Raw genomic sequence first — 472,599 nt, 5'->3', positions numbered from 1 at the left:
TATTACTATAATACTATTACTATATTAGATAGTATAAAGAAAACTATACTTACTTTTATCTTTACTTTATTATATATTAAATCTATTATATTTAGCTAAAATAATATATTTATAGCTTTAGTATTAACTTAAAATACTAATATATTATATATAATAATATTAAAATAACTACTTTTCTTTTATATATACTTATTCTTATATATATCTTTTTCTTTCTTTTTGTCTAAATTTACTAATTAGTAATTACTAAGTAATACTAATTAGTAATTACTAATTTTTTTTTTTTAGTAATTACTAATTAGTAATTACTAATTAGTAATTACTAGGTACTAAGCCTATTTAAGAATTACTAATTAGTAACTTAGTAATTACTAAGTAATTACTTAGTAAACGCCCAACCATGACACGGAGCGGGATGTAGACTGAAATAGCAAAGACTAGCAAGCGACGAAGTGGCACGTTGAATGTTTGAGTGATGATCGGCCACGGTATGTGGAGCTACACGAAGCAGAGTCACAGCCAGCCCTAGGCTCTCACTCTCGGGCGCCAGGACCATCGCGAGCCGCGACGCTGCACGTGTTTGAGGCGCGGGTGTGTGTAACATGAGGAGGGGGGTCTATATCGATGTAAGAATATCGTCGACGTTGATGGCGGAAGTCAGCCGCTGGGAACCACGATGAATCCGAGCGATGCTGGCTGGTAAGCTAAAAGGGAAGGCCCCAGGGGTGTGCGCGCTTGTGGACGGCTAGCGAGGATGACGAATTTCCCTCTATGGACTGCTCCGAGTGTTTCGGAAACACCAGCTCAATATCAACTCGTATTATTCCTCAGGTTGAGTGATCTTCCGTTCTGAGTCGGATGCGACCGTCTTGCCATTCCCTTGCCTCTGAAACACGAGGCTGTCGTCACAACTGCACCGCACGATCGCCTTCACACACAACAGAAGCGTCTTCAGCCACTACACACATTGCTAAGTGGGCTTCCAATTTTGGGGCGGGCGGATGGCGGCTTTGGCATGCCGCGGTCGTTGGATGAGACGGTCTTCCCACTTTCTTGCCCAAGGCCTTCCGCTATTCGTCGCTGCTTGGCACTCTTCAAGGTTCATCTCACGCATCGATCCACCAGATAGATGGGTTTTCGCTTCTCCACCATGATGGTATCTCACAGACCTGGATGGGAGCGGGGCACGTCCTTGCTTTCTTTGAGGGGCACGGCGCACCGCATCTACTCTGGTGTAACGGTCACTCCCAGCACACCGCTCCCGGCCTGTTCCAAATTCTTTTCACCAGCGCACGCTTTGGGGTCATCTCCTCGCTCGCCACCATGCCGGGAGTGTATCGATTGTCTAGGCGAGCGCGGAATCTACTACCACTCGCCAGTGCGCACTGATCACACACGATCGTTAGTCATACTAACTGTTCTTTTCAGTACCTTCAAAAAGCATCATCTCTACACAATTACCCAACGAAAGCCCTTGCCATGGTGAACGTGTTGGCCGTACTCAATGTTGGCCCCTCGGTCGGTTCCATTTTTTTCTCCCGGCGTTCAGCCACAAGTCATCGGAAGCCACTTCTCGTTCTAGAAAATTGGATCGTGACGAGACGATGATGGTGATTCCGTCTTGGTGCCTCAGCCAAGGCAAACGATGCACAAGGCGATTTAGTGCTGCAAAGTAAGCCGCGAAATTATTGATTCAACCCTAGTGCTCGTATCCGCGAATCCTTCGTACCCATGCCATCTCATGATCCGAAAACTTCAAATAATGCGCCGGCGCTTTCCAGTTTCTGGGCATTCTAATCGCGCTCGTATAAGATTAGGAGCTCCTCACCACAACCGCACAAGTGAACGAGCTTTGTGCTGCAACTAGGCCGCAGTGGTGATCAAGGTGAGGGGAAGCTGCAAGGCATGATTGGCATCTGCTCCATGCACTTCGACAAGCGTCGGTGGGGATGTTTGCCGCATGCGTGTTTGCTTTGCAGCAGTCCAGCCTGGACGCAGCCTTGCGTTGAGCTGTCCACTGACCAACAGGTAGCTACTAACACTCTCTGTATCTAGCGCGATATTGCTGAACAAAAGGCATTAATGCGACTACATTCCTACACTTCACCAAGGCTGAGTTGACCTGACTACCGTACGCTGATCTTCCGACCCAGCGTCGCGGATACGGCATCTCCAAGTGGTTCATGTACGGCGAATTCCTTCTTCCCATGCGGCTACCGTTAGCAAGTATCCGTAGTATCCGTAGCCAGGGCAAACGGCATCTCAAAACATTCCAAAGTGTTGTCGGGGAGACTCAAGCACCAGACCCTACTTACCGCGGTAGGTCCGTCTCGAGAGTTCGCAGCTACCATTCCATCACATGGATCACCTGCAGTGTCTACACTCGAAATATCTCATGTATTTTCGCCGGGATCTCGAACGTTGCCGACCTTGCTTACATGGGCACAGCCTCATGTTCCGCACATATTACCCCGGTCACAGATCGAGTAAAGAGGGGCCGACAGCAGTGGAGTCGGCCGTGCGAACTTCGCATCGTGCAGAGGCTGATGGCTGAGGCACAGAAACCATCGTCTTTAACCGCGAAGATCTTCCAATGTTTCGGATATGAGGCGCAACCTCCCGTCGCAGCCTGATTTAGATGAGTTGCCTCATCACCGCATTACATCCACCTAGCGCAAGGTGCCGTAGCGAATGTTCGTGCCAGCGCAAAGGTAAGGATACCGCCGGTGAGCAGTTCTCTAGTCGCGATAACGCAGGTCAGCCTGTGTGAGGTGCAAACAAGCTGTTTTGAGGCGCGGCTGTGGTGAGCTGAGGGGCTCTCTGGTACCTGACTTCCGTCGTCAGGGATCAGTCTGATCTGCACCCCAGAGCGTGCCTGGTTCGACAGCTGATGAAATCTCTACAGACAACAGTCAATCAAGTCTGCACGTCTGCGACATGACGTCTTTGGTTTTGCGCCAACCTCTCACACGAGGACATTCCAAGATTGAATCGGGACTTGGTAGGTGCCGAGGCGATGCCACATTAGGGCAATTGGTTCCTGCCCGATTGGCGCCGCGCAGAAGTCATGATCTCAGCCGCGACCTACCATTCCTCTTCGCCTTTTCAATCTACACCAGCCTACTGAAACTCCCCACTCTGTTCTCGTACCGCCTTGTTTGATCCCTAGCGCCCTACCACCATGCCTATCCGCAATCCCTTTCGTCGTGCGGGTGTGCCTGAGGCCGTCGATGAGGCCCAGCGGAGCGCGCCGGAGAACGGTTTCAAGAGCACAGCTGTTTCGGGCGCCGCACCCGTGCAGGTCAAGGACCCTGTCGAGTACAAATTGAGTGGTGAGATTTCCTGCGAATGCGCCTGGGGCTCAAACATGAGCATGTTCCTGGGGCGGCATCACTGCATCGGCTGAGTGGGCGCTTACCATGTGATAGAAATAAACGACAGCGGCGTGTATCTACCGGTAAGCAATGTTAAGCCCATGTGATTGTGGATGCAGGAGGGAGAGCGACGCGCGCGTATGTCATCGCGTGAGACATTGATTGACGTTGCGACAGCCGAGCCCTCAGCAAGAGAAGCCCACCTTCTGGCACTCCAAGTCTAACATCTCGACCACATCTTCAAATCACCGCAGTCTGCTCGCCGAGAATGAGCCGTTTAGCATCTCGCGCGAGAGCTTCGACTCCTACAGGCGGTCATTTGTATGTTATGCGACCAGTGGCAAGACCCCGCTAATGCACACAGGATATCTCCGCGCGCTCTCCCATTCAAGACAATGTCCATGAGACGTACCCCCGCCAGTCGCTCGATGCGCGCCGCTCCGTAGATACCAGACGTTCGCTCGACGTCCGCCGTTCGCGCGCCACACCGCGCTCCTCGATGCAACAACCCCGCCACAGCGAAAGCCACGAGCAAGTGCCTGAGGAGGGGTTCGAGGAGGTGGGCCTGAACGACGAGCCGAAGCCGCAGCCAAAGAAGCGCAGCATCTTCTCGCGCTTCGGCGATAACAACAACACCGACAAGACGGAAGAGCGACCCAGCTCGAGCCATCACTTCTCCCTCACAGGCCGGAAGCGCGCTGAGAGCGGGGCAGGCTCGGAGCTCAAGCCTATGCCAAAGCCAGCGGCAGAGGTTCCCGCGGAGGCACGGTGATACATGTAGAGGATGAATTATGAATTGCGGGGGATCCAACACCGAAGAGTTGTATTAATGCTCCGGGAGAAACTGTTGGATACCGCATAAACGGCGTCAAGGACTTGGGTGTTTTCTACTATGCATAACTATCCACATTGAAATGAGGATGTTCTCTATTACGAGACGGAGATTGTGGTCACACACAGAACGACGCGAATCCGTAGATCTCGTATACGAACACGCAGATAACTAATCACGAATGCTATCGCTCGTGACGCTCAAGATCAACTTGTCAAATTTCCCTGGCCTCGTGTCTTCAAACTTTGGACTCGTTAGACTTTCGCAAACTTGGTTGCGTACCCTGTGTGATGTTCGCTCCTTCCCTGCTAAGGCTAGTCGTTGGCTGGTCCACGTGTGTGACCTTCCATGCTTCGGAATCGGAGGAAGCAGCTCCCGTGGATCGCTCCTTCCGGTCGATGCGGTCGATGATGTCATATAACTGGACTCATAGTTTGACTCGCAACAGCTGTGGCTTGAGCGTCGACGGCCGTTGGGGCTGAGTCAACACTGAAAAGTCGTTGTTTTGTTGGGGTTGTTGGTGCGAAACGCGTGTTCAGATCGAGATCGGAGTTAGGCACTTGTTGGTTATGGCGGTTGCGCCGTTGGAAGTTGGGGGCTTGGTGTGGCACTGGAGGGACTTGGCGGGGCGGCTCGCTTGTGAGGGTCAGGTGATTTGGAGGCCTAGGGGATAGGGAGATGGTTGGATGGGTGTGGTGGTTGGTTTACGCGGGAGGTGAGGTGGGGAGTAGCTCATGGTTGATCCCACAGGCTGGTGTTTGGTTTTGGTTGGACGTAAAGAAGATTGAGATAAATTCTGGCACCTTGAGGCACGTGACAGCACCAGCATGAACTGCCCCCATCGATTCGCATAGAGTTCTTCTGCATTATACCTCATAGCTACGAGACTCTATACACTCTTTGATGATGTATGATGCAGCAAGAGACGGATTAGTATCGGTGAAGGCTCTTTCGGACTGCTCACCTCATCGCTGGCTGTTTGCTACCTGGTCCGTGCGTCTACTAGCGTCTGCTCCATATATACAACTTCTTGCCCGTCGCTCCTTTGCTCCTCACCGCGAAAATTTCGTCTCTGTCACATATCCAGATGATGTGGCAGTCGGCGCTTTGCTCGTTGGTCACGTTTACTTGTAAACACCCCGTCGCTCTTAAATGTAGCGCCTCGGACTGTGCTCTACGCTGTAGCACATCTGGGACATCCACTTTGGGCGCGTCTACTTGCCTTGTGCGGTAGATTCCCTCTTAGCCGGGTGCACGGCTTCGTTAGTCCTTGTGGCTCGATTCCGTTTTCTTGAACCCGCATGTCTCATCGACATGCGTCTGCTCCTTTTGGAGCCCCAGTACTGTGCTCTACGCTGTAGCACGGTTCTGCTCTTTTCGAACCCCAATACCTAGGTACCATCTATCAACCCACACTCTTGTGTTGACATGATGAAGTCGGGGAGGATATCAAATATCACGTAATTATCGCTGCACACTCAGTTTTAGTTGCGCCAGTCAAACTAGGAAGTTTGCGCTGGGCTCCGGTGCGGAGTAGTTAGCATTTGTCCTCGCCCTTTCTGATACACACTTATCAGAATCCATCGGCAATCGCGGTGGATCAGCACCACTGCCTCGGAAGATACCTGTATCCGCCATTCCAGGATTCACACGCGAACTGATCTGGGTTCTCCGCAGCAAGGAACCCGACGATCTTCGCTGTGTACAGCGCAGCACCAGTCTTTGCATTCGGAATGAAAGCCTGTGAAGCGATGACCATCGCCTTCACATTCGTTTCATAGTTTGCCTACCAGTCTTGCAGCGAACTCTGGACGACCGAGGACGGCGAAGAGATATGCGCTGCGGCAAGAACGAGGACATCCCATGCGCCGACCTGTTTAGCAACATTCTGCATCGCAGTCTCGTTGGTTGCTGAAACGGGGAAGACCATGTAGTCTGTCTTGCTGCCCAAGTAGCTTCTTGGTTTCTCGAGGCGTCGACTCGGTACGCATGATCAGGATCAGTCTCGCTGCATGTGCTTTGGCAAAGGCGAGAGCGGTCGCGCGACCAATACCGCTACCGGCTCCGGTTATGATGACTGTTTTTCCTGTTTGGCTGAGATTGGGGTTCAATGGGTCGATGGCGGCGTAGGACTTGTTGTGCCAGGTTGCTGTGGGAGAGGGATACGCAGGCTGAATTGTTATGGGAGAGGAGTGGACGCGATAGCTTGAGGAAGATGGCTGGTTCAGAGACGCTTGGGGGGCTTTTTGTGAGGAGGAAGTCGACAGAGTACGTAGTTTAGGGGTGTAATTCTAGCATTTTGAAAATATGCTCAACTATTAAAGGAAGAAATTTGTATGCGGTCAATGTACCTTCGTATAAGCTGACCGGTAGAGGTACCGAATGTTGTCTTGTGCAAAGGGATAGTGGAGCGGGCAAAAGGCGCTAGTACGAGATAGCCGCAGTGCTAATTGGATGGAGTACAGCTGAGCTGATATGTTCAGTATTCTGCGCTGCGTTCACATGTACCCAGAAGTTCCTGGTATGTCTCAGTGGCTTCAAAACACTCATTGCGTAAGCAAACCATGCATCTCTACCCTAAAACAGCTATGATACAGACATGCGAATAGTAATATATACACCCAAAGTTCACCGAAGCGATCCATCGCCCCTTCAAGGTCGAGTTTCGTTGACAGTTTGCCCTCCTCATGTGTGTGGAGTGTAGGGAAAGCCTGTGGGATCCGTCGCTGGCATCTGGCTTATGTCGCCATCACCCCCACCACCAAGATCCCACCAATCAGTCTGCCAATTCCGCGTGACAAAGTCATTCTCAAGCCCCCTCAAGAAGCCGAGAGATTGGAAGTCGCCATCCATATTCGCGGTGTAGTCCGGCATCGATGAAAAGGCCGACATGTCAATGTCTGGAAGTTCGCTGGCCATCAAGTTCTGAATCGTATCGAAACTTGTCGGCGGCATGTTCATCCCTTGAGCAACGCTGTCGCTGGAATCCACGGTGGCTGGGCCTCTGCGTCTCTCATCTTGTAGACTCCGCGAGACCCTGTTCAGTGCATTGATCGTCTTGGCAAACGGTATCAAGTCCTGACGCTCTGCGCAGCTTTGCGCCATGGCGACGCCGATCGTCTCGAGAGATTGTATATCGCTTTCGCAATCATCTGGATTGGTACACGCCACAATGTGTTCGTAGAGTGTGAACACGACGCAGAAAGGGTAGAGCGTTATGAAACTGGGCCAAGTCAGCGGATGCTTGGCGCGAAGTAAAGAGAGTGGCGGCTTACTGATTCGTGATACTCTTAAACTTGGCGTTGAGGTTAATATCCGCATAAAAGTCAAGGATAATGCTCAAAACTCTTCGTGCGGCTCTGAGGGTGATGTCCTTAGGTCCGGGTCTCGTTCGGTGCTGTTGTACCAGCCTCTGAATACCGATGATAGTCGCATATATGTTCACTGAATTTGAGATCAGCTCAATCTTAGCTCATTGCCGCACTTTACCTACTGATGTGATCTGCAAGAAGACAGCGAACATCATCTGTAGTCTCTTTGCCGTTCATCACCTCCTCCAATCTCCATTCGCTGATGAGGTCTTCCATTTGCGAACAAGCTTCGTCAGCCTTTTGGACACAGCTGTTGCGATCGTGTGGCGGGTTTTCGTCAATGTAACCGATCGCCTCTACGGTCAACAGGGTATATCGCACCCACACGACACTGATGGTAACATGGAGCGCCGAAGGATGCATGTTGTCGGGACGAAAGAGTAGGGGCGGGCGGACCTTGTTTGGCGACCATCGCAGAACAGTGGGCTTCCCATAGAACAAACGGAAGAACGTGTCGATGGAGACAACGTACCAGTACGTGTAGCGACCAACATCTCTCTCGGTTTCCTCTTCGAAGGACTTTGCCGGAACCGTGTCTAGCCGATCTATTCCGATCGACTTAATGTGTTGGCATGACTTGCAGTGGAACTTCCATGCCAGTTGGTAGTCGTGAGTAGTCATGGCCGTCCATGCTGAGAGGGCTGCAATATGTACGTCCATATTCGTATCACCTGGAGATGCGAGCCAAGCAGGTACGCTCTCGAGCATCTTCATGTATGCCTTCGTCGTAAGATCTCCTCCCGGGCCGTCAGTCAGCTGCAGTCCATAAAACAGAGCATTGTAGCTTGAAGCCACCTAAAGTCAGCACGTGGCACACAACCTCAATAGGCATAGGTTGCTTACTACATAACGCGGACCACGGGATCGATGTTGACGTAAGGAGACTTGATGATATCGGGAAGCGCGTAAAGGAGGTCAGTATCGATCACGGAACGAGAAAATGCATCTGGCGCAAGCATTGAGCTCATGACGGAGATAAAGCCGTCAATACACGTCCGCGCTTCTGCGGAGGATAGGTTCAGATCCGCGCTGTGCGTCTCAGTGCGCACCCTCAACTTTCCAAGGTCTTCGAGCGCTTCGTTGAGAGACAGCATTGCGTTGTCGATGCTTGGTGTTGGTGTCGAGACTGGGGTAGCCTTGTGTTGGAAGCTGCGTCTTGTGTCCGTCGCAAGTCGGTAGATCTATCATGATTAGCTGTGATGATAGTTGAGAAGATTTTCGAAGGCGCTCGTGTGTGCTGAGCCGTGTGCTGATGGCTCCTCATATGAAGGGATGCGTTTTTGAAGCTGTATCGCCGACCCCAACTCTTTGCCGCTATATGTACCTCATGTGCTTCGTAACACAGTAGAAGATAAGACATCGTAAGTCCGCATGGAATGTTCTGACAGGACGTTGACCATGTGAAATGCTATGGATACCTTCGGGGAGCTCGAGATATCAAGACAAAACGCAGCAAACACGAGCGCCTCCGGTTGTGGCTGTTATTACCCATGAATCCTGGCCATCAGCCACATTTAATGAGGCCTCCGGTGAAGGCACCGGAGTGCTCTTTCGGATACTATCGCGTCTGGGCACGACTTCGGATACAGATGACGAACGATCATCACCAGCGTCGCTAATTTGCTTCTCTAGTTGTTCTAGTCGCTGGCTGAGATGCTGTACGACAGCCTTCTGGTGGGCATGGCGCGGGCGTTGTCTGCGCTCTACATAATGGCATTCTTCCTTGGCGGCAATACATTGATGGCAAATCGGCTCTGCTTTGTCGCATTTGATCTTCTTTCGTTTACAACGAAGACACTTCAATGGCAGCTTAGCAGATGGTTTGTTCCCGCGGACGTAGGTTTAGGGCAGGTACCTACGGCAAGCTTCATCGTCATCTTAAAAGCGTTCGCTAAAAGCACACCGAGTTTCCGGAAAAGGGGTTGCGCGCGACAGCGGAATTTTCGGCGGGCGGAGTCCCGGGGTCTCGCGCATAGAAAATAGATAATGTGATCGATCCTTCGTAGAGGGTGGAGATGGAGGCTTGGTGCAGCACGGAGCCCGAGGGCTTCCACGGACTTTCGGCCTTTGCCGAATGTCCGCACCCTGCACGTTTCAGGAACCAACAGCAGCCCTGGACGCGAACGCTCACCTCGACTCATTCGCGCCAAGATTGCCGAAGACAACTGTCTGCAATCATGGCATCTGGGCATGGACTTCCGGTACTTTCGAGGCAGAAACTTACATCATCCACAGTCGTAAAGGCATGGATCGCAAAAAAGCATCGTATGATATAAGGTAAATCTACCAGGCCTACGGGCTCTGTCAAACATCGCCATCTCAGATCTCCCCCTGCTCACACTTAGCGAGCGCTAATCGATCTGTTCACGGGCTCCCAACCGTACGTATCCTCGTGCATACACCCCAGTTGAGGACATTGACTAATGTTGTTCGTGACCACTAGGAACCAGGCATACCTGGATTGACGCATTCACCTGGTCGCAGTTTCCCCGAAGTTGGACCTGCCTTTCTGACCAGCATGTCAGCCGCATTAGGTTTCACAGAAGCGCAAGCGACAAACGAGGAAGCACGCGTTGACCGCGTAGATCTGAAGTCAGACGCTAGCTCTAGTCTCACAGGAGTTGACGACGAGACCAAAGTTCGACAAGAAGCACAGCGTGATCGAGACATCCACGAGCTCGTGCGCAAGTTTACAACACAGTCTGAACAGCAACATTTTGGCTCACCCTTCGCCGAAGATGCACATGGGGGGTTAGTAATATCCATGTACGAACTGTATGTGAGACAAATACTGACTTCGTACACTCATCCTTAGGCTTGATCCCAGAAGCGACCAATTCCGTGCTAAGGATTGGGCCCGCTCGTTCTATAACTTGCGTTATAGTAGCGAGGAAACGATTCCCCGCGTAGCTGGCGTCGCTTTCAGAGGCCTGAATGTGTGGGGCAAAGGTTCACCAACCGACTTCCAGTCGACAGTGGGTAATACCATATTGAAACTTCCTTCGCTATTCGGCAGAGGCACGCAGAAGATCGAGATCCTGAGAGACCTGGACGGCTTGCTCCTTCCAGGAGAGCAACTATGTGTCTTGGGACCACCTGGGTATGTTTGACTGTTGTTATATTCGGAGCACGAACTGACAGTTAGTAGATCAGGATGCTCTACTCTCTTGAAGACTATCGCAGGCGAGACTCATGGCTTCCAAGTCAGCCCTGACTCGTATCTCAACTATCAAGGAGTACCAGCAAAGGACATGAACACCGTGTTCCGTGGGGAAGCTATCTATACCGCTGAGGTTGATGCGCATTTCCCCCAGTTGAGCGTTGGTGACACGCTTTACTTCGCGGCTCTGGCTCGAGCACCTCGTACCATTCCTGGTGACATCAGTCGTCGACGCTATGCTGAGCATCTCCGAGACGTAGGCACTCTAATTCGAGCTTAAGCTGGATCACCACTAACTCGTGACAGGTCATAATGGCCATGTACGGCATCTCACACACGGTTAACACACGCGTTGGCAACGACTTCGTACGAGGAGTCAGCGGCGGCGAGCGCAAGAGAGTGACGATCGCGGAAGCATCTCTCAGTTTTGCCCCGCTTCAACTATGGGACAATTCGACTCGTGGACTTGATTCTGCTAATGCTGTGGAGTTCTGCAAGACACTCCGAACCCAGTGCGACGTCTTTGGGGCAGCATGTGTCATCGCCATTTACCAAGCTCCACAAGCCGCTTATGAGGTAAGCTATTGTATGGCTACATGAAGAGAGAGCAATGTTAACTGTTCATAGGTTTTCGACAAAGTGACTGTCCTTTACGAAGGCCGACAGATCTACTTTGGACCATCCGATGAAGCACGCGCATATTTCGAACACCTTGGCTTCGAATGCCCTGCCTCCCAGACCACGCCCGACTTCCTTACATCAATGACGTCAGCCTCTGAGCGCCGTATCAGGCCAGGCTTCGAAGGCAAAACACCGCGTACCTCCGACGACTTTGCTCGATGCTGGAAAGAAAGTCCCGACCGTCAGCGGCTATTGCAAGCGATAGAGGAGTACAACAACACGTATCCCCTCAAAGGCGAGCAACACGAACGCTTTGCGCTTTCGAGAACTCTGGAGAAATCGAAGAAGCAACGGCAGAAGTCACCCTATACCCTTTCCTACTGGCGACAGATTCGTCTTTGCATGTGGAGAGACGTGCAGAGGCTGAAGAACGACCCGAGTGTGCCTTTGACGATGCTTGTCGTCAACTTCTTCGAAGCGCTCATCATAGCAAGCATCTTCTACAACCTACCCCAGTCCACGGCCTCGTTCTTCAAGCGCGGTGGAGTCTTGTTCATGGTGGTTCTGCTCAATGCCTTCGGATCGATGCTCGAAATCATGAACCTCTACTCCAAACGCACGATCGTCGAGAAACACAACCGATATGCCCTTTATCATCCATCGGCGGAAGCACTGTCTTCCATGATCGTTGATCTACCATACAAAATCACCAACAGTCTTGTGGTGAATACGACGCTCTACTTCATGTCCAACCTTCGCCGAGAACCCGGTCCGTACTTCTACTTCCTACTTGTTGGATTTACCACGGGCCTCTCAATGAGCATGTTCTTCCGCCTGTTTGCCTCAATGACAAAGACTCTCTCGCAAGCACTTGCCCCGAGCTCTCTCATCCTGATAATGCTCGTGCTCTATACAGGATTTGCTATTCCAATCCAGTATATGAAAGGCTGGGCAGGTTGGTTCCGATGGATCAATCCGGTTGCGTATGGCTTCGAGAATGTCATGGTGAACGAGTTCCACGGTCGCACATTCGCTTGTTCATCTTTCGTACCCTCTGGCCCATCATACGAGAACGTCGCTCCCGAACAGCGAGCGTGTGCTGTGCAAGGTTCTCAACCGGGCCTCGATTACGTCAACGGCACTGCATACGTCGAGACTGCCTTTCAGTATCAGTATAGCGAGCGGTGGTCCAACTACGGCATTATCATTGCTATCACTATCATCCTCTTCCTCGCACATCTCGTTATGAGCGAGTTGGTTGCTTCTGAACGGTCCAAGGGCGAGGTGCTTGTGTTTCGTCGATCCAAGATGAAGAGCACGGCCAAGAAGCAGAGCGTGGATGAAGAGAATGGCGGAGCGACCGCTCACGAGGGCGAGAAGATCAGTCGTAACAGTGGGCCCGAACCTGGAATGCAGAAGCAGGTGTCCATCTTCCATTGGGAGAAAGTTTCCTATGAAGTCCAGATCAAGGGAGAAACTCGCACGATCCTAGACGGTGTGGATGGATATATCAGGCCCGGTACACTGACGGCTCTTATGGTATGGCATCTGCACTACAAGTTTGAGACTCAAGCTAACAAATATTCAGGGTGTGTCAGGCGCAGGCAAAACCACATTGCTCGACGTGCTTGCAAGCCGAACAACTATGGGTGTCATTGGCGGCAACATGCTTGTCGATGGCCGTCAGCGAGACGACAGCTTCCAGCGACAGACTGGCTACTGCATGCAACAAGACATCCACTTGGACACATCCACTGTGCGAGAGGCGCTGGAGTTTTCAGCATTGCTGCGTCAGCCGCCTGAGTACGGACGCGAAGAGCGCCTAGCCTACGTCGACCACGTGATTTGCCTTTTGGACATGGAACAGTACGCCGATGCCGTAGTCGGAATCCCAGGATCCGGACTCAATGTTGAACGTAAGCACTCCAATACTGCAGCTTTACTTCTACGAGCTTCGCTAATTTCCTACAGAACGTAAGCGCCTCACAATCGGCGTTGAGCTCGCCGCTCGTCCAAAGCTACTGCTCTTTCTCGATGAGCCTACATCCGGTCTCGACAGTCAGACTTCATGGTCCATCTGCGATTTAATGGAGAAGCTCACTCGAGACGGCCAAGCAATCCTGTGCACCGTCCATCAGCCTTCGTCTCTTCTCTTCCAGCGGTTCAACCGACTGCTTCTCCTAGCCAAAGGCGGCAGAACCGTCTACTTCGGCGAGATCGGTCGCGGCTCCGAAACTCTCCTCGATTACTTCACCCGCAACGGCGCATCAGCATGCCCTCCTGGTACCAACCCCGCCGAGTACATGCTCGCAGCGATTGGCGCCGCGCCAGGTGCAAAGACGGAGATCGACTGGCCTACGGTTTGGAAGAACAGCAAAGAGTACATGCATCTCCAGACCGAACTTGCCGATCTCAGGAACCTTGCCAACCGGCCCTCTGCTGTCATGGACTCATCCGACGCCAGCCATCAGGTCTTCGCTGCCTCGTTCAAGGATCAGCTCCGCGCTGTAGCCATGCGATGCGCGCAGCAGTATTGGAGAACCCCTTCATACATCTATTCGAAGGCCATTCTGACAATTGGCTGCTCACTGTTGATCGGCTTTTCCTTCTTTGGAAGCGAAAACACCATGATGGGCCTCCAGAACCAAATGTTCGGTGTCTTCATCTTCCTCTTCGTCGTACGTTAAACCTTCCACAGCCAACATCGTACACCCTCTAACAACCCATCCCAGGTCATCCAACTAATCTACCAAATCATGCCAATGTGGATCTCACAGCGAACCCTCTACGAAGCCCGCGAGCGGCAATCAAAAACCTACGCCTGGCAAGCCTTCGTCCTCTCCAACATCTTCATCGAACTGGCCTGGAACGCCTTCATGGCCATCTTCTGCTTCCTCGTATGGTACTACCCCGCCGGTTTATACCGCAACGCAGAAGCCACAAACACAGTCAACATTCGCGGCTTCCACGCCTTGCTCATCGTCGTCGCTGTTTTCATATTCGCAAGCACACTCGCTCATCTCCTCATCGCTGGCTCGCCCAATGAGGAAATCGCTGGTGCGCTCGCTACATTGGTTACGATTATGCTGTACGCTTTCTGCGGCATCCTCGCTGGTCCCAACGATCTACCCGGATTCTGGATCTTCATGTACCGCGTTAATCCGTTCACATACCTGGTATCGAGCTTCATGTCAACAACCCTAGGCCAAGCGCCTGCCTACTGCGCGGACTCTGAGTTTCAGACTTTCTTTCCGCCGCAGGGTCAGACGTGTGGCGAGTACATGTCTGAGTATATTGAGATGGCTGGTGGCTATCTGAGAGATGCGCAGGCGACGGAGCAGTGCAACTTTTGTCAGATGGATTCGACGAACCAGTTTCTGCAGCGTATTCATGCGGATTGGGATACGCGCTGGAGGGATTTCGGGCTGCTTTGGGTTTACGTTGTGTTTAATGTGGCGGCGGCGATCTTCCTTTACTGGCTTTGCCGTGTACCCAGGACGAAGAAGGAGAAGAAAAGCGCTTAGGCGATCTGGCACGTTTGTGTCGTGGTCGCAGCTGATCTTTTGCTTCATCGGGGATTGACGTGCTGTCAATAGTTCCTTCTTTTTTCTTCAATCTCTTTCTGGGAAAGGTACTTTCATTGTCCAATACCCAGCCATAGGGCTCGTGGTGTCACAGGAACATAGATTCCTTCTTATTCAAACCTTAGATCTTAGTAATCAGTATGCCAACACATGGTCTCAACTGGTCGCTCTCTTACGATATATTGTTGATATTTTTGAACGGATTGAGGTACCTGCTATTGCATGCGATATACCCATGGTGTACCGTCTCGCGACGCATACACCATCTCGCCAACAATCTTCCCTGACCGTCCACGACACACCGCAAAAGGCACCAAACCCCGTTAACGCCAAGGCTAAACTTCAATATCTATCCCTAAACCTGCTCTGACCAGCAGCAATGCAACAAATCACCCCCAAAAAACATTTTGTCACGACCCTGCTCATTCAAACGCACTCAAATCCAATGGCACACTGCTGCCCCGTCCAGCGCGGTATCTCTTCGGTCCGCCGGTGAATTCTCTTGGCCGTGGGAATTGCCCTTCGTCCTGGAATCTCCATCTCAAATCGTGAATGGGCCTGATTCTGCCCTTTTCCCTCCCTCCAGCGTGCGAGCTGGTCGGGCTCTTAATGCTTGATCCGCCGTTCGACAAGGTGTATGAGCTTGAATCCATCATTGATCGCAGTGGTGTTTGCGAGGCGGGTCGGCTGAGCGGTTGGCTAGGTGGTGGAGAAGGCGCGGGTGCGCTAGGCGGTGCTGGAGGAGGAGCAGCAGGCGATGTGCGGCTGAAGGCGTTGCGCGCGGCTGTTTCTGCGAGCGACGGCGCGTGTCCGTTCGAGGGTGGGGGCGGTGGTGGAGGCATGGGAGGCGCTGAATTGTATTTATATGGATCGTATTCGTCGTCGTCATCGTCTTGCGCGCTCGATGGCGGGGGAACAGAGGGTGGCGGCGGCGGTGGTGGCGGGGTCGCTCGTGGGGCTGGCGAAGGTGGTAGTGGTGGAGGAGCAGGTGGTGCCCCAGTCGGTCGGGGAGACGTCGAGCTCGGGGGTAATGGCGGAGGAGCAGGCGGCGCGGATCCTGGGAGAGGTGGTGCGCGAGCAGGTGGTGCAGCGAGACCTGACGGCTTTCGAGAGGAGGGTGGTGGCATAGGAGGCTTCTTTCCAATCGGTGGAGGCGGCCTAGGCTTCCCACTTATACTTGAGGCTACCGAGTTGGGCCTTGAGTCCTGACCCCGGAGCGCATTCATGCCTGGTCGCATACCTGGAATCGGAGGCCCAGGAGGTGCTGAAGGAGGAAGTCCAGGCGGTTTGGGTGCTGCGCCTCGAGGAGCTGAAGCTCTGTTCGATTCGGGGTCCGACAGATAAGGCGCCTGGTCCTCTGCGCCTGTCTTGACACCGCCTGCTTTTCTAAGCTTCGGCATACCTCCAGCGAATATTCCCGCCAATTGTGGTGCCGAAGCCGGTACACTCCCTCCATCTCCATTGTCGCTGTTGGCTCTCGCTCGGTTTGCCCCTCCAGGGACGGCCGGAGCTCCAGGAATCTTGGGCGCGCCCATGGGTGCTGCTGCAGGTCCGTCGCTGACTTTGCCGACTATAGGGGAGGATCGATCATTGATTTGTGTCACTTTCTTCAGTCGTGCGCCCTTTGTAATGTCGCCCAAGAGTGCTCCCTGTGACGCGTTAGCCCGGGTTCCACGTAGTGCAAGTGTCCCTGTGAATGTGACGAACTCTGCCTGCACCCGGCGCTGGTGCTTTCATCCCTCCCATTGGCGGCGGAGCCGGTGGCATGCCCCTTCCTTTCCCAGGCATGGGAGGCGGTGGTGCTGGATTCGGTGTCAGTACGTCTCACATGTAGTACAGACAGGAGCATTGACGTACGAGGAGGCGGCGGCGGCATGATGATGGTTTGTGTCGCACTTCAATCTGGTGTTTTCACGCTTTTCTGTTGTTGTGTAGGAGAGGGTGCGCAGACTTTGCTGCCTGATCGCGTGCGTTGGGCGTGTGAAGAGTGGAGTGTCATACTGAACGGATGGTTCGAGCATCCCAAGGCTCCTTACGTCAGCTGTGGCTGTGGGGGTTGTGGCGGCGCATGTGGCGTTTCTTGCGGGGTAGTGAACCAACAAAGCGAACTGCTTCGACCATCACCTCTACGCTTCCCTATAGATGATGAGTAAGCATAGCTACCGTCTAAGACTTCTGTTTGCCTATACTCCAGCTTCTACCTCGCCACAATCCCGAAGCACCACGTCCTGAGTCTCGTGCAATGTCCGACCCAAGATTGGGCAGCAAATTCACCCCATGTCTTCCACAAAACTGGGATACGCTGTCATTCAGGATTTGTAAACGTACCATCTTTTGAAAATGTTTTCAGTACAATTCTACGTCAGAGAGGATGGAGCGTTCCATTTCTCACATTCATGTCAACGCGGGATTCACAATTCAAAGTACCAAACTATAATACAACACCCAATTCATACAAGCTGTCATGCTATGTAGCAGTATTTCAATAGGGCTATTAAAAAAAACGACGAGCCTTCTTCCTCAGTCTCTCTTCTCGCCTCAATAATAGAATCGACGGGCGCACAGCTTAGCCTGGCTTACAGCCCATGAACAAGCGATTAGGCAAGAGACGAGCAAAAGAGTACAAAACATACACTAATTAGGATTTTCAATTCACACGCACAGGCAAGTACAAGATATTCCATGAACCAGCCAACACCGTGTGAAACAGCCCTGCGCAGTCGTACATAACGACGCGCCAGCCAGCGCGTCCGCGTGAAAGCAAAAGAGTAACAGTCCGCCGCTTTCTACACTCACTCAAACCTTCCCAACGCGGTAACTCGGTGCCGGAACCCCACTAGCGCAGATGTCTGCCAACGATGAAACATTGACACCGCGGCACTGGAAATGTGACTGTGTGCAATAACCTCGAGAAGAATGTTCAAGGGCTGTTAACTCCAAGAGAAGAATTTCCCGCGAAAGCCAGTAAAGAATGGTGCAGTACACGGGTTGTGGACTAAAGTTGTAGTGTAGGAGAGTCGGGCTAAGGTTTCCGGTGGAAAGAGTAACAGTCCGCCGCTTTCAACGGTGTGGCAAAGTTTCTTGATGCGGTATATTGGAACGCACGCAGCCCAACATCGCCCGCGCTGAAGCAGCGCATCCATCCATCTACTTTATGCCGAATCATCAGAATCGCAATAACCGACTACGGAAACTTGCATGACTACTTATTCAGATTACCTTTTCCATGTATGGAGATGCGAAGCGCAGCTACTACGTCTACAACGCAAGAGCGACTGTTCATCGACTTCACGCTCAGTGGGACAGAGATAAGACTCAAACTGGGGGGTTTGTATACGATTCCTATATTTCTTTCTTCTCCACAGCTCTATGCTTCTTGGAGATCATGCTACACCAGCCCTATGCAATGCGACGCCACTCCCATGCCCACCCATATACACAGAACGAATCTCCCCATGCCCCCATCCCGACAACGAAAAGAATTGGCGACCAAAAAAAACGCCAAAGGGTATCAACAAACATGCCTCAGCGTATATACTCCACTCCGCCCCCCATACAATGCACCGCACCCATCTACAACTCCATATTCTCCTCTGCCTCTCCCATTGCATCGTCGACGTCCGCAGCCCCAAACACCAATTTAAGCTCCTTCGGATCCATAGTACCCACAAACGCGCGCTTAACAAAAGTGTACCATTCCTTGGACGCCTTGTGTTTCTTGTGATGTTTTCCCTTCTTTCCCTTTTTGTGCTTGTGTTTCTTGTGTTTTGCGATGACGAAGTCGTTTTCATCCACCTCGTTCTCCTCCTCATACTCATCCGCCATGTCCTCTCCTTCTCCTTCAACACCGTCGTCTTCTTCCGACTCTTCCTCAACATCCTCCTCGCGTACATCAATAGTCTTGGTCTTGCCCGTGGAAGCGCCAATCTTCCTTGCATACTCCACCCACCTCCTCACAGTAAGATCCTTGAACCCGTGGTCTTTCTTCGTATCATACTCGACCTCAAACACAAACTCATTCGGATGCGGTTCGGGTCTCGGCTGCTTACCCTGGTGTTTCTTGTGCTTACCCTCATTCCACTTCTTATTCTCGATCCTACCGTCGGGACTGACACCGAATCCGAATATCGTCTGAACAGCATCGTTGTTGATAGAAAGACGGTCGTCAATGGCTGCATCGGGCGAGGGCTCGAGGAAGTCGTTATTGATGTGTGTGAGGTTGGCGAAGTACTGGACGTGACGTGTCCATGTCAGGGTCTGCGGGGAATAGGCTGGGCCTGGTGGAGAGGATTTCGAAGGGCCGTCTGGGACTTTGAACTTGTATTTTCGGGGCTTCTTTTTGCCCTTTTTGCCCTTGTGCTTCTTTCGCGTTATTTCCACGTCTTCGTCGTCGATTTCGTCGTAATCGTCATACTCGTCGTAATCCGTGGGGGTAATCGGGAGTTGCTCGGCTGGCGTCTCGATCGTGGGCGGGCTGATTGGGCTGGACGCTACGCTGAGGTGTTCCAAGCCAGTGATGTTGTACTCGATGATGCGGAGGGTGGGGAAGTAGTTCGGTACTACGCTGGGTGAGACATGTGTTACCGCGTAACGTTCAGCATATCTTCCTCCAATCTTCTCGAGATACTTCTTCCTCTCTTCCTTCCGGTCTTTTGACGGCTTTGAAACCATGGCCATGAGCCACTCCCACATCGACTCCTCTTCCTCTTCGTCATCGAAACGCTTCGAGCGCGACTTCTTGTTCGATTTCGGCGGGGGCGCAGGTAGTTGAGCCCAAGCCTCCCGCAAATTGAGCAGATAATCCGACGCAGATGCCACCGTCACCTCACCATCTTCCAGGAGCTGAACCCCATCAGCCAGAGCAGATCTGCCATCCAAAGCTCCCATCTTGCCATTCTCCGTGTCCTTTTCGATGTGCTCGAAATCCTGCAGCATGAAGTGATCGATGTTCATGTGCCCAAAGAGGCTTCCCACAATGACGTCTCGGAACTGTCGTCCAAAGAGCGTGTACTTCTGCCAACAGGTCTCGTCCCAACTCTCCTTGCTGTCGACGCGAGCAGGCGGCACGTGTCCGATGAGGATGGCCTTCATGCCGCGATCGCGCAGAATATCAAGCTGGATGCGCAGCCATTCCATGTGTTCGTAGCCGGGTTCGCGTTTCTTTGCGCAGCCATCGACGGCGGAGTTGGAAGTGAAGAAGTACCTGCGCGTGTTAGTTCTTGCCCTAGAGATCAAGTTTCTTTCCCCACTCACATGGTGTTCAAGCTGATGACGGACAGCTTCCCAGGAATCACCTCAACCGAAAACCAGCCTCCTTGCGCAAACTGATGTCGTTGCGCCTCGGGTATGAAACCGCGCCAAATGTCTAGAAACTCCGTCGTCCATCTATTTGGCCCGCTTGTGAAGATGTTGTGTGGCAAGATGTCGTTGTTCCCGAAAGTCGGTACTATGGGTATCGCGAAGCTGTTGGGCCCATGGCCGTGACCGCTCTGTCCAAAGACGTCCGCAAACTTGGAGACCATGTACTCGTTCTGCTGCACGACCTGCTTCTGCGTCCGTGGGATTTCATCATCGTTGTCGTGTCGCGCCGAGTCGCCGGTCCATATAACAAAGTCTACATCGTCCTTGATGTTGTCTTCAATCCACTTGAACGTCTGGTTGACGAGCGCAAAGGGGGAGTCGCATCCAGTGGTTTCTGCGCCATAGAGACCGGCGGGTCCGCGTTTGCGATGGCACGCAGCGTCGGCTTCTGTGCTCGAATATGTCTTGTAGAAAGGGTCTGGGTGAAAGTCTGCGGCATGACGTTAGTCGCGATAGCAGCCCCAGGGATCAAATGGCCGACGTACCCGTAATATGTAGGAACCTGCCTGTAAGCTTTCGTCGCCCATCCGCGTCTATGGATCGGGAACCCGCAGCGCGGCTGTTTCCTGCATCGCCAGCCGCGTTAGGCGGGGCCGCGGTCGCGTGTGCCCAAAAGAGCAGCCCGCATAGAGCTGCGTCCCGTACGCGCAGCATATGTATCATGATGGAGTGTTGGAGCGAGGCATCTGCGTAGGCTTCGTGGATGGCGCGCGACTGTATATTCGCACAGGACTCTACCATGCAAAAGCGCCGAAGACACCCTGATGGCGCCCGCCGGGGAAGCAAGGCGCAACAGGGAGCCACCGCTGCGAGCACGATCCTTCAGCGACCCTTGTCATTGGAGCGTCATCGCCCTCGCACTAGAGACCACTCCCACACAAACCCCAGCCAGCAACACACATGCCCTTCCCCACAGCCACAGCTGTCTCACTAGCAAACGTACGCTGCTGATCGCGTGACCTCAGAATACCGACAATCCTCGCGCTCCATCAAATGCCTCTGCGAATTCTCAACCTGCCGCTGGAAGCTCCCCGAATATCCCTCACCGCTTGGCTTCCAAGCCACGTGTGGGCCGTTGGAATACTCTAGACAGCCCAGTAACCAGCTTGTAGGGTTGTAGACCATGAAGATTGGGCAGCAGATGACTCGCGTGATCACATTTCATCCTGCAAGAAGCCAAGGCTGCAGTCAACAATAATACCTCACCATCATCATGCAGCGAAGCGAAAGCGTGATGTGTGTAGTCCATTGTCATCTTGCACAACCGCAAGTGCTGAATCTACATGCTACTAATGATACTCTCTTCACAGAGACACCTTCCATTCTTGTAATGTAAAAGCGCACTATCCCAAGTGCCGCCATGCTCTTCAACAACCTGTACACTAGTTTTTATTTGCGCCGCCCTGCGAAAGTCATGAACACCGGGGCGCACCCTGATATTGGGCTGTCCATGCAAATACAATAGAAAGACGAAGAATCAAACAGTGCCCGTAACTAGTCATAACTTGAGTAGCCAACCGAGCCGAACACCTACGCTATGCTGCAAATATACTCGACGGCGTGCCACCGTAAATAATCGAAAACGCCATATGCCCATGGTAGATAACGTGGAATGATGCGTGAGCATCATGTGTGTGTATGTGTGTACGTGGAGAAGTGCTCAGGCGCCGTTGTTCTGGCCGTTCGTCGGAGCCGCAGCCGCAGCTGGCTTTTCAGAGGTGACCATCTTAGTGTACATGCCCTTGACCGATGCGACAGTCACACCGGGCCGAGGCCAGTGGTGGTTGATCGTGAAAGTCCTATCATGTATTAGCATAAGTGTGTGAGAAGTTGATGAGAATGCTTACCATAGACGATCCTCGAGCTCCTCATTCTGCTTGGTGTTTTGACGGATGAAGTTGCCGATAGCGACCAGCTCTTGTTTAAGGATCCTGAGCATCCCTTCCTTCTGCGGGTAGTTCTTCGGCGTCGCCTTTTTAAGGCGGCTGAGATTGTCGCGAACAGGTCGGAGCTTGCGCTCAAGGAACTCGTCTGCCTTCTTCTCCTTGGGCTTGGGTGTTTCCACGCTGCGGTCTGGCACTTGGCTCTGGCTATGAGAGCGCGGGCGATCTTCAGAAAGGCGAGGCCGATCATCCTTAATACGCGGCCTATCAACGTCGCCACTGATCTTGCGGCGGTTCTCTGGCGTGCCGTTCCGATCAGAGGTGTGCACACGACGATCAACGCTGTCGCGGTCGCGGTCATTGCGATGGTCCTTGCGGGAGTCCGAGGGCCTGTATTGGTCGCTGTTTCTAGGGCGATCGTCACGTTTCCTATCGTGATGGCGGCCTTCAGTCCGGCTATCAGGACGTCGAATCTCGCTGCTGCTGTTTGCCCGATGAGAAGGACGTTCTGAATCCCGTCCTTGCATCTTACGTGCTAAGCCAGCTGGAGCGGGGCTAGCAGAGACGCCCTTATCTGTCCGGCGCGCAATGTTCAGCTGATGCTTCTTGTTGTTGCGGTGATGGTTCTCCATCATTCGCTTGACATTTGGATCTGTTGTGCTCTTGTCTTTGAGCACGGTGAGGAGGTAGTTCGCGCGGCGAACCAGATGCACAGCGCCGGGAGACTTGGCGTTCTTCTCTTCACCCTTCGTGCGCTCTTCCTTCTTATCGACACGATGCTCTTCGAGATAGAACTTGTCGGTGAGCCCAAGCTCTGGGTCGTCACGGATGGGAATCCATGCACCATAGCCGTGGCGCTGAATACCGATGCAGAGCATGCCGTCTTCGCGTGCGCCCCAGGGACAAGAGTAGCTCGCGGGCTTGATGGCGTCCGGTACGCGGAAGTTGCGCCACTCGGGAGTTGCCTCAACCGCTTCCTTCAGGACGCGCATCTCGATGGGTCGCTCAAGGATGGTCTCTGCATTGACCTTCTTGACCTTGCCAAAGTCGAAAAGAACGGCCTTCTTGTCCTTCTTCGTGATGGGACGCTTAGTCTCAGCCTCCAGGTTCTTGAGCCTGGTCTGCTCATCCTTGACGAGTTGCGTGCTCATAGAGATGATCTCATCAAGAGTGGCCTTGACGACCTCCATGTCGCGACCAACAAGCCTAGCTGCGCGGAGCATCTCTTCGCCACGCTCCTCGAGTGAACCATATCGGCAGTACGCGCCGATGAGGTTACGAGCCTCCTTTGTGTTGAGAGGCCGCTTGGGGTCGCGCTTGACGTTGTCGTCTGGCTCAGATTGCTCGTCGTCGTCCGCTTCGACGTTGGTAGCCTCAAGGGCTCGCTTCTTTGCTGCTCGCTGCTCGCGTGCGCTAGCTGAGGCTGCCTTGCGCTTCCGTGGTGCGCTCTCTTCAAGAAGCTTCTGAGTCTCTTCCTCATCCTTCCGCTGCTGGATATCAGCCTTGACTGCCTCCAGCTCTTCTTTCGGAATGATGTCGTCCCACTCGAGATCGATCTTAACATCGGTGTACTCAAAGTTCTTGAGAAACTCTTCGCCACCATCAGATGTAAGACCGGCAGCCTGCTCGGTCTTGTGCTCCTCAGCGTTCTCCAGGACTGAGTCAATGTCGAGCTCTTCCAGCTTCTTCTGGTTGCCAGACTGCTCGAACATCTTCTGTCCACGGCGCTTGAGAATGTTGTTGATGTCATCTGCGGAGTTGGGCTCTGCTGCAGCACGGCTCATCTTGTCGTTGAGCTCCTTCTGCTGACGATCGGTGACACCACGCTGGATTGTGATGAACTCCAGCATGCGCTTGTTACGAGCGCGCTCCAGAATCTCCTCTTCGATGGTGTCTTTGGAGACAAGACGGTAGACGCTCACGGGCTTCTGCTGACCGATACGATGAGCTCGGGCCATGGCCTGCAAATCCGCCTGAGGGTTCCAATCGGAGTCGAAGATAACGACAGTGTCAGCAGTCATCAAGTTGATACCGAGACCACCAGCCCTAGTCGATAGAAGGAAGCAGTAGTCCTCGCTGCCGGGAGAGTTGAAGTGATCAATGGCGATCTTCCTCTCTGCTGCTGGGACTGTTCCATCGAGACGCTGGAATGGGTAGTTGCGCAGCTTTAGGTAGTCGGTCAAGATGTCCAGCATGTGCACCATCTGACTGAAGATGAGCACGCGGTGACCGTCGGCCTTGAGCTTTCCGAGAAGTCGGTCTAGAAGCATCATCTTGCCACTGGACGTGATGAGCGCCTTCAGGGTCTCGTCCTTGGTCGCACCAGGCTTGACAAGCTTGTTCTCGGCATTGGGGAAGAGCAGAGCATGGTTACTGGCCTTCTTGAGCTCCATGACAATGTTCAATAGAGACTGCTTGTGGCCGACTCCACCCTCATTGAGCGCCTCGTAATTGCGCGTGAGGATATTCTTATAGTACTCAAGCTGGATGTCGGACAATTCGACACGGAGAATCTTCTCAGACTTGGGAGGTAGGTCGTTCTCTACCTTCTCCTTGGTGCGGCGAATCATGTATGGCTGAATCGCTGAACTGAGCTCGGCAAGCTTGTGGCTGGCGTCTTCCGAGGCAAGATCAACATTCTCGTCAACCTGAATCTTTCCTGGCATGAGGAAGTCCATCAAGGCAGCCAACTCTCCAAGGGTGTTTTGGATGGGGGTACCAGTGATGAGAAGTCGACATGGTGCCTTGAACTGTCGGAGTCGGTCGTACAACTGCGACTCGCGGTTCTTCAGTCGGTGCGCCTCGTCGACAGCAAGAAACTGCCAGTTGATGCTCTGGAGGAACTGCCAGTCGGCAAGGACATACTCGTATGTCGTGAGGAGCACGTTGAACTTGATCTTCTTGGTGTTGCCGTCGACCAACAGCTCCTTCTCTCGGATGATGCTGCGGGCTTCTTCCCTACCGGTGTAGATGACATAGTTGACATCTGGTGTCCAGTTGTTGAAGGTGTCTGCCCAGGCAGGCATGGTCGACAAAGGCACGACACAGATCATGGGGCCGTCTTGCCTCCGATCGTGTCTCAGCCAGTTGATGAAGGACACCGTTTGCACTGTCTTTCCCAGACCCATCTCATCGGCGAGGATGACGTTTGTGCCGCGACACCAGTTGTGTGCAAGGAAGTTGACACCCTGAAGTTGGAAGGACCTCAGCTGGCCAAACTTGATGTAGTCAGGCTGGGTGTCCAACTTGACGAACTTCCTGCGAGTGTTCGGGTTCGCCTCGCGGGCATCGGAGGAGGGCCGGTTCGATGCGCGGTCGAGGAATCGGTCAATCTCGGATTGCGATAACCGGCTTACGAGGGACGCGGGCTCCCAGGTGCAGAACTCGTAAGTCAATCCCTTCCCTGTAGAGTGTTAGGTAATCCAGATAGGGGTGGGTTGAGTCGACTTACACTTGACAAAGTACTCTGTCTCGTCTTCACCGTCCCGCGAGTCGATCACACGCTCCACGACGTGGAAGTCGAGCTGGCTCTCGCGCTCGGCTTCGCGTGCAACCATGTGTTGCTCGTACTCTTCCGGGTCGGCGTTCTTGCGACTGTAGACGTACATGTCGTTCTGGACGGGGCCCTTGTAGTAGTTGTCTAGCTTGCGGTAGCCCTTGTATGAAGCTGCCGTCTTGTAATCTTCCCACGTGGAGTGGTAGTGAGCCTTGTCTTGCCATTTGACCTGAGACAACGAGTTAGTACTGCGTATCTGTAACCAGGGCTGTGAGCAGGGCTTACCAAGTACTCGAAATCCCGCTTGTCGAACGAAGGATCCATTTCTATTGTTTGTTAACACATGCTAGCACATGAGCTCATGGGCTATTCTTACCTAGTCCATCCTTCGGCCGGTGGTCGAGGATCTTGTCGATGACGGGGCCAGCGTCTTCAGGCGCGGTCGCCCAGTAGTTGGGGGTCATTTCATCGTCCTCTTCGACGAACTCGTCCTCGTCTTCTTCCTCATTGTAGTTGGCGACTTGGACAGTGCGACGTGCAGAGAATCGGACCTCGGCCTGTGATGGGGGCTCGCGGCCTGCGGCAACGGCGTGCTGACGTTGGCGTTGCTTCTTGGTAGGGATATTGCGACGGGCGCCAACGTAGCCATCCGACTCGGAGTCGGAGCCAGCTGAGCGATAGACTGGTGTGGCTTGGTTTGAGGCTGGGCAGACGGGTTAGTACGACTTCAGATGGGCAGGTGAGAGTTGACAAACTCTTCCGCGAGGCTGTCCTCTGTCGCTTGCGGGGCTGATCAGAGCTGTAGTCTTCATCATCTTCATCATCGCTATCGACCTGCAGACTGTTAGTGATGCTTCTTCCATCAACTGGGGGTCACTTACGACGCGACGACTAGGGCGGGCACGACCCTGGACTGGAGTTAGCTCATGTACATGCAGACTGGAGATGCCACGTACGCTGCGACGCAGACCATATAGCTCCGGGTTCTGTTCAATGTAGTCTTCCTTCTCATCGCTAGCCTTCCGCTTCGGCGGCCGCCTTGACTCTTCTGATGAACTGCGGGCGCGGTCGCTCTCTGCCTGTTCAGACGGCGGTGACTCAGAGTCGTAGTCGCCGTCCGGCTCGCCCTCTGCGTCGACATCCTCAGACGAGTCTGAAGCAGCAGCTACCTCGTCGTCTTCGTCGTACTCCTCGCCCGGCGCGTCGACATCGGAGGCTGGGTCGACTGCGGCGGGCTCTTGCGTGTCGGACTGGTCGTTGTCGCTGTGTTGGGAGGAGCTATCGGCGGTCGTCATATGGGCTGCGAGAGGCGACAAATGGCCGTTTGTGTATGGTAACGAGGCGACATGGCCTGGTGAAGAGGGCATCATGATGGACGCGGCTGTGTGGATGGTCAGTACGATATTCCGACCTTCTGTGGGCTCCGGCGGCTCGGAGCGGGTGCGTTGGATAGAGCGCAACTACGCGATCCAGAATAGCCAGAACGCGACCAGGAACCAGGGCAGTGACTTGCACAATGGAAGTCTGATGGAATGCGGTCTTGGGGGTCGAGCGCCTGATGGGAGAAAGGCGGTGGAGTCGCGCGAGCCGGAGGGTGGGCAGGGAGAGTGTGCACGGTGGTGGAGGGCTGATATAGGCGCTCTTTGGGCTGCGGAAGAGCGTGTTCTACGTGAAAGGCGAGTTGCTGGATGCGTGGGCGTGGTCTGGCGATGGGATTGATGGACGCGGACAAGGCCGCCGACCGGCGATATAGGCAGAACCGCGGGTGAAGCAGACGCGACGTGAGACTCAAAAGGGAATATACATACAGTCCATGGTCAAGATACCCTCGGTGTGAGAGTCGGGTGGGGGTTGGGGGTAGGGTGAGGTGTGGGTAGATTGTGGAAGCGGAGGTTCATTGCTAGCCCTGGAGAGAGGCGCGCGCTCGGGCCTTCAACCTTGCGCCTTTGTATGCCCCAATCACAAGCCGCCAAAATCGCTGACCCAGCGTGCTCGCCAACAACGTCAGTCAACTCTTTCATTGTTCTCTCCGACCCGTGCAGTCGTTGGAGACCTTCCCTTCCCTTCACCCTCCGCCTCCAGCATCCGCGCGCGCCTCTCTCGCAGTGACTGTCGCCGAGTCCACCCACGCACTGCTTAGCCGTCACCCTCATCTCAGTTTGCGACTCCAGGGCCACCCACAACCGCAACCGCCGCAACAACAAAGCCGCCGCCAGCATGTCTGACAAGCTCACCCGGTACGTCACATGTCGTGAAAGACCTCAAACACGTGTATTTGCTAACATAGTCCAGTATCGCTATTGTCAACTCGGACAAGGTACCCCACTACCCCTCCACACTCAAAAATTGATCACCGACTAACATGAGGATGTTCGCTTGACAGTGCAAGCCCAAGGCAAGTGCCACCCCTCGGTCGCGCCTTCCGAATACTAACATACGCCAGAAATGCCGCCAAGAATGCAAAAAGTCGTGTCCCGTCGTCCGCACGGGCAAGCTGTGCATCGAAGTCGACAACTCGTCCAAAATCGCCTTCATCTCTGAGCGCCTCTGCATTGGATGCGGTATCTGCCCCAAGAAATGCCCCTTCGACGCCATCAACATCATCAACTTGCCCACCAACCTCGAGACCCAGGTCACCCACCGATACTCGGCGAACAGCTTCAAGCTGCACAGGCTGCCTATGCCCCGTCCGGGCCAGGTCTTGGGTCTCGTGGGAACAAACGGTATTGGCAAGAGCACAGCGCTGAAGATCCTCAGTGGCAAGCTCAAGCCCAACCTCGGTCGCTACGACAACCCGCCAGACTGGGAGGAGATCCTGAAGTACTTCCGTGGTTCTGAACTCCAGAGTAAGACACTGGTTTCTGGACAAAGAAACTACTGGCTAACAACGCGCAGACTACTTCACAAAGGTGCTGGAAGACAACCTCAAGGCCGTCGTCAAGCCCCAATATGTCGACCAACTTCCCAAGGCCATCAAGTCGACCGAGCGCAGCGTCGGCAAGCTCATCGGGGCCCGCAGCCAGATGGAGAACCTCGACGAGATGATTGACGAGTTGGAGCTGCGCCACATCTTCGAGCGCGACATTGGACAACTCTCTGGTGGAGAACTGCAGCGTTTCGCTATTGCGCTTGTCTGTGTCCAACAGGCCGATGTGTACATGTTTGACGAGCCGTCATCCTTCTTGGATGTCAAGCAGCGTCTCGCCGCCGCCCGCAAGATCCGCAGTCTGCTCCGCCCCGACGACTATGTCATTGTCGTCGAGCACGATTTGTCCGTTCTCGACTACCTCTCCGACTTCATCTGTGTTCTCTACGGAAAGCCCGCTGTCTACGGTGTCGTCACACTGCCCGCATCCGTCCGTGAAGGTATCAACATCTTCCTTGATGGTAACATTCCCACCGAGAACTTGCGTTTCCGTGAGGAATCGCTGCAGTTCCGCATCGCAGAGGCTGGTGACGAATACATGGTTGACCACAACCGCGGCTACAGCTACCCAAACATGAAGAAGACCCTCGGAAGCTTTGAACTCAACATCGAGACTGGTAACTTCACTGACTCTGAGATCATCGTCATGATGGGTGAGAACGGTACCGGAAAGACCACTTTCTGTAAGATGCTTGCCGGCGCTCTGCAACCCGACGGCGACACCAAGATCCCCAAGATGAGCATCAGCATGAAGCCCCAGACCATCACTCCCAGGTTCCAGGGTACCGTTCGCCAGCTCTTCTTCAAGAAGATCAAGACCGCTTTCCTCAGCCCTCAGTTCCAGACCGATGTCTACAAGCCGCTTAAGATGGACGACTTCATCGACCAGGAAGTGCAGAACCTCTCCGGTGGTGAATTGCAGCGTGTGGCTATCGTCTTGGCCCTTGGTATGCCAGCTGACATCTACCTTATCGATGAGCCCAGTGCCTACCTCGATTCCGAGCAGCGTATTGTCGCATCTCGTGTCATCAAGCGCTTCATTATGCACTCCAAGAAGACCGCTTTCGTCGTCGAGCACGATTTCATCATGGCCACCTACCTTGCTGACCGTGTCATCGTCTTTGACGGCCAACCTGCTGTCAACGCTCGCGCCAACAAGCCCGAGTCTCTCCTCACTGGTTGCAACTCTTTCCTGAAGAACCTGGACGTCACCTTCCGCCGTGACCCCAACTCCTTCCGTCCCCGTATCAACAAGGACAAGTCCCAGCTTGATCAGGAACAGAAGCTGAGCGGAAACTACTTCTTCCTTGAGGATGATAGTTGAAGAGGTTTTCCACAAACAAAACACGCCTCCCTCCCAGCGCCGCCCACAAGGGCACGTCAAGACCGGGGTGACTAAGAAAGGCAATAAGAAGCGCGGCCTGAGAGGACGCACTGTGAGCCTGCTGGATGACGATGAAGGTGCGGATGAGGAAGATGAGGAAGATGGCTGTCCCCTCATCGGCGGTCGATCTCCTGCGCCGGCTATTTGTATCAATGCAGTATGCAACGTCGTCAAGACTAGCCAGTCCGGGTCAAGTTAGGTGGCCGCCGAACATCTCGAGGGATAGTGCAGCATGTGTGTGTGGCTAACGACTGAAAGCCAGAAGTCACAAGCAGGAAAGTAATTAGTTTGCAGCTACTCAAATGTGGTGGAGGATACATGACAACAAATATCCACATTTGTTCCCCCAACATACTTGTGGTATCCCGAACCGATTGCATAACGTTTCAATCTCACGGTGACGTGATAATTTCCGTGACAACACTCGACGTACGATCCTGCGTGGAAAAACTGGTGAATGTCATTGCTACTTACAAGTCGTCAGCAAAAAGCAGCATCAACTAGAGTTACTAGATATTTTTACAAGTTCGCTGGTTGATGGAAACCATCAAAGGCACATTACAGGTAGAGCCATCTAGAGCGTGCTATGCATACTAAATAAAATGAAGCCCACTGAACACCTTGTAGACTCACATGCGACGAATCCGGTAATGAAATCCTAGTTAGCGGCCAACTATCGCGATAATGTTTATGTACGCTATGAGTTTGAGAGTTCTGAATGGCTCAGTAAAGTAGTTTGATGGTCTTTGAAATGGCGAGGAGGGCGTGCTAGGTTGGCGGGACATGGGTGAACTCGCCGCCGGCAACTAGACAAGCGTCGTCGTCTTTCATCTGTCTCTATCACGGATCTCGAGGATGAAGAAAGAGATGAACACACACGGGAGGACGGAAGAAGGAGACACAGAAAGTAAGAAGGGGGTATCCATTGTTGTTAAACTATCCAATCCAATCCACTCCAATCCAATTTTACAACGGGGCATCCAGCAAGCAGCGGCGATGGGGTATATAGATGAAAAAGGAACGATGATCCCATACCCAGTCCCAGTCCCGTAACCCCTAACTCCAACTCCAGCGATGCAAATATATACGTACGTCTGTAACAAAGAAAAAAAGACGTCGTATCGCCTCTCCCATCCAACACCATCCAACACCATCCTCCCCTATTCATCAGCCCCGCCACATAAACTCCTCATCCATAGGCATCGGCGTGCGATTCGTCAATTCCAAACTACTATTCACATACTCGGCATCCTCCTCCTCCTCACTCCGTGCCGTCGCGCTACTCAACGGCGTAGCCATAGGACTCGTCCTTGACGACAACTCCGCGTCGAGACTAGCGGACAGACTCTTCGCATCCTCTTCCGGTTGCGTAGGCAGCGACGGCGCAGATACATCCGAAAGCTTACTAGCCCTCTTCCGCGCGCGCTCCTGTCTCGCTTCCTCACGCTGGCGCATGAGTTCCTCTTCGTGCGCTACGGCTTTTGCGCGGCGATCTTCGACGTCTTTGCGTTTGATGACTTTGCCGAGGGCGTCGGAGGCTTGGATTAGGCCGTCGATGCTGATGGCGTGGTTGGTCATTTGGTGGTTGATGTAGTGGTACACGCCCGCTGGGGTATCGCACTGCAACAGCGCTTTCTCGTTCAGTTTCAACAGCGCAAGTGCGATTTGAAAGAGGAACGTAGAGCCGTCGTGCATACATAGGACGACGTCCCAGACGCGGAATAAAGCTTCGGCGGAGAGGCAGTCGGTGAAGACGGAGAGGAACCATTGGAAGGTTAGCGCCTCGAGCTCGATTTCTAGTTCGTCGAGATGCGCGGAGAGGCGTGGGAGGATTTCGCTGACGTAGGAGCGCAGGACGGATTGGTCGGCGCGGGAGGTGAGGAGGTGTTGGTCGTAGTAGTGTTGTGGGAGGATTTCTTCGATCATGGCGGTTAAGACCCAGAATGCGTCTTCGGGGGTTGGCATGATGAGTAGGAGGCAGGCGGTGATCAGGTTCATGCCTTGACAGTAGCCAACCTCGGGGTTGCGGCGGGAGTAGGCGAGGAGTACTTCCTGTAGCTTCTGTACGCCAGGTCCTGTGCGGAAGAAGATGTTGTCGGTAAGTGTGCGGGTGATGTCCATTTGGATCTGGGTTGCAATGGTGGGGTCGTCTTCGCCGTTGTTCACCAAGTCTTCGTAGTAGCCTGGCATGCGCAGATGCAGCGCGCCGCTTCCTTCAGCCCAGATCGCGGCTCTCATGTTGACTGGGATACCACCGAGAACAAGACGGCGGAACTCCTGCCACTTGGCGCGTCCAATCTTGCCTTTGTTACCCAAGCCCGCGATGCCTACTAGTTCACCATCGGCGAGGAACTGCTCGGGCATTGCGTTGCTTTTGCCATTCTCGCCGGTGCTGGCAACATCCCCTTCACGCTTGTTTTGAGCACGCACTTTACGCAGAAAGTCATTCCACTTCACAGTCCTCTCTCTTTGGAGATTGTCGTGCAGCTCACTCATCTGCTCTAGTAGGGATTGCACTGGGTCGATCTGCGGGGGATACTGGCTGATTGGAGTAGATGGGCCCGGTGAAGTGGTTGTAGCGGAAAGTTCTGCATTACCTGAGACGATACGCGATGGTGATGGCTCTGGGTTGACGCTCGCCGTTGGTGCAGACCCTCGCTTCATCAATGTAATTTGGTTGTTCCCAATTTTGAAGTTGGAGACTTCGCCTTCTGCGGACTCTACGGTGGTGATGGGTGCCGCAGATGGAGTGTGTGAGAGGAGTTCAGTTGGATGCGTGGCTAGCTTCAGGTAATCAACCCACGTCTTGCTGGCTGGCTGGTTCTGGTGATTATCAGAGTCGGAGCTGGACGGGCGTGTGGTGCCATCATTCTGATCCGCGGGAACAGAGCCTGCATGTTCATGGTCCTCATCGAGAGCCAGGTTGTTGAGTGCAGTCCTGCCGTCGCCGAGTGACTCCACATTGCTGCTTCGCTTCTGCTTGATCAACTCAGCCGCTGCCTCACTCTGTCTCTTCTTGCGACGCTGGTCATAGATGAAGCCGAATCTATCAGTCAAGTACTCGCTGCTGCCGATGAACCTATTGTGTTGCTGTACTAGCGTTGGTGGCCGTGAGTCCTCAGGCAGGATTCGGTCCATTTCCACGGGCCCAAGATTGCTCATTCCACGGACAGGCGGAGTCGGACCGAGCCCATTCGACACGTTCTTGGGCTGTTCTAGCGCGGTGCTTTTGATTGTTCCATTGGGGCCTAAGGCGCGACCTCGTCTTTGGGTGCTGGCTAGCGATGACTTTGCGGATTGTGCGGTCTTGGTGGAGTCCATGGAAGGCGCACGGTCGACAACACTCGAAGCTGTGGATTTGCGGCCTCGTACTGTATTGGCCTTGGGGTTTGCAGCATTGTTTCCTGCTACCATTTTCAACGCCCAGCTTGCTAGCGATGTCGACGAAGATCTACGCGCCGAGTCTGTAGCATGGTCTGAGCTGTTGAGTCGGCGCAATGCAGGTACAGCACCGGCTGGAGGGACGAAGAGATCGCTCGCGAGGGCCTTGCGGGGTGGCTTTGCTCCACTAGATGCGCGCGACCGGGTATGCCCCAGAGTCTCGGCTTCTCTGTCCACCATGCTCGCTACGGACGGTGCTCGGCTGCTCTTCTTGCTCGTCCCAGCCCAAATGTAGGTCTTCCAGTTCGGTTTGGATGTGTCGCGTGGCGCGTCCGACGCGACTGAGTTGATGGACATGACTTCTGCCTGAGGCGCTGAGGTGCCCGTGTCCATGCCCAGAGCATCGGGATGCTCAGCCAATTCGTCTTCCATAGCCCTGGCGAGCCTGTCCTCCATGGGGTCGTCGGGGTGCAATCCAGTGGCTGTGCTGTCGCCCCTCGTCCTCGTCTTGGTGAGGCTATTGCCTGGCTCCTTGCTCTTCTCCAGCTCGCGCAGCCGGTTCTCAATGTCCATGTTGGAGACTTCGCACTCCTGCAGCATCTTCCTCAGCATGCGCTCGCGCTCCTCGGCTCGTCTCCGCAGAGCCGTGATTTGCGCATCGCGCTGGGCCAGGTCGCCAGCGAGTTGCTTGACTAGCGCCACAGCGCCCGTTTGTCGCAGCGCATCCTGTATGTTGTCGTCGCTGGCAAAGTGGAGGTTTCCGGGGACCTTGGCCGACTCGGTGGGGGTGTCGTCGAAGAGAGCCGTCCGGTCTTTGGCAGACGAGGCGGCTACCAGACTGCCCACTATCTGCTGTGTTGACTTGGTGACCTTCCTGACGGTAGAGGCAGGCGTCGTGCCCTTGAGGTCCGGCGGGGGAATCGCCTTGACCGTGTCGGGCGATGCAACCGTCCTGCTCTCAGCATTCTTAAGGCTGTCCTCGGGCGCTGGCGTGGAGCGGAACCAGCCGTTGACGCGCGACTGTGCCGGTGACGTCTCCGGGCTAGGCGACAGTGAGGGGAAGGACGTGAGGCTCTTGGTGTCGACTTCGGGCGAGGGCGCTCTGCTGCGGCTGCGGCTGAGCGACGTGTTGGAGCTGCGCTTCGAGGGCCGCATGCGCTGTATGCTGCGGTTGCGTGGGTTGGATATGGTCGAGCTCTGCGACGCCGTGCGGACCAAGTCAACCGCTCTGGGGGGATCGATTGCCGCCATGTTTGTCGAGCGAGACTATGAGCACGCCCATCCGTACAGCGTATAGTCGTGTGGGTGACTGCACGGGAAAGGGGACGTCGGAATCGGAATGCGTGTGCGTATACGTTATGCGAGGTGGATGTCCTGTTCGCGTGCATCGGTTGCTACTATGCAATAAGTGGAGAGGCAGTGCGTCATACGATATGGCGAGGCCTAGATATGTCGCCCCACGCTTCTTTGTATGTGTGAGAAAGCAAAGACGGCCAGATTTTCCACGGCGTCAGGGGCAGACAAAGCACTCGGCGGGCTCTCTTAATTACGAAGGCGCAAGGGGCACCGCACAGCCAAGTCACGACACTTGGTGGTGTCGAACAATCATCTCCACGCGCTAGGGCTGTTTTGTGCACATGCATTGCAGCCCTACGAGCCACACGGCACCCGAAACAGCCTTCCACGGCGATCTCCCTTAATCCAGACCCTGGCGTGCCTGGACTGCCACCCTGCTAAACACTAAGACTAACAGTCGACTATGTTTCGCATGTGCCATGCCCGTTACCGACGAGGACGCTGCATTGGCGGCCGTTGCGACCCTGCAGCCGCTGTCTCCTGAACAAGACGATGCCCTGAAGAGCATCAACGCCATCTTGAACAACGGCGAGCCCTTTGTCGACATCCACGAGCTGTTCGCCCTGTATAACATCCTCTACTTCCGCAAACTGCTCCTCCCACGTGTCGAAGTCATCTGGTCGCCGCGTTTGACTCTGGTAGGTTTTCTTTGCGCGTCACAATTTGCTTTCCACGCGTCTCATCCACCACTTCTGAAGCCGCCCTCGTGTCTCCGGACCGTTGCCCCACCCGCTTCTAGACTGCCGTGTCAAACACCGGCTAACAATAGATCCAGTGCGCTGGCATCTGTGAGCTATCCCGGGATCCCAAGACCAACAAGTTCACGCGCATCCGGTTGAAGTTGTCCACGCCACTGCTGCAGTATCGTCCTCGGTCGGATACCATCAACACACTGCTACATGAAGCAATCCATGCCTACTTCTTCATCACCACATCGTGGAAGCACTCGCGCGGGGATGACGGTACTGGACATGGCGTCGGCTTCCAGCTGTTTGCCGACGCCGTGAACAACCACGGCAACTATGAAGTCACCATCTACCACACCTTTCACGATGAAGTCGACAGCTACCGCACCCACGTCTGGCAGTGCGACGGACCCTGCAGAAGCCAGCCGCCGTACTTTGGCCTCGTCAAGCGCAGCATGAACCGAGCTCCTGGCAAGGGTGACACGTGGTACTCAAGACATCAGGCCGAATGTGGGGGCACTTATCACAAGATCCAGGAACCGGCGCCGACTAAGAAACAGCTGGAGGCTATGAGTACCAAGGAGCGGGCGGGACGGCAGAAGAATAAGTTGGATGGCTGGATCAAGAAGGATGTTAAGGTGCAGGGCAAGACTTCTGATGTACCTATTGTCATTGGTGATGAGGATGAAACCTCGACCAATCCTTCGAATGATAGACAAGGTGTGGCGTCTGCAGGCGTGGAAGATGTCGTTCGTTCATCCACACCCACAGCCTCGAGCGCTGGCCAGAAACGGCCGCGAGATGAGGAGCATAATTCTGTCGTGCAGAAGAAATTACTCGTCGATTGTCCGATTTGTAATATTCGGATAGCAGAGTCCGATATCAACGAGCATCTGGATACAATACATCCTTAAACTTGATCTTCCTAGTGCATGATCTGTTGTCCCTAGAGACAAGACTGATAAAGTCTGAAGGGCAAAAGAGACTTCCGATGCACTGCATAGAGCAATGTGAGCAAGTCTGCATATATGTGCGCCCCTAGAGGTGTAGTCAAAGTCGATTGTAACATTTTAGAACAAGCATATCGCTTCGTAAGTATTAAAAGTGTTCAAAAAAGCATGCAAGCAACCTTTGTGAAGGCAGAATCTAGTATCCTGCTCCCTGTTTTATGTCAAACTCGCTCTCTAGTGAACCTACATCAGGCAACTTAACTAAGTAAAGGTAGACTGCATACAGATATGTGCAGCGTCACAGTCTCCTGTAACAAGAGTTTAAGAGGCAAAAAGAAAGCCGACTAGCCTTCTGCTGAGAAGGCTATTAAGAAGGCAAAAAAGAATGTCGCAATTTGGCGGTACTGGGAACTGTAGACATGTTAGACGATGTCTCAGGACCACCAATGTATTGGGAAAGAACGTACTCGAACCCAGGCTGGCGCGGATCTGGATCGGGACACTTAGTGTCCGCCAGCCACAACGCGACGTCATACCACTAGACCATACCTGAAGGTACAGTTAGAAGATGTCTCATAGGTACTGCGTGCGGGCAGAACTTACCACCATGAGGTGTTATCGCATTACCCGAAGGTGATTTGATGGCAAAATCTTGAATTTTATCGTACAATACGTTGGCAAATGTGCGGGCAATAGAGCCGCGAAATGCGGCTCAAGGTTCCAATAATGTCACTGAGGGGTGAGGGGCAGTGGTGGGACCGTCACTCGCTAAATCACGTCGTTCCAAGGTTGGGAGTGATGACTAGCCCGCTCCGATCCATTCCCGCGCTCGCCGATAGGCAGTCAAGGAAATTTTTGGGGCGCGCGACCAACACCGCAACCACCAACGCCGTCCACACCAGCATGGCCGAACCGGACGCAAAAGCCTCAGCTGCGGGCGAGGCTTCTGCCGGGCCCAGCAAACCGCAGAAGCCTCCGAATCCCGTCTGGAGAATGATGGGTGCGTGGTTCCACTGTCTCACGCGGAGCACTACTAACAATTACAGGCCTGCCAAACTTTCGCTTCAAGCTGCCGTCGCGCAATTGGATGATTTTTCTTTCGATTACTGGTTCTTGGACTGCGGCGGTCATGTATGATCGCAGGCAGAAGAAGCGCATACAGAAGAAGTGGGCAAAGGTTGTTGAGCACATCGCACACGAGCCGTTGGACGTACATCAGCTGCCGAGGAGGCTTACGATATTCTTGTCTGCACCGCCGGCGGATGGAATAGTACCTGCACGCGATCACTTTCACGAATACATCAAGCCCATTCTGGTCGCAGCGGCATTGGATTGGGATGCGGTCGAAGGCCGAAGGGAAGGAGACGTCAGAGCTGGATTGGCAGAGCGGATACGGAAGTTGAGGAAGAAGAGGGGAGAGGTGACCGCCGAGCCATTGGAGCCAGGGCTTGAGGAGGAGTTGGAAGGACTAAGGCAAAGAGCTGGTGTGAGCCAGTGGAGTGGACCGGGAGGAGACATCATTATCGGCAGACACACATGGAAAGAATATGTTCGAGGACTCCATGAGGGTTGGCTGGGACCTCTGGACCCTCCGCCATCATCAGAACCGACGGTAGAGGTACCGGTTGCTGCGATCGAACCCACACCTGCGTCGACCGAAGCACCCTCTGACAGCACAACACCTGCCACGACCGACGATGCATCACCTACTGCTACACCCGAAAACCCAAAGACGGAAGACGCTGAGAAGCCGAAGGAAGAAGAGAACAAACCCAAGAAGAAGAAGCAACCACCGCCTTTCATCTCAACCGCCGAATACCACAATGCCGTACTCTCCCAAAACTGCCCACAAGCACTCGGTCCCGCCGCCGTAGTACCTCTTCCTCATCTTCTTGGGTTCTTCAACTTCCCCATTCGCATGTTCCGTTTCCTGAACAAGCGACAAGCGGCGGATGACATTGGCAGGGAAACCGCTGCCGCTGTTCTCGGTGCATACCGACCTTTCGAGACTGCAGGCGAAGCGTCTGTCACCAACGAGGAAGACGGACACAGCCAGGCGCAGTGGGAGCAACAACGATTACTTGCACACGAAGAACCAGACTGGTCCAAGACAGCACGAAAGCGCGAAGAAGGCGACACTAGGGAAAGGGTATGGCTAGACGAAATGGTGCTCGACCCTAGAATCGCTGAGCGCATGCGGAGATTTGCGTTAGATCGCGAAGTTGAAGAGCGCGCCAAGAGCATGTCTCTCTTAAAAGAAGAATCATGGTTCAGCTCACTGTGGCCGAAGGAGAAGCCCAAGGGTGCTTGGGAAGGATTGAGCGACGATTAGAGACTTGTAGATACCCATCTCACCTTCTAGCATGTGTTATATTAGTAGTGGGGTGTAAGAGTAGACGTGTAAATAAAAGCACTTGATGGCTTGAATGACGCCAGACAAATCCCAAATTCATGCAATTCACATTCTTTGCTCGCAGCGTTTGATAGTGAACACTACAGGGTTGGTGGTAGCAGCTTGGCACTGGCCAGGCGGCGGACTGCCCCGCCAATTGACCGACGGAAGCTTCGAGTTTCAATGCGTTGATCTCAGACTTGCAACCAACCATAATCCTGTACCTACCTGAACACCTGTTCATAAGCTTACTACCAGGGAACGTACTACATTGTTCCTAGTACCCAGCCTGCGAGACCCTTCCAACACACACATCACGCCGTCATGGTAAGTCTGCCCCACTTGCGCACGTAAACAACGGCTCACAGTCCCAGGCTTTCCAATCCAAGAAGCGCCTCGCGCTCGCCATCCTCGACTTCCTCCAGACCTCGCAGACCGACGGCTCCGTAGCGCCCGACGACGCCGAACAGCTCGAAGTCGCCGCCAACTGCATCGCCGAAGCTTTCAAGGTCGACGCTGCGGATGAGGCCGCAAAGAAGGACGCCATTGGCGACCAGAACCTGCTCGCAATCTACAATGTCTACGAGAAGCTCAAGGGAAAGACAACTGCCACAACTGAGGGATCCTCGTCGGCAAAGGAGGCCCGACCAGCGACGCCACAGACACCTGCCGCCGGGTCAGGACCAGGCGGGCCAAACAAGGATGAGGCCGAGAGACTGAAGGGACTGGGTAACGAGGCGATGAAGAAGAAGGACTACGATTCTGCTGTCAAGCACTACACCGCTGCCCTCGAAGTCGTTCCGCTTAACCCCATCTACCTCTCCAACCGCGCCGCCGCATACTCAGGCCAGGGCAAGCACGAGCTCGCAAAGGAGGACGCTGAGATGGCAGTCGCTGCCGATCCCAACTACTCCAAGGCCTGGTCGCGTCTCGGTCTCGCTAAGTACGTTCTCGGCGACGCAAAGGGCGCTATGGAGGCATACAAGTCGGGCATGGACGCAGAGGGCGGCGGTTCAGAGGTCATGCGCAAGGGCTACGAGACAGCTAAGAAGAAGGTCGAAGAGGATGGTGGTGACGTTGGTGCTCCCGACGCTGCCCGAGGAGCTGGCGGTATGGGTGGCGGCGGTGGCATGCCTGATCTCTCTGCCCTCGCTGGTATGCTCGGTGGTGGCGGCGGCGGAGGCGGCGGCATGCCCGATCTCGCGGGTCTTATGCAGAACCCGATGATGAGGCAGATGGCTCAAAACCTCATGAGCAACCCAGACATGATGAGCAACCTCATGAACAACCCAAGGATAGCGGAGATGGCTCAACAGTTCGGTGGTGGTGGTGGCGGTGGAGGTCGAGGCGGCGGCGGTGGTGGAAGCGGAGGTGGAATGCCCAACATGCAGGATCTCATGAACGACCCTAACCTGGCTGAGATGTAAGTTCAAGACGTGCTCATTGACATAATTATGACTAACGAGATATCAGGGCCAGGAACTTCATGGGAGGTGGTGGTGCTGGTGCTGGCCGAGGCGCACCGCAATAAGATGCTACAAGTCGATTGCAATGAGTAGATGGTTGATGTAAGCATTGATCTTATGAAAAAGCAGTCTTCACGATTAGAAATATGATACCATGTTCAACTTCGTTTGTATTCATGGAGATCCCGTTCTAAGATCGACAACTATCTTGCGAATGGCAAGATAAGCTGTAACATTGTGCCTGTGATCAGAGCCTTGAGTGGCTCCTGATCGTGATCCATCCCTTCATCGATAGCCGGTCTGTTCGTGTGACTCTGAAGCCACTCGCTGCTCATGTACTTCATCCCGCCCATACCATCAAAACCCTCCCCCCCTCAATCCAACTTCAACCCCCAAAGCCCATCCCCCAAATAATGCCCCGCCTCACACGCCTGCCCCTTCTTAACCTTCTTCATCTCCTCCGTCCCCATCTTCAACACGCCCACCATACACGCCGTCTCCTTTCCCTCCGCCTCAATCACCACCACTTCACCTTCCTTCAGATCCTGCGCCCCATACACCTCTTTGTCCTCGTCACTTAACTCCGGGCCTGGTAAGCGGCCGCCCGGCGATGTCAGACCGGGTGCCATTAAGGTCGCGCCCGAGAGCACGAAGCGGATGGCGCCGCGGTCGATGCGCAGCCGGTGGAAGGCGAAGGGGTATTTGTGCACGAGGGTTAGGTGCGGGAGGAGGGCGTCGTCCATGTGTTGGAAGAAGAGGGGGGTGGAGTGCAGGGTGTAGAGGGATACGCGGTCGGGTCTGTGGAGGAGGTTGTTAGCTTTCATCCTCCTGTGCTTGCTTCCATGACCGTGGTAGGCGTGGTAGTGTTTATGCTAAATTTGAATGTGGCGCGACCTACAGCTTGACCAAATCTAATTGCTCCTTCTTCGGCAGTATATCCTCGATATACGGTTCTAATCTCGGGTATTCCTCCAGGACTTTTGAGCGGATGGCGCGTTGGGCGCTGGATTTGACCTTTGATTTTGCGCCTGAGGTTATGCTGTGATCTTGTTAGCCCTTTCTTTCTGTTTGGCGACGCGTCATGCAGCTTACTCTTTCTTGAACATCGTGTCGGTTGTGTGGGGGCAGTTGGGTTGTTATGCGACGGTGTTTGGTGTTGAGACTGCTGCTGCGTAGATTGGTGCCCCGCGATTGCCCCTCATAGACGCGCTAGTGAGAGGGGAGCGCGTGCCTGCGCTTTCCTTGGGGGTTCTCTCACTTATTCCATCTCAGACACTTGGGAACGATAACATCTGCTAACCTCTTATATTTAGAGTGCCAGGGGCGGAGCTACCGGTCTGTCACAGTCTCTTCGCATGTATACCCGCCTTACAATGAGCTTGCACCTTCCTGCTTGATCACTCACACCAGTGCACGCGTGAGGTATCTGCGATCGATTGTAGTTTGATTCAAGAATGAAAGCTGTCGCTATCTGAACCTAGGTAGCGCACGCATCTGTTACCTTTCTTAACAATTCGTAGGCAGCGCATTGTGTGTGCAGGCAACCCCACGACGTCATGAGGCTGAGAGCCTATGGTCCCACTTAGTGTCAGCTCTACTTGTTCCTCATTCCTCATCCTTCATTCAAGGAACCTGTCACACTCCAGCGAATGCATCTTCGTCTTCGTCTTCTTTGATACTTCGCTTTTCCTTTGGGCTACTGATACCAACTATCGACGATATCCATGATTGCAGCATGACGTCCAGTGCTGCATGCCCCGAAGATAAAGCCTTCCTCCCGCAGGCCGAATCATCGGACGAAGATATGGATGTTTTTGTGAGCGATTCGGATTGCCAAGTTTGCCGAAATTTCCGGTTACCAAATTCCACCCCCATCAAAACAACGTATGCGAAGTTACGGCGCACAGCAACGAATGGGTGCGAGTTATGCAAGCTTCTTCAACAAGTTAGCGAGACAGCTTGCACTGGCGAAAATACAGTGATTCGAGATACTGATGAAGTACACGCGAGTACAGGAGGCTCAGGTGTAAAAGAGCGCGCAGCAAATCTGGACGTCAGAAGGTTGCGGAGGAATGGATGTACGTTCCAGATGTCCCTCTACTTCCGCCTAATTTAGTATACGTCATATACTGATTTTGTAGATTGGCGATTCTATTCAGTATCGTTCTACGCTGCATCAGGTAGGGTATATTTGGCCTATGAGTATATTCGAAGCGGCCGCATTGGCTGCTCACTGACGAATCGTAGGAGACAGCTGCCCTTGGCCTTTTATGCGGCCGAATTACATCCCCGATGAGAGCGCGAGCATTCAGGACTGTGTTCCCTCAATTTTTCGCATGCTGGACACATGCAACACCACCCACACCACCTGCAAAGCCAATGACCCGCGACTAATCTCGAGGGGGTTGGTGACGCCTCAGTTCATCCCAAAGCGGCTACTGCATGTCAGCGGTGACTGTGTGCCTTTGCAAGTCCGTTTGTATGAAACAGCGAGTGATGACACATCTTTGAGAGGGGTTGATATTCGATACACCGCTCTAAGCCACTGCTGGGGCTCTACCCCGGTCATCAAGACCACGACTGACACTATGTCTGGATTCAAGACGAAAGGTATTAACTGGCTGCATTTATCCAAGACGTTCCAAGAGGCTATGCTGTTGACGCGCGAGCTCGGTATCGACTATATCTGGATTGATTCCCTGTGTAAGTACCCTCGACATCTATGGCACACTATCGTCGTTACTGAGATCTCCTCCCGTGAAAGGCATTTTACAAGACTCTGTGGACGACTGGGCTCATCAAGCTTCTCAAATGGCTGATGTTTTCTCGAATGCATACCTTACGATTGCCGCATCTGCGGCTAAGAACGGACAACAAGGACTACTGAATCGTCGTCGGAGTCTTCGAAAGGTCGAAGCATCTCACAATGACGAGACTTTTGTTGTATGCGTCAGAGGCGAGATATCGCACGAATTTATAGCATCCACCGATCTCCCCTTTGCATTCCCTACCGACTTACCCTTACGGAGGCGTGCCTGGTGTCTCCAAGAGGAACTGCTCTCTAGGCGGATCGTTCATTTCACAGCGGACGAGATGGTCTTTGTCTGTCGTGCAGCAACAACTTGCGAATGTGACCCTCGTTGGGTACCTCGTTTTCCTTTACCTCAAGTCATTGGCCATGATCCAGCTGACGATCACCCTGAATGTATCTGGTACGCTGACCCGGAGGTCTGGAATAACATTGTGGCACACTACACAGCACGCCAGATCAGCTTTTGCAAAGACAGGCTTCCGGCACTATCTAGTCTGACGCATTTCTTCGAAGAAGTCGAAGAAAACTCAGGCCGATATCTTGCTGGGCTTTGGGAATCCCATTTGCCAGGTAGCTTGCTTTGGTGGAATGCTTGCGGTTACCGCCCCGAACCAGAACATTATTCCGGATCTATGCCACCATCCTGGTCTTGGGCATCGACGGAATGTATAGTACGCTATCCTGAACTGGAGTTTCGTAAAGAAGATTTTGCCGAAGTCCTTGACGTTCGTACCTATCCCAGTTCAGTCGATCCCAGAGGTCTAGTGTCTGGGGGTCATATTACCTTACGAGCGCCGTTGTTTCCGTTGAAAGGGACATGGGTAGACCGCACCAATGCGTGGGAAGAATTTCTGATATACCACAGTGGCAGCCAATCATTCGATTCGTATGTCACTTGTAGTCCCGACTGGCCCCCGAAAGCCGAATGGTCTGGGGACAACGATTGCTACTGTGTGCTCGACGACCCGGACAGCCCGGAATTGTTGCTCCCGAACCATGTCATCGGTGCGCCAATATTCCTCTTGATCATTCGTACAATCTACGAACCCGACCCCAGTGAAGAGGGCCGCATTCCTTATTCTGAAGGCTATCAGTTTCTGGGCCTGCTGCTCAAACCGCTCGAACACCTCGACCAGATCCAGGCAAAGGCAATGGAGAATTCGGAAAGCAAGCTTTCGTTTGTGAGGGTCGGGTTTGGCATGATGCATCTGAGCGAAGAGGACGGTGAGGAGGCACTTCACCGCTTTGGGAACACGACTGTAACTATCTTTTGACTGCGGATTTGTACTTCACGTTTCACATTCAACTTTGACTACAACTCCTATCCCGTTTCCACACCATACATGGATTGAAATGATAAGGAAATGGCAAAATGTACAAGTACACAGTCAAGCTTTGCCCTAGAGAACCATATAGTGTATGCGTTGGTATAAGTCTTCAATCAGATCGTTTCACATCTCCACCTACCCCTACTCCTCCTCAAGGCAACCCCCTCCCACTATTAACCGCATCCGCCAACATACTAGTCCCAGGTCTATTCTCCGCATACCTCTCATAGCTATCCAAATAAAGCTCATCCGTACTCGTCGTCATCTTGACACTCCTCTCCGCCTCAATGGCCTCAATCCACCTCTTCCACCTACTCCCCTCTTCCGCCTCAGGCCACCCCCTGTACGGACCCAACACGCGCCTTAGTCGTAGAACCCAGGGCGCGATTTGCACATCTACGAAGGAAATGTGCGGACCGAGGAAGAAAGGCCCAGTGGGATCCGCAGCATCAACGAGTTTCCCAATCTGATCCCTCAATTCCTTCGCGTGGGATACTTGTTCAGCGCCGTCCTGGCACTGCAGCAATTTATAAAACCACGGAATAATATTCCGATTAACATGGTCTGACCAGAGGCGCGAAGTCGCACGTGTTTGCGCATCAGGCGGTAGCAGATGCGGTCCAGCCTGCAGGTCTTCGAGATACTCCATTATAACGGTTGATTCGTGGGTCGACCATGTAGGGCCGTGGCGGAGAGCGGGGACGAGACCGCGCGGGTTGACGTCGAGGAGGGATTGCGGTTTCTTGTACGGGTCGACTTCGATGTATTGGTAGGGGATTTGCTTGTGTTCGAGGGAGATCCAGACGCGTTGGACGAAGGGGCTGGTGGGGGGTTAGTGGGTTGGGCGTGGGAGGTGGGGTTGGGGAGGTGTGGCTTACCAGAACGCGCTACCGTATAGTTTTAGGTCGTCCTCTTTGGAATGGTTCTTGACTGTTGTCAAGGCATTGCCAGTGGCTTTTTTGTGGTACGTTTTCTTGGATGGATCTCCGCCCTGGTTGGTGTCGGTCATTTTGTATCGAACGGGCACACTAGCGATTCGCAAAGATGGTGTTTGGGATGGAGAAGGATTTAAACAAAATGTGGTCTTGGAGATGGTGGAAGGACGAGTGCAGGAATATGGCAGAAAGCAGGGCAATGTGCGAAGTTTACAGAAAGAACTCATGGACAATGTCGGAAACTGTGAATCAGTATAGAACCCGAGGAGCCAGTCTTAAATGACTGCAAGTCGAGTTGTTGGCATAGTCGGTGTTCCAAGCATACATCAAAATGACGTATGCGCTTGATCTGCGGGCAGTGTGGATCGCCATTGCATATCACCATGGCTAGATGGGTCGGTGGAACGGGAAAGCGGAGTCTGAGATCAAAGAGAGAAGTGAAGCTTACCTGCGATCTCTTCCTGTCGTCTTTATCGATTTTGGCCTGCCACCTAATGACACTATTCTTCTTCACACGGTCACTCTCCTCAAGCGAATGCTTATGTGGTCCAGCAACGCCATCGCCTTTGCCATTCCCGCCATTCCCATTCACCCTCTGGAATGTGTAGAACTTCTTCGATGGAGCGCCGGGCGAAGGGGCGTATTCTGGCATGTTCATGGCTGACTGAGCGGCCATATTGGGAGGCATATCCCAACTTCCAGCCGGTTGCTGCGGAAGTAACGGTGGCTGCCCGAAGAACTGCGGATTCTGATTCTGACCCGTCCGGTTGGGGTTCAGCGGCATGGTTGATGCTACCGGACTCGGCGGGTCGTTCTCTGTGCCTGGTGGTCGGCGACCAAGTTGTTCCTCGTACTCCCGTCGATCGAAGAACTCGGTGATCTTGATCTTGACATCGCATAGGTCCCGCTCTCTTGCGACCCTCTTCCTCTTCTTCTTGTCTGGATCTGTGGACTTCTTGGTGCCTGGCGGTCGCCCTTTGAGTCGGCAATCCCAGTAGTGTGATACGAAGCGCTTGCGTTTGTGCCGTTGGGTCGAGCGGTGCGAATAGACGTTGTCGATATGAGGGAAGTAAGTCTGGAACCTAAGAAGGGGGTCAGCGCATAGCCTCGAGTATGCCAGAAAGCCGTCATACTGCTCCTCAGTCAGAGTGATCATGTCGTCGACATGAAACAGTCTCTCTCTCCATTCTTCCAAGTCTGGTGGGTTGGGTATGAGCTTCAGGCCTTGGAACTGGCCATGGTTGGACAATGGAGTGTCGTCGCTATCGAAGGATCAGTAGGGGGCGCTCTATCGCTACGCTCAAGCCAACGTACCCATCCTGGCTCTCCTGCTTATGCAGCAAAGGTGCTGGCTCTACATGCCGTGGCAGTGGCTGCGGCGCCGCCAGTATTGGTGGTGCAGGCGGTGGGAGAGGAAGTTGCTGGACCGGTCGTTGTACCGTCTGAGGAGATGCGTGATACTGTTGCGCGTGTTCTTGAAGCGGGGGAGGGGGCGCGTTCATGAATCGCGGACTCGTGCCATGCTGATAGCCCGCCGGCTGGAATGGCGGGTACGGCCCTGAAGGCGGGAGCGCATGTTGCTCAAAGTGTACTGGCAGCGCATGCGACGGTGGTTGTTGGTGCGATGGCCCGCTCAGGGCGTACTGCTGCTGGTATACATCGCTCGTGTGGAGGTTCTGCAGCTCGGGCAGGACCTGGTTGTGGGGATATAGCGTTCCGTCGGGCGACTGGTGTAGCGTCTGGAGAGCGCCAGGGTGCAGTGACCGGAGCTGCTGGAGGACAGGCGAGGAGGCCTGTTGCATGATGGCGCCGGTGTTGGACGCTGCTTTAGCCCAAGCCGTTTTCGTGAAAGATGCAGGTCCACCGTCGATCCGGTATCCGAGTAGTTAGGGTTGGCGAGTATTACAGGTGTAGACACATTCAGCATGGAGAGCACCTGTATTGATGTCGCGAACGCGTGTTGATTACTTCTTTGTCTGATTCAGCACTCTATGTGGCAATGGTCGCTCCGCACACGCTTAGGAGAGCTTTCAGCCGCCTAGCTGAGCAGCGTCTGTTTGAACATCAACGCTTTTGCGGCATTTCCAACTTTTGGCATCGGAACACATGGGCAAACGCTAGAAATGCCCCTTCACATAATCATCGTGGTCCTTCCATCTAAAAGATCAAATCCAGTCCCGTCAAAGGGACCGCTAACCCGCAACGCCATGCCCATGCCGTGACGAAGAGAAGCATAATCATGAAATACAGCCACGTCTACCAAATCTACTCTCCAGGAAGAAGGTTGCTCTTGACAGCAAACATCTTGGAAGTGACGCCTGCTGTGAAACCGTCCACCTGCCTCGAGTATTGCTCCACCTGTCTCGAGTTGAGGAGCGTCTCCAGTCGGCTGGGTTCCTGGGGCAGCTTGAACAGCCTCTGCCACTCGTCTTCGGGGAGGAGAGGTTGCTTTGAGGCTGTGCGCGCCGCGTTCTCAGCCTTGCGCTTTTGCTGCCATGCAGTAATCTTGGTCTGCTCACGAGCGAGCGAACGCTGGTAGTACTGGTAGTTGTTGATCTCTGTGTGGTGGTTCTCGATGCTCTCAAGGAGCAGGTCGCAGGTCTTCTCGAGGAAGGGGTCGATGGAGAGGTCGAGCGAGTCGTAGTTGGGGAAGAGCGGTGCCTGGGGGGTGTTCGGGTCCTGCTGCAGAGCGGCTAGGTTGGGTGGGAACTTGAGCTCCTGCTTGGGCGCGTCGGAAGGTAGCTGGTGTAGGAGCGAGGTGAGGAGGTGGGAGTTGCGGATGGTGACTGGAAGCTCGACTAGGATGTCGTGGTATCGGAGACCACTCTTCTGGAGGCTGGGATTGTTAGTTTCCACCTTTATATAGAATCGTTCATACATACCTCTCAGTCGTGAACTTGCCCTCCTTGTATGCCGTCACGAAAGAAGGAGAGAGCCTGTATGCGCGCAGGTTCAGGGTACCCTGAGAACTCCTGCTCACGTCGTAGATCAAAGCCACGGTCCTCTCGTTTGGCTGGCTCTGGTAGAAGTACTGGTTCTCGATCGTGTTCAGGTTGACGAAGTTGCCCATGCTTGTGCTTGTGTACCAGCCCACGTTGTTCGCGTCCACGTTGACTTCTCGGAGGAACTTGATCATCTCGTTTCCGTATGCGATGTTCTGCTTGGCGCGGGGAGCACCAGCGGCGAGGTTTGCGACGGTATCGTTTTGGCCATCGGTCTGCGCGGCAGCAGAGACTTCGGGGAAGGGGAACGAGTTTGTGATTTCTAGGACGCCGTTCTTCTCCATGCCGACGATGCTTCCGGTCGCAAGCGAGGGGAAGGACTTGCCGCTTGCGGTAGCGATCTTGATCGCGACCTGAGGACCACAGTCAGTCTCTCATAGCTACACCAGGCTTCTATAACGGCTTGTCTCCAGCACAATGGCGGGGCGCACAGTGGGGTACTGGCGCTGCACTTTTCCTACGTACCAGGGCGTCGATCTGCACCGTCTTGAACAGCGCATCTTTCTGGGTGTCCGCCATCGTGAAGTCGTCGAAAAGGTCGGGTTGAACGTTCGGCGGGGGTAGTAGACGATAGGCGTGTGTCGTTGTTAGGAAGCAGATTTCGGGCTCCAGTGACTCTGCCAAGATTCACCTCGCTTACCGCACGCTAGCCGCATCGGGCTAGCCCAACAGTAGGCCGGTCAGGTACCTCTGCTTGTAATGTAAACAACCATGAACGCAACTCTGAGGGGTTGATAATTAAGCCGAAACTCTATCTATCACCACTATTATATAAGTTCCGACTCATCCGCTGCACAATAGACGTCTCACAACTCCGTTCCATCTGAACGCCAACATCAAAGCAAACAATATGCCTTACGACGAGTACGGAGAAGAGATCCGGCGTCTCTACGTCCCGTCTGAAGACCGTTGCTCTTCCTCCCTCCCGCTATCCGAGCTAGTCTTCTACAACGCCGACAAAAAGATCTCCCAACTGCGCATGAAAGTCATGTCCAAGCCAGACCCTGTTCCGGACGAGACAAGCCTAGTAGTCTTCATCGACGGTGCTTGTCGTAATAACGGTCAACCAACAGCGAGAGCTTCGTGGGGCGTCTACTTCGGTCCTGACTCTCCCTACAACACATACGGTCTACTTTACGACTTCCTACCTCAAACGAGCACACGTGCGGAGATCGAGGCTTTCCACCGAGCGCTTATCGTCATCCGCAAAATTACGGACGCAGACCTCAAACTATCCAGAATCAAGATCGCAACCGACTCAAGCTTCTTGGTTAATGCGATGAGTCAGTGGATGGAACGCTGGATCGAGAACGATGGGGTGGGTTCCAATGGCAGACCAGTCGCGCATTTCAAAGTCCTGAAAGATCTGCACGATACGCTGGACTACATGGAGTATAGTGATGAGGCGGGCGGTAGAGAGGTGCAGTTCTGGCATGTACCAAGAGAGATGAACCGAGAAGCAGATGCATTAGCAAACAAGGCTCTCGATGAAGCATGAGCTGTGTACAAACAAGTAGTACTAATAACTGTTGATGCTTATGCCAATGCAGTACAAACAACAACGCCCTACGCAAATGCAGTGGTATCCAAGAGAACGTGCTAAATGTGAATGCAACAATCCCTCCTCCTTTTCCTCCCTCCAAAAACGCCATCTCTTATTAAGCCATATCCTGATCCGAAGCACCTTTGCCTGCTTCAGTGCTTTCAGGCGGCTCCAATTTCTGTTCCTCTTTCACTTCCTCGTCTTTGATCTCTACTACCTCTGTGGAGACACACGGGGCTCCTGTCTCAACAGCTGGTTTCCTCTTTTGGTTGTTGTATGGGTTCCATCGGGGTACCACGGGTTGTCGCTGGGGCTTGCGATTATTTGCTTTTGGGTTCTTCGCGATCGATCCATCGTCCATGCGCATCCACTCCGTATCCTCGTTATCGATATGATCTGAGATCTCTGCATCGTTCTCATCTTCCCAAATCATCAGATTGGTTCCGTTGATCTCGATCGAGCGGCCCCCGGTCCTTGGAACGAAGAAGACATCCGGCCCGGCCTTGCTGAAGTCTTGCTCCCATGTTTCTTTCTGTTGTAGTTTGAGAATATAGTCCATTGGCAAGGCGTATAGAACATTATCGTCCTTGTCGTAAAGTTCCTTGAGCGGGTAGTCCAGACAGGCGAGCCCGAATTTGCAGTCGATCCGACTAGACAGCGGATGTATGCGGCCGCCGAAGATCTTGAGTTCGAAAGCGATTCCACTCTCCGTCCACATGTTGTCGCCGAAGAAGACCTCGGGTTCGGAGAGCAGGGGATGGTCGTGATGGGGACCGGAAACTTCACAGAAGTGTGCAACTTCATGGGCCAGACATGTAGCAAGGAACATGTTGTATCGCAGTACCATGGCTGGCTCCCGGTATCGTAGCAAACTGAGCTTCTTTGCAGTGGTATAGAAATCCGAATGGAGGCAGATGCGACTCGTATGGCACTTGTGATTAATCTTCCGCATCAAACCGTTCTTGTAATCTTTGACGAGACCCATCGATGCATATGCAGTCTCTGGTGGTAAAGGATCGTGGTGGAAGTAGAAGTGGACCGTATCAATCTGATTGTCCAGAAAGTTCTTGAACGTCGCATGGTGTTCTTCAGACCATGGTACGTCTTCTTTGATGCGAAAACAAGGCTGACCATATGCGGCAGATGTCTCCTCGCAGGGCTCCCTCTTGCCAAATACAAGCGTGTGCCAGAAATGAGCAGTGGCCTGGGATGTCAAGAGCAAGGTGGCTAGTTGCAAAGCCGGTTTCAAGACCTCGTAGATCCCATCTGGACAACCGTGCCAGTTATCTAGACGGAAGATAGGATGTATCTCGTTGTCTAGCGTGCAGACAGGTGCAGGGACGTCTTTTCCAAAGGCTACAGCTTGTTTTTTGATCAATTCGACTGGATCAAACCCAAGCTTGACGGGTTTCTTCTTTGTCGCATCTTTGCGATGTCCAAGTAACCTGCGGTACTTCTCCAACGCCTTGCGATCCTCTATCTGAGCGAGATGGTGGTTTATCGAGATGCTGAGCTGCAGCCCAAAGTCTTTGGGCACTTCGATCGTCGAAGGAGTGAATGAAAGTGATTTTTGATAATTCAAGACGTCCGGCAGATCATGAACCAGCTTGTCAATGCATTCATCCATGATCTTCCCCTCTTTGAGCTTGTGTAGGAGCACTGCGTTCTCGCCACGATCTTCGGCCTGCAGATCACCGTCTCCACCACCAGGTAGAAGATGACGCATCTTTCTCGATAGAGTCGGGGGTGGTCCACATTCTGGAGGTGGAGTATTCGATTCCGTAGGCGTCCAGTCCATGCTGTCCGGATCTTGCTCCTGGAAGGCAGCTTCTGGTACATCGCCATCGTCATCGACCGCGCCTTCCTCATTGAGCTGAACATCTTGATTCAGACGTTCTTCGATGAGTTGCGTTGTATGCACCATGGCCTCATACGCCTTCCGATATCTAAAAGGGTCCATTCTGGCGGGCGTCAGTATCCTGGAAGGGTTGGGCCGAGGTGGTTGCAGTTTCGTTCCAACTTGCGCTCAAACGTGGCAGAAGCGAAAGTGGTGGAATTAGGTAGCAGTCACGTCGAAGATGATCCAATCATGGGGCTGCCTTGTTGTTTTGCACCAGTGCGTTGCGTGGCTGCATCAGTCGAGGAACAATGTCTCTTCCTACGTGCCCTGAATGGATATGTCGCGCACTTCGATCCCGACTGAGTCGCAGGGAGGAGGCAAAGTGTCCAACACCTGCCATCTCACCGAGCTTGGCTATGAAGCGTAGGTGTGGATGTTTCGGCTGCTTAGAGGGAAGTCTGGAGTGGGGTATTCTTACTAAGTCGACGAAGCGGTCAACACCCGCTAAGCGATAGAAAGGGGTCTATCCAAAATTAAAGCTAAATGATGGAAAATGAGGGTAGCGTTGAGTTCGTGTATCAGCGAAGAGAACGAACGGTGTGCCTGGATGAGCTGTTTACGCGCTAGCTTCTACTGGCGCCAAGGAATTACGCCGCTAGCTTTTCGTCACCGGTTGACGCACGTCACACTCCTGAACGGCATCTCATCGTCATTCCAGCCATGACAGCGTTGTCGCATCTCCATCGCCGTCAGCTCCGGACGTTCCGCAGATGGTGACCATTGCCACCAATGCTATGGACCACCCGAGCCACTCACATCACGCACAAGTGCACGAGCGATGTGCTGCTGTCGCGACCCTGCCCAGGTATCCAGACCGTGACAACGACGAAAGTTCTAGAGGAATGCCGTATAGCTGAGCAGAAATTGCTTTGGTGATTTGATCTTGCCATTTCGCATGGATCCCAGACGACGTGCAAAGGCTGATCGAATCGACGGGAAAGCGCGCCGAGCTTACAGCCGACCGCGAAGCATGATGAGCCAGCTGTGTCGGCTAAGAGAAGTCGACTTGGAATTTTGATTGAGAAAAACGAAGCCGGACGCTTTCATACCTGCAGTGGTGCGCTCCCACGGAAACTGCACTCTCTAGTGTTCAGATACGATGACTGCCTTACCAGCTATACGAGCTCTTCTTCGATCTCGACATCACAACCCACCTACAACGATCATCACCAAGCGCACAGAAAACCCCAAGTGCTTGTGTGCCCAGGTCGCATATTCAGACCAAGAAGTTGAGTGCTTCATATTCTGCGTCTGACGAGAGGATACAGTCTTTGCTCCAACCTTAGCGATAATCATGCGAAGGCGTCATAGAGAACTATACAGTCTGAGGCTTCATGCTCCAAACTTGGCCTTCGCAAGGGGCCGTGTGGGTGCATCGCAGCAACGTTGAGCGACCGCGGTCCGTGGGTTGGGTAGTGGGGCGGTCGTATTGCTGTTGGGGTGTTGCTGTCCGCAAGAACTACATGGTATGGAGCTTTGAATCGGATACCTTTTGCAGATGCACAATCGTTGAGAAGGTAAGGAACGTAGTAACCTGTAAACAGACAATCGGAGAGCGCCGACGCGGAGCATAACGCACGTCCTTCGCTTTCGGATTGTTAAGAGCGCTGGGCGCTCCCTATTGGACGCTTCAAATTTAGATACCCATGCCGGGGTTTTTCATTCTCCGCCTCATGCCTCTCCACACATCTCCGCGCTAGGATCCAGATTTGGGGGCGAAAGCAATCAACTCGGTGCGTTTCTGAACACGCCGAGTCAGAAAGCACCGAGGGTATTGCATGATCACGATAAAACAACGTCAAGAACCATGGGATGAAAATTAGCCACGAAGATCACCATATCAAGAATGCTTTCGGGAGTTGCACTAATCACAGAAGCCGGATCTGGTACGTTTCTTGTTGCTATCTTTGCATTTTTATGGCTTGCACAAAGTTTGTAGCAAAGGAGATAGAAGGCTAATACTATGTTGCAGGCTTCGGCCAAAGCGCCGCATACTCGCTGGCCCGCAATGGTGTTCAACAATTTGCCCTTGTCGACACCAACGAGGCTGGACTGCAAGAGACAACGCAGACGCTAGCATCGCAGTACAAGGTGACAGACGTGCTGAGTGTCTCCACTCCATGCAGTACGGAAGAGTCCGTCGAGGCTGTCGTTCAACAAGCCGCGTCACGCTTCGCTCGTATCGATTTCGTCATTCTGAATGCCGGCTTCGGTGGGCCCATGGGCGGCAGTCCCGACACGGCACCCGCCGCATTCGATACCCACCTCAAGGAACACGTGACTGGTATCTGGCTCTGGCATCGGGCCGGGATACGGCAAATGCTGCGGCAGGAGCCGCGCGACTCGCGATATGGCCGTGGCAGTATCGTGCATGTCTGCTCAGTGCATGCCTTTGCCGCTTCACCCCCTCAAGTCGCTGCTGGTGCATATGTAGCGGGTCGACATGCTATCCTCGGTCTGACACGTTCTGAGGGCGTGCTGTATGCACCCCAGCAGATTCGTATCAATGCGCTCTGCCCTGGGTACATCATGTCGCCGCTCATCGCGTCCTCGGAACAGACCAAGGCTTTCATCGATAACCTCGTGCGAGAGCGTGTGCCTGCAGGCCGGCTGGGAGATGCTGAAGAGGTTGCTGATGCTGTTGTGTTCTTGGCTGGGCCCATGAGCAGCTACATGTTTGGTCAGTCATTGGTACTGGATGGGTATGTATTGTTCAATCTTTACGTGAGAAACCATGAAGCGCTGACTGGTGATAGGGGCTATTTGGCTCAGTGAGGAGCCACGATGCTGTAGGTTAATAGGAGAGAATACATACGTACCTCAACTTCTTGTCTCGAAGACGAACATCATACCGAGCGCATGTGAAATGCTTTCTCCCAATGGTTCAACACATTATTCTTGGGTATAGTGCTAACACAGATTGCCTGCCGCGCCGTTGCTCAGCAGTGAGCGCGCTTTGAGACGGCCGATACATGCGCGCACTAGACTGAGATTTGCGCGGACGAGGTCAAGACAAGCTGGCGCAAAAGCCGCTTTCCCGTTGGGCGTTCCATTCGCCCCTTTATCGGGAGAAGATGCGGTAGACGACGAGGATCCAGATGTGACGAGAGCGGCTTCGAGAGAACCTAAGACGGCTGAGAAGCCTGTCAGGCGCAACGTCATCAGTTCGTTGCTGAGCGCATCGGCTTCGTCGGCAGCGAGATCGTAGTTGCCAAGGGAAAACTTCCAAGGCTGATTGGCATGCGGGCTCTCGACAGTGTTGCTGGTGTTGGGCGGGGGTGTACTTGTAGTCGTGGTGTTGCCGTTGCTGGAATCCGTGGATGCTTCTGCGACGGCCTCTTCATGAAGGTGCCATAATCGACACAGCCAGTCGACCAGATGGGCGCATAAGATGGTGACGGCAGTGAGGGGGAGTCGTTGCTGGCGACATCGTTCGCAGCTCAGTACGGCGAGACATGGTCGTTCTGCCTCGGAGGTGACTTGGAATGCGGTTTCGAGTGGTACTTGCGACGAAGTGGTGTATTCCTCAACGCGGGCGAGCGTTCGCAGAGCGAGAAAAGCACATCCACAGTCAACGCGATGCATCTTTGTTTGGTCGTTCGAGTATCGTGGAAACAGTCCTGACGGTATAGTCGTGAGAGTTACAGTATATTATACTTGCGATTTCTCTCATTCGTGGGAGTATCTTCGTGAGAGTTACATCTTATGGCGTCACCTTCGCCAGGGAGCCCTGTCACTGTCGGGTGTCGGATGTCACCTACCGAGCTCGGTGTGTTCTGAGTCAAGATCCCGAGGGGGTGGGTACCCGTCAGCCCAGTAAGATACAGTGCTTATCCTCAGGTAGCGGTGCTATATCGACAACTCGATAAGGTATAGCATCGTTCAAACGCTCAACACCAATAATGCGCCGAAGATCTTGGATGGTACCGGGCTGACTGTGTTCGGAAGTACAAACAACGTAGAAGAGTTGATTATTTTCACCACCCCGTCACCCCATCACCCCATCACCCCATCATCCAAACCTTTCGCAGACTTGATCTCAGAGCTGAGAATCTTACAACACCCTCGTACTGCATTCACCCAACATGGCTCCTTACGACAGTCCCGCAATTGCCGCAGGCTCCACCGTCCTTGTGACAGGGGCCAACGGTTTTGTTGGCGCTCATGTCACAGACCAGCTTCTCCAGCAAGGCTACAAGGTGCGAGGCACAGTCCGCGACGCCAGCAAGCACCAATGGCTCGCAGATCGTTTCTCGCAACAGTATGGCGACAACAAGTTTGAACTCGTGACTGTCAAGGACATGAGAGAGCCTGGCGCGTTCGACGACGCGGTGTCAGGTATTCCCACCGCCTAAACACAATACCGTTTCATCACTGACAAGTCTTACCGTCCAGGTGTCTCCGGAATTGTGCACGTTGCCTCAGTACGGGACATGGGTGTCACACCAGACGAATTGCTCCGAACCACCGTGGCCGGAACTCTGGGCTGTTTGGAAGCCGCAGCCAAAGAGCCCAGTGTGAAGCGCTTCGTGCTGACGTCGTCTTCAGCTGCGGTCCGCTCGCTGCAAGCATACCGAGGGACTGACACAGTGTCTGCGGATGAGTATGACGAGCAGACGCTGGCCTTGTCTAAGAACATTCCAGATTCGCTTCCACCGATGCAAAAGTTCATGATCGCGTACTTTGCTTCCAAGGTCGCGGCCGAACAGGCATTCTGGGAGTGGATCAAGAACAACAAGCCGCACTTCTCTGCCAATGCAGTGCTGCCTTGCACTATCTACGGCAGTCCGCTAGACGTGGCCCACCAGGGCTTTCCGTCTACAGCGCGTATCCCGCTCCAGATCTTGGACGGCGATACTGACTCCATCAAGCATGTACAGCGTTGTATGTAACCCCTGCTCTTTCCAAATGTGCAGCGCAAACAACAGCTAACACTAGCGCAGTCTACTATGTCCACGTCCAGGACGTCGCTCGTCTCCATGTTGCCGGCTTGATCAACCCAGCCGTCAACGATGAACGCATCTTTGCTTACGCTTCGTCTTACTCAATCAACGAGTTCTTTGACATTTTCGCAAAAGCTGTCCCAGGTTACAAGCCGCGAGACAAGCTCGAGGGTCTAGATTTCCCGTTGGCGGAGATCGGACCGCGAGCTAGGGCGGAAGCACTGTTGAAGGAACTTGGCCGGCCGGGATTCATGGGGCTGGAGGAGACAATTACTGATAGTGTGAAGACACGTATCAGTGCTTCTTCGTAGCTTTAGCGGACGATAATGGAATAGTGTACTGCAGTTCGCACTTGAATGCCAGATGAAGAAGGCGAAGCAACGGATCTTACCGAGTGCCTTCGTATCCTCATGAGTACTTGCACGTGGGCTTTGCGATGATAAGGTAACGACGTTAGATCCGGGGTTGTTCCGGGCAGAGAGAAGGTGTTGTAGACTTCCAGGTACCTAGGTACTCACGATACTGTACTGTGCGATGACGAGCGATCGATGAGGCTCTCGCACTTGGAGTCGTCCCCTGACCCACTCGGGCCGAAATCTCCAAGCGGGGCACCACGCTCTTATTGGCTACCACCGCGCACGTGCCGTGAACTCCGAGCTTCCAGCGGCGGCCCCCACAGGTGACAGGACCTGCCTCTTCTCCTGTCACTTCAGCGGTGTCGCAGATTGAGCGGCAAACACCCCATCAACTTTTACATCCGATCCATCAACTGGCGGCCTTGCAATAGCCAATAGGACAGAGCAGATCTGATGGCGACAGAAACAACCAAATCTGCACGAAGTAGACATCAGATTCGGACAAGAAACTAAAGAGATCAGATTACTTCATACAAGGATGGAACCCCACCGCTTTTCCTTCGTACACTAACAAGACAAAACGCCGTTCCCACCAGAATTACTATCTGAAAACATCATTCGCTCATGAAGACTCCTCCTTCGCCTCCTCCGCCAACGCCTCGCGCATTGACTTGCTGTTGGGGTCGAAGTAGGGCTTCTCTCCAATACCGCACACGCGGTATCCGAAGCGGTTGCCATGGTCGTCGTAGTCCATGGTCGCGTTGTGTACCATGCTGCGGTTGTCCCAGATGGCCATGTCGTTTGGACCTTGCCACCTGAAGCGGCACTGCAGATCGTGGTTGCGGAGTACCATGTCCATCAGCCAGTTCAGGATCATGTCGCTCTCTGGCTGAGTCAGGCCGTTGATAGACTCGGGCTGCCGTCTAGTTAGTGGATGTATGGCTTGGATGCTGGAGCTAGACATACGTATGCACCAATGGAGAAGACACTCTTCCACCCGGTGACGGGGTTTGTGCGGATGACCGGGTGTACGGCCTTCAGAGGGTTACCGGTGTTCTCGGGGTGGCCACGCGCCTCTGTGTAGACCTGGAGCTTCGAGTTCTTGATGATCCGTTCGAAGACTGCGGAGAGACTTATTAGAGGGCACGAAGTTCGCTAGCAGCTGGCAGACTTACATGGTGCGGTGTAGTTTGCCGTCTTCCCTTCAAGCATCTTCCGCATGGGCTCGCTAATGCGGTCATAGACCTCATATCCAGATGCCCACAATGTGTCTCCTCCACAGGTGGGTAGCTCCACAAGTCTCAAGCATGTGTAGTCGGAAGGCACCTGCTCGGACTGGATGTCGCTGTGCCACGACTCAAGCGCCTGTCTTACATTTCCTAGGTCACGAGGTACGGCCTTGCCGTGGGCCATGATTCGCTGACGGGAGTTGATGGTGCTGATGTGCAAGTCGTTGCCACCCATCGGGGTGTTGGGGTTGAGTACGGGGTGTATGTGCAGGGTCGACTCCTTCGGCTTTCCCACTAGCTCACCCATACGTTGGATGAGCTGCTTCTGGAGATCGTTGGTCATGTCGTTCTGATTGCGGAAGAAGACGACTCCACGTCGCGCGACTAGAGATAACACATTCGTCAGCTCTGTCTTCTCGAAGGTAGCGGTTTGCGCGCTTACTCGTGATGGCGAGGTCTCTGAGAAGCTCATCCGAGTTGGGTGCGTTCAGCATCTGAACGAGATTCGCCTCTGGAAACTCGGTGCCCACTGTAGGCGTAACTAAGAATTGCTTCAAAGGCTTGAGGACGCCCTTCAGTTTCTGTGGCTTCGGGAACGGTGTCTCTTGAGCATATCCTCGGCGCAGGCATGGTGAACGAGCTGGTTGCAGTGCGGCGAGACGGAGCGCTGGCGCAGCGCGGCAAAGCAAGGTACTGGCGGTTCTCGACATTGTGACTGATGAGGTATCTACTGACTGAAAGCAGAGGATAATGAGAAGCAAACGACGATTGATTCTATGAAAGCAGTCTAGCTACTGTAATAATAGATGCCATGGAACCCCATCTGGACTCGGATAACCGAAGAGACCGAAAAGTCGGCGCATTTTGCTTACTCTACTGTGGTAGCCGGGGCATATGTTCGATGTGGTACGAGCTATGAACCACGATCACCAACATATCAACTCACACAGCTATCTTGGAGACGTCATCGTTTCTGCCTTATATCCATGCATACTTCACCCAGGGTGCTGCTTTACCTAGGTAGGCTTAACCTTTTACTCGCAATCTGGGAAATACCGCGAGTACAATATCTCTAGTCTACAATCCACGTGCGGACAGCATGGGAGAGCGACCCTCATCGGTGATGCACGAAGACCCACAGTGGCCGGTTGCGTGTCGTGGCTCGGAGCATTTGTGGAACTTCGGGCCGAGCCCACTGCGGGATATTTTGAGTACCTGAACAGCGAGTACACATCCGATAGTCCACCACCGGCAGTTGCGATCGCGTACCATGCTAATGTTTTCGTTACTCACCGAAGGCTCAATCGCTGGATCGAATCGATCAAAGACGGCACTACACTACTTCGGCCGGCCTTCTCAAACACCGAGAATGGCATAGTATGCTGAAGCCGGATCTTGTGTTTTCGGCAGTTCGCGTGCGTTCAAGAGGTGTCGTTTCTGTCCATAGGCATATACTCTCCGTGCAACTTGAAGGTTTTATCCTGGAACGTACAGACTTTGCACGGGATTAAGCTCCATAACCTCTTTCATTCTCCTTTCCAGCCACATTCCAGAGAATACAACATCACTTAGCAGCTATGGCAAAGAGACTAGCTGTTATCACCGGTGCGACTGGCAACCAAGGTGGTTCCATCGCTCGCGGGTTGCTCAAGTCTGGTGACTGGCAGATCCGCGCAGTGACCAGGAATCCGAGCGGAGAGAAGGCCCAGAAGCTTGCTGCGGAGGGCATGGAGGTCGTTCAAGGAAGTTATGACGATGAAGAGTCTATTAGGAAAGCCTTCACAGTGAGTCTTCATTGTCTTCGCTGATGTCTTGACCAAGAACTGACATGGAGGAAGGGCGCGCAAGCCATCTTCGCCGTGACTCAGTGGTGGGAACCTTTCTTTAAAGGCGCCAGTCAGTCTGAGGCCGGTGAGATCGAGAAGCGCGATGGCATCATGCTCGCGAGATTGGCCGCTGAAGTAAAGACATTGGAGCATTACATTTGGAGCACACTTCCTGCGGCAGACGAAATCACCAAAGGCAAATTCCCTGTCCCTCACTTCGACTACAAAGCCAAGGTCGACGATCACATCCGGAAGAACATGCCAGAGCTGGCGGCTAAGACCACCTTTCTCATGTTTGGCTTCTATCCGTCCAATTTTGCTTTCTTCCCCATGTTGAAGCCACAGCCAGTGGTAAGTGACCATCTTTAACATACGGCTTGTTAACATGACTAACAAATGTCCGTTAGGCCAGTGCGCCGGGGAAATACGTTTGGATGGTCCCGTCAACTCCATCCACCGTTTACCCCATGGCCGGTGACATGGCCAAAGACCCAGGTGTTTGGGCGCGCCAAATCTTGGCGAACCCCAAGTTGACGCATGGTAAATACGCCGGTGTCTGCACCGAGGTTCTGTCCCTTGGAGAGGCGCTCTCGCAGTGGGAAGAGGTCTCAGGCAAGAAAGGCGTATACGTGGAGTGCAAGCCAGAAGTTATCGGTAGTTTGTTTGGCCTGGCCGGAGAAGAGGCTGTCACAGGTGTTGTGTTTGGTGAAGCAGTGACGGACTGGTTTGGGCATGTTAAGGAACAGGGTCTTTTCATTACTAAGGAGCAGTTGGGTATATCGCCCGATGAGGTTTCCAACTTCAAGCAAGCTCTTGAGGCGGTAAAACCATTCTTGGGCTGAACAGTACTTGTATTTCAAGCCTTTAACTACTCTTGTGTTCACCCAGTCTATATTTGGCAAGCATCTACTTGCGTGGTGAATGGAATTGCAGAAGGTGTGAGTAGGTATGAAGTGAGGGCCAGCCAGATCAAGGGTCAGCATAAACGTCTTCTATGTGCATTACCTTCAAGGTTATCCGGAAAGTGAAGCAACATAGCAAATGCACAAACCGTAGTCAATTCGAGTCGGCTGTTCTCGTTCACTGAGTAAGACGCCAAATCTTACTATCGTAGTGATAGCCGATGTCTCCATCCACATCCCGAATATCCTTTCCTTGACGAATACTTCACGTGATTAAGTCAAGAAGACCAACAGTTTGAAGCCCTGCGATCGAAGGTGCGAGAAGAGTTGAACCGGTCCGTTTCGAATGGGTTGATCAGGGCGCCTTCGCCTCTTAAAACAACAAGTCTCCACTACCCACGCAACGAGCGGGTCCTCGGAAAATCATCAACATCTAAAGCAGGTTCACGTACCCTGAACGTGCGAGTCAAACATCGGGCCCCTGTGTGTATGCGCTGGTATGAACGACGAGGCTGTGGGTGCAGCCGAAAACGGCCCTTTGTATATGTCCCCTTCGCCCGCCAGTCTCCACGAGAGCCTGATCGTGCACCCAATTGGCTCAACGTACCGAAACTTCGGCCCGAACTCTATGAGGCTTTGGCTATTGTATATCTTATCTCTGAGAAGCTCTTGATGCAACCGAACAAGGCCCTTCTCAGAACACCTTCCCCGTTCGCAAGTCTCCACGCGGTGCTGCCAAGTTGAAGGAACGAAGCACGAGCGCAATCTAGCGGTACGGGCCTTGAGAGTGCGTCAATTTCGATAGTGTTAGGTAACGTGGGATGTATGATGACTTTTCATACGACGACGTTGCTCTGTTGAACTCCGCAGCAGTCTTTTGGTCGTCAACGAAGGCGCCAGGGTAGTGGAGAATCGGTACCCGATCTGGACGCATGCTGCACCTCCGGTGATGAGCCGAGCGACACTGTTGCATGCATCGCCTCGAGCCATACCATATCCCAGGCATATGATATGCATTGATTTGGACGCAAATGACATATATCCCGAGGACGTTGGAGGCTACACCGTTTTTCGTGCTGACATGTATGACATGCATCGTTCCGAGCCGTGCTTTAGTGTAACCACGATCAGCTCTCGCTATGTTCTTGCAATACCAGTACTATGGTACGACCCAAAAGGCCTATGTATAAGCCGGAAGTGAGAGCCCGTCTTACTTACTATGTAAAGAAGCAGGCGAGCCCTGGAATGTATGTCGGATGTGGGCCACTGGCAAGGGTCTGTTGCAGCTAAGCCGATTGGGATGCTTAGTTCACGTAAGGTAGTAACGCTTAGGGTCTATCCGAAGTCACCCCAGATCGCGAGATCTTACCTGAAAGGTGTATCCACACACACAAAGCTTTTGCATACCATCACAGTACCAAGGCAGTTCGAGGTAGTCTCAGCGCGTACGTGTTATCAGCTGAAACCGATCCGAAGTCCCTCCAGATCAACAGCTCTTAGCGGCCCCACCCAGGATACTCTGGTCTGATAGTATGACCGGTATATGTATCGCAACATCGCTATCGCCTTCTGGCTACCGAAACAAGCGTCAACGTTGAATAAAGTATGCAAGACAACGATTCCAGCGCCAAGAGCAGCGCGCCAGCGCCAAAACCCACCAAGTACCGCCTTGCCTGTGATAGCTGTCAACACTCCAAGATCCGATGTGATCAAGAGCGGCCAAAATGTCGCAGATGTGCGAAGAAAGGCATAGACTGCGTCTATAGCCCGGCGCGACGAGCTGGGCGACCGCGCACTCGCAACAACAGCAAGAGCTCCACCGGCATCACTACCAGCGCAACTGCGAGCCAGAAAGGGTATCTGACGCCCATGACGGAGACCGGCATTACCATTCCGACCTCAGGTGAGGTGTCGCCATTTGCTCCATTCAGCCTGGCATCCACCTCAGAGAACTGCTCCAGCTCCAGTTCCAGCTCCGACTCCAGCGCATCCACCATTCCCGGCATGGCGCAATCTACGGAATTATCGAGCCCCGATCGGATGGAATTCTCGCCATATCGACATTCAGACGACGATTTCCTGCAAGGTCTACCAGATTTCATCGGTTCGCAATGTGGCACACCCAAGCAAACAGCCAATTGCTATTACCCAATGTCTCCCGATTTCCACATTGCTCCTGAGCTTCTCGACATGGGGTTCTGTGGAGCGCCATGGGAGCAGCAGCAACGAGAGCATGAACAGCACCAGTCCGATCCTTCGACCATGCTTCTTGCCGAAGGGCTACCGTACTTTGGTTTGCTGACCCCAGACGGTCATCAGCCATGCTATCATCCGGATCAGCAATATGCGAACACGCCAATGCCGACCACAAGTAGCAAAGGCTTCGATAACTGCGGCTACGTAGTCCCTCCACAGCAGCAAACACATCCACAATTCCCGCAACCCTCAGACGACATCTCTCTTTCGCCTAAGTCATGCAACTGCGTGCCCACCCTCCTCGATCACCTATCTACATCCTCGTATTCGCCCTCCTCCTCACCCATCGCCTCCACCTCAGCCGCGCTCTCCACCTCGAGAATGCTCATAACCTGCTGTTGCAACACGATGGCGTGCCCGAACGCATGTTCGACGCGCCCTTCGACTGCGCTCGTCATCTGTGAGGCTATCGACCGAGCACTAGTTTCGCTCAAACTGGGCGGCACTTCCCTCTGGACACCAACGCTGGCATCTTCACCAAGTTGCGACAGTGGCGCATCTTCACCACCGTCTTCATCGTTATCGTCATCAAGTACAACAGGTGGGACTTCAGTGATAGACGAGGAGCACGAGCCGCTACGCTGCGGAACACTGCCGATCAGGGGCGCCGACCGGCGGGCCGTAGTGCGGGTGCTACTAGTGAAGCGAGTGTTGGAGGCCCAGCGGGTCCTGGAACGCCTAAGGGATGCCTTATTGTCGGGTTTACTAGTCGATGGGGAGGCGGCGGCGGTGAAGAATCCTCTTCTGGCACTGTGTGCGGATGTTGCGGGGGAGTTTGCGACGAAGGTGGCGGAAAGGGTGGAGACTGTAAAGCTACAGATGTAATGGGTAAAGACTGGCGCAGGGAGTATAGGAGTCATTGGCCTATGACTGGGCAGGCTACAATGACGGGATCTCTTTTAGTTGTCGATAGTTCATCAAGCGATTGCGTTTCGTGGCGTTCGTGCCATCTTCCATGAAGTCAACACTACTATTGCACCCTGTTCTGCCCAACGTGACGCCATCTCCCGTGCACGTACACTACTCTTGCTCATTGTGAAGGTCAGGTTGCCTAAACACGTATGCATAGCCATGACGATAAGCCCTGATTGCTTCACGGTTTTCGTGGACGAGACACAAGATAGTCCTCGATAGGTCGATGGCTCGGTTTGTTTTCTCTTTCGGGGGTTACTATCAGCCAAACGACAACAGATAGCGCGGTGTTTTTGAGTCCAGATCTTCAAACAGTCGTCACTACTAAACCACGTTACCACTCCCCCGGTACGACGATCTCGGCCACCGATGATACGAACGACTCTCAATGATTCACAATGTACCGAAGAAGCACAGGCAATGTCGAGATGTGTCTGTGCTGTCAAAGTACGTATAACTTCATAGTTCCTGGTCGCAGAGTCTTGTATCTCATCATCAACGACCTCTACACCAATTCATCAGTGAAGAGTTTACGACCATGTCTGCTACTCCGTTTCTGTCTGAACCTTCAGATGCACCTTATGACGAAAATGTCGAAGCCGACAACATCCTTGATGCTCTCGAGACTCTGGCCGCCGGCCACATCCCCGCCTCTCTTTACAAAGACGAGGAAAAGCGACTTCGATTTCTCGAAGCTGCCAGGATGGCCTCTCTCAAGCTCGAGCAACCATGGGACACTATGCAGCGTCTGATCTTTTGCGCACTGCCACCCAACATGGTGCAAGTGGGCATCGATCTGGGGCTGTGGAGACTCCTTGCTGTGCGGCAGGGTACGGCGATGAGCGTGAGTCAATTGGCTGCCGAGTTGGGCGCTGAGGAGGCACTGCTAGTGCGAGTGCTACGATATGCAGCAACGCAGTGGATGGTGGAGCAAGTCGGAGTGGAGACGTACCGGGCCACAAACATCACGCGATACCTAGCCATGTCAGGGCTTGAATCCGTGATCTTCCATGTGTGAGTACCACTGGACCTTGATTCTGAGGTTTGTAACTAATTTACTTTGCAGAACGGAGAGGAACATCGCAACGTACAATGCGATACCAAAGTGGATGGCGGACAATGGCTACAAGCAACCGCTGGACAACAAGCATCTTCCGTTCAACTTGGGCAAGAACACGGATCTGCACTTCTTTGAGTGGCTATCGCAGCGACCCCGTCATCAACAAGCCTTCAACGAGTACATGTCGTTTCAGCGAGTGGGGCAGAAGAGCTGGCTCGACGTGTTTCCGCTCGAGAAGTACGTGCACGGCTCCACTACGGGAGATAACCACCGAACTCTCTTCGTGGACGTCGGTGGCGGATACGGACATCAGGCTAGGGAGGTGTTGAGGAGATTTCCCCAGCTGCAGGGACGTGTTGTGCTGCAGGACACGCACGCGGCGGCCATCGATTCTGCAAAGAGTATTGAGGGACTGAAGGTTGTCCACCATGACTTCACACAGCCGCAGCCAGTCAAAGGAGCGTGCGTTTACTACCTACGCAACATCCTGCATGACTGGCCTGATCAGGCCTGCTACAACATCCTTTCTCAGCTCAAGGACGCTCTTGCTCCTGACTCAGTCATCTTGCTGGACGAGCTTGTCATCCAGGATGAGGGCGCGCACTGGTACGGCGCATCGTTTGATTTGCTGATGATGGCCAATTATGGGGCACAAGAGAGGTCATTGGCCAAGTGGGATCGTATTTTGAAGGAAGTTGGGCTGGAACGGAAGATGTTTGTGCCGTACAGCATGCAGGGAGATGGCGTTCAGGTAGTCGGGGCTCGAACAGCGGTGCATGAGAAGTTGTGAATGTATCTTTTAGCGATCTTTGGTTGGTGTTCATTGACACGAGAATGGTTGTATGCAATGTCGCCCCTTGGTGTGGAGCTGGCCAGGCCGGGATGCCTAATGAGAATTTCGGTGCTTCTTCGCCAAGACATCTCCGTATCGATAAGCTCCCCCTAAAACTGTTCCGATAGCCGGAACGTCTTTCCGAAACTGCACGCCGGCAAACGCCATCTGGGCAGTGACCATGAGCAACAGTTGCTTGCATTTTCGATCATCGGCAAGTTAGCTCGTATTCCATCTCAACCCGTGGCTATTATGTGAGGGCAAAGCGACGTTACTCAAACCACCGCAGCGCGCGAGCTGCGATATTCGGTGGATTTTGGTTTACCCCGGATTCCGACTTGCCAAATTGGTCCGCGAATCGCGACACTCTCGCGATCTAGACATGGAACTTTGCACAGTGACATGCAGCTTGTATGTAAGCTAACAAGCGCCCCATACTTTTGGTCATTGTACAACTGCAGTCGCGATATCGTGCGCGCAATACTCATCTCATACACCCATCGTTCGCCATTACCACCATGTCAAGCAACTTCAAGATTGAGCCATTGGTCCATCCTTCGGGAAAGACTTGCAAGGTACGAGTTGAATCCATGCATCAGCACTCTTCTTGGTTTCAGTCGCTCACATTTTTCCTCTTAGTTTGGAGCCGTCGTCACTGGTCTCGACCTGAACAAGTTCACGGACGAGACGGTAGCACAGCTGCAGAAAGCCACCTGGGAGCACAAGCTTCTCATCATCAAAGGCCAACATGACCTCGAACCGAAGCGTGGCTGGGAGCTGCTACAAAAGCTCGACCCGGACTCTTGCAAGATAGACAACACCACCTTCGCTCGCGCGTTCTACCCCAAGGATGGTATAGTGGTAAGTCCGGCGACAGAACTTCCGACACTGCAAAGTACGACGGAGCGCTGATGAATGCTCAGGCCGCGATCAACTATGTCGAAGTCCCTGACGCGGGCGCCTTTGTCTTCATCGGCAAAGGCCCCCAAGACGACCCGCGCTACGGCAAGCCAGGCCTAAACATGGGCGCTACCAACTTCAACCAATACTACTGCAAGCCGCTTGCGGACGAAGACTTCGAGGCGGGAAAGACTCGCTTCCACTGGTGGCACGTGGACGGCACCTACTGGAAATACGATCCCCCGACCTTCACCATGCTCCGACCCATCAAGTTCCCTAGAGACGGCAAGGCGACGCAGACGGTGGAATGGGCCGACGGCTCGGGTCAGAGCATGGAAGTCAAGCCAGGACGCACGGCGTTTGTAGACGTCGAGCAGCTGTATGAGTCGCTGAGCGACGAGGAGAAGCAGATGGTCGACCACAGCTGGGTGGAGTACATGTACTGGCCATACGAGAAGATCAAGGGCTGCCGCGGTGCACCAAATGGTCTGGGTGTAGCGAGCGAGGGCAGGGAGTTGCCAGACGAGGAGGTGGAGGCCCACGAGGAGGGAAGCAAGGAGTGGCAGAAGAAGGTATGTCCACTTTTACAACAGACTCAAGGGATCTGGTGCTAACACCGTTGTAGCTCCCGCTGGTATGGGTCAACCCCGTCACCGGCAAGAAGTCGTTCCAGTGCCAGCACAACCTCGCCCGCCGGTTATTCATTCGCAAGGGCCCGAACGACACGCCAAAGGTCATCGACGACTTGGGCGAGGTGAGGAAGTTCTTGGACAGCTTCCAAGGGCGGATGATCAAGCCTGAGCACATCTGGGTCGGACCTGAGGAAGAGCAAGACCTGCTTCTCTTCCAGAACTACGGTCTCTTCCACACAAAGATCGATTACCCGGCAAGTTGGGGTGTCAGGACGGTGCACCAAGGTTGGTTGCCTGGCGGCAAGCCGCCCGCTGGGCCTGTGCCGATTCCAGAGCTTTAGATAGAGACTGTGGCGCCCATACGTAGTTGCTCAAACCAAGAGGTTCTTCAAGCATCGTTGATCGCGTCCCTTCTCCCAATGCCCAGTGTGATGACTTCCAACGAGTACGTCATGATTATTTGTCTCAATCCTCACATCGTAACTACTATTCCGCCGAATGGTTCGTCGCGTCCGACGCGGTCCGATCGAGGGCCTTGTTGCTGGCCAGGGTATGCGTTGGGTGATGCATGTTTGCGGTCCGAACGGCGCTATAGTGGGAGGTGTCGTCATTCTCCCGAGGTCGAGTACATCCTTGATCGCGCGTGTCACGCCCGTCGCGCTGGGAAGGAAGGATGGGTACTTCCCACGTTCCTGCCAGACGCCAGCCACGTTGACGGCCCGTGGCGCGCGTTCCGACGCCAAGGCGCTAACTCTGTTCCGTCTCCATACAGCTCTCAGCGCCCACAGTGGCCTCCCCAATCAACAACAATGACCATTTGTCACGCTCTCTGTGACTGACTGCGGTTGTGTACCTTGGAGCGATGCGTATCTAGGGACGGCGGTGATAGACAGTATTTTGCTGCTTGGTCAATAAGTCGCATCACTTATCATACGCTATCCAATGGAAGTTGTTGAGCCCTTGAATTCGATCGTTTGGATCAAAGTACATTCTTCTCTATATACAGAAGCTCTCGATCACTTGAAAGCCCATATCCTGTTATGAAATCTCATCCTTTCCACATTCTGACCAGAAATCCTTCATGTCATCGAATACCAGATTCGTAAGTTCGTTATGTTCGCGAAGTCTCTGTTTCGAGAGCACTTCTTCATGTGGGTGTTGAACGCATTGCGGGAGCTGCAAGCAGCTAGCCGTCGCATACTTACATCCTCGCCATCACCAGCTCGCCGATCAGACCAGTGACCAGAACCCCACTGACCCACCACTGGCTGTAGACGAAGAAGTCCTTACACCTGGCTGGGTTCCAGACGTCGAGCCGAGCCAACATGAAAAAGGCAGCAAAGGAAGATACAGCGGCGCTAGCCATGAACGGACCGCGCATCAGACCACCACAGGTCACGGTTGCCCACAAGAAGGCAGCCATGGCGCTCGCGATGGACAGCAGGAACACCTTGGGGTAGTGGCGCACGGCTATAGCCAGCGATCCCACCCCTGCGTTCAGGTCATCTCTGATGTCCTGGAAAGCGTAGACAGTATCGTAGGTGATGTTGAAAAGGGACTGGCAGGCCCACATGGCGAGGAGAGCCTTGCTGCGATCCTCCACGTTGAGCTTGTTTGCCGAGCTTGCTGGGTATGGTCCATCAACGACAGCGGCATCGACCAAGTAGACGGCCCAGCCCACACCACCGCCCAGGCAGAGTTGTGGGAAGTTGCTGAAGCGCTTCATGAAGGGGTAGACGAGGGCGAGGAAGGTGATCCAAACGGCGTGTTCACTCGCGCGGGCGGGTAAGGTAGCGTTGATCAGGACATGGCGCGATGCGACGAGGAAAAGGGTTGTGGCGAGCGCTTCTGGCGTGGTGATGGCACCGCGGGCGAGCGGCCTCTTCTTGCAGCGCTCGACTTGCCGGTCAAGGTCTTGGTCGACTGTGTCGTTCCAGGCGCAGCCGAAGCTACGGAGGATCAGGACATCGAGCATGAAGATGCCGCTCAGCTTGGCCCAATCGGCTGGGCCGAGGGCTGTTGGGTTGTGTAAGTTGACCGAGTAGAGGAAGCCGATGAAGTAGGGGAAGGCGGCGCCCAACAGTCCAGCGGGCTTGGTGAACCGCGTGAGCTCGAGGTATGGGCGTAAGGAAGTCTTTCGTGGGACATCTTTGGATCGTGACCCGATGACCGTCAGTCTGGGAGGTGCGGTCTCCACGAGGGTCTGAGTTTGCGTTTGCTGGGTCGACATGTTGCTTGTAGCTCAACTACGATGCGCAGGTCTCGAAAGAAAGTAATGCAGAAGACAAGACTCAGAACGAGTGGCCTCTAGAAGTTTCACCACCTCGACAGCAAAGCAGTTCTTAAGCTGTAGAGTTTTTGCACGCTGTCAGGCTCTCTGACTTGTGCTGCCCAATCATATTGGCCGCGTTTTCCATACACCACCTACCCAACTCGTTTTGCAAGGCTTATCGGAGAGTTTGCGGGTCTATCGGTACATTTATCGTGCAAGTATGGAGCACAGAGAGTAGCCAAAGACACTTCGTATCTCTGCTGCACGATTCGCTTCACCTACCTGTGAAGCGGACGCTGATTGAGCTGACATCTAAACTCTTACTCGTCCTCGGAGCGCCCCTACACGCCGTGACGTATGGATCCGGATGTAAGGAGGCTTTCCTGAGGAGATTCTCCTGTCTGGGGCCGAACGCTAGCCACTTTCTTGCTTCCGAAGATGTTGATCCTTCGTGAGGCAAAGGCTGCAGGGTTCTGTAAAGGCATCTAGATCGTCATTAGGTTCCATGACACCATTGGGGTGGTCAGCTTCGTGGGGCATTGCGTGGAGGAGGGCTCGTCCCCAAACAGGACTACCTGGGTATAGCGTCAAAATCCACCGTCGATGCAACCCATGTCCCCACACCAACTCGAAACTCGGATAATTTTCGTAAAGTCGGGGCCCGACACCACTTGAACACGATATCATGGCAAGATTACTTTCCCTTCATACTTCATCGGCTCGAGCCGGCTCGGGTGAAGGAGCGGCTACGGGAGAAGAAGTAGCAGCGCGTTAGAACTGCAGCGCACCGGTGCAATAAAACACTTAACTTGGCGATTGACATAAAACTGTGGACTTTGGTGCAAAGCGCTCGTTCCCACTTCAAACTTCTTGTGCATAACTTTCATTTGTAGAGGGCACGAACAGTAACTCCAATGGCTGTACCCGACGTTGCCAACCTCCAAGCCCGATACGCGCAGGAACGCGACAAGCGACTGCGAGCCGATGGTTTCCAACAGTACACGACTCTACACAGCGAAGCAGAAGCCCCGCTCGCAGATGACCCATGGGTTGACAAAGGGCAGCAACAGGACGCGGGTCCACTCAAGGACGGCGACAACATCCAGTTCCTCATCATCGGTGCTGGCCACGCAGGTCTGCTAGCTGCAGGACGATTGGTAGAAGCGGGCTTCTCGGCGAAGGGCATCTACCTGGTAGACGTCGCGGGGGGCTTTGGTGGGACATGGTACTGGAACCGATACCCAGGTTTACAATGCGATGTAGAGAGCTACATCTACATGCCTTTCCTCGAGGAAACAGGCTACAAGCCCAAACACAAGTACGCGTCAGGCGACGAGATCCGTCAACACTGCGAACGTGTCGCATCGCACTTTGGACTGCGTGGACAGTTCTCAACACGGGTGCTCGGCGCGACATGGGACGAAACGAAGCGGCGCTGGGTGGTCCGCATGCGTAGGGAGCACGGCAATGGCGAGGAGATGACCATCTTGACGCAGTTTGTCGTTCCAGCTAGCACCATATTTACGGAGCCCAGGATGCCTAAGCTCGACGGCTTCGAGGAGTTGCGCGCCAACATTCCCGTCTTCCACACCGCGCGATGGGACTTCAGCTGCACTGGTGGCTCGCCGACCGACCCTACGCTTTCGAAACTACAAGGCAAGCGCGTCGGCGTCATTGGCACGGGTGCGACGGCGGTGCAAGTGATACCACAGGTAGCGAAATGGGCCGGCCACACATATGCCTTCCAGCGCACACCATCGTACTGTGTACCCCGCCGCCAACAGACCACGGAAGAAAGCACATGGGCACAAAACGTGGCAACGGGACCTGGCTGGCAACGCGCTCGCCGGCTCAACTTCGACACCTTCTTCGATGGTGAGAAGCATTCAGAGAACCACCCAGACCTTGTCGCCGACGGCTGGACACAGTACGCGCGCGGTTTTGCTGGCTTCATTGGAGGGCCACGGTTCGTCACGCCTCAGAATGTAGAAGAGCACGCACGCTCGCTCTACGAGATGGATGTGCCACTGGCAGAACAGGCACGAGAGCATGTGCGAAACAGCGTCACGAAGGACCAAGCCACGGCAGAGCGGCTACAGCCGTGGTATCCCATGTGGTGCAAACGACCAACCTTCCAGGATGGGTACTTTGCCGCGTTCAACCAGCCCAACGTCACGCTTGTAGACACAGATGGTAAAGGCGTGGAGCGGTGCACACCACGAGGCCTCGTCGCCAATGGAGTCGAGTATGAGCTGGACGTGCTCATTCTTGCCACAGGATTCCTGCTGGCGACCGGTGCGAACGCAGCCCCTGCCGAACTCTTCGGCATACCCATTGTAGGCCGTAACGGCCGCCGTCTTAAAGACAAATATGGCTCTGCCGACTTTGCGACGATACACGGCATCGCTACAAACGGCTTCCCCAATTTGCTGTATCCCGGTCTCGGTGGTGGGCCAGGCTCGCCCAACCTCACCGCGGTCTTCGACCTCGAGTCCACACATATCGCCAGTATATTGAAGGAGGCTGCGCGAAAGGCTTCGGATCCTACTCAGATGGTCATCGAGCCAACTAAGCAGGCAGAGGATGCGTGGACGGACGACGTTGAGAGGCGGGCGCTGTGGTACTCTGTCGTGCTAGCCTGTACGCCGGGCTACTTCAATCATGAAGGCGCCACGATGCGCATGGCTGGTGGGGACCCCGAGCATCGGCGGCAGGCGATGCGGAGGGTGCTTCATGGAGGAGGGATGGCCATGTACGAGCAGATGATTCGCGAATACGATGCGAAGGGCGACATTGAGGGCTTCGAGGTATCGTGATGTGGCATTATCGCGGCATTGTAGATAGGAACTGTAGCTTGTTAGTATCTTGTTTCCTGTGGCTCTCAATGTGTGCGTGTGCTCAGTACGATCGCGAGAGACAAGATCAGTACATACGCAGACCGGCATATTCGTAAAGCCCGTGCTTCTCCTTGACATCACCTCAAATGAGCCATGGCAAAGCGTGCGTCGTTCAGTGCGTTTTGCTGCAGTGTCAACAGGGGCGAGTAGCTATTGATAACCTTGGAGGATACCTAGGTAGGAGTGGGTTGAGGGAAAGCGACTACTCATGACTTCTTGGCAGGGCGAACATGCCACTAACCTCGGCTCGCGTTGACACTGGTCAAGTCGGAAGCATCGACAGGTAGCCGGTAACCACAACAAAATCTGATAGACGTAATACCTTGACCTTCAGTTTTCCATTGGCCCGCGATTGATGCCAATGGTGAGTGGAGCGTGGCGTGGCATTGCCACAGCCTGAAAATCCATGTCGCCTTCGCTTGTACGGGGGCAGCTGAGGAATACCATTTCGACAGATCGTCTGGTGAGCTTCGTGTTCTGATACGATGACTTCTGAGCGCAGACGCATTACGCGTACGCACGTCTGGATGTGCCTTCCTGAAGTAGGACTCCATTGGGCAACACCTGGTCATACACACTCAGCTCACTTCATCCAGCCTTCGAATTCAGAACGGTGTTGACTTGGTGTGTGGGCAACTACGAGAGCGAAGAGTTGATGTGGTATTTTAGTTGGTCTGGAAAATAGGCTGCTGGACTTGAGCTATACCCACAGCGATAATTTACTGGGAGCGGTCAATGCGTACATGCTATCGACCCAGCACGTGGCTCCTGTTGTACTTGTAAGATAACTAATACCAGCCAATAACCATTGAAAGACGTGGATAGAGGCTTCCCAGATATCGTATAGAAGTTTTGCAGCTGCAAGTCCCCGCTGAAGGTGCGTTGCCTAGGCCGGCTTCATTGGATAGCTGCAATACCTGGTATCCGATACGTCCTCCTGTCCACGACTTCATCGTAATATCCTCCGGACGCGGCTTGTGCTATCAACCATGCAAGCCGAACGTGGTTGTATCGAACCTTGATACGTTGTTGGAGTCTGACCGCTAAGCCACCGGCCGCGGTCTTTTGTGAGAGCATCATTTCCCCAGGTTTCAAACCATACCGATCCTGAGACGGAACGCATGATTGAACCTCAAACGACGACAAGCCTAGTCTTTTGAGTAGTAATAGCAAGGCGTACCTCTCATAGCTACCACGTTCATCCGCTTGCTGGTGTCGAGGTCGTTATCTGTGTGGGTAGGCAAAACTTTCGGGCGCACGACACCGCTGCGAAGGAAGGACGTCAACATGCAAAAAGCATTGCAGTTGGCTCGAGACGACGTGCCGCTAATCCATCTGATGGTGTGGTAGACCCTGGAAGCATCGATAGCTCCTTCCTTGCCCCTGGACAACGGTAAGTGCACTAGCTCGACACCGATTAGTGGCGGATGTGCTCCAACTTCCCCGGTAGCGGATCAGACGTTCTGCTTCTGCTGGACTGCGGCTGCTTTCGACTTCGACTTCATGCCTCTTTCCTCGATACTCGTACGTCTCCGCCAACATCACCGAAAAACACGCGCCGATACGGAGCCATCGTAGAGCAAGGTGTTCATTATGCCTGCTCATTTGACACATCGACGTTTGCGACAACCTATATGCAGCACCGGCCGCAGCCTTCTATCCTATGCCGATCGTCTTAACCGTCATCCTATCATAGCATCTTGAACCCGCGCAGACGTATCCCATAACCTTAACGCCTAGAAGACAAAAACGTCGCGTCGCCGAGCCTCATCCGATCTCGCCGTTTTCAACCGTTGCGTACATCGTCCGTCCATCACACCATTGCTGAACCACCGAACCCCGTTGGCGTCAAGAGACCGCGCCTCGCATGGCTTACAAACGAAGCATCAATAAAACAAAAACGTGAAGAGCTATTTTTGGGGGACATTTTGGCGTAAACACGCTTGGGTTTCCACAGGCGGTCCCCAATGGAATACATACACTGCCAAGATGAGGAAAAAGGGAAAAATATGTCGAGAACAAGACCAACAACAAAGGGAAGAGACGGAAGGGTGTATAAATGAATGTGAGCGATGCGCAATACGAACAGACAGTCTGTCTGGGGACACGACATGATGCAGGCAAGACTTCGGGCTTGGTGTCATCGGCAGGTGTTCCCATCTAGGTATCGGACAGCACTCGAATCGCCCAACGTTCGCTGGTCGAGCAACCAAATTATAGGCCGCGCGGGAGAAGTTCTGGATGCCGGCGTCGGTAATGCTTGAGCCTAGCGTCGGCCCTCTTGAAGACCTTGTCGCAATAGTTGGCCTCGCAAGCCCATTCCCTCGGTTGGCCAAGATGTTTCTGTCTTCGGTGGCGCCCATAGTTGCCCAATCGGTAGACTCCGGTAAATGTCGCAGAGCAATGGGGGCATGGAAGCGGATCCGATGTCGCAGAACCTGCAGGAGAAGACGGTCTTGAGCTTGAAGCGTCGGTATCCGGGACATGGAGACGATTGCCGCTGGATTTTGACCTAACCCGATTAGCACTTATCAACGGCGCCGATAGCACATGAAGACTTACTCCCGACGAGAAGTGCCATGGACTCCAGTCCGATCTGGGATAGAGTATGCGCGTTGAACTCCGACTGTGTGGCCTGTAGGTGGTATGAAGAAGCCTTGCCCCTGCCCATGGTAGTTGAGTTGGGCCGACGCATACCTCGTATGATCTGATGGGTTACTAGGCAGAGGATGAGTCGGGCGCATAGTGGCTACGCTGGACTCTCCCCAATCCGGATCCTCGGCATCCCCGGATGAGTCCGCAGACGAAGAGACCAGATTCTCGGTGTCGCTACTATGATGACTGGCAGAGCTAGTTTGGGATGCCCCCACCAGGTTAGCCCAAGAAGTTAGCTGCTCGACCGGGGGTCTAGAGTATTCGTTGTAATGGTTTTCCGAAGACCATGGGGCCTCTTCTCTGTATTCGACTTGATCTCCAGACACAGGCACAGTATCGAATTCCATTCCTAGGGGTCCAGGATCGAAGCCGACGTTGAAGTCGATATCGAAGTCGACAGCCATATGAAAGTCGACAGACGGTTCAATCGCGGGACTGTTCTGCTGTTGAGACTGCTGCGTATAGTAACCGTGGAGTTCATAGCCGGGCGTCGGCGTGTACGCAGTTGGATCCTCGATGGGCTGTAGCATACTGTACTGGTGCTGTCCATTGTACGTCGTCAGGTCGTGCTGTGCGCCATCACCCGAGTCGTTACCAAAGGTAGGCATGGCCAGACGAGGGTTATATGAGTACGATGCCTGTCCAGAATCATCATGCGTATCACCGTTTACGAGGCTTTCTTGGCTGTCGCGCTGTTCGGGTCCGTACCCTTGGCGTCTTGCGTGATGGTCCCTGCTATCAACGTCAGCTTTGTCATGTGTGGCATACTTAGGGCTTTCATACCGCTCGTGGTGTATACCATGGAAGCCGAATTGAGGCCCCTCTTCATCGCTGTCGTTCGATGACGGGTGACACGGGTCGTACGGGTCTTCCCAGGAACCTGAGCCGCTCATCTTGGCAAGCAAGATTTCGACTTGCGGGAGTTATGTTACGCCTTTCCTATCGTCGCCACCTACTGCTCCTAGTGCTATCGCGCCGACGCGTACTTGGAAGTGGAGGATGCTGTTGATGGCGGTCGGGGTATGGGTCTTGGGAACTGGATCAGGCGTCTTACTGGATGCTGGCAGGACAGAAGCTAAAAAAAACAGAATTACGTTCGATGTTGGATGAGATGCATGCAAGAGACTTTGATGGGTGGTAATAGGAGATGGTTAGGATATGCAAAGGACGCTGTGAGGTGTCCAGGTACGGTGGTTAGCGGGCGGGCCGGGGTATACCTAGCCACGCTGGGCAGAGGTCCTCCGATTTTCGATCGCAAGGACGACGTTTTCGACTGCAAGTTCGGGCTTCGATAATGCCAGAAATGACGTGGAGCGCAGAGGGATGGTATTCTCGTTGGGATGTACAAGGCGAGGTTATATCTGGGCATGCGTCTATCCGGGGATGCGATGATGCGCGCCCTCAAGAACGACCATGAACGTGGCGACGCGAAGCACAATCATGAGAGTCCTCCCGGCATTTTATCTGAAACACACCTGGACGAGCTCTTAGTGTGTGCCCTTCGGTAACGCGGTTATTGCGATCCTATACCACTCCTATACAGCGCCGCTGTGGTGATGAGGAGGCCCTCATCCCTGGCGATCGTGGACACGGGTCTCATGCCACGATGGTATCATTATACCTCATGCTCCAACGATTTGTACGTGTTTGAGCTGTTTGGTTGCCGACAGGAGGACGTCGTGCGGATGGCGGTGTGGAACGTCGGTTATGGTTGGCCGTATCCGGACTTGCTGTCATTGGCGGCTCCGATAAGTAGGCTTTTCAGCAGCTGCTAGCTCGAACATGTCGCACATCATCATCGGGAACGACAGGCAGCTTCTGACATTTCCAAGGACCAGTGGCACCTGCAGTGACCCACCAGCAAAAGCAGTACGGCGCGGTATAGCGAAGTCATTCTGTCTGGCTTGATTATCCCATGGGTTGTGTTCAGAAGGGCACCGGGGGCGCTGAGCCACAACAATCCGAGCCGTGGTGGAGCCACTTGTCGAGTTCTCACGTCGTCATTGGAGCGGCGCCCGGTAGGGCATGGCGGAAGGTCGCGGCGGATAGCAGGGCGGACTGTAGGGCAGACTGAGCACGACGATGGTGGTTGGAAGTAGTGTGACACGATCTGTCCATATTGCTTTGCGCAGACGTCTGGTTGTACTGAGGGGTGAGTCCTGCCTAGGACGACAGTACAGACTGATTTGGGAACGGTTTCGAAGGCATGTGTCCAGAGACTCGGTGCGCCACAGTCATCCGGCCAGGACTAGGAACGCGTTAAAATAAAGAAAACGGCATCAATCTCTAGGCTATGGAAGAGATGCGCTGCCTTTATCAATCATCTACTCGACAGCCACCCACCCACACACCTCAATTCAAAGGGATGTCCGTAAACGCCCCCACCGGATGTCCTTCGACAAGGGAGCATCTACCGTGCGCCGAAGGTGGGCACATGGGGGCCAGCCGCATGTGAATGAACAGGCGGGACGCTGCACAGTGGCGGCTTGTTCTAGGGGTACCCGTGAACTGTAGTAGCAGGCAGGCAAAAGACAGTCTTGGACGTATCCCCTCATTGAAAGCTCATAGATCAAACGATGCTGAACCACAATCCGGTTCTCTTCAGCTTCCACCGAGGACTGACAATTGTCTTGCGCGCTCTTACTGGACGAAAAACATGCCCAGCCTCGATACGTTTTGCAACCTCTACACTTTCGGCGCGTACTAAGGCCACTTTGTATGCTCTCGCGCGTAGCTGGCGCCGTTCATGCATATGTAGAGTGCTTATATCCAGCCAATATATGGGTACAGTTCGAGCCACTGTGCTTATACCTGCTCAGCGCAGCCCTCACGCCGAAGCATTGCCCACCGATCAAGCAAATAAACTGTGGCTGGGCCACAGGCTGGAGACGCGGTGGATTCTAGCACAGTCTTACCATCGGATGATCTCACAACTCTAGCTAGCCGGGATGGCAGCGCCTATCGAGATATGTGTAAACGTACTGCTTGCAGACCCTGAGCGCAAGAATACATCCGTCGGTCGAAGCCACCTACGCGAAAGAGCGTGGGAGCCACCGAAGCCATCGGTCGATACGAACACCTGTTCCAACATTGGTTTAGGGGTCTCGCTCTTCTCAGCTAGCTCTAGCGAACACCAATCAACACAACCAACAGTTAGTCAAAGTGCGGGCCGCATTCTTGATGTATGCCGCGACTATGCCGCAATCTAAGTAGACAGAGGAAAGAAGAGGTATGGCTCGAGACCAAAAAAGGCTTTGCGCTGCATCGAGATGGCCCTGGAGCGGATGAGCGGCTAGATGCCCAGGTGAGGCGTAGTTCTAGCCCCACTCATGCACGCCTATCTCTCGACACCATCATCCTTCCAAAGGATGGAGCCGATGCGTAAGAAGGGTGTCGTCTGAATTACGTATTCGTCACTAGGTGGTGCTGTTTGCAAATTTCTGCGATGTTGGTACATGCACGGCTCCAGAGGTCAGAAGTCAGTGTGTCGGCATTCGGCGCGCCGCTGGGGCTGGCCCCAACGGGGCGGGCATCGCCAACGCGACGGGAAGCTATTGCGAATGGCGCTTGCAATACCACTGACCCAGTAGGCTGGCGTCGCTCATCGCACTTGGTAATTGGGGCGGGACAGTACGCGAATGTGACCGGGCTGGTGGTTCGTTCTTCAAGGATCGATAGCCTGCTTATGGCACATAAGTTTGAAGGGAAATCTCACTGCGCCACTGTCTTTGGGGGCTCCGCACTCGAATCTGAAGTGTGTTCGCGAGTAACCTTGGGTGTATATATATATGGAGGACTGCGCCGCTGTGATTTGGATGGTAGTCAAACCCCTGTGTGTGATTATGTGGTGTGCCAAACTCAACAACGCCGTTTCATGACCACGAATTGCGTAGGCATCCGCGAAAACTCAAGATCAGGGTGAGAACTCTCACCGCCGGTCACATCCTCTCCGAAATGGCTCCATGACATCAGCTGGAACGGTTTCGGTAAACTTCCTAAGACTAAAGAGGTCAAAAACTGTGAACAAAGAGTGAGTTGTCAAAGATCGCTGCAAACGTCAGAAACCCTTGCGCAAGGAGCAACCCTCCGCAGCCACAGAGAATCTACGCGGAGCGGTGATAGTTGCCGCGGGCCGCTCGATCTGTTCACCTCGCAACTGCCGTACTCGGGACTGACTACAATTGGGGTGATAGCGTTGCGTTCGAGTTGTGAGTCCAAGGGCTTGCTCGATTCAAAGCGAACTGCATGTGCCACGAGTGCCGAGTACGGCACTAGCTGCGCGATTGTAATGATGGCGCTGTGTGCGAGTCGTGGGGACGAAGGGCTTACTTGATTGACAGCGAACTGCATGTGCCTGAACGACAAGATCTTGAAAAGCATCAAATCACAGTGCGAAGATGAATTCTGCACTCCGCGGACGAAGAGGGGCGAACCTATGGCGAATCATAGACGGTGTCGATGTGATGTGATTTGAAGCGCGCTTCCACAAGCGAACGTTTACAACTCCGAGTCCAGTACATGATACTTCTACTATCATCGTCATATCTTCCCATAAAGGTGACTGGAAATGGGTTTACTGGGCGGCGAAGTGTCGGCTGTGCTGACCACCATCGAATCTACGCCCGTCGGGCAGTAAGCACAGTCATGAAGGCCGCAATGGCATATGTGACTGTGATAGGATCGACTCTAGATATTTATGTAGTTCTGATTTGCTCCGCCTCTTCCAGACGCAACGATCTTACTCACTCTGGACCGGAGAGTCAGAATTAGGCAAGACTGACCACGATGCCCGATTCCTGTGATGCAGCCGTCTGCTATCTAGAGCCAATATGTGTAGATGTGGTTGATTGATTGCTGTGCATTGGATGTAGTGAGTGGAGTCGCTTGTGACAAGGGATGTTCCTTCGTCATGGCGCATTGAATCCAGTGTCCAGACTATCGACCTCTTTCGAACTTACGCCCCGTCGAGGCGTGCCGCACTCTTGCAGGTTGATGTAACTTCCTGTGTAATCTGCAAGACTAGCGATTAGGGAACGGGGCCGAGAAAGGGTATGATCAGACAGAACGCATGCGGTCGTCTTCGCGGCCTGGAGAAGGGTGTGTAGTTATAGTCCATGCTTACCCTGATCTGAGACAGTCAATCCCTTTGTTCTCCTGCATTGATCGGTCTCAAAGCTTCTCCACATATCTGACACGCTTGACATCTCTGCGAAAAGATGAAGTGCTTCCAACGTGCCGGGCCACGACCCATGATTGCCAACGATAATAAGCACTGGGACGAAGACAGTGAGCGACGTGCTTACAATGATCGGATCAGTCGTATGCGGAAGATCGAGTACCCAATGCTTGAAGGTATGCTCAGACATGATACATCTTTCACATGTCACTGACGGCACCTAGATCTGACATACCTCGATCATGGCGGCACGACGCTCGCACCCAAGTCTTTACTCAAGTCCTTCTGCGACGAGATGCAAAGCACTCTCCTCGCCAATCCTCACTCTGATTCATCCAACCCGAGTGTGACTGCCGTCATGGTAGAGCAAACCCGGCTTGCTGTCTTAAAGATGTTCAACGCAGACCCCGTTCACTTTGATGTTGTCTTCACCGCTAATGCCACCGGTGCCATCAAGTTGGTGACAGAGGGGTTCTCTGGATACGAGGAAGGATTCAATTACTGTTATCATCGTAATAGCCATACAAGTCTGGTTGGTGTCCGAGAGCTGGCCAATCGTAGCCACTGTTTCGCATCCAATGAGGAGACAGAAGACTGGCTCGCCGGAACAAACGACTGTCCCTTCAAAGGTCCTCTTGCGGAGAGACCATTGTTGTTTGCTTATCCAGCGCAGTCGTAGGTGGCCTTGCACTTGATGGAAGAGGAGTTGACACTGACGTTATCATCCACAGGAACATGAACGGCGAGCGGCTTCCGCTGGATTGGACAGGCAAGCTACGCTTGTCGTTACACCATCCGAACTCATACTCTCTGCTTGACGTAGCAGCCTTGGTATCCACGACCCCAATCGACTTGAGCAACCATCTCTTCGCCCCCGACTTCATCTCGTTATCCTTCTACAAGATCTTTGGGTTCCCTGATCTCGGTGCTCTGATTGTCCGGAAGGCGGCTGGCCATGTGTTCGATCACCGGAAGTACTTCGGTGGCGGCACGACAGAGATGACAACCTGCCTTGGAGAATCATGGGTAGCCCGCAAGGACTCTAGCCTCCACGCACGGTTAGAGGACGGGACGATCGCTTTCCGGAATATTCTTGCTCTGAAGTGTGCTATAACGACTCATCGCGCGTTGTTCGGCGGGCTTGAACAAGTCTCGACACACGCTAGGTGGCTTGCTAGCATCCTTCACGATCGTTTGACGAGCATGATGCACTAAAATGGTGCACCAGTATGCCAAGTATACAAGTCGATAGACTCTGACTATCAAAATTCGCAAAGACAAGGGCCGACAATAGCTTTCAACATACAGAGAAGCAATGGCGCATACATCGGCCCGTGGCACGTTGGAGCGTTCCTCAGGGCGAGTAGGATCCACGTTCGCACGGGCAACGTGTGCAATCCTGCAGGTATGGCATGTGCGCTGGGTGTAGAGGCTGGATGGATACGGGGTGCGTTCGACGCAGGTCTTCGATGCAATACCGAGGCCGATGTTGTGGACGGAGTTCCTTTTGGGATAGTCAGGGTGACCCTGGGGGCCATGAGTACCTTGGAAGATGTTGAAACGCTCGTGAGCTGTCTTTCGCGGAGCGTCGTAGAACAACAGGGGCTCCTCCAAGAGACTGCGCAGGTTCGTGATAAGAGCAAGGAGTGGGTAGAAGAGTCTAGAAGTCCCTCCGCTGTCTCGGAGATGACTACGACCCGGATAGACCCCTCCTCTCTAGGTCATGGGGAGCATACGACCACATTGAAGAACCCGAGGAGCTTGATTTCGTGGCTGAGGAGGAGAAAAAGGTTGTATCCGCGCTTTCATGGGAGAAGGCACATTGGTTGAAAGGTAGTCGGTGAAGAGCGTATGTTTTCGGTGGTCTTTCGCGCCTGATCCTAGCTCAGCTATTAAATAACGACGTCATGATATTCCCTTCGCACTGGTCTCCTACCTAGGTACTCGTCCCTTTGTTGATCTCCACATCATTCATATACATTCGGGCAATTTTTCGTGATTGGTTCGGCGTGGGACTTTTGATGAAATTGGGATGAACAGCAACGATCGCGGAGAGCCGCCGTATCCTGCCCGTGTGGCACGTGACTGGGATGGAAAGACTAGTCCGTAAACAGCCTAGCGTGATTTCTGTTTCCAACCAGCCTGCACAGGCGAGCTGAATGCACCCGCATGCGCGAACGCGATACACAATCGGCAGATGCATGAGGTTTGCAGTGCACATGTGGTAGGCAGAAACCATATGCTTCTCTAAGCGGGCGCAAACCCGGAGGAGCGCTTGTGGACAGTGGACATGCGTTGTGGCTGCTTTACTTCCAGAGCTAGACAAAGCCCGCGCGAGCTGCAGATGTCTGGTGGTTTGACGCCACAATACTGAATAAAATGCAGGTATGTCTTGGCCTGACAGACATGCTAATCAGGTGCGGCCCATTTCGCCGTCACCTTGAGACTCTCAGTCCCGAAAAGCCTGCATTTCTAAAGTAGTGGACAGCTCAAATCACAAGCGCAAGCGCTGCGAGCTCCCTGAGCCTTACTGTCAATGAGCGCTCAGCTGTCAGATCTTCTACTGAAGTCACGATCAAAAGGTGGGGAATCACAAATTGTCTAAAGTGACCTCGGGAGTGTGGCGATTGGAACTTGACTAGCCATGCAGCTGTGTAGCCATGCAACCACTCGCTACATATTGAGCGCTAGTCCCAAACCACAGCAACCACTACGGATGATGCACTCAATAGATGAGCATCAGAAGCCCCGCACTTCGATCGAGATATCGGCTGTTTCCATGGGTGTTTACGAACATCCCTGGCTGACCTGCGAACTCCTTGCCTTGCACCAACACTTGGTCAGAACGGAAGCGGCTCTGCTATTGACAGGCGATTGGCTAATCGATTTCGAGGGCATAGTGTCGCATGTTTTCGACGGCTGTAGCGATTGCATCGGTGGCTATCAGCGGCAGTGTGGTCATGTACGCATAGGCGTTCTGTATCTCAGGTTCTTAGGCCTACTGAAAACCGTCAGGCCGAAGAACGCGGCTTGTCAATACATCCACAAGGTTTGATATTCGACGGGACTGCAATCGAAAGCTTGCTTCGAATGTAGAGTGAGGATTTCTGATGGCACTTCCCCAAGTAGCTATCGATGCTGTCGGCAGTGGCAAGCCGTGAGGCTCTGCGGTAGCCCACACAGCACGCTCAACTTCAATGGCAAGGTTGGCTTTCAGCAGGTTGACAAAGATAAGACATAAAATTTGTTTATCACTCCACCATGCCGCATCTCGCTAGCCGTGTGTGTGTGGAAGATTGACGGTTATGTGTCCTCGTGCAATTACCGATAGGGTTGCGACCTGCGAGTCTGCATCCGTCATGCAGATGTTGAGAGCTGGAGGCGTCCATAAGAATCCAGCCATGGGCAAGACCGCTTACGCAGTCAATCTTGTATAAGCGCAGCTGCCGTTCCAAATCCTGTCGCACTCCCGAAAGGAGTCTGTTCACCCCAGATCCTTTTCATCGTCAAGAACCGTGCTCGCCAGTGCCACGTCTTCCACTTGCGACCGCCGCTCGCTATTCACCGGAACGATCCTGTCGTCAGCCTGTGTATGCAATCAAAGGCGGCTCGCGACTCAGTCGTCTGCCATGGGGTTCCTGGCACTCGCTTTACCCGCTTTACCTGCGCATACAGCAAGAGGCTCATGCGTGACGACGGGGTATGCCTCGCGCTCAGCCACGACCATCGACTGCAGTACCGCAGACGATTCGGGGTGTGGGCGATGTCGCTGAGGCATGCTAACGTCGTAGGTCCAAAATTGCATCCATCCGTGAGTTTGCCTGCTGCTAGTTGACGTGTGAGGGATTCAAAGCGCGTGTATTTGTGCTGACGCGTGACATCAGTGGCCAGACAGGTACCAAGCCCTGTCGAAAGCTGGCCTCGTTACTGTGGTCGATTTTCCACCGCTGACGCGGACGCATCACGACTGAAGCCATACAGTCTGGAGTGTCTTCCGAGTCCCTCTACGGGCTCATCTTACGTTCTCGATCCATTGGAAGAGGGTCGAACCGCACGCAGTCTCCGCTCTCAGACATTGTTTGGCAACAACAGGACGCCTAGGGCCATCTCGTTGACCTTTTTCTCCGCACGTGTCTGCACAGCCCACGTCGATGCTGGTCCGCTTGCTGGCACCAAAGAAAAAGTGAGGCAACGACCAACATTGTCCTTGGTACCACAATCGACGTAATAACGATGCAAATGTCGTCAGATGCTACTGTCAAGCTGGAGGCATCCTCTTTACGCTAGTATCCCCCGTCGGTTTCGCGGCGATAGCGATCAGTTCGTCACCCCATGCCTCCAAGACTCATTGTAGTCGCTGCTCATCGTACATTAGAACCCACCTCTTTTGAGGCCAAATCACAGAGGTTACTGATCTCGTTTCGAAGTCGCCAGCCTCGTCAACGACGCCTAGCGCAGACCGCCCTCGCGTGCCGCCCTGCTGCTCATACCATCGGGTGCCTACGTCGTCACGTCGTCCAAGCCTCCCAAAGGATCTCCGGTCAACCACAAACTTAACTGATAACGCTCTGAAAACCGGAGCTGTGGTCTGGCATACAAGATGACATCGGACTGGCCGGGGCGCTCGAGTATTTTCAATACAGAGACGAACGTGTTTGACATGAGAGGCGGATCAGGCGAGCCGCCGGCAGGATACCCGATGATGGTAAACCGAAGGCATGATCGATCAACGCCAGGATACATAAGTACCATGGACGGTTCCGGAAGCTTTGGGCCAAGATCAATGGTGCCAAGCCCAGAGGCCTTTCAGAGCGTGGGCGATCAAGACATGGCACAAGGTTGGCAATGCGACAACCATATGTACGATGTAAGTAGTCTGGGCTGGAACCACGGCGAAAACCCAAACTTCATGGTCTCTATGCGGGCCGACACGAAAGATCCGACTTCGCCAACACAGCCACTGGTGGGATACGATGATCAGTACTCCTATGTGGAAGATTGCTCTCCAAATGGACTGTGGAACGAGTCAATACAATCCGACTCTCAGTCGTTCCCTCAGCATAGACGTAACGCGGTACCATTCATCAGCATCGACTCGCCGACAGGCGAAAGCAGAGTGACCGATTCTAGAAACGCAGGGGCTTCGACATCATACTCACATGCAACAGTGACCACACCAACCTCGTCATGGAATCGTATCACAGGACATGACGCAGATGTGGATTCGGGTTCGTATCTATCTCCGGAGAGTCACGACCAGGCTTCCTCGTCTCGACGGAGCTCAACGACTTCGATGGCGTCCGCGCCAGGACGGCTACCCGGGAGAACATTCGATCATGTAGCAACATCTGTGGAGGGTCGCGACTGGTCGCCTTACAGTGCATTCTCCAAGTAAGTAGATATGCACCGCAAGCCAAGAGATAAACGCTTAACTTGGTGCAGCACGTCGGACTCGCAGGAAGTTCAGCAATCCCAGGACGACTGCTTTATGAGCCCATTAGCAACAAACATGGGTCGTGAACCCTCAACACAAGATGAAAGTCGCCTAAACTGCTCTGAGCGTGGCTGCCGTGCCAGTTTCCAAGGTACATACGCGAAGGGTAGTCTTGCACGCCACCGGCGTTTGAAACATGGTAGCTACCAGCATCAGGAGGGCCGGGAATATGTTTGTGAAGAGCCTGGATGTTCGAAGGGCTACAAACGCCAAGACGCACGCTTGAAGCACTATCGCAAGGCCCATCGCCACCTCGCCCCTGGCCCAGCGTTATCGCGTGCGAAGTATCGATCGGTATGATCGCGCTGTAGCATGTGCACCAAGCTCTTTACAGTTATCGTCAACGTCGTTGAGCTGATGTCGGATCAGTCGTTGCGTCAAAATGCTCTCGATGATCGGAATCGACTTGGAGGATCTGTCCTCGGCTGCCCATGTCCGCACATTCTTTTCATTCTTTTCTTGTCTTGTTATTGCAATGGGTTATGTTCGTGGAAGTTCTTGTATTGCTCGGAAAGATTGTCGTGCTATAATGCCAGTCGGGCTGTTGGCACACCAAAAACACTCCAGGAGTGCGGCGTTAAAGGTTCATACGTTAAGGCGGGGACGAAGACGCGGGTATGTCGATAAGGTGTCAGCAGGGACGTGAATGCTTCGAAAGAGGTTCGGCGTGTCGTCGTTATGGGTACCTTGAGCACGAAGGTCCTAGCAAAAGGTGGTTAGAAGAAAGGGCCTCGAGAGGTTGGGGGAAGAAGGCTCGCCCGCCAGGCAGCCGCTTGAATTGAGTGGACCAGCTTGCACACCACAGCATATCCGGGTACTCGCACGTCGCATCGATTCCTCAAATCCTGGAAGAAAGCCTCGCTGCCGCTTGAGCTCGCCAGTCGCCTACTTGAGGCTTTGCCTCATTTAGTACCAGAGAGCAGCGAAACCTTGCATACTATGAGCGGTGCAGTGCTGGCTCGCTTCACGATCTTGAGAAACTGCCGCCACTTCCCGCTTGGACAAGGGACGTTGAACAGCCTCGGGAGCACCGTATACGATGCGACCAGGCGGTATAAGCTGTCCTGATTCGACCATCCAAGGGCCCTCTCAGAGCGCAGAAAGCAAGTTTGCGGGGATATGTGTTGGGTGCCCAGGTGGTTTGGGAGAGGAAAGAGCAGGTGCGGTCAGGAGAAGAAGCACGCCCGGGCGAGGAAGCACGAGCACTGCGCAAGGCATTACCCCAATCATCTCATACCTACGCGTTTGGCTCGTTGCAACAGGGATATGTCGTCCACTAGTAGTAGTAATGCGCAGCTTTTTCCGTCTGGAGCGGTGTCAGCTCAGACTCGAACATCCTGAGATCAGCTTCGTTGCGAGCTTGCCCAGGTGCTACGTTGCTGATGAGCCACATCAGCTAGAGCGTCATTCACGCGATGACACATGGCCATGCGCATTGGCAGCAGTGCATGATACTGTGACTCTATCTTGGAGGTGAGCATACGAATATGGGCTTCATGCACCTGGGCAGTCAAATCAAATCGGTGTGGCCCCATGCCCAGGTGGGCTTCATGGCACGTATGCGCTTTCCGGCATCAGCGCCCAATCATTACCATCACTACCTACGTACCGAAACAACAACAGACACACAGCAGGGGACCACTGATGCTTCGTGACTTTCTCCTGTCGTTGCGAGCCCAATTCCACAGCACAGCCGCCGTTGCTTTACGCGTTCTTTCGCCATTTAAAGTGCCAAGGCCTCGGAACATCCGACAGGTGGCCACAGAATTCGGGGCGAATTCTCGAACCGTCTCTGCAACACCAACAATATTTACAACACCAGCTGTCGCAATCCGGATACCAACAGGATTTATCAGCGAAGATGTATCTCAGGCTCGTACGAAAGTGCGAACGAACTTGAGTGCCACGCATGCGATCCGAAAAGGTTGGCACGCCACCAGTCACTCCACCTGTTCCACCCATCAGATCTTCCATCATGGCTATGCAGTATGCCTCTTCCAAGGTGTCATGCACCTTATCAGCTCATGCAGGAACGCTTTTGAGCTTCGGGATTGCGATACCAGTGATCTGGTTCGGTGCTAGCGAAAAGTACCCATAACCCGCCGCCCCGGCCGAAACACCTCGTTGTTGCCTTACCTGCATGACACCTATCTAGTAAACATCGCCTCGTGGGAACACGCTCCAATCAGCGCGCCAACGATGTCTTCGAGTCCCTGAGGTTTATCGTCTCGAGCCAAGTTTCAAGATCGTGACAACGAACCGTCTACCACCTCAACGTTTTATAGCCACCATTAGGAAATGTTAACTTGATCTCATCTTCTGTCATGGGGAGCTTGAACTGTTAAGACGATTTCAGTAGAATGAAATGCTTCGGCAGAGTGGACGAGGAATACGTTCGATGCTCATGGCAGTGAAGACTGGGATCGGGGGGATGACTGGGATCACGGTATCCAATGTTCCCAGCTCGATCGGAAGCATTGCATATTGCGTTGGCCGCAAACAGCGATCAGGCGCCAGATGTCGGGTGCTCACAGTGACACAACGTTTTTAATCTGCCTGAAGATCGAAAGGGGCGTTGATTGGGCTTTAATGAAGCCAACTCTCAGCGTCCTGTATCGGTAAGCTATATGCTGTGCACTTTCACGGGGCTGAGAGGTGTAGGACAACTGAACACCATAGGATGGAATTATGAGCCGTCGCCATACGAATCTTTCCTCCAGATAGGTGCGGTCTTGATGTAGTAATAGCATAACCTTGCAGCTCAAAGCTACCAGTCGTTACCTGGACATGCTATAGTAAGGCTGCTGGAACGACTGAATTGATACCCAAGGATTGAGGAACCGTTGTAAGGCGACGATTTATCGATTGGGCACCAAGATAACTCGGGTTGCAATGGAAATGAAGCACTGTTTTGAACGGAAGTGACATGCAATGTACATGTGGTGCTCAGAAGATCACGATGTAGAATCGGCGGGTGTGTTAGCGTGATCTCTTCAACTTTCAGAGAGACGCGACAAGTCATTGTTTCTTTGAGCTCAGGATTCGCACTCTAAAAGTCTGAAAACTCACTCTCGATCCACTGATCATAGGCTCAGAAGGACTACAACGCCACGCATATGCAGGGATGCAACCATTACAGATACTAACGTCACCTGCATGCTAGCATCAAACCTCACACACATGGGTGCAAAATTGTTGAAAGAGATATCTGAAGACACTCATTGCACAATTCTCTCTTTCTCGAACTCAGTGGCGTAGAATATTTCGGCGTGGCCGACTCACGTTCACGATGCCGAGTCTAAGATCCAGCTGCGCCTCACACCCCCTGCAGGTCGATGTGGCGTTCGTTCAGATCAACGTTGCCATCACTGTCGTATCTAGGGGCTTGAAAATCTCGATTCCGCCTCTTTAGTATCGGAAAACGCGAGATGAATCTACCTTGACATAAAAAAGTTACAATTTAGGAATGTGGCCACGCGCTTGGATATTACGCCATCGCATCAGCACACAATATGTCAGCTCGGCGGAATGGCATGGAAAATCCGTATTCACAAGAGCCGACTTCAGCTGAACTGGTTTCTAGCATTCAATCACATACATCCGAATTATATCTAGTACGTCGCCCCTGTACAAATGAAAGAACCCAGCCCAACCAACCCAGTTCGGTCAACCAAGACCTTGGAGGGGATCGTAACTACCCACAAACACACCACAGCCTGCGCATACACTGTATATGCCCGAACTGGTGGCGATCTTCTTGTCCAGCACCATCCTTTCTAGAGTGCCAGCCCCACAGCTCTGACTCACGCGAGTCCAGCCGGTGATTTCAAGGCAACGAACATCTCGACTCCATTGGATGCCAGTCGCTGTAGACGGGGGAGAAGACGAACCACCAGAGAGCGACGGAGCCAATGAGGTTTGGAACGTCTCGAGGCGTCCCATAGCTGACGAGCCCATATTAGGCTGACCGGGCGAGATGCTACGCCATCGTAGGCACCGAACTCGAATGGGAGGAATCGTTCCTATATATGAAGCAGTCTGTCATTACAGGCATCGGACTCACACGGATGAGTTCGCTAACCTCTACTTGAAACTTGCTACAGGCGTGGGGGCAAAAGCAACAGCAAGTCAGCCAACTTTCGTGAGGAAGCCGGGCGGCTTCCTGAACATGTCCCTCGCCTCACTCGGAGTGATCGACACTCCCGAGGTCTACTCTTATCTTGTCGAACATCGAACCACGAAGATCTAGAAGGCATGCGTGTAGCCAGGCCTTGTGTTCCGAAACGCAGCTGCCCGTCCACGACTTCCCGGTGCACGGTGTCATCTCGGTAGCTGCCCGAAGGGTCGGGCGTTCTTGCGCGACGGGCTCCCAATCGCCCGAGACGTCGGTAGATGGCCTTGTACAGACGGCCAGCGCATCCGGTCGTCAACATGGAGCTAGTCGCATGTCGTTGGCCAGGTCGGAGAGAGACCTGTTGGCTGTGGAAGATTCAAAGTTTGGTTAACGCCGGCTTCCAAGGTCCTCCCGGGCTCCTTGAGTCACGTAGTGCGACGCGGGCCTTGACCCCTTCGACTCCACTCCGATATTCCCAACCATCTTTCATCGACAACGTCGCTCTTTCCAGACGCGCATAGTCCCCCGGGACTTCTTCTTTGTTCTCATGCACCATCGCGGCGAGGTAGTTGCCTGGAGGACGACACGTGGTCGGCCTAGTCAAGCGATGGAGGAGGATCACTCCACTCCGCCGCCGCCGGCATGACGTCCCCAACGACAACTCATCAAGACATACAACAACACCGAGACTTTTTATCGCAAACGTATCCCGAATAATAATAAGAGGACAAAACAAAAGAGAGGGGCTCATACAAGAAACGAATGTGCGTACATTTGGTTTGCAGATTGCGCCAACGTTATGGAGACATACGAGATGGCATGAACGGAGCGTGCTGAGTATCGTGAGGGGGTGCGATAACTTGAAACATGTAATAAAAGCGTAGCGCTGCGTTTATTGAGGGCAACCGTTACCCTTCGCCGAACCGATTGCCAAAAGAGAGAAACCAGATCATTACAATAGTGGAAAAGAGATAGTCTTGGTGTCGCTGCTGCTTGCGAGGATATCTTGGGCCCGGGTCATAGGCTCTTCTTCTGAAGAGCTGTTCAGGTGGCCCAACTCGACATGTTACTAAGGTCGTCCTCCTGGTTCCTGCGCGTGGGTCTCGAAGCGGAGGAACGACGGACAAGCGGACTATCGGCAGCAAGATCAGGATGATATTTCCTGTAATGCTTCAGCCGAGCATCCTGTCGCCTGAACTCCTTGGCACACGTGTCGTCCCCGCACACATACCGGCTGCCCGTTCCATGGACTAACCTCCGATGTCTTCCGAGGTTGCCTCTTGAATACAGACCGGTGAACGCCTGCCTGCAGTCCACGACTTCACAGTACATTATCTCCGGAGTGTGGGTCGGAGGAGGACCCGCCGAGGACGCGTTGGACACAGAAGAGCGCGTGGAATGAGATCTTTGCATTGGAACGTCCAACCCAAATTCCCACTGAGAAGAGCCTTGCGTGGTTGAAGGGGTTTCTAAAGGAGTCGCAGACCTCTCAATATCAATGTGGATAGGGAGAGGGTATTGGGGCAGGTAATAAGGTGGGATCTGGTCGGCATTTGCATATCGTGGGTAATCCGGAACTGGACGCTCAGTGACCACGCTGTCCTCCATGTTTTCACTGACATGGTCTGTTGTCGAATGCGTCGTGTCGGGTACTTCTTCCAAACCGGGTCCTGGCGCTCCTTCAAGAATACCCGGCTCGTGGTTCACATCGAGTGGGTGGTAGATTGACCATGGCTCCTGTTGGAGGTTTGCGTTGAAGGGTGTCGTGTCGAACTGCCTAGGACCAAGCGGGTAAGGAAACGCGCCGCCCTGTTCGAGAGGGTATCCTTGATCGATTTGCCAATCACCCGGCGCACCAAATGGGTTCATCTGGTAGTTCGACACATCTTGAACAGTTACTGAGTTTGGGTATCGTTCGTTCCATGACTGACCCTGCTGTGGACTCCTTTCCGGCTGCGGCCACATTTGTGGCTGGTACTGTCCTAAGATAGCAGGATCCATTGAAGATAAAGCCGGCTGGTAGGCGGGCTGCAGATTGTAGGACTGGAGAGGCAAGTCGGCGAGGTTGTCTTCGAGTGCAAAACCATTACTACCAGCGTGTAGATCCAAGCATTGCTCGTCATCATCCACGTCTGGATATCCATGATAAGGCCGCCTCGCATACGAAGAGCGCCGATACTGCTCGTGTGAACCCATCTTATCTCCGACTTTCGTGAAGATGGTGATTCCAAGAGGAGGTTGTCACAGCACGTTTTGAGATCTGCCCGAGGGGTCGTTTCGCGGTGTTCGATGTATGCCAACAAGGAATGACGGGCTGCGATGCGGTTCGGGGGCCGGTGCAGTTGCCAAGCCGCTTACTTGAGGTCGCAGGGCGCGAGAAGAAGACACCAGTCCGATAAACGATTGGAGATGGAAAGGTAAGGGGATGACAAAGTACCGAGCACGTCCAATGATGTCGATGTCTCAACGCCAGATCCAGAGCCTGGTCCGCTTCACGTCGTGTGGTCGTTAGGTCTGTACACGGCAGTGATGGGCACGGATTCGAGTTGTCCACTAAAGAGGAGGTATAGAAGAAGGTGTGTGGTTGTTATCTGTTGGCCTCGCTGCGTCGGAGCCGTCGTCGTTGAAGCTGATGAGCCCGAAGTTGACGAGCCAGTAGAGGTGCAGTGGGAAGGCCCTTCGTGATACGGCCGGTCTTTCGAAGAGCTTTGCTTGCTGAGGTTCTGTTCCTTAAGCCCAAGACTCCGCTCGGCAACGGTGTGGTCGCTCGTTGCTTGCAGCAACCTTTGTTTGGGACTCGAGGACGATCGGCAGGTATGGGAAGCGAAGTGCGCGGACTTGCAGTTGACCGAAGGCTTGCAAGAGGAGGAGGTCAAGAGGAGGCGTGACGGTCGTATATGGAGGGGGCATACGGATGATATGTGCCCGGATTTTGTTCCTGCTGGAGGACTACCGTACGACGATCGGACACACTATGCAGTTAGCCCAAGACGTACATCAAGCCGAGTCATGAATAGGTACGTCGGCACTATGGACAACGCAAAACGTCTCTAGTGGAACGAAACAGTCCTTCTGAGGTTGGGTGTGGCTCTGCGACAACATGGATATGGCCAGAGTCTAAGATGTGGGCCCGACGTCCGCTGTCAATTGTATGCCTGTTTGCCTGTTTCGACAAGGAAGGATGGCGGGTGGCGCTAGCTTCTGGTATGCTTGGTAGCTACCCCTGGTGCTTCCAGCGGGATTGCCCAATCCATTGCGACAAGTCGAGCAACCACAGTGACGTGGTGATGAGTGGTCGTGAGGCCCGGAGCCTTGCCCTTCGCATCGGATTTGACCGGCGCCTTCCGCACCAGGGCGCCTTCGACAATCATGTGTGTAGGGCACATGTACCAGATTGAGGATGATAAAAGCAGCGACAGCAGGGCTGTTGACGTACGCAAAGGCCCGCAGCGAGGCCGACTGCTAGGTTGAACCGGACGGCGCGAGAGACTGGATTCACAACGTCGGGCCCCAGGCTTTTTGATCCGCGTAGATTTTCAGACGTCATCCAGTGCCGATATGGGGAAGGGTGCGAGGGTGCATGCATGGCTTGCAGCAGCCCACCATCGCGTCTATACGCACCCCTGGGCGCGGCACTTGAATCAGCGTATTGAACGGGCCTCTACATGCCAGAGTATCGATTGGCGCTCTCGATGGATCAATACAAAAGCCGAACTGCAATCACTACACAAGTCATTCTATGCTGGCGACGTAATAGATTCGCTACTGCCCCGGGAGCTGGCTTTTGAGCGGGACGATTTGCATACGAGTCTCAAAATTGACTGTGGATACCAGCTGCAAGCGCTGTGGCGTTGGAGACCCTCAGCTCAGGGCTGGTCTGCCGCCAGGCCACCACACCCACCTCGCACGCGTTGCGCGCAACGTGCACAGCATGGTTTTTACACAGAATTGGACAGGAAAAGCTCCTTACGGTACCAGACAGAGAGGGTGCAGGCTCAGTTGAGCAGTGCTATCACATCCAGCGTTCAATTTGCGAGATGTGAGCGTTGCCAAAACAAAGGAAGACCACCTGCCGCCCGTGCTCAGCTGCAGACGGCACCCAACACTCATCGCTGGACGAACGGGCCAACAACGACTGCAATTCATCAACATAGCATGCCGTGTCACCATGTGAGCTGAGCATGCTAATGCGAGCAGGACTTGGCGCCTGGCAAATACCATGGAATAATGGCTAGTCAGCACTCATGGTATTTGAGCTTTCCTGGACGAAAAGGGTGTCTATCCAATTCTTCCGCTCCCTGCGATGCGGCCTAGATGACCTCGGCCGCCATACATATTCTCTCCGCTTAGGCTATGTCCATGGGAATTTGCCGCGTGACAGGTTATCGCTCCTGCGAACTGGGTGTTGAGTCCAACAAGCGAAAAGGTCATGCAGTTGCCTCGGCCCCGCATGCAGCTACAAGTGTGCACCCAGTGCGTTTTCATCGCGCCATCTTCTAAGTGGAGATTGGACGTCGATAGCGCCCGGGCCTATCTCTGTGCCACGTCTTCATCACGTGATGAGGCTCTGCGCGGACCAATAGGAAGACAATATCATCACTATCCCCGCGAAGAGCTTCCGCACCTCACTATGCCGTTAGGTTTCTGTGGGCGGGCGGGCCGGTGCGATACGGCTTCGGCACGGTTGGAAATAGACCATCCGGTGTCTGTTATGTTGCGCCGCGCATTTGCAGCCCATCTGGGCAGCTAGTGCTCACCTGGGCATGGCGGGCATTATCACTCTAGCCGTATCAACGGACGGCGCCTTGCCATCGCCGTCAAGCCGCTGGCACACAGCACTCGCGCCGCTGTGCAGCTCGTAGGGATCGCCATTGTTGTCTCTCGACTTCTGACACGAGGGATTCCCAAATCCCTGACCAGCAGACCAAAGCGCTCTACCAAGCCTGTCTGAGAGATAGGTCAACCTCAACTGGAGTAGTCAGGTCCCAAGTCTCCGGAAACGCAGTCTGCATAGCCTTCCACTGCTAGCCTACTACGCCCCTTCAGCTGAGAGGGTTGGCACAGGGCAGTTTTTGCTACTGCTCTGGTGCTTTAGGGAGACGGTCGGTCGCACTTGCTCCAGGATCACTTGCTGCAACGGTGGTAGCTGCTATTGCAAGATGAAGGAATATGCCCCGTACCAGGCATGTTCAGCTCTGCAGGGTGACCATTTAGCCGGTGCAGATCACCACAATCTTCGCTCATGTGTACCGGGCCCAACTTTTACAGATGACATTGACTAGGAGGGGTGGCGATGCTGGTGTGTGCTTCGTCCTTCTTGCGCGCAAAGTCGCTCGGTACAGTAATAAGGAATCGAAACCTTCGCAGCCTCCCTATCGGACACACAAACTCTCTATCTGCATAGCAGTCAGATCAGGGATCTGTCAGCCGCGAAGCTTGGTAACAAGCCCAAACAGTCATCTCGCATGCATATGCAATGATCGGCTTCTGTCCTTCTTTTACGACGATCCAGTACACATCACGCGTGCTCAAGGCATCGACTCTATGACTCCGCCTGCGCGGCGGTGAAAGCTTCACCTGTGACATATACGTATCATCCGCTATGGCGATTGCTGGTGATTTGGAAGCGGTGGATGCGTTGGCATAATCAGTACGAAGCACGACGTTTATTTTGGTAATCGCACTTCTGACAGCTCCCCGTCCCAAGGAGTCGGGAACATATCAGCCTCAAGAGCCGGCTCAGGCTTTGCGCACCAGTAGCCTATCGGACCAGCTGTGTATACCATTGATCAACGACGGGTACTGTACCGGACCGACTGAACTCAGAGGACGGGGAAGACGCAAAAACAAATCCAACAGAACCCTGCAACGCGGTATACACGGTACATGTGATCTGTCGTTTGCGCCCTCTTGGGCGTGCACGGCCACGGATACAACGGCACCGCAGCGCAAGTGGCAAATGGCAGTCATCTGATGCGCCCTAGTACCGAAATACGATCAACTGGTGAAGCTTTGTTGGTCTCACTGGCGAAGCTGGGCTCACGGGGCTCGAAGGGCGAGGGTCTGCAAGCGCCGCCACGTGGAACTGCTGCGAGACGTTACCTACCGTGTCGGATGACGAGCGCGCTGCTTTAACACCTGCATCTGGTACCCGACATGGTAGATGGGACGCCTAATCGAGCTCACGCCATTCTTCGTTGTGTTGGCTTTAACCGCACTGGTAGATAACTCCGCAGAGCCGCATGCTTCTTCAATCGTTATCTCCGTTGTCTGCGTTGGCCTACCCCAGATCTTGGACTACTAGACATGGGGCCCCTACTGGGCCCCAGACTCCTCACTGGCACGTCAGATTGGGATGTCACAGTGGCCAGATGATTGGTCGCGTGCATCCTGATACACATTTTGATCATTACACTTCTAGCTACGAAGTTGAAGACGCGCATATGCGCTGAATTACATTAAGAGCGCCCCAGCGCAGTAAGAGAACAACCAGTGCGCCCCGACGAGGGTAAAGAGAAGATGCCGCAAGCAGCTGTTCATACCACCAGGGCGAGAGAGACTCCAGCTCTCGATCTGCACTGCAAGGGATTGGTCATCACAGTCGATCGTTGTCTTTGCTGCTGGCGCAACTATTTTGTTCGCTTCTTCGGCATCGCGTCCAGGATGCGGTGCTTCTTCCATTCGTGTTTGCGGGTCGCATCGGTCCGCTTGTAAGGCCTTTTGCAAACGCGGCACACGGATCCGACTATGACAGCAACTGGATTATGAAAGGCAATATTATGCCGTCGCAGGTTGCCTTTCCGATACCTGAAGTCAAGTCAATACCTGTGCATGAGCGAGTTGCGAGAGGGCGAAGCTTACCTGCCACGGAACGTTTTGCCACACTTATTGCAATGCTCTAGCGGAGCATCATTCCCGTTCTGTTCCAGAACCTCGCAGAATTGAGGATATTGATAATCCTCAAGCTCAACGAAGTTGGTAGGCGGTCCCTGGTTTCCTCCAAAGCGATGGGCGTACTGCAGTGATTCGGGTTGTTGAGCTGCGGATTCCTGACGTTTGATGTTTTCATCTTTAGCAGCATCTTGTTCGTACCCGCCACGAAAATGCCATTCCTGGTGCTCGGAGAGTTCGTAGGTACCGAAGCGGATACCGGTGGCGTCATGCCGCTGCGAACGCAGCTCCGGCAAGCACTGGCCTAGTGCAGGTGGTGATTGGATACCGGAAACATGCGACTCATGGTCTGCAAGACTAAACGGTACCGAAGATCCCATTGGGTCATCTTGTCGCCCATCAAGACCTTTTACCGGTTGCTGCGCGATTGCTCGAGAAGACTCCATGTGACTTGCTTCCAGGGAAGAATAGTCCCAGTCTGTGTTCACTTGAAATGACCTAGGCAAATCGAAATCGTTGGATGGGAAACTTTCAAGAGGCGACACGGTGCTATCGGGGCGGTTGGCATTCGAATAGAATTGGGCGGAGCAAATGCCGTTGATGTCGGGTGTGACAGGCGATACGGGCGACGGCGACGACTTGTGGGATTGCCGCCCGCTGGTCATACTGGGCGCTGAGACAGAGTGGTGCTGGACGTTCAAAGCCCACAGTAACATCGGCGCGTCGGGAGTTGTGGGTGAGCGTCGCGCGGATGTCGTACCGCACTCGTCGATCTCGTTACGGTCCAAGAACGACGCTTGACTCGTGTCAGACTCGAGAGAATGGTCCTGGGTTCTCTCCATAAGACCTTCCAGCTCAGCGAAGGCATGGTCTCCTTCAAGCTCTGGAGCAAGCATAAGCCTATCTGGAAGCTCGTGGAGCGGCATTGCAGGAAGTTCATATCCGTACGGACACCCATAAGGTGGAGGAGCCTCGTCGTGAACAGCTTTCGCATACTGTTGGGGATCCATCCGGTAAGTTCGTACTGAAACCCGGCAGAGTTTTCGTAAGAAAGTTCGGCACCTGGAGACTGTGGTGCTACTAGGATTCCTTGGATGACTTGGGATTGATGAGCTTTTGGCGTCGTCAACTGGCACAGCGACGGTAGAGCGGCTGCAAGCACATGAACCTGTGCTTGGCGTCGTTGTTTTGTCGGCCAAGCTATGCCGAGATGTCGAGATGCTGAACTCAATCAGTACAGTACACTTCGGCTGAAACGATAGCCACTGATGGGATCTTGGACTCACGTACGTAATGCTCCAGCGACGTTTTGCCTCGATGTGAATGAGCATATTCGGAATGCGAGGGTGATCTCGAAATTATGTGGCAAAGAGCATCCGCAATACTGAAGGACTTTATTGAGTCCAAGTACATGCAGACGTCATGGCCAGGAGGAATCGTGTAAGTTCCTTCAGGACTGCTGATTCCCACCAGGACCGCGCGTTATGAATTGGCGGCGCGACGAATGCCTCCAACCCGGAAGCTCGATGCCATTGGAAGGACAATCTAGGAGCCCGATACACCATGTCGCTGGCAGCGGCCTCGATCTCGAAAGATCAAAAGAAGGCGAGAGGTCTGGAGGACTCTGCGTCGCACTAAGAAGCCCTGAACTGTAAAGTATGTGCGCGAGTGTGTGGACAACTCAAGCAACGGCCAAGACTGGAGCGCGCCCTAGCTCCGATGCTGTCGGCGTCGAGCTATTGGGTACAGATGAAACGCTCGTATATTCTTGTTGCATGAGGCCCTTGGATGTCTCGGTCCGTCCAGCTGGCGGAGGCCCATTGGCCGCGCCGACGAAGGCGATGCCAAGCGTTGCTTCCGATGTGGAGGAATAGGATTGTCGGTCATAGTCGAAAAGGGCTTTGCCCTCACCGCAACCCAGAACAAGAGACGGGCAACAAGGATGGCGCTAAGGAAGTGAAGCGGGGCTATCCCTGGACACCGGCGGCGGGCGATAGACCATGCATCCCGGAAGAAGTGTGCCGGCTACTTTGACATGTTGTTCGCTGGCCAGTTCGAGAGTCCGGGAGGAACATGCTGTGTTGTGAGCCAGTTTCCGTGGCGGGCGTGGGGGTTGATTGGCTATCGAAAGCGGATCGGTAAAAATGCGGCTCTGTTCGCAAAAACAACGGGGGATAACATCGAGGTTCTGGATGCGCAAACATCGTCGAGAAAGTTAGAGGCATAGCTTCAGATATATCCACCTGATGCTCGGCCTTCGAAACTGTTCTTTTACAACAGCACAGCCGCAACGATGGGGCCGACGGATTGCCAACTTAAGAAAGCACTACAGGACAGAATCTTTGGAATCTGCCTGGGAGTCTGCCTCGAAGGGGGAGTCTGAGCCACACTGTGGGTGCTCCAGCGACTGCCGACCGGTGAGTCTACCGGCTTTGATAATCGCCAGACGAGCCTGTCGTCTCAACAGTTCTCAGACATCGGGAATACGTACTACAAGCTGAGTCACCAATGACGCCGACGCATCAGGCCCCCAGCGAACCAGCATCTTTTCAATTCGCACACTTTGGGTATAGATCGAGGCGCCAACCAACGAAGCGGCGCTTCACAAAACTTCGGTGTGACCTTCAAGCGACACGTCGTGCTCAACACCAAGCATGGACCGCTGGGCGAAGAGGCGAGAGCGCGAGTCAGCTAGAAAGAGGCAGACGGCACGAGCGTTCCCCCCTCCAGTTGCAGCCCATGGCAAGTTCTAGAGCGATCAGTGCGGTATGCATCTACTTGCACGGTAGCGATTCCCCCATCCGCATGCAGGAGAGCCAACCCAAATCGAGCTCCAGCCCTAACGATATTTAGGCAATGCCGGGGTGGTATCTTACGCGTGTTGCGGGCGGCCTCCAGATGCCTTCCATTGCTGCCCGACTGCACACTGTTAGCGCGCAAAGTCCTCCAAACCGAAAGATGAAGCAAAGCTCGCAAAGGATGCCGAATTGGAGATAAGATCGTGAGAGCCTTTTTGCTACGACGTTCCAACCTTGGCACGTCAAAAGCGGGGGAACATGGGGACACGGTTTGACGCGCGCTAGTGCGATGCGTTCCGTGCCAATCGCTTGCCAAGATCACGTCACTTCCCGCTCCATCTCATCTCGCTCCCGAGGTCGCGTCAGCCGGAGCCGACGGCCGCAGCAACCAATTTCGTCATACAATGCCTTTGTGCAGGCACAATGCGCGATAAGCATGCAGAAATTTCGGATCTGACCGACAGGTTTCTCGACCTCGATATCGCACGTCAGGACCAATCAATCCATTGATGCAATCGCACCTTCGACCCGGAAATGGGTCCGGCCTACCGTATAGCGTATGCATCTGACAGATTTCTAACAGGCACGACCCTGCTGGAACAGGTTCAACTCCAACTAGAGCCGCATCAATTGGGACGGGGTCTGCAGCTTACGCCCCGTTCAAGCGGACCGTCCTCCAACCGTATCACCCGCATCGCAGCATCCACTGTGCCCTTCGCCGTGACCTTCGTGCGCGCCCCCTCAAAGTGCCAATATCTGGTGACTCGCACCACACGACGCTCTCTCCGACTGGCATTAAGCGCCCATGACAAGTGTGCCCTTCATGTACTCGGTTCCGGTTGCCTTGTAGCCTCATAGCCGCATCGAAGCTTGATTCGGCTTACGGTGGTGTCCCCACTTTCCTGGCTGCGTGGCATGCCTCCCTTTTAGGCGCAACTGGCACCTCTCCATTGCTTCTGATCGGTAGGAGCAATGCATGCAGAAGGTAACGCATGCAGAAGGTAAAGCACTCACCTACCGACAGATCAGACAAATGCTCCGCAGCTATAGCAAAGGCGAACCCTGCAGTATGATCACCGCTATGCAGACACGACGACACCGATCTCTACGGACTCACACGTCCTTGGTCAATCGCGACAAACTCAAATCAAACGCGAGATGAGCTGAACGAGTCCTCATCTTCTGCACGCGCGTCATGTCGACGCCTTCACGGAGGACTGAATACTTCACTGCATAAGCGCAGGAGTCCTCCCACGACCGACTGGCTATCAGGGCTCCAACACATGGCGGTCCTCATCTCCTGTTATTGCCTCCAAACCTAGATGAGCACCATGTCTCACTATCCTCATGCATGCTTTTCCGGTCACCGTGTCCTGCTCGGCGACTAAATTCCGGTGAGTGTAAGCGATGTTGCGAGAAATCGAGATCGGCGTACCGGTGAGTGGTGAGCGTGTCAACTTCACGGGCGGACGACTTCGTGAGCAGAATGCGGCTCAACCGAGGCTCGAAAGTCGTTCAGAATGGAGATGGGTGTGGAAGAACACCGACACATTCACAGCGGTAAGAGGAGAAGTCGAAGTTCACTTCGAGAAGCTTTAAAATTGAGATCGCATACTAAACGCCAGACTACGTGCTTGCTAACGCGCTTCAAAAAAAACGTGTACAAGTACAATGAGACAACGACTGTGCCAGACAGTCTAGATGGAAGGGTAGTCGCGAGCTGAGGGCAACAAAGCCCACCAGCCAACGAGGCTGGAGTGAAAATCCTCCAACATCATCATGCGTGAGAAATAATACACCAAGTGCTGAGATAGTAGGCTGAGGTGAACCCAAGATGACTGCCGAAAAATTGACGCCTGGGGCTGGAACCTCAGCCGGTCGGCCCCCACTCGCCCTCAACAACCATAGACATAAATATAAGGAAACCAATTCTTCTCTCATCCTGTATCGTACCGTCGTGTCTTCATTCAACGTGATGTTCCGTTGCTTCCGTTATATTGTTCTTGCCCATATGGCCTGTATTCCTCATACACCTCATCCTGGTCGTAAACCGCTCCATCGCGTCTGATGTAGCCGACGGCGTCATAAGGCCCGGAGCTTCGGTCTACAGCTTGAAACGGGTGAGCACCGCCACTGGTGGGCTGGTACTGGTGCTGTCCTCGGTCCGGCTGCGCACGGCGGTGTACCGACGAAGACGCGTAAGGTGTCGGCGACGAGTAAAAGTCGCTCTCGGAAGTTCGGTGAAGGGGCACGTCCAGATGAGTGGACGAGTGACCTGTCTCAAATTGATGTGGATCATTATAGGCGCGAGGTTGTTGAACTTGAGGTCTTTGAGGGGGAGGTGCGCTGTATGGAGCTTGGCCGCTTGTTCCGCCGTTTGGGTATGCGTGGTGGGGCCGTGATGAGCGTTGCACTTGTGTGTATACAGAATCGTTTCGTGGATCGTAGCCGTTGCTTTGTGTAGATGGAGTAGATGCGTCTCCTCCCGTGGTAGACTGCGTCTCGTTAGCGGCGAGTTTCAACGCATGCAATGTAAAATTTTTACGATTGTGTATGAGTGACCACGAGAACTGCTGCTACGGCCGCCACCGCCGTTACGACCTGACCCGTTGGAGATACCGCCAGAGCGACGCTGTGATCCGCTCATGCTGTCTTGAGTGGACTAGTTGGATGCGTGAAGATGTTGTGTGTAGCGAGACTACTGAAAGCGGAGGCAAGAAAGGGAAGGGATAGCCTAGATCGAGAGATTGCGGCTGAAGGATGCGATCAGGAACAGGGGCGTGTAAGACGTGGATGAGTCTTGGTCCAGTCACCTGATGTGTGGCGGGTCAGTTCGATGTTAGACAAAGATGGATGATGAAGGAGTCTGATGGCAACTTGGAGTGTGAGCATGAGAAGCGGAAGTGAATGAGTGGAGGCGGGCACGAATGTGATTTAAGAAGAGGCGGACACGTCTACTGGGAGTCCTTCTGTTAGCTGTTCCCCTTCATCCTCACGAATCCGGTTGCCTCAGGCACCCCGGCACCTTGTGCCCTGTGCCCCCGAAGCATGCGGGCCGCGTCCAGAAGGGCCGTGTTACACGCAATTTCTGGTATTTGTTCTCGAGGACTTGTTCAATCAAACCACTTGCTTCTGACTCACGATAGCCAGCGGGTCTCGTCCCGCGGGAACGCTAGGGTGGAGGCATAGGTTCTCGAGGAAGGGAGTCGGCCCTTCTCACGTCGCGTAGCTACCGATATGTGGCAAATCGAATCGAGACAGCTCTTCGCGCACATGAGCAATCCGCGCATGCGAAGGGCGTAGGCGGATTTGAGGCTGGGCGGTCTATCTGATTGGTCGGGCACTCAGGAACTTACCGCTTCTTGTCACACACCTCGACGGTCCACTAGCTCAAAAATGTCTCCTACGCCTAGCAAAGCCCTCTTGAAACGCGGCAGTGTCTGTCGAAGGACGATGAGCCGAGCCGAAAGGGAGGCTCCGTGCAGTTCCGACAGTTTGGTAGCTAGCCTTCCTTCTGTGACTACTCGGTTGGCCCGCTCAAGGCCCACAAGGTTCTGTGGGCCGACGATGAGACCGTTCCTCAGGCTGAGCGAATCCAATCATGGATGCAGGATGCATGTTAATCATATCTCGTGGCACCAGGGCTGAAGATCAGATGAGCCAATGGAGAGCCAGAGACCGGGAAGAGCACCTTTACCAATCCCGACCATCAACGTGGTGAAGAGGGTATATGCCTCCATCCCGCGAATGATGTAACTCGTGTCTGGATTGGCTGTCGTGTGGGATGGCAGGGCCGTGTGGCTCCCCACTGTACGAGCTGAGCGGGTTATAACAGGGTATATCGAGGATAAAGCGGCGGTCTTCTGCCCTACCATCGAGCTAGTTGCAAGTAGCCCAGTCGGCTCCTGTACTCCAGACGTTGAGCCGCATTGACCAGATTGTAGGGCTTCGCTTCCAATACTGCGGGCTGGCTAGTAAGTTGGAGGCATGCCTTCCGCCTATCTTTGCCGACGTGCGTGCCTGAGACGAAGCTCCTTGCATGCAGCATTAGCAATACGACTGCGCAGAGCCTTGATTGGATATTCCCTTCCTTCACGTAATCTTATTCGTCTTGATCCGAGCACTGATTCCTGCCTAGTTGGCCATAGCGTGCCATCGTGCTCATGATGCAGCTCAAAGCCGCCTTGTCCCATAACCGCAGTCAGCGGGTAAGGCTATACGAGCACGGTTAAACTCGCTAAGATTTTCGTCTATTCGAGCACACTCTCGTTATGTCCAAACTCGTGGGTGGCACTAAATCCCGTACGGGTGATCGTCGGGTGGGCTGAGAGGGTATATGTGTGCGACATAAGTAAGCGTATCGAGCTGAAGTAATTGGTAACTGGCGTCAATCAGCACGTGAAGTTGAAGGGGGTAAATCCTAAGCAATCCAACGAAACCGGTAGGAGGTAGAGCCGGCAATAGAACTTACTGGCCTTTGAAGTCTTCCCCATCTGTACATCAACAGTTCCTTCATCTTTACATACTATCAGCGGAACTTAATGGCCAGTCTTCGCCGAGGTAGTGATAGGTGATATCTAGGAGAGTCCGACCGTACGTGTGAGAGGGTGGCTTTCAGTCATGCTCCGGTGTGCCTCAGGCATGCCTACCTGGCAGATAGGCATCGATGGCCTACAAGAGGGCGAGAGTGATCAGAAATACCCGTGGGCATGCTGGGCTGAAGGCTTCTTCCCTAAGTAAGTCTTGTTATCGACAGTCGTGGTGAGGTGATAGAAACGCGCATCACGACGCGCATCATCGCGCGACACGACTAGCTTAACCCCGCCGCCTAGTTAACGCCGCCGGGAGTGATGTCGCAACACCAGAAACTCCCAAAGCCATCGCGCATTTGCAACCCCAGCATGGCGAACCTCGACACTCTCCCACCCGAAATCCTCTTCACCATCCTCTCCTACACTGAGCCGAACCTCAACCCCACCCTCCCGACCTACCCTCTCAACGCGCTCGCGGCAACAAACAAGCACCTCAACGCCATCGTCGAAGAATACGCGCGCAACCTCCTCAAACGCCACGCCGACATCGTCCTACCGAAGAATACGCGCATCTACACGTGCCGCCGAAAATGGCTGGGCGACATGTGTTACTTCTGCAAGAAGAAGACACAGCGGAAAGCGTGTCTTTATAAGAGCGTGGCATGTTGTCTGGCATGTGACAAGAAGGAGTATGAGAAAATGGTATGTACGCTCTGGAGATCTCCACCTTCTTCACATATATGCGACAGTGCTAACGAAAAGGCAAGACAATGACACAAGCCATGCAATCCACACAGCTCTCTAAACTTGACCTGTTTACCCCGTCGCCATTGCACCTCGATCTCCCTCCTTTAGTAACAGCACCATACCCCATCATGGGCGCCGCATGCATCATGCTATCCGCCCCCGATGTTCGCGCCCGCGCCGCACACATACGATCCCAGCTCTGCGACGCAGCGCGCGACGAAAGCTATATGCGCAATCGCCGCGCGAAACACGACCGCATTGTCAAACATTTGGGTATCACGTACGAGCCCACTTTGGGGTGGTACATGTGTTCGGATGCGTCGCGCAATGGGGATGGACATGGGGAGGAGAAGAAGAAGACGCCGGGAAGTATGCGCTCAGAAGAGAGTAGAATGGCGTATGCGGAGAAGGCGTTAGAGGAGGAGTGGAAGGCGATGGGGATGGGTGGGTTGGTAGCGCGGGATACGGATTATATGGCTTGTGTGAGAGGGCGACAGGCAAGAAGAAGAAGAAGGAGAGAGAGTGTGAGTCTAGACTAGCGGGCTAGAGGAGGGATAGTAGAAGGTGCGATGCGTGCATTAGTTGCTTAGTATATATCTTCTACTTTGCATATGTGCGTGCTGTAGAAGTTTCACCTGCAGTGTAGCGCTTATATTCTCTTCTTCTACAGAAGAATACGACTTAAGTAAGGTTAAGAGAAATGTCGCGCACGTCGCTGCCTAAGATGTTTACTAAAATATCTACTGTAAAGTTTGATAGCGAGGAATGCTAGGGTCTTAGGAGGTAGCATTAACAAAACCTTTAGTATGTGTTGTAGGCAAAGGCAATGTAGAATGCATAAGGTAGAAGATGTCAAGGCAAGAAGGTAAGAAGGTAAGAAGTCAGAAAGGGAAAAAGATGTAATGACAAAGTTGGTTGATTGAGGACCCAAGAATGCCAGCTAAGCTAAACCACAACCACCGTTGAAACCCTGAAGTTGAAACCCATACAAGAAGTCCATGTTCCATCGAGGCGACCAAGAAGACATCCAACCACCACCAAGTCCTTGCACCATCCAACCACCCATGAAATATCCAACCACCACTACCAAGTCCATCAAGTCCAACCATCCACCAAACCAGGGCTCACCAGCAGCGATGTCAAGAACAGTGCTCGTCGAACATGCCGACACTCCACTATCATCACCAGAATTGACCTGAACTTCCGAAGAAGCCGCCATCCGGTTCAGATAAGATGATCAACCATCCTGGGGTCCGAAGACACCCAAGAGAACAACAAGAGGCCCAGTGTAGCGCAAGCGCCATTGACCGTCTGTCCTCCAACCTTGTTGTCTCGAGGCAATCTCGAGATGGCATCAACATCCAATGTGAAAGTGTCCAACAGTGACAGTGACTGAACCCAACACCACTGATCCTCCGCTCTTGCCAGTCCTTCTGATCCAAACCGCTACCAACTCAAGGGCCGACCATGCAGCCTGGCCTGCATCCCTGTGCCACAACTTGACTTTCGCGACGCGCATACGATCGGGAGTGGCGTGAGACTGTCGACAGTCAAAGGAGAATCGAGCCGGTGCCAGAGAGGTTGGTGCCTGTGCCGCGGTGCCGTCGGTGGTGGTGTATGTCTGGAAGTAGAGGCAATGAGCCGATGTAGTAAGACGATGCGAGTTCGATGTGGTAACAGGGTAGACCGAAGGTGACATGGGTATCAAGATAGTTGAAGGTCGAATCGAAGTGAGGTAGGTAAGTTGAACCGAGGCGGTGTGAGTGAGGCATGCGAGGCGGTGATGTTGAAGGCGAGGCTGAAAGTTGGAAGTGAAGTGAAGTCATGTTGACTGTCGACAGTCGAGTGAGGAAGAATTGATGTTGTTGTTACTCATGATGATTGTTGATGGATGATGTCATACACCATGAGTAAAGGCCGATGTCTGAAAATGTTAGCCAAGACTGAAGTGAAGTGAGGAAGGGAAAGGAAGTACTTACTTGGAAGAATACGGCCATGGTACTGAAGTTTGTTGGGGATAGTAAACTTGAGTCGTTGGAGAAGTGAGCGAGTGGGGAGTAAGAGGGAGAGAGGCGGGTGGATGGGGGGGTTTATATAGACAGAGGGTGAGCCGGCAGATCACCGGCAGTCGGCGCTAGCGCGTCTGAATCCCAGGTGACTGACGTAGTCTGTGAGCATATTGTTGCCTGGAGAGCGTTCTAGGCGTGTGATATGGCCTGATCTGGTGAGGTGAAGGCGCAAGTGAAGGCGGCTTTGGGAGCGCGAAAACAACAAGAAGCACGGACCAGAAGCGCGCATTACGACTACGACATTCTGATTGGCTTACGAGGTGATAACAGCGGTAAAACGGCAAAGGAAACTTCTGTAGATCGACAGTGACGGGGAGTGGGATTGAGAGCGCGTAGTGACTGTCAGTCTTGTGACGTACAATTAGTGACGTCGAATGCGAACAATAGAATGAGCGAGACTGGACATGTGCATGAAAATGGAAGTTTGTCTTAGTGAGGAAATAAAAAGACGTGAAGCGAAGTATTAAGTGTATAGAGAATAGAAAAGACAGTGATGCCCGATAGTAGTAGGTAGACAGAGGTTCTTAGAGATGCAATACTTCTCTTTTTATAAAGTATCTTCTTACGTATAAGTTATATAAAATATAAGAAGTATAGTTAGCTTATTATCTCTAAGTTACCTTTAAGTTATTATAGTACTATAAAATAGTAATACTAAACTATAAGCTTTAAATTCTATATATATAGTAATAAGTTAAAAAAAAAAGTATATAAACTAATTATACTATAGTATCTTTATTACTTTTATAATATATATATTATACTAGTTATAGACTTTTTCTCTATAATAGTATTTATTTTTATAATTATCTACCTTAATATCTACGCTTACTAGCTCTACTTTATAACTTTACGTCTTACTAGTAAACTTATTATAAGAATACTTAGTATTTATTAATAACTAGTGCTTTAAGCCTAATTTAGTATTATTTTTATAGTAAAATAATATTAAAAGATATTAAAAGACGTTAAAAGACTTTAAGCTAGTCTCTTTTAGAACTACTAAATAATTTTAATATTAATTTAGTATATATTACTATAGTAATATAGTTATTTTAGTATAGACTTATTTTATACTTACCTATATAACTTTCTTTATACTATAACTAGAAATAACTAGAAATAACTAAGATAATATATAGTAATAGGTATAATACTAATAAAACTAGCTATATTTATTTTTTATTAACTATAATATAACGCTATATTAACTATCTAGATACTTAGTAACTAGTAAAGGTAACTACTTACTTATAGCTTAAGAATAATTCTAAATAACTATTATAGCCTTTATCTACTTAACTATAGTAATACTTAAAAAACTATTTATAAACACCTTTTTATTTTTATCTAATTTTTTATTAAGATAACTAAAAATTCTTTTTAAAGTACTAATTTATAAAACTATAGTATTATAAATAAGCTTAAAAAAAGGTTTTATAGTTAGTACTAGTTTATATATAAAAGTATAAATATAAATAGCTTAGGCCTTTAGCGTATCTATAGTAATAAAATTAATTTAATTTATATTAATAATAAGCTTAAGTTAGTAAAAGAACTTATATATATTAGTAATAAAAAGTTTCTTAATAGTAAAGCTAATAAAAGAGATAATTAATAGCTTTACTTTAGGTAAATACGTACATAAGATAGTAGTAATAAAAGCTTTAATAGAAGTTTTAATAAGAGTTTTAATAGAAGCTTTAATAGAAGTATTAATAAAGTAGCCTTTTATATATTTTAGAACGCTTCTTAGAGTGTTTAAGACGTTAAGTATTATATTATAAATAATATCTTATTCTATAGCTACTAGAATAGCCTTTAAAATAGCTTTTTTAATAGTTTCTTTTTTAGTAGATATAAAGTAGCTTATAGTAGCTTCTTAAGAGTAATATAATTTAGAGAAAAGTAATTAAAGAATAAGAAAATAATTTAGTTAAGTATTAGTAAAGTAGTAAAGTAATATAACTAGTAAGAGATTAGTTTTATTCTTATAAGCGCTAAGAAGACTTATAAATTATTTAATATACTAGCACAGCGTTTAGTATTAAATTTAAGCTACTTATATCTTTAATCTTTAAAGTTCTAATTATTATTATTATTATAGAAATAAAAAGAATAGAAGAAGCGCGCTTTTACTAAAAAAGATTTTAGTATATATATTCTAACTATAAAGCTTTAGACATATTACTTTATTAGTTATAAGCTAATAAGCGCGTATAATTATATTATAATTCTTTTATAAAGTATTTAGTATTTATAGAATAGCTTCTTAGCTAGCTTTAGCCTAAAAAATTTAGAAGCTTTAACTACCTTAGAAGTAGTAGCACTAAGGCTTTAAGCCTTAGCTTACTTAATACTATACTTTTAAAAGTAGATAAAAGATTTAATTATATATTCTTTAAAGTACTAGTAATAGTTCTTACTTTTTTAGAATTAGTAGCTCTTTAAGCTATAAGTATTACTACTTAAGATTTAGATTTTTACTTAATAATCTATTAGTAACTTTACTTTTTATATATAGCTTAAAGAATATAAAGTATAAAGTTATACTTACTTTTTTTAAGTACTTAGATAAGTATATATAATACTTATTTATTAGATATACTACTTACTTATATAAAAATAACTCTAGTAGCTAAAGCTTTTTTTTTAGCTAAGAAATTAGCTATATAAGGCTTACTTCTTTACTTTTAATAATACGCTTATATACTTACTTTAGTAAAGACTACTTTTATAAGCTAAATTAGCTTTTATAGCAATATTAAATAATATATAAAAACTAATATTATTTTTATACTTTATAGTTTATAAGTTTTAATATAGTATAAAGTTTAAGCTACTTAGGCTATTTACTTAAAATAGTAAAAACTAGTATATAAAAAGTAGCATTACTTAGCGTAGAAACTAGAATTAAGTAATAAATTATATTTTAGAATAAATTTAATATATTTAATTATATAGGGCTAAAGCTAGTAGGTAGACACAAAATAAACTACGCTGAAGACGCAGCTAACACAATAAATGAGGCGCTTGCTAGTTAAAGATTTCTTACTATAGAGTTTTGAGGTAAGGTAAAGCCTTTGGACAATTGTGCGGTGTATAGACTGATCACATAGTGGTTGCCTTCCACTTCATCTGGTGGTACTGCGATGACACAGAGCGAGACGAGCTACTCATGACTCCCGCAATACATAACCGCATACGCAAAGATACTCCTCATTAAACGAGAGAGATCGCAATCCTCAGATTCAAAACTCTGTGTTATTAGGGCAACCAATGATGGGTTTGATGAGCATCTTATGAAGATGTTTGATAAGCTGACGAAATTCCCGGATTTTAATTGACCGGAGGCGTTCAAGGAGGTGAGGAAGTTGAAGGAGAATTTGAAGGTGTGGTTTAGGAATAAGTGAGGGGGTGGAGCAGGTTAAGATGTTATGATACGTGTATGATCTTGCAGCTTCTACATCGACGAGAACTTAGCTGTTCACATCTTGTACATCATGTAAGTGTCCCGAGTCTACGATAATCGATAACAAGTCTTGCAACAACTGCCCAATTCCGAGTTCAGCCGATGAGCGAATGGCAAGGCGTGCCGTCGCAATGGGAAGTAATGAGCGAGTTGAGTCCAATGGTGTCAAAGTACGGTGCATGGATGATGCATGAGCTGAAAGGTTGCATATGTTGGCGGCCACACAGCGTGAAGCACTATGACTGCGCCGCTGCAATGCGCCGTGAGTTGGCAGGTAGCATGGGTTTGGGCCATAAGTGTCCTTGATACAAGAGCTGATGAACAGTCGCGACGCAGTTCGCTCGTAGAGTGACTAACCGACATGGATTCGCCCACACACGCCGAAAAGAGAGACATCGCGAACAGATTCCTCAATGAAGAGGCTGCACCGAAAGACTATGAGTTTTACTTGATTTCTACGAAAAGCTGTTCACAAGACCTCTGGGTAGTCACGTGATAAATGTTGCGGAGCCGGCATATTCGAGTCACGCAGAGGTGATACGGTTCTTTGGTATACTTATCGACAACGTACTACAGACCAAGGCAGAATTCACCAGCCATTTCGCAACGAGTGTTGACACCTTCGCGCGGGACCACGCAACGCGAGCCTTGCTACAGGCGTCACTGATGATCGACTGCGCCATGAAGGAATCACCAAGTCGCGAATTAGGTGATTACGTGCCTCAGGCATGGGAGGGAAAGCTGTCTTTCGCCGATTTTGTTGAGAGCTGTTTTCCTATGGCTATTAGAAGCCGAGAGACCCGCGACGAGTCCGAGAGCGTGCTAGCACAGCGGAGAAGGCTTAAGGCGTGGAGGTTGGAAGAGACATACAAAGTGAGACTGCTGACTACTGAGAACCTGGCTGAACACCTCATTTTCGATGCAGAACGCCGTACTCTCCATGTCTTCTGTCACGTTGGTTATCTGCGGGCACATCTCTATCGGTCGCGTAACGAGGATATTGATACTGGGTTTGAGGAAAGTCTGAAGAAGTAGCTTACCCTGATACGCGCGTCATTGTTCCTGTCGCTTATACTCCACAGGGGAACTTTGCCACCGCAGCTACTGTTGGAGGTTCTTGACTCCATACAGTATATTCTCTTCCCGAACGATGGACGGTCATTCAAGTCGCTTGCGAGACTCACGGAGAAGTACGGTTTCGATCCAGAAGCAAAGTCTTACGAGGCTCATCATATCCGTGATATGCCGGGAGATTTCCAGTACCAGTATTTGGTTGATCGCTTGACAACGTTGTTGCGGGTGGTAGACGATGGGCCACCACTCACTGGCTTTATCGGATGGTTGGCAAGGCTTCTAGGGGTACGGAAAATCTTGGATGTAGCATCCGTAGGAGTGTTCTTGACAGTCATACTCGGCTCCCTCAGTACGTATGGCCCGAATCCTGCCCCACCACTAGATGATCGTGTACCGTAGTTCGTATCTAAAATCTCGTAGGTGTAATTGTTAGTACTGTCGCTCTAGTCTACAGCATAAAGCAATTCAACGTCGCTGTACAAGCTCTGCAGATTTCGCCAGCATCATAATCGGCTTAGTTGGTCCGGTTCGACTTTGTGTAGCTCCACCGCGGTGAAGAGGAGCAGCGCGTGCGCTACGACGTGACGGCTTTGAGAATTTCGTAATCTCTGATACTGTGATGTTATGGTTATAGTACTAGAGTGTCGATGGAGTGTGAGGTTAGGTGCGAAGGGACGTACCGAAGGGCCCCGGGGTGAGGCGGGGAGGCTAGTACGCTGGCCGCGCCGCAGGGCAGGCACGACCCAGGAAGCACGTCAGAACCGTCATCGTACAGATAAACTGTCGTTTGTCTCATAGCTTTGCTGCGAGGATCAATATTGCGATAGTGCGTTCCCATCCGAAATTGCAATTGAACTTGAATTTTGTTCAGGAAGTCTACATGCAAGAAGGAGAAGGAAAGTATATAAACACAAGGAGACTGCGGCTATGCTCCCCCGATATGATCGCAGGGTCCGTCCATGGTATATCTGATGCCGCCACTTCATCCCTCTCCTCTCGTATCCATACCACAAACGCCCTAAGCCCATGTGAAACTCCATATTGTGAATCTTGAACCCATCCTACGGGGTCGCCGTCCATACGGCCGAAACCGATATCCATATAAACACCCTTCACAACGCCGTTTGTTATGTATGCTCGAACGCCATGCCATCTGTCGTCTGTCGTGACGCTCAAGCCTGCTCGTTGATATGACCATTCGTGGTAGTCATAACAGGAACATGAACCTTGACCGTAGAAATATGATCCACCTCATCCGTCAACTCCACCTCCGTCGTCTGCCCCTCGGGTATCATCTTATGTTCCAGCGTCCACCCCGCCCTTCTTGCCAACTCCGCAACCACGACGTCGCAGTCGCCAAGCAGGTTGATGTCGAAATTGATGTGGTGGATCGGATCGCGCGAGATGTAGATCTGCGGTATGTCGCGGGGGAGGAAGTTTGGGATTTCGGATACGGGGGCGACTTTCATCGAGGTGCCCATGACGATGACGAGGTCGACTTTGTCTTTGTCTACGTCCTTGAGGCGGTCGAAGAAATCGTTGGGGAGGGCTTCGCCGAAGAAGGTGATGTCGGGCTTCATGATGCCGGGCTGCGGGATGTCGAAGGCGCCGTCAGATTCCGAGTCTTCGTCGCTCGAGCGCTTCTTGCGGGCGACGTTGCCGTTGGAGGTCCGCTTGCGCTTTTTGCTGGGCTGGGCGGCGATTTCGTCTTTGCAGCGCTTGCACTCTGCGGGCTTTTGCGCGCGCACACAGTCGAAGATGTCTTCGCCGGGGACCTTGAACTTGCACTTCCGACATGTTGCCGTCGCCCAGGAGCCGTGGCACTGGATGAGCTTCTCCTTGCGTATGCCTGCGTGTGCCTCCACATTGTCAATGTTCTGTGTGTAGTTGGTGAGCAGCTTCTCCTTGTCCTGCAGCAGACGGATGAACTCGTGCGTGGGCGTCCACTTTTCAAGATCGGGTATGATGTCGCCGGCGAGCGCGTAGAAGGTGCGGGGGTTCTCGTCGAAGTTGTGGATGTCAAAGACCTCCTCGGGCTCGTCGTAGCCCATCTCGCGCAGCCGCGAGTAGAAACCCGTGTTCTTGGAGCGGAAGTCGGGTATGCCAAGACTGGTCGATATGCCGGCGCCCGTGATGACCATGATGTTCTTGCGTTCGCGCAGCAGTTTCGCAGCGTCGTCGATGGTCTTGTACTGCGCCAGCCGCGGCCGCTTGTTCAGTTCGCGGTTGATGGCCAGGCCCAGCAGCTGGTAGAAGCTCTCGTCGGGCGCCTCTTCGAGAAACTTGGGGATCTTGACGCCAAAGGCAGTGCACAGCTTGCGCGCCGTCATCTTCTCGCTCGTGATGTTCTCCATGACGAATGCGCTCGCGCCAATCTCATGGAGTCGCTGGCGCAAGCGGCGGGCCTCGTCGGCGGTGCACGTGTCTACGCCTATGGGGTGTCAATCGTGGTGGAAGTGGAAGGCGCATAGTGGCCAGACTCACCATCGTCCGAGTACTCAAAGGCTTCCACTTCGTCTAGAATCTCCTCGTACAGGGAGGCCTGGTCCCACGCGCCGCCATCCTCTTCGTCCTGATCGGGCGCAGGCGCGGGCGCGTCCTCGTTCCGGGGCTTGGTTGCGCCTCCCGCTCCTGGGTCAGCCTTGATGGCGCCAGCGGGGGGCGGAGCGGGGTGCTGGGCGACGGCGGGTCCCTCGTCGGGATGGGCAGCCATGGTGTTGTCTCCCGCGCTTCTCGCTGTCGGCCAGTGTTACGAGTCTCAGACAGAGCGAAAGGTGGTCCGTCGGGTAAGTTGACGATACATGACGCTAGGCGATAAGGGGCCGGGCGGAGATGGCCGCATCGGTTTGCTAGTCTGCTATCCACCCGGACTACTTCGGTGCACATGCACTACGACTTGTCGTCTTCTTCTTCGCCAATCTCAGCATATATCAGTATGCAGTATCGAAAATATGTGCATGGGCTGCACACTGCTACACAGCTGTCCGGGATTCTCGACCACTAGACGAATCACAGCAGCAGCAATGCAGCTTTCTGCACACTTCTCCCCTCGTTGGTGGGAAGCTCCGCTGTCCTGCATGCTTCTACTCGTCACTTTTTGATCTTTGTCCTGTATAAGGTTCACGGCCTGTTCTATAAGCAAGGTGAAGAGTCTGCTCGTTTCCATTCTATCGCTCTTTTTCTCTCCTCTTCATGGCCTCAATGACTGCCGTCGCCTCAGGGCTGGTCCCTTCTTCGCTTCCTACTACTGGACGGTTGCTGGTTGACAGTCACGAGAATCTTGTACCACCACGTCCAATTCCAGCCTCGCCTAAAATTCGTCACCGCGGGGCAGTCGCATTGCCCAATCCACTGCAATACAGCAACGTCATACCTTCATCTTCCCACGTCAAGTTGAGCAAGCTGGAAACGCTGCCTGTCGAGATCGTGGACCAGATACTGTCCTACCTCATTCACCCGTGCTGTCGGCTGCCGGGCCTCACTGAGACTCAGAGTAGATACGATGTGTCGGAGAAGCAGAAGCGGAGCATCAAGGACGAAGAAGACTTGACCCAAGGTGCAGACAGTCATCGTTGGGCTGCCGATATCTTCTCTCTTCATGTACTTCCACATCCTTTCAATGCCCTGTCGCGCACGTCCAGACGATGTAATGAGTTTGTGGAGGGGTACTGCTCGCATCTCGTTCGACAATGCAACATATTCAATCTGCCGTTCGCCCAGCTGGACAGGTACGGTGCCGTTCATCCAGATATGAGTCATATCGTATATCGACGACTATGGCTGCAACATGCCCCTCGGAGGTGTATCTATTGTTTTGCGGCATTAGACACCTATCCGTTTCCACTTGTCAAACGTATCATTACGGCTTGTGAAGGGTGCTTCTACCGTCAGACCTTGGTGCGTTTATCCCATTGGCTCTCTCCATTTCTGATCGCACAAGCTAACAAAGACCCATAGACAGTCGATGAAGTGCAGATGCAATACCACATCTCCGCCGCCACTGTTCTCGCCTCCCACCACATCAGAGGCAATCCCGGCTCAGTATGGGTCTTGCGCGTTGACGTGGAAGCGCTGGCCCTACAACTCTACCGTACTCGAGAATTCCACAATGCCCGTAAGGAGCAATTCGGCAAACCGTGCTCTATCTGCGCTATCACCAGATTCAGACCGGGGCATCATATCGGCAAGCCGCGACCGGTTCAGAAAGCTGCTGTCCGCTTGATTGCGAAGACGCGGTCTATGAGACGTTCAACACGATCTTCATGAATAGACGATAATATCTCGGACGCATACCTCTATCAATACCCTTCTCCTACAGCAACAATAGCAAACGCGTTTACTGAAAACACACTTCTCCTTACGCACACATGTCGCATTTCCTTCCGCCTTCCAGACCCCGAGAATACGGTGGGGTCAGTACATCTGTCATCCCCCAGCACGCACATTGTAGATCTCTCATCTGCGGATCTCTTATGGGCCCTCCACAATACATCAATGGATCATGTACACTGGGATCTTTTGTCAGATTATTGTGTCAAGATCGCATACTTCGTCGGAATGGCTATTCCTTACGCTTCGTGTCAGCATCTTATTAATGTACGCCTCACTTGCCGCTTCGAATACATTGGCAATTATTCTGTTCCCCAACATGACTTGCTGGACCTTATCGTGGTGCAAATGTATATGAATGCCTGCATCATATGCGCTCTCGTGCGTAGGTGCGTAGGTGCGTGTTCATGCTCATGTGCAAAACTTGCCCGTACACATCAATCACAGAAGTAACTTATTTAGATCAGATATGTACAGTAATCCAAATATACTCTGTAGATTCAGTGAGGATGTTTTTGAGACCACAAACGGCCGCTCACATGTCAACGCGCCAGCCCATGCGTCATAGGCCCGCGCAACGCGTCTTGCCGAAACCCCACGCGACAAAAGTTCGGCCCGCACCTTTCGCGCAGCTCCACCACCACCACACCACCATTACTCCTTCACACCCACTCTTGCGCGCGCGCTTCCCTCATAATACCTCACGATGCTCGACATCCACCGCCCCTCCTCGGCCCCCGACACGAAAATCTTCTTCTCCCACAGCCTCCTCCCCAGCTACATCGACCCGCAAAATGTCTCCACGAAAAAGAAACCCTTCTCCGCCTTCGCCTCGCAAAAATACAGCCACACTGTCGACCTGATCCTGCCCGAAGAAATCTACGAGCTCGTCAAAAACGAATTACTCCGCGCCGACAGCCCCGCCCTTACCCAATACGCACGCGTCCACATGTCACTCTCCGAAATCCTCGAAGCCGACTTCCTGAACACGTATATCAAGCAAGGCAACATCATGATGCTGAGCGAAGGACGAGCCTTGTTGGACGATCGATTCGAGCTGTATAACGGTGTGTTGCGCATGGAGCTTACGCGCCCGTCGTACGAGCGCTGCGGGTTGCAGGGTGTACCCGTGGAAGACGGGGGCAGGAAACACCAGAAACAGCGGTGGGTTGTTGAATACGATTTACGTGAGAGCAGTATGAAACATGGGAAAAAAGGGTTTGGGAGGTTGGAGTGGGCGGCGAGGAATGTGCTGGATAAGAGTCTGACGTGGTTGTTTTATAATGCGAGTCCGACGTCGAGGGAGGCGCTGGGGGAGGGCAGGGAGTTGATTGAGAAGCATGCGCCGTGGGTGTGCGATGTTCTTCCTGAGGAGAGGAGGTTGGGTGGGGTGATGGTACCGAGGGTGAGTGTTGCGGGGCTTAAGGATGTTTATGATGAGGATGAGGCGATGGGGCTGCTAGAGTGGATTCACATGCTCCAGTTGGGCTCTCCGAGGGTCGAGGTGGGCGATGATATTAACCCGCATCTGTCGCGCTACGAAGTGCCTGATCTGGGGAAGGGATTTGAAGAGAAGAGCATGGTTACGCTCAGGTGGAGAGGTTTCATGGGACCGGCCTTTATGCGTGATCTTTTTCTGTTGGTAAGGAAGGAGGGGTTTAAGAGGAGAGAGAAGAAGGTTAATGGGACTCAAGATATGGATTTGGATGTGGATATGGAAGGAGGGGATGGGGTGAACGGCGAAAAGTCAGACTGGTTCGCGATGAGCGCGCAGGCTTTTGGGGGAAAGAATGCGTGGACGGTGATGCAGTTTGAAGGCCGAGAGACGCTAGTTTGGGAGATGGAGAGTTGAGTTGGGATGATGGACGCGATGAACGCAACGCCTTCGACTTCCCATTCATCCTCGTCTTCGACATCATGATAGAGGTAAATCTTCGACATCATACGACACGATCAAAGCCTTCGAACCACCAAAGCCACCCTATCTCTCACCCGACCATCTCCATCCTGAGTAAGGACACAACCACCCCTCCCGCATCCCCGCTCGCGGACTCTTCGACCGGGCGAGCAGAGCCTCAATCCTCGTACAAACACTTGGCCTGCATTAACTCGGGATATCCATTCTCGCCCAGCCATTTTCTGGTGTACATGTACCACCTCCTTCGCAACCACCACGCATACGCTGCTTGATGGCGCTTCCGAGACTTGTTGGGACCCTGCAGCATGCTCGTTTTCTTGGCTTAGAGGGATCAAGGGTGCTATCTTTGGTGCGCCGTGTCGGAAATGCAGGGTGCGTGAGTGCTGTGTGCGAGGGGACACGACATTGCCGGGAGCCATGTGGTCCTGCTGTACCTGAACTCAGAGTCCACGTCGTTGCCGGCAGGGTTCAGGTACTGCATTGCGACATACGTGCAGTACAGGCAATGTGTAGTCCACAACACATTGATCGCGCAAAGGAAGACACGGGTATGAACATGGCGATGGAGAAAAGTATTTCGATACAATGTATACAAAAGAATATCGCTACGTCGAGAAGTTCCAACTCAACCCTCTAGCCCAACCAGAAAACGCCATGCTCCCGCCCTATTAACCGGAACCAGAACGTAAACTTGTTTAAATACCAGAATCAGTCTGATTGTATGGCCTATCACCATCCGGCGCACTCCCCTCCGCCCAATAAGAATCCCACTCATCACACCCCTGCTTCAACACACTCGTGTCGCCCAGTGTGCCCTTGATTTCGCTCATGCGCTCCATAAACTGGAGGCTGAGTCCCTGGCTAGCATGCCATGCGATGTGACTAGAAGAACGAAGTCAGTATATGTCTCAGATGCACTTCGTACAGCGAGGACTTACCAATGCATAATCCACATGCCGGGGTTATCAGCAGGGAAAGCAATGAGCATGTAGCCACCCGCGGGCAACAAAGCAGTGTCACGACGAGTCGGGTTGTTGAAGTTAAGACCGTTGGTAGATCCGTCCCATGTACCTGCGCCGCGACCGACGATGTAGTAGTCGTGGCCGTGGAGATGGATGGGGTGGGGAAGGGCGATTTTAGAGGTTGACTGGATGTACCACATGTACCAACCTTCCTTGTCCATGGTGTACACGTTGCCGTTTGGACCGATGGAGCGGGAGCCCCCGAGCACGGTTTCAAGCGAAGGATTGTTCCAGTCTACGACGTGGGGTGTGCCGTCGATTAACCACCGGAAAAGGTTGTCCTTCGCAGGGTCAGCGAAGGAGTCTACGCTCATTTTGTGGTTTTGGACCTCGCCCATTACGGAGGTGGGCACGGTGTTGGGGACGAAGGGGATCAGGTTGGATGAGGATTCGTCGTCGCAGCCTGCGCGCATGGTAACGGAGGATTTGAAGGTGGGGTTTGCGGTGCTGGACGCGCCGTCGTAGTGCAGGATCGCGCCGACGGGCTTGCCGGCTGAGGCGATCTTGTTGCTGCCACAGCTGCCGGTTACGACACGGAACCAGTAGTTGTCGACGGTTTGGTTGGCGGTGATTACTACGTCGTACCGTTGACCGATCTGCAGGGTCAGTTGGTCGGTGACGTAGGACTTGATGGGCACGAAGTCGGAGGTGAGGACTGTGAAGGGGTGGCCGTCCATGGACACGCTGAAGGTGCTGTCGACGGCTGTGTTGATGAGACGGATGCGGTACTTCTTTCCTTTTACTACGTTGATTCTGGCGTACTTCCCGTTGTCGTTTGCCGCGTTGATGTGTGTGCCGTTGACGAGGATATTGTCGGGCGAGGGGGGTCCACGCTGAGAGTGCTGGGCGACTTCGTTCAGTGTGAAAGCGGGTACATAGTACCAGTCAGTGATGGGGAGAGTACCCAGGTCGACGTCGTAGTTGGCAGTAGCTGGTCCATCGATAATCATGGTACCGACAACACCATCGCCATATTGGGCTGAGAAGTGAGAGTGGTACCATGTTGTACCGAACTGAGTTGCCCTGAACTTGTACTGGCGGGTTCTTCCAGGAGCAATCGGGCATTCGGTGATTCCCGGGACGCCGTCGTCCTGGCAGGAGTTCAGCTGTCTAATACCGTGCCAGTGAATACCGGTTCCGTTGTGCTCGAGGTTGTTCTTGACGTTGATGATGACTGTGTCACCCCACTTTGCTCGCACGAGTGGTCCAGGATATTGGCCGTTGATGAGCATCATTTCTTTGGAAGTACCACTTCCATCGGGGTTGGCCCTAGTAACATTCGAGATCTCGAAGTTGTACTGTCATATGTCAGCACCTATTCGAGCAGGAATCCTTGGATACACTTACAGTCACGGTGGTGCCGTCCGGGGGAGACTTGGCATCGAAGTCGGTGGCAATGCTGTAGCCATTACTCCAGCAGTTTCGTGTTCGTGCTGTGTTGGTGCAAGCACCATCTTGCCTCTTGACAATCTGGTCAAAAGTTGGGAACTCATCGGATAATGGCTCTGCACGTAGTGGACCAGCGAGTGCAACTGATCCAAATGAAAGCCATGCGGCTAATGAAGGAAACAACATGATGGTGTGAATGCAATATATCAATGCGAGGAAAGAACGGTACCGGGTCGGTATATATGAAGAGATGCTGACCAGGCCAATGGATGTCGAATGGTTCCTGGAGTTAATCAATGTAGGGCTGGGGCTGACCAGAACACAGGTGCCATTTATATGAGACACATCCGAAAGACGCCCCCAAAGTGTAAGTCATCAAATGGTGGCGGTAATCTGAGCTTCGCCCTGGGCCATACCCATGGCGAAGTCAGCCAGCGCCTACTTTGCCGTGACACCGACTTTTTCTCGCTTAGTGCTGCATGTCAGTTGGACCCGCGTGGTCCAGGTGGTGAGATCGACGCCAGGGCGCCCTAGAAATGCTCATCTCGTACTATGACACGGGGTGGACTTGAACGATCCCGGCCGTGGATAGCTGATGATGAGGGCCGATTAGGCAAATGTCTGGCCTCGGTAGATACAGCGACCGATGGGCTGAAGCTCAGCTATGGCAGTGGCTCGCTTACGTCCATGTCGGCGAGCGGGTAGGAGAGAGGCGAAGTCGATGAAGCCAAGATCTCAGACGGTGCACGGATCTAGCTCCTAATCGGGATTCCGGTATGGAGGGACCACACCAGCGCTAAGTCAGTGGTAGTTCCAACTTTACTCGAAACGGTGCGTGATGAGCGACCTACTCGTGTTGGAGCGTTTTCTTAGGTGAAGGATCCTAGGAGCTCGCGTAAGGTGATGGACCCTTGTCGGATGCAAGATCTATTGAATTACAGATCGGGTACTCCACAAGATACGGCCGCTATTCGAGCATACTCTGTGCTCACCGGAGACGAGAGCCCACATGGAGTGGTCAGATGTGGGTACTGACGTTGTGAAGGATGTGCCTTAGGCCTGATGCAGAATCTGTTTGCGACGTGACAAAAGCATCGAGAACGCAAGCTACTCGTGCGAAACATGTGGCCTAACCCACGCGATCGGAAGACGGGAATACGACCGTCCCATCCGGTACCGAGGAAGCTTACCTAGGTGGTTCCAATTAAATTTCGAGCTCTGTTACCAGAATAACCACGTAGGGCATAAACGATAAGTGAGCAGGGATCAGACAAATCCCAAACCCACTGGTTCTTCGAGATGATACCCTCAGCCGAGGTCATAATCAGGCTGACAGAAGTGCCCAAGACAGCGGTATCCCTTCCGGTCGCTTGCTGACGTTGAACGTCCAATATGGACACTGAGACCCCCTTGGGCTGTGGCGTAGACCGACTCCAACATACACGGGCTTATCAGGATCTTCATAAGCTACATGGTGTGTAGGAGGACTAAATGCTCGGTATGGCATTGCCATTATTCGCCGACTGCAAGTTGGCATGATGTGCCTTCCATGCATGCTGTGTAGCTCGGCATGCGGGTCCAGGGATGACCTTCCGACCCGTGAACTTACTCGGTCGCTTCGAACAACCAAAATCTAGGTCATCCATCCAGATGAACGGCCGACAGGGCGGCCGCTAGGAAAGCTTGTGACTATCGCATTGGATGCGACTATCTCGGAAAATGGCATGCGCCCGCGAATAGACACGAACGGGGAGAAGGAAGTGCGAATTTCAACGCTCGGATCGGCATGCGCGGCTGCTGGAAACGCGCTGGAAACAGGAGCGCGGGTTCATCAGCGACTGGCCAGCCTATCGTTAGTAAGATCGACCAACTGAGCGGGCGGGTTTGCTGCAAGTTGGTGCAAGAATATGCGGACGTTGGGGCCGAGTGAAGTGACGTGAACACTAGGATCGGTTCAGGGGTATGGGCGCTAAGCCTAGCACGGACCGGCACTAATTCCAGTGGCTTTCCATAGCGGCCGCACACATGGATGCCTTCGCCTCCTCCACTAAGCACCACTTTTCTTCCTTCTGCAGAGCGATGCAACGCCTTACGAGGGCTAAGTACTGATGAGGCGCAGAACTGCGCTTGATGTCTTTACGAATTGCTGACCGCCCGCCCCGCCCACCTGTTCCAGTCTGTCACAAGCTCGCTTCCGTGTTGACACTGTTAGATCAAGCACTTGCCATGACTATTTTCATTGCATCTTCGATCCATGTCGGCTTACTCGGGGGTCGGGGCACAGCTCAGTGCGCAAAAGATAAGCCGTATTTGTGAAGAACCTGCTGGGCTTGATCATCATACAAGGTACAAAAGAGGTCATGGCCCACTGACTCTGCATACCACATCCAGCGTATCATACCTGTACTTTCAGTCGTTGACTTGACTTGCTTCAACATGTACTCTCGTTCTATGTTCCTCGCGGTGGCTGCCGCCTCCATCACTCTCGTCAAAGCCGATGACCCCTTCGGGAGCTCCGGTGGTATCTGTTACGCCTATGGTGTTGACTTCATCGATGAAGGAAGCTACTTCATCGACTCAGAGTCTACCGAAGACTTCTCTGCTGTAACATACTTCAAAGGTTGCAACGCCGATGGTATGGCAGATGTTGTGCTCGTCGCGCCTGACGTGGAGGAAACAACTGGCGAAGAATACTTGTGCGACAAAATTCCAACGACACCTGACGATGTGAACCAAGTGGCAGACTGCCCTATCAAGAAGAACCAGATGAGCTCAGGACACTGGCTACTTCTGATTCTGGGAGACAATGAAGCCAACGAGGACGGCTCGAATGGCCAACCTTTCGCATGGCAAAGAGGTATGTCTTCTTGTACTCGGCCAACGAACAACCCATTTACTAACAAATATAGATCTCTACCTGACTGTCGGCACGAAAGTCACCAGCACGTACACTGCAACAACCACAGACACCAAGACCGAGACGCCTACTATTACGCAAACTGTCACTACTACCTCGACGGATGTCGTCACTGCTGGACCATTCTCGACTGTCACGATGCCTAGTGGCACCGCTAAGAAGGTCAAGACAATCAGGCCAAAGGCAGTCACTACGACAACTACGAAGACCATGACTCGCACCAGGCACTCTTGGACCAAGAGCTTTGGCGTCACCACTAAGACTGTCGAAGCCACGTGCACTACCCCGGCCCACGTGGGCAAGCCTGACAAGCCTTGCGAGTACTCGCCCACCAAAGTTCACGCGGCGGCTATCGAGACACCTACCACCATCCCGAAATTCCACCGCTGGGTTCGCAAGGGCGACCGCGAAGTCGATTACGAATGGGCGCGTGCCCGCGTCGAGGCCGCAAAGCAGAGACGTGCGGAGAAGGCTGGACAGGTTCAGCGCCGCGCTCCTGATGCTCCCACGACAACTGTCACTTACGAGACTCCTGTCGCAGTACTCGCTACTGTGACTGCACCAGCTATCACCACTACTGAGAGTGTTCTTCTCACAGAGTCCGCTACAGAGACGCTTCCTCCTCCCACTGTTCTTTCCGGCCTCCTCACCTCAACTACCACGCTACCGACTCCTACTAAGACCAAGTCCAAGTTTGCCTTTACTACTACGACCGAGGTCATTACATTCGGCCACGTATGGACTACGACAACGACGGTACTTCCTACCTCGTCAGTAAGTGCATGCAAGAAGCACGGTGGGCATTTTTGGTGGATCTAGTGAACCATGTTGGTGTTAGATTCGGGCCGTCAACTATTTGATTTCTATTCTGCTGTTCTTCAAGCGCGCATTACATTTAATTACTGTGCACGGCACAAGATAGACGAATTTATGACTACTATCCTACAACCAATGCTTCACACCTTCTTGCGATTGCCGTGTTCGTGTGGACATCGTCACAGCACACACGCCTCCGCTTAGTCACAGGCGCCTTGCATCGTCATCTCACCTGCGTCTCTCGAGCTGTTAACACGTCACAGCACCGTATGCACCTCGGTACACTCGGAATCGCTCCCTGCCATGCAAGCAACAATACAGTCCGGCGCGCAAGGTAGAAGTCCAAGTAAACCTCCTACGCCACGGCAACCGCCTTTACGCCCTAGAGCCAGCGCTAAGATGCTGACTCGTGCGCAGGCAAACCCCTGTTCATGTGGCTTTCTCACCTGCGGCCAGCACAATACCATACATCTGCAAGCACGCCTCTTCTCTCGACGTGACACGAACCAAAGTCCCGGCATTGAGCCACATCGATAGCCCCGAAAGTGGGAACACAAGGGTCGTGCAAGCCTCCAGCAGCATAGCGTGGACACCTTTCCACAGTTCCACGCCGTATCGTGGCAAAACATCGAATCATGTGGGTCTATCTCGTTGACGGCTCGGTGGGGTACACGCGGGCTAATTCGATCGCTCCAGGGTATGGATCTCCTCTCCGACGTCCGAACGCCTGGAACTAGTGTGCGTGTCATAGCAGATAGCGAGAAGAGAATTTTGAAGCCTGGCCCCAAACAAGAGATGAACAGCACAGAAAGGGCGGTTCGTGGCAGATTGATGGCGATGGCAGGGGCACGGCAAGTGCGTGCCGTCTGACTGCTCTTCGATGGAATCAGCACATTGCCGTGTTCCTGCTTCCCGCCCTCATCGCAGGTCGCACAGTCACCTCTCCGCGACCGACCAAGGCGGATGATGTGGCGTAAGCCTCACCGATGACATAATTCTGGCCTGCGGAGCGACAAGCGTAAGCCCAGCGACCGTATGTCTCAGCAAAATGCGGCGTCCAGAGGACCAGGAAGAGTTTCAGCTTTTGGACCTCGTGTCGTGAGTCACATCTGCCAGCGATGTCACAGTACCTCTCGTGTTTATCCCCGAGAAGGGCCAAAAAAGCTTAACCTTTTCCTTGGGGCTGCAGCATAACAGCCGGGTTATTTTTCTTTCCTTTGTTCGCTACCAAAGAGCAAGGCCATGCACGTGCAAGGATCCGGCATGGCTCAACAGCATGTTCACTTTCCCTGCTATCGTCCGATGCAGCTTCCGCAGGTAGGCGCAGCGGCTTACCTCCGATGACAAGCGAGTTGTCAGTACTGATGCGCCCCGCAGTCAGTTCCAAGGTTTCCACCATATACGAAATGTCCACTTTCCTGCTGAAAGCTCGCGATCATACATCGTATCATGGTGGAGCAATGGGTTTTGAGACTTCAAGCTCCAAAGGCGTTATTTTTAGCACGCCTTACATTGCTAGTGGTGCGGATCGGAACGACAACTGGAACCTTAACACGAGGGTGGTAGCCAACTACCGCCTTGGTATTTGCAGCGTCGCGTTCCCATTGGGTGGGCCCAGAGGAACAGCTAAGCGTTCAACGGGTGGCCTCGCATCGTATTCTCGCCTTCGTTTTCTAGTTCTGGAACAGCTGGATGTGCTTTTTGAACTCCATGTTTGTAACTGCCTGGCTTATTCATTGTACCAAGCTTTTTGTCTTGACAGTTGCTTTTGCATACTTCGCGTGGCAAAGGGTCCATCAACCAAACCTCTATCGTGTCGGTACCGAAAGAACAGAAACGAAACAATTTTTGCTACGGCAGTGGACTCGATTACCTAAAGCATATTTCTCATTCGGTGGTAGATCTGCGAAAACGTCAAAAATATTTCCGAGGCCAAGTACGGAAGCCAAGATGGCCGAAAGTTTCCGAGCCGGTGAGCGTGGAGACCATGATCACGGTTTGTACTGGGGAGTCAGCTAAGCTCAGTCCTGCGGTTTCTGTGGAGTATTGGGGCTCACAAGATGCGTCTATCAACTTTACCCTATCTGGAGGTGTAACGCGAATAGCGATGGGAGTGGAGTTGTGGAGTCGACAAAGCTTTTGTGGGTATGTGGAGTTGACTGTCAAGGCATCCCTGGTGGGCGCCTGGCAAAGAACTTCGGCATGTGTATAGTCAACAATTGACTTCGCTTGACCATGACTGTGAAGGCACGTATTCACCAGCTTGGCACTGACAGACCTGCGAAATCGATAGCGACAAGGTACTGTGCTGACTGAGCTCCGCAGCAAGGCTTCCATGCGCTTGACTCGTCGAGATATGCACTGGACCCCAGTTCAGTCATCAGCCACTCAGACCGAATGCTTACATGTCTACCCACTGACACGACAAGGCCTGACCCAACGGGTCGCGTTGATCTCTTCAATCACGAATGTAGGCGTCTAGGCAGCACTGAGTCCAAGACACTGACCGACTCTTCTCTCGTGATGTGCAATGCTTCATCAAGCCACAACAATACTTCGCCATCGGTACCATCGCCCCAAAGTCGTATCACGCTGACTGCTGCCTCACTGATACCTGAATCGGATCATGGGCACTCGTGTCGGATAGTCATTGCTCCACCTGGTGTCCTCGAAGAAAGGCAATGCTAATACGAGTATGCAGGCTCAGCTACATCGCTCACAGCCGCATGACACGGCACTTCAATGAGCCCCGGAAAGCCAGGCACCACGGGGCCGTCCATGTCCTCGACCGGAATCTGCGCCAGTACTCAACTCATCACTTGCGTCCGTACCATCACCATCATCGAGGCGCCCATACTCAACACGTGCACGTAGTCACAACTCTAAGAGTATCTCGCACACCTTAGCACCTGAATCTCACCACCCACATCCATACTAACATGTGCACATAGTTCATAAATCTAACAGCATACCAACAACTCTATTCCCTACACCTCCGCCTCCGTCCCCATAGCGCCCCCACAGACCCCAAGCTCAAACCCCAAATCCAGACCCCCATAACAAACCCGCCATCATCGCAATCCCAACCGTAGACACCAAAGTCCACCGTAGAACTAGAACTAGTCCACGTGCTCAACACCCGCAATAGTATGGCAATCTCCCGTCGCATTCGTCTCTCCCATTAGAACCGCACTTCGGTGCATACTCCGCCTGTTCAGCACGCTCCGCGACTCACCCACACCCGTGCGCCTCCGCAAGGCTCGCAGACACCAGACCCAGACGCCAAAGCCTTCAGCATTGAGCCTCAACCGCACCGTCTCTGCCAGAGCAGTCTAATGATTAGATTAGCCGCAGATTTCCATGAATCAAGGTTTAGAAGAGGGTACAAATGTAGCGCCGAGAGTAACGCCGCTGGGGCGACTATCGAGTCAAGCGTTTTGGCGTCGTTGATGGTATCGAACTCTAAATTGCCCACGGCCACGTGCGACGGAAAGGGCTAGGGGAATTTTGTTGGATGCGAGACCGGCTACCCGCGCGGTGGGAGATGGTGGTATGGGATGGTAGTGGGAGGGAGGTGGTGGGCGGCCATGTGGAAGCCACGCCGGTTAGGGTAGTGTGTGAGCTATCGTGGGTGGGTGTGCGTGTGGAGGGGTAAGAGGGTAGAGGTGGCGTTTTTATCAGATGCCGAGGGAGGATGTTTGGGGGATATATTTGAGTTATGTGTGAGGGTGAGAGAAGGCTTGCGAAGACAGGATGGCAGCGTAGTAGAATGATGGAGTTTGTTGTGTTGAGGGTATGCTCGTAGAGCGTCCGCCCGACATATACGCGATGCTAAAAAAACTGTAAAAAAGGATATCAGTATTGCAATTCAGGGTGATATGGGCGCTTGAGATAATTCGTGGCATTGAACAATTGTCTAGTGCGTCAACGATCTAAGTTGCATTTCAAGAGCCCTTCACGGCTCGTATGAATATCTAGACATACCGGGGGCTCATAACTCATCCTTGTCTTCGTGCGTGGTCACCTTCGTTCGTGCTTGCTCGATAAGTCCCTTGCGTACCATGCTCGTAAGGACTTCGTACGCGACCTGCGCCGCTGCCATACCTGTCGTCTCTGCTGCGCCGTCATACGCAGGACTGACTTCCACAATATCTGCACCGATAACATTCATGCCCTCAATACCTCTCAATATGCGGATGAGCTCACGCGTAGTCCAGCCGCCTGGTTCAGGTGTGCCCGTGCCCGGTGCGAGTCCAGGATCGATCACATCGATGTCGATGCTGAGGTAGACGGGCATCTCTGTGCCCACGCGGTTCATGATCGAGGTGATGACGCCCTTTACACCAATCTCATCGATGTCGTCTGTTGCGATGCGAATCCAGCCTTGCTGCGAGTCGTCGGTATAGTCCTCTGGTTCATCACCCGACAGTCTCGTCCTCAGCCCCGCGTGTACACTCGAGTCGTTTGCGATCAGACCCTCAGTGGCTGCAATCCAAAACATGCTGCCATGATTGAAGAACGACTGTGTAGAAGGATCTTCTTGGTCGATCCAAGCGGACGGGTACTTCGCAGGATGCCAGGTATCCAAGTGGGCGTCAAAGTGTACCACGGCAATCGGCTGCCCATATACATCCTTCAAGGCCCTCAGCGCCGGAAGTGCAATGCTGTGATCTCCGCCAAGAGTCAGTAGCTTTGGCTTCTTGAGATACTGCACCCCACTCTCGGTGCTCTTCTCCGTCGCAGGTCTTTTTCCCAGCTCGAGAAAGGCCTCGCTCATTTGTTTCAACGCCAACGTGTTATCGAAGGGCGTGATTGGTATGTCTCCGCAGTCTACGATCTTCGCCCATGACGTGTACGGGTTGAGGTTGGCTCGGGGGTTGAAGCCTCGGAAGGACGTCTGTCGGCTTGAGCCGGCGCGGATTGCACGGGGTCCGAATCGAGCACCGGGTCGGTAGGAGACTGCTGTGTCGAAAGGCGCACCGAGGATGGCAATGTCGTAGGTCGTCTCTGGGTGTGTCAAGCAGCGCGTATGCGGTAGGTGGGCGAAGGTTGAGATGCCAGAGAAACCCCACTATTCAATTGTTAGCTATTACTCAGATGCTGCTGAAACAATACTCACGTCTGTACCCCACTTCCTCTCCAATTCATCTAGTCGGTCTTGAGAGAAGGCTTGTTGGTCTTCGACATGATGCGTTGCATGAGAAGAGACGCAAGCCGCACTTGCGACAACAGCTACCCAATTCCACCGCATGATGCCCGTATCGTCAGATTGCAAGAGTTGCAATGATAAAGCCTCGAGCTGAAGTACATGTGGGCGGCGTGTAGGGCGGAGGATTATGTAAATCGCGTCTTATCGTGTGTCGATGTCATTCCGATCCCGCCCTTCGGCATTGCGGGGCGTCCCAGAAAGGCAGGTCCAGCCTGGCGTGCGCGCGGAGAACGAGAGTAAGTCGGCATTGCATTCGGTATGTGCTGAAGGAACAATATCGAAGGATGGCACGAAGTTGACGAGACAAGAGATGAGATGGAACACGAGTGGTGACGTAGTGGGCTTATCCCGTGAGAACGCGTCGTGCGCTAAGCCTGGATCCGCGACGCGCGACCTCAGAGTGCTCGAGCTCAACCACGACTATAGCTTTCTCGATTGACATATTGCGCATCATTCTCGAGCTCGTCCTTTCTAGTCACTACATCCACGAAGCAATCAAAAGTTCTGCGCAAGATTCAGCGCCATGCCTGAGGTCAGGACGCGTCCAATTCGCACGCGCACGAAAGTTGCTGATATCACGTAGATCGCGGAAGTTGCGCGCATTGTCGGTTTCTTGAAGAAACATGCCGTTGGCAAGACGATCAACAATGTCATGGCACAGGAAGATAATGTTCGTTTTCCCTTTCTTCATGATGGAACGTCGACTCACAATACCCAGATCGTCTTTGGAAAGGTCGGAACGTCTGCATCCGCCTTCCAAGAGGCCTTGACCGGAAAAAAGATAGTAGATGCACGACAGCAGGGCAAATACTTCTGGCTGGTCATGGACTCGCCGCCACATCCTCTGATGCACTTTGGAATGGCAGGCTGGATGGTTCGTAACTTCTGTACGGACTGTATGTGAGACATGTGCTGACTTTGTGTACCTGATTCAGAAATTCAGCAATGATGATTCAGCACATTATCGTCCGGCGAAACCTGAAGAGGCAGAATGGCCACCCAAGTACTGGAAATTTATCCTGCAGTTGAAAGACTCCAAGAACGAGATCGCCTTGGTAGACGCAAGACGGCTTGCTCGTGTGAGATTGGTAGACGCTGCTGCCGAAGACATGAGGAAGACCACACCACTGAAAGAGAACGGACCAGATCCTGTAATCGACAAGGATATCCTGACCGTGGACTGGCTCGGTAAGAAGCTGCGGAGCAAGAAGGTGCCTGTGAAAGCATTGCTCCTTGACCAAGCAAACGTGTCTGGCATAGGGAACTGGGTCGGTGACGAAGTCATGTACCAGGCTCGTCTACATCCCGAGCAGTATAGCAACACCTTTAGCGATGAGCAGATCAAGCGACTGCACGATGCTATCATGTACGTCTGCGACACCGCTGTAGAAGCCAACGGAGATTCGGACGCCTTCCCCAAAGATTGGTTGATGAAGCACCGTTGGGGCAAGGGCAAGAAGGAAGCCCAGACACTCCCCACCGGCGAGAAGATTACGTTCCTCAAGGTGGGTGGGCGAACTTCAGCCATTGTACCGAGTGTCCAAAAGAAGACGGCAGCTGTTGCTGGTGACGTGTCGGAGGGCGCAGACGAGGACGATGCAGAGGAAGATGCGAAACCTAAAAAGGGCGGCAAAAAGAAGGCCAAGACTGTCAAGGAGGAAAAGGAAGAAAACGTAGAGGACGCGAAACCTAAGAAGGGTAGCAAGAGAAAGGCTCAGGCTACCAAAGAAGAGGAAGATGTCGATGAAGCTGAAGAGGAGGCGTCAGTCAAACCAAAGCGAGGACGTAAGAATGCGAAGGAGGTCAAGGCAGAGGTCAAAGAGGAGGACGTTGATGCTACGGAGGAGAAGCTCCCAGTAAGAGCAAAACGTGGCAGCAAGAAGGCGAAAGTAGACGTGGAGGAAGCCGAGGATAAAGAGGTTATTGAAGCTGAAGAGATACAGCCGGTCAAGAAACGCAAGACTACTGCAAACGGTACCGCAAAGCAGAAGAAGGCTACTACTGCGAAAGAAGAGGTCAAAGGCGATGATGCGACTGCAAAAAGGCGATCAGGGCGTCTGTCGAAGTAACGCTGTTGGAGAAACATGTACCACTAGAAAGCTTTTTTCTGGCATGTGTATAAATATTGTGTATTCTTATAGTCGACTCAACTGACTGGAGATACTTGTCCAAATACAAGTCTAAGGCAAGATGTTTAACGATATCATAAGGCGGGGTGCGCACGTGCGTGACTTGGTCGAGGTGCGGGCGTTGTGGTCATAGCACTGGAACATCTGAAATTCAAGCTCCCCACACACACGTAGTAGTGCCACATTGAGACTACCAGCCACCATTCCCGCGGCTGCTTGTTCCACACCCATTGTCGCGATGATATACTGCATCGACTAAATCATCCTCCATCCACCCTAATTCCCCACGGTCCCGTCGCACGTGCGTCGACTTGTCAATTCCGATCGCAACTTGTTCGTCCCGGAACCTCGTTGACGCTCCGCGCCTGCCAGACACACACCCGCCGCGATGCCGCAACAACTGCCCAGCAAGGAGGCGACGCTCTTCCGCTCGCTCATCAAGTTCTACGAGGGCAAGCTGTACAAGAAGGGTAGGCGCCAATTGCACGTGGACGACGCCGGGCACGACCGCTGACCCCGCCAGGCCTCAAAGCTGCCGAGCAGATCTTGAAGAAATACCCCACCCATGGCGACACCCAGGCCATGAAGGCCCTGATCCTCAACTCCCAGGGCCAGGGCGACGAGGCCTTTGCCCTCTGCAAAGAAGCCCTCCGCAACGACATGAAGTCGCACGTCTGCTGGCACGTCTACGGCCTGCTATGGCGGTCGGTCAAGAACTACCCCGAGGCTATCAAGTCGTACAAGATGGCCCTGCGCATAGAACCGCAATCGCTGAATATCCTCCGCGACCTCGCCCTTCTCCAGTGCCAAGTCCGCGACTACGACGGATACATTGAGAGCCGGCGGAAGATGATGCAGGAGCGCCCACAACTGCGCCAGAACTGGACGGCATTGGCAGTCGCTTACCATCTGTCAGGCAACTACGCAGAGGCCGAGAACATCCTCAAGACGTACGAAGAGACGCTCAAACAACCCCCCGCCAAGTCGGACCTCGAGCACTCCGAAGCGACCCTCTACAAGAACATGATAATATACGAGTCGGGCGACGTGGAGCGTGCGCTGAACCACTTGGAAGACGTGGTGCGCGTCAGCCTGGATCGCACCGCCGCGCTGGAACTCAAGGCGAAATACCTGCTCGAGTTGGGACGGAAAGAGGAGGCTGAGAAGGCATACAGGATTCTTCTGAGCAGGAACAGCGAGTACCGCGCATACTTCGACGGCTTGGAGAAGGCCCTTGGTCTGGACCGGTCCAACGACGCCGACATCGAGAAGCTGAACGAGCTGTATCAGTCTTTCGCCAGCAAGAATCAGCGCAACGATGCTGCGAGGCGGATACCTTTGGACTTCCTCCAGGGCGAGGCTTTCAAGACGCAGGCAGATGCCTATCTCCGGGGCAAGCTGAACAAGGGCGTGCCCTCGACCTTCCCCAACATCAAGTCGCTTTACCGCGACGAGGAAAAGAAGGCAGTCATCGAAGAGCTGGTCCTCGGCTATGCTTCCGGCAAACCGACGAGCGACGAGAGCAACGGCGACAACTCCGACCGTTTCGACGAGGCTGTACTATATTTCCTGGCCCAGCATTACAACTACGTCCAAAGTCGCGACCTGCAGAAGGCCATGGAGTACATAGACAAGCTGCTCGAGAAGGACCCGAAATCGGTCGATTACAATCAGACAAAGGCTCGCATCTACAAGCATATGGGCGACGTACAGAAGGCTGCGGAAATCCTCGACCAAGCACGAGAGCTGGAAAAGGGCGATCGATACATCAACACCAAGTGCGCCAAATACCAATTACGGAACAACGAGAACGAGACCGCGCTTAACACTATGAGTAAATTCACTCGCAACGAGACTGTGGGCGGACCTCTCGGTGATCTCCACGACATGCAGTGTATGTGGTACCTGCTTGAAGACGGCGAGGCATACTTGCGACAGGAGAAACTCGGTCTGGCTCTCAAGCGCTTCACCGCCATTGCAGACATCTTCGACGTGTGGCATGAGGACCAGTTCGACTTCCACAGCTTCTCATTACGGAAGGGCCAGATCCGTGCTTACATCGACATGGTCAGATGGGAAGACCACCTCCGCGATCATCCTTTCTTCACTAGGGCAGCCACTCAGGCAGTCGAGCTATACGTACGGCTAGCGGACAACCCAAAGCTCTCGAGCTCGGACGAACTTGATCTGGAAAACCTGGATCCTACCGAGCGCAAGAAAGCACAAAAGAAGGCTAAAAAAGAGAGGGAGATGGCCGAGAAGGCCGAGGCCGAGCGCAAAGCTGCTGCTGCCGCAAAGGCGACTGCCAAGGCCGATGACGGCGAGACAAAGAAGGAAGACCAAGATCCAAATGGCGAGAAGCTGCTTCAGACAAAGCAGCCTCTTGAGGACGCACTGCGATTTTTGCAGCCTATGCTCGAGCTAGCGCCCAAGAACATTGGAGCTCAGAACGTAGGTTTCGAGGTCTACCTCCGACGAAGTAAGTCGCTCAACTGCACATGCCATGCGATATGTATGCTAACAGTCATCCAGACAAGTATCTGCTCGCCCTGAAGTGTCTGCAGGCTGCAAGGGAGATTGACCCAGAAAACCCCAAGCTACACGAGCAGAGCGTCCGCTTCCGTCAAGCTAGTAAGTTACATCCAGAATGCCTCGTCACGCTCATCGCTAATTTAGCAGTCTCCAAACCCGCTGAGCCCCTCTCATCTCAGGCCTCGGATGTCATCAAGGAGTCCTTCACCACACCACCTGCCGATGCTGACCTCAAATCCTACAACGATGACTTCCTGAAGAAGCACTCGCAGAGCGCATCCCATCTGCAGTCCGGATACAACGTCCGATACATACTCGACAACAGCTCGAAATCCCAGAACGAGCAAGACCTACAGAAGACTTTGGAACTGTCGAGCATTACGATAGAAGAAGCTCAAGCCGGACTCGCGCTACTCACTCAATGGAAGAGCGAACAGAAGGTCAAGGACGACTACAGGGCGAAGGCCGCAGGTCGTTGGAGCTCTGCCACCGTATTCAAGAACTAAGAATTTCTCTTGGTTCGCACGGAACGCTTTTGAGTTGAACCACAGTATACGTGGCCATGAGTTTATGTACTACATCTAGTCCCAGCTTAGGTAGATGACGCGCAGCATATGCATTTGCACGGTGTCTGAAGCGCTACAACAAAAGCAATGAATAGAATCAGTATACGAATAGACATCATGAGCGGGTTTTCAAATACAGACACCAGACGGCGATCAATAAGACACCAGAAATTGCGTCACACTCAGGAGCTTGCCGGAAAGTAGTTGTTTCCGAATGTTCCATCGGCCAATCACAGGCCCCGCAGTACGAAAACTGCCCTTCGTGGCTAGCGTCAGGTCCCTGTGGGGAAGCGTCACAGCCGCACCTTACGAAACAATCGGTCTTGCTTTCGATGTCACCTGCACGCTTCAACAGCGTTCTGTGTATCGTGTCAGTAATTTTGCTGCCGTATCTGCGACCTCAACGTGTCGTGGACCCATCTCAAAATCCAGCGGCTTACTCAGAAGCCGCTTCTTCTTTTACCTCTTTCCGCCACCGTATACACCGTATCGGTACTGGGTTCCACCGTCGGAAGGCATGGCTACGAGACGATCACACAACAAGACGAGGCTGGGATGCAAGGAGTGTAAGCGAAGACGTATTAAGGTGAGTTGTTCGTACGAGTTTCTTATTGGTTCTTCATGCATACGGGGTTGGTTATGCCCGTTCTGGTGCATCTCGATCACGTTACTTATCCAGCGCCACTGGGTAGCCGAGGACGTCTATCTGAGAGTTATTTTAATGGGCATCAATTTCAAGTGATGCCATGACCAACAGAACGTCTTCTTGGGTTGTGGTAACACAGGACCAAAGAGGTTCCAATACCCTCGCCTACCAAGGATGCCACGGAATCACTGCAAACGAGATCAATTGCCAAATGTTTGGTCTTAGATGATGCTAATTTGAAGTCCAGTGCGACTGCAAGCACCCGTCGTGTGCAAACTGCGACAAGAAAGGCGACACATGCAGCTTTCTCATGCTGGCTCCTTCGTCACGCCTCTCGACAACTTCGACATCACCGACATCAACACAACAGCACATAATATCACCATCACCGATACCAAGCACACCAGAAACTCAGAGTACACCGTCATATTCGCCCACCAACCTCATCGCATTTAGTAATGAGATAGCCCTCGCAACGCAGATGCCACGCCGAACTGAGATCTTTCTCGACGACATACCACTAGACTTCTCTACAAGCTTAACCGTGTCGCCTTCTCAAGGGGAGTATCAAGGAGGCTACTTCCCCGAGCTCACCATACCGCCTTACCTCCGCTTGGACGATGCCTGGAAAAACATCCGAGAGCTACTTCCGCCATCCCTACAAGAAGTCCTATGTCACTACGAGTTCACAACATCTCTCTCACTCGCGAACGATGACCCCGCAAAAGCAGCCTGGCAAACCTATGTTCCTGAGATGGCGCAAAACCACGACTTCCTGACAAATTGTGTCCTTTCCGTCGCCTCGTTACATCTCGGCCGACTCTACGACCGCAAAGAGGATAAGAGGCGGATGAACGCATTAGCAGCGGCGCGCATGAACAAAGCTCTAGTGAGATATAGGACAGAGCTTCAGAACATAACGCAAGAGAACGCAGCAGCACTATTTGCGAGTTCGACATTTACAGCTGTCTATCTCTTCCGCACCTCCGCGATAGACATCGAGAACCTCATAGCTTCGATACCACCCGATACCACCGTCCCACCACCAGACATAGCCGACAAAATGCTCTCCTGCGCCCTCCGCACAATCTGGGGCCTCCGCGGTCCCCTCACCGTCCTGCTCTCAGGCTGGAACTGGGTCGTAGGAAGTGATCTCCATCCCGTCACAGCCCGAGAATGGTGGCCGCGAACCACCACGCCCGCGACCCCGCGAGCCCTTAACGAAGACGCCCGTCTCGCCGCCATAGAAAACCTATGGACGAACGACAACGAAACAAACCTAGACACACAACACCGCGAATACCTCTCAGAAGCCCTCCTCTACCTCCGCCAAAGCTTCAATCTCATAAGCCAACTCACGCTACCTGAACGTTACCCACCCATGACCGCAGTCCCCTACTCCATCGACGACACAACCATCTCCACGCTCAAAGACCGCGGCGCAATCTTCGTCTGGGCGACGCGCATACCCCGCGACTTCCTCACCTTGGTCGAAGCCAAAAACGCACATGCGCTCGTTGTCCTAGCGCACTATGCCGTGTTGCCTGGTAGAGTGCGGAATGTGTGGTGGCTTGAGGGGCTGGGCGCGGATATCGTGACGGCGGTTGCGATGGTACTGGGACGGGAGAAGTGGGGGTTGATTGAGTGGCCTGCGAGGGTTGTGGGACTGGAGCTTGAGAGGGGGGTTGTGGGCGAGAGGAGGAGGGGGAGGGAGGAAGGGGGGTCGTGGGAGATGTGTATGGATGTTATTTAGGTTGGTGGGTTGATGGGGTTGGACTTGGGTGTGAGTATGAGGCATCTGTATATCATCTTGGAGCGGCATCATAGTTGGGTGGCGTGAAGCTTGATGGAGCATTTCATCTGTATATCATTGCTTTAGACAATCGTTAAGATACGGTTCCCACGTCCCTCGAGACGGCGAGACGAGCCATGTTGAGTATCAAACAGAAACAGAGTGAGCGCATATAATAAACAAGCTACGTGAGTGTTTTCATGTCAAGCTATTGCAATACCAGCTATTGTATCTGAGTGAACACACGAACATGAACACTATCTACCCCATCAAAGCCTGTGTCACAACGAAGAATACCCAGCGGAGAAACACGATGGCAACACGCAAACATATGCCTCCCTCTCCCCCTCCCATCAAAAGCCCATATACCGCAAACGGAACAAGACCCGAGTAACACGTTACACGAACCCCATCTTCGAAACGAGATAATCATGCACCACCGCCCCAGCATCTATTCCTTCTAGATTGCAACACGCCTTGTTTTCATTTCAATACAGAGGCATTCATCTTTCTCTCTCTACTGTCAACATGTGGCCCTGTGGCGTACATCCCCCACCCGCCCAAGGCACGGCGTAAACCCACCACCAACTTCCCACTTCGCGTTCGAGAAACACGCCAGCAAGTTCGTCTCAACGTGACTACTGCACGAAACATACGCCCCTGGGCCCAACACTCCGGCTAGCTAGGCATGTGTACGTACATATGCAAAACCCACGCTGCAAGTTCTCATGGCGCAACAAACCGCGTCGAATCGAATCGAATCACCTAACCTCGCCGTCCACGCGCTTCAGCCCCAAGAGCCAGGAGCCGGGGGCCAGGGCAATGTGTACATACATGTATGTACGTGAGAACCTCGCCGTCTACACACATCCACACATCCATCTACCCGCAACGCGCCTCGGGCCAATCGCGCCAACTCCCGCGCTCGTATCCGAAATGCAGGTGCAGTGGGCGAACGAAGACCGTGTATGCGGCCAGAGAAGCGGGCAAGTGTCAAGCCCCCAACTCACGCGGACGGACTTGATCGTGTGGGCAGGCTGAGAAGCAGATGCGCGATCGAGATCGCGGGTGAGGGAGGCGCCACAGATGCACAGCAGGTTTTGAGGTTCACGAAGGGAAGAAGGCAGATGGGATCTAGATGCGAGGACGCGAGTTGGTGGGAGGTGTGGTGGGTGAATGAGGCGCTGGGGGTGTATGTCAGGTGGATTGATACCATTAGCGACTTATCACGTTTGTGCTATGTTGAGTTATGTCATGGGCCAGGTCCACGCCCACGCTGTGCATCTCGCGTTCGTTGGAATATACGACGACGACGTAGGCGTGGGGCGTGTGCATGGTGAAATGTCCTCATGCTACCTTACTTCCTTTCTTCCTTGAGACGAGACGAGACGAAACGGAGAAGTTCCATCACGCCACGCCACGCAGCTCGAAAGCAGGTTGGCGAGGACGGCTAAAGTGACAGACGGCGACGTTATTCGCTGAAAGATCCCGGTCGGCGGCCCGGCGTCGTAACGTTGACCGGTAGATCTGTGGCACAGCTTCCCATCCACGCATATGCATCTCGGCTGCATCATTGATTCGCTGCCTGTCGCACACGTCGCGGATACAATTGGAAGGGCAGAATCGGGCGTTAGGCCATGAGGGGTATATTATGCGGTCGCCAAAGGGTATACAGATTGTTGGATATTGGAAATGTGTGTTGATGTGCGGCAAATGCCGTCGGACGCGCACCAACCTTCTAGAGATGCGAAGACGAGAGCAGTGGAACGAGGGGTTGCGGATGCATCACGCTCCGAAACCTAGGCCATGGACAGTCTCATCGTCTCCAAGTGCAAGCCGCACTTCGTCTTCACCAACGCCAAGCCGGACACGGCCTACTCGCTCGCCATGTCGGGCCTCTACGCCTATAATGCCTGCTTCTGCGAGCTCGGTGGCTGCGAGTGCGAGGCCGAGTGCTCTTGCTGCCTTGTTGTTCGTTTCCTTCAAGCCAAGATTAGTAGCAACGTCTCTATGCTTCGACGGCGTAGAAGGCTGCATTGCTGCGCCGTTCATCATTTCGCTTCTGTCGTCCTTCTCAGGGGCGAGAATGCAATCGTGCACAGGCAGTAACTGACTCATGAGCCCCAACCGTTTGGCTTCATCGACAACGTCTCCAAGGATCGCTTCGCCAATGCCCGACCTGCGGATCCTTGCCAAGAGGGCCGCAAGGAACACCTTGGACGCCAACGGTAGAGCCCGCAGCGCCTGTTGCAGGGGGCTACTCGTAGCCTCGTTGATTGCCTGTTTGATCGTCGCCATAGTAACTATACCTTTCCGCCCCGCCCGATCTTTGGACCGATGATCCGGATCTCCGGTACCTTTATTTGACCGAGAGTCTTGGAGCTGCTTTGCTTTGTTACCCCGACCGGTCCTACTCGGAGTACCTGGCTGCGCCTCATCGTCCCGGTCCTGCGATATCGTTTCCGCTTCGGCGATTTCCACGGCTCGTCTGCAGATGTCTAACGCGCGTCGCGCATCACCGCTGACAGCTGCTACCTTGCGTGCAGCAAACTGAACGGCGTCAGGGTGCACAATATTGCCAGGTACACCTTCGAGCCGGGACTGGATAATTTGCATCAGTTGGTCATGTGTATAGCCTGGGAAAGTGATGCGCGTTAAACCTAGAAGATGTGTGTTAGCCTTTCGCCAGGAAAATAACGGGCGTACCCGGCGATACAAGTCGCACCGATAACATCAAATTGATACGCAGATCGTTGGGAGACCTCGTCGTCTCCCTCTGATATTGTAGCATATTGAGGAGGGATCGAAACGCCAAACGCGTGGGGCGCGTTCCTGAAGGATCGCTATGCTAGCTGGGACATACCTAGGCGACTGCTGATCTTATTGCTCAACGTTCTCTCTGGCAGATCCATAGTGTTTGCTACGGCGAGGACAATTAACCTGCTGTGCCGCAGGCCAGGCCAGTTGAAGAAGTTGTACATGACAGACTGGTTCTTGGTGACGAGCTGGTCGAGCTCGTCCATGAGGACCACGCAGGGAACCCTGCGCGGGCTGGGAGTGGAGAATTCGCGTTCCAGTAGCTCCAGTGCATGTGACGGACTCACTCGGTCGCCGCGCAGTGCCTGCCAGAGCAGCGAATATGATTGGTGGGGATCCGTGACCTTCATGCCATTGATCTCAACAAATATGAAATCATCCAACTCTTCGGCTTGGACTGAGGCTTGCAGTTGGGCGACGACCTCTCGCACAGTTGCCGTTTTGCCTGTGCCAGGTGTGCCCGAGATGTAGATGCATGAGCCCGAGCCGTCCGTAATGGCCGCGTCCAAATGACTATACACGGTGGAGAACTCTTCCTCACGACAAGGGAGTGCGGCAGGTACCGAGGAAACATGGAGTTGATTCCGCGCGATCTGGAATGGTGAGTTTAGGGCCGAAGGGTCAAGTACACGCGTGCCAAGCGGTGTGAACTCCAATTGCTTCTTGATGACTATCCTCTTGTGCGTTGGAGTAAGGAATTTGCGCGCAGCCGGGCTTTTCCTAGTCGATGTGGGGGTGGTCGCTTCATTAATTTTCCGGCGCTTCCGTGGAGTCTTTGGCAAGTCATCATCGTCCGAGTCAGGGATCACGAACTGGTCCAAGTCGGGCTGCTGATGTTTCTTAGGACGACCGGCAGTTCTCCTAGTGGCCTTTGTCTGAGCCTCCACAAGATCGACCAGCGATCGGATGTCCTTGGCATCGCTGTATACGTCCTCCCACTTGAATTCTGGTGTATATGTGGTCGTGCGCGTGTTGCAGCCTCTCCGGCACACGAAGACCTTGCCATGGTCTTTGGAGGTCTTCTTGACGCCTGCCGGATACAACTCCTGGAAACGTTCCAACGAGTATACCTTGGCAGTGCCGTTGATCGAGGCTAGCGGGTTGTCGTCGAATGCGGCAGATATGTAGAGTTCGTTCTATTGAATGTCAGAGGTATAATTTCGCAAAAGGCCGAGGGACTTACGGGAAGAAAATCGGAACGCTTTTTGCTCTGGTTGCGAATTTCCTTCTCAGAGGAGAACCAGAGGAACTTGGCCATCTTCTCGTCCTCGTCCGGGTCCTCGTGGAAGTCGCAAATGATGCCGACCCATGCCTGGTTGCCCTCTGCCTTGAGCAGCACGGCATCTCCCACTTTGCACTTGAAGCTGCCCATGCGCGCACCGACTATGCGCTTTGCTAGCGGTGTGGGCGCAGCCTTTCTCTTTCTTGGCGAGGCAGTCTGCTCAGGCTGCGCATCGTCGATGCCATTGTTGTCGTAGATCCATTCCCAGGGGTGGTCTTCGTAGCCAAGCTCGTCGTCGGAGTCTTCGCGGAATACTGCGCCGCCCGCGAGATACTGTCGCGCCTTGTCTACACAGGAGCGCTTGATGGGAGCCATGAAAGGGGGTGGTTGTGGTCGCAATTGGGTTTTTGTCGCTGACGTTGGCCACGCGGGAGTGGAAGGCACGACGCGTCGCGACAGGCTTGGCGGAGCGCGCGCGGAAAGAGCTATGATCTCACCGCTCGGGTCACTTTCTTCGCGCAGTCACGACATGCGACGCATCACCACTGCACACTTCACGCTCATGTCGAATTAATCGCACCATCTCACAGTCGTTTGCACGTCAAAATACGGTAGAGTGGATAAGGATATTCATTGCTGTATGATCCAACCACAGGCTCGCACTGGCACTGGGGCTACGTATCATGGCGAGCTTCGTCCCAGTCATAATAGAACAGTCTCTGTGAAGAGATGGGAAACGCCAAACTCCAAATCTCCGTGGTCAAGCGAGGGACCTTTGCTAACACGACCAATCGCTGAAATGCAAAACAAGAAAACTATAAACACAGAAGAAAGAGACTGCGTCTCGAGAGAAGAGAAATCAAGGCCCGCGCACCACCGCCGCCTGCTCACATGGAGTAGAGAAGCGGCAGCGGAGGTGTGCGGGGCATGGAGTTGGGCGTCGTCGGGTAGTCGAAAGACAGTGTCTTCTACCGGCGGCTGTCAGCGGTGGCTCGTCGAGGCAGCGGCGGCGAGTGCAAGAGTTGGACGTTCATGCGTAGTAGGGCTGGCGAGTGGGGAGCCTTACTGAGTCTGCGTACGAATGTGGTGGTTGAATCTCGTTTCCGCAAATGGCCGCGTAGCCGACGCCGAAGGGGCTCATCTCTTCGTCGCCGTAGTACTCGTTCTTCATGCTGGGCACCAGGCTAGGCAGGCCGGTGGAGTAGGCGGACGAGTGGGGTGGCGGCAGGTAGGTGTAGCTTGGCATCTCCGGTGTGAGGGTGGTCGGTATTGTGTGGTAGGGCGAAGTGGAGTACGGCATCGAGTAGGCGACTGCATCTGGCGCTGGGTAGGCCGACGAATACGACGCTACGGAGAAGGGAGGCGGGCTGGTGGAAAGCTGGCGCGTGTACTGATGCGAGAACATGCCCCGATCCTCGGCAGGCGGGGTGGTGTACGAGGATTCCGAAGACGACGGAGAGGGAAACTCCTGGCGCGGGGATCGCTGTGGTGGCTGCAGCTCGGCAGGCTTCTGCTCAGGTGAAGCTGAGCTCGAGGCAGCACGACGCTCCTGCAACCGGATTAGTATGGCGTTCCGAGCAGTACGAGGGTTGGTAGCACAAGAACTTACAAGGTCTTCGAGCCTCTTCTTGAGCTTCTTGCGGTAGTTGCGCTGGGCAATGCGGTTCTGTATCCGCCTGCGCTCAGCAAGATCGGAGATCTTGGTCCAGTCCTCGTTGGGGTTTGCCGACGCAGAGAAGGCTGAGGAGGTGCCCGAGTATCTGGTGGTAGTGGGCGCCGGTTGGGCATATGGGTAGGCAGCGTGTCGGTGCATGGTGATGTTGGATGTGGGGAGCATGTGCAGGTGAAGGAATGAGGAAGCAAGCAGAAGCAGTGCAGCGGGATGTCTTGTTATCAGTGGGATGAGAGAGGCTCAGGCTGGCAGTCGGGGATGACAGTATATTTATCTCGCCGTCCATGTTGCGTCCGCAGTCGTTCTTGTGGAGCACAGACTGGCTAGTGTTGGTCCCCAGCTTCAGGCCTCTCGCATGCACCCTGGGCTACGCGATGGCCGCTTGAGCATTTCTCAATTTGGTACGATTTGGAGCAACCCTGGCCGGTGTACTTTGACCGACTGCGGTCTTGTAAATTTAGTATGGGCGCTAGCGCAGCATGGCAGCGGGCCAGTGAGGGACGGGCAGACAGGCAGCTGAGGGCACGGAAGCGTCGGGCGCGAGTGTATTGAAACCAAAGCTCCCTAGCGGAGAGCGGTGTCGTCGTCCCATGTCGTCGCGGCGGTTCCCTGTCGCGTCCCCACCAACCCTGCTACCCTGGCTGCTGGCGCAGTGCACATCACAGACAGCCCTATGACCCTGGGGCCTGTCGCTGTCGCGGTCGGGGCGTCACTGAACCTCGCGGCGCCGGGTCTGTCATTATCTCCGTCCCTGCGTGCGGCGTGCGTATGCCCTCCCGCATGCGTCGACGTGTTGCGAGCGTCGCAGAGTCACGCCTCGGCTCTCGTCCGAGCCTGCGAGCCTGCGAGCCTGCGAGGGTGAATGGGGCGTCCAGCCTCCACAGCGCCGCCCGCACATGGGGGCCGAAAGGCGACGAACGCAAACGTCTTGCTGAAGGTCTGCTGCGTGGGTAAATTGCGCCTTGACCGGCTCACACCAGATCATCACACTCGTCCAGCCCCCGCCGCCATTGGCTGCTGCCCGCGGCCTCGTCGTGCATGCGCAACCTCTCGACGGCATGCCACACCGCGACACCTCGACGTCGCCGTTCACTAACCTTCCGACCCCTCCGACTGCTGTCCTGCTGCTCCCGACCTCAACTCCGTCCCTCCGCCGTTGCGTGGGAATCAGGAAGCCTGCTTGATCAAGACCATATCCTGCATCCAGCTACCGTCGATGCATTTAGCTGCTTTGTCACGCCGTGCCTAAGTAAAGTACGCTGCCGCAACAGCGCCACCACTCAAAGAGCCCCAAAGGCCCCTTCAAACGAGCGTCGCATTCCACCAGCCCTACGCACTGTCCCATGTTCTTCCGCAGCCGCATCAGCACCTTACTGCAGTGTCGGTGAGGTCTGAGCCAAAAGGCGCATAGCGGCAGTCAGCCCAAAGCTTAGCCATGCCATGTTTCCACCAACGACACTGGAGAAGCCAATCATCATGGGAAATGTGCATCTAAAAACACTGCCAGACACGCCCTGAACCCATTTGCTGTTGGCAGATTGCTCTGCTAGTGTCTTGTTGCCGTTGTTACAACGGCACGCCCTACGCCTGGCGGTCGAGCCTTGTCGGCTTCACGCCTTCTGTAGCTGCGCCTTCACTGAGCCGCCTATGTGACACGTCCCAGAATATCTTCGATCAGGTAAGGTACAGTTTCAAAGCGCTTCTTCTTGCCTTTCGCCCTGATGTCGTTCCTGAAATTTTGACAAACGTTTGGTACTACCTCCTGCTTCTACTCGACATGCGCTGCCACTCTCTCAACAACCACTGCTATATATGGCCTGGGCGAGCCTACTGCAGAGTTTATCTCGTCCAATTGTGCGTGGCGGCTGTAAAGAAACCACCGGTCGTTTCAAAGCTTGGTGGCGCGCTAGCTGCTCAGATCTAAAGGTACACCGTCCCGTTGGTCCTAGAGCCTGCAGTTGGTAAATAGCGACTATCCTCAGCTTGCACTGGAATTAGTCCGCATACGCGATATGGTTGGTGTTATCACTGGTACTACCATTGCATGAAGCATCGAGGTTGCGGGGGCCGATTAACGGGGATAGGAGGAGCGAACCGTGTGTACGTTGGTGATCTAGGACTGAGACACACACGCGTTGGCACGCTCGCGCTACCCATCAAAGAGGGAAAAGGGCAGATCGCTATGCCACGTGTGTCGAGACCTCGACCTCAGCTATCGACTATCGCAACTCAGCTGCTCTCCAGGGCTATTCGCTTCGATGTCGGGTTTCCATATGAGTGGGGCATCAAGTCTGTCTAGACGTCTGTGGAGCTCTTCGCCTCAGACATCGCAGCTCATGTCCCCTCGCTTGAGAGACATTCCCTACTTCACTGTCTGTATTCAACTACAACGCTCAATTAACAGCGTCCAGATAATGGCAAGGGGTATGCTTGTCGACAATGCCACACCAACTGTAACAGTGTAACGTGGCGTGGGAGACAATTGCATTGTCCATTCTGCTCTCTCATTGGAGATGTCTCAACGAGCTAGATGATACCTTGCCGACTTTGCGGCGCAAGTTGGTGGGATATGCAGACGGTACCTTTTACCCCGACCCCGCGTCAGCAAGTCAAACCCAGAACGCAGGCTAACGGGGCCGTTGGCTGCTGCAGTTGTCCACCTACGGCAACACCTGGGCTGAACAAGCCTCTGCGGCAGGAATCAGAGTCCCACGGCCGTGGCACCAGGAGACTCTTCTTTCCTATAGGCCCTTCTTGATGTCCATCAATGTCCCGACGACTCTTATTCTTTGACCCGTTGATTCATGTAGGAAATACGCATGGCCAAGAGGAAGGCTATGAGCAGCTGAGGCGTTGTATTGCGGTATCAGGCATAGTGGCTCGTCTGCTTCGGAATGTCTCCTTGCCCAGCATGGCTGTGTTACGCCTGGTTGGCGGAGATCAACGAAGACGAATCAGTGTTTCGCAGTCCAGCAAGCGTCGAAGAAGCTAGCCAGGTGTGCATTACGCGACATCTTCTTTCGAACTCATCTACCGAGTTGGCCTGTCGCTGTAGCGTAGAGTCAAATGTTTCACACCGTTTGGAGCACTGCCATGTTGCGGTGACAGAGAGCTCACCGCAGAGATGCTGCCAACACCCAAATTGCGCGGTGCATCGCCAAGTTCGTGATCGGTCCGTGGTGCCTGAAGAGTATACACCCTATGCGGATGCTGAAGTCGTGTAAAAGCGACACAGAAGGTGAGGTTGTTCCGACGGTGAGTCTGTAAGGCGGGAGGACCCATATGTTTCCCAGAGCGGCTAGCGGCGGCTGGGGGTCCCTGCCACCGGTTCTCGTCGCGTCCTCTGAGTGGCTGGACGAGTAGCAGCACGAATCAACTTCCCCTCCAGGGCACTGGGCGACCGTTCCTTCGGGCGTTCCGTGCAAATCTCACCGCTGTACGCGATACATGCTGGGGAGAGGGACGTCGCGAGAGGTCATGTGATCTCGTCCAGCCCTTATCACCGGGTTCACTATCAACGTGCTTTGCATCCTTGGTACATTACCGTCATCGGCCGGGTGTATGCCCAAGAGGGGCATCGAGTGAGTCGTGCTACGGCGACCGCGAGATCGCCTACATGAGCACAATATCCCATACCAAAACACACTAACCAGTCAATCGCAGTACACGCGTATCGTTCTATTCTTCCACCTTCGCATCGTCTAGTAACGCTGTTCGAGAGGCAGCCGCCGTGCTAATGCCGTTCCTTCCATATTTATCGTCAAAAACAACTGCGACTTTGGAAGCGACTATCGCGCTAATTCATCGCAAGAGGGGCACGGCCTATATTTAGCGGCCGCTGTGCCAAGTCGAGCCAGCTTTCTGATGACAGTAACTCTACCACCCTCCTTCGCAGCCCTACAGCCCTACGACGCACACAAGTCAGCACCCGAAACACCATCATTGGTCCAGCAACGATGCGACACAGGTACCCCTCCTCGTGTCCCCACTGTCATTCATTTGGTCGTGCGCTGCAGCACCCGAGCGAAGACCTGTGATAACTGCCGCTCATATACTACACCGAAACTTAGTGAGGGGTTTTCTGTATACATCCGTGTATGGGACCACCTCGTACAGTATTAAGCTCACCGGTTGCAGGGCGTAACCGATAGCAGGGAACGACCAGTGTGGTGGGAAAGCCTGCCGCCGCTCTTTCCACATGTCGCTGAAATCACTGAACATCATTTCCATATATCCCCACGGACAAGAACACGGATACCGCATTTGTCGCGTATTGCGTAGAATCGAGCGTGTTCGCTTAGAGGGTTCATGTATACCCAAGCGCCCGTTATTATCCAGCGCCCCTTCACCGATGACGATTGGTCGCCTTGCACACGGACGGTGTCGCGAGCGCGGTGCCTCCGCATGGGGCGTCAGACCTCGTGGCAGACTGGCAATACAAGGTCTCGGCCTTTGCGCTTTTGTAAAGCAACGTGTGCAATCACAACCCGCGCTCGCTTCCGTCATCATGCAGCTCAAGGCAGACAGATTTCCCACGCCCAGAGAGTGGAGGGTCGCTATCAGCCGCAGTATGCAGTCTCAGGTTGGTGGTCGAAACGAACAGTCATTCGGAGACTAGTGTCATCTCGACTCTCTTCGACTCATTTTATCAACAGTAGCGCTTCCAGCGCCAGAACGCTGCGAAGCGACGCTTGATGGCGTTCCTGTGCCAAGAAGGAGACTTGCCTTTCCTGACCGTTCAGCCGTTCTCGCGGGAACGGTAAGATCCCTGAAAGAATCCTTCGACGTCCCTGTTCAGGCCCGTATTGCGAGTCGATCTTCGAAGCGCTCGGGCGTAACTGCTGTGCCGCAGGCAAAATCAAACCAAATATCAAGAGCAAGATTAGCACAATGCGCACGACTCATTATATTTCTGGCTCGAACGCACATGTTACATTATCCAGCTCACAATTCTTGGAAGAGCGACTTTTTCACTACGTGCGTCTCCTGAGCAAATGCAAGATCGAACATGCCGACAAATTACACTCCTCGCTGTGAGGTGGCTTGCGTCTGCGGTGGAAATACTTCCGTTTCGAGCGAGTATGCCGTGGTGTAGACTTGTCCATAAGCCGTCCTATCATGACCACACGGACATCCGCTTCTCGAACGGCCTGCAAGTACACCATCATCGGACTTTGGCAATGCTGCAACAGACCCAACCCAGAGGCCTCTCTAGGAACCGAGTCAGACACGCAAACTATCGAACGATGGATTCTCCACTAGACAGGTCTAGAATGCTGATTCATGTATGATGTGCACAAACGCATCAAGATCGTCTTGAATGACTCCTCTTTCGAAGGAGCGACCTAGGCATCATCGTACATCAGAATGCGCGGACTCGGAGTTGCAACGCGAAGCCGACCCGAAAGTGCCGTGCCGCTCGACACGCTTCAAACAGGTAAATGGCGCGACAGGATACAATTGGACGCCACTCAAAGCCTATAAGTAACACAGCGATTTCGTAAGTACCTGACTTCATTACTCAGCCCGTGCTGCATCGGAGGTGGTTGCTGCTTGCTTCTGCAGTACTTCTGGAACGCGCATGGTGGGGACACTGATAGGGCTGAGGGGGACAGCTGACTGAACGAGGCTGTATTTGGTGCGTGAATACAAAGCAGTCAGCCGTGAAAATGGTGATAGAAAGGTCGCTCAGCGTCGCTGCTGCATACACATTAGGCACGAAGCACACCCTCTCTCTTCGCGACAAACATCATGGGGTTGTTGCCTGTTTGCAACGCCTTCCATCACACGGCGAACTTCCAATGCACATGCGGTGCGCAAGCACATGTACCGTGTGAGTCTTTCCCACGCATTACACACGCGAACGCCAGGTTAGGTCACCGCTGCCACGTTAAGTCCGCATCGCGATCGGTCAGTCTTTTGACCTCCGCCTTCGTCCGTTGAAGCATCGCGATATTGATTTGGGTGTCAAAGGGCGCGCAGCCGTACAACCCTGCACCGTCGATCTTCTGCGCAACAACCTGTTATTCACGACATGCAGGGTGACTGCAAAGAATGCGGGTATTTGAAAAGCGCAAACGCACACAAGGATAGTTTCCATTCTGTTTCCTTGCATCAACTACTGCTTCTAGCAAGTCAGCGAGTACGCCTACGCCGTCGGACACTAGAACCTCGCCGATCTCTGAATAATCATCATCCCACCACCTACCCCGCGGTCCCCCAGACGGGATCATACAGCCCCGAACCATTGGATCATCCGGTGCTCGTCACCCGCTTGAGCCATAAACAGACTCGCCCTTCCATGAATTGATATCCCATCCTCCATTAGCAGTCCTTCAATCAAGCCAATTTTTCAGCTACCGGTCAGGCTGCCTGCCGATGCAACCCTACCTACGCGTCTGCGGCGTAACCATATCGATATGAGCCAACTGAAATAACTTTGAGAGCGCAGCCAACTAGACTGCTCGTACGCAGCGAGTATACTTCGCAAGCGTGGAGAGCAGCAGGGCGAGAGATGTGACGCAAGTAGGTCTCAAGCAATCCTACGTGCGACAGCAACTTGCCTGATGCGGAAGCATGTTGCGAAGCCTGCGCCTCGTGGGATTCAGCCTCTAGTGGGGCTGCGCGACTCTGCCAGTGACGCATTCCACATACCATGGATAACTCGAATTTGAAATGATACAAAAGTCTCCACATGCACTACAACTGCACATCTGGGAGTAGTTCAAGAAGCATGCGGATCACTCGGTACGCAAACCGCGCCACGACGCCTCACGACAGCTTCAACGGAGCGCAATTCGCTGCTCGGCATACCGGATGCGATCTAGTCATCCCACGATAACAAGCGCAGAGCGGGCTCTCGGTGACCGGTTTTTCGTCACGTGCAGAGCGCGAGATGCCACGGCACGGAGTCAACTCCGGCGCGGCTGTGTGGAAAGCACCATGAGAGGCTGGTGTGAAACGGACAGTGGCACAAGCATCCTTCACGGGTTCAACCGTGTCTCGTCTGTTGCTCTCGTCTGCAATGCTATTCCGGGACCCATACCAGCAGGCAGCCATTCGGCAAGGCCACCAGCTACGCCTGAGCCTTTTTGCATACGATAATTACAAGCGCAGAGTTTGTGTCGCCCCGTCACGCTCTGCGACACGTATCGTTGTTCGCAGAACATACCTTCAGGTTGGCCGTTGAAACGTCCGCGCCACTTAGTCGCGTACAGGGCAGGCGTCGCACTGTCTCGCATACCATACTCGGGTTCGTGCACCGCCCACGAGGATCGTTACGAAAGGTATGCCTCCCTCGACCTTTGTCAGCAAGCGCATGGCTCGCTTGACGTGACTGTTCCGCAGAAACTGTCTAATGCTAGAGCTTTGACACCTGGGCAGGATGTTTTAGCGCCGGTAACTATCGCAAGCCGCTAAGCACTTTGTCCATCCTTTGGGCGGTCCCCAACGGTCGTTCTGTCGGTAATAACGCCCTTCTAACTCCACCGCCGTTGATCTTGGATTCGAGCGATTAAGTTTGATTTGCGAATCGAATATCGTACAACGCTCCGTAGCGTTGACACAGACCCCGATGCCGAAGAATTCCAAGGACCATCGACAAGACAGCCCCAAATAGTACCTGTCGATTCAGCCTTGCGTTCAATTCGCAACTAGTTGCCCAGCGGATTTCACATGTAAACGAACCAACGAATAACGTTCCATTAGCGGCAAAGAGGCGAGTACGAAGCCGCCTAAACGCTTTCAGGATAATGCAGAGAAGAAGGATTGACCGCAACGCTTGCCTAAAGGGGTAAAGTTTCAAAATTCCCGTGCGAGCCCGAAGCAAAGGGTCTCGGCGATTTGTGACACCTCTCGCACTTCGCTGCTGCCCGGAGGACGGGTTGAGACGGTCTTTTACATCCGAGCACGAGACGATTCCTCCGTCACACTGTATTTGCAGCGGAAGTATAGGGTTCCAGGAGCATGATCCTTCCTGTGAAGGGGCCATGCATGGAGAGGATTTGCAATCAAATCAAATCACGTCATATCTTGCTCACGTTACTGTCCTGGTGGACAGTTGTATCTGATACCCCGGATTTCCCACGTTGTATATGTCAGCACCCAATTCTCCAGGGTCAACTCCACCGGCGGTTGCTCGCGCAAGGGCTTACTGATCTGACAACCGTTCGCGCGCTGTAGGGCTGAAGGAGAATTTACCCTCCACGCGGGGTGTAAGAAGTAGGCGTCTGACATGTATTCCACACCGTCTTCGTCGCATTCATCCTCATGCTGCTACACCGTCATCTCGAAAGCAGAAAGACGACGCGTCGCATCGCGTCATGAGTGCCCTCTCCTCGCCCGTCCGGTGCGGCGGCGGAAGCTTCGGAAACCCGTGCCCACGATGCCATCCTTGTCCAGACCTTCAGATTGACAAAGAGCGCACGCGGCCAAACCCCCTGCCCCAGCTTCCGCGAACCCCCTATAGCACAACAAACCTGACGACGATATGTCGTGAGTCGGCCCAATGTAAAAACCCGTATCCCGCCTTCGTACTAATCCGTACAGTATTGCGAAGCGGAACAAAGAAATCCGTGTTACCAGTATTCCCGTTTTCTGGTAAATGAGGTGTATCCGTCCAGCGATGCGCCCAGCCCGATGAAAGCGAAAATCCATGTGCCGTTGAGCCCTGCAGCGTCCGGCATTTTCCATTCGACAGGTATTCGTGCGCATCACTTCCACGATCATGTTGGTGAGTCGAGTCAGGGACTCGAAGGTGAGGGAGAGCCGAGCCAGACCAAGACAGAACCAGATCCTATCCACGGTCACCCATGCATCGCGACATTCGCCCCGAATACACAGTTCTCGCACCGATTAAACCACCACCAAGCACCAACTGCCAACGTAGTCCTTCGCACACCGTTCAGAAAGTCCGGCAGATGATTGTTGGTCCTTTCCCTTTTTTCCACACCGGACGCGTAACAGGTTGAGTACCGAGCGCTGGTGGGCGGCTAGGTCGATCACACGCCCAGTGCATGCCACCTGTTTCTAAGTTCTGGTCTGCCCTATCTAAGATGGGAATAGAACCGTTGGGCTGAATTTAACGATGATTACGATTCAACTTCAGATTTGGTTTCGATGACAGCGGGCGATTGTAGGGCTGAAAATGAGGGACTCGAGCATGGCGATCGATACAGTATTGCGCGCCCCCCTTCGTGTGGGGGCTGGGCTGCGAAAGGGGGTGGGGAGCAAGCGAACCGACCAACTGGAGAGTTTCTGGGGGAGATTTGTGGTGTTTTTGGCTGGATTCGGAGACTTTTCCTTACTGTTGGTAAATTGGCAGGTGCGTGGCGGTTAGGGAAGTTGGGTGCTAGCTTGACTACACCGTCTGTATGCGGTTGTCGCGTGAAGATCTGTGTGTATTATAGTTTTGTTGGAGATGAGTTGGGGTAACGTATCGCATTGTTGTTTTAGGTCAAAGGGGAATGGCGCGCTTTAACGGCGATTGAAGGTTTGATCGAATCCGGGTTGACGTTTTCGCTTGTCGGCTCGCTTCAGTTGTCCCCTTCGTCTACCCTGGGACGACTGATCACGATCGCGTCTTGCTGAATCATGCTTCACTTATTCTAACGTTGTTCGTGGATGGAGCGCATGGTCTGCTTGTTCCAAAGTATGGTTTGAAGGGTAATTACCATGCGTTGGTCGAGTGCGACTCGTGGGATTCAATACGCCAGAGCTACCCAACGCCCAACGTCGCCTCACAGCTTGACAGCAAACTATCGAAGGTTACAACCTAGAATTCCGCTCCGGTAAATCTACCGACAGTCTAATGCTCCATCTCTTCTCTGACAGGAGGTCCATCATGTAGGCCAAGGTAATTCCTGGCTGCCCACTTGCTTATTTCGTGTTGGCTAACAAGCTGGACAGCCAAAGGCTATACATCAATGCTTGTGTATGTTAAGGCATCCCGGGAACCACAACAGGTGGCGCATTTAGGTCTCAGAGACACGTAGAACACAATCAGCACCAGGAGGACCCCTCTACGTAGCCCCATTCCCCAACCAAACTTACTTTCCATCTCAACAGCACAACGAGCCATCTTTACAGTCCAAGCATACACTCAATCTCTTCCCAAATCCTCCATAGTATCTCATATAGTGAAGCGACAAACTGCCACACCGAAAACCACAGACCAAATCTCCGGACTCGACCCTCTTCTCGGGACTCACGCAACAATGCACGCAAGTTCAACCCCATGCCACCTGATTGGCTCGATCACCTACCCTTTTAACCAACACATTAGCCATCATTCCTTTCCACGTGTGTCACCCGCAACGTAGAAAATGACGAATGTCGTGGGCGGAAAGACCATGGTCTGTGGACCCTTACGCCCCAGCGTCTATGCAGCCACAATGGGGCTAGCTGCGCCTTGGAAGTAGCGTACAGCCCTGGAGGTGTTCTTGAGATCAGCGTAATGAGCCCCATGGTGTAGCCATGGAATGAAGGTAGAGTGCAGGCGATGCATGTCGAGAGGGCGACGATAATTGATGCCCGGTGGGGTCTTTTGTCGTTCAAAAGTGGATCGAAGAAATGTAGTGACCGATCAACACACTTGCGTGGGTGATGGCCAACTGGGATGGCGGCGCCTGTACTTGAGGACATGGATTTCCTTGGTGGCCTGAATAAGTTTGCCGCCTAAATCAATATGAAAACGCGCAAAGTAGATGGCCCAACGTCAACGTAGGCTCTAGGAAGCAGTAAACTCATGAAGTAGCACTCAACCAGGAGCAGTAATGGCTCTTAGAATATACTATGCATTTAGTGTGAGGTGAGCCATAATTTAGATACTATGACAACCGTACTCTCTTCTCTACTACAGCCTCCCAATCCTTCTTCGTGAATGGAAGATAGCGATCACTACCTTCCGGTAGCCAGTACAGCTTATCCTCTCCAGTGATTTTATCCGGATCAACACCTTCCTTCTTCAATCTACCCTTTTGAATCTTTAAAGTACCCGTATACTCTAATGCAGGCGTCACTCTCAGAAACAGCGGCACTGCATAACTCGGTAAGACCGCTTTCGCGTGCTTTGCCAGAGCTGCGAAGTCGAATGTTGACTCTGTGACTCCATCTGCCATAACGATAGATGCAGTGCCCGCTCGGCCGTCGTAGCCAGGCACAAGGACGCCGTATGCGTTCGTTTCAGCGATCTGCGGGAACTTTCCGAGCATGTCGGCTACTTCGTTTGTCGATACGTTCTCTGACTTCCAACGGAACGTATCGCCTAGACGGTCAACGAAGAAGACGCGGCCGTCGGCATCTTGTCGCATCATGTCGCCTGACTTGAACCATCTGCTATCATAAGCTTGCAGTCGACGAGATTGGAAGGATGACTTACATATCACCCTTCTCGAAAACATCCCTAATTCTCCTATTCTCTGTGGCACCTTCGTTCTTGTAGTAGCCTGGTGAAGTAGCCACCGTCTCCGGTGTTAATCTATGCAGCACCTGGCCCGGCTCGTTCACCCCACATCTGATTGCAAAGCCGTTTGCATCTCTCATGATCTCTTCCGTATCAACATCCATCTTCACCCTCACTTCCTGGTCGCCGAACCGCCAATTCCAGATCAGCCCTCGGAGACCAATGCTATTCGCCGTGAAGGGACCAGCGTTGCGATTGAATGTCGCCCCTAATCCATCGGTAGCCGCATATAATTCGTTGATGATGGGTATGTTGAAACGCTCACGAAAGGGTTCCCAGACGTCAGGGCGCATGCCGTTGCCCCATGCCATCTTTACTTTGTGTTTCCGCTCGAATGCATTCGTTGGGCCGTTGAGTAGATACCTGCAGAGCTCGCCGACATACTGAATGATATCCGCATCTGAAGCTGCGACTTCAGGCCAGAAGGTCTTGTGCGAAAACCTCCGGCTCAATACGACTGTACCGCCAGCATGAACCATCGGTGTAACGCAAAGGCCATGCGCAGCCCCGTGATAAAGTGGCATACATGTGTACATTCTGGAGGCCGGTTTCAGTTCGAGGTATTTGGCGGCGCTGTAGCCAGTCAAGAGCTCGCGACCAGTGCTCAAAGTCACACCTTTGGGCAGCCCGGTCGTTCCGGAAGTATACAGTAGCGAGCGGAGGGACTCTATAGTAATGTGTTCGCGACGCGAGTCGGGTATAATAGTCGGGTTCGGTAGCGACGCGAAGAACGAGGGATCGTAGTACTGGATCTTGATGCCGGTCTCCTCGAGATCCGTACGGCATGGCTCGACATTGCTCTTGACATCGGCGTCTGCGATGAGGAATCTGCAGTTGCATAGCTATTGCAGAAGTCAGCCAGGGTCTACCCGCTTAGTTCCAGGAACGCTTACTCTTGCGCAATGCACCAATCCTGTCCCAGTGAGGTTCCAGTTGACGAAGCTCGGAACAGCTCCAATCCCATCGAGAGCAAACCAGAGCATCAGATACTCCGGGCTGTTCCCGCCATCCACAGCAACCACCTCGTCAGCTTGTATGCCCAGGTCCTCTATCAACCAATTCCCCACCCTGGTGAATGCATCAAAGAACTCCTTGTATGACCAGGTTTTGCCTTCGAAGATGAGGAATGGATGTTTCGGCTGGTTGCGGACCTGGTCTTCGAAAGCGTGGTACGTGAGAGCACGTTTGCGAGTTGCACGGTCGGTGATGAAGTCGAGGACATCTTGTGTCGGCGAGAGAGCACCGCGTTTACGCGTAAGGTCATGAGCAATATGATATTTCGCGTTGAGGTAGGCTGCTAGGCCTGCTGTGCCTGCTGCTCCGGCGATTATGGGTACTTGAAGATAGTCAACATCCGAGAACACCACGAGAGGATAGAGGTAGATGCTTACATGCCATAGTAACGACCACTTTCCACTTATCGTCCGGTTCCAGAGGTGTTCATAAAAGATACAACGACCGATCCGTCTGTTTAACCCCAATCAACCGGGTGTACCAAAGACAATGCGCGAGAACAGGTAATGTGATTCATCGCAAAAGCTTCCTTTCGCAGGGAGTCGGGGAAAGCTAGGTGCACCGAGGTTGTTGTTGTCGCAGAGACGCGACTCAGGGACCGTCGACTTCCCCGCATTCTACCGGGTAGCTTATTTCCGGGCATCCGCTACAGGGAACCCCAGGGCTTTGCTACCGTATCATCTGCAGTCTCTTTCTAAGTCGAACAGCCAGACATGTCTTACGATCATTCAATCCAATACTCTGCAGTTTTATGATCTTGAGGATCTCTCTAGACCCGTTGTTGATAACATGCTCTGCGATTACCGCACAGGAATGTTGTCTAGAGTGTATGAACGCGCCCATCGTCCACGAACAAGAAGGTTAGGGCAATGGGCATTTCTGGAGCTTGTGTCGCATCATGCGGTTGCTGCATACATAGTGGTATATTTGATCAAGTAGGTAGTATAGAAGATGATGTATACTTCTACTCAATTGTTTTTGTAGCATGGAACGTATTGTTACCTCTCCTAATGAGGGGGTCTCACGTCGTTTGATCCTCTTAATCACTATCATACTGCATCTTGCATCGCGCGGCAATATACCGCCGGTTTCTAACTCCCATACAAACAACATCTCATCCTGCCCCCTTCATTCCATCTTGTTCATCTCTCCAAGATATCTACTTCCTCTCCTTCCAAGGTTGAAAGCCATTCCCCTACCATAGCGTCTAGCTTATTTACGTCCTCCCCATCCTCATCAGCCACAATCTCATCATCTTCAATCTCGAATCCATGACACTGAAGCCATAGGGGAAGCTCCTCCGCTCCCTGCATGCGATATATCGTCATCATTTGGCCGTCCCAAGACTTGGACCGAAGGGTGATGGAATGTCTCCAGTACCCATATCGTCTCAACACTTTCAAGAGGCATACATATACTGTCTCGCAAACGTGTTGTTCTCGGACCCACTCTTGCGTACCGGCCCACGATCCGCTGCCCGGATCATACAGTGCCGCTTCTGCTTCGTTGATAGCTTCAGATGTGTTCTTCTTGTTGCGATCAAATGTCCAGTGCTGTATCGCTGAGCGGAAATCGTCGTTTGTCCATTCTTTAGCTTTGGGGAATTTTGCTGGGTTCCAATCCTGAGCGAATTGTTCTGCGGTCTCGTATTCACCCTCAAAGCGTTTGTACTCTTGTGTTGGTGAGGAAGGAAAGGTACATACGCATCCAGAACGATTGCGTATGTAGCTCTGCTGATAGTATGGAGCTGGCTCAGATCTGGCAGGCTTACCCGTTGTAGCCGGGGCAGTGGCTGCTCTTTTGTGGTGCGCATAGAGTTGCTCATGGTATGATTTGGCTGTGAAATGAGCTTGAAGGGCAGTCATTTTGTCGGTTGACTGCTTATTATCAGAAGGCATCATGAGCTATAACTTCTTTTATGTTGTGTTTTTGGGAAATTTGTAGATCTTTTGCTTTGGGGTCGAAATGTTGTAAGTTGATCTGTGACTTCTAATCTTTGAAAGTCTGCTTTATATATGCGCAGCTTTGCTTCTGTGTTACTCAAATAATTCGCCCGCGTTTCTGGTCGTTTGGACTATGGATATCTGCGGTAGCGAACCATGGTCGAAAACCTGAGGCTACGCGAGTCCCCAATTCAGACTCGCTCACATTCGATGAATGTCATGAGTATTGGTTCAACCTTTACTTAACTGGCGGCTCGTATTCTACGCCGACATTCAACATGATCCACACACGCCTCGTATTTGGCATGCAAGTCCGCCACCTCATCGGAGAACAATCGACCGTGGCTCGGAATAGTCCTCTGCTTCGGGGTACCACTCTTTCGACTGCTACCATGATGTTAGCGATCTCATCATCGTCACTTTTGACCGCATTTGTACTTACATCTTTCTTCACCTCGGATTTTACCCTCTTAATCACCACCAGTCCAACCCTCACATACTCGCCCCGCTCTTTATCCGTACTAATGATTACCACACCCAAAGCCGGCGCAACGATCAGAACCTCACAAGCCTCATATGCCTCGACATCGAAAAGAACGCGCGCATCATGGTAGCTTTGATCGCGCATCTGCACCTTACACGACCGATACGGACTCTTCCCTGTCGCTACATCTTTCCCGATAGCAGTAACGTCGGTCACCGATCCACTGAACTTTGCCCACCCATCTTTCAACTCACCAAGCGGATTAAGTCCTTTAGGCACGACCCTGCATTCTTCAAGAAACGCACAGAAGCCTCGCAGCGAAGTATTCATACCTATAGTAAGATCACCTAATCCGTAATCCACAGGTCCTTCCCCAGACATGAACGACCAAGACGGTGCCGTCCACACCTCCGGTCTTTTGAAGGGCGCGACATCATGTCTAGGTACCCACAGGAGCCACTTGGCGAAATTCCGCTTCCACAGTCCCGCGGCGCAGACGTCGCCAGTCATGCGCTGTAAGACTGTCATGACGCCTGAGATGGCGGGGAATTTGTCTTTGGGGTATGTTATCCCGCGGGCGGTGTAGTCGCGGACGAGTTGGAACCATGCGTCTTGGCCAATGGCGGCACCGATGGGGAGGTTGATGCTGTAGACTACGGCGTCGAGGGTGTAGAGGTGCGTCCAGCCTCGCCTTTGCTCTTCATGCGAGATGCCGTCGGGACAGCGCCAGAACATGTTGGCGCTGCCAAAATGGAGGGAGCGGGATGGTAGGAGTTGCTCTTGGAGGACCCAGGCTCGTGTTTCGAGGGGGTCGCTTGGTAGTGCCTGGGTTTTGTTAGTGAGGAGACGAGGGTGTCACGGGGGATGGAGCTTACATAGTTGCGGGTCTGTTGGGCGACGAGATATACTTCTAGATGACCTTCGCTATCGTGGATCTCGATACGTTCAGTCGTTGGCATCTTCCGTGGTCCTAGGAAGCCTGCTCCGCAATGTGAAGCGTTGGATGCAGCGATGTTGATGTGTGATCTGGAGTAGATGTCGGCCATAACAGCCGATTCTTTCTCCCAGTCTGCTGTGTCATCTTGTACTAAGAGCGAATATGCAAGTATTAGCATATGTACTGTATGCAGAGGAGTCGGTTCATACCAATTGCCAGGCAGTCAATCCATACGTACCGTAGACCAAGAAACCGTACCACGATAGCAGCATCTTGAAGAGTCTTAGGAAGATCTTGAAAGCTGATGCTGCTCTTTCGCATTGGAAGCGTCTCTGTGGTAGTCATGAACGGCAACCCATTTCCCCAACAATAGCTCAGCGTTGCGTACTTCCCTTTCTGATCAGCGGTCGTTTCGACTAGCTTACATTTGGATTGAGAAAACAGTTCTGGCCACCGCTTCATGTTTTCGGCTAGAGCGTCGGAACTGGGCATGTCATCGAGATCCAGCACTCTTGTAGGCAACAACGAATCTTGCTGGATCGCAGAACATCTCTCATGCCGGGCGTTGCATTTATCAAACCAAGCCCTAAATTGCTTCACTGGCGTTGAGTCAAGCGAGTCTTCTAATTTTACTGGCTTGAATAAGTTCGGAGATGGGGTATCTTATCTTGGATTAGCGTTCTCGCAATGGGTCGGCAACAAGATCCTATCCAAACATACCAAATCTATTTCGAAACTCCACAGCAGTAGCTTCATTTATGCCCTTGTCTAGATAGAGATCCAGCTTTGTGCCGTATGTTTCAGATTCGGATAGATGAAGCCATGCTGGAGCGACTTCCACATCTACTTCTTGTGCGACTCGTTTGTAAACCGGCCGTGTTTCCAGATCCCGCATAAGCATGCTGCATATTACACATTCCAAAGCGCTTCTTCTCAATCGCGGTAAGGTAGTTTGGCGTCTGTCGCATATCCATGTTTCGCTGTTGTGACCCCAGGGTATGCCATTGTCGTCGGTCCAAGACGTCTTTTTCCAGTCTGGAGGGTGATCTCCGCGGACGAGCGCGCGAAAGGGTATGGAGCTACAAGTAGTGCAGAGTGACATAACCAGTATATATGGAATTATCAGGGCAGGATGGCAATGGTGAAATCTGATGTGAGATGTCAGGTGTGATGGGTGGGACGTACCTGCCTGCTTATAGTCAGCCTGCAGGTGCTCTAGCCTCACGTGTCTTAGTACATGGGATTGCTCTCCACAACCAACTTTGCCTTTCTAGGAACACTCTTTGTGGCTTACTGTGATTCCATGTCATAGCATTGATTTCTCTCATCTTTTATCTATCCATCACCCTCTCATTCCATCCACGACCTAATACCCAACCCCACCCCCCTCAGTCGGCAAATCAAACCACGCGTAATTCCCACCCGTACAAGTCTCCCTCAAATACGCCCACGCCTTGGGCCTCTGCCTCCCCTCCAACCCCGGATCCAGTCTAAGCGCCATCTTATACGCCGCCGTCTGGCCGCTACTATCCACCAGATCAACGTAATCAGGGATATCGCCAAAGTCCTTCTTCTGCAAACGCTGTTCCCACGTAATGCCAACGGTGCCGCCGTCGACAAAGGCAAACGGCGTGTTGTCGACGTAGTGCAGTTGGATGCCGAGGCCGTACATGACGGTTGGGAACCATTTGTAGGCGGTGTAGGCGATGAAGTTGGGTACGGAGGAGACGGGGACGACGAGCTTGGAGTGGAAGGGTGGGGCGGTGGTGAGTTCGGTGGCTTTGCCTTTACCTTTTCCTTCGTACTGGTTCTTGGTCTGGTTGTCGAGGCGGGAGGTGAGTTTCATGAGTGTGATGAGGGTGTTTAGTTCGGGGCAGCCGCCGTAGAGGTACTGGGGATGTTTCTTCAGCGACGAGATATGCTGGCCAACGGGGCCGGTCAACTGCTTCTCGTAGACATCTGCTTCCTTGATGTACTGGTTCATGCGACGTAGAATGCTGGGAGACATGCTCTCCTTGCGGTTATCGATCTGGAACCGGACGTGGCGGACCATGTGGAAACGGCCCAGATACGCGAGACGGTCGAAGTAAGTCGAGGTGTCATAACCGATGGAGAAGGTGTTTGTGGAGTAGAACATGGGAAGTGATTCCTCTCGGACTTGCTTGCTGACGCGAGTGATACCGAGAAGATCGCTGGTCGCGAAGTGATGCTCTGCATTGTCGTCGTGGAACTGAACGACCTGGTCGTCGGTATAGTCGCACAGATGAGGCCTGATGGGTCGGTCTGTATCAAGTGCGAGCGAATAGATGCGCTGACGTAGCTCCACAGAAAGCTCCATGAACTTGTGGAACTTGGGCTTCAACATCTTGCACCTGCCGGTGGTATGGCGTTCGGAGTGACACTGGTGACAGAGAGTGCAGTTCATGTTGCGGATACCCTTTTCTGCCATGCAAGTGAGGCAGTGAGTGGGCGTGCGATATCTAGGCTGACGGGGCCGCACCGGAACGTTGGAGGTGATAGGAGGTGGTTTTGTCGCGCGTCTTGCCTTGGGCTTTGATGGTCCTGGAGTGGGATCATTGACTGGTGGAGCTGGCAGAAGGATTGGGTTGAAGGAAGGTACACGGAGAGAAGCCGCAAGATTGCTGTCGTCCTCGTCTCCCAATGCTCGAATATCGCCTTCAGAACGCGGTGCGCGTAGACGACGACGTGTATAGGCGGTGGATGCCTGGAAGTCACTCGAGCCAGTAACCGATCCCGACGAAAGAGGAGCGTGGTTCAGATTTGCTGCTTCACGAAGACTGTACATGTATAGATCGGCTGCACAAGTTAGCTATGAGTCCTCACCAGAAAATTAATGGGGTCCTCTTACCTTGGTTCCTCCAGTAAGTCTCCGCTTGCTGACCCATCGATTGCCCTGACTCACCAGACGTCGGCCCACCACCAGTACCAAATCCCGAGCCTGCTTCGATCGCTTTCTGAAAGTCTTCATCATATTTATAATCGAAGTATTCTTGGCCACAGCGGTCGCACAGAGTCCGCTCATCTCCATCCTCACGACGAGGGTCAGGCTTCAGGCAGCAAGACATGGGCGGCATAACGAGATTTCCATCGACCACCAGGTCAGTAGGAGGAATGAGTGGTGCCGGAGCTGGTTGCGCGGGTGCGTGAAAAAAGTTCTGCGCGTACACCGCACCACACCCAACGCAGACCCAGTCACCGTCGTCCATGGTCCAGTGCTTATAATCGGGACAGCATTTCGGGGAGTCGCCTATGATGGGATGTGGGCGGCCTGCTTTCTGATTGACCTCGAAGCCCTTTTGAGTTGGGCGAATGTCGGCGCCAGACTCCTTCATGGCCAAAGCTAGGTGTAAGGCCTCGGGGCTGCAATCGCTCGGCCAGAAGTCACTCCAAAAGTTGTCGTTCGCTTCGTAGTCGTCGTCGTTCATTGTCGGCGGCTGGCTGCTGGGTGATTGTGCAAAGGTTGAGAAGTGAGAGAGCAGGTTATTTAAGTGATATTCCAAAAAGTGAACGCGGCGAGTGAGCGAATATATGGGAGCGAGCAAGAGAAGCCTAAAGAGTTTCCACACCGCAGACGAGGAAGTGAAAGCGCGCATGTGACCACACTGTGAGAAGTCAGGAGTCCGTGAATCAGATGAATCGGGGAAACGCACATGCATACGACAAATCAATCATCGTTCATTGGTATACCTTCGAATGACGGCCTCTACCACTTCTTACCTCCCTCATCACTGAAATCACGTCCCTGGCGTTCCTGTTCTAACCTAGCGTCAAACTCTTGCTGCGCGCGCTGCCTCTCCCTGGCCCTCTCCTCATCACCCGCAACAAACGTATACGAATCTCCAAGCGTGGACCCTTCCCTTTGCTCCCTGCGCTCTGGCTCCGCTCTGCGCGATTGTTGCTGCTGTGGCCTTTGAAGTGGCGCTGCTGCTCCTCCTCCGGTGCGCCTTAGACGATCCCATGACGATTCACCAGGTCTTGCTTGAGATTGGGATTGGGGTTGTTGTGGGTTGTTGACTTCGTCTTGGAAGAGGCCGCCAGTGGGGGAAGCGTCGTCATCGAATGGAAGAGATGAGGGCGGTGCTTGCTGGCGTTGTGGAGCTGGTTGTGATGTGTCGTTTGAGAACGTCTCCCATGTGTCTGATCCGGCGGTTCTGGTACCCCACGATTCGTTTCCAGCGGTCGGGCTCATGTCGTCGCCTCCATCAGCGTTCCCTTGAGGCTGCTTACCCCAGCTAGCCTGTGGTGACGGGCCACCTCCTGCCTTGTTCCTGACCTGCTCCTGGAATTGTCGTCGCCTGTCCTCGATCTCACGTCCTTGTTGTGCGGTCCTCTGTCCCTCAGCATGCGATGAAGCCTTCAACTCCTGCCCAAACTGCTCCAGCTTCGGATCATTCGAGGTATTCACCGCAGCCAGAGGTTGCGCGAGGAGTTGACCAATGATGTTGCCCATCTGTCCTGCCACCAAAACGTACAAACTGAATCGCCATGTGTGTCGTGCAAACATCGCCATGTTGCCCTTGATCGGACCAAACTTATTCCGGTCAATGTCCTCCACCTTTGGCTGATAGAAGGGATACTTCATTCTATCCATAGTCCTCCACCATTGGTACGTTCCTGCAGCTGCACCCGTGGCGGCGAAATAGCTTTTTGTTTGCTCAAGCTGGTATATGTGGTATGCGAGCGCCTGCGCTTCTTCGGGGTTCAATTGACGGCCGACCTTGCGCTCGGCGAATTTGAGGGTAGTTTCGGTCTTGAAGCGGACAGCGCGGTCGGAGAAGCCCATGAAGGTGCCTATAATCGGTAATGGCTGGGGCAGGACGCTCGCGTCGAAGCGAGCGCCTGAGGAGGGCGGCGACGCGGAAGCATACGGGTCGTCCGAGGAGGGGTACGGGTTATCTGTGAAGCCTTCCGGGGCTGTATTGTCGACGTCCTGGAGCACCATGTTGGTATATGTGGAATTGGGTCGTGATGGTGTGTGGTCGTAGGAAATGGTGCGTGGTGTGATGAAGAGACATCGGAGCTTAGCTCAAGCGTTGATGACGGCATCGAACACAACCTCGGGATCAGGGTCCACCTGGCAGCTGCGAACACCTGACACGATACCATCGCCCAACTAGCGTCTCGCATCGCGACAATCAACACTTGTCACCTCCGTCTATTCCAATTACTTCACATAAGAAAGATTTGTCACAAGATTCAATACGGTCTATTCCCATGTTCCCCTGACCCAGCGATACTCCCTCGGCAGAAAATGTACGTACTTATACAAAAGATAAAGAAAATGACCACTCCAAGTTCGACCAAACTACTGCGAACCCCATATGCTCGCAAGGAAGCAGAAACTAGACTGTGTTGAGTGAGGAAAGTACCCAACTTCGCTTCACAAAACGCCGCGACCCAAAGCCGCCTGCAACGGCCAATTATGATAACCAGAAACACCCTCGAAGGGTGGCATGAGAAAAGCGACGGGCCAAAGACTTGGTCCACCGTTGCGCGCGATATGTTGTATATACTTTTGCGGACCCAGAGTGTCGTCGACTGATCACATGCCTATAAAATGATGCAGCGACAGCCAGCTGTAGGTTCCTCGTCGTTATCTCTTCGGCTGCCAGTTTTGCCGGTCTTGGCGTTTTCCTCGTCGTCCACCATTTCCTGTGGCTTGACTGTCATGTGCACCACGTTGGGCGAGTCTGTCTGGAACCGGCAGTCTGTCCGATGTCAGTAGCTGGCCTTGGAGTCTGGAGTGTCTATCGATACGGGCTGCGCGTCGTGGCTGCATTAACCAATGATCGGCATGTGCCGAGCGATTGGACGAGCCGTGCCAAGAACGTTGACATGATGCGATGAGATGGAGGTGCTTACCCTTGAGTGGGGATTTGTCGTCGAGCATGCGACCAAAGTGTATCAGTCGTATTGAGCCTGGCGATGTGGGCCGGGTCTCCCATTCTGCAATGACGAGTTAGCGGTTTGCACGACGAAGGCTGCAAAGGGATGCTCTTTGGGCACCATGCAGATCAAGACCGAAGACGTCAACATAGCCACCCCACTGTCGAACCAAGCTTCTCCCAGCTCTTGCGCCACATAGAGAAGAGATGCGCATGCGTACCTTCTCGCCAGTCCCGCCATATCAGCTCCTTGAGCGTGTATACGCTGATGTTGTAGGGGTCCATGTTCTCGACATTGACGTTGCGCTTCTTGAGGTACTTCTCCTCAATCTTGTAGGGGTGTCTCGAGCCGCTGGTGAGGAGCAGCATTATCACCAGCACGGGGCCATTGGTGTTGTCTGGGTTCGCGGCTGGAGTATCGGTCGACGGCCCAATCGCCTCGGTCTCTGCGCGATTTAACGCAGCAGGCGGTGCGGGTTTCGCAGACGGGGCAGCAACGACGGGCGCGTCCTCAGAGGCGCTGATTTCGGTCACGTGTGGTGTGGAAGCTGCTATCGCGGCTGGAACGGGGGTCTCTGCGACGTGCGTGCTCGTGCTGGCGGGAGCTGGGACGGCGCCCGACGCCTGGAGAGTCCGCATCTCGACGGGGCTGGACGACAGGCCTTCGCTGCTGCTCTGCGGTCGCGACCCTGCGGCGGGCTGTTGTGGAGTGGTTTGCGGTGCCGTGGGGGCTTGGTCCGCTGTAGACGCCATGGTGGTCGGCCGACTGCACTCGCGACGGGCGGCGGCGATGCGAAAGGGGAGCGATTGGACGGGCCAAGCGAGGGGACGACGATGGCACGGCGGGGGGATTCTTCTGGGCAGGCGTCGTCGGTGCAGAGGGCGCGGCAGCGAAAAATAGTTTGGTGTTGAGATGTATCGGGCCTGTGGGCGTGAGAGAGAAGGTCGGGCGACCGTGCGCGATTGGGAAGTCGCCGTCGCCGCCTTGTTATGCCCTTCTCCGCAATCCGCAAACGCGGCAAGAGCGACCCGCCGTCTCCACCCAGAGCCACTACTGAGCCGAGAACACCGCCTCAATACCTGGGCGTATGCCACCCGCCCAATGTTTGCTGGTACCGATAGACGTGAACCAGCAAACTCACAGCCAGCCGACTTCTGCTTCTCCTGTCACTGCCTACACTGCTAGGCCCGCGGCGCGCCAGGTTCTGCCTCCCCAAGCGTCTGCCCCTGCATTGCATGCCCATGGCCATTATTGGTCAGCTGAGCTGTTCATGCATCTGCTTTACGCCACATGCACAGCAGTCCGAGTGGACCCGGGGCTGTTCCGAGACACCCTGGGAATGACAGTAGATTGTCTTGTTCAGCATGTCATAAGCACAGAATATGCGTCCTGACGTTTTAGCCATTCCCAGTCAGTTGCCAGAATGCTATGTCTGTCGAATATCAGATCATCATGACGAAGGATCAACGAGTCACACGCAAAACCAGAATGCAACCTTGAGGCATGCACAGCTGTGGAACAGTTCCCTTCAGCAAGGACACAACGAATAGCTCTCCGACGAATTAGGTATCGAAGGTCATCGGCCATGAGAAACCAACTTCTTCGTACGAAAGGCCAATAACCATATGCCCTTTGCCGACCTTACACCCAAACTAGTGATCCGAATCCATATTGATTTGCCAATTATGCCGGTTATATTCGGTTCCAGTGTCCATCAAGAGAAAAGACACGCAGGTTAGTCAAGCCATGCTGGTGAACGTATCATTATTTCATTCGTGTCCTGGTTCTATACCAACGCCGGCTGTCCATATCGTAAACGGTCCGTGGTATGGCTTGGGCGGATGAAGTGTCGCTACCAATGCATTCAGTATGCCCTCCATGTGTTCTGCCCAAGCACCATAAACGCTCTACCAGTTCATCTTCATCTTGTGCTCAATCTCCGTGTGGAAGTCTGGCACCTCACGCAGCTCGTTTCCAGTGAAGACATCCTCCCAGCCAATCTCCGTGTCCCGTCCCTGCAGGATGTCCCGGTGGACGTTGCTACTTCCACCTAGAGTTGCTGGCCTCCACTCGCCCGCCTCGGCGATCTTGAGCTCCATACCCCTGCGCACTGGCTCTGCGATGCCGAACTGTCGCCTCAGCATCTCCATCTTCAGGCGGTCTTGGGTGTCTCGCCATTGGGTAAGACGGGCCTCGAGAGGGTGGGCGGACTGGAGAGCGACGGGTGCTGTCGACGATGAGGCGGCGCTGGATGCTGTGGTGGTTTGGCCGAGGCGAGAGCGCAGGGTATCGTGTACACCGGGGGCTGAAGGGGCTGAAGTCTCCAGAGCGGTCTGCGTGGAGTGCGCCTTGTGGGGGACGATACGGAGAGACTGGATAAGTGTTAGACCAGGGCACTGTGTACATGGGCGCTGTGGTGCTGATAGCGTACCATCTTGTTGAATGTGACGCTGAGACTTGTGAGGTGAAACTGGTGCGGGCTTTTGAGAGTTTCGACCTCGAATATACGATTTAGTGGGCTGAGGTGGTGTTGATGTTCGAAGGCGGGATGTCGAACTGTTGCTATCGATGGAGCTCCAGGCTACGGAGGTGACGCGCCCGACTAGCGCGGTCTTGGCACAACCATATGCTCCAAATCCCGACCTCACCACTTCACAAACGTTCAAGAGAAGTGCCTAACATGAATCATGGCTCAGTTGCGGACAACTACATCCCGACTATGCTGCTCAACGGCAGATCCCAAACCACACAGGCGACGACCATGGCCCCTACACTGACCATAGCTGCCATGAGAATGTTGACAGCATTGTTGTCCAGCAGATCGCTCCCGACTTCAATCTTCCGACTCTCATGCTGTGCATCCACGACTGCATTGCCGCTTCCCCCAGCTCTCATCATTGTCTCTGAGGCCTTGATCGACGCCGCAGTGTCCGCTCCGCTCGTCTTTGCAATGCCATTCTTGCCTTCCGCACGACTGCTGACTTTACTGCGCACTTGACCTGTCTTGGAAAGATGAAGAGGATGGCTGCTTTTCACGAGAACTCTCCTGCCTCCTTCGCCCTCTACGACCTTTCCAGAGTGGACGTCGACGACGCTCGCTTGAGCCAGAGCACCCAGAAGCGAGTCGAGTAGTGTTCCGCTAAAGCCAGCAGCTGTCAGAGCAAGTGTATAGGTAATCTTCTCGGACAAATCCCAGTCTTTACAGAAAGGCAGCAACAGCGTAGATGTAGCTGAGAGTATGAAGGCCCCCAGTAGGCCTGCACCAAGTCCAGTCGCAGTCACTCCTCCATTTGTGCCTGGCGGGACGACACGCCATGGAGCTGTTATGAGACGTGGCTTTGATTTCGAAAGGATACCGAGTTCGGAGGAGAAGGTGTCGGCGGCGACTGCGGCGTAGTTGCTAGAGTATGTTAGCAATCACATGCTATGACATGAAGTACACTCGCTTACGCTACAATGCCTATGACCAGGGCATCACTCCCTTTGTGCCAACATAGACCCTGGTCGTTGTATCTCCCTTCTTTCCTTAGCTGCCAGAGGTGCAGCAAGAGTAACACCGAGGCTACGCCGGAGTTCGCGATGACCTGAACATGATTGCGCTCGCCTTCACCACCAGATGCGCCCGTCGCGGACTGTGTCAGTTTCGCTTTGATGTCGTGTTTGACCTGTCTCGTGTCAGTACTCCTCTATCGCATTCTTCATCAAACGTACCTTCGTCACAGTACTACCGGCCAGGAAGAAGACGGCAAGAAGCACGAAGAATACACTCCATGGGTGCAACACATGCACAACTGCTGTCGCGAAGGCCACCAGAATACCGATTGGAGTCAGTGATTTGCGAGAGTATGCTCGATAGACTAGCGCAGCAACGGCGGGGACCGCTATAGTGGGTTGCATGCTTGGAGGTGTTGGTAGAGCGGCACGGAGGTGTGGCTCGAGATGGACGCTTCCGAACGTGATTGTGGTTGCGTCATGGCCAAGCGTGGATGATGGCGGCCTGGCCCGTGGAATCCGTTGCGAACATTAGCCTTACAACTTCGCGACTACTTGCACATATCAAAACTCCATCCATTTCGACTCTCATCTCAAATCTTCGTTAAAAGGACAGAAGTTTTCTTAGAGGGCGCCAACACCTCAGCTACCAGCCCGCCTCCAGCTTCTAGAAACCATGCGTCGCTACCACTAAGGTTATGCTGAGGACACCCACCACTCGTGTCGCCCTTGACTATCTCTGCCGTCCGCTCAGAGACTTGATTGGTCTGAACATGCATCCAGAAACCCTCGATACTGCAGCTACTCCCACGGGGTCCCGAAACTCCAACGTAGAGCTGTGAGGGAGACTCAAGGAACGCAGACAACGCCGGAGTCTAGGTCAAGGGCGTGTGCCCTTATTCGCAACAGATCTCTCGCCCTCGAGACCACTGAAGATCATGTGTTTCCCAAGATTCTCGGCCAATGCACAGCGGAAAGAACTAGCGGGATACGCAACGGGACAGCTTAAGGGCCCAGACACAGGCCCATCCCACGTGTTGCAAGGGGAGCATGCAACAATCAATCTACATCCATCCACGAAAGCGCCACAAACATGTACAGTATACTAAAAACCTGTACTTTTCCTCTGGTCATAGCGTGGTTCATCATGAAGCACAACTTGATGGGCGTATGAAGCACTTCACGAGTCTACGACGATTTCGCCTGCTCTCCCGGCGTTGCACGCACAGCCTCAATCAGATGACTTGCTCAATGACAAGGAGACTGTACGCTACAAGCAGCATTCACCGGGAGCATGGGCGGCATGCTGCCAACAAAAGCTTGAGAAAGCTTAGGAAGGCTTGTCCCTTATCCGATCCCTATCAGCCCCATCAGCGAGAAACCTATTACTGCCAATCCTACGGGAGGCCTCATCTGACAGGCGGTGATATCGCTGTGGTGTGTACCAATCGCAACTCCATGACTGCGCCACTATTAGCCGAAGAGGATAGCGATAGCAGGGTGTGAGCTGTGATTGGTCCGCGAAGGAGACCCAACTAGGTATAGTCAGACTTCCTCACTATGGCCGTAATGCGCAGCACAAACCTCGTACGTGTCATGTACAGAGACCCATATTGTGACCAGAGTCGGTTTAGACTGGTTGCTGTGGCCGTTGGGTGCCTGAGATTCGGTGCAAAGCCACGCAGACCCCTCGACTCTGTGATAACCTATTTGGGCGAGTATCGCGCAACCGCAAATGTAAAGTAAAATATAAGGCGTCGACTCCTGCGACGATGGAGGTAAGCAGCTCATCTGTCTCTGTTTTAGCTTCAACCTTCTTTTCGCCTGTTTTCTTAATTATCGAAAATGGCGATATACCTCTTCAAGCTCGTCCGGCGAAAGCTACGAGAACGCGAAGCTCAAAAGCACATCCCAACTACAGATGACTCCCATCTAGTACCCGAACCAGCTCCAGGGCATAAACTTCAAGATCTCTCAACCCAACATAACCATGGACCATCGCAAGACTCAACAGGAAGCCATATCAACTTCCTCACCCCAGAAGAAACAGCACGACAGAAAGCAGAAGCGCGCCAAAGAAACATCCGACAATGGAAATTGATGCTAGGACTCGTGTTGCCTAACTTCCTGGCTGCTATGGATGTTACTATCGTTGCTCCTGCTATTCCACTTATATCAACTCATTTCGGTATGTCGATCCGCTCATGCCATTGCCATACGACCCCATGTCTATGCCCGAGTACTAACAAAATTGACCAGACCAGCTCTCCGGTAGTTTCAACTGGATAGTAGCCGCCTACACGCTCACATTTACAACCTTCATACCCGCGTCAGGCCAACTAGCCGATATCTACGGCCGCCACTTTGCACTCCAATTCCAGATGTTCTGGATCACCATCGGAAGTATCATCTGTGCCACGGCTCAGTCCTGGAGCATGCTACTTGCGGGGCGTGCTTTGCAGGGCTTGGGCGCTGCGGGTATCATGAGCCTGAGCCGGATTATAGTGTCTGATGGGGCGACGCTGGCGGAGACTTCGAGGAGTACTTCGATTCTCTCGTTGATTAGTGGGTGCAGGTAAGCTTTGATATTCCTCACAGTTGAACGGATTATACTGATGATGCTCTACTAGTTATGCCGTCGGCCCAGTAATCGGCGGCTACCTCGCAGACGCAAGCTGGCGCTACATATTCGTCCTCCCCATCGGCGTCGCAGTCCTCTCCATACTCATCATCTTCTTCGTCATGCGCAAAGAGCTATTCCACGGCCGCGCCTCTGTCTCACCAGGTCAATCCCGGCGTCTAGGCTACATTTCCGGCCTCGCAATCATCGACTGGCCCGGCCTCGTCATGTTCATCTTCGGCGTCGGCTGCATAATCCTCGCGATCCAATGGGGCGGCACACAATACTCCTGGGACTCAGCACCCGTCATCGCTCCCCTCGTTGTTGGAATCGTATTGTGCATCGCGTTCTTTACCTACGAATACCTCCTCGGTCCTGACCGCGCGGTTGCTAGACTTTTCCATCGTCAGATCCCCATGATACCCTCCACGCTTTTCCGCAAGAAAGACACAGCGCTTCTCATGGCCATAAACTTCTCCGCAGGCATCTCCATGGTCTGCGCTTTCTACTTTATATCCTACTACTGGCAGTTCGCAGAAGGCTACTCGTCTAGTCAGGCCGGAGTGCAACTTCTTTACTACACACCCGGTCTGGGTGTTGGTGTCTTCATCGCAGCTAGACTGTGTAATCAATGGCTAAGACAAACTTTTGTCCCATTACTCATCGGGTCGGTTGTTGAGGCTGTAGGGTTGGCGCTGCTTACGTACGCGGTTTCCATCAGGCATGTCACAATGGTGAAAGTCTTCCTGGCAGTATCAGGTGCAGGCACGGGTTTACGCTTTATGCCTATTGTTCTGCATGCAGCGGGTATCTGGTCGACGCGCGTTCCCAGTATGCAGTCGCTGCTTTCTTTCATGCTACCGTTGGGCGAGACCGTCGGTATCGCTATGATGGGATCGGTTTTCTCGAACAAACTTACGACTTTCCTGGCCGGAATCGACAATTCTGGAAGCGGCGTCGAGCTGCCTGCCACCGGGGCACATAGCCTGGACCTCCTGAATAGTCTTCCACCGGCGGTCAAGGAGGAAGTTCAGCATGCGGCTGCGAAGGCGGTGATGTGGTCGCTGATCTCCATCATGCCGTTCATGGCTGCGGCGATTGTTGCGTCGTGCTTTTTGGGGAATGTTTGGATTGGGAAAACGGCAGAGAAGGGTGGAGAGCGTGATGGTCAAGAACATAAACCTGCGCAAGAGGCGGAGGTGGGAAAGGTTCTGTATGGAGTTTATGTGGTTGCGTGGTTCATGGGAAGGCTCGAGAAGCAGAAGCAGGATTTGGATGTCAATATGGAGGGTGATGAAATGAATAGGGGGCATCATAAAGTGGTTGAAGGGGATAGGGTGTAGAGAGGGTCAGAGTTGGGTACCAATATACTTGTATCATCACATGTGTTATTTTTTGACCTGGGGCTCTCTTACTCAAAGTCAATCATCCGCTCGTAGTTTCCAAAATCCGCCCCAGATATCGCCCTCTAACAGATCCGCTCATGCGGCTCCCTCCAAGGCACGCCAAGAATCTCAAAGATCTTCTTCTCGCTCCTACCCTCTACCAAAACGCCCTCGTTCAACTTCTCACCCCGCTTCCCCCTATGCACATCTTTGTACAGCCCCTTCTGGTTCAACCTCATGTTCTTCTTGCGAGCCAGCAGTCGAATACTGCGATTGAAAATATCGTTTCCAGTGAAGTATATGAGCGCTGCACCCATCTCCTCCTCGGGGACAAGAAGAAAGTCCATCCGGCGCCAGACCTTCGAGGTAGAGAGACAGGAAGCACCGTGCCACTTCGAGCCTGTGGGATCGTTGGATCGGGAGGTTGCTAGGGAAGCCTTTAGGAACCCAATCTTGTAGAGATGAGGGACGAGGCGGTCGAAGATGATCGTTCGCATAGCGGCAAGCGAAGTATCGGGCCTCGTGAGTATCATGTCGATATCGCCCGAGTCTTTTGCGCCGCGGCGATAGCTACCCATGATGGTGGCTTTGAACTTGGGGTCGATCCTTTTCAGCTCTCTGATGACAACTGCGCCATGGGCTTCAACTTCAACACGCGGTATCCGGGAGTTGAAATCATCGTAGTGCTCCACGCCGATTTTGTTGCTCTCGGTGAGATTCGCTTTAGTTCGAAGATCTTCTAGCGTACGATAACCGGCCTTGATCCATTTGTTGGCCTGAACAAGTCCAGCGCCATAGACACCGAGAAACAAGCGGAGTACTACGTCAAGAGGGTCATCTCGCGTGCTTTCGAGTCTGCGGAGACGATCGGTGAGTACAATCTCTTCAATCTTCTTGGCTAGTCGCCCGCCAATATAAGGTAGGGCAGCAGCTTGTTTCGCAGTAGTGATCTTGACCGTTTGCTTCTTCAGGGTAGTGATACATTTGCGGTAGCTGAGCACGCGCCACTGGTCCTGCATCTGATCGTAATGTTTGCACATCTGATCCAGGATCTCGATAGTCCGAGCGTTCGGGTTCTGGGACGTATAGCCGTTCGCACCTGGGTCCATACACTGGAACGCGTCCTGGTTGAATGGCTTCTTATTGCGTAGAGCAGACGCTTTCGAGACAATGTTAAACTGCTTTGGTAACTTAGGCGCCACGACTACGCGCTCCTCGTCAGTACCTGAGTCGTCTACATCTTCCACACCACTTGCGACCGGAGACCCTGCATCCTCGTCTTCCTCCAGTGGTAGGTGTGCGACAGCCTTCGTTTCCAGTATCGCTTGGGAAAGAGCGTCATTGAATTTATCGACAATCTTAGGTTGCGAAGCTTTCGTTGGACTCGAAGACGGCATGACGAAGCTATCCTCGACAGTTTCGTCGAACGAGATACGCGTAGCTATATCTGCTACAGGTGGCGTAGCGGGAACGCTTTCTTCGGTTGGATATGAGTCGGTCTTTTGTGATTCTTTTGCAGCAATCTGTCGCTTTGACGACTTTATTGCTGGTGAGCTCTGTGATGCGGCTGAGGTTTGGAATGGCTCTCTCGGCTCACCGGGTTCCTTCCTGCTGGGTGCACCTTTGATCGCGAAGCGTGGTTGATTTGGATCTCGGAGTCCTTTCCATTCTACAGTTTCCGTTATATAAGGCTGGAACTTGACGACCGCGATGTGCTCAGGAATGCTAGGTATGTTCGGATCCCGCAGTAGCAGATCATACGTGTGTACGTCGTAGTTGTCGTCTATTATAACATGTGTAATGTTTTCTGTCCATTCCTTGACCCAAGCAGCACCGAGTTCGATTACTTTGTGTATACGTTGACGCCGCGGACCGGTAATATCGTGGCTCGGCCAGAAATATACGATCTTGCCCTTGAGGTATTGTTGCTCCTCTGGTCTCAGCTTGATATTATTTGCTAGTTTGGGCTTTCCTTTCCACTCCCTTGGAATGTCACCCATTCGTATATAAAATGGAGTAGTATCTTCGCCAGCTGTCTCAGGTAAGGATGAGACTCGGTTCAGAGTACTCTTCGCGCCAACGACAGCTGTTGACCTGGTACGTGCCTTGGTGACTGGCAACATCTTTGTAAGTCCTTGTTCAGGCGCTGTAGATGAACGCATCGGTTGGTGGGTCTTTTGTCGCTCGATTGCGCGTCGTGTCTTCGTTTGCGCCTCGAACTCCGCTTGCCTTTCTTTCGGGGTTGCTCCAAGGAAACTGCTTGTCTGCTTTTTAAGCGCTGGGGGCCGCATGGCTTTCGAATCTTTCAATGCGCGTTCGAGTCTACCCACGCTGGCGTCCGGGATGTCGTGCTCATCGTCAGGGATATCCAAAAGTTCCTGCTCTTTGAAGTAGGCTTCTTTGGCCGCAAGCGCATTGTTCGACATGACGTAGACTTCTCGAAATCGATGAGTCTTTGCGATTAAAGTTATGTTGTTTCGAATTGGGCTATTGAGTTGAGTAGCGACGTGAGCGCCGCTCTAATACTTCCAAGGTAATCAAGGGAAGGGACTGCGGAAACACAGTTGCCTATCGTAGCGCCATTTATGTCGTGCGCCGGGACCGTTAGCCATTTCAAAGCTTAGCAGGCAATGCGCTGGTGAGAGAGTGTAGAACGTCACCGAGGCAGCAGCGCGTACAGAGTTGGCGCTGACGCGAAAGCACGTGGTACTTTGGCCGCTTCTGTGCTAGTTCCACGCTCACATCCGTCATTTCTCGAGTTTGGCGGGACAAAGACACTCGACAAACACAATGCTTCAGCCCCGGATAGCAACGCCATTGCGGCGCACGTTCCTTACTACCTCTTCGATATGCCTACGGTGCCAGAGCCGAATCGCAATTCCCTCAATCGCAAGGCAATCGCTCGTTCGACCTTTTACCTCCGCGCACACTCTCCGCCAGCAAGCACCGGAACCCAAGTCCACCCAGACCTCGCCCACACCAGATCCCAAAGATGAAGACATATTCATCCCGAAGCCACTTGGCCGTCCGATCGGTTTCAGCCGCGCCCCACAACCAGGCGAAAACGCCAGCATTCCCAAAACCAAGAAAGACTACTCCGGTATGACCATGTCGCAACGGAACCTCGAGAAGCGCAAGGATCTGGTCGAGAAATGGGGCACAAACTACTTCCGCGACTTCAAGAACATCCGCAAGTACAGGTCAGGAAAGACGTTCATGGCGAATCAAAGGATCTTCAAGAAGGATGCGGCGTTATACTTTCCCAACTTCCACGGAGATACGCTGGAGGGCAAGGACAAGGACACTACGAATGTGCTCAACGGGAAGATCAGTGTTGTGAATGTGTTTAGTTCGATGTGGGGGTTGACCCAGGTCGAGACTTTCACAGGGAAGAAGACAAACACCGCACTGCACGAGATTCTGGCGCAAAATCCCGAGGTTGCGCAGATGGTCGACGTCAACATCGAAGAGAACACGATGAAGGCTTGGATCGTGTCGCTGTTCCAGTGGCGGCTGAAGGCCTCCAAGCCAAAAGAGGACTGGGGCAGGTACTTCGTGGTCAGAAAAGGTGTTAGTGAGAAGATAAGGGAGACAATCGGACTTTTGAACGGCAGAGTCGGCTATGTCTACCTGGTAGACCAAGACTGCAAGATCCGATGGGCAGGCAGCGGAGACGCAGAAGGCACGGAAATGGAGGATTTGAACAGAGGCTTTACGAAGCTGGTCAATGAGGCCCGCCAGCCTCCTTCACAAGCCAGGCCTGAAAAGGTTTGATGACGAACATGTAACGATATCTTGTACAGCATACGGAAGACTCTCAATTCCCACGATACCCAACCCTTTGTAAACATAAACGTAACCGTACAGGCCCGAGACGCCTTGCGCATAGCATGCTAATGAAAGTCATGAGGATATCCAGCCCGCTTGAACGCCCAAAATGAACATGTGCAACCCAGTCTACCTGAACCATAGCAGCATCAAGAAGCAGAATGCGATGAAGCTGCCCAGTATGATGCCGTCCCTGCGCTTCTTTGTTCCGATGCGTCCGATCAAGCTGTTGATGCCAGGGACCTGACTTGCAGCGCCCACTATTCTCCGGTTGATGCTCGTGAGCGTTTCCCTTTGCAGACTGAAGTTCTCTTGTACGGCATATGCCTGGCTGAGGACCGAGTCGGCTACGTTGTGCGAGTTGTCGATGCGATTCCGCTCGTCGAGCATGTAGTCGGCCTCGGCTTGCTCTGGGTTCGCGGACCGGTATGCATCAATGTCCGAGCGTACATTAGAGAGGAGGTTCGCCCTGTTGCGGGCTTCGTTCAGGGTAGACTTGAGGCGCGCGAGCTCGCGACGGTGGTCCGAGAGTACTTCGCGGTGTCTGGCAAGGTTGTTCTGCTTTACAGCGGACGAGCCATGCGTCGATTCGGAATCGAGGAGCCGCGATAGCTGGCCGACAAGTCCATCTCTTTGCTCGAGGATTTCCTGCAGCCTAGTTTCGACCCGTAGCTCTTCTTCTGAGGGTTTCGCGGGGATGTTTGTTGTTGAGCCGAACTGCGAGTATGTGTGGAACAGCGTCTCTGTCTGACATGCCTCGTTAGCAGGGCTGCCGCGAGCGCCGATCAAGTCCGTCGCAGCAGTGTATGGAACCCACTTGTTGTTCGAGCGTGCGCGCTTGCTGGCGCAGTTGCGCCCATCCGCCTCCAGTAGACGACATGTTGGATATCACGGTATCTTCACAGGCCGAGGCAGCAACAATGGTTCCTGGACTTCTGGCATGATGAGGGTCGCACCTGCCCCGGCGCGGGCTACGCAATGCACGGCCAAGACGCTAGGCCGTCTTGGTGATCGGCGAATAGTTTAGCGAGGCTCCGGGCGACACACTGATTTCTGACAACACCAAAAGTTCATCGTTGCGACACGCGAGACCCCATCCATATCACCCGGTCCTACTAACTCACAGTCAAAATGGTACGTCGCTGCTCTCATTTATGCGTTTGGTATTGGGACTGTGTCGCGCAGCTACGGAACCGCTGGCAGTGAGGGGTCAGGCCGTTGCACCCTCCGCTAGTGGTGCTGCGCAAGATTTGATACTTCACGATTGAGAGAACCTGTGCTGACTTGCTGCCTCCAGTCTACTTCCAAGGTCGTACGTACATCCTCGCCTGCGCAAACACCAACCTCGGATCTCGTGCTCACAACCACCGCAGAAGACCGCCCAGCTGTGGAACAAGTCCAAGGATGAGCTCGCGTCCCAGCTCACCGACCTCAAGTCGTACGTCGCCGAAACCGGAACACTGGCAGGGAAATGGAATGCTGACGGACGTGAAGGGAGTTGATCCAGCTCAGGACCGCCAAGGTCACCGGTGGCTCCAACACCAAGCTCACCCGCATTCATGATGTCCGCAAGGGAATCGCCAAGGTCCTCACCGTCATCAACGCCAACCAGAGGGCTCAGCTCAGGCTGTTCTACAAGGGCAAGAAGTGCGTCTAGGCCGACTCGGAAACTCCAGGGATCAATCTCTAACACTGAACAGGTACACTCCTCTCGACCTCCGCCCCAAGCAGACCCGCGCCATCCGCCGAAAACTCACCAAGCACGAGGCTTCGCTCGTCACCGAGAAGCAGAAGAAGAGGAACACACACTTCCCCCAGCGAAAGTACGCCGTCAAGGCATAAGCGTGCTTTCGTGAAGGTGTTTCTCTTTTCTTCCTTTGTCTCTCATGAAGCATTGCATTGCCGGGGCTTTTCCAACTAGCGAGCCACCAGTGTACCCTTAGTACCATACTCCAACGGGGCGAGGAAGGTGGTGTAGCAGGTGGAATGGACGGACAGGGCGATCTTTAACGGAAATGGGTTGGCGTCCATGTCAAGATCTATGAATTAAAAAGTTCAGACAAGCACGGAATGATACCTCATGAATTGTGAAGGAGTTTTACATTGGTCCTACAACGCCATGAGTAACGTCCGGTGCGCATGAAGTATGAATTACGACTTACCAAGCTCTCACATGCGCCTTGCAGTCCCGTGTCTCTGTACGAATGAATCGCTTTTGATAGCGTAAGGGCTTCAGTTTCCCAAGACGTATGGTCCTGTCCGGCCTTTGCGTTTGTTAAAACCTACAACAGCTGTATTGACATAACTTTTGCGCTAACACTAAAAAGACAACGCTCTCCCGTCTACTAAAGATATCTACCACTCCCCCACCTCCACAGTCTATTACCACACCTTCCAACGCTTTCTCATGTCTTTCAGTAAGCCTCCTTCCACTCCGCATACAGACTGAGGTCTTCCTCCTTGACACCCACCATCTCTTCTCTAACACCGATTACACCAACCCTACCGATCGCTTCAGGGTCTTCGTATTGCGCAAGGCAAACCTTGAGCCATTCAATGACAGCCGCCTTGTCCTCCACTAGAAGAACTATAGCATCGAAGCCACCAGCACCGGGAACAACGCCTCCAATCACGCCGTCGAGCTTGGAACAGTAGTCCAATAGACGCGTTTGCTGAGGCGGCTCAATAGGCACACCAGACTTCTCGCCCATCTCGCGAATCAGCGCGCGATTACTCTCAATGATCTGTTTTAGCGCGTCGTACTTCGACTTCGCGTCCCCGTCGCCTTGCTCATCAGTAGCCAGACGCGTAAGTTCAGCAGCCAGCGCCTCATTCCCCTTCTGCAGATCTTTCCAGATCCTCTCCGCTTCCTCTGCCTTCTCTGCTCTCCACGCCAGAACCTTCTTCACCATACCCGGTGTTTCGCTGCCGCAGTCGACATCGCACATGACCAGACGCACACCCTTGGGCATCTTGATAGCAGCTTTGTGGATCTCGGTGTCCCATGTCGGGCCCTCGACTAAAGAGCGTAGTTGTGTTGCGAAGCCAGGGCTGCTGGGTTGAGGTAGATCGCTCAGGAGGGAGGGCGAGAAACGCTTGTAGAGACAGGATCCGTAGACTGCAGAGGCGATGTCGAAACCGCTTCCGACTTTGCCTTGGGCGTGGGAGTGAGAGGCTTGAGCGAGGTTGTGGAGGACTGTTTGGCCCTTTTCCGTGTGTATATCGAAGAGTTCTTTTGGTAGGTAGAATTCTAGCACTGCGGCTGTGAAACTTGTAACGAGCGCTGCGCTACTTCCTAGTCCTGTCTTGTGCGCTTCTTTTAGGCTGACGTTGAAGTCCTGGAAGCGCGAGACTTTGTGGGGTTGCGAGATGATGTTGGAGCTGCGGGTGACACCTGGATTGGAGTAGTAGGCTTGGTCCGCTAGAATTCGGATGCTGGAGGGTTGGATGAGGGTCTTGGGGAGGAGGGCGTGAATGTAGGTGAGTGCGTATGTTAGGGCGGTTTCTATGAATGGGTTGCGGGATCGGGCGATGGATTGTTCGTGGCCGCTGGGTTGGGGTTAGTTGGACTGGTAGACTGGATCAAAGTGAACCTTATGATAACATCATGCCCATCGATATAGTAAGAAAGCTTGCAGAATAGTACATGAGAAGGGGTAAATTTGGAGCAGCGAGAGCACAGTCAAAGCAGCAACACGATGCGACACCAACGTTCCAGTCAAGTGATGATGTAGGCTTTGGAAACCCAGATACTATCTTGACGTTGCAGCCTCATCTCGCAACAGATCTTCAATGGACACGTGATGAACGACCATTAAGAATGCTTTGCCCGATTGGGTAGAGATGCTGATGGGCTTGGAGGGAGTGATACACAAGAAAAAGGAAAGAAAGGACGACCAATGAGATGATACGATGCAAGCGACGGACGTGGCTGATGGAGGGAGGGAAAAGGCACTTACACGCTCAACTGCGTCAAGGTGATGCCTCCATCCTGGCCCTGCGACCTGTATCCGTACTCCCAAATGGCCTCGCGGAACTGAGGACTCGTCACCAGGATCTCATTGATCGTCACGCCGGATCTCGTTTTGATAGGTTCGACCACGGTGTGAATCCTTGCGTCTAAACCGAATACCAGACCTGTGTATTCCCGGTCCAGCACGAGGTAGCCACCCGCGACTAGTACCTTTGCCGGACAAGAAACGGCCCTCGGGGTCAACGGCGCGTCCGATGATGACATGCTGAAAGTGGAGTAGCTGGGTGCGATAGGAAGCAGCAGGATCTCGATTAGTTGGATTGATAATAGGCAGCAATATTCGCGCAATGTTGGAGGGGGGCTGGAGATGGCTGTCTCGCGGGGTGTGCAGCGTAGACTAGAGACCTGACTGCAGGCGCGGTGGGTCACTGAGCTTCTGCCACGAACTCTTGCAGCTGCCGGTATACACCGTTTCTTCGAGGATGCCGAGTGCGGTTAGGAGGAATTGTCGCGATGATAATAACTTTCGTCACGTGCACGTGTACGGCGCCGCAATTCACATGCAGCAGTTCGCCTCCGATGGGCACGGCGTATGGAACCGGAACGGCGGATTTAAGCCATCAGGTGCTAGTCAAATCCTGCAGCAGGCCAGATCCATGCGGGGTGCAGGCCGTGTTCTTCTCGTCGTTCTGTCTGAGTCATCCAGAGTTCGATGGGCGTCCTGGACGGCGCGGTGCCACAATCGATCCGGCGCCGACGTTACCAGGGACGCGAGAGAGCGCGCGTCGACGATTGGGTCGGAGGCGTATACTTCCCTCCCCGAGGGGACACGTCGCCGGGCTCGCGTGAGCGAACGCTAGACAAACGTGCCCAGGTGGGTTCAGCGCGACTTGCGATAATTTTTCGGCCAATTTTAGCGTCCATTGCATCGGTCCTACCTTTTCATGACGACTACGAACTGTGCGCTCGAAGCTTCCTTCTGACTCCCGCTAACCAACTTGCCTTCGAGGCTGACAATATTTCTCTCCAGGCCACCGTGCGCCTTGCTTTTTCTCTTTCGCATCCCCTTCTACTTCTAATAGAATTGCGACTCCTTCCGAGCATTCGACTACACACATTTGGGGCGTTAAGGTTCACTAAACACCGGCCAATTTCCCCACAACCACACGATTCCTTACATCCGAAAGCGCGTTTGTTTGACGGCCATCGTCAAATGAACCTGCACCGACGCGTAGGGATCCCGAGAATAGTAGGTACCCTCTCCTTCAATTGCCAACAATTGCTCTCACCATCGCGACGCGCGCACGCGAGCCACAAAGTTGTTGCCTAACCCCCAAAATTGGTCGCGGGCCGATGTCCAGTCGCTCGGAGCATTTCCACCACCGGGATCACATTGGAGACCAATCGTACTGACCATCCACAGTCTCACCCTATCCATCTGGAGGGCTCCTCAAATTCCTAAATGGTGTTTAAGAGTTTCCATCTCGCGCGCCAGAGTCTTGCCAAGGGCTTTACTCACGGTTATGCTCAATCAGTAGTTGCTGGTGTAAGCCAGAACAATCCCCTCGCCTCCCTTCAACACGACCGCTTCCGCAAGGGCCTCAAGAACCAACATGCCTTCACTTCGACATCGTCTACAACGAGCGCGCTCAAGGCGCTCGCCGCCGGACAACACGACCACCAGGACTCCGGTCTAGCCGCATACTACACAGCATGGCAGAAACACCAGCAGAAGACGGAGGACAAGGAGTGGTCGCAGTTCCAATTCCGCAAGCTAATTGAATGGGACCCTGCCAGCTCCAAGGCTACGGCTGAGGCCAAGGAGAGCAGTGTTGCGATTGAAGAGGTGGCAGAACCGGTTCCCGCGCGTGCCGGTGTCAACCGCGCATACAGCACCAGCCAAGTAGAGGACTTCAAGAAGGCTGTCGGTGGTGAAGAGGCGGAGAAGATTGCGCTGGCACAAGTGGACGAGGCAATTGCACAAGAGGTGGCACGGTACAAGGTCGATAGCGAAGTTGCCCAGGCCATTGAGGAAGAGCTTTCGCCAATAGAAGAGGCCCGTTCAGAGTCGCCCGCCACTGTTGCGGACACTCTTGTGAACTCGTCAATTCTGAGCCGCACCGAGTCCACCATCGCCACTAGCCCAATCGAAGCGCACGACGAATATACCGTACAGCTGCAGAAGCTGGCAATCAACCGCAACTATGCCGAAGTACCCGCTGTCTTCGAGGCTATGCTTCGTTCTGACGTCAAGCCATCAGCCACCGCATACAATGCCCTGCTATCTGCTGCGATCCATCTCCCCCGCGCCCAGCATCAGGTCGTTCCCAAGGCCCTGGATGTCTACTCTGATATGCTTCGCCGGCGTGTTGTGCCTGACACTGCTACGTACACCACCCTGATCGAACTCCTATCCGTCCGCTCCCTCGAAGTTGTGTCTCAGAAGCAAAGCTTCGAAGACAGGCGTCTGCGATATGGAGGTATGGAAGAGGAGGGCAGCTTCATGCTTCAGTCGCACGAGACTGACTATGCTATCCTCGCTGAGGACGGGTCGCTCTCAGTAGCCATCAAGCTTTTCGACGCTGCCGTCCACGTTGAGGCCAATCGAACATTCTCCGAAAAGACCTACCGGCTGCTCGTCACCGCCTGCGCGGAGAGCGACCGTGTAGATGACATGGTACGAATCTACTCCCATATGGAATCCCACAGTGTGACTCCGGCTGCCGAGATGTTCGTTCCAATGATCCAAGCTTTCGGCAAGTCTGGCGATCTGAAGAGTGCGGTCGAGTGCTACGACGAGTACAAAGCTCTGGCCATTTCAAACGACAACGGCGAGCTCGAGATTACTAGGAGAGACAACGACGTGTATGCTGCTCTTGTAAAGGCGTATACGGTATGTGGCCGCATTGAGGGAGCTGAGAAGTTCCTGTCCAAGATCGAGAGTGCGCTCGCCACACCAGAAGACGTCACTTCCGTCCGCGACATTGTCGGTCTCAAGGCCTTCCTTCCCGAATGGCTCAGGAATGGTTCTTTCGACCAAGCCTACGTGCACGCAACGGAGTACCTCAGCCCACAGGCGCGTCAGATCGCTATGGCCGCTATTTGCATTAAGGCTGCGGATCGCGATGCCGTAGAGATTGCCACTCAGGCTTTCGATGATCTTCCAGCTGAGGTTGACCTGTCACGGCCAGCCATGGCGATGGGTGCTATGCACATCCGCACTGGAAACATCGAAGCTGCTGAGGTCTTCTGGAGAATGCTCGAGCTTTCTCCCACCAAGGCCGACTTCATCGAGCCCACTGCCATGCACAGTATTGCATTAATTGGTAGTGGACACGCAGAACGCGGTCTTCGTCAAGGTCGTCAAATGTTTGCTCGCATACGGGACTCTCAGTCTGGCTCTAACCAAGCTAAGATGGAGACCGTAGAGCACATCGACGAGGCTATCGAGGTTATGGGTCAGTTCATGATGAAGCGTGGTATCTTCCTTCCGCCGCGGGCTAGCATGGAACTGATGTGGACGATGATTGAAAACGGCGGCCTAGTCACCCCAGTTGCTCACCACCTACTTGCTGGAATGGGACCTGAGGCCATCGTTCAACTCAACTTCGACGACATCACGCTTCTAATGCAAGTTCAATCTGGAATTCTACTCCAGGAGGCCGAAGTTGACGTTGCTCACGTTGCACGGTTCGCCCATCTTCTCGAAGTCATCGCCGCAAATGGCACACCAGTCAACAAGACAACTTCCGGTCTCGTTGAACAAGTGCTCACCAAGCTCGACAGGGGTGATCTCCAGCACCGATGGTACGCTTACAAGCATCCCGCTCCGGAGGCTTTGTACTCACCAGCACCATTCGCCGCCTACCCTGTCCAAGCTCCTATCACCCCGTCAGCTCCCACGTTCGAGGATCAATACGACCCTTACGCCGCATCTACCGACAACAAGGGCTCTGTTGCCATTACCGAACTTCTGGAAAAGACTCACGGACGATCATCATCTCACCTCAACGAGGCTTTGATGAAGTTCAGGAACATGCGTCGAGCTGGCCGCCACCCTCGATTCTTCACCTATGCTAAGCTTATCACTGCCGCTGCCAAGGAAGACCGCCTGACTCTTGCTCACGATATCCTTAACCTCGCTAAGCAGGACGTTCCCCTCCTACCTCAGTACCGCATTGTGCGATACGGCTGGGTAACGATCCTGGACGCCATGGTCGCTGCTTGCCTTACCTGCAACCAGCGTGATCTTGCGGGAAGGTATCACCAGGATCTGCTTGAGATGGGTGCTGCGCCGACAGCCAACACCTTTGGTCTCTACATCACCACGCTCAAGGAGTCGACCAAAACCTTCGATGAAGCCACTGAGGCAGTCAAGATCTTCCTCCGTGCCAAGTCTGAGGGTGTTGAGCCTTCGTCCTTCTTGTACAATGCTCTGATTGGCAAGCTTGGAAAGGCCCGACGCATCGACGACTGCCTGTTCTACTTTTCTGAGATGCGCAACCTCGGCATCCGCCCTACTTCTGTCACCTACGGCACCATTGTCAACGCTCTTTGCCGTGTCAGTGACGAGAAGTTCGCCGAGGAACTGTTCGAAGAGATGGAGAGCATGCCCAACTACAAGCCCCGCCCCGCGCCCTACCACAGCATGATGCAGTTCTTCCTGACTACCAAGCGTGATCGCAGCAAGGTTCTCAACTACTACGAGCGCATGCGTGCTAAGCGCATCGAGCCTACCACGCATACGTACAAGCTCCTCATCGACACCTACGCTACCCTTGAGCCTGTCGATATGGAGGCTGCGGAGTCGGTTCTCGAGCAAGTTCGCAGCGCCGGTGCTGTCCCGGAAGCCGTCCACTACTCATCGCTGATCCACGCCAAGGGTTGCGTTATGCACGACATGGAAGGTGCTCGTCGTCTCTTTGACACTGTCCTCGCGGACAGCCGTGTTCGTCCCCAGGCTTGCCTCTACCAAGCATTGTTCGAGGCCATGGTCGCCAACCACCAGATCGCGGATACCGAGGATGTTCTCCGCGACATGCGTGCCCGTGGCGTTGAGATGACTCCTTACATCGCCAACTCTCTTATCCACGGCTGGGCCCTTGCTCACGACATCCAGAAGGCTAAGGCCATCTACGAGTCCGTCTCCGAGAGCAGGCGCGAGCCCAGCACCTACGAGGCCATGACCCGTGCCTACATGGCCGTCGAGGACCGCGCTGCCGCCATGACAGTCGTCAACGAGGGTCTTTCTCGTGGCTACCCTGCGGCCGTTGCCGGCAAGATCCTCGAGCTCGTTGGTGGCGGTCGTGCCCCCGTGTCTGAGGTCACCGCTTAAGCTACCAACCTCAGCATATCTTCTTCTCTTCGACTTCCCGCCTCTTGGCAATTCGATCATACACTTTTTTACTTGATCTACTGCGACGGCCGAACAAAAAGAATTTCTCAAAAACAGCCCCCGCGCTGCTCGGAGGGTGAAACTTCCAGTGGCGTGGCTGGGCATCAACATTCAACTTTTAAAGTCGCTTCTACGTTTTTCAGCGACGGCGTTTATATCCAGGGTCTCTTTTTCCTCTAGCGAAACAACAACGATATCCCACAACTAGCAACGGAGCTGGTGGACTGGGTGGGTCTGGCGTCTTGTCTGCATAATGACGGGTGGTTAGGCCTAGTTGGGCTGCCTTATCTTCAAGGTTGGTTGGGATGGGGGGATATGGCAACGATCATCTTTCTCATACTCTGCATCTCGTCATTGGCATGGTGTTTTCTCTGGTGGTCATTGCATCTGCGCGAGTCGTTTCGACATGGTTTCGCTGTACAATACCCTGGATTATACCATCTCCTCTCTAGATCACGGTTGGGTTTTCGGTAGGCGGGCGGTAAAGTGTTTAGCATCGGGCTGAGTAGATAGTCATACGGGATTGATATACGATCTCGTGGAATGAATGAAAAATGTAATAAGAATCTCATCTTCGTCATGTTTGAGTGTGATGTTTATGGAGCGAATAGAATCAATATTCGTCAGACGAAAGGCATAGGCACAGAGTCAATCCATTTGAAAGGATGTAATTCAGTTTCTAGTTGTCAGGTAAATGTCTTGGATAGAGTGTCTCATAGAGGCGTAAAGCAAGGCCTGACGCGATGATCAAGCCGTGCTTTAGGCCTCTATGAGAGACCCAATTCAAGACATTTACCTGACAACTAGAAACCGAACTTTTTGGATTTGCTGTTCCCATACAACGCTGTAACCACAAACTCGTAGGTCATGTGTAAGGATGTTTAAGACGGCTACATTCCCTCAAACGCCGGGCTCATGTATGCTGAAATGCGCCAAACCACCGCTTGTATCAATATGAATATCGTGAATCGTAAAGGCCGGTATGTACAATAGTCCCCCCCCTCTTATCTTGCCCCCTCATGAGCATCAGTTGTAGTTCCTTGTCTCGGTCGCTTGGTCGGCTTCTCGAGCTAGGCGGCTCTCGTTGGCGGCTTGCTGGAGGGTTTGGTTGTTCGTCTGCCGCTTCTGGGCGTCAAGCTTCTTCTGGAGGTCGCCGGATGTGGCTTTGTTCGCGCGTGCCTGGGTAGTGTGTCAGCGGTCATGGTCGCAAACAAGGTAGAAGGTACGTACCTCTGCTGCAGCAGCGGCGGCAGCCTTCGGATCATCTTCGCGGTTGCTGTCTCCTAGTGTCCGCGCTGGTCCTCCGACCTTGGGCTTCGCCGGCGCAACATTGTTGGGCACAGATGCTTTGGTCGCGGGCGCAGGCGCAGACCCGAGTGTGCGCCCTTGGCCTTCGAAGTTGTCTTTGGACTGTTTGCCGCAAAGGTTACCCATCTGTAGGTTCGTATAAAGAGTTGAAGTTATGGGAAGCTGAGGCAAAGGATGTCTGGTTATGAGTGTCGTAGGCGTAGTCGTCACTGTGGCTGTGCGAAGGTAGGGTCCAAGGTGCAAGGGAGAGTTGCGGAGACATCAGCCTCGTGGCGGGGAAATGTGCATTGCGACGCGTGGGATTGGCGCCAAGTACCCGTCTCTCGGTTCCCGGCTGCGGCATCTCAGGCAGGGTGTAAACTGCGCATCCAACATTGCGTTTGCTCATCTTCTCTCGTTTCTTCTTCCAGCTTCATCGTTCTCGCCGCGTTTGTGACGGCTACGCATGACGATGATCGCAAACGTCAAGCACGCCGTAGGTGGGTACACTAGAGCGGTAGCGCAATGAGTTCTTCCGCATCCCGTGGATGGAGGACTCTCTGTCCGGTTGCACACGACGGTACCGGTGCGTGAATCGCCTCATATACGTCGGGATAGCACCCGCGGTCGATAGCGACAGTAATCTCGTCTCGAGGTTATCGAGCCTCGTGACAACAGTCCTGTGATGCCTGGCTTCGGAAAAGGTACGATACACATGACAGTCGCGACTTCCAAGGCTGGAGCCAAGGCCCAATGAGGGCGCACGAGTTGGACATACGCTTTTACGCATTCGGGTTAGGCTCCATTCACTCTTCTCAAGCGCATACCTTCATCATCTCAGCCGAACCGTATCCTTTCCCTTGTAGTAGGTGTTGTGAGGTTGTCTGGGTAGACCCCAAGAGGCATGATTAGTTGTATGTTTTACACTTTCCACTTACCCCTCGTACCTTGCCCGGCACTCTGATTACGCCATCGTGCTTTCCCAATCTTGAGAACCGTGATGGCCTCCGCCATGACTTTTCGACATTGACAGACACACACTCTGAAACTCCCACCAAGGGCTCGCAAACATGGCTAATAACTGTGCAGACTGCGATCGCGATTCGGCTTTTGGAGACGAAGACGACTTCTGGACTACGGATCCAATGTTTTCCTTGGGCGCGCCGGTGGCAGGGACCAAGCGTGCTGCAGACGATCTGAAAGATGATGCCGCACGAACCCGAGACCAATCAACCCCGTCTCAGCTTGAACACGGTACTCAATCTGTTGATCCAAGCTTGTGTTGCACTCATTGCCCAGAGACGTGCGACGTGCGCCCACCTAAGCGGAGGGCTTCCGCCCTGAAAGTGACCGAGTATCACGGACTCACCACCGACTCACAACCCAGTCTCGATGCCGACTGTCCGTTCCCAGACGACTGCTTCGAGAAGTTCTGTCAAGAGTGCCATCTAGAGCCCTCTTGTCCTCCACTGCCTTGCCCTGCCGACGATTGCCCCGAAGACGACGCTTGCTTCGACCCCCGGTGTAACGAGAAAAACGACCATTGCACAGACGACTGTATAGACCCTCAGTGTACAAAGGCCGCTTGTCCAGACCAGTCTTGCTTCTGTCAGAAGTGCAACGATCAACCCTTCACCCTGCCTGACTCGCATCACGAGTGTCACTTCGCCCATTCCGCTCCTACGCCCGTCGGCACTGTGTACTGTTACGACACCGCGCCTTGTCACTTTCAAGAAGGCTTCCACGGAAACGACGATGGCCTGGGGTCATTCGAGACATATCCCTGCTTCTCCCAAACTCACGGGTACAACACCATCGCCGACGACCTGACAACAATAGCGTCGAGCGCGCCAACGCCAGCGCTGTCGCACAGCAACTATACTTCGCTAGAAAGCGCCTTTACTACCGAGCCATCGCCGGGCCCTGGCCAAACAGTCTTCCCACCACACTGTTACCTCAACGTCGCTGGTGACCACTGTCACATTGACAACTCGTGCTGCCATGGACCTCAAAGAGCGTGCGGTGACGCACCATCTGCATCACAACAACAAATGGACCTTTGGAACTCGTCGATAGCACAGGGCAACGGTCTCGCGTCCAACTTTATGAACTTTGGTTTCAACCCAAGCTTACCGACAAGCCCTGTGTCGGCGGACCGCAACTCATTACACTCGAATCCTTTCAGCCTAGACGCCCCAATGATGGGATTCAACGATCAGACATTCCACGATCAGTCGTGGATGCTGACAGGTTCGGCGTTTCCTAACGAGTTGCACCCAGGGGGCTCATTCGGTGCTGCCAATAAACTCGACTTCCTCGCCTCTGCGGTCCAAAGCGAGATCTTACGGCCCAGCGGAACAACGTTTGCTGGCTCAAGTTCGGCATCTGCTGCTGGAGCGACCGACGCTCAGTCCTGTGTGTGCAAGTGGTACGTCGGCCTGAATTGGTTCCTAAACCCTCCAAGTCACTTCTATTCTCAGAATGCTAGACGGCACATAAAAACATAAGCTAATCAGAACCTGCAGGCAACATGCGCCCGGTGTCCTCTGTCTCGCTGTCTTTGACAGCCCCGAAACCCTCCACAAACACATCAAGACCGGACACGTTGACAATTGCACACATTGCTTCTGCCAATGGGAAGATTGTGAAGCACACTCCAAAGACTTCAAGCAACGCTCCAAGTTGTCTCGTCATCTTCTCGGCCACGCAGGCTACCGCCCATACGCTTGTAGCTACGAGGGCTGTGACAAGACGTTTGCTACCAACCAAGCCAAAGACAATCACGAGCGGACACACACAGGCGAGAGACCTTATGTATGCGAACGCTGTGGCTACACGACAACAACGCACACACAATTGCAAACCCACATTAGTGCGCTGCACGAGGGCAAGAAGCCGCACAAATGCCGGTTCTGCGAGTTCACATGTGCCGACTCAAGTAACCTGAGCAAGCACGAGAGGACACATCAGGTAGGCCTCGACAAGCTCGATATACAATACTACGTCTTACTAACTATGTTCACAGACTCTCCGACCGTACAGATGTCCACACCCCAACTGCACCTTCAAGCCCGACTGCCGCTGGGAGAACCTGAAGCGACACCTGCGCCGTTCAGGCCACTGCCCACAACTGCTAGTGGAAACGAGCGAAGAATACAAGTCGTACCGCGAAGGCGTTCGACGCGAGATAGATGACTGGCACAAGCGAAACGAAGATGGAGGCCTAGGAAAGGCCGGTAGGAGGAAGGGAAGATCGTAGGTGATACCATTTGATGGAGAGATGAGACCGGACGTGAACTGTGGCGGCGATTGTGCCTTTGGGCGACCGTGCTTTCACTATACAATGACGCGATGAATTTACGGACTAGCGATGAACACTCCCTTCGGGGTACTATGATGGGCTACTGAATTATGCCCTTTTGGGTCTCAGGACGAGACAAGATTAGAACGAGATGATACCTGAAACATGAACGATCATTTACCAATCATCGTTGCTTTGCCGTGCTCTTCGTGGTCTGCGTGTTCGTAGATGGGACAGAGAGTGCTTACACCCCTCGCGATATCAACACCATAGCTTCGTCTTCTAGAACGCCGCTTCAGTATTCTGTGCAAGCGCAAGCATAAGAAGCCGACACTGAATCGACCCAGTCCCATCTCGTCTCATCACGTGAGGCAAGTCAACGAAGTTCCAGCTTCCAATCAGATCTCACCCCCATGCGATACTGATTCCTCTTATGCCTTCGGCAGTCACGTAAGCAAGGGATCAAACACGTGTACCCGTGGCTTGTGCGTTTTGCTTCGGAGATTTGCATTCGAGAAACGTGTTGAACGGGGGGTCTAACCGGGGAGGCGGGTTCGGTTGTTGGGGTCGGGGCAAAGGGTTTCATGCTTATGCTATAGGTGTATGCTTGGCTATAAGCGACAACGGTGCGTGTTTCGAGATGGCGTAAGATTTGGGAAAGTGCCGATAGCCAGGGTTTGGGGAAGGAAGGGGTGGGAGAAAGGGGAAAGTGATGGATGAGGGCTGGTGGATGAGGGTTTGAGAGATGGGTAGAGTTGCGGATATGGTTATACTTCGGTGCTGACGTCCTAGAAACGAGGTCGTTGGGTCAACCGGACTGGGCAAAGTGACGATCTTACTAGGAGTTTGCACAGCACAAAGCATTCACTACCCGAAAAGACAACATGTCGAATATTTCGGTATTTCCCATTGCCAAACCTAGCTATCCAAAACGCAAGCAACCACCATCCACCACCATCTCCTCTCTCCTCAGCATCCAAAACAGCAAAAGCCACCCTCCACTAAACAACCACAAACCACACCCTCTCTCTCTCCTACCCAACAGGCGGGATATCGTAGAAATGATAATCAAGATAAAGCATTAACCCTTTGTCCTCGAGAGTAGGCTCCGGAAGCAAGGAGTCATATATACAATATCGCTTCCAGCGCTCTCAACTCACTCACTCTCCACAGAAACAATCAACAGCAAGAAAGGAAAGGTTGCGCCGCATGGAATATGCGGCGGGGTATAGAACAAACGTCAATCAGCCGGGGCGGGTGGGTAGGTAGGTAGGTCAGGGTCGTATGTACCGGAGTAGATGTGTGTTTGGCGTGATTTACTGGAGGAACGTCGAAGAAGGTGTATTTTTTGTTGCGCAAAGCAAAGGCTTGCGCGACAGGGGACGTTTAAGGAGCGTATTAGACACTAGACCCGAAGGCAGTCTATGGTTCGCGCTGATCGTGACAAAGCAGAAGTGTAAGTGGTCTAGCGGCCATGGCGTGTTCGAGGGTCTCAAAGGACCCCTGGAGGGGTAGAACGACGGCCGATGATCGGGGGGTGTGGTGGTGGACCAAGAATCGAAGGTATCGCAAAACGGGAAGAGCAACGCGTAAATCAAACATCATCGTGGCGACATTACTATTTGGAGACAGGGTCGGAGCCGATAAGTGTACTAGACCCCAGGGAGTGGACGTCTGGTGTGCTCGAGAGTAGTGGCCGTGTTAGCGAATTGGGTGGTGCTGCGGATGCGACTCGACTTTTGCCCTTTCCATACCGCGCGTAACGTGGTGGGCGTTCTGAGGTTGGAGATGACAAGGGAGCAACTAGGGAGCGTTAACAGACCCAGGCACGGAAGGACATCTTAGGGGCTTGGAGGTATCCGGTCACCTCCGCTTCCATGCCCGCCAGAGTCTGTGCTGTCGCCTTCAATCGTCTTCCTCCAGTGCTGTGGCAAGCACACGCAGACCAAGGGGAAAGCCTTGATCTCGCTGTCGGATTCGACAGGTGATCGTCGGCCGCCGTTGCTTACGCCGGAGTCGCGCTGCTCGGCTTTCCGGGCTTCCCACTGCTCTGCCGATTCGGAAAGTCTTACACCTGTCGCCCAGCCGTCATCCCAGATGCCAACCACCTTGAGCATATCTCCTCTTTCTAGCTCGAACTCGTCGCCGGCACGAGGTTGGTAGGCCCAGAGAGTGGCAACAGTGTCGTTCGGGTGGATATCGTCCTGGGAATAGTAGTCTTTGAAGAACTGTAGCTGCTCGGACTGGCCGGAAGCGACACCATCCGGGCTGGAGAAGTTGCGCGTCTGGTCAGATCCAGAGAGTGGTGAAGAGCTCGCCCCGAGAGCAGAGTGGCTGGAAAGAGAACCTTGTCGTTTGGGGAGGTTACCGGCGAGATGGCCACGTATCGACTCGGGTGAATCATAAGCACCGAGTTGCGAGCCACCGTATGCGGTCATACGGCCGCCTCGATCGCTGTTCTGGCCCGAGGACTCTGATCCTTCCAAAGCCGACATACGCTGAACACGCGCACCGGGGAGAATGGTAGCGGGCGATTGACCGTCGCCTCCGTAGCTCATAGGTGGCATGGGCCCCTTGGGAGAGTGGCGTCGCGATGGCGATGGCGTGTTGAAGACGCTTCCAGCCTGGCTGTTCTTCTTGTGTCGCATGCGCATGCAGCAGAAGATGGCGGCTGCGATGATTACCGCAGCGCCGACGAGTGCTCCAATGACGATACCAGCGATGGCGCCTCCAGAAAGACCAGAATCACCTCCACCAGATCCGGCGCCGGCAGTGGAGCTCGGGGAAGAGGACGAAGTGCTTGAGGGGAACACGGGAGGCATCGAGACGGTTGTAGGTAAGTCGATACCTACGCAGCGCGATTCGACATTTGCGTTGACGCAGCAAGAGTCCGTAGAGTTGACGGTGCTGGTGGAACAGAAGAGGCAGAGTCCTTGGAGGTTGCCATTGTATCCACATTCGCTGGGCTCGTTTTCGGTCGCGTCGATACAGCTGCTGCTGAGAGAGTTGGCAGGGTTGGAGCAGCGGGCGAAATCAGAGCGGATTTCTGGGACTGCATTGTTACCAGGCGTACCGCACAGATCCGGGCTTGATACGATGACCTGTTCGCTGATGGCAAAATCGGCCTGAGATGGTCAGCATTTCGACGCGGTATGGGACGACAAAGACGATCTACATACGCAGGCACCAGCACAAAGTGGAGTCGCTTCCGTGTCGCCGAGTCCGCAGCTGTTCTTGGAGGATTGGATGATGGCGTTACAAAGGACAGTCGTTGTGTAACGAGCATAGAGGTTGGTGGTGCTAGTAAGGTTGACGCTTGAGCATCCCAATATATTCTCGTACCTGGGATGCGTTAGTTTTCCTGGTGCATATGAACAGTCGCGTGGTACGACTTGAACTAGACTGACTGTCGCTGTGCATATCCGGTACCGATGTAATTCTTCAAGCCCTCATCGAACGACCGAGTGTCTGACACGTATTGAAGAAATGGACTATGCGCGTTCACTGTTAGCCAACACTCTGTCTATCAAAACACATTTGACGTACAAGTTCGCGGTCAAATTGGTGTCGACAGAGGCGGAGGAAAAGGCCGGGCAGGCGGTTGAGCCCTGAAGCGACACGCAACTCCGTTGAGCCATTGCGGACGGTATCGATGCGGCGACGACAGCGAAGACAGCAGCCCTTTTTATTCCAGAGCGAGATTGCTTTTGGGAACAGGAGGTAGTAGTTGGGCGACGATAAGGTTCGGAGAGAATCATAGCGCCAACATGGTCGCAGCACTGGCACGGGCGCATGCTGAGTATATCTGTACGCGTAGAAGCTGTATGGCTTGTCGATAGATCCAATCCTAGGAAGTGGCCGTGGTGGAGTGTAGTAATCGACGATGGCGGGCCAGTAGGAGACGCGCAGCTTCACGAGTCCATTCGCGACATGTAGATAGGCCTCGGGGATGGGGTATATCTATGTAGGTGTCGAGATGGCGATGCAAGAGTATTAGAAAATAGAGACCGTATCGGTGGGGTGCCGGTCTAAGAAGGGAAGGAGAGGGCCTGGCTCGCAGTGGCAGAAAGAGCGTACTGGGTAGGGAAGCTGCGATGGGCCTCTACAGTGGAGAGAGGAAGGCACGCTTGAGCCTTGGGGGATGGTCAACACGCACGAACAGCGAGGCTACCGCGTCGGCTAGCTCCTGCTTCGGCGTCAGGGATCAGGGGTCCGGTCGTTCTTTCTGCGCGCGCTGATTGGGCTGACCCTGCCGAGGGGAAATGAGATGTACCTGGCCTAAAATTATCCTCCGATGCTTTTCGTCTCAGGTGCCTGGCGACGGATTGCGACTCCAGCTGGTCGAGTGATTAGGTATAAGACGGTTGTTTATACGACCTCGACAACGACCCACCGCATGCCCACCGTGTGCAACCTCTCTCGACGGCAGCCCGCAGCGCTCCACGCTGACCCGCAGTCATCTGCAGCACAATGCAGCAAGACGCATGCGGCATAGCGTCTGCCTGCACACACTAACAGTTGAACCGACCTGCTGGATTAGTCCGCTGTTTCAATATACAAATACTACTGTCCACCGCGCAACCGGTCCGCTGCGGATGGCATTGTTGTGTTGCAGCGCATAACGTCGAGCCTGTGCCTGAGACCGTCCGCCCTCGGCACAACCACGTCGCTTCGTCTCACGACGCTCCCCGCAATTGTGGACGCCTATGCGACGTGGCCATGCGCTGTTCGAACGGCGCATGGGGCTTGCGGAGCCTCCAGCCTCGTCGTTAGCGGCGTCCATCGTTCTGTTTACTGTGCGTGCTGCGTAGCTTTCTGCAGCGCCCGTTGACCCTCGGCCCTTTCCTACTGCAGACTAGCTAACGGCCCGCTCCCTCAACCAGAACCATTGTTTACTCTGAGCCTGCGACGATCCGCCCTGATCTGCATCACCAGCCATATCCACCACTTCTACGGTGGATTCGAGTTCCCTAGCATGTGTTGCGTCACTATCACACCTAGTACGCCGCAGAGGACCACTACCGATGACTGACGTCTGTGTCACGATGCACTTACGCCGCATCACCATTACATGCACTGCCTGTCCAACTCTGGTCCCCAGCCTTCTTTGACTCCAGAGTCGAAGATCAATCTGTGTCCTTATTGGGATCATCTCGCAAAACTCTCTGTGATCTACGCTATCAGGATCCAAGCGTCCAGCCATCCTCTCCACCGTCAATCAGCCACGTCCCAAGACTTTCCCCAGCATTCAGAGCATCAGTCACCATGGACTCCTTGTCCTCAGTCACTATGCAAGCTTTCGCGGCGTCATCACGTCCACAGTTCTCAGGCACGGAGCATCTGACACTGCTTGTTTTAACTTTGCGTCTTGCGGGGATGTGGTCAATGCGACTCAGGCAAACCTGACTTCCGGATTGAAGTCTATCTTGGACTACTATACTCGTTGCTCAAGACGTCGCTAATCGATCTTAGTCTTGTGCAACATCAACACCTTTCCGGGTATAAAACGCCTATCCATGTCGGAAAAGAATATCGCCGTGAACACTCGCCGAGGTATACCAACTTACGCAAGCACCCAAGCCGCCTAGAAGTGGCCGGTCTTATCACCATGAGCAATGCAGCTCTTCTTGAGCTCCAACTTGATCGTCTCCGCGGACCAGGATTCCTCGACTGGAATCTCTACATGCGCAACGCTGAAGGGCGCTGCATCTGCAAGGGATGTGATCTTGGGTCGCTTGTTTACCTGCATCTGGAGGTTGACACATGCCGGCTTGTCACCCCTGGCCGTTGTGATCTATATAATTTTGTTAGTATATGAGAAGAGACAAAGTTTGGGCTTCTTTCGGGCTTGAACTTACACCTTGGTTGTCGAGTCGGAAGTTCTTGAGGTCAGTGTAGATGGTATCGCTCTTGAAACCGCCTTCTAGCTTGGAGTCTGGAATGCTATCGATGAAAGCCATCATGGTCTTGCGAGTCTTACCCATATCTGTGGTCTTGTATCTTGCTCTTCTATAGATCTCTGGTTGAGGCTGGTGCGTAAAGAACGCACTCGGGCCAAAGAGGACCTCCATATTAGAAGGAGGGCGACAGATCATTGTGCGTGCGAAGTGATATGAGTGAATATGCCAAAAGAGACCAGATGGACTTCACAATACTGACGCGGCACCTTGGGATTGATGGTGTTGCCACGACGTCAGATATGTTCACTTTTCAGTGGTGACGTTGTTCAAAATGAAAGACAAACAAGGGAGCGTACTGCTTCCCCTTTGCGTCTAGTCACAACTTCTCACTTCCATTTCCAGTCTTCAACCACACCACAACCACCATTTTCCCAAAATTAGCTGCACACTATGACGACGACACTTCTTCCGCGACGCAAGGTCAATCAGCCAGGCTTAGAATGGGAAGAAGACGTCTTCAGCATCGAGCCTTGCTGGACCGAGGAGCCATCGATAGAGACCATCGCCAGGCTGACACGTGATAACCTGAAACTACCGGAAGCAGAATCAGTCACTGTGAAAGCCTTCGCCGAGGGCGCTTTCAACAAGCTGTTCTCTATTGACTGCACCAAAGGTCGATTCATCTTCCGCGTCACTTTACCTGTTGCACCAGTCGTCAAAACCAGCAGCGAAGTCGCTACTTTGGCTTTCATTCGCGCGAAAACCGATATCCCGGTACCGCACGTCATCGCACACGATGCAGACCTTTCAAACGAGCTTGGATTCGAGTGGATGCTGATGGAGCGGGTGGATGCATGCCCTCTACACGAAGTCTGGCATGGAATGTCCTGGATGAAGAAGGGCTTGTTAGTCAAGCAGATCGCAGAGCATGTGGCACAACTGTTCAACATCGAGCTATTTGGTATTGGTAGTTTAGGTCCAACCGACAAATTTGCCGCCAACGCAGATGGACCATCCACACATACAGTCGGCGAGATCGTCCAACCCGCCTTCTTCAAAGGCGACAACATCACCCTAGACATCGCCCGCGGACCCTTCCAAAGCACCCACGAGTACCTCACCGCCCGTCTCCAAATCCTCGAGCATTTCGCCAGCAAACTAGACCAGGAAGATGAAGACGACTTAGAACACTACTCGGACATCCAAGCCGTGCTATCAAGTCTCCGCACTATTATTCCACGACTCTTCCCAGACAACAGCAGCTCGACAGCAGAACCCACAATCCTCTGCAATCGCGACATCAGCACCTCCAACATCCTCGTCAACCCCCAAGGCGACCTCATCTCAATCGTAGACTGGGAATGTGTCGCAACGCTCCCACCCTACTTCGCCGTCCAAATCCCCCAGTTCCTCAAGGGACCTTCGAGGACAATTCCTCCTGCATTTACCAGCGACACCGAGTCTGAAGTACACAAGACAGAGCTGGAACTCTATGAAACAACTTGTCTGAGGAAGTTCTTTTTGGAGGAGATGGCGAGGATCTGTCCGGCTTGGGTGAGAGTCTTTGAGACGGAGAAGGTTCGGGCTGATGTGCTTGTCGCGTTGGATAAGTGCGAGAATGATATGACGGTTAAGTGGGTGAGGGCGTGGCTCGATGCTGTTGTTGAGGGGAGGGAGCCGAGGGTCAGTTTGACGGATGCGTGTCGGAATCCGTTGGGTGCTGCGTAGGCAATGTAGATGTAAGAGCAGTATGTGTCCATAGCAGAAATTGCGATTCCAGGTCCGGAATGCGATTGGGTATCATTCAACGCCTCCTCCTCCTCCTCTCTAACCCCGTGCTTATATCCCATAACTTGTATCAAGCCCCCAAGACCACATGAAAGCGTCTTCTCAAAAGAACTTGACACCCTCGCCTTCACCCCCCGACCCAAAGACCTGCGCCCTCCCCCTCTTAACACAAACCCCCAAACTCCTCTGCAACAACTCCAAATCCATACCAAAAAACTCCTCCCGCCGACTCGCATCCCCCTCGACAATCTCATACAGCGTAAGCACCGTACCCTTCTGCCCCGTCCTCTCAACCCACTCCTCCAACGCCGCAGCCCACTCCTCCGGCCTCCGCCAATATATCCACGCCTTGCCACCCTCGCTCTCTTCCCCCGCCTTCGCCTTCTTGGAAGGACTCGTGTTGATGAATTCAGCGCGGTTGCCGCCTTCGGGGGAGGCCATGTAGGTTATGATGGCTTTTGCGTCGCGCAGGGAGAGGCTGCGTCGCAGCGTGGTGTTTGTGAAGAGCGGGGTGGGGAGCGCGTCGATGAGGGAGAGGGTGAAGATGCGGTTGTGGCGGCAGTAGGATTGGATGAGCGTGGACCAGGAGGCTAGTTGCGAGGAGCGCGTGCTGGCGACTGGTTGGAGGGTGAAGAAGGGCGGGAAGGAGTAGTGTGGTGGGAAGACGAAGTTGGGGGACGTGAGCGTTGTTGCTGTTGAGGGCGTGGGCGTGGGTGTTGAGGCGGGGGCGGGGGATATTGCTGCCATCTTTTGTGCGGCTTGGTAGGTATTTGAAAGGGAAAGTAGGAGGGGTGAGCTTGTGGAACGGTTGCGTGTGGAGAGGGTTGATCGTTTGGTGCGCGTCGCTGGAGGTCTGCGGGGACTTTGCGACGTCATTGGTTGCTTGGCTTGGGCACCTTTCATCTGCATCATGGGCACAACTGCACAAAGCAGAACCCAATGCACGGCTACTTTGAACCTAGCTATTGAACATAGAACACTCATTTCGTCAACTCGCTATGTTTAGTAAATAGATCAATATCTAGCGACTTGGCCATTCAACCCAGTCTCACATCGATCGCTTTAATCAAAGAGAAGAGCACGATTCACATACGAATGTGCATCGCTTTGCTTATTTCGACCGCCATGCCATTTTACTCTTGCTTCATTCTACAGACTGTAATCACCCTATTCTCGATTACCCGGATCGAAAGTCACCCCAGCCACAATCAGATTAGGAAACTCATCAAGAAGGAGCATTTTAGTGTTGGGTGCTTCTGATATCTTTCTTCCTGGTATTATGTTCTGCCTTGGTCATATTTTCTCGTTGTTTCAACATATATACTCAGTCTTCGTTGATAGCGTCGTCGAAACACTTATTACAGATGAGAGTAAGCTTATCAGAAAACTTGCGTATGTCTGCTTCCGCATGCTGCAGCTGATCGCGAAAAGCCTTCACAAATTGACCTACGGTGACGCCATTTTCGTCTTCCGCAAAGAGGTGGTACTTGCGGGCCGTGTTTCTGTAAGCCCTATATGTGAACACGACATCGATGCGTTGGAGACCTGGCGTACACAACAGGTGTTCCATCCAATCACTCTCCTTGGGTAAAGGATTGTTCTTGCTGACTTCCAACAAATCTTGCAGATGTTCGAAAGACTCGAATTCGAACCAGGGTCGTGGCTTACCGGAGTTTCGTATCTTTGCTCTGTCGAATAAGCGTTCGTCGACGTGGTGCATGCACTGCTCCATGTTGTCAATAATATCGTGGAAGGCGTTATCGCGAGTAAATTCGAAGATAGGTTCGGGGTTCGTGGACGCTTCGTTGAAGTCGACTTCCAGGACTATCACGGTCCGCGGGAAAGAGTTGGGGAGGCCTTTCAGCTCGATACTTGTTCTCAGAGTCACGGTGATTGTGGCAATATCGCTGTCGTCATCATCGCTGTCGGTACTCTCGTCGTCCATGTTTTCATCCTTCTCCTCGTTCTTACTGTCATCTTTATCGTCATCTGAATCAGCATCTTTTCGTGGGATTTTGGGAGGGGCGTCTGGGACTGCGCTACCAGTCGGCATTCCTGTATTGGTCTTCTCGGTTTTTTCAGATGTAATGCCCTGCATGTTGTGTGGTATCTACGGTGGTGCGATAACCTGTGAGGATGGATCGAGATTGATGATAGGAGGGATAGCGACACTGGGTGCTAGACTTTATACTGCGCCGGGGGTCACGTTCATCGAGTGACATGTGTGTCCTGATATAAGTCCAAATGACCATAATAATATATTGCTAACATCCTCATTTTTTTACCTACTTCCAGTGTCACGGACTCAATTGGATCAAGACAGTTTCACATTCCAATTCGGATAGTGAAGCAACGGTACCAAAGGTCTCTTCATTTTCCCAAACTCATTCTATATTCTTACCTCCCGAATCATGCTATCCTGTTCACACTCAATCCTCATGATTCTTCTCCCAGCATTCACCGCAGTAGACCAACATTTCCTCAGGAAATCCACATATGTCCTCCTCAATATGTGTCAGCTGTTTGCGGAAAGCCCTCACAAACTGACCCATTGTAACCCCACATCCACCCTCTCCGTGAAGCTTATATTTGCGACGCCCACGGGTGTAATACGTATAGTCGAAGATGACGTTGATGCGCGGCTGAGCTGGCTCACACAACAGCATGTCTTTCCATGAGCCATCGTTTCTGCTGCGCGAATGTTTTCGCATCCGTTCCAACACGTCATCGATAGAATCGAATGAATCGAAATTGAAGTTCCTATATGGCTTCCCATTGCTTGACTGAAATACTTTGTCGACGAGGTCCAGACGCTCTTCCAGATTTAGAAGAATCAAATGGAAGTTCGTGCCGGAAGGAAAGTTGGATAGGCGATCAAAATCATCAGGGCGAGGACCATAACCGTAGTCTGTGTTGAAATCGACTTCGAACCGAATCATAGCCTCTGGGAAGGAGCCGGGGACGCAGATCAGGTCGGCACCTACGCGTAGGTTGACTGTAACGGTAGGTACACTGTCCTCTGTCTTATCAATGGTATCACTCAAACTTTCGTCGCCATCATCATCCGCTCCTTTTTTGTCCCCCATGTTTTCGTCTTTGTCATTCGCTTTCTCTCCACTTCCACTCTCATCTTTAGGCGGCACTACCCGATCCTTAAACATCTTGTCGCGGAGCACTGGATCAGTGCTACGAATGTTATCACGCCACTCTGTGCACACTCTGAGGGAGCGAAGAACTGTATCCAGAGTCAGCGGTAAGTATCAATATCAAGCGCCCACAATACATTTGAGAGAGCAGATTCGCGGAGTGAACTTACGATCAGGTAGATCTAGAAAGCCGAAGATGTTCTGCCATATCTCGTTTGGAAGATGATAATTGGCGCCATCTGTCGGCATGTCAGGTTGCTTGTGTGACATGCTTGTGCTATCGTTGCTGGACTGGGCGCGTGTATCTCCTTTCATCTTATATGGGATCTCAGACAACGCAGTTTCCCGGAAAATACCAGTGGGGTTGGGCGTTGAGAGGATTGTCATACGGAAGCCGGCGGGAGTTATACGGCGCGTAAGGTCACGTCAATCCAGAGGCAGGGTCATCAGTGAAACAATTGCGCGTGATCACCAAGCCATACTACTCATGATTTTTCTTTGACCTTGAACCATGTGACCGAGTTCAGATGCACGAAGAGACACATAGAAACTCATCAGACATCCAAACAACGCATCATTAGTTTAACTGACTACGTCAAACTTGTGAACTTCTGACTGACAGCATGAGCGACCTTTGGGTTCTAAGGCTACAAAGTAACCACTAAGATCTCTGTCAGGAGTCTACGCACCAACACGTTGGACAACCTTAATTAGTGCGAGTATAAGTAACTAGAGGAAATTTTAACCGAGCCGGCAACAATTCGTGTATCCTTACCAAACAATATACTATCACTCCACCATCTCTTCCATCCTGTACCACTTAATCGTAACTAGTCTGTTCTTCGCTGTGTTAACCTCGACCAGACCTTGTGCCCATGTCTCTCCTTTGTAATCCTGGTTTCCATAAGTGTTGTGTCGAACCTACACAAAAAGGAGCCATCTCCCTCTTCATAGTCTCCCAACCAATCGAAAATCTCAATAATTCTCTTGTACCGCAGCGTGACCTTGTGTATGGTAAGCTTGTCAGCTACTTCTTTCAACAATATCCTGAGTGAGTCAATCAAGCTCTGGAATCGGATCCCGCGATTGTCGGCAAGTTTGCGTGTGAACTTGACTCCAAAACAGCCCGCATAGATGGCGAAATGTAATTCCGCCTTTTGCACTGGAGGATCGCATATCAGCATATCTGTCCATAGGCCTTCGTCGACCCTGCTCTCGAGAGACTTGACTCTATCACGTAATTGTTCCATGGATGAGAAGCGAAAGCTATAGCCTTTATCGTCTGGATGATTTCGACAATCATCTACAGACGCCGAATAAGCAAGGTTGCTCAACTTGACAGTTCTGAGGATGGGATTGATTTGTAGACTCTTGGGATAAAAGCCCGTAGTGAACCAGTTCGAGAGCGAGGGTTTCATAGCGAAGGTGTGCCCGAGAGGCATGAAAAGTAAGTCAGCGGCTTCTACATGCAACTCGTGCGTCCATGGTGGAAGATTGGTTGTGAGGAATAGTATCTTGCGCAGTTCTGTGTCGTCTCCTGGTATGCACTGAAACCACTTCCCACACACGTGTCTGCAGCGTATTAGGTCATGGAAGCTGAGATATTCAAAGCACATCTGCAGTACCTCGGTAGGTAGACAATCGATCGCGGGTTGCGTTGTGCTTCGTACAGTGGCGTCAGGCGCAGCGGGCGCATGTTTGGTCTTCTGCTTCTTTCTCCGGGGTGCCATTGTAGGTGATTGGTGGGTGTTGGCAAGATCTTCAGTCACCACCTTAGAGGCTCTTTAAGAGATTTGACACAGCAACCATCAAACTTTCCTTCTGCTTCTAGTAAAGTCTGGGGCGCACCCTCCCGCTCCGAGAAAGATTCAGAATCTTCCTGTGCTTGCCCTTAGTCTCTGGAACAAGAGGCGACTCTTCTCCAAAAGCAAACACCTGATGGTCATCTTGTCATCTTGTCGACGTTGAGACATCGATTCAAAGGCGTTAGCACCGTGATACTTCAATCGTAAAGCCTGGAGTACTGTCATGGATACCATTATTCGTGAAGCTCAAACATGTACAAGTAGTAGTCATCCAAACACCCCGATATTGTGTACAAAGCCAATGAATCCCAAAGCCAGTCCCATACTTTTCGAGATCCTGAGCGCCGTAAGAATATGTGCAGAAGCCAGTCTTGCGCCCAGTCATGCAGTTCGACCCCCAGAACCGCGGTCATTATATCGACAAGTATCCAACTCCCATCCCTTCATACACATCCCCGCCCATTGTCTCCACCCCATCTTCACCGCCACCCCTTCCTCTTCTGTTGCTGCTGCGCACTAGCCTTCATCCTAATCTGATCCTCCTTCTGCTGCTGAAACCCCTTAACCTCCTGACTATAAACCTCATACTGACCCAGCCAGTACTCGCCCAAGCCCTGCACATCCTCGACAAAGCCCTCGGGCCCTCTGTTATACACCCAGAAGCCCACAACGAGTATCCCGCCCCAGAAGACCAGTCGCAACGCCAGGTTCACCCAGAAGATGACGGCCCGGTACATCATGTCCAGTATCTTGAGCGAGATGAAGAATATGGCGAGCAGCGCGAGGATGGAGGCGACATCGGGTTGGGTGATGAGTTTGTTGAGGAGGGGGGAGAGGTGTGTGGAGAGGGTGCGCGAGATGCCGAAGAAGGTTGTGAGGAGGTGGAGGAGGGGGTTTGCGAAGGACGGTGGGAGGAGGCGCGGGAGGAGAGCTGCGTAGTCTGGTATCTGGTGTTAGCAACCCGTGTCGCAATAGAGTGATAGGACGATAGGCGCATCAACGAAGCATACCTTGTATAAACTCCATATTGGGCGATTTGCGATTGGACGTGTAGATGTCGTGTGCCAGACGCGATAGAACGCGTTTGTGGGGTGCGGATAACGAGATTCGCGCTTGCGACTGATCTGCGCGCGGATAGTGGCTGGTGGATGGAATGGGCGACGCGAATTATGGGCTTGAGAAACGAGCACGCGATGGGGTTTATTGGGGTGTGGCTGATAATTTGCTTGTTTGCCCACACGGTTTGCGGTGACAGCTGTCCACGTTGAGTCGTTGACCCACTAAAACGCTTTCACGCACGCCGTGCAGCTCAACACACCTTATCCTGGCTGCACGTCATCCGCTCGGCTCGCTTAGCTTAGTCATCCACCCATCTGTGCAGCGAGAAGAAAGTGAGCAAATGCCTGTAGACTCAGCCGACGACAACAGTATACGATGCAAAATTCGAGCCACAGAAGAGTAATGTAGACCTCCAAGTTACTTGCTTCTTATCATAGTACCCGCGCAGGCATCTAGCTTGTCGCTTAGATGAGTTGCATCTCCCTTACCGAAACCCACCCATGATGTGCGCAAAAGCAACTGACACCGAAGATCCCTTACTCCACCACCCTGCGTCTTGCATTTCAGCCCCCAAGAGTCCAGTATCACGACCTTCACCATCTCGCGGGGTTCACCCAGCCAGATAATGCGGTGAACTTTTCGAGCGCGGGAAGCGCGATCGCGCATGAATCGCGTCCCGCTCGCTTTTCGATAGTCGAAGTGGAGTGCAGTGGAGATGGCGGCCGAGCAGAGTTTCAGATCGCGTATAGCAACATTCTGGGGTCTTGGAACTGGCGGTGTAGACCACGTTTTTCTTCCTTTGGCACAGATGAGGCGTTTGCACGGCTAAGGGGTCGGCGTCGGCAGTCGTGGGTGGGAACGGTCGGGGCCGAGTTGCCGCTTGGGCTGATGTCGTGATGCGTGGTGCGTGATGTCTTGCAGCGCAGGGCGTATTGCGCAATGGGAGGGAGATCACTGCAGCAGGAAGTGAAGGATCATGTGCTAATGAGTTTGTTCATTGATATGGGTACAGAGGACTAGCCTCTCGCAGTGCTACAACTGCAGACCCGACTATGTGGTTGGCTATACTACTGAATTGCATTCTCGTGCGATCTTCGGCACTGAGTGGCTCATCCTCCAACAAAAAGAAACAAAGAGGCTCGAGGCCTGTGTAGTGACTCAAAGGTCTGGTATCATAGATGCAAAGCGCCGCCGAACTCCAAATGACAAAATCATGTCCAATCGTAAAGTATGTATGCGAAGCGAAGGTCGTAAAGGTGAAGTGTTGACTGGGTATCGCGACAGCCCCGATGCTTGTACAGCAGCAAGCGGTGCGTGGTGACGCAAGAAGCTGTCAGGTGTGTATCAGTCGCTTCGAGTGCTTTCGGCAGGCTGCAGGTATTACAGAGATCACTGCAAGCCGTAATGTTCGAGGTGCGAAGATGGCTGGAATGTTGAAGTGACACTGGCGTTCATATCCAGCGTCCAGCGCCCTTTTGTTGAGTGCCGTACTCTGATTCGAAGTTGAAGCGGAAAGCAGAAGTTTCTGATGGTGATGGGTAATGTATTAGAGGCTGGGATCGATGTGAAGATGTGGAGCCCCGGTTGAATTCACCGCTTGGAGAGTTCGGAGAATAGGGTGTTGGGGGTCGGTCGGCAATAGACGAAGCAACACTGGACTTCCTCCGTACACGCTCGGGCTTTCGTATCGAGCTGGTGGGTGACTTTAGTGAAGCCATGTCGGTTAATGATGGTGTTCTTGGAGGGAACTCGTATGTGCTAAGCTCTTTCTCGAACATGGAAGTGGCTCTGGGTGATACATGTTCGCGTAAGACAGCTGGTCGGATGCCGTACTTCTCCGGTCGTTGGGTGTATTGGCTGGGCCGTCTCCACGATTCAAATTCGGCATCGTCTAGTGGTGTGACAGCTCGCAGAGAGAAGCCTCGCATCCTTCTTTGAGATCGTTTCCAGCAGAAGAGAAGGGCGACGGCAACCGCCGTCAGGACGAGGATGCCTACGACGGCACCAAGGATGATCCAGACTTTCGTTTCTTGCTCCATAGTTGTAACGAGGGTGTGTATGTGAGTGTGAGAGTTGAATGGGACTGCTTTCGTTTAATGGTAAAACTTTGTCGCGATCGTCTTTGTTGAAGGCGTGATGGTGTATTGGAAGGAAGATCCAAAAAGAAGATATGAAGGAGTGATGTCGATCAGGTCACGACCATGCTGGCTGTGGCTGCGGTTGATGCGGCTACACCTGAGAGGTGGCGGTCGACGAAACGATGGTAGGTACCTTGAGCCCACTTCTGTCTGATATGAACCTTGGAGGGCGATGCGGATAAAGTAGTGCGGGAAGGCGGAGGGGCTCGAGAGCGGAGACCTGGGTCATGCGTGTACCCTCGCTCCACAACCGCAGTAGGCAATGACGGTATGCTATTAGCGCCACGAAACGAGGCAGCACAAAGAACAGTCCTTCGGTAAATGCCAACGACGGCGCACCGAGAGAGAGGAGCGTTGCGGGTTATAGACACCGGACTAGCTTGGCTTGAGGCGAGATGCAGGTACAAAAGCGTACCTGATGGTGGGTTGCGAAGTTTGTTAGTACGGCAGACTCAAGCAAATATCGGTGAGCAGTGCACTAAGAGCAATCCATGATGGGCTAATTTCGACAACCTTGGAACGACACCCCGCCGTTGAAGATGGCGCAAGTCCCAGGATAGGCAATTCCACCGTGCCTGCTGCAGGGGCCTGACACTCCCGTCCAGTATATGCCATCCCAAAGCCGTGAAGCGGGCAACGTGGCGTTGTCGAGGTCAGCACGATGTTGGTCTTTGACAGCACATCATGACCTCAGAACGAATCCAGGGGCAGAAGTCGCATCAGCCTCAGCAACCTGACACTGAGGGCTTGATAGCAGATGCGACAGCACACCCGTTCGTCGTTGCCGTGCAGCTCTACCCCGGAAAAAACTTTTTTTTTCTTCTTGATTCTCCTTGCATCGCTAGAGGGCGGAGCACGAATGAGACAAGCAAACGCTCAGTACGCCTGAAGGGGCGTGTGTCGGTCGGAAACTTCGCTTGAGCAGGGCGCTGACACGACGTCGATCTATCAAACCACACTAACGGCTTTGGGTATCGCTCCCATTCCAGGCACTGGCCAATCCCGTGTCGGGCTTTAGGTGCGTCCCGCGATAGCTTCCCCTCAAGGTTCTTTATCTTAGCCCTTGACGGAGCGCATCCAGATCTTGCTGGTGTGCGTTCCGTTCCCAAGCCCATTGCAGCTGCAGCTTGTCACCAGCCTCGACTCGCTTCTGCCGAAATCAAGTTTCCAAGTTTCGACGCCGAGATCTGGAGCGCGAGCGATACAGACAGCTACTGGTCGATATAACGAATGGGTTATAGACTAGAAGCCGAGCGTTCCTGACTATCGCAATACCTGGCACCGAGGGCCTGCCATGCAGCAAACCGGGCCACATAGCGCAAACTGCGCCGACAGTGTCCCCTGCACGAACGGTTGCTTGGTCGCCAGCGTGCCAGGTCATTCATTGCTGATAATCTCCGATGCTTCATCGCGGAGCCGTTTTGTCGACCGCCAATAGCGCTTGAGAGCCTTCACCGGACCTTCTTGAAACACAGCAAATCTGGTCGACTCTGGTTGAGCAACGAGTCCAACGCCGCCATGCACATTCGCTACAGTGATATGAGAGCCGTCGACTGGGGCTTGCAGTTTGCTACGCTACCTCCATGCGACTAATCATAGTGTACTGGTAATGCATCATCTGGACTCATCACTGCCACCAAAGCGACATGTCTAGGCAGCTAGCGGCACACGTCGAAAACTCTCCGAAGCATATTTTGCGTTTCACAGGAGTTCTTACCGTCGCCGATGCTCGCAATGTCACCTAGAAGCCACGGGGTAGCGCTGAAGTACCGTTCTGTCAAGAAACGCTTCAGTGATGGCTTTGAAATAATGCAGTACACAAATAGCATGTTCTGAGGTTCTCCTACTCAATCCCTCACAAGGAGCATCCACGCTGGAAATAGGGCCCGCTCCTGATTCCGCGGCCATCATGATCTTCGCGCCCGTCTCGCAACCGAAATGAGACTTGCAGTCTATGCCAAGACCAGAAAGGCTTCCCAGTCTGCATCCACTTTGTCCCTCATATCGCTATTATCGTTATATCCGAGATCAAGGGAACATCCTGCTCTGTTAAGGGTTGCGACGAGAATACCAGCAAGGCTAGATGTCTAGACCTTCTCATTCGGCATCCCTTGGGTCAAGGGTACCTAGCAGAGATCCGACTTTGCGAACGCGCCTTTGCCGCCAGGCCGAGCAACACGGCTGGTACCTGTAGCTGGAACATAGCGCCAGGGCGACTTCGTTCTACCGGCTAAACTGCGCAACTTGCACGTGTACTATCACCGTCGACCAAGCGTGGGACGCCCAAGCCACGAACCGATAGTGGTAGTGCCCCAGATCGAGCGCACATAGCGGCGGCAACTCTCGTCGGCAGCCAGTGCGAGGAATACGGCAAGAGTTATGGAGATACCCATGAAGGCTGCATCGTCGTGTGTGATGCGTAGTGCGTCGCAGATATTGGATTGCTTTTTCTGATATCTCCTGATCTACTAGATTGTGGAGAGAAAATGCTTGTGGCTGTCTTGTTGTCATTGGTGCGACCAAAGTAGAAGGTGTCAAGACCGCAGCTCGCATCGAACATCTCTTGCTGCCACCAATGAGGGCTCGGATGCGGCATGTCCTCAGCTAAGCTCAGCCGCAACTTCAACACCAGCATCGTGAGCTCCTGAATTTCGTGAGAAGGCGACGGCGCACACCCTACGCTGTTCTGGGTCTCGGCACCGAAGTCCAGCCGTCATGACCTCACCCAAGAACCGAGTCATTGAGATGAAGATGAACGCTTTGCCTCTCGAACAAGAAGAAGGCCCGGCACCACTTCAGGCTCATCACACACCGCACTCTCCATTCGAGCAAGATTTTCAAGATCAGAATTCTCCTAGACTACGCATCGGCTCTGGGGGCATCCGAAGTACCACTTCTTATCCTCAAGGTTCTTGACTATACTTGTGGCTCTTCTACCGGGCTTCCCAGGATTGTGTAGTGGGAGCGTGGGGCATCGTGTGGGTACCAGCCAACACCGACACCATATAACGGACTTATTATTGCCCATGGAATTTCTCGACCACCGACGAATACGCTACACGGCGAAAAGTTTCCCATGCCCTGCTTGCCAAATTCATGATCCGGATTTGTCGGCATTCAATGTATTAGCAGCGGGTGATGTCGGAAGCTACGACTTCGCATCATGGTCAGCTGGACTGCCCATGTGTCGTTCGCATGTCGTGAACGGTGACGCTTGCGCAGGTGTTCCTTCAGTCGGCTTGACGCTACCGCTCACTGCAAGCCAGCTTTGAAATCAAACATGAGTCGCTGGGACTCCGTTCCGGATGACAGGCTTTTGTGCGTCGGATGACAGCTGCATCCACATGCGCCCTTCTTACCCGACCACTACGACTCGTACCGTCTGCACGCGATTTATGTGTGACAGGTACATATTGAATGTCAATGTTAGACATCCCGCGTCGCTTGCGAAACATGTGTTCGTGGGGGCGGCTGTGCACACATCCGTAGATTGATTACTATAGTAAGCGCTCAATGATGCTTATAATAATCAGAGATAGATTGATACTCACTTCGCTTGCTGCAAGTGCAAGGAAGAGGCAAAGTCGCGGACTGCTGATCGAGTGTTGAGGAGCTGCATGCAAGGCTTCCTGGCTGTTGGTGTTGGATGCGACACTGAGATCTGAACAAGATCGCATTCAATACGCAGAGATGCTAAATGCGTGTTGGAGCATGCATCTCGGTCCATTGGCTGCGAGGTCTTAGTACGGCCACCACGAAGCGATCAGCAAGACAATCGCGACTTCATGGGAATTACCGGGCACCTGACTGGTCTTGCGAAACTCTCTTATCATGGTGAGTAGATTTACTTTTGCTGTTGCAGAACGGTCATGAACAGCCGCGTATTCCCAGAGTTGCACTCTGCCGCCTTCATCAGGGTACTGAATCGTCCGGGAAATTCAGCCGCCGCCAATGACATTCTACTCCCTCACTGCGGACCTTCACATGTCTTTCCAGATCCTCTCGATGCCTCCTCGTCCAACTTTGCGCACAATGTCATCAAGAACAAGCCACTGAATCACCACCCCCAACATGATCATCATCGTGACGATTTGTCAGGGAACAAGGGAACTCTACTCCAGAGTATGCTGGAGAGTGCGCGCTACGATATCGGGGCCGACATCGTACCAAACTCTGAGTGAACCTTGATCTCGTTGCGGGGACCGAACGAGTTTCACCTACTGCACACCAACGGTAGCGACACGGCTATATGCCCATCTCCATCTTACAGATGCATGTCTGCGCGGCTCGACGATGGTAAACCATCTCCCCACTGCGGATCTAAGCTCGTAATGCGCGCAACACAACCGTCTTTCACAATCTCCTGCAAGCATCCGCGTCCCGGAGTCGTGTCCGCGCTATTCACATACGACAAACCTTATAAGCGACCTCGCTCACCCTTCCAGCTTCCCACCAGCCTCGCTGTAGTTCCCGAACGACAGGAACGTTTTCCAAGTGCCACCGCCCCTTCTGTCATTCTCCAGACATGCACACGCATGCGAGATGGGGCTGGATTGCAGCTCGTGTAGACATGTGAGAGCAGGTTTGCCGAATGACAAACGCGCGACTTCGGTCTTCAAACCTCCGCTGTAGATCATGGAGATGCAAGAACGGGCTCGGTCCGTTGCCGGGCTAATCTTGCGCCACCTTATACGCCATTGCCCTGGACGGGAAAGAGATAACCCATCTCCTCGTTTGTTGTGGCTTGTTTCTACCAGCCGTGCTGCTCTTCACGGGGTAAGTGTAGATGATCGGCATTGAATGTTCCTGGTAGCTATATGTACTTCTACAGATCGCCAAATCCGGTTCGCGATGCAATGGCGTGAGAATGGGGTGATCGGGATCAGACAGTCTGGTAACGCAAGTGCGAAGAAGGGGTAAGCGGATGCCCAGGAGCCGTTGTAAACCTTGTCGGCGTGGCCGAACGTGGAGAAGCGGCATGTCGTGAGTCGGCATGTCGCAACTGAACTCGTCAGTGCGTCGCTTGCGCAATACGGTTGCGCGTGCAGAATAAGGGTTGGATATGCGTTGATCAGCGAAGTTCATCGAACCATGCTGAGAAGGGTTCGACAAGAGAGTGCGGGCGCGACGATACCGAATGCGAGTATTGGGTGATGTCGAACAGGAAGCTGCTGTCAAGTCGGACCTGCAAGCCTGGCTGAGAGCGAGAGAAGCGTCGGAGGACGACTTGATTGAGACGCTGGTGCATTTCTTGGTTCGCTGCCGTTATTTGTCAAGTATTTTTTTTGGACATCTAGAAGGCGAAGTGACATTCCTGCTAAGGGCCTAGGTACCGGAGTACGAGCCGTGTACCTGAAAAATTAATAGTCAGTAATGTGTAGATGCTCGTTCAAGACGCAGAACAGCGATCAGGAGAGACAATGCAATAGAGTAAACCGCATGAGTATCGACTGGAATTGCTATGGCCACAACCCCGAAGAGGTCTAACGTTACAGTAGATGGAAGGACCCTTCCCATTTTCGTGCCTTGAACGCCTTAAGAACTTGAGCCAACAGATAGTTCCCTTAGAACTCATACCAGGCTCAAGCGCACCTTCCTCTTTCCAGTGCTCTCTTCAAGCTCATCCGTGATCCTGACAGTCACCTTCTCAAACAGCTCGATAGTCCGCTTGACATCGCCCTTGATGCTCAGCACATAGTTCTCGGCATCAAAATCAGCTTCTGGCTCCGGTGTGGCGAGATCCCTCAATCTGATGAGACTTTCGATTCCAAATCTTGGTACAAAGACCACGAAACCATTGGAGAAGATCTTCATAACGAAACCTTCCTCGTTGATGTCCTTGCCCTTAAGTGCTTGGCCAACGTAGTACTCAATGGAAGCGCGACCGGCCATTTGTGCGTTGCGATGGCGCACGTTGATGTTCTTGCACACAGCCTCAAGCTTGGCTTTTGACTGTAGGCTGGGATCCAACTGCTCGTATTCAATGGCAGCAGCAAGCTGGCGATGTGCTTCGAGATCAGCGTAGCGGCGAATCGGGGATGTGAAGTGAGTGTAGATCTCGCTCGCAAGACCATAATGCCTGAACTCGGGGTACGCTTGTGTTCCGGCACAGAAGTACTCTGCGGACATCATGCAACGCGTCGCCATAATCCTGACAAGAGTGTTGAAGAACGGGTTGCTGGGATCAACACACTTATCAAGTGAGTCAGCCAAAGCTTTGGAACTGTCTGTCTTAAGCTCCATTCCCTTCTTGACCTTGAGTTGGTTGTCTAGCTCTTCGAAGTTGGTTTTTGGAGGGGCAGCGTGACGACGAAGCAGCGCTGTTTGCGGGAAGGCCTCGTAGTTCTTTGCAGCGACACTGATGTTGGCGAGCAACATGAACTCCTCCACAAGCGAGTTGGTATCAAGATGCTTCTTGGTTTGGACGTCTGCCGGGTCTGATGTCTCAGATTCAGTTCGGACCTTTACTTCTGGCGAAGACAGGTTCAAAGCTCCAGCATCCATTCGCTTTTGCTTCAACTTCTTGGAAAGCATGAGCAGAGTTCGCATACCCTTCGTGAGGTCGTCCTGCTGCGAGGCGTCGTCTATGCGGATTTGGGCTTGTTCGTAGCTGAAGGCTTCTCTCGACCGAATGACGGACTTGGTGAAGTAGGAAGAGACGATGTCAGCATCCTCTGTGACCTCCCAAATTACCGAGAAAGCGTAACGCTCTACATATGGCTTCAAGGAGCACAGGTCTGTCCCTAGAAGCATAGGCAACATGTCTATGCGCTTGTCGACTAGGTAAACGGTCGTTCCGCGCTGGCTGGCTTCCTTGTCCATGGCGTTGTTCGGCTTAACGAAATGAGACACGTCCGCAATATGGACACCGACTTGATAGTTGCCATTCGGCAGCTTGTGGGCATGGAGAGCATCGTCGATGTCAACACAACCAACCGGATCGATAGAGCATACCAAGAGGTCGCGGAGATCCTTGCGTCCCTTCCAGCCCGGATCCTCCAAGCTAGTTGGCACTTTCCAGTCGTGACCTTCTGCGGGTAAACAGTCAAGGACCGTCTTTGGGAAGGGCTTGTATTGAACATCCCACTCCAGTAGCAAAGCTTCGGTCTCTGCGCCCTTGGACTCAAGCTCGCCGAGCGATCGTACAAAATGGCCGACCGGATATCGAGAGTCTCTATCCCAGGAGTCGATTGTCGCCAGAACGCGTTGACCAAGGAGCTCTCCAGCTTGTCGTGTTCGTATCCGAATCTTGGGAATGCGCTTGTCCATTGGGACAAGGAATACGGTCTGTTGTTGTCTGCTCGATTTCGAAGAGGAGCGAACAGAATCGCGATCAATGTGGCCCACGTATTGTCTCCAATTCCGCTTGATGACACCCACTACGCGCGCAGTTGGCTGTGGCCTGCCCTCTATAGTCTGCCCATGTACACGCTTGACCTCCTCTTGTAGCGCTCGTCGCTCTCTCTCTGGGATGACGTTTTCGCCTTCCTCGGCCTCTGCGTTATCGTTCTTGTTCACCGTCTCCTCTTCAATGATCTTGGTTGAAGGCGCCTTCCACTGATCCTTAGGCAGTACTTCAACAACTACGACATCGCCAGAGACAGCCCGGTTGCTGTTCTCACGCCCTAGAATGAGGAGCGATTTGTCGAATGCGGGCACGTGAACCGAGCCTTCCAGATAGTTGTATGGGGAGACGTTGAAAATGCCTTGGTGTAAGGTTCCAGCTTTCACGCCAGTCATCATCTTCGAGACCGTGTAATGTTCGGAGTAGAAGATTTCTGGCTTTTTCGACCTGACTTCTCGCTGCTCTTGTGCTGCGCTGATCATATCTAGAAGCTCATCGGAGTTTTCGAGGCCAGAGACAAAGTCGGACAGAGTCTTGCCTGGGACTTTCTCGGCCTTGGCTTTCCGCAGGTTGTCTCTATCGTCGGTGATCATTACTACCGTAGGGATGCGCGTCTGTTTCTTGCTCCGCTTTTGAACAGCCTCCGTGATGTGTTGGTTGTACCACTGCACGGCTTTGCGCACAGCTCGGTCGTTTCGATCATTGATCGTTTCTCCAGCTTCCCGTGCTACATACGTCTCTTGCCTAAACTCGTTGAAAAATACGTAGAAACGCTTTCCTTCGTTCTTGGTCAAGGAGATCAGACGATGATACAGAGGCAGGGAGCGGTTCTTGACTTCCTCTAGCACGGTTTGCAGGACAATAACATCATGAAAAGCGGTTTCAACCTCGAACAAGTCCATTCCAGTAAGGAAAGCATTCGTATCTGGGATGAGATATTGGCCATTTGGGAAGTCCTTGGATCCTGCTGGTGTGTCTGATAGGACGAATGGTGCGACTGAAAAAGGTTAGTCTAACTCTGCATGTGGAGTTTCGCGGTCAAACCTTTCTTCGAGTAGTCGGTCGGCGCAATCTCTAGACATGCCCTGCAAAGATTGGACGAGCATGGAATGTCCTGTCGCAGATACAGTTCTCTCACAATTTTCTGGACCTTGCCACTTTTCGTAGACCGCACGTAGATCTTGCTGGACAGGTTGGATTGGCCATGATCGGCAGCGGTCGACCGCTTCAGACTGAAGTACTCCATGTTTGCGCAAGGTGTGTTGATTGTTGAACCCCGAAGGCGCGGAGTGATCGTGTTTGCGAAAGATTGGTGGATGCCAAGATATCAAAAGATCCTAGCTCCACTAGCTCCGCACCATGACGGAGCTCCCAGGTGGGCCTCACAGCAACCAACATCACCTGGGCAGAGCTCCAATACTACGACTCCAGGCACCGAAGCCGCACATCACCAATATATAACCGCCTACTTCGATATTCGCAATGTCTTCACTAGACCCGCCGACGTACCTCACCTCTATCCAGAACAACATCCGCGCCCGGCCTATATCATGGGAAGGAGCTGTACGAGCTAAGACCATCACCGACGAAGACCTCAAGAAGATCAAGTCAATCGATAAAGTGCGCAAGGAACAGAGGAAGCAGACTATCGAGTCAGATGTGGATAGCTTCGTGACACTGCTAGTGGGCGGAAATGGGTCGCAGAGCATCTTCGAGGCAGCTGCGAAGCGCCAAGACATTATCCACTACATGCTGGTCTTGCTGGGAGATATGATTGATGGTAGGACACGTGGAGTCTCTCTAGAAAGGCGATGAAGCTCATACACTTCCAGACATACCCGCCCTCACATCAGCCCTCGTCCAGCACCCAGCGCCCTACAAGCCTTTCCTACCACTCTTGAAGGCTTCATCCAACAACGAAGACCCCGTACCGCTCCTGACGTCTTCCGTCCTATCCGGCCTTCTGTCTAATGCTGTCACAACATCTGCCAAGAACACTCCCCAGCTCGATGAGGCCTTAGCGCAGCTCTTCACCTACCTCTCCACACTCGCAAAGGCATCCGACGCTGGTCTGCAGGATATCGCTGTACGGGAATACTCGGCCGTATTGCGCAGCACCAAGTCTAGGCGCATATTCTGGAAGCAAAGGAAGGAGACACTTAGCCCTCTGTTTGATATCCTGAGAGCTGCGGCCGGGTCTGCCAAAGACACGGACTCGACCCTGTACAGTGGTGGTGCCAGTATTCGCAGTACAACGGATGGTGGTATTGCTGGTGGTGTTGGCCTCCAGCTTCTATACCATGTATTACTCGTCATCTGGCAGCTCAGCTTTGAGGGCGAGCTCGTAGGCGAAGGACTTCAGGAGTACAGTCCCTTCCCTTTCTCACGTTTCGCAAACATTAACACCTTACAGGGAACACGACATCGTCATCCTCTACACGCAACTCCTCAAGGTCTCGCCTAAGGAGAAGACCACTCGTCTCCTCCTTTCCACCCTCGTAAACCTTTTGACCACGAACCGCAACACGCTACTTCCAACGGCCGTACTCGCGCGTCTACCTGCTCTCCTCTCGAGCTTGAAATCACGACATCTGACCGATGAGGATGCCCTTGAAGACCTACAGGCCCTGACCGATCTCCTCGAGGAGTACACCAAGACACAGACTACCTTTGACGAGTACGCTGCCGAGCTGCAGTCGGGCCACCTTCGCTGGTCACCACCGCATCGTAACGCCACGTTCTGGAAAGAGAATGCGCGTCGCATCTTAGAAGACAACAAGGGTGAACTACCCCGAAAGCTTGCGGAGATTCTATCTAAGAGCTGGGACAACGACAAGCAGGTATTGGCTATTGGCTGCAACGACGTAGCATGTTTGGTCAAGGAAGTGCCAGAGAAGCGACAACAGCTTGAGAAGTTGGGGCTGAAGGGCAGGGTTATGGAGCTGATGCAAGAGGCAGATGAGAGCGTACGGTGGGAGAGCTTGAGAGCTGTTGGTGAATGGATGCGATACAGCTTTGAATCGAAGACTGAGCTGCCACTCAGATAATCGGCGTTAGTGGGAAGGGGTGATTGTAAACACTATCAAGCGTGTGAGTGCTTTCCTGTTTGTAAATTCTCGTTATACGGGACCCATCGTAGAATGCTAGGCCCATCCAGTACATGTTCAGTCAATCCATGGTGGTCTTCGTGCTCCCTTGTCCCTTTCCTTGAAGATCGGAGCCCAAAGGCTCAATGCATGATACTGAGCCTTGAGCTCCAGAAACTGCATTCACTACAATCTTCAAGAGCATTCCATAATTGCTCAAGCCAGCTCATCGGTCTCTAATCTGGACTATACATCAGCACTTCATGACGTATAGGATGATCGAGTCCGGTATGGCGAACTACAACCCGAGCAAGATGGTTCGTCTAAGAACACAGAGCGCGCAAGTCTGCTATGACATGATGCGCTATGCTGATGAAGTGTGGCGGACAAGTTTGGTCGAACGAAGTCGGGAAGACACCACCGTCTTTTAACACGCCAAAAGATCGGTCGTCTTACTTTCGTCATCATTCTTGAAAAAAGGTCTGCATCTCGTATGACTGAAATTCACGATAGCAGAGGGAAGTTGCGTAGAGTCACGCATTGTGGGAGAGGAAGTTGGTTTGACAACACTGTTCAAGAAGCGTTGAAGTAGCTCTTGCGAAGAGGAAACAGCAGTGTTCAATGCGGGGAGGACACATACGGACAGTGAGGAACAGAGGGGAGTATTTGAGAGTATTGGGCTTTTGGAAGATAAAAAATTGATTTGACAGTCACAAAGGTTGGTGTGATGTGATATGGTAGGAAACCATGAGTCTCTGATTTCAGCGCAAGAGCTGTTCAAGTCTTCGACAACACGAAGGCGGCTTCTATGGATGACGAATGTTGCTTCAAGTTTGGGCTGTTCGTTCTGCTTTGCCTACCAGTACGTGTATCTCATCACTTCTAAGGATAGTGCATAGTTGGATATCATCACGATAGTAGTCGCCACATGTATATGTCTGTATCGTAGAATGCTGATCACTACGCACTCAGACCAAATACCGTTCTACTCAATCACACAGCACGCTCAGCCAAGTCTCAAACCCCAAAGACAAGGCAGCATCGGCTTCACCGCTGACCTTCCGTCAAGACTGACCCGTATTCCCTCATAATCGCAATTACAACCCTCCGATCTCCTCAACATCCAAACCTCGGATCTCGTACCCATAGCTACGGCAAGCACCGAAATCGCCAATTAATCTACCAGTATCTGAGACGGTCTGGACTTGCGGTTTCTCCCTTCATCCTACCATGACACTGGTGTTGGTACAGAGTATCTAGCGTCGCATTCCGCTCTCCCCGAACGGCATCCTGCGTGAACGATTCGTTAGCAAAGGATATTAGACAAGCAAACTTGCTTCTTCCCTCCCATTCCCAATCCCCTCAGTTCTACAATACAGGTACCGGTGCGAATAGAACAAACCTACCCGCTTCCGCCTCCATAGCCTTGAACAGATCATTCCAGTCTAGTACACACTTCCCCTTACGGCGTGACCGAAACCCGTCGTCCCAAATTAGGCGCGTCGAAACGTGCTAGAACGTTGCCTTTTTCTTCTACCAACTTTGATCGACCGGGTAATGCTTTGTTTGCTCGAAACATCCGCTACCGGAGAAAATCATGGACTGAAAGTGCTGCTTTTGTGCTATCAATTGTATTTTTGTGTGGCTTTCTTAGATCTTCGAATGAGCGCCTCTGAATAACACTTTGAGGCTTTGTTGAATGCTACCTTGCGCCTCTTTCCGAAGTCGTGTCGAGGAGATACTACCTTTGACCGTGTCAATGGTCAACGGTCAACGGTCAGAGGAGGACAATACCCGAGAACCTGGTTGACAGATTCTGGTTCCGAGTCGTCTCAATGAAACTATAGTGATCCGCGCATTACCTAGGTATGCAGGTACATAGTTTCCCCCTTCGCGGTTGTAGATCGTACTGCGAACCACAGAAGGGTTGAAACGTTTTTGTGGTACTGTACCTGACTTTGGTGCGCGGTAGCGATATGAGGGACCGTACCGTGAGGCTGGATGCAGGTACGAGACCCAGGTACCAAATCTGGTGCAACATTTGGCAGATGAGGCTATTTGGCAGAAGGTGTGTTCTAGGGCTGCTCCCGGGGGAAATGCTTCGACGGTTAATGAGCTTGCTTTTCTAGTCGTCACGTAAACTTTTGGATCTTCGAATCGATGGAATAGCAGTTTAGCCTTGGGTTCGTCTCGATTATCCGGCTCTTACGCAAGCAGAGAACATCTTTTTTGTTTCACTCTTCGGCGTCGAGGCTGGGGAACCATTGGCTTGGCAATTAGCTTTCTTTTCGCTCAGATCTCGGAGAGATGCGAAGATTCCAAGGTTGGTTCTGAATAGACGAAGAAAGTCGTCTTGTTTCAACTGTAAGTGTACCATAAACTGAAAGTACACGTTGTATCTCCCAGCACCACGTTTTCCTACATGACGTATTGTATATCTTTACGATGAGATATGATTAGTATGCATGACAGAAAGCGCGAGCTTCTTCGTAGCTATGACAGCTATGTGATCTGAGCGACAGCGGGTCAAAGAAGCCCTTGAACAAGCGGGAGCCTTGTCGAGCGGATCGCCAATATCCACGATGCTTGCTTCTTGCGCATATCATATTTCCGGTGGTACTCCAGGGAGAGCCGGTTTGGTCCGAGAGCCTTTGCAAAGCGGGTAAAAGCTTCATACGCCAGGTCGATGCTCAAGAAAAGAATGGAGATCTTCACACATACCACTGCCCACAAACGATGGCGTCGAGAGCGGCTGTCTCGGTTGCCGCGGTCCATCAGACATTGTGGTGTTGGAGGCGTTGGAAACCACCTGGCGCTAAGCTGGTACATTACCTAGCGTTGTATGAGTGATCTTGCCAGAAAAACAACAACAATAAGATTTGCATACGCAATAGTAGCGACAACAAACCCCGCTTGTCCATCTAGTCAGCCGCCACACGTCCAAGAGATGCAGAAGCCAAGACCTGCTCAATTGTCATCGCGAATACTACCTGAACAAACACCTCAATCCCTGAGATCTAGGGTCAATTGTATTTACCGATCGCGGATCTACCCCTGCACTTAGTTAAACTCCACAAGATCGCAGCTTTCCGCAGCGTGTAAATGGAGACGGCGTTGAATGCCGTTTGACCTTAAACCATGCTCTCATTCCTTTTCCAATATTCCCCATCGAAATCGTCCCCAGTATTCGTACCAATTGACCCAAGTCGGTCCGAATGACACAGTAGAACTAGCCGCCCATGCGACAAGACGACGCGAATCAAACGATCCCAAACCTCGGGATACGACACTAACACCAGACTAGCAGCTCCTGCGATTGCAAACGGCGCTGTGACTCAACCTGCATTGCATCGGGAGCGACATGTAAGGTCTCCACTTTGCAAGGTTGAACATTTGCATGACGAGATTCCCATGCCAGCTCGATGGGGTAGGAGATGGTGACGGGTAAAGCGAGAATCCATGTCAAAGGGAAAAAGTAAACGGAGGCGCGTCCCAGCCATACACGTCCCTCGGCTCGTTGCGCAGCGGGCTTGTATGGATGGATGCGCTATCCGACAACGTATCATAGTTGCATTTTCGGCGCGTGATCGAGAGGAGATTGGTTAGAATGGGGGAAGAAAGGGTCCAGCCACATTACACGTCGATACCAGCAATGATTATTGCCCTTTCTTGGTACTCGTCAGCTAGAACCCTGGAGGGACCAGATGGGCGAAATTACCCAGATAGCCGGAATGCTGTCTTACCTTGCGGCAGCGGTGTACCTACTTACCGTTCTTGCAGGGGGCCCTATATGCCCAGCTTACTACGCGAAAATCATTCGTGGTTCTTGTATGGACGGTAATAGTTGCCGCTGCGATGAGGATCCATGTGACAATCTTGTTGAGATTCACATATGCAGGTCATACCTACAGTACATATGCCGAGACCCCTGGGGCTTATACGATGGTATTCCGTGCTCACGAGTATAATCCAGTTCCATGATGCAAGTTCAGAGTGGATAAAGATCAAAAGAGGCATCTCTGCTCCGGCGCCGTTCAACTCACTCAGTTTACATGAGGATACGACCCCGAGAAACTTTCCAGACATATGCGACGCAATGTTGTAAGCGAGATGCGTTACCATGTAACGTCTGCTCTCCGCAGCGCAAAAGCAAAAGCACCCTTTGCCAGCGGGAAGGAACAGATCCGCGGCCATCACGTGGCCGCGGAGTCCAAGTCAGATTTGTGGCTTGCGATGGGAAAAGCAACAACTCATGCGTCCTGGCGGTGGGTGATCGTTAGGCCGTTGAGACGAGACGACGGGGTCGGCAAGGCAGACGTAACCGTGCATACTGACCGATGAGCGCCCTGTCAGCACAGAAGAAAGCATGAATATAATCCTATCCGATATACGTTGAGCCGCAATCTTAGGCCACCTTCACTGCGGTCATTTGGGAAAGCCGCCGGAGTAGATCCGACAGGTGGAAGAAACAGTGGACTGCTTGGCTGACTGCGTAGTCTCGATCACGGATCCGACGATGAAGGAACCGCAACAGCAATAACGTCAATATCGTGTATCGTCTGGGCATTCTGGACAGTGCGCTTTTAGACTTTTGGTAGCTGGTAGTATAGCTTGCTGCGCCAGATACCCGAGCCATCGACTCCCTTTCGCGCGAATCGATGATGCATCGGGGTCTGAGCTCGGTCCAGTGTAGCCGTCCGCTCCCGCACCCGGTCTTTGTGTCGTCCATGTGTCGCAGAACCCATGTACCATGTCGTTCTTCATGCTTAGACGCACGTCGTCATGTAGTTAGCTGACCCTTGAGGGATTCGAGATGCCGAGCATACGTGCAGATGCACGAAGCAATTGGGATACGCGGAGCGACATGACGCATTCTGACACTCTGGGGTGCAGATGTCCGAGACAAAGCCATCCGCTGTTCAAACATGGTTGCAAACCCTGCCTGGTCCCAATGTCATCTTCGCATGGTCAAGTGCGCTACGTGTGGTCACGACGCTACGCCAAGTATGGAGTGTAAATCGTATTCGCGCAATGGAGTAATATTATTAGTAAGGAAAGGATATGTCAAGAAGATCCTTCCTGCTATGCGTTCCAAACCCTACATGGTGCGCATATCCACATGTTCCTCCAATGTACCGGTGCAGCAGCTTGCGGGAAGCTTAATGCGTATCCCTTCAACCATGCAAATAACTGCAAATCAGCAACTAAAAAACACGAAACAAGGTGTTGGGGAATCTGGGGGAATCTTGTGCAAAAAGCTATAACCAAAACCACCACGGACGAGACGACTGTGACGGGGATCTGCTAATACTGACAAGGAATGCGAAGAAAGACAATCTGACAATCTGATCCGAAGCAACGTTACCAAGTGATGCTAGAAATGAATCTCCTTCAAGTATCCCAAGCACTCGTGCCCGCAAATCCATGCAAATACTACCAAGCCTCAAAGTACTGTGGGGTATCCGTGCGATGCGAAACAGCAGGTGAACGGACCTCCAGGTATCATCGACGAATGCAAAGTACGTTCCAAAGCCGCCAGGAGGAAACAATGATCGAGCCTATAAAGGTGAGAAGAAAAAAAGAAATGGTACCGTGTACCCCATCCATCATCCCTTCGTATTGTCATGTTCGGTGCTTGGCGTGTTCGTCACCGTCTCGTGGGTCGTGATTTCATTGTTGCTGGTGGAGCGGGGAGCGGAATGAAAAGCAAGATGGAATGAGCCTAGTGTACAAAGTGCGACGGAGAACGAGTGGCGGGAAGCTTATGGCGTCGATCGGAACGTGGAGAACACAAGATCATCTCTGATGCTGGATTAGAACGCTATCAGCGAATTGATAGTGGGTTCCCACGGTTGAAGGTAAAGTTTTGACATCTCCTAGTATGTCGACCATCCTCCTTGTTGCTGAGCCTGTGGTGGTGCCCAACCAGGCATACCAGGCTGTTGAGCGGCAGCGCTCTGATGCTGCATGAACTGGTGAGGACTTGGACTAGGCTGGTAGGGGTTCTGCCCCATGGCTTGGTATCCAGGGTCTCCTCCGGGCATAGAACCGCCCATAGCACCCATAGTCTGATACTGTTGGACAGGTGTGCCATGCATCGATGCACTGCTTTGAGCATGATGGAGCTGTGGCGATGCATGCATGGGAGACTGTTGCGGGAGCGGAGATTGCTGCGGTCGTTGCGCATATTGCTGCATGTTGTGCTGTTGTGAGAGCGGGGACGGCTGTGGTGGTCCTTGCCACATGTGTGATGGAGGGTAGCCATGTCCTGGGTTCTGTTGAACACCTGGAAGCATGCCTCCAGGGCCCATGCTGGAAGCGTTCATGCCCTGCTGCATGCCGATGCTTGGTGGGCGACGGTGCATCTGGTCAGGGCGGAGTGGGGTGTGTTGCTGAGCCATGGGCGAAGGCACCATGTTGTTCTGGGGCATGGGCTGCGGACGGTAGGCTTGAGCGCTCATCGACTGTCCAGGTCTTTGCGGTGTCTGTGCTGGCATTCCGTACTGGTTCCCTGGCATGCTGACGGCAGTCGAAGGCATGCGCGGCGACTGCACGGTCTGGGTGACTTGGGGTGCGTGCTGTCCTTCGGCAGTTCCAGGTCGGTCTGGCTGGACCGGCGGCTCGTGGGGTCGTTGCCAGACATCGTTGAGGTAGTCTTTGCGATGCTTGCGTTGTTGCTCGAGCTGCTTGTTGACTTCAGCTGTTTGCGCAGCTGCGTTGAGGATCTCGCCGGACGGGGTTGGCCGTGTCAAGTCCTGATAGGGGGCGCCCTGCATCTCATGTCGCGGCCGCTGAACGCCACTGTAGTCTCGGGGCTGCAGGTCAGCCGTTGTGCGGTTGTATGCGTCAGCGTTTGTGGAAGGCATGCTTCCTGGTGCGGGGTTGAGACCACCGAAAGGCTGCAGAGGGTTAATGGCAGCACCGAGGTAGTCTTGGTTGTTGCCGGTGTATGCTCCTGGATGAGCAAAGGCCATGGCACTTGCGTGGTTGGCTTCGGCTGCGGCTGCCTCTCTTGCTTTTGCAGCACCTGGCCTCTTCTCGCCCGCAGCGTCCTCCTCGGTAAAACCCTGCTTCCGAGCCTTGCTCTCCCAGTAGTCGTCGCGCACGCGCCGGCCGTTGACGATCAATCTGCTTCCGAACTGTCTGAACATGGATCGGGCAGTCACTATGGCAATCTGTCTAGATCGGTATGAGTATGGTAGAATCTCCTGGTGGATTAGGTCGTCCTTCTCGGCCTGGGTAGCGATAATTTTGTATAGAGATCGGTTCTTGTTGAAAAGCAGGTACGAGTCACGGTAGCCCAGGACACGCGCGCATTCTGTTGCGAGCATGAAGAGCTTGTCGGCCCTGTTGGGGACGAAGAAGGTGCGACAGCGGTATTCGCGGCCGTCGAGTGGGTGGCCGGTTTGCGTAACCTTCCTCTCGCCGGCCTCGTCGATTTCGCGCGGTATGTATTCGTCGCCCTCGGGATTCAGCTGGTCGGTCGTGTGGTCGCGCACCGTCGGCAGCGCCTTTATGACGGCGGGCTTGGTGGGCGTTCCTTTGCCGGAGGGCGAGACCTGGGGAGGCGATCCTTGGGGCAGGGCCGATGTCTGCAGCTGGGGTGTCTGTACGGGCGGTGCGATGCCACTCTGCGGAGGCTGGGAGCCACGGTTGGGCGATCCGGCGTAGGGGGGTCTGGCCGTCTTGGGCGGGCGGCCGCGACTGCGCTTGTTGTTGGGCGTGTCATCGCCCTGTATCTCGTAGGGGGTTTCTGGCGAGCGACTGCGCTTCAGGCCTCGCGATGCCTGCTGTTGCTGTGCGACGGGCTGGGTCGGGCCTCCGAAGACATCTGGGCTGGGTCAACAAGAGGTCGCGGGAGGCTGCGTCGGATGTAACAGACGCGCAAGCCAGTGAGCAGCTGGGAGAGGGGGACGCGACTACTTACGCGACGGGTCAATGGTGCCAGGCGGGTCCATGATGCCGTTGGCAAAGCCACCATTCGACATGATTTGTATAGGGTGTTGCACATGCACTGAGTACATCCAGGCGGCGCAAGAGCAACCGAGCTCGAAGGAAGCTTCCGTCGAGCGTCGCGAAGCTCAAAGGGTGGCCAATGGGCGCGGCGCAGTCAGGACAGCTGGACGCACGGGAGTCGGCAGCGGTCGCTGGGGAGCATGTGTTGGAGGCGATGGGAGCAGTGTCGTGTCGGCGCGGTCGAACCAAGGTTCAAGTTCGGCAGGTGCGGGTGGGGCCAAGACTCGCCGGGAAGGCGCGTTCGGTAGGGGAGGGCAGGTGCGTCCTAGCAGCGCAGCGAGAACAGCGTCGCGGAAAATGCCAGAACAGGTGGTACAAACGCAATGTTCCGAATCCGACGGTGCTCGCGGATCGATACAGGCTAGGACGCGGTTAGGTTTGAGCTTGAGGTGACGGCGCGCCCTGGCAATAGCAGAGACACGACACGTGCAGGCAGGCAGGGACAGACACTGCGAGCAGCCGCTGTAAGGTGACTTGCAGGGCAGGACAGGTGTCGGGGCGAGCGAACGGTTGGGGGGAACGAACCTTGGGCGGTGCAGGCTGTCTAACCAGCGACAGGAGCCCTTGGTGCAAGATATGTATGGGCGGCTGTGTGGGCGTGTGGGCGATTGGCGCGGCGGCGTGAGCTGCGAGTGCGGGAGCAAAGACCACTGGGTGCTTCTGCGAGCGACGGACTGGGAATCGGGTTATGGTGAATTACGAAATGGGAGCGAGGCCCAATCTGATATGCCCTGCAACCCCAGCAGCTGACGGCCCGCGCGGCGGACGTCCAAGTCGTCTAGTGAGCAAATGGCACGCACTGACAATGGCGACAAGCTTCAGGCAGGAGAGGCGCTGCGCTCTGCTAGCTGCAGTGTGATAAAAAGTGGCTCTCCCGCGGCCCTGCACGAGCCGGTGGCTTTTCACTACCTCTTGAGCGCACGGAGCCGAACAGCATTACTTGCATCATGCTGCGCGATAGCGACCACTAGCTTGGATCTCGCTGAGCGATTCCGTCTCCACCGCAACAGGCCAAGCACCCGCGCGCGCCGGGCCTTGCTCTCTCTCACGGCCAGTCTGCGCGAACGCGAGGCCTGGGTCATCAGCGCTGCCTATCCACCTCTCCCCAGCGACTCCCCACCACTCACGAGCCCGCCAGCTGCTGATTGAGCAGCTCCCGACAAGGCGACCGTGTCAGCAGGCTGCTATCGAATCATTGATTTTAGACCCGTGGGCCTGCAGCGCGCCCAAGACAGACTACCCAGGCCTGCATTGGCGGCCGCCGTCGTCATGCATTCGACCTTCTCTCTCTATCAATCAACCCGTATCGTCTGACTCCCCCAGCGCCCGTCGCCATGCTACCCCAGCCCGCTCCTGCTTGCCGCAACAGCCGAATAAGGAAGCCCGACTTAATTGCGCTGCATCGGTCAAAAGCTACTCCTGCCTGCTCGTATTCCCGCTACTCCGTCGCGACGTCTAAAAATGCTGCGCTGATCGCCGACCTTTGCCTTTGCTTGTGCAATTCGTTTTCCTCTAGCATTTCCTAGGCCGAGTGGAGGCTCGTCCTCTCGTAGCGCCGTCGGTCTTCGCGGGCCTATGACCAGCTGCTGCAGCTGAAAGCTCAAGCCGATCCATTGCACCGGAATCGCTTCCTACCAGACACTGCTCTCTAGCCCGCGCATCCAGTTACAGCGCTTGGACGCTTCGATATTCATTCTTCGTTCCGTGTGGACAGCACCCTCATCGCAGAGTTGGCGATCTGTTCCACCAAGCGACCCGTTCCCCGCCGAACCAACAAGGGCACATGTCGACATGACCCTTGGCCTGCCCGTGCTGTAACCGATCCCCACCATGCTACCTTACCCATATCTCACATCCCTTCCGCAGCTCGCGCCACTACCTTAGCGGGAGTCGAAACGCCATGTCCGTTCGTCTTGCCTGTCTTGAGCGCTTGCTCTACCTAATTCCGTCCGTGCGCCGTGCCCTTTGACATGCTCTTGAAACTACGCGAGTGCAAGACGTAATCTATTCAGACGGAGAACACACTGTGTCTTCCTGTAAGCCGACGATGCCGGCACCCGCTTCGGCATGCTGGACGCGCGCAGCCTTTCGCGTCTCTTTCCTGACGCGTTCTCGGGAGGCTGTGCCACATTGTTCCATGTCTTAGACCCTGAGGCCAAAGTTTGTCATCTGCCTCTCACTGCAGGGTCTAAACCAATTTAGAAACGTTGCCATTCTTTGTTTGCTAGAGCCTTTGTTGCGTCCGAACTCGGTACTCTCCAGTGGGGTACGAAGAAACAACACGGCCGATCAGTCTTCATCTATGGAGCCATGTTGATAGAGTGCAGTCGCTTATATCCGTTGTCTTCGTAACCCGGGACTACCACGCGAGTGGAACATGGCTCTCCTCTTCTTTGGTTCAAAATATGCCATACATGTCGTGGGTAGGAGGGCGAGAACGGCTCCGACTTCTCGACATGTCGACCCCTCGTTAGCATTCAACCAGCCTGACGTTCACCATCATGCTACTAAACCCGCACACCGCTGTCATGACACCTGTAGCGCGCTAAATACAAGGATCGTTGAAACATTCCAATGCAAATTCAAGTATTAGACCTAGTCCATATCTTGGCGGGGCACTACCGTCAGGCTAGGATAGCTGCTTGATCATATGACAGCTGTATCCACCGTCTTGGATCCCAGCTTCGGGAGACATCAGACGCCAAGATGGTCCCACGTTCAAGTTAGATTGAAGATCGCGGCGTACGGCGGTTGTAGCCGTTCCATGATATCGAGTCCATTTCACGTCGAGACCTCGTTTCAGAAATCCGAGGTAATGGAAAGGGTAGGACCATCCACTGGTGAGTGCTTGTTCTTGCAGCCAACTGCGGATGTCCCGTAAGCTAACACTGGATATGGATTCCGTTTGGCTTCCCGTACGAAAGCCACATGCAGCGGGTCGTACAACCGTAGCGGTGAAGCACATCTCTTCTTCATCGGCTTTTGCAACACCGAAGCAAAAACAAATGTTGCTGCAACACCATGTACAAACGCAGGTCCGCTGTGTGAAAGTGTAATCAAACGTCCAGTATAGGGTTCGAGATCGTCCCCAACGGGCTCACTGTTCATGTTTCAATTTTGCCTGCAATCGCGGATCAGCTCCAACATGGTCCATTTGTGATTTTGAATCATGAAGATAGTGGGTGCTAGTGGCTTCGGCATGTCCCCAAGGCTCGCTAGAGAGTAGCTGCGCTATTGCAACCTAGAGACGAACCCCAGCCCCTTCGGATCCTCAATCCTGCCGGGCGCTGTCGTTCTTTCCATGTCAGATCATCGGCCTAGGCAAACTGCGTTCGAACGGTGAGGCGGTCCACTCCAGAGTGGGGAAGCGTGGCGAGGCTGCATCAACGTTTAAGGTAGTCGTGGCCAATCATCAGACCAGATCCAGCATTCGTTCGACGAAAAGACGGTCAGGTGCTACCAGTTGCGCCGAGGGCTTGAAAAGACCAGGGCGGTTATCGTATTTATCCATTCGTGCATCAGATGATACTCATGAACGACCCGGAGATGAGTCCAAGTAGAACGTGATGTCTGTTGAGGTCGGGAAGCCTACGCCTACCGCCTTGAGTTAGATAGTCATCCACTCCCGCAGGTGAATCGGTGGGACCTAAAGAGAGACCCACGTATCCGATGGACCATACAGCAAGAGAACAAGGCTCGTGAAGTTGAAGTCTCCACCGGATTCAGTCCGATGTAGTATTGGAGGTGGAGAGTGCGGTGAATTGAGCTCCACGCGTCCATCTAGCTGGATTTCCTCTTCCGTCTTCGAGTGTCATACAGTCTTGATGCCGTTTAGATCCGGATCCCGAGTAGGATTCAAAGCAACTCGGTGTCAACACAATCGAGGCGGGGTTTAGTTGGCACAACCTACACCTATCGTGTGGAACTCCTCAGTAATGCATTGAACATCCTCATCGTACTGAATTTGGGCTGTCCATTGGTTTCGGTTCGCGACATTTCAAGAGCAAAGGCTCTCAGGCGTCAACGCTTGCTAGGCGACGTTCCGAGACCGGCTCCGTCAAGTCTTACTTGAAGCGACAAGCTGCAGCACAAAAGTAAGCGCGTTAGCAGCCTTCTCAGGGAGCTGCGTCATTCTCCATCAAACATGCTTCGATAGTATAGAACCGAGGAGGAGGCGAGCATACCAACGCCTGCACACTACTGCAATGTATGAACGGCAGCAGTCTAGTCGCACGTAGCTCTTGGCCTGATGATAGCTGATCACTGAAACAGCATGATCGAGTACCAGAAGGGCCAGATACCCGCAAGCGGCAAGCAAGTTCTGGCTTTAGCTCAGCCGGCAATTTGTATTTGAAGCGGTGGCGAACCAACGGAGCGGTCTGATCGATTGAATGCAGAAGCGAGAAAGACGGTGAGAAGGCAATGGTGGATCGTGTTGCTGAAGCTGTTCGGCCCAGAGGTCCTGTAGGGAAGGTGCAGACGCAAGGCGGAAGCCTTCTTGCCATGTGAGCATCCAAGATCGAGCAGGCGCACCTTCTACATGCTGAACCTGGCCAACCCTCAAACACAATCTGCACTTGAAGATGCGAGTTCTTGCCTGGAGTGAGTCACAAGTATTGCCAATAGAGCCATGTGGGAACTTGGCACTTCGTGTTCAACGCTTCACGATGTAACCGCATGCCGGATATTTCAATCTCGGAAAGAGCAGCTTGGCACTACACAATCGGCAGCAAGCACTTCTTGATTCATGTTAGATTTGCATTATCCAATATTCTGTTCCGGGACTACCTACACCGACGTAAACTCCCCTCAAAGATGGTCATGATGCCCCGGATGAACGCTGCCAAAACGCCCTAAAAGTACAATTCCCGAAGTAGTAGAAGTCTTGAACGCCCCACCTATGAGAGCGCGGCTATCGTCCGGGAGCAAGACCTGGTACTGCGCTGAAGCGTTCGTCACGCTCAGTCTTGAAGAGGATCTGGCACCAGAATTCCTTGGCGTCTTCGTCGAACCAGAACCAGAACTTGCCCTCCCGTCTGTCGATGTCGCGAGATTGCAGCTTCACCGCGACCGTCTCGTAAGGCTCGCCAGCCACAATGAGGTACTGGTAGTTTGGGTCTGGCTCCTCCACCTTCTGCTCGTATGCGCTCATGACACGTACCTTGGGAGTGATCCCGGGGGTGAGGTCCGGGAACTGGAACTGGAACAACAAGCCATTTTGGCGTGTGTTCGGGTCGCGTACTTTTGTAATGCGGTATCCAGGCCGACCGATCTTGATGACGTTCTTCTTGGGCAGTACACCCGCGAGGAGTCCTTGCTGGCCCACATCATCTCTTTTGCCTTCTCTCTGCTCCTTCGCCGCACGACGTGCCAGGTTTGTCTGATGCTTCCTTCCTTGTGTATGGGCGAGATAGGATCCATCGTTCTGGTGGACCGTCAAACAGAGGCGGCACTCGAAGCTGCCGACGTGGTTTTTGAAGAAGTACGGGTCCTTGTCAAGGTCGATGGTCTCGAGCGCGAGCTTTCGGAGACGCTCTCGTCGGTCGGCATTCGTCGCGGACTGTGATGCGACACCACCGCCTCCAAATTTGGAGCCTGCGCGGTTCTGTAGACGTTAGTAGCTGTTCCTGACTTTCGCGACGGGGGACGTACCTGGTAATCCATCCGAGCAAAACTTCACGATCTGCTGTGTCAATCTTGGTCGCGATTAGACAGGAAAGAGGATGGCTTTTACGTAGGCAACGGTCAGGTGTTGGGCGGTGTAGAAGTCGTCGTGGTGAAGTGATGTTGCGCGACAGAACTTCTGGAGGCGTGCGACGCTAGTGTCCAGGTACCTGATCCCTGCACTTCGATATCACGTGCGCGGTTGCCTCCACACATTCACCTCGCGTAGTGCATGCTAGCATCTGGACAGATACATGTCAAAAGAGAAGGAATCACCGAGGACATCAACAATCATGGCAACAGAAATCTACATAGGAAAGCGCCTCTCCTACGACGCCCACCTCTGCACAATCCGCTACTACGGCCCCATCCAAGGCACAACCGGCCTCTGGCTCGGCGTAGAATGGGACGAACCCACACGAGGAAAACACTCCGGCACACACCAAGGCACCCAATACTTCACCTGTCTAAACCCGTCCCCAACATCCGCATCCTTCATCCGACCAAACCGCAAACCAGACCAACCACGCACCTTTGTGCAAGCCCTAAAGTCAAAGTACGCCTCTGAAGCTTTGGAGGAAGACTTCCAGGATCCAGATGTTCATGTTGTGTTCAACCATCAGCCGCCTGTGCAGCAGAAACAGAAGCCGGTGCTGTTCAATGGGAAGCCGGCGGAGGAGATTGGGTTCGATAAGATTAGGAGGCAGCTGGCGCAGTTGGGGGAGCTGAAGATTATTATTTTGGATGGGCTTTGTATGCAGAGACCTGAAGCACGGGGAGAGGGGTGGCTAAGAGGAGGAGAGAAGAGTGATGTCAAGGAGGCATGTCCGAAAGCGATGGAACTTGATCTGAGCAGGAATCTTTTCGAGGAGTGGAGGGAAGTAGCTGCGATATGTGAACAGCTGCCTGGTTTGAAGAGCTTGAGGGTTGAGTGCGTATACTCCAAACCCAGTTCTCTCTTGACTATACTAATAGAAGCGCAGTGGCATACGTCTTCGCGATACATCTGTATCAGAACCAGAGCGAGCCCGCTGTCTTGACGCCTTCAAAGGTATCACGTCTTTGAAACTAGAAGACAACCTCCTTCCCTGGGCCGACCTCGCTCTCCTAACGCATCTCTTCCCCTCGGTCAAAACTTTCTCCGCATCCAGTAACCTCTACACAAGCCTCACTGACTACGCCCTCAACCCCACAATCACCGACCTAACACTCGAAGACAACCACCTCACCTCTCTATCCTCGCTGGCCTGCCTCACAGCCCTCCCAAACCTGCACCGCCTCATCCTTAAATCGAACAAAATCTCCGAGATAACCAGTTCCGGGGCATCGATACCGGTTTTCCCCACCACAGTCCGAGAAGTCGACCTTTCGTTCAACGAGATCTCAACATGGGGGTTTATCGAACAACTCAAACACGTCTTCCCCGGTCTCCAGAGCCTGCGTGTATCGCAGAACCCGCTCTATCAGTCCTTGCAAGCACCGGACGGACGGAACTTGACAGCAGACGACGGATACATGCTTACGCTCGCACGACTGGGGCAGTTGAAGACGCTGAACCACAGTCCCATCAACGAGAAAGAGCGGCTGAACGCAGAGTCGTACTATCTCTCCATGATCGCCAAGGAAGTGCAGTTCGCGCCCGAAAACCTGCGAGAGCAGATATTGAAGAGTCATCCGCGGTACGAGTGGCTGTGTGAGGAGTATGGCGAGCCGGATGTTCAGCGTTCTGTCAACGCTGTGAATCCAAATTCGCTTGCTGCCCGGTTGCTTCGTATCAGGTTTTACCTTGCGACGTCCACAGACACGGTATTCGAGACGGAGATCCCGATGAGCGGCACGGCGTACACGGTTCTCGGTATTGTTGGGAAGCACTTCGGCATCAAGCCCATGAAGTGCAGACTGATCTGGGAGACGGGTGATTGGATGTCGGTGCGGAAGTCAGCGACGGACATCGTAGACGACGACTGGGATTCTGAAGATAGCGAGGCGGAGATGGGTATGGAGCGGGTCATGAGGGAGGTGGAGATCGTTCCTGGGACGCGGTCGATTGGTACATGGATCGACGGGACAGAGGCTACTGTGAGGGTCGAAGTCAAGTCGTGACGGCTGACGCCGGAAAGTACTCCATCGGTTTCGAGCAATGTGCGCTTCGTTAGCAGTTTATTCAGCGGAACCACCAATTGGCCTGTACAACCGTTAGTAAACTTGCCCATGCCAAGTTCCATACTGTACTCACCGAAGCATTTGCACCCTTTCCAATCCCCCTAACAGCATGCCACCATCCATTAGGAATATACAGCGCATCCCCACTCCTCAAAGTTGTTTCCCAGCCCGTCGCACTCCCCATACTTCCACCTCCATCCTCATTCCAAACCGCCATTTCCATAGCCTCCATCTCCGCACCCTGCATCATCTCCTCTCCCCTCATCTTCGCATCTCCGCCCGGTCCCCGTATATGCTGTCCTACAGCCTCGAACACTATCCGACCCACCCCAGGCTTCATCATCCTGATCGTTTTCTTTCCTGCCAGTTGTACGAAGAGGTTCGGGTTCGGGTCGCGATGTAATGGGGTGCGCGTAGGCGGTCTGCCCATCCAGAGACTCGATGCGTAGATATCGCCGCGGGCGTTGAGGTGGGGTAGGAAAGTCGATGGCGTGGGTAGGTCTTCTTGCAGCGGCGCTGGAAGATCGGCTAGCGAGTGTTGCGCGAGGTACAAACTCGTTTCTTGCGCGTCCGCAGCACTCATGTGTTGTAATAGGAGAGCCAGAGGGGCTTCGAAGCGCTCAAAGGCTTCATTTCCGAGGGCATTTTCGGGGGATGAGCGCGTCAGCTCCAATGGCACGATCGCATCGCCGTATTGCTCGAGGTAAGCTGTGTTCAGCTCTTGCGGATATCTGAATGTGTTGGGCTTATTATTCCACTTGTTTGTCAAAGGTGCGTCGAGGAGGGCATCCTTCTTAAACCACTTCCGGATTGCAGGTATATCCAGAAAGGCTTTTTGGAAGAGCGCGGGTTGGTCGGGGTCGAATGCAGGTATGCTGAACTCCTTCTTCTTGTCCAGGTATTCCGTCTTCGTCAAGATCCGAAACCGCGGACATTTTGTTGGTCGTACATCTGGCCTTCTGCTCCAATGGCGAGGAACGGCAGGGGCCGGCTTCGGCATGGAGGTTTAGACTGTCGTGTGAAGGATTGCACGGATGCAGCTCGCTCGGGAGCTTGACACGCTCTCACGTTATCGTACCCCACACGAGCAGCAAGCACCCGCCCCGCCAAAACCTGCCCCTGGTAAAGTTTACATCGTCACAAACACCTGGAAGCTCAGCACCAGCCCACGCGACATCAGAATGGCTCAAGCTCAGGGCGCACAGCCCGGTCAAAGTAATGGTATCCAGATCCCAATTCGTCGCGCATTGTGCTAACCCTCCCTCGCAGTCGAAATCACATCTCTCCCTGTCCCCCGCCTCCAGGAACTAAAAACCCAACTCGACGCCGAGCTTACCCACCTCTCCAACTCGTTCCAATCGCTGCGCACAGCCCAGTCCAAGTTCCGCGACTGCCTGAACTCCATCTCGACAGGCCTCACACCAGCCACCGTCTCGAAACCGCTCCTCGTCCCCTTGACATCCTCGTTATACGTACCCGGCAAACTCACGGATCATGAGCACGTGCTAGTGGATGTAGGCACGGGTTTCTTTGTGGAGAAGGACATTGCTAGTGCGAAAGACTTCTATGAGCGCAAGGTTAAGGATCTGGGCGACAGTTTGAAGGACTTGGAGGGTGTTGTGCAGGGCAAGGCGCAGAACGTGAGAGTCGTGGAGGAGGTTATCAGGCTTAAGGTCATGAACGCACAGGAAGGCAAGGGCGAAGAGCAAGGCAGCTGAAGTGTTGCGAGGCAATGAGCAGGCACCATGCGGGAAGACCGGAAGACCAGAAGCCAGTGTCGGATCAGCCACATGCTGCAAGAGTAGAAGCACATCTGGAGGACCATGCGGGTCTTTCTAGAAGAGGCTACGAAATTTCATGGCACAAGACTGGAGTAGAGAATTCGTCATGTTCGCATGATACTATATGAGAATGAACTCCTATGCCTGACGCTCGTTCAGATCGCCTTGGATGTCTTCAAGATACCACCTCATACAAGGAAGAAACCGAACAGGTCTGCAGCCTACATCAACATGAAAACATGCAAAGTAGATGACCTAACGTCAATGTAGCCTTCAGGGTGTTCAGGTTTTCCCGTCCTTTAGATAGCGACGCCTCCCATGTCTGTGACAGAACTGACGATGGCTGATAGCTGAAGCAGTTTGTCCATGAGGATGCGGATACCATCGCGTGGTGGTGCTTCAACGCCAGGGCCCAGATCGAGGTTCCTCATTACGAAGTCCTCGTCCTCAACCGCGCTGGAGTAGCAAGACTGTCCGTCATCTGGCAGGAAGGTAGCCACAGTGTGACCCCAGTCGGCCTTTCGACCCACAGGGAGACGCTCAAGCTCAGCGAGATGGGTAGCCCATTCGGAGTGGCGGACACAGAGACCCCAGACGGGAAGTCTCTGTCCTGGGTACCACATACAAGTAGCCTCAACCTTGTAGCATGTCTGCTTGATGCCGAATGAGTAGATGGTTTCCAGACGGCCGTTTCGTAGGTGCTTCTTGACGGTAGGCGTCTGATCCCACTCAGCGAAGCTTTCGGTGGAACGATAATCGTGGTTGGGTCTCATCTTGACTCGATCAGCGAAGCCAGTAATGACAGGCGAGATGCTCTTCGCTGCCACAGGAATCAAGGACTCAAGGGCGAAGTGCCATCCTCGGCTCTCTCCAAGCTCCAGCAGATTGATATCCATGTTCTTCTTTGGTGTTTTACGACCCTGATCGATTTTGTAGTACCGGGTTGTTGTCTTCTCGTACAAGCCCTCTTCATCATCAGTCCAGTCGACCTGAACAACGATGAGTTCGGACTGCGGCGCTACGGATGGAGTGGTTGTACTAGCAGGAGCTTGGGGAGGCGCTTTAGGACGTCCAGCATGGCGCACAGCTACCGGCTCACGCGGTGGGGCAACAATGCTGCTGGGGTCTGTGAACACCCACGTTCCTCGGAACATTGGACGAGTGCCTTGCAGCGATTTTGGCGTATAACCGAAGTAGGCAGAAGACTTCGTCGGCTCCAAGAATTCATTGGCCGTGCAGAGTGCTCCCAGAATTTGCGAACCCAGTGCATCATCAGCAAGCCTATGTTGTTAGCCATTATGCTAGTCGTCACGAGGGGACACACTTACCACTTCTTTATCTCAACTGTAACAGGTCCGTTAATCGACTTCAAGAAGATCTCCTTCCCGAACTTCTGGCCAATCTTATCCTCCTTGATATGTCTTGAGCTCAGAGCCAGGCACCCTAGCCGAATAGCCATATCGTACGCGCCTTTCGTGTGGCGCACAGCTTCAAGGGCCAGCTGAAATGAATGCTGGATCTTTGAAAGCTGCGTGAAGTGCATGATCTCATTGCGGAAGCTGCCGGAGGTTTCCATTATCCCACTGGAGAGGAGGCGAGGTACGACTCGATCTTGACTGATGTTGAGCGAAAGAGGTCAGCACTCGTCTGCAGTTCACGCTTGTGATTCACGTACAGGTTCGGCCACCACGCGTCAGCCTCCTCCAGAACAACCTCCAAGCCCTCTTTCTCATCAAGAATCATGTTGATTACATGCTGCAGTCCCATAGCATCAGCTTTGACTTTGTCGATCATCGTCATGAGATGCGCTTCGGCCGCTTCGATACGCGCTATGTCGCGGGCTGTAAACGTTAGTGTTTATCGCATGTGGTAGGTATACGATGGACTTGCCTTGTATCTCAATCTGCCAAACGTCGTTCTGAGTAGGAAGGAGCGTTATGTACACCTCGTTCTGAGTCCGAATGGCGTTAAGCGCTTCTAGCTTGTTATTGAAGACATCGCGAGGAGTGACGCCTTCGTTGAGGAGGTCCTCCGGCCAGCACACGATGATGCTCGCCAGTGGCATCTCGCCTTTTGATACCTCAGGCGCCTTGCCCTTGAACTCGTCCTTCCGCTGACGCTCCCGCTCTTCAATGCTGTCGTAGTACCATTTGTTATGATCGAATGCAGGCGTCTTCGCCCATGATGATGAGTCTTTTGACTTGATATGCGCGTTAGAGATCCAGTGGTTAATGTATCGGACGGCTTTCTCAAGGCCTGCACCTTGTCCAGCAATGGCGAACTGAGTGATATACCCAGCGTCCCATTTGGGGATGACATCGCAGCCAGTGTTGATCTTGATCTCGTTGACGATGAGCTCGCGTTCTGTAGTATGAGTGAGGCGACGGTACTCCGGGGGCACCGGAATGAACCTTTTTGGCTTGGGCTTGGGCTTTGGCAGAGCACCAGTGTCCTGTCCGTCCATCGCTGCGGCTTCTTTGTTGTGTGGAGAACTAGAATCACTGTCAAAGTAGCGGCGTCGGGGCGAGAGGATTGGCAGTGTTGTGATGTTCGTCGCTGCGGAGGTAGGTCGAGGTGACTGAATTGGAAAGAGCAAACGCGCGGTGACGCTAGTGCGCATGCGTATACAGCCTCAAAGCGCACCTACCTCGTCTCGTTTTGTGTTCGAGGTGCAAGTTAGGGAAGTGTGTGAGTACGGTCGATTTATACGAGAGCGTTGTAGTATGTTTTTGGAGCAGAGTTCCAGCGAAGGCCTACAGGCTGTTGTGCTGCACCTCCTCTTTGATGCAAGAAGAGCTCGAACGCAACGCAATGGTAGAGCAAGCTCAAAAGCGCACTCTATGTCTGTATCACCAAGGAGATCGTGTGCAATAATGCGGGAAGCTTGGTTGATGAAGAAGTGATTGTACTAATGGGGAGGTTGTAGAAGCTGAACATGAAACGAAGAAGGATGAGATGGGAGAGATCTACGACAGAATGAGAGAAGTATCCTCTTAGTATGGGTGAGGGGGAAGGTCTACTACTTGGAGACACTGTCGTCTAAGGTGGCCTGTTATGGAGGAGGGAGAGCTCTCTCCTGCTACAAGGGGCTGAGCACGTCACCAAAGCTACACATACAGCCCAGGAAGGTGCATCTACGACAGAGAGGCTTCGGGCGATAATAAGCTGATAGACCTTTGATGTTTAGGTAGTTGGATCGTATCGCGCAGAGCTGTTGGCTGGCAAACATAAGTGACGAGGTAGGCTAAGCAGTGCATGAAAGATCACGCATTCCATCCATCTGAATTCGAAAGTCATGTGGTTAACTAAAGCGACAGACAAAAGAATACTCCTAACAGAGTATCGAGCAGGAGCGATGGAAGAAGTCGTGGGCAAGGCTACCGAAGTTGAAAAAGGCTTGGCGGGCATCGGCGTTTGCGGAGCGACTCCCGATCCATTTTCTGAGCATCGCGAAAGCCATCACAAGTCGATATAGCGCATCATCGCGCTTTGCACTCCTCTAAAGCGCTATAGTACTCCTTGTCGAACGTACGAATCTTTGCGAACGCTGGCAATTGGAGAATCTGGACCTCATCGCCCCGCCACCATGGACGCCGTGCCCATCACAAAAAAGCTGATAGCCTTCGGCAGCAACAAGATATACCTGTAGGTCACGGCGATGTCTCATTTATGCTCAAGACTGACACGATCCAGCCCCAAATTCACGGTTGCGTTTCTTCGCACGCCCCAACTCTCCCCATACCATGCCCGCTTCCAGGTCCCGCTAGACTTCTCCAAATACGACCTCCGCGACTACCTCTACCACGCCTACAACGTCAAATGCTTCAACATCCGATCGTACGTCAAGCAAATGCCGGTACGAGATACGCGGGAACAACCACGGCATTGGTTCCGCGAGGAGTCCAAGAAATACATGACAGTAGAGTTGGAGCAGCCATTCGTCTGGCCTGAGACACCCGACCTCGAACCATGGGGCAAGAAAGACAGGGAAAGAGAGATTCGGGATTCTGTGAAGATGGGCGGGGCAATTGACCAAAACGACACGCGGGAAGCAGCCAGGACGCTTCGAGAGCAAGTGGAGAAGTTACTACACAAGAACGTTTCCAAGCCGAATCGCGAGATACAGAAGAAGAAGGCAGCGGCTATGGAGCTTACGCCAGAGGAGCTTGAGTCGGAGATACTGAGGAAGCGGGAGGCGTCAAATCTAAAGCGCATGTCAAGATTAAGGTTGTGGGCGAAGGAGAGGACAGGAAAGACCGTCGAAAGCGACAAGCCTCGGCGGTACGCGATCAAGGTCTGAGAATGATCTTGCGCTTTGTATATATGCGTGTAACATATGTATCGGGACGGGGCAGGAAACTACCAATTGATTGCCACACGTACTGAGAACCTTCATGGATACTGCGAACACTTGGAATGGGCCATCGTCAAAGCAGCCAATCGCGGGGCTCTAAGGTGCAGTCTTATTGTCTTCTGTTCTCGGGTCCACAGAGTGCTTCGTAACCCTTCTTCCGTTCTGGGCTATTCGATTTTACTCGGCTCTAAATTTGACGCTAACGATCGAACAGGTAGTCGAATGGCGAGGCTGGAAGGGGTCGCGGAGCCATTGAGCTGCAGTTGGATGTAAGCTTGCGCCTTCCTTGGCTGCATGTGGACTGCATCAATGACCCTCTCCGCCATTCTCATTCGACCACCCTAAAAGGAGCGTGATGCGTATATGGCGAAATATACAACTCCAGTATCTTTGGCACTCGCGCTTATCATGTCGCAGTTACCACCATTTTCAATCCACCGTCCCTGAGTATTCCGATGCTCTACTCACTGTTTTTCCCACCTCACCCAACCCGAATTGCGCAGCTTAACGAAATCACCGGAATGTAGTTGCGCTGGATAATTACGCAGCGGCATGTATCATTACAACCCGAGATGAGCAGACTTCGCCTCCGTTACCAAACATCAACATGTCTTTCGGATTTGCTGTTGGTGATTTCATCACTGTTGCAAAACTGATAAAAGAAACTATCAGCTGCCTGCGGTCTGTAGGCGGGGCTGAATCGGAGTACCAGGAGCTGGTCAGAGATCTTAAAGCACTCGATATCTCATTACACCACCTCGATAACATCGACGACGACATGAATGCATCCGCTCATGTTAGCCCGATCAATATTGCGACCACGAACTGCAGGCTACGACTTGAAGGATTCTTGTCAAGAGTCAAGAAGTATGAAAGATCTTTGGCCTCCTCTAGCCATCCATCGATATTGAGGGCTACATCAGACAAGCTTGGTTGGCATTTTGGTCGGAAAGATCAGGTCGAACAACTCCGACGAGACATTCATATCTGCCACAGTATTATCAGCCTGCATCTAGCCCAACACAGTCTTGAGCGCCTGGAGACCTTGCGTGCAACAACCGAGATCGATTTTTCGCATATATCTGAACAGCTATACCATACCCGGACCGTTCTCGAGAACATCAATAAAGAGAACATGAATCAAGCGGTCGTCTTGAGCGATGTCCAAACGTTGCTCCAAGACATACATCAATTCGTCTTTGGTGACATCAAACTGTATTTGATTCGTCTCCTCCAGCTCATCAGCAGTACCTTGTACGTACCACAAATATAGCATAGTTTGAACCTGAGCTGACTTTTCTGTTCAGTACTTCCACGCAGCAGATTTACGAGATCTTGCTTGATATCCGGAACGTCATATCGGTAGACACACGCTGGACCTTCTTCCAGGCTCCTTTGGAAGTGGAAGATGCTTTCGGAGTCAAATTTCCCATTCCTACAGAGTACGATTACGACCTGATTGATACCGTCATTCGCCACCGGTTCAAAATTGGCGGGTGTTCCATGGAGGTGAAGATGGGAAATTTCGAACTGTGTAGGAAACAGAACCGTCTTGACGTCATTACCGAGTCCTCACGTCTCCAGCCTGGAACTGCCATAACGATGTTCATAATCGTGAGCACCGGGATCATTAAGGAGGCAGCACGGCCCATACCTCGTTGCAAATCGGCAGAGATCGTTCCGTGCCCCGGAGGGGGGTTTGGATGGTAAGTCCATTCTCAGTCCCTTCGTGAAACTTCACTAATGCGGTTCATAAAGCTCGAACCTTGATTTAGAGCTGTATCAGGCTACCGACTTGTTATCAAACATCGAAAACGTCCGCAGCAGTAGCGCAAACTTTTTCCAGCCTCTTACACTACTTCCACTTGCGCACAGCCGACCATCCAATGCAGTCTGTTACAATTTTATGGAGCGAACTCTGCGGAAAAACGTCCGATTCGATCCTTTTAGAGACTCCGCCTCAGTCTACAGCCCTGTTCTAGAAGATATCGCCAAGATAGACGGTGTTATATCCTGCCCTAGTGTCTCTATAGGAGGTATGGTGGACGGCAGATTCTTTGCGACGTTACAACTTGAGCTTGAGCAAAACCTCGAGAAGAAGTCACCAAGTTGTATGGACGTTGGCCGTCAGCTCAGTAAGCGTCTTGATCGTTGCGGAATCCACGCGTCTGGTGTTCATTGTCATGTTGCTGGCAAACATGTCGACGCCTAAGGATGACAGAAGTAGTATCGCATGCGACTCAAGCAGTATGACATATCAACAAGTATACAGTGCCTTTTTTGCAGGCATCAATTTTGAGAGCGGACAACTAGTCGTGACTTCCAGTCTTACCACGTGGCGCACCTGCACTTTTAGCTTTAGCACGTCTGCGCTTTCCTCGTGCCTTTGTTGTTAACGTCGCTAAGTGCACATTTCAGTCGCAAACCAGCCGTCTTCATTGATGCTTCTACATCTCCATTTTCGTGATGTAGGCTGTTGGTGCCCAATGAGTCTGCCTGCAGCAAGGCTAGGAGTGGTGGCGGGATGCTTGACCTGCAGCACAGCCCCCAAGCTGGCGGTTTCGCTCTCCAAGCTTGTTTATGACCGCGCAGCAGTCGCATACCTCGAATCTTTCCTTTCTCCGTTTCGCACTCCGTGACTAGCATCAGGCATGTTGTTCGGCGCTCTACTCATCTACCACCTAGGTATCTGACCCTTCACAGATAGAACTGCGACCACCACTGCACTTATCTACACGACCTACCCGGATAGACACCCTTCGCGCCACTTATATCGCTCGGCCATGCCTCTCAGTATCGGTATCGGAGATGTGATAGCGGTCGGCAAACTCATCAAGGACATCACTGACTGTCTGCGATCTGTTGGTGGAGCAAAATCAGAATACCAGGAACTCACCAAGGAGCTTGAGGCGCTCAAGGCTGCCCTGGATGGTCTGGACCAGCTCGACAGCAGTGCAGCCCCCTCGGCACTTCTTGACACAATCAAGTTCGTCGCGGTGGACTGTCGCCAACGACTTGAAGTGTTCTGGGCGAAGATCGAGAAATACGAGTCGTCCCTAGGCTCCGCAAGCCGATCCAACGCTCTGAGAGGTACCATGGACAAGCTGGGCTGGACGTTTTGTTGTAAAGAAGAGGTTGTGCAACTTCAGAGAAACGTCCAATGCTACAGCAATGCCATCAGCATACTCATGATACGGCATGTCGCAGAACAGGTGCAAGATATGAAGAAGTATACAGATGCATTCCGTACACAGGTTGCTGAGCGAATCCGTGATACACAACATACTCTCACAGACATTGGCGATGATGTATCTAGCCAAGGAGCTGTAGCGAGTAACGTTCAGACACTAGTCACTGGCCTGCATCAGTTCATGTTCGGCGAGGTCAGATCATTCCTGGTCGACTTCGGGCAGTTGGTGAACAAAGTCTTGTATGTCCGTTCCCTTCGTGTACACTAGTGGAGCTGTCAGCTAACCAACCACCACGCAGTGCCTCGACACAGCAAATATACGCCGTTGTTCTCGAAATCCGAGATTCGGGAAGAGCAGTGAATACCGGCTGGACTTATTTCCAAGACCCATTCGTCGTTGAAGATGCCTTTGGTCGCAAGTTCCCAGTCCCATCGGAGTTTGACTACGATATGCTGGATACGATCATTCGGCGGAGATTTCAAACCGGTGTTGGCTCGCAAGATGTTGCTCAGGGTAACTACGAATATTGCAAGGCGAATATGAGGTCAACAGCGATTACATCAACTTCACGGCTTGCACCCGGGATAGCTATCGTGATGGTTGTGCTTGTACATGCGAGAAGCGACAGGCCTTGTCCTATGCCTCTATGCAACTCTGTACGAGCTAACCCTTGCCCCAGCGGAGGATCTATGTGGTAAGCTGCAGGATCAACAAATATGGCAATTGGTGATGATAACGAGTCTGCAGTTCTGTTTGCGATGTGCGGTTTGATCAAACTACAAAGGCATTCAAGGATCGCCGTCAAGAGTGCACCGAGTCCGGCATGTCTTTGAAGACTTATCTCGAGGAGAATAAGACGAAGAAAATAACGCTCGAGGACTTGAGACAACGGTTTGCCAGATCACGCAGTATAGAAGAGCAGAATTCACTGAGAAACGTGAAGGTCACATCGAAGCGCAAATTTCTGATGTCTAATATACCGGATGATCCTGTAAGCTTCACGATTATCAGAGCTTTGTAGTATACCGTAGAGAGTTACAGACGACCTTATAATTGTCTATAATACTCGCTTTACTCGCTATAACAAAAGCTGGAGGTGAAGGCGGCTGCCCACCACATGGCACACTTGCGCCTTCCGCTTCAGCACACTGACGCTTTCCTGGCGCCTACGTACCACCACCTCCCTCACCTTTAATCCCCACGTCTTTCATCCCACATCAGCAACAAATCGTACTCATGGCCAACCACAGGGCGATGCAAGAGATGAGCCGTCTCGAGGACCTGCAACTGCAGCGCGAGCTCAAGCAGAGCGTCCTTGGTATGTCACTTCCCACTTTTCCGCTGCCGGAAGGCGCTGTAGCAGACTGTGCAATACTGACTGCGCAACAGAATACATCATCGACCTGTACCAACCAGCCTACCCCAACAACCATGGCTTCTCCATCCTCATCTGCCGCCACGTATTTGACCGCTCCTCTTCCATCCCCGCTGCTGCCGCCTTAGGCCGCCGCAACGATAGAGCAGACGAGTTCATCATGATCCGCGCGGTTACACTCAGCGAGCCCGGAACGAAGAAGTGGACGCTCGTGGCTGAGAGCAGCAGGGCGTGCTTCGGTATCGTACCTGCGTTGCAAGAGTTCTCAAAAGACTTGGAGCGCCAGATGGGCAACATGACGGCTTTGATGACGGTGGACAAGAAGAGACAGCGGAATGAGAGGGATGAGGGCTCAATTGATCAGGGTGAGTACATGTCAGGACGTTCGCGCAAAAGGCAGAGGGAGGGATAAGGACATGGGCTGGCGGCGGCGAGCAGCTTAGACTAGTGACGTGACTCGGATATGATGACAGGTCTGATGGCAGAATGCGAGATATTTACAGTTCACTATACGTTAAACGATAATGCAGAGATGGTCGTTTCGGATATCGAGAAGAGGATTGAAAAGTTGTCGCACTTGTGTGAAACAATGCAGCTACTACGATGTCAAGAAACTCGCCTCACCTAGGCAGATCGTAGCGACTAAAAATGGCACATCATGAAGATATATCGTCATTTACGTGATAAAATTCAAGGAAGAAAAGTATGTAGTTGGGCATCTTTTGACAACTGACAGGTAGTACCCGGTTTTTCCGTAGTTCGGGCCAATGTTTAGGTGTCAGCCCATGGATTGACAGGTGTATCCTCGCATGTTCGCTGGAGTTCCATGTGCCTGCCACGGGTGCCGGCCAATGACAGCCGACTCACGTGGCGTTCTGTACATAGCACCCCTACACACAATGGCACCGGGCTTCGTCATCGAGCCTGAGTGCTGCCGAGCTGGCCAGGTGCAGCACCGAAACTTGGAAGAACGACTGAGACGCTGCGAGACATGTGGAGTTGAGAGACGCCGCCATGCAGATGGGCAGAATAAGCATTACCTCACGGCAGCTGTCGTTGGGGGCGTCGCAACGTAAGATGGACAGAAGTGAGGCACCGGTCAGGTTCCGGAGGCGGCCGGAGAGGGGCTATGTCGAGCAGCACGTTGAACATGTTCGCAGCGAAAAGACTCCCAAAGGGTGCGTCGGTGAGGGATGCCGGTCAGAAAAGCTGCGCAAATCATGAGACCTAGCCGGGTTGGACAGGCGCTTCTCGTTGGGCGCAGCAGGTGGTGGCAGAAGAACTGGGCTTGGCTGCCCGGCAGGCGGCAATGACATCACTCGCACGCTCTGTGCCCTCAAGACGGCTGCCCACCCCAGCCTCAAGCAAACGGTAATATCTACGCCACCCCACCTGCACCGAGATAGATCCTTGGGACCCAAGCCAAACGGACAGTCATCAGCCCTGGCCCTCCCGAGTCGACAACCTGTTAAATACCACTGCCTGCCTGTGCCCTGCGCCGCTCGACACCCCATTCCCCTACCCACTTTGTCCCGTCACTTCGCAGGCACCTTATTCTTCGTTGCGACAGCCCACCAGCCTCTCACTTGCGCTAGTAGCCAAGTAAACTCTATCTGAACAAAGCGACTACTCGGTATGCTTGCCCGCCGCCGCTCTCTTTTTCCCCTCGCGCGCCCACTAACCCAGCCTTGCGCAGAATACCGGACTGGATACGACCCTTCCTGCTGCCGGACCCCTAGAGCCACAATCGCCCACGGCGGTATAGAGCACCACCACCATCACTATGTCTGAGTACAGCTACGCACCGCGGCACCGTACGCGGGAGCCCGAGTACGTCACCGAGACCACGTACATTGAGCGCGGCGGTCGCGGAGGCGGGGCACGAGATCTCGTCTACCGCCCCGCAGCGCGCGAGGACAGCATCGAAGAAATTCCCCGCGACTTCCCTCCCGGTGCCGAGTATAGGCAGACCAAGTACCGCGAGGAGTATGCGCCGCCCCGCCGCACCCGCTCAGTGAACCGTGGCTACGACGACGACTACTATGACCGTCCCCGCCGACGTGACCGCGACTACGATGACCGTTCCGAGTACTCCGAGCGCCCCAACATGCAGCGCCGCAAGTCCATCGTCGACAAAGTCAAGGACTTCGGCGAGTCAGCAGGCCTAGGCGGCATCATCGGTGCCGTCACTGGCGGCGGGCGTGACCGATCGCGCTCCCGCCCTCGTCGAGACGACCGTGGCTACGATAGCGACAGATACGGATACTACGACGAGCGCGACCGCCGAAGCAGCCGTTACGGATCACGTTCGCGCAGCCGCAGCCGAGGAGGACACAAGTCTGAGAAGTGGGAGCAAGCCGCCAAAGCCGCTATCGTCGCCGGTGCCGTCGAAGCCTTCCGCAGCCGCAAGGAAGCCGGTCCATGGACCGGTGCCAAGGGCCAACGTGTTGCAACTGCCGCTCTTGGTGCTGCTGGTATCGACGGTCTCATCGACAGAGACCCCGGCAAGCACGAGAAGAGGCACGTCGCCGAGTCTGCACTCGGTGGTCTTGTCGCTTCTCGCCTAGCCAACGGCTCTCGCTCGCGCTCCCGTGCTCCTCGTGGCCGTGACGACTCCAGGTCTCGCTCCCGTTCTCGTGCCAGGTCCAGGTCCAGGTCCATCTTCGGACGCTCCCGCTCTCGTGGCCGCTCCCGCTCCAACTCCAGCGACAGAGGAGGAAACAACGGTATCGCCAAGGTAGCTGGTACCGGTGCTGTGCTCGCAGCAGGCAAAGCTCTATACGACCGTGTGCGCTCCAAGTCTCGTGCTCGAAAGGACCGATCCCGCTCTTCCAGCTCGGACAGCTACGTGCCATCACGTAGGGGCAACCGCCGCTCGTACAGCCGAGGCCGCGGTATGGACGACCAGTATTCCGAAGCCCCTTCCAGGACTAACCCAGATCGCAGACTAGCCGCCGCCGGTGGGGCAGGAGCGGGTGCTTTAACAGCACAGAATGGAGGAATGGATCGGGGTCGACGGGATTCTAGCGCGGATTCCGAGTCGTCCACCGATATGGAGGAGAAGCGCAAGAAGCTACGAGGTAAGGAACTCCTCACTGCGGGTCTAGCCACTGTGGCCACCATCCACGCCGCCCACGGAGTCTACTCTTCCATGGTTGCCTCAGAAAACCGCCGCAAGCTCGTTGGCGAGGGCGAGATGACGGCCGAAGAAGCGCGCAAACGCAAGTCCAAGAACATGCTCCAGGACGCCGCCGCCGTGGGCATCGCCGCCCTCGGTATCAAATCCGCCTACTCGGAATGGAAAGAGATGAACGAGCAACGCCACAGCGTCAAGGAACTCGAGACGCGCCGCCGCAAGAGGAGAAAGCTCCGTGAACGCCGCGAAAAGGAAGCCCGGATGAACGCCCTCGGTGGCAACATGAATGGTGCAGCCGCTAATCCGTACGCATATCCTGTAGCTGCCAACCAATCCTACCCTACGTCCTATGCCGATGCGAATCCCTACGGTAGCTCGGTCCCGCCCCCACCCATGGGTGCGAGGTACTAGAGCTTCTTTTCTTTGGTTTACTCACGATGGTTATTCACGACACGGCCGACTTGGTTACTTGTACTGCGGTGGATGATAGAAGTATTGTTACATACCTTTTTTTTATTCTGTCTTTCAGAAAGCTTGGTTAAGCGAGGAGGTGAATGTTATTGTTCTTCTTTTTGAGCAGCTCCATTCTTTTGTTTTCGCGACTCTGATGATTGACGATGGATGGATGATGGATGGAGGCAGCTTCTTGGGTTCGAAAGGAAAGAGAAGAAGTGTTTTTGGCTGATGCGACAATCGAGTCTTCTGGCTCACACATGAATGATTCACGACATGACTTTACGAAATGAAGATAGATATGAAATGGAAAACGGTCTCTTTGTACATGCTCTCTGGTTTGCACGTTTTTTTTTTGAGACTTCGTGATGTATCTTGACGAAAGACCTAGCTCAGCTGCGACATGTTCGCTTTTGGGTTGGTACATTCACAGATTCGATATCATGCGGACGAACTCTTGCACACGACCATTGAACAAGACTTTTGATTCAGGACATCCGTCCTACTCCCAAATCTCCAAAAGCTAAGAGAAAGAGGCTATGTGATATGTGATGCCAAACTAAGATAAGCAAAGGGAAATGTCCAGGCATCCAGGCCTTGAAGACTCCGCCACCGGAGGTATGTGAATATAGTCGAACGCCAGAGAATGTGCATGAGAGATAAGGTAGATGACCAAAAGATATACAAAGGGAATGTGTGTTTTGGAATGGAGGACCAAAACCAAGTTGCTGCCGACAGCATGTGTTGCGCCGTTCAAACAGCCTCATCATCACTGATGTCTTCGTCAAAGTCGGGTTCGTCGACCGCCCAGAGGATGAAGGGGCCGTTGTACTCCATCTAGCGTTTGTTAGTACATGTCCATCGAAAGCAGGAATGAGATGTCATGGGCCGGTGGTACTTACATCATTACGACCTGGCTCTGATGCAAACCACCAGCGGCCTAAGATGATGCGGCCACCAGGCAAGACAACGCCCTCGTACGCCCACAGGTTGTCCTCGTTGGGGTGGTCGTAGTCCTCAGTGAAATGCTTCATGAAGGTGATGCGCTGCCAGCCAGGGACACCGCCTTGAGGGGGCAGCGGGTTGAGCCAGCCAAGGGCCTTGTATTCATCATCGAGGTCTTCGCCCTTGCCCTCAAACTGGATGCTACCTCCTGTAGTTGTCTTGGGGGCGGTGTTTCGACCCTGAGTCTTGATGCCTTGCTGCTTTCCAGCGTCCTTGCCAAGCGAGCGGAGGCGATCTTCGAAGACGGGTGGCCATGGGAGTTCGCGACCGTCGGGTAGGCGACTGTCTTCAGCGAAAGCAAGCTCGAGAGACTGCATGTGATCAGTAGGGTTCGTAAAGGCCATTCCCAATTGGAAATCTACCTGGATCTTGCCCTCGTCCACGTTCTTGTCAATGAAGACCTGTCTGCCTGGTCCCTGCTTTCGCAGCTTCTGAACCTCAATGTTCTCGAGGAAGGAGTAGGTACCCTTCCAGTACCTGCTCAGAGGCTTGGCTCCGTCGGTAAGTTGTTCTCTCCATGCCGAAGGCTTCTGGGTAACGTCTAGCTCATCGATCCTGTCGAACAATGTTTGGGCATCTTCGTTCATCATGTGGTGACGGAAGAAGTTCATGGCGTGCAGCATCCACCTAAGGTTCAACTTATTGTGGTCATTTCCGGTGAAGAGGCGTTCCTTGTCAGATGAGAGGTAGACAGCGTGCTGTGAGTCCTCGAAAGCAAAGACATCATGTCGCAAGCCTTGGAGGTTGAAGATGAACTGCGAGCACATGAGCCGGACAGCGGCAAGTCCATCGTCGATATAAGCCATCTTGCCGTTTTGGGTCTCAGGGGCCCGTCGGTCGTTGTTGAGGATATGGGATTTGAGAATGAAGTCGACAATGTGGGCGTGGTTCTTGCAACGAAGACGGCCATGCTCGTCAACTTCGGTAGCTCCTTGATAGGATTCTATATTCGTTAGCACACGAGAATTTGGTTCAGTTCCTGGGTATTTCCGACGTACCAATGATCATGTCTTTGATCATGTTGATGACCTGCCTCTCCCCCTGGTGGGTTCCATAGTGAAACTTGTAACGAAGACCATATTTGAATAGTCGGGAGCGACGCTGATATACCCGACGCAGGTTGAGGTTGGAAGAGCCGGCCTTGAAGTCGTACTTCTCGCGATACTTTGCGCGCCAGAAAGATAGGTTATCGGCGTCGATGGCATCGTTGGTAGCACGGCAGATGGCCTTGTAGGCCGCGATGTCCTTGTCGTCGTCCAGCTCATGAGCAATGGCCTTGTTGAGCTACGAGTGATCGTCAGTATACTCGAGTCTACTCACACATGCATGTTGGGAATACATACCTCTATGGGTAGAGAGTTGAACGCCGTAGCAGTAGATGGGCTCTGGGAATGAGCCATGTTGATGTGGGATACTGAAGAGGTCAACGATTGAACTATTCGCTGATCCGGTGCGATGGAGGAAGAGGGTTCGTGAGAGAAAAGAGGCTGGCTGTGTATGAGGATGATATACGGAGGCGAGCTCACCCTCACTAGCCGGGAAAACAGAAACTCACCTATTGTTGTATAGACAGTGAAGGCGACAGGGGTCCGACTGGCCGTAGATGGCCGTGGCGAGACGAGGTGAAGGTGAACGCTACCAATCGTCTCCAACTAAAATCAATACCGCGCGCGAATGTACGGCTGTTCCGGGCTATGCGGGCACTCCAAGCTTCGCGGTGGTAGACGACGGCCGATATACGGATTGGACAGGATAGCTGAGGTGTGTTGCGGCTCGCTGGGCGCAATAGTGATGAGAAGTTGCAAACGAATGTGCTGGGCCAGTGTGCGTTTGTAGGCGTCAGGCAGGGTTCCAACGAGGTTACATAGACGTGGGAGGTGGAGGTTACCGATGTCGGTGTCAAAGGTATGATCAGGGACTGCATAGTTTGATTGTGGGTTTGGAGGCGATGATGATGGTTGTAGTTGCCGCTGCTTCTTTGGTCTTCCACATGGCCTCGAGGGCAGGGACAGCCAATGACGCCCAATCCATTTCGAACGTCGACGTGTGACTCGCGAAGAACACCCGACGCTTTTCTGCGGAGCATCAGCCATTGCATGATTGCATCTGGAAGGTCGGGGAGAAGCTTTTGAGGCACAGCGCTCTGTTGAGCGTGCAGTGCATTATACTATCAAGGTATTGCATATCCGAGAACTATGACTCTTCCTCATCTTCATCTTCACAGAAGCGCGCCGACAACAGCGACACCCGCAGCCAGATAACTTCCGCTTGCAACACCCAAATTCAGCGCAGCACCGCTCGTCTCAGTCGGCGTCGATACACCTCCAGTTCCAGACGGTGTCGGGCTCTCATTCTCTCCCGCGTCAGCCGCCTCGCTCACATCCGCGATACCACTACCATCCTCCCTCGTAACGACGAAGATCTCGCCCGTAGAATCCGAACTCATGTACAAGCGGCCCTCGGAATCCCACGCAAGGCCGACGGGGCGGAAGCAGGAGTCAGGGCAAGCGGAGAGGTCAGGATTGGAGACAATATCGGTAGCAGCAGTGGTACTGTTCGCGAGCTCGACAGGCGAGCCCTTGCCGTCGAATTGGACAAGGCTGAGCTTGTAGCCAATGGGCTCTTCGCGGTTCCTATGCAGTCGTTAGAGGTGTACAGAGAGAGAAGTGTAGGCCAAATTACCAAGAGCCATGCATCGTTACCCATGCGGCAGTGCCGTCAGGGTTGAACTTGATGTCTAGGGGAGCCATGTGAGCATCGAACGTGATTCTAGGAGCGATACGGTCTTCCACGCAGAAGGTATCGTTGACAGTCGCGTTCTGGTCTCCAATAGCAAACGCTTCGCCTGTCATGCCGCCGAAATCCGGAATCTCGGACCTGTTCCATGCTGTAAAGCACGAAGGGTAGCCATAGTTGCCACCCTGTACATCGCTCCCAGTTCCATTGAGGTAACCGTGGAAGTTCAGTTCTTCACCAGGATTGTTCTGGTTGATAGTCTCTCCACTACGTTCGATGTTGTCGACACTGTTCTCAACAGAGTATATACCACCTGAGATGGGTTCCTCAGCTACTCCTACTGAATTCCTCAGACCCCAACCAAGCAGCAGTCCGCTTGAAGCATGATCGTACGCGGAGCCGGTCATGTTGCCTACATTGAAAGCTTTGATCGTTGAGACTCCTGTAGTCACATCCAGAGTCTGGAGGTCGATGTTACCCACACTACCACGAGAGACAAGTAGCATGTCAGGAACTTTCTGGGACATGAGAAGGGTACGCGTAGTATGACCTTCGTCGTCTCCCATGCCTTCGACGACATCACGGGGTTCGGATGTAGTCTTACCCTCCGATGCATCGTAGTCCCAAGCGTAGACGTTGCTGTGGGATGATGCATAGAGCGTATTTCCATCCTGCGAGAAAGCAATGCCATGGTTCAACTGCCATCGTCAGCGATCAGTCACATTTTACTCAACGCGATGCAAACACTCACAGAGTCATCCTCAACCACCATCTGCACGTCCCTACACCGGCCATTACCAGTCATACTCAACCGGCTAACCCCATGCTCCTGTTCGACGACCAACAGCCCACCTTCCCGATCAAAAATAATGCCGCGTGGATCCCTCAGGCCATTAGCCACAACCTCGACACGGAACCCCGGCGCCACCGAAGGAGCACCATTCTGTGGGGCAATGGGACTTGCGCATGCTGCACCAGTGGAGGTGGATTGCGCTTTGGCCGTCAGCACACCAGAGCAGCCGCTCAGGCCCACCACTGCTATTAAGTGTTTCAGCGCCATGTTGAATTGCGGAGAATGACGTGAGAGTGCTGGCCTTTTTCCGACGCAAGCACTGCAAGGCAATTGATTTGGGCAGTTGCGCCGTGCTGGAGGCGTAACAAATCCGAGCCGGAGCTTAGCGAGATTGGAGTAGGTTTGGTTGGGGCGCAGTTGAGGTATGCAAGGTACGGATGTAGTCCAGGCAACGGGTACGAGGAGCACTCTTTCTTGGTGTTAGCGCCGTGAGGTCGTGGAGATTGGAAGGCAGTTGGCTGTTGAGCGTCTCGACTCGAGGATTGGTCCAGATGGGAAAAGGAACACCAGGATGTACAGGAGTGCAGCGCTTCACATATAGACTTGCCCCTCTTCTAGCATGTAGTCAGGCAAGCAGCCAAAGTGGCAGTCGCCTCTCTCTTGGTGTTGCTTCCCGTCATTGCTTGGCCTGCGCCTCCCAAGACAGAAGGAACGTCATTGACCTCGGATGAATAACAGCGCGGGGTCTGAGGATTTGCCCTACCGTCAAACCATCGCAGTCTCAGCTACATGCATATTGAAATTGGCGAGTACGCGTTGAGGGAACCGCAGTACTCGCCCTTCGTCTTGGTGCAGCAATCGCATGTTTCCATAGGGCAAGTCGTGCGACCGTTTACACGTCTACAAGGAAATAGTGGAGCAGGGTCATGGAGGCTCTGTTTACAGTACTCCGGCGTGCGACCGAACCGGCCGAGGGTATTCTTCCCACCCTTGGACGCGTGGTATGCGCTTGCCGGGGAGTCGGACCATCAATCGCGGTAGCCATCCCGAGGGTGAACGAAAGAAGCTGTATAGCACGAAATGTGGTAAGCTATATCGTTGGGAAAACCGGAATATGCATCGTGGATGACAGTGCAGCGTCTTAGGGCGTCTCTCGGTTAGTGGTAGCTTCGGCTTTATGACTGGAATGCGACATGGGCTGTATTGTTGTGATCATCCAAGATTGTTGGTATTGCCTGACGCACAATTTACTCGTACGGAGTATCTGTAAGGAGACTGGACTTCACGCATGTTCTGTTGGATGCTATATCGTCTTGCTGTGGAATGGTGTTCTGCACGGATTTCTCGTCCCGTGTCTGCCGCTCATTGACCCGCCCGGGCAGAAGCGAAAGCGAGTGGTACGCTGCTGTACGATGATCTGGCTCTCCGGCATGAACAAGATGCGCAGGCGATCTTCAGTGCGTGCGTGCGGGTTACTGCGCCTCGTTCGGCGATGTCTTGGTAGCTGGCTCATCAGGGCGCTGCGTGTAAATGCATTAGTGGTATGTGATTCGGCTGTGGGGCTGCAGTAGCTGGGCTCGCAACAACGGCTCCGAAGCTTTGATGTATTCGAGAGGACCTCAACCGGGAATCAGGATGCGACAATACATTCCGGAATGACCGTATTCTAAAAGAAAGTGGCGGTGTACTGAAGTTTCAGAATATGGTTCTGTCGGTTGTTAGAGAACTCACAGAGGGCCTAAACTATCTGAGTACGATAGAGTTGCCGAACCCGAAAGTCAAAAGTGAAGACATCATCATGTATGAGCGGGACGGTAGTCTAAGATATGTTTCAAATTCTGTGTATTCTTGTCTTGTGCGACAGTGAGCAGCCGTCAGATATCGATGCTATGATTTTGAGAAGACCCTCATGGTGATTCAAGATACCATAGATCAAGAGAGACAATGAGACAAAGGAACAAAGAGAAAACCCTTAACCCGCTTTTGTACATGACTGAGACGTGTAGAAAAGCGGCTCTCGCGAACTGCGCGGTATGCCCATCCCACCAGGAGAGTATTATATGCTCCACATCCACATAGGAAACCCAATCCTCAATGCGCCGTATTCTTCCATTAGACAAAACATATGCATGCTGCGCATGTGCGCTTCATATCGCATGCCTCCTCTTTTCCACGTGTATCCTGGCTGGGAGATGCTGCAACTTATGCAAAAAGGAATCGCAAATGCCATGTCGCTTCAAATGCAGTACTTGGCCTGACCTGGTAATCGACGGCTGCGTAATTAATACAGGGTAAAGGTGATCAGGCCATGGAGGCCGGATCGTCGCTCAAACGCTCTGATCCAAAGGGAAATATCCAGAAGAAACTTTTGTTTCTCCCCACAAACTTTTGCCCAGATGCGTGTGGCCAGCACGGAGCGAGTTGAATGCTACCCCAAACATGCTCGTAATAGCTCCATCGCGTCGTTGTTTCCTGTGAATTTACATCACTGTCATGAGTTTCATCTGAGCCGCAAGATCCGCATCTTGTTGATGAATCATGCTGAATGGTGGCTCCTCGTGTAGTGGGCTTGCGATAGGACTCGAGTACAAGCCCTCCGCATCCCTGATCGTGTCTTTGACTTTGCGCGTCAACGTACTAACGTATGGCACGATGCGTCGCAGAGTCGCGGTGTCGAATGGAACCTTCTTCGAAGGTGTCGAAGGTACGGGAGGCGCATCCAGGAACGGCTCGTATGCGCTCCTCCTCTTTTGCAGCGCTTCGATGACAGAACGTGCTTTAGCCTCCGAGTCTTTCCGGGGTCTCGTAACGATAGTCTTGGATTCGTGTGTCGCAGGTGTGGCGTCGGATTCCAGTCTAGGTGTGATCGGTGAAGATTGCGGGGTAAAGATGCCGTTGTTGGATGGGAGAATCGACTTCCTCAGAGGGCGCGCTGACTGTGGTGGCTTGGGGCTATCTTCGTTAGGAGATGATGACTTCTGCCTTCCTCGTCCAAGGCTAGGGCTGGCGGGTGGTTCGTCAAAAGCGTCGTCGTCAAAGCCTGGCGATGAGGGAGGAGAGGCGTGGGCCAGGCCCTCGTGGTCGGCCTCCTGGTCTGCAAGCTCGATCATCGCATCCACTTCAAGCCACATGCCCGAAGGGGGGCCTTGAATCATGCCGAGCGCAATCGCGCGTACTCTTTGCTCTTTGAGCTCCTCAATCAGTAGACCCCATTCGCGCAGAAGACTGATGTTTGCAAGGACGTTGTTCTGCTGTTCTTGTATAGTCTTTGGTACGACCATAGACGAGCCACTGTTCCCCATAGGCGAGCTTCCGTCCTCTGCAGCAGGCTCCTCAGTGAGCTCGGAAAAGTCAAAGTCGTCGTTCCAGTCTTCGGTGACACCTTTGCTTCCCACACCCCAGGTGCCAAACTTGTTTGTGACCACTGTGCTACGCTTGCCAGTCAGATCCGGAACGACGGGCACACTCTGGCTGCGGGCGTGCAACCCGCTGGGGACTCTGCGTCCAACAGAGCGACTGCCTCTGCGGTCCGCATCCTTCTTTCCGTGCACCGTCCGGGGCCGTGGCGGCGTGCAGCTGCCTGAGTTCTTGTCTGCGATTTGCTGTTCAGACCAATCGAAAATGCTGCTTCGCGCATCTTTGTCGCCGAATTCTGATGTGGGACGCTTGGGCGTAGCTGGGTTAGGAACGTAATCGGGCGCGAGCAGATGCTTGTGCTGTCGCAGCAGCGACACGGGTGTGGCCTTGTGGTTGACTGTTGGATGATCAACCCAGGGATCCTCATCATCTGCCTCTTCTAGTGACCACCTACTGCTATCGTCGTCGTCCCCTGCGCGCGAGTCCCATTCCAATGTGCCGAGCGAAAGCGGCTTGGGCATGCTCGGGGGAGACGACGTTATCGTCTTGGGAAAGAGTGGCGCACTGTGTGTTCTGGAGAAGGTGGGCGAGTCCTGCGATGAGCGCTGAGGACGAACTGTCCGCACGGGCGTCGAGATGCTCTCCTCTTCCTCGGCGATGCTCTGGTGACCGGCGACACCATTGACGGTGGGCTCCCCAAAAGCGCCGGGCGGCAGTAGATCGCGTAGGGCTGTGACTTTGACCTTGACTTTGGCGGGGGGTGACTCGTCGAATATGGTCTCAATGCGAGGCCCACGGGCGCCGCCAGCTGTACTTCTGGTCGCACCAGTGCGCAGCGAATCAAAGACGGTGTCGCTCTGGATATCAGCGTCGTCCTCGTCGCCGGAGCCTAAGGCGCGAAGCTCATTATCAGACGAGCCGACCAATGTCGAGGCCTGTTCTGAGGGGGCCATGGAATGACGCGAGACCCGAACTCCCGATTGCGCTAGAGTAGGGGATGGTGGCGCCTGATTGGCGCCCGGTGCGGCTGAGGCCAAATCGTCGGGCTGCTGAGACAAGGGCGCCAAGCCCGCGCCAGCGAGCATGTCAGAGGGAGGAAGCGCCGGCAAGGGCGACGACAGACGCCTGGTGTGCGAAGCATTGCGTGCCGTCGCTGACTCGGGAAGCCCGGCGGACGTGGCGATATCGCGCTTTGCTGGTTTGGGGTCTGTCACATCGCAGCGGCCTTCTCCATAAGAGGTGCTGTGTGGCCGTCTGCTCATAGTAGGCAGGATGGGTGCTGAGTTGACCCGCTGGCTCGCACGGCGGGAAAGTCTGGGTCTGGACACGGCGCCTGTTCGCTCCTTCTTGGACGACAGGAAGGAAGTGATGGAGAAGGAGCGCTTGGGTCGAGGGGCTTGCTCGGGCTGGGATGTGGAGGGCCGGCCACGAGTTTGGTTTGCTTCCCTGGACGCAAACATGGCCGTCATGCTGAGCGGCGTCTCTGGCCTACTTACATAGAAGACGCTTTCACCGTCGTCGCTTGTGGAGTCATCTACGTCTTCTGAACCCGCTACGACCGACCTCGCGAGCACAAGCATGGGCTTGTGCTTGTCGTCCGGGAATATCCTCTTGAACCCGTTCGCATATGCCACGGAGCCTCTCCGCCTCGTTAGTGACCGCTCCTTCATGATTCTCGCTGTGAAGAATTGGGTGTACTCGGCCTCGCTGTCGGTGCTTGCGGAATGCGGCTGCTCGTCCATGGAAGTGTGCTCGGCCGTCATGGACAGCCGCGCGCCGTAGTTCTGCAGCGTTGCGTTGCGTTGGTGACTGGTGGCTGGACGACGGAAGGACGGTCGCAGGGTCGAGGTGCTCGTTCTGGGCTCTTCACGAGGCCCGCGCATTGACGATGAGCGCTTCACCAGCTTGTTCCGTGACACGGGTGAAGAAGATCGCTTCCCGGCTATGGGCGCCGTCGAGCCTTCGTGGGAGAAGGCCATGGAGCCATTGGAGCACGACACGGCGGGCGACAGCGGCGACGGGCTGGTGTTCCTGCTCGACGAGTTGGATATGGAGGAGAGGCGTTTGATCCACGAGGCTCGCCGTGACGGCACGTATCTGGCCGTGTCTACGTCGGACACACTCTGGTCACTGGAGGGGTAGTTTGCACTCGTCGCACTCGTCGGCAACTGCAGCCCCGCGTCGTCGCTCGTCTTCCTCCTCACGATCCGCAGCTGTGAACGGCCGTCCTGACTGAGTCGAGTCGCAAACGGCATGCGCGAGGCAGGAACGACGGGTACGGGGCCGCTAAAGGGAGGCGCGGTCGTGGTCATGGCAGCGGTCGACATGGGATTAAGACTCGGCTCGTATGCTGGTGTGGCCTTTTTTCTATTGGGGTGCGACGGGTCGAAGGGGGCCTCCCGTCCAAAGGCCAGGCCGACAGAGGATGTACCAACGACAGCGGCAGTGGCACAGAGCTGTATCACAAGGGTCCGTCAGTCATGGCGCCTAGTACGACATCTTATAAGAGAGGTATATCGAGGTGAGACAGTCGTGGTGTAGCCGCTCTCGGAAGTAGACGCAGACGCGGCGTCGGCGATCGAGACATATCAAAACAAATCAAGGGCAGCTGCAGCGCGTACACAAGATCCACGGACTATGAGATAGAGAAATGCAGGGTAATTACCGTTGGAACAGTTTTCATTCTCGTTGGAAACCAAGCCGCCGGGGAAAGGTCACTCGTCGAGGCGCTTGTGACGACTTGTCGAGCATTATGGCATGTCAGGGTGCCGGTGAACCAGGGATCGCGAGCTGCACGAGTATAGACGGTGGGAGGAGAGGGGCTCAATCAGGCGCTGGAGCAGGCGTACTGCATTCCGGAGCGCAGCAAAGGATGGACGGCACAAGCACCACGACGGGCTGAAGCAGAGAGGTGGAGCTCGACGAGGAGCGAGCGGACGACTGAAGAATCCACTGCTTGTTGCTTCTGGGATCTACGTACAGGGCTACCCGGCTCTCTTGGGATTAGCGAGATGTCGCCGATGAGGGCTGATAGCGGCAGCTCGACTCGAAACATAACACGGAGGTACACAGACCCCATGCCTCACTTTGCTCCGTCATAGCTCCACGCTGCGAGTAAAGTCAATCTCATCAACCTATGCTGCATGCGACGAGCCCGAGGCAGCAACTCCTTGGGCAGGCACTGAGGGCCCGCTGCGGTGCCCAGTTGGCCGTACCACGACGTTGCGCCCATCTGTCTCGGGCGAGCTCTAGCGCCGAGTAACAATCAACAACAATCAGGGACATGGCGCAGAGAGGCTGGAAGAACCCCTCTGCCGTCAGAGCTACCCAAATATAGTGTACCAGATAGCATCCCGGGCGCCCGTCACAGCACACGGTGATTGGCAGCCGGCCGCTGAACTGCCTGGAGAGACCCCTGTAGCCAAGTGGAGATGTTTGCTGATCGCGGCGTACGCAAGTGTCAACCGGCTTATGTAGTCCATCGGTGGTAGCGAAGGCGTGCTTTAGACTGTGCAGCCACGGAGCCATCGCATGTTACCTCGCGCCCAGCATTCGGTACAGTCAACGGCAGACGGACCTTGGTACCTACGAGCATGGCGTGGTAGATATTTGTTGAATCGGCTCTATCGGGCATCGATTACTCTGGTAGGAAAGCTGCTCGTGATTGAGATCCTTGATAGCCGAAACGCACAGCACGTCAGCCACAGAGCGGAGAAGTGGTGAGAAGCGGGAGCATGGGTTGAGGATAGGACGGAATCCGTGTATCTGAGGCAGCGAATTCAGCGCCCCGGGATATATCTCCGCCGTTAAAGCCCGCATGCTGCGTGTTCTACCTGCCATGGCTGTACTCCTAGGCATGCGTTGTTCTGTCCGTAAATTTTCAAAAGCCAATTGACAAGGCTACATCACATGTTGCATGCCGGGTAGCCAAGGCGGCTCCGTGCCCGACCTAAGCCAGCTGAAAGATGACTGCCAGGGCCGCTACGAACTCCAGAGGCTTTTTGCAGACTATCGAGACCGTTGTGCCCCTCGCTCTAGGAATAGTGGGCGCACGTTGCAGTCCATCTGGCAGGCGGCTTGCTGGGCGAGCTGTGCGTGCAGAGCTTGACGTGACTGTGCGATGCGTGCTGACCCGCGGGAACACAGAGATGCGAGCAACCGGGACAATCCTAGGAGCACATCATTGCTAGAGCGCCTCCAGACGCGTGGTGCAGATCCGCCATCTGTGCCAGTCCACAGGCGCAGCAATGGGTTGTCATGTTTGATGGGCTGTCGGCGTCGACGCCCTGATTGGCCGCCGCCCGCTCCTTCCAGAACCGCCGCCACGCCACATTTGGCATCCCACGTCAAAATGTTCTCTGCCTTGGACAAGCAGCCGTAGCACCGCACGAAGCAGAGACCACCGCTGCCCCGCTATTACACGCTGACTACGTGAACGCACGAGATAGGACTGCCCGCTCGCCGACCTCGCCAGCGCCACGGTGACATTGACTGCGGCCGACATCGACTTCGTCACCCGCCACCATGGAATCCGAAATCAGAACCCAAATCCCGAACATCGACCCTGTCCTGTCAGAGTACTCGGCCGGGTACCTGACCCATGCTGCCAACCAGTTCACTTCCGACACTGACCCAAATGCCCCCTCCCCACTTGAGGAAGCCGCTGCCACCGTGAGCGCTCTGCTCTTATCAGCGTCCGGAGATCTCTCACCTCAGAATGAGACGAGTATCCAGAACCTTGTGGAAAAATTCATTTCCCGCCTGAACGCCGCCAATGGCACAGACAGTGAGCGGCGCCAGATGGCTCCTTCAGCCAAGAAGCTCGACCAGGCTATCCACGTGGGCTCGTCCAGGAACATCTCCTCCACGCTAGGTCTTGCTGGCGGCGCCGTCGACCTAGAATCTGCCAACACACGTAAAGTTGAATCCAGGGTCGATCGCAAGAAACTTGAAAAGGCCGAACGCAAGCTCCGTGCGAAGCAGGACCGCAAAGAATTCAAGAACGTCGAATATGAAGCTTCTCGACTTCTCAATGAGCCCAACGAGGCACAAAGCTATGAAGAATTCTACATGGCTGTCAACCCGCTGCAGTTGGGCGAGGCCAACAATAAGAGCAAAGATATCAAGATCGATAGCTTTGACATTTCTATGCCTGGATTACGCATCCTTACAGATAGTTCCCTGACACTCGCATATGGCCGCAGATACGGTCTGGTAGGTCAAAACGGTATTGGTAAATCCACCTTGCTTCGCGCCCTCGCCCGCCGTGAGGTCGCTATTCCTACGCACATTTCGATTCTTCACGTGGAACAGGAGGTAAGTCACTTCATGCACTACGCAAGTCCCATGACTGACTGCATCAGATTACTGGTGATGACACACCCGCACTGCAGGCTGTCTTGGACGCCGATGTATGGCGCAAGCATCTCCTTCGGGAGCAAGAGAAGATTAGCAAGGAGCTAGCTGAGCTTGAAGAGGAGCGTGCTAAGATGGCCGACACCTCCGCAGATGCTGCCAGGCTAGACACTCAGCGTGAAGGTCTAGATACCACTCTGAGCGACATTCATGGCAAGCTCGCCGAGATGGAGTCTGACAAGGCAGAATCTCGAGCAGCAAGTATCCTCGCAGGTCTTGGTTTCTCACAAGAACGACAGCAATTTGCGACCAAGACATTTTCTGGAGGATGGAGGATGCGTCTGGCACTTGCACGTGCGCTGTTCTGTGAACCTGATCTGCTACTGCTTGACGAGCCGTCGAACATGTTGGACGTCCCCTCTATTACCTTCTTGGCGAACTACCTCCAGGGCTACCCAAGCACAGTACTTGTCGTATCTCACGACCGAGCTTTCCTCAACGAAGTGGCAACTGATATCATTCATCAACACTCTGAGCGACTCGACTACTACAAGGGTGGCAACTTCGACTCCTTCTACGCTACTAAAGAAGAGCGCCGCAAGACGGCAGTGCGTGAGTACGAGAAGCAGATGGCCGAGCGCGCGCATTTGCAAGCTTTCATCGACAAGTTCCGATACAATGCTGCCAAGTCCTCTGAGGCCCAGTCTAGGATCAAGAAGCTGGAGAAAATGCCAGTCCTCACTCCACCAGAAGCAGCGTACTCGGTGCACTTCAAGTTCCCAGAGGTGGAGAAGATGTCACCTCCTATCATTCAGATGAGTGGTGTTACCTTTGGGTACACCCCCGACAAGATCCTGCTCAAGAACGTCGACCTCGATGTGCAACTCGACTCACGTATTGGTATCGTTGGTCCCAACGGTGCTGGTAAGACGACGGCTTTGAAGCTGCTCATCGGCGCACTTTCACCTACCACTGGTCTCATCTCGCAAAACCCGCGCTTACGTGTAGGCTTCTTCGCGCAACATCACGTTGATGCGTTGGACCTGAACGACAGCGCTGTCGGATTCATGTCGAAGACGTACCACGGAAGGGCAGACGAAGAATACCGTCGTCACCTTGGTGCCTTTGGCATTACGGGTATGACTGGATTGCAGAAGATGGAACTGCTGTCAGGAGGTCAGAAATCGCGTGTTGCCTTTGCATGCTTGGCGCTGCAGAACCCGCATATTCTCGTGCTTGACGAGCCGTCTAACCACTTGGACATCGAGGCCATGGACGCGCTTTCTGAAGCACTGAACAAGTTCCAGGGTGGTGTACTCATGGTCAGTCACGATGTCACTATGCTGCAGAACGTATGCACAAGCTTGTGGGTGTGTGACAACGGAACGATCGAGCACTTCGATGGAACCGTCAAAGATTACAAGCGCCGCATCACAGCGCAAGCGAACGAGGCGGGAGTTGTAGCGAAGCACTAGATTGGGTTAGGATATAGAACAGGTGATAGTGATGATATACTATCCCGTTCTGACAAAGCTAGATCTGTATAATACACTCATTATGTTCTAACAAGAATGATCTACATGTATGTCGCAGCTACCGTGATGCGAAGGATATCACATCGCATTCCGAGGTTGTGCCTGCTCTTCTGCTCGAAAGTTGGAAAGCACGCTAGGGTCAAAGCGGACGCCTGGACTGATTAACCACTCCGCGTCCATCGCGGCACTGGCACCTCATCACACGCACAACACCTCCCGCCCAGCACAGCAAGCAAACATTTGCGTCCCTTTCACCTCGACCGCTGCTCCACCTAATGCGCGTAGCTGCCTCGTGGTGCCCACGCGCTCAGGTTTAATTGACAGCGGCTACTAGCGCGCTTGCCCCTTCGAGCTCATCATCCGGTCCTGTCCAATACACAACCACCGGCACCTTGTCGCGCACGCAGACTTCCAGTACAGACGGCTTGTCCGTAGTCACTCCTTTGCCTCCGAATCCCACCCAGCGCGATTCCTCCCGCCCACGCTACGCCGTCACCGCTCCCGCCAGCAGCACCGCCGCATTGACGACAACAGCCGGCGAATCACTCTACCCACCTCCCTTCTCCTCCCTCTTCTTCCCGCCCGACGACGCTGAGGAACGCGACAAGCTCGGTGAAACCGCCGAAGACGAATCACCTCCCGCATTCACATCTGCGCCTGCCTTTACCGAGTCATCCTCGTCCGCTGCTGCTGTAGCTGCCACCAAAGCCGCGCTCCCTTCCGATACCAAGGAAGGCTCTAGCAGCAAAGACCTCGACGACGGAGAGCCGCCGCCACCCTACAGCGAAGGATCCAGCCCACTCGAGTCCTTTACGTACGTAATGGCATCCGCAGGAGGTCCCGCGAGTATCATTACTCAGGTGTCGCAAACAACAAATGCAGGACCGCCCATCAACACCCTGGGTGGATCAGACGAGAACATCACTCTGGAACTGAGGTACGGAAATGCATCGTCACACGCGACACCAAGGCTAACCCGAATCCTAGGGGCACGCGATTCACTCTATCGCGAGACGAACTTCTAACCCTTCCCGAATTCGTCCTCCTTTCCCTCTTTCCCAATGGCCTACTTCCTGATGGGCACATGAACTCCTACCACGATGGAGACGTATACCCAGTCGACGTTGGTAACCCCATTTCTTCTTCCTCTCCCCTTCCCTCGACCCCAGTAGCCAAGATCCTGTACCACCTCTCCAACCCCGCATTATACTTATCTGACAATATCTACCCTTCACAGTACGACCCAAACTCCCTACAGTACATGCTGGAGTTCTTCCGCACTGTAGCCCAGACCATTCCCGCATCGCCTCCATCCCCGACCGCTGCCGAACATGCTGCCGAGGCTGTACCCATTGAGCCTATGCATGGCTCTGCCAGGGACATGCTCCAGGACCGCGCTGGTATAATTGTGCTGCGAGAGGACCTAGACTTCTACGCTATCCCACCGCATCGCGACATCACTCAGCCCGAGATGATCGAAGTCAAGCGGGCTGCAGGCGAAGCATTGCTGAGACAAGATGGCATTTTCTCTGGTCTCAGGAAGAGCGAAGAGCCAGGAACGACTGAGCAGCACCTGATCGAGATGTTGACTGCAGGGTGAGCATACCACCTGCAAACCAGAATACAGCAGCTAATAGCACGCAGTGGCTTCAACCACGACGACCGATGGGGTCACCGCGCCGGCGAGCCCAACAAAGCCGTCATCTGCAGCATCGCGCTTGCACGCCTGAGGACAGACATTAAGGGTAACGACCTTGCTAACAGCAACGCTGTCGGAATGGCGCAGAAGCTGCTCCTCTTCTGGAGGAAACCTGCTCGCCGCTGCTGGTGGGAAGGTGTCGAGCTTGACAATGTCAGAGGTGTCGAAGGCAAGCTCAAGGTGTGGATAAGGAGGGTCTGGACGCTGGAAATGGTATGTCTACCCTGACGGATGACCACGGCTTTTACTAACAATACCCAGAGCGTTATCGGTCTCCGCTAAGGCACTCGCTACATCCGGCGTTGCGTTTCTCGAATTTTGGTGGCGTTTCCTTATTCACTCTTGATATTCCGATCGCGGCATCATTACCGCCGATGAAAAGCACCGGCTGGCTCATCGTTTCCTACTGTTCTTGATACCTCTCTACTTTGGTTCATCATCACCCACCATGGAGACTAAGGCAGATGTTCTCCATCCCATAGCAAGCGTTGGCATCATAGGGCATTTTCAGTTACATTGTTTTTTTCTCCAAGATAATCTATGGGTCAGGAAGGTACATATGCTTTGTATAGCAGTAGTAGTAGCAGACAGCAGGCGGATAATCTAGGTCCGCATTAAATTGTAATATCTTTCCTCAGTACGTACATTTGTTCGCAACTCCAAACTACGCGCATCGCATCAGCATTACAGTTCTCGCCAACCCCTGTCCCATCTCCACACCCATTTTTTCTACGGTACCGAAATCAGCCTCAGATGTCACCACGCAGTTCTCTCGTGGCGTCATAAACTTTCCGCATGTCTCAACCCCACATGTCACCAAAAACGTCGTGTTCCTGTTGAATAAGCCAGGATCCCCCCAAGCCATATCCATCTCACCAAAACTTCCCTCCGATCTATATTGGATATGCAAGACCGCGTGTAACCACGCTGTAGCTTCCCTTTCTTTCCCCACACACGCATAACATGTTACGAGGCTGGAGAGGACGAGTCTAACGTTTCAAGTTGCTCAGCCTCGAAATCGCCATGTCGTGGTTCCAGATACCCGGTTCTGCAGGCAGGGGCGAGGCGGAGGCGGAGCATGTTGTGGAACGGGGTTGCGGCAGGGGTGCCGTTGTCTGTTTGGTTCTGTGAGATGTTGGGGTAGTTGGACTTGTCGGTTTACGATATGGAGAGTTAGGTCTGCCTTGCCTGTGTGGGGATGTCAGGGATGAGATTGCGACGGATGGATATGGGAATGAATTGCTCGTGAAGTTTGTTGAAGCACGGGCAAAGAGCTCTCCCGTCCTCGACCAAAACACTCGTATACTACCAAACTCCAATGCAGTTGGCCGTTACGAACGGAGAAACCCTCCATTGTGCTACATTCCGACACGATATTTCGGTCCTCACACATGAAGAGCACGGGAAACGCCATAGCAACCAACACCTAACTCGTCATCACAGCAAGGACAAACTTACTTCTCAATCCGATGTACCAAACCTAACTTTCCTCGCGCCACATATTCACCTTGTCAGACTATGCAATGCATGGGATTAAAGCTACATCGGCCCGCCCTGCCTACGCATAGCAACGTGTCGTCCGTTCGTACATTACATTGCAGGAGCATACCTGACACATTCGTTGCTGCTGTGACTTCCTTGCGTCCACTGTTACTGCATCATACACACTGCGTACTGCGTATGCTGAGCGGGAAGTATTTGATGTGGCGTGCATGCAGCGACATGTCCGATCCGATGTTAGCGGCGGAACATGCGTCTCGTGGTTTCTTCGCTGGAATGTTGGGCAACGTTGTGAGTGTGTACGATCGTCTGTTGCGTTTGACGTATGCGTGCGATACGGCATGGATGTGGAGGACGCGAGAACGAATAACGTTTGGGCACTGCAGACGTCAACATGTCAGAATAGACGCAAGGAGTACTTCTTGCATCTTCGTGTGAGGCCCGATGAGAGTATGCCTGTGTTCGTGGCGAAAGTTTTTGTAGCTGTACGTTGATCACGGGAGAAGTCATGGATCGACGAAGTGTTTGTTGAGGCGGGTATGGAGGCCCGCCGTTATTGTTCATTCTTCAGTCCACCGTCAAGATCAGTGGCCTGTTACTATTCTTATGCTGCGTGGATAACGCAGTCTATCTTATCCATATCTCACTCTTACATAGGGTATCATCATCGGTATTGACCATGGTTGAAGGGTCAAGTAGATGATTGCAAACAACGCCTTTTGAACGACCAAACCCCGCCGAGCCCCAGGCTCGATGCTATGCCGTTGAAGACAGACAACTTTTCGAAGTGGTATCATCGAAGTTCATAACGTCGTGTTGAAACTTCCCAAACGCTGGACATTAAGAAATCTAGTAACGGTAGATGTCGCTCTTGAAAGGACCCTCGACAGGGAGACCAAGGTACTCGGCCTGAACGTCGCTGAGCTTGGAGAGCTCAACGTTGACGTGTGCCAAGTGGAGAAGGGCGACCTGCTCGTCGAGAATCTTGGGCAGAACGTAGACACCGACATCGAGCTTACCGGTCTTGCCGAACTCGATGTACTTGTTGCCGAACTCCTCATCAGAGGCCTTGTACAGCATGATCTGGGCAAGGACCTGGTTGGTGAAAGAGCAGGACATGACGAAGGAAGAGTGACCAGTGGCGCATCCCAAGTTGACGAGACGACCCTCGGCGAGGAGGATGATGTAGCGGCCGTTGTTCATCAGGTAGCGGTCGACCTGGGGCTTGATGCTGGTGACAGACTTGGCGTTCTTCTTGAGCCACGCAACGTCGATTTCGATATCGAAGTGACCGATGTTGCAGACAATGGCGTCGTTGGGCATAGCCTCGAAGTGGACACCAGTCAGGATGTCACGGCAACCAGTGGTGGTGACGAAGATCTGACCCTGAGAAGCAGCCTTCTCCATGGTGGTAACCTGGAAGCCGGAAACGGCAGCCTGGAGGGCGTTGATGGGGTCGATCTCGGTGACGATGACACGGGCACCCATGCTGTGGAGAGCCTGGGCGCAACCCTTACCGACATCACCGAAACCGGCAACGACGGCGACCTTGCCAGCAATCATGACGTCGGTGGCACGCTTGATACCATCGACGAGCGACTCACGGCAACCGTACAAGTTGTCGAACTTGGACTTGGTGACGGAGTCGTTGACGTTGATGGCAGGGACGAGGAGACCCTTGCCCTTCAGCATGCGGTAGAGGTGGTGGACACCGGTGGTGGTCTCCTCAGAGACACCGTAGCAGTCCTTGAGCATCTCAGGGTACTTCTTGTGGACGAGGGCAGTGAGGTCACCACCGTCGTCGAGGATCAAGTTCAGGCTCTTGCCGTCCTTGAAGGCTGTGAGTTGCTGCTCGAGGCACCACTCGTATTCCTCCTCGGTCTCGCCCTTCCAGGCGAAGACAGGTACGCCGGCGGCGGCAATGGCGGCGGCAGCGTGGTCCTGGGTGGAGAAGATGTTGCACGAGGTCCAGGTGAGCTCAGCACCGAGGGACTTGAGGGTCTCGATGAGAACAGCAGTCTGGATGGCTGGGGTGGGTTAGCATTGAGATTGTAGTGATGGAAGGATAGACATACTCATGTGCAGACATCCAGCAATGCGGGCGCCCTTCAATGGCTGGTCCTCAGCGTACTTGCGGCGAGTCTCCATCAGACCAGGCATCTCGTTCTCGGCGAGCTCAATCTCGCGGCGACCGAACGCCGCAAGACTGATGTCGGCAACCTTGAACTTGTGGGCGGGGGCAGACATTCTGGCGGTTTGATGTGATGTATTGGGGGTATAGAGAGGGAGAGAGGTGAAGGGAGGATGAAGAAACAAACGTCGAGGGAGAAAAGTGGGAGAGATAGCCCCGCGCTCTAGCAGTTGTTGACGCTAGTGGACCCTTAGACTTTGCTCCACATCGGCACTTTACTGCACCAAGACAACTCACCGCCCGACAACGCTGCTAGTACGTGTCACGGAGGATTTAATGCGATAGGATAAGGAGAGGATGAGTAGCAGACTTTGGCATCATTTGGTAGTTCACACGGTAGATCCATGATGCTCATATTCATGCTCATAGTTCACCATCTTGTTCAAACCCACGCTGCGGGGCATTGAAACGACACCCTGTTGATCGCGACGCGCCATCCTACTGATACCAATGCAGTAAGCCTGGTCGTAAGCACCGAATATCACCGAAGTGGCCAACTCGGGCCAAACGCTAAAAGTACAACATCCCGATCTCTTCGCGCTCAGGTATAGTGAGGCACTTGGCCCTTATCACCCTCAGTTCCCGCCACCAGTGGCGAGACACCATTGTCAATCTTCTTAGGGCCAGGCCTCTTGAAATGTGGCTTCAGTGGCTCCCAGCTCTCCGCGTTGTAGCCCTCTTGTATCTTCTGGCACTTTGTGAGGCCCCAGTCTGTTACGCCAATCATGAGGCAGCTTTCGAACATGAAGGCCATGCTGCCCTCGCCGACCTTGTTGGGCTGTAGGTCGACATTGGATGCCTTCTCGTGAGTCGCAGCGTCGGGTCCATGGCCAGACATGACATTGTGCAGAGAAGCACCAGCCGGTTGGAAGCCTCCACCAGTCTTCGCATCGTATTGACCACCGATGAGCCCCATGAACTCGGACATTGTGTTGCGGTGGTACCATGGTGGTCGGAAAGTGTTCTCAGCCACTAACCATCGCGGTGGGAAGATGACAAAGTCAGCTACTGCGGTACCTGGCCGGTCTGTTGGTGCGGTGAGCACGGTGAATATGGACGGGTCTGGATGGTCGAATGAGATGGAGCCTATGGTGTTGAAGCGTCCAAGATCGTACTTGTACGGGTAATAGAGTCCATGCCATGCAACCACGTCGAATGGTGTATGCCTCTGCTTCGCAGCGTAGAGGTGTCCGGCAAACTTGGCGAGGATGTTCCATTCGGTTTCGGTGTCTTCGTCGAAGTCGGCCACTGGCGCCTGGAAGTCTCGCGCGTTTGCGAGGCAGTTGGAGCCAATGGGCCCCAGCTCAGGAAGCGTGAAATGGCCCTGGTATAACTCCAAAATGTAGCCTCGCACCGGGCCTTCTGGTAAGGTGACACGGTACCGAATGCCTCGCGGTATGACGCAAATCTCATTCGGACGCACAACGAGGCGCCCCAGTTCCGACTGGATATCGAGCACGCCGTGTTGTGCCACAATCAAGAAGTCGCCATCGGCCGAGTAGAATGCCTCGTTGGCTTCCATGTCCTTTCCTGCGGCATAGATAAAGTATCCGACGCCTGACTTCATTGTAGGGTCACCCGCACCCGCCACTAGATGGAGTGAGTGCACCCAGTCCACCGTCTCGTCGAGATCGAAGGGATCCCATCGGAGCTGGTTTGGGATGTAGTGTATCTTCTCCCACGGCTTGTTCTCGGGGTTCGTGTTGAACGTCTTGGACTCGCGGGGCTCGAAGTTGCTGTGTCCGCAGGAGGGCAGGATGCGGTAGAGCCATGTTTGCTGGTTCTCGTGTCGCGGGGCTGTGAAGGCGGTGCCCGAGAGCTTCTCGGCGTAGAGGCCATATGGAGGTTTCTGGGGCGAGTTTGCGCCAATTGGAAGCGCGCCTTCTACTGCTTCCGTCCTGGAGATTGTTAGTGTATGTCGTCACAGCAGGGCAGTCGCGCCCATACTCATGGTAAGAGTTGAAGCCATTCTGGTATCGATATTTCTCCTTGAAAGCGAACTGAGTAGACGGCATCGTGACGTTGGTGAGCACAAGATCAATCAACCAGAGAAGAGCCTCTGTAAAACCAACAGTGGACAATAATCAAACACGCGCGTACGGCATCAGATGCGTAAATACCCTGCGCGGATGTTGCGGGCATGCAGCATCGCAGTAGCCGTGGCAAGCTGTGGCTCGGCCATCACGCAGGCGCGAAGTCGCGAAGTGCGGTAATGGGCGGCTTCAGATTCCGTCGTTTGTCGCGTCGCAGCAGCAAAGCGGAGAAGAAAGAGAGCGCGCGCGTCGGCTTACCCCACAGGCGGAGAGCCATGACCCCTGTCTGTTGGCAAGTGACGGAATCTTTCCGAGCCCGCCTCATCCGTCACAAGCCGGTAATCCACCAAGCACCATCTGCACCATGGCTCAGGGATTGAGACTACGGGGCCGAAAATCCGAGCCTGCAAGTTTCCGTAGTCCTCCCGTTGACCCTGATAGGTATACTCGTGTAGCAAGAATTATTGCGTACAGACATCAATCATGGCTTCGCTGCGGTCTTGGTTCAACATACCTCGTGGCTCACACTTCTCACTAGCCAACATCCCGTTTGGTGTCATCTCGACAGCGTCATCACAGTCACCGCGCCTGGCAGTCGCCATTGGAGATCACGCACTAGATCTCGAAGTCTTTGCTGCAAACAATGGCTTTTCCGGTCTCTCGACGATACAGCCACATCAAGCTGTCTTCTCGCAACCATCGCTGAACGCGTTTGCAACACTTGGCCGCCCAATACACTCTGTGGTCCGAAAGTACATACAAAGCGTCTTCTCTGTCGACACAACATACCCCGATGTTCTGAAGAACAATGATGCACTCCAAAAGGAAGCCCTGATACCGCTCAAAGAACTCAGAACACATCTTCCATTCAAGATTGGCGACTACACCGATTTCTTTGCGGGCATGAACCATGCCTACAACTGCGGCGTCATCTTCAGAGGCCCCCAGAACGCACTGCAACCAAACTATAAGCATCTACCAGTCGGATATCACGGTCGAGCATCTTCAGTAGTTCCTTCAGGGACACCTATCCGGCGGCCCAATGGTCAGATACTGCTCGATCCTACCGCAGAAAAGAAGGTGCCTACATTTAGCCCATGTAAGAAGCTGGACATTGAACTGGAGCTAGGAGCTTTTGTCTGTGGGTCAAACGAACAGGGAGTGCCAATCCCGATCGAGAAAGCCGAGGAGAATCTGTTCGGTGTTGTGCTCATGAACGACTGGTCTGCGAGAGACATTCAAGCCTGGGAATACGTACCCCTGGGGCCTTTCAATGCGAAGAACTTTGGCACCACCATCAGCACCTGGGTTGTACTCGCAGATGCACTGGAGCCGTTCAAGACGAAGGGGTTGGAGAATGATGCGGAAGTGCTGCCTTACTTGAAGGAGAAGGACGAGAAGAGTGTATACGACATTAACCTCGAAGTCGATGTCAAGAGTATGTACATCTGCGTATCATCTTGATTACCACTTACTAATCGTCTTCAGCGTCGACCGGCAACAAAACAACGGTATCGAAAGTAAATGCACGAAATCTGCTCTGGTCATTCCCGCAGATGCTGACACACCACACCATCACCGGGTGTCCGTTCCAACCGGGTGATCTGCTGGGCTCTGGCACCATAAGTGGAAACTCCCCAGCCGAGTACGGAAGTTTTCTAGAGCAAAGCAACAACGGGAAGGAGACTATAGCTCTAGAAGGTGGCGAGAAGAGGACTTTCTTGGAGGATGGGGATGAGATCACTATTCGAGGAGTATGCGGGTCAGACGAGGAGGCTTTGGTTGGCTTTGGAGAGTGCGTGGGTTGCATTGAGCCGGCGCTGAAGTTGAGCTTTGCTTGAGCGCTCTGATAGTCGTTGAAAGGTCTCAAGAATCAAAGTCTCATCATCTCCGAGCTTTGTGCGAGCGGAGCTACCAGCAGTACAAACATGTGCTGAGTACGATACCTGATCCTGTGCACAAGGAATTATTCCGCTGCTACAATTTTTGGAAGCCTATCCACTATGCGGCAGAAGTCACAAAATGACGCAGCCCGAGATCCGCATGTTCTTGCAGATATATGCTTTAGTGCAAAGTTTGAAGCATCCGGTGAGAACCTGAGATGGATGAGCCTATCGGGTTTCAGCGCGTTGGAGGGTCGCAAATTGGCAGGGGCCGCGCAAGAGGCCGACAATACTACCTATACCACTGGCATATGATTTTGAGGCTCTTTCCGCTACCAGAGTTCGACGTGAGTGCCAAAGAGCTCCATCGTCCCACTGAAAGGTTGTCGTGCCCATCATCTGTTCCCGAAGCAGTTAGCCGTCTCCACCACGCGTCCGTCTCCGCACCCTGACACTAGCATCAACACCATCAATTCGCGGCTTTATTCCGCTGCATCAACACACGCTTCTGGGCGCACGATGACACTGGCGGCGGATGCCCCGCAGCGATGGGCTTACTCCATCGAAATCAAAGCTCGGATCCTTCGTGGCCAGTCAAACGAAGGCTAATCATGCTGAGCTTGACCTCGGAACGGCGTGTCTAGCTAGGGATCTCCTCCTAAGAGAAAGCGCATGGCATCGGACGTCTTCTACTGCTATAAGTGCTACCGACCTGTTTAGGGTTCGCTCTTGCTCTAGGGTTACGAGCTTTCAACTTCCACTTCTCTCACGTCTTCTCATTGACCTCGAATCTTGTCGAGAAAATGACTATCCCCATCTACATCGCCGGCCTTGCCGTAGTAGGATTCTTTCTATACAAGTTCCTCTACGGAACTGATACACCACACATCAAGGGACTACCAGAAGTCCCGGGCCTGCCGCTTTTTGGAAGCTTACACGAGCTTGGTACGAACCACGCGAGGGTAGCGCAAAGATGGGCAAAGAAGTATGGTCCTGTCTTCCAGGTGAGGATGGGAAACAGGGTAAGTTTGAGTCTCGCATGGAGTCAGCACACTCTTGTAAGTGTCAATGCTAACACGAGTATCTAGAGGATTGTATTCGCGAACTCCTTCGATTCCGTCCGCCATCTCTGGATCACAAACCAGTCCGCGATGATCTCTCGACCTATGCTCCACACGTTCCACAAAGTGGTGTCTTCTTCTCAAGGTTTCACCATTGGTACTTCACCGTGGGATGAGTCCTTGAAGAACCGTCGCAAGGCCGCTGCCACGGCGCTCAACCGTCCTGCTGTACAGTCCTACATGCCACTCATCGATCTCGAATCCACGGTCTCAATAAAAGAACTACTATACGATAGCAAGGGTGGAGAGCTCGATCTCGACCCACGGCCATACTGGCAGCGATATGCGTTGAACACGAGTCTGACGCTCAACTATGGATACAGGATAGACGGAAACAAGGACGCGCCTCTACTGAAGGAGATTGTGGAGGTTGAGCGTGGTGTAGGAAACTTCAGATCGACAAGCAACAACTGGCAAGACTATGTGCCACTCTTGAGACTCTTCCCCAGCCAAAGCAACGAGGCGAACAGCTTCCGAAAGAGGAGAGACGTGTACATGGACAAACTCCTCAACACACTGACAGACAAGATCGAGAAGGGTACAGATAAACCATGCATCACCGGCAATATCATGAAGGATCCAGATGCAAAGCTGAACAGAGGTATGTTGAGAGCTTTCCCACTCATTCTTGTTCGCACTAACACACGACAGCCGAGATCAAGTCCATCTGCCTGACCATGGTATCGGCGGGTCTTGATACCGTGCCAGGCAACCTCATCATGGGCATTGCACAACTCGCAACCCCCGAAGGTCAGAAGATTCAACAACGCGCATACGATGAGATCATGAAAGTATACCCTAACAACGATGCCTGGGAGCGTTGTCTCCACGAGGAGAAGATCCCGTACATCACCGCTCTATACAAAGAAATCTTGCGATACTGGACTGTCATCCCCATCTGCCTACCCAGGGTTTCGATTAAAGACATCGAATGGAATGGCGTTAACATTCCAGCGGGAACAACCTTCTATATGAATGCATACGCCGCCGACTACGACGCAGAGCACTTCAAGAACCCGGAGAAATTCGATCCAGAGCGCTACCTCGACGTTCCAGATGGTGCGGGAACACCACATTATGGATATGGTGCCGGCTCACGTATGTGTGTTGGTTCGCATCTCGCTAACCGCGAGCTGTTTACTGCTTTTGTGAGGTTGATCTCGGCTTTCAGGTTTACGCCACCAGTAGACCCGCGGGACGAAGCGGTCATGGACTGCCTTGATGCGAACGATATTCCAACTAGTTTGACGCTTGAACCGAAGTACTTCAAAGTCGGGTTCAAGCCGAGGAATAGGCAGCTGCTGGATCAGTGGATCAGGGAGAGCGAAGAGCGTGTGAAGGATTTGATGTAGATTTGCATTTAGCATGGCCATTGATGTATAGCATGTAGGAGTCTATCTGAGAGTGATTTTCCAAAGGATTGTTAGTGATGCGCGAGGAGCCACAGTGACAAGAAACAGCCACCAACTACCCCTACACAAGCCCCCTCGCAGAATCGACCTTCATAGGCGGCAACATACCCAGCTTCGCCATATCCTGATACGTCTCAAATACACTCTCGATAGTATCAACAAACCCACTGAACCCAAACTTGCGCACCTTAGTGCCAGACAACGTACCCAGATAGGTAAAAGAAAAGTCCGCCATTACCAACGTCTGCTTGTCCTTCTCCGGGATGTTGACCGTCAGCTGCCCGTTCGACTGCTCCATCATCTCCTCCCAGGCCTTCGGCACCGCAGGGTCCTCCGCCCATTTACACAGTGAGTGTGCGAGTTTGAGCTCAATGGGGGGACCGTAGCCAAGTGGGCAGTCCTTACCGCCAGCAAAGTACTTGCTCTCGTATTTCGACTCGTCCTCCTCAGGACCAAGCACAGTGTCGACGCCGAACCAACGGGCAAGCTCGTTCCAGAATCGGTCCCAGCTGATGAGCTCGCCGTCTTGAGCGTTGAAGCGCTGGTTCTTGGCTGAGTCCTCCAAAACTGCCCATTCACTCAGGTACCCGGTTAGACGCGCGGTGGAATGCGTGTATCCGGATTGCCAGCTGTGGAAGTCTGAGGGGTACTGAAGAGGCTGTTTCCTGTGCGCCTGGACAGCAGCATACACGCCGTATGCGAGAAACGTGTTCATGGCTGCGCTTTGCACGGCGCCGATGACGGCTGCGGGCATGATGATGTTCCAGTCTGTCTCTGGGTGTTGTTCGCAGAACTTGAAGAGTAGGTCTTCTTGGTGGTAGTAGAAGTTTGGGCTGAGGTGTTTGGGCTGCGGGTCAGATTCGACGATGGGGTTGCGGCCACGGCCGATGTGCATGCCGTAGTTCTTGCCGCCCGTCTGGAGGAGGAAGCGTTTCGGCTTGATGCTTGCGATTGGCAGGGCGCCGAGGAAGTTCTTGAAGGGGGGCACGTTGGCTTCGATTAGAGCTTCGGCGGAACTGGGGTCCATGTCGCTTTTTCCGTTGCCAGGGGGGAGGTAGGCGTAGTAGAAGACGTAGTCGGCTTCCGCGCCCGCTTCTTTGAGCGATTTGGCGATCTCATCACTGGGAGAGCTGAGATCGATGGAGATGTGCTGAAGGCGGGCGCGCTGCTCGTCTGTGAGGAAAGAGAGGAGCTCTTTGGAGATTGGCGAGCGGGATAGGGCGTAGATCTTGGACCAGCGGTCGGGCGTGTCGAGGAGAGAGCGGATGGTGTTGAAGCCTGAGATTCCAGTTGCTCCGCATACTATGGCCTTTAGATCCCTTGCGCTCGAGTCGAAGGTGGGAAGATTATGATAGATGCCAGACTGGCGGAGAGGTTGTTGCGAAGAGCTGGGCATGATTGCTGTAAATTGATGGGATGACTAGAAGCTGATAAGCTGAGGTTGAAGCTCTTCGTGTCTGTATCTGCTTTTTCCAAGCCGGGAGCCTCTTCCTCTTTATGCACAACACGACCCCATTCTTCCTACGTAAAGCCAAGTCCATCATTGCCCATCTCGCAGAAACGCACCTCAAGAACTCCGACGCTTGACTCAACATGTTGCGCTATGTTGTGATGCTGTCATACATACAGGAGGCTCTCTCGGCATTGAACCCACGGGAATGAACCCACAACGCCCGTTGGGTCATAACGCGCAGCAAAATCCCCATTCTTTTTCTCTCGGTATACTCTCCGCCACGCCGTCGAGGGACCTAGTCAGTTGTACCGGGATTTGGAGATCTGAAACCAGTCTGGAAGTATCCTTTTCCGTCCGCTGCGCACGTCAACATGCAGGTACATGTACTCTCATATTCAACGATATCGTTTTGGCTCCCAGCCACCTGCGAACCATTTCTGGTTCTCTGATGTCATTTCGTATGCGCTAACGCCTGCCCAGGCAAGGTAGCGTTACGAGCCTCCAACACCATTGTGTCGGTGCCTACATACCCTCAAGCTTGCCAAAACGACATGGGCGTGTTGTTGAAAGTGGAGATCTGCTTGCATCGAAAAAGGTGTCGTAGACCCTGTCAGATCGATCTGAAAGTGTACAGTATCTGCCTACGCCAAGTGGGTCCCGGAGCGGGAGTCGGCCGGCGCGAAGCCGCCGACATGCAAAGCATACACCTCCCTGGTTTTCTTATCTTCTCATCACGCCCCGGATGTGTGAAATTCCACCTTCCATTTATCCCGCAAAGAATCATAGGTTGTGGCTATTCAGGTCGATCCACTGGGTGGTGACGTGGTCGGTCTTGACCCTACCTGGTACCTCCTGTGACCAGCGCTGACGTACGCAGATGTTGGTTCCTAATGAGTGATACGTACATCCTAAAAGCATTACTATCGGCAAGCTTGAGTCTCTATAAGCGAACGTCTGGACGAAAAACTCCAAGGCAGTCTTAGTATTCTGGGTACAATCCATAAACCCTGTATTCCATCGTCCAGCAGAAGCTGATCCTAAGCTCATCAACTTACCTAACGTGGATCTAGATTATAGTCACTGATCACAGTTCCACAAGCCGGCCCCATGTCTTCTTCCCTAATGTCTCCACGCGCAATCCTCTCTTCGAGTTGCTTCCTCTTTTTCCGTGAACGCTCGACTGCCGCGTCGCGCTCATTATGGGTTCCTGGAAACGGCAAAACGCCCGGAGGCGGATTTAACCATTGCCTACGCAAGTTCGCCAATTAGCAGTGCTGCATGAGATGCATGCAGTGAGTAAGGTGGACTTACGCTTCGGGTACATTCCGACCATCTACTCCGCGGAAGCGATCCTCGACTGCTTGGATCCAAGGTTTCCGGTCAAGGTACGTTTTGATCATGCGTGGAGACAAGGGCTGCGCATCGTATACGTCGATGCGAGTTACCTCGTCGTCGGGAGTTGGTAACCAAATCATAATCCTCATAACACCGTCGTTGCAAAGACCTCGGGTGTGGCTGTTGTCCGGTGGAGTCTTCAAGGATCTGAGTGCCTTGCGGAGTTCATCCACTGCGCTTGTAGATCCATCTACATCATCGGAAGTAACCATGCCTGGGTTATTATCGTCATCCTCTGTAGTCTTCGCATGTTTTTGGCCCGGAGAGACAGGCTCGTTTTCACGTTTCCCCGCTCCATCTCGATGAGGTGGCGTTTCCGAACGTGGGGCTGACATGCTGCGCGATCTGCTGTTCTGGTCTTGAATGAGGCAATACAGGCTGAGAAACAATACAGCCTATGTCAACACTCAAGGATGTTGAGGTAGTGAAGAAGTATTGCTTATGGTGGACAGTCGGTGATTGGAGTTTTCTTGTTGTGAAGAGCTGCCGGGTGAAACAATGCAGTTCGTCAGAAGAGGGGAAAGAGACGAAGCGAGCGATGGTTTACGCCGCTTTATATTAGAGCACCACCTTCGCTTACTCAGGATGAAGGGTTTGCCAACAACGGTCATCATGGCGACGTATCTACATGGGGATGGTGCTTCGCAAGCATCTCAGCGAGTCAAAATTTGGCCTATAAATCACCGCGCGTCTCTGCTAAATTACAGTCGCATCATTCTCCCAAGCCAGTCTTGAATATACATCTCAGCTATCAGTCTGCATTGTTCTATACTACCATGAAGCTCTCGACTTTTCTACCTGTATCAGCGACATTCCTACTCGTCGGAACGGTTCAAGGTCTCCCTGCTGCATATGATAACGAACTTGTATGTTCGCACAAAACACACAAGGAAAAGTCTTGATACTGACTTTGGATGCCCAGACACTCAACGATGCTCTCATGATGCTTGAGAGTGGCGGTGGCATCCGTGTGCTAGGTCATGACGGAGTTCTCCGCCGGCTCAATATCGCCCGTACCGAAGTGGTTGACTACGTCCAACTCTCTGCCCATCACGTCGACGAATTTGTCGCCTGGAAGTACCCGAGCCAGCGCGATACATGGGCCGGCGTCGACGGACGTGCAGTCACGGATGAAGGTCAACTGTTGACTGTTCCTGACTTCATTACCCCTCTCGATATGAGTACATTAGTCTCGATACCGAAGTACAAGACGGTCTTGGAGCGGCAGGAACCTTCAAACTGTCGTTCGTTTGATTGCAAAACGGTAGAGGAGTGTCGGGTTGACCATCCGCCATGCCAGGAATGTGAGCCATTTCAGGAGTGCGTCGGCGGGCCGACAGGCTGTTTGGTGCAATATCTCTGCGACAACACTATACGTTGAGTTACTGGTGTCTAAAAAGCAGGGGAAGCTTCTAAGGAGTCGTGACGATCAATATGTTAGCCATCTCATAGCATGAAGATGAGTTGGCATGTGGTAGAACACCTGATCTCGCCAACCAGCGCCTGGTGATACCAATGAATTCAGTCTATCATCTTGAGCTTATGAATCCGTTAAGCCTCTTCAGACTATAGTGATTGTGTCAACCGGGATATCAAGAGTCCAAAAAGCCGTACCACTGCTTCCACTTGAGGGATCAAACCAGCCGATGCGGCGAAATACCCGGTCGTTTCGCTGGTGAACCGAGCGAAGTACAAGCCCGAAAATGTCTCCATGTTTGTTGCGAGCCATATAAAGGAGCCATATACGCTGGTCTACTGAACTGCTCTCCAACTCATCGTTGGACAATGGAACTGCAGTGAATGAAGGCAAAACCTCGTCCCCGTCTAAGAACATCCTAGCCAATGACGCCTCGCGCGCGTCAGTAGAGTTGATGTGAAAATGATCGAGTATTGAATTCGCATCTAGCGACCGTAGTGGTCCTCTTATCACCAGATGTCCGCTAGAGACAGCGCCGAACGGGTTGCTTGGGTCGACCGGAAGAACGTCACATTGTATGACTTTTGCTACCATGCTCTCCCTTTCGAAGGGTCCTCCAAAGCCAACAGTACCCTCGACGGAGGCCCATGACCATGATGGCGCGCGATATTCCTTTGGCCGCCTGGCGTGGTGAAAATCATCGGCAGACGGATCCTGGCACCATAGCAACTCGAAGTGCAGCGAAGCTCTCCATAGACCAGCCAGGTAGTCATCGCCCGTGATAAGATGCATTCTCTGGGCTACACCCGAGATCGCCGGAAGCTTATCACTTTCTTCGGTTATCTTCCGTCGGCTGAGATCCATAACGGCTTCTATCCACGTATAGTGAATGTAAATAGCCTGCGGAGATCTTTCGATCATCGCCGTTGTCAATGGTGAAAAGATGTATGACTCTAGCCTGTTGGTACCTACGTTGTATCTCGATCCAGGGTTTCCGCCATCGGTATATCTCGCTGTTTGACACTCCCACACCAGTTGTTGAGACGAGAAAGATAGTACGCGTGGAGAGAGTAGGCGTTCTTGAAGTGTCCATGCTCGCTTGTTGAGTGGCTCTTGATCTGCACTATACAAATCCTGGCAGTGCAAGGAGACTTTACCAGAACTTCCGTCCTCACAGCTCCAGGGAAGGTCTCCGATGAGTATCTCTCTACTTGGTTTGCATCTTGTCGACAAGAACCCTTCTGTACAGCACGATATGTTTGTAGCTGCAATGGTTACAAGTGCATTCTGGTAAATGCTTGCCATCCTTGCAATTTCTCGACGTTTATCATCAACGCTATCCTGCACGATGCAGAGCGAGTCTACCCACAAGTACTTGATGCCCAGCTGTCGCGTGAAGTTGATCGCATCTTGCAGGGTTTGCGGTAGGACTGAGATTCGGATACCAGATTTGTGACCCTCTATGTTTTCGTCCAAGGTTCGTACTGGTTGGGGGCCACCCCAGCAATAGCTTAGAGCGCAATAATGACACCGCTCGTATCTATTTACGTAGAGTCGAACACTTTCATCGTTTATTTCCAAGACTCTAGTCGGTAATAACGGGACACGGGGTTCAGGGCAGTGCTCGTGAAGCTTGCACTGTTCAATCCATGATTTGGCTTGCTTGGCACTTGAGCCGACCTCGTAGTTGACGGGAGACCATTGGATCTCTGCGGCAGCAGGATTGTCTTCATATGGCGACGGATCAGTTTACATAAGGACGTACTTGTGGGACGAACACGAACCACGGTAAGCCAGGATAGACCACTGAGCGCCTCCATATGTTTCTACCCAAGGCAGGGTTTTGCCATCTATATTCCAACGAATGACCAGGGTATCGACAGAGAGGTACTCCTCAGATGCGCCCTTGAACTTGTGGAATCTCACGTTGGTGGCGATATTTGAATCCAAGCTGATCGTCTTGAATAGCCATTTGATTCGGGTGACAATGAATGCACACATTCGACATTGTTCCGATGCTGCAATCACATCTCTTGCCTGATAAAACGAAGTAAAACCTTCTTGACTTTTGGCCAAATCAAGATTCTGTCTGCTTGACGCGAATCCGCAAACTCCCCAACAGACGGTGCAATGTTCCACAGCATCCATGTCGACAGGCTGAACAATGTTCGATGTTGCTGAGGCGGTCTTTTCTGGCAATCGTGACGTACTGGTTTTGCGTAATGTAGTAAACGCGAACAAAAGCTCGAACTCGAAGGTATAGTATAGAGGATAGAGGGTATAGAGGGAGCAATGCGTATAGTGACAGGTGGGGCGCACGCATCGCACCCCGCAGTGACAGTCAGCGGGCTGTAGGGGCAGCTTGACGAATACAAAGGACAAGCTCGCTTACCTACATAATTTTGTGAGACCCCTGTAACGTCTCTAGCGTACTCTGTAGATACCTAGAGGTTGGGTATAGTTATCTGCGCCATATCTCGACCACTCGACCTAGCTCTCTCTCTCTGTGACTTCGGGACTTCCAAACTTTGCAATCTGTTTTTGGGTGTACTTATCTCACACGGGGACGCTTGTTCGCAGTAATTTGCTGCGCGCAGTTGAAGCTTCCACATTCACGTAGCGGTGTCACGGCGGTTCGTAGGACGTGTCCTTGCAAGGAAAGAGCACCCGTGCTAGTCACTCTCACTTCACCTGGGGTACTCACTTCTTAAGGCAGTCACCGCGGAATACAGCCCCACAAGATGAATAAAGCTCCTCGCTCACAACAAAGCTTCCTTCTTCCTCTACCAACACACAACACCTCAACAACAGCCAGACACTCGCAAGAACAACATGCCTTCCTTCCTCGACGGCTACAACGCCTCCGTCTTGGCGATTCCAGCCTACCTCATCCGTATGTACATGCTGTCCTTGAGAGATTATGTTGGATCGGTAGTTTGACCTAGCTCCTCCATGTTCAGTCTCGTTCCTGCCTCACGCTCTCGCTGTGGGTGTCGCTACTCGGGGCAATCTCCTCGAGTGGGACAACCGAAGCCCGCGCTCCAACGACATGAAGGCCGAGCTCAAGAAGCGCCTGCCTGCTGAGACCTACGCCAAGTACGAACGTATGGAGGCCTGTCATGCCAACGGGATGGAGGTGAGATTTGATCGACTCTTATTCTAACGTCCGTCGAACTAACAGTAACAGAACCTTCCTCTCTTCATGGGCGCCGTCATCCTCGGTAACATGGCTGGCCTGCCGCAGGGCGAACTCGCTTCGTTCAGCGCTTCGTTCCTAGCTGTCAGGGTCGCCTACACTGCCGCCTACATCACCACTTCGACTCAGGCGCCTACACTTGTTCGCAGTGGCCTTTGGATTGCAAGCGTCTCGTTGTGCTTCCGTACCATCATCCGGGCTGCCGGAGCCATGGCCACCGAGGTCTAGGTTCGCGGATGGAGTCAGGGTAGTCGAGATACTCGAGCGACAAGCTAGATGAACGACCGGAGCAGAAGACGGACGTGGGTGACGAGGATACGGCGAAATTAGCTGATACGACATCAATGTCAATGCTGCCTTGCAATAACCATGTGTCCACTCGATGATGTGATGTTGTTCTCTTGAAAGTATTGATGCCTAAACCAGGAGGATGTGCCTCGACTTACTGATGTGATTGAACTATACCGTCCTGTTGCTAGACTTCAAGGTGTTCTGGGTGGTCCGCGTCCCTCGGGCACCCTGAAAGACAGTCGCATGCGCATTGATAAATGCGACCCAGAATACCTCACGAACTACACGTCGCGTTGGTCAGACGTCAGTATACAGCGGTTGCCCAGTCAGTAGTGCGGATAGGTGTGGGTCTGGAGCTCACGCAATCCCGGGGCAGCTGATCGCCCAACCGAACATAAATGGGTGCCTTGGGGTTCCACATCCGGCCTTCAGGAGAGCCAAAACGTGTCAAGTTCTTAGTAGCGATCATAAGAAGCGTCCCAAGTAAAGGAATAGCTGCAAGCAAGAAGCCCCTCACCGCAACTCCTTCAACAAAACGACGATAAGCGATCGCCGCCCTTGTCACGTGTCTGTGGCACTTGCCAGCTTACGAACAGTGCCCAGACTTCGCCGCGCTTTCCACCACATCTCTTCAACGCAGCCCTTCCTGTGCATCGTTTAGAGTACATCACATCCACCCGCCCCATCCCCGAATACCACCGACTCTCTTGAACCTGTCCGTAAGTCAATCGCCGCTGCATTGTTTTTTCTGCGTTTGCTTTGCCCAACCCGTAGCCGGCGCCTGGCCAGCTCCCTCGTGGCCTCGAGTCGACTCCGCAACGGGCGCTCAACATGGCTGCGCCGGCCATGCGACTCCCGTCACCGTGCTCAATACCAGCCGATAAGGCCACGATACTCTCCTCAACCCTCTTCTGACAACTAGTGTCGCAGGTTCGAGAGTCTATACACCGCCTCCCAACTCACCCGCCCTACACTACCACACACACCCACCGCAATCATGGGTCTCACATTTTCGAAGCTGTTCGATAAGCTATGGGGAAAGAAGGAGATGCGCATTCTCATGGTCGGTCTTGACGCTGCCGGAAAGACCACCATTCTCTACAAGCTCAAGCTCGGTGAAATCGTCACCACCATCCCCACCATCGGTACGTCGCGATGTGCAGCATGAGCTCAATCAGGACAATGCGCTGATTCTTCGACCTACAGGTTTCAACGTCGAGACCGTCGAGTACAAGAACATTCAGTTCACCGTGTGGGATGTCGGCGGTCAGGACAAGATCCGTCCTCTGTGGAGGCATTACTTCCAGAACACCCAGGGTATCATCTTCGTCGTTGACAGCAACGATCGCGACCGTGTTGTTGAGGCGCGTGAGGAGCTCCAGCGCATGTTGAACGAGGACGAGCTGCGGGACGCTCTCCTCCTTGTCTTTGCCAACAAGCAGGATTTGCCTGTAGGTTTCAACAGCCGTGAACACAAATGTCCAAACGACTAACAATGCGTCAGAACGCCATGAACGCCGCTGAGATCACCGACAAGCTTGGTCTTCACAGCCTCCGACAACGTGCCTGGGTATGTTCCGGGTCCCCCCTGCTTCAAACGCCCGTCAGCTAACCCCCTGCAGTACATCCAGTCGACTTGCGCTACCTCCGGTGACGGTCTCTACGAGGGTCTCGAGTGGTTGAGCAACTCTCTCCGCAAGGCCGGTCACAACTAAGTTTGGCGAGCGCGAACCGTCACATAGCGAGTCACGAAAATGCCAACCGTCTGCTAGCACAGACCTCTTATAACGAACGCACGCCCCATCGTTGTGGCAGAGCCCAGCCATGACGCATCTCTACAAAACCACGGACCCATGAAATGTATTTGCATCGGTGTCAAATGTCAGATCGGATGGTGGAGCGGAGACACATGGTTTCTCTTCTCTTTTCGCCATTGGAGTTTGTGTGAAGTACTATGACATTTCGTTTCTGGGATCGTTGGGAAATCAGTTCTCTGGTTACTTTACGTGGTACTATCAAATTCGAGTCTCTTCTTACTAGCTGCTGTTTTGACTGCATGTGTGTGGTGACCCGGGAAGTTGTTCAGAACTGTTCATTGCTCTATTCACATGTAGGGCTACATTGCGCAAATCGTAATACATGCCAGAACGCCAATCATCCCCCCAGACCCCTCACGCTACCCATGCAAGGCGATAAATGTTGATAGCTTGCTGATGTGGTGTTCCATGTCAAATGGCGCCCATTTCGTTACTTAAGTGGAATACTCTTGTCGCTCAAGACGCGGGTGCAGCCTGCTGCCCACCTGCCTCCTTGGCTGCCGTGATTGGCGGAAGCAGTCCCTTCTCAGCCCAGAGGTCGACCAGCGGCTGCATGGGCTCGATTTCCTTGTCGCCGATCAAGTTGAACAGCTTGCCGACGTTGATGAAATGGATGAAGCACGTGTTGAGCTCCTTGTACGCACTCACGTTCCAGAACGGGTCCAGCCAGTGGCCATGGTAGATGTGTGCATAGCATCGCATCATCTGGCGGTAGATACTCTTGATGTCGCCCTCGAACGTCTCAGGGAAGCCAGACGACTTGCCGAGCCACTCGCGCCCGGCGAGTTGGGACATTGAGGCATTGGAACTGGTTGGGCCGAGAGGCTGTGGCGTCGAGGTTGGTGTCATGGAACCGGAAGCGTAGGTTGATGCTCCGATAGAGATGGCCGTGGTGTCTGTGGGGAAGATGTTGGGGTCATTGATCTTGCCCACGATCCACTTTTGTACGAGGTTGATGTACTGGATTGCGGGGATCTTGATGGGCTTCTTGTTGTTGTCCAGCCAGGTGTATGTGTGACCGCTGGCAGACATGGTAGGGCAGGTATCTGGGTTGCAGACAGGCTTGCCTGTCCGGTCGTCCGTTACCTTGATGATTTCAATCATTTGCTCGAGTAGCCTGTACTGCTCGACAACTGGTCACATGCTTAGCGATATCGGGGCATTGAAAAGTGTAAACCTACCTTGATGTGCGAGCCATTCGCCCTCTTCGACTAGCTTCGGCTTCGCAGCCAAAGTCATAAAGTTACCCTTGACGATCAAGTTGGAGTACTCTTCGCGGAAGAAGAAAGGCGGTCTGCGGGAGCCAGACGGCACGGACCCATCCGACGGAGCACCTTGGCTTTCGAACGACATGGCAGAGGATAGAGCGGGAGAATGGGGCATAGGCGGTTGGCCTGGAGGTTGTTGGTTTGTTGGTGAAGCCGAGTATGGAGTGGTTGGCGACGCGGAGCCACCTTTGCCCTGCTGCTGTTGGCCCTTGTTGGATCGACCAGCCAATCCTTGGCGACTATCGGTGAAGTTGTTAGAATGAGGAAAAGACAACTTCAGGCTCCGACGGACGCAAGTTATAACACAATAAGACGGCAGGGAGATGCCGAAAAGTGGTGCATATCAGAAAGTGAAATCGTGAGACGACATGCAGCAAGTGCCTGAATGTTTCAGGCCGTGGACTGGGGGTGGGAGGCGCGAGCATTTGAGGAAGGGGAGCATGTGCCAAGCAACTTACACGTTTGCGAAAAAAGAGGCCATGATTTGCGGATTCGTGGAATTTAGTGTGGGGGGTACGGGGCGGATACGTCCAATGCACCTAGAGAGGCCGGCTTATGAAGGTATGCAAGAGGATTGAGGGGGAGGATGTTGGTGATACGTCTCGAGCGGGCACGCTTTTTGGGCCCACTCTCCTAAGGGCTGCATCGAGAAGGGGCGGCACGCTAGGCTAGATTGGGATAGCGCGATTCTCATGGGTTACTGGTCGCAACTTTGTTCATCGCGGCCATCAATCGGTGCGCGTACCTTTACCGCATCTATCTCGTCAATTTACTCGCAACTTTAGGTCTACGGTCGCGTCGCTATATGAAATAGTCTGGATACGTACCAACAGGAACCACCAGCGAAGCCACCAACCGCGACCATGTCCGACGCGGGCCAGCTCTCCGACGAAGAAGTCAACGGCCAGGCAACTCCTGCTGGCAATGCCGACGATGGCACGCCGCTAAACACTGTGGAGGACAATGGTCTTGAGCATGATGAAGATGACTTGTTTGGCGACGGAGACGGAGATGCAGGTGAAGATGCGCCAACGTAGGTCACGAAGAACCCAGCACCAGTATCAGACTGACGTGTTTAGTGAGCACCGAAAGCTTGATGATGCAGAGCTCGATTCTGGCGACGATGAGGGACGGGCAGATCGCGTCAGGGCACCAGAAGCTGTGGAAGAGGTCGAGCAGCAGACGTTTGCATACATGGACGCTGACCTGGCGCGACATCCCGTTCCCGAGCCCACCGACAACGAGCTTTACCTACTGAAGGTCCCGCGCTTCTTATCCTTCGAAGACAAAGCATTCGATCACAAGACCTTCCAGCCGCCGAGTACAGACCACCACTCCAAGCTCGCCGCGTCTGAGCACTTCTCAGCCTACAACACCGCCATGACCACAGTCAGATGGCGACGCTCACCCTCGAACAACGCCGTCCTGCAGTCCAATGCTCGTATTCTTAGGTGGTCAGACGGCTCCCTAACCCTCCAGCTCGCGACCGACCCTACAACCCAGTACGACATCGATGCGAACACCCTGGCCCCACCGCAAGTCAACCCCAAGATTCCCACACCAACGGCTGTCAGAGATGAGAAGAATGGCAAGACAAGCGCGAAGAAGGAGAGCTACACATACCTGGTTGCGCCGTACGAGGAAGCGAACGTTATGCGCGTCACGAACAAGCTCACGGCATCCCTCAACGTTGTACCCACATCGAACACGAAAGACGCCGCACTGGAAAAGCTGCAAAACGACCTTGCCAAGGTCGCAGCGAAGGGCCGAGACGATGCCGACCAAGCCATATCCTTCATTAACGTGGATGAAGACCCCGAGCTCCGCCGACAACGCGAAGAGGCCACATTCAAGGAGAAGCAGAGGCAATTGCGCGCCCGCGAGAAGCACGAAGCGCGCCAGGCAGAGCGTGCAAACCGCACCATGGGCCGCACCGGCGGTCGCGCATCAGGAGGTCTCGACATTGACGGATTGGAAGATCGCCCAGCTCGGAAGAAGAACGCGCAGAAGGGCGGCTTACGGCGTGACTGGAGTGACGACGAGGACTACGGTGGCCCCAGGAGGAATCGCGAAGACGACTACGACGAAGAGGATGACTTCATCGCCGCTAGTGACGAGGAGCCGGAGATCGTGGACGACGACGATGATCCAGATGAGGGTATTGCGGCGAGTCCCAAGCGAGCACGTGGTGGTGTTGCTGCCGACGATGACGACGACGATGAGGTGGTTGTTAGCCGGACGAAGCGGAGACGTGTGGTTGACGATGATGAGGACGAAGAGTAGACTTCTGGAGATACGTTGCCTCTGAAGACAGTGCTATCGCAGCGCTCGGCGTCTAAAGTGACAGCTTGGATCCAAGAAATGCGAGGGGAGTAGGATGAGGTGGACTACCGTCACAGCAAGGTCCCGAGATGTAGGTGCAGAACTATTGGAGATTGGTTCATTTTCATCTACGATCATCAGCATAGCCAGGAGTTTGGGGTCCTCCATGCATCACTTGTATTATTTACATTATTGACAAAACACAAGGAATGGTATCATTCGGCATTGAACTCTTCTAGCAAGCTACACTCACAGCGTGCAATGCAGCTGATCTTTTCGTAGTTCTACTTTTACTGGCCTTGGACAAGGTATCCCTACTCTGGTATACTAAGATATTGCAAGGCTGTAAGTTTTGTCCGCTACCACACACTTCCTTGAATATCCGTTTATATCAGATAGGTGCTTGCCTAATACATACTAGTGTACTGCATACTCGATTCGTGTGCATGTATACTCATACCTACGTCTTCAAGTTGAGTCACCTCACCTTGGGGATAAGTGTAGCATTCAAATCAGCAGTATTGCAACCCATCTCAGAATACGTCTTCCTACACTTGCTCAACATGTCTACACAACAGCCTCTCCGCCTGGGATGGATAGGCCTAGGATCAATGGGCCTAGCCATGGCGACCAACATCCAGAAACATCTCTCACAGCACAATCTACCACCACTGAAGTACTGGAACCGAACTCTCTCACGAGGTGACAGCCTGAAAGACATCGGAGGCACACCCTGTTCATCGATCACAGAACTAGTTCGAAACTGCGATGTGATATTCATTTCCGTAGGTCTTTCTTCATCAAACACCCAGTATGAAGATATCCGACTGATAACTCAAAGGTAAGCGACGACACAGCCCTCCAAACCATAACTTCCACCATCCTCTCCAGCGGCCCCATTACAGCCAAAACCATAATCGACACAACAACCGTCCACCCCACCACCACATCAACCATAACAGCGCAGTTCACCTCTACAGGCGCACACTACATCGCCGCCCCCGTCTTCGGCGCCACACCCCTCGCCCAAGCCGGTCGTTTGCTGATGGCTATCGCGGGGCCTACATCTGCCATCACCCCCATCCTGCCCTTCCTAGAAAACGTAATCGCGCGCGCGGTCATTAGAGTGGGCGAAGAACCATCCCAAGCACTTCTGCTGAAAACAACAAGCAACTTCATAACCGCCGGTCTCATGCTGCTCCTTAGTGAAGCCCACGTGTTGGCTTCTAAAACCGGTCTTCCCTCATCCGTCCTCGAATCGCTTATTGAAGAGAACTTCGGTGCGTACGCACACGGCGTGTCGAAACGGTTGACGAGTGGGAGTTACTTTCCGCCGGAGGGCCAGGCGCCTTCTTCGGGGTTGGAGCTGGGGATTAAGGATGTGGGTCATGGGGTTAGTCTTGCAAGGGAGAACGGGATGAAGCTGGGGATTGGAGAGATGTATCTGGAGGCTGCGGAGGAGGCGAGGGCGTATGGGGAGGAGAGGGGGAGGAGGTGTGATAGTAGTGCTGTTTTTGGAGTGGTCAGAAAGAGGGCTGGATTGGAGTTTGAGACTGAAGTGGTTAGGGAGAGGGATGCTGATGGAGGAGAGAAGATGAAGTGATACAATGACTGATCATTGCTGGACTACGATCAGTTGGAATGTAACTCATATGTGATGCAGCGTCAGAAGGCTGGCAAGGCGTACGCAAGGTCGTCATTGCAGAAGTAGAGGCAGAACGACAAGCTGCGGAAAAGAGGGAGGAGGGTTTACTTCAAACTTGGATATCCGTGATTGAGTGAAATCCAGAGCAATACACAACATAATTGAGATCTATTTTGAGGCGAACTACCATTCCTGGTCTATACAGAGATGTGTAAACAAAGCTTGTCTATACCTAGCTCATCTACCATCTACTGCGCACCTCCTTCCGCAGCTTGTCGTTCTGCCTCTACTTCTGCAATGACGACCTTGCGTACGCCTTGCCAGCCTTCTGACCTCTTGACATGGCTGACTCGTCGCGGCTTATCCTCGAGACCCTTGAACTCAACTGGCAGTACCTTCTCTTGGAAGTACTCCTTCTGCTCTGGCAGCGCGAGTTCGACCGCATTCGCGAACTTGGCTGGGTGTGCTGTTGCGAGCGCAATGTGGTGTGTGGATGGAGGCTTGGACACCTCTGCTGAGCGGAGTGCTGCTGCGATACCGATGGCGGAGTGTGGGTCGAGGACGTAGCTCTTTGATGACTCTGCGTTGAAGACATATTTGATCATCTCGAGGGTCTCCTCGTCGCTGACGCGATATGAGGCGAAATCGGACTGTGCTGCTTCGAGGATCTGCTTGTCGACCGCGAAGCCGCCGTTCGTCTTCAGGTCGTTGAGCCAATTCCGTACGTGGTCGCCAGCTTGGCTCCTTCGTTGCGATACGGCGTCTGAGTTTGAGCTGTACACGTCGTATGACAGGAACCAGAGCAATCGCTCGAAGTTGGACGAGACGAGGATGTCCATGGCTGGGCTCAGCGTCTCCTTAACTCCGCTCTCGTGCGCCTTGGCACCATCCTCGGGGATACCGCCCTCAGCCTGCTTTCCATGTACGGGGTTCTTCTCGTACTTTCCAGTCTCCCAGAAGCGGTGTAGAATGTCGTTTGCGTTTGTGGCGATGACCAGCTTCTCGGCTGGTAGGCCCATGCGCTTCGCGAAGAAGCCAGCGAGGATGTCGCCAAAGTTGCCCGTGGGCACGACGAAGCGGACGGTGGAGGCGGGGAGGAAGGACTCCTGCTTGATGAGGTCGAAGTACGAGTAGAAGAAGTAGGTGATCTGCGCGAGGATACGGGCCCAGTTGATCGAGTTGACGGCAGCGAGGCGGTGCGTCTTGTTGATCTCGGGGTCTGCGAAGAGGGCTTTGACGAAGTCCTGGACGTGTTAGTTGTGTCTGCCACTACTGCTGTTACTGAATGTGCATACCTGGCAGTCGTCGAATGTGCCGTCTACAGCCAAGTTGTGCACGTTGGCGTCCATGACGGTCGTCATCTGCGCTTCCTGGATCGGGCTGACCTTGCCATGCGGGTGCATGATGAAGACCGACACATCCTTCTTTCCGCGCAGACCGTAGATGGCTGCTGAGCCGGTATCACCACTTGTCGCGCCAATGACGGTCAGGTGCTCTCTGTCGCGTCCGGTCTTGCCCTGGTTCTTGCGCACGAGGAAGTACTCGAAGAGGTTGCCGAGGAATTGCAACGCGACATCCTTGAAGGCGAATGTAGGGCCGTGAAACAATTCCAGCAAATGTATGTTCTTCTCCTTGTCGAGCGTGACGGTGGGTACGACGTCTTGCGCGCGGAATGTGGAGTAGCTGCGGTGGATGATGTCCTTCAGGTCGGCGGCCGGGATCTCGGACGGAGAGATGTAGAGGGAGAATATCTCAAAGGCGAGGTCTGCGAAGGACAGGTTCTTCCACTTGGACGCCCAGTCGTCGGGCAGCGTGGGGATTTCCTCGGGGATGAAGAGGCCGCCGTCTGAAGCGAGACCCTTGAGGACAACTTCCTCGAAGGAGAACTATGCCCTGTTAGCAGCCGTCTGAGCGCATCCTCGCCGGGTCGCTCTCACGTCATAGGATCCTCCTCGGGTACTGAGGTACCGCTGCGATGCTGTGTGTGAGGACATTATGTGTAATACCAATCAACGATCTAGCGAAATGGAAAGCAAAAAAGTGTAATTGGTGACGGCTGTCGTGTATGTCCCAAAGGCGATGTGAAGTAATAGTCCCCGTGGGGAAAAATGTTGTGATGACTCCGGGATCGCAGTTGAGTCAAGGGACCGCGTCTCGCCCTGTCAAATTCCGGATCGCCTGCACGCGTCGACTAGGCCGCTGCATGATTAGCATTGGCGTCGCCGTAGTCTGATTGATGATTGTCTACGAACGGAAAAACACTGCGAAGGCTTTCGTGTTTCATTGAATGCAATTGCGTTCGTCCTTCTGCCCCGCCACACGCACGAGTCCAACCCCGCCATGCGCTGTGCCTGCATCAATGGCGATGTCGGCGCCAACGAATGACACGAACGGCGAAGGCTCAACGTATACGATGCGTTCTATTTGTAAGTTGATTGATCGCTATCCCGTTAGAGTCAATCCGGGTGTCGATATTATTCTGTATGGTTTGGTTGCCGTTATAACCTTGAAAGCTTCATTCGTATATTAGATGCATGTAGATTTATGGCATCTCCCATACCAGGCGACGCTGTTCGACAATAGAAGAATCCAGGGCCAGTAATGCGACGGAGGGGCATTCAGGGTTGTATGTTGGTTGTCACCACTACGCCGTTACACCGTGACTCTGGCGCGGACTACATGGCCATCATAAACACCAAATCCGGTAGCTCTACCCTCCTTGATTCCGCCGACGCGCGAACGACCAACTCGACGTTAGCCCAAGCGACTCGGGAAAACAAGCGGAACGCGATGGACCTGGCGCGAACAGCAGCGGGCCCCTTGAGCCAGCGACAACAGCGCAGGAAGCTTTGCTTGACCAGACACACCGGAAACTGTCGATCAAGTACACGCTCACACTATCGAGCCGCGACAGATCATTAAGCCCAACGAGCCTCAGAAAAAGAATAACGCCTCCTAATTCCACGCACCTGCTACTAGTATCCCTAACAAACTACCCTCTTATGCCGCGACAACCTACATACCCCTACTCAGCTCGGCCGAGCGAGAGGACTACAACAGACCCCCAAAGCAAATACGGCGGCTTTTACTGCACTCAGGCAGCTACAGATCTGAAACAAGCTACGACAGCCTACCAAATCCTGCTCGAACCGGTCAAGCGAGAGGACTACGACGAGATCCAGGCGCAAGCACGGCGACTTGTACTGCTCCCAGGTAGCTACAACAGCTTACGAGATGCTTAAAGTTCTCGGGCGAGAGGACTCGGGAGCACTTCAGTGCAAGCAAGATAGCTCATGCTCGACCTAGGCAACTACCACAGCTTACAACACCCTGCTCGAACCGGTCAAGTGAGGGGACTACAACAAGATCCAAACGCAAGAACGGCGACTTATACTGCACCTAGACAGCTACAGCAGAACTGGAACGAGGCGCGGAGCCTAATAAGAACTGTCGAAGCGTGGAGACTACAAGAGGATTTTGGCGCAAGCATGGCGGCTCATATGCAACCCGGGAGGCTACAACAAGGATCTCTTCCCCAGGCCACCAGCAAGCTGGAAGACCCGATGAAAAGCACCTAAGCAGCATTTAAGCCGACAAAGGAGGAGCAGTTGCTTTTTAGCACATGCGCTCCAGGAGTTCATATCAAAGACGATCATGTCAAAAGACAATCACATCAAAGACAATCCCTCTTTACTTCCCGAAGGCGGCTTTTAGTCCGTCACTTCGTTGGAACACTGGCTGTGGGCTGTAGGCCTGTGTCCCCTTGAGCGGTTGGCTTTGTCCCGACTCGTAGTGGCATCGAAGCCGACTGGGGTAAAATCTAAGTGGCGCCTTGCGGTACCAGCTGGGTCAGTAGTAAAGGCGGCTGCAAGCCCTATACACCGCGTTGAGAGCGAAATACGTGCTCAATAGGTGTAAAACAGCCTACATGTTTGCCGCATACATGGACTCATCATATTTTGTACGATGTACTCACGGTAGAGCCTGGGTTACCTCAGTGTACGTTTCGCTTGAAGACCTTGCGCTAAAAATGAGTCGGATACCTCAAACCTCCACTTCATTCCCAGCTACACGATATGTCTTGGAGCAAGACCGCGTTCCATCATTTGCATACCGTATCCTGATAGTGACACACGGCCAGACTGGGTAGCCGTAAGTTCAGAAATGTACTTCCCAGAACAGACGAACCGCTGTCTAAATCTCGAAAAATTGTGTACAGCTTGACGTATACGTTGGTTTAATATTTCTCACTCTCTGCGCTCATGATGGACCCGGTAGCACTTCAATATGTTGCGTAGGCCATGCACGTAAAGTCAAAGTATTGCGAAGTCAGCAGACTCCACTGCTCCGATGAGAGAAAAGTCAACTTAGTGCGCGGTCCATGGAGAGGTCCCGTCCATCTTGGAGTGGGGCTCAGACTGAGATCAGATGGGCTAGATAATTCAGCACGCTGGATATCGGCCAGATCACGATAGCCGTTGAGCTGAATGCGGTGTCGCGACGACATTAGAGCTCCAGCGTAGTTATTGACTACATGAAAGCGAGTCTTTTCTGAGATGCAGACCACGAAACACCCTGGAGGTACACAGTGTGTTTTGTATCAACACTCTATCAGAGTAATGCATGATGTATACGTCTGGGGTACAGTTCTATAGCAGCCAACGCGTAGAGCTAGAAGCAGCTTCTTCGTAATCTCAGAGCCGGTGACGGCGCTCGCAGATGGATCAAGGGAACTGCTGTTCCACATGTCGTCGGCGGAGCAGATGGATGAAGCCTGATACCCAATTCATGGTAACTAGTAATATGGGCACACCGAAGATGCGCTGGTATGAAAGTGCAGCGTGTCTTTGGACATAGAAGATGTCGTGCATACCATACCTAGGTGCCGATGAACAGCAGCCGATGAAGAATTTCGTTCTTCCAGAGTTACACACTCCGAGGCTTGATTTGAAGGTATTCACTGCAACTCATTCAGGAATGTCTCGACAGATTGAAAGTGTTTAGGTACCTTGATGCTGTGTTGCTGCACTCGGCCAGTCGGCAGCTCTCCGGCAATCCGGTGGGGCCGGCAAAACGTCGGCGGCAGATTCTCGGCTGCCTGAGGCACGGACGTGCGAAAACTTCGCTTTCGGTCTGTGCCGCGCTAGCGCGTGCCAAGCCATCGTGTGCTTAAGTACAGCGCCGCAGTCTGCCAGCAACTTGCTTCCCTTTCTACATGAGATCATGAAAGTTTACCCCACCCCCCTACGTTTTCAATCTCTAACAGCAGCGCAGACTTCATAGAATCATTTCTTTTAGTGTGCATCCTTTTCTGAGTTACTCTAAGTAGCCACAGAATCTCCAACCTGGTTGATGACTATCAGCCTCGACATCCAAGAGTGAGGCTTTATGACTGCTTCGGCGGTCATGGCGATGATCTCAGTTGACTGGCAGTGTGCTTCGGCCACTCCGGAAAGCAGGATGTTGATGGCAATCTGACAGGCTTTATTTATTTTCATTGATCCTTTCTGGCTTGCCAGTTAGTCGAGGAAGATATTTCACAACCTCCCGCTACAGTTTGCAATATTGGGATCGAATTGCAGCTTCACCATGACTTGGGACGATTTTGTGAGCTACTCGATGATGGCAGCAATGCATAGGAATCTATCAATCTACTGAATCCGGATCGCGCCTTCCGCTTCTCAACACCACCCGTACTTCTCGTTAGCGACCCAGTCGATCTTGTCAGCAACCGGTCCGTCGTGTTTTGGGAACCACTGCAAGGCCGCGATACTCTCTTGTCCCCTGACGATGAGCTTCGCAGTCGGGTCCAGCTTCTTAGCAGCTGCCAGCGCCGCCGGTGAAGGCGCCCACATCTCCACGTTCTCCATCTTCCATTTCTGCGCCTCCTGCTGGGCCATCGCCATGAGGGCCGCGACAGCAGCTTCGTGACTGTGGCTCTTAGATCCGCCGTTCATGCTACCCGAAGCGCCCTCTCCGCCGTCGTCCTCGATGACCAGCCGTAGGATGTGCAGTGTGTTGCCCTTGGCCTCAGCTGGGTTCTCGTTGTACCACATCCTTGTCCAGTAACACCAAACGCGCTTGCCTTTTTCCGTACCGACGACCGCGCCTTTGATCTCCGGCTTCTTGCCGTGCAGCTCGTTGCCTACGAACTCTTCACGCGCGTGGTGCCATTGGATCGTCTCGATGTTGGGAAGTATTGCGACTGCGGTGTTGCTACCCTTTGGCCGCGACTCCAGACTCCGGCGGAGAAGGGCTTCGTCGATCTTGCATAGTTCCTCCAGGTCCTGTGCGTACAGTGGCTGAGCGGTAGGTAAGTTGCTCGTGTCTTGAGAAGTGCTCGCAGGGATGGAAACATGTGACGAGGTAAAAGATTCCCAGCCGAATTTCGCGTAGTATTCCTGTCTTTGTAAGCAATACATCGTCAGAGAGTTTCAGAGCTACTAACCCTCCCGATGTCAGAGTATAGGATTGAGAACAGAGACTCCTGGCCATCTTCTGTCTGATATGTTCTTAAGCTCTTCCCAAGCTCCGTCAGCATCCTGCTCGCATACGAGGTGCCCTCTTTCTTCCCGCGGAGAGGTTTTGCGCAGAATACGCTGCCGACCCCATGACAAATGACCTCCTTGAGTTCTCCATTCTGCCACACGAGCGCCTTCTTCCGGATTGTTTCGCAGCTCGCTAGTGGTAGTCGGGTGCCTCTTGGCAGTTTGGTGCCTGCATTTGGGTTCCAAGGGTCTTCAGACACAGTTTTGTCAGGGTCAGCTAGGATCCAGTATGAGATGCCGCCATCATGTGTTAGGGTTGTTTGCGAAAGTGTGGCCTCGCGACGAAAGTATGCAGGTTTGGAAAGAGCACCGCGCCATTCGTTTGCGTTTGCGTTGAACTGTATCTGCTTTTCGGCTTCGGTAGGGTGAACGAGTTCTAGGTCAGGAGAGTCACCAGCCTTGAGGTTTTCGAGAATGGATGCGATGGCCATGTTGTAGTATTTTATGTAGGGTAGATGTATGTTGAGTCTTGATCTAATAGGTTGGCCTTTGGCGAAGATAGCTAGGGTCTTATATCCAGCTATCGACTACGCTTGTCGTAGGGCGTGACAGGTGTGGATTCGGTCCTGCTCAGCTGCAGTCTTCCAGATCAAGTGGCAGCAACGATTCAGGAAAGAGTAAATAGCGGGTCCAAGTTACGTCGATTTCGCTGTAGGATGCGGATAGCTAAGGAAGAAGAGGAAGTTGGTACCTGTAGTTCTTTGTCTAGTCAAGGGCGCCCCGCGTTCTGGTGGCCCCATCCCGCCTTGAGCTCCGTGCGATCTTATAGCTGACTCCGTATGTCCTCCAGGCATTCCGAGCCTACCTCATGTTGCTCGCGGCCCGAGGTGTGCCGTGGCAAAGCGAGGGTTGGATGTCACAGCTTCCCACGGGTCATGTGCGCCTGTCCGATTCGCGAGTAGCTCGGGCCTTGCATGAGGCCAGGCAGTAAGACAGGAGTTTGCGTGTCATGGCCTCAAAAGCTTCGCGCGTCCATTGGCAGCATCACCAAGACCGATCGCAGACATTGCTTCTTCTCAGCCCTGTGCGACGCGCGCGCAGGCTCGTGATGATGCGGTTAGCGGCAGTTGGGCTAGCGGAGCCCTGGGGCCGGCCTGGAGCGAACTGCACGATCATCTGGGCGAGACGCCCATCTCCCGCCCTGAGAGCGGCGCAGCATCCTTTCACGACGACACGCCATTTCTGTTTCGCTGAGCGCTGGCGGCACTGTAATGGCTTTTCATTGACATGCGCTGTTGTGGCACATAGCTACTGCCTTTGCTCTCTTACCTGGCTGGTGCCCTTGCCCGTTCCGCTGGCTCAGGGCTGGCCGCAATAGCTCCTCGATCTCCCAGCGGCCTGCACCCGCAACACTCAGGTCTCACTTCGCTGCGCTGCAGTGTGAAACCTGTCACTCTCATACTTTCGCTTGTTCCTTTTTCTTCCCTTCAGCTAGTGCCTATCAGTCGGTGAGAGGCCTCCTCCGAAAACTGGTGGGGTGAGCGACAAGGCTACGTCCGTGTGAATTGAGCTGGTCTGAATCACGTAAACACCACACGCGTTTGCAGTTCCATCGCCCCTCACTCCTTCCCCAGGTTCTCCGCTAGGTACAAATTAATGTTTATTATTTGGTTCTCCCCATTCAAGGTACCCAAGAAACTCTACATCGCTCGGTCTAGACGCACACCCGATAGCAACCCTTCAAGGTGGAGGTTTACCCGTCAACTAGCCTTACGACTACAACAACAGGACACTTGCGATGGCTCCAACTGGCATCTATCGCGATCATGAAGTGATTGATCTGCTCTCCGATAGTGAGACGGAGGACGAGGATCTCGCAAGACACGAATTGGAGGCCTTCGACGCACGATCTGCAGCAGAATTCGCTCTCGACTTCCCGGATCTGGATGATCCTATCGCAGAGTTCCGCGCAGAATTCCAGGCAAATGACCGTCAAGTGATCGATTTGACCGACATTCCAGACATTGACGTTCCGCCGTCTGACGCTGTCGTGGCAGAAGACGACAGACCACCACCAGAGGGACGAGCTTCCGATTGGGGTGAGAACATCGCATTGGTCACCGAAGCTGCCTGTTTGCAGATGGTTTTGAGCGTGCTGCCGGACATCTCGGTCGATTACGTCCTCAGATTGATCCAAGAAAAATTGACAGACACCACACGAACAACCGCACAATGCGAGCATTTCCTCACGGAGTTATTGGAAGGCGAGCCATATCCAAAAGAATCAGACGACGCGAAGAATAAGAAGAGAAAGAGGGATGACCAAGCCGAGGGTGAGTTGAGCACCTACGAGAAGGGCGAGCGTGATCCCGAGATCGGCGGTTATGAACATGACGCGTAAGTACAACCCCTTCATGGACGCAGCCCTATGAACTTTATGGTTCAGTGATGTCTTAAAGTATCAAGAGTCGGGGTTGATTGGCAGCGATCATTCCAGGTGGATCGTGAAGCGAGGGTTTTATTACACCTGGAACCATGGAACGACTGTCGTGGACATTGCGCTTCGCCTTTGGGCCAGCGCAGTAACAGCAACACCAACAACAATTCTGTAGTCATCCGCTACGTTTTTTTACGCACCTTCAACGCCTTCGCGTTGTCTTTATACCTTCCCACTCCTTTCATTCGTGGTACTAACGATACTTTCCACAGAACAGAGCTACTCAAAGACGAATTTCTCACCGTACCCGTACGGCATATCACGACCGTTCTCAAACAGCAGAAGACTCTTTACAAGGCCTACGGAGTCATTGAACAACAAGTGCGCAACTACGGACAAATTGCCAGGACATATTCGAAGATAAACAAATCACGCATCAAGCGCGGTATTGAACTCCAGTTGATTGAGCAAGGCAGTCAGATACCCAAAGAGTTGCACGCAGCGAAGAAGAAGAGCGAAGCTGAAGCTGGTAAGTGTGATGTCGTGACCATGACCTTCCAGGAGATCAATAGAGGACTTCGAACCCTGTGTCTCAGAACAGCGAAGATCTTATGGTCTCCTTCATCTGCTTCCCACTGACAGGTTACAGCCAAACGCCAAAAGCTCAAAGACGAGGAAAAGGCGGAAGAAGACAACTTAAAACGAGCGCAAATGAACAATGAAATGGGTGAATGCGCATGTTGCTTCAACGACGTTCCTCTAAACCGCATGATAAGTTGCAACGGAGACACTACCCACTTCTACTGCGTAGACTGTCCCCGTCAACAGATCGAGACGCAGATGGGTCAATCTCGATGCAGACCCAAGTGTTTCGGAGTCGACGACTGCAATGGAACGTTCACCCGGCGACAGTTGCAACAGGTTCTGAGCGACAAGACATTCGAGCGACTCGAGCACATGCAACAAAGAGAGGACTTGGAAGCGGCAGGTCTGGACTTCCTCTCGGAGTGCCCGTTCTGCGACTTCAAAATGGAATGTCTACCGGTTGAGGTTGACAAGGAGTTCCGCTGTCAAAACCCCAAATGCAGCAAGACGAGTTGTCGCCTTTGCGAAAAGGAGTCTCACATCCCACTCAGCTGCGAGGAATTTAAGAAGGATGGCCAAATTACCCTGCGACACATTGTCGAAGAAGCGATGTCGGCAGCCTTGATACGACACTGCAACAAATGCAAACATCCTTTCGTCAAGGAACTTGGTTGCAACAAGATGACATGCACGCACTGTAGGAATGTGCAATGGTAAGTCACCAGCCTAAGTGATTCCGATATCAGCTGACAAAAGCTTAGCTACGTCTGCTCCAAGAACGTGACAGACTACAACCATTTCGGCGAGTCTCGTGCAGGCAAATGCCCTCTACACGAAAACGTCGAAGACCGCCACGAACAGGAGGTCAAGCGCGCAGCCGATGAGGCCATGGCCAAAGTCCGAGTCGATAATCCAGGCCTTTCAGATGCAGATTTGATGGTCAAGGTCTCCGATCGAGTCAAGCAAGCAGAAGATGCACGAAAAGGTCGAGCAGGCATAGAAGCGCAAGCCTTCCCTTACCACATGGTTGGAGAGCAGCTCAGGCGAGCTCCCATGGTGCCCCCAGTACCTGCGCCGCCGGCTCACCTCAATGGAATAGCAGCAAATGTCGCCCCAGCAGATCGGTACGTCCACCCTCATCCAGTCATCCCAGCCATGCCGGCCATGCCAGCTATGCCAGCCTTTCCAGCCATTCCAGCTATGCCAGCTATGCCAGCCATGCCTACCATGCCTGCGTTTGGATACCCCGTCCAACCATTCCCATTCTTCCAACATCTCTATCCTGCTCAGCCCGTTCAGCCTATGGGTTTCTACGGAGCCATTCCACAGCAGCCATATCAGCCATACATTCAACGTCCGATCCCAATGATCGCGCCATGTCCAAGGTGTCACTTTTTTCATCCGCCTAACCAGTATTGCTAGACCTCGGTTGTTCGATGCCCTCTGGGCCATGCTCCCACCCAACCCCCTCCCGCAACTCGGCATCGGGAGGGGACAAGTCAACGGACCAGGACAACCAGCCCGCCTTCCCGAAGCCAATAGAGTTGATGATCGAATTAATGAACGGGTTCGCCAACGCAATGCCCGACCGGAATTGGGCGGCCCTCATCGAATTGCCAACGGCGAACAGGCGCAGCGCGATGCTCGCGAGGCTTTCCGCTTCCTGGACAACGTTGGACTTGGCCAGGATCAGCAGCAGATAGCCGTGCGTCAGAATTTGAGAGCTAGACAGCAGGAGCTTGCAGCAGAGCGCGCGCGGTTGGCTGCAGCGCGACAAACCCTTGATGACGACGCGAGAGCCATGCGTCATAACGTGGCAGCTAGGCGAGATGGAATTGCAGCAGAACGCGCGCGGTTGGGTGTGGGGCAACAAAATCTTGATGCTTTGCTTGAGGCTCGGCGGGTAGCGGCAGCTGCGATGGTAGCTGATAGGCGGAGGCGTCGTGGTATGGCGCCCCAGGCTCCTCACAGATAGCGTCTTTTCGTTCGATGGGATTCATACTATAGCATGGCATGGAGGTGGTATGGTGATTCAAGTATCTGCCTCTATCGACGTTGAGGCGGGACCATAAAACACCACTTACTCGCGATAGAAGTCCTGAAGAATGTCTATGTAGTAGGCAGGCTTATCTTTAATATAGAGAATTTCTCGAAATCTGTCTTCAATACATCTAGCTTTCGCTAGACTACAGGAGCCTGGGTCAGAGACAAATAACCTTCCTACTCCACAGAACATTGTATTCACATATTTGATTTGTTCAAACGTCTACGATCAAAAACTCGAGAAGCTCGATGGGAAGCTGTCTTCTGGGCTCTCAAATTTGGCCCTGCCTTCTTCTATCCAGTTCTCAAACCTGAAAACACCCGCCTGCACACTGCGTATGGGCGTGACCTTAGCTCCGCCGAGATCTCTCCCTTCCTTCTCTCTCACTATGCCCAACTCGAATGCTTCCTCATCGAATACACCCCTATCTCTAAATAGCGCGCCCCTCCCCGTCTTCTGCAAACTAGGCTGAACCGGCTGCCAGACCTGCGGGTGTCCAATCGGCGGATCGATATCGCCCTCATCCTTGAGTTCCATACTAACATTAAAAGTGCAACCTTCAGGCAGAGGCTCCAGCCTAGACGTCCGCATCTCCAGCTGCAGGAACGCCGCGCGAAACTGCTCGCTGAGATTAACATCCACACCCGTATCCAACGGCTTCGTCTTCTTCTTCTTTACAGTCCCATCATTATTATATTCTATTTCCTTCTCCTCTTCCTTTTGCTTCCCCTTCCCCTTCGTCTCCAGCAAAGGCCCTCCCTCAAACTCAATATTCAACATACGATCCCGCCGTTCCACAACAGGGAACTCGCTCACGTCGAACATGTAGCGTTCCATTATCTTGGCGCTGCCTGAGCCCTCATCGTACTCATCGTAGGTGAATATGACGATGCCGATTCTGGAGACGACGCCCTTGAGGAGCTCTTCGCGCACGGCGGCTATGGCGTCGGTGATCCATTCGCAGACCATGGGGTGCCGCGATTGGTAGACGACGGCGTTGTGGAAGCGGGCGCGGGCGAAGGAGGTGGTGGGGTAGATTTCGCGGTGGTGGAGGAGCGTGTGCGTGTAGGCGGTTAGGAAGGTGGTGAAGTGGTTGAGGGTTTCGAGGTAGGTTGCTGGCATCGTCGCGGTGGGTGTGTGACGTGTGGTAGTAGGAGTGTGATTGTTCTATTCGTGGACGGAGTATGTATGTGCCTCAGGTACGAGATAGTGTTGTGCACTTTGAGTAGCGGATCGCAGTCATGACGCAGACGCGTCTCGTCGCGTGAAGGCCACTAGCGTGTCGATGGATAACGGTCACGGCTCTGGTAGGGCTGCTGATCGGTATGGCAGACGTGGTGCGTATGCTGTGTCGAGTGCCCCTGGCATTGTTGAGGATAACAACGTGGCAGCAAGGGGAGGGTCGGAGAGAGGCGAAGGTGTAGGTAATGGTCGCGTTTCCACCGACCGGGAACTGGGAAGAGGCATCGTCGTCACCGCCTGTCGGGCAATTGGCCACCTCGCCCTTCGCTATAGCCCAGCTGCCATACTCCACCTTACTTCTGTATTAGTCTCTGCCCTCTATCCCATCTGCTACGTATATGCAGTCGTCGCGGCTTATTGCTTCAGTTATAGCCTCCGCTTAGCCACCCCACCACCCAGAGATTCACGGAGCTGCCCCGCATCTCCGAGCGCGTTCTTTTTCCTCGCGCTCAATCACCCAGCAGCACCCATCAACAAACGCGTCAACGCCCGATCCTTCTACCTCGCCAGCCGTTTTGGGGAGCGCTAGACGTGCCGACTAGCTCTATACGCGCATGCCCCACGTTGACCATGGAGGACCAACTAGTCCAGCTGCTATCAGCAACCCAAACCGCCCAGGAGGACACGCGCAAACACGCTGAGCAGCAGCTGCTCTCCCTCTACGGCCACCAGGAGCTCCCCCTCGGCCTCATTGGCATCGCCTGCCATGACAGCGTCCCGCTCAACATCCGCCAGGCCGCCGTCCTGTACCTGAAGAACATTGTGTTGGCGGGATGGAGTTCCAGCCTCGACGAGTGGAAGGGGCAGGCGCTCGTCTCAGAAGAGAATAAGGCTGTATTACGGCAGCAGCTGCTCAACCTCGCCACCCAGGACGGGCTCGACCGCAAGCTCAAGGCCGCCGCGGGCCTCGTCGTGAGCAAGATCGCAAGCGCCGACTACCCCATCGAATGGCCAGATCTCCTCGACAACCTCCTCGCACTGATACCGAACGCGACCGAAGGCCAGCTACATGGCGCTCTCAGGGTCCTTGGCGAGCTGGTGGAGGACTGCTTCAACGAGACGACCTTCTTCCAGGTCGCGCCCCAGATGATCAAGGTCCTGTTCAATGTGGCCACCAGCGAGCAAACAAAGCCGACGCTGAGGGCCTTGGCTGTGAAAGTCTTCCATGGCTGCTTCGATATTCTCGAGATGGTGCTGGAGGACCACAAGACTATGGTCAAGAGCTTCGCGGATGAGATACTCAAGGAGTGGATTCCCTTCTTCGTCAATGTCCTCAACAACAGGCTACCTGATCCGCCGTCAATCGATGAGGAGGACTCGGATGCGCCCAACGCTCTGCTCTACAAGGGACAGATCGCGCTCAAGCTACAGTCAGTCAAGGTAGGTCGTGTCAAAAGCTGAACATCCTGGAGGCTACATCGACGTTGGGTCACCCACTTTGCGTGTTCTCTTGATGTAGTCTCCAGGCCTGTTCAGTTTCTCCCGTTTGAGGTGTTTCCGATACTAACAGCTCGCAGGTCCTCATGCGCATACGGTCCGTCTTCCCCGCTATCCTCTCGCCGCAAAGCATCGTCCTGTTCCAGGCAACCTGGCAGGAGCTATCGCTGCTAGAACCCGCATACTCCCTCATGTACATAAAAGAGGATCGTCAGAGCAGGCTCGAAGATGCCGATGGTCTGCCGTACACGTTGGACTTCCTTATTCTAGAGGAGCTGGACTTCATGCAGGCGTGTCTTCGTGCACCCCCGGTCCGCGCGCAACTCGAACAGGAACTCCAAAACCAGACACCCGACAACTCATGGGTCACCCAGGTTATGAAGCTGGCCGTGGCCTACGCGCAAATCACTACAGAAGAAGAGGGCCTGTGGGATGTGGATGTGAACATTTTCTTGAGCGAGGAGACAAGCGTAACCGCAAATTACACGCCCCGCACAGCCTGTGGTGACCTCGTCATCAAGCTTGGCGAGTGGCTGCAAGAGCCTACTGTCAACGGCTTGTTGACCTACACAAGAGCGCTCTACTCGGAGTCAGAGAGCTGGAAAGCTAAAGAAGCTGCGCTTTACGTGCTGAACCAATTGTTGAGCGATTTCCAGGACGTGGACAAGCAGATCAGTCCAGATGCTGCAAGCGGCTATGTGGACTTCATCCGGTATGCCATGCAGCAGCCCGACGCCTTCCTAAGAGCACGCGGTTACCTTGTCGCTGGAAGTTTGACAAGGACATCCGGAGACGCTCTGCAACAGCTCGGCACATCCTTCCTCGAGGCATCGCTCCAGGCTATTCCATCTGACGAGTCCGACGTTGTCCAAGTGTCGTGTATCCGGGCTCTGCAATACTATCTCCAAGCGCTCCCACCTGCGACTACACAGCCCATGCAAGCTCCTATCATCATGGCCATCAGCAATTACCTGGCTGCACAAGATATGTCAGAGCTCAGCGACAGTGAAGATCTTATGGTCACTCTCGTCGAAACACTCCGAGACGCCATACTTATCGATACGCGGATATGCATCACAGACAACGGTCTCGACACACTCTTCCGAATCGCTAGTCATCAAGCTAACAATTTCCAACTCACCATGCTAGTCACCGAGGCATTCGAAGAGGTGACGGAGACTATCGCGCGAATGGGTGGGGATGCATACGTTCAACTGTGCGCAAGGGTGCTTCCATCACTTATGGGTGCCTTTGATGTCGGAAGCTTGACCGAGGAGAATGCTTTATGCAACTTTGCTGCTGATCTTCTGGCTGTCATGGCTGAGCATGGACCAGAGCCGCTACCCGCTGGCTTTGTCGCTACAACCATGCCAAAGCTCACAAGAGTCCTGCTAGGCTCTGCCGATGAGGAGCTGCTGAAGTCTGCTACGACTGCCGTAAAGAACATCATCTCGCATGACCACCAACAGCTCTTCGAATGGCGCGATGACACTGGAAAAGCAGGTCTTGAGGTAACTCTCATCATCGTCTCACGTCTGTTGTCTTCATGCAGCGACCATGCTGCTGGCGAAGTCGGTGCGCTTGCCGCAGAGGTAGTAGAGAAGGCCGGCCACGAACGACTTGGACCTTACCTAGAGCAACTCCTACGAAGTGTCGCTGTCCGCCTAGGCCAAGCAACACAAGCACAGTTCATCCAAAGTCTGACGCTCGTATTCGCGCGTCTAAGCTTGAACCATGCCTCCGAGGTGGTAGACTTCCTGGCTGGCCAGGACATCGAGGGCCAAAACGGCCTCCAGGTTGTGCTAGCCAAGTGGCTCGAAAACTCGATCAACTTTGCCGGCTACGACGAGATCCGACAAAAGTACGTACGAACCTCTCCGGAAATCGAGCAGTTCTCTTACGAACGGAGAAGGCCTGTTGGAAGGCTGGAGATCGTTCGGAATAAGTTGAACTCCCCCTTCCTCCTCTTTTGTTTACTCGATGACTGTGAATAATTGCTGACTTTGGTTCGCAGTGTCATCGCTCTTTCAAAACTGTATGATTTGAAGGACCCTCGTCTTTCTCAGGTCCAAGTGCAGGGTGACTTGATACCGAATACCGATGGCCGCATCATGACCAGGAGTCGCGCGAAAGCTAGTAAGTCTTCTCTTTTCACGTCTACCTCCCTGTCTTTGCCACTGAACGCAGTGATTGTCATGTTGTGGAGCAAATTTGTAGGCGGTAGTGTCGTTGTCGCGAACCAGTGCGATAAACTCCTCTTACGCCCATCCACAAACTGACACACGATTTCAGATCCTGACAAGTATACCATAGTACCCGCACCCCTCAAGATACTCAAAGTCCTCGTCGTCGAACTCCAATCCGCCTCTGGCGCACCTCTCGACGCACAAGCAGCTGCTGAGCTCGCCGAAGAAGAATCCGATGACGGTGAATGGGAGGACGAGGCGAACCCTTTCATGGACCTCGGCAGTGGCTTCAGCAAAGAGCAGCTCATGGCTTTTGCTGCGGAAGAGCCGGGTGGTGGTCGTCAGCGCGACGACGAGACGCAGGGTTTCCTGGTTGATTTCTTCAAGCGTGCGGCGACTACGCAGGGCTTTGCGGAGGAGTTTGGACAGCTTACTGAGGAGGAACAGCAGAGGTTGAGGGATAGCGCTGCTTAGGGGGTGGGTTCATGTGGGAGTTGTCAGGAGGATGGATCAGTTTTCTCGTTGCTGTGCGTGTTCGACATGAGATACCATACTGTCGGGACTAATAGATAGCTGAGTTGGATGAAGGATCACGATCGATACATGATAGTATGAAAAGTCACGCTTAGTAGCGGCTGGCTATACGTAGCTATAGCGAATTTCATCAGGTATACATTTCAGCAACGAAGTTCCTTGGGCGGTAATTTGAGGTCGTCTGCAAAGACTACTCAGTGGCGCCGATGCGGCTAAGATATGTGACAAGGGGAGTGCGGCCACAAACACCCAGCATTTCGTTTGCGTAGGAACAGTCCCGGATATAGCCAATATACCTAGATGTATCTCGTCACATGACTTACTCGCTTGCCATTCAGAAGGATGGCAACCGACCAACTGCGGCGCATAGCCACCAATCGGTGCATCCTTTCGGCAAGGGCCAGCACTCGGCCCTCTCTAACTGTAGTGACTGTCTACCACCCTAATAACCATGGCTGCTACACCAGAACCGCGCAGTATGGACGAAAAAGCTACAGACGTCGCTCCCCCTCCCGAACATGACCGACCATCCGACCCACCACCATACTCCATCTTCACCCGTAGCGAAAAACGCTGGATAGTCTTCCTCGTCGCATACGCCGGTCTCTTCTCCCCTCTCAGCAGCTTCATCTACTATCCCGCACTATTCAATATCGCCGAGGATCTAGATATCACACTCACAATGGCCAATCTGTCGATCACAACCTACATGCTTGTATCTGGGATAGCGCCTTCCCTGTTGGGTGATATGGCTGATACCATGGGTCGTCGACCGTTGTTTCTGTTTGCGATATTTACGTATACGGTTGCTAATGTGGGGTTGGCGGTTCAGAGGAGTTATCCCGCGTTGCTTGTGTTGAGGATGGTGCAGAGTGCGGGGAGTAGTGGTGGGTTTATGGGAATTCCTTCATGTCAAGGTGCTTGCTGATGTGAAGAATCTTTAGGCACGATCTCGTTTGGCTATGCGGTAGTCAGTGATATTGCTACACCTGCTGAGCGAGGTGGGTATATTGGAGCAGTCCTACTGGGGTATGCTATAACCACATTATGAACGCGACGGTCTTGCTAACTACTATGACCTAGTCCGAACGTAGCGCCCAGCCTTGGTCCCGTTTTGGGTGGTATACTCGTCCAATACGCCGGATGGCCTTGGATCTTTTGGACGCTTGCGATACTATCCAGTGTTAACTTCTTCATACTCGCCATTACGCTCCCAGAAACCGCTCGTAAAATCGTCGGAAATGGGTCTATTATGCCTGCACGCCTTTTGAACAAGTCATACTTGAAGCAAGTAAAGCTCAACTCAAAGAAGTCGTCAGTAACGAGCTCCGAGACTGAGATCGATGTTCAGCCGATACGAATGCCCAGTCTTAAGCCCTGCTTCAAAGCACTCTGGCAGAAAGAGAACGCACTGATCATGCTCATCAACGGCCTGTTTTATATGACTTACTGCTGCGTCCAAGCATCACTGTCAACTCTCTTTATAACAATATACGGTTTCGAGGAGCTATATGCTGGTTTAATATACATTCCGTTCGGAGTTGGTTGCGCTTTGGCTTCATACACTTGCGGTAAGTAGCGCACACCAAGTACACACAGACTGATTGATAACAGAAAGCAGGGTACGCCATGAACTGGGAGTATCGTAGAGTCGCGTCTAGTTCGGGCTTCTCGATCGATCGGACGCGCGGCGATGATCTTCTGGACTTTCCTATCGAGAAGGCTCGCTTGCGGGCTACCTACTTTTACATGAGCGTTGCTGCTGTGATGACTATCGGGTACGGATGGGCTTTGGATAAACGTACGGTAAGACTGTCATCAAACACGTCGCTCAAATTTGATAGTACTAAAACCTCTCTAGCACTTTGCGGTGCCGCTGGTTCTGCAATTCTTCATCGGCGCCTCCATCACGGGAGTGTTCAACGTACGTATGTCATCCAGCGCATCAGAAGAGCGTTCTAATAACCCAGGCTTGCGGTACATTACTTGTAGATGTCAATCCGGTGCGTCCTGCAACAGCTAGTGCGGCTGCCAATCTATTCTGTTGCATTCTCGCAGCCGCAGCTCTGGCAGCTTTAGATGCCATTATCTCGAAGTTAGGAACTGGGTGGACGTTTACTTTATTAACAGGCCTCACTCTACTGTCAGTACCTATGGTGTTTCTACTACAGCATTCTGGAAAGAAATGGAGACGGGAGAGTCGAAGTCAACCATAGAGGCGATGAAATTGTGAAGTTGCCATGATGTAAATATCGATTCAGCGCCGCTCTACACCGATAATACACTCCCAGATTGGTTGTTCCAGACACCAGTTGACCCGGCGAAGTTTTCTCCTCCTTGAGATACAGTTTCGGGTACTTCTGCTTGAACAGTGCTTGGTGAAGGCTCTTCCCCCGGTGCATATGGTGCATACTTATCGACAAGATAGCACATATCCCTATACGCCCTACATCGCCGTCAGTAAACCTCCTACTCAGCATTCCAAAATCAAACTTACATCTCCCTCTCCTCACACCCCGGATGATGCGCCGAACGAACAACATTCATCTTAACACAATACAACCGATTCCGATCATCAAACTCATCCACCGGCTCATCCACACCCATGACCCGAAGATACTCTTGCTTGTACTCTGCCTTCTTCGCGAACTCGTATCTTTCGTACCGCCACATACCAAGGTCCATTTCATGATGCGCGTAATACGCACCAGCGTCGAAAATGTAGATATTGCCGTTCGACACATCTGTAGCGACGTTGCCTTCCCATAGATCTCCATGGATGAGTGATGGCTTGGTCTGGCGGCCATTTTCTTCGAGCGCACCGAGGAGACGGGGGATTACATGGCTTAGGACGCGGGCGGAGATTGCTTCGTACTCTGGCCATGGGTCGTTCTCTTTTTTCTCGATCGAGAGAGCGGTGCAGAGGAGCTTCGTGAAGAAGTTGGGCCAGCTTGGATCCCAAGATACTTCCTGGGCGAATCGGCCGTGGCAGGTTGGGATGGGGAATCCGAACATTCCTGTTGGGGATTCACTGCATTTATGCAATTGCGCGAGTTTGGCGCAGAAGAGGGCAGGTTCTGGTAGGGTGTTTGTCATGTCGATGAAGTCGCATAGGAAGAAGTACGTTTCCGGCGCTTCCAGCTTGAACTTGCCCCAGGTATGGGGCTTTGGGACGAAGTCTGGCGATATCTCATATATTGAGGCCATGGAGTTATATTCGCCTTCCATCATTACACGTCCAGCTTCATCGGTGGCGATCTTGAGGAAGTATTTCTTCTCGGCGCCATCGGGGAGGAGGACGACTAAGCAGGCAGTAACGGTCCAGTCAGAGAAGCCATGGCGGTTGGATGAGAGGACTTTGCTACCTTCAGGTAGAGCTATGGAAGATATCAGTAAGAACTAGTTAATGCTTGGTAGTCTCCCTACCCCGGAGTACAGCCTCGTCGATAGGAAAGTCGCCTTTGCTATCGTCACTCCCGTCTCCTTCCTTTGCAATTGAATGTACGGCTCCTGACATATCGGCTTCCGAAAAGGACACGACAACGAGTTTGAGCAAGCGAGAAACTCTCAGGATAACACGATATTCACACTCTGGGTTACTTTGTTACATATGATATCATCGCAGTGAACTGGTAGTGAATCCTCCTCACTCCAAGCACACGACACCTGATAACAAACTCAACTACGCCTCATACGCCGCACAACAACCGCGTTACGACCACATTCCGAGACCAGCTCTTCTGTATGCACATATTGATACCCATTACCTGGTAAGATATTAGTATCAGAACCGCAATGACTATACCTCAACCATCAGCACTACTCGCCACACTGGCCATCAAACACACACTCTACATTTCAAAATACTCAGAAACTCCGAATACCACCTTCAAAGGCTCATCGCCAACCCTACGAATCCCTTACCCTGTCGTGTAACCACACCTCTCCCCCTTGCATCTCCATCGATCTCCATCCGGTTAGTTCAATACAATACACTCATCACATAAGCCGGGAATGCAGCCTCGTCCTTTACCCCGCTCGCATGTGACGACTGAAATAGAAACAAACAATCGGCGCGCTAGAAGGGTGTTCGCATGCGCAGTGCATGCAGTTCACGGCACAGGAATAGCAAAGATAGTACCTGATAAGGGACGATCTGTGACGCATAGTAAGCCTATACAATGGAGGGGTTGTTTGGTATGAACAAAGGGCTATTTTGACAGTGCGGTGCGGCAGGGTGATGGGAATGGAATGGGTGTTGGAGGGGTAGTGGATGCATGGAGGGGTGGTGTTGCGGGCGCTTATGCGCAGTGAGGGATTGGTGACGCTGGCGAGAGCACGTGGGAGTTGGAAGGGATATTGCTGTCCTGTTCTGGCGGAAGGTTGCGCTTCGGATCGAGATTGTTTTGGTGTTGCTACGTTGGCCGTGGGGGTACTTCGCGGTGTACCCGCCAGGTTGACAGTCGTCCTTGGAACTCACGTTTGCGACTTAAGGTTACATCATACCTGCTTGTCACCTGCACTTAGACCGGCGGTTAGTGTTTCTCAGTGCAAGTGCCGCTGAAGAAATAATGCACGTATGCACACGCCTATCCGAGTCTGCCTCCCATCGCGCATTTCTCCGGCATTTCACAAAAGAACCCCAATCACGCAGAGGATACAGCGCTTAATGGACCATTTCGCAGCCCGAAGCCACCCACCAGCAAACCGAAAAGCGCAGCTGACCACACCCACGATGCATACAGCCAGGTTGCTCATTCGTCAATGTAACGAGAACAGAACGCCAGAGGGAGCGGTATAGACGTGGCATGTCTTTGGCTCAAACTTTTCGACCCCTCCACACCCCTCACGGTGAACGTACTGTACCACACAAGCGACGCATCGGCCGCCTCCGATAATCGTAGCCAGAAACTTGTCAACAGCCACGATCTCGATGCTCGCACGGCATGAATGATCTCGCATTGACCGATGTATGACGATAGACGATCTTGTGAGCACGCGTCCATCTACCCGCCATCACGATTCCCATGTTCCGCTCCGGCACCGTGACGCGGTAGGTGAAAAGAAAACCTTGGAAGTAGGCGAAACAGTGACATAGGCAAAGGCGGTTCACGCGGAGTGGCAGCGGGGTACAAAAGTGGATAAGCAGGAGGGGGAGAGGAACTGGACGGGTGGGTCTAGGCGGGGTTTAGTCTGGCATTCGTCATATGCCGCGGCTTGCCTGATGTACTCGCTTCGCTTGCTGCTTGGTGCTTGGGTGCGAAGGGACGTGGAATAGGGGACCGGTTCATGCACGATGGCACCGGCCACGTGTTTTGAAACACCGTAGTCGCTCGCCGATGGGCATGGCCTGTGTGTGTATATGTCACGCTTCTGCATGAACTGCTGGTAGGTTTGACGATAGCGATAGTGTAGGCATCAGGTGTTCTGCGAGGCATGCACATGCACCCCGGATTCGCATTTTCGCGACCCATTGCATTGACGCGATTGGGACATTCAGGCAAAGTGCTCGCCCATGGTGATGTGATGGGCTTGCCTGTTTAGCGGAATGATGTCGTATAGTTGCGACGGAACGCGATCCGGCGCGACGGAGAAAGGTCCAGAAGCAGACATGTTTGCTGGGACGCAGAGGTCATCTGGAAAGCGATCGCATGTGCTACGCCGGAGTAGAACAATGCTATTCGTTCGTTGGAGCGATTCGCACAAACGATCCAAGTACCACACTCATTCAGCCGTGGAAAGCACTGAGCACAAAAGAAGGAAGATGCGATGCCGCACCCAATCAATACGGCGCACCCCAACAGCGCTCACTCAGCTCGTGACACCCACCAAAACCGAAAAGCTAAATGACGGTAACTTAGCAGAGACTGTTGTGGAAGCCGATAGCCCTGGTTCTAGCCAACAGATCCCGTGGAACCCTTCCTGTCCCAACCTCGCGTCTTTTGTCATACACGGAGTACTAGCCACCCACCATCCTTCCCTTCCATCCGAGCCTCCCGACGACGGGCAGTGTCTCTGTGCCTGTCGATCCCAAAACGCAGAATGATGCCAATCCTGCAACTCTATCAAAACTGTTGCCTAATCACCCCATGTCAGGGTGCCCTTGCGCAACGTTGACTCGTGTTATAACCGGGGATCAAGGCAGAGTGTGCCTATCAAAGGAGTTCCCGTGCCCAGGGATAACGCGACGCCTCTTAATCTTGAAATGGGAAGGGACGCGTGCGCTAAGCTTCGGGATGGGGTGGCATGGAACTTTATGAGGAAGGCGAGGCAGGGAAGGAGGCTGATAACGTTGAGCCGCATATGTGGCCGCTATTAAGGGGTGGTTTACTGTGTTGTCATGGCCGCGAGAGACCCTGGATGGAGGGACGGTAGGTAGATTCGCTGCAATGTCATCGTTGCATGCGATGCGCGCGAGCTGTAGGTACTGTGCGACGGCCATCCCAAAGTCCTGGGCCTTACCACCCACAACGCATTCGTAAATAGCACTTTGTGCACTCATGTCTAACCCAACCATTCCTCCACGCAAACGTGAGCAATGTCCTATTTCTTTTCCCGGCGCGGATCGATATCAAGATAGCAAACCGCTGTCGTTCCACCCTACCAATCTAGAGGGCCAGCGCCAGGCGGCACGAACTCATCTGCAGGCCGTCGGATTGGATAGGTGGCAATCCTTCCCGCCTTCACACGCCACGTTCAAGGCCATGGGGGTCGCGGAAAAAGCAAACATCATGACCTTGCCTCTTTGACGCAACCTGCAGCAGGCTTCCATGCACAGCGCTTCTTCTATGGTAAGGCTGAGGACAGCCCGAAACAGCCAATGAAGTTGGCCATGTGCATGCGCAAGCGCCCGTTGGCTGCAACAAGGCACCATCGTGCGTGATGATTCACTAAAAGGACTGTGATGAGTCTGCGACTCACAGTGCGACAGCGCCTCCTGGGAGCCTGGGAACGTGGCAACCCAGGCAGAAGAGGGTGTGTGAAAGCATGTGAAATTCAGGTGTTGCAGACGCAAAAGCATGTGTCCGAGACTGATCTGAGGTGTTCGATAGGGTTACTTGTGTCTCAGATTGCCCATGTGTGGCTGGCATGCAGGGGTCGCGGCTTTTGGAGATCGCCGCCGTTGGAAACTTTGATAATGACTGTGTAGGAGAATGCGACGCATGCGGGTTTGATAGGCGGACAGGGCTTGTGAGTCACGAAAGAAGCAGTTGGACGAGGACATGGGAAGTAGGTGGTTCGGTAATAAGTAATAAAATTTGTAGATAGCAATAGAGTGGTAAGTGGGTATAGCTAGTTTTGACCGTGAGGTACCGATCTTTCTGATAGAGATGTTGCGTAGAGAATCTCCCAAATCTAGTGGACTAACCCAGAAGACAAAGTGTAGTGGTATCCCAGTACCCCCAGAGTAACAACCTGAACACCATGCGTGCCCGAAACCCAAACAGCAAATAACGATAGTAGGCTAGAAAAACAATACAAGAGTAAGAAGGGGGATATCATAGTAGAAAGCAGACTTTTTCCTGTGACCCGCCCAATGCGTGTGAAAACCCGGTAGTGTTGTACATTGTTGTGAACGTGCAGAGCGAATAAGATGCAGCAAGATTAACAATTACGAAATGCAAGAAAGGGTATCTCGCGGTAACATCAAATAATGCGCAAAGCAATGACGGTAAGGGAAAGGGTATACCGAGACAGAAAACGCCAGCGCCAAAGCGTCGAGGTATGAAAGGTAGGAGATCCTAAGCGGATGGGTATCGTAGGATGTCCTCGCAGTTGGCATCGAAGCGCATGGACCAGAGACGCATTCCAGTCATGAGCTTCTCGGTCTTCTCTAGTTCTCGGTCGCGACCGAAGATGGATTCGACAAACTCCTTGCCGCTGTTCTTGCCCATGGAAACGGGCTTCTCTTTGCCGCTCTCCTTCTTAGCGGCCTTCCACATGTAGTCCTCGCAGACCTTGAGGAGCTTGGCGAAGCGGACCCAGAGGCGTTCGCCACTCTCGAGGAAGTCTTCGACCATTTCGTGGTTCTCCTTCTTGCGGATCTTGGGCATGGTCTCGTCGGCCCTCTTGACTTTGCCGGCGAGTTGGATGAGCAGGAGCCAGAGCTCGCCTGCCATCTCGGCGAGGGGGGTTGCGGGGCCGTAGTGGAAGACAGTCCAGTCGTAGATCCACTTGCCCAGGGAGTTGGCGTCGAACACGGATCCTAGGAGCATGATGGGTTCTTCTGTGGGGTCCCAGTTCTTGTACGAGTAGCCGGCGGGAATGCCAGCGCGGCGCGCATCCTCTTCGGTTGCCTTTGGGCTGGTCTTGGGCGCAGCTGCTGGGGCGGGCTTCTTGGGGGAGGCGGCTGGCTGTCGGCTGGTTGCTGCGGAGGCGCGTCGTGGACGGCTGCTGGCCTTTGGCTCTGGATCATAAATAGGGACCTGATCGTAGTAATATTGATCAGCATCCCTCCCGTACATGTCGTGGCGCGCATACTGTTCGTATGGCGGTGGTGGATAGTCGTAGACGTCGTAATCGCGCTCGTAGCCGTATCCTTGGTCGTCGAAGACAACTTTGGTGTAGACGTGACGTGCCGACTGCGACGGTCGACGCTTCCTCTCGCGATTGCTGCGCTTGAGAGGCGGGACGTCTGTGTCGCGGCGTTGCCGACTTGGAATATTGTAACCGAAATAACTTACATATTCAGGGGTGCCTCTCGGCGTCGCGTATGTGCGCGGGTCTGCAGCGGCATACTGAGGCATGGCCCCTCCACGAGGTGTGGGTGCGTACGAGTAGTTGGACGGTACGGCGTGCGATGCCCGTCGAGAGTGGGCCGCAACCTTGGGACTCGCTCGTGGGGTCGCCATCTGGGGCGCGTGCCGCGGCGAGTAGTAGGCGTTACCGGGACCGGGCGACATGGGCGGTGTCGTGCGGAAGTGGTCGTAGGGCATGTTGTAGCCCGGGGGTGGCGTGGGATACTGTTGTGCGTACATGTTGGTTGTTATGTCGCTGGGTGCGGCTCAATGGATGGCGGCAGTGAGGTTCGTGTGCGGGATCGATGGGGAAGGAGCCCAGGCCGGTGCCTGCTTCACCTGGGGATGTGCAAACCGAAGGCGGGTCTTCGTGGGCGTTGGTAGTGGGCGGATGTGAATGGGGGTGCAGCGACGGAGGAGAGAGAAAGGGAAATCCGGCTCTGTCTACTGCACATTGGGTGTGTATGGTATAGTTGCTAGAGGGTGCCAGAAGGATCCAGTTTGGAGGATCCTAGTCGAGTGTAGACGTTGACGTCTGGGTGCTTGGTAATATGTGGTGATGATGCTCGAGTGCGCAAACGAGGAAGCGACGGCGGGCTGCGCCTGCTTTTGAGACGAGCCTCTTTCGCTCTTTCCGCGCGCGGACCACTGTGGATGCCCATCCACCCTAACGCCGCCCCCTGTCGGCGCCATGCATGCACTACCACAGCCCAAGGGACCCCGGCTGTTAGCAGTCCCTCATCTACGGGTCAGATTGACCATGGCACCATGCTGTGCCTCCTGCCCATATTGCCCACGAGTATTCTGGGAAGCTAGCCCCGAACCCTACACTGTCCAAGCCGCTCTCTGACTCTTCTCTCGCACTCGACGGGACGCCTTCTACAGTGTGTATGCATGTATGAGTTTCTCTCCCGTTGATGCCTAACGAGCATTGCGCCCAGCCTGTTTTATATTTGTTCTGTTTTGGGTGTGTAATATTGGAAACATCATGTTGCTCGCTATATACCCGTAATCCTGGACACCCTCAGAGATGCCCCTTCGAGCGTGGCTAGCGTAAGCAGCGCAACTCTGTACCTCCCTTCATTTGCTGTCCTACATGTCGTGCAGCATCGTCTTCGATCCAGCTGTCACCGTTTTCAGCGTGTTTCGTTTGCTGCCGAACGCTCTTCAAACGGCCCTCCTTGCAGCCAACAAAGCTCCACCACACCCTTTCACCCTCCAGATGCGTCGTTGGGCAGGACTCGCGGCTCGCTGCAGCGCGGATGCAAAAACACGGCCCATTCTGCCTGTGCTTCTCTGGCTGCGAGCACCTGCTGGCACCGGCGCAGCTCCTCCCGCATGGTCGTCGTACGCAGCCAATCCTGCCGTGACCGACCAGCTACCGAGCGACATATAGCTCGAGTTGATCTCCAGACACCTACCCAGCGTCGCCTTCAGCTCGCGACCATTTCCTAAACGTACCCATTGGTAAACTACCTTTTGCCTAGTACCAACGCTACAAGGCCCATCGTCGCGGCACACGGCTGGTAGGTTTTGGCTGGAGTCCTTCCCTCCGAAACAGCGGAAGGTCCACCATTCAACGTCGTCCCGCGTCGCTTGGGGCCGATTATCACTGCTAGGGAGGCCCTGTCTACTGCTCAGAGCCGCACTCTATTGCTCGGATCCCTTCTCGAACTTCCCTCTGCTCATGTACCTAAGCTAATTTCCCGCCCGTGAAAATTTTCTCGAATGTCTCACAGCCTCTCCAACTCGCTGGCCTGGGGCGCGCAGCTGTTTACCGCTACTTCGTTGTCTGCAGTCGTCTTCCAAGGCATATGGTACTGTCGATGTCGGGCCCACTCGCGGCTGCATAGCGCTCCAGCGGCGCCGTTTTGATTCGATCAAAAGCGTCAACAACAAAGTAAATGGTCGCGGTTACATGGTTTGATCTCCCCGCTCGCACCTACTACGGCTCGATAAAGCAAGTTCGCAGCGCAAGTACCTCGCTCTTCCAATTTGACTGGCTCCGGCGGAACGCCTGTATCCGTGCTGTGCATGAAGCCTGCGCCTTGGACGCATACAGCCTGGTATCTCCCGTCAACACGCTCCTTGTAATCTCTCGGCACACAGTTCTCATTTGTATTTTGACCCCGATGCTCGGTCCTTATTGGACTACATCGGGCCTTGTCCTTGGGGCTCATCGGGTTGCGTTCCTACCGAGCTTTCCCACAATACTTTCTCGAAGTGTCAAAATTCCCAGTACCCACTTTGCTATCAGACAACTCACCTTGCGTAATCCTTCGCACCCACCAACATCATGCGTTGCTATGACTCCCCATGACCTGCAGAACTATTTTCTCCGCACCCGCATGCTACTACCGTCATGGACTGATTTCAGAATGAGGCTTTCTCACCAAGTGGACCAGCGAGAGACGAAGCGCCGTCGATTCTACACCGTATTCCCACCTGTCTCCAAGACGACCACTAGAATAAGACGAACGCGGCGGTATAGAAGCAACTGCGACACCCGCGAGTACTAACCCCAATCGCTATGACGCATCACTCAGGTTTGCGCAGCCCTATCGCATGCAGTTTCATGTCTGCAGCGCTGCGGATTCGCCAGGCATTGCAGGCAACCATGTTAGTCTGCCACGACGCAAGCTGAGCACCGCTGTCGACGACATGCGAGCGCTCTAGCTGCATGACGCACCTCCTAGAATAAATTCCTCGAGCCCAACGATTCGCTCGTGTATTGCAAATTCAATACACCGTAATTGCGAGTATCCGCAGACTCGACGATGTGTGGCGGTGCACACGCTTGGCATGGACGCTCCGAGTCACATGCGCACAACGATTCGCGTTGCAGGGGTGTGGCAAGCGAAACGGTGGATTCCCCTGTGGCGGAATGTCGCCTCAACATCACGGACGTCGGACGAATTATCACAAGCAACGCGCAATACACTTTATCATTGATCACTCTAGGGGTCCGGACGCGTTCGCGATGGGGCTCGTCCGATGGCAAACATCACCATCGCCTTGGTCCGCTTCGTCTTACATTTCATTGCCATCGATCGGCCAGGTCACCGCCGGCGGCCTTACTGCGTCTCCGATTTGACCGCTTCCGTCAAACAATAGCGAATAATTGAAACACTTAGCGACTCTCGCCACACGGACGATGACTCTTTCGACGAAACAGCTCGAGGCGATCACGCGAGCAATTCAGCTCTCTATCCTGTGACTGCTATTGATATATTCGCCACATATTTCCATTGAATAGACTCCGCGCTTCCGCAGCCGTCCGCTCATCGAAAAAGCACCACTTCAGCGGTGAGTCATGGTATAGGGAAGAAGCCTGTCCGTTTAGCGAGCCACATGGAAACCAGGCTTCTCCCAGCAGCGCGCTGCATTGACGAGCAGTTTAGACAGGTGGACTTTGTCCTGCGTCATAGCTTTCGCCCACCGCCATATTTGCTTTCAAGCAAGGTTGAAGCATGAATAGTGCATGAGGCTCCGCGAGAGTGACAGGCCAACCCCGACGTCGTCCGTTCGCTGTGTGCGTCGTTCAGGCAACGCGTACGAGCTCCGATCAGCGTGTTGAGGTATCGATAATTTTTTCGTCAATCGTCGGTGAGAGGGGTCCTGCGTCTCCGCCTTCCGCGTCGCTGCTATCGTGAGGCGGAAGATCCAGTTTCATGCGTTTGCTTTTGCCCTATCGTGGTAGGCGTCGCTGTGATATCGGAGGACGATTTGCGTAACCTCCAATCGCTACACGGAACTGCTATTGCGCCACCCCGGGACCATGATTCCCGTGACCGTCTTGCCGATGCTTGAGACGCGTATAACGGTCTTGCTTCCTTTTGCGGCTGCCGGGCGGGTGGAAAAGGGACAGTGCTTCAGCTCTACCGTGCCTGCTGCCTAGAGAGGCTATCTCAACGACATCGACTGCGGATGACGAGGCTTGCGTCGATCGACGTACGATCGGATAGGCTAGACAAAACGGTTAGTCAACTCGACCATACACTCAAACGATCTTCACGGATATTAGGTATGCCGCATGCATGTCTACCGTCGAAAAGAGCCGCGGAAGGGGTGTTGAGTTGCCACGAAAAGCAGCCATAGACTACGCTTAGTGTTTGGTACCTGAGGCTCTGCACAGGTACTTGCTGCGCCGATGGCTGACCGTTCCGAAGGGGTAATCAGTACCGGAAGCCAGCTCAAGGTGTTTATCCGATGTTGACATGGGAGCTTGTACTTCAAGTTGTTGTACCCGCCCGGTATACGGGCCTTCTGGGAGGGGTTAGAGTTGTCGCGTGAGGGGATTGACTTGCGCTTATGTACTGCATCGCGAGACTAGGTGCGACCTCCGATTATTGGTGGTGTAGTAAGCTCTTTGCTTGTTGCTTCACTTTTGTGTCCAGGTATTCTGTGTTTGAAAATTTTCTTCCTGCTTACTCTTTGACCGCTTAGGTAGATCTTCACAACTGGAAACGATGTACGACTCCTTACAGGACGACCTCTTGCAACCGTATAGCTGTCTACTTCCACCGGGCATCGGTGTATGCCAGTTTTATTCCTTGCTTATACGTTATGGAGTCTCTTCGAGCTTGCGATCGGCTTCGGCTACGCCTCACATCTTCTCACCGTCTTAGAAATTGTATACTAGCCGAGAAGGCTTTTCTTGGCTCTTTTCATTAAGGCAGCGTGACACTGATAGTACTGCAGTTCTTCTGGTAGGGGTATTCTCTTGTCCAGTAAGTCCAGTAAGTCAAGTAAGTCAAGTAAGTCAAGTAAGTCAAGTAATTAAGCTTGGAATCACAGTTCAACTTCCAGCAATTGATATTGTCTACATCAACGCCACTTGATGCTTCTGCTGCGCGCATCTGTGGTCAGGATTTCGGCCGCTATACAGTCCTTACATACCCTTCCATTCCAGGTAAAAGCACGGGTCGATTACCATCGGAAAAGAAGGAGTCCGCCTACTGCATGTTGTGATCTGTTCACATATACAAACTTTGGAAGATTGGCAGCTGCAAGTGCACCCAAGATTGCCCAGAATACTGACATGTCTAGAACGGTCAGCAGTTTTGCTATTGTTCCCATGAGAACCATCACTGCTGAGATACACTCGAGGCTGCGCCTGCCTATTAGCATTCACATCGCCGGATTGAGCTTAGTATATTGCCTCATTGGAAGACTCTCACGTGAGGGCGGGGTAACCTCAGGCTCCTTCCAAGGCTGAACCTCCAGGTTGCCAATATACCATAACTTTAAGTAAATCGCACTCCAAATCGGTCTGTACTGTTCTCTGGCTGCTTTCCCGATCACTCGGAATGTGATCAAGCGCGATGTCGTGCCGCTCCCAAAGCGACGAGTACAAGTCAGCCTTGACTGACCGCTTCACTGATCTCATCGATCCAACGCCATTCGACATCCAGAATGCCGAAGTGTTTGAGCATCAACCACTTCAGGATCCCAGTACGGAACTTCGCTATCTTTACCTGCTTCCAAAGACACATAACGTCGACCATGATGGACACACCATCGCCCGCTGTCAGCTTCACTCAGATGCTGAAGAGCAAGTGCCCCGCTACATCGGCTTGTCTTACACATGGGGGAACCCTGACCTTCGACGTCCGATCCTTGTCGGCGACAAGATCTTCCATGCTACTGCAAATCTTGCCATCGCTTTGGAGCATCTGCAAGACGACAAAAAGACAATCATATTCTGGATAGATGCCATCTGTATCGACCAAAGCAACCTGAGCGAGAAGAGCATACAAGTTCAACGAATGGGCAATATCTTCGCGTCTGCCGCTCTTGTCCTTGCTTGGCTTGGACCTGCAGCAGATGAGAGTGAATTGGCACTACGAGAACTGGTGCGCTACAACGATGACTGCCCAAATCCTTATGAGCACAGATACGCCTTAAGAGAAAGATATGAAGCTCTACCTCTTGAATCAATCAACGCTTTTTTCGATCGCCCATGGTTCAAGCGTGTGTGGGTCGGCCAAGAAGTTGCGCTAAACAAACACGTTATATTCGTCTGTGGTCAACTCGATATTTGGCGAGAAGAACTACTTGAATCCGAGAGGACGTTCATATCTTCCAGAACTTTATCGGAAGGAAGAGGAACTAATATCTTCGCAAGACACATTAGACTTGAAGCCATCACAGCTCTTCCTTTACGCGACTTCCTACGTCACGAGTATGCCTCTCTTCACTTGTATTTTGGCAGTAACCTCGAGTCCTCCGATCCAAGAGACTTCATCTACAGTTCATTGGGGAGGCTCAGTAGCTTTGAAGATTGTGTGCTTGACGTTGATTATACCAAACGAGTCGAGGATGTATATACGGAATTTGCTGTAGCTATGATTCGGGTTGGGAGAGTCAGCTGGCTGAGCGCCTGTTGGCGTCCCTCAGTAAATTACGAGGATCTTCCATCATGGGTTCCCGATTGGTCTAATACAGGACTATGTCGCGATCCTCATGAAATCAAGGTGCTTGATTACAACATTGTGGAGGTTTGCGAAATCGAAAGAGGGTGTAAAGCTCTTAGGATCTCCGCTCGGCGCATTACTGAAATCAGTCGTATTAATTGCAGCTTACAGTCTCAGCAAGAGACCTCCGCATTCGATCTGTCAACTTCCGCGATGGTCACTCAGCAAGAAGAAGCGAGGATTATGCTATCTCTGGACACTGTCCGTCAAGCGCTTGATGACAAAGAGCGATGGGGTCATGAGGATGCTGAACGAGCTGTATTCGATCTCTCAAGTGGTATGTCAATGTTCAGGACCTTCAATTACGATGATAGGATATGGGAAGGCGATTTGTACGAGTCATATAAAGCTTTCCGGGGCCTTGAGGCTCTACCCAGCGATGTGGCAGACCCAAGGCAGTGGCGAAGAGAAGCGAGCCGTGCCTATCTCAAAGTTCTCCAGGAGCCGAGTGTCAAGAATCTCTTCGTGACTGCTGCAGATATCGTCGGTACAAGTCAGGACAAGGTGCAGCCCGGAGATTGGGTATGCGTACTCGGAGGTGTTCGTAATGTATGGATACTTCGGGAGGTAGAAGGGGGCTTTTATCGGATAGTGAGTCGTGCTAATGTCTTTCCTTGGGAAGATGTTGAGACTAGCGATGCGCCGGTCGAGACCATCACTATCATATAGCACGATGGACTACGAGCATTAAGAAAGAGATTCTCCATTATTTTTGAGATTTTTAAACATGTTTGTGTAATCAAGATGTAGCTCCAGAATAAATGAAGAAGCAGTCGTTCTTTACTTGTAATTTACGATAGTCGAAATAAAAAGGTTGTTGTCAACGAGACATGAGATGCTTCATATCATGAATCATTCTGTGCATAACATAGACATCTTGCACCTCCCTCGATAGCTCCCACCCATGTCGTAGGACCCAATACCCACCTTCAACTTTCCCTACAGCATCAAGAACAAAGTTCAACATGTACAGACTTGTTCTTGATGCTGTAGGGAAAGTTGAAGACCCTGGAGTCTACATCAATGTTAATACACCCACTTTGCATGCACTTATCTTAACGTAGTCTGCAGACCTGTTCAGTTTTTTCCTTGTATAAGGTGCTACCAAGCGTCTCAATCGCACGTCATAGATAAAACCTGATAGTATCAAGCGATATTCTCGTTGTATTACTAGCAAGTGCGGTATTCTGATGTGAAAACGTCCCAAGCCCTGCCCTTCCCTTCGCCTTCCAGTGATGCCATCCTCCAATCCCAGTATGAAACTGTCCCAAGCTCTTCCCTATCCGATAATGACCACTCTCATAAACCCTCTTCTTCTCACGGCACGTAATCCTTGTCTCCTCCATCATGGTGACTTCCCTCAGCCGATTCGGGTGTGTTGGTCTCGGGGGTCTCACATGAACCGCTCGTCTCCGGCGTGCTGTCTGAATGCTTCAGCATCCGAGTCTTCTCGCGTGCCATCTGCTTCCTCTCGGTGTCACGGTACGGTGGCTGTAGGTGTTCAGGAAGAGCTCCCTTCTTCGTAGGGATCTCTTGTGCGACCCCTTGTATCTCCCCAGCGACTCCATAATCGTTCACCTGCGGGTGAAGCGCAGCAATATGGCCCATCATGTCGTCGAGTTCTACCTCCTTCTTTATAAGGTCCTGTAGCTCCTTCCGCTTGGGGTCATGCTCTGAGAGGTTGCCGACTTGGTGATTGATGAAGTAGGTGAATTTGGCGAGGTCGTCCTGTAGCGTCGCGGTGTGAGCGTATGTCCATTTTGGAGGCGGAAGTTGATCAGTTGACTGCTCAATTGACTGTTCGGGTGACTGTGGAGCCATTGTGCGGAAGCTCTTCGGAAAGTCCTGGACGCAGCGGTCACTCGTTCCCTAGTGCCTCTGTTCCTCGTCAACAAAGGTCCTGACAAGAGACATCCACGCCTCAGAGGATAGACGCGGAAGAGGTCTGTCCACGCCAACCTAGGAAAGAACTGAACACCCTGGAGCCTACGTTGACGTTGGGCCACCTACTTTGCAGGTCTTTGTCTTGATGTAGTCTGCAGGCCTGTTCAGTTTTTTTCCTGTATGAGGTGTGTCCACACGACAGAAGCCTCGGCAAGCTCAAGTTGACGGACCTGCCTGAGTACCGTATCCTCCTCTTGGAGCGAAGCCTCGTCCACCGCCTCTTGCGGGTCCTTGTGGCTGACGAACAGGTTTCTCTTGTGTGTTTGGTGTAGATGGGCGACTGATACCAGATTCTTTCTTCTGTATGAATACGGAGCCGGGCTTTGGGGTGTAGGTAGGGTCGAAGAGTTGGCGCGCAGGAGCTGTATGTGCTGTACGGGCGGGCGACTGCTCGTTGCTCGATCTAGGCTGGCTGTCCCTTCCACCGCGTCCTCGTCCCTTCCCTCGGGTCGCTTTGTTGGGGGAGTTGCTGCGTGAGTCCTCTGCGGCGGAAGCAGCTGGTGAGCCGAATATGCGCTCTCGTGCTTCTGCGTACTTGCGCTCCTTCTCTGCTCGTTCCTTCTGTGCACGTGCTTTGCGCTCTTCGAAGTCTGCCGCTGCTTTCTTCCGTCGCTCCTCTTCACTATCGTCATCGTCGAGGCTCATGCCTGCCATATTACGGGAGAGCACTTGAGGAGTGGGCTTGCGCGCAAGCATCGTGACTTTGGGCTTGAAGGTTGCTGCGACGGGCGCGGGGTGAACTTCAGGGTACCATTGAGGCTCTGGGTTTTCGCTGTTCCAGTCAGGTCGCGTCGCCAATAATGAGAAATAGCAACCTACGCCGCCTGCCAAAGCTGCTTGTTGAGCTCAGCGTGTTGAGCTTTGAGTTGCGCTTTTGTGAGCTTCTTTGGCTGCTCTTCTACGGGCTTCTCGTCTTCTTTCTATACCTTGTGAGCGCGTTGCTGTCAAAGAAGAGGGGCATATGTACGTCGGCGAGTGATTCCCAGTCGTCCTCCCAAGCATCGGCGGGTGTGTTCTTTGGCGCCATGATCTCTATGCGTGGGTGCTCTGTCTGGCGATAGTAGAGGAGGTGTTGATTCAAAAGCTCGAGTCGCGTGGAGGAGTGATTAGTTCCAAGGTATGATGTCGCCAATATTTCGAGAGTCCCCACCTTGACCCCTGCGGCGGGCCGCGATTAGCTCCTCCACCGCTATGTCATTCACTGTTGCCTTCCACCGCGACGAACCACACGCGTCGCAAACCCTTTCACCGCCGCTATCGCCCTGGAAATACCCCGGCAAATTCCTTCAACATGTCAGGTAAGCCTCTACTACACGCCAATCACTCACCATGTCCAACAAACGACCGCGCATCCAGCTAACCCGCCCCTCAGACCGCGACGGCGACTCCACCATGCAATCGTCCCCCGCCAATGTTCCCTCGGACGATGAAATGTTCCCCGACGAAGCTCTTCCAAACCCAGCCACACCGCTCAACGCCAACCTCGCAGGCGTAAACGAGATATCACCACCAAACTCACAATCCACAACTCGCGAGACTCTCGGCGTCAACTCAAACGGAAAGCGACCACTGTCTGGCGGTATGGCGCAAGCAGCGACAAGTAACGGCGCGGGTGGGAGTGGGACACATCAGGATGCTGAGACAGGTTACCAGTGGAGTAAGCAGGAGGATCAGCCGGGCTATGAGTGGAAGAACACGAGGGCGAGGGAGGAGGAGGCTAGGGCGTTGGACAACATTGTTGACAAGGGCTCTATGATTAGGCGTAAGTGCATTCTAACCGACCACGAAGAAGCATGCTAACAGATAGAGTGCGATACGGTGACCCGCTCGATGCTAGCATACCCTCGAAGACGAAGCGTTGAAGGCAGTCCATGAACATGCTGGAGGAGTGCTGAAACATACACGCGAAGACTATGGTCACGACGGGGGCTGCGCAAAGCATATGGTATCATGGTTGCAAGTTGCGCGTGACACTCTGGGTATCTGACGTTACGAGCTGTACAAACATGCGCAGAGCAACGACTTCATGCAATGAGATGGCTGATGGGCTTAGACAGCTTCAACATATCTCAGGAAGAATACAATATATTCAAGTCCTTCCTCGATAGGTCTTGTGTCAAACCGTACTTGCAGTCCTTCGTCCCGAACGCCGTCCCATGCAGTGATATATTCCCATCCAGACGCGACACGTCCAACTCTCAATCGCTCTCGTTCCCATCCTCGTCATCGTCATCATCCTTGTTGTCCTCCTTCTCCTCCAGCGGATCCTCCGTCAACTCCTCCCCAACAACCTCCTCCTCAATCTCGTCGTCTTCAACCTCTTCATCCTCCACATCCTGTGTCTCATCCCCCTCTTCTTCCGTAACCTCTCCATCTCCAGCATCTCCACTCTCCCGCCTAACCCTCTTCGTCGCCCTCTCACCATCATCCGCACCCTCCATGACTACGTCCCCGTTTGCCGCTGACTTGGCCGGTGTGGAGGTAGCTGCATCAGTGGAAGTAGTGCCTTTCTTCTCCTCGCGCACCTTCTTCCTGTACGTGTTCCGCTTGTCGGCTTGTATCGACGTGAACTTTGTGACTTCGGCTTCGAGGCGGGGTAGCATAAAGGAGAATTCTAGGTCCGTCATTGCGTCGAAGACGTCTTTCGGCATGACGGTTTTCTTGCCGCTGGCGAGGGCTTTTTCGGCGGCGCTGCATGCTTGTTAGTGAATGTCCATTTATGGGAACTCGCATGCCATTGGCGCGTAAGTCTTCTGTCGCCAGGAGAAACGGGAAATCGTACGTTGATGTGATGTAGTTAACAAACACAGTTGCGCTTTTGCTCATAGCAAGGAGCGCATCTTTTTGTATTTGGGTGTTGGGTGGTAGGACGCCTTTTGCCAGGCGCTGGACTATAGACTTTGGCAGGTTTAGATCCTATGGTCGCGTCATTAGTTATAGTCTTTTCCAATTGACCTCAGTCGCATGCGACATACCTCGACACCCAAGCTCTCCTCTCTGGGTACTGATCTGGGTGGTGCGGGACTCTCTTCGTTTGACACCGCCGATACATTGCTCTTCCTGGGCGGCATTGTATGTTACAATGCTGTATGTGAGGATCTGAAGACGACGTCGTTCGAAAGATAGCGAGTATGCGATTGCGGTGTGACTGTCTTTGGAGTGGTGAGCGTGAAGGTGCGATGCGATCGTGGATAGTTTTAGTGGACCCTGACGCGTGAGCACGCGTTGAGGTCTGGGCGCGACTACCGAAACACGACTGGAGGCATTCCTGCATCACCAGAACCACTAACATCACGTACAGGGAACATTTCGACATTAATCAGCATCTACTCTCATACTCCTGAGCAGTATATAAAAAACCAAACGAGTCAAGTTTGTGTGAGAATTGCACTCTCGTGAGTTTCGGTGCTTCAGATCTCACAACACCCAGTAGGCGCACACAAGTTCCGTACGGCGTAACAGACTACGAGTTCTAGATGCAGTTGTGCCAGGCGCTTCATTGATTGAGCAATGTTTTTAACGCATCACTATCAGGACCAGACATCAGTTGGTGCGCATCATTACTACCTTGACGCGGCGAGGTATGGTCAGGCGATACTGGCATCAACACCACAGACGCTGAGGATGAATCGCACATGAATCGATGCAGTCTAGTTTGCATCTTCGAACTGTCTTCTCACCAATGCCAACCTTCGATTACTAGGAATTACATGTCCTCAGTGACGCTATCTCATTTCCCTCAAGTTTCTTGTAACTAAATAAGGTTTGAGGGTAGCGTTAAACACAAAGCTAGATGAGAACAAGATAGTAGCAGGATGTTTCGATTGTAAAGACCAAGGCAACTGGTATAATGTCAGCCGCATGTTCAGCTGCCACGATGGCTCCCGAGGTCCTGTCCCTTATCGATACCTCGCCACGTGCGGCCCTAGTGCGATCTGAAAACCCCACTAAACTAAAGCCCAGAGTGGTCCTTCCTCCACATCTACACCAACGCTACGCCGTCGCCGGATTCAGCTCACAACATTCATTCATGTTCACGAGAGGCGCACTTCCCGTGTTGACGCCAGGACGCCGTTATTGTGGCACGGGGCGAAGCGGGCAACAAACCCGCCTCCGGAGAAGTGAGCAGCTGGACTCTCGTTCTCCCCGAGCAGCACAGGCAAATCGGTCCGCCAATCGTCGTCTTGTGGAGGCCAAGAGCCATTCGAGCGTACCCAATCTCGAAGCGAGCACCTACCGCGGCGCCGTTGCTGGATGTGGCACGCCTCGAGAAACCCCGCCCATTCTCTGCTTCTCTCCAAAATTATGACGTTGATCCCTCATAACAGCCGGTGCAATATGCGTCGCTAACAGATCGCTTGATCTCTAGATTTTGGATCGCGGAGTACATGTGGAGACAACCATTCCTCTGCTACCATGGCAAAGGTTCTTCTACAGATGCTAGCGGGGCGGATCTGGGGTATCAGCGTGGCTGAATCCAGACTACCAGCCAAGACAACATGGCCTGCTTGGCTGCATCCCGCTGTCCAGCACTCTGCGGAAGAATGGCTGCAAAAGGCTCTTGGGTATTCGGGCCTGTAAAAGTGATGCGGCGTAAGTTGGACAATCCGTGGACGATCGATATGATCAGGATAGGGATGAAACGGGTAGCTTGGTTCACGATTACGCCTACCACGAACATCCCTTCCATCTAGGGTTTGACAGCGCAGCCCTAACAACGTATGCGCATACATCATGCCTTCAACCCAAAGGCTTCAAGGTAGATCCTTGGCAACCAGATGACGTTCGAAATGGCAAGGTACGCGCGAAGCCAACGGTAAGCAACATATAGGCCCAATATCCTCATGCACTCAGCCTCCCTTTCTTGGGCGGATTCCACCTTCCACCTTCCGTTATCACTATCGCAGTTGCATGCCCAGCAAATCCTCTCATCCTTGGCATACCTCCTACCCCGGCAAACGTTCTCCTAGTCTGGACTGCACCGATAACCGCGTGCCTGGAACCTGAGCGAATCGTCCACACCCACCCATCCGCTATTAAGCCCTGCGAGGTCCCTGCATTGCTGATCATCCCTTCTTCTTCCCAGCAAAAATGACGGTGCCAGCGTTGAGGGTTATTATCGATGGCGATAGCAGCAAGACGTATAGGAGCGGAGAAAAGGTCACTGGAAAGATATGTTTGGCAGTAGAAGAGCAGGAAGACATTGAGTCGCTGAAGGTGGTTTTTGCGGGTAGTTGTGTCACCAAGACATCCAGACCTCTACACGTGAACTCGAAAACCCACCCATCTACACAAAGGCATGAATACGAGGAGAAGATACGGCTCTTCAACCGCGAGAAAGAGTTAGTTTCCTGTCGCAATCTTGGACCGCGGAAGTATTCATGGGACTTTGAGTTTGTCTTTCCAGAGTCGACCGAACCCCAAATGAAGGGCATGGTACGCGGCTGCAATTATCTTCGCGAGCCACATCCACTTCCGCCATCCTTCCAGCTCAAGACCAGTGGGCCAGGCGGTGCGGCACAGATATCATACTTCGTCCAGGCCAGACTCATTCTCAGTGGCTCGACAGAGACTAAGAGGTGTAAACACATACTACGATACCATCCAAGAACGTTAGTGGGCATGCCACGAAGGGCGCAAGTCAAATCTTCTGTGCTCCATGGCCAGGTCTGGAAACCGAATAAAGAGAAGGAGGGATCTCGAGTCAAGAAAGTCTTCTCCGGCGTCTCTATGAACTCAACACCGCGGATCGTTCCCACGCTGAACCACCCCGAAAAGGTGTGCCCAGGACAGCATATGCCGTTGTCACTCAGCCTGCTCAACGCGCGCGACCCCGCCAACCATGCCGAGCGGGAATGCATCATCGACTCTTTAACGGTCACAATCTCAACATACTCAACGACAAAGTGCGGAAACACAGTAACGGACCCCGAGGACGTTGTATCCAAGCACATCACCTGCATATCGCGTACCGGCATGAACAGACCCATACCATTCAACAAAACGACGACGTTAACATCAAACTTCCGTCTCATCGATGACACAGAGTGCGTGCCAACCTTCAAAACATACACTATCACTCGGCGCTATGCACTTGCTATATCCATTGGCATCAAATACAACGATCAGCACTTCACCATCCGTTCCAACACACCCCTCGAAATTCTACCTCGCATACCCCGCGAACGCCTACCACCATTGGAAGACAGAGAGGACTTTGAACAGCTACCAGAATATACACCCAGAGAGCCATCGCGAGAGTTTGCTCCAGACTACGAATCTCTGTATGCGCTGTCACGGACACCATCCAGTTCGCACTCAAACCCATTGTCCTTGGCAGGGTCAAGAAGTTCAAGTCTCTTCTCAGGGGGCTCAGCACCAAGTTCTGCAGTATCAACACCGGGAATGGAAATCGAGCAACCCGTATATCGTTTATAAGTGTTGGAATGTAGCTCGTTGTCGCGATGTGGAGTTGGTGGGGCTAGGTCAGTTTTGATAGGACGCCATGTTGACGTTTGCCGAAAATTTTCCCCTCCGCGTTGGCACCCCCATCTTACCTGTATGGATACCTTTACCTCATAGATTACTGCTCCTTTTTGAGTAGAAATGAAGCTGTTGCGACCGTCGTACGGCCAAAATTTCGAGGTCTTGGATTTTCCAAAATCCCATTCTTGCATCAAACAAGGCTCGTTGGTGTAGTTGGTTATCACGTCAGTCTAACAAGAGCTTCACAGCTCGTTAGGACACTGAAGGTCCGGAGTTCAAACCTCCGATGAGTCAAGCTCGTCGGCGCTCGTAAGGGTGCATCGAACATTTTTGCTTTTTGATGGTGCTGGGGTATCATTTTGCCTCTGCAACCGTAATTTTTGGCCAAGAACATGTATTTCACTCCGAATGGGCATGCTGCAAGTACAACGAGAACCACGAGAGTCTCTCTTTTACCTAACTTTTGCATAAGATGCCAGGCTTGAACTGGCATCAGTCCAAAGATTTGACTTCGTGGCTGAATGAATGCAGCAGGTACAATGCACACAACGATAGTCTATCTTTTACCTGGCTCTCAGGCAAGCTATGTACGTTTCTGTGGAAATAGGTCCTTATTGTGTAGTTTCTGAGCCGACTGATAGTCCAGGTGAGCAAATGGTCAAAAAACATGTTCGCAGCAGTATCAGGCTGCACAATACATTGTAGAAAGAACCGGCCGTGGCCTTTCCGTTTGGAAAAGCAATGCGTCTATACTCTATATGCGTACACATCCTATTATCGACATGTACCAACATTCCTCGCACCGTCTATATTCACCGCATACACACCCCTTGGACGCAATGCACTTAAGCCTTAACACCGCACTTAAGATCGAACTTAGTCTTGCGATCCGCAGTCATAGCACCCCAAGTCGTCTCATCAGCGACCTTTCCGTTATCACCAATGGAAGCAGGCTTCCAGGGCTCATCAAACGCCTCGAAGTAGAAGCCGTTGAAGCCCCAGTCAAGCAGCGCGCAGAAACCGGTTTGGTAGAAGTGCTTTGCGTTGTCCAGACCGCCCTTGGCCTCATCGTAGTCGGTGCCAACGGCAGTGGGCCAGCCAGTCTCGCCAGTCCAGATCTCAGGTGCCTTTTCGCGGCCGCCGGCCATTTTCTCGATGTGTGCGGTGGCTTGGAACATGTCGTCGAGGTAGACGTGGCTGCGGCGAAGTTAGTTTACAGTTCTTTTCTCGTGTGTAAGTGTAATGAAGGGATGCATACGTAGCGTTATCGCGGCTGGCGCCCTGCCAGAAGGCAAAAGCGTTGACCATGATGATATCGGCGGTGCCGATGATGGCATCACCGGTTCCGTCGGCGAACTTGTTCCACGAGTCTGCTGTGCCGACCTTGATGCCGGAGGGGAGCTTGGACTTGACGGTCTTGATCTTGCCGGCGAGCTCCTCGCCGGTGAAGTTGCCGCGGTAGAGCGTCTCGGAGCCGACGGTCACGGCGTAGATGGTGTCGGCGTATTGCTGGGCTACGTCCGTGATGGCCTTGAGGTCCTTGTTGAAGGACTCCTCGACATCGGGCCTGTGGTTTCACATGTTAGTATACTTGATCGTGATAGTTGAGGTTTGGAGAGGGGTGAAGCGTACCAGATACCCAGAACGACCTTGAAGCCTGCGGACTTGGCGGCTGGGAGGGCGGTCTTGGCCATATCGCAGTCCGAAGCAGAGTAACCACGAACAATGGTCGAACCAGAGTTATCCTTGATAGCCTTGAGGTCGGCCGAGTAGTCTGCCTGCGTCTTGCACTCTCCGCTTCCCATCTTCGTTCCAAGGGCCCATCCCATCTTTCCCTTCTCAGCAGCTGAGACAACCGCGGGAGCAGCTGCAAGCGCAGCAGCGACGATCGAGAAACGCATCTTCGATTATAATGGCAATGTAGTAGGTGGTGCGAAAGTTGGCAAACAGGCGGATCTATGCGGGAGTGAAGAGTTCGACTGAGGCCCGTAATATGAACAGCAAAAGAACGAGTGTAGGTATTTACTCTCCAACCGAAGAAAGAATGACTGTGACGTAGAGTCGTGGAGAGATTGGTTAAAGAGAGATGAAGAGGGAAAAGAAAGGTCTTGGTGCCTGGGGTTGGAAGGGGATGATTCAAGGGGGCCGCGCATCCACGCGCTAGGCTCGTGTGTGTTCCTGGTTTAGAAACATCGGCCGCGGTCAGGTACACCAATCATGGCGTGCGCCGCCACATGCTCGACATGCTTGAAGAGTGGGGCTGCGGAGTTGCGGCATGGGATCTATGGGCGTCGAGAACATTGAGGGCGTAATGTGCGTAGGGGGTTTGGGTGTTGTGCAAGATGGAGGGCGAAGTGTACGCTGATTGTAGTTGGCGATGGCCTTCGTTTTTCTCGCCTATTCTAACGTCGCGTTCGCGTCTTGTTGCGAGGGTTCACGCAATTTTGCCGATCACGGCATGTGTCTTCCATGGATGTTGCGGGCACATATGGGACTAATACGACAACAAACTTCCTCCATCATATTCAGAGTTACATACGCGTCACCTACCCCCTGGATAGCCGAAAGGGATGCGCTTCAGTGTTCAACACAAAGTCATCCAAGCTAATCAAGTCTGTATCTGCAAAGCACAGGTAAAAGTACTTGAGCGTCTCGGCCATCCAGAAACTCTCCATGTAATCCTCCTTCTTCGATCCAATGACGGTAACGTCCAAGATCGCTGCATTCGCGAGTTCGGTGTCTGTTGCACTGGATACGGCTTCAAACATTTGCCATGCTGTCTCGCGCCAGATGGGATCGCCTGTGATACGCCATAGTATGAAGACTGATTCAATGGCCTCGGGACGCAGGATGTAACGGGGATCCTTGGCAGTGGTGAAGCCTTTGGGGAGATGGGGTTTGTGTTGTGGTCGTGCTGCTGCATCTACAGCATAGCGCTCTTCGTCCCAAGCGCAGGGTTTGCGATGATCGGAGTTGGGGCATAGAACCATGTTGTACCTTTCTGGCATGATACCAGTGGGAAATGCCTTGTAAGCATATGCGCAGCCGCGGGCAAGCTTTGCTCCAGTATCGAGGTACTCGTCGTTATCGAACAGGCGCCCGCCAAGCGCAAAAAGACCACCAATAAAGCAAGACAGATGCTCGCTTTCAGGGTCGAGACTAGGACCATCCGCGTGAACATCGACATTACCAGAGATCAGAATATCCTCCTTCCCTGGTATCATAGGTGCGAAGAACAAGTTGTTCATCGCCGTATCCATGAAAGCGCGTGACATGGCCTCGTATTTGCTCGAGCTGGGTTCCTTTGAACCAAGCAGAGCGTGCGCCTTTGGCAGGTACTCATACAGGGAATCTGCATTCCCGCCTATCGTGAACTGATACCCAGAGACGACGTCCTTTGCGCTCATGTGTACCATCATGGGCCACATGCCCGGCAGCTTCGTCGCATTTTGACTCTCCGCAAAGACATCCATCAGATTCGACACGGCTGCATAGTACTTGTCGTCTCCGGTAATCTGGCTCAGCCTGCTGAACTCGAGCGTAATGGTACCAGGACTAGCACTGACCACCTGGTTCTCAACAATCAAACCAGTGCCTTGCTTCGCGTTTTCGAAGTTGATGAAGTCGACAGGCATGCCATTCTCGGTGTTAAAAGCGCCATACAACAGGTCGCCCACTTCAATTGCCTTCGCCTTCAGCACCTCGTGTCCGCTCAAGTCGTATGCAGCAAGGAGCCCGCCCAGATACCGTATACACGTCTCGAACGTATTGACAGTTGGCGCTGTAGACTTGCCGAAATCGATTGTCGCTACTGCTTCGACAGCTTCGTAGAATTCATCGCGCATGCCGAGCATCCAAAGGGTGTCTAGTGAATCCACCAGAGTTGCAGCCCAGCCAGAGAACTGGTCGACGTACTCCCCACTTATAGGCTTCAGGGCATCCTTCATCCATGCCTTGCTCCTGTAGCTTGCCCAGCTCTTCTCGAACACTCTCTTCACGTATCGTCGTCTCCCTTCTTGTATGGTATGTACATCGTGCGGGTCGGGTTTGAACTTGTGTTGTATGCGAGGACGGCCCGTGAAAGGTGTAGGAAGTTTCGGGCTTTGTGGTGGTGGGAAGGTGAAGTTCACAGAACTCCAGTCGAAGCTACTCGGCGTCGCAACGATATGCGGAATCTGAGATGGATCGTTCATGTAGCGCGCCAACGCGGCGGTGGACCCATGATCGTGTACGGCATGGCGCGACGGGAAGGCTTCGTTTTTAGGAAGGAAATAGTATATCCAGCAGAGGATGGAGACGCTGAGGACGACGTGTCGAGTGCGCACGCGTGGCATTGCTGATGCGCGCTCAAGGAAGGCGGCTAGAAGCTAAGGGAATATACATAGACGCTTTCCATGGCCAGACGCGATGGGCGAGATGCGCGGGGGAAGGGCCGATGCGATTGCATATTGCGCAACGTGTTACGTGTCTAGAAGAGTGCTGTGCGGACGGTTTCTGATACGACACTTGCATGCCTTGGCCGCGGCTGATGGTGATCGCCGAGGATGAACCATGCAAGGGCGATCTCGCCATCCCATTGAGGGAATGACAGGAGTTGTGTTGCAGCATACACAGTGCCACGTTTTTGACAGGTAGACATTACACGAGGCAATGTGTACTTCTACATTCGTATGTAGTACTTGGTCAAGCATATTAGCAAGATGCGACTGGTCCGACCATCCTAGTGCCACCACTCCGCATGTAAGCAGGATCACGAGAAAGAAGCAAATGAGCAGATTCAGAATATCGTTGATCTTGTATTAACTAATGATAATAGGAGAGGGGTATACAATGCTGATGCCATGCGTCAAAATGCACCTTCAACTTTTCGACCGTAAAAACGCTACAACAAAACACAAACATCTATTTCCTGCTACTCGCCCTGCTATTCGTTCTCGGCCTAGTAACAAAGCTTTCCCTTGTGTTGACGCGGTCGATATCGAAGGGGTTGGGGTTGAAGTCGAGATCCCTGACTGTTCTCCGACTTCTTGTTGAGCGCCCAGTCTGAACCTTCTTGAGACCCTCGCCATCAGTCTCCTTCTCAGTCTTCATCTCCTCGAACTTGGGTGCGGACTCTTCCTCGTGTGCCTCCTCCTCAACTTCCTCTTGAGGTGTAAGAGTGTTGGCGCGCGAGGTGTCCTCTGATTCGACACCCTGGGCTTGTCGTGCGGCCTTTGCGGCTTGTTGGTTGCGAATGCGCTCCATGAAGGCCTCGGATTGTGCGGCGTACTTGCACTTTTCGCGGATGGTCTTGCCGTACTTGTAGAATAGGAAGGGAAGCGGGAGACAGGCGACAGCGAGGAAGGCGGGTACAGATGAAGCCCAGTGGATACCGAGGCCCTTGTACATCTGCGAGGTGAACAGAGGGAAAGCAGCACCGAAGATGGAACGGATGATACCGTTACCAGCCAGGACGGATGCGGCGAAGATAGTATACGAGTCGATGAGGTAGTTCATGATGGACAGGAAGATGAGCACCATGCCGAAACCGAATGGAATGGAAGCGACGACGCTGGCGGCCCATGGCAGATCAGGGGAGTTGGTCCAGGCGAACCAGAACAGACCAATGGGGAGTGCAATACCGCCGATGATGCACATGGGCAGACGTGCCTCTGGAGCTGCGAATCCGCGGCCGGACTCGTTGACCTTCTTCATGTACATCTTGTTGTCGACCGTAATGACGTATGTGATGGCGAGTAAGACACCGATAGCGACGGCGACGAAAGGCAGACCACTAATACCCTCATTCCAACCACGGCCGATGCGGTAGACGATGGGGAAAGCGCCGAAGAGCATGTAGAGGATACCGTAGATGATGGCGTGGTAGAGAGAAAGGAGCAGAACGATGGGCTCGCAGAAGAGCAGGATCCAGGGACGCTTGAGACCCGTTGCGAAAGCCTCTCCGAGCGAAACCTTGCCTTGGTCAATATCAGTGCGGGAGCGGTAGACTTTTCCAGACAGCTTCGAGAGCTTCTCAGCACGTTTCCTGAGCAGGACGGGAGCGTACGTCTCAGGGACGAGGAAGGAGGTGACGACGAGAATGACACCAGCCCAGATAGCCATGAGTCCATTGACCCATCTCCAACCTTCAGTCATGCCCAAGAAGCCACCAATAATCGGACCGAGAACGGGACCCATAAACGGCGCAGCGGAGAAGATTGACATGGCCAGTCCGCGCTCATTTGCGGAGAAGAGATCGGCAATGACACCTCCAGCGTTGGTAAGAGGACTAGAACCGAAAGCGGCAGCGAAGAATCGGAGGATGAGCAGGCCGTAGATGGTGGGCGCACCGGCGGCACCAGCGTTGAAAGCCATGAAAGCAGTGTATGTTCCGACGAAGACGATTTGGCGACCGTACAGTTCCGAGAAGGGAGCCCATAGCAGAGGTCCGAGGGCGAATCCGAGAACGAAGAGCGATACACCGAGTGTGACGATTTCCTGGCTGACGCTGAACTCAGCCATGATTTGTTGGATGCCTAGCAGATGTCAGAAATTGTTCCATATTCATCTCGAGTTGCGCATTACATACCTCCAGAGAAAGCCGATGAACAGAATGATACGACGAGGACCGAGTTGGCGACCGCAATGGCCATGATCCACTTCTTCGTCTTGGGCCAGGTCATTGGATTCCTGGGGTCGTTGTCGATCCACTCCACAACGTAGGGATCCTCTTCTGTTCCCTCGCCCTCATAGTCGTAGTTGATGATCTCCTTGGTCACAACACCCTGATCCGTGATCATCTTCCAATGCGAGATGCCTTCTCTTCCAGACTCGACGTCCATATTGCTTCCGCTACTGCTGTTGGCCGCAGAGCGGTCGGCGACCTGTTGGTCCTTCTCCATTGTAATGATGTTTTCGATTCGATGTGTCGGTGTCGTATATCGATGGATGATATTCGTCAAAGTGATAAAACGGAAGCGACGTAGGGACAACAGCCCAGGTATATTAAAAGGATATCTAAGGGAATAAAATAGACGAAAAGTAACCTCGGAGTAGGAAAGCAGGGAGATCACCGCGGGAGACGCTACATATAAAGAACCACACACACGGCGGGCAGCGCGCACAAGTCATGCGATGCAGCGGTAAGAGAAGCCACTAGCAAATGCGTAACCAGGACAAAACAAACCGGGCGACTGCCCAACCATCTGGATGCGTCCCCATTCCCGACTCGCGCGCACCGCTCCAGAAATCCGCTTGCAACGTGCGATCCATGAGGCGATGACACCATGATCAAAAATCTCAGGTCTGCTCGGCCGAAGCGTCGCGCTAGGCTCGAAGCAGCCACGTCATTCGAAAGCTTGGCCCGCGGAGCCAATCACAGCAACTGAATGCAGAGCAGGCGCCGAACACGGCAGGGATGGCGGCGCTGGGAAAAGGTGCCGCTATGCATGTTGCAGATCGCGGACAGTGCGTCATAAGGCTCTGACAAGGGTTTTCGATCTCGAAGGAGAATGTACCGAGCTGCCGAGGTTACCCTGTGGGTGTTCCAGGGTTTACTTTTAGAAGCTCGAGATTTTCGTGCTGTTTCCGCTGTCTGGAGTTAACGTGCGGATGGTGGGCGGAGAGTCGGCGTCGGCGTCAAAGTGCTCCTCTCCCCCAAGATACGGATCTGAAAAGAGGGGCGTACGCGTGTTGGCTTTCATGGATATGGAGATGCTTACTGATGGTTGAAGCTGATTCATCGTGAAGAGTTGCTTAACTCCATCACCACGACCGAGGTGATTCAACAGCGCGGTCTTCACTAAGCATGTATGCATACGAGGCTCATCTCATCTCACACTCGCTACATGACACCAAAACAGTACCTCGCACGATAAGATGCGGCATTGATTCCTCAGCACAATCCGCTCCGCTCCACCCTGGTCGCTGGTTCGGACCAAGATGTGCTGTCCCGATTCCGACCCGGAATTCGGGGTATAATCGCATCACAGTCTCATCGTCACGCAGACCAAAAATCCATCTGTTGGATACCTTCACGTCACACAAATACGCAGTTCCCAGGCAGACCCGACAATGCAAATCACGATCTCAACGGCCGTATCTTCACCCTATCTTCTGGAAATTGCTCGAACGCCCCCGTGCATTGCGGCTCCAAAATAAGGTTGCAAGGTTCGCTTCGAAACGAACGGGGCTCCCGATAGCTGGTGGGTCGATGTCACGACTCATGCAGGTTCTAGAAGGTGCGTTGAGCCGCGTCGTGAGATTGGACCCATCTCTCAACGTTTTCTGTGTTGTTGTTGCCGAGGCACATGTATGTGTTGTGGCTTTGGATAAGTCGTGTGAGGGTTTGAGTTGCGTTTCTAAACAGAGGCGCTCGCTCCATTCATGAAGAAACTCGGATAGCCACCTACATTGCATCAGGCTTTTGTCAACATTCAGTTTAATACCAATGCAGGCTACAGCGCATCTATTCAACGTCTTCTTCCAATGAAATGCTCTAGTCGCTGAAGCTTAAGGCAGCTGTCTAGTATCCGCAATTTCGCCAAGTTCAAGCCACAGAAAAGGTAGACCAACTTTATCCAGTAGGCACATTGATGGACATTCCGAAATGTGCATCAGCATCAGCATTTGTAATATATCAGGCTTTCGCAACGCCACTGGAGGCAGTTGTACACCTTGATAGGGGTGTTTTCCTTGTAGACTGTTGCAGACCGGCTGTTTCGTCCTGCGCTCTTAAACTCACCACACCTGTGCGCACGTAGGAGTGGGGATTGAGATGGTTGATGTGACTTGACGATATGTTTGAAGCTTTGTATTGCTTTCACACGAATCAAAAGAGTGAGGGTTTATCTGCGACGAGCCTTGCTTTGTGCTGTACAGACGTCTTTCCAGATGTCACATGCCAGATTCATCCATGTAGACTTGTAACACACTTTTTGATACATGACTTATGTCGTTCTTATTCCATTCAAATCCTTCCTTTAATCATAACTCGTTCATATCCAATCCAACGCCAACGCCAATGCTAGCTGAACATGCGATGCTTTTCTCCATCAATCGAGGCTGCGTAATCCAACTTAAACCTCGTTGCTAGGGTACGTAACCTTCTCCGTAGGCATAAACTCCTCTTTAATCGCCCTCATATTGACGAACCTCGCCAACAAGTTCGCACTACCAGCCTTGTCGTTCGTTCCACTAGCCCTCGACCCACCGAAAGGCTGTTGTCCTACAACCGCACCCGTGCACTTGCAGTTGATGTAGAAGTTACCCGCCGCATCCCTCAGCTTCTCAGACGCGTACTTGATAGTCTCCCGATCCTTTGCGAACACAGCGCCCGTCAACGCGTACTCAGATGTGTCGTCGATCTGCTTGATGATGTTGGCGAAGGCGTTGGGCGCCGCGTCGTCATAGACGTAGGCTACGAGAACAGGGCCGAAGAGTTCGCGAGACAGGAGGGGGTGGTTGGGGTTCTTGGTACGGTAGATGGTAGGGTGGATGTAGTAGCCCTTGCTGCTGTCGTACTTGCCGCCCACGACGAGCTCGAGCTCGCTGTCGTTCTTGGCTTCGTCGATGACGCCAGACAGTTTCTTGAAGGATGCCTCGTGGATGACGGGGCCGATGAAGTTGGAGAAGTCGGTGGGCTCGCCGATCTTCAGGGCTTCGACTTCACGGACGAGAATCTCTTTGAATTCGGGCCAGGCGGACTCTGGTACGTATAGTCGCGAACAGGCGCTGCACTTTTGGCCTTGGTACTCGAATGCACCGCGGACGGTCTGGATAGCCGCGTTGTGGATGTCGGCATCTTTGTGGACGAGATGGAAGTTCTTTCCTCCTGTCTCACCAACGATCCTGGGGTAGCTCTGGTACTTGCCCTCAGCCACACCGTTCGCGATCTTTCCGTATAGTTGACGGAATACCGCTGTGCTACCGGTGTAGTGTAGAGATGCGAATTGCTTGTGGTTCAGGACTTCCTGGGTTACCTCCACAGCATCACCGGGCACCCACTGGATCACGTTTGGTGGAAGGCCAGCTTCGATGAGAATCTGGTAGAGAAGCCAGTTCGACGCAATCGCAGATGGGGATGGCTTCCAGACAACGACGTTACCCATCAGAGCTGGGGCTGCAGGAAGGTTACCGCCGATGGCTGTGAAGTTGAATGGTGACACGGCATAGACGAAGCCCTCGAGAGGTCGGTACTCAACGCGGCTGTACCTGTTAGTTTCGTTTCCGAGCTACAACCAGATGCTTTACTTACTTCCAGACTCCTGGCGAGTTGTGCGTGGGCTGGTGTCCGTATGTGTCTTCCGCGTACTTGACGTTGAACCTCAGGAAGTCGCACAGCTCAGCCGCTGAGTCAATCTCGGCCTGCCACGCGTTCTTGCCCTGTCCCACCATGGTCGCAGCCATGATCTCGTATCGGTACTTTGTGGCGACGAGGTCGGCCGCCTTCAGGAACACGGATGCGCGTTCGGCGAAGGGAAGTGCCTCCCATGCTGGCTTAGCAGCTAGGGCTGCGTCTATGGCCTTCTTCACATCGGCTGCGCTGGCATTGGAGTATTTGGCGATAACGTCGGCGTGGGAGGAGGGGTTGTTCTGGGTGAGGATTGAGGAGTTGTTGATCTGAATGGTGTTAGAGTGACACGAGACTCGTATGTGCGTGTGGAAGGCCTACGTATTCTCCTCCTACGGCAAGAGGTACTTGTACTGGTCCTTGCTTCTTCATACGTGCAACCGCATCTTGAAGCTTCTGGCGGTCTACCGAGCCTTTGGCATAATGTTGCTATAATTTTGAGTCAGCAAATTGATTCTGAACATATACATCGTCTCTTATCTTACGTTAGGCTCGTTGTTGATAGTAGGAATCTTGAAGTTTGCGAGCGTCCCCGCATACCGTCTCGATGCGATCTGCGCGCCAGCATAGGCTGCGGGCAGCGCATTCAAAGTCTTGGAAGCAGAGCGCAGAGGCTGGAGACCCTTTGAAGAACCCATTGTGTGTGTGATGATAAATTTGACTGACCAAAAATCTAAAGGAACGCGTCGTTATGTATCTTGAGCTATGGAGCTTGACGTGATGGAGCTCTCGGTTTCCGTCGGCTCTCACCCCAAAGTGTGGGGCGGCGAAACCTACCTATGGGAGCGAACATATCGCCGAACACTCCCATCGGTGTGGGGTTGCAGCTTGGAGAGAACTTTTTCGCTTGTACTATGGTACGATGCGGATCCGATATCGCAGAAACTGATTCGGTCAGTAGCGGTACACGATCCACATACGCTCATCGCAAGGCTTGCATCGGAAGACTCTAAAACGTCTAGGATCAGGAATGTAATATCGTCTGAAGAACGTGTATCATTGCTAGGCCCGATGTCTAGTCGGAGCTTTTCCTATGTGCGGGTCAAGTACACTAGCACTATAGCCTTACGAACGCCATTTCGCCATAACAGTCAACACAAGCTGCCTACTCCTCCATAGCCTCTGGTACCGCCGTGTCATTTGAATCATCACCCCATAGACCATCCAGCTTGAACTCTGCAGCCCATTCCTTGACGATCTCTTTCTGATCGCCAACGAGTCCGCCCTTCGTAGCTGGTGCAGTCTTGGTGGTATCAGGCTCGGCAGGTGTGTACTTGGGAGGGCTGGTCCATCCTTGAATGCGGCCATCTCTCCAGTCAACGATGACGCTTTGTGCTGCGGCGTGCATGTTGGGTACACCACCCTTGCCCAGACGGCCTCTCTTCCTTGCTACTTGAACCAAGAAGTCGGTGGTCCTGTCGTTGCCCACAGCGTGTAGGGGAGGTAGATCGTAGACTGCCATCAATTTCGAGAAAAGCTCCTCCGAGGACGACAGTCTCTTAATGAGCAGACTGACAGCGGGAACAGGGTCGTCAATCTCTTTCGGGGGTACGGCGTTCAGCAAAATCAGGCGCGCCTTCTGTTGTACTTTGCTGTCCTTGGAGCCTTCGGTGTTGGGGAAAACGATACCAGGCGAGTCGATAAGTTTCAATTTGTTGTCGATCTTGACTTCACGCAAACTGGTGGTAACTCCCGCCTCAGCACCGGTAGGACATCCAGCAGCCTTGCCGCCTACTCTCGATGTCAAAGCATTGATGACGGACGATTTGCCAACGTTGGGAAATCCAATAATTCCGACGTGGACTGCGCGCTTCAACTGACGGGACTCAGCGAAGGTCTTGAGAGCCTTGAAGAGTGTCTCGGATGTTCCCTTGATTGAGAGGTCCTTGTGCTCGAAAGTTTGCGCGTTGGGCGCAGATTTCGACGCACGTAGAGGAAGAGTAGGGAATGAGCGACGTAGATGAATCAACCATGCGCGAAGAACCGGCGGTGGGACCAGATCGATCTTGTTAAGGATGAATATCAAGCGCTTGCTTGAACGGTCGGCTGCCATAACTGCCTGCTCCACCTCTTTCGATCGTGTTCCCATTGGGTCGCGAGCATCGAGCACGTACAGAACAACATCCGCGGCGTCGACAACCTGCTTGTATATCTTGTCGAACTGTTTTCTTGACGCATCTTTGCGGACCTTGACTGTATCATCGTCATCCGACTCGTCGTCATCGCTGTCTTCCATGGCGTCTGGGTCGTCGTTCTTCTCGAATTCTGCGGCGCGCGCTTTGGCGGAAGCTAAGAGAGCTGCCATAGGGTTGAACTTGTTGTCCTGCATCCAGTTAGTACAGCCGCGCATCGTATACTAACCACTTCGACTTACCACCTGCATCGAGTCCTCGTCTTCGCTATCGTCGGCAAGTAGTTCGTCGCCTTCAGCATCGAATTGCTCAAACTCTTCGTCATCCTCCATGACATCCTCGGCGGTTGCGCCCTTCTGTTGTTGCTCCTTCGCTAGCTGGCGTCGGCGCGCATTGTCTTCTTCCTTCCTCCTGCGCTGCTCCTCCACTTCTGCGAGAATCTTGTCTTTGTAGGGGAAGAGGTTGGGAATGCCGGGTTCCTTCTTGGTCTTGGAGCGCCATGTTGGGTCCTATGTGTGTCAGAATGGGAGCGCTGTAGTCGCGCATGGTGGCAGTACCTTCTTGGCGAGCTTCTTCGCCTTCTTCTGCTTCGCCGCTGAAGCCTTCTCGATCTTGTGCCTTAATCGCACGGGTACGCGCTTCGACTTTGGCTCTAGAATGATCGTTAGTACTTTGTCGGGGCTGAAATTCGTGAGAAGCCTTACTTCCGACCTTCATATTGACTTGTTGGCGTGGTGTATGTTATCGCAATCGTCTACAGAAAAGTTCTAGCCGATCCAGAAAAAGTTCGGCACGTGAAAAGTTCTGCCGCTTGTGTCCGCCTAGCTAGCTTTAGCCCCACCCCCGCGGCCCTGGCCATACCCAACTCTCACGCTCTCCAGCAGCACATATGGGAATAGATTCATATGTATTCTATCTATCTTCTAGAACGTCAAATGCAGGCCAGGCTTCGCGGCTGTGTCTCCAACGTCGCGACTAGAATCTTTTAGTTGCCGTCACCATGATTGGCTGCATCATCGGCAGTTGGCGGATCCGATACCGGAACGAGTTAGCGCGATAATGTATTCTCTTTCCCACCAGGTGTACATCTACAACAGTCCGCTCGGGTACTTCACTATATCATTGCGATATCTTGACCTTGTTGACTGAGAATCAATTTATCTCACTTCTAACTTCACATTATGACTGTATCAGAACCCTCCTTCTCGGCACCTGCCAAAACGATTCCCTTCCATGGCTTGGTAAGAAGCACGCTTACTTGCATGGCAAGCTGATACTAACATCTCATCACCTGCAGCTCTTTGATATGGAGTGCGTTATACTCATTGAAAGCATCTTATCAGTCAGCTAATATAGGTAGTGGGACTATCATCGATTCCACAGAGGCCATTGTAAAACATTGGCACAAGTAAGTAACAGCCGAGCATGTTCACGTCTCCAAGCTTACATGTCTGCATCAGGATTGGGAAAGAGATAGGTGTCGATCCTAATGTCATCCTCGCTTCATCACATGGTCGAAGGTCGATCGACGTCCTTCGGATCTATGAGCCAAAGCTCGCAAATGAGGAGTGTAAGCGCCATGTCTTCATTTTGACAAAAGCACTCATCTGACAGATTAGACATCTCCCAAGCAGAGGGTTTGATCCCGAAGGAATTCGGACAAGACGCCATTGAGATTCCCGGTTCACGAGCTCTGTTGGACAAGCTCGAAGAGCACCTTGTTCCATGGTCCATTGTTACCTCAGGCACGCGACCTCTTGTGCAAGGCTGGCTCGATGTCATGAAGCTGGCGCACCCCAAGAATCTCGTAACGGCAGAAGATGTGCCTAACGGCAAGCCAGACCCGGCGCCCTACCAGATGGGTGCAAAGAAGCTGGGGCTCCCAGAAAACAGATCTTCCATCATTGTCTTCGAAGATGCGCCTGCAGGCGTCAAGTCTGGAAAGGCAGCAGGGTTCGTCGTGGTGGGACTTTACACCACACATACGCTAGAACAGCTGATAGAAGCTGGCGCAGATTACATTGTCAAGGACATGTGCAGTGTCACGCTGACATCATGGGACAAAGCAACAGGGCAAGGAGACATACAGATCGCAGATGCCTTAGTCTAAGCGAAGAGAATCAACACCGACTGTTACCTTACTCGTCTTTGTGTGGGCGATTCAGTATTTTGCCAGGATCGTGAGCCTGCTTACTCGACGTTTTCAGGTTTGCTGCAAGCTCAGTTTACATCGGTGACTGAGCTGCAGTCAGACGGTTGAAGCTCACGATAAGCCGTAGATTGGATGGAAGATGAGGTCGGAGACCGATTGTGCGGCGAAGCAACAATGTTTGGAGGTTGAAATCTACTTCATGCGTGCACAGCCTCGCAACCCTTAAACAGCATGCAGGAGTGTCGCTTGGAGTGCTAGCCTTGTTCGACTCGCCGTATCATACTCCCTGTACGGGAATCACGGAATGCAGCGCATCGCATGAAATACTCCATTTCGAGCAGTCTGCGCCCCATCGAACTGTTTTCTGGAAAGACGACGGCACCACAAGCTACTGCAGTCGAAGACGTCAGCTGGGCGTGCCGTCTCTGTGGTGCGACACGAAAGCTGGCGTAGCAGACTCGCAAAGAAGACTAAGTTCAGACGGGTTGGCGAGGACGTCTGATAGTCGGCAGGGTGCAGCGCATGATAGGGACGCCCTTGCAGCACGAGGTTTTTTGGTTTGGGCCAGCGGGTCCCCCAGCTGGGGGCGCACTGAGTCTTCCGAGCTAGGCTGGGATTATCCGTCGCCCAAGTCAGTCAACACACGAAGTTTGTAGGACAAGCTGGGGCCAATTTGAGTTTCGCAGGTGGTACGGAAGCCCCTTTGCTGCAAGGTACGCTCAGGAACCGTCGATATGTTGCCAAAACATGTGCGCCGACTTCCGAGCCAGCAGATCAGCGGCGCGATATGCCCCTTGGCCATGCGCCCGGGGGGCATCTCGTCACACAGATGGTCGACTCGGACCGGAAGCGGTTACTGACAAAGAGCTACTCGGCGAGTCGTGAGAGGCACAGGATGTCGGCACGACGGCGAGCGCAATGTTGACGCCATCAGCTCAAAGCAGCGCTCGAGCCCGTTGCCCACGTTGAAGCCATGCCGGCGCCGACGGTGACTAGACATTTGACGTGGAACGTGGTTGAGCAGGCAGGCTGCGTTGGCATTAACATGCACTCTCACACGCTCATGTATATTCTCCGAACGGGGGAAGGCCCAAGCTGCAGCACCATCCATCGCCTTCAAATCAGTGGGACATGTCTCCCGCCCGAGGGCGGATCACAGCCGCCGCCGCAGCTCGCTCCACGGCCGGACCAATTGGCGTGAGGCAGGAGAGTGCCCCTGGGCGCGCTTCACGATTGCGCGCCGGGGTTGGGCGTGCCGGCCAGTGCTATGAGTCTATGTGCATGCGAGCGTGTGGCCGCCCTCCACGGAGCACGAGGGCGAGCAGGTGCAAGAAACAGAAGATCGAATCATCCGGTGCGTCTTCTCCAGGATTCAGGTGTGCTGAGCGGAGACGACGAGTGTCACGAAACTATTTTTGTGCCGGAGCAGCATAATGCATGCTGGGGGGTTCAGTGGCTTAGCAAGTTAGCACCTCCGACCAACCAAGCGGCACCTGGGCAGCCAACAACCTGATCGCTCCTCCTGCTCTTCTTCTCCGTCGTCGTTCGCTTCGTGCCTTTCCCTACCGCGCCGTCGCGCTGAATACCCTCGTTTTTCTATTGTAGATATAGAGTCTACTGCTGTTGTTTTCGCTCCCCTTCGTAATCGTCGCTCGCTACCATTACTGGCATCTTCCCTCGACACATATCTATCCCAGCGCCGACCCGTCTCGGTGCATCCCGTGCATCCGTGCTCTACGCATTATCGCCCATCACCAGCGCCCCAGATTCCGCCGTCCACAGCTGCACCCACCTGTCACTACCCGAACGCGCCCACGCCCACGACTTTATTGCAGCACTCGCCGCCCTTGACTCCGCGCCTCTCTGCCTCTATTGCCGCTGTGCGCGCCGCCATGGATTCTAGCGGGGCCTCGACGACGGCACCCTCTGCCCCCAAGCAGCCTGGCAGCGATGTCAAACCCCGCCTCACCAAGGACCAGCACGACATCCTCGAGCAGCACTTCCTGGCGCAGCACAAGCCCAGTACCAATGTAAAGAAGGAGTTCGCGACGCGCCTCGGCGTGCCACTGGACAAGATCAACGCAAGTGTCCTGTCATGATGTATGCTGTGCGTCGCTAACACGACTGCAGAACTGGTTCCAGAACCGCAGAGCCAAAGTCAAGCAGGACCGCAAGAAGCTAATGAACCAGTACAACATGACCATGAGCCTTCCGTTTGGACACCAGCACGTGCCCGTCATGTCTAACCACTACGCGCACCCGCAAGAGCAGCAACATCCGCATATGCTCATGCAGCCGGACTACTATCCGAACGCTGACATCAGCCCTGCAACGCTTCCTGTACAAACGGGCGAGGGACCATCAGCCCTCGACCTGGGCCCTCAGCTCATACTGCAGCATCCGCACCAGCACCAACACCAACACCAACAGCATCAACAGCAGCAGCAACAACAATACGACATGCAAAACGCCCTCCACGCAGTCCCGGAGCCCGACCGTTCCGCATCGTACCGCTCCAACGACCTCATGCACTCGATCATGGCTGCGACCAACGGTGCCTACATGCACAACAGTGGCATGGGTCTTAATGCGCAAGAGCAAGACTTCTCTTACGACAACAACGGTGTCAACGGGCTGCCCAATGCGTACTCCAGCGACCTAGGTGCCTTTTCGGTTCCCGCGTCCATGCCCAGCGACATCGCACCTTCACACCCGGAATTCGACAACTTCGCCGACTTCCAGATAGACTACTCGGCACTTGCTGCGACCAACACCACCAACTCTACATCTGCAGAAGCTCAGCAAAGTACAGGATCCATCTCGTCGGACGCGTCTCCATACAATGGCACCCAGTCATCTGGCACCACGCAATCGCCAAATGGACCTACACCTCCCTCAATCGCCTCTTTGAATTCGGTCTACACCGGCTGGACAGAGGATCCCTCGCAAATGGCACAGCCCAAGCAGGTCGAGGAACCAGAGGATCAATTCGCACCATACAGTCTTGCTCAGGCTTCAGCCTCCGAACAGACGCTTCCATTCTGGCCGCAAGATGGCTCAAACCAAATGTACCCCCAGTCGAACTTCTACCAACAGCCAAACTCGTCTGCACACGCCATCCTCACTTCACCGGAACAAGCACGGAAGCTCAGTGCTGCGCCCTCCGATCTCGACATTCCACTGCACTTCCGCGAGGACGCGTTTGCCCGAAGAAACTCTTCAAGCAGCAACCTAGCCAACAACATGGACGCGATCCACATCCGAAACGGTACTCCGGAGGGCTTCCAACAATCAGATCAGCATTCGAGCATCGCTGCAAGAAGACAGAAACGTCCAGTCAATCTGAACTCCAGCGCGATGAGGAGCGCCTCGTATTCTGCCCCCATGCCATCACCAGGAGGCAACAACGACAAAGTCATCCGCCGGATCCGATCAACTGGAATTGCGAATGCTGGAGGTCGTGTTCAGAAGTCGCAGCCAGGTTCAGCACAACGCTCACCTATGGCTATGAGCTTCTCCGATGCTGCTGCGTCGCCCAAGTTCGCACGAACGTTCTCAACTTCGAGCACTACCACAATTGGACAAGGCGGTAGTCTAGCACCACCAACTCCACTGACACCACAAGATTTTGGCAACTATTGGGGTGGTGCTGCCGTGATAAGACCGCATTCTGCGATGCCGGATCACAACAGCCCAGAGAGCATGCACGCGAACTGGTCCAACGACCAATCTGGAAATGTGATTGCGAAGAGCACTTCACCGCCATCTTCGTCCATGGATTTGCAATCGCGCTTTGTAAACGACGCTTTGTACCGCGACACACCTCCGCAGTCAGCACCAGCGACACAGCAGCACTTCCCTCGAACATCATACATGCAGCAACCCCAGATGCGTGCAGCTTTCCATTCCACAACCGATCTTACGATCCAACAACCGAAGCCCTCGCACTTCAGGCGACCATCGCTACCTGACACAGCTCAGACGCAAGGCGATGACAGCAATGTCCAGTACATGCAGGGCGGAAACATGTATGATGACTACAAGGACATGTCATTGAGTGGCATCCATCACAACGTTCCCTTCGCGCCCCAAGTCTCCGCCATGCCCGACTTCCTCGTACACCAGTACACACCACCTCAAGGCACGGATCCGCATGGAAACCTCATACGGCGAACGACCGAACCCCAGCCCAAGAGCTACATCTTCGCCAACCAAGGACCAGGGGACTTTAGAGGGTAGTAGCTTCAATCCTGATAGCATGCTTATCGCAACGTTGACCTTCGCTTCTTGACTATACCCGGACTTTTCGTCGATGCGTTTTTATTCTTTGCCAGTCTGTTATGGCGATACGGCATACCTTTTCCTCTTTATTTCTTTCACTCTCTCATTCATGGGCACACATGGAGGCATAATCTTAATACGGCACACAATCTTGGATACTATCACGAATTGGCGCAGGGCGTTGCCACCAAAGGAGTTAAAAGCGTTTACTTGATCTCACACCCCGGATTCTTTTGTATTTACGGAGGACTGGATATCACGAAACGTCGTTTTGCTCAGCGTAGTACATTGTTTTTCCTTTACTACTCTATGTTTTTCTCATTTGTTCGAAGGCTGGGAGGGCATGGTGGTTTCTGTATCTTTGGATATGTCTTGTCTGACGGGAGTCAGCTGGAGTAATGGAATAATGAATCATAGGGACTGGGTGTATTAACACCCCTTTAAGTCTAGAAGAATGCAGCTATGCAGACTTGCAAATGGAATCAATATGCTTCGGCATGAGTTCACCCCTCTTTGGCTTCGTTCATTTCCGTGCAGTACAATTCTGATAATTAACCAAACGATTACATTTTCTACATCAACATCCGCATTCGTCATGCTCATCACGTTCCCACGCACCCAGCCACATTCCAACCCACGATCCAAAGACGCGGCAATCCCCTTCGCGCGACCTTCCTCCCCCCCCCCGCGGAAACGTCCCTAGCAGCAACCCACACCCCCTCTACCTCGCTACTAACCGTTCGCATAAACCCGTGACGTTATCGTTATGTCGTTTCCCTTTTTCTACTTCCCTATTTTCCTTTTTCCCGTCGTTCCTTTTGGCGCCTTCTTCCGAGCTGCGCCGCACCAGCCAGCCCCTGAGCCCCTGCATGGCGCGAGCGATGTGGGCTAATTTTCCTTACCCGCGGACGTTGGGTGTGGTTTTGAGAGGCATTACTCAACGGACCAAACTTTTGGAGGGTGGATGCCGTTACATCGTGACGGACGGGCCGACCGTATCGATACGGTAGGGATATGCGCCGAAGCGATGGAGTAAGAGGACGGTGGATGCTGTGTGAGATAGTGGGGAAAACGTTGGAATGCAGGAGTGATCATTCCGTGCAGTCGCTGCATGCGTTAGTGAGTGATGGAGAATTCTTTGTGCATTGCATAACACTGCAGCCGCGGGAGGAGAAAAGCAGTTGTTGCAAGCAAAAGGAATGTAGATGAAGCATAGAGGGAGGATGAGGTACCCGCTACCCGCATATGGTCGGCTGCAGACACTTGTGCTAGGTACTTAACACTGCTTCTTCCAGCTCCGCAACCACATCCGCTTGCTTTTCTTTCGCATCGAAGCCTCCATGCAAGTAGGATGGACTATGTTTGTTTTGCTTCGGTGCAATTTCTCCGCTTCTTGCTCCTTCATGCGTTCCAAGGTTGTGATTGTGATAGTGGCATTGAGGGAAGTGGCACGGTACCGCGGAGATTGACCGAGTGAATCGTGCACATTCTTGCTCATTGCTGTAAATCATCTAAAAAAAAACGGGTGAGGACACGTTGTGCCGTTAGCCGTTTAGATGCATCTACGTGGTACCTGAATCGCTATCGTCATGTCCTCAGCGTGGCGTACAAGACAGTTGAAACACCAACCCCCAACTAAAATCTCCGTAATGTTCGCGACCATGACGTTGCTTAGAAGGCAGGAAACCGCCGGCGAGACTATAGCCCGAGAACTCTAGCCAGGAACTTACCCGCGATCGGACATAAGTTTGCACTTCCGTACCGTGGTTTGTGACGTTCTTCGGTCCCAAGAAGTCACATACGTTGAAATTACGATGGGCAGTCGTAGCCGAGCTGCATGTAAGTGTACTCTGGTACGCTATTTCGGAGCGAAGGAAGCCAGGTTCAGGAACGGGAAATTAGTTGTGGAGTAGTTGTCTTGATGATCTACGCTCGCGGGTGTGGAGAGCTGGAACGCCAACGCGACTATTACCGAGGGTGCATACCTAAGTATGGTCAGAAATGGGATCTCGGGAATGTATATTTTCGAAATGTTCTGGATAAGGCAAGTCAAACGGGATCTGTCATGTACGTCATAGTATGCGGTTCTACACTCTTTCTGCGGGATCTCTGCTGTTGCGGCGCTACCAACATCTGGTATCTCTACTGCACCCGTTGGCCTCATTGTACCTCTTGCTATATGAAGAAAAACATTGCGAGTACCATTTTCCGATTCAGTCAACTGAGCTCTATGCCCTCGTCGCAACTCCCCATCCTGGGCAGAACTGGTCACCAACTACTCTCCTGAGTTGGCAGGCATTAAAACAAGCTTTTCATGTACTTCGCAACTAAATGAATACTGTATAGAACTACACTCGACATATCCTTAAGTATGGCATCGATACGAACCCTATTGATGATCACATCACAACTCCTTCAAATCTCATACTTCGCCAACACATCCCTCGCCTGGGCAAATTCCCTTTCAAGCACCCCCTCTCTTCCTTCCCTCACCCGTATCTCACACTCGAAATCTTTCGGCGTTCTCACAATGCCATCCATAAACCCAGTGTCAGGATCGATATCAATCGGCTTCCCAGGTTTCTCTTTGAACTCGAATGCCCAAAGCAACTTCACAATCGCAATGAAAAGACTGCGCTCAGCAAGATGTATACCAGGACAAATACGACGACCAGCACCGAACGTGAAGTGATCCCGCGAACCCACATCAGGAGACGCTGCGTACTGAGCTGAAGTGTGCGTACGTGTTTCGTAGCGATCGGGATTGAAAACCGACATTGGGGATTCACAAGTGTCGACATCGCATGGGCCATGGTTCAAAGCCCATACGTTCATGAGAACAGTCGTGCCCTTCGGGATGAAATAGCCGTCAATCGTGTCATCTGCTTCACATTAGCCACGGCTCATCCACAATCCGAGCGGAGTGAAGGATACCAGCAGTAGTGGAGCGCATGATCAAGGCCGCAAGAGGTCTCCATCGCATGACCTCCTTGACAACCTGCACGACATACGGTAAGCTCGCGACATCGCTCCACCCGGGCGACCGCATGCTTCCCACCACCTCACCAACATGTCTGTGTGCTCGTTCCTGAACATCCGGATACCTAGCCATCGCCTGAATGAAAACTCGTATAGCAGACGCCGTTGTATCACTCCCAGCATCAATCAGCGACCCAGCAAAAACATCTAGATCTCTTCTCGTAAGATCAATCCCCTTCTCGCCCTCGTCCAGCACATAGTCATATACAGTCGCCGCACGCACACCCCGTTTCCTCCTCTCCAACACGGGCTCCGCCATCTGCGTAAACGCAGCATTAACCGCCCTCGAAGTCTCCTCGCTCTTATCCTTCCAATTCTTCCAGCGTCCTGTCCACAGCCCCTGCGGTACATGCAGCAGCCACGGTAGCAAATCGACTGGCGGTGTTGCACCAACCTCAAGCAACGCAACGTACTTGTCAAACCAAACCTTGTACTCCTCCAGCTGCTCCGCATGTCTCGTTCTTGTTCCGTAAACTAGACTCTTAATAGTGCTATTTGCGAACCTCAGTGCATGCCCCATAAACTCGTTCGGCTCTTTCACAAAATCACACAGCATCTGACTAGCCTCCGCCTCCACAAGCCCAATATACTCTTTATCTACTTTGGCCTCGTTGAAACAGTGCGCCAGTAACTTGCGGCATAACCTCAGTTTCTCGCCCGACGGCATGAAGACGACTAGAGGCATGTTTGCTGGATCTCGCGCGATGTACCTTGTTGCAAAGACGAAGGGTGGGCGGCTGCTGTATGTGGTTCCCCGTTTGTCGATGAGTTCGCGGACGAGGCGCCGGGAGCTGAGGATGATGGTGGTGGTGTGGAAGAGCTTGAGGCTGTAGATGTCGCCGTATTGGGAGGCCCATTGCGTGAATTGGAATTGGGCGTTTTTGGTGGGTATGGAGAGGACGTTGCCGAGGAGGGGGAGGGGACGTGGGCCTGGATGGGTGGGTTAGCTTTGGGATAGGATGGGGATAGGATGGGATCGGGGATGAGGAGGGAGGTACCGGGTGGTAGATGGGCTTCTCGACGTCCTATTATGAGGATGTAGTAGAGTCCTATGACTGAGATGGCGATGCTTATTGCAGCTAAAGTACCCATGGTTCAGATGTGGGTTAAACACGTTGTTGTCCCACCAATAAGTCAGACTGGAAGGGCATCGAACCTCGCCATATATACACTTTGTTTCTCCACTAGACGTATGATCGCTCTCCTCTACATGCAGGCTTTGGTTACACCTCTGGCGGGGTAAGTTGCGGTACCACTGTGTCGGTAGGCAATAGATACCCATGACCTGTTGTGTGAAGTCCAATCGCATGATGAGACCGTATACGGAGACATCGATCGATAAATAATGCATAACCGCCAAGGTATGTGTATGCCAACCATTGTATGCAAAACTCGTCTCTCCGAAGCGGTGATTGGCGGTGGTTGGTGTAAGCAGGAAGCATAGCGAAAACAGCCTGTAGTGGTGAGTAAGCCACGCTTCTGCAACAACTTTCGAGAAAATGTAATCAGGAGATCTGAGATGTGGAAAGTGAGAAAGTATCTGGTATTATGCTTGAACAAGAAAGGTAAAGCAGCAATGACATCGTTGACATCCATCATCACCGCGATAGCACCTACAACAGCGCACCAGCAAACGCCGACATGACAAGCATGCCCAGCATACCCACCGCAGTCTTCGACACACCCACATGCACCGCAGCCCCCGTATCCGGCTTCCCATCCTCACCCGTAGCATCCGGACCACTACTACCCGTGCGACTCGCACCACCACTAGGCGTGCCCGTCGCACTCGCAGTATTATTCCCCGAGCAAAGGATATCCCTCGGATTGACACCGTTATCCATGAAGCAAGTCCTCAGATCAGCAACGGTCTGTTCGTAGCTAAGACAGTAGTATCCGCATGAGCCGTTGAATTCCTCGACCGGTGCGTCTTTGCAGCATTGTTTGAGTGCGGAGGAGGTATTGGACGCGACGCCCGTTGTGCTGCCTACGCCGCAGAATATGTCTTGGGTCGGGAAAACGGAGAAGTCGGCTGTGGTGCACGAGGTGCTTGTTGCGCTTGGGGCGGCGGCAGAGGATATGAGGGACATCTTGGAGAGGTGAAGGTGAGGTTTGCAGGTTGGGGTTTCTGTGGGTGGTGGTTAGGAAGGTGGTGTATACAGAATGTAGGAAGACTTACTTTGGGTATGGTTGTAGGTATTGTGGTAGTCTGACAGCGAGTACCAACGTTCTCTCGTGCAACTGGAATGTACAGGTAAGTAGTCGGAGATTTGTTAGTGATCTAGCAAACAGGGACGATTAAACGGTCAAGAAATATCCGCAGAGCCAGTGCCAGTGCCAACGGCTTAGCGCACGTCACACGATACTTCCAGCAAGATCCATGAGGCCATGGCTCTGCCCTGTTCTGGTTCCAAGGCCCTGTTGTTGACCTGAGGCGGTGGCTCGTGGCTCCACTTGGTTGCTCAGGGGACCCGCGTTCGACGGGTTATTTTTGGAGTCGTGACGGGCCTTTCGGCAGCTGCGTGCCGAGGTGCAATCACGGCGTAGGCAGTTTTCTTGCTTGGAAGACATGTTTGTATAACGACCTATGGTAAAAGCCGAGGTTGTGCTTTCGCATCGTGTAGTTGATGTTGCTTGTTGAATCTGGGGATTTGGGAGATGCCGCGCGCTTTGGCTTGATGAGGATAGCGTGGCGTATGGCTCCGAGGTCACGGCGAGAAACATGCTGCATCCATGATCGTGCTTACTGAACCAAAGTCTATGTCGACTTCATGTGAAAACTTGCTCTTGGAGTCAATTCTGGTGCCTATAATATATACAACGAAGTTTAAATATGCCATTTTACTCGAGTCCAGCCAACTCCATCTCGGTGGCAGCGTACATGAATGCACCAGCACCCTTACCATCGTTGGTCAGGGTCTCGACACCAGTGTAGTACTCGTAAGACGCATCGCCCTTCAGGCTTCCCACAGTAACCGTGCCGGTGAAGCTGAGGGTGCCGTTCTTCTCGTACTGGATGAACTCATCCAACATCAGATCCCACGCCTTGGACGCAGTCTGCTGGTACTTCTTCTCCAACAAACCGAGCCTGACACCCTTCATGTACGCGTAGGTGAACATGGCGGTTGCGCTCGACTCGATGTAGTTGCCTTCCCTTCCAGCAAGCTCCGGGTCCATGAGCAGCCACCATCCGCCGCTGGTGTCTTGCACGTCGTTGATACCAGAAGCGAGCGTGACAAAGTAGTCGACGAGCTTGGAGTAGCCCTTGTGTGTCTTGGGGAAGACCTCTAGAACCTCAACAAGCGCAACGAAGTACCATCCTAGAGCACGGTCCCAGACGTATGGGGAGGCACCGGTCTCTGGGTCAGCCCACACAGTCGATTTGTCCTCGCTGTAGCCGTGGTACAGAAGATTGGTTGTCTCGTTTCGGCAGTGCTCCTCGATCAGATCGAATTGCAGCTCGATGTCGTTCCAGGCTGTGATGTTGTTGGGCTCGAAGTACGATGTGTAGGTCGCGTAGAAGGTATCAGCCATGTAGATGCCATCTAACCACATCTGGTTCTCATAAGTCGGGGCTCTGTGCCAGAAGCCGCCGGTGGGGGTGCGCGGCCATCGGTTCAGCTGCTCTCGGAGACCCTTGGCCGCCACAACGTATTTCTCGTCCTTGCGTCCTTCCGAGTTCCAGAAGTAGAGGATGTTGTTGCCAAACCGGATGTCGTCCAATGTGTAGAAAGTGGCGTTCCAGCCCTTGATGGTACCGTTCGATGTGACAACGGACGAGACTGCCTCGGAGGCATACTCAAGCAGAGCAGTGTCGTTTTGCGTCACGGCGGCCTTCTGGATGCCTTCACGAATGACGGAGGAGACGTAGTGGTTGTCGACCTTCTGGCCCTTGGACAAAAAGGAAGTAGCCATCCATGTCGAGTACGGCTGGGTGGAGTTCTTCGCCGCGACGGCTGTGGTAGCCAAAGCCAGGGTGAGAGCCGTAAGATGCATGGTTGCGAAACGGTATTATCGACAAGCTAGGAATATCGGAAACAAATCGAGGACCCTGAAGAGACAAACGGGAGCACTTGCGGATACTTTATCTGACACCGTTCGCCCGTCGCTCTTTATAGCCACTGCGCGGCGTCTGTGGACATTGAACATCTTCTCCTCAAGGCTGCCACTACTGCAGTTGATGCAATCTAAATCCATGTTCATGCAGCCTCAAAGCGCCCCGGTCTCTCCACCTTGCGGTCCTGAGCGCCTGGTTGAGAATTTCCGCGAGCGGACGTTTGCCCATCATCGACAAAATTGGGAAGGTCTGGCCATGGTCCCTCGCTTGGCAGCGGAGAAATTGGTGATTGGAGATGTAGTGGCGATGGGGCCAAAATAGTCAGCAACCGTAAGCTGGAGGACGAGGTGCAGGTGAAGGATCGGAATATCTCGAGCAACATGAACATCAGTGCTTGCCCAAACTTGCAGCGACGTTGGAGGAACGCTCCTCTTTTGCGGCGTGGAGGCGACTTTGATCTGGGAAGGAGCTCACCCTGAACAGGCTGAATGGTCCACACTGGTGTGGGTCTCCCTGCACTAGCGGAGTCAAGCATCCTAAGTCCGCGGGACGTTTCTTGCACACTTCTTGTCTCTGCGCCAATAAACGCCCGCTCTCTAACCTCTCGTCCAGGGTAGGAGAGGCCCAATTCTCTGGGATACCTTCATTGCGCATGCAAATGCGCTGATGATTACTCAAGCTTGGTCTCACAAACATACAGCCAAGCGTTTCTTCAAGTACCTCCACTGGCCATAGCGCTCTATAAATTACCGACAAGGAAGAAGGATGCAAATCGCTGTACAAAAATTTCCGACCACTTGAACGCATCGATATGAGAGCTTGTTGCGTAGAGGATGGGGCGGTCTTGCACCACCCGCAGGCGGCGCTCAGTTGCTTCTCACACATAGAATCTTCCGGGCCGCGATTCCCAACTCTGATGATACATCCAGATTTTTCTGTTCGCGAAAAGTGTGTAGGAACTGATATGTAAGATCAACGGGGTCCATTTTCTCCCCCAATCCAATGTCGGGCCTGGGCTTCACGCTTCATGCAACGCATCACGTCCTCTCGACCTATAACGTATCCTTCTTCACGACAGACCACCACCGTCCAAACCTCATAATGCCCGTATCATACCCCTTCCACCAGCAGTACCCCCAAGAGATCGCCCAGGTCGAACCCAGAATAAGTGCTAGACCAACAAGATTGGAGTTCTTCCACGACCAAGGCTCCTGTCCCTGCCGTAGCGTTAGCTACCATCCAGCACTGTAACGTAGTTAAAGTCTTACTCCTGTGCCCTTCTCGCCGCTCGTGATGCCTCTCTCGATGTCGTCTGGTTGCGCAACAGCCTTGATCGAGTTGAGGGTGAGCGAGAAATCGCCTTCTTGGGTACCAAAGAAACTGGCAACTGTCAATAACCGCACTCCCATGATCGCGTGGTGGACTCTTGCCTTCTCATCATGATGCTAAACCGCTTGACGTTCTTCAAATCCAATGGCTTTACATCGTTCTTCTCTTTCCCGCGATACGTAGGCTTCATTGCACGCCATGGCACGAACAACCCAAGCTCGCTTTGCGATTCAAAGTCGTATTCCCAGCTGATAGTTGATTGCTCCCGTCCATCTGCCATAAGCGGCAGAATCTCGTCTTTGAGCGTTAGTGTGTACTTCTTTCCGTCGTGCTTTCCTAGATCGAGATAAATGCCATCGTAGGTAGATAGATCCCAGGTGCGATCCTCGCCGGTAGTGCGCTGACTGGCAAAGCCGGCGCCGCCGAGAGCGGTGATGTCGAGATTGCCGTGGAAACGTGCGGAAGATCCATTGATGGTAAGGTAGGACTAGTAGTCGTACATTAGTTATCAGATTGCTTCGTTCATTTTGAGAGATGGGTTTTACCTGGGATGCTCCTCCTCTCACTCGGTCATCACTGTCCGTCCAATCCGAAGCTTTCCAACCTCTGCACACACATGCATTAGCTTCAAAGCGACAATGCATTACCCAAACACATACTTGTCACCACCGAATAGAACCATCTCTTTTTCGTTGCCCATCTTCACTGGAGTAAGATAAACGTTGGTTGTGTCGATGGTATCAACTCTCACAAACCCTGGAGATGTCCAAATGCAGTAGTGACCTCATCGGCAGGGGTCCGTGCGGTGTCTCACCCAAGTACACTCATTCGTCTGCCGACCAAGCATCCCCATACCACTAGCCATAGCGCGTTTTCATCTCAACCCAAAGTGGTCCTACAGATTACCCGAAAAATATGGATTTCCGAGATGCCTCGCGTATGGACGATGCAGATGAGTCTATTCTAGCCGAGCCGTACCGACCGTTCTACAAGATATTTGGAGGCCAACCCATCTTAGTTAAACAGTGCGTGCAACCTACTCTACGTGATTCTCGTTCAAGTCCTAACGTGCGCTTCAGAAATAATGACTACGATCGAGTAGCCTTCAGGGAGAGGCCATGGATGGGTGTGCTGCTGTTCGATAACGTGTCTTCGGATGCAAGGGATCATGCTGCGAATGAACGAAGTATGCCAGGATCTGCTGAAAGTACAAGAAGATTGCGTAACTAACAGATATCACAGCTTTCCTGTCGTGGCTGAAGCTTAGTGTGTACATGGCCATTGTGTCTGTTGCCATCGTCATGTCGTTCCATCTCAAGTCGGAGCCCACTCCACTTGGTAAGTCAATAGCAAAGTCTCATCACATCATGCTTACAACTCTGTGCAGAAAAAAGTTTCGCGTTGCCATTGGGAATCGTCTTCTGGCTTCTTTCAATAGCGTGCATGTTGTCCGGGTTGTCGAACTACATCAACACGGTCTCCCGGTACAGCACGCGGCGGGCGCTCGTGCAGACAGGTTGGAAGACGCAGGTCGTGTTCACCGTGGTGTCAAGTGCGATCGTTGCGACGTGCATACTGTTTCTCTCTACGAATGCAGAGAAGTAATTCGTGTTTGATAGATTGTATCTTGCGGATGCTTTCAATGCAGTATGTGAAATATCATGATGAATCGTTACGCCTATGCTAGTGTTTTACTAGCATATTTGGTGGTTCCCCTCCTTATTCGCCCATACACTTGGTCCCGCGCGTGCAAACACCATGCTTAATCAGCCTCGAGGATGGCCCAGGTCTGGTCGTCAACAGTGGTGTAGATCAGACCACCCGACAATAGATCATCACCAGCCTTTGCAACATCGGTTGTATCCATACCAAGTTGCGCCGCAATCTCGTGCTGGTTCAGGCCCTCGTTGGACTGAGGAGTGGTCTTGAGATGGTTGAACACCCTCTTCGCTGACGCAGTGTAACCGGCAAGATCATATCCGCCGCCGTAGCTACCGCCATCTCCCGCTTGTTGCTGTCCTCCAGCGCCATTCGTAGCGGCACCACCCTGCGCACTGCCAGGGGGCCCACGCGTGAAGTATAGATGTACCGCGGTCGCTTCAAGCAGGTGATAGGAGACTTCGTTCATGTCTTCGACTGGACGGATTACGGTCGCTCCGACGGATCTTCGGTCGTTGAAGCTCTTCAGCTTGCCCCATGCTCGGCAATAGGCACCTTCGACGAGCTTCGCTTTGGTAGGGTTGGTCTGCTCTGCAGCATCGGAATCGACCCATTGCTTGACCTCTACGCTGCCAGTGCCGTCGTCGAGCCTATACGTTGTGTTTGTAGTCTGGTTGGATATGTTGCGTATTTGACCGACGAATGTGAGCTTAGGAAGCGGTTAGTATAGCCAAATGGACCGTGAAATTCGTGCATACCTGAGTAATCACAGTGCCGTCGATTTTGAAGGCGTCATTGCTGCCGACTTCGAGTTGAGCATCGAGTATCTGTTTGATGGTGACGGGTCGCAGGGTATCTTGGGCACGGTCTTGTCGACCGCCAGGGCTCTGTGTACTACCACCCTCTCCCGGTATGAAGCCGCCTCCGCCAGCACCACCGCCAGCGCCGTAAGAGGTGGTGCTGTACGAGGTTTCGTAGCCGCCGTAATTGTCTAAAGAGATTAGATTGGAGAGTCCAAGGGTATTGAGAAGAGGCTGCATACTCATCTCGTGGGTGTGGGTTGGGTGACGCGATGGCAGAAGTTCGGTGAGGGCAAAACGCGTCGGACGCGCCTGCCTCATCGCGGGGCACGTGGAAGCTAGCGACGAGATGCGCCATGCTCATCCCTGCCGCCAAGATTTCGAGAGGCCCGTGCCCGAAATTTTCCAACAGCCAGACTGGAGGCGCGACTTTCAGACGTCAGGTAGGCAAAGTGCGTCACGTCGCCTCCGAGCCCTACCAACCATCTACCTGTCATGGCTCCCCGCGCGAGCTCGCCGGCGCTCTCCGAAACCGAGTTCGACATATTCGATGCCCTCGCTGGCGGTGATGATGCTCAGCAAGAGGCGGATTTGAACGCAGATCTGGGCGTGGATCTGGACGTCGGACACGATGACGGATCCGACGACGAAGCCTTTATCGCCGCGAAACAGGCTGCCTCGAATCGCAAAGCCTCAAATGTCGGAAAGTCAGTTAAGAAAGGTGGAGGCTTCCAGGCCATGGGGCTGAACGCGGCGCTTCTCAAGGCCATCACGCAGAAGGGATTCAAGATTCCGACTCCGATCCAGCGCAAGGCCGTTCCGCTCATGCTCGATGGACAAGATGTCGTGGGTATGGCTAGGACGGGTTCCGGAAAGACGGCCGCGTTCGTCATTCCCATGATCCAGAAACTCAAGGCGCATTCTGCCAAAGTAGGCGCGCGAGGAATAATCATGTCGCCCTCCCGAGAACTGGCACTGCAGACGTTGAAAGTTGTGAAGGAGCTGGGTCGCGGCACAGATTTGAGGACTATTCTGCTTGTTGGAGGTGACAGTCTCGAAGAGCGTACGTGTATACGGGCAGGTCGACTCTAAGAGAAATGAGACTAACGTGTTCGCAGAATTCAGCTCCATGACCACCAACCCCGACATCATCATCGCTACCCCTGGTCGCTTCCTGCATCTGAAGGTCGAGATGGGCCTCGATCTGTCCTCCGTAAAGTACATCGTATTCGACGAAGCCGATCGCCTTTTCGAGATGGGTTTCGCGGCGCAACTAGCTGAGATTCTGCATGCTCTACCCACCTCGAGACAAACACTGCTGTTCAGTGCGACACTCCCCAAATCCCTCGTAGAGTTTGCGAGAGCAGGTCTGCAAGAGCCAAAGCTCATCCGTCTCGATGCTGAGAGCAAGATCTCTCCAGATCTCAAAAGTGCCTACTTCACAATCAAGTCGGGTGACCGTGATGGCGCGCTGCTTCACCTCCTCGACAATGTCATCAAGGTGCCGGTAGGCGAGACCGACGCATCAAAGAAGGCCAAGGCAGATGCGGAGAAAGCTGCCAACAGCAAGAAGCGGAAGCGCAGCGACGGATTTGTCAAGGACGTCCCGATCGCTGAGTCCACCATCATCTTTGCTGCAACAAAGCACAGAGTGGAGTATCTCGCGAACCTTCTTCGCAATGCGGGATACGCCGTGTCTTACGGTACGTAATCGTATCTTCTTATGTGATGCTCTTGCTAACTTCACAAGTGTACGGCAACCTTGACCAAACAGCGCGCAAGGAGCAGATCCAGGACTTCCGCACTGGGTTGACTCGCATTCTCGTTGTCACCGATGTGGCTGCTCGTGGTGTGGATATGCCCCATATCAACCACGTCATCAACTACGACTTTCCTTCGCAGCCCAAGATCTTCGTACACAGAGTCGGACGAACGGCTCGAGCTGGAAGGAAAGGATGGGCGTATAGTCTGTGCAGACATGTCGACCTACCCTACCTCATAGATCTACAGCTTTTCCTCGGTAAACGACTCCTAGTCGGGAGGTCACACGAAGAGCCAAACTATGCAGAAGATTTCGTTGTTGGTAGCTTGGCACCATGGCAACTGGAATCATCTGTCGAGATTGTGAACAAACAGCTCGCCGATGACGAAGACCTAGCGCTTCTCTTAAGCGTAGCCGAAAAGGGCGAGCGCCAATATCAACGAACACGCAACCAGGCAAGTGCACAAAGTGTCGGACGAGCTAAGGAGTTGGTTGCATCTCCCAACTTTGCAGAGACGCATATGCTCTTCAGCGATGACGCGCATAGTGCACAGAAAGCGAAGGAAGATATGCTCGCGAGAATTCAGTCATTCAGGCCTGCGGAGACCGTATTCGAGATCGGCAAACGAGGTACCCAGAGTGACACAGCCGAAATTATGCGCAAGAGGCGTGAACAAGTCGGACGACAAAAAGCCAAGCAAGCAGCCAACAAACGAGCCGCGGACGACATGGACCCACTTCAAGCGCCTGCAAGACAGTCAAACGGTGACGAAGCATCAGAGGATGAAGAAGACGAGGTTGAAGTCGCTGATGGCGTATACGACTCAGACTCTGATGAGCTCGAGGTGTCTGTCTCGCAACCATCCTCCAAGAAGTCAAAACAGGACAGCTGGAAGAATGATGACTTCTTCATGTCATATACTCCCAAGGAGAACATGGCAGAGGAGAAGGCCTATGGAGTGAGCGGAGGAGATGCCGGCAACACCAACTTCGTGTCAGCAGCAAGGGCGGCAGAAATGTCACTTGTGAACGATGAGATTCAGGGCTTCGCAGATGCGGCCAAGTCGAAGATGCGTTGGGACAAAAAGTCGAAGAAGTACGTAAACCGCACCAACGACGAGGATGGCTCCAAGGGAGCCAAGATGATTCGAGGAGAAAGTGGACAAAAAATTGCAGCCAGTTTCCGCAGCGGCCGCTTTGACGACTGGCGCAAGGCGAACAAGGTCAAGATGCCTCGAGTGGGCGAAATTGAAGCCCCCAACCGGTCTGCTGGATCCTTCAATAACGCCCCGCGCTACAAGCACAAGGCCGAGAAGGCTCCGAAGCAGGCTGATCGGTACCGCGATGATTATCACGTCCAGAAGAAGAGGGTGGCTGAAGCGAAGGAGAAGCGCATCGGTGCATGGAAGGATGGAGGCGCCAAGAGCGAACTCAGAGACGTGGACGCTGTGCGCAAGAACCGCAAGGTGCAGGAAAATCGCCGAGCAAAGAATGCTCGTCCCTCCAAGAAGCGGAAGTTTTGAGTTCAACAAATGCATTGAATCAATACCCAACGACATGAATCGGCTATAAGATTTTCTTCAGGCACGTGTCAGTGAACTAATACCCGTGGGCCCTCGATTATTGTGCGCGGACCGAGGTGAAAACAATCCGATTTGACAGCTGTACGATGTGGCGACTAAAAGAAAAAGCGTTAGATTTTTAGCAATTGGCCAGATCTCGATATTTGTGCGAAGAAAGGCCGTTATGACCCGCATGGTCAGGCCATGTTTGCTTCTCCAGAGCCCGCGTCCCCGTCGGTTCTGTGTAACGCTCCATGTTGGCATTGCTTTGCTGTGCCACACAAAGGTGCGGATTGGCGAAAGTTTATCGGGGCCCTGCGACATGGCAGTGGGCGAACATCCTGCCATCCTCGGACAGCGCGCGTATTGACTCGATAGTGGCTTTTTGTGCGCATCGTCGTGGTCGACGAGATTGAAAAGTTTAGACACGATTTCTTTCGGTGCGACGCAGTCCCTTTTTGTATCGAGCATGTATCGGTTTGCTCCAAGGTTTATTTGCTGGCGCGGTAGCTGCCACCAGTGTGGTCGGATTGGGACTGACAAGCTGCAAGTCACGCTGTAGTCCAAACTATGCACACGTTGTCGACTAGGATAGAGTTGCCGGCGTCTATTGACGTCGGGTAGTGTTGACACTGACAGGCGACCGCGTATAAGTCCGCGTATTGGGTGAAGCGCCTCCCAATCTCACGCCATTGTGATTAAGGTCCGAAGCAGGGATAGGGGCCTCTTCGGGTACCCATGGCATATTGTGGGCAGGCACGTCATTCCTCGAGGAGATTTCTGCGAGCCGGGACGAGTGCACTGTAAGGGTGCACACCAGCCCCTGTTTAGTGCCAACGCCGCCAGACTTCAATAATCCTTCTGCACGCAGCCATCTGCGGCTTACCCGACGACCTTCGAGAAGCCGCCACTGAGTGTTTTTTTTTCTGCATGGTCGCACAGGAGCGCGTTTTGCCATGCGATGGTGGGATGCGTGGCGTGTTGAGGGCAGCCCTCTCTGCTACTGCACCCGTGGGCTCGGTCTCCGTGCCGCGGTGCGCAGGGCACAGCATAAGAAACTTTGTTTCACGTCAACGGCTTTTTGATATTCGCAAGAGCCCAAATCGGAAGGGCCAATCTCGCTGCGAAACTCTTTGTGGGTTTCGATGAAAATCATCCGCCTGAACGAGCCATTTGCGCACCAACGGCTGCGGCGTGGCTGTCGTCGGAGAGGCGCAGTCTAGGCTATCGCCAGTCGGGTAGATGTAGGCGCACATAGTCACATTTCGTATCTCGGTAAACGGCTCTTGGGTATTGATAGAGCACTTTACCGGACGGAAATTTCTCGCTCCGTTGCGGGCCTGATGAGACTACCCAAGGTCGTCGAGGGGTGAGCGAATAATCCTGCAGGGCTCGCTTGCCTTGTGTCACGAGATGCTGCAGGGTGCCTTGAAGCCAGGCGTGAGCCGCATCGAAGAATGCATGTGTCAGAGAGGCTCCGAGGAGCATATCGGCAATAACACGTCTTAGTTGGACACCTGTTGGGCACTGAGACCAGCCAGGGAGCTGCCCGGCCCGCACCCAGTCGCAAATCGACAATGGGACCAGCGACGGGCAAGCATGCAAGGACCACAGGGGAAACGGAGAGGCCAGCGAGGGTCCCTGGTAGCCGACTACTTTTGGCACAACGTGTCCTGAGCACCGGTTCGTAGATCCCGCCCGCAGGCCTGTCGTGATATTCGGGTCCTGGCCAAGCGGCTGACTCGTGGCTTATCAGCTCTAGACACTGCGATGCAAACTCGAGATGCTGGCATTGTAGCACCATGACACGGCTCCATCAGTTTGCAGATGATCGCATCAGGGTTGGCATCAAACGGAGCTCAACAGAGACCTGCGCCTGAATCAACGAAACGGCAGGGCCCGCCGGGAAAGGACAGTAATCCCGAGACCCTGGACAGGCCGTTATGCGCATGCCGTAGCCTCGGGGAACCGTAAAGAGAGATGAGAGCAATCTGCAGGCGATATAAGACCTGCTGTTAACGTCGAAATATCCGCTATCTGTGATTATTTTTGGACCTCAGCAATCCTCGACGAGGCTAAATGCAAGGTCTAGTCCTGGGCTTCTCGCGTTGCCTTGTCGGTTGGATTTATATTTTCTGCGCCGGGGGCCAATCACGACCCACTCGAAAAGCTGGGCGGATCCGACACTTTTGTACAGGATGGAAATTTCTCTTTTGCTCGGCCGTAGTGGCTAGTCATTGTACGATCCGGATGACCTGCCCCGAGGGAGGAAGAAGAAACGCTCATGCAGGACCCGGCCTCGAGTCATGCCCCCTGCGTCGTGATCTCGGTTCAGGCCGCAGAGAGCAGAGTGAACATGTGCGGACAAGGTTCACTGGCGAGCACGTTGCGTCCCTGCACTTCCCAGGTGACGGGACATGTGCAATACCTTGTGGCTGCAGATCGCAAGTATTGAAGTCATTAGACAATTACAAATTGAGATGATGAGGGTTAGGGAGGACGAGTATACAATGCTGGTGGCAGGATGCGCTATTCCCAGCTAGTGCAGAGGTATACACACCCACCTCTGCCCTAGACGCGGCATCGATCTTCACGGCAGTCGGCTCAGCTTACCGCTATTCCGCGTTGGGGTCAAGCATCACCGGTGAATATGGCCTTCGTCCGTGGTGCAGCATCACAAGTTTGCCCTGCCGCAGTCGCCGTTCCACCTTCTACATGCGAAAGAGCGGTTGGGTAGCCGTCATGGGGCAGTCGGGACACTAACGCTGGTGCCGTTGCTCACACACCTGGCGGCAGCAGCATGGAAGGCCTCATCTTGCCAGCATCGTCGACTTGTCATGACATGCTTGGCTGGCTGCGATTACTTTGTGAGCTTCGGCCCCGCATCGTCAATGCTGCGCACACTCCAATAAGACGAGCAATATCGGTGGTCATGCCGTCGTCGCTCGGGCAGTTTACGGGCAGATCGTCAACAGCGCCAGCGTGCGATCGATATACCCACCGGAGTATTTTGCGTGTGCTATCCCAATGCGACACGGCCCACGCCTATAATGGATGCATGATATACCACTGGCTTAGTCTGACCATGGGCACTATGTGTACGCTTTGCTCCCAGCACTCGACGCCACGGCGAGGCACACCACCTCGGGCGGCTGGAACACTGGACCGCCCGGCCATGTTCTGCAGGTCGAGGGGATCGTCTCAAATGCACCGAGTCCGCTGTTTGACCTCTGCTGCACACGGCGCTGGGCATGCAGAAGAAGGTACCAAGCGTGTGCGCCACATCCCGACCTCGACATGCTCCAGAGACTGTACAGAAGACTATCCAGCAGCTACTACGGGGACCAGGTGCCACGGATGCAGCTTACCGTCGCTTGCACGTTCTGAACCAGAGCACATTGCATCTGCCAGATCCATCACCCGCGCCATACAAGCTTACAGCGCCAGCGCCATGCCACTAGACGTAGCGTGTCGCATGACGAAGCAGGACACCCCACAGCGTCGAGTGTTCAAGGGGATTATGACGAGTTGCTTTTCGGGAAAAGAGCGACTGCCTCCAATGCATCGACGGGAAACTCCACACACAGGCGCGGCCCTGTCAGCCATATCCGAGTGTCGATCGTGGCATCGGATGTGTGTCCAATTTTTTGTTAGTCGCGATAGAGTTTGCGCCAGCGGAGTGCGTCATCAGCGCGCAGTGGTGCTTTTGCAGCTCGCGACAGCAAGACCCTGAGCAAGCTTTCCCCGGCAGTCCATGCAGCGCAGCCGCTACGAGGCGAGATGTTCCGCTGCGACCGTCGGTCGGTGCGAAAAGGCCTGCGAGGCGATCAATGCAAGTGGTTGGTCTGAAGGGTCCGGAAGCGCGACTGACAGTGACAAGCGTCTTGATAGTGCACCACAACCGCGGGCCTGTCAGTGGGAGCCACACCTGTCGGCCTGCTCACCTCGCGGCGGCCGGTGGCAGGGCTCGCGTGGGTGAATATAACTGCCTTGCTGTAGGGCCTCTAGCTGGCCGTCAATTCTCCTCTCGTGGGCGCCGTGGCTGCCGGACGCAGCCAAAAAGGCAATTACTGGGTCGCACATAAGCGCACGCCGAGGATTAAGGGCGCCGACTTATGCTATGCTTCAATTGAAAGTTTGCCTGGGCGGCTGCAAAACAATGGTGCATAGCGCGCAGAAGCGCGACCATATCTCGTTAGCACACCCCGGTTCGAGGACGGTGCGGAAGACAGGGGGTTGAGCGGCCTCTGACAAGGCTCCCCAACCCGCACCGCCCATGCACGCAGACAGCTGGCGGCCGTGCATATGTGATTCCGCGGGTGCATCGACCGACTGGGAAACCGGCCTAGCAGAAATGTCGAAGAACCATCAGCCGAACGAGGGAAGCATGTAGCAGTCCCCGAGACGCACCCTTCCCTGCTCCCGTTGCCCGGAACTCATCGTGGCCCCCTTCTCCTGGATGGCCCGCCTGCACGACTTGACAGGGATGTAGCAAAGATCTGTGAGTAGAATCTCCATAACCGATTGTGGTTATTACTGGGGAATGTCCGCCGAGTCGACTTCTGTTCTGGTCCACGACGAGTCGCCATCCCACTCCCTCATTGGTCCCACCCCATACAACACCACCACCTCGCCGCTTCTCTTTCTCGCCGCCCCATTGCCTGCCGCTGCCGTCGACACAAGGCCGACACAGGTCCGACACCGTCTCCATTCTGACGCCGAGTTAGCCAGACACATCGCTGTTGTCGACCCCATCCGCCCACTATCAAAAGGTATTTCCATGTACTCTCTTTTGCCTCTCAGCCCATGTCTTCCTTCAAACTCTTCATGGCCCACAATGCCGCCACCCTGTATTGAAACTTGTTTGGACATGAGCATTTATCGATTCGGCGACTGTCCAACCATAAGGGAATGCCCTGCCTCTGGTCATTGTCTTGATCTTCTCCTCGCTTGTGCACTAGCTTACCTGGGACGCCATGCAGGCCTCATCATACTGCCACACCAACATCTCCCTACCGTGCACTCTTACTTCGCATATCCAAGGGCATCGTGCGAGACAGCCCACTTGTCCGCTCCAGCGTTACCTCTAATCTTTGTGCTCTTGCTGCTTACGCGGCGTTTGAGCGCGCGGTGGTCAAACTATGCAGAGCCTGGTGCTACCTGGTCCGACCTCACTCCTTACCACGCCATTCGGGCGGCCTTCAGAACCTGAAGACGGCCTTGCCAAGTTCCGGTCGAAGTTCAGTCCTAACAGGTCTGAGCACCAGGGCTACCCGTCTCCGCCCATGTCAGAATCTCATTCCCCGTCTCGTCGAACAGCACAGCTTGAATCTGCGCGCCTCTCTTACCCACCGCCGGGATCATCTCAGAGACAGGACAGCCTGACTCAACCGCCGACTCTGCCATCGCTGTACGATCCGCGGTCTACGTCGGGAGCGCATGCTCTTCCCCTACAGCGGCCACTTTACCCTGGAGATCCCCAGCACAGGGGTCAAGCACTCCACTACCAACCCGGACGTGCTCACGAGCACCAATCTTACCCTCATGCCATTCCGCATAGCTACGGATATGGCTATCAAAACGCCGGCCTGCCCCCTTATGCTGGAGTCCAGCACGGAGGCCCGATGGTGCAGCAAGGCGCGATGATTGCACCACCACCGTCAAGACCGACGAAGCCAGCCAGACGCACAAAAGCGCACGTTGCGTCAGCTTGTGTGAACTGCAAGAAGGCACATCTCAGCTGCGACGTCCAACGCCCATGTGGCCGTTGCGTCGCTTCTGGAAAGCAGGTTAGTCTTTGCGGCGCGAAGTCGAACTCTGGCGAGTGATCTAACGCATCAAACAGGACACATGCAAAGATGTGCAGCACAAAAAGAGAGGAAGGCCACGATTGAGAGACGACAGAGAGTTCACTAGATCAGACGACGGAAGACCACCTAGCCAGCTCGTAGGAGCGCCACCTACCTCCGAACCTCACGCTCATCAAGCGCCTTACCCAGTATCTCAGCAATATCGACCCTTCGAACCTCAACGGAGTCTAGAGAGTACTGCGCACCAGAAGGAGCTCCATTCCGCTGCGTCTGCGCCCCGGGATGCGCCCAACAGCGTGGGTGACTACAGCGGAGTGCAGGCACCTCCCTACGGTGTGGGACCGAATTTGGCGTACCAAAAGCTGCCTGTCGTTTACCTAAATTTGGACCTGGTGATACAAAAAGCAAACCAGGCTTTCGCGGACCTCGTATCGTTCCTCGGAGACATCAGGGGCAAGCATCTTGGCGAGCTTCTGGAAGCGCGACAGAATGAGAGCATGCAGAAGCTGCGAAACGACTTGCGCGATGAGCGCGACGAACGTGAGCCGACGTACATGGCGCCCATCACCCCGGTTGGGCAAGATCCTATGCGCGCGGTGATGGAGTCGGTCCAAGATCAGGACATTGACCATGTTACCCAGGGGTACACGAACCGGCCCATGTACCTCAGCTTTCGTCTGCCGGCTAGTGGACAGTACCAGTCGCTGTCGGTCCAAATCCGGCTTGCCAGGACGTCTCTGTACTTTGTGACGCTCGTCGTGTGCTCACCACCAAGACACGCGGGACCGACTCTGTTAACGCAGCAGTTAGCGCCCTCAACATCGCGACACACCTCTCAGGCCATGTCCGCACCGACAGCAGTCTCGCAATTCACGCCGCATCAAGAGCGTCGAACCTCAACGACAAGCTCTGGACCAAACTCGCCCTTCATCAACATCTCCTCCATCCGCACGTCCCTCCCCACATTCAGTCCAAGCTCTTACAAGAGCAGCCCCTCGTACGGCTACTCCCCCACCGCAGGCCCAGAATCAGGCTACTTCCCGACCTACCAAGTCCCGCCGCAACCCACCAGCAGCGCATACCCCTCGCCATACGCACAACCCGCGCGCCCCCCAGCAGCAACATCCGAACCTCTCCGCGAGCTCAACCGGCCTCCCCGTCTCGAAGGCCTCCATCTGCCGCCCATTCGAACAGGGCCCGCGCCGCTTGGTTCTCCGCTTCACGTCGAAACAAGCGCTGCGGAACGCGAGCGTGTGCGAACGCACGACTCACCGTCGAGTAGCGCCGAGCAGCGGAGGCCCGAGTCGCCTGACATGGGCAAGCGGCGGCGGTTGAATATACATGAGGTGCTCGACTAGACCAGACAAGTCAAGTCGTCAAAGCCAGGAGGAGGTCGATTGATTGACGTTGCAATGCGTTCCCGTTCCTGAGACGCGTCGGCCGGTGTGAGGAAGATTGGAATTAGGTACGTGCAGCGGGGTCATTGCGGTTCGCGCGAAAAGAAGGGATCATGCGTGTTTCCAACAGGCTGGCCGTGGCTCGTGGCTGGCGGTAGAAGTGCGGAGGGTACCGACAGTCGGGTTCCCTTGTCTGACTTGAAACTGAAACTCGGCGCTTTGCGAAGCGGAGGCGGGAATGGCGCATGTTGCACACGGACGGGACGATGACATGGATCTCATCTCATACGACAATTCTTTTCCTCACGATATCTTACTTGTCGCTTCTTGAATTGCATTTGCTTGCGGTAGTCGTTGTTTGCTGTCCTTGCATTTTGGGGCGTTGGTTACCCACTCGTGTTGTTTTTCTTCTGCGATGTTTTGTCGTAACAAGCCATATTTTGGGATTTTGCCCACTCGTCATCTCTTGCATATGACAGCGCGCTCATGGTCCTGCTCTTTCTATCGATATCACTGTTCTTGTCTTTGTCGCGATTAGCATTGCTTGACGTGCGTACGTTACCGTTTGGCTTCTGCTTCTGTTCTGGTCATACGTCGCATATTCGTCATGGTTACGGCGATGGGTGGCTTAGAAACCTGGCTTGGTATTGACAACGTTGTTGTGCGTGTTGTCGTCTTCTCTATTCGTATGCGTTGCTTTTGTGGGCGGGACTTTGTGGTTCTTATCCAAGTACTCGTCGTACGGTGCGTTCACGTCTTGTACCACTGTTGATCCGTGCCCTCGCGTTGGTGTTTCATCGTCAACCCGGGACTGGGTTCTGAGTCGCTTTCCCGCCTCATTTGTATACTAAACAGGCTTACGCGCGAGTTGGATGTATGTGAGTGAGAGTAGTGCGTTCGGTCGTCGTTTCCTTGATGGGCGGCGGAGCAGCGACGGGGGCCAATTTGGGTCCGAGGGCAAGACATGGATTCGCGTGAAAGACCAGAAGGAGCGGAAGACAGAGAGCAACATTTCAGCCGCCAGATCACCACTATATCTATACCACCCACCTGTCGGAACTCACAGCCGACGACAAACACCACGGGAGATTACAAGGACAACAACAGTCACGTATGGTTCAAACTACATTTCTATTCTTGGTCCACCTTATCACCATCCACCGCCGAGGTACCACGCTCTCTTTCGACAAGAGAGGCCCGGATACAAGTCCGGAAGTATATATGTGAACCTGTACATACCACGCATTTACGAGCGAAAGCAGTTTGGCTACAAGCTCTAAAGATAGTTATAGTTATGGGGGGCAGTGGGGGGTTTTCGGTTGGGAAAGTATTGGCTGCTAGGCCAGGTGGAGGATATACCCGCATTTGGTTTCTCGAATGTTGCAGAAGATTGGATGGAACACTTGGAGATACATAGCGCAGAACTTGCTGGCTATTATGGGGTTCTTGTTTGTATCATACAGTTTTGGAATAGGCATGAGAGAATATGAAGGATCTTTGAGTCCTTCCTTCACCCATTCTCCCCTGTCCAAAGTACCCGATCAGAGTGCAATGTGAAATGAGGTTGTCCAGAGCATGTAGATCTACGGCCCGTGGCGCTTGTAGTGCTATACGCCTCGATATGTGAAACAGCTACTGTAGTTTGGCGAAACCTTAATGCTGGCGACGAACACGCTGTTCGCGCATTCCAACCTACCAGGCGAGGCGGAACGCGAGATAGGGTGACAGCCGAGATGAGGATGTTGGGGGCGAGACTCATTCAATATGACGTGCAGAGACTGAGGTGAATAGTGCAAGGTGTTTATTGTGTATGCAGTGGTAAGAACAAATGGGTATCTTGGTTATGAAAGTATGGTTCAAGGGTGCCGGCTGCTGTCCATGGAGATAACCGGGCGCAGGCGACAGAGCGCTGGATCCTGGGCATCTGTGATCGCTACCGCCTCTGGGACAGCGACTCTTGTATGTGGGATACAGAGGAGACACTGGAGGTGCTCATCCCAGAGCCTTGACCTTCTTCTTCTTCTTCTTTGTACCATCCGCGGCCTCTGGTTTCTTGCCCTGTGCAAACTCCCTCCAGCTGTTGATGCGCGTATCCCTGGTCTTCTCCCAGGCTTCATCTTGCTCCCTCTTCCTCTTGCGCTCCTTGATCTCCTCGTCTTCCTTCCTCTGTGCACGTCCCTCCTCTCTCATCGCAGCCTTCTGTTGCCTCTGCTTCCTCATCTCGTTGTCTCGAATGACCCAGATGACCTTCTGTCTCCACTCCTTCGCAAACTCCTCGCCACGCGTCTCCTCGTCGTCGGCTGTGAGCTTCTTCTCTCGCATGAGCAGCATGCGCGCATCGGCAATGTTCTCGTCTAGCTCGGCGCGCAGCTTCTCGTCGAGGAGGACGGTCTGGGCTTTCTTGAGGCGGTCGAAGGCATCGGGGGCGAGCTCGTTCTTGGTCTTGTCGGGATGGATGAGGAGGGACTTGGCGCGGTAGACTTTCTTGATGTCGGATTCGGGGACACCGGGTTGCAGGCCGAGGACGGCGTAGGCGTCGAGACTGAAGACGCTGCGGATGCCTGGATTTGTTAGTCTACGTCACCCCGTAATAAGCAATGAGCACAAGTTTCAACTTACGGTCTATCTCAGCGTCCTTGTCAAGCTCCTTGCCGAAACCTGCGAGCTGAGCGTCGATATCATCGTCCGCCATGGTGGGTTGTAGACGCGTTGTTTGGAGTCGAGTGTAGATGGTGTGGTGTATAGTCGATTGGAGGTCGGAAAATGAACAAGCCCAATTCTACACGTCACACTAAGCTCTGTCGGGTGGTAATGGAGAGTGAAAGTGAAAGTGAAAGCAGTGTCTCGCGATTCCAATGGCGCGTGAATCCCCGCGGCGAAGCGCACGGGCCCACAGAGGCCGAAAGTTCTCCACCAAAAAGTTCTCTCGCGATGCGCCAGTCGACATCAACACCGAAGCAAGCCGAAGACTCGATATCGCGCCGCCATGGTCGCATCTGGAATCACTGGTCGCACGCGGCCTTTCAAGCCCAAGAAGAGGGAGAATCTCCAGAAGAGGAAGCGCGACGATGTGGACGTGGAGAAGCTGGAGCAGGCCGTCCAGCAGCTGGTATGAACGCGCAGACATGCAGGAGACAAGGAGCGCAATGAGCTGACTGTACATGCAGGATCCCAAGCATGGCAACTACAAAGACTTTACCGACCTCCCGCTTTCCGACCCGACCAAGCAAGGCCTCAAGTCGTCGCATTTCGCCGTTATGACCGACGTCCAAGCCAAAGCCATACCTTTAGCTCTGCAGGGACACGATATCCTCGGTGCTGCCAAGACTGGCAGCGGAAAGACACTCTCCTTCATCATACCTGTCCTGGAGAACCTGTACCGCCTGCAGCACATTGGCCCCGACGCCGGCTTAGGCGCCTTGATCCTGTCCCCAACTCGAGAACTCGCCATCCAGATATTCGACGTCCTGCGCAAGATCGGACGACATGGACATATGTTTGCGGCGGGTCTGCTCATTGGAGGAAAGAGCTTACAGGACGAGAGGGAGGCTCTGACCAAGATGAACATAGTCGTCGCAACACCCGGTCGCATGTTGCAGCACTTGTCGCAAACAGCAGCCTTCAGTGTGGACGATCTGAAGATGTTGGTGCTGGACGAAGCGGATCGGATCCTTGACATGGGCTTCCAGCGCGACGTGGACGCAATTGTCGAATATCTTCCCAAGGAAAGACAGACGCTGCTCTTCTCGGCTACCCAATCAAAGAAGGTGTCCGACCTTGCGCGCTTGAGCCTCCAAGACCCGGAATACGTATCTGTACACGCCGAAGATAAGAGCGCAACTCCAAAGGGCCTCACGCAAAACTACATCGTCTGCCCCATCGAAGAGAAGCTGGACACCCTCTGGAGTTTCATACAAGCGAGCAAGAAGTCAAAGATTCTTTGCTTCTTCTCATCTGCAAAGACCGTTCGATTCGTCTATGAGTCTTTCCGTCATATGCAGCCTGGTATACCGCTGCTTCATATCCACGGTCGGCAAAAGCAAGGAGCTCGACTTGACACCACAGCAAAGTTCTCCGCGGCGAAACATTCCTGCCTGTTTGCTACAGACGTCGCAGCCCGAGGACTGGATTTCCCAGCAGTTGACTTCGTGATACAGGTCGACTGCCCCGACGATGTCGACACCTACATCCACCGCGTCGGTCGAACAGCACGATACAACCGGGAGGGACGGGGAGTGCTATTCTTGGCACCGAGCGAAGAAGAGGGTATGCTGAAGCGTCTGGAGGCTAAGAGAGTACCCGTCGAGATGATCAACGTGCGCCAGAAGAAGCGTCAGTCAATCAAGGACCAGCTACAGAACATGTGCTTCCAGGATCCAGCTCTGAAGTATCTCGGCCAAAAGGCCTTCATGACGCACGTCAAGTCGATATATCTACAGAAAGACAAGGAAGTCTTCAAGCTCAAAGAGTACAATCTGGAAGCATACGCCTCTAGCTTGGGTCTACCGGGAGCGCCAAAGATCAAGTTCTTGAAGGATGACAACAGCAGACAGAAGAAACAAGCATCAAGACAAATGATCGAGGTTTCGGACTCCTCTGACGCTGAAGAGACGGCCAAGGCAGACAAACCTGTGCGAACCAAATACGACCGCATGTTCGAGCGCAAGAACCAGGATGTTCTGGGAGAACATTACCGGAAGTTGGTCAGGGATGGGGATGACGAGGGCCCAGCGGACGAATTCAGTGGTGCTGGAGCGACTAACAACGCGGCCGACGACGACTTCATGGCCGTCAAACGACGAATTCCAGCGGACGACGATGCCGGCGATGGTGACGCTGAGAAGGCTCCCGAAGTTCCGCCCGGTGGTCGCCTTGTTCACATTGCTGGTGCATCCCAACCCATCGTTGTCGACAGCAATCGCCGCGAGAAACTCCTTCAATCCAAGAAGAAGCTCACCAAACTCATGGACAAGGGAAAGAAACTTGTCTACGACGACGACGGCAACCCGCACGAAATCTACGAACTCGAAGACGAAGAGCAATGGCGCGCCAAGGGTCTTCCAGAAGAGCAACGCCAGAAGTTCATCGAAGCAACACGAGAAGTCGTTCAAGCCGCCGATGTCGAAGACAAAGCGACTGCGAAAGCGAAGAGGAAGGAGAAATTGCTCAAGCGCAAAGAAAGAGAGCGGGCTAAGCAAGCTGGTGAAGCTGGTGAAGCTGGTGACGATAGTGACGATGCGGGTGTCGAGCTTCCCGATCCCGGTGAGGATCTTCTCGCAAACTTCAGGGCGGACGCGGAATACAGTGACGAGGAGGACGAAGAACAAGAAGAGCAGCCGAAGAAGCAGAAGAAGTGGTTCCAGTCTGATTCCGAGGATGAGGAGAAGACTGAGAAGAGGAGGAAGAAGAAGGCCAAGGCGGCGCATAGAGTGGAGGAGCCGGAGACGCTGGAGGATATGGAGGCGCTTGCTGCGGGCCTGCTGGACTAGCAGTCACGCATCGGCGTGTAGATCATTTTGTAATGCCACACGATTATCAAGTTCTCACCAAAAGTCTCGTTTTACACTTCCCACAACTACAATTATGCGGCCTTCAAAAGTCAGCTCATCTATTACGACTACAAAATATCCAATCGGTCGACCCATCCCCTCGCGCCGGACCGACGCTTGCTTACCGAAATTCGTACCCGGTCGTTAGCAGGGGTGGCTTACCATGCTGTTGGTATTGCCGGTATACAACCTCGCATGCACTGTATAGTGCTGGATCGGTAGGCTAAATACATATTCGTTGAGCCTCTTCCACCCGTCTCCCGGTTACAATACGAGGCTTTATATGACGTGTAGATGAAAACGCATTGGTGAGTTTCTATCTTGGGAACGTGGTGGTGCGAGGGAATATCTGGGAGTACATCTCGTATTCCGTGTAGGCGGTGGGTGTAAGAGTAGCATGGGTTATATACTATATACAGGCCTGCGTTCCTGGGTTTTCTTGTCTCTTCGACCGATAGTAAGGCATTGGATACAAATCAAAATCTTATAACAGCCCCGTGTGGTGTCACTCTACTTCCACTCTGTGCCCTCTGCCATCCCAACAACCCTCTCTCACGATGCATCTCCCCACCCCCCTCCTCATCGCATTATCCTCCCTCCTCACCACCATAACCAGCACCCCAATCCACCCCCGCGCCGCCCCCATCGGCACACCCCACAACATCTACCTAAGCACCTGCACAACCCGCTCCCTCCTCTCAGACTCCACCCTCTCCTCCGCGATCCTCTACTCCGGCCCCGCCTCCAGCACCTCCCCCACCGACATCGGCACCGTCTCCTCCTCACGCGCCATCCAATGGGCCGGCTTCACACGGCGTGTCGATCTCGAATCTGGGGTGTTTGAGTCAAAGATCAGCCAGAGTGCTGATACTTTTGCGAAGAGTGAACTTGCGGGGTCGGCGTCGTTGAGTGGTACGGATGGGGGTAAGGAGGAGTTTGTGTGCTTTAGGGATGGAGTGAGTACGTTTCGGTTTGGAAGTGGGGTTGTGGGGGATAGTGGGGAGACGACGGTTTGTGTGGCCGAGTTTTGGTGTGCTAGTGTGGGTGTTTAGGCTGGTAAAGTCAAGGGGATCCACGGCATTGGGGTGGCTCTTTGGATGTGTATTGAGATTCAGTCTTTATGTGCAGGGCTTATATGGCCTGGACAATGTGCTTTGAACCTGCTAGACGTCTTGTCCTTCTTCACAAGTAGTAACCCTGGAATGGTTAGCAACCCGTCAGTTCTGCCCACAACTTTGCGGTATTTTTGCCACCATGAAGCATCTATGAGGTCTTGATACATACAAAAAAAAAGTTTTACCTTTAATTTACAGACTTTGTACAGGCAAAAAACGTCAAAAACATACAACAGCGGGGATTCGCTTCGGGTCACCCACGAAGTTACTAGCCAGCCGGTCAAAGGCTTAACGTGTGGAGAGCGAACGGGATCCGGTGTTTATCCTTGGCCTGTGGTCGTATGTGGAGGAAATGACCAAATTTGTCGTATCCAATGTTGGAGGTTGCAGAATCTGACACGAAGGGTGGAAGAGCGACTCGGGATGCCACAATATGCTGGTAATTAGCCCTACAACACCGGCGATGGCCAGAATTTGTGTACCATCTTGCTGCACACACGCTGTTACATCTTGACAAGTAGGTGGCTTTTAAGATAATGTAGTCTTGTACTATACTAAAACCTTGCAGAACCAATACGAATTGTAACCACGCCTGGTGACAAAGAGAGGTTGGCTTACGTGAGACAGCCACGACATGACAGCCAAGTTGCATCGTGACATCCAGCGCGAACAAGCTCTTGAACTTTACTTGTCGAGGTTCTTACACAATCCATTCAACGGTATAGCACGGCGCCTGGAGTTCTCGACCTGCATGAGACTGCCCAATCAAGCCTTGAGCCCACCACACTTGCAATGCATCAGAGTGTGCATCGTCACCGCCGTCCAGCACAAGATGTCGTGCTGCAACACACCGCATGGCGCTTGCCCATACATATTCAGGCACTTGAAGGCGCAAATGCTGCCGAGCATCCCACCACACTTCACAGCTTCTCGTGTGTGAATAAGCGCCGACGAACGTCAACAGATATACCTATCGCTAAGGTCCTCACATCATCTCGCACATTTCCGAGCAACAGCTATACCTACATACAGAAGTCGCCACGATATCGTCGTCCCGGCATTCTCACCAGCCTAGCACTCGCGCCCATCCCTATCGTCTTCCCTGTCGCACTCTCCATCGCGGACGATCATCATCGCCCGACGATACCATGCCTGAGGACCCGCGCCCATCCTCAGGTGAAGAGAAGAAACAGTCTGGGCCCCCCTATAGTATCAAGGGGCAGCTCTTTGCTATTTCCGGGGCTGGGTCAGGTATCGGACGTGCGACGGCTACACTGCTGGTTGCAAGCGGCGCAAAGGTCGCCCTGGGGGATAAGAACGAAGAAGCAGTGTCGCAGCTCGCGAGGGAACTTGGGGCGAGTGCGATATGGGCGAAGGTGGACGTTACAATTAGGGAAGAGGTAGAGCATTGGCTGGCACATGCGCCGACGAGGTTTGGGTTGAAGCAAATCGACGGTATGCCAACGTCCTGTCTTCAAGGCATGAATGTGCCTGGCGAAGTCGACATCTGCATGAGTGCTTTGACTGACATGAGCATAATTCAGGCGCAGTAAACCTCGCAGGTATCTCAGGTCGACTCGAAACTGCGGCGAAGTTCGACGCCGCCGACTACGAGGCCGTCTTCGCAGTCAACGTCCGAGGCACGTTTAACTGCATGTCAGCTGAGCTGCGCAACATGCGTGTGGCAAGTTCAGGTGTGCCAGGCGGGTCGATCGTGAACGCTGCGTCGATAACAGGGCTTGTCGGCAAGCAAAACTGCTCCGTCTATTGCGCCTCGAAGCATGCCGTCGTTGGGCTCACAAAAGCTGCTGCAAGGGAGCAGGAGCACACTGGAATTCGCATCAACGCCATGGCACCGTAAGTTCTTCTTTCCACCACTCAAAGGAACTCTCTCCGTGTTCTCCTAGGTCGTTCTTTCGCGCGCGCAATGGTGCCACTGGAGGAGAGCCGGTCGCTGACGTTGAGACTACTTTAGAGGCTTTGTCAACACACCCCTCATGGACGCCCTCGATACAGAACTTGGCTTCCAACTCCCGAACAACGCCGTGCTCGGCCGACGCGCCGACCCTATTGAGATAGCGAAAATTATCCAGTTCCTGCTAAGCAGCGACGCGAGCTACGTTACTGGCTCTGTGTGGCAGGTCGATGGCGGCATGCTGTGTTGAGTTGAGATAAGGGAAAAGAAAGACGTGCAGACGCGAATTGGTGTTGCAGAAGCGAGAGTGGGTACGAGAAGAGGTCGCTATACACGCTCTGGGGTTAGTTTGGGTTTCTGCGATGGGTGTGGAGTATTCCCATCTTGGGAAGACGACGACGGTGGAAGCGAGGCAAGCTTATGCTTACTTGCCGAGATGTCATACAACTGTCTTTTTCAGCCCTACAAAAAGCAATGTGATCTCCGTCGTTGAGCTGGGTACACATGCCGCAGACCCGTACCAGAGTTGAGAGAGTCGACGTTAATGCGAGTCCCGCACGCATGTGCTATTCTGGGAAAGGGTACCTAGGGAGTTGCAATTCGTTTTCCTCAGATACACGAGAGGCGTTGTGGAGTTGGAATTGTCAGCATTGAATTGCTTTTTGGTTACTATCGATAAAGACGCGCCGACACTTTCGATGATGGCATGATCAGACAATGCACGTTCGGTTGCGGACTGTTGTTAGACATGCGGTAGTGCTCTACTTACGCGTCAAGTGCCGCTGCATACCCCTTCTAACAGGGCAGCGATCTGCACCCCAGCCGTGCTGCTTGCGAATCCGCGGCTCGGAAGGCATTGCGCCAACCTTAAGGTTTGTAGATCTCGTTTTCGTGGCAGGTACGGCTAGAAGTAAAAAAGCAAGAAAGCAATGAGTCGATCTCGGAGAGACTGCCTAGTGTCTCGCTGAGTTTCCCTGGCTGGGCAAAGTGCTACTTTCTTGCTTCTTGTCGCCTGGGTGAGGTTGGAGAAGAGGGAGGGTTGGAGCAAAGTTAGACTAGTATCAATGCCGCGGACCCGAACCAAAAGTCGAGCGAAGGCGTTGACCCGGCCCAGAGATCGTGAGCCAAAGTCCATACCACCCCCATACGTGCGGGATGCACCGACGTCGAACCAGTGCTCAATGTGGTTTTCTAATCATCAAATGCCATGACATCGAAATAACGGCATGGGCAGAAAATAGTAGCCTCGAACGCAGTGTTAAATGACTCGTGGTATTTCATTTCACAAGCGCGAAACTCTAAATCAACAGAATAGTTCCCCTGCCAATCACAGGCGCCGTCATCTCCCCATGGACCTGAAAACCTTCTCCCGACGAGGATCAGTGGGCAAGGCTTGAATGACGACAGAGTCGAGCTCGCGATTCGATCCGTTCGAGCCAATGCGATCATGGTACTTCCACTCCGACTCCGTGCTTCGGATGGAGAGCGCATCCGGGGACTTTTGTCTCCTGTCGTTTCCCCGCACGCGATCGGCAAGGTTCTGGGATGCGGAGATGAACCAGGGGAGTCTGCCGGCGGGTTTGACTGGGTTCCTGAGTTAGCGGCTGGTTTTGATGATGGGAAAGTGCGGCGAGATGGGATGCGCGATGTGATGAAACTTACTAGTCCAGTATTCACGATTATCTTCGTCTTCGGGAACGATGTATCCGCCGGATATAAGCTTTGTCAAATAGATCATGCCGTTGAGCGCCGTGTACACCATCAAGCCCGCAATAAGACCGTAGGCTGCGCTGTATCCGAATGGGATGAACATTACGGTTACGAAGGCTGGGACGGCGTCGCCGATGTATCGCCAGTTGATGGAGGAGATTTGTCGCATCATCAGGCAACCAACCTATATTTACGTTAACGCTAGCAATATGGAGGTGGTGCCAGGTGACTTACGAGAACCAAAGTGCTTCCAGTAGCCCATGGTGGGATCGAAGCGAAGATAGGTGCGAAGAACATCGAGATGAGGAAGCAGACGCCACAGGTCATGGCAGTCAGTCCTGTTTTCCCGCCCTCTGCAATTCCTGCTCCACTCTCGATGAAGGCAGTGACGGGTGAGCAGCCGAGAAGTGCACCCATGGAGATGCAGAATGCGTCTGTGCAATAGGCTATCGTTGATCGCGGAAAGTCGCCAGTCTCTGCGTCCACCACTCCGGAGAAACGTGCCATGGAATAGAGCGTAGCTGTGCAGTCGATAATGTCAACATATAGGAAAGTGAAAAGAGCGAGTGCGAAATGGCCAGGTGCTGCGTTGACGTTCCAGTCCAGGGCGTTCAATGTGCGGTTGATGGGATGGAAGTCCACGACCTTCTTGAAGAACTCGAAGCGGTTATCACCGACCTCAGTGTAGGGGAAGAAAGTAACTGAAGTGCCTCGTCTGTATAAATGTTAGTCTCCTAAGCTTGACTGAGATAGGTGAAGAAAGCTCACGGCCATGAGATGATTGACACGAGCAAAATAGCTAGAATCATGGCGCTCTTGACCTTGTATGTCATCAAGTAAGCTGTCAAGATACCACCACCAAGGATGCCTAGCCACATCTGCCAGACATGTTAGCAATGTTTGATAAGCCGGCATCATATGACCTACAGTAGGTGAAGTCATCTTGTGACTTGTGCATGAGCCAAACTCATCCTTGTATTGATCAGGACACCCCGCGATATCAAGTGGGGTACTCTTTGAGCCCGCAATGGCACCAATTCCCGCGTTGTTGCTCAGTCCGACTTCTGCAAGAAAGAGTCCTATACCACATGCCGCGGCGATCTTGAGCGATACTGGTATGATCTTGACGAGCCATTGTCGCATGCCAATCAATGACAAGAAGATGAATATGAATCCTTCTGCAAAGACGGCAGTGAGTGCGAGGTTGTAGGAAATGAGGCCTTGGCCATGGAAGCCGACGATCTGGTAGGCGAAGTACGCGTTGAGGCCCATACCCGGTGCAAGACACACGGGCATGTTGGTGAAGAACCCAAAGAGGAAAGAGCTGAAGCCGGCTACTGCCGCTGTGGCGGTGATGAGGTTGCGGTTCAAATCTGAGCTTGGATCAGCTGGAGTTGTTGAGAGTATGGACGTTTCCTACCCTGCTTGCAAATGAGGTATTCCGTGTTCGTCAAACACAGAGGGTCTGTGGCATCATTGCACACGCAATTGCCTCCTGTATCAGCGAGGATAGTAGCCTGGGCTCGTTAGTATATTGCGAGACATGATCCTTCTAGAACTTTACATTGACAGCGATGATGTATGCCATTGTGAAGAAGGACGTAAGTCCAGCCCGCACTTCGGTGGTGAACTTCGTATGCAGGATCTCATCTTTCTGTGAAGACAGTCAGTCATGTTTGAGATATTACTACAACTGTCGAACATACATGCCCACAACCGGAGAGACGGAATATCCTGCCGAAAGTCGACCGGCCGACGTAGACGTTGAACGAGTGGATTGAGGAACGTATGGACTCCATGTTGCAGACGTGAAGTTGGCCGCCAGTTGGGGGTTTCAATCTCCAGTATAAGAGATGCAGTGATCGGCAGCAGATAGCCCTGCGTTGACTATATTTGTGTCACGCACGTCCGGTATAAGCAAACATGAACGATTCGGAACGAAAAGGTATATGGTATTGATCAATCGCCAATGCGATTGCTTAAGGTGGGGCCATAAGCAAAGGGCCTTCCAGAAATGCAATGAAAAGTATTGACGACAGGGAGAGCTGGCTATACATCAGGGACTCTCGAGGCGATGTGATATCAACCGTAAGGGATGGGTGGGAACGACGAGGATAGGCATGCGGCGCGGCAGGGAAAAAAGCACGATCTAGGAAGCTTTTGGACGGAGTGACGGCATGACAACCTAAGACGACCGCCGCAAGCGTAGTACAAGTGAATTGAACGGCGGCAGGAGCGTTGTCATGCAGCTGAAGCGGAGACTCGTGCGGCGTGCTGAAGTGTGGCAGTCTAGGCTCGTACTCTGGTGGCTTGACGGAAGCGAGTCAGGGGCCGGGGAGCCTAGCTAACGCTAGTCAGGCACGCCCGATGTCGATCAGGCTGCATCATGACTGGCCAAAGGGATGATGTCTGGTGCCCCTCCCGCATCTGCAGCAAAATGACGGGGCGACTAAAAGCCTTAGTAGAACCTTGTGCCTCTCCCTTGCCGATTGCTTCTGACAACAGTCACAACACAGACAGCAACTAAGGGCAGATCACTTACAGTTCACGCCGCCCTGGCGGTTCAGCGGCCTTGCAGCTGATTTTGTCCATGGCACCGGTGTCCATCTTTGTTCCCACGGCACAGATCAGAGGGATCAGCTGTGATCGCCGGCCTAGTTGGGTTTGCAATTCGTAGCCCGCGGGTGCAAGTCAAGGTCGGCGGCATCATATCGGTTATTCAACCTAGCAGCCGGCATGTTGGCATGTGCGAATCGTATCCAGCCACAAGCGGTTCTGCAAAACCTTGGGCGGAGACACCGAAAGTTGGAAAAGTGAGCCCGATAAGCCAGCCAGTCGCAATTGCTGTACAACCCGAGTATTTGCTTTTTCGGGGAAGAACCGAATGGAAGAGGTGTTGCTTTGCACGCTCATACCACGTGTAGGTGTATCTTTCCCCAGCAGTATGGTCAACAACCCGAAAGCACACGGTGCGCTTAGTGGTTTTGCGCCGTGAAGGAAGCACGGCAGGGCACTAGCGCATGAGTTCGGATTAGGGAAGCCCTGATAGTAGTCCTAAAAAGGTCAATAACGCCACGGTCCGAGTGGTGCGACAGCGTTTCGATGCCGCGGAAACATGGGACCGTTGCGTAACTCGCTTTACGGTTGCGACACCCTCCACACAGGTACTTGACTACTTTTCCGTCGAGAGGTGCGGCTAGCCTTGAGTGCTGGATAGCCTTCAGTCGATCATTCGCTCCCACCCCTTGAAAGATCGACTTATAGTGGCCCCGCTGCACTCCGCTAGACTCGCCACTGTGATCAAACATGTTCGCAACCGACTTACCACTGGATCAAGAGGCGGAGAGTGTTGGAGCGCGGAGGGAGCGAAAGACCAAAGAGCGATCCATCAGGTCAAACTCCATCCATACTTCACGAACGTCCACTAGTTCCGCAAACTCTGGCTCTACCGACCGCGAGCAATGGTGGTCTTCAGGCCTGAAGAAGGCAAAGAGTATAAAACCCAGGATACTACGGCCATCAACCGGACAAACCATAGATTCTCAGAGAACGGCGAAGACCGTGCCGGCCGAGTTGGACTTGACCCGCACTCACAAGCTCAAGGATCCCGCGCTGCACCCTAGCTGGACATACACAGGTACTATTCCTGCGAAACTTCCATCCGGTGATTCTCTGCATCCGCAACAAGATGAAGTACCGGAGCTGGAAGGCGAAAAGTCCTCTCGAAAGACAGACTCCACGAGATCGCGCGTCTCACGTAAGTCATCAAGCATCAGCGTACCATGATCATGTGCTGAAGACATATTCCAGATGATCGAAAGCGCTCGGTGAGGACTCCGCCGGTAGTTGATAGCAGTGATGATGCAACGCAAGCAAGCCGCATCAGTCCTAAATCTTTTGTTACGAGCAGAACTCGTGCCAGTTCCGAGACCCTTGAGGATGGAAGTGCTGCGGCAATGTCAATGCCTGGAGCGAAGAGGGTTGACAGCGGGTGAGTAACATTTTCACCAATGTCGGTCTTATGCTCATTGTCTGTAGGTGGCCACAACCAGCTGAGACCGAAGCAATGCCCAAAGTCGAAGCACTTGCGCTGCATGACAGCTTCCAGGAGGATAAAGAACACGAAGACCCTAAGCATGTCTCAAAAGCGAGCGGTGGCGCAAATTCCGAAGTCTCCTGCAAGCCTCTCTCGCAATGGCAATGTCTCACTCCACGAGGGGTACCTTCGGAAATGCAGTTGCAGTCGCGTCCGACCCCTAAGAAGGTTACAGTCGCCCAGAATACCGCACCGGACCTCGGCCGTTTTACACGGTTTATCCGGAGAATGGAGGGAGCCGGTCCCAAGGTCATCCTGGACCGACTGAAGGAAGATTGGCAATGGAGCACAGGCGGAGACGTTGATGAGGAGGTACGTGTCGTCGTTATAACTCTGCACAGACCTTTGCTAATGGTAGAAACAGTTGGTCCTCGAGAAACAATTGTGGCTGTTGACGGGGTTCCAAATGCAGAATTTGGGTCGGGAACGGACCCTGCCGAAGCCCGAGTGTAACACCGGGAGAATCCTTGAACTCTACGGTAATCTCTGTAAGTCCATGTTGTGCCCTTGCGTTACGCTGCTGTGCAATCTCTAACGGTCGATGTCAGCTGAGGTATACCAACTGTCGGCAATGCATCCGTCCCAAACAGTGCACTTCCTCACTACCAAACCCCAGCGACGTGTTCAGTTACCGGGCAACGTATCCTACTTGACAGTGCGCAAGCTTGGTGCTGTTCCACTGCCTTACCCAGAGGACTACTTCTCGCATATAAGAGCATCGACGTTGCCATCGCTGGTACCCTCTGCCATATTACCGGAACTGTTCAGCGAATGTCACAAGCTGCTCGCTACCGGTGGTTTCCTAGAGATCAGGATCATGGATGCTGCCCCGGTACGCAAGACTACCGGCCCATTGATGCGAACCTGGATCGAGGACAGACTCTCCGTCAATCTGGAGCGAGACTTCAGATGCTCAAAGCCATGTTCGCTGGTCCCCAGTTGGCTGACAGCTGCCGGATTCGAGATGCTCGTTCAGGAAGACAACCAGAGCATGACGCTACCGTGCGCTATCGACTCGGATACTGCCAATGTGAACGAAGAGCTTTCCATGATCATCGGCCGGGCCTTCTGGAAGGACATATGGGGTAGCTTCGTAGACGACGCCCAAGACGAACCGAAGTGGTGGTGGGAAGACGAAGAGATCGTTCAAGAATGTGTAAAGCGCCAAACCTTGCTCGAGTGCAGGACGATCTTTGCATACAAGCGATGAGCGCCGTACTTTGTGGCACCGTGGTTGATACAATGTAATAGTACTGAAGGTTTAGCGGGATGGAAATGGCGTTGGTGGAGATATGGGGCGTCTGTACGATAGGATACCCGACGCGTGTTGCTGTCACTACCGCTTACGATTATACCGCCTTTAGACCTGTAGTTAGATAGTGACGCATTTGGTACGCGTACATTGATGGTTGGTTGTGCGAGCCGATCAATGGAGCCCTAGTTAATCCCTACCCCGCGCTACCCATATGGGTATTAGCGTCCTCACACGTGACAGCGTGCCTCCTGGGCATTATCGTACCTTGGTAATAATGGTTATTACTATCATCTTATTCTTTCTCATATCGAGTCGCAAAGGATGGAACCCGCTGTGTACCACCAGAAGTCGAAATCCGGTAGCCGCTTTGTTTCGCTCCGCCTCCCCCAACCGTCCGTGCCACGCCCTTCGTTTCAGCTGCAAGGTCCGCGACGCGTCGTAGCTACATGATCAGCACTATGTCGGCACAACCGAGACTTCTCCTGCACATCTCTTTCATTCCACAGTGCCTTCGGTCTGCTTCCCCTACAGGTTGATTAATACTTGCATCACTCCTTCATAATTTAGCGTAGCCCCTACACAATCGTGCGGAAATCTAGATCGGCCCCCGATCGATATATCCGAATTACGACCGCTGAACGACATCAGCAAACATGTTCAGTTCTCTAGGGACAAAGATAGCCCTCCGAAAAGCCGGACTGGGCGGTGTATCGCTACCAAAAACCGACGGCTTGTTTGGGAATGGCAACACGAAGAAAGGGAACACAAATGGCGCCGAGGGAGGAGACACAGGTTTCGCCAACCCATTCGCAAACGTACAATGGGGTGTACCAAAAGCCCTACAATCTTGGACGACACCTCCACCACCGCAGAACCCGGTGCGCAAGCCACCAAACATAGGAGACCGCGCACAAAGCCATCCCAAGTTACAATTTCCTACAGCCGATGGGCGGCCGACTATACTGCTGTTCCTGAGGTTTTGCGGATGTCCTTGTGAGTAATCATCATCCCAGAGGCTGTATTCGGATGCAACAGTAGAAGTTAGACATTTGCTAATAGCTGCAACAGTCTCAGAGAAACTCTTCCTCACGCTCCGAACCCTTGCGAACAAGCACACTTCCATCCACTTCGTCGCAATATCGCACTGCACACCTGCTGCAACTACAGAATGGGTCAAAAAACTCGGCGGGGCCTGGAATGTAGACGTAATAGTAGACCAAGACCGGGAACTATACGCGCTATGGGGTCTAGGCATAGCGACTTGGGGTCATGTTCTGCATCCCAGGAATGGCTACAACCAGGTCATGCTCAGGAAGAATGAGGGGGTCTGGGGCCAACTGGTTGGAGAAGGCGCATGCAGATGGCAGGTTGGAGGCTCATATTCGGTGGACGGGAGGGGTGTGGTGACATGGGGTGGACCGATGCAATCAGCAGACGAGGCGATACCATTCGAACACGGCGTAATGTCTCTTGGATATGGAGAAACGAGGATATAATGCCAAGGCACATATCGCAATTGGGGACCTCTTAGATGAGTACTCAGGCTGTCTGGATTCTACATGAGGGCATAATCGATTCATGTGAACGCTCATGCAGATGCGAATGGTCTGTATCTTTCTTGTATAGTACTTGCCGGCTTCGGCTTGGCTCTTCCAGAAGAAAAGCCTACTGTCAACAATGAAATAGTGACATACTTGGGCAAACATCTCAGAGTTGACATGACTACAAAATCAGCTGCGGTTTGTTGGACAGAATTTGTTATCGGACTCTACTGAAGGCCATGACTGCTGCGCCTGAAGAAAGCGTCTCGGAACAGCTTCAAAATTGCCAACTCATCGCCGCGTTGCGAGCTGAAGCGATTCGTGAGTAATGAATGGCCTATTATGCGAAGTAAACATAAACGGAACAGGACAGTTGACGTCTACACAGGACACATTACTGCCATATTCAGCCACGACTATCCCAATTACCACCATTTCGAAGTCCTGACTGGTGCAAAGACCATTGTCGACGATCAGGGCGAAATACGGGCTATTTACTGTACAAGAGCGCTGGTGTACCTAGATTCTGGTTGCAGCAAATGGCATCTGGTTGCTGAAGGTGAAAAGAGTTGTTACACACCCCTGAAGGCGATGGAGAACTTCCTCGGTGGGGCCATGGTCAGACTTGAGGAGGTAATAGGTAAGTTGTTGCCATACATCTAAACCATTGCGATACCTAATGGAGTGAACTAACTTCCACGTAGCTGAGCGAGAGGGAGGTACTATTCGGGAGTATACTGAAAGGGAGTATAGTCCAGACTCGGATGAATATTATGATCAAGCAAACGATGATTGGTAGAGACGAGGACATAAATCGTAGTAACGTTCTCGTTGTTATTTGCTGCGGATGTATCTTCAGTCGTGATAACTAGCACCCTTCGCTGCATATAAGAGCCTATGATATATATCCCTCATGCGTGATCCCCAGGTGTTGGGTGTATGGGATCTGGCGTAGTTATCCTGTCAATGTGGGGTTCATACTAGCGTGGTGCAACAACGGCGCCTTCGGGGCAGTTGCGTCCTCACCTTTCATCACCACACCGCAACTTCGTACAGTCTGACTGCACCAGCTCATCAAACATGAGATACGAGTACTCGATTTTGAAAAATGGCGCTGCAGAAGGGCGTGATACGCTACACCGGAGAGACTTGACGACCTGTGGGTTCCCTGGACATTTCCTCCCCTTCACGGGCGCTATCCACGGGTTGTCATAACCACAGCGCTCTCATACAGACCATACAGTAAAGCAAAGACATGATACTAAGTAGATTATGGACTCGCCGAGGGCTGAGCTTGTTGGGTTCAATCCGGGAACTTTCTCGGAGACATTCCGTCATTGCACCTCTGGTATTGATCGGGGACTTTACCTAAGATACCACAATTCCTTCCTTGTATAGTTCCGAACAATCTGTACCTTTATGGTGAGTATGCTGACCAACGAGCTTGCATCGGAGCTTTATGCCGCGGAGCTGGTGTTCGTGGTGTATAAAGCAGGCAAGTTCGACTGATCTCAAACACAACACCCACCGCAAGCTCACATCGTCTTTCACAGTCATACCCAGATACTAAGGACACCCCCTCTCCCTATAAATTTACCTCCACAGCCACATATTGAAGCCTCGTCAAGATGGCGCTCCGATCTCGACCCCAGATATTCGACGTACTCATCATCGGCTCAGGTCCCGCAGGACTTAATGCGGCGCTCACTTGTGCAAGAACACGCGCCAAAGCCATCGTATTCGACAACCAACAGTATCGCAACGAAGGTGTCATGCACATGCATACTGTAGCGTCCCGCGATCACTTCAATCCCAGAGAGTTTGGCCGCATCGCCCGCGAACAGATCGAATCCCGATACGATAGCGTCTGGTTTCAATCTGCTACCATAACCCACGCATCAAAGAAACAACTGTGGTTGCCAGATGAGAAGGACTCGTACGACGGCTTCGAAGTCAAAGACAGCAAAGGCCACTCATACGAGGGCAAGAAGGTCATCCTAGCAACAGGCTCGAAAGACATCCTTCCCGATATTCAAGGCTACAAGGAGAACTGGCCAGATCACATATACCAGTGTCTAGCTTGCGATGGCTACGAGCAACGAGGGAGTGCAGTCGGCATACTGGATTTTGATAATCCCGGATACGCACATATGGTCCAAATGGCAGTCCCTCTTGAACCTGTCTCAATTACCTTGTTTACCAACGGACCCATCAAGAAGGAAGCGCCAATTCAAGACGCTTTGAAGCTCGCAAAGGCTTTCGGTGCAACGCTCGACGAGCGGAAGATCGTTCGCATGGTGAACAACGGCCCAAGTCACATAGATGGCGTCACAATCCATTTTGAGACTGGAGAACCAGTCACTCTCGGTTTCCTCGTTCATAGACCCGTTACGGTCAATCGCGCGCAACATCTCATCGAGCAGCTTGGCGTCGAGACGGTGGATCCGGCGATGGGCGGACACATCAAGATCGCAAACACGATGTTCAACGAGACGAGCGTCAGAGGTGTGTTTGCAGGCGGTGATACTATGGTCATGATGAAGCAGGTTGCGATTTCTATGGCGGACGGACTCAAAGCTGCCGCAGGTGCGGGAATGCAGATTGCACAGGAGAAGGCTAAGACTTTGGCCAAGGCTTTTGAGGAGAGGGAGGGTACGATCGAGGGAGAGAAGGATAAGGTGGAGGTGGCTTCGTACTAGGAGGGAGGACTAAGCAATGACCATAAGTCGAAGAGGGCCCGATCTTGTAGTCTTGGGAATCAGTGGGGCAGGTAGAATGTAGTTTTTTTTTCCGTAAATCCATAATATATCAATCCAATGTTCATATGTTAGTCCAGTGGCTAGTCCGTACCCAGTACCTTCTTCAACCTCATCAAAAGCAGGAGCGTTCGCATCCAGCGCACCATCCCTCGAATACCCCTAGCACCCACGACACTTGCCACGTTTTCCACGCTCGCCATGTTCTTACTCTCAGATACCCACATGTTTCCTCTCGGCCTTCTTCCACGTTAAATTTCATACCGAAACCTTCCTACTCACTACAAAATCACTCAAACAATTCCAGTTATGTTTATCTCGCAAATTGCCGACCTCAAAGCCCGCATCAACGATCTAATTATCAAAAGCACATCCATACCTTCTTCCTCTTCCGAAACTTCTACCTCCGCGAGCAACAATGCCTGCAAAGAACCGGCGCCCCCGCCAAAATACGCTATCAAAAAACCATCGATACGCCTCTTCCCCGAGACACAAGCGCCACTGCCGACGATCAATGTGGTGACAAAGCACAGTCACGCGTTCAATAGCTCGAAAGCAGCAGGACTAGATAAACTAGGGCAGCTGCAGTTCGTTGAAATAGTCAAGGGATGGATCATCGGTACGTGCGCATGTAGTATCATCTACAGGTCTTCCTCAGATGGAACAAAAGAATGAAGCATGTTGAGAACCAGAAACCGACCAGCTAACAAGCCATCGGCAACTAGAAACTGCACCTCTTCTCATCACAGAAAGCTCCAACAACACTACTCGCTACAAGGTCATCTTCACCGCAAGGAAAGCACGTACTGAGATACACACAGCCCTTAGGTCAGTAACATCTACCACCCTCCACACTGCGAAACTATTCGCCGTCACACCAACTACATCCGGGAATAGCTGGAGGCTTGTTGAGCAAAGTACCGAGACGGATTCCCTGGTCGATGCGATAGACCACCTATGGGACAAAGCTATGCATAGGGTGGGCCGTTCGACTGGTAAGTCTCTCATATGTGTATATGTAGGGAGTGTGGGACGTCGAGTGCTGATACCTGGGCAATTGGTAGGTGTGATGGAAATTGGCGCGGTGGTGAAGGATGGTAAGTTGATAAAGGGAGGGGCGGAGAAGATTGAGAGGAAGAGTGTGGGGTGGTAAACCAAGCTAAGCTTTGGCGGGTATGAAATTGTTGGTTCGAGGATGGCCAAAATTATCCATTTCGCAAAGCGTGTCAGTAGCTTCCTTGCATATCCCAATTCCGTCACACAGCAAACAAATCTAGAGCCTACAATCTTCCCAACACCCTCAAATATCTCACTCCTCCTTCTTATGTATCCTCGGTAGACCCAACCAAAGCAGTAGAATCACGCCCAACAGCGCCAGAATAATCGGCTGTAGTACCTGTACACCCTTGGCTTGTGCGATAGCTCCAACCGCAAAAGGGAAGATGGCAGCGCCACTTCCGCCGAAAGCCGCCGCGAAGCCAATAGCGCCGACGTGTAGGTGACGCGGTAAGAGCTTGGTAGCTGCGACGACTACAGCCGGGAACAAGGGACCGAGAAAGAAGCCCTGGAGGGCTACGGCGACGGCCGAGACGTAGAATTGGGGGACGAGCCAGAAGATGAGTTCGAGGGCCATTGTGAGGGGGAGGTAGATCTGATGTATCCGAATTAGTGCATGTCAGACAAGAAAGAAGAGAGGAAGGAATGAAGAAACCAGAAACAAACTCACAGTAATAGCCAACTTCTCCCCCAACCTCGGCGTAACAAACCCGAGCACAATCCTCCCAACCGTAATCCCCATCCAAAACCCCGTCGCCACCATGCCACTCGCAAACTCCTCTCCATCCCTCACTTCAAGCATGAACTTGACAATCCAGCCACCTAGCGCAACTTCAATACCCACGTATCCGAGTAGGAAGAGTGCGCACAGCCACGTGACGCGTGCGTGAGGCAGACGGATAAGCGCTTCTTTCATGCGGTTGTCTTTCGTGCCGCTGGTGCGCGGGTTGGCTGCGCGGAATGCGGCGCCGGTTTCGCGCCAGAAGGCGGTTGTTGAGGTGGCGAGTTCGATGGCTGCCATTGCGATCTAAAGGTGTTAGAGATGGGGGAATGAGGAGGGATGAGGGAGGGGACAGTACCATGACGTAGTAGAAGGTGTACCAGGGTAGTCTGCTTCCTTTTGTGATCATAGTCGTTGCTATCAAGGGGGATAGAACGGCACCTACGCCGTAGAAGGCGTGGAGGAAACCGAGAACTTCGTTTGGGTTCGCCATGTTGCCGATCCAGGCATCTGTGGGTTGTATTGTCAGTCGAAATGTTCTGTCTTTCTGTTCTTCACCTTCTCTTTTATGGGAGCAGAGAAGAAGAGATTAGAATACTCACTCCACGCCGCATCAGCAAGTCCATTCCCGAACCCAGCCAACATGAAGATAATAACAAGCACCGGATACGGAGGGTGCACCGCAATAACGATATACGCGATGAGATGGCACGTCGGCGCTATAACCGCAACGCCTCTCTGGCCAAACTTGAGATGAATGCTATTGTTCAATAACGCGGAAGCTGTGTAGCCGACAAGTGGGGACAAAAACACTAGCGAGATGACGACGAAAGTCAGACCATAGTATTCTTGCAACTGAAATCGTTTGTTAGCACGCGCTTCTTTCCCCCTTCTCAAGAGTCGCGACTTCTACACTCAGAAGAACGACGTTGACTTACATAAGGAATCAAAGCACCATACGCCGCATCATTACTCCCCATAACGACAAAACTCCAAAACGCCGCCATAGTCTTGAACAAATTCGATCGTGGATGGTTCCATCGTTCCAATTTGGCTGGCGCTTGTGTCGTTGGCGACGGCAAATTCTCTATCGGATCGCTTTCCCTGGCACCTTTCGTATCCGAGAGTCGCAGGCCGCCTGTACTGCTCGAACTAGCGATCTGTGCATCTTGAGGTTTGGAGATATAGCTCGATACGTCTTGGAGTTCGATGGGCTGCTCGAGGCAAGTTGACGAGGTGCCGTTTTGGTGGTGCAGCGCCATTTTTGGGTTGTTGGGATGGCGACGGTTGACAGACTAGTTGCGACCTACTGTCATTCCAAGGGACGGTGTGGATGAAGAGGAAAGTTCGATGTTGAAGCTTTGGAGTCAGAGAGATATAAAAGCCAAGAGTAGCTGTAAAAGTAAAAAGGGCTGACGAGAGATACGCGCAGATACGAGCTTGACCCAACTCCTCCAAAGGCAGGTAGGTATGACGTTTTCCACCCTCAAGCTCAACAACCTCAATACCAAGAAGGGCGCACGACAAGACAACCACCACTCGACGAGGCCTTTATATCACTAATCTCAACTTCAGGCCCATAACCTCGCAGTCTCGCAACTATTACTCAAAGCAGCTGAAAACTGCGAGTAACCACTCCATCTAGACGATATCTTTTTAGCCACCGCCGACGTTCTCTAGCACACGCGCACAAGGCGGGGAATGAGTGGGATCCCCACACTTTGCAGCCGGTCCGACATACAGCTAATCAGCAGCGAGGTGGCTGGTGGATCGAACTGCCCGGGTGGCCAAAAAGGGAAGGGGACGGTTGATCTTCGGAAGGTGCGAACTTTCCGTGAGTAAACCGCCGCTAGGCATCTCGAAATTACTACAGTACAATTATGGCCATAACTAAAGCCTAGAGATCTGGTAGAGAGATGGAGTATGGCACCGCGCCTTCGCGAAAAGACACATATGTTTGCATGTCACGGCGTGTTATTAATCACATTGTTACGGACCAACTCAAACCCGACTAAGACCTCGCACCAAACCCAAAGCGTCGACAAAATGCGAGGACGCTGAAACCAACACAGTCACAGTTGCAAGACAACTAGTCGCGTCACTCTACGTCGCAAAAACTGTGACATGTCACTTGTATCAACCGCAGTTCCAGATGTGAAAATCGTTAATCGTTCTCATTTCATGCTATACCTGCTATTATTACCTCCGTTCTGAGCTGATTCGCGGAATCGACGCTCACCCGTTACCATGCATCCATCCATGCTGGGGGTATCCTGTTGTCTCTTCTCTCGTGCTCTCTGTCTCTCTACAACTGCCCACCACTGGCCACATGCTGAAAAGGAAAGAAAAGGAATAGGAAAAAAACCGTTCTTGAGATCAACGCTTGTATTTCAACGACTGTGAGGAAAGGTAAATCGTCCATATACACATACTCGCTTTCGACAGTCGCGCCCTTCGCTCCTGTAATGCTTCTGCTCGCGCCCACTGGCCCCTTGGTCGTTCAGCCCCTGTCTTTTCTCTTTTTGGAAATGATGATGATGAAATGGGAAAGACAATGCGTTCTGAAAGTTCGTCTCGTCATGTGGGTGAAGACGTCTATGAGGGCTGGATGACGGAGGGACCGGCAAGGACCTCGGCATCGGCAACGGACTCGCTCTTGGTGATCATCATGTAGACCTCTCCCTGGAGGCCCTGGGGAACCATGCAGTTGCCATCGGCGATCTTGGTGAATTGGTTGCCGCCACTGTGAGATGTTAGATTGTGAATCATTGTAAGGGAGTGTGTGGAGTGACTTACGGTCCGACGAAAGCGCAGAAAGAGGCACCGGCAGGCTGAGCGGGGTCGGCAAGCTTCAGGTTCTGGCCAACGGTAGCCTTCTCGGGGTTCTGGAGAGCGATGGCAGGGAAGGCCTGGATGTTGAGGTTGGAGCCTTCGGGGCAGGACTTGATGAACTGGGCGGCGAGGGTGAAGACGGCGCGGGGCTGAAGAGCAGTGTCGAAAGCGGCGGGGACGGGCTCGGCGCCGGATGCGATACGGATGAAGGCCTGGTGACGGGCCTCGACAGTGACGATGGAACCAGCGGCGGACAGGATGTCGGAAGAGTTGACGAGGGGAGCGGCACCGAGGTAAGCAGAGACACCGACAGCCTCAAGGACACGGGCAGTCTTGACCATGGAGTCGGCGCTGGTAAGGGCGGCGTCGAAGTTGTATTGGCATGGCTCGACGGGCTTTGCGCCGGCTCCTGCGATGGCGGATTGGAGAGTAGTGACGTGGGTGGCCTCAGTCTGTCCGACACCCATCAGGGACTTGACCTGACCTTCACTCAGACCGAGAGCCATGAAGTCGGACATGGAGAACTTGGCGAAACCCTGCTTGTAGTATTCCGATTCGAGATGCTCGGCGGTCAGAGCGCTGCAGTGACTGTTAAATCCAGCTCATTGTGATCGTTGATTCAAAGCTACTTACAAGTTGAGGATGTCGACATCGCTCAACATTCCTGCTGCGGCCGGTGCAGCTGCAGCCGGTGATGCGGCGGCAGCCTCGCTACCTCCAGCGGTCTCAGTGATGGCAGCTGGCGCAGAGGAGGTGGCAGAAGCGGCAGCGCTCGACATGGAAGCCATCTCTTGACGGGCGTAGTTTGCGGGGGCGGCAGCCACGAGAGGCGCCAGGGCAACGAGGCCCTTGAGGATGGTTGATACGCTAGGCATGTTGGTTGAATTAGGTTTGTTGGATTGTTTTCGAGTAGACAAGTTCGTAAAGAGAGACCGCCAGCAAAGACTTGCTTTGAATTCGATTATTAAAAATTGTCTAAAGTCCAACCAGGGACTGAAAGAAGGTAAACCGTAAGGAATGTGGTTGATTATTAGGTAGGAAGGTAGAAGAAGCTCGTTGATGATCCAACTGAAAACGAGTATGGAAACAAGGTGGGCGGCCAATGGACCTTATACAAGCAGCTGCAACTCCTGGGCACCATCTGAGACGCCATCTTAAAATTCGGAGTACGGATGTTGACCATGTGGCGGACGACTGCCTCCCGCTGGCGCACTGGCCTCCATACTGGATCCGTGACCCTACAAGCTTCAAAGCTTGGCAAATCGACCCATTGATCGTCCAGGAACTGCTCGCTAGCAGTGTAGCAACCGCTGAGGAAGCCCGGCTTGTGGCGATGGGGCTCGTGGTGCCGGCATGTGATGTAGCAGGTCCGGGGCCCTGCGACGCGAAACGGCTATCATGAAACCCTACAAGTGCCAACGCGTGCGCGGAGGCAGTAGAGCCGCCCTCGAGAAAACCTGGGTACCGTAATAGTGCATGGCGATTAATGGCGGTATTCTGACTTTCCGACCGGATCCGTGAGGTGGCTCACCATCTGAGGCTTGAAGCAGTCGGGCTCCTCATCTGTCATGACGCTGGTGGGGTGTGTTTCCAGCAGCGAAGAGCTAGCGAAACGTTTCAACATCAAGCTACTGGCCGTATTTCATAGCGCAGTCATGATTGTAAATACTTCTTTAAGGGTATCGTGGCGTCGTGAGCGCTTGCGTATTGCGCCGAGAGAACTATAGATGGGTTGGGGGGTTAAGAGGGGTGGCTGAGGCACCCAAAACGTCTTCACGTTGCCAAGCCTCATGGAGAACCACTGCTATTTCGGCTGCGGTTCAGGCCGTCAGGCTCTCGTTCGTTGCAGCAAACACATGCAGGTACACAGACCGCCTCTGACAGGGGATGGGAAGTCGCAGATCCGCTGGTCAAGATTCGGATTGCACGGCATCGACCTGATGCCGTATAGCGCGGCTTGTCACATTCGATCATGCCGAGGAGAGGTGTCACGATTCGGTATGTTTCCACCTCAAACCAACCAATCTTTGTCTGAGGCCGCGTTTCCAATGTAGTAATCAGGATGTCAATGAGGGGGCACACTGTTGCTCACTTCGTTGCCTTGTCGCCTTGTACGGCTCTTGAGCAGCCTTATGCAGGCCTGAACGAGATGTGGGGAGTGGGTGTCAATGCAGGCGGGTACCAAAAGAAACCAAAGTGAACTATGCATGGCCAGAGGCGCTCTCGCAGGGATAAACACATTACTGTACTACGGAAAATTACTGTGTATAAGAGCTGCAACGATATATCGCGACAGCCGATATCGTCGTCGCATACAAATAAACAATACACAGATCACCGTTCATCTCCTCCTGCACAACCTAGCATGTATCCTCCATTCAATTTTCTATACCAAGTCGACATAAGCTACCGAAAAGGACGGATACCAGGTCGGACTGAGAGAGACGTCTCGTCTACAAAGCGTAGGGGTTGAGAGATCGGATGGTCAAGCAACTGAAAGATAGGTTAGTGACATTCAGAACGTAGTGATGGGCATTACTTACGGAGGGCTCTTCGTCAGATCCGTCTTAAGGATGACTGGGACGCGTGTCATCTCCCGCACATCCTGGATGTAGTCGCCGTTCTGCTCGCGCAGAGTGAACCAGCTGAGGTACTTCTCCTTGTTGGTCAACTTGGATTCTGCAGCATCACCAGCGCTTTGGGCGATCTTCGAGTCGGAGTTGACACGGTGAGGAGCACCAGCAAGATCGCGGCGGGTAGGCGATGGAGGCATGCTCTGAGTCGGGCGGTCAGGGTTGAGAGAAACACCGGCCATGTTCGAGTTGAGGTCGTTGGAGTCGTCGTCATCGTCGTCATCATCAAACAACGCGGCCTCCTCGTTGGTCGACATGGTTCCAGTGTCCATCTGCCTGCGCTGGGCCTCTTCCTGCTCCCTCGCACGCTGCTTAGCCGCCTCAGCATCACGCGCCGCAGCCGCAGCGTTGGCGGATCTGAGTGAGCCATGCTTCGGCCTCTCGTCCTCGGGAATGTAGTTGGACGATGGGACGCCCTTCTCCCAGTAGAGCTCAAGGAGACGCTTGTTCTTGTCGAACTCGGCTTTCTTAAGAGGAAGCTGGTCACAGTGGACGCGCTTCTCAAAGCCCCACTCGGGAATAAGGACATCGAAAGCGGACTCGTACACGCAAAGGACGATACCTTCGGCGATGAGATCACCGCCCCTCTCCTGCCTGACCTTGTCCATCTTGCGGCAAGCCTCGATGTGGACGCTCTGCTCCTGAGCAGCATGGGCGGAGTCCTTCTTGGTGTTGCACATCTCGGCAGTCTTGGCCAAAGCCTCGATGTCTTCAGTGAACTCAATGGCACCGTTGGAGAGGACAGCCTCCAGCTGGCGGTGGACAATGATGTCGGCGTAGCGGCGGGATGGGTTGGTGAAGTGGGTGTAGAGGGGAAGGTTCAGGGCGTAGTGAGGGTACTGATCCTGAGGCAGCCTGCCAGCAACAAAGTACTTGGCACGAGGCATCGACTTGATGACGAGGGTCTCCATACCCTTCCTGATGTCATCGTCTTCAACCTCAAACAAGCTGTTCTGGAGAGTGCCACTGCTCTCGGTGTTGATGTCGTAGCCAATGGCACCCATACGCTCTGCGATGGTCGTCAAGCGGCGGGGGTTAGGCGGAGGCTGACGGCGCAGGAGAGCCTTCTCTGGCAAGCCAGTGGCGAGCTTCTTCGCAACAAAGGTGTTGGCGAGGTGGCTGAGCTCCTCAATGCACTCGTGGGCAGGGGAAGAATCGAAGATGTTCTGTTCGACGGGAACATTCTCGTCGTCCAGCTGGTACATGAGGCGCAGAGCCTTGACATCGCTGGAGCGGTCGCCGAAGCGAGCCTGGCGGAACTTCTGGGAGATGTGATGCAGCATCTTGATGTCCTTAGCACGGGCTGCCGAGACTGGACCGTCGTTACCGTTGATAACGGTGTCGACCTCGTCGTAGGACAACTTTCCAGAGCTCTTGATCACAGCCTTGCCGACCCAGGTCTCATCATCTGAGATTTTACCAGAGGTAGGATCGACCTTGAAGACGACACTGACTGTGTAGCGCTCCTCGCCAGGGTTGAGGCAGCAGATGTCATTCGACAGACGCGGCGGAAGCATGTTCACGGTGCGGTTCATAAGGTAGACCGCAGTTCCACGCTTCTTGGCCTCACGGTCAACAAGCGAGTTGGCCTTGATGAAGTGGGCAACATCAGCAACGTGGATACCAATCTCGACACGGCCGTCATCAAGGTATTTGAAGTGAATGGCATCATCAAGCTCCTTGCTGCCGTTGGGATCGATGGTGAAGGTCTCCTCGCTGCGGAAGTCGCGGCGGCTCTCGAGCGCCTCCTCGCCGTCGTTGGTGACGGACCAGTCTTCAAAGCCAACGTTCTTGATGACAGCGTCGGAGAAGTCATCTGGACCAAAGTTGTTGTCGCGCAGTAGTGCGTCGGTTTCCACCTTAAGGTCACCCATGACACCGAGCTGCTCGACAAGAGTACCGAAAGGATGCAGAGAGGTGATGGGCCATCGCTTAATGCATGCGACAAAGATGCGGTCGGCGTAGTCTTGGTGCTTCTCGACGAAGTCTCGTGGGGCTTGCTCGGTGGGAATGGCGATCAAAGGCACACGCTTGTCTGTTGGCTTGAACCAGACAATCTTAGGCTTGTTCTGGGTCTCTGGCTGGGAGCGGCCGGAGTTGCCCTCGCGAGCCTGTCGCTCAGCTTCCTGCTTCTCCTTGGTGGCTTGGCTGCTGGGACGCAGGAGTCCAAGGGATCTGTTGCTGTGATTAGTGATGTACTTGAATGAAGATGATGTGTTTGCTTACCCTGAGAACATCTGTCCAGCAACACGCTCGATAACAGCAACAATGTGACCTGCGTACAAAGGCTTGAGCTCATCGTTGATCTCCTCCTCCTCCATGAGGAGCAAGCTCTGGCCTTCGACTTCAACATCGTCGTTCTTCTTCTGTGTGGGTCGCTGGCGGAGACTGCCACGTCGGCGGATGCCACCCTCAGAGCCAGTCTCAGGTTGGGTAGTGGCATCGTTGACGGCGATACTACCGCCGCGAGGGTCTGCGTTGTCCTTGCGCTTCTTCTTCTCTTCCTTTTCGCGCTTCTGACCCCAGACCTCGTCGACGTCAAGAAGTTCGACAGCGACCAGATCTCCTTCGAGAGCTCGGTTCCTGTCTTTGCTACCGCAGATGAAGATGTCAGCATCCAGATCAGTAGTTGTGACATAAGCATCGCTGCGGTTCTTCTTGTTGACGCGGAGGATTCCGGCAACGAGTTGGCCGTCGCCGAGGAGAGCGGGCAAGGTGGCCTGCGGGAGGTAAGGAGTGAATAGCGTCTTGCGCTGCTGCTGCTGATTTTGCTGCATGCCCATCTGCGGTGCATGCTGGCTGCCTCCGAGACCGCCGCCCTGCATCTGGGCGGCCTGGAGAGCCTGTAAATGAGCGATCTGCATGGGGTTTAGCGGCTGGCCGAACATCTGCTGTTGCAGGAGCAGCTGGGCCTGGTTGCCCATTTGCATCTGAGGCTGGCCGCCGTACTGGAAGTTGCCAAGAGAACCAACGGACTGGTTGACCGATCCACGAGTGCGGTGGCCAGGCTGGAAAGGAGCGGCATTGGCGGTCTGGTTCATGTTGAAGTTGCCCATGTTCTGGGACTGGTTGTCTTGCGTAGGCTGTTGCTGGGTGTTGTTCTGGGGCTGTCTCCAGTTGCCCTCGAAGTTGCGAGACTGGCTCCTGCCATGGCCTTGGCTGCCACGGCGCTGGAAGTCAGACTGCTGTCCGTTGTTCTGGTTGGTAGGGTTCTCGCTGGTAGCTGGGAAGGAGAAGGAAGGACCACCACGGCCAGCACTTCCACCACCGCGTCCGACAGCCATGCTCTGGCTGCGGCCGTGGGCACCTCGTCCACCACGGGCGGAAGTGTCGTTGGAAGCGCTGTTTCCACTGGGGCTGGCATCACGGTTGGAGCTGCCCTCGGTCGACCCGGGGATGGGGAACTGGAAGCCCGAAGTCTTTCTCTTCGATTCGGCCTGTTCGGCAGCCTTCTTCGCGTCGGCGAGAGCTAGCGAGTGACGGCGGGTGTGTCCGGAGCCGCCAGCACTGCCACCGCCTCGGCCACGAGGGTTGACATTTTCCCTACCCTGGCCACCCTGTTGTGCACCGAATTCGCCGAAGCCAGACGATCCGGAGGAAGGAGCGGGGGGTGGGCCGCCCATGCCGACTTGGGGCAGGGCGGACTGGTTGCGGCGGTGGGCGCCAGGCTGGGCTGGTGCGCCCATGGGGACAGCGAGGTGTTGCTGCTGCTGCATTTGCTGCATCTGCTGGGGGAACTGGTAGTTGTTGACTTGGGGCGAGACATTGGGCATCTGGCCCTGCATCTGGAAGTTGCCGAGCTGCTGCTGCGGCTGGATCATGCCCATGTTAACATATTGCTGGTGCGTGGCGGCAATCTGCTGCTGCTGTTGCTGGAGGACCTCGATCTGCTGTGCGATGGCGAGCTGTTCCACTGTGCAGCTGTCAGTAATGGCCCAAAGTGGCTATCGTATAGCTCCACGTACTCATCAGCGGTGTCAGCTCTGACGGACTGCGGCGATGCGCAATGTGCAGACGACGACCGGCGGGGCCCATGGGGCCCTGCTGGCCTTGTTGCTGATCCATAGTGGATAATGTGGTGTGGATGATTCAATGCCCGCTTGCAGTGTATGCTGTTGGAGAAGAGACGGTCGGACACGAATTGGTCAAAAGTGTGATGGATTTATCTGCGGGCAATCAGCATGGTTGGAGCGAGCGAAGGGATGCAGGTGGTGAGAGTGCAAGGAGGCAGATGGGGGACAGATGCAGGGTCGGCAGCGGCATGCTTCAGCGAGCGAGCTAGCGGGGGACAACTCACGTTGGGGTAAGCGTGCTGGTTGGGCGGTGCTCGGGGCGAAGAGGATACTCTCGTAGACGATGATTACTCGGGGTGGTGCTCTGCAAGTCAGAAGCGGGTGGTGTCGTGTTCAGACAGATGTGTCGTTGGTCTAGGAGGGTTGATAAGGAGGGTCGACCAGATCAAAGAGCGCGGTTTCCCTGGGGCGGGCTGTTGGTGGCAGTACAACCAAAATGCGGGCGGAGAGAGTGCTTCGAAGGAGGGAGCGATCGGGGCGGGCGGGCAGGAGGGATGCAGGAAGAGGGCAGAGGGCAGGCAAGAGGGCCGTCAGCGTGCTCGAGGTGGTGATGGCTATGGCGGGACTTGGCCAGCAGCACGGTTTGGGCAAAGATCGCCTGTTCTTCCGCAAACGAGCGAGCCTGGGAGAGGTCTAAGCGGCGTACGTCACTTGCGAAGCCAGATATGCAGCTTCCCGCGCCGAACTGAAGGAGTGAGAAATTAACGTAGATACAAGCAAGCGCCGGGCCGTGGGGGCTGAGGCGCTGCCGGCCGCGAGCTGGTATATATACCGCCAGCAGCAGTCGGCCTGCGTCTCAGCGCGCCCCAGGTGAAGCATCACGTTTGGGTCTGTACGTTTCAAGGCAGGCTTAGCCGGCGCGCGTTTCTAGACACGAACAACAGTCCGCTGCAGCGTCGCGGGAGGGCGGCGCAAGGGTCGAGGTTATATTGATGGATCCACTGCGCTGGGGTTGCGAGCTTGTCATGTCCGGCATTCGATAGTCCAACAATCTGACAGATATGCTGGCTTCGCGCGCCATGCCGCGCTGAAACTCGAGGACAGGAGTCACATCGTTCCCCAGCTTGTCACATTCTGTCAGTGAAACGGCCCTCTCCAGGGCCTGCGCGTGCCCTCACAGCGTCGCAGCTTGGCGGGTGCAGTCCCACCAGCTTGGGCACAGACGCATCCTGTGAACTTTATGAAAGGCGCAACATGGCGTGTTTGCCCAAGGCGCGACTCAGCGTCCTTGACTCCATCTCATCTTAATCAATCGACGGCCCAGGTGGAGCTGCGGATGAAGCTACGTCACGGCGTCAGACGTCGAGAGAGTGCTTCGACTTGGAAAGTGCGCGACCCGTTGATCAATTGATGTCCAGGTACGCTAGCCAGCACTACAATGGAGCTGCGTAGCGCGGTGAAAGCTGCTGCAGGGATGAGCGATGTCACGTGAGTCGGAGCTGGCAACTGCTAGCTTCCGACTAGACTTCTTTGACCGTCGCGCTCTCACCAACCACCTTTTCAACAACTGCACCCTGACCCCAACTAACGTCACGGCGCCAGAATGCCCGCCAGATCGGGCACCTCGTCGTCGAGCATGCATACCGCCACCTCCTTCAGCTCCAGCTTCATGGACGCCTCGCCCACACGCCAATCGCCGAATCGCCGCAGCAGTCACCGCCAAAAGCGCGAATCCCTCATCCGCGACCCCTATGAGAGCCCGGCCAAGCAATTAGCCCTCGAGTTCAACCTCCGCCTCAGCATATCCGACCGCGAGTTCAACGAGAAGCTGGACCAAGCTGCGAACGAGCGCGCGAAACAACATGCTCAACAACTCGCCTACGCTGCCGAGGAACACGAGCGCGTCTTCAGGAGCGCGAAGCTTGAGATCGAACGCATTGCCCTGGAAGAAGAGCAGGCGCGCCTCCGCCATGAAGAGGCTCAACGGCAGGAGATTGAGCGCCTGAAGCAGGAGAAGGCCCGCGAGCAAGCCGAGGCTCAGCGAAGGGCTCTGGAAGCAAGACAGCGCGAGGAAGAAGCCGCCCGTCAAGCCGCAGAACACAAGCTCAAACTTCAACAGGCCGATGCCCGCATCAAAGCCCAGCAAGAGCAGCAGGCGGCCGCTGAGAAGCAGAAGAAGGAAAAGGACGAAGCTGATCGGAAGGCTGCCGAGGCTGCGGCCGCTGCAGAGAAGGCTCGACAGCAAGCACCACCACAGCAGCCAACCGCCCAGCCCACCCCCGCGCCAGCTCCCACACAAGCAGCTGCACCACCAAAGCCATCCACCGCCGCACCGGCAACTAGCACCAGCGCCGATCAGATTCACGCCAAATACCTCGAACTCCACCAGCGCATGAAGGCCTTCCGCAAAGCTTTCTGGGAAGAACACAAGAAGCCAACCTCCCCCCTCAAGGGTCCCGTTGGTGATGCCCGACGCGCCATCCGCACTCGACTTGGCCAGATCACAGTGGAGCGCAAGGACAGTGTCGCCGCCATCAAGCGCCTCCGAACCGAATGCTTCGACATCGCCCTCACAACACCCGGACCCATGGTCGACATCCGACAATACATTGTCTCCCACCAAATTCCCCAGCTGGCCAACGAGAACGAAGCCGCATACCCGGCGTTCCTGCTCTACGTCTGGATCTGCTTCGAGAAGTTCCTTGTAAAGCAGTTCGAAAAGGAGGCTGCTAACACCGACGGACGCATCATCCAGGAGATTGGTTTGATAGCAGCCAGCTTATTCGGCGACCAGAAGTACATGTGGAACGGCCTTCCTCTCATCGACATTGCGCTGGCCAAGCTACACAAGGCCTGCCCCCCGTTGTTTGGCATCCGCGGTACCATGAACACCAAGGAAGGTCGGTTGCGCCTAGGCTGGCAAGAGGACTCAACCCCAGAGACATACTCGCAGCGCATGCGCGGTATTGGAGCTGGCTACGCCTCCATGTCACTCCGCTCATTCGCCGCCAAGGCGCCTGCCATTCCCATGTCAGAGTACTGGCATGCCATTACGTCGATATGCAACACACCTTCCGAGCAACTCTGGCCAGGCCACTTTGCCATTCTCAGCGGCCTGATCCGCGACTACCACAAGAAGTTCATCCAATTCTACGGCGTACCTGCGCGTGGCGTCCTGCGTCGCGCTGTCGTCGACCTACCCGTCCGTGCACCAGAGCGCTGCAAAGACGCCGCGAGTACCATTGCCGTGTACCGCGAGACTTGGAAGAGGGAGAAGTTTTCGTTGGATTAGAAGAGGAAGAAAGGCGTGTTGACGCAGACGGAATAGGATTGGGGGCTCTCTCTCGGAAATCGGCAATTTTTTTTATTGTCAACGATCTTTTGTCAATCTTGCATGGAACGGCGCATATCATCAGCAGTATGACCTATGGTCGTGGGTTGCATCTTTTCCTTTTCTGGTAGTTTCTCTTTGTCTCAATGGATGAGGAAGTCCATAAAGTACATGCGTAGAACAACGTCGTCCGCGACAACGAAATAGTCTCGCTCATTATCTTACCTATAGCGAGCATGAAATGATCAATATCGCAACCATCAGATATGTTCCCATCCCACAACCCGATAGGGCCGATACTAGAAAAGCCCTGACCCAAAAGGATACCCACCATGAACATAATCCCTAACCCACTCAGCCCTTATAATCTCCTTCAACAACGGCGCACTCCCCTTCTCCTCCACCTCCCCAATCCACCGATCAATCCACTTCCCATCACCCGCCTTACCAAAATGCTGCACACACTGTTCAAACCCCACTTTCAGCTGACTAGCCTTGTGCACCTCGACCCATTCCGGACAGATACGCTGCATCTCTTCCAGGAAAAACTGCCGAAGCTTTATTTGCGTTTTGTATTCCTCATTAGCATATTCGATGTTGAGGTAGGCGAACACTGCTGCGGTGGAGTCGGTCAACTCCAGGAATGAGGGTAATTGGCATGCGAGCCATAGGGGGGCGGTGTGTGCGCATTCCCAATCGGAGATACCGGTTAAAGAGCTGTTGGAGTCGACGAGGATGTTGGATGCGTGGAGGGAGTGGTGGTGGAGCACAAACTCCTCTTCGTCGTCTTCCTTCTCGGGGAAAATCTTTGGCATGAGATCAAGCAGGCGTTGCGCTCGCTGCTTACCTTCTTCGACCTTTTCACGGGCATATTGAAGGTGCGGCGCTGTATCCATTCTATCGATTTGTTTCTTCCATATAGTGGTTGCCGCTTCGTCAGGCTCACCGGGATAGGAATCGATGATATTTTGGTATATCGAGCGCTTGATTTCATCAGAGGTTTCAAGCTTGGACTCGTCGTCAAGATCAAGGAGGCTGAGTTGGAGCTGTGCGGCGAGCCAGTCTTGACTACGCTTGTAAGGACCGCGCGGGACGTTGTGGTCGATGTGTGCGCCCCAGAAGAATGGCGCGGAGACGATCTTGCCTAAGCCGACATGCTGAGAGAGGATTGAGGCCTCCAGGGTAAGCAAGGCGATATCATCCAGGCCTGGCGTGCATAAGTGAGGAAGTTCATTCGCAGGATACAGGTTACCCAGTTGATCGAACCGCTGTTGGAAGAGCTGTGCGTGGATTGAGGCCATCTTACGCACTAAATGCTCTTTCTTGAGATAGTCCATACCATTCCATTCGTCACCCAATTTGCGACCGGGCATACGCTCCCTAAGTATCCACTCCAGTCCAAGTTCGTTGTCGGTGCTAGCCTGATGACAGATTACTTGCGGTACTGGAACCTCAGTATCGTGACGAAGATACTTGATAGTAGCCACCTCGCTCATAGTCTTTGATCCTGGGTCGACGGGGACAGTTAGACGCAGGATGTATTCTCGACCGCTACCACATGTGACGATGTAATCCTTGTTGAAGTTGTTCTGGGTCAGGACTTGAACTACGCATGGGTCTGAAATCGGGATATCCAGCTCTCGGCGCACAAGGGTTGTGATGTCCTCAATACTGGGGTCGGTTGTCCACTCGGGCATCACTCCTGAAGACCGGTCTTTCTTCCAGCGAAGACCTTTTTGGGTCGTTACGGGCATACCTACAAGATTACTCATTTTGACGGCAGTGGTGGCGTTGGAATGTTTCGACTGAAATGGCTAAGTGATGATTTTGTCCTTCTTGTAGGGGAGGGGAGATGGAATGTGCGAACTAAAACACTGCTTACACAGAAGTCTTGTCACCTTTCACAACTATGGCTTTTACAGCTCGAGTCTTGCAATGTGAAGGCTCAGCTGTGTAGTATCACGAAGGTTAGGGGCGGCGGACAGGGCAACACGTTCACCTAAAAGAATCACTCGACAGTCTATTATACTTGCGATTTCTCTCATTCGTGAGAGTATCTTTTCGTCAAGGTCGTCGATGTTGCGGAAGTCGTGGGTGTACATCAACGTTAAGTTACCTACTTTACCCATTTTTATCTTAATGTAGTCTCTACACCTGTTTGAACTTGTTGTGTTCTTCTCTTGTATAAAGTGAAAAGATGTTTGAGTAGTACCTAGGTAGTTAGACGCTCTTTCTGAAAGAGGTAAAGCAACGGGTATGAACTAGAACTACCACGATAATAGTATCACAACAAAGATTATTTAGGTAACATTGCTTGACCTCGCTTGCTGCCTGACCCTCCAAATGAGCGTGTGGACGAATTCTTAGCCAACTACATCGAAAACGAAATAGCAGAATCGCCAGAACGGGGAAACCAAGAACGCAACAATACGGGGAGATCGATCAAGTCCTCACGTCTCGGGATGTCCCAAATTCCATCCTCAGTGATGACACGAGGATCCCGGTTCTCGGTCCCTCTCTGATAGTTCCTCAACGTGGCTACCCATGAGCTTCCTGGAAAGATATCTCTATTAACTGGCTTCAGGCCCATCGTCTCTCCCAAGTATCTCGGCCATTGCATGGCATAACGCCCACCAATCTCCAACGATTTCTCTACCTTGAGTTGTGCCAGCCCGCGCACAAAAACGACGCTTTTGCCTAGCCCCATATGACTCCCCTCTGCATCCCAGAAGACCTTCAGATTCTGGATATTGGTTGCTTCTCGTTGAAGTTTCTCGAAAAGCAAGCACCATCGCTGAGGACTAGGTGCGGCGTAGGTCGCGTCGACATGGACGCTAAGGTCTGAGATCATAGCAGCGTTGTTTGTCTCAAGCCAGGTCATGAGGGCGTCAGGTTCCGATACGTTGATAGTGAGGGATGGGAGGAGATGATCAGGTGCATCGTTGAGGGTAGAGAGCTCTTGTAAAGCAGGATTAGTCCCCCTTTTCCAGGAGTAGCCTTTCGGACGACTGAACAACATGTATGGAGGGGAATACATCATGAATTACGATGATGCTACCTTTTTTGGAGATAGAAAGGGAGGAAGAGACGTTAGATATGGGCTGATGTAGAAAGAGGGGAAGTAAAGATCATGGTTTCATCAACTCTTGCAGCTCAAGGATGCCATGCGGCAAACTGTAATTGGTCGTGTGAGGTCTCACAACCACAGACGGCTGCTGAGTGCATCCCTACGAACAGCGAATGTTGCCTTGACATCTTGCTCGCAGCTGTACAGTAAGCACCAAAAGAAAACATTGATACCAGACTGTATCTACGCTTTCACAGTCATCGGTGTAGAGCGAGAAAGCTAGCGAGATTTGACCGCAAAGGCGTGACATGATCCAGGAATAGCACCGCATTTTAGCGAGAACGCTAGTTGGGTCAGCCAACATCGCCCATCGTCCCGCTGTTGTTAGGCCAGCCGTCGTCAACACCACACCCGTTGGCCAGCAAGCTCCCACTCACCAGCCAGCGCACGCATGAGATGAGGGTCTGACACCACCCCGCCGCATAGTCGCCGCAGACACGCCGCAAATACTCTGCTTGTGGCGTCCAGTAGCCACCAACTCCCATCCCACGATCTCTACAATGACGCGCCGTAGCGGGAGCTTGACAACTCGCATCATGGCTTTCCTTTACCGTAACAAGTTCGCCTATTCTCACCCCACAATTTGCCCACGTCGCCGTCCAATCCTCCTTGGGCTTGGCTCAGGCAGACACGCAGAGGAAGTGTAAGGCGCTCAGCCTTGTGTCGATTCATGATTGTTGCTGCTCATTTCTTTTAGCGCAGGTGGCTGTGCTTGCCTAAATTTCGAAACGTTGATCCTACAGCACAACCCTTTGGCACATCACTGTCTTTGTAGAGGCCCTCGTATTGGGCCGCCAAATCTGTGTTGATATTGTGTGGCAAGAAGCTGGAATGGGGAGTCGTTCAAAAGAGCAGCCACTCAATTTGTATGGTTCCACGAGCTGAATTGATAGCTTCAGCTGCGGAGACAAAACGAGCGAAACCGCTCGGACGTGGCTCGCACGCGGTAGAGAACCACCCCCAAGTGGATTGACAACAGATGGGGCCCCGACATGCACGCCCGTCACCGCCGTCAACGAACCCGTGCCACCACCAGAATGCCACACAGCTCCTTCTGATTCCTCGATTAGACGCGGTAGTCCAAGCTTCGACGGCCGTTCTCGACGCCCATCATTCGTTAGGCCTCTTGTTTTGCGCCAAGCTGCTCATCATACCACAGGGGCGCAGTGACTTTTCTCCGACTTCATGGGCCTACTTTCCCCACAACGTGCTGAGGCTGAGCATATCTTTCCCACTTTCGAGCCGCATACTGGACGCCTTCTCACGGATCCAGCGCCATGGGCGCAGGATCTAAGGCCGGTGCGTCAAAGGTTTCATTTTACGGACAGACTTATGTCTGCCTGGTGCCCGGTACCAGTTCATAGCAATAGCACATAAGGGATTACTCGAGCAAGTTCGTCTCAACAGTCTCATAGCCATATATCATCATATCTTCGAGGCGTAATAGTTGTTATATCTTCATCGCACCGCCACATCGCCTCCTATCTAGCACTACATATAAGCAAAGAGCTTCACCATCCATCTGAAGCATCACCGGCCGATTCGCATCAAAGATCCATCGCCTACACGAACATACATCACCATGTCTCCTATACCAGTAGACAACAACCTCGTCGCAGACGAAGACCTAGCTTCAGTACCCTACTCAGGATACTGGACAAAAGCCAACATCGCCCTCACCGTCGTCTTCGGCCTCATCTTCCTCGCCATAATCCTCGCCTGCCTAATCTTCTATCTCCACCGCCGAAGCGAAAAGAAGAAGCTCGACAACCGCAAGTCAGACACCGCCGGCCTCCTCGCCAACGAAGACAAGACCAGCATGTTCAGCCGCGTCCGCGCAAGCAGCGTCACATTATACGTTGACTCAGAGGCGGACGCGCGCAACAAGAGATCGAGTACGGATACCATGCATCTCGTTCCACTACAGGTCACGCCTAGTGAGGAGACTAGTGATCCCATCGCCGATAACACGGAGAGCGCTGGTACGGGTGTTAGTGCGATGAGCCGACAGAGTAACGGGACGCTTAGTACTATGGTACTCAGTCCCATATCGCCGAGTGGTGACGAGGGTGACATGAGTTTACGGCCGGCACCGACGGGGCGCGCACGCAGTACGAGTACAGCTAGTCAACGGGCACGGTATTACGAGTCGACGCCTATGATTGCGATGCCACAGATTCCGAAGATCATTCACACGACGTCGGAGTAGAGAGGGGGTCTGGGCATACATGTAGGCCCTTAGGGAGGGTGGACGGTAACGAGGAGTTCACGAGCTGAAGATTCCGACGTCTTACTCTGTCTTTCTGTTGTTTCGCGATTCCGCGGTCTTTTCTGCACAAGCATTATTATATACCCTGTCTACGCTCCTGCACCTGGCATAACACGCAGTCGAGTATTATCTAGACACTTCTATCTCATCTCTTATGAAAGCAAAAAGTTGAACAATTTATTTTGATCTTATGCCAGGCCGTTAACTAACAGTTGACTTCATCACTATATTACGTCTAGCATATACTACTATGTATACTCGCCCCCAAATTCTTCTTCCCGGTTGCCTGGTCGTTGTTGTATGTGTTGGCATCTCGGCTCACTCGGAGTGAGCACTAACGACGCGCATCGATCTCCAGCCCCGGTAAAAGCTCTGGTCTAGGACGAGACATGTAAGCTTCAAATGACATCATACTCGATGCTGAATTCACCCCAGAGCTATTTGACTCTATGAGCAGAAAAGCTCCTACATCCTTATCAGGGCACAAAGCCGAGAATGCGTTCTGTGCCGGTCACCTCAAACCAGCCAGTTGAGAGTCGTTAATCTCGTAACAAAGGACTTCGCCTTACAGTCAATGTCATAGATATTATACCCGAAGTACATCCCAAAGAGCAGCACGTCCGATCACGTCTGGACAAACACCCTCTACATCACTGACGCATATCCAAAAGCCATCTCCAAGGCGATCTCGGCATCGCCGATCAACAGCCCAAACACAGACCCACGGCACAGTTCAATAAGCGGCGAAGTTCACACAGGGGATCGCTGTGCCACAAAGACCTCTTGCATGGCCCGACTGTGCCGTACGCGTTACCGCACCCGCGGATCGAGCCAAGGAAAGGTGCCACAGGGGATATGTTAGCCTTGATAACAATGAACGGAGAAAAGGGGATACGCAGCCACACATGATATCACTGTGGCGGAGACCGGAACATTTGCATACGGTAATTGAGCCAACGTGAAGCTTCCTTGATATACATGCTAAACCAGCGCTCTACACGCTGCCCCATCCGTAGACCTATCGCTAACAATGCAACACAAAACAATGCCTAAACCGCTCAAAACATACCAATACAGATACCCGCATCCATATCACGACCGCACGAAGCGAGTCTATACAGAATTAACCCATCATCAGCCGTTGAACAGTTGCGACAAGCGAAGACCTACTTCTTCGCAGCATTAACAACCTCTTCACTCAACTCCCACTCCGGAGTCCAGTGCACATACTGCGTCATCGCCACAGCAAGCAGCCACTCCGTCTTGACAATGCGCGGAACCATGTTTTCACGCTTAGCCAATTCGCGGAATTTAGTCCAGTTGGTAAACTCCCTCTTGTCGGCGTCGGAGATGAGGTACAACACGTCTCCCTCGTCTTCAACTTGGTTCTGACTGACCTCCTTGTCAGCAGGGTCGAGTTTACGTTTTGACGCGGAGAAGACGGTTGTTGGTCTGCCCTTCCAGAGCACACATTTTCCGCCGTTGACTTCGACAATGTCTTTGTAGGTTTCGAAGCCGCCGCCGACTTTCTCTGTGCAGAAGACGGTCCAGCCTTTGAGGAGGCGCTGCTTGTTCTGCTTGGCGCGGGAGAGGGCTTCGGACAGCCGGAAGTTGTTGGCCTCTTCGAAGTCTCTAGCTTGGAGGAGGTGCTTTTCTGCCGGGGGGAGCTTGTTGTTCTTGAGTGCGAAGTCGAGGTAGCTGGTTGATACGAGGGTGGGGGCACAGGCTAGGGCTGCGATGAACTTCTTCGTTCGGACGGGTTGCGGGGCGCAGACGAGGTCTACCTTCTTGAAGTCGTCGGTGATGAAGAGACCGAGCTCTCGAAGGCGGGCTTTGTCTTTTGATTCCTTCTCAGGGTTGTTAGCCCATCGCTCGTCCTTGGAGATCAGCATGCGGAACTTGATGGGCGCAAGCTTCTCCTTCTTTGCTCGCTTGTTCTTTGCTGGGATCTCTGTGGCTTCGTCTTCTGTCTCGTCGTCATCGTCGACTTCATCGATGGAGCGTTTGCTTGAAACTGAGTCACGGCCGCCCTTTGCTTGCTTCGTTCCCTCATCGATCTCATCTTCTGCCCGTCGTCGTCCACCGTGAATGACACCACCCTTGCGCTTCATTTCCTTCTCGAACTGTGCGATGTCTGGTGCAGCGTCGTGCATTTTTGCCAATGCGCGGTCTTTGGCTCCCCGACTGCCAGGCGTCTGGTTCTCTTTGCCATCAGTACGCCGCGGTGGCAGCGGTGTCTGTGCATTGCCTCCGGATTTCGCCCGCTTAGGCTTCTCAGCAGGCGGACTGCGAGGTGCTGGAGGTTCACTTTGCCGCGGTGGTACGCTCGATGCTGGGACGTCATTGGTCTGCGGTGCTGCTTTGACGGCTTTCGTGGGCTTGACTTGCTTTGAGAAGAAGATCTTCTCAGTAGCCTCGCGATCGATTTCTGTCTGACCCAACACCTCTCCAAGGTTGGTCCGGGCTGGGAAGAATGTGTAACGGCCCTCAGTCAGCGGCATTTCCCTGCACTTGGCGTAGCTGTCTTCCAACCACAGATGATTGACAATGTTCACGCCCCACTCCGCCGCAGCCTCGCACTTCTCGCTGTTCTTGTGCGCAGCAATAAGATGTGTGTTGTCCTGCTTAAAGGTCTTTGTGAACTCCGCACCCGTAGCCTTGATCAGGTTTTCCAAGTAAATCCGCGCTTCGCCAGTGTAACTCGATATGCTGACCTTGTACTTGTTAAACCCCGGAATGCCTTCCCTTGGCCGCGGGTAGTGCATCATCCGCTGCATAGGGTTTGTCCAGATACCGTGTGTGATGAGGTAGTACAACCAGCCCAGGTTGCCGACGTCTTTTCGCGCTTGCGATGCCTTGACATAGTCTGAACCTTCCCGGTAATTGCAAACATACATGTCTGCATCATCGATCTTCGAGGTCACACTGCCGCCTCCAGCCTTGATCATGCCCGTTATGATATTCCTGAGCTTGGTGCTGATGTTCAGATCTTCGCCAAGCTTGACACGCTTTCCGTCGAAGGCCTTGATCGCGCGGGGTGCCTCCAGGTGGGGCGGCGGCGGTACGGGGTCGTTTTGAGGGTCTGGTGTGGCTGCGTCTCGAATGTGCTGGCTCACTCGTGTAGGAGGAATGGCGCCTGGTTCCATATCGGCGAGGATCTCGGGATCGGGAAGTGTATACGGTCGCTCTGATATTCTACGGCCAACTTTGAGGCAGTCGTCGAACCTGTGTGGTGTTAGATCAGATCAACTGCCATGCTCTCAACTCAAACCTACCAGTGGGGCAGCACAATTGACAGCTGCAGTCGTTTACTAATAGCGAGCTGACACCGTGGTTCGCTCACATCCAGTGCAATAAGATGTGTCACGAATTTCGAGAGGCTCGGTGCGAATTGCCCGCCCAATGCCAGTACACCACCCTCTATCGCTTCCTTGTCACCGCTCGGTATGTCCCCACAGCATATAACTACTTCGCTCATGAAGAGTGCGGGATCGGGACTGTATGTCCGCGGATTCTTGGCCTTGTTGGACTGGAGCGACGCGTCTATCCATGTTGGCTTGACGACATGTATCATGAGATCGAGGGCGCGGTAGTAGTCGGGGAAGTCGGCCGTCTCCGAGACGATGTAGCTGATTTCTTCTAGGTTGTCTATGCGGCCTTTGGTAACGTTGAAGGGTACGATTGTTCCACGAGCGCCTGTGATTGCATCTTCGATCTGTGCCGTCAGTTAGCAATACTTCTAAATCGATCAGACGCGTCGCATACCTGGCGCATTCGCTCTTCTGAGAGGCCGTTGGGGTATATCGTGAAATTGAGCTCCTCGAAAAGACCCTGTGAGCCCTCCAGCATGGTGGTGTCTTCCATGGCTGCGACTGAGGGCGTTGTGTTGTATGTGCGGACTGTGGTCGCTGTCGATGTCGGATTCGAAGGCGCGATGCGACACGGCTACACGCGAACTTTGGAGGCACGAACGCGTCAAGGCCCACGTGACGCCCCACCAAAACACTTCGACGCTGGATCCGTCATGACGGCGGAGTCCTGTCCAGACTAGTGTCTTTTTGCAGTCCGAAAGAAGCGCGCGTTTGCGCAATGTCCATTCGGAATGATCCTCAAGCGCGAGTATCTCTTTGGCACTTCTATGTGGAGGTTCTGTGGGGAGAACAGAAGCCGTGATGGACCTCGGCATTCCCCAGATTGCGCCGGCTGCTAATCACGACACCTAGAAGCATAGGCACCTTTCTGTGACCTGAGCGTATCATTCCGTCCTACCATCTCGCTGAACACGTACAACATTTATAACATTTTGACCTGCATATATCCGTCGTCCGATTGTCCGACCGTCCGATCGTCCGTCACCTCGTTACATCTCGGCCGCAGTCAGCAGAAACATGTCGTCAAAGCACTTTCGTATAGATGAGCACAAGATAGAAGCATCACATATCCGTGGCTTCCCACGCTCCACATCGACGAAGCAAGAAGAAGTCCTACATCTCGCCGTCAAGCAATACACACCTCTCCGCAACACGAGCCCGAAACCTGGAGACATCACCATCATCGCAGCGCATGCGAATGGATTTCCGAAAGAGCTGTACGAGCCACTGTGGGATGAGCTCCTGAAGAGGTGTCAGCAACATGGTTTTGGGATCAGAGGGATCTGGATAGCAGATGTCGTGCACCAAGGCATGAGCAGCGTTCTGAACGAAGATAAGCTAGGCAATGACCGTATGTACATGTCTCCAACTGCGCGATTGATACGCTAATCCTATGTAGCGGCATGGCTTGATCATAGCAGAGATCTACTTCACATGGTAAACATCTTTCGCGACCAGATGCCTCGCCCGATAATCGGCGTAGGCCATAGCATGGGCGGCTGCCAACTCGCCAACCTCGCATTGCTGCATCCACGTCTCCTCGAGACACTAATCCTCATCGACCCCGTCATCCAAGGCAAAGTCTCACTAAACGGCAACGTCGGACCAGCCGCCGCATCATCACGACGACGCGAGCGCTGGCCCTCACGCGAAGAAGCAGCCAAGAGTTTCGGCAAGAGCAAGTTCTACCAAACGTGGGATCCACGAGTCCTTGATCTCTGGGTGCAGTACGGTTTACGAGACGCACCAACGAGGTTGTTTCCCGACGCGAAGAAGCCCGAGGTAACTCTGACGACGACCAAGCACCAGGAAGTAATGACTTTCCTACGCCCAAACTTCACCGCAAGACCAGGAGACAAGGAACCGTCATCTGCGGAATTCACGTTGAGCAACCCGAAATTGAACCGGAGGACGCATGCCGATATCACGCCGACTACTGAACCCCAGACGCCCTTCTACCGGGGCGAGAGCACCATCGTCTTCAACCAGCTACCATCAATCCGGCCATCGGTATTCTACATTTTCGGCCAACACTCTTTCCTCACTGATGATGCCGTCATCGAGGATAAAATGCGTCTGACTGGGTCCGGTGTCGGCGGCAGTGGCGGACGCGCTGAAGGACGAGTAGCGAATGTCACGGTGCAAGATGCTGGGCATCTGATTCCGATGGAGAAGGTGGAGGAGAGTGCGGATCATATTAGCAAATGGGTCGGCCAGGAGATGAAGAGGTATTGGGATTGGGAACGCAAGACGGAGGAGGAATGGGATGGGAAGCAAGGCGTGGATAGGAGTGTGTTGCCTGAACAGTTTGTCGAGGAGTTGAACGCTTTGATTAAGCCGAGGGAGAAGAAGCCGTCGAAGCTCTGAATCTTAGACTGGTTGAGATGTAATTATCTTTCTGTCTGGCCCATGTATTGCGGATATTTGCATGGATAAACTTTCCCTAGCACTTTCACATCAATTCTACCGACACCTCATACCCCAACACTCATACATCTTCAATCTTTCTTACTCTCCCCCCTCTCCGGATAATAACCCCCCGCAAATTCCAGACTCGCCCCCTCCCACCGCTCCGTCTTCACCTCCTTCCACGCACTCCACGGCCACCACCCCTCCCTCACCCATATCCTCGCCTCAATCGTCGCAATAAAACTCTCCCTACAAAAGTTCGCCCGATGCCCATCGGGAAACGGACTCGCCAGGCCGAACCAACCCGGCTCCTTCGGCGCACGCGCCTTGAGTTCCAATTTATGTGTGTAATTCGACACGGATATCGAAAAAGTGCGGGTGTCCCAGTCATTCGTGGCGCTCATGAAGGGGCTGAGGAGATTGAGATAGGAGACTGAGAAGGGCGGTACAAAGTCCAGATTGAGGGATGGAGACCGGTATCCGAGCATGTAGGCGGTGTTGTACATAATCTTCCCGCCCGCGAGACAGATGCCGCGTTTTTCTTCGTTGTCCCAGGCTTGCACCCACATGTGTGCGTCCGGGAAGCTGTTGGCCCAGTTCTTCTCTTGGTGGATCGTCGCACGGCTTTTTCTGTCCTGTGATGGGAAGGCATCGCCTAGAGCGGGTATGTCGAGGGTGAATGTAGCGGGGGAGCAGAGAGAATGCACGTGCCAGTGGAGTGGGAAGGGGAGATGGACCATCCATCCTTCGGGTGTGCTCTTGTCTTTTCTCCATGGCATGTAGTCTTCCTCGCACTGCGCTGAGAGTGACCAACTGCCGTCTTCGGCGGAAAACTCATAGCTCGTGCGGCCGTTGCTCTCGGTGCTCATGACGCCCATGCCTGGGACGCGCAGGTCGAATGCTTTGGTCTTCTCATTGGTGGTCACGCGCTCGATGTTGTCGACGACGTGTTCTCGCTGGAATATCGGGTGGCCAGATGAGGGGTAGTATGTAAATGAGACCACGTGCTGCCTCGATGGGGCGCCAGGAACGGAGGATATGATCAGAGCGATGTGCGAGCCAGATGCGAGGTCGAATTTGGAGTAGTAGCCTTCAAATTGCGAGGATGGGTGGGGAGCGAAATGCTCCATGACGTGTTACGCGTAGATTTGAATCCTAGAAGAGTGGGTATAGAGATTTTTCGCCCTTCAAGTTGTTGGTTGTTTGTGTTGATGAGTTGGCGTGAGAAGTGATGTTGTTAGGTTGGTTACTCATGACGTATGCAAATATTCGGGTTGGCAACTTGAATCCAAGCCATCACATATTTGGGCAGATTTATGATGCACATGTTCTGGCGACAGATTACTCATATAGACCACCTTAGCGTATTGCCATTTCACCACGTTTAAATACGCCAACTATCAGACTCAAATATGTGTACCAACAACCACAAAGTTCTCGCAACTTCCCTTGCCACAATGAATGAGAGGCACAAAGCTTTTCCTTTGCGTCTCAAGCGGGGTAATTTCAAGGCTAATTTACTCTATAGTAAGATTCCGCTCAGGTTCTCTAGGACTTTAGGACCCCAGACAATGTCGCTTGGGCAGTGTCCGTTTGTGTTGGTTGTGCTACTCGCGAACAGCTCTTCGCTTCGAACGTCAAGCACCGTAGCAGCGACGTGGCAGATTCTCCAACGCTCATGATATCTCCTGATCTGGAAAGCTCGTTATGGTATACGTGGACACCATGTCTACAACCGTTAGTGTATCAGAAGGTAAAGTGTATTGCACGGAGACATACACCTTATCAAAGGTCGACTATGTTCAGCAAAACCTCGAGGGATCGTATGCTCATATGTATCGAAACATGTTGTTCTTCACGCTTCTCTTCATTGACGCTGGCTTGCCATCCTCATATTCGATCCCAGCCTCTCCTCCCTCGCTGTCATGTCCTTGCAGCTTTGCCATCACCTCGGCATCGAGCTCAGCTTGTGTCTTTTTCTTAGGCTTTATTTCATCGGAAAGCTTGGTATCGACCTTTTTAGTATCGCCTTTCACTGGAATTGAGGTGTTGGAGCTCGCATCGGAATAATTTCTGTTGTAGGTGACTGAAGGTAAATTTTGTCGACAGGACGCTCTTGAGGAAGATGTGGCGAGAGAAAGAACGGGAACGCGCCCCATGATCTGCCGTAGGGATACCATCGTAGCGGAATATGTGGCCGAGAGGGTGTGTAGTGAAATCGTAGCAATAGAACTATGGGAAGATGGAGATGATGGAGATGATGGATTTACGTCACTGTGACCGCGGTCGTCTGGCGCACGTGAAAGTCTGGTGCCTGCGCCGCGACTGCATTGTGTGGATCGCTCTGATGACTTCGCTTCAGAGGAGAAGCGCGCATTAATATCACTAACCGCTGGTCTCAACTCCACGTCGTTCTGCAAGCTATCCGGACTTCACATTGCTGTTCCCACGCGGTGCTTGCGACTGCCAAGACGCTAGTGGCTGCAGCCCATTTTCAGTTTCGCGATCGAGGATACCATCGCTCACGACACGCGCGCTGACCCACGATACCCCCCGGAAGCCATCCAATATGGTCGTCACATCTTCCTGGTCCAACGTCGAGGACGAGGTCTTGAAGGCCGCCATCAGCAAGTATGGGCTGAACCAGTGGTCGCGATGCGCCTCGCTGCTGTCCAAGAAGAGCGCGAAGCAATGCAAGTCGCGCTGGACCAACTGGATCGACCCCGCTATCCGGAAGACGGACTGGTCGCGAGAGGAGGATGAGAAGCTCCTGACTATGGCCAAACTCCTCCCCACCCAATGGAGGACTATTGCGCCTATTGTTGGACGAACGGTACGCTGTTGCGATTATCCCTTTTTCCAGTATCATGCTAACTTTCCGCAGGCTACGCAATGTCTCGAGCGCTACCAAAAGCTGTTGGACGAACAAGAAGCGAGAGAGTCTGGCGATCTTGGACTGGCGGGTCCGGAGGGTGGAGATTCAGCCGCTCCTTCAGCAGACGATGTACGTCGTCTTCGCCCCGGAGAAGTCGACGCCTATGCCGAGAGCCGACCTGCGAGACCCGATGCGGTCGATATCGACGAGGAAGACAAGGAGATGCTGTCAGAGGCGCGTGCGCGTCTGGCAAACGTCAGCGGTAAGAAGGCCAAGCGGAAGGCCCGCGAGCGCCAACTTGAGGAATCAAGAAGACTTGCCTTGCTTCAGAAGCGACGAGAGCTGAAAGCTGCCGGTATCAACATCAAGATTACTCCGAAGAAGGGCAACCACATCGACTACAACGCCGACGTACCGCTCGAGAAGGAAGTCCCCGCCGGCTTCTTCGACACCACAGAAGAAATCGACCGCAACGAACAACAACGAGAGGCCTTCGATCCGCGAAAGCAACAGCTTGCGAACAAGAGGAAGATGGAATCGCAGGAAGACGGAGGAGGTGACAGGAAGAAGAAGAAAGATGAGAAGTCAGGAGGTCTTGCAGCGTCGTATGCTAAGGCCGCACAAGCGCAGAGGATACGGGAAGCAGAACAGAGCAGCAAGCGACGCGGTCTCGTGCTTCCAGCGCCGCAAGTCGGAGAGGCCGAGTTGGAAGACATCGTCAAGATGGGAACGACTGGACAGCGCGCAATTACTGCGGGCAGCAGCGACAACATCGCAACACAGGGCCTGATCGGGAACTACTCGAACGTGATTGGCAACACACCCATTCGCACGCCCATGGCCCCCAAAGAGGAGGACTACGTCGCGAATGAGGTGCGGAATGCCCGGATGCGAACAGAGACCCAATCTGCTTTGCTAGGTGGCGACAACCCAGATCTTGTAGACGACGAAGCACCCGCCTCGCTATCAGGACCCGCCTCACGACACCAGATTGTGACACCAAACCCCATGGCAACGCCTTTCAGGCAAGCAAATGGCGGAGCCGGAGAAACACCCATGCGCCAGGGACCGGGAGCGACACCCATGCGAACACCACGCGATACACTACGCCTCAACGGAGAGGAGAGTGGTATGCAACTTGTTGGCCAGACACCCCGCGATATCAAACTAAGGGAGCAAGCGAAGCGGCAAGACCTGAAGAGCAGGCTCGCTGCGCTGCCAAAACCCAAGGAAGAAAGCTGGGAGTTTGAGCTTCCCGAAGAGCAGGCAGATCACATGGAAGTCGAAGTCAGCGAAGAAGACGCTGCTGAGCGCGACCGAAAAATTCGTGAAGCACGCGAAGCCCAGGAAGCCGCAGACTTCGGCAGACAAAGTCAAGTCGTGCAGAAGTTCCTTCCAAGGCCATCGCTGGTCGATATTGATGTCATGATGAAGCGCGCATTGGACCTCTCTGACCCTGTCGAACGCGAAGTCGAAATCGAGATGGCTAAGCTCATCGCGAACGACGTCCAGAAGTTCGGCGATGGCCGAGTAACTGGTTCAGTAACACGTCTCGATTCCATGACCGATGATGCTCTCCGCAATGCGAAGATGGAGCTCGCCCTTGAACTTGCCATGACCTCAGACAAGGACAAGAAGGCCTTCCATGCCGAGCTCGACAGTTCCTGGATCACGCTTCACGGTTCCGCAATGCTGCCCGGCATCGCAGGCTACGAGGAAGACGAGATCGACGAACACCAACTGCTCGTTGAAGCCTTCGACAACGCACAAGAGTCCATCATCGAAGCCGCGGAACGTGCGAACAAGATCGAGAAGCGGTTAACAACACATCACGCCGGCTACATCAAACGATCAAATCTACTACGGGAGAAGATCAGCGGCGCATTCTCAGCACTCGAGCGTGCCAGAGACGATTTGAACACTGCGAGAACGGCACAGTACAGCGAGCAAGATGGTATCGCACGCAGACTGGAGAGCCTCCGCGAGGAAGTTCAGTTCGTTACTAAGAGGGAGAGGGAAGCACAGGAGCTGTACAGGAAGCGAAAGGAGGAGTTGGACAACTTGCAACAGCCTGTCAATGGCGTACACTAAGCGGTTTTGTGGGCAGACACTTTGGTCTAAGCCTGTGTTTTGATATGATTAGGGGAATGGCGGAGGGTTGGTATGCATTGGCGTGGCGTTGGAAATTGCACGGCAGATACATATTTTTTGAGACTGCTTTTGGAGAGTGAATGTCAATACTATGATACACCTCAACTGAAGTGTTACTCGTGATTATGTAAATCGTGCTGATCTATCGACGGAGATACCAAACTCACAACTACTAAACGGTTCGTGGCGTCAGGTACCAAGAATCTTATTTCTTTGACTTGCACCCAATATTTAAGCTCTGCTCTAAGGGTATACATACATCATGTTACATTCTGCAAGCACGTTGCCCGACACGCCCGCTAGTACCTGTACCTAATATCCGAAAATGCGAGGCTGCCCATAGTCTCGCCATTGACAGCTCACAAGCTTTGAGCCAACACCGCATGAAGGCCCAACGCTCCAACTCTCAGTGCCTCACTTGCATACTCTCGCACGAGCGTCACAACAACAAGATGCAAATGCGCAGATTGCAAAGTTGATAATCAATGTTGAAAGAAAAGATTTGATCGTATTGCATAATGTCTGCCGTGGTAAAGTACCCCCCAGTCCAATCCAGTCCATTGGGGTATAAGAAAGAAGCAAACCAAGCCAATGTCCATGTCGAAGAGAAGACACGTACCAAGAGAACGCCTTTGACACGTCACCGTGAGTACCCAATCTAATCGAAAAAGCAAGACCCATCCACACACGCACACAACGATGCGTGGTGATGGGAAGATGAAAACGCCCCATTAAACAGTTCAGTCATAAACATGTTCAAGCATAACCCAATCAACAAGCGCCAGCAGCAACAACAAGTCGTATGCGTCTAGCACTTCCCGTCCAACACCTCAAAGATGCCGACAACATGCACCTCACTCGCGCCGCGACCCATGCTCGGTCTCGGCTCGAGGACATCGAGTTCGGTTTCGAACAAGTGCTTCTCCTCTTCCATTTCGAACTCGTACACGCTGGGCTTGCGGCGCACGGCGAGGAGTTGGCGGATGGAAGAGCCGGAGGAGCGGTGGCTGTGTGGCGATGAGTTGCGCGTCAGCGGCGATGTGGTGCTGGAGGTGAAGATGGAGGAGGGCGATGCCGAGCGCAGAGAGTTGCGGGTGGGGCTGAAGGCGGTCTTGAGGCGGCGGAGGGAGCCGGATGTGCTGCGCAGGGGGGTGAAGGATTGGAAGCGGTTGGTGCGGCTTGGGGAAGGCATTTTGGGTGGTGTTGAGGTGGTGGTTGTTACGTCGGAGTTGAGGTTGGTGGAATTGCTTTTCTCAGGCGACGGTTGCTATGATGTAGCTTCCCGGTATTGTTTGAGCGAATATAGACGCGGAGTGTTTGTCGGAGTCCGATTGCAAATGAAGGATGTTTCGAATAGAAAGTTCCAGCTGTCCTTACGAAGGAGGTAATGTAAGGAATGGAAGTTCGTAGGGATGTGATAGGACAACGAGTGTTGGGTCCTTGTCGATCGGCTTGCGAATCAGAAAAGGTGGAAGTGGAAGTGCAAAGGGGAGATCAACTCTGTTCAAAGGGTATATATGAATGTAGATTGGGAGATACAGTAGTGCGGTGGTCAAAGACACTCGCGCACAGTCTGAAAAGCGAAGGTAAGTTAAAAGGAGGAGGAGTCGGGAGATGGAATGAAGAAGGAAACTTATTCCTGTAGTTTTAGTCGAGAAAAACAGGCGGACGATGGCGGATCCTTAAGCATGCGTGTCGCATGTTGGCACTTCTCTGTGCCAGTGCGTGTTACGTCCCAGAAGCTAAAACCCTGGAAGGTGGGACATGGGACTGCTGCAGCGGACATCCCTGTCAGGAACGCGTGAATTGAGGGGTCGAGCCTCGTTTGATCACCCGTCTGGAAACAAGCGAGCGGGAGTCGTCGACTGGCGGCCTATTGGGAGTGCAGCGGAATGATTGCATGGCTTCATTTCAGAGAGCAGCCTGCAATCGATAAGAGATTAGTTGGCAGTGGGTAGTCGGGGGATCATCCTCATTACACTGTGGAGCTTCGTCATTTTGTCGACTTTGTTGGTGGCTTCACACGAGATTGTGAGGGCTGCCCGGTGCTATTCTTACGTCGGCGAACTGCTAGTGGCCATGTTTTTGTTGACATGGACGTTGGTGGTGTTGCTTTTGCGCCCGACACGACGCGTTCTGGCTGCTTTGTTGTCATCATCGCCCGGCGCTCTGCATCGTCTCGCCAGGGAGGTGTCCACCCTCACGTCCAAGCCATAAACTTGTTGAACAGGCACGATGATCGGAGGGCTTTCCGCTCGCCCATGAACCTGGAGCCGGTGACGAGCCGCTCCCAGTTCGGCCGCTTCAGACGTGAATCACCCTGGCTGTTGTTTCTTGCTTGCAGCCCGCCAGCCCATAAGTAGGCATTACCCAGCACTTGAAGCTCGCAGTGTCTCCATGCTCAACCGGCCTGTCTCGAGACCGGGTGCTGCGTGTGTGATGCGAGAATCTGCGACAGGCGAGCGTATCCCGATGCGGCATGGCGCGGTTCGCCCAGCTGTCTAACGGCAGACCAGCGTTTCAGACGCATCGGACGTTCAACAAATGCAGACGCGGTTGTGATGCTCCCGTGTGATGCTACAGTGTGGTGTGTCAACGCTGGAACTTGTGGGTGGCGAGCCAAAGATAGGTATGCATTGTGCTCACTGTTGGTGACGTGAGGGTGTCTGGTACACACCACACTTGAACGCACGTCAGGTAAGAGCTCATCGGCGAGGAGCAGATCAACGTTTCAGGTCTGCATGCAACATTCATCGAGGTGCGGGGCGATCGTATATCACAGTGCGCTATAATCGCGTGGTCCTTGTCGGGTCTAGAAGAGACGGAAGAAGCTCATAACCAGCTGTAAACAAGGGACTGGTTATTATGCCTTCCAATGCCGACCGACGGAAGGTACAATTAGCGTCTGTCACCTGCGTGTGTTCATGCTGTCGGGTTATTCTTTGAACCATGGTACGGTTGGCTTGGACGAAGAGACTATTGTATGTGTGTTCACGATGCACGTTGAGTAGCGTACCGGACATCTCGTGCGCTATCCTGTGAACTAATACAAACGGCTCTCGTATGCCCCGTGTAGGAGTCGACGGAGCGATGAGAATGCGCACCATTGGGAAAGATATGAAGCTTCGTGATAGTAATATCTAAGGTGATTTGATCAATCGCTCAACGCCGACGCTATGCAATGCCAAAAGTTAACTCCACCGCCATTACACCATTACAGGCCGCATCCCCATCCCCAACCGAACCATCAATTCCACATTATGGTTGCGTGTTGGGTTGATGCCGGCCGCTTACGTATCCAATCATTCCAGACGTTCATGCAACAGACTCCGTATCGTACGCCATCCTGAACCATCCCGTTTTGGCTCGACGTGTTGCCGAAGCCACACCAAGCCAGCTTGATCGACGTGATTGACACCTGCTCATGCTTGTCTTTAGCGTTCATATACAAATCTTCTCGGACGCTAACTGCGCCGCCGCTGAGTGAAACTCCTTCTAATCGATTCGCCCCATGCGGAGTTGTCAAGCACTTCCAAAACATCGGCCGCACTGACTGCGCTATTTGCTCGGCTGCGACTGTTCGCTTGCCCAGGATCGACTTCGAGAGGACTGGGTGGTCGACTAAGCGCCGAAGCAAACTGCCATTCTTGCTCGCTGCCAGACATGGAGAAGGGTGATGGCTGCGGGCTTCCCCGTGTAGGTGAGCCCGTCGGTGTTTGTTGTATCGAGTTGGTTCTGCTCCTTGTCCGGTCGTAAGGGAAGGCCGGTGGCGAAGTAGACGCGCCAGCAGAGTTGCGAGGGGAAGGTGCGTAGAGATCTTGAGGTGAGAAGAGAGGACTTGGAGGTCCGGAAGATTGAGTTCGCTGGGCATTTGTGATGTCCTCGTCGTCGATGAAGATCTCGGGAACAGTGAACTGAGGGACTGTTGCCATACGTCCTTGCTTCTTCAGGTCCATGGCACGACGGAAGCGACGTGCCCAGTATAGTGTGTCGAAGAAGCCTTTGACCACGTTACGGCGGACAGCTTCTTCGATTCTTTGAAGACGAGCTCTGCGTCTCAAGAACTCTTCCAGTCTCAAGCTCTTGTTGTCGTTGATGACTTTGTGATGAGCCAGAATCATAAGTAGTGATGAAAACCCAACGCCTCTGTCGGGGTCGCTCGACACAAGTACTTCCTCATAGAAAAGATTCATGCGTCTTCGTCTGCGACGTATGTCCGCGACTGGTAGCTGGGCGAGACACCGGTTCAGTTTGTCCAGGTCGATCTCCTTGGTTGGTTCACGGCCTGACACAGGAAGATTGGACTCCCTTCCGGGTGCTACCCCACACTCTTCGATCAATCGATTCACAGTGAAGTCGCAGTCATAGATACGCATTTCGAAAATACCGGAAAGTTCCTGATATAGTTAGTCTTGTGCTTAGATACGACAATGATGAACTTACACCCAGAAGCCTGGGGAACACTTCTCTCGAGATGTAGCCCGTCCCGTTCGGATCGTACTCAGCCCAGGCTTGTTTGAAGCGACGAATTTCCTCTCGGCTGATGACTGACAACCCACTACTCCGTTGATACACGTAACTGAAACTCTCGTATATCAACGAGACGAACAAGTTGACGAAGATGTACATGCTCAAGATGTTCCAAGTGATGAAGAGAGCTCGCGCCCACTCAGGACTACCGCAGTCGCTGTCGAAGTATCTCTCGCCCACGGTGCAGTAAGGTTTGTCAACGTTTGCAAAGTCCTCCATGAACTCATTCCAGCCCTCGCCACCACTCATCACAAAGAGAAAGACGAGTGCTTTGGGCACAGTTCGGAAGTTGATGTTTCCAGTCTCGCTAGCTCCAAATCTGGTAAGACCAAAAGTCTGCGTGAGGGCGATGGCGTATACCAGGAACAGAACGAACCATGTGGCGAGAAGGTTTGCGATGGATGCGAGACTTGCTGCGGCAGTCTTGAACAGCTGGTCGAGTTGGTTGTTCCGAGGGATGAGCATGAGAGCGATGGAGACAAGGAAGAGCTTGTGCAGCTGGACGAAGGGCCTAACATCGTCTTTCGCTAACACAAGAATCGATGTCACGAAAGTCCCCGCAACAGAGAATATCGAGTATATGTCCCATGCGCTTCTCCGGAAACGGTGCCATGAGCGACCGATGATTCGGATGACTATGTTCGCGATGAAGACGATGGTGAGCGCCAGGAAGATGTAGTCTAGTCATATTAGTATTAGGCCATGGATTCGGTGGAATGGAACTTACCCCTAGCTACCTCCCATGGACCATAGCCTGGGTACCACTCCAAACACAGCAGCAGGAGGTGCAGTATCAAAACGCCGGTAATAAACCTCTGCCATGGTCCGGTCTTGGTGACCGCTCTACGGTAACACCACTCTTCCCAGCTCTCCCGTACCTTTGTAGACGAAGGTCGCTTGGATGGAGCGACTTGACGAAGGAGCTTTCGTAGTTCAAGCCAAGAGCGCTGATCTGTCGTCAAGAAGGCGACACCAGTCTGTTCCGTGTAGTTGCGCATGAAGACGGAAACAAACAGCGTCAACACGAAGACAGCTCCGAGCAAGTTGAAGACAATGAAGTAGACAGAGTTTCCCTGCGATGCTCTGTCTGCTGGCTGTGTGTAAACTCCGGTGATACTCATTGCAGTCCACATGTTGTCTGTCCAGCCTTCTTGGGAAACAATCTGGAACAAGATGAAGAGGGCATCTCCGAAGTTATCGAAGTCGTAATAGGGATTGGCAGCTTGGCGTGGGGCCAAAACCTCCCAGTCGAAAGGCTTGCTGTTGTATTCTCCGACACAGTCTCGGAGACTAGCGCCTCCAGGGAAGTCACCATCGTTGCAGGACTGAAGTTGACCGACGAAGAGGTTCAGACCGTAGATGGCGAATGGAATCAACAGACTCAATGACACGAAAGCAGCCTGGTCATCATTAGCTCTGAAAAAATGGAGGTTGCAAGATGCTTACCGAGAATAGTTTCCACCAACCGCGAACGATGAGCGCGTGAAAGTGGTTACGTGCACTGTCGCTGATGTTGAGCAAACGTAAAGCCCTCAAAGCTTTGAACGCGCCCACGGTTCTAGTGACTTGGCCTTCGTTCAAGAACGATGTGCCAACATTGACCCAAAGAGTGATCAATACGATGCCATCTATGAAGCCCCAAGAGCCGCGGAAGTAGGCGTTGGGAGTCCAAAAGAAACCATCGGCAATCACTTTGATCAGCGCCTCGATGCTGAAGAGCACCGCAAAGCCCATGTCTACCCACACGAACCAGTTCTTGACGCTGAACTCGTGGGTCATGAAGTATTCGCGTTGGTACAGTGGCGTTGTGATACAGGCCAACAGTACCATGGCGATAATTGCAGCATATATGAATGCCGAGAATGCATACCAGACAGGCACAGATGGGGCAACTCCTTCGATACGGTCACCACCGCGGCCAGGGCCCACGACACGTTGACATAGCTTGCGTATGGGATTGTTGGCTCGGAAGATGAACAGGGAAACGTTGTAGTTGGGGTGGTTTCGTAAATACTCGCGTTGAGCCTTCTTACGCCTCTCGGTAGCGGAGACGACCTCCTTCGCCATGCTTCTTGGGTCAAGATCCTCATATGCGCGGCCGAAGTCGAGAGGAGCGTAGAAAGGGTTGGGCTCCCGGTGTATGATGCGACGCTGGAATCGTTGCCAGATTGTGGACATTGTTCCCGATCCCACTATAGTCTTGGCTGGGCGGATGCCTGGTCGCGGGTCTTCTTCTTGTGGGCTTTCGCTACCGTCTGCCTCGTCAAGAAAGTCACGGACGACCGCATCTTTGAGCAGCATTTCTGTGGCGGCGTGTCCATAGTCGAGTGGATCTCTGCGTCGTGCCTGCCCGAGTTTGAAGATGGATGACAGAGATAGATTACTAGAATGGGTGAGCTGGTGTATCAATCACAGGGAAGAGAATCCAACATACCCAGTGGACGAAGTGAGACCATCTTCCTTTTGCTGCAGAAACGCTTTGACTTGCTGTAAGCGCTTCTCATCCTCAGACACATCGAAGTTCTCCTGAATGACAGCGATAAACATGTTCAGGACAATGACTAGTCTTTGGTTAGCCTTTGCACCAGATTGAGAGTCGGGTTGTACTTACAATTAGCGAAAATGAACCACATGATACAAAAAGACGCTCCGATCCACGCTGTGCCAAACGGCTTCTGGAATTGGGTAACAGTGTACAGGATACTTGTCCAATCTTCACTGGAAAATATCTGGTACATTCCCAAGAAAGAATTGTAGATGTCGAAGAACGGTACGCGAATCGTCTCGCCATCGTCTTCCTCCGGAATTTCGCCGCGGAGCAGCTTTGAGGCGAAGATGGATGCTAGAAAAGTCAAAAGGAACACAAAGAGAATCAAGTTCAATAGACCACCCGCGTTTCCGAACACGACTGTCTGGTATGGCTGTTAGTTCAGAAGTTCCCAATGGCGGAGAAGGTAACCTACGATGAGGTCGCGTGTCATCGGCACAGCCAAGACAACGCGATAGACACGAAGGATTTGGAATATCGATAACCAGGCGTAGGCTTTTCCATTGTGTGCATGCTTGATGGCTGGTATCTGTATGACAGCTGTGATGATGGCGATCATGAGGTCGATGACGTTGCGCCTACTCCTGAAGAAATGCCTCCAGTCGACAACAATTCGTATGAGAATCTCAACGAACAGTATGAAGGTGACGACAATTTCTGCGGCATTGATGAAAAAACGGCGAAAGTCGCTCATGTTGGCGCTTCTCATCATTTGAGCAACAAGGCCAAAGGCTATGACAGCCACCCAAACCCATAGAGTCCTGTCGTAGAGACGTTTGAGACTACTCACGCGCTGTTTCTCGTCGTTCTTCTCTGCATCTTCATCTTTGATCTCCACTCCGGTGAAAGCACTGGTCTTGCTTTCTTCACGGATGATTTGGAAGGAGGAGGTGATGACAGCGATCAAGAGAGAGATGAGCCACAAACTCAGGATCAACAGCCCTACGATGAAGAAAAGGGCACTGATGAGGTAGTCTGTATCAGCTACCGTGTAGAGTAAGTCGGACCACGTGTTGGACGACATGATGACAAATACAAGCTCAAGAGACTGGAGGATGTTGTCGAAACTTTTCGTGCCTGCAAAAGGGTTGTCATCCTCAACGCAGAGTGAGCCCTTTGGACAAAGAAAGCCTTTGCCGTTGTCAGGCCCGGGTGGCATGCCTGGAGCCGGTATGTATGTTAGGGGATGATAGCCTTCACGGTTGTCTAGATGGCCACCGCAGAATTGGGCATCGTTCGTGAACTTGATGTTCCTATCGGCTGGGTCTGTCCATACACAGTTCCTGCGCAGACTTGATTTGAAACTTTGTACACCGACGATGGAGAAGAGCAGCCAGAAGAATCCGATGAGGAAGGCGACGTTGACCAGCAAAGGCGCAGCCTTCTTCAAACTTCGGAGAATGACGGAGGTTCCGCTAGTGAGGTTCAAGAGACGGATGATTCGCAAACAACTCAACATGTCGAAGACAAGTATGACTCGACTATTGTCAATGTTCCACAATCCCAGGACAAAAGCAATCCAGTACGAGACCACCGCAACAAAGTCGGTTCGATTAAACGAGTGCCTGAGATATGCCCGATGCGCGAGGCGAGTACGTACTTGATGACGTGCATCGCCTACTCCGATGTCGGTGTGCATCTGTGCAGTAGTGAAGGACCGGAGCACAGAAGGCTGCTGGGGGTCTGCAGCAAAGTCGGTGTTGGTGCCCGTTTTTCGCTGTGAAGGTTGTCGGTGGAGACCCGAAAATAGCTGATTTGCTTTACTCATGACAGCCTCGCGCAAGCCGACCTGGCGGTTGATGGTGCTGTACTCGACGGGATTGATAATGAAACCAGAGACGATGATGCGGACAATGACCTCGAAAGTGTATATGATGAAAAGGCCCATGAGAGCCCAGTCGATGCCATTGAAAGTGGAGATTTCTTTGCTGTGCCCAGTGTTATAGACTGCCCTCGTACGCGCATCCACTGCTAGTAAAACCGTCTGAATCACGATAAGAACGAGCAGCAGTGGCTCTGTGACAGGATGCACAAGCAGGTCGCAAAGCCTGATTCTCAATTTGCTGTCAGCAGGGAAAATGCCAAGACTCTTCCCGCGCAAGGGATTTGGAGGATGGTTCCATGATGCGCTTGGCGTCCTTGAGTACACGATCGGTGACGGCGGCTTCTCGATTGGTGTGGAGGGAACAGGCGACGTAGGACCGTCATTGGAGTACTCGGGCAGTGGTGGGATGGATAGAGGAGGTGCAAGGCGTCCTTGGTGGATGGTGGATTTCCGTTGGATGGTTCGCTCGGCGACCTGAGAGTCGTTGCTGACATTGACAACACGCTGGGACATGTTCCGCATAATAGTCCCAGCCCTGTGTAGAGGCGACTCGAAATTGCCAGGCGATAACGAGCGCTTCCTTCCTCGCGAGTCGCGCACGTTGCCAGCCTCCGCCTGCCCAATGTCGCCGCCATGCCGGGCTGTCGGCGAGGCATCACCAGGGCTGAGAAAGTGCACACTCTGGAAGCTGGATCGCTCATTAGGAGTGGAAGGAGCTGTGGCCCCGCTTATCGGCTGAAGATTGCGCGCGTCGGTCAAGCGGGCGGTATCGTCGTAGGTGGGGGAGAAGTAGTCGTGGTCTTCCGAGGTAGATCTGTCGACGTATGGTTCGTCCCCATAGGGTGTGTGCGTATAGGACATGGACGATGCCGGCGTCGGTATTGGCGGCGATGTGTCGCCCTGGAATTCCATGCCCATGCCAAATCCAATGGCCGTCTGGAATGCGCCCGCGTCCAAGGGCGAGCCAGGCCCTTCGTCGTCCACGACCCTTCGGATGCCATTATGCGAAGGGGGCAGATTGGTGTTTATGTGCGGCGGTGCGTATCGCGTAGGGCTGGGCGACACCTCTACGATGGGCGAGTACTGAGAGTCGCGGAAATGTCCCCCTGTGCCTATCGCGCCGGCCTGTCTGAGCAGATTGCGCCCGCGGTCGCTGAGAGTGCGCCGGTGTTCTTGCGACGCATCTTCTTCGAAGCCGTCGGGTGGGCGATTGAGGTCTTGCAGAGGTATTGATTGGTGGGGGTGACTTCGGCCGTGGTTGGGATCCGGGTAGGACATCGGGACGTCCTGTCTGATATGCGGCGTTCAACCCAGCATCTGAACCAACTAGCTCTCCCAGAATGCTATTGCGCGATCATGCAGGCGTCAAAACAAACGTAAGCGAGTGTCGTAGCGTAGAGAGAGCGTGGCAGCGATGGCGAGAGCGGTAGGTGGCGCGTAGCAGTCCAAAGGGCGCGTGTGGTGTGTTTGGTGGGAAAGAGTTGGTTGAAATGCGGGATGGATGCGGATTCCCAAGCACGGACAAGGGTGTAGTGAGCGACCAGGATGCGCGGCTTAGGCTAGGGCTGAGGGTTAATTTTAGTTTAACGTCTACGGTACTTGTCGTGTTTGGCATGTGTCATCGCTGTCCTGTAGACGGTGCTATTACGAAGAACATGAATCTGTTGTGCGAGTATGTACATGGCATTTGCTCTCCAAGTTAAAGCGAACCATCGTACAGCATAACTAACCAACACCACCCAGGAATCCGAAACTGCTGACGGCTTACCATGCAACGTCTCTGGCCCCTGGCGTGGAATCCTCCGGCACTGAGCCACACTTGGTGGAGCTGTGGCTTGTGCACTTGCGTGAGCCACGCGGCCTTATATCGTCACCTCCTGTCATCATGGCCGTGACGATGATAATTTCGGTGGCTTGGTGGAGTCCCAACCGACGGCCGGTCGAATTGTCCATTCTGTCACGAAAGACGGATACTCTTGGAGTGCGCATATCCTGTAAGACGGGTGCATTAAGGTTTATAGGGACTGGTCTTAGTAAGCAGCTACATTCATGCCATGCACTCGATATGCCATTGCCATTGCGATAGCTCTGCCTGTGTAGTACAAGCAAAGCCGCTGTCTGCGTTCTTCGTCATCGTCATGAGTGTTCTGTCTCTGCCAGATTGCATGTGCAAGGCTGGGCCGATGGCGCCTTACCGCTTTGGGCCTCCCCCGGACTCGCCGACAATCGACGCGCGACATTCATCACTCACATCACCAAAAAGGGACATCGGCACTCGCATCATCGCCCTACCCACGAGCCCGCCGACACCACGACAGCATTACCCATCGCCATCTCACAACGCGCATCTGCTACCCACCATTTCTGGCCTCTACACCATATCCACACGTAACTCACACGCGTCGCCGCACGCGAGGCACCGCAGCCATGCCGTCTCGAAAACGCGCCGCCGACGAAATGGAGGCTGAGGCGCCTGTTGAAGAGCCCAGCACACTGCAAAAACTGCGCAACATGTGGCAGTTTGCAAATCTGGCCCAGTACATCAGTCTCTTTGGTGACGCGGTCAAAATCGACAAGGACTTTGACATCGAGGTACATGCCCTTTGCGCCTGGCATCCCAGCCCGGCGCGCATATGTTTTACAAGGACCACGAGCTGACACACGTGCAGGAATTGGAATCCGAATGTCTCCAACCACAGCCATCCGACAAACTCGCACAAATTGGCCTAGCGCTGCTGAAGCACGTATCGTCACACAAGGGCTTGACGTAAGACCTGGCCATTGCGCATAGTCTCGATAGTACTGACATGATGGTAGACCCGAAATCTTCGATGAATACACCCGCCGACAGTATGTCGCGAAAGCGCCCGCCCGAAACCCCTTTGGCGAGGAAGAGGAGCCCAACAAGTTCCACGACTTCGACGTCTTCACCAAAATACGCGTCTTGCAACAACTTTCCGTATGGACGCTCAACAACCCGAACACAATAAGAGAGAAGATTGGAGCGACGGACAGCGAGCAGACACTATGGGTAAGCATCACTGGGATTGGTGCAGGGCAACGACTAACATGCGACAGCGTATGGAGCCCACGGGCTGGGACTCGCAAGAGCGATCGCTATTCGTTCTCGACGACAACCGCATGTACCGAATGACCGATCCACCACCTCCTCCCGAACCTACGAAAGCCAAGGCCAAATCCAAACCAAAGCCCAAGAAATCGAGAGGTTCAAGAGCCAGCAAGCGACAAAAGGCGTCCACTCCCGAACCCGAAGAAGCTGAGGAGGAGGAGCAAGCAACTGAAGAGCAACAGCCTCAAGAGATTGACGACGGTCTCGGCGGCAAGAAGTGGGAGTGCATTTGCGTCACCTTGGAAGACTACCAGGAATACATGAGCAGCATCCGGAAGAGTCGCGATCCAAACGAAAAGGTTCTATACAAACGCCTTCAGGAAGACGTTATGCCTGTCATGGAGGGGCTGGCAGAGGAGCAAGCAAAGAAGCAGGCCCGCAAGATGAAGGAGTTGGAGAACATGCAGAAGCTTGCTACAGCGAAGCGCTCGTCCCGAATCTCGTCGCGACTCGAGAAACAGAAGGAGGTTGAAGAAGCCGAGGCTGCGGAACGTAAGAGGCAGGAAGAACTTGCGATGGCCAAGGCGGAGCAAGAGAAGCAAAAGAAGATGGAGGAGGCACAGGATTCTCGCAGGATGACTCGTGAGCAACGGCTGAAGGAGCGTGAGACGGCAAAGATTCTGAAAGAAGAGGAGCTGCGTAAACTGCACGAGAACGAACAGAAGCTGGCCTCAAACAATGCCAGGCTATCGGAGCGACACCTGAAAGCCATGATGAAGAAGCATGAGAGTGATCTCAAGAGGCTTAACGAGGAGGAAGATTGGTTCTTTGACTGCGAGAAGTGCGGCACTTACGGCTCCAACCTGGTGAGTATTACTGCACATCGACCATGCATTCCGCTGACTTTAGTAGAACGACAACACCCCACAAATATCGTGTGAGAAGTGCAATGTCTGGCAACACATGAAGTGCCATGACATCACAGAAGAACAGGCCGACGATTCGAAGTTTACGTTTGTTTGCACTGCCTGCAAGCGTAAAGAGGGAGAGGCGGACGAGCCGAAACTCCCTTCTCTCAAGCTACGATTGACATCTCAGTCACCACGAAACCAAGCAGAAGCAAATGGCAACGGCCCCTCTATGTCAACGAACTTGTTTGACGCAGTACAACTACCACGACCACAAGCTTTCCAGCCCTCCATGCATCCCGCACAGCCATGGGTCGATGGCCCGAGTCTCTCTCCCCGTGGTCAAGCTCTAGGTCCACCTGGCATACAAAGATCGGAAGCCGCATATGGATCACCCACCAAGGGCGCGAACGGTAGCATGTCATCGCCAATACGATCTCACTTCTCGTCTCCTGGGCACAGAACTGGCAACGGTCCAACATCGTCACCTCCACCGTACAACCTCGAACGGATACCGAGCAGCCCAACAAAAAGCTTCCACATGCCACAGCCACAGCAGAACGGCAGCTCTTTCGGCGGTCCCAACCCCTTCAACTCGAATCCATTCGGCCCACCACAACCCGCAGCACCGTATGTGCGGAGCTTCAGTCGCCCAGCATCAGCAGCAGGCCCAGGCGGCTCACCAGTAAAGCACTCACCAGCCGCCTCCCCCCGTCCAACCAACGGCCTACCACCAAGCTTCAACTTCAACAGCCCGCACTCCTCCTTCCCACCCAGCTCCGCCAACCGCCCCTCCTTCTCCCCGACCAAACACAGTTCGCCCGCGCCCCTCCCAGCAAACATGTCCTCCCCGGCCCCAGCACCAATGCGCATAGCTCCATCACCATCGTCCCAAATGCCCGCGCAGATGCTCCCAGACCCCATTCCCGCGCCCTCAAAACATGACGCCATGCGCCCGGTATCAAGCCATCAAATGTCCGAGACGCCTATCTTCCCGCCCGTCAAGAGCCTGGAACCGCTTTCCAGTCCGACCATCCTTGATCCGCCCGTCAAGAAGTCGAGTCCGGCGCCGAATAGGATTCTTGACGTAACAAATGGTTCGAACGGATATGATCATGGAAGCAGTCAGTGAGCCTCTGATGCACCCGATGCAATTTCAGGTCGGAGGTTCTGCACTTTCTCTCATGGCCAAAAGGATAGGCCTCTTGTTTCAGCAAGGCTACGTCAACCCTTTACACCCTGTTTCCTTTTGCCTACTATCCTCCTTCTTTCTCTCAGCAAACCGTTGCGGCGTTTTTGGGTATCAAGGGCAACACGTCAACTAGACATTTCATAACAAGTCTGGCTCAGGTCCATCTCTTGCATAATTAGGGTATATGGAGTGGGTGGGGTTGGGGCATGTCGACGGACGATGTTTTTCTCTGGCAGGAAAGCATTGGTGTGGGTCATGAAAAGACGGTTGCATGCATGGAGTATTTTCACTTGGTTTTGAGCGTGGTTTCTTGCGGCTTATAGCTTTGTTTGACTCGGGGCGATGGATTGATTGAAAGGCCCTTTTGTATTATTAGATGTACCATCGAGAATGGAAAATTGAGTATATTGTACAGTGAAATTGTTCTGGTTATGTGGTGTGGGGCGGTATGCGAAGGGGTATCTTATGCATCTCCTCACATCGCAAGTAAGATATAGATACAGTCTTCTCACCAAACTATTCGTCCAGACGATACGACGTATTCGCTATATCAGTTGGGTTATAATAAGGCGTCTTCATGGGACACCAATCGTCGCCGTCGTCGTCTTCGTCGCTATCCTCATCTTCCTCATCGCCATACAACTCATCCCTCCTCCCGTTCATCTGATTACTGACAATAACCTGCTCAGCCAGTGCTTCAAGAAGCATATACCTATCTCCTCCACCATCGCCAACGCCATCCCCCGCACACCCCATCAAGCCCTCATACTCACCCCCAAGTTCATCAATAACCGCACGCATCTGCTCACGGTCAACATATTTCCCCACAGCACCCCAATCGGACCCAGGTTTTTCCCCGTCTACTATAGGAATCCCCTTCCAAGCCTGCCGCAGTATCTGCACACAATAGTGGAAAAATAGATAACACTCCCTCGGTCTACCCTCCCGACTAGAAACAGGGAATCCTACTTTCGACCCGTCGATATCGCGGAGTGGAACTGGCCTACGGGCATTTGTAAATGAATTGATGTCTTGCATTAGCCCACCCGTCTGTTCGGTCTCTCGGTTCTGCGTGAAGATCTTGAGTTTGTATGCTCTTGGTGTGGTATCGTTCCACAGCGCGATTCTTGATGGGGATGTCGGGGAAGAGATATCGGGAACAATGGCCATGATTCCACTGTCGAAGCGTGCCCCCATGTAGTCTGGTAGGAGGAGGCCGTTGAATGAGGTAAAGAGGGAGGGAGAGAAGTCGATGTTGCTGAGACCGAATAGTGCGGTGGCAAGGTCTGGGTTGGATTGACAGGCGAATACAGGTAGAGCTTCAAACCGCCGATAGGCTCCGTATTCGTAGGCCCCGGAGAAGATGTTCCAGAGATAACTCCAGTATCTGCGATTGTCTTTTTCCCTGGGGTCCACCATTCCTTGGTCTGCGATGATGGAGTTTCTGAAACCGTGGGGCGCGAAGGTGGCTTCGATGTTGAACCGCGATGGAGGTATGGCAGAAACTGGTATGAACGACTTCAGTCTGGTGCTCTTTTCAGTCTCGACTGCTTCAGCTGCAGTAGCAGCACGTCGCTCGTATATTTTCCCTTTCAGATCCCAAGCCATCATGCTCTCCTTGAACAACCGTGCTTTATCCGTTCTCATGAATTTGACTCCAGGTCCATGATCGTCGATATAGAAGGTACGATAGTCGTATTCAGCTCTTTCGAGCTGGCACAAGGACAACCATCGACCCAAAACTGCATAATCCATGGCTCTTTCCCAGTACTCTGCACCGGACATATTTCTGTGGTTTAGTTCTTCCCCCAGTGCCTTCATCTTGTCTCTGACGGTCTCTATCCGCGTGGTGTGCTTTTCTGATTCTTTCTCCCAGGCTTTTGAGATTCGCGAAGAGCGAGACGAAGACGAAGACATGATTGCTTGCGTGCGTGTGATTTCGGATTATAAGAGAATGTATTGGTCTAGGATATGGACTACGAAAGGTGTGCAGTTATATTTTGGTAGGAGTGTATGACTCTTTCGTAACGTAATGGTTGGTACCGAGAAGAACATGGACCTGAACCGTAGAACGAGTCAACGTTTCTGGCACCCATTTAGTCTCAGTCGCATGCACAGTAATTTCCTGTCACTGTTGTGATAATCAAAAACTGTGGGTGGATGTTATGTTCTCCCAGTTGCGTGACGTCATGTTGCTCACCCTGGAAAGGCAAGAGCCTAACGCTGGTCAATAACCCTTCTGGTCCTCTCCTTCTTTCTTCGCACAAACAACGACTTGCGCAGCTCTTCCTAGACAGCGATCAACTCCCTGTTTTCCATGACTTCGAATCGAAAAGCTTATAATTGCACGCGAAAAGTGAAAGAACGGCCGTTGCATGACTGCATCTCCTCCTCGCACCTGCCGTCCGGATGTCGCGACGCACCTAGACTTCCCCACCAATCGAGCCACGCTACCTTCGATGAAGGATACGTGCGCTGCAAGAGATATTGGGCATCTAGGGTGCGCTTGAGATGCTATAGTATGGCGTAGCTACGTTCGCCTAGGCATTATTCAGGTATTGCCATGCCTTCGCAACGCCCACAGGCTGCGGTGGACCTTTCCGTATATTAGCCTTCCGAGATGCATGGTATCGGAATTGGCGACGCTGGGCTCTTTGTCATCGACCATTTCCCAATTCTGGTGGTGGCTGGCTGAATGATAGTCACTTCGGCAGACTCCACGATAAGTGTGCACTGAGGTATTGGCCACATAAGTCGCACCAAATCATCGCCTAGACGTCCAGGCGAGCCTTTTTCGTGAAGTCGTATAGATGCGACTGCTCATTTGCTAGGTCTGCTTACAGCATTGTGACTGACTGGGATTGGTACAGGAGTGAGGGGTAATCGTAAGGCTGTTTGCATATTAGAAAAAGCCTTGGTAATGTTACCTTCCCATTCTATCCCCTCGCTCTTTGAACCTTGGGAGATCAAGGAGTGTTCGCTATCAGCGCCTTTCCCTCTCTGAGAAACGCACGTACGATGGGCAAATCGCGACGACCGCGTGTGACAATACCGACAAGGATATTTGTCTTCTGCGAAGGAACGGGACAGAACGCGACTCAAAACACGGAACCCACGCAAGATACAAATGTCCAACGATTCAAGACATGCGTGCCCGAGTCAAGATTTGTCAAGAACGTTGGTGTGGCCGGTGTAGGAACTCATGCGCCTGAGAATGCCGGTAGGATGAGCGTTCCAAAGATAGTGGACAAAGGCTACCAGGCTACTGGAGGAGGTCAGTGAACCTACAGTGATGCATTATAGCTATAAATATGCGTCTGGGAATTTCAAGTAACAGGGAACTGCAGATATTCACTCCATCATCCATGACCTGTACTTCGACCTCTGCGCAAAGTATGAGAACAATGCCGGCGCAGAAATTCACTTGATCGGGTTCTCAAGAGGTGCCTTTGCAGTGCGTAGTCTGGCCTGTCTGATTGACAACATGGGTTTGCTCAAAGAAAAGTACGTGACGAAGCACTACAAGGAAGTTTACGAGATCTGGTCATCACAGAACAAAACTAGCTTAACCAGTTGGGCTGAAGGAAAGAGAGGCTCTCTGGCGGTTCATCCTGTCAGCATCACCAGCTGTGGGGTCTGGGATACCGTATCCGCCATCATGGCATCGCCCACCCTTCCATTTGCGAAGACATCACCCACCCTCTCATTTGTGAAAGATACGGTGCCCACCAACCTGAAATTTGCATTCCAGGCGCTAGCGCTGCACGAGTCAAGACACTTCTACAAGCCGATACTTTGGAAACATGATCCAAGTAGCAAAACACATATTCAGCAGTGCTGGTTTGCTGGAGATCACTCCGACATAGGGGGTGGCTGGCCAGATTGTGGACTTGCGAATTTGACGTTGGTCTGGATGTTGGCTCAGTACGCGACACATTTCACCGATGGATTTATCAGAATGGAGAGCTTGTACAGGCGTCTCTGTCCAGCCGGTCCAGGAAAGCGTTATTTGAGTCACACACTAAGCGGAGGTATATGCCCTAAACGTGCATGAGCCAGGTGGAACAAGGCTGACGTTTTATCTTTAGGCAACGTACATCACTGTTCGTTCCCGCCGGCACTACGGGATGGCGTCCAAGTTCGAAAAGATTTCCTGGGGAAAGATGCTGGAGAAGATGGGAACGCTTCATTCGAGAATTATCACCGACAAACAATACATTTCACGGTTCGTCTCTTTCTAGCTAAGAATCGGCCAGAGGTTACACAGTTCCCCTGTATTCTTACGACTGGCTCTACTCGACTCATGAGTCGAAATGACGCTGAGCAGCGATCCGTGGCATGGGTACTGGATATCATGAAGAAGAATGAGATAGAGAAGGAGAAGGACGACGAAAACAACACAAAGCACGATGGGAAGAAGAAGCGTGGAGAAAAGAAGAAAAATCGTCCAGATACCCTTAGAATTTTGGAAGATGAAACCACCGAGTGGGAGAACACAATTATCAACACGTGGACTATGAAAGCACAGAAACTCGTTGACAAAGAAGTCGGTAACATTTTCGAGAAAGGCATCAAGGACTATAATATGACTATCGCCCAAATCGTCCGTGGATACAAAGATACTCGCAAAGCTCGTGGCCTCAATTCCGGACAGATATGGGACGCGTGTAAGCACAGATTCATGATCCAAGAGGCGTGGCGCTGTAGTCTAGAATGGTTTCTCCGTGAGAACAGGAAGCAAGGGACCTGCGAAGCCGCACACAAGGTCCTCTACCGTCCACCCGTGGAGGGAACCACTACCAAAGAGACGTTGGATGACCCACATAATACCCCGGATCCTCGTGACGGGAACTTGTCAGACGGGCCAGCGCTATCCACAAGAGTCAAGAGCTTGGAGAAGAGGAAGAAACAGCAGAAGAAATCAAGGACACTATCCGAAGACGTCACTTCATACGACAGTCAGCGCGTCAACAGTTGATGGCCCCAGGAAAGATTAGCTTAGACGGCGATCACAGTGTTGGAAGGTGCCAAATACATTTCTACTACCCTAGAGCCGACGTTGACGTTAGGCCACCTACTTTGCATGTTTTTATCTCAATGTAGGCTCTAGGGTGTTTAGCTTTTGCCTTGTATGAGGTGGAACTATTATGCCTGCGTGGTATAGACTAGTAGCAGCTGTCTTCGATTCAATTTCATCAACGAGCCCTCGAGCGCACGCAATGTCTTCTGCAACATGACCTCAGGCTGCTTTCGTAACACGCCGTTATCACCTCTACCTTCAAAAGGGCTTTACTTAATCATGGCGTCAGTTAGTACACATCAATGAATATCACGATTTCTCCATGTCTCCACTAGCCATCACCCACAATTTCAACATGACTTGCAAATCTCATCCTCATATTACAACTCCCCAACTACCTTTATGCTACCCAAAACGCCTAAACAGCGCCGTTCACCGTACCCAAAACACCAATGTATGCGAACAATATGCAAACACGCTCAACAGTAGATCGTCACACACAACAGCACAGCAGTAGCAGCAAAGAGACACAGTCAAAGTCGCCGCGATCAAGCCTTCAACCTCCTCTCCTCACATCGAACACAAACCGGATCCTGACTCTCACCGCGAAGGAAATACCTCCCATCTTCAAACGGACCAGAGCAGCACTATTGTCAAGTTAGCAAAAACGTCACTTCACACTAAGAACAAGACCGGCAAAACTTACAACGCAAACAAAGCACCCCACATGCCACTCCGCCCCCAGTGCCTTGACAACCGTATCGGTAACCGGTTTCCTACACCCCTTACACTTCGTACTATACCGATGCGTATGACAATTAACACACCAAGCATACCCATCCTTCTCTACAAACGGCGTGTTGCTATCAAACGGATCACCACACTGAGCACAGAAAAAGTGACCAGCATGCCACTCGGCACCACAAGCCACAATAACCTCACCTTCAATAGGTGTCTTGCAGCTCTTGCAGCGGGGCGAAAACAGCTCGTGGAAATCGAGGTGGCAGTAGAAGCGGGGCGTTTCGTCTGTGCCGTCGTCGTGCTCGAGGCGCGCCATGGAGTCGGCGGTGGGGTGCGAGGGCAGGTACGGGATGTCGGCGCCGGAGAGGCGGGCGCGGATGCGCGAGACGCGTTCGGCGTGTTTGTTGGAGGGTTCTGGGTAGAAGGCTACGCATTCGAGGTGCTCACCGCATTGGTAGCAGGCGAAGCATTCGGGGTGGAAGCGCGCGCCGGAGGCGGAGACGATGCGGCCGGCGATTGGGAGGGCGCATTGGGCGCAGAGGGCGCCGGTGCGGACGGTGGTTGGGGTCCAGTGGGTGCGAGGGGTGGCTGTGCCGTTGTAGCTGTGAGACTTGTTTTGGGCGTTTGGAACTGGCAGTGGTCGTGTTGACGCGGCTGGGCCGAAGCCTTTGGGTGTGTTGACGTTGATCGAAGGCACTGAAGGGTTGACGTTGATCGAAGGTACATTGCTGTTGCGTCCGCGAGTCGGAGCTGGGGTCTCATTGACGGATATGGTCGGAATGTCAGGAGTCACGTTGATAGATGGTGCAGTCGCTCCCCTTCTCAGCGCGGGCGTCTCGCTCACAGAGATGCTGGGAATTGGTGGAGCGTTGCCTCTTGATCCACGGTTTGGCGCCGGTGATTCGCTAACGGATATCGAAGGGACTTCCGGTGTTACAGAGATTGAAGGTGTTGTAGAGCCTCGTCTCGGTGTTGGAGTCTCGCTGACTGATATGCTGGGAATAGGCGGCGTAGCACTCGTTGGCGGAACGTAGGGGCCACGGTTGAACATGTTCTTCCTGGCCGAAATCGACGGGGTCTCGGACACGGAAATAGAAGGAACTGGCGGCGCTGGTGTCGTCCTCGAACGCGCAGGCGCTGAGTCAGATACATTGATACTAGGCAGAGGAGCAGCAGAAGGACGAGTTGGTATATTGGCTTTCCTTAGCGAGCTGGTGAGCGGCAGAGGTCTCGTTTGGGCTGGAGGGTCCTCGTAGATGTTGATGGTAGGTTTGTTTTTCAGGTTGAACCGTCCGGGTGCGGGCGCTGAACCAGACGAGCTGCTAGCCTCTGGAGCCCCAGGCGGTCTTGGAGTTGTGCTTCGTTCTGGTACGTCCGGTGCGAGGCTGGTTTTCGGCTCGGAAGGAACGTTGATCTCTGGAACTTGCGGTCTTGGGGTGATGTTTCGTTTGGGCACTTCTGGTGCGAGACTGATAGTAGGTACGACAGGCTCAGTTGCGGCGTGCTCCAGTGGCGGCGGGCCAGATTTGGTTGTGTTCAAAGGTTTTGGTGCCAGATCGGGTGCAGCAGATATCTCTTCCTTCATTTCAATCACATTCCAGTTCTTCTGGAAAGAAACGATCGGTCGTCCGGGAGCATCTGAGACAGCGGTAGGGGTAGGCAGCTTCGTACTACGGTCCTTCAGACGAAAGCCTGTGGCAGCACGAAGCTCGTCGCTCCTGATCTCCTTGCCATCCTTCATCTTCACCTCCGGAACATTCTCCACGTCCGCCTTGACATCTTCTGCTGGCTTCGATTCTGCCGAGTTCAGGGTATACGCTGCGTTTCTCGATTGGGTCGGTGGGTTCTTCTGTATCTCGTAGCGGTCGAATCGTTTCGTCGCAATGGCAGGATCCGTGCTGGACCTCACCAGCGGGTTCCCCTTGATCGATTGGAAACGCATAAAGGGATTGCGCCGTATGCCTAGTGGTAGTTTTTCGGTCTTGGGTGGTTCGGCGGCGGGGGTGGGTTTAGGAGCAGGCGGTGCTTCCTCTTCGGGTTCTTCGTATATCTGGTCGTTCGGGTTGGAGAAAAGACTACCGCTGATGGTTCGACGGGGTCCGCTGCTTCTTCGTCGTTGCTTGAAGTCTGGAAGGTCTGAGATGGCTTTGGCTAATGCTGGTGACTCGCCGTTCTTACCCTTGATAATGCCAAAGCTGCTCTTGGTAGGCGACGCGATTCCAGCAGCTGATGTATCGGCATCGCCTGCGCGGCCGTTGCTCTGCAAGCTGCTACTCCGGCTCCCTGACGCGGCACTCCCCATCGAATGTCGCTTCCGCAGTTTAGAATTGGCCCGTTGCAGATCCTGATCCTTCGGCTCGACGCTCCGACTCCTCTGCGCGCTGTTCTTCCTGGCCAGACCCGGGTATGCATACGGTTTGGTCGGACTGGCCGCGGCCGCATGGGGATTGCAATGCTTCCAGACCAATTCGACGGCTTCATCTCGTGCGGCCTCGAATATCTTGCCCTCCTCCTTTGCAAGTTCCAAGTCCTCCATGGCCACGCGTATAGCGCGTGCCTCGTCCTGCTCTGCCTGGCGCTGTTCCCTCTCGCGGTATTGCACGCTGGGTGTGCGCGATCGTGACGAAGATCGTGATGTCTCCCGCCCGCGTGGTGGCTGCACTAGTGGCCTTCCAACACTGGCTACGACTCCATCTAGGCTCGCTTTGGACGTTGTTCGGGTATGCGACTTCGGTTCGTGCGAGGAAGCGGGACGTGCATCGGCGTCGACGACAGGGTCTGTGAAGGTACGCTGTAGGGAGGAGATGGCAGTCGAGTCGGACATTCGGTTGCTGGATCTATTCGACCATGTGTTGAAGTGTGCAGGAGCAGGTCGAGCTCCGGTGGGACGAGCGGGGCGGTTTGTGCGAAGGTCTTGAAGATAGCTCTCTATGCCAATCGTCAGTATGGCAAGTGCGAAGGCGTCGCTGTAGTTCTTACTCATTTGGGACGGCGAATAGTAGGCTCCAGGCCCTGGTGACGCAGCACCTTCCCTCTCCTTCGACGTGAACATTGCGAATATACGTCGGCCTCGGTGTTTACTGCTCTGTTTGCTGTACGGTTGTCGGTGCACCAGTCGTGAGTGCCAGCTTTTCTGCCCAGAGAAACAGGGATAGAGAACGATATGTGAAGAAGTGAAGATTAATTGTACGACCCGACGCAGCGAAAAAGCGGTGGTGATGTGGTTGCGATGCTGCACGTAGCTTCTCGATCCGGTTGCCCAGCAACTGCAGGTGTGACGCAGACCGCCCCCATCCCTGCAAGCCTCATTATCCCCGGATCTTCAGGGTCCTTTCATCGAGAGCATGGCTAAGTATCGATTGCAATCGATATGAAATGTTAGCTTCAAAAACAACGAGTTCGCCTCGATAATGACATCTGTCAACGCGTTCGCAATTTCGATCCGAGGTGGTTCCGTCGATGTACATGTCTAGCCGCGTGCACGGATCCGGGGGAATGTCACAAGGACCCAGGATGATACCTGGGTATGCCAGTTCCAGTCTTGTTTTTACATGGTAGTATACAACGTTCGTTCTATCCGCCCTCTATAATGCGTAGGTAGCACTACGTCATCTAACACCGTCGGCAGGCGATTTACCAGAAAGCACGCGAAGCCAATGTGCGCGTGACCTAAAAGTCAAGCCCACCAATGCTATCAGCCCTAACACCAGATCCAATCAAAGCGAAAGTGGGTATCCTGCTATTTCAATGTACACATCCCCAAACAACGAATCCCATCATACTCCAGCAGCATTCGGTTGATTCTCATGCCCAGGGCCAACTGAATCCCATCCCATCGTGACGCTTTCCAACATCGAATCCCAGGACGCGTCTGCCATGGGCGTCAGGCCTGTCCCCGCGTTCAACGCTGCGTATTCCCATTCGTTACCCATTACGAAGCCATCAGTATAAGCTTCGTTGCCCATGTTGCTGGGTAGATTGAAGCCATTTGTAGGAAACGTTCCTCTATTAGCTGCGAGGTCTGGGAAGACGCTGCCAGAGCCTGGCCCCGTCATCTTTGGAGATGCCCGGTATGGCATGTTGTGTTCGATTGGTTGGCCTGGTGAGTAAGAAGAATGTGACGTCGAGCCTCCTCTTGACTGTGAGCTTATTGTGGCGGGGCTGGGCTGATCGACACCCCTATCGCCTCCGGAGAGGTCCATCTCGTTGTCCTGGAAAGTAAAACCACCGGCGGGCCCGAAGGCTTGAGCTGCAGTACTTCCGAAGCCTCTGTTTGCATCAAATTGAGATGGTAAAAAGGTCGCATTGTGCGCATTCATGTCGATACTGTCGATATTGTGGAGTTGGAATGGCGGAGCAGGGGCGCTGCTCGAGTATTGCGTATTGGAAGTCGATGCCGATGTGGTTGGAACGCCGTTTCCGAACGTACTGGGGGGTGCGGCAGGTTGATTTGGTTCGCGTATATTGATTAACGGACTGCAGGCGATTTGCGGATCAGAATGGATCGAAATGATGGTAGGCTATGGGTCAGGAATTAGTAACTTACTTGGGATAACTCTGACTCAATCGACTCCCAATCGTATCACTGAGTCCCTGGAGGACCTCTGGAGTTTGACTCACTTTGCGCGTGGGCTGTGTGTATGGCTGATGACGCATGCCCTGCAGACCTGCACCCTCTAGATCAAGATCTAATTGCACCAAGAACGACTCTGTGAGTGGGTTCTTCCGTCGAAGAGCTTCCATCGCCTGTAAGAGGAATTGTAACGAGGACTTCATCTGTTGGTCTTTCGGCCGCGTCTTCAGGTATTGGACGAATACCCTTGCTGCTACGTAAACACAGAAAGATATAAAAGGATTCATCTGCCCAAATCAGTAAACGCCAATCGTCGGCCGTTACCAAAAGACTTACTGAACCGAGGTCCATATGACTGATCATCCGCATGATGGAAGCAATCTCGGCTGCTGCTGTTACGCAACGAATCTTGCTTTCATTGCTGACGCTTGCTGGTAGCCGGAATTTGTCTGCTTTGAAGATGGCTGCTTGGTGAAGACATATTGCCGACGTATGTATGCACATGTTCGTGAACACTACGTTGGGTTCGGCTATACCGGATGGCAGGCGTATGCTATCCGGCAGGCTCAGCGAGGTCTGCAGAAGTATACGCTCGATGCTTCGATGTCGATTCCAGAATCCGCCATTGATATCGTTCTCGTTGTCATCTGACAGTGGTCGATGTAAGTGAAGCAGATTACGGCCAAACATTGCAGCTGTAAGGACGATACCGCCAAGTGGTTGAAGGTTTTGCACGCCATTAGGATTGAGTAATTGGTCCAGTGATCCAGTATCCATGGGCTTACTCTTGTCGAACGCTTCTTCGCTTGCTGGCAGGTTTGTCATGATCTAAAAAAACAGTCAGGCTTTGCAGTAGTATGAGCACGAGAGGTCTGTCCTTACGTCTTTCTCATCGTAGGTCATGGGCCAGCCAGTTCCAATACTCGCGTATCGATCAATGCAAAAGGTTAGCCAAAAGGTTCTCCGCCGTTCCTCACGCTCGGTCCAATCCTTGGGTGGAGCCAGGCATTGCTTTACATCTAGTCCAACTCCGTCCAGGCGATGCAGCTGCATCATCTGGGCTAGTCTTGAACCTCTCCCGGATGACATCCAGGCTCTTGGGAAGTACATCTGTCTGAACTCGTACGTAGCCATCAAAACCCATGTCTGGCAATGCGCAAGGGTGATGGTCGACTCTCCGTGGCCTCTCATCTCATCCATCTGCGCATATTTCCTAGCACGTTGGTAGAAATGCTCTTGTAACGCCTCGTACTTGTCTGTGATGGAAGCGGCTAGGGTCCACATGATATACCGCAGGCAAACCGGTGGGCGCGCTTGAGGAGACAGGTTCAGTGCGGCCATAAACCGTGGTCTGTGTATGACGGGCAGTGTGAGATGGATCTTGGAGAAGTATATTTGATATCTGGAATAGCGTCAGCGCAGCCACCATGCTACGGGCCAGGTTCTGCTCGTACAAATCGTCCATGATTTCTTGGGGAGGTAAAGGTTCCTCGAGCCCAAGCCCTATCATCTCCCACGAGGTCTCTTGCCCCGCGTCGTTCCCTGGTATACCGATATTTTGGAATGGGCTTGCGCCATTAATCCCCGACCGACCGGCCGCTTGAGTATTGCCTGTTGTGTTGGGCACATCTCTAGAATTCGGCAGCGATTGATTTACAGTGTTCGCGACGTATGCGGAAGCGGCGTCCTGGTGCGGGGCGTCCTTGCTCGAGTCGGTTGTGTCTTGTGTCTTGAGGAGGGTCTCGACTTGCTCTGTATCCCATGAGTCAGTACCATCCACCAGCAGAAGTATGCGCAACTTACGCAGCCGTTGTTCGAGCAGCTTGACGTAGCCGCGCTTGGGTCCACTTTTCTTGCGTACTTCGTCGTATGCGCAATCGTGGTTTAGACGTTTACAGGTCGAACATGTTGGCCGGGTGCCGTCGCATCGCAACTTCCGCTTCCTACACAGAACACAGGCAATCCTCTTGACCTTGCTTGATCCATCCTGTTGCGTTTCCTGACTGTTGGTAGCATTCGGGTCTTGCGCTTGTTGGGAGAGGTCGTTGAAGAACGACTCGTCTGGCGATTCGGATCCGTTGGAAGCCATGTTGGCGAATCTTGCTGGTCTTTGGCAGTCCAGGAGGAGTCTTGGATCCACGTTGGTTCAGACGAACCGCCCCCGCGTAAGCACGGCTCAAACGGATGAGGGTCCTCTGTCAAGCCACGATTTCCGTTTGATTGCGAGATCTTAATCGAAGCTACGTCGGCAGTTTAACGGTCGCTCTAAGCGTCGGTGTCGGTGAAGACCTCGGAGTCTCGAATGCGCGCGGGTAGGCACCAGCGGTTGATCAGCACTAAGAGCGCGTTATGCCTCTAAGGTGGGTGTAAGAGTAGGACGTTAGAAGTGCATGTGCTATTGGGTGTAGAACAGGCCATGGCTGAGCTACGTTCATGTACCTGGTCTCACCTGCAAGGCCGTCCGCGCAATGCGTGTTGCCTTAAGCGTGAGGTGATGTGCAACGTCGAGCATATGGACTAATTATGGCGGATCTCCCGAGTCTTGGGATTGCCAGCAAGGACCCCCTACCGTAAGTTCGCAGCTACATAGACGATTACTGATACAGAGAGTTTGCTCTCTAGGTCCTGATAGCTACGCTGGAGCCCACGGTGTTTCTCCGCGTGCCCTGTTGTATATGTGGTTGTTTTGTGGCTGCAAGGTGCTGTATGCAGCTTCGCCAGAGCGGCATGGTGGGGCAGTAGTCCAGCCCAAGATGGATCAAAATGCGACCGATCTACGCGCAGCGTCTTGTGTCATCAACCCAAACATGGAGACCAGGTGTCGGCCTGTCAACGGTCACACCAGTAGTAATCATGAATTCACGTACTTGAACGGTGCGCGCAGAGATAAGAATGCTCAAAGTTAAATAATGATGCCACCTACCGTTCATTACACGACTTGATGAGCTCGTGGCAGGAGATCTGGTTCTGCCCAGGCCACAAGCAGCCAAGTGATCTATGCATGCCCAGGAAGCCGTGGTCGTGAGATTGCAGAAGAGCCGCAACGTCCAAAGTTCCGACCCCCGAGCTTGGACTCTGCTAAGTCTGCTTGGACTCTGCTGGCACACGTCAGGACCTCAGATGCGACCGAGAGAGTCCCCGAGCCTCGAGTATTTGATGAAGGCGAAATTCGAGCAGATGATGCCGAATTGCTTGAACAGGGGATGCACGTTTGGTTGTGCGATGCGCATGATGGGGTTATCGGTGAAGCACTGGGGTAGTCAGACCAGCTGGAGTCTAGGCAGCACAGCTAACATTATGCATTTGCTGCTGTTGTGCAAGCATGTCGAAACGCAACTGGGTGAGTACTGATGTATATTGGTAGACGGCATGGCATGCGACTACAGTATATGGTACAGCTCCATCTTGAGCATATAGTACACCGGCGGCCACCCTACCTCGCCCTCCGCTTTCCTTGGTTGCGGGGTTTATCTTGGACAAGGAATGTGTGCTTGTTCCTCTTGTGCCTCGTCTTGTAACCTCCCTTTGCTGGAGTGCCCCACGGACTGACGGGGTGCACGTTACCCTTTGATTTACCACGACCACCACCGTGGGGATGATCGGCTGCGACATGTTAGAAGACTGCAACTGAAGTGAATGATTCAAGAACTGACCTGCGTTCATGGCGAGACCACGGACCTCTGGCCGCTTTCCGAGCCACCGTGAACGTCCGGCCTTTCCAAGTGATGTGAAGTGTGATTGCGGGTTGCTGGCAACACCAATGGTGCAGCATGCGTCTGCGCTGACTTTGCGGATTTCACCGCTCATCAAGCGGATAATAACGTGCTTGATCTCTGAGTTGTTGCCCTTCTCCACCTCCTCCTTGTTCACGATGATGGCGTATGTACCGGCACTGCGACAGAAGACACCCCCGCCTTTTGTCTTGGTACCAACGTTGTATACCTGCGAACCGAGGGGCACCATGTGGATAGGAAGGCAGTTTCCACGTGCGGCTGTCTTCGCGGCCAGCATACCGGGATCAATGCCACCACCCATGCTGTCAATCAGGTCCTTGGGAATACCTGTCCTGTAGCTCTCGACCTCATCGCCCGCCCTCATGCCATCTGCGGCGATGATGTACGACTTCTCTCCAGTAGCCACGCGGGTGATGAGGGCCAGATGCGAGCTCCGGTTGGGGTCGTACTCTATCCGCTCCACCACATGCTTGCCGGGCAGGTATCGCTTGTAGTCGACGATGCGTATCCTCCTCTTGTGGCCACCACCTCTGTGCCTGACCGTGACCCGTCCTGTGTTGTTCCTTCCTCCGAGATGCTGCCCCTTCCGTTCGATGGTGAGCTTCAGGTGCGGTCGTCCCTTCCACAGGTGGTCGTTGACGGGTCGCTTGAGATGGCGCAGACCAGGCGTGCGAGGCTTGTATGTGCGCAGAGGGATAAACTTCTCCTTGCGCGAGCCTTCCTGTTTCAGTACTCCGGCGTCGGCAGCCACGGTGGGCTGTATCGCTGGGGGAGGTTTAAGGTCGATGGCCTGGACCTGTGCGTAGGTGCGGGCAGACAGCAGCGCCCGGCCCAGTCGCGAGGGCTGGAAACGACATATCCGCGGCTGCAGCATATCTGGGGGTGCAGCTGGGGACGCTGGATGCTTCACGCTGGTGCAATGGACGCCGGCTGGATGGCGTGCAGCTGCTCGTCATGTCACGAATAATTCTCAAACCCGCCGCAATTGGCTAGGCCGGCCCGGGTGGGTCGGGCAGGCAGGGCGCGATGTCCCAGCAACAACGTGTGTCTGCTTCCTCGCCCACCACAACACGCTCGTCGTCTTCGCCATCTTTACGCTGCACCTGCCAGAACCCCCATCTCACAGCCCAGCTGCTCGCCCGCGACCCATCTTACTGCACGGGCAAAGTTTACGCGTTGGGGCCTGGTGTCATCTCTGGTAAGTCCACTGACGCGCCTGTGGGGCGTGCACTGTTGCCCTCTGCCAGCCTCGAATGCGATTTTGGCGCGTGGGACGTGGAAGCCAAGCTAGCCTGCCCTCGCTCAAAACACACAACATACCTCTCTTCCTACCCACAACACACCTTGGTGCACATCCTCTCTCGCCCTCCCCCATCCTCTCCACTCCCTCTCACCAATAATTGCAGCTGGATCGTTACCCTGTCCACTCAATTACCACGCACCGAGCGCTCCAAGGGTTCGTCTCTCTCGCCCGTCACGTCACCGTCGCTGCCGCACCCCATCAGGCGTGTCAGTCCGGTCAGCTTTCGCGAGCATCAACCGTGGTTCTGTATGCAACATCGGTGCATGCATATCGCGGCTCTTGATGCTCCCGCGTTGGCAGCCTCTACGCGCGCTTTTTCAAGCTTCACCGAGCTCTGCTGACACCTCAAAACAGTGTATCAAAACAAGTCCTACAGCCGCCATTCCACTCTCCAGATATACTCAGCACCAGGATACCTCTCTAGCCTTGATCAGCATACATAATATTGCTTGCAATGCCTCCCGCTGTACGTCGTCGCCCTTTCACCTGCTCTCACCCCATCTGCTCTCGTCCCATCTCCCATCGGCGCGAAGCAACACGTCCATCACGATTCACTCTACTAACGCGTGTTACAGGCTCGATCTCTCAGGCAGCGCGCCGTCACCAACGAGAACGATGAGAACGCGGCTACGACACGCTTGACGCGTGCAAAGGCCGCCAACCTCGGCGCCAACGAGTCTGCTGCCGACGTGCCCAAGAAGACTCTCCAGGCGAAGAAGTCTACTGCTACTCTAGGCGCGAACGGTGCTGCCACGCGTAAGCGTGCTGCCCTCGGTGACGTCAGCAATGTCACCAAGACCGACGGCCTCGGTGCTGTCGCGAAGGATGGAAAGAAGGTCCTGGCCACCAAGGGCGCAGTCTCCAAAGCAGCACAGCCCACCGGCATCAAGAAGCCATCGCGGGCCAACTCGACGCGTTCCATGTTAGAACCCAAGGAGAAGAACCTCGCGTCATCCGAGGTGAAGAAGCGCGGTGCCAGCGGCAACGGTATCGCCGGCCAACCAGCCAAGAAGCGAATGCAAATTACCAAGACCGTCAAGGAAGAGGACCCCGAGGAGGAGCTCAAGGAGGAAGATGAAGAGGAGGCTGAGAACGTTGTCCCAGAGGAGAACGTCACCGAGGAGAAGGACACCAAGGCTGCCAACGGCACCAAGAAGGAGCTTGAGCCCATCACAGAGGTCTTCTACAAGGGCCCAGACCTAGACAAGGAGGACGTCGACGACCCATTGATGGTTTCCGAGTACGTTGTTGAGATCTTTGAGTACCTCAAGGAGCTAGAGATTGCGACCATGGCCAACCCGGACTATATGGAGTCCCAGACTGAGCTTGAGTGGAAGATGCGCGGTATTCTCGTCGACTGGTTACTCGAAGTTCACACTCGCTTCCGCCTCCTCCCGGAGACTCTCTTCCTTGCTGTCAACATCATCGACCGCTTCCTCTCAGCCAAGATCGTCCAGCTTGACCGTCTTCAGTTGGTTGGTGTCACCGCCATGTTCATCGCGTCCAAGTACGAGGAGGTCCTCTCTCCCCACGTCCAGAACTTCCGTCACGTCGCCGATGATGGCTTCACCGAGGAGGAGATCCTCAGCGCCGAGCGCTTCGTCCTCGCTGCCCTCAACTACGACCTGAGCTACCCCAACCCTATGAACTTCCTCCGCCGGATATCAAAGGCCGACAACTACGACATCCAGACCCGCACACTGGGCAAGTACCTCCTCGAGATCGGCTGCCTGGATCACCGCTTCCTCGCCCACCCCCCCAGCCAAGTCGCTGCTGCTGCCATGTACCTTGCCCGCCTCGTCCTCGAGCGTGGCCCTTGGGACGAGACCCTCACACACTACGCCGGCTACAGCGAGGAGGAGATCCAGCCTGTCCTGCAGCTGATGATCGACTACCTCTCCAGCCCTGTCATTCACGAGGCCTTCTTTAAGAAGTATGCTAGCAAGAAGTTCTTGAAGGGTAAGTCATCGCATACTCCACTCTGTCGTTCACAACTAACATTCACCAGCATCCATCGTTCTACGCAAGTGGGCAAAGGACTACGTCGCTGCCTACGGTAACGCGCTCCAAGAAGAGGAGGAGGAGGCCGCCATTGTCCCCTCCAAGACCAAGAGCCAGCGCTAAGACTGTTCTCCTTCTTTAGGCACTCCCGGTCTTTGGCTCAGGAGTCGCAAAGCTATTCATTACCGCCATGCTCACTGAGCAGCGGATGACGATGTTCGGTTCGACCGGGAGCAAAATTTACGATTGCATCCAAGCCAACCCCTTCATGTTTACATCTTGGCTAATACCATCTTCCGGTCGGCGTTAATACATGGGATGCAAGTTGGTTGCACAATTCTGTTATGGTTTCTCTTGTCTTGTTTTGGAACATGGAGTCGCAGGCGTTCATCCCCCATGCACGGAGGCGCAAATCAAGGGTGCTTGCCTTTTCACATCACTCTTAACTTCATTTCTCTGTAGCGGCTCTGGATACTCGCTCATAGCATTAGCGATCGATATACCATGAATGGTGTGATATGGGAGAGGCTATTCCTTGGTGGATCTGTATGTGGTGTCTGTGGGAAATATGGGTTCATTGGGATAGCAAATGTGAGGCAGCTCTCAGAGTGTATGAATAGTCTGAAAACGCACTGTTTCGCGTCAAATGGAGACAGAAATTTCAATGAGCCTCGCTTTCGTCTGACGTGACGTGACTTTACTCTGACATTGCACGATGATGCCATACATGCTGTTAGCCATCCTTCCCCAGCCATCTCATGCAAAGACCCACACCTAAACACGAAGAAGCGCATCGCGTCGCGCGTCCAAGACTCGTAAGATACACGGTACGTCACGACCGTGTTCAGACGCCACATTTTCCTTGGTTTCGCGCGTCTTGCTCAGCACTGACACCAACACGCCCGCGTTGCCGCTCCACGATCGCGATGCAGACGTGCCCAGCCCGGCCATGTCGCGTTCCCGCGATCAATGTGCCTCGGCAATTCACGTCGACATCGGCGCTAATCTGAATACGGAGCTCACCTGAATGCACTGCGACCACAGCTTTGCGCGTTGATTGCGTGTTGATCGATCATCAATACGGGGAAGACCCTGATTATCGTTCTTATCTTTCGTCGTCTTTTTTGTTCGATTTTGAAGACGTTTGAGTGAGTGGAGGTTGTGAATCTTGTTGCAACGACTTGCACCTGCGTTATCTGGACAGCGTTACCGGCCCTTCACCTACCTACCGGAACAAGACGTGGATATCCATATCAACAAACGGCATCGTCAGCACCCGTTCATCAATTATTGTCAACATCCATCAATTACTATTCACCGTTCCGACTACTACATCCCCACAAACCAGCACAACCAACGCTCCTAGCAACCAACCAACGCTCCCACCAACGCAACAATGCAAGAAACGGACCTCCACTACCCACCCCAAACCTGCCCCTTCTGCACCATCGCCGCCGCCTTCCCCTTCCCCTCATCATCACCCTCGTCTATTTCCCCGAGCAGTCCACCGCCCACTCCCTCTCTATGGAAGAGCAGCAGTACCCTAGAACAAGACTTGTTGAAAGAGAGCATACCGAAAGAAGAGGAGAGCGATCCCGAGAAAACCAATCCGAGTAGTTTTGTCGTGTTGCGGAGTAGGGATGTCGTTGCTTTTCTGGATATCTTGCCGATGACGGGAGGCCATTTGCTTGTTACTACGCGTCAGCATAAGGTCAAGGTTGCGGATATGGAGGCTGTGGAGAGTAGGGAGATTGGTACGTTAGGAAACGGATCTTGTGCGTTGAACAAGAGTGGTATACTGACTGTGCGACTAGGTTTCTGGTTACCGATACTAGCACGGACGGTGGCGAAAGTAACGGGCGTGACGGATTACAATATCGTGCAGAATAACGGTATGTTTCTTGCTTCTTTTCCATCTCCTCGTATTCTAATATGTACTTGCAGGAGCACGTGCAGCACAAGTAGTACCTCATGTACATTTCCACATCATACCGCGTCCGGAGACGATGCCAGAGATCAAGAATAAGAGTTGGACGATGTTTGGACGGGGTCAGAGGGATGATTTGGATGATGAGGAGGGGGCTAAGATGGCGGGGGAGATGAGGAGGGTGTTGAGGGAGGAGGTGGAGAAGATGGGTGCTGCGAGTGCGAAGTTATGAGAGGCCATGGGGAGTATTTGATTCGATTCGTATTGGCATGAGCGCGTGGATGTATCAGTATCGTTGAGTTCATTATTGCGGCTGTTGAAGCGCATAATTCATATTCAGTATCATCAACTTTGAGAAACTATCCAAAGAACGCTGGGTATCATCACTCTCTCCCTGTCCATCCATTACATTCATCCTGCGACTCCAAGAACGCCCATTCCAAACACTTGCGCATTCTGGATCCCATCACATCATTCGTCAAGAAGGACGCTCACTGGCTCTTCTTGGCCTTGGTCTCCTCCGCAGGTACGAACCTCTTCCTAACAGCCTTGATCATCTGCGAGAACCAAAAGAAGTTGAGCATGCTCAACGCCGTGTTACCCACCAAGTATACACAGACCAGCCACATGGGCAGCTCGCCAGCTGTGCAGTTTCCGGGTCCCTCGAGACCCATACTGCTGTTGGAGGTTCCGTCGCACTTCTGGGCCTCGAGCAGAGAGCTCATGAGTTCGGGCTTGGGCATAGTGAGCGCCTTGTAGATGTCTGAGTAGATCATGACAGACTGGTATGAGCCCCAGACGATGCGGCAACCGAAGAAGGTAACGAGGAGGGCGATACCGTTGTAGAGCTGGAGCTTTGAACCAGTCATTCCGAGCTTGTCGCAAAACCAGTGGATGTTGAGGAACGGGGTGGAGAGTTCGTAGAGGACGAAGGAGAGGCCGTAGTAGTTTCCGAAGGGTTTCTAGAAGAGAGTCAGCACATTTGTTGTGCTGTGGAAGCAGAGAACGTACGAAGCCAATGCAGGTCACGGCCAAAGCACCGATCGCATGGATCAAAGAGCTTACGCCAGCAATGTTGATGTATTGCGCGGACACTTGGAGATCCCATAGGAAGTACCCAGCTGCGAATCCCTGCACCATACCGCTAGCTGGCGTATATCCCCACAGTCTACCCCTCCAGTCCATCTCGTGCCTCTGTTCATCCTTGAAGATGACCCACAGCGCAGCGGCGCAGATGAATAGCGCTTGAATCATAGAGACCCAGTGGATGTCCCAGTTGAGTCGCGTGCGCTTATTGAAGCTCCTGTATACATTCGGGCAGACGAGTCGCGAAACGGCGGGAGAAAGGACATGGAGGATGAGATGGTAGCCCAGGAAGCCGAGGAGGATCTCGTGGACGTGGTACGGAAGCGTCGTCAGGCTCAGCTTGTCGGCGAACGACTTGCTAGACTGCACGAGCAGCGAGGGCGCAGGAAGCGGGTCCCGCATATTGGGTCTGAGTAGGATATCGACTAAAGACATGGTGTATCAGTTTCGCTGTGCGCAACGGTCGCAAGAGCAGGAACAGGGAGAAATACTGGACTCTTGCGGCTACATGTTCCGCCTATATATACTCGGCGGTGGGGCGCAGTGATCTTCGAGGGTTTCCTCTTGCGTCCGGAGTGTCTCGTGTATCCTACATTGCACGCCTCGGATGGGCGTTTTACCGTGATCACTGAGTCGGCACATGCGGGGCTAAGGCTGCTGCGATCGAAGCTTAAAGCTTACCCTGACGGCGCTAGGCGGGAATTCGCCGGCGTCCTGCATGCACCACTCCGCGACTCTATCGGTCCTGCCATCGTCATTCCTCTCTTCCTCATCCACAAACCTCACCCGGTCAGCACAACAAACCTCACTCGCCTCTGAGCTCCTATACATCTCGCACAGCGCTGTGTAGGTTCATCCGCGCCCTCCGAAAGAGCATGGCGGCATTAGAAGGCTTGCCCTTCAGAAAGACTAACGAACCATGGCGTCTCCAACAGCGACCTCCAAGGCTGCTGTCATCACTCCCAGCGCCCTGAGTTCTCTTCTTCGCTAGGCAACAGCCCTTGTTGCTACCGGCACCGGAGAAACATCAACGCCGTAGCGCCCGTTGTCCCGCAAACAGACCTTACCGCCCAATATTTCTGCCGCCGACGACTCGAGCTCCTCTTCACCACAACAACAACAAGTTGCGCGTCTCACCAACGTGCACCTTGATCAGTTGCTGAGCCGCGAAACCGTTGCCGAACCTATTGCCGAACCTCTTTGGCACGAACTCTTGCTGTGACATCTTCTAACGATATCATGTCCAGTTACGCTACAGACCTAGACGACTTCATGGGGGGTCGTGAGGCTGTCTCACGCTCTCCGTCGGCACCCGCCGATCGCACACCAGAGCCTCAGACCAACAAGAAGCGAAAGGCCGAGAAGGAACCCGAGGTTAGTAGCGTCTCAAGCTTCTAGATCACTCGCTAACATGAGACAGCCTAACAAGAAAGCCAAGGTCATGGAGAACAAGGCGATCTGGATCTCTAACCTGCCGCCTGACACCACGAAGACGGAGCTCGAGGAAGAGTTCTCACGATACGGCATGATCGACAAGGGCGCCAACGGCGAGCCTCGCATCAATCTTTACAAGGATGATGAGGGCAAGTTCAACGGCACTGCCATGATCGTATACTTCAAGAAAGAGGCCATCGTCAACGCCGTCAAGCTAGCGGATGACTACCCTCTGCGCCTTGGCGAAACCAAGCACGGCAACATCCGCGTTGAGCCCGCCAGCATGGACTACAAGAAGGAAAAGGACGGAGACAAGGTGGCATCAAAGCTTACACGAGCTGACCGTAAGGCGTCAGAGCGTAACAGGCAAGAGCTCAACCGGTAAGTTCGCAAGTCTGCTTATCCTCATATTTTTACTAATAGAGATATAGAAAACTCAACGAGTGGTCCGACAACGAGGAAGAGGTTGCCCAAACCTTCGTGGCCAAGAAAAACAAGTGGGCGAAGAACGTCATCATCAAGGGCATGTTCGACGTGGACGTGATGAAGAACGATCCGGATAACTATAGCGATGTCTTCGAGGATACGATGAAGCCCGCTAAGCAGATCGGCGAAGTCACCAAGGTCACGATTTGGGACTTGGAACCAGAGGGCATTGTCACCGTCCGCTTCAAGGAGTTCGAGGACGCAGAGAGGTTTGTGGCCTGGAAGTTCGGCGGCCAGCGATACGACGGGCGTGATCAAGTGCTTCTGCTTGCCGAGGACAAGCCTCGCTTCAAGAAGTCTGGCCGCGGCGAGATTCCTGACAGCGATTCAGACTAACCACCTGTACAAGCCAAGGCTTGGACAGCTCTCACTTCGAGTTGCGCATGCTTTACTGTATAGCTTTGGACGAGTAGGATACGAGATGGAGGTTGACACGTGGACGGGGAATGATACCCTCATGTACTACACATGAATATGAGCCAAATGGCCATCGACTGCAATTGAGCAAGTCACCAACGCCACCATCTTCCTGTTGATCAATCTGAGTGATGATGTATAGCGTTTCCATGCATACTAACATGAAGATTCACCGTCACAGAGGCGCCCTGATAAAGTCACGTCAGAACATTCACCGAAGACAACCAAGGACGCAAGAACCAGTATTTGCAAATCTGTGACATTCTCATATCTAGCCCATTATCAAACTACATTATTGAACAAGTGACCCCGTGAACATGACCCTATACACATGCGAAAAAAGGGTACCAAAGTAATGGACCCTCGCGTGTCTGGCGAAAAGAAGCGATGAAGCCGATCTAGCGACCCATCTGGTATCAATGACATTGAAAAGAAGAAAAAGAAGAAAACTCCATGATGCACCTATGCTCCCATCTAAGCACGGATGTTGCTCATTTACAAGACGAGCGCGGCAGCGGCAGCGAGCAGAGCACCAGCGCCACCGGCGACCTTGACGGCGGCGCCGCTGAACTCAGCTGGGGCTGAGGCGGAAGCTGAGCTGGGAGGGATGGGCATGCCGGTGGTGGGCGACATCATGCCGGTGCTGGTGGCGTTGTAAGCAGGCGAGCCGGATGGCATGGCGAAGCCAGATGAGGCAGTGGTAGGAGGCATGGCGTATCCAGAGGACATGGCTGGTGCGGAAGACATGGCAGCAGAGGAAGAGGCAGCTGGGTAGCCCTCACCCTCACCAGCAGAGACCATGGTGAAGTTGGCGCAGCCGATACGGGTCTTGTTGCTGAGGTGGACAACGAAGGATAGGGCGCCGAACTGTTATGTATTAGCAATCTATTCCTGACTGGAGTGATTGAGGAAGACTTACGAAAGCAGGGTCAGAAGGCAGGGTAGCAGAGTACAAGTCGGTGTACTCAGCCGAGAAAGTGGTCTCAGTAGCGTTTCCGTACTTGCCGCTCAAGTCACCAGTCTGGCAGGTCTCAGGCTTGGTGGCATCGCAGGGAGGAGCCTCGCCGCGCATGTACGGGTCCAGATGAGCGCCGGTACCAGTGCAGTTGCCGTCAGAAGGAACAGGCTTAGCGTGGAGGTGGTACATGAAAGGACCGCCAGTCTCGGGAAGGCCAGCGAAGGAGACCTGGAACTTGACGCCCTTGCCGTCGGCGCCGGTGGTGGCCTCGATGGATCCGGTGAGAGCGCTGCCCTCCTTGGCGGGAAGAGTACCGACGTACTTGGCGCCCATGGGGTTGCCCATTACGACGGGAGCGGGAGTGCCTTGGGCGGCGACAGCGGTGGCCGCGGCCAGAACAGAGATGATTGAGACAAGCATTCTGAATGTGTGGCTGGTGGTTTCTTGTGAAAGAATGAAGTTGAGACTCGACTGTGGGAATTGTTTAGCGAGTGCAGGTGGAGAGGAAGAGTAGATGAGCGAAGTAACTGAGTGATCGGGGAAATGAAGTGGAGGCGCCAAGTGTGTTTATATGAGATCCGCGCAATTGAAGTGCGAGAGGGGAAAGCGCGATAGAACCTTGTCGAACGAATATGCAAACGGAAAGTTCCACGAACGGCACCCGGGTAGGAATGGAATGGGAATTGGGAAAGCGCAAACCGCTCGAGGGACTGTGATTACATACCGAATATTATAGCGAACGCTGATAAGCAAAGCGAAAGACTCTGTTGGCAGACAATGAACTGTAGGAAAAACCAGTGAAGGGGGCTTGCTTGCAAAAGGGATGATTCCTCAGGAAGCTGGCGGCTGGCAAACACTATATAATCTTTCCTGCCGGGTAGAGGCGCAGCAGGCACCATGCACCGGTGGTTGGGGCGTCACACACCAAGAAAGCCCCCATCACGCATCCATCTGATCCAACGCCCATTTCCCGCAAAGCCTTGCGCGCCGTCACTTGCACGCAAACCCACTACGGAACCCTCTTTTCTGCCGGTTCGCTCCGGCTGATTGGCCGCCGCGAACAAAGACTGCCTACGTTATTGCATGAAACCAGGTGTTGTTTGCCGTTTTTGCGCTAAAGGATGCGCGCCCGCTTCGCCGTTTCGAAACACCAAGACGCATGGGCGCTTTGCCGGCCAATCATTGCGGGGGCGGGCCTTGTTCCTGAGGCCAGGGCTGAGCCTGGTGTGGAGTTTGTCAGACTTGGCCCCAGCCAGCTCAGTTTTCTGTATGCGCCAATGGGGGCTACATCTTGGGGCTGGGACGTAAGAGTCATTGATGCCACGTAGGCTGGAGGCTATGAAGAGTTGCAGTGTTTTTGTCGTGTCGTCGCTTGCTGATGCAGATACTCTGAGGAAGAGAGGGTCAGGCTGTCGCAGATGTCCTTTCTGCCGCCAACATACCAAGCTTTGGCTACTGCAGCGCTAGTCGGATCTAACAGTCTTGGTACAGATCCAAATTTACCCCATACAGTGGCATGGCGCTTGCGTGTTGCACCCTTTCCACTAGCCGAGTCCCTAAGGGAACAAACATTCCACACAAAACTCTCGTTGTCGCGCTTATCGACGCAAATAGACCAAACATGCGTTCCTGGCGCGGGTGTATCAGATGCGATTTCCTGTGTTTTACTGAGGCAGAGAGGCGGTGGACAAGGTTGCACGGCACGGCAAAGACGGGTGTGACTCGAGATCGAGATGAGATGAGATGATGTAGAAGGAGGAGGCGTGGGAAGCAGAGGAAATTGACGAGAAGCGGTTGAAGTGGGAAAAGACAGGGTTGCTGCATCTATCTGATGCAGAGTGATATGGAAACATCGAAATTACATACTCATCATTACTCTTTCGCATATTGCGCAGGACGCTTGGGTACCCTACCTACTCAAATACCGGCATCCATACGGATCGCGGCATGCCCGGTGGAGAACGATCTGTTCCACGTAAATTTAGCGCATCGAGGATGGGGCTACCTCAGTAGATCCAATTCTTTCCGAACCTTGTAGCTGACTCTAGGACAGCACCAACCGATTATTTTCGCTGCACCGGCAGCGACCAGATCCGCTGCGACATCCTGAACGGTTTTGTATGCCCATGGAGCTTCTTCAAAGACAAGGTCCTTCTCGTCACATATGACCCACGTGCCTTCTGGGTCTTCTGCATTCGGCTCCAAGAGGTTGATGCCTTTGTACTTCTTACCCAGGGTCTGGAGAGCCTTTGCCCGAGACATGGCTCGTCCTGCGCCATGGGCCAGCGAAAGTCCGTTTTTAAGCCCCCATGAGTTGGCTTCCGAGAATGTTGGCTGGAGGATGAGCGTGGCGGTGCTCCGGGAACCGGGCAGTGGAAGGAGACCGAGCGGCAACTGAGTTTTGGGGTCGTATGTTGGGGCTGCGCCTTTTCTATGGAGAAAGACGTATTCTTTTGGAGTGTTTTCATCGCCAAGTGCTATTTGGCCCAGCGCCTCGGTCAGACTGCGTTCAGGCGTAGGTTCCTCCGCAGCTGAAGAAGGGGCAGGTGGAGGCCAGGCCACACATTCGACGTTGTTGTGCCAGATGTCAACTACCTTGCGCTTCCTCAGTGCCGCTTTGGCTGTCGCGATCATCGTTATGCCCTCTTCGCCGAAGTCGCTTGCGTTCGAGTCGCCCAGCTGCCAGTCTTCATTGCCAGGCTCAAGACATGCAAGGAACCGCAGGGCAATCAGATCTCGGTTCGCCTTTGCCCACTCGCAGGCCTTGTTGTGCTCCTCCAGGTATGCGTTGGCATCCTCGCTATCGTCTGGAAAGCTTGTGCGTGAGTCGGTTGTGTACTTCTTGAGAATACTACCTCCTAGTCCTCGTGATCCCGAGTGGACCAGCAGGACGACATCATCTTGATGGAGTCCATCGTCCGACTTGGCAAATCCCGATCCCTCGACGACCTGGATCTCGGCAAAATGATTCCCAGCTCCTATGGTCCCCAGAGCAGCGTCCCACTGTTTACCGGCGGAAATGCTACAGTTGTCTTCGTCCAAGAGCCATTTCTCTCGATAGGCTTGGTTGCGCCAGGCACCCTCTAGTCCCCGAAGCTGATTAGCAACATTCTTGCCTTTGTTCCCATCAACCTGGCTTCTGTTGAGTGTTGTTTTGTACCAGGCCATACCACACCCGATATCGCCACCGATTAGAGGAGGATGGATCCATCCCTTGGAAGCAAAGACTGCGCCGATGGGAAACTTGGTGCCTGGGTGGAGATCGGGTTGACCAACGGCGTGTATGATACCCGGAAGCGTGCGCGCGGTAGTCTCAAGCTGAGTTAAAGCCAGCGGTTCAATGAGGGTTGCTTCAGATGCTAATACTTCAACTGGGCATTGTGGGTTTGCGTCGGCTATTATATCGTGTCAGTAATTGATCGTAATACGGAAGGGGGTAAGCACAGATATTGAGCGCAAACTTGCTCAAACGTCAGTGCTACTTACCATGCACCCCTGATACTTTCCGGGCACCAACATAGTCTTCTCCTGCTGATACGAGCAATACGACATCGTTATTAATGTTGCTCTTCCAATCTGCTTCAGACACAAGCTCCTGTCCGCTGCGTCCGACAAAGACACGAGTAGGTTTCTTTACACGCAGTTTTGCTTGCGCACTCTTGAAGACAAGCGCTCGCACAGAAGACGAAGCTGTGGGGTTAGTGGATGCGGAAGCGGGTATAAGGATTGGACATTTTGTTGATTGGTTTGCATTTGATGCGAGAGTCAGACGTATGGCGGGCATCTTCGCACTGTGGTTGAGAGTTTGGGTTCGATGGAGTAACACGATCTCGAAAGGAAGCGATAGTTGTTTGTGATTTTGACGTACAATGGCAATCAATATTTGATCACAGAGTCTGGTGACAGGTCTTTATTTGGGGTGCGCATTCGCAGATGGTTTACCTAGCGCAGCGCCGCTCACTTCGACTCATCTTGAACTATTCGAGCACAGCCACAATGTCTTTCACCACAACAAAGCGTAGCGTAACGGATGCCTTGGCCTAAAAACATAGATGAAGAATAGTGCTAAGGCGCTTTCCCACTGACGGCTAGATAAGTCTTTCACGTGATTGCGCTTTTACCTCACAGGCTCGGAACTGAAGCATGGCAGGCAAAGTGTGGTAAGCGGTGTAAGCAGAAAAGCAGGGCCAAAGTAAAAGGAAGAGATCATCAGGGCCCGCCGTCCCGTATCGCGGGCGTGGACGAGAACGTGCCATGTGCATGACGTACTACAGTCCGATTGGATGCTTGGACCGCGTTGCCGTTACAACGCACCTTGCTTGGCGCATACCACACAGCCGCACCGACTTTGATGCCCACGACATCTCGACACCTGCCAGCCCATACTGCGACCGTCGATTGCACTGCGCTTCCAATTGTGAGTTACTAATTGGCACACATCGGTCCCAAGCTCATGCAAACAGCGCCCAGCCACTACCACTTCGATAGCCGTAGCCGTCCCAACAACAAGCCGGCCCCGTACGACATCACCACTCCCCGGCGCAAGCCGCACACCTTGCCTCACGAACGACCAATATCCATAATCTCACAATGCGCACATTCTTCGCCCCGCTACTGCTTGCGCCGCTCGCCGCGCTCGCCGCACCCGATGTCTACGGCGACTTCGAGGCCGCCGTTGCGCCATTACCGACCCCCGTATACGAGGCCATGGAGACGTCTCCCGCCGACGGCAACCTCGAACTGCTCAAGCGACAAGGCAATGCATGCGCAACCTCGTACTTCAACTGCGCCGGCCTCGGCGCGCCAGGACTCTGCTGCCCACGAACAGCCGTCTGCTCAGCCGACCAGGCGGGCCACGTAGCATGCTGTCCCCAAGGCGTCGCCTGCACAGGAGCCATCGGCGCAGTCCCCACCGGCGCGAACCCCTCGGCCACCTCGACCGTCTCCTTCGTAATCGCATCCACAACCGGGGAGCAGCCCTTCGTGCAGGAAACAAATGGCGCAAACCACGGAAGCACGGTACAGAACCAATTCTACCCTTTCCCGTACATACCGACGACTTACACCAACGCAGCTGCCTGCTCGTCCGCTTATACAAGCTGCCAAAGCGATGCTGCAAGTTGTACGACTGCTCTAGCCAATGGCGCCGCCGGCGTCACCATCTCGGCCCCCAACGGCGGCGGCGCTACCATTACCGCCATTCCCAGTGTCGGCCTCCAGTCCGCTCAGAGCATCTGCTCCAGTCTCAGCAGTCTGGGCTGCTCGCAGCTTACCGTCGAGGCTTGTGCGGCTTTTGATGGCCAAGGGAATGCGGCGAAGAGAGCGCGGTGTGCCGACTACCTGATGACAGCGGGAGTGGCCGTTGGAATCGCAGGGCAGCTGCTGAGATGAGGAAGAGATGCGCTCGTGTCTTCGTTTCTTTGTGGATAATACGGTGGTTCCTGATGTTCATGGGCGGAAAATACGAATGTGCTTTGGCACAGGCTTGCTTGTGTGGATTTTGCCACGATATGGCGTTCGTAAGGAGTTTAGCGGTACAGCATGCGGCTGAATTGTGTGGTCACTCATATCTGTATATGCCTTCAATGAGATTATATAAGCTTTTCCATGTCACTTTGTTCTACCATACTCTGTGCTGTCATTCCCATATTAAGATTGGTGTCGTTCTACTTGGACGACATTATCTCAAGCCAATCATTCAAGAGATTAGGATAACGACTGAGTCCAACATGTCTAGCCAGAAGACAATGTTGCTTGAAACAACCCTGTCTTCGAGGTAGAACCGTCCAGAACGAACAACATCTAGATGGAGACTTGCAGCTCATGTAAAGTAAGAGGAGATCAGACAGTATGTAAGCAGCAACGTCTCAGGTAGCACTTGACACAAAAAGATCGCACCCAGAATAGAATACCCGTATACTATCTTCTCATGGATCCAACTCTCTATCTATATCGATATCTTCCCGTCCTTACTCTCACATGCCTAAGTATATCAGCAATAGCAAAAAGAAGATATTACGAACGCGACTAGACTCGAACTAGCATCTCCCACACGACTCCCGCGGCGGTTTTCACCGTCACACGCCCTTGCCGCGGTCCTGCAGGCCCGACAGGACAAAGGACTACTCAGTAGTGGATTGTTTAGCGTGGACGTCTTGACCATTGGACTACGCATTCTGCGTTGATTTGATCGATGGTGAGATGGGTAGTTGGAGAGGATGTGTAGAGTATTCTTGGGTGAGGTTGATGAATGATAGATGGCATCTGAATGCATGGAGAGTGGTGAGTGAGCCAAGATAAAGCACAGTACGATGTGTGAGTAAGAGCGCAAGTAAGGTGAGATGATATGATAATTTGAGAACATTTGCATTCTCTAATTCGTAAAGCGAGTGTCGTGTTCATAAAGACATAAACCTACAATGGTTTCCTGCGCATGGGGAAACCGGGTATCAAGATCGTATGAAACAAAAAGCCCATACAAGGCCCTCTCTTTCCTCCTCCCCTTTCAAATAGCCATCATACTCGTGTCGTAAAGAGGGTATCCAAATCCAACCAAACATACTTTTCAGTCACCACCTCACCTCAGTCAGTCGCGACTCACACCTGATCCCGCGGCTCAACCCCCCTAACAGCAACGCCATCAATCCCCCCAAAACTACTCCTCGGACTCACATCCCCAACATCCTTCCCAAACTCCTTCTGCCTAAGTTCCCAACTCCCCACCCTCTCATGCCCCCTCTTCCCATCCGCACCAAAACTAACAATACCCGCGTTATTCGTCGCAGGCGGCACCCCGTTCCCGGCGAGACGAACATCCGGATCCGACGCCAACTTGGCCGAGCCCTTGAAGCCACCAAGATCTGATTTCTGTCCAAGGTTGCCACCAAGACGGTGCTCGACGCGGTGGAAGCGGAGTCCGGTGAGGAGCATAGCGAGTGCGAAGAGGAGGCCTGCTACGACGAGGGAAACGACTGCGCCGATTACGCCGCCGACGACGGGGGAGACGCCGTCTTTACTTGGTCTTTCGTGGGTAGCGGGGACGACGAGCGTGACGCCGCTTCCGTCTGCGCCGCGGCAAAAGAAAGCTCCTGTGCTGCAGGTTTCGCACCAGTCGCTTAGGCCCTGCATGGAGATGGTGCTGAAGAGTCTTTCGAACTCTGTGTATCGCATGTCTGTCTTGGAACGCCCGTTGTTGAACATGGAGTAGGATTGCAGTGGCTTGTCGTCTGCGTCTGTGCCGTTGTGGAAGTAGAAGCGTACCCAGAGGTCGTCGGGGTCGCTGGGCATGGCTGTGTTGGAGCTGGTGCTGAAGAGTTCGAATATCATGGCGGAGCCGTAGGGTGGGATGGATTTGAATTCGGCGGACTGTGTGTCGAGCATCATTAAGGACATGAGGCTCATCATGGCGTCTTGTTCGCCGAAGAAGAAGGTGAGTGGGCTGGGCGTGCTGATCTGGCCTGCGCTGCTGAGATCGCCGGCGCTGTTGTTCTTGCCAGATACGAGCATGTCGAAGGTGTTTTGGATCGAGCCGGCGAGCGTTTTGCCGCCGATGGCTCGGTTGCTGGTGTCGGAGGCTGAGGTGTTGCCGTAGAGATACCAGGCTACTTCGTCGGCGCGGGATCGGAGCGTATCGTATAAGCCGGACTCATTGTTTGCTAGGGTCTTGTAGATACTAGCGTTGTGCATGTATTGGTATGATAAGTAGTCTGCCAGTTCAAGTGCATACATATACGACCTGTGTCAATGTCAGTATTTGAATCACATGACAGTACTGAATCAGCTCTGCACCAGAGAAGGTAGGGCAGGGGTAGGAGAAGACCATAAAATAGAAGGCGAAAGTCCAAGACGTATTCCGTCTCCAATCGTACTTACAGTTCATCTTGATTGACGTGGCCTTCGAACCAATCCAGAGGGAGGTTCTTGTACAGTTCACTGTTGTCTGCCAAATACTCGGCATCCCGGTATTCTTGAGTCGTGAAGTATTTCAGTGCGTCGGTTTGTCCTTGTGGACATTGTCCAGCTCCAGATACAAGTCTCGAAACTGGGTCGTACACATTCGCAGCATGAATGCTAGCGTACTGATATCCGTTGAGTGGGTAGTCGAACGAAGTGCCGTCAGCGAGGACACCCGTGTTATCACCAGTTGCGTTGCTGATGTCATGTGGTGGGTAAAGACCTTGCATGAAGGCTTGCGCCGACGAAACCAGGTATGGCGCATCGAGAGTCTGAACCCAAATCTGGTCGTTGTTCAGGACATCCTCTGATAGTCCCGCAATGGACTCAGGACCGGAAATGAACTTTGATCTGAACTTTTGACCGAGCGCATGCATCTGATTCGCGCCGAAGCTGGTAAGAGTCTGGGTATTATTGCGCAAGATGGGTGTCCGTTCTCCCGTGCGAACGAAAGCGAAAGCAGCAAGTGTATGTTCCGAGTCTGAACTCTGGGCGCCAGCCAGCGAGGCCGAAGCCATTGCGGCGACGATGGTGCGTGTGAACATTGCGAGAGTATGTTGGTGTGGTACCTCAACACCAAAACGATGACGATGGTGCTTGCTGGTGACGATAATACCAGCGACAAGGCTGAACACCAACTGAACCCCGGGATCACATCTCTACTTATTCCCTGCGGCAGCTCGCATGCAGAACTAGATACCCATGCTTATTTTCAAGGCAGCCAGGCACCTTACCCGCCAGCACAAAGAAGCGAACAGTCCGTGGCCCCCAATAACGATAGCGGCTGAACGCCTAATGTAAGCGACGCGGAAGAACTCACAGCTCTGTACGCGCCGCATGTAGGGCCGCGGCGTGACTGACGCTGCAGCCTTGCTGAACAACTATGACATGTTCATGACTGCCTCGAGCCAAATTTTGGAGACGGATAAACATCCATGCAAAGGCATCATCGATGCATGAACCAAAGTGTTACGGTTCCTTGGTTACACAGCATCCGAATTAGCCGTATTCAACGAGACCATAGTGGGTGCCAAGACTATAGGTATGGCTTTGGGGCGCATCGAATCCTGCAAAAATCAACGGGGTGGCTGGGTGCTGACAGCGGGAGCCCAGATCCTATGAAGAGTGATCCTCTCGCACGAGTGTGTTGGCCGCTATCCTACGCCCAGTTAGCCTAAGATATTTACTAACGCTTCTCGTGGTCGTGACCGGGATACCGGTGAGCGGGACTCGGCACATCAGGTACAATGAGGAAACATACGATACTGCCACACCATGTTTTTGTGGGTCAACGGTACAGAACATGAGTCTGCCTTACTTGCATTTAAGCCTTGATTCAACCGGATGGATAATTTTCCTTCTATCGTGGGCGACTTCATCTTCCAGATGTTGCCGTTTCAAGATCTATGTTGGTGAGAATTATTGCGGCGAACAGACGAAAGGTTTGCTTCTTCGAGCGGAATGTAGGGTGGCTAAAGATGGATCAGAGCACTAGGTTAGGCCGCCCACAGGGCTGAAAAAGTGCTGCCGACCCATCCGTATCAAGACACGGCACGTGGCACCTGGAACTCGCATTGCTTGTTCGTTTGACATTAAATAATATATGTCCGCCAACAGCGGGCGGGTATTGCTACAATGGCCCTACGATGCTGCGGAAGACCTTCGTCTACCACGCTCAAAACGCCAGTTTGGGTCCGCCATCAAGCGACTAGAACCGGATATACCCTTGCCTTTTCCAAACCATGACTCTACAACGTAACCTCAACACGGCCCTCGGCACCTGGCGCACCACCAGCCTGCAGCGAGGGCAGGAGGTAGGTGATATCGTCCCAGGGATGCCTGTACAGACCAGTACGCAGCCTCTTCTGGTCAAGGAAATGGGCAATGAGACCGATACTTCGGCCAAGGACGAAGAGACCGTTAAGGACACCCATCTTCAGGTAGTCCTCGGCCTCCTCTTGGGTGAAGGCACCACCGTTGCGGACAAGGTCAACGAAGCAGACAGCGATGCAGCCGTCGACGTTGAGAATCAGATTGTCCTTCTTCGATGTGGTCACTGACTCGACGGCAAGCGCGTAGTCGAGCAGCTTGGTGCTGGGGAAGTTCTTCTTGACGTACTCCTTGACGAGCTCGACACGAAGATCGGGGTTGTTACGCGACTTGATCCTGTGACCAATACCGGGAACTGGTAGACGTTAGCTGCTGTAAAAATATGGCTTTCAGCTTAGGCGACTTACTGAGCTTGTTCTCCTTCCTCATTGTGTCAACGAAGTCACGAGGGCTGAGGCCCTTGTCAAAGGCCTTGCTGAACTCCTCAGCGGCGCCGTCGAGCGCACCACCGAAGCGCGATCCAATGGTCAAGAGACCAGAGACCAAGGCACTGATGAGGTCCTTGCCAGCACGGGTAGTGATGATGGTGTTCATGGCACCAGACACAGCTGGACCGTGATCGGCAGTCAACATGAGAACCATCTCGAGGAAACGGCTGGCGTAGTTGGGCAGGCGGCGACGGAACCACAGCAGTGACATGACACCACCGATACCGATCTCCTCCCTGAAGACATCAGAGATGGGCATACCAGCGTACAGAAGCTCTTGACCACGGTCGTCAGAGATGGTGGAAATGAAAGCAGCGGGCTTTCGGATGAGACCGAGCTCCTGCGCCCATGAGTAGTCGATGGGGATCTTGGGTACAACGGGCTCAGGCTTGGGCTTGATGGTGCCGTCCTTGACGAGCTTCTGGTAGACCTGGGCAAGAGTGCCGGGCATCTCCTCGAAGGTCTCGGGGACGTAGATGCCAGCTTCCCTCATGGTCTTGTTCTTGGTTGCCGCAGTCTCGAGCTGAGAGTTGGCGAAAGAACCAGCGTGACCGAACTGGACCTCGGTCTTGAGCATACCAGCAACGGTACCGATGGCCCACGCAACAATGGGCTTGTTGACCTGGCCAGACTTGACAGCCTCAATGACGCGGTATTCCTCAACACCACCAACCTCACCGAGCAGGACAATGATCTTGCAGTCGGGGTCGGCCTGGTATCGGAGAACGTGGTCGATGAAGGTGGTACCGGGGTACCTGTCACCACCAATGGCAACACCCTCGAGCACACCATCGGTAGTGTTTGCGATGATGTTGTTCAGCTCGTTGGACATACCTCCGGACTTGGAGACATATGAGACGGAACCAGGGCGGTAGAGCTTGGAGGCAACGATGTTGTCCATCATACCACCAGTGTTACCGATCTTGAACGCACCGGGCTTGATGCCTCCGACGGTGGCCGGGCCGATGATGGTGATGCCCTTCTTCTGGGCAACGTGGAGGATCTCACGCGCACGCTGGTGCAAGTCAGTGGCTATGCAGAATCGTTTTTGCTGCGGTTGGAACTTACTCGCTCGGGTACACCCTCAGCAATGATGGCAATGCACTTGATCTGAGGGAATTCCATCAGCTCCATGGTGGACTGGAAGACTGAGCGCGACGAGGCAAAGTTGACAACGGTGTCAACATCGTTGTGCTTGCCAACGGCCTTCTCGACTGTCTGGTAGACGGGCAGCAGAGTCTCGCTGGTTCCCCAGTACCTGTGTTGTGTGAGTCGGATGTTTGGCGGGGCATGTCGGAGTATTGTCGACTACATACATTTTGCTGACGAATTGACCGCCGAATGTGTAGATGATACCGGCGACGGAGGGCTGCTTGCGCTTGCAGATGAAGTCGAAGTCGAGCATGCCCTGGACGGCACGGGGCTGCAGTCCGCTGTTCACATTGTGTTAGAGCCGCGCTCCGGTATTTTGCAGGCGTGGTGGTCTTACTAGACGAAGCATCGTGTCTTGGGATGGAAGAGTGTGTGCGAGGCCGGGGGGCTCATGGGCCGGCTGGGGGCAGCGAAACGACGGATGTTGTCGTTGGCGGAGAGGCCGTCGCTCGAGGTGGCCGCCTGCGCTGGGACGCTCCCGTTGGGGGGTGCTGCGGAAGGCATTGTGAAGGTCGATTAATTCTAGAGAGGCGGGAGGGTCAGTCTGGCTCGGAACGGGCGTTGTGACGAGCAGATAAGGTTGGCGGTCGGGGTATTTCGCGTGGGAAAAAATGCTTCGGAGCTGTTGGGGCAGGCACGCAAGAGCGGGCAGGTGGGATGGAGCTCAACAAGGGCTAGGGAAGGAGCGAGCGAGTGACTTACCTTATGGATGCAATGCCGTGCTGAGGGCAGAGCAGAGTACTTGGATGGATGGGGAGAAGGTTGCGAAGAGGGAGCAGCGATTCTTTCCGAAGTTTGGCCCTTACTTTTGGCGGTGTTGAGCTGGAGAGTGATATCCCCTGCACGAACTAGATGCGTGTGGCGCTAACCCCAAGTCCCGAGCGGTGAACGGGGACCCGAATGTCTGCACCGCAGCGTCGCACCTCGGAATTGGGGGTGTTGGTAATAGATGGGGCTTCAATGCACCGCGCTGGCGCTTTCTGGAAGGTGTTATCGCGGAAAATCCCCCGGGAAGCGTGTGTTCGGGTCGTTGATATCTCGTCGTGGGTCGTGTAGGGCATCCGCAGCTGCTGTACCCCTGGTGGGGTGTCCTCGCCGTGATAGGCCCGCCGTGCGCCCAGTGCCTTAGCCCTGCATCCGCTGCCCGCCCTCAGTGCTCAACACGCAGAAAAAACATCAGACCGCTTTCTCAAGCTCCTCCCAAGCCGTCTGACAACTCAATCTTGCCAGCAGTTCCTCTTAACCCTCTGCAGACCGTGTGTCAAGCCTCAACAAATCCAGGTACGTCTGCCCACTCCCCAGCCTGCCACCTCGCATCTTTTGTCCCGGCCCCCTCACCATCTTCTCCGAACATCTTCGTCTCCGGACATTGCATAAGGCCCCATTGCCATACCCGAGACTTCTTTCGGGATTGCCTGCCAGCCATATCTCTTGCACCCCATTGCCTCCACGCGAGCCGCCCCTCTTGACATTGACACTCATCCATCGCAGTTTGACCATACACCACAATGTCAGCCAAGTCTATCCTCGAGGCCGACGGCAAGGCCATCCTCAACTACCACCTCACCCGCGCGCCTGTCATCAAGCCCACTCCCCTGCCCGCGTCGGCCACACACAACCCCCCCTCCAAGCTCGCATCGCTGCACTTCGCCGCCGATGAGGACATCAAGGGCGTGCTCGACCAGGCCGAGGCCACATACCCATGGCTGCTGACCCCCGGTTCCAAGTTCGTCGCAAAGCCAGATCAGCTCATCAAGAGGCGAGGCAAGAGCGGCCTGCTCGCGCTGAACAAGACCTGGGCTGAGGCGAGGGAGTGGATCGAGGCGAGGGCAGGAAAGGAGCAGCGTGTTGAGACTGTTGATGGTGTCCTGAGGCAGTTCTTGGTCGAGCCTTTCGTTCCCCATCCCCAAGACACCGAGTACTACATCAACATCAACTCCGTGCGAGAGGTATGTCCATTTCAGTTTCCGCCTTTTTCTACAATCATTTCGTTATTTCGTTACGTCGTATCTCGTGCCGTTTCGGGCGACCGTGTGGTCTGGCGCATGCGAAGGCGTGCAAAAGGCATACTCGGAAGCTCAGAGCGGAATGCTGCAGCTCGAGTGCAAGCGGAGCGGGAAGCGTGCTTAAACCGGGCGCACTGCCTGGTTTTGTTTCAAGGCCGGCCGGACGAAGGGAACGACGGCCGACCCACTCCTGCAGAGCACCTACTCTTCTGCGATACGCACGTCCACTTTCACATGCAAATGTGGCTGCAATTTCAGCGCTTTTGCGCCGCTACCTATGCATCGTCAATTTACGGGCCCGTGGTGTTGCGGCTCTAGCATCGGCGCCATCTTGCGATCTTTTGCCGATCTCACCGCTAACTTGTCCGCTTAGGGTGACTGGATCCTCTTCACCCACGAGGGTGGTGTCGATGTCGGTGATGTCGATGAGAAGGCTGAGAAGCTCCTCATCCCCGTCGACCTCAAGGAATACCCCTCAAACGAGGAGATTGCTGCCACTCTCTTGAAGAAGGTGCCCGAGGGTGTACACAACGTCCTCGTTGACTTCATCTCAAGGTTATACGCCGTCTACGTTGACTGCCAGTTCACGTGAGTTACCCAGGCACCTGTCACCTTCCTAATACATACTAATGTAACCAAGATACCTTGAGATCAACCCTCTCGTCGTCATTCCTAACGAGGAGAAGACCTCAGCTGAGGTTCACTTCCTGGATCTCGCTGCCAAGCTTGACCAAACTGCTGAGTTCGAGTGCGGTGCCAAGTGGGCTATTGCTCGCAGCGCGACAGCTCTCGGCATACCAGCTGCTCCCCAGCAGAATGCTAAGCAGACCGTCGATGTCGGCCCACCGATGGAGTTCCCCGCTCCTTTCGGTCGTGAGATGAGCAAGGAGGAGGCGTACATTGCTGAGATGGACGCTAAGACTGGTGCTTCCCTCAAGCTGACCATCCTCAACGCTACCGGCCGCGTCTGGACCCTGGTCGCTGGTGGTGGTGCGTCCGTCGTTTACGCCGACGCCATCGCCTCTGCTGGTTTCGCTGGTGAGCTCGCCAACTACGGTGAGTACTCTGGTGCTCCCACCGAGACACAGACCTTCCACTACGCCCGTACCGTCCTCGACCTCATGCTCCGTGCTCCTCAACACCCAGAGGGCAAGGTTCTCTTCATCGGTGGAGGTATTGCCAACTTCACCAACGTCGCCTCGACTTTCAAGGGTGTCATCCGCGCTCTGAGGGAAGTCGCACCTCTCCTCGTCGAGCACAACGTCCAGATCTGGATCCGTCGTGCCGGCCCCAACTACCAGGAGGGTCTCAAGAACATCAAGGGTGTCGGCCAGGAGCTCGGCCTCAACATGCACGTCTACGGCCCCGAGATGCACGTGTCGGGTATCGTGCCATTGGCTCTTATCCCTGGCAAGACTACCGACATTAAGGAGTTCTCTGGTTAAGTGTGTGCTTTGTATATTAGGGTCGCGGGTGTAGACTGGGACTGCTTACGGCTCATGACTAGACAAGAGTTAACGTTGGGAGCTTTGCATGAAATGAGTGTTCGACGAACCCATTAACCTCGTCTGCCTTGCCGAAGTGGCTGGTGGCGAAGGAATATAACATTTAATACTTCCATCTGTGGTGTTCTTGTTTTGTTGAGGTGAGGTTTGATGGTTTATGGTGCGTCAGTGCACGTTGTTGCTCTTTCCTGGAAGGAAGGCACGACATCCCCTCTCACTTTCCCTCAACACAACGACACACCCGTGCATGCGCGCGTTCCCTTGGTCGATAGCAGAGCTCACATCCGCCCCACACGATAGACGCAGGAGGTAGATACGACATCCCATCCCATATGTAATCGTCACAATTTCGCGATCGCCCATCACAGCACAAGAACCCCAAAGCAAAGCAAACCAAGCAACAACCCAGTCCTGCAACGTCTAGGCTGAAACCAGACAATGTAAGACCAATTGCCTAAGCCCTTAAACAGGCTGAAGCAAAGCATCGCGTACTGCAGTACCAAAACATAGGACAAGAGTTCGAGCACTCGTTCACTCAAGTCTTGAATAGAGGACACGGGCGTTTGACCATCGAGTCAAGAAACGTGTTCTTTATAATCTTCATACTACAGCCTTCAGCAGCAAGGGTGGTTAGAGGAATTTCCCTTGAACTACAGGTTTGGCGTACGTCG

At 53.3% G+C, this 472,599-nt stretch overlaps 142 protein-coding genes and 1 non-coding gene across 143 annotated transcripts; 64 read left to right on the top strand and 79 right to left on the bottom strand.

The window, feature by feature from the left end:
- Nucleotides 1-3,628: 3,628 nt before the first annotated feature.
- J4E83_006795 (uncharacterized protein) lies at nucleotides 3,629-4,146 on the top strand (the record flags this gene model as incomplete). The annotated part of the gene is made up of 2 exons (XM_049333705.1): nucleotides 3,629-3,695; nucleotides 3,739-4,146. Coding segments are annotated over 2 exons (475 nt in total), but the record flags the coding sequence as incomplete, so codon positions are not given.
- Nucleotides 4,147-7,691: 3,545 nt separating this feature from the next.
- Nucleotides 7,692-8,425, bottom strand: J4E83_006794 (uncharacterized protein; the record flags this gene model as incomplete). Its single annotated transcript, XM_049333704.1, has 2 exons — nucleotides 7,692-8,361; nucleotides 8,421-8,425. The coding sequence occupies 2 exons, from the start codon at nucleotides 8,423-8,425 to the stop codon at nucleotides 7,692-7,694; spliced, it is 675 nt and encodes a 224-aa protein (XP_049187426.1).
- A 1,670-nt stretch (nucleotides 8,426-10,095) lies between these two features.
- Nucleotides 10,096-14,882, top strand: J4E83_006793 (uncharacterized protein; the record flags this gene model as incomplete). Its single annotated transcript, XM_049333703.1, has 8 exons — nucleotides 10,096-10,328; nucleotides 10,393-10,677; nucleotides 10,726-10,993; nucleotides 11,044-11,313; nucleotides 11,365-12,897; nucleotides 12,947-13,274; nucleotides 13,330-14,036; nucleotides 14,091-14,882. 8 exons carry the CDS (start codon nucleotides 10,096-10,098, stop codon nucleotides 14,880-14,882), a joined length of 4,416 nt encoding a protein of 1,471 aa, XP_049187425.1.
- A 482-nt stretch (nucleotides 14,883-15,364) lies between these two features.
- J4E83_006792 (uncharacterized protein) lies at nucleotides 15,365-17,273 on the bottom strand (the record flags this gene model as incomplete). Its single annotated transcript, XM_049333702.1, has 2 exons — nucleotides 15,365-16,591; nucleotides 17,271-17,273. The coding sequence occupies 2 exons, from the start codon at nucleotides 17,271-17,273 to the stop codon at nucleotides 15,365-15,367; spliced, it is 1,230 nt and encodes a 409-aa protein (XP_049187424.1).
- Nucleotides 17,274-18,515: 1,242 nt separating this feature from the next.
- Nucleotides 18,516-20,957, bottom strand: J4E83_006791 (uncharacterized protein; the record flags this gene model as incomplete). The annotated part of the gene is made up of 3 exons (XM_049333701.1): nucleotides 18,516-20,145; nucleotides 20,469-20,707; nucleotides 20,949-20,957. The coding sequence occupies 3 exons, from the start codon at nucleotides 20,955-20,957 to the stop codon at nucleotides 18,516-18,518; spliced, it is 1,878 nt and encodes a 625-aa protein (XP_049187423.1).
- Nucleotides 20,958-21,963: 1,006 nt separating this feature from the next.
- On the bottom strand, nucleotides 21,964-27,052 carry J4E83_006790 (uncharacterized protein; the record flags this gene model as incomplete). The annotated part of the gene is made up of 8 exons (XM_049333700.1): nucleotides 21,964-22,102; nucleotides 22,151-25,589; nucleotides 25,638-25,911; nucleotides 25,968-26,008; nucleotides 26,059-26,385; nucleotides 26,438-26,516; nucleotides 26,564-26,590; nucleotides 26,639-27,052. 8 exons carry the CDS (start codon nucleotides 27,050-27,052, stop codon nucleotides 21,964-21,966), a joined length of 4,740 nt encoding a protein of 1,579 aa, XP_049187422.1.
- An 876-nt stretch (nucleotides 27,053-27,928) lies between these two features.
- On the top strand, nucleotides 27,929-29,932 carry RLI1 (Fe-S cluster-binding ribosome biosynthesis protein; the record flags this gene model as incomplete). Its single annotated transcript, XM_049333699.1, has 3 exons — nucleotides 27,929-27,933; nucleotides 28,356-28,528; nucleotides 28,578-29,932. 3 exons carry the CDS (start codon nucleotides 27,929-27,931, stop codon nucleotides 29,930-29,932), a joined length of 1,533 nt encoding a protein of 510 aa, XP_049187421.1.
- A 1,227-nt stretch (nucleotides 29,933-31,159) lies between these two features.
- On the bottom strand, nucleotides 31,160-34,624 carry J4E83_006788 (uncharacterized protein; the record flags this gene model as incomplete). The annotated part of the gene is made up of 1 exon (XM_049333698.1): nucleotides 31,160-34,624. The coding sequence occupies one exon, from the start codon at nucleotides 34,622-34,624 to the stop codon at nucleotides 31,160-31,162; it is 3,465 nt and encodes a 1,154-aa protein (XP_049187420.1).
- Nucleotides 34,625-35,148: 524 nt separating this feature from the next.
- Nucleotides 35,149-36,329, top strand: J4E83_006787 (uncharacterized protein; the record flags this gene model as incomplete). Its single annotated transcript, XM_049333697.1, has 2 exons — nucleotides 35,149-35,367; nucleotides 35,505-36,329. 2 exons carry the CDS (start codon nucleotides 35,149-35,151, stop codon nucleotides 36,327-36,329), a joined length of 1,044 nt encoding a protein of 347 aa, XP_049187419.1.
- Nucleotides 36,330-37,268: 939 nt separating this feature from the next.
- J4E83_006786 (uncharacterized protein) lies at nucleotides 37,269-38,697 on the top strand (the record flags this gene model as incomplete). Its single annotated transcript, XM_049333696.1, has 2 exons — nucleotides 37,269-37,365; nucleotides 37,412-38,697. The coding sequence occupies 2 exons, from the start codon at nucleotides 37,269-37,271 to the stop codon at nucleotides 38,695-38,697; spliced, it is 1,383 nt and encodes a 460-aa protein (XP_049187418.1).
- A 384-nt stretch (nucleotides 38,698-39,081) lies between these two features.
- J4E83_006785 (uncharacterized protein) lies at nucleotides 39,082-40,184 on the top strand (the record flags this gene model as incomplete). Its single annotated transcript, XM_049333695.1, has 2 exons — nucleotides 39,082-39,088; nucleotides 39,208-40,184. The coding sequence occupies 2 exons, from the start codon at nucleotides 39,082-39,084 to the stop codon at nucleotides 40,182-40,184; spliced, it is 984 nt and encodes a 327-aa protein (XP_049187417.1).
- A 4,330-nt stretch (nucleotides 40,185-44,514) lies between these two features.
- On the bottom strand, nucleotides 44,515-47,100 carry J4E83_006784 (uncharacterized protein; the record flags this gene model as incomplete). The annotated part of the gene is made up of 4 exons (XM_049333694.1): nucleotides 44,515-45,184; nucleotides 45,242-45,354; nucleotides 45,747-46,560; nucleotides 46,613-47,100. The coding sequence occupies 4 exons, from the start codon at nucleotides 47,098-47,100 to the stop codon at nucleotides 44,515-44,517; spliced, it is 2,085 nt and encodes a 694-aa protein (XP_049187416.1).
- Nucleotides 47,101-47,563: 463 nt separating this feature from the next.
- J4E83_006783 (uncharacterized protein) lies at nucleotides 47,564-48,819 on the bottom strand (the record flags this gene model as incomplete). The annotated part of the gene is made up of 3 exons (XM_049333693.1): nucleotides 47,564-48,134; nucleotides 48,181-48,653; nucleotides 48,766-48,819. The coding sequence occupies 3 exons, from the start codon at nucleotides 48,817-48,819 to the stop codon at nucleotides 47,564-47,566; spliced, it is 1,098 nt and encodes a 365-aa protein (XP_049187415.1).
- Nucleotides 48,820-49,958: 1,139 nt separating this feature from the next.
- J4E83_006782 (uncharacterized protein) lies at nucleotides 49,959-51,803 on the bottom strand (the record flags this gene model as incomplete). Its single annotated transcript, XM_049333692.1, has 1 exon — nucleotides 49,959-51,803. One exon carries the CDS (start codon nucleotides 51,801-51,803, stop codon nucleotides 49,959-49,961), a length of 1,845 nt encoding a protein of 614 aa, XP_049187414.1.
- Nucleotides 51,804-53,751: 1,948 nt separating this feature from the next.
- On the top strand, nucleotides 53,752-54,518 carry J4E83_006781 (uncharacterized protein; the record flags this gene model as incomplete). The annotated part of the gene is made up of 2 exons (XM_049333691.1): nucleotides 53,752-53,756; nucleotides 53,870-54,518. 2 exons carry the CDS (start codon nucleotides 53,752-53,754, stop codon nucleotides 54,516-54,518), a joined length of 654 nt encoding a protein of 217 aa, XP_049187413.1.
- A 1,310-nt stretch (nucleotides 54,519-55,828) lies between these two features.
- J4E83_006780 (uncharacterized protein) lies at nucleotides 55,829-56,997 on the top strand (the record flags this gene model as incomplete). Its single annotated transcript, XM_049333690.1, has 3 exons — nucleotides 55,829-56,081; nucleotides 56,139-56,627; nucleotides 56,687-56,997. The coding sequence occupies 3 exons, from the start codon at nucleotides 55,829-55,831 to the stop codon at nucleotides 56,995-56,997; spliced, it is 1,053 nt and encodes a 350-aa protein (XP_049187412.1).
- Nucleotides 56,998-57,664: 667 nt separating this feature from the next.
- Nucleotides 57,665-58,981, bottom strand: J4E83_006779 (uncharacterized protein; the record flags this gene model as incomplete). The annotated part of the gene is made up of 4 exons (XM_049333689.1): nucleotides 57,665-57,958; nucleotides 58,009-58,163; nucleotides 58,218-58,655; nucleotides 58,714-58,981. The coding sequence occupies 4 exons, from the start codon at nucleotides 58,979-58,981 to the stop codon at nucleotides 57,665-57,667; spliced, it is 1,155 nt and encodes a 384-aa protein (XP_049187411.1).
- An 867-nt stretch (nucleotides 58,982-59,848) lies between these two features.
- Nucleotides 59,849-60,939, top strand: J4E83_006778 (uncharacterized protein; the record flags this gene model as incomplete). Its single annotated transcript, XM_049333688.1, has 3 exons — nucleotides 59,849-60,055; nucleotides 60,110-60,448; nucleotides 60,505-60,939. 3 exons carry the CDS (start codon nucleotides 59,849-59,851, stop codon nucleotides 60,937-60,939), a joined length of 981 nt encoding a protein of 326 aa, XP_049187410.1.
- Nucleotides 60,940-64,705: 3,766 nt separating this feature from the next.
- J4E83_006777 (uncharacterized protein) lies at nucleotides 64,706-66,017 on the top strand (the record flags this gene model as incomplete). Its single annotated transcript, XM_049333687.1, has 2 exons — nucleotides 64,706-65,181; nucleotides 65,234-66,017. 2 exons carry the CDS (start codon nucleotides 64,706-64,708, stop codon nucleotides 66,015-66,017), a joined length of 1,260 nt encoding a protein of 419 aa, XP_049187409.1.
- A 560-nt stretch (nucleotides 66,018-66,577) lies between these two features.
- On the top strand, nucleotides 66,578-67,932 carry J4E83_006776 (uncharacterized protein; the record flags this gene model as incomplete). Its single annotated transcript, XM_049333686.1, has 4 exons — nucleotides 66,578-66,634; nucleotides 66,699-66,920; nucleotides 66,983-67,531; nucleotides 67,585-67,932. The coding sequence occupies 4 exons, from the start codon at nucleotides 66,578-66,580 to the stop codon at nucleotides 67,930-67,932; spliced, it is 1,176 nt and encodes a 391-aa protein (XP_049187408.1).
- Nucleotides 67,933-68,792: 860 nt separating this feature from the next.
- J4E83_006775 (uncharacterized protein) lies at nucleotides 68,793-69,821 on the bottom strand (the record flags this gene model as incomplete). Its single annotated transcript, XM_049333685.1, has 1 exon — nucleotides 68,793-69,821. One exon carries the CDS (start codon nucleotides 69,819-69,821, stop codon nucleotides 68,793-68,795), a length of 1,029 nt encoding a protein of 342 aa, XP_049187407.1.
- A 956-nt stretch (nucleotides 69,822-70,777) lies between these two features.
- On the top strand, nucleotides 70,778-72,679 carry J4E83_006774 (uncharacterized protein; the record flags this gene model as incomplete). The annotated part of the gene is made up of 1 exon (XM_049333684.1): nucleotides 70,778-72,679. The coding sequence occupies one exon, from the start codon at nucleotides 70,778-70,780 to the stop codon at nucleotides 72,677-72,679; it is 1,902 nt and encodes a 633-aa protein (XP_049187406.1).
- Nucleotides 72,680-97,056: 24,377 nt separating this feature from the next.
- On the bottom strand, nucleotides 97,057-98,048 carry J4E83_006773 (uncharacterized protein; the record flags this gene model as incomplete). Its single annotated transcript, XM_049333683.1, has 2 exons — nucleotides 97,057-97,994; nucleotides 98,045-98,048. 2 exons carry the CDS (start codon nucleotides 98,046-98,048, stop codon nucleotides 97,057-97,059), a joined length of 942 nt encoding a protein of 313 aa, XP_049187405.1.
- A 14,906-nt stretch (nucleotides 98,049-112,954) lies between these two features.
- Nucleotides 112,955-114,495, bottom strand: J4E83_006772 (uncharacterized protein; the record flags this gene model as incomplete). Its single annotated transcript, XM_049333682.1, has 2 exons — nucleotides 112,955-114,213; nucleotides 114,267-114,495. 2 exons carry the CDS (start codon nucleotides 114,493-114,495, stop codon nucleotides 112,955-112,957), a joined length of 1,488 nt encoding a protein of 495 aa, XP_049187404.1.
- Nucleotides 114,496-116,817: 2,322 nt separating this feature from the next.
- J4E83_006771 (uncharacterized protein) lies at nucleotides 116,818-117,963 on the top strand (the record flags this gene model as incomplete). Its single annotated transcript, XM_049333681.1, has 1 exon — nucleotides 116,818-117,963. The coding sequence occupies one exon, from the start codon at nucleotides 116,818-116,820 to the stop codon at nucleotides 117,961-117,963; it is 1,146 nt and encodes a 381-aa protein (XP_049187403.1).
- A 761-nt stretch (nucleotides 117,964-118,724) lies between these two features.
- On the bottom strand, nucleotides 118,725-120,626 carry J4E83_006770 (uncharacterized protein; the record flags this gene model as incomplete). The annotated part of the gene is made up of 3 exons (XM_049333680.1): nucleotides 118,725-118,911; nucleotides 118,968-120,349; nucleotides 120,399-120,626. 3 exons carry the CDS (start codon nucleotides 120,624-120,626, stop codon nucleotides 118,725-118,727), a joined length of 1,797 nt encoding a protein of 598 aa, XP_049187402.1.
- A 2,869-nt stretch (nucleotides 120,627-123,495) lies between these two features.
- J4E83_006769 (uncharacterized protein) lies at nucleotides 123,496-124,176 on the top strand (the record flags this gene model as incomplete). The annotated part of the gene is made up of 2 exons (XM_049333679.1): nucleotides 123,496-123,502; nucleotides 123,545-124,176. 2 exons carry the CDS (start codon nucleotides 123,496-123,498, stop codon nucleotides 124,174-124,176), a joined length of 639 nt encoding a protein of 212 aa, XP_049187401.1.
- Nucleotides 124,177-128,164: 3,988 nt separating this feature from the next.
- Nucleotides 128,165-129,424, bottom strand: J4E83_006768 (uncharacterized protein; the record flags this gene model as incomplete). The annotated part of the gene is made up of 2 exons (XM_049333678.1): nucleotides 128,165-129,244; nucleotides 129,293-129,424. 2 exons carry the CDS (start codon nucleotides 129,422-129,424, stop codon nucleotides 128,165-128,167), a joined length of 1,212 nt encoding a protein of 403 aa, XP_049187400.1.
- An 829-nt stretch (nucleotides 129,425-130,253) lies between these two features.
- J4E83_006767 (uncharacterized protein) lies at nucleotides 130,254-131,451 on the top strand (the record flags this gene model as incomplete). Its single annotated transcript, XM_049333677.1, has 2 exons — nucleotides 130,254-130,260; nucleotides 130,340-131,451. 2 exons carry the CDS (start codon nucleotides 130,254-130,256, stop codon nucleotides 131,449-131,451), a joined length of 1,119 nt encoding a protein of 372 aa, XP_049187399.1.
- A 448-nt stretch (nucleotides 131,452-131,899) lies between these two features.
- On the top strand, nucleotides 131,900-134,549 carry J4E83_006766 (uncharacterized protein; the record flags this gene model as incomplete). The annotated part of the gene is made up of 4 exons (XM_049333676.1): nucleotides 131,900-131,981; nucleotides 132,035-133,990; nucleotides 134,044-134,142; nucleotides 134,191-134,549. 4 exons carry the CDS (start codon nucleotides 131,900-131,902, stop codon nucleotides 134,547-134,549), a joined length of 2,496 nt encoding a protein of 831 aa, XP_049187398.1.
- Nucleotides 134,550-135,736: 1,187 nt separating this feature from the next.
- J4E83_006765 (uncharacterized protein) lies at nucleotides 135,737-137,008 on the top strand (the record flags this gene model as incomplete). Its single annotated transcript, XM_049333675.1, has 1 exon — nucleotides 135,737-137,008. The coding sequence occupies one exon, from the start codon at nucleotides 135,737-135,739 to the stop codon at nucleotides 137,006-137,008; it is 1,272 nt and encodes a 423-aa protein (XP_049187397.1).
- A 1,824-nt stretch (nucleotides 137,009-138,832) lies between these two features.
- J4E83_006764 (uncharacterized protein) lies at nucleotides 138,833-141,461 on the bottom strand (the record flags this gene model as incomplete). The annotated part of the gene is made up of 3 exons (XM_049333674.1): nucleotides 138,833-139,707; nucleotides 139,911-141,000; nucleotides 141,048-141,461. 3 exons carry the CDS (start codon nucleotides 141,459-141,461, stop codon nucleotides 138,833-138,835), a joined length of 2,379 nt encoding a protein of 792 aa, XP_049187396.1.
- Nucleotides 141,462-153,584: 12,123 nt separating this feature from the next.
- Nucleotides 153,585-154,323, bottom strand: FAT1_2 (long-chain fatty acid transporter fat1; the record flags this gene model as incomplete). The annotated part of the gene is made up of 2 exons (XM_049333673.1): nucleotides 153,585-154,079; nucleotides 154,318-154,323. 2 exons carry the CDS (start codon nucleotides 154,321-154,323, stop codon nucleotides 153,585-153,587), a joined length of 501 nt encoding a protein of 166 aa, XP_049187395.1.
- Nucleotides 154,324-155,073: 750 nt separating this feature from the next.
- Nucleotides 155,074-155,617, bottom strand: FAT1_1 (long-chain fatty acid transporter fat1; the record flags this gene model as incomplete). The annotated part of the gene is made up of 2 exons (XM_049333672.1): nucleotides 155,074-155,534; nucleotides 155,611-155,617. 2 exons carry the CDS (start codon nucleotides 155,615-155,617, stop codon nucleotides 155,074-155,076), a joined length of 468 nt encoding a protein of 155 aa, XP_049187394.1.
- Nucleotides 155,618-156,375: 758 nt separating this feature from the next.
- Nucleotides 156,376-156,940, bottom strand: J4E83_006761 (uncharacterized protein; the record flags this gene model as incomplete). The annotated part of the gene is made up of 2 exons (XM_049333671.1): nucleotides 156,376-156,905; nucleotides 156,937-156,940. 2 exons carry the CDS (start codon nucleotides 156,938-156,940, stop codon nucleotides 156,376-156,378), a joined length of 534 nt encoding a protein of 177 aa, XP_049187393.1.
- Nucleotides 156,941-159,963: 3,023 nt separating this feature from the next.
- On the bottom strand, nucleotides 159,964-161,503 carry J4E83_006760 (uncharacterized protein; the record flags this gene model as incomplete). Its single annotated transcript, XM_049333670.1, has 2 exons — nucleotides 159,964-161,414; nucleotides 161,500-161,503. 2 exons carry the CDS (start codon nucleotides 161,501-161,503, stop codon nucleotides 159,964-159,966), a joined length of 1,455 nt encoding a protein of 484 aa, XP_049187392.1.
- An 818-nt stretch (nucleotides 161,504-162,321) lies between these two features.
- Nucleotides 162,322-163,560, bottom strand: J4E83_006759 (uncharacterized protein; the record flags this gene model as incomplete). Its single annotated transcript, XM_049333669.1, has 1 exon — nucleotides 162,322-163,560. One exon carries the CDS (start codon nucleotides 163,558-163,560, stop codon nucleotides 162,322-162,324), a length of 1,239 nt encoding a protein of 412 aa, XP_049187391.1.
- Nucleotides 163,561-164,168: 608 nt separating this feature from the next.
- Nucleotides 164,169-165,256, bottom strand: J4E83_006758 (uncharacterized protein; the record flags this gene model as incomplete). Its single annotated transcript, XM_049333668.1, has 3 exons — nucleotides 164,169-164,326; nucleotides 164,481-164,564; nucleotides 164,725-165,256. 3 exons carry the CDS (start codon nucleotides 165,254-165,256, stop codon nucleotides 164,169-164,171), a joined length of 774 nt encoding a protein of 257 aa, XP_049187390.1.
- Nucleotides 165,257-166,411: 1,155 nt separating this feature from the next.
- Nucleotides 166,412-168,401, bottom strand: J4E83_006757 (uncharacterized protein; the record flags this gene model as incomplete). The annotated part of the gene is made up of 4 exons (XM_049333667.1): nucleotides 166,412-166,876; nucleotides 167,283-167,904; nucleotides 167,955-168,169; nucleotides 168,216-168,401. 4 exons carry the CDS (start codon nucleotides 168,399-168,401, stop codon nucleotides 166,412-166,414), a joined length of 1,488 nt encoding a protein of 495 aa, XP_049187389.1.
- Nucleotides 168,402-169,841: 1,440 nt separating this feature from the next.
- Nucleotides 169,842-171,959, top strand: J4E83_006756 (uncharacterized protein; the record flags this gene model as incomplete). Its single annotated transcript, XM_049333666.1, has 3 exons — nucleotides 169,842-170,184; nucleotides 170,256-170,571; nucleotides 170,627-171,959. 3 exons carry the CDS (start codon nucleotides 169,842-169,844, stop codon nucleotides 171,957-171,959), a joined length of 1,992 nt encoding a protein of 663 aa, XP_049187388.1.
- Nucleotides 171,960-172,084: 125 nt separating this feature from the next.
- On the bottom strand, nucleotides 172,085-174,427 carry J4E83_006755 (uncharacterized protein; the record flags this gene model as incomplete). The annotated part of the gene is made up of 1 exon (XM_049333665.1): nucleotides 172,085-174,427. The coding sequence occupies one exon, from the start codon at nucleotides 174,425-174,427 to the stop codon at nucleotides 172,085-172,087; it is 2,343 nt and encodes a 780-aa protein (XP_049187387.1).
- A 364-nt stretch (nucleotides 174,428-174,791) lies between these two features.
- J4E83_006754 (uncharacterized protein) lies at nucleotides 174,792-175,775 on the top strand (the record flags this gene model as incomplete). Its single annotated transcript, XM_049333664.1, has 1 exon — nucleotides 174,792-175,775. One exon carries the CDS (start codon nucleotides 174,792-174,794, stop codon nucleotides 175,773-175,775), a length of 984 nt encoding a protein of 327 aa, XP_049187386.1.
- Nucleotides 175,776-175,958: 183 nt separating this feature from the next.
- On the bottom strand, nucleotides 175,959-176,709 carry J4E83_006753 (uncharacterized protein; the record flags this gene model as incomplete). The annotated part of the gene is made up of 2 exons (XM_049333663.1): nucleotides 175,959-176,576; nucleotides 176,647-176,709. The coding sequence occupies 2 exons, from the start codon at nucleotides 176,707-176,709 to the stop codon at nucleotides 175,959-175,961; spliced, it is 681 nt and encodes a 226-aa protein (XP_049187385.1).
- Nucleotides 176,710-176,960: 251 nt separating this feature from the next.
- RPL35 (60S ribosomal protein L35) lies at nucleotides 176,961-177,671 on the top strand (the record flags this gene model as incomplete). Its single annotated transcript, XM_049333662.1, has 5 exons — nucleotides 176,961-176,963; nucleotides 177,127-177,141; nucleotides 177,203-177,267; nucleotides 177,324-177,476; nucleotides 177,530-177,671. The coding sequence occupies 5 exons, from the start codon at nucleotides 176,961-176,963 to the stop codon at nucleotides 177,669-177,671; spliced, it is 378 nt and encodes a 125-aa protein (XP_049187384.1).
- Nucleotides 177,672-178,243: 572 nt separating this feature from the next.
- J4E83_006751 (uncharacterized protein) lies at nucleotides 178,244-180,066 on the bottom strand (the record flags this gene model as incomplete). The annotated part of the gene is made up of 2 exons (XM_049333661.1): nucleotides 178,244-179,378; nucleotides 179,789-180,066. 2 exons carry the CDS (start codon nucleotides 180,064-180,066, stop codon nucleotides 178,244-178,246), a joined length of 1,413 nt encoding a protein of 470 aa, XP_049187383.1.
- Nucleotides 180,067-181,264: 1,198 nt separating this feature from the next.
- Nucleotides 181,265-185,137, top strand: J4E83_006750 (uncharacterized protein; the record flags this gene model as incomplete). Its single annotated transcript, XM_049333660.1, has 1 exon — nucleotides 181,265-185,137. One exon carries the CDS (start codon nucleotides 181,265-181,267, stop codon nucleotides 185,135-185,137), a length of 3,873 nt encoding a protein of 1,290 aa, XP_049187382.1.
- A 1,086-nt stretch (nucleotides 185,138-186,223) lies between these two features.
- On the bottom strand, nucleotides 186,224-186,631 carry J4E83_006749 (uncharacterized protein; the record flags this gene model as incomplete). The annotated part of the gene is made up of 2 exons (XM_049333659.1): nucleotides 186,224-186,376; nucleotides 186,428-186,631. The coding sequence occupies 2 exons, from the start codon at nucleotides 186,629-186,631 to the stop codon at nucleotides 186,224-186,226; spliced, it is 357 nt and encodes a 118-aa protein (XP_049187381.1).
- A 1,904-nt stretch (nucleotides 186,632-188,535) lies between these two features.
- J4E83_006748 (uncharacterized protein) lies at nucleotides 188,536-189,743 on the top strand (the record flags this gene model as incomplete). The annotated part of the gene is made up of 3 exons (XM_049333658.1): nucleotides 188,536-188,912; nucleotides 189,010-189,454; nucleotides 189,510-189,743. The coding sequence occupies 3 exons, from the start codon at nucleotides 188,536-188,538 to the stop codon at nucleotides 189,741-189,743; spliced, it is 1,056 nt and encodes a 351-aa protein (XP_049187380.1).
- A 1,883-nt stretch (nucleotides 189,744-191,626) lies between these two features.
- Nucleotides 191,627-193,423, bottom strand: J4E83_006747 (uncharacterized protein; the record flags this gene model as incomplete). The annotated part of the gene is made up of 4 exons (XM_049333657.1): nucleotides 191,627-192,910; nucleotides 192,965-193,127; nucleotides 193,193-193,276; nucleotides 193,332-193,423. The coding sequence occupies 4 exons, from the start codon at nucleotides 193,421-193,423 to the stop codon at nucleotides 191,627-191,629; spliced, it is 1,623 nt and encodes a 540-aa protein (XP_049187379.1).
- A 1,946-nt stretch (nucleotides 193,424-195,369) lies between these two features.
- Nucleotides 195,370-195,769, bottom strand: J4E83_006746 (uncharacterized protein; the record flags this gene model as incomplete). The annotated part of the gene is made up of 2 exons (XM_049333656.1): nucleotides 195,370-195,579; nucleotides 195,644-195,769. 2 exons carry the CDS (start codon nucleotides 195,767-195,769, stop codon nucleotides 195,370-195,372), a joined length of 336 nt encoding a protein of 111 aa, XP_049187378.1.
- A 366-nt stretch (nucleotides 195,770-196,135) lies between these two features.
- Nucleotides 196,136-197,413, top strand: J4E83_006745 (uncharacterized protein; the record flags this gene model as incomplete). The annotated part of the gene is made up of 1 exon (XM_049333655.1): nucleotides 196,136-197,413. One exon carries the CDS (start codon nucleotides 196,136-196,138, stop codon nucleotides 197,411-197,413), a length of 1,278 nt encoding a protein of 425 aa, XP_049187377.1.
- Nucleotides 197,414-197,575: 162 nt separating this feature from the next.
- On the bottom strand, nucleotides 197,576-198,220 carry J4E83_006744 (uncharacterized protein; the record flags this gene model as incomplete). The annotated part of the gene is made up of 1 exon (XM_049333654.1): nucleotides 197,576-198,220. One exon carries the CDS (start codon nucleotides 198,218-198,220, stop codon nucleotides 197,576-197,578), a length of 645 nt encoding a protein of 214 aa, XP_049187376.1.
- A 577-nt stretch (nucleotides 198,221-198,797) lies between these two features.
- On the bottom strand, nucleotides 198,798-199,571 carry J4E83_006743 (uncharacterized protein; the record flags this gene model as incomplete). The annotated part of the gene is made up of 1 exon (XM_049333653.1): nucleotides 198,798-199,571. The coding sequence occupies one exon, from the start codon at nucleotides 199,569-199,571 to the stop codon at nucleotides 198,798-198,800; it is 774 nt and encodes a 257-aa protein (XP_049187375.1).
- A 3,332-nt stretch (nucleotides 199,572-202,903) lies between these two features.
- Nucleotides 202,904-203,432, bottom strand: J4E83_006742 (uncharacterized protein; the record flags this gene model as incomplete). The annotated part of the gene is made up of 2 exons (XM_049333652.1): nucleotides 202,904-203,364; nucleotides 203,426-203,432. 2 exons carry the CDS (start codon nucleotides 203,430-203,432, stop codon nucleotides 202,904-202,906), a joined length of 468 nt encoding a protein of 155 aa, XP_049187374.1.
- Nucleotides 203,433-204,934: 1,502 nt separating this feature from the next.
- Nucleotides 204,935-205,522, bottom strand: J4E83_006741 (uncharacterized protein; the record flags this gene model as incomplete). The annotated part of the gene is made up of 1 exon (XM_049333651.1): nucleotides 204,935-205,522. The coding sequence occupies one exon, from the start codon at nucleotides 205,520-205,522 to the stop codon at nucleotides 204,935-204,937; it is 588 nt and encodes a 195-aa protein (XP_049187373.1).
- Nucleotides 205,523-211,192: 5,670 nt separating this feature from the next.
- J4E83_006740 (uncharacterized protein) lies at nucleotides 211,193-214,212 on the bottom strand (the record flags this gene model as incomplete). Its single annotated transcript, XM_049333650.1, has 2 exons — nucleotides 211,193-213,963; nucleotides 214,011-214,212. The coding sequence occupies 2 exons, from the start codon at nucleotides 214,210-214,212 to the stop codon at nucleotides 211,193-211,195; spliced, it is 2,973 nt and encodes a 990-aa protein (XP_049187372.1).
- A 236-nt stretch (nucleotides 214,213-214,448) lies between these two features.
- J4E83_006739 (uncharacterized protein) lies at nucleotides 214,449-216,013 on the top strand (the record flags this gene model as incomplete). Its single annotated transcript, XM_049333649.1, has 3 exons — nucleotides 214,449-214,746; nucleotides 214,799-215,330; nucleotides 215,380-216,013. 3 exons carry the CDS (start codon nucleotides 214,449-214,451, stop codon nucleotides 216,011-216,013), a joined length of 1,464 nt encoding a protein of 487 aa, XP_049187371.1.
- A 5,915-nt stretch (nucleotides 216,014-221,928) lies between these two features.
- J4E83_006738 (uncharacterized protein) lies at nucleotides 221,929-224,040 on the bottom strand (the record flags this gene model as incomplete). Its single annotated transcript, XM_049333648.1, has 2 exons — nucleotides 221,929-223,883; nucleotides 223,980-224,040. The coding sequence occupies 2 exons, from the start codon at nucleotides 224,038-224,040 to the stop codon at nucleotides 221,929-221,931; spliced, it is 2,016 nt and encodes a 671-aa protein (XP_049187370.1).
- Nucleotides 224,041-228,980: 4,940 nt separating this feature from the next.
- Nucleotides 228,981-229,732, bottom strand: J4E83_006737 (uncharacterized protein; the record flags this gene model as incomplete). The annotated part of the gene is made up of 2 exons (XM_049333647.1): nucleotides 228,981-229,673; nucleotides 229,721-229,732. The coding sequence occupies 2 exons, from the start codon at nucleotides 229,730-229,732 to the stop codon at nucleotides 228,981-228,983; spliced, it is 705 nt and encodes a 234-aa protein (XP_049187369.1).
- Nucleotides 229,733-230,025: 293 nt separating this feature from the next.
- Nucleotides 230,026-231,835, top strand: J4E83_006736 (uncharacterized protein; the record flags this gene model as incomplete). The annotated part of the gene is made up of 2 exons (XM_049333646.1): nucleotides 230,026-230,663; nucleotides 230,716-231,835. 2 exons carry the CDS (start codon nucleotides 230,026-230,028, stop codon nucleotides 231,833-231,835), a joined length of 1,758 nt encoding a protein of 585 aa, XP_049187368.1.
- A 61-nt stretch (nucleotides 231,836-231,896) lies between these two features.
- Nucleotides 231,897-232,895, bottom strand: J4E83_006735 (uncharacterized protein; the record flags this gene model as incomplete). The annotated part of the gene is made up of 2 exons (XM_049333645.1): nucleotides 231,897-231,917; nucleotides 231,969-232,895. The coding sequence occupies 2 exons, from the start codon at nucleotides 232,893-232,895 to the stop codon at nucleotides 231,897-231,899; spliced, it is 948 nt and encodes a 315-aa protein (XP_049187367.1).
- Nucleotides 232,896-233,076: 181 nt separating this feature from the next.
- On the top strand, nucleotides 233,077-233,613 carry J4E83_006734 (uncharacterized protein; the record flags this gene model as incomplete). Its single annotated transcript, XM_049333644.1, has 2 exons — nucleotides 233,077-233,110; nucleotides 233,165-233,613. The coding sequence occupies 2 exons, from the start codon at nucleotides 233,077-233,079 to the stop codon at nucleotides 233,611-233,613; spliced, it is 483 nt and encodes a 160-aa protein (XP_049187366.1).
- Nucleotides 233,614-233,975: 362 nt separating this feature from the next.
- J4E83_006733 (uncharacterized protein) lies at nucleotides 233,976-236,140 on the bottom strand (the record flags this gene model as incomplete). The annotated part of the gene is made up of 3 exons (XM_049333643.1): nucleotides 233,976-234,957; nucleotides 235,005-235,235; nucleotides 235,620-236,140. 3 exons carry the CDS (start codon nucleotides 236,138-236,140, stop codon nucleotides 233,976-233,978), a joined length of 1,734 nt encoding a protein of 577 aa, XP_049187365.1.
- Nucleotides 236,141-237,262: 1,122 nt separating this feature from the next.
- Nucleotides 237,263-237,976, top strand: J4E83_006732 (uncharacterized protein; the record flags this gene model as incomplete). Its single annotated transcript, XM_049333642.1, has 2 exons — nucleotides 237,263-237,321; nucleotides 237,370-237,976. The coding sequence occupies 2 exons, from the start codon at nucleotides 237,263-237,265 to the stop codon at nucleotides 237,974-237,976; spliced, it is 666 nt and encodes a 221-aa protein (XP_049187364.1).
- Nucleotides 237,977-240,681: 2,705 nt separating this feature from the next.
- J4E83_006731 (uncharacterized protein) lies at nucleotides 240,682-241,488 on the top strand (the record flags this gene model as incomplete). Its single annotated transcript, XM_049333641.1, has 2 exons — nucleotides 240,682-240,686; nucleotides 240,738-241,488. 2 exons carry the CDS (start codon nucleotides 240,682-240,684, stop codon nucleotides 241,486-241,488), a joined length of 756 nt encoding a protein of 251 aa, XP_049187363.1.
- Nucleotides 241,489-242,457: 969 nt separating this feature from the next.
- On the top strand, nucleotides 242,458-243,008 carry J4E83_006730 (uncharacterized protein; the record flags this gene model as incomplete). The annotated part of the gene is made up of 2 exons (XM_049333640.1): nucleotides 242,458-242,539; nucleotides 242,611-243,008. The coding sequence occupies 2 exons, from the start codon at nucleotides 242,458-242,460 to the stop codon at nucleotides 243,006-243,008; spliced, it is 480 nt and encodes a 159-aa protein (XP_049187362.1).
- A 1,371-nt stretch (nucleotides 243,009-244,379) lies between these two features.
- Nucleotides 244,380-246,143, top strand: J4E83_006729 (uncharacterized protein; the record flags this gene model as incomplete). The annotated part of the gene is made up of 1 exon (XM_049333639.1): nucleotides 244,380-246,143. One exon carries the CDS (start codon nucleotides 244,380-244,382, stop codon nucleotides 246,141-246,143), a length of 1,764 nt encoding a protein of 587 aa, XP_049187361.1.
- Nucleotides 246,144-246,938: 795 nt separating this feature from the next.
- J4E83_006728 (uncharacterized protein) lies at nucleotides 246,939-248,518 on the bottom strand (the record flags this gene model as incomplete). Its single annotated transcript, XM_049333638.1, has 4 exons — nucleotides 246,939-247,022; nucleotides 247,088-248,133; nucleotides 248,189-248,474; nucleotides 248,513-248,518. 4 exons carry the CDS (start codon nucleotides 248,516-248,518, stop codon nucleotides 246,939-246,941), a joined length of 1,422 nt encoding a protein of 473 aa, XP_049187360.1.
- Nucleotides 248,519-249,408: 890 nt separating this feature from the next.
- Nucleotides 249,409-250,986, bottom strand: J4E83_006727 (uncharacterized protein; the record flags this gene model as incomplete). Its single annotated transcript, XM_049333637.1, has 3 exons — nucleotides 249,409-249,823; nucleotides 249,873-250,624; nucleotides 250,678-250,986. 3 exons carry the CDS (start codon nucleotides 250,984-250,986, stop codon nucleotides 249,409-249,411), a joined length of 1,476 nt encoding a protein of 491 aa, XP_049187359.1.
- Nucleotides 250,987-253,199: 2,213 nt separating this feature from the next.
- On the bottom strand, nucleotides 253,200-256,575 carry J4E83_006726 (uncharacterized protein; the record flags this gene model as incomplete). Its single annotated transcript, XM_049333636.1, has 2 exons — nucleotides 253,200-256,443; nucleotides 256,571-256,575. The coding sequence occupies 2 exons, from the start codon at nucleotides 256,573-256,575 to the stop codon at nucleotides 253,200-253,202; spliced, it is 3,249 nt and encodes a 1,082-aa protein (XP_049187358.1).
- A 2,025-nt stretch (nucleotides 256,576-258,600) lies between these two features.
- J4E83_006725 (uncharacterized protein) lies at nucleotides 258,601-262,947 on the top strand (the record flags this gene model as incomplete). Its single annotated transcript, XM_049333635.1, has 6 exons — nucleotides 258,601-259,392; nucleotides 259,440-260,891; nucleotides 261,374-261,903; nucleotides 261,954-262,562; nucleotides 262,611-262,878; nucleotides 262,927-262,947. The coding sequence occupies 6 exons, from the start codon at nucleotides 258,601-258,603 to the stop codon at nucleotides 262,945-262,947; spliced, it is 3,672 nt and encodes a 1,223-aa protein (XP_049187357.1).
- A 2,067-nt stretch (nucleotides 262,948-265,014) lies between these two features.
- Nucleotides 265,015-266,412, bottom strand: SAH1 (S-adenosyl-L-homocysteine hydrolase; the record flags this gene model as incomplete). The annotated part of the gene is made up of 2 exons (XM_049333634.1): nucleotides 265,015-266,192; nucleotides 266,241-266,412. The coding sequence occupies 2 exons, from the start codon at nucleotides 266,410-266,412 to the stop codon at nucleotides 265,015-265,017; spliced, it is 1,350 nt and encodes a 449-aa protein (XP_049187356.1).
- Nucleotides 266,413-266,897: 485 nt separating this feature from the next.
- Nucleotides 266,898-268,371, bottom strand: J4E83_006723 (uncharacterized protein; the record flags this gene model as incomplete). Its single annotated transcript, XM_049333633.1, has 2 exons — nucleotides 266,898-268,254; nucleotides 268,304-268,371. The coding sequence occupies 2 exons, from the start codon at nucleotides 268,369-268,371 to the stop codon at nucleotides 266,898-266,900; spliced, it is 1,425 nt and encodes a 474-aa protein (XP_049187355.1).
- Nucleotides 268,372-268,872: 501 nt separating this feature from the next.
- J4E83_006722 (uncharacterized protein) lies at nucleotides 268,873-270,230 on the top strand (the record flags this gene model as incomplete). The annotated part of the gene is made up of 2 exons (XM_049333632.1): nucleotides 268,873-269,827; nucleotides 269,878-270,230. 2 exons carry the CDS (start codon nucleotides 268,873-268,875, stop codon nucleotides 270,228-270,230), a joined length of 1,308 nt encoding a protein of 435 aa, XP_049187354.1.
- An 845-nt stretch (nucleotides 270,231-271,075) lies between these two features.
- Nucleotides 271,076-272,745, top strand: J4E83_006721 (uncharacterized protein; the record flags this gene model as incomplete). Its single annotated transcript, XM_049333631.1, has 3 exons — nucleotides 271,076-271,294; nucleotides 271,361-271,994; nucleotides 272,045-272,745. 3 exons carry the CDS (start codon nucleotides 271,076-271,078, stop codon nucleotides 272,743-272,745), a joined length of 1,554 nt encoding a protein of 517 aa, XP_049187353.1.
- Nucleotides 272,746-272,866: 121 nt separating this feature from the next.
- Nucleotides 272,867-274,201, bottom strand: J4E83_006720 (uncharacterized protein; the record flags this gene model as incomplete). The annotated part of the gene is made up of 1 exon (XM_049333630.1): nucleotides 272,867-274,201. The coding sequence occupies one exon, from the start codon at nucleotides 274,199-274,201 to the stop codon at nucleotides 272,867-272,869; it is 1,335 nt and encodes a 444-aa protein (XP_049187352.1).
- Nucleotides 274,202-279,902: 5,701 nt separating this feature from the next.
- J4E83_006719 (uncharacterized protein) lies at nucleotides 279,903-280,494 on the top strand (the record flags this gene model as incomplete). Its single annotated transcript, XM_049333629.1, has 3 exons — nucleotides 279,903-279,963; nucleotides 280,031-280,206; nucleotides 280,258-280,494. The coding sequence occupies 3 exons, from the start codon at nucleotides 279,903-279,905 to the stop codon at nucleotides 280,492-280,494; spliced, it is 474 nt and encodes a 157-aa protein (XP_049187351.1).
- Nucleotides 280,495-281,554: 1,060 nt separating this feature from the next.
- On the top strand, nucleotides 281,555-282,272 carry J4E83_006718 (uncharacterized protein; the record flags this gene model as incomplete). The annotated part of the gene is made up of 4 exons (XM_049333628.1): nucleotides 281,555-281,702; nucleotides 281,764-282,008; nucleotides 282,062-282,127; nucleotides 282,180-282,272. The coding sequence occupies 4 exons, from the start codon at nucleotides 281,555-281,557 to the stop codon at nucleotides 282,270-282,272; spliced, it is 552 nt and encodes a 183-aa protein (XP_049187350.1).
- Nucleotides 282,273-282,830: 558 nt separating this feature from the next.
- Nucleotides 282,831-283,727, bottom strand: J4E83_006717 (uncharacterized protein; the record flags this gene model as incomplete). The annotated part of the gene is made up of 2 exons (XM_049333627.1): nucleotides 282,831-283,507; nucleotides 283,556-283,727. 2 exons carry the CDS (start codon nucleotides 283,725-283,727, stop codon nucleotides 282,831-282,833), a joined length of 849 nt encoding a protein of 282 aa, XP_049187349.1.
- A 778-nt stretch (nucleotides 283,728-284,505) lies between these two features.
- Nucleotides 284,506-285,925, top strand: J4E83_006716 (uncharacterized protein; the record flags this gene model as incomplete). The annotated part of the gene is made up of 2 exons (XM_049333626.1): nucleotides 284,506-284,675; nucleotides 284,722-285,925. The coding sequence occupies 2 exons, from the start codon at nucleotides 284,506-284,508 to the stop codon at nucleotides 285,923-285,925; spliced, it is 1,374 nt and encodes a 457-aa protein (XP_049187348.1).
- A 602-nt stretch (nucleotides 285,926-286,527) lies between these two features.
- On the top strand, nucleotides 286,528-287,567 carry J4E83_006715 (uncharacterized protein; the record flags this gene model as incomplete). The annotated part of the gene is made up of 2 exons (XM_049333625.1): nucleotides 286,528-286,749; nucleotides 286,806-287,567. 2 exons carry the CDS (start codon nucleotides 286,528-286,530, stop codon nucleotides 287,565-287,567), a joined length of 984 nt encoding a protein of 327 aa, XP_049187347.1.
- Nucleotides 287,568-287,857: 290 nt separating this feature from the next.
- J4E83_006714 (uncharacterized protein) lies at nucleotides 287,858-289,603 on the bottom strand (the record flags this gene model as incomplete). Its single annotated transcript, XM_049333624.1, has 3 exons — nucleotides 287,858-288,853; nucleotides 288,905-289,495; nucleotides 289,547-289,603. 3 exons carry the CDS (start codon nucleotides 289,601-289,603, stop codon nucleotides 287,858-287,860), a joined length of 1,644 nt encoding a protein of 547 aa, XP_049187346.1.
- A 3,687-nt stretch (nucleotides 289,604-293,290) lies between these two features.
- On the bottom strand, nucleotides 293,291-294,588 carry J4E83_006713 (uncharacterized protein; the record flags this gene model as incomplete). Its single annotated transcript, XM_049333623.1, has 2 exons — nucleotides 293,291-294,010; nucleotides 294,058-294,588. The coding sequence occupies 2 exons, from the start codon at nucleotides 294,586-294,588 to the stop codon at nucleotides 293,291-293,293; spliced, it is 1,251 nt and encodes a 416-aa protein (XP_049187345.1).
- A 1,307-nt stretch (nucleotides 294,589-295,895) lies between these two features.
- J4E83_006712 (uncharacterized protein) lies at nucleotides 295,896-298,541 on the top strand (the record flags this gene model as incomplete). The annotated part of the gene is made up of 4 exons (XM_049333622.1): nucleotides 295,896-296,494; nucleotides 296,807-297,063; nucleotides 297,184-297,832; nucleotides 297,881-298,541. 4 exons carry the CDS (start codon nucleotides 295,896-295,898, stop codon nucleotides 298,539-298,541), a joined length of 2,166 nt encoding a protein of 721 aa, XP_049187344.1.
- An 850-nt stretch (nucleotides 298,542-299,391) lies between these two features.
- On the bottom strand, nucleotides 299,392-300,285 carry J4E83_006711 (uncharacterized protein; the record flags this gene model as incomplete). Its single annotated transcript, XM_049333621.1, has 1 exon — nucleotides 299,392-300,285. The coding sequence occupies one exon, from the start codon at nucleotides 300,283-300,285 to the stop codon at nucleotides 299,392-299,394; it is 894 nt and encodes a 297-aa protein (XP_049187343.1).
- Nucleotides 300,286-300,975: 690 nt separating this feature from the next.
- J4E83_006710 (uncharacterized protein) lies at nucleotides 300,976-304,502 on the top strand (the record flags this gene model as incomplete). The annotated part of the gene is made up of 4 exons (XM_049333620.1): nucleotides 300,976-301,785; nucleotides 301,923-303,703; nucleotides 303,857-303,978; nucleotides 304,135-304,502. 4 exons carry the CDS (start codon nucleotides 300,976-300,978, stop codon nucleotides 304,500-304,502), a joined length of 3,081 nt encoding a protein of 1,026 aa, XP_049187342.1.
- A 511-nt stretch (nucleotides 304,503-305,013) lies between these two features.
- Nucleotides 305,014-306,778, top strand: J4E83_006709 (uncharacterized protein; the record flags this gene model as incomplete). The annotated part of the gene is made up of 6 exons (XM_049333619.1): nucleotides 305,014-305,449; nucleotides 305,507-305,591; nucleotides 305,646-306,133; nucleotides 306,184-306,368; nucleotides 306,424-306,486; nucleotides 306,533-306,778. The coding sequence occupies 6 exons, from the start codon at nucleotides 305,014-305,016 to the stop codon at nucleotides 306,776-306,778; spliced, it is 1,503 nt and encodes a 500-aa protein (XP_049187341.1).
- Nucleotides 306,779-307,055: 277 nt separating this feature from the next.
- J4E83_006708 (uncharacterized protein) lies at nucleotides 307,056-308,079 on the bottom strand (the record flags this gene model as incomplete). Its single annotated transcript, XM_049333618.1, has 2 exons — nucleotides 307,056-307,939; nucleotides 307,989-308,079. 2 exons carry the CDS (start codon nucleotides 308,077-308,079, stop codon nucleotides 307,056-307,058), a joined length of 975 nt encoding a protein of 324 aa, XP_049187340.1.
- Nucleotides 308,080-312,304: 4,225 nt separating this feature from the next.
- On the bottom strand, nucleotides 312,305-313,540 carry J4E83_006707 (uncharacterized protein; the record flags this gene model as incomplete). Its single annotated transcript, XM_049333617.1, has 1 exon — nucleotides 312,305-313,540. The coding sequence occupies one exon, from the start codon at nucleotides 313,538-313,540 to the stop codon at nucleotides 312,305-312,307; it is 1,236 nt and encodes a 411-aa protein (XP_049187339.1).
- A 5,084-nt stretch (nucleotides 313,541-318,624) lies between these two features.
- J4E83_006706 (uncharacterized protein) lies at nucleotides 318,625-320,368 on the top strand (the record flags this gene model as incomplete). Its single annotated transcript, XM_049333616.1, has 3 exons — nucleotides 318,625-319,155; nucleotides 319,888-320,298; nucleotides 320,348-320,368. The coding sequence occupies 3 exons, from the start codon at nucleotides 318,625-318,627 to the stop codon at nucleotides 320,366-320,368; spliced, it is 963 nt and encodes a 320-aa protein (XP_049187338.1).
- A 725-nt stretch (nucleotides 320,369-321,093) lies between these two features.
- On the bottom strand, nucleotides 321,094-322,747 carry J4E83_006705 (uncharacterized protein; the record flags this gene model as incomplete). The annotated part of the gene is made up of 5 exons (XM_049333615.1): nucleotides 321,094-321,645; nucleotides 321,787-321,812; nucleotides 321,891-322,492; nucleotides 322,540-322,640; nucleotides 322,688-322,747. The coding sequence occupies 5 exons, from the start codon at nucleotides 322,745-322,747 to the stop codon at nucleotides 321,094-321,096; spliced, it is 1,341 nt and encodes a 446-aa protein (XP_049187337.1).
- Nucleotides 322,748-323,011: 264 nt separating this feature from the next.
- On the top strand, nucleotides 323,012-323,582 carry J4E83_006704 (uncharacterized protein; the record flags this gene model as incomplete). Its single annotated transcript, XM_049333614.1, has 3 exons — nucleotides 323,012-323,018; nucleotides 323,093-323,482; nucleotides 323,530-323,582. The coding sequence occupies 3 exons, from the start codon at nucleotides 323,012-323,014 to the stop codon at nucleotides 323,580-323,582; spliced, it is 450 nt and encodes a 149-aa protein (XP_049187336.1).
- Nucleotides 323,583-323,918: 336 nt separating this feature from the next.
- On the bottom strand, nucleotides 323,919-324,791 carry J4E83_006703 (uncharacterized protein; the record flags this gene model as incomplete). Its single annotated transcript, XM_049333613.1, has 3 exons — nucleotides 323,919-324,411; nucleotides 324,503-324,636; nucleotides 324,696-324,791. The coding sequence occupies 3 exons, from the start codon at nucleotides 324,789-324,791 to the stop codon at nucleotides 323,919-323,921; spliced, it is 723 nt and encodes a 240-aa protein (XP_049187335.1).
- Nucleotides 324,792-328,404: 3,613 nt separating this feature from the next.
- Nucleotides 328,405-328,500, top strand: J4E83_006702. The gene has a single exon. It is a non-coding gene; the product is annotated as a tRNA-Val (tRNA).
- Nucleotides 328,501-329,051: 551 nt separating this feature from the next.
- On the bottom strand, nucleotides 329,052-330,107 carry J4E83_006701 (uncharacterized protein; the record flags this gene model as incomplete). The annotated part of the gene is made up of 3 exons (XM_049333612.1): nucleotides 329,052-329,403; nucleotides 329,465-329,773; nucleotides 329,839-330,107. 3 exons carry the CDS (start codon nucleotides 330,105-330,107, stop codon nucleotides 329,052-329,054), a joined length of 930 nt encoding a protein of 309 aa, XP_049187334.1.
- A 645-nt stretch (nucleotides 330,108-330,752) lies between these two features.
- On the bottom strand, nucleotides 330,753-332,540 carry J4E83_006700 (uncharacterized protein; the record flags this gene model as incomplete). The annotated part of the gene is made up of 1 exon (XM_049333611.1): nucleotides 330,753-332,540. One exon carries the CDS (start codon nucleotides 332,538-332,540, stop codon nucleotides 330,753-330,755), a length of 1,788 nt encoding a protein of 595 aa, XP_049187333.1.
- A 568-nt stretch (nucleotides 332,541-333,108) lies between these two features.
- Nucleotides 333,109-335,087, bottom strand: J4E83_006699 (uncharacterized protein; the record flags this gene model as incomplete). The annotated part of the gene is made up of 2 exons (XM_049333610.1): nucleotides 333,109-334,721; nucleotides 334,775-335,087. 2 exons carry the CDS (start codon nucleotides 335,085-335,087, stop codon nucleotides 333,109-333,111), a joined length of 1,926 nt encoding a protein of 641 aa, XP_049187332.1.
- Nucleotides 335,088-337,262: 2,175 nt separating this feature from the next.
- Nucleotides 337,263-339,174, bottom strand: J4E83_006698 (uncharacterized protein; the record flags this gene model as incomplete). The annotated part of the gene is made up of 4 exons (XM_049333609.1): nucleotides 337,263-338,391; nucleotides 338,441-338,805; nucleotides 338,858-338,965; nucleotides 339,022-339,174. 4 exons carry the CDS (start codon nucleotides 339,172-339,174, stop codon nucleotides 337,263-337,265), a joined length of 1,755 nt encoding a protein of 584 aa, XP_049187331.1.
- Nucleotides 339,175-339,641: 467 nt separating this feature from the next.
- J4E83_006697 (uncharacterized protein) lies at nucleotides 339,642-341,385 on the bottom strand (the record flags this gene model as incomplete). Its single annotated transcript, XM_049333608.1, has 4 exons — nucleotides 339,642-340,859; nucleotides 340,911-341,177; nucleotides 341,226-341,320; nucleotides 341,373-341,385. The coding sequence occupies 4 exons, from the start codon at nucleotides 341,383-341,385 to the stop codon at nucleotides 339,642-339,644; spliced, it is 1,593 nt and encodes a 530-aa protein (XP_049187330.1).
- A 589-nt stretch (nucleotides 341,386-341,974) lies between these two features.
- J4E83_006696 (uncharacterized protein) lies at nucleotides 341,975-342,778 on the top strand (the record flags this gene model as incomplete). The annotated part of the gene is made up of 4 exons (XM_049333607.1): nucleotides 341,975-341,979; nucleotides 342,029-342,076; nucleotides 342,129-342,238; nucleotides 342,288-342,778. The coding sequence occupies 4 exons, from the start codon at nucleotides 341,975-341,977 to the stop codon at nucleotides 342,776-342,778; spliced, it is 654 nt and encodes a 217-aa protein (XP_049187329.1).
- Nucleotides 342,779-344,712: 1,934 nt separating this feature from the next.
- On the top strand, nucleotides 344,713-347,059 carry J4E83_006695 (uncharacterized protein; the record flags this gene model as incomplete). Its single annotated transcript, XM_049333606.1, has 2 exons — nucleotides 344,713-344,901; nucleotides 344,951-347,059. The coding sequence occupies 2 exons, from the start codon at nucleotides 344,713-344,715 to the stop codon at nucleotides 347,057-347,059; spliced, it is 2,298 nt and encodes a 765-aa protein (XP_049187328.1).
- Nucleotides 347,060-349,988: 2,929 nt separating this feature from the next.
- J4E83_006694 (uncharacterized protein) lies at nucleotides 349,989-351,232 on the bottom strand (the record flags this gene model as incomplete). Its single annotated transcript, XM_049333605.1, has 2 exons — nucleotides 349,989-351,070; nucleotides 351,139-351,232. 2 exons carry the CDS (start codon nucleotides 351,230-351,232, stop codon nucleotides 349,989-349,991), a joined length of 1,176 nt encoding a protein of 391 aa, XP_049187327.1.
- Nucleotides 351,233-352,981: 1,749 nt separating this feature from the next.
- On the bottom strand, nucleotides 352,982-354,136 carry J4E83_006693 (uncharacterized protein; the record flags this gene model as incomplete). The annotated part of the gene is made up of 1 exon (XM_049333604.1): nucleotides 352,982-354,136. One exon carries the CDS (start codon nucleotides 354,134-354,136, stop codon nucleotides 352,982-352,984), a length of 1,155 nt encoding a protein of 384 aa, XP_049187326.1.
- A 1,317-nt stretch (nucleotides 354,137-355,453) lies between these two features.
- J4E83_006692 (uncharacterized protein) lies at nucleotides 355,454-356,226 on the bottom strand (the record flags this gene model as incomplete). The annotated part of the gene is made up of 4 exons (XM_049333603.1): nucleotides 355,454-355,577; nucleotides 355,628-356,013; nucleotides 356,072-356,132; nucleotides 356,186-356,226. 4 exons carry the CDS (start codon nucleotides 356,224-356,226, stop codon nucleotides 355,454-355,456), a joined length of 612 nt encoding a protein of 203 aa, XP_049187325.1.
- A 215-nt stretch (nucleotides 356,227-356,441) lies between these two features.
- Nucleotides 356,442-357,131, top strand: J4E83_006691 (uncharacterized protein; the record flags this gene model as incomplete). Its single annotated transcript, XM_049333602.1, has 4 exons — nucleotides 356,442-356,551; nucleotides 356,606-356,712; nucleotides 356,769-356,864; nucleotides 356,914-357,131. The coding sequence occupies 4 exons, from the start codon at nucleotides 356,442-356,444 to the stop codon at nucleotides 357,129-357,131; spliced, it is 531 nt and encodes a 176-aa protein (XP_049187324.1).
- Nucleotides 357,132-357,288: 157 nt separating this feature from the next.
- Nucleotides 357,289-358,231, bottom strand: J4E83_006690 (uncharacterized protein; the record flags this gene model as incomplete). The annotated part of the gene is made up of 3 exons (XM_049333601.1): nucleotides 357,289-357,894; nucleotides 357,944-358,176; nucleotides 358,228-358,231. The coding sequence occupies 3 exons, from the start codon at nucleotides 358,229-358,231 to the stop codon at nucleotides 357,289-357,291; spliced, it is 843 nt and encodes a 280-aa protein (XP_049187323.1).
- Nucleotides 358,232-358,480: 249 nt separating this feature from the next.
- Nucleotides 358,481-361,270, top strand: DBP10 (ATP-dependent RNA helicase dbp10; the record flags this gene model as incomplete). The annotated part of the gene is made up of 3 exons (XM_049333600.1): nucleotides 358,481-359,048; nucleotides 359,104-359,688; nucleotides 359,736-361,270. 3 exons carry the CDS (start codon nucleotides 358,481-358,483, stop codon nucleotides 361,268-361,270), a joined length of 2,688 nt encoding a protein of 895 aa, XP_049187322.1.
- Nucleotides 361,271-366,450: 5,180 nt separating this feature from the next.
- J4E83_006688 (uncharacterized protein) lies at nucleotides 366,451-368,477 on the top strand (the record flags this gene model as incomplete). The annotated part of the gene is made up of 2 exons (XM_049333599.1): nucleotides 366,451-367,098; nucleotides 367,155-368,477. 2 exons carry the CDS (start codon nucleotides 366,451-366,453, stop codon nucleotides 368,475-368,477), a joined length of 1,971 nt encoding a protein of 656 aa, XP_049187321.1.
- Nucleotides 368,478-370,508: 2,031 nt separating this feature from the next.
- J4E83_006687 (uncharacterized protein) lies at nucleotides 370,509-371,208 on the bottom strand (the record flags this gene model as incomplete). The annotated part of the gene is made up of 2 exons (XM_049333598.1): nucleotides 370,509-371,077; nucleotides 371,136-371,208. 2 exons carry the CDS (start codon nucleotides 371,206-371,208, stop codon nucleotides 370,509-370,511), a joined length of 642 nt encoding a protein of 213 aa, XP_049187320.1.
- Nucleotides 371,209-371,502: 294 nt separating this feature from the next.
- DBP4 (ATP-dependent RNA helicase dbp4) lies at nucleotides 371,503-374,005 on the top strand (the record flags this gene model as incomplete). The annotated part of the gene is made up of 2 exons (XM_049333597.1): nucleotides 371,503-371,625; nucleotides 371,684-374,005. The coding sequence occupies 2 exons, from the start codon at nucleotides 371,503-371,505 to the stop codon at nucleotides 374,003-374,005; spliced, it is 2,445 nt and encodes an 814-aa protein (XP_049187319.1).
- Nucleotides 374,006-376,328: 2,323 nt separating this feature from the next.
- Nucleotides 376,329-377,345, top strand: J4E83_006685 (uncharacterized protein; the record flags this gene model as incomplete). Its single annotated transcript, XM_049333596.1, has 3 exons — nucleotides 376,329-376,635; nucleotides 376,725-377,037; nucleotides 377,156-377,345. 3 exons carry the CDS (start codon nucleotides 376,329-376,331, stop codon nucleotides 377,343-377,345), a joined length of 810 nt encoding a protein of 269 aa, XP_049187318.1.
- Nucleotides 377,346-378,434: 1,089 nt separating this feature from the next.
- J4E83_006684 (uncharacterized protein) lies at nucleotides 378,435-380,604 on the bottom strand (the record flags this gene model as incomplete). The annotated part of the gene is made up of 8 exons (XM_049333595.1): nucleotides 378,435-378,679; nucleotides 378,758-378,989; nucleotides 379,040-379,520; nucleotides 379,574-379,683; nucleotides 379,733-380,178; nucleotides 380,226-380,322; nucleotides 380,370-380,459; nucleotides 380,512-380,604. 8 exons carry the CDS (start codon nucleotides 380,602-380,604, stop codon nucleotides 378,435-378,437), a joined length of 1,794 nt encoding a protein of 597 aa, XP_049187317.1.
- Nucleotides 380,605-382,111: 1,507 nt separating this feature from the next.
- Nucleotides 382,112-384,111, top strand: J4E83_006683 (uncharacterized protein; the record flags this gene model as incomplete). The annotated part of the gene is made up of 5 exons (XM_049333594.1): nucleotides 382,112-382,562; nucleotides 382,616-382,796; nucleotides 382,844-383,213; nucleotides 383,266-383,389; nucleotides 383,450-384,111. The coding sequence occupies 5 exons, from the start codon at nucleotides 382,112-382,114 to the stop codon at nucleotides 384,109-384,111; spliced, it is 1,788 nt and encodes a 595-aa protein (XP_049187316.1).
- Nucleotides 384,112-384,809: 698 nt separating this feature from the next.
- On the top strand, nucleotides 384,810-385,652 carry J4E83_006682 (uncharacterized protein; the record flags this gene model as incomplete). Its single annotated transcript, XM_049333593.1, has 2 exons — nucleotides 384,810-385,149; nucleotides 385,225-385,652. 2 exons carry the CDS (start codon nucleotides 384,810-384,812, stop codon nucleotides 385,650-385,652), a joined length of 768 nt encoding a protein of 255 aa, XP_049187315.1.
- Nucleotides 385,653-387,325: 1,673 nt separating this feature from the next.
- On the top strand, nucleotides 387,326-388,396 carry J4E83_006681 (uncharacterized protein; the record flags this gene model as incomplete). The annotated part of the gene is made up of 1 exon (XM_049333592.1): nucleotides 387,326-388,396. The coding sequence occupies one exon, from the start codon at nucleotides 387,326-387,328 to the stop codon at nucleotides 388,394-388,396; it is 1,071 nt and encodes a 356-aa protein (XP_049187314.1).
- Nucleotides 388,397-389,762: 1,366 nt separating this feature from the next.
- J4E83_006680 (uncharacterized protein) lies at nucleotides 389,763-390,530 on the bottom strand (the record flags this gene model as incomplete). Its single annotated transcript, XM_049333591.1, has 2 exons — nucleotides 389,763-390,104; nucleotides 390,180-390,530. The coding sequence occupies 2 exons, from the start codon at nucleotides 390,528-390,530 to the stop codon at nucleotides 389,763-389,765; spliced, it is 693 nt and encodes a 230-aa protein (XP_049187313.1).
- Nucleotides 390,531-392,825: 2,295 nt separating this feature from the next.
- On the bottom strand, nucleotides 392,826-393,937 carry J4E83_006679 (uncharacterized protein; the record flags this gene model as incomplete). Its single annotated transcript, XM_049333590.1, has 3 exons — nucleotides 392,826-392,973; nucleotides 393,027-393,641; nucleotides 393,696-393,937. 3 exons carry the CDS (start codon nucleotides 393,935-393,937, stop codon nucleotides 392,826-392,828), a joined length of 1,005 nt encoding a protein of 334 aa, XP_049187312.1.
- Nucleotides 393,938-395,515: 1,578 nt separating this feature from the next.
- On the bottom strand, nucleotides 395,516-399,760 carry J4E83_006678 (uncharacterized protein; the record flags this gene model as incomplete). The annotated part of the gene is made up of 4 exons (XM_049333589.1): nucleotides 395,516-395,555; nucleotides 395,606-397,870; nucleotides 397,922-399,608; nucleotides 399,661-399,760. The coding sequence occupies 4 exons, from the start codon at nucleotides 399,758-399,760 to the stop codon at nucleotides 395,516-395,518; spliced, it is 4,092 nt and encodes a 1,363-aa protein (XP_049187311.1).
- A 1,551-nt stretch (nucleotides 399,761-401,311) lies between these two features.
- On the top strand, nucleotides 401,312-403,000 carry J4E83_006677 (uncharacterized protein; the record flags this gene model as incomplete). The annotated part of the gene is made up of 1 exon (XM_049333588.1): nucleotides 401,312-403,000. One exon carries the CDS (start codon nucleotides 401,312-401,314, stop codon nucleotides 402,998-403,000), a length of 1,689 nt encoding a protein of 562 aa, XP_049187310.1.
- A 338-nt stretch (nucleotides 403,001-403,338) lies between these two features.
- Nucleotides 403,339-404,811, bottom strand: J4E83_006676 (uncharacterized protein; the record flags this gene model as incomplete). The annotated part of the gene is made up of 1 exon (XM_049333587.1): nucleotides 403,339-404,811. One exon carries the CDS (start codon nucleotides 404,809-404,811, stop codon nucleotides 403,339-403,341), a length of 1,473 nt encoding a protein of 490 aa, XP_049187309.1.
- A 2,937-nt stretch (nucleotides 404,812-407,748) lies between these two features.
- On the top strand, nucleotides 407,749-408,375 carry J4E83_006675 (uncharacterized protein; the record flags this gene model as incomplete). The annotated part of the gene is made up of 1 exon (XM_049333586.1): nucleotides 407,749-408,375. The coding sequence occupies one exon, from the start codon at nucleotides 407,749-407,751 to the stop codon at nucleotides 408,373-408,375; it is 627 nt and encodes a 208-aa protein (XP_049187308.1).
- A 1,226-nt stretch (nucleotides 408,376-409,601) lies between these two features.
- On the bottom strand, nucleotides 409,602-412,299 carry J4E83_006674 (uncharacterized protein; the record flags this gene model as incomplete). Its single annotated transcript, XM_049333585.1, has 3 exons — nucleotides 409,602-411,660; nucleotides 411,711-412,150; nucleotides 412,201-412,299. 3 exons carry the CDS (start codon nucleotides 412,297-412,299, stop codon nucleotides 409,602-409,604), a joined length of 2,598 nt encoding a protein of 865 aa, XP_049187307.1.
- Nucleotides 412,300-412,823: 524 nt separating this feature from the next.
- J4E83_006673 (uncharacterized protein) lies at nucleotides 412,824-414,173 on the top strand (the record flags this gene model as incomplete). The annotated part of the gene is made up of 2 exons (XM_049333584.1): nucleotides 412,824-413,157; nucleotides 413,206-414,173. 2 exons carry the CDS (start codon nucleotides 412,824-412,826, stop codon nucleotides 414,171-414,173), a joined length of 1,302 nt encoding a protein of 433 aa, XP_049187306.1.
- A 131-nt stretch (nucleotides 414,174-414,304) lies between these two features.
- Nucleotides 414,305-415,345, bottom strand: J4E83_006672 (uncharacterized protein; the record flags this gene model as incomplete). The annotated part of the gene is made up of 1 exon (XM_049333583.1): nucleotides 414,305-415,345. One exon carries the CDS (start codon nucleotides 415,343-415,345, stop codon nucleotides 414,305-414,307), a length of 1,041 nt encoding a protein of 346 aa, XP_049187305.1.
- Nucleotides 415,346-416,784: 1,439 nt separating this feature from the next.
- J4E83_006671 (uncharacterized protein) lies at nucleotides 416,785-419,181 on the top strand (the record flags this gene model as incomplete). The annotated part of the gene is made up of 2 exons (XM_049333582.1): nucleotides 416,785-417,048; nucleotides 417,100-419,181. The coding sequence occupies 2 exons, from the start codon at nucleotides 416,785-416,787 to the stop codon at nucleotides 419,179-419,181; spliced, it is 2,346 nt and encodes a 781-aa protein (XP_049187304.1).
- An 868-nt stretch (nucleotides 419,182-420,049) lies between these two features.
- Nucleotides 420,050-420,433, bottom strand: J4E83_006670 (uncharacterized protein; the record flags this gene model as incomplete). The annotated part of the gene is made up of 1 exon (XM_049333581.1): nucleotides 420,050-420,433. One exon carries the CDS (start codon nucleotides 420,431-420,433, stop codon nucleotides 420,050-420,052), a length of 384 nt encoding a protein of 127 aa, XP_049187303.1.
- Nucleotides 420,434-422,705: 2,272 nt separating this feature from the next.
- Nucleotides 422,706-429,422, bottom strand: J4E83_006669 (uncharacterized protein; the record flags this gene model as incomplete). The annotated part of the gene is made up of 7 exons (XM_049333580.1): nucleotides 422,706-423,638; nucleotides 423,685-424,451; nucleotides 424,499-425,171; nucleotides 425,218-426,154; nucleotides 426,206-426,332; nucleotides 426,383-426,683; nucleotides 426,735-429,422. The coding sequence occupies 7 exons, from the start codon at nucleotides 429,420-429,422 to the stop codon at nucleotides 422,706-422,708; spliced, it is 6,426 nt and encodes a 2,141-aa protein (XP_049187302.1).
- A 1,149-nt stretch (nucleotides 429,423-430,571) lies between these two features.
- On the top strand, nucleotides 430,572-433,254 carry J4E83_006668 (uncharacterized protein; the record flags this gene model as incomplete). The annotated part of the gene is made up of 5 exons (XM_049333579.1): nucleotides 430,572-430,736; nucleotides 430,814-430,911; nucleotides 430,962-431,175; nucleotides 431,223-432,080; nucleotides 432,127-433,254. The coding sequence occupies 5 exons, from the start codon at nucleotides 430,572-430,574 to the stop codon at nucleotides 433,252-433,254; spliced, it is 2,463 nt and encodes an 820-aa protein (XP_049187301.1).
- Nucleotides 433,255-433,830: 576 nt separating this feature from the next.
- Nucleotides 433,831-435,231, bottom strand: J4E83_006667 (uncharacterized protein; the record flags this gene model as incomplete). Its single annotated transcript, XM_049333578.1, has 1 exon — nucleotides 433,831-435,231. The coding sequence occupies one exon, from the start codon at nucleotides 435,229-435,231 to the stop codon at nucleotides 433,831-433,833; it is 1,401 nt and encodes a 466-aa protein (XP_049187300.1).
- A 1,101-nt stretch (nucleotides 435,232-436,332) lies between these two features.
- J4E83_006666 (uncharacterized protein) lies at nucleotides 436,333-438,292 on the top strand (the record flags this gene model as incomplete). Its single annotated transcript, XM_049333577.1, has 3 exons — nucleotides 436,333-436,588; nucleotides 436,662-437,126; nucleotides 437,571-438,292. 3 exons carry the CDS (start codon nucleotides 436,333-436,335, stop codon nucleotides 438,290-438,292), a joined length of 1,443 nt encoding a protein of 480 aa, XP_049187299.1.
- Nucleotides 438,293-438,890: 598 nt separating this feature from the next.
- Nucleotides 438,891-442,058, bottom strand: J4E83_006665 (uncharacterized protein; the record flags this gene model as incomplete). Its single annotated transcript, XM_049333576.1, has 3 exons — nucleotides 438,891-438,981; nucleotides 439,041-439,124; nucleotides 439,171-442,058. 3 exons carry the CDS (start codon nucleotides 442,056-442,058, stop codon nucleotides 438,891-438,893), a joined length of 3,063 nt encoding a protein of 1,020 aa, XP_049187298.1.
- A 793-nt stretch (nucleotides 442,059-442,851) lies between these two features.
- J4E83_006664 (uncharacterized protein) lies at nucleotides 442,852-445,737 on the bottom strand (the record flags this gene model as incomplete). The annotated part of the gene is made up of 6 exons (XM_049333575.1): nucleotides 442,852-443,344; nucleotides 443,622-443,821; nucleotides 443,985-444,476; nucleotides 444,531-445,028; nucleotides 445,075-445,400; nucleotides 445,452-445,737. The coding sequence occupies 6 exons, from the start codon at nucleotides 445,735-445,737 to the stop codon at nucleotides 442,852-442,854; spliced, it is 2,295 nt and encodes a 764-aa protein (XP_049187297.1).
- Nucleotides 445,738-447,081: 1,344 nt separating this feature from the next.
- Nucleotides 447,082-448,256, bottom strand: J4E83_006663 (uncharacterized protein; the record flags this gene model as incomplete). The annotated part of the gene is made up of 2 exons (XM_049333574.1): nucleotides 447,082-447,251; nucleotides 447,302-448,256. 2 exons carry the CDS (start codon nucleotides 448,254-448,256, stop codon nucleotides 447,082-447,084), a joined length of 1,125 nt encoding a protein of 374 aa, XP_049187296.1.
- Nucleotides 448,257-449,139: 883 nt separating this feature from the next.
- Nucleotides 449,140-450,809, top strand: J4E83_006662 (uncharacterized protein; the record flags this gene model as incomplete). The annotated part of the gene is made up of 3 exons (XM_049333573.1): nucleotides 449,140-449,151; nucleotides 449,261-450,644; nucleotides 450,694-450,809. The coding sequence occupies 3 exons, from the start codon at nucleotides 449,140-449,142 to the stop codon at nucleotides 450,807-450,809; spliced, it is 1,512 nt and encodes a 503-aa protein (XP_049187295.1).
- Nucleotides 450,810-452,082: 1,273 nt separating this feature from the next.
- On the top strand, nucleotides 452,083-452,651 carry J4E83_006661 (uncharacterized protein; the record flags this gene model as incomplete). Its single annotated transcript, XM_049333572.1, has 3 exons — nucleotides 452,083-452,440; nucleotides 452,501-452,529; nucleotides 452,631-452,651. The coding sequence occupies 3 exons, from the start codon at nucleotides 452,083-452,085 to the stop codon at nucleotides 452,649-452,651; spliced, it is 408 nt and encodes a 135-aa protein (XP_049187294.1).
- A 453-nt stretch (nucleotides 452,652-453,104) lies between these two features.
- J4E83_006660 (uncharacterized protein) lies at nucleotides 453,105-454,101 on the bottom strand (the record flags this gene model as incomplete). Its single annotated transcript, XM_049333571.1, has 2 exons — nucleotides 453,105-453,575; nucleotides 453,625-454,101. The coding sequence occupies 2 exons, from the start codon at nucleotides 454,099-454,101 to the stop codon at nucleotides 453,105-453,107; spliced, it is 948 nt and encodes a 315-aa protein (XP_049187293.1).
- Nucleotides 454,102-454,938: 837 nt separating this feature from the next.
- Nucleotides 454,939-455,955, top strand: J4E83_006659 (uncharacterized protein; the record flags this gene model as incomplete). The annotated part of the gene is made up of 3 exons (XM_049333570.1): nucleotides 454,939-455,073; nucleotides 455,120-455,514; nucleotides 455,565-455,955. The coding sequence occupies 3 exons, from the start codon at nucleotides 454,939-454,941 to the stop codon at nucleotides 455,953-455,955; spliced, it is 921 nt and encodes a 306-aa protein (XP_049187292.1).
- Nucleotides 455,956-456,531: 576 nt separating this feature from the next.
- Nucleotides 456,532-457,414, bottom strand: J4E83_006658 (uncharacterized protein; the record flags this gene model as incomplete). The annotated part of the gene is made up of 2 exons (XM_049333569.1): nucleotides 456,532-456,903; nucleotides 456,956-457,414. The coding sequence occupies 2 exons, from the start codon at nucleotides 457,412-457,414 to the stop codon at nucleotides 456,532-456,534; spliced, it is 831 nt and encodes a 276-aa protein (XP_049187291.1).
- A 1,581-nt stretch (nucleotides 457,415-458,995) lies between these two features.
- Nucleotides 458,996-460,778, bottom strand: J4E83_006657 (uncharacterized protein; the record flags this gene model as incomplete). Its single annotated transcript, XM_049333568.1, has 2 exons — nucleotides 458,996-460,389; nucleotides 460,481-460,778. The coding sequence occupies 2 exons, from the start codon at nucleotides 460,776-460,778 to the stop codon at nucleotides 458,996-458,998; spliced, it is 1,692 nt and encodes a 563-aa protein (XP_049187290.1).
- Nucleotides 460,779-461,584: 806 nt separating this feature from the next.
- On the top strand, nucleotides 461,585-462,385 carry J4E83_006656 (uncharacterized protein; the record flags this gene model as incomplete). Its single annotated transcript, XM_049333567.1, has 1 exon — nucleotides 461,585-462,385. One exon carries the CDS (start codon nucleotides 461,585-461,587, stop codon nucleotides 462,383-462,385), a length of 801 nt encoding a protein of 266 aa, XP_049187289.1.
- A 1,206-nt stretch (nucleotides 462,386-463,591) lies between these two features.
- Nucleotides 463,592-465,492, bottom strand: J4E83_006655 (uncharacterized protein; the record flags this gene model as incomplete). Its single annotated transcript, XM_049333566.1, has 2 exons — nucleotides 463,592-464,729; nucleotides 464,867-465,492. The coding sequence occupies 2 exons, from the start codon at nucleotides 465,490-465,492 to the stop codon at nucleotides 463,592-463,594; spliced, it is 1,764 nt and encodes a 587-aa protein (XP_049187288.1).
- A 1,203-nt stretch (nucleotides 465,493-466,695) lies between these two features.
- Nucleotides 466,696-468,921, bottom strand: J4E83_006654 (uncharacterized protein; the record flags this gene model as incomplete). The annotated part of the gene is made up of 5 exons (XM_049333565.1): nucleotides 466,696-467,132; nucleotides 467,185-468,280; nucleotides 468,334-468,523; nucleotides 468,582-468,698; nucleotides 468,755-468,921. 5 exons carry the CDS (start codon nucleotides 468,919-468,921, stop codon nucleotides 466,696-466,698), a joined length of 2,007 nt encoding a protein of 668 aa, XP_049187287.1.
- Nucleotides 468,922-469,925: 1,004 nt separating this feature from the next.
- J4E83_006653 (uncharacterized protein) lies at nucleotides 469,926-471,868 on the top strand (the record flags this gene model as incomplete). Its single annotated transcript, XM_049333564.1, has 3 exons — nucleotides 469,926-470,366; nucleotides 470,797-471,011; nucleotides 471,064-471,868. 3 exons carry the CDS (start codon nucleotides 469,926-469,928, stop codon nucleotides 471,866-471,868), a joined length of 1,461 nt encoding a protein of 486 aa, XP_049187286.1.
- Nucleotides 471,869-472,599: the final 731 nt, after the last annotated feature.

This window comes from Alternaria metachromatica (genome assembly GCF_023757995.1).
Source record: "Alternaria metachromatica strain BMP 0045 chromosome Unknown scaffold_15, whole genome shotgun sequence".
In the NCBI taxonomy this organism is placed as follows: domain Eukaryota; kingdom Fungi; phylum Ascomycota; class Dothideomycetes; order Pleosporales; family Pleosporaceae; genus Alternaria; species Alternaria metachromatica.
Note: the sequence above shows the minus strand (reverse complement) of the source record. Positions and strands in the feature narration are given on the sequence as shown.